General features: G+C 40.2%; 18 protein-coding genes, 23 non-coding genes and 1 pseudogene across 43 annotated transcripts; 26 read left to right on the forward strand and 16 right to left on the reverse strand.

The window, feature by feature from the left end:
* Window positions 1-360: 360 nt before the first annotated feature.
* On the forward strand, window positions 361-481 carry LOC139441809 (5S ribosomal RNA). Its single transcript, XR_011651667.1, has one exon. It is a non-coding gene; the product is annotated as a 5S ribosomal RNA (ribosomal RNA).
* Window positions 482-1816: 1335 nt separating this feature from the next.
* On the reverse strand, window positions 1817-11364 carry LOC139441785 (uncharacterized; annotated as a pseudogene).
* Window positions 3377-3495, forward strand: LOC139441800 (5S ribosomal RNA). Its single transcript, XR_011651659.1, has one exon. It is a non-coding gene; the product is annotated as a 5S ribosomal RNA (ribosomal RNA).
* LOC139441810 (5S ribosomal RNA) lies at window positions 6447-6565 on the forward strand. The gene has a single exon (XR_011651668.1). It is a non-coding gene; the product is annotated as a 5S ribosomal RNA (ribosomal RNA).
* On the forward strand, window positions 9459-9577 carry LOC139441811 (5S ribosomal RNA). The gene has a single exon (XR_011651669.1). It is a non-coding gene; the product is annotated as a 5S ribosomal RNA (ribosomal RNA).
* Window positions 11365-12471: 1107 nt separating the features above from the next.
* LOC139441806 (5S ribosomal RNA) lies at window positions 12472-12590 on the forward strand. The gene has a single exon (XR_011651664.1). It is a non-coding gene; the product is annotated as a 5S ribosomal RNA (ribosomal RNA).
* A 1274-nt stretch (window positions 12591-13864) lies between these two features.
* LOC139441782 (histone 24-like) lies at window positions 13865-14377 on the reverse strand (the record flags this gene model as incomplete). The annotated part of the gene is made up of 1 exon (XM_071222563.1): window positions 13865-14377. A coding segment is annotated over exon 1 (513 nt), but the record flags the coding sequence as incomplete, so codon positions are not given.
* A 1106-nt stretch (window positions 14378-15483) lies between these two features.
* LOC139441812 (5S ribosomal RNA) lies at window positions 15484-15602 on the forward strand. Its single transcript, XR_011651670.1, has one exon. It is a non-coding gene; the product is annotated as a 5S ribosomal RNA (ribosomal RNA).
* A 1274-nt stretch (window positions 15603-16876) lies between these two features.
* On the reverse strand, window positions 16877-17389 carry LOC139441781 (histone 24-like; the record flags this gene model as incomplete). Its single annotated transcript, XM_071222562.1, has 1 exon — window positions 16877-17389. A coding segment is annotated over exon 1 (513 nt), but the record flags the coding sequence as incomplete, so codon positions are not given.
* A 1106-nt stretch (window positions 17390-18495) lies between these two features.
* LOC139441789 (5S ribosomal RNA) lies at window positions 18496-18614 on the forward strand. The gene has a single exon (XR_011651649.1). It is a non-coding gene; the product is annotated as a 5S ribosomal RNA (ribosomal RNA).
* Window positions 18615-19888: 1274 nt separating this feature from the next.
* LOC139441780 (histone 24-like) lies at window positions 19889-20401 on the reverse strand (the record flags this gene model as incomplete). Its single annotated transcript, XM_071222561.1, has 1 exon — window positions 19889-20401. A coding segment is annotated over exon 1 (513 nt), but the record flags the coding sequence as incomplete, so codon positions are not given.
* Window positions 20402-21507: 1106 nt separating this feature from the next.
* On the forward strand, window positions 21508-21626 carry LOC139441790 (5S ribosomal RNA). Its single transcript, XR_011651650.1, has one exon. It is a non-coding gene; the product is annotated as a 5S ribosomal RNA (ribosomal RNA).
* A 1275-nt stretch (window positions 21627-22901) lies between these two features.
* Window positions 22902-23414, reverse strand: LOC139441778 (histone 24-like; the record flags this gene model as incomplete). The annotated part of the gene is made up of 1 exon (XM_071222560.1): window positions 22902-23414. A coding segment is annotated over exon 1 (513 nt), but the record flags the coding sequence as incomplete, so codon positions are not given.
* A 1106-nt stretch (window positions 23415-24520) lies between these two features.
* Window positions 24521-24639, forward strand: LOC139441791 (5S ribosomal RNA). The gene has a single exon (XR_011651651.1). It is a non-coding gene; the product is annotated as a 5S ribosomal RNA (ribosomal RNA).
* A 2893-nt stretch (window positions 24640-27532) lies between these two features.
* Window positions 27533-27651, forward strand: LOC139441792 (5S ribosomal RNA). Its single transcript, XR_011651652.1, has one exon. It is a non-coding gene; the product is annotated as a 5S ribosomal RNA (ribosomal RNA).
* Window positions 27652-28925: 1274 nt separating this feature from the next.
* LOC139441777 (histone 24-like) lies at window positions 28926-29438 on the reverse strand (the record flags this gene model as incomplete). Its single annotated transcript, XM_071222559.1, has 1 exon — window positions 28926-29438. A coding segment is annotated over exon 1 (513 nt), but the record flags the coding sequence as incomplete, so codon positions are not given.
* Window positions 29439-30544: 1106 nt separating this feature from the next.
* LOC139441794 (5S ribosomal RNA) lies at window positions 30545-30663 on the forward strand. The gene has a single exon (XR_011651653.1). It is a non-coding gene; the product is annotated as a 5S ribosomal RNA (ribosomal RNA).
* A 1275-nt stretch (window positions 30664-31938) lies between these two features.
* Window positions 31939-32451, reverse strand: LOC139441776 (histone 24-like; the record flags this gene model as incomplete). Its single annotated transcript, XM_071222558.1, has 1 exon — window positions 31939-32451. A coding segment is annotated over exon 1 (513 nt), but the record flags the coding sequence as incomplete, so codon positions are not given.
* A 1106-nt stretch (window positions 32452-33557) lies between these two features.
* LOC139441795 (5S ribosomal RNA) lies at window positions 33558-33676 on the forward strand. Its single transcript, XR_011651654.1, has one exon. It is a non-coding gene; the product is annotated as a 5S ribosomal RNA (ribosomal RNA).
* A 1274-nt stretch (window positions 33677-34950) lies between these two features.
* Window positions 34951-35463, reverse strand: LOC139441775 (histone 24-like; the record flags this gene model as incomplete). The annotated part of the gene is made up of 1 exon (XM_071222557.1): window positions 34951-35463. A coding segment is annotated over exon 1 (513 nt), but the record flags the coding sequence as incomplete, so codon positions are not given.
* A 1106-nt stretch (window positions 35464-36569) lies between these two features.
* Window positions 36570-36688, forward strand: LOC139441797 (5S ribosomal RNA). Its single transcript, XR_011651656.1, has one exon. It is a non-coding gene; the product is annotated as a 5S ribosomal RNA (ribosomal RNA).
* A 1274-nt stretch (window positions 36689-37962) lies between these two features.
* Window positions 37963-38475, reverse strand: LOC139441773 (histone 24-like; the record flags this gene model as incomplete). The annotated part of the gene is made up of 1 exon (XM_071222555.1): window positions 37963-38475. A coding segment is annotated over exon 1 (513 nt), but the record flags the coding sequence as incomplete, so codon positions are not given.
* A 1106-nt stretch (window positions 38476-39581) lies between these two features.
* Window positions 39582-39700, forward strand: LOC139441807 (5S ribosomal RNA). The gene has a single exon (XR_011651665.1). It is a non-coding gene; the product is annotated as a 5S ribosomal RNA (ribosomal RNA).
* A 1274-nt stretch (window positions 39701-40974) lies between these two features.
* On the reverse strand, window positions 40975-41487 carry LOC139441774 (histone 24-like; the record flags this gene model as incomplete). The annotated part of the gene is made up of 1 exon (XM_071222556.1): window positions 40975-41487. A coding segment is annotated over exon 1 (513 nt), but the record flags the coding sequence as incomplete, so codon positions are not given.
* Window positions 41488-42593: 1106 nt separating this feature from the next.
* LOC139441798 (5S ribosomal RNA) lies at window positions 42594-42712 on the forward strand. Its single transcript, XR_011651657.1, has one exon. It is a non-coding gene; the product is annotated as a 5S ribosomal RNA (ribosomal RNA).
* Window positions 42713-43986: 1274 nt separating this feature from the next.
* On the reverse strand, window positions 43987-44499 carry LOC139441770 (histone 24-like; the record flags this gene model as incomplete). Its single annotated transcript, XM_071222553.1, has 1 exon — window positions 43987-44499. A coding segment is annotated over exon 1 (513 nt), but the record flags the coding sequence as incomplete, so codon positions are not given.
* A 1106-nt stretch (window positions 44500-45605) lies between these two features.
* Window positions 45606-45724, forward strand: LOC139441799 (5S ribosomal RNA). Its single transcript, XR_011651658.1, has one exon. It is a non-coding gene; the product is annotated as a 5S ribosomal RNA (ribosomal RNA).
* Window positions 45725-46998: 1274 nt separating this feature from the next.
* Window positions 46999-47511, reverse strand: LOC139441772 (histone 24-like; the record flags this gene model as incomplete). The annotated part of the gene is made up of 1 exon (XM_071222554.1): window positions 46999-47511. A coding segment is annotated over exon 1 (513 nt), but the record flags the coding sequence as incomplete, so codon positions are not given.
* Window positions 47512-48617: 1106 nt separating this feature from the next.
* On the forward strand, window positions 48618-48736 carry LOC139441796 (5S ribosomal RNA). Its single transcript, XR_011651655.1, has one exon. It is a non-coding gene; the product is annotated as a 5S ribosomal RNA (ribosomal RNA).
* A 1274-nt stretch (window positions 48737-50010) lies between these two features.
* Window positions 50011-50523, reverse strand: LOC139441769 (histone 24-like; the record flags this gene model as incomplete). The annotated part of the gene is made up of 1 exon (XM_071222552.1): window positions 50011-50523. A coding segment is annotated over exon 1 (513 nt), but the record flags the coding sequence as incomplete, so codon positions are not given.
* Window positions 50524-51629: 1106 nt separating this feature from the next.
* Window positions 51630-51748, forward strand: LOC139441788 (5S ribosomal RNA). The gene has a single exon (XR_011651648.1). It is a non-coding gene; the product is annotated as a 5S ribosomal RNA (ribosomal RNA).
* A 1274-nt stretch (window positions 51749-53022) lies between these two features.
* LOC139441768 (histone 24-like) lies at window positions 53023-53535 on the reverse strand (the record flags this gene model as incomplete). The annotated part of the gene is made up of 1 exon (XM_071222551.1): window positions 53023-53535. A coding segment is annotated over exon 1 (513 nt), but the record flags the coding sequence as incomplete, so codon positions are not given.
* A 1106-nt stretch (window positions 53536-54641) lies between these two features.
* On the forward strand, window positions 54642-54760 carry LOC139441801 (5S ribosomal RNA). Its single transcript, XR_011651660.1, has one exon. It is a non-coding gene; the product is annotated as a 5S ribosomal RNA (ribosomal RNA).
* Window positions 54761-57553: 2793 nt separating this feature from the next.
* LOC139441755 (histone 24-like) lies at window positions 57554-65586 on the reverse strand. Its single transcript, XM_071222533.1, has 5 exons — window positions 65191-65586; window positions 62121-62192; window positions 62031-62078; window positions 59057-59074; window positions 57554-57565 (listed from the first exon to the last, which is right to left on the reverse strand). Exons 1-5 carry the CDS (start codon window positions 65584-65586, stop codon window positions 57554-57556), a joined length of 546 nt encoding a protein of 181 aa, XP_071078634.1.
* LOC139441802 (5S ribosomal RNA) lies at window positions 57654-57772 on the forward strand. The gene has a single exon (XR_011651661.1). It is a non-coding gene; the product is annotated as a 5S ribosomal RNA (ribosomal RNA).
* Window positions 60667-60785, forward strand: LOC139441803 (5S ribosomal RNA). Its single transcript, XR_011651662.1, has one exon. It is a non-coding gene; the product is annotated as a 5S ribosomal RNA (ribosomal RNA).
* On the forward strand, window positions 63680-63798 carry LOC139441808 (5S ribosomal RNA). Its single transcript, XR_011651666.1, has one exon. It is a non-coding gene; the product is annotated as a 5S ribosomal RNA (ribosomal RNA).
* Window positions 65587-66692: 1106 nt separating the features above from the next.
* On the forward strand, window positions 66693-66811 carry LOC139441805 (5S ribosomal RNA). The gene has a single exon (XR_011651663.1). It is a non-coding gene; the product is annotated as a 5S ribosomal RNA (ribosomal RNA).
* Window positions 66812-68384: 1573 nt separating this feature from the next.
* Window positions 68385-70424, forward strand: LOC139441756 (uncharacterized). Its single transcript, XM_071222534.1, has 2 exons — window positions 68385-68588; window positions 69489-70424. The coding sequence occupies exon 2, from the start codon at window positions 69498-69500 to the stop codon at window positions 70422-70424; it is 927 nt and encodes a 308-aa protein (XP_071078635.1). The 5' UTR covers window positions 68385-68588; window positions 69489-69497.
* A 6970-nt stretch (window positions 70425-77394) lies between these two features.
* Window positions 77395-86426, forward strand: LOC139441766 (ciliary microtubule associated protein 1A-like). The gene is made up of 5 exons (XM_071222549.1): window positions 77395-77489; window positions 79825-80253; window positions 80723-80847; window positions 81891-82031; window positions 84406-86426. The coding sequence occupies exons 2-5, from the start codon at window positions 79833-79835 to the stop codon at window positions 84496-84498; spliced, it is 780 nt and encodes a 259-aa protein (XP_071078650.1). The 5' UTR covers window positions 77395-77489; window positions 79825-79832; the 3' UTR covers window positions 84499-86426.
* A 9685-nt stretch (window positions 86427-96111) lies between these two features.
* Window positions 96112-102509, forward strand: LOC139441767 (ciliary microtubule associated protein 1A-like). Its single transcript, XM_071222550.1, has 5 exons — window positions 96112-96321; window positions 96586-96775; window positions 100696-100820; window positions 101294-101434; window positions 102417-102509. Exons 1-5 carry the CDS (start codon window positions 96112-96114, stop codon window positions 102507-102509), a joined length of 759 nt encoding a protein of 252 aa, XP_071078651.1.
* Window positions 102510-114249: 11740 nt separating this feature from the next.
* LOC139441760 (protein kinase C-binding protein NELL2-like) lies at window positions 114250-390591 on the reverse strand. Of its 3 annotated transcripts, none has more exons than XM_071222539.1 (20): window positions 390428-390591; window positions 323687-323818; window positions 292323-292473; window positions 289492-289762; window positions 285347-285419; window positions 283437-283519; window positions 282889-283020; window positions 282046-282139; window positions 278091-278170; window positions 276967-277078; window positions 274447-274566; window positions 263019-263156; window positions 158327-158452; window positions 142294-142389; window positions 126512-126652; window positions 121485-121601; window positions 121057-121139; window positions 119113-119283; window positions 117301-117537; window positions 114250-115904 (listed from the first exon to the last, which is right to left on the reverse strand). In XM_071222539.1, the coding sequence occupies exons 1-20, from the start codon at window positions 390492-390494 to the stop codon at window positions 115812-115814; spliced, it is 2517 nt and encodes an 838-aa protein (XP_071078640.1). In that variant the 5' UTR covers window positions 390495-390591; the 3' UTR covers window positions 114250-115811. The 3 variants fall into 3 exon arrangements, with proteins under 3 accessions (XP_071078640.1, XP_071078641.1, XP_071078642.1); XM_071222540.1 differs by lacking the exon at window positions 390428-390591 and adding an exon at window positions 330095-330360; XM_071222541.1 differs by lacking the exons at window positions 323687-323818; window positions 390428-390591 and adding an exon at window positions 305806-305868.
* Window positions 390592-404525: the final 13934 nt, after the last annotated feature.

Here is a 404525-nt window from a genome sequence, read left to right on the forward strand (position 1 = left end):
TCGTCACAGATTAAGTCTTTTTGCCTGTCTTAATAGCACGATATTAGTAGGGGTCTTCGTCGTTTGGATGTTAATATTACCAGAACAATATAGGCTACCATGCATCAACGAAAAGTGAATGTTTCAGACGAGAGGCCGGATCGAGTGAGCGAGTGTGCCGGGCCTCGTGTTAAACAGTGATCACATGTTTTTACAACGGCTAGATTTTGTAGATTTTAATCCCTGTAAATATACATCATAAATCAACAAACACAACATGTCTACTGAACCCGCTGAAAACGCGAGCATGCTGTTTTCATGGCAATGTCTTTTTACCAATGTGCGGTGTGTATATGTAGCTAAAGTTTGCCGATAAGCATTGTCTACGGCCATACCACGTTGAAAACAACCGGTTCTCGTCCGATCACCGAAGTTAAGCAACGTCGGGCCCGGAGAGTACTTGGATGGGTGACCGCCTGGGGAACACCGGGTGCAGTAGACATTTTTGCTATGCGATTCCCACTTTTTTCTTTTTCGACCATAAGGTGCACTTGCCTCATTCACATCTGATGTAATCATACACTTTTATTTCCTTGTAAATGGACCCACTCATGCATGTCTGCTCAAAGACATAGCTGCCAGCCATGTATTCTTACATACCTTTACAGAAAGGACTTTTCCACTATACATGTGATCATATTCAGTTGTCAGTTCACCCAACTCGTCAACTATTCTGAAGGCATGTACGTCCTTTTCGCACTTAAAGGTGTTTGCGTGCACCGATAATTGACTATTTTACTTACTTTCTTACTTTCAAAGCATGAATATATAATATATACATGTAAAATCATAATGTTGTTCGTGTTAAGTCTCGGCTCACATCTCTTTGCCTACACAGATAAGAAAAGGAGAAAGAGTTAGATCGTACAGAGCGCCTGTCAATAGGAGTTCACTGGCTTGCTGCTGGAAAATGTATTTTGAAAGCTGTGAGCAAGCTGATCACTGTTGACACGCTTTAATAATATGGAAAAAAACGATGCGACTGTGTGATAAACCAGCTATTTTATGTTCCCCGTTCTAGCTGATCGCTTGCAAACGTACTTTAGACTTATTAGAAAGGATTTCCATACATTTCTCTCGCCATACAACAGGTAGATGTGACATGTTGCAGGTAGGGGGCTAGGCGAAACGCACACGACCAAGGGCGCACAACTCTTGGCGCTCTATATGAAAAGTCGTGCATAGGCGAGGCGTGTGTCGGTAAAACACCCCGCGGATGTCTGGCCCTTATCGCCGTTTTACACCTTTGAACACAACGTGCATGTGGCAGCTACACACATAGGAAGTCTGCACTCAAGGATATTATATCTATCAACGACACTAATCGCCTCACTTTCCAACAGACACCCATTTTGGGGGTTAATAAACAAGCATAACAACAGTCATTAGTGTGAAGACACACTACCCCCCACCCCCACCCCAACACACACACACAATAAAATCCCTGACGTACCTTTATCATCATCACATATGCGTGTTATGTGCGTTGCTGCTACGTTATCTCTGTTACCACAAGAACCTGCACTTTATTTCTGCTATACTGCTAATATAAATATTTATTGTTTTGTTATCAGTGTTTTCAAGTTTTCTTTTTGGGGTATTTGGATGGCCCTGAAAAGGGCCTTTGGACCACAGAAATGTGGAGCGAAGGCGTGACAATGAGAGCTTAAGCCTTCTTTGGCTTGACTGCCTTCTTCTTGGGGGTCTTGACCTTCTTGGGTTTGGCTGCTGCCTTCTTGGGTGTCTTCGCCTTCTTGGGCTTGGCTGCAGCCTTCACCTTCTTTGGTGACTTAGCGGCCTTCTTAGTGGCTGTTTTGGGTTTCTTGGCAGCAGCTGGCTTCTTGACTTTCTTGGGGGATTTGGCAGCCTTCTTTGGTTTGGCAGCTGCCTTAGCCTTCTTGGGTTTTTCGGCTTTCTTTGCCTCGCCAAGACGGAATGAACCAGCGGCTCCAGTTCCCTTTGATTGCTTCAGTGCGCCGTTCTTGACTCCATTTTTCAAAGCAGTCTTGATGCGAGCATTGATGGCCACCTGGTTGTCACCAACCTTGTAGTTGGCCAAGATGTATTTCAGAACAGCCTGTCGGGAAGAACCACCCCTCTCCTTCAGGGATGAAATAGCTTTCTTGATCATCTCCAAATAGGTAGGATGTGCGGCAGCCTTCTTAGGCTTGGCAGCAGCCTTCTTCTTGGGAGTCTTGACAGCAGCGGGGGCAGCAGCAGCATCAGCCATAGTGGTAAGTTTGAGTGGTAAAAATTCACGTCAGCTACGAGAGAAGCACAGAGAGCGAATGACACTTCCCCACAGACGGCCCGGCTGATACTCCGGAGGCGCGGACGTCGGAGGAGACACCTTGCTTGTTGTGGCTGATAGCTGCACGCTTACAAGCGCGTGTGCTTTTTCGTGTATTTGTATCCGAATAATCACTTCTTAATCAAGGAAAGTTTCAATTTCAACAACACAGTTAGGTAGTAAAAACATTTGGCTACATTTCGGTTACAATAGCAACACTCACGGGTGAAGTTCAAAGCCACACGTGATGTTTCCAATGAAGCGACCCAGTCTAAATTGTAGACATCGCTACTTTCAAAAGCACATTTTTAGCCTTGAGACTCAAGTTTTTGCATTTTAAACCTTGCCTGTCAATTCTCAATATATCTAACTATGAAAGTAAAACACAACACTCATCAGTATTGTCTATGATAAGCTAGAACAAGCGTTCAAACAACGACAATGAAGCACGTTTTTCTGACGACTTCGCCATTTTGCAACAGAAAACATTTGACAGTATATTTCTGGAAACATAATTTTGGTCACTTCAATAAAGTTGAAACTAACTTTGTCATAACAAGTAAGTAACGGGGATTTTACTTTCAGGAAAACAGTCTACTAAGACGAGGATCTCGGGACACAAGCACTTAGGGCGCGAAGCCCCGAACAGTAACATATATACATAGGTGTTTAGATCACTCGATCGGTCGTCACAGATTAAGTCTTTTTGCCTGTCTTAATAGCACGATATTAGTAGGGGTCTTCGTCGTTTGGATGTTAATATTACCAGAACAATATAGGCTACCATGCATCAACGAAAAGTGAATGTTTCAGACGAGAGGCCGGATCGAGTGAGCGAGTGTGCCGGGCCTCGTGTTAAACAGTGATCACATGTTTTTACAACGGCTAGATTTTGTAGATTTTAATCCCTGTAAATATACATCATAAATCAACAAACACAACATGTCTACTGAACCCGCTGAAAACGCGAGCATGCTGTTTTCCATGGCAATGTCTTTTTACCAATGTGCGGTGTGTATATGTAGCTAAAGTTTGCCGATAAGCATTGTCTACGGCCATACCACGTTGAAAACACCGGTTCTCGTCCGATCACCGAAGTTAAGCAACGTCGGGCCCGGAGAGTACTTGGATGGGTGACCGCCTGGGAACACCGGGTGCAGTAGACATTTTTGCTATGCGATTCCCACTTTTTTCTTTTTTCGACCATAAGGTGCACTTGCCTCATTCACATCTGATGTAATCATACACTTTTATTTCCTTGTAAATGGACCCACTCATGCATGTCTGCTCAAAGACATAGCTGCCAGCCATGTATTCTTACATACCTTTACAGAAAGGACTTTTCCACTATACATGTGATCATATTCAGTTGTCAGTTCACCCAACTCGTCAACTATTCTGAAGGCATGTACGTCCTTTTCGCCACTTAAAGGTGTTTGCGTGCACCGATAATTGACTATTTTACTTACTTTCTTACTTTCAAAGCATGAATATATAATATATACATGTAAAATCATAATGTTGTTCGTGTTAAGTCTCGGCTCACATCTCTTTGCCTACACAGATAAGAAAAGGAGAAAGAGTTAGATCGTACAGAGCGCCTGTCAATAGGAGTTCACTGGCTTGCTGCTGGAAAATGTATTTTGAAAGCTGTGAGCAAGCTGATCACTGTTGACACGCTTTAAAAATATGGAAAAAAAACGATGCGACTGTGTGATAAACCAGCTATTTTATGTTCCCCGTTCTAGCTGATCGCTTGCAAACGTACTTTAGACTTATTAGAAAGGATTTCCATACATTTCTCTCGCCATACAACAGGTAGATGTGACATGTTGCAGGTAGGGGGCTAGGCGAAACGCACACGACCAAGGGCGCACAACTCTTGGCGCTCTATATGAAAAGTCGTGCATAGGCGAGGCGTGTGTCGGTAAAACACCCCGCGGATGTTCTGGCCCTTATCGCCGTTTTACACCTTTTGAACACAACGTGCATGTGCAGCTACACACATAGGAAGTCTGCACTCAAGGATATTATATCTATCAACGACACTAATCGCCTCACTTTCCAACAGACACCCATTTTGGGGGTTAATAAACAAGCATAACAACAGTCATTAGTGTGAAGACACACTACCCCCCCACCCCCACCCCAACACACACACACAATAAAATCCCTGACGTACCTTTATCATCATCACATATGCGTGTTTATGTGCGTTGCTGCTACGTTATCTCTGTTACCACAAGAACCTGCACTTTATTTCTGCTATACTGCTAATATAAATATTTATTGTTTTGTTATCAGTGTTTTCAAGTTTTCTTTTGGGGTATTTGGATGGCCCTGAAAAGGGCCTTTGGACCACAGAAATGTGGAGCGAAGGCGTGACAATGAGAGCTTAAGCCTTCTTTGGCTTGACTGCCTTCTTCTTGGGGGGTCTTGACCTTCTTGGGTTTGGCTGCTGCCTTCTTGGGTGTCTTCGCCTTCTTGGGCTTGGCTGCAGCCTTCACCTTCTTTGGTGACTTAGCGGCCTTCTTAGTGGCTGTTTTGGGTTTCTTGGCAGCAGCTGGCTTCTTGACTTTCTTGGGGGATTTGGCAGCCTTCTTTGGTTTGGCAGCTGCCTTAGCCTTCTTGGGTTTTTCGGCTTTCTTTGCCTCGCCAAGACGGAATGATCCAGCGGCTCCAGTTCCCTTTGATTGCTTCAGTGCGCCGTTCTTGACTCCATTTTTCAAAGCAGTCTTGATGCGAGCATTGATGGCCACCTGGTTGTCACCAACCTTGTAGTTGGCCAAGATGTATTTCAGAACAGCCTGTCGGGAAGAACCACCCCTCTCCTTCAGGGATGAAATAGCTTTCTTGATCATCTCCAAATAGGTAGGATGTGCGGCAGCCTTCTTAGGGCTTGGCAGCAGCCTTCTTCTTGGGAGTCTTGACAGCAGCGGGGGCAGCAGCAGCATCAGCCATAGTGGTAAGTTTGAGTGGTAAAAATTCACGTCAGCTACGAGAGAAGCACAGAGAGCGAATGACACTTCCCCACAGACGGCCCGGCTGATACTCCGGAGGCGCGGACGTCGGAGGAGACACCTTGCTTGTTGTGGGCTGATAGCTGCACGCTTACAAGCGCGTGTGCTTTTTCGTGTATTTGTATCCGAATAATCACTTCTTAATCAAGGAAAGTTTCAATTTCAACAACACAGTTAGGTAGTAAAAACATTTGGCTACATTTCGGTTACAATAGCAACACTCACGGGTGAAGTTCAAAGCCACACGTGATGTTTCCAATGAAGCGACCCAGTCTAAATTGTAGACATGCCACACGTGATGTTTCCAATGAAGCGACCCAGTCTAAATTGTAGACATCGCTACTTTCAAAAGCACATTTTTAGCCTTGAGACTCAAGTTTTTGCATTTTAAACCTTGCCTGTCAATTCTCAATATATCTAACTATGAAAGTAAAACACAACACTCATCAGTATTGTCTATGATAAGCTAGAACAAGCGTTCAAACAACGACAATGAAGCACGTTTTTCTGACGACTTCGCCATTTTGCAACAGAAAACATTTGACAGTATATTTCTGGAAACATAATTTTGGTCACTTCAATAAAGTTGAAACTAACTTTGTCATAACAAGTAAGTAACGGGGATTTTACTTTCAGGAAAACAGTCTACTAAGACGAGGATCTCGGGACACAAGCACTTAGGGCGCGAAGCCCCGAACAGTAACATATATACATAGGTGTTTAGATCACTCGATCGGTCGTCACAGATTAAGTCTTTTTGCCTGTCTTAATAGCACGATATTAGTAGGGGTCTTCGTCGTTTGGATGTTAATATTACCAGAACAATATAGGCTACCATGCATCAACGAAAAGTGAATGTTTCAGACGAGAGGCCGGATCGAGTGAGCGAGTGTGCCGGGCCTCGTGTTAAACAGTGATCACATGTTTTTACAACGGCTAGATTTTGTAGATTTTAATCCCTGTAAATATACATCATAAATCAACAAACACAACATGTCTACTGAACCCGCTGAAAACGCGAGCATGCTGTTTTCATGGCAATGTCTTTTTACCAATGTGCGGTGTGTATATGTAGCTAAAGTTTGCCGATAAGCATTGTCTACGGCCATACCACGTTGAAAACACCGGTTCTCGTCCGATCACCGAAGTTAAGCAACGTCGGGCCCGGAGAGTACTTGGATGGGTGACCGCCTGGGAACACCGGGTGCAGTAGACATTTTTGCTATGCGATTCCCACTTTTTTCTTTTTCGACCATAAGGTGCACTTGCCTCATTCACATCTGATGTAATCATACACTTTTATTTCCTTGTAAATGGACCCACTCATGCATGTCTGCTCAAAGACATAGCTGCCAGCCATGTATTCTTACATACCTTTACAGAAAGGACTTTTCCACTATACATGTGATCATATTCAGTTGTCAGTTCACCCAACTCGTCAACTATTCTGAAGGCATGTACGTCCTTTTCGCCACTTAAAGGTGTTTGCGTGCACCGATAATTGACTATTTTACTTACTTTCTTACTTTCAAAGCATGAATATATAATATATACATGTAAAATCATAATGTTGTTCGTGTTAAGTCTCGGCTCACATCTCTTTGCCTACACAGATAAGAAAAGGAGAAAGAGTTAGATCGTACAGAGCGCCTGTCAATAGGAGTTCACTGGCTTGCTGCTGGAAAATGTATTTTGAAAGCTGTGAGCAAGCTGATCACTGTTGACACGCTTTAAAAATATGGAAAAAAACGATGCGACTGTGTGATAAACCAGCTATTTTATGTTCCCCGTTCTAGCTGATCGCTTGCAAACGTACTTTAGACTTATTAGAAAGGATTTCCATACATTTCTCTCGCCATACAACAGGTAGATGTGACATGTTGCAGGTAGGGGGCTAGGCGAAACGCACACGACCAAGGGCGCACAACTCTTGGCGCTCTATATGAAAAGTCGTGCATAGGCGAGGCGTGTGTCGGTAAAACACCCCGCGGATGTCTGGCCCTTATCGCCGTTTTACACCTTTGAACACAACGTGCATGTGCAGCTACACACATAGGAAGTCTGCACTCAAGGATATTATATCTATCAACGACACTAATCGCCTCACTTTCCAACAGACACCCATTTTGGGGGTTAATAAACAAGCATAACAACAGTCATTAGTGTGAAGACACACTACCCCCCACCCCCACCCCAACACACACACACAATAAAATCCCTGACGTACCTTTATCATCATCACATATGCGTGTTATGTGCGTTGCTGCTACGTTATCTCTGTTACCACAAGAACCTGCACTTTATTTCTGCTATACTGCTAATATAAATATTTATTGTTTTGTTATCAGTGTTTTCAAGTTTTCTTTTGGGGTATTTGGATGGCCCTGAAAAGGGCCTTTGGACCACAGAAATGTGGAGCGAAGGCGTGACAATGAGAGCTTAAGCCTTCTTTGGCTTGACTGCCTTCTTCTTGGGGGTCTTGACCTTCTTGGGTTTGGCTGCTGCCTTCTTGGGTGTCTTCGCCTTCTTGGGCTTGGCTGCAGCCTTCACCTTCTTTGGTGACTTAGCGGCCTTCTTAGTGGCTGTTTTGGGTTTCTTGGCAGCAGCTGGCTTCTTGACTTTCTTGGGGGATTTGGCAGCCTTCTTTGGTTTGGCAGCTGCCTTAGCCTTCTTGGGTTTTTCGGCTTTCTTTGCCTCGCCAAGACGGAATGATCCAGCGGCTCCAGTTCCCTTTGATTGCTTCAGTGCGCCGTTCTTGACTCCATTTTTCAAAGCAGTCTTGATGCGAGCATTGATGGCCACCTGGTTGTCACCAACCTTGTAGTTGGCCAAGATGTATTTCAGAACAGCCTGTCGGGAAGAACCACCCCTCTCCTTCAGGGATGAAATAGCTTTCTTGATCATCTCCAAATAGGTAGGATGTGCGGCAGCCTTCTTAGGCTTGGCAGCAGCCTTCTTCTTGGGAGTCTTGACAGCAGCGGGGGCAGCAGCAGCATCAGCCATAGTGGTAAGTTTGAGTGGTAAAAATTCACGTCAGCTACGAGAGAAGCACAGAGAGCGAATGACACTTCCCCACAGACGGCCCGGCTGATACTCCGGAGGCGCGGACGTCGGAGGAGACACCTTGCTTGTTGTGGCTGATAGCTGCACGCTTACAAGCGCGTGTGCTTTTTCGTGTATTTGTATCCGAATAATCACTTCTTAATCAAGGAAAGTTTCAATTTCAACAACACAGTTAGGTAGTAAAAACATTTGGCTACATTTCGGTTACAATAGCAACACTCACGGGTGAAGTTCAAAGCCACACGTGATGTTTCCAATGAAGCGACCCAGTCTAAATTGTAGACATCGCTACTTTCAAAAGCACATTTTTAGCCTTGAGACTCAAGTTTTTGCATTTTAAACCTTGCCTGTCAATTCTCAATATATCTAACTATGAAAGTAAAACACAACACTCATCAGTATTGTCTATGATAAGCTAGAACAAGCGTTCAAACAACGACAATGAAGCACGTTTTTCTGACGACTTCGCCATTTTGCAACAGAAAACATTTGACAGTATATTTCTGGAAACATAATTTTGGTCACTTCAATAAAGTTGAAACTAACTTTGTCATAACAAGTAAGTAACGGGGATTTTACTTTCAGGAAAACAGTCTACTAAGACGAGGATCTCGGGACACAAGCACTTAGGGCGCGAAGCCCCGAACAGTAACATATATACATAGGTGTTTAGATCACTCGATCGGTCGTCACAGATTAAGTCTTTTTGCCTGTCTTAATAGCACGATATTAGTAGGGGTCTTCGTCGTTTGGATGTTAATATTACCAGAACAATATAGGCTACCATGCATCAACGAAAAGTGAATGTTTCAGACGAGAGGCCGGATCGAGTGAGCGAGTGTGCCGGGCCTCGTGTTAAACAGTGATCACATGTTTTTACAACGGCTAGATTTTGTAGATTTTAATCCCTGTAAATATACATCATAAATCAACAAACACAACATGTCTACTGAACCCGCTGAAAACGCGAGCATGCTGTTTTCATGGCAATGTCTTTTTACCAATGTGCGGTGTGTATATGTAGCTAAAGTTTGCCGATAAGCATTGTCTACGGCCATACCACGTTGAAAACACCGGTTCTCGTCCGATCACCGAAGTTAAGCAACGTCGGGCCCGGAGAGTACTTGGATGGGTGACCGCCTGGGAACACCGGGTGCAGTAGACATTTTTGCTATGCGATTCCCACTTTTTTCTTTTTCGACCATAAGGTGCACTTGCCTCATTCACATCTGATGTAATCATACACTTTTATTTCCTTGTAAATGGACCCACTCATGCATGTCTGCTCAAAGACATAGCTGCCAGCCATGTATTCTTACATACCTTTACAGAAAGGACTTTTCCACTATACATGTGATCATATTCAGTTGTCAGTTCACCCAACTCGTCAACTATTCTGAAGGCATGTACGTCCTTTTCGCCACTTAAAGGTGTTTGCGTGCACCGATAATTGACTATTTTACTTACTTTCTTACTTTCAAAGCATGAATATATAATATATACATGTAAAATCATAATGTTGTTCGTGTTAAGTCTCGGCTCACATCTCTTTGCCTACACAGATAAGAAAAGGAGAAAGAGTTAGATCGTACAGAGCGCCTGTCAATAGGAGTTCACTGGCTTGCTGCTGGAAAATGTATTTTGAAAGCTGTGAGCAAGCTGATCACTGTTGACACGCTTTAAAAATATGGAAAAAAACGATGCGACTGTGTGATAAACCAGCTATTTTATGTTCCCCGTTCTAGCTGATCGCTTGCAAACGTACTTTAGACTTATTAGAAAGGATTTCCATACATTTCTCTCGCCATACAACAGGTAGATGTGACATGTTGCAGGTAGGGGGCTAGGCGAAACGCACACGACCAAGGGCGCACAACTCTTGGCGCTCTATATGAAAAGTCGTGCATAGGCGAGGCGTGTGTCGGTAAAACACCCCGCGGATGTCTGGCCCTTATCGCCGTTTTACACCTTTGAACACAACGTGCATGTGCAGCTACACACATAGGAAGTCTGCACTCAAGGATATTATATCTATCAACGACACTAATCGCCTCACTTTCCAACAGACACCCATTTTGGGGGTTAATAAACAAGCATAACAACAGTCATTAGTGTGAAGACACACTACCCCCCACCCCCACCCCAACACACACACACAATAAAATCCCTGACGTACCTTTATCATCATCACATATGCGTGTTATGTGCGTTGCTGCTACGTTATCTCTGTTACCACAAGAACCTGCACTTTATTTCTGCTATACTGCTAATATAAATATTTATTGTTTTGTTATCAGTGTTTTCAAGTTTTCTTTTGGGGTATTTGGATGGCCCTGAAAAGGGCCTTTGGACCACAGAAATGTGGAGCGAAGGCGTGACAATGAGAGCTTAAGCCTTCTTTGGCTTGACTGCCTTCTTCTTGGGGGTCTTGACCTTCTTGGGTTTGGCTGCTGCCTTCTTGGGTGTCTTCGCCTTCTTGGGCTTGGCTGCAGCCTTCACCTTCTTTGGTGACTTAGCGGCCTTCTTAGTGGCTGTTTTGGGTTTCTTGGCAGCAGCTGGCTTCTTGACTTTCTTGGGGGATTTGGCAGCCTTCTTTGGTTTGGCAGCTGCCTTAGCCTTCTTGGGTTTTTCGGCTTTCTTTGCCTCGCCAAGACGGAATGATCCAGCGGCTCCAGTTCCCTTTGATTGCTTCAGTGCGCCGTTCTTGACTCCATTTTTCAAAGCAGTCTTGATGCGAGCATTGATGGCCACCTGGTTGTCACCAACCTTGTAGTTGGCCAAGATGTATTTCAGAACAGCCTGTCGGGAAGAACCACCCCTCTCCTTCAGGGATGAAATAGCTTTCTTGATCATCTCCAAATAGGTAGGATGTGCGGCAGCCTTCTTAGGCTTGGCAGCAGCCTTCTTCTTGGGAGTCTTGACAGCAGCGGGGGCAGCAGCAGCATCAGCCATAGTGGTAAGTTTGAGTGGTAAAAATTCACGTCAGCTACGAGAGAAGCACAGAGAGCGAATGACACTTCCCCACAGACGGCCCGGCTGATACTCCGGAGGCGCGGACGTCGGAGGAGACACCTTGCTTGTTGTGGCTGATAGCTGCACGCTTACAAGCGCGTGTGCTTTTTCGTGTATTTGTATCCGAATAATCACTTCTTAATCAAGGAAAGTTTCAATTTCAACAACACAGTTAGGTAGTAAAAACATTTGGCTACATTTCGGTTACAATAGCAACACTCACGGGTGAAGTTCAAAGCCACACGTGATGTTTCCAATGAAGCGACCCAGTCTAAATTGTAGACATCGCTACTTTCAAAAGCACATTTTTAGCCTTGAGACTCAAGTTTTTGCATTTTAAACCTTGCCTGTCAATTCTCAATATATCTAACTATGAAAGTAAAACACAACACTCATCAGTATTGTCTATGATAAGCTAGAACAAGCGTTCAAACAACGACAATGAAGCACGTTTTTCTGACGACTTCGCCATTTTGCAACAGAAAACATTTGACAGTATATTTCTGGAAACATAATTTTGGTCACTTCAATAAAGTTGAAACTAACTTTGTCATAACAAGTAAGTAACGGGGATTTTACTTTCAGGAAAACAGTCTACTAAGACGAGGATCTCGGGACACAAGCACTTAGGGCGCGAAGCCCCGAACAGTAACATATATACATAGGTGTTTAGATCACTCGATCGGTCGTCACAGATTAAGTCTTTTTGCCTGTCTTAATAGCACGATATTAGTAGGGGTCTTCGTCGTTTGGATGTTAATATTACCAGAACAATATAGGCTACCATGCATCAACGAAAAGTGAATGTTTGAGACGAGAGGCCGGATCGAGTGAGCGAGTGTGCCGGGCCTCGTGTTAAACAGTGATCACATGTTTTTACAACGGCTAGATTTTGTAGATTTTAATCCCTGTAAATATACATCATAAATTAAACAAACACAACATGTCTACTGAACCCGCTGAAAACGCGAGCATGCTGTTTTCATGGCAATGTCTTTTTACCAATGTGCGGTGTGTATATGTAGCTAAAGTTTGCCGATAAGCATTGTCTACGGCCATACCACGTTGAAAACACCGGTTCTCGTCCGATCACCGAAGTTATGCAACGTCGGGCCCGGAGAGTACTTGGATGGGTGACCGCCTGGGAACACCGGGTGCAGTAGACATTTTTGCTATGCGATTCCCACTTTTTTCTTTTTCGACCATAAGGTGCACTTGCCTCATTCACATCTGATGTAATCATACACTTTTATTTCCTTGTAAATGGACCCACTCATGCATGTCTGCTCAAAGACATAGCTGCCAGCCATGTATTCTTACATACCTTTACAGAAAGGACTTTTCCACTATACATGTGATCATATTCAGTTGTCAGTTCACCCAACTCGTCAACTATTCTGAAGGCATGTACGTCCTTTTCGCCACTTAAGGGTGTTTGCGTGCACCGATAATTGACTATTTTACTTACTTTCTTACTTTCAAAGCATGAATATATAATATATACATGTAAAATCATAATGTTGTTCGTGTTAAGTCTCGGCTCACATCTCTTTGCCTACACAGATAAGAAAAGGAGAAAGAGTTAGATCGTACAGAGCGCCTGTCAATAGGAGTTCACTGGCTTGCTGCTGGAAAATGTATTTTGAAAGCTGTGAGCAAGCTGATCACTGTTGACACGCTTTAAAAATATGGAAAAAAACGATGCGACTGTGTGATAAACCAGCTATTTTATGTTCCCCGTTCTAGCTGATCGCTTGCAAACGTACTTTAGACTTATTAGAAAGGATTTCCATACATTTCTCTCGCCATACAACAGGTAGATGTGACATGTTGCAGGTAGGGGGCTAGGCGAAACGCACACGACCAAGGGCGCACAACTCTTGGCGCTCTATATGAAAAGTCGTGCATAGGCGAGGCGTGTGTCGGTAAAACACCCCGCGGATGTCTGGCCCTTATCGCCGTTTTACACCTTTGAACACAACGTGCATGTGCAGCTACACACATAGGAAGTCTGCACTCAAGGATATTATATCTATCAACGACACTAATCGCCTCACTTTCCAACAGACACCCATTTTGGGGGTTAATAAACAAGCATAACAACAGTCATTAGTGTGAAGACACACTACCCCCCACCCCCACCCCAACACACACACACAATAAAATCCCTGACGTACCTTTATCATCATCACATATGCGTGTTATGTGCGTTGCTGCTACGTTATCTCTGTTACCACAAGAACCTGCACTTTATTTCTGCTATACTGCTAATATAAATATTTATTGTTTTGTTATCAGTGTTTTCAAGTTTTCTTTTGGGGTATTTGGATGGCCCTGAAAAGGGCCTTTGGACCACAGAAATGTGGAGCGAAGGCGTGACAATGAGAGCTTAAGCCTTCTTTGGCTTGACTGCCTTCTTCTTGGGGGTCTTGACCTTCTTGGGTTTGGCTGCTGCCTTCTTGGGTGTCTTCGCCTTCTTGGGCTTGGCTGCAGCCTTCACCTTCTTTGGTGACTTAGCGGCCTTCTTAGTGGCTGTTTTGGGTTTCTTGGCAGCAGCTGGCTTCTTGACTTTCTTGGGGGATTTGGCAGCCTTCTTTGGTTTGGCAGCTGCCTTAGCCTTCTTGGGTTTTTCGGCTTTCTTTGCCTCGCCAAGACGGAATGATCCAGCGGCTCCAGTTCCCTTTGATTGCTTCAGTGCGCCGTTCTTGACTCCATTTTTCAAAGCAGTCTTGATGCGAGCATTGATGGCCACCTGGTTGTCACCAACCTTGTAGTTGGCCAAGATGTATTTCAGAACAGCCTGTCGGGAAGAACCACCCCTCTCCTTCAGGGATGAAATAGCTTTCTTGATCATCTCCAAATAGGTAGGATGTGCGGCAGCCTTCTTAGGCTTGGCAGCAGCCTTCTTCTTGGGAGTCTTGACAGCAGCGGGGGCAGCAGCAGCATCAGCCATAGTGGTAAGTTTGAGTGGTAAAAATTCACGTCAGCTACGAGAGAAGCACAGAGAGCGAATGACACTTCCCCACAGACGGCCCGGCTGATACTCCGGAGGCGCGGACGTCGGAGGAGACACCTTGCTTGTTGTGGCTGATAGCTGCACGCTTACAAGCGCGTGTGCTTTTTCGTGTATTTGTATCCGAATAATCACTTCTTAATCAAGGAAAGTTTCAATTTCAACAACACAGTTAGGTAGTAAAAACATTTGGCTACATTTCGGTTACAATAGCAACACTCACGGGTGAAGTTCAAAGCCACACGTGATGTTTCCAATGAAGCGACCCAGTCTAAATTGTAGACATCGCTACTTTCAAAAGCACATTTTTAGCCTTGAGACTCAAGTTTTTGCATTTTAAACCTTGCCTGTCAATTCTCAATATATCTAACTATGAAAGTAAAACACAACACTCATCAGTATTGTCTATGATAAGCTAGAACAAGCGTTCAAACAACGACAATGAAGCACGTTTTTCTGACGACTTCGCCATTTTGCAACAGAAAACATTTGACAGTATATTTCTGGAAACATAATTTTGGTCACTTCAATAAAGTTGAAACTAACTTTGTCATAACAAGTAAGTAACGGGGATTTTACTTTCAGGAAAACAGTCTACTAAGACGAGGATCTCGGGACACAAGCACTTAGGGCGCGAAGCCCCGAACAGTAACATATATACATAGGTGTTTAGATCACTCGATCGGTCGTCACAGATTAAGTCTTTTTGCCTGTCTTAATAGCACGATATTAGTAGGGGTCTTCGTCGTTTGGATGTTAATATTACCAGAACAATATAGGCTACCATGCATCAACGAAAAGTGAATGTTTCAGACGAGAGGCCGGATCGAGTGAGCGAGTGTGCCGGGCCTCGTGTTAAACAGTGATCACATGTTTTTACAACGGCTAGATTTTGTAGATTTTAATCCCTGTAAATATACATCATAAATCAACAAACACAACATGTCTACTGAACCCGCTGAAAACGCGAGCATGCTGTTTTCATGGCAATGTCTTTTTACCAATGTGCGGTGTGTATATGTAGCTAAAGTTTGCCGATAAGCATTGTCTACGGCCATACCACGTTGAAAACACCGGTTCTCGTCCGATCACCGAAGTTAAGCAACGTCGGGCCCGGAGAGTACTTGGATGGGTGACCGCCTGGGAACACCGGGTGCAGTAGACATTTTTGCTATGCGATTCCCACTTTTTTCTTTTTCGACCATAAGGTGCACTTGCCTCATTCACATCTGATGTAATCATACACTTTTATTTCCTTGTAAATGGACCCACTCATGCATGTCTGCTCAAAGACATAGCTGCCAGCCATGTATTCTTACATACCTTTACAGAAAGGACTTTTCCACTATACATGTGATCATATTCAGTTGTCAGTTCACCCAACTCGTCAACTATTCTGAAGGCATGTACGTCCTTTTCGCCACTTAAAGGTGTTTGCGTGCACCGATAATTGACTATTTTACTTACTTTCTTACTTTCAAAGCATGAATATATAATATATACATGTAAAATCATAATGTTGTTCGTGTTAAGTCTCGGCTCACATCTCTTTGCCTACACAGATAAGAAAAGGAGAAAGAGTTAGATCGTACAGAGCGCCTGTCAATAGGAGTTCACTGGCTTGCTGCTGGAAAATGTATTTTGAAAGCTGTGAGCAAGCTGATCACTGTTGACACGCTTTAAAAATATGGAAAAAAACGATGCGACTGTGTGATAAACCAGCTATTTTATGTTCCCCGTTCTAGCTGATCGCTTGCAAACGTACTTTAGACTTATTAGAAAGGATTTCCATACATTTCTCTCGCCATACAACAGGTAGATGTGACATGTTGCAGGTAGGGGGCTAGGCGAAACGCACACGACCAAGGGCGCACAACTCTTGGCGCTCTATATGAAAAGTCGTGCATAGGCGAGGCGTGTGTCGGTAAAACACCCCGCGGATGTCTGGCCCTTATCGCCGTTTTACACCTTTGAACACAACGTGCATGTGCAGCTACACACATAGGAAGTCTGCACTCAAGGATATTATATCTATCAACGACACTAATCGCCTCACTTTCCAACAGACACCCATTTTGGGGGTTAATAAACAAGCATAACAACAGTCATTAGTGTGAAGACACACTACCCCCCACCCCCACCCCAACACACACACACAATAAAATCCCTGACGTACCTTTATCATCATCACATATGCGTGTTATGTGCGTTGCTGCTACGTTATCTCTGTTACCACAAGAACCTGCACTTTATTTCTGCTATACTGCTAATATAAATATTTATTGTTTTGTTATCAGTGTTTTCAAGTTTTCTTTTGGGGTATTTGGATGGCCCTGAAAAGGGCCTTTGGACCACAGAAATGTGGAGCGAAGGCGTGACAATGAGAGCTTAAGCCTTCTTTGGCTTGACTGCCTTCTTCTTGGGGGTCTTGACCTTCTTGGGTTTGGCTGCTGCCTTCTTGGGTGTCTTCGCCTTCTTGGGCTTGGCTGCAGCCTTCACCTTCTTTGGTGACTTAGCGGCCTTCTTAGTGGCTGTTTTGGGTTTCTTGGCAGCAGCTGGCTTCTTGACTTTCTTGGGGGATTTGGCAGCCTTCTTTGGTTTGGCAGCTGCCTTAGCCTTCTTGGGTTTTTCGGCTTTCTTTGCCTCGCCAAGACGGAATGATCCAGCGGCTCCAGTTCCCTTTGATTGCTTCAGTGCGCCGTTCTTGACTCCATTTTTCAAAGCAGTCTTGATGCGAGCATTGATGGCCACCTGGTTGTCACCAACCTTGTAGTTGGCCAAGATGTATTTCAGAACAGCCTGTCGGGAAGAACCACCCCTCTCCTTCAGGGATGAAATAGCTTTCTTGATCATCTCCAAATAGGTAGGATGTGCGGCAGCCTTCTTAGGCTTGGCAGCAGCCTTCTTCTTGGGAGTCTTGACAGCAGCGGGGGCAGCAGCAGCATCAGCCATAGTGGTAAGTTTGAGTGGTAAAAATTCACGTCAGCTACGAGAGAAGCACAGAGAGCGAATGACACTTCCCCACAGACGGCCCGGCTGATACTCCGGAGGCGCGGACGTCGGAGGAGACACCTTGCTTGTTGTGGCTGATAGCTGCACGCTTACAAGCGCGTGTGCTTTTTCGTGTATTTGTATCCGAATAATCACTTCTTAATCAAGGAAAGTTTCAATTTCAACAACACAGTTAGGTAGTAAAAACATTTGGCTACATTTCGGTTACAATAGCAACACTCACGGGTGAAGTTCAAAGCCACACGTGATGTTTCCAATGAAGCGACCCAGTCTAAATTGTAGACATCGCTACTTTCAAAAGCACATTTTTAGCCTTGAGACTCAAGTTTTTGCATTTTAAACCTTGCCTGTCAATTCTCAATATATCTAACTATGAAAGTAAAACACAACACTCATCAGTATTGTCTATGATAAGCTAGAACAAGCGTTCAAACAACGACAATGAAGCACGTTTTTCTGACGACTTCGCCATTTTGCAACAGAAAACATTTGACAGTATATTTCTGGAAACATAATTTTGGTCACTTCAATAAAGTTGAAACTAACTTTGTCATAACAAGTAAGTAACGGGGATTTTACTTTCAGGAAAACAGTCTACTAAGACGAGGATCTCGGGACACAAGCACTTAGGGCGCGAAGCCCCGAACAGTAACATATATACATAGGTGTTTAGATCACTCGATCGGTCGTCACAGATTAAGTCTTTTTGCCTGTCTTAATAGCACGATATTAGTAGGGGTCTTCGTCGTTTGGATGTTAATATTACCAGAACAATATAGGCTACCATGCATCAACGAAAAGTGAATGTTTCAGACGAGAGGCCGGATCGAGTGAGCGAGTGTGCCGGGCCTCGTGTTAAACAGTGATCACATGTTTTTACAACGGCTAGATTTTGTAGATTTTAATCCCTGTAAATATACATCATAAATCAACAAACACAACATGTCTACTGAACCCGCTGAAAACGCGAGCATGCTGTTTTCATGGCAATGTCTTTTTACCAATGTGCGGTGTGTATATGTAGCTAAAGTTTGCCGATAAGCATTGTCTACGGCCATACCACGTTGAAAACACCGGTTCTCGTCCGATCACCGAAGTTAAGCAACGTCGGGCCCGGAGAGTACTTGGATGGGTGACCGCCTGGGAACACCGGGTGCAGTAGACATTTTTGCTATGCGATTCCCACTTTTTTCTTTTTCGACCATAAGGTGCACTTGCCTCATTCACATCTGATGTAATCATACACTTTTATTTCCTTGTAAATGGACCCACTCATGCATGTCTGCTCAAAGACATAGCTGCCAGCCATGTATTCTTACATACCTTTACAGAAAGGACTTTTCCACTATACATGTGATCATATTCAGTTGTCAGTTCACCCAACTCGTCAACTATTCTGAAGGCATGTACGTCCTTTTCGCCACTTAAAGGTGTTTGCGTGCACCGATAATTGACTATTTTACTTACTTTCTTACTTTCAAAGCATGAATATATAATATATACATGTAAAATCATAATGTTGTTCGTGTTAAGTCTCGGCTCACATCTCTTTGCCTACACAGATAAGAAAAGGAGAAAGAGTTAGATCGTACAGAGCGCCTGTCAATAGGAGTTCACTGGCTTGCTGCTGGAAAATGTATTTTGAAAGCTGTGAGCAAGCTGATCACTGTTGACACGCTTTAAAAATATGGAAAAAAACGATGCGACTGTGTGATAAACCAGCTATTTTATGTTCCCCGTTCTAGCTGATCGCTTGCAAACGTACTTTAGACTTATTAGAAAGGATTTCCATACATTTCTCTCGCCATACAACAGGTAGATGTGACATGTTGCAGGTAGGGGGCTAGGCGAAACGCACACGACCAAGGGCGCACAACTCTTGGCGCTCTATATGAAAAGTCGTGCATAGGCGAGGCGTGTGTCGGTAAAACACCCCGCGGATGTCTGGCCCTTATCGCCGTTTTACACCTTTGAACACAACGTGCATGTGCAGCTACACACATAGGAAGTCTGCACTCAAGGATATTATATCTATCAACGACACTAATCGCCTCACTTTCCAACAGACACCCATTTTGGGGGTTAATAAACAAGCATAACAACAGTCATTAGTGTGAAGACACACTACCCCCCACCCCCACCCCAACACACACACACAATAAAATCCCTGACGTACCTTTATCATCATCACATATGCGTGTTATGTGCGTTGCTGCTACGTTATCTCTGTTACCACAAGAACCTGCACTTTATTTCTGCTATACTGCTAATATAAATATTTATTGTTTTGTTATCAGTGTTTTCAAGTTTTCTTTTGGGGTATTTGGATGGCCCTGAAAAGGGCCTTTGGACCACAGAAATGTGGAGCGAAGGCGTGACAATGAGAGCTTAAGCCTTCTTTGGCTTGACTGCCTTCTTCTTGGGGGTCTTGACCTTCTTGGGTTTGGCTGCTGCCTTCTTGGGTGTCTTCGCCTTCTTGGGCTTGGCTGCAGCCTTCACCTTCTTTGGTGACTTAGCGGCCTTCTTAGTGGCTGTTTTGGGTTTCTTGGCAGCAGCTGGCTTCTTGACTTTCTTGGGGGATTTGGCAGCCTTCTTTGGTTTGGCAGCTGCCTTAGCCTTCTTGGGTTTTTCGGCTTTCTTTGCCTCGCCAAGACGGAATGATCCAGCGGCTCCAGTTCCCTTTGATTGCTTCAGTGCGCCGTTCTTGACTCCATTTTTCAAAGCAGTCTTGATGCGAGCATTGATGGCCACCTGGTTGTCACCAACCTTGTAGTTGGCCAAGATGTATTTCAGAACAGCCTGTCGGGAAGAACCACCCCTCTCCTTCAGGGATGAAATAGCTTTCTTGATCATCTCCAAATAGGTAGGATGTGCGGCAGCCTTCTTAGGCTTGGCAGCAGCCTTCTTCTTGGGAGTCTTGACAGCAGCGGGGGCAGCAGCAGCATCAGCCATAGTGGTAAGTTTGAGTGGTAAAAATTCACGTCAGCTACGAGAGAAGCACAGAGAGCGAATGACACTTCCCCACAGACGGCCCGGCTGATACTCCGGAGGCGCGGACGTCGGAGGAGACACCTTGCTTGTTGTGGCTGATAGCTGCACGCTTACAAGCGCGTGTGCTTTTTCGTGTATTTGTATCCGAATAATCACTTCTTAATCAAGGAAAGTTTCAATTTCAACAACACAGTTAGGTAGTAAAAACATTTGGCTACATTTCGGTTACAATAGCAACACTCACGGGTGAAGTTCAAAGCCACACGTGATGTTTCCAATGAAGCGACCCAGTCTAAATTGTAGACATCGCTACTTTCAAAAGCACATTTTTAGCCTTGAGACTCAAGTTTTTGCATTTTAAACCTTGCCTGTCAATTCTCAATATATCTAACTATGAAAGTAAAACACAACACTCATCAGTATTGTCTATGATAAGCTAGAACAAGCGTTCAAACAACGACAATGAAGCACGTTTTTCTGACGACTTCGCCATTTTGCAACAGAAAACATTTGACAGTATATTTCTGGAAACATAATTTTGGTCACTTCAATAAAGTTGAAACTAACTTTGTCATAACAAGTAAGTAACGGGGATTTTACTTTCAGGAAAACAGTCTACTAAGACGAGGATCTCGGGACACAAGCACTTAGGGCGCGAAGCCCCGAACAGTAACATATATACATAGGTGTTTAGATCACTCGATCGGTCGTCACAGATTAAGTCTTTTTGCCTGTCTTAATAGCACGATATTAGTAGGGGTCTTCGTCGTTTGGATGTTAATATTACCAGAACAATATAGGCTACCATGCATCAACGAAAAGTGAATGTTTCAGACGAGAGGCCGGATCGAGTGAGCGAGTGTGCCGGGCCTCGTGTTAAACAGTGATCACATGTTTTTACAACGGCTAGATTTTGTAGATTTTAATCCCTGTAAATATACATCATAAATCAACAAACACAACATGTCTACTGAACCCGCTGAAAACGCGAGCATGCTGTTTTCATGGCAATGTCTTTTTACCAATGTGCGGTGTGTATATGTAGCTAAAGTTTGCCGATAAGCATTGTCTACGGCCATACCACGTTGAAAACACCGGTTCTCGTCCGATCACCGAAGTTAAGCAACGTCGGGCCCGGAGAGTACTTGGATGGGTGACCGCCTGGGAACACCGGGTGCAGTAGACATTTTTGCTATGCGATTCCCACTTTTTTCTTTTTCGACCATAAGGTGCACTTGCCTCATTCACATCTGATGTAATCATACACTTTTATTTCCTTGTAAATGGACCCACTCATGCATGTCTGCTCAAAGACATAGCTGCCAGCCATGTATTCTTACATACCTTTACAGAAAGGACTTTTCCACTATACATGTGATCATATTCAGTTGTCAGTTCACCCAACTCGTCAACTATTCTGAAGGCATGTACGTCCTTTTCGCCACTTAAAGGTGTTTGCGTGCACCGATAATTGACTATTTTACTTACTTTCTTACTTTCAAAGCATGAATATATAATATATACATGTAAAATCATAATGTTGTTCGTGTTAAGTCTCGGCTCACATCTCTTTGCCTACACAGATAAGAAAAGGAGAAAGAGTTAGATCGTACAGAGCGCCTGTCAATAGGAGTTCACTGGCTTGCTGCTGGAAAATGTATTTTGAAAGCTGTGAGCAAGCTGATCACTGTTGACACGCTTTAAAAATATGGAAAAAAACGATGCGACTGTGTGATAAACCAGCTATTTTATGTTCCCCGTTCTAGCTGATCGCTTGCAAACGTACTTTAGACTTATTAGAAAGGATTTCCATACATTTCTCTCGCCATACAACAGGTAGATGTGACATGTTGCAGGTAGGGGGCTAGGCGAAACGCACACGACCAAGGGCGCACAACTCTTGGCGCTCTATATGAAAAGTCGTGCATAGGCGAGGCGTGTGTCGGTAAAACACCCCGCGGATGTCTGGCCCTTATCGCCGTTTTACACCTTTGAACACAACGTGCATGTGCAGCTACACACATAGGAAGTCTGCACTCAAGGATATTATATCTATCAACGACACTAATCGCCTCACTTTCCAACAGACACCCATTTTGGGGGTTAATAAACAAGCATAACAACAGTCATTAGTGTGAAGACACACTACCCCCCCACCCCCACCCCAACACACACACACAATAAAATCCCTGACGTACCTTTATCATCATCACATATGCGTGTTATGTGCGTTGCTGCTACGTTATCTCTGTTACCACAAGAACCTGCACTTTATTTCTGCTATACTGCTAATATAAATATTTATTGTTTTGTTATCAGTGTTTTCAAGTTTTCTTTTGGGGTATTTGGATGGCCCTGAAAAGGGCCTTTGGACCACAGAAATGTGGAGCGAAGGCGTGACAATGAGAGCTTAAGCCTTCTTTGGCTTGACTGCCTTCTTCTTGGGGGTCTTGACCTTCTTGGGTTTGGCTGCTGCCTTCTTGGGTGTCTTCGCCTTCTTGGGCTTGGCTGCAGCCTTCACCTTCTTTGGTGACTTAGCGGCCTTCTTAGTGGCTGTTTTGGGTTTCTTGGCAGCAGCTGGCTTCTTGACTTTCTTGGGGGATTTGGCAGCCTTCTTTGGTTTGGCAGCTGCCTTAGCCTTCTTGGGTTTTTCGGCTTTCTTTGCCTCGCCAAGACGGAATGATCCAGCGGCTCCAGTTCCCTTTGATTGCTTCAGTGCGCCGTTCTTGACTCCATTTTTCAAAGCAGTCTTGATGCGAGCATTGATGGCCACCTGGTTGTCACCAACCTTGTAGTTGGCCAAGATGTATTTCAGAACAGCCTGTCGGGAAGAACCACCCCTCTCCTTCAGGGATGAAATAGCTTTCTTGATCATCTCCAAATAGGTAGGATGTGCGGCAGCCTTCTTAGGCTTGGCAGCAGCCTTCTTCTTGGGAGTCTTGACAGCAGCGGGGGCAGCAGCAGCATCAGCCATAGTGGTAAGTTTGAGTGGTAAAAATTCACGTCAGCTACGAGAGAAGCACAGAGAGCGAATGACACTTCCCCACAGACGGCCCGGCTGATACTCCGGAGGCGCGGACGTCGGAGGAGACACCTTGCTTGTTGTGGCTGATAGCTGCACGCTTACAAGCGCGTGTGCTTTTTCGTGTATTTGTATCCGAATAATCACTTCTTAATCAAGGAAAGTTTCAATTTCAACAACACAGTTAGGTAGTAAAAACATTTGGCTACATTTCGGTTACAATAGCAACACTCACGGGTGAAGTTCAAAGCCACACGTGATGTTTCCAATGAAGCGACCCAGTCTAAATTGTAGACATCGCTACTTTCAAAAGCACATTTTTAGCCTTGAGACTCAAGTTTTTGCATTTTAAACCTTGCCTGTCAATTCTCAATATATCTAACTATGAAAGTAAAACACAACACTCATCAGTATTGTCTATGATAAGCTAGAACAAGCGTTCAAACAACGACAATGAAGCACGTTTTTCTGACGACTTCGCCATTTTGCAACAGAAAACATTTGACAGTATATTTCTGGAAACATAATTTTGGTCACTTCAATAAAGTTGAAACTAACTTTGTCATAACAAGTAAGTAACGGGGATTTTACTTTCAGGAAAACAGTCTACTAAGACGAGGATCTCGGGACACAAGCACTTAGGGCGCGAAGCCCCGAACAGTAACATATATACATAGGTGTTTAGATCACTCGATCGGTCGTCACAGATTAAGTCTTTTTGCCTGTCTTAATAGCACGATATTAGTAGGGGTCTTCGTCGTTTGGATGTTAATATTACCAGAACAATATAGGCTACCATGCATCAACGAAAAGTGAATGTTTGAGACGAGAGGCCGGATCGAGTGAGCGAGTGTGCCGGGCCTCGTGTTAAACAGTGATCACATGTTTTTACAACGGCTAGATTTTGTAGATTTTAATCCCTGTAAATATACATCATAAATCAACAAACACAACATGTCTACTGAACCCGCTGAAAACGCGAGCATGCTGTTTTCATGGCAATGTCTTTTTACCAATGTGCGGTGTGTATATGTAGCTAAAGTTTGCCGATAAGCATTGTCTACGGCCATACCACGTTGAAAACACCGGTTCTCGTCCGATCACCGAAGTTAAGCAACGTCGGGCCCGGAGAGTACTTGGATGGGTGACCGCCTGGGAACACCGGGTGCAGTAGACATTTTTGCTATGCGATTCCCACTTTTTTCTTTTTCGACCATAAGGTGCACTTGCCTCATTCACATCTGATGTAATCATACACTTTTATTTCCTTGTAAATGGACCCACTCATGCATGTCTGCTCAAAGACATAGCTGCCAGCCATGTATTCTTACATACCTTTACAGAAAGGACTTTTCCACTATACATGTGATCATATTCAGTTGTCAGTTCACCCAACTCGTCAACTATTCTGAAGGCATGTACGTCCTTTTCGCCACTTAAAGGTGTTTGCGTGCACCGATAATTGACTATTTTACTTACTTTCTTACTTTCAAAGCATGAATATATAATATATACATGTAAAATCATAATGTTGTTCGTGTTAAGTCTCGGCTCACATCTCTTTGCCTACACAGATAAGAAAAGGAGAAAGAGTTAGATCGTACAGAGCGCCTGTCAATAGGAGTTCACTGGCTTGCTGCTGGAAAATGTATTTTGAAAGCTGTGAGCAAGCTGATCACTGTTGACACGCTTTAAAAATATGGAAAAAAACGATGCGACTGTGTGATAAACCAGCTATTTTATGTTCCCCGTTCTAGCTGATCGCTTGCAAACGTACTTTAGACTTATTAGAAAGGATTTCCATACATTTCTCTCGCCATACAACAGGTAGATGTGACATGTTGCAGGTAGGGGGCTAGGCGAAACGCACACGACCAAGGGCGCACAACTCTTGGCGCTCTATATGAAAAGTCGTGCATAGGCGAGGCGTGTGTCGGTAAAACACCCCGCGGATGTCTGGCCCTTATCGCCGTTTTACACCTTTGAACACAACGTGCATGTGCAGCTACACACATAGGAAGTCTGCACTCAAGGATATTATATCTATCAACGACACTAATCGCCTCACTTTCCAACAGACACCCATTTTGGGGGTTAATAAACAAGCATAACAACAGTCATTAGTGTGAAGACACACTACCCCCCACCCCCCACCCCAACACACACACACAATAAAATCCCTGACGTACCTTTATCATCATCACATATGCGTGTTATGTGCGTTGCTGCTACGTTATCTCTGTTACCACAAGAACCTGCACTTTATTTCTGCTATACTGCTAATATAAATATTTATTGTTTTGTTATCAGTGTTTTCAAGTTTTCTTTTGGGGTATTTGGATGGCCCTGAAAAGGGCCTTTGGACCACAGAAATGTGGAGCGAAGGCGTGACAATGAGAGCTTAAGCCTTCTTTGGCTTGACTGCCTTCTTCTTGGGGGTCTTGACCTTCTTGGGTTTGGCTGCTGCCTTCTTGGGTGTCTTCGCCTTCTTGGGCTTGGCTGCAGCCTTCACCTTCTTTGGTGACTTAGCGGCCTTCTTAGTGGCTGTTTTGGGTTCTTGGCAGCAGCTGGCTTCTTGACTTTCTTGGGGGATTTGGCAGCCTTCTTTGGTTTGGCAGCTGCCTTAGCCTTCTTGGGTTTTTCGGCTTTCTTTGCCTCGCCAAGACGGAATGATCCAGCGGCTCCAGTTCCCTTTGATTGCTTCAGTGCGCCGTTCTTGACTCCATTTTTCAAAGCAGTCTTGATGCGAGCATTGATGGCCACCTGGTTGTCACCAACCTTGTAGTTGGCCAAGATGTATTTCAGAACAGCCTGTCGGGAAGAACCACCCCTCTCCTTCAGGGATGAAATAGCTTTCTTGATCATCTCCAAATAGGTAGGATGTGCGGCAGCCTTCTTAGGCTTGGCAGCAGCCTTCTTCTTGGGAGTCTTGACAGCAGCGGGGGCAGCAGCAGCATCAGCCATAGTGGTAAGTTTGAGTGGTAAAAATTCACGTCAGCTACGAGAGAAGCACAGAGAGCGAATGACACTTCCCCACAGACGGCCCGGCTGATACTCCGGAGGCGCGGACGTCGGAGGAGACACCTTGCTTGTTGTGGCTGATAGCTGCACGCTTACAAGCGCGTGTGCTTTTTCGTGTATTTGTATCCGAATAATCACTTCTTAATCAAGGAAAGTTTCAATTTCAACAACACAGTTAGGTAGTAAAAACATTTGGCTACATTTCGGTTACAATAGCAACACTCACGGGTGAAGTTCAAAGCCACACGTGATGTTTCCAATGAAGCGACCCAGTCTAAATTGTAGACATCGCTACTTTCAAAAGCACATTTTTAGCCTTGAGACTCAAGTTTTTGCATTTTAAACCTTGCCTGTCAATTCTCAATATATCTAACTATGAAAGTAAAACACAACACTCATCAGTATTGTCTATGATAAGCTAGAACAAGCGTTCAAACAACGACAATGAAGCACGTTTTTCTGACGACTTCGCCATTTTGCAACAGAAAACATTTGACAGTATATTTCTGGAAACATAATTTTGGTCACTTCAATAAAGTTGAAACTAACTTTGTCATAACAAGTAAGTAACGGGGATTTTACTTTCAGGAAAACAGTCTACTAAGACGAGGATCTCGGGACACAAGCACTTAGGGCGCGAAGCCCCGAACAGTAACATATATACATAGGTGTTTAGATCACTCGATCGGTCGTCACAGATTAAGTCTTTTTGCCTGTCTTAATAGCACGATATTAGTAGGGGTCTTCGTCGTTTGGATGTTAATATTACCAGAACAATATAGGCTACCATGCATCAACGAAAAGTGAATGTTTGAGACGAGAGGCCGGATCGAGTGAGCGAGTGTGCCGGGCCTCGTGTTAAACAGTGATCACATGTTTTTACAACGGCTAGATTTTGTAGATTTTAATCCCTGTAAATATACATCATAAATCAACAAACACAACATGTCTACTGAACCCGCTGAAAACGCGAGCATGCTGTTTTCATGGCAATGTCTTTTTACCAATGTGCGGTGTGTATATGTAGCTAAAGTTTGCCGATAAGCATTGTCTACGGCCATACCACGTTGAAAACACCGGTTCTCGTCCGATCACCGAAGTTAAGCAACGTCGGGCCCGGAGAGTACTTGGATGGGTGACCGCCTGGGAACACCGGGTGCAGTAGACATTTTTGCTATGCGATTCCCACTTTTTTCTTTTTCGACCATAAGGTGCACTTGCCTCATTCACATCTGATGTAATCATACACTTTTATTTCCTTGTAAATGGACCCACTCATGCATGTCTGCTCAAAGACATAGCTGCCAGCCATGTATTCTTACATACCTTTACAGAAAGGACTTTTCCACTATACATGTGATCATATTCAGTTGTCAGTTCACCCAACTCGTCAACTATTCTGAAGGCATGTACGTCCTTTTCGCCACTTAAAGGTGTTTGCGTGCACCGATAATTGACTATTTTACTTACTTTCTTACTTTCAAAGCATGAATATATAATATATACATGTAAAATCATAATGTTGTTCGTGTTAAGTCTCGGCTCACATCTCTTTGCCTACACAGATAAGAAAAGGAGAAAGAGTTAGATCGTACAGAGCGCCTGTCAATAGGAGTTCACTGGCTTGCTGCTGGAAAATGTATTTTGAAAGCTGTGAGCAAGCTGATCACTGTTGACACGCTTTAAAAATATGGAAAAAAACGATGCGACTGTGTGATAAACCAGCTATTTTATGTTCCCCGTTCTAGCTGATCGCTTGCAAACGTACTTTAGACTTATTAGAAAGGATTTCCATACATTTCTCTCGCCATACAACAGGTAGATGTGACATGTTGCAGGTAGGGGGCTAGGCGAAACGCACACGACCAAGGGCGCACAACTCTTGGCGCTCTATATGAAAAGTCGTGCATAGGCGAGGCGTGTGTCGGTAAAACACCCCGCGGATGTCTGGCCCTTATCGCCGTTTTACACCTTTGAACACAACGTGCATGTGCAGCTACACACATAGGAAGTCTGCACTCAAGGATATTATATCTATCAACGACACTAATCGCCTCACTTTCCAACAGACACCCATTTTGGGGGTTAATAAACAAGCATAACAACAGTCATTAGTGTGAAGACACACTACCCCCCACCCCCACCCCAACACACACACACAATAAAATCCCTGACGTACCTTTATCATCATCACATATGCGTGTTATGTGCGTTGCTGCTACGTTATCTCTGTTACCACAAGAACCTGCACTTTATTTCTGCTATACTGCTAATATAAATATTTATTGTTTTGTTATCAGTGTTTTCAAGTTTTCTTTTGGGGTATTTGGATGGCCCTGAAAAGGGCCTTTGGACCACAGAAATGTGGAGCGAAGGCGTGACAATGAGAGCTTAAGCCTTCTTTGGCTTGACTGCCTTCTTCTTGGGGGTCTTGACCTTCTTGGGTTTGGCTGCTGCCTTCTTGGGTGTCTTCGCCTTCTTGGGCTTGGCTGCAGCCTTCACCTTCTTTGGTGACTTAGCGGCCTTCTTAGTGGCTGTTTTGGGTTTCTTGGCAGCAGCTGGCTTCTTGACTTTCTTGGGGGATTTGGCAGCCTTCTTTGGTTTGGCAGCTGCCTTAGCCTTCTTGGGTTTTTCGGCTTTCTTTGCCTCGCCAAGACGGAATGATCCAGCGGCTCCAGTTCCCTTTGATTGCTTCAGTGCGCCGTTCTTGACTCCATTTTTCAAAGCAGTCTTGATGCGAGCATTGATGGCCACCTGGTTGTCACCAACCTTGTAGTTGGCCAAGATGTATTTCAGAACAGCCTGTCGGGAAGAACCACCCCTCTCCTTCAGGGATGAAATAGCTTTCTTGATCATCTCCAAATAGGTAGGATGTGCGGCAGCCTTCTTAGGCTTGGCAGCAGCCTTCTTCTTGGGAGTCTTGACAGCAGCGGGGGCAGCAGCAGCATCAGCCATAGTGGTAAGTTTGAGTGGTAAAAATTCACGTCAGCTACGAGAGAAGCACAGAGAGCGAATGACACTTCCCCACAGACGGCCCGGCTGATACTCCGGAGGCGCGGACGTCGGAGGAGACACCTTGCTTGTTGTGGCTGATAGCTGCACGCTTACAAGCGCGTGTGCTTTTTCGTGTATTTGTATCCGAATAATCACTTCTTAATCAAGGAAAGTTTCAATTTCAACAACACAGTTAGGTAGTAAAAACATTTGGCTACATTTCGGTTACAATAGCAACACTCACGGGTGAAGTTCAAAGCCACACGTGATGTTTCCAATGAAGCGACCCAGTCTAAATTGTAGACATCGCTACTTTCAAAAGCACATTTTTAGCCTTGAGACTCAAGTTTTTGCATTTTAAACGTTGCCTGTCAATTCTCAATATATCTAACTATGAAAGTAAAACACAACACTCATCAGTATTGTCTATGATAAGCTAGAACAAGCGTTCAAACAACGACAATGAAGCACGTTTTTCTGACGACTTCGCCATTTTGCAACAGAAAACATTTGACAGTATATTTCTGGAAACATAATTTTGGTCACTTCAATAAAGTTGAAACTAACTTTGTCATAACAAGTAAGTAACGGGGATTTTACTTTCAGGAAAACAGTCTACTAAGACGAGGATCTCGGGACACAAGCACTTAGGGCGCGAAGCCCCGAACAGTAACATATATACATAGGTGTTTAGATCACTCGATCGGTCGTCACAGATTAAGTCTTTTTGCCTGTCTTAATAGCACGATATTAGTAGGGGTCTTCGTCGTTTGGATGTTAATATTACCAGAACAATATAGGCTACCATGCATCAACGAAAAGTGAATGTTTCAGACGAGAGGCCGGATCGAGTGAGCGAGTGTGCCGGGCCTCGTGTTAAACAGTGATCACATGTTTTTACAACGGCTAGATTTTGTAGATTTTAATCCCTGTAAATATACATCATAAATCAACAAACACAACATGTCTACTGAACCCGCTGAAAACGCGAGCATGCTGTTTTCATGGCAATGTCTTTTTACCAATGTGCGGTGTGTATATGTAGCTAAAGTTTGCCGATAAGCATTGTCTACGGCCATACCACGTTGAAAACACCGGTTCTCGTCCGATCACCGAAGTTAAGCAACGTCGGGCCCGGAGAGTACTTGGATGGGTGACCGCCTGGGAACACCGGGTGCAGTAGACATTTTTGCTATGCGATTCCCACTTTTTTCTTTTTCGACCATAAGGTGCACTTGCCTCATTCACATCTGATGTAATCATACACTTTTATTTCCTTGTAAATGGACCCACTCATGCATGTCTGCTCAAAGACATAGCTGCCAGCCATGTATTCTTACATACCTTTACAGAAAGGACTTTTCCACTATACATGTGATCATATTCAGTTGTCAGTTCACCCAACTCGTCAACTATTCTGAAGGCATGTACGTCCTTTTCGCCACTTAAAGGTGTTTGCGTGCACCGATAATTGACTATTTTACTTACTTTCTTACTTTCAAAGCATGAATATATAATATATACATGTAAAATCATAATGTTGTTCGTGTTAAGTCTCGGCTCACATCTCTTTGCCTACACAGATAAGAAAAGGAGAAAGAGTTAGATCGTACAGAGCGCCTGTCAATAGGAGTTCACTGGCTTGCTGCTGGAAAATGTATTTTGAAAGCTGTGAGCAAGCTGATCACTGTTGACACGCTTTAAAAATATGGAAAAAAAACGATGCGACTGTGTGATAAACCAGCTATTTTATGTTCCCCGTTCTAGCTGATCGCTTGCAAACGTACTTTAGACTTATTAGAAAGGATTTCCATACATTTCTCTCGCCATACAACAGGTAGATGTGACATGTTGCAGGTAGGGGGCTAGGCGAAACGCACACGACCAAGGGCGCACAACTCTTGGCGCTCTATATGAAAAGTCGTGCATAGGCGAGGCGTGTGTCGGTAAAACACCCCGCGGATGTCTGGCCCTTATCGCCGTTTTACACCTTTGAACACAACGTGCATGTGCAGCTACACACATAGGAAGTCTGCACTCAAGGATATTATATCTATCAACGACACTAATCGCCTCACTTTCCAACAGACACCCATTTTGGGGGTTAATAAACAAGCATAACAACAGTCATTAGTGTGAAGACACACTACCCCCCACCCCCACCCCAACACACACACACAATAAAATCCCTGACGTACCTTTATCATCATCACATATGCGTGTTATGTGCGTTGCTGCTACGTTATCTCTGTTACCACAAGAACCTGCACTTTATTTCTGCTATACTGCTAATATAAATATTTATTGTTTTGTTATCAGTGTTTTCAAGTTTTCTTTTGGGGTATTTGGATGGCCCTGAAAAGGGCCTTTGGACCACAGAAATGTGGAGCGAAGGCGTGACAATGAGAGCTTAAGCCTTCTTTGGCTTGACTGCCTTCTTCTTGGGGGTCTTGACCTTCTTGGGTTTGGCTGCTGCCTTCTTGGGTGTCTTCGCCTTCTTGGGCTTGGCTGCAGCCTTCACCTTCTTTGGTGACTTAGCGGCCTTCTTAGTGGCTGTTTTGGGTTTCTTGGCAGCAGCTGGCTTCTTGACTTTCTTGGGGGATTTGGCAGCCTTCTTTGGTTTGGCAGCTGCCTTAGCCTTCTTGGGTTTTTCGGCTTTCTTTGCCTCGCCAAGACGGAATGATCCAGCGGCTCCAGTTCCCTTTGATTGCTTCAGTGCGCCGTTCTTGACTCCATTTTTCAAAGCAGTCTTGATGCGAGCATTGATGGCCACCTGGTTGTCACCAACCTTGTAGTTGGCCAAGATGTATTTCAGAACAGCCTGTCGGGAAGAACCACCCCTCTCCTTCAGGGATGAAATAGCTTTCTTGATCATCTCCAAATAGGTAGGATGTGCGGCAGCCTTCTTAGGCTTGGCAGCAGCCTTCTTCTTGGGAGTCTTGACAGCAGCGGGGGCAGCAGCAGCATCAGCCATAGTGGTAAGTTTGAGTGGTAAAAATTCACGTCAGCTACGAGAGAAGCACAGAGAGCGAATGACACTTCCCCACAGACGGCCCGGCTGATACTCCGGAGGCGCGGACGTCGGAGGAGACACCTTGCTTGTTGTGGCTGATAGCTGCACGCTTACAAGCGCGTGTGCTTTTTCGTGTATTTGTATCCGAATAATCACTTCTTAATCAAGGAAAGTTTCAATTTCAACAACACAGTTAGGTAGTAAAAACATTTGGCTACATTTCGGTTACAATAGCAACACTCACGGGTGAAGTTCAAAGCCACACGTGATGTTTCCAATGAAGCGACCCAGTCTAAATTGTAGACATCGCTACTTTCAAAAGCACATTTTTAGCCTTGAGACTCAAGTTTTTGCATTTTAAACCTTGCCTGTCAATTCTCAATATATCTAACTATGAAAGTAAAACACAACACTCATCAGTATTGTCTATGATAAGCTAGAACAAGCGTTCAAACAACGACAATGAAGCACGTTTTTCTGACGACTTCGCCATTTTGCAACAGAAAACATTTGACAGTATATTTCTGGAAACATAATTTTGGTCACTTCAATAAAGTTGAAACTAACTTTGTCATAACAAGTAAGTAACGGGGATTTTACTTTCAGGAAAACAGTCTACTAAGACGAGGATCTCGGGACACAAGCACTTAGGGCGCGAAGCCCCGAACAGTAACATATATACATAGGTGTTTAGATCACTCGATCGGTCGTCACAGATTAAGTCTTTTTGCCTGTCTTAATAGCACGATATTAGTAGGGGTCTTCGTCGTTTGGATGTTAATATTACCAGAACAATATAGGCTACCATGCATCAACGAAAAGTGAATGTTTCAGACGAGAGGCCGGATCGAGTGAGCGAGTGTGCCGGGCCTCGTGTTAAACAGTGATCACATGTTTTTACAACGGCTAGATTTTGTAGATTTTAATCCCTGTAAATATACATCATAAATCAACAAACACAACATGTCTACTGAACCCGCTGAAAACGCGAGCATGCTGTTTTCATGGCAATGTCTTTTTACCAATGTGCGGTGTGTATATGTAGCTAAAGTTTGCCGATAAGCATTGTCTACGGCCATACCACGTTGAAAACACCGGTTCTCGTCCGATCACCGAAGTTAAGCAACGTCGGGCCCGGAGAGTACTTGGATGGGTGACCGCCTGGGAACACCGGGTGCAGTAGACATTTTTGCTATGCGATTCCCACTTTTTTCTTTTTCGACCATAAGGTGCACTTGCCTCATTCACATCTGATGTAATCATACACTTTTATTTCCTTGTAAATGGACCCACTCATGCATGTCTGCTCAAAGACATAGCTGCCAGCCATGTATTCTTACATACCTTTACAGAAAGGACTTTTCCACTATACATGTGATCATATTCAGTTGTCAGTTCACCCAACTCGTCAACTATTCTGAAGGCATGTACGTCCTTTTCGCCACTTAAAGGTGTTTGCGTGCACCGATAATTGACTATTTTACTTACTTTCTTACTTTCAAAGCATGAATATATAATATATACATGTAAAATCATAATGTTGTTCGTGTTAAGTCTCGGCTCACATCTCTTTGCCTACACAGATAAGAAAAGGAGAAAGAGTTAGATCGTACAGAGCGCCTGTCAATAGGAGTTCACTGGCTTGCTGCTGGAAAATGTATTTTGAAAGCTGTGAGCAAGCTGATCACTGTTGACACGCTTTAAAAATATGGAAAAAAACGATGCGACTGTGTGATAAACCAGCTATTTTATGTTCCCCGTTCTAGCTGATCGCTTGCAAACGTACTTTAGACTTATTAGAAAGGATTTCCATACATTTCTCTCGCCATACAACAGGTAGATGTGACATGTTGCAGGTAGGGGGCTAGGCGAAACGCACACGACCAAGGGCGCACAACTCTTGGCGCTCTATATGAAAAGTCGTGCATAGGCGAGGCGTGTGTCGGTAAAACACCCCGCGGATGTCTGGCCCTTATCGCCGTTTTACACCTTTGAACACAACGTGCATGTGCAGCTACACACATAGGAAGTCTGCACTCAAGGATATTATATCTATCAACGACACTAATCGCCTCACTTTCCAACAGACACCCATTTTGGGGGTTAATAAACAAGCATAACAACAGTCATTAGTGTGAAGACACACTACCCCCCACCCCCACCCCAACACACACACACAATAAAATCCCTGACGTACCTTTATCATCATCACATATGCGTGTTATGTGCGTTGCTGCTACGTTATCTCTGTTACCACAAGAACCTGCACTTTATTTCTGCTATACTGCTAATATAAATATTTATTGTTTTGTTATCAGTGTTTTCAAGTTTTCTTTTGGGGTATTTGGATGGCCCTGAAAAGGGCCTTTGGACCACAGAAATGTGGAGCGAAGGCGTGACAATGAGAGCTTAAGCCTTCTTTGGCTTGACTGCCTTCTTCTTGGGGGTCTTGACCTTCTTGGGTTTGGCTGCTGCCTTCTTGGGTGTCTTCGCCTTCTTGGGCTTGGCTGCAGCCTTCACCTTCTTTGGTGACTTAGCGGCCTTCTTAGTGGCTGTTTTGGGTTTCTTGGCAGCAGCTGGCTTCTTGACTTTCTTGGGGGATTTGGCAGCCTTCTTTGGTTTGGCAGCTGCCTTAGCCTTCTTGGGTTTTTCGGCTTTCTTTGCCTCGCCAAGACGGAATGATCCAGCGGCTCCAGTTCCCTTTGATTGCTTCAGTGCGCCGTTCTTGACTCCATTTTTCAAAGCAGTCTTGATGCGAGCATTGATGGCCACCTGGTTGTCACCAACCTTGTAGTTGGCCAAGATGTATTTCAGAACAGCCTGTCGGGAAGAACCACCCCTCTCCTTCAGGGATGAAATAGCTTTCTTGATCATCTCCAAATAGGTAGGATGTGCGGCAGCCTTCTTAGGCTTGGCAGCAGCCTTCTTCTTGGGAGTCTTGACAGCAGCGGGGGCAGCAGCAGCATCAGCCATAGTGGTAAGTTTGAGTGGTAAAAATTCACGTCAGCTACGAGAGAAGCACAGAGAGCGAATGACACTTCCCCACAGACGGCCCGGCTGATACTCCGGAGGCGCGGACGTCGGAGGAGACACCTTGCTTGTTGTGGCTGATAGCTGCACGCTTACAAGCGCGTGTGCTTTTTCGTGTATTTGTATCCGAATAATCACTTCTTAATCAAGGAAAGTTTCAATTTCAACAACACAGTTAGGTAGTAAAAACATTTGGCTACATTTCGGTTACAATAGCAACACTCACGGGTGAAGTTCAAAGCCACACGTGATGTTTCCAATGAAGCGACCCAGTCTAAATTGTAGACATCGCTACTTTCAAAAGCACATTTTTAGCCTTGAGACTCAAGTTTTTGCATTTTAAACCTTGCCTGTCAATTCTCAATATATCTAACTATGAAAGTAAAACACAACACTCATCAGTATTGTCTATGATAAGCTAGAACAAGCGTTCAAACAACGACAATGAAGCACGTTTTTCTGACGACTTCGCCATTTTGCAACAGAAAACATTTGACAGTATATTTCTGGAAACATAATTTTGGTCACTTCAATAAAGTTGAAACTAACTTTGTCATAACAAGTAAGTAACGGGGATTTTACTTTCAGGAAAACAGTCTACTAAGACGAGGATCTCGGGACACAAGCACTTAGGGCGCGAAGCCCCGAACAGTAACATATTTACATAGGTGTTTAGATCACTCGATCGGTCGTCACAGATTAAGTCTTTTTGCCTGTCTTAATAGCACGATATTAGTAGGGGTCTTCGTCGTTTGGATGTTAATATTACCAGAACAATATAGGCTACCATGCATCAACGAAAAGTGAATGTTTGAGACGAGAGGCCGGATCGAGTGAGCGAGTGTGCCGGGCCTCGTGTTAAACAGTGATCACATGTTTTTACAACGGCTAGATTTTGTAGATTTTAATCCCTGTAAATATACATCATAAATCAACAAACACAACATGTCTACTGAACCCGCTGAAAACGCGAGCATGCTGTTTTCATGGCAATGTCTTTTTACCAATGTGCGGTGTCTATATGTAGCTAAAGATTGCCGATATGCATTGTCTACGGCCATACCACGTTGAAAACACCGGTTCTCGTCCGATCACCGAAGTTAAGCAACGTCGGGACCGGAGAGTACTTGGATGGGTGACCGCCTGGGAACACCGGGTGCAGTAGACTTTTTTGCTATGCTATTCCCACTTTTTTCTTTTTCGACCATAAGGTGCACTTGCCTCATTCACATCTGATGTAATCATACACTTTTATTTCCTTGTAAATGGACCCACTCATGCATGTCTGCTCAAAGACATAGCTGCCAGCCATGTATTCTTACATACCTTTACAGAAAGGACTTTTCCACTATACATGTGATCATATTCAGTTGTCAGTTCACCCAACTCGTCAACTATTCTGAAGGCATGTACGTCCTTTTCGCCACTTAAAGGTGTTTGCGTGCACCGATAATTGACTATTTTACTTACTTTCTTACTTTCAAAGCATGAATATATAATATATACATGTAAAATCATAATGTTGTTCGTGTTAAGTCTCGGCTCACATCTCTTTGCCTACACAGATAAGAAAAGGAGAAAGAGTTAGATCGTACAGAGCGCCTGTCAATAGGAGTTCACTGGCTTGCTGCTGGAAAATGTATTTTGAAAGCTGTGAGCAAGCTGATCACTGTTGACACGCTTTAAAAATATGGAAAAAAACGATGCGACTGTGTGATAAACCAGCTATTTTATGTTCCCCGTTCTAGCTGATCGCTTGCAAACGTACTTTAGACTTATTAGAAAGGATTTCCATACATTTCTCTCGCCATACAACAGGTAGATGTGACATGTTGCAGGTAGGGGGCTAGGCGAAACGCACACGACCAAGGGCGCACAACTCTTGGCGCTCTATATGAAAAGTCGTGCATAGGCGAGGCGTGTGTCGGTAAAACACCCCGCGGATGTCTGGCCCTTATCGCCGTTTTACACCTTTGAACACAACGTGCATGTGCAGCTACACACATAGGAAGTCTGCACTCAAGGATATTATATCTATCAACGACACTAATCGCCTCACTTTCCAACAGACACCCATTTTGGGGGTTAATAAACAAGCATAACAACAGTCATTAGTGTGAAGACACACTACCCCCCACCCCCACCCCAACACACACACACAATAAAATCCCTGACGTACCTTTATCATCATCACATATGCGTGTTATGTGCGTTGCTGCTACGTTATCTCTGTTACCACAAGAACCTGCACTTTATTTCTGCTATACTGCTAATATAAATATTTATTGTTTTGTTATCAGTGTTTTCAAGTTTTCTTTTGGGGTATTTGGATGGCCCTGAAAAGGGCCTTTGGACCACAGAAATGTGGAGCGAAGGCGTGACAATGAGAGCTTAAGCCTTCTTTGGCTTGACTGCCTTCTTCTTGGGGGTCTTGACCTTCTTGGGTTTGGCTGCTGCCTTCTTGGGTGTCTTCGCCTTCTTGGGCTTGGCTGCAGCCTTCACCTTCTTTGGTGACTTAGCGGCCTTCTTAGTGGCTGTTTTGGGTTTCTTGGCAGCAGCTGGCTTCTTGACTTTCTTGGGGGATTTGGCAGCCTTCTTTGGTTTGGCAGCTGCCTTAGCCTTCTTGGGTTTTTCGGCTTTCTTTGCCTCGCCAAGACGGAATGATCCAGCGGCTCCAGTTCCCTTTGATTGCTTCAGTGCGCCGTTCTTGACTCCATTTTTCAAAGCAGTCTTGATGCGAGCATTGATGGCCACCTGGTTGTCACCAACCTTGTAGTTGGCCAAGATGTATTTCAGAACAGCCTGTCGGGAAGAACCACCCCTCTCCTTCAGGGATGAAATAGCTTTCTTGATCATCTCCAAATAGGTAGGATGTGCGGCAGCCTTCTTAGGCTTGGCAGCAGCCTTCTTCTTGGGAGTCTTGACAGCAGCGGGGGCAGCAGCAGCATCAGCCATAGTGGTAAGTTTGAGTGGTAAAAATTCACGTCAGCTACGAGAGAAGCACAGAGAGCGAATGACACTTCCCCACAGACGGCCCGGCTGATACTCCGGAGGCGCGGACGTCGGAGGAGACACCTTGCTTGTTGTGGCTGATAGCTGCACGCTTACAAGCGCGTGTGCTTTTTCGTGTATTTGTATCCGAATAATCACTTCTTAATCAAGGAAAGTTTCAATTTCAACAACACAGTTAGGTAGTAAAAACATTTGGCTACATTTCGGTTACAATAGCAACACTCACGGGTGAAGTTCAAAGCCACACGTGATGTTTCCAATGAAGCGACCCAGTCTAAATTGTAGACATCGCTACTTTCAAAAGCACATTTTTAGCCTTGAGACTCAAGTTTTTGCATTTTAAACCTTGCCTGTCAATTCTCAATATATCTAACTATGAAAGTAAAACACAACACTCATCAGTATTGTCTATGATAAGCTAGAACAAGCGTTCAAACAACGACAATGAAGCACGTTTTTCTGACGACTTCGCCATTTTGCAACAGAAAACATTTGACAGTATATTTCTGGAAACATAATTTTGGTCACTTCAATAAAGTTGAAACTAACTTTGTCATAACAAGTAAGTAACGGGGATTTTACTTTCAGGAAAACAGTCTACTAAGACGAGGATCTCGGGACACAAGCACTTAGGGCGCGAAGCCCCGAACAGTAACATATTTACATAGGTGTTTAGATCACTCGATCGGTCGTCACAGATTAAGTCTTTTTGCCTGTCTTAATAGCACGATATTAGTAGGGGTCTTCGTCGTTTGGATGTTAATATTACCAGAACAATATAGGCTACCATGCATCAACGAAAAGTGAATGTTTGAGACGAGAGGCCGGATCGAGTGAGCGAGTGTGCCGGGCCTCGTGTTAAACAGTGATCACATGTTTTTACAACGGCTAGATTTTGTAGATTTTAATCCCTGTAAATATACATCATAAATCAACAAACACAACATGTCTACTGAACCCGCTGAAAACGCGAGCATGCTGTTTTCATGGCAATGTCTTTTTACCAATGTGCGGTGTGTATATGTAGCTAAAGTTTGCCGATAAGCATTGTCTACGGCCATACCACGTTGAAAACACCGGTTCTCGTCCGATCACCGAAGTTAAGCAACGTCGGGACCGGAGAGTACTTGGATGGGTGACCGCCTGGGAACACCGGGTGCAGTAGACATTTTTGCTATGCGATTCCCACTTTTTTCTTTTTCGACCATAAGGTGCACTTGCCTCATTCACATCTGATGTAATCATACACTTTTATTTCCTTGTAAATGGACCCACTCATGCATGTCTGCTCAAAGACATAGCTGCCAGCCATGTATTCTTACATACCTTTACAGAAAGGACTTTTCCACTATACATGTGATCATATTCAGTTGTCAGTTCACCCAACTCGTCAACTATTCTGAAGGCATGTACGTCCTTTTCGCCACTTAAAGGTGTTTGCGTGCACCGATAATTGACTATTTTACTTACTTTCTTACTTTCAAAGCATGAATATATAATATATACATGTAAAATCATAATGTTGTTCGTGTTAAGTCTCGGCTCACATCTCTTTGCCTACACAGATAAGAAAAGGAGAAAGAGTTAGATCGTACAGAGCGCCTGTCAATAGGAGTTCACTGGCTTGCTGCTGGAAAATGTATTTTGAAAGCTGTGAGCAAGCTGATCACTGTTGACACGCTTTAAAAATATGGAAAAAAACGATGCGACTGTGTGATAAACCAGCTATTTTATGTTCCCCGTTCTAGCTGATCGCTTGCAAACGTACTTTAGACTTATTAGAAAGGATTTCCATACATTTCTCTCGCCATACAACAGGTAGATGTGACATGTTGCAGGTAGGGGGCTAGGCGAAACGCACACGACCCAGGGCGCACAACTCTTGGCGCTCTATATGAAAAGTCGTGCATAGGCGAGGCGTGTGTCGGTAAAACACCCCGCGGATGTCTGGCCCTTATCGCCGTTTTACACCTTTGAACACAACGTGCATGTGCAGCTACACACATAGGAAGTCTGCACTCAAGGATATTATATCTATCAACGACACTAATCGCCTCACTTTCCAACAGACACCCATTTTGGGGGTTAATAAACAAGCATAACAACAGTCATTAGTGTGAAGACACACTACCCCCCACCCCCACCCCAACACACACACACAATAAAATCCCTGACGTACCTTTATCATCATCACATATGCGTGTTATGTGCGTTGCTGCTACGTTATCTCTGTTACCACAAGAACCTGCACTTTATTTCTGCTATACTGCTAATATAAATATTTATTGTTTTGTTATCAGTGTTTTCAAGTTTTCTTTTGGGGTATTTGGATGGCCCTGAAAAGGGCCTTTGGACCACAGAAATGTGGAGCGAAGGCGTGACAATGAGAGCTTAAGCCTTCTTTGGCTTGACTGCCTTCTTCTTGGGGGTCTTGACCTTCTTGGGTTTGGCTGCTGCCTTCTTGGGTGTCTTCGCCTTCTTGGGCTTGGCTGCAGCCTTCACCTTCTTTGGTGACTTAGCGGCCTTCTTAGTGGCTGTTTTGGGTTTCTTGGCAGCAGCTGGCTTCTTGACTTTCTTGGGGGATTTGGCAGCCTTCTTTGGTTTGGCAGCTGCCTTAGCCTTCTTGGGTTTTTCGGCTTTCTTTGCCTCGCCAAGACGGAATGATCCAGCGGCTCCAGTTCCCTTTGATTGCTTCAGTGCGCCGTTCTTGACTCCATTTTTCAAAGCAGTCTTGATGCGAGCATTGATGGCCACCTGGTTGTCACCAACCTTGTAGTTGGCCAAGATGTATTTCAGAACAGCCTGTCGGGAAGAACCACCCCTCTCCTTCAGGGATGAAATAGCTTTCTTGATCATCTCCAAATAGGTAGGATGTGCGGCAGCCTTCTTAGGCTTGGCAGCAGCCTTCTTCTTGGGAGTCTTGACAGCAGCGGGGGCAGCAGCAGCATCAGCCATAGTGGTAAGTTTGAGTGGTAAAAATTCACGTCAGCTACGAGAGAAGCACAGAGAGCGAATGACACTTCCCCACAGACGGCCCGGCTGATACTCCGGAGGCGCGGACGTCGGAGGAGACACCTTGCTTGTTGTGGCTGATAGCTGCACGCTTACAAGCGCGTGTGCTTTTTCGTGTATTTGTATCCGAATAATCACTTCTTAATCAAGGAAAGTTTCAATTTCAACAACACAGTTAGGTAGTAAAAACATTTGGCTACATTTCGGTTACAATAGCAACACTCACGGGTGAAGTTCAAAGCCACACGTGATGTTTCCAATGAAGCGACCCAGTCTAAATTGTAGACATCGCTACTTTCAAAAGCACATTTTTAGCCTTGAGACTCAAGTTTTTGCATTTTAAACCTTGCCTGTCAATTCTCAATATATCTAACTATGAAAGTAAAACACAACACTCATCAGTATTGTCTATGATAAGCTAGAACAAGCGTTCAAACAACGACAATGAAGCACGTTTTTCTGACGACTTCGCCATTTTGCAACAGAAAACATTTGACAGTATATTTCTGGAAACATAATTTTGGTCACTTCAATAAAGTTGAAACTAACTTTGTCATAACAAGTAAGTAACGGGGATTTTACTTTCAGGAAAACAGTCTACTAAGACGAGGATCTCGGGACACAAGCACTTAGGGCGCGAAGCCCCGAACAGTAACATATTTACATAGGTGTTTAGATCACTCGATCGGTCGTCACAGATTAAGTCTTTTTGCCTGTCTTAATAGCACGATATTAGTAGGGGTCTTCGTCGTTTGGATGTTAATATTACCAGAACAATATAGGCTACCATGCATCAACGAAAAGTGAATGTTTGAGACGAGAGGCCGGATCGAGTGAGCGAGTGTGCCGGGCCTCGTGTTAAACAGTGATCACATGTTTTTACAACGGCTAGATTTTGTAGATTTTAATCCCTGTAAATATACATCATAAATCAACAAACACAACATGTCTACTGAACCCGCTGAAAACGCGAGCATGCTGTTTTCATGGCAATGTCTTTTTACCAATGTGCGGTGTCTATATGTAGCTAAAGATTGCCGATATGCATTGTCTACGGCCATACCACGTTGAAAACACCGGTTCTCGTCCGATCACCGAAGTTAAGCAACGTCGGGACCGGAGAGTACTTGGATGGGTGACCGCCTGGGAACACCGGGTGCAGTAGACTTTTTTGCTATGCTATTCCCACTTTTTTCTTTTTCGACCATAAGGTGCACTTGCCTCATTCACATCTGATGTAATCATACACTTTTATTTCCTTGTAAATGGACCCACTCATGCATGTCTGCTCAAAGACATAGCTGCCAGCCATGTATTCTTACATACCTTTACAGAAAGGACTTTTCCACTATACATGTGATCATATTCAGTTGTCAGTTCACCCAACTCGTCAACTATTCTGAAGGCATGTACGTCCTTTTCGCCACTTAAAGGTGTTTGCGTGCACCGATAATTGACTATTTTACTTACTTTCTTACTTTCAAAGCATGAATATATAATATATACATGTAAAATCATAATGTTGTTCGTGTTAAGTCTCGGCTCACATCTCTTTGCCTACACAGATAAGAAAAGGAGAAAGAGTTAGATCGTACAGAGCGCCTGTCAATAGGAGTTCACTGGCTTGCTGCTGGAAAATGTATTTTGAAAGCTGTGAGCAAGCTGATCACTGTTGACACGCTTTAAAAATATGGAAAAAAACGATGCGACTGTGTGATAAACCAGCTATTTTATGTTCCCCGTTCTAGCTGATCGCTTGCAAACGTACTTTAGACTTATTAGAAAGGATTTCCATACATTTCTCTCGCCATACAACAGGTAGATGTGACATGTTGCAGGTAGGGGGCTAGGCGAAACGCACACGACCAAGGGCGCACAACTCTTGGCGCTCTATATGAAAAGTCGTGCATAGGCGAGGCGTGTGTCGGTAAAACACCCCGCGGATGTCTGGCCCTTATCGCCGTTTTACACCTTTGAACACAACGTGCATGTGCAGCTACACACATAGGAAGTCTGCACTCAAGGATATTATATCTATCAACGACACTAATCGCCTCACTTTCCAACAGACACCCATTTTGGGGGTTAATAAACAAGCATAACAACAGTCATTAGTGTGAAGACACACTACCCCCCACCCCAACCCCAACACACACACACAATAAAATCCCTGACGTACCTTTATCATCATCACATATGCGTGTTATGTGCGTTGCTGCTACGTTATCTCTGTTACCACAAGAACCTGCACTTTATTTCTGCTATACTGCTAATATAAATATTTATTGTTTTGTTATCAGTGTTTTCAAGTTTTCTTTTGGGGTATTTGGATGGCCCTGAAAAGGGCCTTTGGACCACAGAAATGTGGAGCGAAGGCGTGACAATGAGAGCTTAAGCCTTCTTTGGCTTGACTGCCTTCTTCTTGGGGGTCTTGACCTTCTTGGGTTTGGCTGCTGCCTTCTTGGGTGTCTTCGCCTTCTTGGGCTTGGCTGCAGCCTTCACCTTCTTTGGTGACTTAGCGGCCTTCTTAGTGGCTGTTTTGGGTTTCTTGGCAGCAGCTGGCTTCTTGACTTTCTTGGGGGATTTGGCAGCCTTCTTTGGTTTGGCAGCTGCCTTAGCCTTCTTGGGTTTTTCGGCTTTCTTTGCCTCGCCAAGACGGAATGATCCAGCGGCTCCAGTTCCCTTTGATTGCTTCAGTGCGCCGTTCTTGACTCCATTTTTCAAAGCAGTCTTGATGCGAGCATTGATGGCCACCTGGTTGTCACCAACCTTGTAGTTGGCCAAGATGTATTTCAGAACAGCCTGTCGGGAAGAACCACCCCTCTCCTTCAGGGATGAAATAGCTTTCTTGATCATCTCCAAATAGGTAGGATGTGCGGCAGCCTTCTTAGGCTTGGCAGCAGCCTTCTTCTTGGGAGTCTTGACAGCAGCGGGGGCAGCAGCAGCATCAGCCATAGTGGTAAGTTTGAGTGGTAAAAATTCACGTCAGCTACGAGAGAAGCACAGAGAGCGAATGACACTTCCCCACAGACGGCCCGGCTGATACTCCGGAGGCGCGGACGTCGGAGGAGACACCTTGCTTGTTGTGGCTGATAGCTGCACGCTTACAAGCGCGTGTGCTTTTTCGTGTATTTGTATCCGAATAATCACTTCTTAATCAAGGAAAGTTTCAATTTCAACAACACAGTTAGGTAGTAAAAACATTTGGCTACATTTCGGTTACAATAGCAACACTCACGGGTGAAGTTCAAAGCCACACGTGATGTTTCCAATGAAGCGACCCAGTCTAAATTGTAGACATCGCTACTTTCAAAAGCACATTTTTAGCCTTGAGACTCAAGTTTTTGCATTTTAAACCTTGCCTGTCAATTCTCAATATATCTAACTATGAAAGTAAAACACAACACTCATCAGTATTGTCTATGATAAGCTAGAACAAGCGTTCAAACAACGACAATGAAGCACGTTTTTCTGACGACTTCGCCATTTTGCAACAGAAAACATTTGACAGTATATTTCTGGAAACATAATTTTGGTCACTTCAATAAAGTTGAAACTAACTTTGTCATAACAAGTAAGTAACGGGGATTTTACTTTCAGGAAAACAGTCTACTAAGACGAGGATCTCGGGACACAAGCACTTAGGGCGCGAAGCCCCGAACAGTAACATATTTACATAGGTGTTTAGATCACTCGATCGGTCGTCACAGATTAAGTCTTTTTGCCTGTCTTAATAGCACGATATTAGTAGGGGTCTTCGTCGTTTGGATGTTAATATTACCAGAACAATATAGGCTACCATGCATCAACGAAAAGTGAATGTTTCAGACGAGAGGCCGGATCGAGTGAGCGAGTGTGCCGGGCCTCGTGTTAAACAGTGATCACATGTTTTTACAACGGCTAGATTTTGTAGATTTTAATCCCTGTAAATATACATCATAAATCAACAAACACAACATGTCTACTGAACCCGCTGAAAACGCGAGCATGCTGTTTTCATGGCAATGTCTTTTTACCAATGTGCGGTGTCTATATGTAGCTAAAGTTTGCCGATAAGCATTGTCTACGGCCATACCACGTTGAAAACACCGGTTCTCGTCCGATCACCGAAGTTAAGCAACGTCGGGACCGGAGAGTACTTGGATGGGTGACCGCCTGGGAACACCGGGTGCAGTAGACTTTTTTGCTATGCTATTCCCACTTTTTTCTTTTTCGACCATAAGGTGCACTTGCCTCATTCACATCTGATGTAATCATACACTTTTATTTCCTTGTAAATGGACCCACTCATGCATGTCTGCTCAAAGACATAGCTGCCAGCCATGTATTCTTACATACCTTTACAGAAAGGACTTTTCCACTATACATGTGATCATATTCAGTTGTCAGTTCACCCAACTCGTCAACTATTCTGAAGGCATGTACGTCCTTTTCGCCACTTAAAGGTGTTTGCGTGCACCGATAATTGACTATTTTACTTACTTTCTTACTTTCAAAGCATGAATATATAATATATACATGTAAAATCATAATGTTGTTCGTGTTAAGTCTCGGCTCACATCTCTTTGCCTACACAGATAAGAAAAGGAGAAAGAGTTAGATCGTACAGAGCGCCTGTCAATAGGAGTTCACTGGCTTGCTGCTGGAAAATGTATTTTGAAAGCTGTGAGCAAGCTGATCACTGTTGACACGCTTTAAAAATATGGAAAAAAACGATGCGACTGTGTGATAAACCAGCTATTTTATGTTCCCCGTTCTAGCTGATCGCTTGCAAACGTACTTTAGACTTATTAGAAAGGATTTCCATACATTTCTCTCGCCATACAACAGGTAGATGTGACATGTTGCAGGTAGGGGGCTAGGCGAAACGCACACGACCAAGGGCGCACAACTCTTGGCGCTCTATATGAAAAGTCGTGCATAGGCGAGGCGTGTGTCGGTAAAACACCCCGCGGATGTCTGGCCCTTATCGCCGTTTTACACCTTTGAACACAACGTGCATGTGCAGCTACACACATAGGAAGTCTGCACTCAAGGATATTATATCTATCAACGACACTAATCGCCTCACTTTCCAACAGACACCCATTTTGGGGGTTAATAAACAAGCATAACAACAGTCATTAGTGTGAAGACACACTACCCCCCACCCCCACCCCAACACACACACACAATAAAATCCCTGACGTACCTTTATCATCATCACATATGCGTGTTATGTGCGTTGCTGCTACGTTATCTCTGTTACCACAAGAACCTGCACTTTATTTCTGCTATACTGCTAATATAAATATTTATTGTTTTGTTATCAGTGTTTTCAAGTTTTCTTTTGGGGTATTTGGATGGCCCTGAAAAGGGCCTTTGGACCACAGAAATGTGGAGCGAAGGCGTGACAATGAGAGCTTAAGCCTTCTTTGGCTTGACTGCCTTCTTCTTGGGGGTCTTGACCTTCTTGGGTTTGGCTGCTGCCTTCTTGGGTGTCTTCGCCTTCTTGGGCTTGGCTGCAGCCTTCACCTTCTTTGGTGACTTAGCGGCCTTCTTAGTGGCTGTTTTGGGTTTCTTGGCAGCAGCTGGCTTCTTGACTTTCTTGGGGGATTTGGCAGCCTTCTTTGGTTTGGCAGCTGCCTTAGCCTTCTTGGGTTTTTCGGCTTTCTTTGCCTCGCCAAGACGGAATGATCCAGCGGCTCCAGTTCCCTTTGATTGCTTCAGTGCGCCGTTCTTGACTCCATTTTTCAAAGCAGTCTTGATGCGAGCATTGATGGCCACCTGGTTGTCACCAACCTTGTAGTTGGCCAAGATGTATTTCAGAACAGCCTGTCGGGAAGAACCACCCCTCTCCTTCAGGGATGAAATAGCTTTCTTGATCATCTCCAAATAGGTAGGATGTGCGGCAGCCTTCTTAGGCTTGGCAGCAGCCTTCTTCTTGGGAGTCTTGACAGCAGCGGGGGCAGCAGCAGCATCAGCCATAGTGGTAAGTTTGAGTGGTAAAAATTCACGTCAGCTACGAGAGAAGCACAGAGAGCGAATGACACTTCCCCACAGACGGCCCGGCTGATACTCCGGAGGCGCGGACGTCGGAGGAGACACCTTGCTTGTTGTGGCTGATAGCTGCACGCTTACAAGCGCGTGTGCTTTTTCGTGTATTTGTATCCGAATAATCACTTCTTAATCAAGGAAAGTTTCAATTTCAACAACACAGTTAGGTAGTAAAAACATTTGGCTACATTTCGGTTACAATAGCAACACTCACGGGTGAAGTTCAAAGCCACACGTGATGTTTCCAATGAAGCGACCCAGTCTAAATTGTAGACATCGCTACTTTCAAAAGCACATTTTTAGCCTTGAGACTCAAGTTTTTGCATTTTAAACCTTGCCTGTCAATTCTCAATATATCTAACTATGAAAGTAAAACACAACACTCATCAGTATTGTCTATGATAAGCTAGAACAAGCGTTCAAACAACGACAATGAAGCACGTTTTTCTGACGACTTCGCCATTTTGCAACAGAAAACATTTGACAGTATATTTCTGGAAACATAATTTTGGTCACTTCAATAAAGTTGAAACTAACTTTGTCATAACAAGTAAGTAACGGGGATTTTACTTTCAGGAAAACAGTCTACTAAGACGAGGATCTCGGGACACAAGCACTTAGGGCGCGAAGCCCCGAACAGTAACATATATACGTAGGTGTTTAGATCACTCGATCGGTCGTCACAGATTAAGTCTTTTTGCCTGTCTTAATAGCACGATATTAGTAGGGGTCTTCGTCGTTTGGATGTTAATATTACCAGAACAATATAGGCTACCATGCATCAACGAAAAGTGAATGTTTCAGACGAGAGGCCGGATCGAGTGAGCGAGTGTGCCGGGCCTCGTGTTAAACAGTGATCACATGTTTTTACAACGGCTAGATTTTGTAGATTTTAATCCCTGTAAATATACATCATAAATCAACAAACACAACATGTCTACTGAACCCGCTGAAAACGCGAGCATGCTGTTTTCATGGCAATGTCTTTTTACCAATGTGCGGTGTGTATATGTAGCTAAAGTTTGCCGATAAGCATTGTCTACGGCCATACCACGTTGAAAACACCGGTTCTCGTCCGATCACCGAAGTTAAGCAACGTCGGGCCCGGAGAGTACTTGGATGGGTGACCGCCTGGGAACACCGGGTGCAGTAGACATTTTTGCTATGCGATTCCCACTTTTTTCTTTTTCGACCATAAGGTGCACTTGCCTCATTCACATCTGATGTAATCATACACTTTTATTTCCTTGTAAATGGACCCACTCATGCATGTCTGCTCAAAGACATAGCTGCCAGCCATGTATTCTTACATACCTTTACAGAAAGGACTTTTCCACTATACATGTGATCATATTCAGTTGTCAGTTCACCCAACTCGTCAACTATTCTGAAGGCATGTACGTCCTTTTCGCCACTTAAAGGTGTTTGCGTGCACCGATAATTGACTATTTTACTTACTTTCTTACTTTCAAAGCATGAATATATAATATATACATGTAAAATCATAATGTTGTTCGTGTTAAGTCTCGGCTCACATCTCTTTGCCTACACAGATAAGAAAAGGAGAAAGAGTTAGATCGTACAGAGCGCCTGTCAATAGGAGTTCACTGGCTTGCTGCTGGAAAATGTATTTTGAAAGCTGTGAGCAAGCTGATCACTGTTGACACGCTTTAAAAATATGGAAAAAAACGATGCGACTGTGTGATAAACCAGCTATTTTATGTTCCCCGTTCTAGCTGATCGCTTGCAAACGTACTTTAGACTTATTAGAAAGGATTTCCATACATTTCTCTCGCCATACAACAGGTAGATGTGACATGTTGCAGGTAGGGGGCTAGGCGAAACGCACACGACCAAGGGCGCACAACTCTTGGCGCTCTATATGAAAAGTCGTGCATAGGCGAGGCGTGTGTCGGTAAAACACCCCGCGGATGTCTGGCCCTTATCGCCGTTTTACACCTTTGAACACAACGTGCATGTGCAGCTACACACATAGGAAGTCTGCACTCAAGGATATTATATCTATCAACGACACTAATCGCCTCACTTTCCAACAGACACCCATTTTGGGGGTTAATAAACAAGCATAACAACAGTCATTAGTGTGAAGACACACTACCCCCCACCCCCACCCCAACACACACACACAATAAAATCCCTGACGTACCTTTATCATCATCACATATGCGTGTTATGTGCGTTGCTGCTACGTTATCTCTGTTACCACAAGAACCTGCACTTTATTTCTGCTATACTGCTAATATAAATATTTATTGTTTTGTTATCAGTGTTTTCAAGTTTTCTTTTGGGGTATTTGGATGGCCCTGAAAAGGGCCTTTGGACCACAGAAATGTAGAGCGAAGGCGTGACAATGAGAGCTTAAGCCTTCTTTGGCTTGACTGCCTTCTTCTTGGGGGTCTTGACCTTCTTGGGTTTGGCTGCTGCCTTCTTGGGTGTCTTCGCCTTCTTGGGCTTGGCTGCAGCCTTCACCTTCTTTGGTGACTTAGCGGCCTTCTTAGTGGCTGTTTTGGGTTTCTTGGCAGCAGCTGGCTTCTTGACTTTCTTGGGGGATTTGGCAGCCTTCTTTGGTTTGGCAGCTGCCTTAGCCTTCTTGGGTTTTTCGGCTTTCTTTGCCTCGCCAAGACGGAATGATCCAGCGGCTCCAGTTCCCTTTGATTGCTTCAGTGCGCCGTTCTTGACTCCATTTTTCAAAGCAGTCTTGATGCGAGCATTGATGGCCACCTGGTTGTCACCAACCTTGTAGTTGGCCAAGATGTATTTCAGAACAGCCTGTCGGGAAGAACCACCCCTCTCCTTCAGGGATGAAATAGCTTTCTTGATCATCTCCAAATAGGTAGGATGTGCGGCAGCCTTCTTAGGCTTGGCAGCAGCCTTCTTCTTGGGAGTCTTGACAGCAGCGGGGGCAGCAGCAGCATCAGCCATAGTGGTAAGTTTGAGTGGTAAAAATTCACGTCAGCTACGAGAGAAGCACAGAGAGCGAATGACACTTCCCCACAGACGGCCCGGCTGATACTCCGGAGGCGCGGACGTCGGAGGAGACACCTTGCTTGTTGTGGCTGATAGCTGCACGCTTACAAGCGCGTGTGCTTTTTCGTGTATTTGTATCCGAATAATCACTTCTTAATCAAGGAAAGTTTCAATTTCAACAACACAGTTAGGTAGTAAAAACATTTGGCTACATTTCGGTTACAATAGCAACACTCACGGGTGAAGTTCAAAGCCACACGTGATGTTTCCAATGAAGCGACCCAGTCTAAATTGTAGACATCGCTACTTTCAAAAGCACATTTTTAGCCTTGAGACTCAAGTTTTTGCATTTTAAACCTTGCCTGTCAATTCTCAATATATCTAACTATGAAAGTAAAACACAACACTCATCAGTATTGTCTATGATAAGCTAGAACAAGCGTTCAAACAACGACAATGAAGCACGTTTTTCTGACGACTTCGCCATTTTGCAACAGAAAACATTTGACAGTATATTTCTGGAAACATAATTTTGGTCACTTCAATAAAGTTGAAACTAACTTTGTCATAACAAGTAAGTAACGGGGATTTTACTTTCAGGAAAACAGTCTACTAAGACGAGGATCTCGGGACACAAGCACTTAGGGCGCGAAGCCCCGAACAGTAACATATTTACATAGGTGTTTAGATCACTCGATCGGTCGTCACAGATTAAGTCTTTTTGCCTGTCTTAATAGCACGATATTAGTAGGGGTCTTCGTCGTTTGGATGTTAATATTACCAGAACAATATAGGCTACCATGCATCAACGAAAAGTGAATGTTTCAGACGAGAGGCCGGATCGAGTGAGCGAGTGTGCCGGGCCTCGTGTTAAACAGTGATCACATGTTTTTACAACGGCTAGATTTTGTAGATTTTAATCCCTGTAAATATACATCATAAATCAACAAACACAACATGTCTACTGAACCCGCTGAAAACGCGAGCATGCTGTTTTCATGGCAATGTCTTTTTACCAATGTGCGGTGTCTATATGTAGCTAAAGATTGCCGATATGCATTGTCTACGGCCATACCACGTTGAAAACACCGGTTCTCGTCCGATCACCGAAGTTAAGCAACGTCGGGCCCGGAGAGTACTTGGATGGGTGACCGCCTGGGAACACCGGGTGCAGTAGACTTTTTTGCTATGCTATTCCCACTATTTTCTTTTTCGACCATAAGGTGCACTTGCCTCATTCACATCTGATGTAATCATACACTTTTATTTCCTTGTAAATGGACCCACTCATGCATGTCTGCTCAAAGACATAGCTGCCAGCCATGTATTCTTACATACCTTTACAGAAAGGACTTTTCCACTATACATGTGATCATATTCAGTTGTCAGTTCACCCAACTCGTCAACTATTCTGAAGGCATGTACGTCCTTTTCGCCACTTAAAGGTGTTTGCGTGCACCGATAATTGACTATTTTACTTACTTTCTTACTTTCAAAGCATGAATATATAATATATACATGTAAAATCATAATGTTGTTCGTGTTAAGTCTCGGCTCACATCTCTTTGCCTACACAGATAAGAAAAGGAGAAAGAGTTAGATCGTACAGAGCGCCTGTCAATAGGAGTTCACTGGCTTGCTGCTGGAAAATGTATTTTGAAAGCTGTGAGCAAGCTGATCACTGTTGACACGCTTTAAAAATATGGAAAAAAACGATGCGACTGTGTGATAAACCAGCTATTTTATGTTCCCCGTTCTAGCTGATCGCTTGCAAACGTACTTTAGACTTATTAGAAAGGATTTCCATACATTTCTCTCGCCATACAACAGGTAGATGTGACATGTTGCAGGTAGGGGGCTAGGCGAAACGCACACGACCAAGGGCGCACAACTCTTGGCGCTCTATATGAAAAGTCGTGCATAGGCGAGGCGTGTGTCGGTAAAACACCCCGCGGATGTCTGGCCCTTATCGCCGTTTTACACCTTTGAACACAACGTGCATGTGCAGCTACACACATAGGAAGTCTGCACTCAAGGATATTATATCTATCAACGACACTAATCGCCTCACTTTCCAACAGACACCCATTTTGGGGGTTAATAAACAAGCATAACAACAGTCATTAGTGTGAAGACACACTACCCCCCACCCCCACCCCAACACACACACACAATAAAATCCCTGACGTACCTTTATCATCATCACATATGCGTGTTATGTGCGTTGCTGCTACGTTATCTCTGTTACCACAAGAACCTGCACTTTATTTCTGCTATACTGCTAATATAAATATTTATTGTTTTGTTATCAGTGTTTTCAAGTTTTCTTTTGGGGTATTTGGATGGCCCTGAAAAGGGCCTTTGGACCACAGAAATGTAGAGCGAAGGCGTGACAATGAGAGCTTAAGCCTTCTTTGGCTTGACTGCCTTCTTCTTGGGGGTCTTGACCTTCTTGGGTTTGGCTGCTGCCTTCTTGGGTGTCTTCGCCTTCTTGGGCTTGGCTGCAGCCTTCACCTTCTTTGGTGACTTAGCGGCCTTCTTAGTGGCTGTTTTGGGTTTCTTGGCAGCAGCTGGCTTCTTGACTTTCTTGGGGGATTTGGCAGCCTTCTTTGGTTTGGCAGCTGCCTTAGCCTTCTTGGGTTTTTCGGCTTTCTTTGCCTCGCCAAGACGGAATGATCCAGCGGCTCCAGTTCCCTTTGATTGCTTCAGTGCGCCGTTCTTGACTCCATTTTTCAAAGCAGTCTTGATGCGAGCATTGATGGCCACCTGGTTGTCACCAACCTTGTAGTTGGCCAAGATGTATTTCAGAACAGCCTGTCGGGAAGAACCACCCCTCTCCTTCAGGGATGAAATAGCTTTCTTGATCATCTCCAAATAGGTAGGATGTGCGGCAGCCTTCTTAGGCTTGGCAGCAGCCTTCTTCTTGGGAGTCTTGACAGCAGCGGGGGCAGCAGCAGCATCAGCCATAGTGGTAAGTTTGAGTGGTAAAAATTCACGTCAGCTACGAGAGAAGCACAGAGAGCGAATGACACTTCCCCACAGACGGCCCGGCTGATACTCCGGAGGCGCGGACGTCGGAGGAGACACCTTGCTTGTTGTGGCTGATAGCTGCACGCTTACAAGCGCGTGTGCTTTTTCGTGTATTTGTATCCGAATAATCACTTCTTAATCAAGGAAAGTTTCAATTTCAACAACACAGTTAGGTAGTAAAAACATTTGGCTACATTTCGGTTACAATAGCAACACTCACGGGTGAAGTTCAAAGCCACACGTGATGTTTCCAATGAAGCGACCCAGTCTAAATTGTAGACATCGCTACTTTCAAAAGCACATTTTTAGCCTTGAGACTCAAGTTTTTGCATTTTAAACCTTGCCTGTCAATTCTCAATATATCTAACTATGAAAGTAAAACACAACACTCATCAGTATTGTCTATGATAAGCTAGAACAAGCGTTCAAACAACGACAATGAAGCACGTTTTTCTGACGACTTCGCCATTTTGCAACAGAAAACATTTGACAGTATATTTCTGGAAACATAATTTTGGTCACTTCAATAAAGTTGAAACTAACTTTGTCATAACAAGTAAGTAACGGGGATTTTACTTTCAGGAAAACAGTCTACTAAGACGAGGATCTCGGGACACAAGCACTTAGGGCGCGAAGCCCCGAACAGTAACATATTTACATAGGTGTTTAGATCACTCGATCGGTCGTCACAGATTAAGTCTTTTTGCCTGTCTTAATAGCACGATATTAGTAGGGGTCTTCGTCGTTTGGATGTTAATATTACCAGAACAATATAGGCTACCATGCATCAACGAAAAGTGAATGTTTGAGACGAGAGGCCGGATCGAGTGAGCGAGTGTGCCGGGCCTCGTGTTAAACAGTGATCACATGTTTTTACAACGGCTAGATTTTGTAGATTTTAATCCCTGTAAATATACATCATAAATCAACAAACACAACATGTCTACTGAACCCGCTGAAAACGCGAGCATGCTGTTTTCATGGCAATGTCTTTTTACCAATGTGCGGTGTCTATATGTAGCTAAAGATTGCCGATATGCATTGTCTACGGCCATACCACGTTGAAAACACCGGTTCTCGTCCGATCACCGAAGTTAAGCAACGTCGGGACCGGAGAGTACTTGGATGGGTGACCGCCTGGGAACACCGGGTGCAGTAGACTTTTTTGCTATGCTATTCCCACTATTTTCTTTTTCGACCATAAGGTGCACTTGCCTCATTCACATCTGATGTAATCATACACTTTTATTTCCTTGTAAATGGACCCACTCATGCATGTCTGCTCAAAGACATAGCTGCCAGCCATGTATTCTTACATACCTTTACAGAAAGGACTTTTCCACTATACATGTGATCATATTCAGTTGTCAGTTCACCCAACTCGTCAACTATTCTGAAGGCATGTACGTCCTTTTCGCCACTTAAAGGTGTTTGCGTGCACCGATAATTGACTATTTTACTTACTTTCTTACTTTCAAAGCATGAATATATAATATATACATGTAAAATCATAATGTTGTTCGTGTTAAGTCTCGGCTCACATCTCTTTGCCTACACAGATAAGAAAAGGAGAAAGAGTTAGATCGTACAGAGCGCCTGTCAATAGGAGTTCACTGGCTTGCTGCTGGAAAATGTATTTTGAAAGCTGTGAGCAAGCTGATCACTGTTGACACGCTTTAAAAATATGGAAAAAAACGATGCGACTGTGTGATAAACCAGCTATTTTATGTTCCCCGTTCTAGCTGATCGCTTGCAAACGTACTTTAGACTTATTAGAAAGGATTTCCATACATTTCTCTCGCCATACAACAGGTAGATGTGACATGTTGCAGGTAGGGGGCTAGGCGAAACGCACACGACCAAGGGCGCACAACTCTTGGCGCTCTATATGAAAAGTCGTGCATAGGCGAGGCGTGTGTCGGTAAAACACCCCGCGGATGTCTGGCCCTTATCGCCGTTTTACACCTTTGAACACAACGTGCATGTGCAGCTACACACATAGGAAGTCTGCACTCAAGGATATTATATCTATCAACGACACTAATCGCCTCACTTTCCAACAGACACCCATTTTGGGGGTTAATAAACAAGCATAACAACAGTCATTAGTGTGAAGACACACTACCCCCCACCCCCACCCCAACACACACACACAATAAAATCCCTGACGTACCTTTATCATCATCACATATGCGTGTTATGTGCGTTGCTGCTACGTTATCTCTGTTACCACAAGAACCTGCACTTTATTTCTGCTATACTGCTAATATAAATATTTATTGTTTTGTTATCAGTGTTTTCAAGTTTTCTTTTGGGGTATTTGGATGGCCCTGAAAAGGGCCTTTGGACCACAGAAATGTGGAGCGAAGGCGTGACAATGAGAGCTTAAGCCTTCTTTGGCTTGACTGCCTTCTTCTTGGGGGTCTTGACCTTCTTGGGTTTGGCTGCTGCCTTCTTGGGTGTCTTCGCCTTCTTGGGCTTGGCTGCAGCCTTCACCTTCTTTGGTGACTTAGCGGCCTTCTTAGTGGCTGTTTTGGGTTTCTTGGCAGCAGCTGGCTTCTTGACTTTCTTGGGGGATTTGGCAGCCTTCTTTGGTTTGGCAGCTGCCTTAGCCTTCTTGGGTTTTTCGGCTTTCTTTGCCTCGCCAAGACGGAATGATCCAGCGGCTCCAGTTCCCTTTGATTGCTTCAGTGCGCCGTTCTTGACTCCATTTTTCAAAGCAGTCTTGATGCGAGCATTGATGGCCACCTGGTTGTCACCAACCTTGTAGTTGGCCAAGATGTATTTCAGAACAGCCTGTCGGGAAGAACCACCCCTCTCCTTCAGGGATGAAATAGCTTTCTTGATCATCTCCAAATAGGTAGGATGTGCGGCAGCCTTCTTAGGCTTGGCAGCAGCCTTCTTCTTGGGAGTCTTGACAGCAGCGGGGGCAGCAGCAGCATCAGCCATAGTGGTAAGTTTGAGTGGTAAAAATTCACGTCAGCTACGAGAGAAGCACAGAGAGCGAATGACACTTCCCCACAGACGGCCCGGCTGATACTCCGGAGGCGCGGACGTCGGAGGAGACACCTTGCTTGTTGTGGCTGATAGCTGCACGCTTACAAGCGCGTGTGCTTTTTCGTGTATTTGTATCCGAATAATCACTTCTTAATCAAGGAAAGTTTCAATTTCAACAACACAGTTAGGTAGTAAAAACATTTGGCTACATTTCGGTTACAATAGCAACACTCACGGGTGAAGTTCAAAGCCACACGTGATGTTTCCAATGAAGCGACCCAGTCTAAATTGTAGACATCGCTACTTTCAAAAGCACATTTTTAGCCTTGAGACTCAAGTTTTTGCATTTTAAACCTTGCCTGTCAATTCTCAATATATCTAACTATGAAAGTAAAACACAACACTCATCAGTATTGTCTATGATAAGCTAGAACAAGCGTTCAAACAACGACAATGAAGCACGTTTTTCTGACGACTTCGCCATTTTGCAACAGAAAACATTTGACAGTATATTTCTGGAAACATAATTTTGGTCACTTCAATAAAGTTGAAACTAACTTTGTCATAACAAGTAAGTAACGGGGATTTTACTTTCAGGAAAACAGTCTACTAAGACGAGGATCTCGGGACACAAGCACTTAGGGCGCGAAGCCCCGAACAGTAACATATTTACATAGGTGTTTAGATCACTCGATCGGTCGTCACAGATTAAGTCTTTTTGCCTGTCTTAATAGCACGATATTAGTAGGGGTCTTCGTCGTTTGGATGTTAATATTACCAGAACAATATAGGCTACCATGCATCAACGAAAAGTGAATGTTTCAGACGAGAGGCCGGATCGAGTGAGCGAGTGTGCCGGGCCTCGTGTTAAACAGTGATCACATGTTTTTACAACGGCTAGATTTTGTAGATTTTAATCCCTGTAAATATACATCATAAATCAACAAACACAACATGTCTACTGAACCCGCTGAAAACGCGAGCATGCTGTTTTCATGGCAATGTCTTTTTACCAATGTGCGGTGTCTATATGTAGCTAAAGATTGCCGATATGCATTGTCTACGGCCATACCACGTTGAAAACACCGGTTCTCGTCCGATCACCGAAGTTAAGCAACGTCGGGACCGGAGAGTACTTGGATGGGTGACCGCCTGGGAACACCGGGTGCAGTAGACTTTTTTGCTATGCTATTCCCACTTTTTTCTTTTTCGACCATAAGGTGCACTTGCCTCATTCACATCTGATGTAATCATACACTTTTATTTCCTTGTAAATGGACCCACTCATGCATGTCTGCTCAAAGACATAGCTGCCAGCCATGTATTCTTACATACCTTTACAGAAAGGACTTTTCCACTATACATGTGATCATATTCAGTTGTCAGTTCACCCAACTCGTCAACTATTCTGAAGGCATGTACGTCCTTTTCGCCACTTAAAGGTGTTTGCGTGCACCGATAATTGACTATTTTACTTACTTTCTTACTTTCAAAGCATGAATATATAATATATACATGTAAAATCATAATGTTGTTCGTGTTAAGTCTCGGCTCACATCTCTTTGCCTACACAGATAAGAAAAGGAGAAAGAGTTAGATCGTACAGAGCGCCTGTCAATAGGAGTTCACTGGCTTGCTGCTGGAAAATGTATTTTGAAAGCTGTGAGCAAGCTGATCACTGTTGACACGCTTTAAAAATATGGAAAAAAACGATGCGACTGTGTGATAAACCAGCTATTTTATGTTCCCCGTTCTAGCTGATCGCTTGCAAACGTACTTTAGACTTATTAGAAAGGATTTCCATACATTTCTCTCGCCATACAACAGGTAGATTTGACATGTTGCAGGTAGGGGGCTAGGCGAAACGCACACGACCCAGGGCGCACAACTCTTGGCGCTCTATATGAAAAGTCGTGCATAGGCGAGGCGTGTGTCGGTAAAACACCCCGTGGATGTCTGGCCCTTATCGCCGTTTTTACACCTTTGAACACAACGTGCATGTGCAGCTACATACATAGGAAGTCTGCACTCAAGGATATTATATCTATCAACGACACTAATCGCCTCACTTTCCAACAGACACCCATTTTGGGGGTTAATAAACAAGCATAACAACAGTCATTAGTGTGAAGACACACTACCCCCCACCCCAACCCCAACACACACACACAATAAAATCCCTGACGTACCTTTATCATCATCACATATGCGTGTTATGTGCGTTGCTGCTACGTTATCTCTGTTACCACAAGAACCTGCACTTTATTTCTGCTATACTGCTAATATAAATATTTATTGTTTTGTTATCAGTGTTTTCAAGTTTTCTTTTGGGGTATTTGGATGGCCCTGAAAAGGGCCTTTGGACCACAGAAATGTGGAGCGAAGGCGTGACAATGAGAGCTTAAGCCTTCTTTGGCTTGGCTGCCTTCTTCTTGGGGGTCTTGACCTTCTTGGGTTTGGCTGCTGCCTTCTTGGGTGTCTTCGCCTTCTTGGGCTTGGCTGCAGCCTTCACCTTCTTTGGTGACTTAGCGGCCTTCTTAGTGGCTGTTTTGGGTTTCTTGGCAGCAGCTGGCTTCTTGACTTTCTTGGGGGATTTGGCAGCCTTCTTTGGTTTGGCAGCTGCCTTAGCCTTCTTGGGTTTTTCGGCTTTCTTTGCCTCGCCAAGACGGAATGATCCAGCGGCTCCAGTTCCCTTTGATTGCTTCAGTGCGCCGTTCTTGACTCCATTTTTCAAAGCAGTCTTGATGCGAGCATTGATGGCCACCTGGTTGTCACCAACCTTGTAGTTGGCCAAGATGTATTTCAGAACAGCCTGTCGGGAAGAACCACCCCTCTCCTTCAGGGATGAAATAGCTTTCTTGATCATCTCCAAATAGGTAGGATGTGCGGCAGCCTTCTTAGGCTTGGCAGCAGCCTTCTTCTTGGGAGTCTTGACAGCAGCGGGGGCAGCAGCAGCATCAGCCATAGTGGTAAGTTTGAGTGGTAAAAATTCACGTCAGCTACGAGAGAAGCACAGAGAGCGAATGACACTTCCCCACAGACGGCCCGGCTGATACTCCGGAGGCGCGGACGTCGGAGGAGACACCTTGCTTGTTGTGGCTGATAGCTGCACGCTTACAAGCGCGTGTGCTTTTTCGTGTATTTGTATCCGAATAATCACTTCTTAATCAAGGAAAGTTTCAATTTCAACAACACAGTTAGGTAGTAAAAACATTTGGCTACATTTCGGTTACAATAGCAACACTCACGGGTGAAGTTCAAAGCCACACGTGATGTTTCCAATGAAGCGACCCAGTCTAAATTGTAGACATCGCTACTTTCAAAAGCACATTTTTAGCCTTGAGACTCAAGTTTTTGCATTTTAAACCTTGCCTGTCAATTCTCAATATATCTAACTATGAAAGTAAAACACAACACTCATCAGTATTGTCTATGATAAGCTAGAACAAGCGTTCAAACAACGACAATGAAGCACGTTTTTCTGACGACTTCGCCATTTTGCAACAGAAAACATTTGACAGTATATTTCTGGAAACATAATTTTGGTCACTTCAATAAAGTTGAAACTAACTTTGTCATAACAAGTAAGTAACGGGGATTTTACTTTCAGGAAAACAGTCTACTAAGACGAGGATCTCGGGACACAAGCACTTAGGGCGCGAAGCCCCGAACAGTAACATATTTACATAGGTGTTTAGATCACTCGATCGGTCGTCACAGATTAAGTCTTTTTGCCTGTCTTAATAGCACGATATTAGTAGGGGTCTTCGTCGTTTGGATGTTAATATTACCAGAACAATATAGGCTACCATGCATCAACGAAAAGTGAATGTTTCAGACGAGAGGCCGGATCGAGTGAGCGAGTGTGCCGGGCCTCGTGTTAAACAGTGATCACATGTTTTTACAACGGCTAGATTTTGTAGATTTTAATCCCTGTAAATATACATCATAAATCAACAAACACAACATGTCTACTGAACCCGCTGAAAACGCGAGCATGCTGTTTTCATGGCAATGTCTTTTTACCAATGTGCGGTGTCTATATGTAGCTAAAGATTGCCGATATGCATTGTCTACGGCCATACCACGTTGAAAACACCGGTTCTCGTCCGATCACCGAAGTTAAGCAACGTCGGGACCGGAGAGTACTTGGATGGGTGACCGCCTGGGAACACCGGGTGCAGTAGACTTTTTTGCTATGCTATTCCCACTTTTTTCTTTTTCGACCATAAGGTGCACTTGCCTCATTCACATCTGATGTAATCATACACTTTTATTTCCTTGTAAATGGACCCACTCATGCATGTCTGCTCAAAGACATAGCTGCCAGCCATGTATTCTTACATACCTTTACAGAAAGGACTTTTCCACTATACATGTGATCATATTCAGTTGTCAGTTCACCCAACTCGTCAACTATTCTGAAGGCATGTACGTCCTTTTCGCCACTTAAAGGTGTTTGCGTGCACCGATAATTGACTATTTTACTTACTTTCTTACTTTCAAAGCATGAATATATAATATATACATGTAAAATCATAATGTTGTTCGTGTTAAGTCTCGGCTCACATCTCTTTGCCTACACAGATAAGAAAAGGAGAAAGAGTTAGATCGTACAGAGCGCCTGTCAATAGGAGTTCACTGGCTTGCTGCTGGAAAATGTATTTTGAAAGCTGTGAGCAAGCTGATCACTGTTGACACGCTTTAAAAATATGGAAAAAAACGATGCGACTGTGTGATAAACCAGCTATTTTATGTTCCCCGTTCTAGCTGATCGCTTGCAAACGTACTTTAGACTTATTAGAAAGGATTTCCATACATTTCTCTCGCCATACAACAGGTAGATTTGACATGTTGCAGGTAGGGGGCTAGGCGAAACGCACACGACCCAGGGCGCACAACTCTTGGCGCTCTATATGAAAAGTCGTGCATAGGCGAGGCGTGTGTCGGTAAAACACCCCGTGGATGTCTGGCCCTTATCGCCGTTTTTACACCTTTGAACACAACGTGCATGTGCAGCTACATACATAGGAAGTCTGCACTCAAGGATATTATATCTATCAACGACACTAATCGCCTCACTTTCCAACAGACACCCATTTTGGGGGTTAATAAACAAGCATAACAACAGTCATTAGTGTGAAGACACACTACCCCCCACCCCAACCCCAACACACACACACAATAAAATCCCTGACGTACCTTTATCATCATCACATATGCGTGTTATGTGCGTTGCTGCTACGTTATCTCTGTTACCACAAGAACCTGCACTTTATTTCTGCTATACTGCTAATATAAATATTTATTGTTTTGTTATCAGTGTTTTCAAGTTTTCTTTTGGGGTATTTGGATGGCCCTGAAAAGGGCCTTTGGACCACAGAAATGTGGAGCGAAGGCGTGACAATGAGAGCTTAAGCCTTCTTTGGCTTGACTGCCTTCTTCTTGGGGGTCTTGACCTTCTTGGGTTTGGCTGCTGCCTTCTTGGGTGTCTTCGCCTTCTTGGGCTTGGCTGCAGCCTTCACCTTCTTTGGTGACTTAGCGGCCTTCTTAGTGGCTGTTTTGGGTTTCTTGGCAGCAGCTGGCTTCTTGACTTTCTTGGGGGATTTGGCAGCCTTCTTTGGTTTGGCAGCTGCCTTAGCCTTCTTGGGTTTTTCGGCTTTCTTTGCCTCGCCAAGACGGAATGATCCAGCGGCTCCAGTTCCCTTTGATTGCTTCAGTGCGCCGTTCTTGACTCCATTTTTCAAAGCAGTCTTGATGCGAGCATTGATGGCCACCTGGTTGTCACCAACCTTGTAGTTGGCCAAGATGTATTTCAGAACAGCCTGTCGGGAAGAACCACCCCTCTCCTTCAGGGATGAAATAGCTTTCTTGATCATCTCCAAATAGGTAGGATGTGCGGCAGCCTTCTTAGGCTTGGCAGCAGCCTTCTTCTTGGGAGTCTTGACAGCAGCGGGGGCAGCAGCAGCATCAGCCATAGTGGTAAGTTTGAGTGGTAAAAATTCACGTCAGCTACGAGAGAAGCACAGAGAGCGAATGACACTTCCCCACAGACGGCCCGGCTGATACTCCGGAGGCGCGGACGTCGGAGGAGACACCTTGCTTGTTGTGGCTGATAGCTGCACGCTTACAAGCGCGTGTGCTTTTTCGTGTATTTGTATCCGAATAATCACTTCTTAATCAAGGAAAGTTTCAATTTCAACAACACAGTTAGGTAGTAAAAACATTTGGCTACATTTCGGTTACAATAGCAACACTCACGGGTGAAGTTCAAAGCCACACGTGATGTTTCCAATGAAGCGACCCAGTCTAAATTGTAGACATCGCTACTTTCAAAAGCACATTTTTAGCCTTGAGACTCAAGTTTTTGCATTTTAAACCTTGCCTGTCAATTCTCAATATATCTAACTATGAAAGTAAAACACAACACTCATCAGTATTGTCTATGATAAGCTAGAACAAGCGTTCAAACAACGACAATGAAGCACGTTTTTCTGACGACTTCGCCATTTTGCAACAGAAAACATTTGACAGTATATTTCTGGAAACATAATTTTGGTCACTTCAATAAAGTTGAAACTAACTTTGTCATAACAAGTAAGTAACGGGGATTTTACTTTCAGGAAAACAGTCTACTAAGACGAGGATCTCGGGACACAAGCACTTAGGGCGCGAAGCCCCGAACAGTAACATATTTACATAGGTGTTTAGATCACTCGATCGGTCGTCACAGATTAAGTCTTTTTGCCTGTCTTAATAGCACGATATTAGTAGGGGTCTTCGTCGTTTGGATGTTAATATTACCAGAACAATATAGGCTACCATGCATCAACGAAAAGTGAATGTTTGAGACGAGAGGCCGGATCGAGTGAGCGAGTGTGCCGGGCCTCGTGTTAAACAGTGATCACATGTTTTTACAACGGCTAGATTTTGTAGATTTTAATCCCTGTAAATATACATCATAAATCAACAAACACAACATGTCTACTGAACCCGCTGAAAACGCGAGCATGCTGTTTTCATGGCAATGTCTTTTTACCAATGTGCGGTGTCTATATGTAGCTAAAGATTGCCGATATGCATTGTCTACGGCCATACCACGTTGAAAACACCGGTTCTCGTCCGATCACCGAAGTAAAGCAACGTCGGGACCGGAGAGTACTTGGATGGGTGACCGCCTGGGAACACCGGGTGCAGTAGACTTTTTTGCTATGCTATTCCCACTTTTTTCTTTTTCGACCATAAGGTGCACTTGCCTCATTCACATCTGATGTAATCATACACTTTTATTTCCTTGTAAATGGACCCACTCATGCATGTCTGCTCAAAGACATAGCTGCCAGCCATGTATTCTTACATACCTTTACAGAAAGGACTTTTCCACTATACATGTGATCATATTCAGTTGTCAGTTCACCCAACTCGTCAACTATTCTGAAGGCATGTACGTCCTTTTCGCCACTTAAAGGTGTTTGCGTGCACCGATAATTGACTATTTTACTTACTTTCTTACTTTCAAAGCATGAATATATAATATATACATGTAAAATCATAATGTTGTTCGTGTTAAGTCTCGGCTCACATCTCTTTGCCTACACAGATAAGAAAAGGAGAAAGAGTTAGATCGTACAGAGCGCCTGTCAATAGGAGTTCACTGGCTTGCTGCTGGAAAATGTATTTTGAAAGCTGTGAGCAAGCTGATCACTGTTGACACGCTTTAAAAATATGGAAAAAAACGATGCGACTGTGTGATAAACCAGCTATTTTATGTTCCCCGTTCTAGCTGATCGCTTGCAAACGTACTTTAGACTTATTAGAAAGGATTTCCATACATTTCTCTCGCCATACAACAGGTAGATTTGACATGTTGCAGGTAGGGGGCTAGGCGAAACGCACACGACCAAGGGCGCACAACTCTTGGCGCTCTATATGAAAAGTCGTGCATAGGCGAGGCGTGTGTCGGTAAAACACCCCGTGGATGTCTGGCCCTTATCGCCGTTTTTACACCTTTGAACACAACGTGCATGTGCAGCTACATACATAGGAAGTCTGCACTCAAGGATATTATATCTATCAACGACACTAATCGCCTCACTTTCCAACAGACACCCATTTTGGGGGTTAATAAACAAGCATAACAACAGTCATTAGTGTGAAGACACACTACCCCCCACCCCAACCCCAACACACACACACAATAAAATCCCTGACGTACCTTTATCATCATCACATATGCGTGTTATGTGCGTTGCTGCTACGTTATCTCTGTTACCACAAGAACCTGCACTTTATTTCTGCTATACTGCTAATATAAATATTTATTGTTTTGTTATCAGTGTTTTCAAGTTTTCTTTTGGGGTATTTGGATGGCCCTGAAAAGGGCCTTTGGACCACAGAAATGTGGAGCGAAGGCGTGACAATGAGAGCTTAAGCCTTCTTTGGCTTGACTGCCTTCTTCTTGGGGGTCTTGACCTTCTTGGGTTTGGCTGCTGCCTTCTTGGGTGTCTTCGCCTTCTTGGGCTTGGCTGCAGCCTTCACCTTCTTTGGTGACTTAGCGGCCTTCTTAGTGGCTGTTTTGGGTTTCTTGGCAGCAGCTGGCTTCTTGACTTTCTTGGGGGATTTGGCAGCCTTCTTTGGTTTGGCAGCTGCCTTAGCCTTCTTGGGTTTTTCGGCTTTCTTTGCCTCGCCAAGACGGAATGATCCAGCGGCTCCAGTTCCCTTTGATTGCTTCAGTGCGCCGTTCTTGACTCCATTTTTCAAAGCAGTCTTGATGCGAGCATTGATGGCCACCTGGTTGTCACCAACCTTGTAGTTGGCCAAGATGTATTTCAGAACAGCCTGTCGGGAAGAACCACCCCTCTCCTTCAGGGATGAAATAGCTTTCTTGATCATCTCCAAATAGGTAGGATGTGCGGCAGCCTTCTTAGGCTTGGCAGCAGCCTTCTTCTTGGGAGTCTTGACAGCAGCGGGGGCAGCAGCAGCATCAGCCATAGTGGTAAGTTTGAGTGGTAAAAATTCACGTCAGCTACGAGAGAAGCACAGAGAGCGAATGACACTTCCCCACAGACGGCCCGGCTGATACTCCGGAGGCGCGGACGTCGGAGGAGACACCTTGCTTGTTGTGGCTGATAGCTGCACGCTTACAAGCGCGTGTGCTTTTTCGTGTATTTGTATCCGAATAATCACTTCTTAATCAAGGAAAGTTTCAATTTCAACAACACAGTTAGGTAGTAAAAACATTTGGCTACATTTCGGTTACAATAGCAACACTCACGGGTGAAGTTCAAAGCCACACGTGATGTTTCCAATGAAGCGACCCAGTCTAAATTGTAGACATCGCTACTTTCAAAAGCACATTTTTAGCCTTGAGACTCAAGTTTTTGCATTTTAAACCTTGCCTGTCAATTCTCAATATATCTAACTATGAAAGTAAAACACAACACTCATCAGTATTGTCTATGATAAGCTAGAACAAGCGTTCAAACAACGACAATGAAGCACGTTTTTCTGACGACTTCGCCATTTTGCAACAGAAAACATTTGACAGTATATTTCTGGAAACATAATTTTGGTCACTTCAATAAAGTTGAAACTAACTTTGTCATAACAAGTAAGTAACGGGGATTTTACTTTCAGGAAAACAGTCTACTAAGACGAGGATCTCGGGACACAAGCACTTAGGGCGCGAAGCCCCGAACAGTAACATATTTACATAGGTGTTTAGATCACTCGATCGGTCGTCACAGATTAAGTCTTTTTGCCTGTCTTAATAGCACGATATTAGTAGGGGTCTTCGTCGTTTGGATGTTAATATTACCAGAACAATATAGGCTACCATGCATCAACGAAAAGTGAATGTTTGAGACGAGAGGCCGGATCGAGTGAGCGAGTGTGCCGGGCCTCGTGTTAAACAGTGATCACATGTTTTTACAACGGCTAGATTTTGTAGATTTTAATCCCTGTAAATATACATCATAAATCAACAAACACAACATGTCTACTGAACCCGCTGAAAACGCGAGCATGCTGTTTTCATGGCAATGTCTTTTTACCAATGTGCGGTGTCTATATGTAGCTAAAGATTGCCGATATGCATTGTCTACGGCCATACCACGTTGAAAACACCGGTTCTCGTCCGATCACCGAAGTTAAGCAACGTCGGGACCGGAGAGTACTTGGATGGGTGACCGCCTGGGAACACCGGGTGCAGTAGACTTTTTTGCTATGCTATTCCCACTTTTTTCTTTTTCGACCATAAGGTGCACTTGCCTCATTCACATCTGATGTAATCATACACTTTTATTTCCTTGTAAATGGACCCACTCATGCATGTCTGCTCAAAGACATAGCTGCCAGCCATGTATTCTTACATACCTTTACAGAAAGGACTTTTCCACTATACATGTGATCATATTCAGTTGTCAGTTCACCCAACTCGTCAACTATTCTGAAGGCATGTACGTCCTTTTCGCCACTTAAAGGTGTTTGCGTGCACCGATAATTGACTATTTTACTTACTTTCTTACTTTCAAAGCATGAATATATAATATATACATGTAAAATCATAATGTTGTTCGTGTTAAGTCTCGGCTCACATCTCTTTGCCTACACAGATAAGAAAAGGAGAAAGAGTTAGATCGTACAGAGCGCCTGTCAATAGGAGTTCACTGGCTTGCTGCTGGAAAATGTATTTTGAAAGCTGTGAGCAAGCTGATCACTGTTGACACGCTTTAAAAATATGGAAAAAAACGATGCGACTGTGTGATAAACCAGCTATTTTATGTTCCCCGTTCTAGCTGATCGCTTGCAAACGTACTTTAGACTTATTAGAAAGGATTTCCATACATTTCTCTCGCCATACAACAGGTAGATTTGACATGTTGCAGGTAGGGGGCTAGGCGAAACGCACACGACCCAGGGCGCACAACTCTTGGCGCTCTATATGAAAAGTCGTGCATAGGCGAGGCGTGTGTCGGTAAAACACCCCGTTGATGTCTGGCCCTTATCGCCGTTTTTACACCTTTGAACACAACGTGCATGTGCAGCTACATACATAGGAAGTCTGCACTCAAGGATATTATATCTATCAACGACACTAATCGCCTCACTTTCCAACAGACACCCATTTTGGGGGTTAATAAACAAGCATAACAACAGTCATTAGTGTGAAGACACACTACCCCCCACCCCCACCCCAACACACACACACACGTCGGAGGAGACACCTTGCTTGTTGTGATCAGCTGCACGCTTACAAGCGCGTGTGCTTTTTCGTGTATTTGTATCCGAATAATCACTTTTAATAAAGGAAGTTTCAATTTCAACAACACTGTTAGGTAGTAAAACATTTGGCCATAGCAACACTCACGGGAGAATGTTTTTACTTCATGTTTTACAAGTGCTCGTCTTTATCCCTGTAAATATACACCAAATACAGCATTGTCTGTTTTAAGACATCGAAGATGTCGAGGGCCGATATGGGGCTAAAGATTGTGATTTTTAACTGTCTCCGGCGATATCACACTATACATTTATTTTGCTTGGCGAAATCTGCTCCTTGTGTATGTTTGTGCGTGCATGCGTTAGCGTGTGTGTGTTCGTGGTTGTACTTGTGTGCATCAGAAGGGAATCGATTTTGAATCGTGCTTGAGTATATATTATCATAATCCCCTTGCTACTGATTTTGTTTACCCGTTATCAAGGGCAACAACTTGCTTACTGACTCGAAACGATCTTACGGGTTGTCTGGAACCCCGTTCAGTGTTTAATTACCAGCAACTCAACCACATACCTCCTGACGACGCATTGTATGCTTCTCAAACCATTGCCACGACCCAAGTCAACTATCGAGTTTACTGCAAGAGGCAGCCATATGTGAGACAAATATATACTGACTCGTCACGTGGGCACCCTGTTCTCTGCAATCCTTATCGCAGATGTCCTCCCAGTAGTGACGTTAGCCTTCGCCCCGGGATATTTATTCAGCTAGGCAGGTACGTGATTCCTTACAATGCTATAGACCTAGCGGGTTTGTAATGTTCTAACAACGGCTATGCTATATTTGACTGGAGGTCATGTACGGCACGACGCCTATAGTGGTGCAGGTATTGTCAACAATGCTGCTATCGGCTTTTACACTCCATTGTGTTTTATTCGGTATACGCCTGTCATTTGACACCGGTTTATCCACAGTTATTGGACTTGTGAACGGTTAGACTGGACGCACGCACGCACGCACGCACGCACGCACACACACACACACACACACACACACAAATCACAATGGCACCATCACTCACACCATCACAATCGCACCATCGCTCACATACATACACACATATGTGAAAGGCTCACACATTTTATCCATGTGACGAATCGGACACGGGTCTTCCATGCACAGCCATGCGCTTCCCCATGGAGGCCATGAGCATTAATAACAATTATTCTCGGAAAGGAAACTATTTGCTTTTGGTTTTGGTAAGTTATATATTTTGAAAAATTATGGGGAAAAGAAAAAATGCCTGTTGTTTTCAGTGTGTATATGAACATTGAAAAAAAGTTTGACCTAATCAAATTTAAGAACAGGCGGTCCATTTTACAGTCACTCATTCCTACTACTGTTCTAAAGAGTAATCTGTGGCTATAATTTGGTGTTAAAATAAATTTGTTCATTTGTAATATATTTTAAAAAGTTTTAATTGGTTATAATATCGCTCAAGATATTTTCAACTAAATATCAAACATATTAAATCAACCGAGTGGTATAGTTATTTTGCCCCTCACTTTATAAAATAGAACTGACCCCCCAGAGAATTTCTTCATTTATATTTGAAATCTAGGACTTTCAAAACTAGCCTAGACTTGCTTAGAATTGTCTTCATATTGTTTTTCAGGGACTGCATATGAGTTTGCCCCTGACCAAGCTCTTCGTGATGTACTCCGGTTCAACCTCCAGCATCTCCACATCAGGCTCAAGCAGACCAGGGTCAAGGCCTTTGTTTGGGAGAAAGCACAGTGAAGCCCATACTCCTGAAAGTCCCCCAACAACAGCGGACGAGCCAGTGTTCTACCCCGAGCCACGATCCTCACATTCAGAATCAGGACCCCAGAAGAGTCGTGGACGACGGACTAACTACATGATACCCAGCCCTCTAGACTACTCTGTCTCGACACGACTGACCACCCCCCGCGCACCCACCACCCTCTTGGGCCTGACAGACCCCAGGAGTAGCAGTCATATCCGTATACAGCCGACGCCGGGGCCTATCTACCAAGTGCCTGACCCTCAACACATTCCAAGTGTGGTTATGATTCCAAGTGAACGGCAGAGACACAAGCGCTACTTACATGAAAGCATAACATGTTTAGAAAATCTTTCGAAAGAGTTAGGTGTCAAGGATGGATATATCAAAGAATACACATCGCTCTCGGGAAACACTATGATCGAGAAAACTGTTGGACTTTTGCTGAAATACATCAGAACCCATTATTCAAACGTACAAGTTTCCTCGTCAGATTTACAGAAATTCGTTTTTACTTCCAACAATTCTAACTTTAATGAATCGATTGCGTGTAACAGATGCCCTGATGATGCAGTGGATCTTATCCTGTATGCCCATGGGTTGCTGAAACTGTTCGAAGATAAGCTTGATGTTCAGCCCCCTCATTACAAAATAGAGACCCCCACCAGACGTTATGGGAGCCGAGTCGTGAACAGTCGGCCGACGCCGGCGAAATTCCCTGTCTTCGCGGATGCCGAAGATGAGAACGAGACAAAGACGGAAGAAACTGAGTCTGTTTTTGTCACAAAATTATCCACTATGAAATAAATATATATTGCCTACTTACTTATTCTAATTGAGACCCGTGAGGATCAGGGTAGAATGGGTCTTCAGCAACCAATGCTTGTCATAAGAGCCGACTATGCTTGTCGTAAGAGCCGACCAACGGGATTGGGTGGTTAGGCTCGCTGACTTGGTGGATGTATGTCATCGTATTCCATTTGCGTAGATTGATGCTCATGATATCAATCACTAAATTGTCTGGTCCAGACTCGAATATTATATACATGTAGTAGCGGGCAAGGCTCCGGTTAGGGCAGTGAACACAGAACAGGCTACTGGGGTGTGAGTTGACAGCTGATTTTCTTCGCACACACGCTAGTTGTTTCTGAACTCTGCAAATATGTATAAAAATACAATGAAAATATCTAATAGATGAAATAAAACATATCACATAGTATCAACACACCAATGTATAAACGCCTCATCCAGTTTAATATGCTATGCATACTATAAACATTATTTATACTTGATATTTTACATTAATGTATCAAACATGCTGAGCAGTAGTTACACTTACCCTTGTGGTTTTAAGCCAAATTACATATAAAAATACTTAAGACGGTTACATAAATACCGCCTCTACAGATTGCCATGATATAAATATAAGATAAACAGAATATACACAAAATATACACATAACTTACCACTGTGTGGCAATGAGCTGGCAACTATGTCAGCGTTGGCAGATCACAGGCATCGTAATAACATCGATTGCCATATTCTAGAAAAATTGAAACAATAAGGCCGCATAAGAAAAAGGAAATGGCCAATAAAATTAAGAATATGTAAAATGACCTTTTCATATGTATCCATTCAATCATAATCTACATACATACATACTGCATTCACACATGTAGTTAGATGGTATTTAAGTAGTGATTAATAGTTAAATTTGATTATAGATTTAGTTTAGATTTAACTGAAGTGTTTAACAAATTAAGAGGGAAGATATCGAGATAACATGTATAATTATTATGAGTTACTAGTTTATGTTTTAAACTATTTTCAGTTTGACATATATAGATATATATAAAATATATATAATTACCAATCAATGCATTACCTTAATGCATCTAATTCATTAAACTAAATACACAGACATATCTACAAGATACATAAATATGAATCAAACACAAACTAACCTTATAGAGATCCTGAACACAACAAATATATCGTCCACTGATTTGAAATCCAGTCCACAGAACCACTGATATCCTTCAAGTGTAAGTGACCAACTAATTTAGCAAAGTCAGCAAAACGCAGAAGAAACCTTTTACTTACATAATACAGAAGCTGGGAAGGAAAACAAAGCAAGACGCTTGTGCTGTTGGTGACTGTATAGGTGAAAGTGGCTATTGTTATGTTAGTAGTTATGTAAGTGCTGGAGCTAGTCTAATTGTTGTTGTTTTTATACTGCTCAAGTAATCTAGCTTGAGACAGAAACAGGCTAAAACAGAAACGAGACAATTAAAAGACTTTACTAAAATATTTACAAAATAGCAATTAAATCAACTCGGCCACATACATACCGCTGATTGCGGCGTTAAACAACAAACTAACTTATTTGTGACATCTATGATATATTTAGATGTTTGTATTTCCCAGGCATTTTTTTACATATTCCCAACAAGACACAAATTCAGTCCCGCAGGCTTCCCATGAAACTGCATCAAGCATCCCGTCAAGCATCCCGTCAAGCAATTGTCACAACATGTATATCATGCAATGTTTTTAAGACAATCGCTATTATAATGCCACATCTCCGAGATCACTGAAGATGAGGGTTTTGTACCCTGAGTCTATGGCATATATTACATGATGAATAAACACATTTGAAATCATATATGTTACGGGGTATATAATCTAAACATGCATGTGGAAAGGCATATACTGGTATATATTAGGACTAAACAAAACAAACAATGCAATTTGGTCTGTTTAAATCCAGGCAAGAAATGTCCATCAATATTGTATTTTGTTTCCTTGGTGAGTTGATTGATTAACTTTACGCCTTCTACTTGTGAGGCGGCAATCGATGAAACCAGACAGGAAGTCAAACACCTGTCAGTTCCTTGATCTACCTGTGTCTACCGCCTGACCCATGTAGGTGAAACCCGCTTCATCGATCTCCCAACAGTTAGGCGGAACACCATTGTGGTAAAGAAGGAATGGATTACCTCATTGTTTATGGGGATGTTTTGTTATGCAGCGACGTGTTGTAGCAATTGATCTGGTCCTCCGTTTGTTATAAGTTACAAATATAAAACTTACATATGGTACATGTATTGATTCCAGGATTAGGTAAATTATTTATCATGTATGATTTCCATTTTCTTAATAATAATCAGTAGATAATCTTTGGTATTATGTAAGAAGATATTCTGGTAACAGCGAGGCTGCCACTCTGAATAATATAACAAGTGGAATTTTAACAATTTTGTTATCACAAAATAATTTTGCCAATTCCTTACTTGATTGAGCGAATATTGTTTAACGCCGCAGTATGCAATAATTTCGGTTGACACAATTCCTATATTAACGTGACATTAAAATATTCGAGAATTTGGGGTGCCTTCATGATTTGGAAGTACCACTTAATTGTCACCAAGCCAAACGTGTCTAATAATATATACAATAATACGCTGATAAAATGCGGGTCCGATCAAAAGAATTGCATTGCATTCAAACCTCAAAACACGACAAGTACATCACAAAATGAACGCCGTAGATGATCCATATCGCAATTTTGACTTAACAAACTTTCGAATTGTAAGAACTGCTCTTTTCATCTCCATCCATCTAAACCAATCAAGATGCCAGGAAACAAAATCGTACATTTAAAATATCATATGTTAATGGCTTTGTACAACCCATTGTTATTCCGGCATTAACCAATGAAACATTAATAATTTAATGTGCCTTAAGTGATGACGGTATGACACAAACGGGTCCAGTTCATAGTGCTTGAATCATGCGAGACGACTAATATGAGCACCGGGTGGTCGCAATGTGACACCAGGCGGATGACGTGTCATCTTGGTGTACTCATACCATCAACCACTCGTTTGCCCGAACCAGTCTCCATTATTTTCAGGTGTCGATATATATTATGTTAAACGTGATATTTGTGCTGCGTCATATAGCTGGAATCTTATGTCTGCGACGCCAGACAATAATCAATCACTCGCTGACTAATTCTATTCTCAAACAACCAAGACGAGCGATCTCACCGTATGTAGACCTATTTGCTAACAGATGCAGTGCACCAGTTCCCAATCCATATGGTATCATATAGCTGATCGATACATTAGCTGATCGATAGCTCTCTCCTACATTATTTCCAACACAGTGCACGAACTGTCAGACTGTTACCCTAACAACGCCCACGTCCCTTGATCGATACACTTCACCACGGGACAAACAGAATATATAATGTCCACAACACAAACAAACCCGACCGCCCATAACGTTTACTGCAATATTAGGTTCTTAAGAAACAAGCACAAGCAATATCAATAACGGGTATGTCACGTGAACGAAAGTCTGCTCTAATAAACTCCCGTGTAGGCTGGCAAACAATCGAGACTTACATTAGACTAAAGCGGCAGTATTTCAACAACTGTTAAGTCATTCCACCACATTTATATCACAAAGACCCACTTAACTTGACGACCACCAATCGTCTACACTGTCAAACAAGGACTTTAAAGCACGGCAGTCAGTATATCATCGCTTGACGCGGGTCTAGCAATAAAACATGTGAATATGCCATGGGCTAGTCAACTATGTTATCTGTTGCCCCACATACCAAATTAGATATTACCATATCGACATATGATTAATAACACATATGTTTTGATAATTATACGCGATAGAACTCCTTTCTCAATATATGCCGTGCGGCAAACTAAATAGATTGTTTGCAATATACTAATTATTGATTGAAACTCTGGCGTTTAATAAATAAGCCCAGACCTTTCTGGAATGATGTGTTGAAATCTAAAAGGCTTTGTCCTGAGGGCCACACGACAGCAAAGGAGTACTGTTCTATCAATCCCGGGGTGTTATTTTCATGCCGTGATCATATAAACAAACACTCGTACATGTGCTCTGGTTGTGGTTTTTTGTCGATGTTATTCATGCCATTACACATGTGAAAGCATTGTTCAGCTGTATTCAAAAGAGCTCCCAGTAAACAGGCCTGACAAAATGTCGTATAAGCAGGTATGCGTATTTCTTTAACAATGTGTACGTTCAGTCAAATCTATTGTGTAGTCCCAGGTGACCATATGTATAGTGATTAATGTAGTCGGAAAGTGTTTCTGTACATGGCTATTTTATACTATTCCTTTGAAATGACAAATAGTTGTAGTCCTCACAAGCAAATGTTCAAATGAACACGTCCCTGACAATAAGCACAGGGCTTACCAACAGCTGGTAACAGGGTGCAGAGCCTCCAACAATGCACAAGCAGCTTAGGTGGTGTATTCCCCAGGGATCTTAAAGTGCAATGACAATAACACAGTTCCATTTACAAGTGGCGTAACTAATGTCATGCGCTTGCAGCTTGACCCTACATTCTGGACTTTTGAACTATTGTTTTAGTGAGTGAGTTTTGTTTTACGCCACTTTCCAGCAATATCACGGCGGGAGACACCTGAAATGGGCTTCACACATTGAACCCATGATGGGAATCGAACCCGGATCTTCGGCTTGACGAGCGAACACTTTAACCACTTGGCTACCCGACCGCCCCTCAGTGAGGATATGTCTTTTGTACAGGAATTATGTTTTGTTTGAGTGAATGTTTTAGGGCTGTTATTTAATAACATGTACTTTGTTAGAATAGGTCCTAAAATGAAAATGTCTTTGCACCATAATCTCTCAAAAACATTTATAGTCCGATGACATAAACCATGGAAACTATATTTGTTATACAGTTAATAGAAACTAAATTTACTTAACGAAAAACAAGTTTTATTCCACATTTGTGAAAATTAGGGCCGGCGATTTCGTAAACCAAACAAATTAAACAAATCTTATAATTTTCGAATCACTCCGTTTAATTCATTAAATATTTCCAAACAATAGTTATTTCAGCAATAAACGACTCATGGTCGTTAATGGTACAAGGAAATACGGCAGGGAGAATAAACCACGAGGGGCGCATTTATTTCTTATATGAAATATCAATATTAAGCTACTAAAATGTACAAGCTTTATAAATATTTACACGTATTTAAATAATGATGACTACCGGCAAAGTCGGACAAGTCCATTTTATGAACAGGGGGGTAATACATGTTTTTTCCTGAATATTCTCACAATTTTCACGTCGATTATCTGCATCTTTTTCCCCAATACCGATTGTCATATCTTTCCCTCTTTGGGATGCGATCGTTCGGTCATTGCATTTTTTTGCCCAGCTACATCTATGGGGAACAACTCACTTGGCACTTCCCTCTCAAAAATAGCGTCGTCCAATTTACGTCATCAAGTTGCGCGCGCATGTACGAATCTCAACCATGATATATTCTCTTTCCAGTGTTTTATTTTTGTACGATATACAATGACCAAGAGTCGTTTGTTTCTTAAATAAACTCGGCTTCATTCGCAATAGTTCGTTGTGATTTATCGCTTAGCTATCTTATATACAGGAATAACGTCGTCTTTATCCCGTGACGTTGCGCTGTTAGCCATGCATCAAACAACATCACGCACTCATTAAAACAATCTCGTTAGCAACGACGACTATACGCAAAAACAACACATGCTTACCGATGGATCGATCTGTTGTGCTGAACAGTCGCCAACCTTTCACTTTCTCGCAACTATCCCAACTCGGGTTTTATCAGCATGAGTGAAATAAAAAAATCTAGGAAATTCAGAGAGGTGATGAACCGAACATTTCATTAATAATGTATCTAAAGAAGCTACTTTCACACGAATGCATTTACGGGGTGTATATGTGATTAATCCAATTGACGTGGAGTTTTGATTCAACTGAAAGTCGTATTCACACACACACACACACACACACACACACACACACACGCACGCACGCACGCACGCACGCACGCACGCACGCGCACGTGCACACCCTATGATGGTAAACGACAATTCAACTTTAATTAATTGCTATCAACAACGGTATTTTGCAAATGTAAGTCTCAGGAAGATCCATGGCTAAACCCGCTTACCCTGACTATCCATCTGTTTGGGTTCTTTTTTGTATTGTTACAGTTTGTTGTTGATGGTTATTGTTTACGCGCTGCAGATATTGATGACAACGCGACCCAACAGCAAATCGATTTTACTTGAATTTCGTGACACTGACACATAGTTCATAGGACACACCAACTTGATGGAACAAGTTGGTTGATTGACTAAGGTGTTTGGGAAACTAAAAATAAATCACCTTGCTGGATGAAATTAACTGGGATAAAGGATTTCATACTAGTTTTAGATGTGACCATGTTTGTATTTATTCAGTCAATAGTCTTAATGGGAGGAAACACTACAAACTGTGAATATTGTATACCTTCAATTTGAAAACAGAGTATTGAACAAGGTAATTATGGTCTTAATCTTTTTTTTAAATGGATAATGATTTCAAATTAATTGCATTACCTTTGGTCTAATCCTAGAAGCTGCAGTTATGTATCTCAACATCACACACATCACCATTAGCTACAGTGGTTTTGTTTTCTAATGATATATTTGTTCAAAATCCTGCCAAAAGGTTCCGTATTAAAAGCAGCAGGCAACCAGCTACATTGTCCAAGAACCCGTTTTAATGCCATTGAAGCGTATCACTTTATAGCGGTTAACGGGCACCTGCTGTTGTTGCGAAATTAGAGTTATTCGCCTTGTTTCTAAGGCCCAGTCGACAACTAATTCAACCAATGAAGATACCAGAAATCGGTCACATGTGTTAGTCTCTGGGTATCCATGTTTATGGAGCAACTGTAGGCCCGCAAGCTGACAGTGGTTTAGGGGCGATATCTCGGGGTTATCACGCTAAAAGGGTACACTGCTTGATTGACACAGGTGAGTCCAGGTGTTGTCTTTAGAACACTCAGCTATTGTCCAAAAGCAGGTAAGTTCATATCTGGTTTCAAAAATCGCGATATTGAAACAGTTAAGGAAATATTTTATTTCAAAATGTCATAGCTGCGTGGCTGTGAATAATAAACTCCACAATCACGGCTTGGTCGACTCGCAAGATTACACAGAATGACATATCTCTGTTAGTGCGCTAATAACGTTTTGTTTAATGCTACTATACAAGTAACACGACCTTTTTCCATACCTTTCATATTCAGCTTGTGAAATTGATAGGATTTATATATCAATATTAACCATACAAAAAACAAAGTTCCCAAACCTTATCTCCAAGGCTACATCATATTGAAGCAATTTTTCAACTTTTATAAATTTTAGATAACTTCAAAGCCGAGCTTAGACAAAATATGGTCACACAAAAATTTCAAATCATTTACTATTTTTCCTCTATAGATGAAACAGGGACTACGCAAAAATGACAAAAATATATCAATTGAAATTATTTTTTTGAAAATATAATAACTAAAATCTTCTGTGCTCTTCAGTTAAACAGAATGTGATAGCAGACTTGTATGGGCAAAAGGCATGTTCTACATATATGTAGATATTACTGATTAAGAATGGATAAAGAGACGTCAACACACACAGCAGAGTGCCAGGACAGGTTGCCCAGGTGCTAGTCAGTAAACACTACAGCAGTGGGCCGCAGTCATGCTGACGGATGTTATCTTTATACCTGCTTGATACTTTGCCTACAGTGGTATTTCAAGGGTGAAATCTTGCAATAAATTACAAGCTATGATATTCGTAATGCATTTGTGTACTTTGACATCAGTCATTTCTCCAGGAAAGGTTTTCACTTCCACTCCTAGACATGTTATGTGACCTGGGAACATGATATGCTAGGCCAGTGTGTACAGGAAAGGTTCACTAGGAATTTGTATTATGCTTATTGTTAACTTATTTAAGTAATCTTATATTTTGTCTGAGTGTTTCTGTTTTATTTAGGGTTTTGTTTGTTTTGTTTCACCATATTATTTCATGATTCAGACTTGTTCAAATTCTTGGACATTGACAGATCATGATTCAAATGTTTGATTCCTTTCAATATTTGTAATGATATTGAAGAAAGTTCAATCCAAAACAAATTGTAAATCATTAAAATATCCTTTTGTAAATTATCTCCAGCTATATCACTATATTTTGGGAAATTGGTTGTGATGAACATATCTATAATTATTTTCTCTTTTCTTGTGAATGTTTTTATATAATTATGATTGAATTTTGTTGTAACATGAGTTGTTGTTTTAAAGATTAAGAACAAATTGATGATAGTCAGGAAACAAAGTCAATGGTGATATTATGACAAATGTCAGTTTCTTACAAAATGGTTAAATGTGACACCTTTATCAAGGGTCAGATTGTTTTAATAATGGAATAATAGTTTCTTCTAAGTTCTTCTAACTTTGAGCTTCACAGAAGCTCCTAAAATACTTTGGATAAGTATTGTCCTCAACAAAGTCAATTAGTCCAACCCATATATCAACTACATTACATTCCTGGCAAGAATTATGTCATTTGTACCTAATTACATGCTTAACCTGTAGGTCACATAGATATATGAAAATCAGGTTCAGGGAAGACAGCATCTTCCCCGAGGCAAGAGAGTTAACTGACTTTGAAAGTCCAGTTTCCACCCTTGCCGAACTAGACTGGAATTCCTGGGCTTGATCGTAGCGCCAACGGTGGCTATTACGAGTTATGTCCTTTCTATGCCTCACCTATTGACCAATCAGATTCAACCTCTCGTATCACTTGCATTTGTTTCAAACAAAATGGTGGCGCCCAGTCAAGACGATCTGAATCGATAATCAAGATCTATATCATGATAAAACGAGTCTTACATCGCGAAGCGCATCAAATCACGTGAGCACCTTGATTAAAAACATGAAAAGATTTAGAAAATATCTCTTGACAACGAGTTGGCGGTGCACATGCTTTGCAAATCCTGCAGTCGACCGAAATCTGCATGACACTCTACAAACCGGATTTCGATTTCGGTGTGCGATTTTGATTGGACTATGCATAGACTCAGTAGTCCAGCCAAAATCTAACTCCATAATACCAGCCTAGTTCAGCAAGGCTGGAAACTGGACTTTTTATAGTCAGTTAACGCACTTGCCTCGGGAAGATGGGAAGACAGTTCCGAGTGTGAGACACTTTTGAGGAATGTCATCGAAGAAATATGCCGTTATTTTACACACTCATCCTTGCAGATATTTTATCAAATGGAATTAATGAACTGTTTCTTATGTTCCAGTGACCAAGATGCCGTGTGTTTCACAGAGTACATGGAAGGAGACCCGCCCGCGGGGGCCAATTGCTCCCATGTTCGGAAGTCCCGGACCCCAGTACGCGCTGCCAGGATTGATTGGCGTCAGTGACCACGATCCAAGGAGTCCCCATAAGAAGAACCCTGCCTACTCTTTCGGTGTGAGGCATGGCAAGTTCCGGGATGACTGTGGCCCTGGCCCGGCTTATCTGCCTGGAGCTAAACTGTACCGAGACGGCAGAGATGGGGCTCCCCACTATTCACTATACAGTCGCCCCCGGGATCTCAGTACCCACAAAACTCCTGGCCCAGGGGCTTACAGGCCTGAAAATGCAGGTCTTACCTCGGCATGTGTTGGGGCACCCAAATATTCATTTGGAAACAGACATTTAAACAGGAAGTCAGATCATACCCCAGGTATGCTATAGTATTGACAGGGCAACTGTAGACGGTTATTAGTCTGTAAGCTCATGTGGAGCGTTAACCTGCTTTTTCAGCATAATATCTCTTGACAATACCTGAAGCATTCACGTCGTTGCGATTGCAGAAATACATATAGTTACTGATATTTTGTACTGTAAAAAAAATATAAAACACCTCAATCTAAAGCTTCAAATTACCATGTTAAATGTATATAAATCCAGTTTTGTTACAAATGACATTAATTGAAAGGTTTTGATTTAAAAGAATAAATGTACAATGCCAAATCAATGTCAGTATTACCTACCCCAGTGTCATGGGCACAGAAAGGTCCGTGGAGCCTACTGGATTGAAGAATCTAACAACTGACTAGATATCATTAATCCAACCTTTTGACATTTGAATGTAGATGCTGTGTGGCTCATATTCATGACATGTTTGTTGCATTGCTCCATGTTCACTTCAGCCCCAAATGCCTACCGACTGCCAGACCAGCTGGGCAAAACAATCGAGGGGGGTAAGAAGCAAGCACCGGTATATTCCCTCAGGGGACGCCAAAAGATCGGAAGCTTCCACGAAGACCTGCAAAAGGTAGACCATTATGCCTATACATACAACATACGCATGGTAGCCGAGCGTTTTTAAAGTGTTCACCTGTCGCACCATTTACCTGGGTTTGATTAATCATAAGACTCTCGAGTGAAGCTCATTCTTTGTGTAAACAACTCATATACCCTTGTCACAAATTGGGTTTTGAAAAACACCCTTATTTCAGAGGGAGGGATTGGGGGAATTACGAAATAATATTGCAGTGATATAGATGGTGATACTGTATTCTTGTGTGGAATCTAACACTTGACCATTATGCTACATATATTTCAAAGTTTATGCTCTTAGTGTTCACACGGGTGGTTGGGTAGCCTAGTGGTTAAAGCGTTCGCCGAAGACCCGGGTTCGATTCCCGACATGGGTACAATGTGTGAAGCCCATTTCTGGTGTCCCCCGCCGTGATATTGCTGGAATATTGCTAAAAGCGGCGTAAAACCATACTCACTCACTCACTCACTAGTGTTCACAAGTTGAGCATGACAGTCAAGGGGTCCTTGTTTAAACATAAATGTTAAAAGTTAAGGTTTAGTGGTTTCCCAGATTCAAATACTGAAGGAGCAAGCAGGACTCCAGGACCTCTGACACTAACTTTATAAAGTCTACAAACTCAAGCCTGTCTTTTGTATCATTTTCATTAGATGCTAGTTTGAATTATTGGCTTTTAGATTAGCTGAACTTTAAAGACTGAAATTTTAGCTAGATTCTGATTGACCTAAAAGTTTCCATTTTAGAGGTATCTGGTACACATGAATATAATCTAATACAGTTTTATGAATCTGTAAGCTCGCTTTACAATACTGAGTTAAAGCTGTGGTTAAAGCATTCACTCGTCACACCAAAGACCAAGGTTCGATTCCCGACATGGGTACAATGTGTGAAGCCCATTTCTGGTGTCCCCCACCCTGGTATTGCTGGAATATTGATAATTGGCGTATAACCAAACTCACTCACTCACTTTACTGCATCAATGTATTGTAACTGAAAACTGCAAAAAACTGATGACATTCTGTTTTCTTTTTCTCTAGACCCCTGGCCCCGGTAATTACAACGTGACCGACCCTAACAGATACAAGAGAGCTGCCCCAGGTTACAGCATGACTTCTCGGTCTCAGTTGCCAGGCGACACCACCGTGAAACCCGGACCTGGCTCCCACAGCCCTGAACACGTAAGTACTTTAGTCTGAGATACCAGAGGAATCCCCTATCTCCCATTTCCAAATGCTCTCAAAGCTGGTAACAAATACGGTTTGTAAATGTGAAAGTAAGTCCAATTGATTTCAAAATATTTAAATAAACTTAGACACGTTCAGATAACTTACACTTAATACTGAGTCTTCAACAGCCAGTGTCCAAATATTTGTATTTGATATTATTCAACAAAATTAAGTCATTTATCGGTGGAAAATAGTTTAGAAAAGAATTATCCAGCTGTATTGTGCATTGACATTAAGGGTATTTATTTCACAGTAGTAGTGGACCTTTTCCTAGGTATAAGGTACATTTTAGCTGGTCTTATAAAATAGCCATAGCCTTATAACAATGTAATTTAGGTATGGGTGAATTTTCTGTAATATTCTAGATTTTACAAAATTTCTAAAATGACAAATTGATGAAGGTCAGAAATGAATGAAATTCTATCAATAGCTCATGCAAGAACGGCCTTTCTTCTTGCAGGTTTACATAAACAAACGCTCAGCGCCATGTGTTAGTTTTGGAATGCGTCATTCCCAATACACAGCTCCACTGATAGTGGATGTCCGAGACTAAACAACTCTGGATGTATGTCATCTATTTCAACACGTAAAGTCTACTACACATGATAATCCTGCACAGTCACACACAGTCTTTCATCACTAGCCTCGTGGTTACTGTATGCGTTCTTCACGTTGATGACCATGGCTGTGATCCACACAGCGATCCTAGTGCTACGACTGTTTAAGTAGAAGAGTTAAGATCGTCTTAGCACTACAATTGTTTTGTGGAACTGGGCCAGGGTATGAGAACCCATATTGCTACCATCCCTATTCTTGGTGCCCTCCACTCACTCACAGAGCAGTTTTAGAAGCCGTTGGTGTCACTGTTGTAATGTGCCTGTCTGTACCAAACAGTTTTCATTCTTCCAAGATGAGCAAGAACCTTTGTTTTACATATACCAGAACTAAGATCTATACATACACCAAACCTGGCTTATTTATTTATTTATTTATTCATTCATTCATTCATTCATTCATTCATTCATTCATTCATTCATTCATTCATTCATTCATTCATTCATTCATTCATTCATTCATTCATTCATTCATTCATTTATTTATTTATTTATTTATTTATCTCCAAAATCAGCTTGTCTGTCCACCTTAAGTCATTTAATGGTCTGGATGAAAAGACAAAATTAAAACTTGCTACCTATCTACCATTCCCTTTATGCCTGGTCACATTGTCCCATAAAGAGTTGTTGTAATGATGCCTTATTGATACTAGAACACAATCACCACCAGAACATAAGCTCCATTGATGGTAGTCACAGGGGCGGCGTGGTAGCCAGCCATGTGGTAGAACTATACTCCCTCACTCATAATGGTCACATGGTGTAATTGCACTTACCTATGAGACGTGAGGACTGAGAACTGTTGTTGCATGATTTGACTGCACCAAAGACATAAAGATTCTAAGTCTACTTAAGGATGAAAATGAACCTGATTTTATTTTCACACTGATTTTAATAGAGGACTTTTTGTCTTGAAATTCATATAAATTAGAGCATGGAGCACCCTTATGTCTTGAACACCTAATCTGATTTAGTCTTGGCCTGGTTAATGCTGTGCACACAGTGCACCTGACTGGAGTGTACATTCTGCACCTGGTATGTTCACCACACCTGATGTTGTAAGATGTATGTGATCATAGGAGCACATGAACTCTTGTCAAGCACATGAACTCTTGTCAAGCTCATGAACTCTTGTCAAGCACATGAACTCTTGTCAAGCACATGAACTCTAGTCAAGCACATGAACTCTTGTCAAGCACATGAACTTTAGTCAAGCACACATGAACATTGCGAACATTAATTAAAAGTATTTTGTCATTGTTTAACAGTAATAGCGCTACTACAAACCATTCATAATGGAGGAATAATGCTGATTTTAATCTGACACACATATCTGTAGGTTATGACAGTTGAACTATAATCTTAGATGTTCTTTAACATCTTTTGAGTAATACATGATATGCCAATATCATACTTAGGTGGGTAGCTTAGTGGTTAAAGCGTTCGCTCATCATGCCAAAGTCCCAGGTTATATTGGTGAAATATGTGAAGCCCATTTCTGGTGTCCTCCTCTGTGATAGTGATGGAATATTGCTAAAAGCAGCGTAAAACAAAAACTTCACTAACTCACTCATTATACCAAGACATGGGTCAGCCCTGATTATCTTACATTGAATTCATGTTGACAGGACATGCAGCTACAAACATGATTTGTTGTGTAGTCCGTGGATGGTCTCTCACATCTTTCAAATATCATTGTTTTCATTTCTCAGGTTTACTCAAATAAGAAAGAAGCTCCATGCTATTCATTTGGAATCCGACACAGCCAGTACACGGCACCCTTGATTGTGGAGGTCCAGGATTAGTGCTGCCGCCGACGTCCAGCTGTGTGTGCAGCCAGCCTGCCGGCCGGCCAAACAGTCCGATATTAACCAATAGTATTATCACAAAAGAACTGCTGAATATATTTGTCTGTCAGACAATACGAGAAAATTATGCATTATGCTGAAGTACGTTGACTGTCATCAAAGAAACTCAATCATTCATTTGACAAAGCTTTAAGAATGAGATGCAATCCTACTTATTAACAGACAGATTGATATTTATAATTGTTATGACTAATTTGAATGGTATATCAGTATGAATCTTTTTGTTGAAAAAGAAAAGCAGTAAAATCTTTCTACCAAATGAGAAATATGGCTGAAGGTCAAACTGCTGAAGCTAGACATGTTAAGTAAAATAGGAGATCTAAATAAAATATACCTACATAGGAATACCCAGTAAGGATACTGCATTTTGTTCAGTGACATTCATTAGTGAAAATTTGTTTAAAACTTCATCGCTTGTTAAAACAATTGCTACGCAAATACTTATTGTTTCAGGTAATATTTTAGACTGTTTATCTTTTGTCAAAGTACTTTCTTGAATCTGTGTAAACCATGTTTAAGATTTTGATAAAATATATACGCAATGTATCATAATTTGATTATTATATATAGATAGATATGAAAGGTTAACATTGGATTCATATTCATTCTGTTTTCGCGTCGTTTCGTCTTGAATGATTTTCTGTTTTGTTTGACTACATCATAGCTGACGTGTTACAATGGGATAAATGATCCTATAGAGACATTGTTTGCTTTATTTCAGATATTGTTTGTACAAATATTAAAAAAAGCAATTTTGCAAGGTATTTCAATTTCTTTGTATATTTTGATACAGAAAAATATGCCACTTAATTAATTTGGAAAACTACCCACAATCAAAAACTGTTCCACAAATTTGAACGGATTTGTATAAAATTACCTCATGAATAGAGTAGATGATGGTGTTGTGGCTAGTTGTCCCTCGGTGATCGTGCCTTGCAACTGGATAGGAAGCTAGTCTAGCAGGACATATCTGTAGAGAATGAGCAGTGAAGTCTATATGTTGTGAGCTCTCAATTCTGCAACCAAATAACAACTGCTCATCAGATGTGGTATTTATTTATGCGTGTTACCACTCCAGCATTTTACCCGACACAAGCAGTATTCACTTTCACTTCAGTATTCAATTTTTGACATTTATTGTTAATTGTATTCAATGTTTTACACAATATGGAAATCTTTGTGGAGAAACTATGTATGTTATTAAACACCCTAATATCAGCTATAACCAAATATACTACTGAAATGTAGGAATTTCATATTGATCCTTCGTATTGTGAAAGTCAGATTTCCTTGGAGGAAGTGTCCTGTGAAAATTTAGGTTAATAATTAGGTGTTATTGTATATCAAGTTTTTTAAATATATAATATTTTGCATTGACGCTCTACAATGTTATATAACTGGTTTCATTGAGATCTTTTACACCCTTTTGTCACCATATCGGGATATTGTTGCATTGAAATAAATAAAATTCATTAAAAGATGAAAGTGATTAAATTGGAAGATGTGAATCTGAATGCAGGTTTAACATGAAAATGGATGTTGAAAGTATGTGATTATAAACACATATGTTCATATCCAGATTGTTATATCCTGTAGTGAGAATATGTGTTGTTTTTTTCTGTTTGTGGTGTTTGATCTATCTGTTGGCAAATTTTTGCATGTTAGCTAAATCTGTGATAACCAGTGTGCACAAGTTAACCACATTGCTGTACGTTCTATGGATGGTTTTGTAGCTTCGTCGTATTGCTGCTGTAAATGTTTGCTCATTTTATGCTTTATGCTCTTGTACAAATTTTACTTATATATAATAACTACAATCATGCTCAATTCTTAACCTAACAAATAAAATGTTCTGTCTTAAGAAATTGTTTTTTGTTTTGTATCAAATTATGAATGTCTTCTCAACTCATCAGCATCATCAACATCATCAGCTTCATTCAAAACATCAACATCATCAAGAACATCTGTAATGTTTGGGATTATATGTTTTGGGTAAAGTACAAATTCTAGTAATTTTTTGGGTGCTGTCCCATCTGGGATTCTAACTCACTATCTCACCCTTAGGCACCTAATCTCCAGCATCGAGGCTTCCACAAAAATGGAAGTATGAAAACTCGTAGTAGTTTAGATCACATACTTTGAGTACCTGTACTACTCTGATAAGTGTAAATTGGCATGGCTCCCATAGTCAAAACATCCTCCCCCAAAAGTACTAGAATTAGTGTTTTACAAAAGAAAGAGTAACCCCAAATATAACATTGCATTTGACCACTTTCTAAAAGGCATTGTCTATTATAAATGTGTGTGGTCTTAACTTAAATACATGTATCCTCATGAACACCATTGACTTAGTTATCATCATCATCATGTTAATAATCATGATACTGGTAATTGCTGATTTGCTGCATAAGTTAGATAGGTCTCAGAGGTGATGTATATAAAGCTGAAAATGTAATTTTTTATGAACTACAGATACTAGTACATGGTGCAGGGGGGCACGTGTGGCCCAGTCGTCTAAGGCGCTGCAATTCGCTGTGCAGAGTTGTGTCCCTTGGGCATGCCAGAAACCTATGATTGTGGGTTTGAATCCTGGTTCGACCCGATTATGTTTCTAGGTTTGTCGGCACCATCCTCGTGGGTTTCACCGAAGTTGTAAATGTCTGAGACCTGCATCACTTGGGGCTTTCCTCCCACATTAAGCTGACATGCCGTGATATGACTGGAAAACTGTTAAAAGCGGTGTTAAACCCAACTCACTCACTTAATGGTGCAGCATACATTTCTGCTGCTCTGTCTTATAACCTATCTCGTATAAGAAGGTTCCACTGTACAGAATAGAGGTGGCTCTGCACAACATTGTAATACATTCACAACCAGTGAGTCGCAACCTGTCATGACAAGTTCTTAAAGCAAAGACCTTATGAATTTTTATAATTATTTATCTATGCAAATGTAAGATGCATTTGGTGTTCTAAACAAACATATTAATACTATATAATACATAATATATAGCTATCTAGACTAACACTTAGTCAATGAAAACATGTCTCTAAAAAAATAAAAATATTTTTTCGAAAGAACTTTTCCTCTTCTGCTGTTTTCATAGACTGTGGAATCAAGCAAACTAGAATTGGTTAGTTCGATCTAGACTTGCCTAGGTTTTTATTAAAAAACACCTAAAAAAATCTAAATTCCACAGTCATGGTGCAGGACTTTTAGCTATCATGTGTCGGTTCTCTCAGATGTGATAATGGAGGTTTGTATTGAAGGGCAGTGGTCTCAAGGTGATTATATGAACGCTTCACACTGCACTGTCAAGATATTTGTGTTTTCTCAACCGATAAGAGAAATGAAATGTATCACTACAAAAATGAACTGGAAAAATAAAGTGAAAATATGTTTGTTTTACGTGAGTTACTCCCACTTTAACTCCGTGGCACTGATTAAGACGTTTAGGATTAATCGTTTGTAAGTTTATTTCTATATATTTTTATTTGATCTTTCATTAGTTAATTCACTTAAACTGCTTTTGAATAAATAAGGAGATGTGTGCCGGGGCTTACATATACCTGATGAAAAACAACAATTTGCCAGTCTAGTTGGTCTTTTTTCCTAGTGTAATTATATATTTTTTTTTATTTTAACCACAAATGGATAAAAAAAATGTTCATATATAAGTTACATGTCTTAATTCATATACTTTGTCGTGCCAATTTAATCGCAATAATTATTTCATCCAGTTGCTGGTTGAGTATTTTTGACTATAGTGAACTTTAAGACAGAAGATGAGGAGAGTTGGTCGCCCACACAATTATAATAAGATTTGCTCGCGCGAGAGGGTATCGTCAAGTTTTTAACATTCAATATGGATCGAACTGTTCTAGCATTGTGACGTCATAGCTTTGTCATCGGTCACTGTATTAGTCGTATCAATTAAAAATGACGTATTTCACCATAGCTCATTCTTTGGTGAATATGACTATAATAGATAAAAATGCTGCATTATTTTCGTTTTTAGTTTAGTCAAGAGAAAGAAGCGCACATAGAATCCCTGAACACCTGTTGATAATGTTATCTGATGGAGTGACCCGGCAAAGGTTTGACGAGTGAAAATGTAATTTTTCAGGTCACGAGATGATATACATGTGTTATTGGACAAGAAAAGACAAATCTTTTTTTTATGATATTTTTTATTTCCTATCTTTCTGTATTATTATGTCGTTGAAGCAGACTGTAAAGATGTTCCTGTATATAAGATAGCTACGCGATAAATCGCAAAGAACAATGAGGAGATTTGAAGAAAGGGTAAAGTAATCGACGTGAGGATTGTGAGAATATGCGGAAAAGACCCCCCTCTGCATAACATGGACTCATTCGACATTACCGAGGTCGGATTCTGTTGAAGTAATATAAATGCGGGTAAATATTTTTTTTTAATCTTGTACTTTTTATCATCATCCTTAAAGAGCTCATATAAGAAATAAACAACTCGTGGTCGTTGTTTATCGTACAATAAAACACTGCAGGGAGAATAAACCACTCGGGACAGCGACCCTTATGGTTTATTCCCCCTGCAATGTGACAGCGTTCTAATGTACAAAGTTGGTGCCTTACCAGGATTTGATTGTAGACTCCATTCGGAGATGAATCCCGTTTATGGATTCCACTAAAGTGGTTTTCGCCTTCACGATATGCGTCCATTCATTAATGGATATTAACGTGTTCAAAGGGGAAGTGTCGAGCTTTGGTTAATAAATATAGCTGGCTATATTTCCTTTTGGAAAAAAATCATATCTACCTCCATAAGAAACACGACAATGTCTCGACTGCCTCCGCGGTAGAGCGCCTGCACGGAGAGCGGAAGGTCTTGGGTCCGATCCCCGGTCGAGTCATACAAAAAGACGTTAAAAGATGGTATGTGTTGTTACCTTGCCTGGCGCTCGCCATTAAGGGGCTAAAACAAGGACTGGTCGGCTCGGAGTCAGTATTCATATTAAACTACGGCATGGTATCTCAGTGGGCCAGCGCTATTAAATCGGCATTAACGTAGTGCGACCTAGTACGAACTAGTACAAGCAGCCACACACACGTGCATGCTCAGCGGTCGTTATTTACTACATACTATGTGTTAAGTGATCTGGAAGCGTAGCGAGAGTTAGGTCATTATTTGGTATGCATTAGGTCAATTCTTTTATATGTAATGTATGATATGTCGAATGCTATTACCAATAACTTCATGAAATAAACACTTCACACTTCGACTTTTGTGAATACAAACAAAGGGAACGGTTTAACCCGAGATACGATACAAGGAAACCTGCCAGGATTTCCCGAGCTGATTTCCTTGTATCGAATCTAAAAAAAAACATTGCTTGACTATCTCAGATTAAAACGAAGTTACGTGAACTTTAACTTTGAGTATGGGTACTAAATCGGCCCATACTTTTCCTTGAAAGGTTCCCCTCCCATAGTTAAACAAAAGCGGTCACCCTCGCATGGTATAGTATAGTATAGTGAATATCACTTGAAGATTAGTTTGAGGCATTAACTTGATCGAACTTTGTTTTAAGTATGAGAAAGTCCCCAATCTCGTTATTATTTTCGCACGTGACGCTTGTTCGAGGCCGAAAGGCCGAGAACAAGTTTCACTTGCGAAAATAATCGCGAGATTTCGGACATTCTCCTATACTTACATCGATTGGTGGTCATTAGTGACGTGATGGCATTTACGTTTTATTCTCATCAAAAACATAAATTGACCACTGTGACACTGAAAAAAACACCTCAGGGAGTTTTGGGAAATACTAAATATTGCTTGTACATATGATTAACTGTTGCAATATTCTAATCTCGAAGTGACAAATGCACTGACTGAGTCTTTGTCCACATGTCTAATGATTGATATCCCTTATATGGTGTGCATTTTGCAGATGTTATTCACTTGATTTTCTCAAACATAATGAATTTCTAGATTTCTTGTGTGACTGCTGGGTTGAACAATACTGTCCCCGACCCGTACATTTAGGAACTTGAATCTTGGACTGCATTTGTCTTGAACTGGTGATCAAATTATCAGGTTTTTCACCAATTAATTTGAACAGGTTTGTTCTTCACCCAAACTGTTGATGTCAACAGTGCAGACTACGATTCTCTGGGATAGCTCACTATCCAGTGATGGTGACAATGGTTTAAATTCTAGACACTGCTGGGGATCATCAGCATACAGACGAAAACTGGGACCCTGAGATCTTGCAATTCTTCCAACTGGTAAGGTGTATATTTTAAAACGTTATGGACCAAGAACAGATCCCCGTGGCGCCCCAGTTGCCACTGTTTCAGTAATCATGTTAGACAAGGGTCGATACTGCAAGATTTTGTGTAAATTTTATTAGAGACATATTATTAAAGCAATGCATACAGATACTTTTCTTTACATTATTTAAATCTAATACTATTGAGGAAAGACTTTGAGCATAACATCTGTGATATTTTTGTGTATATAAGTCAACAAGTAAATATTTTACCTAAATTGGAGGCGGAGTTTTAGCATCGTCGGTTTATATAGAGGCGTTGGAAATTCAAAATTCACAAGTTCGATTCTCATTAACCTTTGCAGTCGCTCGTGGTTTCCGTCATAAAAGAAATATAGGTTCTTTTATCCCACGTATGATGTGGTTATGTGAATATATTAACCTCCACTAACAATCGAGATAATCACCCCGTATGCTGTATGTATAACTAACTTGTTAGTATGTCGAACATATGTCTTACTAAATAAAACAAACATTGTCAACACATAGTCCCAGTACAATAAGGAAGTGATGCTTTGTTTGCTATCTAAACTTAAAATATATGCATTACAACAAATACCTTTTAAGCATTTAAGTTTTGTTTTATAGGGATACCGTTACTTACATAATGATTGGTCTGTTGCATTTAATGTAATATTAATACACTAATGACATATGGAATGGTGTGAGGTTTCCGGAAGTAAGAAGGAATTTAAGGTGCATAGGTTTTCATACTAGCACTGTATATTCAGAATTATGAAGACCTTTTCCTTCAAGTAGGGAATAGTTTATGTCTTTCGGATAAACGGGGTCAAGGGTATTACTAATTGAGTTTTCACTGTATGCCGTTTGAACCTATTCTTTGTTACATCGTTAACGTATGTGTGTCATAGGGTCTATACACGTCTATAATAGTTTTCAGGAAAATAAAGAGTATCAGGGCTCCTTTATATTATAGTTTATTGTGATAATTTAATAACTGCTTTTTCTGTTTAAAAAATCATATCAGAGAATAGATGTTCGTCTACGCTGACGTTGTCAATGTTTCCCACCGCATGTCATCTGCGAGGAACTCGCGGATTTGTCATGAATATCATCTATACTAGCCTCGGATACACGGATATAAAGCACCTATAAAAATGTGTTATACTTTTTGTATTGTCGTTTTCTTAATCAAAATTTTGTCTGTTGGATTTAAACTCTATTTGATTAGCTGTTCTCTATTGGGTACACGTCAGGACTAATAAAGGAGTGATGGAGTTTGGGCGAGATATCTGTTCAGGTAGCTTTCGTTGCAGTGCTATGTATAAAGTTTGACAATCAACAGACAGGCATTCGAAAGAGTGAGTGAATGAGTTGGGTTTAACGCCGGTTTTAACAGTATTCCAGTTATAATTATATCACGGCATGTCAGCTTATTGTGAGAGGACAACCCGAAGTGATGATGTGAAACCCATGCACAAGCATGGGTATGGTGCTGAAAGAGGTTGTATTGCATTCAGGTATAGTTAACATTGCATACATACACATAAGACCAACAGTTCAAAATTGACCACCTCGGAGAATGAGTAATTGTGTGCTCCTGAAATTATTAAACAAAAATAGTCACAGATTACACGTTGTTGCACTTGTAATAACAACGAGCATATATCGTTGCTCACTTAAACGTCCACATCAAAATACACTTAAATAAATAAAAATGCATCCGCGTTGTTGACTTGTTCTCTTACCTGAAAAATCCATTGTGAAAAATCTATATGTATATTCAAGTTCTCCCAAATATCAACCCCGTCCAACCGCTGTCACCATTTCTCCACTGTTTTCCGTCCCATCACAAGCGTGCTCTGCCAGTGTTTTACCGTTGTCTATACAAGCAAACCAGATTAGGCTCATGGTCCATAGTTTTAATCCAATATCTGCTCGTCAACCGACTCGGAGCAATAGACTGACAAATAATCACTATACTATGTGGATTATACCCGCTGGAACCACTGCCTCTTACGTTACCAAAATCCCGTCTTCTAATCGCCCGATCTCACGAATCTTTCTTATTGGGGGCAAAGGACGACCTGAGGCTTTGATGCAAGTTGATATTAATTACAAAGGGCTGAATGCACTATTTGGGTTTAGGCACGATAAGCCTTTATGTCTGATGATAAATTGTAGTAAAAAATATATTTTGTTTCATGTATATGAAATGGTCACATGTTTCTATCGTGTCCATAGTTACAAGAATATCGATTCATATCATTGTAAATCCCCTTTCTCATATGTACAGCAAACAAGTCGTGTCAAATCGGGGGATAATCCCCTCACCGGGGTATGTGAAGCCAGCGTTCGGAGTAAATGCTTTAAGAAGTCTATTGTTATATCGTCACTGCTCTGATAGTGATCCCTTAAATCACGACAATAGACAGTCGTAGACACCTGCAACATTAATAATGGACTATCGGAATAAATAATGTCAATATACATTAACGACGATCATATATTCCACCAAATATATAAATACAGCGTTTATAAGGAAATTTGAGGAATCTAAGGAATTTAATTTTGTCTATTAATCTTCTGATGAAACGTTATGTTAATTGAAGTCGAGCGCATGTATATGAGCAACACACAGTTACCATAGAAACCAGAATGGTTGAATTAATTAATTTGATTGCTATAGAGTTTCATAGCACAATTGGTGCTGTTTCGCTGTGTGTAATGCATGCACTTCGAAAGTCAATTTGAGATGCGATATACACATTCCATAGCCATGTGCCCCGACATGAAACAATCGATGTGCCCAAGGGCACAATTCTATAACTGACGTGGACGCTACTTACTACGACATCACCTACAGAGCAAAAGTATCCTCATTCCATATTTTTTAAAAACTTTTTTCAGCTACTTACTACGACATCACCTACAGAGCAAAAGTATCCACATTCCATATTTTTTAAAAACTTTTTTCAGTAAATTGTTTATTTGCAATTTTACTGCTTGTGATAAAATACGGAAAACTTTCTGTATAAAATATATATCATTCAATACCTGTGTATGTCTGTGCCAAATTTTAAACGAAGATATAAGGTAATATAGTAATAACAAACGAACGATATCGCTCTTTAAAGACGCAATTGTATCGGGCGGTGATTAAACACTATACTTCGCACGTTATCTGGAAGCCTTAAATGGAGTTTGAAATGGTGTCGGCGGGGGTCTGTAGCGAAGTCAATCAGCTATAGAAATATCGGTGTAGATCAATATCTAGTTCAATAGGTACATATTAATTACACACATGCTGTATTCAAAACCCAACCTATCATTTGTTTCAATTGTTCGCTGTGTTACTTCATATTTGAAATCATAAAGGATGTGATTCGCTACAGTTGCCATTGGCAGGACATGTGCTTTGTTGCCCTGCAAACCCTGCTCCTATCTGATTGCACGTTACAAAAGAAACCCATCGATAAATGTTGTAATTTGATAACATTAGATGTCTTTAACCTTTCCGTGTCTTTATTTTGTGAATAGACATGTCACACGGGTTTCGAGCGTACCCTTTGGCCAGGTCGGGTGTTCCTATAGCAATATCGACGGGTATATGTGGGTAAATGTCCCGTAATGACATTCGATAATGAAATAAACTGCTTTAAATCATTCATAAATGTTACCTTACACCGTTGTCTGGGTTTAATTGGATCAAGGATAAAACTTTTATTTATTAATGTGTCATTGAACCCTTTAGGGTATGCTTTTAGTTTGTTTTCCTTCACAATAAATAAGATAACGAATAGCAAACATTCTTTGCCTATGTGCGTTAAAATACGTCTTTAAAACAAACAAACAGAAAATGAAGTTCAGGAACGTACTTTTATTACAAAATAAACAAAGCCAAAGAAGTTATAGATCTAGTTACAAATTATTATCCGAAATCCTATTTCATCATAATTAACATTTCACAAATTAGTACTTATCCCTAATATATTACTTTACACGCTTCTATAATATTTAAAAAAAATTCAACTTCGTCAATATTTCAAATGAATCTGAATCTCACGCGCTGTGTTAAACAGCAATCTAATAAGCTTCGTTACAGTATACGTGATATAAACTGCTACGTAATGACCTCATAGATGGGTTTAATTATTCGTTTCGACGTGTGCCTCGTTTCGGCTTATCGATGCGTTGATAAGGACACGGCATTACGTTGCTAGGGACGTCGGTGTAAGCTTCTGTCTGAGGACCGGTAGTTTGAAGGCGATTTGAGAATAAGGGGGTGCCTTTATACTCCAGGGCCTTGCAGGTTGTTCAGAACAAGGAAAGTTCTCGGGCCTCATTTACTTCAAAAGTATAGCGACGACCATCAGTCAAACAACCTCAGCAACTGTGGAATACACCAAATTTGGTAAGTTCTCCATTTTGCAACAGTAAACGTTTGAACTGATCAAAGCAGGGTTGGTTAGTAGTTAGTGATGAACTGTTCACCATTTATCATTGAACTGTCAACGTATTTCGGCTTCTGTTGGTATAACTAATATTAAGAAGTTTATTCTTGTTACTGTGTGAGACAGTTTGCTTGAATGGAAATAATTCATTCTTAAAATTGAAGAGATTTAGGCCTAGGCTGGTGTCTAGCGTAGAAAATCGGACTCCAAATAGGTATGGCTCATTTGTTCAATGAATAACTCTAAATGCGCAGTGAAAACTATCACATTTCTTTGCTAGGATTTATAGTGTTTCTTACATAAAGTCTCCTTGTACACGTATTGTATAAATCTATCTGTAGTAATTTGCTGGCTTGGCAGTTATGACTTTCGTTCTGAATGATTAGGTTCTAGCAACCCCTCTTATCCCCCCCACCCCACACTACCCCCCACCCACCCTTTTTTTAATATCTCATGACATTTTGTATGCAGATTTGCTGATTTGGTTGTAAAATTAAAATTAATAATGGTTTACATAGTGTGTTTGTGTTCTTTTTTTGGTGAAACCCCAACTCTCACACACACTGAAGTGGCCCAAATTTAACAGCCCCTTCTTTAAAAATTCTGGATCTGCTCCTGAAATAGGCCAAACCTATATGACTACTTCCAGCAAAACATATAACCTGTTTTTTGTTTTCTCAGAAATATTTTGTTTGCTTGTTTTGTAGAGCTAGATCAATTTGCAATGACTTGTTTTTTAAGTGAAGATTTATTATGAAGATAAAACTGTCAATGTTTTTGTAAATAAACTTTTATATATATATATATATACTTAGGTAGGCACAATGGTGTACAACTACACGAAACCACGTGGCCCGATTGCTGCCATGTACAGCAGTCCTGGCCCATGCTATGGTCTACCAAATCTGATTGGCCAGTCGACCCATGATCCTCGCAGTTCTCACTCCAAGTACCCAGCATACTCTTTTGGCATCCGTCATGGCAAATACAGGGATGACTGCAGCCCTGGCCCATGCTACTACCCTGACACCAAGGTAAGGATCTCATCTCCACCACACCACCATCCCACCTCGTAAGTCCCTACAGATGAAATGTATATACATTCTAGTACCCTGACATGATTAACAGTAACTGCAAACACCCCCCACCAAAAATAATAAAATACCAAAAAAAAAACTATTCACCGAATTATTAATGACATTTTAAAGACAACAAAGCAACGTACGAAAGCAGATGATTACAGGTCACTCAAAGGATGTCTTGAATAACATGTGTAACTTGAGACATCTCTCCTGCAGGTGTACCGAGATGGACAGGATGGTACCCCCCACTACTCCCTCTATAGTCGCCAGAAGGATAGCACATCATTCAAGACCCCTGGGCCAGGTGCTTATAGTCCCGAGCACACCGGCCCCACCGCCAAGTTCCGTCATCCGGCCTACAGTTTTGGTATGAGACAGCGAAACAGGAGAACAGACAACACTCCAGGTGAGCATCATTGATGATGCTGATGTTGATAATGATGTTTGGGTCATAAAATTAAAGTAGGATTAGGATTAAAGTGATGACAAATTATGAAGATGATTGCCTATGTTATATATTTTTCATTTCATCATAATATAAAGATAATACATTTTTAGAATGTAATGTGTAACAGCTGCTGCTGCTGTGACTTACTCATTACTTTAGGCAAGATTATATTGTATCAAAGTAATATACTTGTAATATTCTCCATACAAGCTCTATCCTGTGTAGTGTGAAATTTATTACTTAAATAATTATTGATATACCATGACTTTAAGAGTGAGTGAGTAAGGTTTTACACTGATTTTAGCAATATTCCAGCAATATCACGGTGGGAATACCAGAAATAGGCTTCACACTTTGTACACATGCGGGGGATGTTAAAGAGGCATTAAAGACATTTAATAGCCTATCAATTTCAACAACATATAATTTGTCAATATTTTCTGTCACATTGTCTCGTCCAGAAAGAAATATGATATCTTAACAGTCATAATAGCACATAGATCCTGACATAGCCACATATCCCCCTCTCAATGCCGTGTAGCATGACATCCTCAGTGGGAGACATGTTCAACGCTCCACTTGAAGTTAATAACGCCATGCTTGATACTCCAAGCTACATGATACTTGCTACAAATTGATCTATCGTTATAATAAGCAGTTTCTTTCTTCATGTGTTTGACAACAAAATCCTCTGGATGATAAAATGTATGGACAGCGGTGATATTCTGTTTCCTATTCATTGATTTTTATATTTGTTGAACTAAAAAAACAGGCGCAGGATTAGTTTAACTAAATTATAGTTAAGTTACACGATACACATGATAAGGCGCAAAGCCATCATGTCCACAATCATTCATTGATTTGATATCGGAACACTGCATCACCTGAAGGATTTAATGGTTAAATGTCTTTTTGAGGATTTCTGTCAAGGCATGTTCAATTGTTTTTCAACTTAAGCAAGTGTATTTGATACAGGATTTATAAAAGAATAAAAGAGAAATTATTTAAATGTTTAGTTTTTCCTTAAAATTATTCATTTATTTTAGAATATCAACTTTTACCATAGCCTTAGCTGATATTAATGATAATAAACAAAATATGTATTAAATACAGTCATGGAGGAAAATACTGTCTAATAGTAATAAAGCACATTATAATGTTAAAAGTGTTTTCAATTTCATATTTTGTCATGAAGTTGAGTTTCATAGAAATAATTAGAGACATTACTGCTGCATCATGATTGCCTGCAGGGTGTTCAGGCCTGGAGCAGGCAAACCTACAGGAATGCAAAAGATTCAGATAAAACCAAAATAATGGTCTTTAGAAGAGAGGAACCTTTAACAGACTAGGAGAAATGGACATATAAAGACATGCATTTAGAAGTTGTTAACTTCTACTAGGGCTGGGAAGAGTCTAAATTTACTACCCGGGTACCCATCCCCCTATTACCCGACCCTACCCGGGTACCCGCTGTAGGTCTCAAGTGAAAGGTACAAAATGTCTGATTGGTAAACGTTTGACCCTACGCCTGTCACAATGTATTTTGATACAGGTATAATATGATCTGGTCATAGATACACTTAAGTTGACTGAAGTTTTATCTTTATGCAAACATATAAGTCAGAAGGAATGTGTGCATAGTCGGAAAGAAATGTGAATATTTGTCACTTATAGTGTCACCATAGAGTTCTAGATTTTGCCATTAAACAATATAATCACCTGACTAACCACGGGTCCGGGTAGTCCTGTGGGTACCCGTCCCAGCCCTAACTTCTACAGGTATTTAGATATTACAGGGATTGTTTTCACCTCCAAATTACCATGGAATAAACGAAGGTAACTTTAAAATGTTTGACAGTATGATAGTTCCACTATTGTGTTATGGTGCTGAAACCTGGGGAACTTCATATAACAAGTTAACAGAAAGTAAACAGACTTTACTCTGCAAAGATTTCACAGACTTTTAAGAAAACTTCCAACACTTGGAGAGAGTGTCAGATTCCCTCTGCAACATTTCTACATGAGAAGAGCCATAGAACTCTGTACTTGTGTATCCTGAATTTCACCTCAGCAATAACAGACTACCATATCAGGCTTACATCAGGCTTAAATCTCCTGATGATGCTGGAAGATACACATTGACTACTTCGATAAAGAATATCTTATATAGCTTAGGATGTGGTACAGTCTGGATTCAGCAGAATATGGGAGATGCTGATTTTTTTAATATGAATTTAAACAAAGACCTCAGACAATTTATATCAAGATTGACATTCATACTTGGAAAGTTGATCAATGTGCAACTACTATTAACAATATACATCACTGTTCAATATTGAATCATATCTAACAACAAACATATATCTAACAACAAACATACATCAATATATTAAGTGGCATTTATCAAAAGATGTAAAAATTTTAGATTATATGTTGAGGTAGAAAGACAATAATATTCCATGTGATGAGAGATACTGTGAATTTTGTCTGAAGAAAAAAAAATAAGTGGAAGGTAAATACCATGTGATGATGAAATATGAACACTACACTCATCTTAGAAAGCAATAGATACATCCATATTACACAGACTATCCAACAACTGAAGCAATTATCCACATCATGAAATCAACTGATATACTTTATATATAACACTGAAGTATATTTAGCTAAAGCTTATGCAACAGAAAACTTTATTTAAGATAACTTCCTTTGCATACAGGATATTACCTTATAATTTTTTAATCTGAAGTTTACACGATATACAGCTTTTCAAATGGACGAGAGGTCTGTCACCTGACTGCAAAATTGACGTTCATACGTTTTTCATGAGACCATGTTCTTGAAATGACATAAACACAGACGGACTACTTCCACGATCCTGGGGAAACCCCTGGGAATTCCCTAGCATGAACACATACAGAAGCGTTCTTTCTGATCATTTAGACCCTTTAATCTTGAACTTAGCGTTTTAGTATATACATTGAGAAACATCAGAGTTTGACTGCATGATCGTTCACCAATATCCTCACTACGACCCATCCTAGTGAAAAAAATGAAGAAATGCACATCCAAACCATGGTAGTATCGCCTCAATCCGTTTCTAGGCTGGCAGTGACTGTCTACAGCAATCTATGAATTTACCTTTGTGTCTATTTGACACATCTTTGATCACTATTCAATGATCGGCCAATTGATCAATGATGACTAAAACATGTAACCACCATGGGTTCATTTGCAACCCCTGAAATTTCTCCCGTCACGTTTATCGTGTCGGCCATTCTGACGTCTTGTACTTGATGTAAATGTATTACCACGCGCTGTCACTGTGACTGACTTACTGAGGTAGTCCTTAACAGACCTTTCTCATCTAATGGTGATATTATTTGAATACATATGTTGCATAAGATGTTTCTGAAGAGCAAGTTGTGCATCCATACGCTCATGTCACCTCTCTATTTGAGGAACTATTTTATTCCACCTACGACATTTATACAGTTTGGCCCTCACTCTATGAAGGTTTATACTCCAATGAACTCACATAAAGTGAAAGTCAATTCTTAATTAGATATCTTTGTATTGTGGGATGATGGCCTTTATTACTGATTTGTCCGTGTCTGTTAGAGACATTAGTGTGGTATCCTGTTGGACTTCATTGTGTTCAGGCCTGGAGGAGGCAAACCAGTGGTTGAAAGTGTGAGCATTTATCAGTGCTGTACTACTTTATGATGCCTCACTGTACCAGCCTGATGTACTTAGTGTCAATACACCCTACACAACAAGGAATTGCCACTAGGTAACAATTCATCCCTGAAGCTTACAGTATTAATCATTGTGGAATTTGGAAAAAAAACAGGCTTTAACTATTATTTATGTTCCAGCTGCAAACAGCTACACGTTGCCCAACATGATCGGCAAGACTGTTCAGAGTGGGAAGAGACAGGCAGCTTGTCACAGTCTCTCTGGGAGACAGGTTACTGGAGGCTTTGCTGAGGATCTGGCCGGGGTAAGCACACACTTCATTGAAAAGTGCACATATTGTCTTCGAAAACTGATTTTCTTTGGACAGTTAATTCAAACCCAGACATATTGACCTTCTTGTAGTTAGCAAAGGAACAAAAATTGCCCTGACAGGGGGTTCATATAACTTTGTTTGTGAGCGAGCACATAAGGATGCTATTACATAGCAATATTATTAAAATATATCATTGTCAGCTATAGGAATAAATTTCACGAATAAATTCCGTACAGGCATTGAAATATTAGAATTAAGGGAGAACCCCTCACTATGCCATCCAACTCCCCTCCCTGACAAGTGATAGGCTTATACATTTAAGAAAACTGTAAAACAGTAGTCGGTTGTTGAGGTCTGGAAATGTATTTTACATGGGCTTCACTCAATTCAGCAGAACACGTGTTGATTCCTGATCATAGGAAATGTTTTGGTGATTATATACTGATGGTGATGTTGCTATTCAGGCGCCAGGGCCAGGCACTTACAACACCACTGACCCCAGCATGTTCAAGATAAAGGCCCCTCTGTACAGCATGACCAGCAGAAACATCATGCCAGGCGACACCACCAAGAAGCCTGGCCCAGGAGCTCACTCACCGGAGAATGTAAGTCTGTAGCAGTGACTAAGTGTATCTAGCAGTGAAACATTGTTAGGAATATCAGATTTCTGGTCCTTGTATAGGAAACAATGATTTCAGTGTCAGATCCAGGATTTTGATAAAAGCACTACCTGACAGAGTGTGTCTCAGGTTGACATGAACGAGGAGTAAAAGCAGGGAGTGTGCGTCCCCTGCACCCCTCTCTGGATCCATCAATGATATGTCAGGAAAAACCAGGAATGGGCTTCATAAATGGGAATCAACCTCATGACTTGCATGACAAGCCAGCACACTAACAACTGACCCACTCAAACTTCCTTCTCAACTTGGATGAAGAATGGTAGGGCTGGGACAAATCCAAATTTACTTCCCAGATACACGACGCCCTATTACCTGACCATACCCGGGCACCCACTTTAGGGCTCAAAGAGTTCAGTACAAAATGTCTAAATGGGAATTGTTTTACCGCAGCCCAGGCAAAAACTTGATAGAAGTTTTATCCTTATTTGAACATATAAAAGTCAGAACGAATGCTTGCATAGTCAGAGAGAAATGTGAACATAAGCTATACTTGTAGTGTAACCGCAGAATTTAATGGTTAATGTCATCAAACAGGATATCACGTGACTAACCACAGGTCCGGGTAGTAGTGTGGGTTACCCGTCCCAGCCCTAGAGAATGGATGTACTGTTGAATCTCATTGTTTTTTTTATATTTGCCTCTTCTATGAGGGGCGGTTGGGTAGCCTAGTGGTTAAAACGTTCGCTCATCACGCCAAAGACCCGGGTTCAATTCCCGACATGGGTACAGTGTGTGAAGCCAATTTCTGGTGTACCTCAATGTGAGATTGCTGGAATATTGCTAAAAGCGGCGTAAAACCATACTCACTGACTCTTCTATGAAGTCTTTCAGTCAGCTGGAGATACATCATTCTGCCATTTGTCATGTGTATGTGGAGGGTGTATAACATGGAGTTTTATCTTCCCAGGTGTGGATTAACAAGAAGAAGGAACCCGACTTCTCCTTTGGAATCCGACACAGCCAGTACCTTGCTCCACTCATTGTTGATGTTAAAGAATAGGTCTCCATGTCAGCCGAGACAAATCAAAACACATTGTTCAATGCACAGAACAAAAAACATTTCATGATCAATACCTTTCTCAATCACCTTGTGTATGTTGTACAGTGCAGCCTTTTACCATTGTTATGTATTATAGAATTTAATGTGTCACATTATGTACAGGTTTGTTGACTTTTTGCCAAAGATGAGAGTATTGCTCAAATTTAAAGTCAGTTCCATGTGTCAGTATTAGCACTGATATTTCATATACATGAATTCATATAAGGACTAGTAGCTTCTACCAATTTGTTTCGAAATTTATTTCGCAGTAGGAGAAAAAACGAGGGAGAATTTTGTGTCATCTGGATTTCAGCCAACCATACATTAATCATATGGTTGTTAACAGTATTATTAGTTGAATGTTTTATGGGTTTTTTGTACATTTCTATATTTAATGCCCTTTAAGCATGTATATTTATATCTTTGAGTATCTTTGAACTATATATTTGTGAGACATCAATCATGTTTTTAATCTACTGACTGTTGAAAAGGTTTCATTTTCAATTCTTTAACAGGCACAAGAATCAAAAATATTTCTGCTAATTTGTCAGATTTTGTCAGTATTATTGTATTGATACTTTTATACATATTTTTGAAGGGCGTGTTTTGTGCTAACATTTTGTAATAAACATGTATGTATATATAAACATTGTGAGGTTAATAAACCTGTGTGATGTGAATGATTATCTTCTCGTTATTCTCTTATGTAAGATAGCTACGCTATAAATCGCAAAGAACAATGAAGAATGAAGCCTGGTTTATTTCACGATAAAACATTGTTCTATCATGTCACTTCTGGAGATTCAAATATACCTTCACAACATGATGACGTCATATATAGGACAACGTTATTTTTGAGAGGGAAGTGTCTAGTAAGTTGTACCTAGGCTACACTGATAAACGCAGTGACTGAACAATAGCATCCAAAAGTTGGAGAGATAGGACAATCAGTATTAGGAGAAAAGGTACAGATCATTCGACGTGAGGATTGTGAGAATATGCGAGAAATACCAAACTTAACCCACCTGTAAAATGGACATCTGACATTTCCCCATACTTTAACATAGACTTACGATGATCATAGACCTAAGATCGCTTTATGGAACGGGGCCCTGAGGTTGCTGAGCTGAAGATGAACATTGGCTTTCTGAGCAGTTTTACTTTTTTAAATTTCAAATTAAATTGTACCTGGCACTTTTTTAATTCTTTACACAAGTTCTGGTGAAAATCTGGTTGTCTTCATTCCTGAAACTTAACATATACAGCTGTTTGAAAGCAAAAGAAAAATGAAGGTGATTATCTTTCAGACCTAATACACATTAGAATGACATAGCCACACTGGTCTGCCTTGAGGAGTTGTATGCCTCAAAATTAATTAATCTGTACACCTAGATAGTCCATGTTAGAATTTCCAGCCAGGGCATCTCATCAAGTCTACAAGATTGTTGTTAGTTTTAAGCCACAGTCAGTAACATTTTACATTTATCACAGTAGCCTGTGAATAATCAAGTCCGAGCCAGAGAAACTGGTGATTCCGGGTGAGAATTGGTCCCCAGGAACCTACGCTGGATGTAAGTGGGAACTAAGGACTCTGTAACTTGGTTGATGGTGGGTCATATCCTGATGGCTTGGATCAGTGTTGACAATATCAAACACTGGATTGTCCGTCCAGACTCAATTATTTACAGGCTTCCATTGTAAAGATGCAATATTGCTGGGTGTGGCATTAAACAAACACTATGTTGGTATGATGACCCAGTCAAGACACCTGGCCAGACCACCCAACCCATGTTGGCGCCTCTTACAACAAGCTTAAAACAAGGGTTTGGTGTTGAAATGAAGATTATTTCAATCATATAGTGATGTACATGGAAATGTGGTGTGGCTGTACTTGTACTAGTTAGTATTTATGTCAGTTTAAAGCTCTGCATGCTAACGTCGAACCCATTCGACAGAGGTGCTAGCCAACTGAGATATTGCTGCAGTTTAACATGGATACCCCACTCCAACACAGTATACAGACTCAGAGCCGACCAGTCCATGTTCTATCACCCTAATGCAAAGAGCCAGGCAGGGTAACAACAAATACCACCCTTTAACATGTTTTGGTAGGATGCGGCCAGAGGATTGAACCACTGATATCCCACTGGGAAGGACAGATGCTCTACCCAATTGACCACGGAGAAATACTGTTAGGGGCAGGAGACAAATTAAATCTTTTGAACCTCATCAACTCCAAGCAGTCCAGTCCTTACATCCCTAATGCTGATGCCAGGCAGGGTAACAACAAGTACCATTTTTAACATGTTTTGTGATCAAACAACAGAGCTGGGGACCTATTCTACCATGTGTTCTGGTCTTCTACAATTGACACAACGAAACAACAGACACAACAAAACACAACATAGTTTGCACAATAGTTTAATCATAGACATAAAATTATAACAAAATGATGAATAAATGCATTGGTAATATGCCATGATATGAACTAGCTGACACAACTGGCACAACACAACTGCTGTGGGCAAGGCTGTCTACACAACTCACTGGCTGAGCTTGGGGGTCCACATCCATTATGGAGTCTGTAAGGTCTGCCATTTTATGTCATCTAAATACACTCAACAGTAGTAGCTCAATTATTTGGTCAACTGATGTGTCTACAATTATTGGTTATGCAGTTAATCCTCAATCCAAATAATTCTGGAACGTACATGATGTCTTCAAACATTTTTAATTAATTAACTGGTCATTGCTTTTTCTTTGAAAATATTTTTTGGGGACATAAATATTGTCTTTATATAATAGTATACGACCATATCACTTTATTACTCATATTGGATATAGGGCCGTTCAGTTTGGCGTTTTCCACTGAAACAGATGATCTCAGGGGATAGCCTTGAGTTCATGCAAATATTTACTGTAAATGTAATCAATATCATTTTGAATTTATAAGTAATTAATAATAATAATAATAATAATAATAATAATAATAATAATAATAAAATAATAATAATAATGGCAGCAACAGGACTGGCAATTGTACAATGAACACTGATTGTCCAGTACTTAACTTACATAAGTACTGGTTTATATTTATTCTCTGCCCGACTACACGGTAACTAAGCAATATCTGGCAGCCATTGAAAGGTCCAGTTGATTGGCAGGTTAACCAAAGGCCCAAGCATGACATCAACAATCGTCTGGCAACTTACGTCGGTGATCACCTGCTGTGTACACACGATAAAACTAGGTACTGACAAGGGCAATGGACATGCAATAATGGCTTATCATGAGGCCACAAGAACTTAATAACTTGTTGAATGATGATTAGATATACACTAAGAATTTCCTGTATAGATATGCAAATAAAGAAACAATATTGCCAAATTTTAAGATATGTTAAAACTTATGACGTCATTACACATGATCGTCAAAAATATTTGGTCATTTTCTTGTCTGAAGAAGAACTGACTGAGTGAGGAAAGTCGAACCTGGACAATCTGAACTGGTTAGAAATATCTGTGAAATAAACATGTATGCAACTACTGATGTTTTAGATCCAGTCAGACATATTCATTACACATGCAATAGGATTCAACAGTTTGCATCTGGAAAATGCCAACAGTTTGTTTTCAGTGAGAATACTTGCATAATCTTACTTCCTTACATTGTTTGTTTTTCAAGTACAAGAATATTCGCTTTTAAACCAAAATTTAAATCTTTACATTTTAAATGTCACAGAGGTAATTTTGAAGTCTGACAAGCAATTTATTGTGGCCTGATCTAACATGAGCATCTCTGGGCTAATGATGGTATAACATCCCTCTTGGTTCTGGGGAAGTCGTGCAGGAACCCTATGTGCCAATACCACCCGGGTACAAATCTGTGGCGGTACATTCCAGCTCATACCAATAGTGATTATTAATGACGTAAATAGTTGTTAGGTTAATATCATGTGATAACACACAGACACAGCATGGCACAGCTGATATATGTATAGAACAGTTGGTCAATTGCGTGTTGCACAGTTGATACGTACTGACGCACAACAACGTTTCACTACAGACCTCAAGCAGTATCAAAACAACATCATTCACCCATGTTATTCAATGTATACAACTCACAAGAAGTTAAACAACACCCAATTCTTTCATACTTGAATCTGTCATGGCATGACATGAACTAGAGTAATATGTAAGAATCGGTTGTTTAACTTCTTTTGAGTAGTATATATAAAGTAGGGATGTCACGATTCACTGATGTATCAATGCATCCTGAATTTACATGATACACGATTCATGTCTTAATTCTGTATAGATTTTCAAAAGTATTGTATCTAAAGTTTGCAATACCCAGGCCGTGTTTCTTCTGAGGCTAGCATTACAAAACCACCCCTCAAAACAAAATGCTACATCCGATTGCATAATACCAGGTATAGTTTCCCTGATCATACGATCAGAATTAACCTAAATTCACCAGCCAAGCAGGTTAAACAAAAATTAGCTAACAGCAACAACCTCTTGTTTGCCAGGCACATGTGCATGGAGAAGTTCACACAAAACACTGCAATTTAACTATTAAATATGCATAAATATACAACTGAAAAGAATTTAAAGAACACCCAATTTTTTCGTATGACTATAGTTAATCTGTCATGGCCATGACAGAATAATTATAGACATGAAAACAGTTAGGTGTTCTTTAACTTCTTTAGAGCAGTATATATCAGGACTCTAGCATCATGCTATGTATTGATACATGAGGTAGGCGTATCTTGACACCCCTGAAAGTAAGAACTAAACATTGATTGACACCTGTAACAGATACGAGTAATAAAAAACTGAAAACATATTACAAAGTATGGCGGAGTTAACATACTGGTATAAGTCACTCGTTTATTGACACAGCTATTACGGTTTTAAAGAATCATAACTTTACATTTTTCAGTCCGTATCGGGGTAGCTGACGAATTACTTACATTCTAAATTGATTCATTCATGATCACAAATTACTTTTCAGATATAAGTCCTTATGCATTTTTCTCTTTTTTAATGACATGTTAACTGTTTCTGACAAAACTTTACAAAAATATTTGAAAATAGGACCAATTGTAAAATGATATTAGTTGTGCCAATAAATTAAACACTCGTTAAAAAATAATTTGAAAATAATTAAATTCAGCAATAATTATTCATCACTTTCTCCAGCTGCAGAGGTAGAAAAATGAGGTAATTTTGAATGTGTTTAATAAGTCAAAACGTCATTTATGTCTTGCTGATTTATTTTAATGAAGATGATTTTTCCCTAGAGCAATGAATACTGTATTCAATGTTTTAGCACAAACAAGCAACACTCCCATCCTTTGTATGTGCTCTAAGTGCTTAATACATTGTATACAGTACAATTAGTAAACCACACGAGAAACTCAAATCTCCAACAACTGTAAGATGAAACATACAAGAAAACCATATTAAATGATAATAAGCTTATTCGAAGGTATTTTCTGTGCATTCATTATGGGAGAAAATCAGTAGTCCTCAGGTTGAAATGAATTTCCAACACTAATGAAAACAAATTTGATATATCCTATTCTTGAAGTAATCTTGAAAACAAGCATGGCATGACCGCCACCATATACTGCTAATTGGTTCCATATGTATAACATATTGTAACATACTGTAAAGATTGCTTGGACCAAGAGTGGCAGCCTGATTAGGGAATAAGTCAAAATCTAGTAGATTGTTTGTATTAGATTTATTACACTCATGACAAAAAATGTATAGAAACACATGGGCGAGTGAAGAGGGTTTAACACATCTATTTGTACTGTTCCCAACATATTGCAGTAGGGGCAACACAAAAACTTTGCATGTACCCATACGGGAAAACAAACCATGGTCTTTCACCACAAGGCTACCCCAGTGCCTCTCCAACTTCAAACAATAAAGTGTAACCTAATAATAAAATAATTCCAACTACCCTTAAAGAAAACAATGAGAATTCTGTAAAATATCATCCAATCTCATCCTGTAAATTTTACAATTTAAGAAGGTTTTTGACATGACGGCAAGGGACTAGTTGTTTGAAGCACTCTGAAAATAACAATCTGTTAATCTGAAGCCAACAGTGCATCACTGCTCATGTTTGATTTCAAACCCCTGGACAACCCTGGTGAAGGCGCATTGACCAATCAACCGAAGTTATGTTATAAATGATTGACGTCATACTTATGTTGACCAGAATTACCCATATCTTCTGAAGACCTGGGTAAATGACATCATTGTTTAAGCTATATATTTTATTGATTGATTCAATTATGACAAAAAGCATATAATTAACTAGGCATTTATAGTACAAATATAATGTGATATGAATCGGTGGAGAATAACTTTGTTGAGATAAATACTTTAGAATCAATAGTGAAACTTGTTGATTTTGCACCTCTGGTTGATATTCTGTGCATTATTTTGAACTTGTTTAAATACATTAAATTGAAAAATACAATGGCAGCTTTGTCAATAAAATACTTTTTAACCCATATCAGTTTTGTTTATTATCATATAAATTCATAATTCATAATTTGTTCTCCTCCTGACAGCCATTTGACATTATGTCCTTGGTCGCATTTAAGTGTTCTATTTCAGGTTCTGTCCTGAGTTAACACCAGTCAGATTGAATCAAATCATCCCTGATAGCCAGTATGTGGTAGCCCCATTTGACTCCGTTCACGCCAATCAAATGCCCATACTGCCATCCCAGGGCCCTAGGGGTGCATGTCCGTGCAAGGTTCTACAGCATGCAGTAGGTGCAACCACCAGGATAATCTATATTCTTAATCAACAAGTGCGACGTGAATTTATAACACCGCCTTTAACCAACTACTACTTCAGATTTTGACTTATTTCCTCATCCAAGGACAGCAGCCACCGTCAGGGGGAACCCCACACTGATACGGGGAGTTCGCACAGCACAGACTCTTCTAGGACAGCAGCCACCATCCAGGGGAACCCCACACAGCTACGGTGAGTTCGCGCAGCACAGACTCGACACATACAGGCACAGTGCATGCACAAGTTACAAATAAATTAGAGCATACACAAATAAATTCACACCAATAATATATCAAAATAACAACTAAGTACATAGTCCTCATATACAGGATAGTCTAATGGCACTTCAGTATATATACTACCCAAAAGAAGTTAAAGACATGCCATGACAGATTAACTGTAGTAATATGGAAGATTCGGTGTTCTTTAACTGCATGACAGTTTAACTGTAGCAATATGAAAGAATCAGTGTTCTTTAACTGCATGGCAGATTAACTGTAGTAATAAGAAAGAATCAGGTGTTATTAACTTCTTTTGAGTAGTATATTCATCTGTATGAAATGTCTTTGGAAGGATATGGACATATCAGTGACCAATTTGTTTCCATGATATTAAACGGTTTCAACTGATTGGTGGTACCGGTAGCGCCCTCTATTTTTTTAATAAACCGATTTACAAAATCAGCCGACATAAGAAAACTTAAATTGTATGGCTCTAGAACTGCTTAAGAATCTGCAATTCAAAACCCAATAAACACAGACCTCTGACAAGACACATAAAATCTTGGAAATCAGATCTTAAATGCAGAAAGTGTAACCAACCCAGCTATACGCGCACAAGTAGTACTCTCTCTCTCATGGCATTGACTGGTAAATTTAACAACTAGGACTAAAACAATATTTATCATATATATTCAAAAGAACAGTCTTAAATGTACATTGTGATTCATTACATGTAAAAAGTAAAGAGTATATTCCTCGATAATGGACTTGTTTATGGCTTTGTTACAGGGTTATAAAACAACAAGGAGATGAGGTCAGATTTTGTTTTTTAGAAACAGTATTTTCTTCCAGTTGACGCGAAGTATGGCACCATGGGTCCCCCGGGTGTGCCCCAAGGGGCTAGACAACAGTAACACAAGCATTGGCTCACTATGGCAACGATGAGATCTTGCAGTTAAGATATCAGAAATGTGCATTAACCAAGTTAAACAGGAATATTATTGCATAATATTCCTTTCACCACAATAACAGCTGTTGACAGCTTGATGGAAGTGAAACAGTCAGGCCAAACAGCATTGTCTCCCCTTCTCATTTATCATGAAGCCAATTGAATCATGAATTCATGAACAGCATGTAAAACAGTGAATCAAAAACATTTCTGTGACAAATTAACATGCTTTAAAACAAAATGTTAAAGTTTTAAATTAAATTTGAATTTTTGAAATCATCCAAATATCTGCATAAAAAAGTAAGAAACACGTTCTAGTACATATCTAGTCTATAGAATTAAAGATATACCACATTTCTGGTGTATTAACTAATGAGAGGTATTTTGTAGAAAAAAACACCATGATACAAATCATACAACAACACATAACATATATGTTAAAAAAGCACCATTAAATTAGGGAATATAGATACTAAATATGCAACTAAATCAGATTCCCCATTTAACCAATAATTCACAATGAGTACAAGATCCAACTTAAATGCAGTACATCATCAAGTTCACTTACTTACTTACTTACTTACTTACTTACTTACTTACAGCGCCTATGGTTTAAAATAAAACTTTAAAAAAAATCTTTTAATTTTATATACAAGGCTCTAGATCAGTGGAAAGCCTCAAATGTTTAACATAAATTTGGCAATTTGTTAAACGAATATGATCACCACTTGAGAAAATTAACACCAACATAGCCTTTATACAATGATAAGCAGGTAACAAAACATACTTAAAGAAGAGGGTTTGCATGCATGATAAAGATACAACTTCATGAAAAATTAATCCAACACACTGTAGAAAAACAAATATTAAAGACAAACTTTTTCTGTTAAATGGCAATCACTTGACATCACTATCTGGTGCTTAAAGCTTAGTTACTCGTGCAAAAATAATTTGTCAAATCACAACACCAATTCTCAAACTTCTTTAGAATTTCAGTCTTGGTTTGTGCACACATGAATTTCCTGAAATTGTTCACAACAATTAAACGCAATTTTTAATAATTAAATCTGTTCGTAAGACCAGAGGCTAGCACACTGACACAAACTTTGGAAGTAATCAGTCTTACACAGAAATGAAAACTGTTCCTTAAGCTGATATCATATGTCACAGTGAAAAAAAAAAATTACTTCTGGCTTAAAAAAATAAAAGAATTGGTTCTCCAGCAATGACTTTTGAAAATGTAGTGCGGGGGCAATGTTTTTTGTGTTTTTTTACTTGTTCAAACTAGTATGTGAAAAAAAACAGTTGTGTACCATCAACCTGGGAAAGGGTGTCCCTATATAGATAAGCATACAAATCCTATTGTCGCCATGACCATAACACAAGATGCGCAGCAAAGCAGTGTGCATGTAAAGGGAAGTAACTGATGGCTATATTGGATCACATTTTTTTTAAGTATTAGAATTATTTAATTTTTTTGAAAATGTAAATAAAAACAAAACGTGCGGCAGACTGTATGATGATGCGGGCGGTGCCTGAGAACCAAGACTATTTTTTTTAGCCTTATTCGCATATAATTTTGAATTCACAAGGCTAAAATTAATCAGCTAAAACTAATTGATCATATGAAAACATAATCTTGTCTATCCTATCCTTTCATCTGGAATAACGCTCAGTCTGAAAAATGATTTTGATTGAAACAAACTGTTTATAAATTGAAAGGGAGCCCCAGTGAACATGTGTAAAATCTAGACTTGATTCATTTAGGACTAAAGCATGACAGTGACAGCTGGGTGGAAGGGAAAGAAACATGGTTCAGAGACTGTGATGCAGACTAACCTTCATCAGGAATACCGTATTCGACGTATTAAGCGCCCCACTCAAATAAGCGGCGATATTTGCTAATATATTGGCTAGTGAACAATCCCAATTAGCAACCCTTCCGATTGATCAATGTACACAGGACTTATTAATTCGTGTATAATACACACTCGGGTTGTTATAATACGCACAGACTTTTCTTTTGTATCATTTCAGGCTGTCAGCATAAACCACAAAATTTACTATCTTTCAACTCTGGTTTTTTTTCACTAAAATTTTATTCTAATAAGAGCCCCCTATTTCTAATTTTGAGAGCACCCTGGGCACTTATTACATCGAATACGGTTAGTAAAATCAAGTTTTGTGAAATGTTCTAACATTGATCTCTGTAAGAATCTCCCTGTTTCATCTACACTCATACAAAGGAAATAGTTGTAGTTACAAGAAATTCAAAAGAAATAATCCCAATCTTTTTGTGAACAAAATTGGACTGATTTCATTATGTTGGTATTCATAATGTGACATCTGTAACCAGAGAGACAATAACAAAACAAAAAAAACAAAAACAAAACTATGGCCTTCAATACCACAAACAAATGCATTTCAAATGCTAAACATTTATAATACTTACACTATTATTTTATTTGAACTAAAACAGTTAGTATTGGCATACTTAATGGATGACATACAGAAACAAGAAAACTGGGTTTTTCAAGTATGTCAGCACATATCTACAACCTAAACCAACCATTCTCATCAAGCAGTAGAGCCTAGGGAAATACAAGCACACATTCTCCAGTTTAATATAAACTGCAGACTTAAGCTGTGATGATACACATCAGCTGATTTCTTTGGATTGAACTCTTCCAACCTGGTATGATACAGTGTATTCTGTCTGTATTCTATTAATATTACTGTATTCTACGTAATAAGCGCCCCGCTCAAATAAGCGCCCATGGCGATATTTGCTAATATATTGGCTAGTGAACAATCCCAATTAGCACCCCTTTCGATTGATCAATGTACACAAGACTTATTTATTCGCGTATAATACGCACTCGTGTGCTATATGAACCCTCAATTATGGGCAATTAAATTCTGGAAAAATATATCTGTCGTATATAAACATTTCAGGCTGTCAGCACAAGCCATGAAATTTATCTTTCAACTCTGTTTTTTTCCACCAAAATAATATTCTAATAAGAGCCCCCTATTTCTAATTTTGAGAGTGCCCTGGGCGCTTATTACGTCGAATACGGTAATATTAATATACAACATTTTTTATCATTACTATTAGACAAAGCTAAATATTTTAACATCCAATTAACCATAAAAATCTAATCTCTTTCTACCACTTATGAGTAAACTTCATTTAAATAACTCAATTATTAACCTATCGGTAAACAACAACTGATAGACATTGTGAGAACAATTTGACAGTTATTATGTCACATACATTATATCTTTATTTCTATTTTAAAAATATATGTCATCACTTTTCATAACACCAACTATCCACATTCCATACGAAATAAGACTAAGTCAGTTCAGTCTAAAGCTATCTCTTGAACACTAGGAAGTAAAAGGTACTTTGAAATGAAAAATATAACAGAAAGCTTGTTATTATACTTTTTGATGATAATTATGATTAATAGTAATCAATTAATGACAACCATACCATTGAAATTATGAACTACTAAATACAGTATCTGAGAATAATATGTAATTATGTAAATTATGCAATGACAATTCTATGATACATAATATCAAAATCAGAACAAAACTGATTCATAAATAATTCATATCAACACTATAAAAACATGAAATTTAAATATATTACAATAGAAAGCAAACAGCTAAACTGTAGGTATCTACCGTATACACCCAATGAGGTAAGGCTGATCATTATCACACACACTGTGACAAAAACAGTAATATCATACATGTGTCATAGCAAGACTACTTTCAGGATAATTACTAGCAACTCGTCTTCCTGGAGTCAGCAGGAAAATAGTACTTTTGTCATCATTTTTTCACTAAAATAGCTGTTCCAAGTCCAATTTTTTTAAATATTCTATATTTTGATAAAATAATTACTACAAATTTTGTATCAATAATTTATTTATCAATTTGGAGCAACTACAGAAGCAGAGATCACGTAAACACATTTGCTTGGGTCAAGTTGTCTCTAAATCCATGCAATGATACTTTTGTTAAATTCTCATGTACCAATATTTCATGCATAATGTGCTGTTTCACTGATGATCCCAAGAAACACATTTCCAAAACAAAATATCCTTTAAGAAGTTTGATGACAAAAAGTTATCTCTAACAAGAATAATCTGGATGTGTTTTCAAGAATCATCTGGATGTGTTTGAAGCACATCTTGTATCACATTATCACAAACATGGTAATAGCAACAAGCTGTCCCAGCTTCAGTACCAGCATCCAGTGTTCTCAGTATTAGCTCCATGTCCAATCTCACAACATATCAAGATGGCTAGGACAGTTGGAAACAACCCTGACTCCAATACCTCAAGAAGGATCTGAGATCATTTTGCTCAGGAACTGATGCATATGTTGGATTTTGTATAGATTGCCCTCTGGTCTACGTCATTAAAACAATCTCCACAGAACTCTATTCAGGAGATGATGCATCAAGTGGGTTCCGTGGACTCTGTCCTCTGTTCTACATGAAAAGGACAATCTCAGCATTCTGAGCAGATGTTGCATTAATTGAAATCAGGATGATATTCAATTCCACAGTCATTGTTTTTTGTTCCATAGGAGCAGAGTGATCTCAACAGCCTTCTGAGAAGACATGCTACACCAGTTGGACATGAATATGTACAATTTCCACAGACTCTGTTTCCTGTTATAAAGGAAGTCCTGGAGGAGCAGGACTATACCAAGAGCATTCTGAGCAGAGATGACACAACTGCTAAATTCAAGAAAGACAACGATGTCCAAATTGTCCAATATCCTAACATAAAATCAAGAAAACCATTTCCATAATCATAAAGACTCCATCTCCGTAGCCCTTTGTTCCTGATGAAGCTCTATTGGCTGTCACATCTTGTGAGTTTTCCAAACCACTGACAGCCTGCTTGCATGAGCAGCTAAGTCTCCTGTATGCAATCCCTACAGAGAAGAGCAGATCGAGCCGATGCAGAGTCTGAGGTAATTTTTAAACAACATTACAGCCATCAAGAATTCAAAGTGCAAAACTTATTTCAGTCAGTCAACATGAAACAAAATAAAACAGAATCTATATTCATACCAGATATTTATCTGATCATAGCAATGTGATTATCTGGTCCAAGGTGGATCACTCCAGATTAATCAAGTTTTATCTGGTCATAGCACAGTTGACCAGTCTGATCTGGTCCAAATGGGATGATCTGGTTTGATCTGGTCCAGGTCAGCTTCAGCTGGATGATACTATCCCAGGGAGATCTGGTCTTGGGGAGCGGCAGTAGGTAGGCCAACCTCAGCATAGCAGGTTTGGTTGAAGGAACAACAGATGTGACCAGCCTGTAACAGAACAACAGTGTGACCATCTTTTTACAGAATAGATGTAAAAATCTGTTATAACAGACATGAGCTAACAGTCCAGCTACAGAACAGATGTGACCATCTTTCAACAAAACTGAGCTAACCACCCTGTGATAGATTGACAGCTGTGACGTCTTTTTCAGAACACAACTCAAAATTTCAGAAAAGAAAACAAGGTATTTGCAGTATGCATTATGCAAAAAGAAAAGAATCCCCTTCCCCACCTTTTCCTGAATGCCACAAAACTTTGCCACAAGAAACATGTATCATGGATCATTTTTATTTCACCAAATCAGGTGACGGTTGACCTCACCAATATCTACACACATTCACCTTCGACCCCTGATGTTATCAACTGTCTTTAGCTCATAGTTTAGTTCTAGTTTAGTTGCATCACTTCTGATTAGGACAATACATTACAACCTATAATAAACTAAAAAACAAAGTTATTAACAATTTTAGTGTTATGACATCACTTCTGGTTTGGGAAAACACACATCTAATCTATGACAAGTCCTATGCCTCATGCTACCTTAATAAGAAAGTTATATGCAGTTGACATAATGTCAAAACTAATCCACTAGCACATGAGCAGAATTCTAAACAAATAGTGAAATGCATAATTGCCTTTAGTTCTGCTTGGAGTACTGGAGTACTGGAGTACTGGAGTACTCACATTTCAAAGAATATAGAAGGGCTACCTGTTGCTTATGTTTCAGATTACTAAACAGCATGTTTTTGAGTTGATTAGATGCATTCACCCCCAACACATAGCAGGGCAACAGATGTAACCTTCAGAAGATATAGAGAATCTCACCTGAGTGTCTTTTGATATGAAATATATATCAACACGAGTTGATAAAAGTGGAAAAATTCTGAGGCTTGCCGAGGCTTTTTGCCACTTTTATCAACTCTTGTTGATACATTTGATATCAAAAGACACAAGGGTGAGATTTTATTTATCATCCAACATCATTCTTCAGACTTTTTGAGATTGTAGACAGTGATTAGCAGTGTCTTCAGTGTAAAAAGTACCGCTAACAGCTTCAGTAGCAGAGCCATAAGTGATGTCATTTGATTGTGACATCATGGTAACCAGTGACGTCACGATGGTCTGCAAAGCATTGTGATGCAATTTCATTGCAGCGATATCTACAGTGTAGATATCGCTCGATCTCATCCAAGTGATATCTCCTGTGGGAGCCAGTTTTGGATGATAAAATAATTACAACACTTTTGATGTAACAGAAACATTCGGTATGTACAAGATGTTTTCCGCTGCAGTCATCAACATACTAACTATATGACAGTGGCCTGTAATTTATCAGGACTACTGACTACTCTATTGTTATGTCAGCCCTTTTCACATGTCTACCTTGCATTCGCAGGATGTACACTTGTCACTCTCCAGCACCCAGGAGTCCCCGTGGCCGAACTGATGATTCAGATACATGCACTTGGTGGTGGAGTGGTCCTGACCCCCCAGCCCCAGGTTGGGGTTGATGCAGGGGTTGTCGTCAATGCAGCGTGGGCAGCAGTCTCCCTTCTCCTGCACCATGTTGTGACACTGATCGTCGGGGCACTCCAGGGGCCAGCAGTCTATCTCACCTTGCTGAAACAGAGGACATGGTCACCATGTATTACCACTACAGGACTAGCTGACACTGGACACAACTCACCAGACACTTGTCTTCTGATACTGGACACAACACTCGCAGGTCTGACACTGGACACAACTCATCAGACACTCGCAGGTCTGACACAACTCACCAGACACTCACAAGTCTGACACTGGACACAACTCACTAGACACACGCAGATCTGACACTGGACACAACTCACCAGACACTCACAGGTCTGACACTGGACACAACTCACCAGACACTCACAGGTCTGACACAACTCATCAGACACTCGCAGGTCTGACACAACTCATCAGACACTCGCAGGTCTGACACAACTCATCAGACACTCGCAGGTCTGACACAACTCACCAGACACTCGCAGGTCTGACACTGGACACAACTCACCAGACACTCACAGGTCTGACACTGGACACAACTCACCAGACACTCACAGGTCTGACACAACTCATCAGACACTCGCAGGTCTGACACAACTCACCAGACACTCGCAGGTCTGACACTGGACACAACTCACCAGACACTCACAGGTCTGACACTGGACACAACTCACCAGACACTCACAGGTCTGACACAACTCATCAGACACTCGCAGGTCTGACACAACTCACCAGACAATCGCAGGTCTGACACTGGACACAACTCACCAGACACTCGCAGGTCTGACACTGGACACAACTCACCAGACACTCGCAGGTCTGACACTGGACACAACTCACCAGACACTCACAGGTCTGACACAACTCACCAGACACTCACAAGTCTGTCACTGGACACAACTCACCAGACACTCGCAGGTCTGACACAACTCACCAGACACTCGCAGGTCTGACACAACTCATCAGACACTCGCAGGTCTGACACAACTCACCAGACAATCGCAGGTCTGACACTGGACACAACTCACCAGACACTCACAGGTCTGACACAACTCATCAGACACTCGCAGGTCTGACACAACTCACCAGACACTCGCAGGTCTGACACTGGACACAACTCACCAGACACTCGCAGGTCTGACACTGGACACAACTCACCAGACACTCGCAGGTCTGACACTGGACACAACTCACCAGACACTCACAGGTCTGACACAACTCACCAGACACTCACAAGTCTGTCACTGGACACAACTCACCAGACACTCGCAGGTCTGACACAACTCACCAGACACTCGCAGGTCTGACACAACTCATCAGACACTCGCAGGTCTGACACAACTCATCAGACACTCGCAGGTCTGACACAACTCATCAGACACTCGCAGGTCTGACACAACTCATCAGACACTCGCAGGTCTGACACAACTCATCAGACACTTGCAGGTCTGACACAACTCATCAGACACTCGCAGGTCTGACACAACTCATCAGACACTCGCAGGTCTGACACAACTCATCAGACACTCGCAGGTCTGACACAACTCACCAGACACTCGCAGGTCTGACACAACTCACCAGACACTCGCAGGTCTGACACAACTCACCAGACACACACAGGTCTGACACAACTCACCAGACACACACAGGTCTGACACAACTCACCAGACACTCGCAGGTCTGACACTGGAAGGTCCACCTCTCCCCGTTCTGCATGAAGAGGGAGAACTCCTGGTGGGGGCACTGGGCAGTCAGGTTGCAGTAGGGACAGCAGTCGTTGTCCACCTCGGTATCGCCGCAGTCACACTTCTTCTTGTGGCAGGTGGTCACCCCAGACTGTAACATCAGTACGACAGTCATATAAACATGTAAGCCTTTGGTAGAAATGACATTATATTCTAAGATCTTCAGGATCAAGGTGTTCATACTTTAAGTCTTTGCTGTAGAAATGACAAGCTACTTATGAAAATATAATTTAAAAAAGTGCAAATAATGGCTTGTTATCACCTCATTACCCATGAATAGACACTATTGGTTTATAGCGTGTGACTTTTCTCCTAGCTTGGTATAGAATTTGCTTGCTCAGTGAGCCAATTCCACCGATAAATATGGTAATTAAATTGGGCCTTATCATAAAATCACCATCACCAAAAGTCCTTTGTTTCAGAAAAAAAGCTGTGATTCTGATGAGAAAAAATACCCCACTCACAACTGATCAAAGTCAGAAGCTGTTTGCAAAGCTAAAACAAAGTATCCAAACAACATACTGTACTGAAATGTGTACACTGTTCATGACCTTTGCAACAGCCGGAAGTTTGGTATCAATAGAACATTCTTCAGGCAACAATGATGTGAATATATCTATAGGAGCTTGCCTGGGCCAGAATTCAACAGCTTGGTGATTCTTGTAAGACTGAAAGAAGCCTCAGTAAAATCTGCTTCACATCTCCACACTCAACGAATGAAGTCTTTTTGGTTTCTCAGTTGCAACCAGGTTATAATGTACTTGAGAGAGTGGGTGAGTACCGTGGGGGACTCCAGAAATGGGCTTCACACATTGTACCCATGTCAGGAATCGAACCCGAATCTTCGGCGTGACGAACAAATACTTTAACCACAAGGCTACCTGACCGTACTTGAAGAAATTCTGTGATACTGTCATCATGAACCACAAGATATACCCTGGTACTGACCCCAAAAAGTTTTGGATCAAGAACATTTGGTAGGATATTTTTTTGTAGTGAACATATTTCCCCAAAACTATTGATGATCCCTAACATTTTTGTTTAGTATATATATAATCCACTGGTATTAAAAAAAATGTGTACTATCTAACCCAGAATCCCCACAGGGTCATATGATGTTTGATATCTGATATGCTTCAAGTACTGCATTAGAGATGGGGTTTAAATGTAAGACTGCACATAAATAGTTCCACAAAGAAATATTGTACAGTTAATGATTTATACTACGAACCCTACACTCATTTGAACCAAATTGTTTTCTTGGAAATACACACACACACACACACACAATTTTTTTTTTAATTTCCTCAGTAGCAAAAGACACCAGTTCAGTGCAAGTCTATTGTGTATACAAGTTTCATGAAGAAATATGGAATGGTTTATGGGTGATGCTCTGGCAACAGGACACACTGATGGGCCTGTGTCTGCATCCCCTGCACACCTTGGTTTGGGCAGGTGTGACAAGAAACTGTAGCTCACCTGCTGGAAGTAATTGTAAATAATCTCACAACTTCCGATGACCACCCGATCCCGTTAGTTGCCTCTTACGACAAGCTTAGTCACCATTTATGGCAAGCTTGGGTTGCTGAAGACCTATTCAAACCCAGAACTGCAAATTGTACACTCAAGACACTGTTTATTACTGTTTACAAACTGAAAGTTAAAAGAATGACTTTAATGATAAATAGAATCTCATATTTCTGTCTTTAGATATCAAATATATGAAATGAATCAATAAAAGTTTAAAACTCTGAGGGTTGCTTGGGGTGAAGATTCTCTATATAAAATTGTTCAGGGTATATGATAAAGTGTTGATGTTCAAAATTTTCAGGTGTATATGAGAATGCACAAACAAGCAGATTACCTGACAGGTGCAAGCAAGACACTTGTCCACTGTAGAGAGCCATGTGTCACCGTTCTTGTGTTCCTGGCCTTCAAACAAGCAGTCTGAAACATAAGACAGTCTACATCAAACAGTCAAAACACAAATGTATGTTTTTTAGTCAATTCATATTTTTACAACATGTGAAATATGTCCGTGTTTGTGTCACACATTATCCAACTGACCAATAGTTAGTGCTTCAGTAACAATTCTATTTGAATTTTTCCAATCCTTTGGATATGCCAGCAGAACACAGTAAAGTATTGATACAAAACTTTACTGAGTTAAGCTCATGAATGTTTGAACTTATGATTCAAATGTGTTTGACTGAAGAAGAAACGTATGCGAAAACAGGTACTTTTGTTTACATTCCTTTATTTCTGCACGACCCTCCTCCTCACACTACTTACTTTGCAGACATGTGCTGTTGTTTATGCATCCACACTGATATGACCCTTCCTCATTGATGCAATGCATTGTGGGATGACATGTGTGTCCGTTTCCTTCTCCAGCACATTCATTAATATCTGCAGCAAGATGACAAACTTACAATCACTCTGATCAATGCAGGCTGAAAATACTTATTTTCCCAAACATTATGTTTTAAGGTAATATAAAATAAGGTTTGTTTAGTTAAAAAACATCAACTTTTTTGCAAACCATACATATTCATCGAGTGCATGAATGACTAATAAAACATATACTTTTTATCACTTGACATTTGACCTTTAATCTGATAAACGTTAAAAAGACAAACTGAGATGTTTACATGAAAGGAAATATCATTTCTGAAAGCATGTTTGCTTATTTCCTTCTTTTTATCTTTAGGAACTGATAAATGGTTAAAATTGAATTCTTGAGAGCCAAATATAAGAAACATCCATGACACATCTGGACAAAATCAAAACTTGAATAGCACATTCTTCATCGTTTTGAACAAAATATGATAAGCCTACACATAAAGATCCTTTTTTAAAATATTTTTTTGAAGTCTTAAATATTTTTATCTGATACCACCTGTTTTATCAATAGCTTTCCGGTACACAAAAACTGTCAGTAATCAGGAGTTACCTCCCTTTTCCCATGAACCACACATGTGTCACTGAACATTCAAGCCAGACCAATATATGTGTTGCGAGTCAAAACTTTGATAAGATTTATCAATCTTGTCTTTCTTCATACATCTGTTAATGTTGAATGTACTCTCAGGTGAAAGAATTTTGTATGTGAGGTTCTGAGCTTCACATGATAGTAACTCAAAGAGAAAACAGAGAATGTCAATAATGATGCCTAAAAAATAAAACCCACAGACTGGGTGTATCCATAGAAACATGTTATTCTTGATTTATTTGATTTTATCATTAAGAAGCTGATTCAGCAAGATCAGATCATTCATTACATCACTGTCCAGACACTGGTCTAACAAAGTTTAGGGATCAGTTAGTTTTACCCAGACATATCCTTTCTAGGTACGGTAATAATATTATGGATGTTTCTTGTTGACAATAGCTTTCCCCGACAGTTTACCAAGAATGATCTATATCCATTGGCAAACTTCCACATGATAAACCATTTCTGAAGCTTTAAATATACAAGTGTATTCATGATCAACAAAATGAAGTCGCCTTGCTGGCCAGCAATTTACAGACAATGCGCCATACCAATTCACTTCCTTTTTACACATGAGTTAATAACTAATCATGCAAAAGTAGTTATTCTTAAATGCTGTTTGGTGAAAAAATGTTTTTTTCAAGATCTTTAAATCTGGCAACTTTTCTGGGGAATTAATCTCAAATCAAACTTGGAAAGATTTGTATCGTTTCTTTTGGCATATTGACAAAGTCTGCAAAAAACGAACATAATTTGGTTTGGTGCAATTAGAATAGAGTGTGTTAAAAGTTTACATTGCATGAGATATATCACATCAATAAAACAATGGGAACAAGTTTAATACAATTAAAAATAATAAGAAAGCAACAAGCATGACACATGGACATATTGGTCACATGAGGTGTTTCAGTCACAAGTGTGCTGGCAGAGATTGTGGGTTGAAAGGATCCTCTGAGGAGAACTTGGGTCAATGAACAATACAGATACAACAGGTGAACAAACTATTCAGTGAAACGAAGCATGAAGCAACTCATATCAACACACACAGAGAATGGGAAATAAAAGAAATACCACTGGATAACAACAAAAGCAACAGATACCACAAAAACAAACCCAATTGTATTACAACAACAGAACAATGAAAGATTGTACAATCTAATTTCTAGTTACATCACACTGCCGCAGCATGGTAGACAGACATTAAACACTTCTACTTCCTATTTCACATCACACTGCCGCAGCATGACAGACAGACATTAAACACTTCTACTTCATATTTCACATCACACCAATGCAGAATGGTAGACAGACATTAAACACTTCTACTTCATATTTCACATCACACTGCCGCAGCATGACAGACAGACATTAAACACTTCTACTTCCTATTTCAAGTCACACCAATGCAGGCAGAATAGTAGACAGACATTAAACACTTCTACTTCCTATTTCACATCACACCAATGCAGAATGGTAGACAGACATTAAACACTTCTACTTCCTATTTCACATCACACCAATGCAGAATGGTAGACAGACATTAAACATGTCTACTTCCTATTTCACATCACACCAATGCAGACAGAATGGTAGACAGACATTAAACACTTCTACTTCCTATTTCACATCACACCAATGCAGGCAGAATGGTAGACAGACATTAAACACTTCTACTTCCTATTTCACATCACACCAATGCAGGCAGAATGGTAGACAGACATTAAACACTTCTACTTCCTATTTCACATCACACCAATGCAGGCAGAATGGTAGACAGACATTAAACACTTCTACTTCCTATTTCACATCACACCAATGCAGGCAGAATGGTAGACAGACATTAAACACTTCTACTTCCTATTTCACATCACACTGCCGCAGCATGACAGACAGACATTAAACACTTCTACTTCCTATTTCACATCACACCAATGCAGGCAGAATGGTAGACAGACATTAAACACTTCTACTTCCTATTTCACATCACACCAATGCAGAATGGTAGACAGACATTAAACACTTCTACTTCCTATTTCACATCACACCAATGCAGAATGGTAGACAGACATTAAACATGTCTACTTCCTATTTCACATCACACCAATGCAGACAGAATGGTAGACAGACATTAAACACTTCTACTTCCTATTTCACATCACACCAATGCAGAATGGTAGACAGACATTAAACACTTCTACTTCCTATTTCACATCACACCAATGCAGGCAGAATGGTAGACAGACATTAAACACTTCTACTTCCTATTTCACATCACACCAATGCAGGCAGAATGGTAGACAGACATTAAACACTTCTACTTCCTATTTCACATCACACCAATGCAGACAGAATGGTAGACAGACATTAAACACTTCTACTTCCTATTTCACATCACACCAATGCAGGCAGAATGGTAGACATACATTAAACATGTCTACTTCCTATTTCACATCACACCAATGCAGAATGGTAGACAGACATTAAACACTTCTACTTCCTATTTCACATCACACCAATGCAGGCAGAATGGTAGACAGACATTAAACACTTCTACTTCCTATTTCACATCACACCAATGCAGGCAGAATGGTAGACAGACATTAAACACTTCTACTTCCTATTTCACATCACACCAATGCAGAATGGTAGACAGACATTAAACACTTCTACTTCCTATTTCACATCACACTGCCACAGCATGGTACATTCCAATACATTTGATGCAGGGCATGGAGTCATCCCACAGATGACATCCAAACGTTGTCAGCTTGCTTGGGTCATGTGGACAAGGCGTCCGGATCAGAAAGTCTGTGGTTCGAATCCCCTCACAGGACCACTACACATTATGGCCACTACACATTCATAAGATAACTCACACAAGCATCTACCAGGTCCTTGCATGCATGCACAAGCCAGCATGCACACAAGCATTGTTGATATTCACAGGTGTACTGGTACACAGAGATTCACAGGTATGCATTTATCATACTCACACAATGACTGACATCTTACCACATACATGCACATGCATGCACCTGCAAACATACATTTCACAAACCTCAGGTTACATACTTGCATGCACACAGGGATTAGTTTTTACAAATGCGTAGATTTGAATGCATACTTTTAGGCACACATGCATTCGTCTTCTTCAGATGACATGCACATGCATACATTGATTCGTATGTGCATCTTTATAATCACTGCATGCATTTACACACATTTCATTATCATGCACTGTATTCATGCAGATGACTGATATGCTTTTGTTTGTTTGTTTGTTGTTTAACGCCGCACTCAGCAATATTCCAGCTATATGACGGCGGTCTATAAATAATCGAACCTGAACCAGGCAATCCAGTTATTGACATCATGAGCATCGATCAAGGTGATTGGGATCGATGACATGCATCAACCAAGTCAGTGAGCCTAACCGCTTGATCCCGTTAGTTGCCCCTTAGAACAAGCAAAGTTGCCTTTTACAGCAAGCATGTGGCAATGATGTTAACTTTTGCATGCACTAATGTAAACCTATTTCACTAGCATGCATTAACACAGTATTCACACATTCATCGTCATGCATGCTTACGCTCAGTTTTAATAGCAACAGCCTTAACCCTTGCATGAAGTCCCATTAAGACAATTCATGATCATGCATTAACACAGTAATCATGCATGCATTCACATGTACATTCACTTTTTCTCACAGTGGCAACACACATGTAGGCACACATATATTCTCTCACACAGACATATCACACATTCGTATGCATTCTCTCACACATATAGTTTGCATGGCTTACATAAATACACATACGCATACTCTCATATCCACGCATGCATAAATATACTCAAAGACATATCACACATGCTTTAGTTTACATGCATGCATAAACATGTACACTTTCACACGTATCACACATGCTTTAGTTTACATGCATGCATAAACATGTACACTTTCACACGTATCACACATGCTTTAGTTTACATGCATGCATAAACATGTACACTTTCACACGTATCACACATGCTTTAGTTTACATGCATGCATAAACATGTACACTTTCACACGTATCACACATGCCTTAGTTTAAATGCATGCATAAACATGTACACTTTCACACGTGTATCACACATGCTTTAGTTTACATGCATGCATAAACATGAATACTCACACATATACATCTGCACTTTCCTATCTCTGATAACTAACACACACAATTCTTACACAGGGACAATGATCTACTTCTATGGAAGTATCCATTTAGAAACACATAATTAACACACACATGACTAATTACACTATGCATGCACACTCATTTGGTACCTAGACAGAGGCTGCCATAATGGTTGTCTGGCCAGTTGCTATGGAAACCTTCAAGACAGTCACACTGGTACCATCCAGGCTGGTTAATACAGACGGAGTGGCCACGACATGACGATATACCCAGTGCACACTCGTCTATGTCTGGGAGAGAAAACATTAAACTTGATTACATAGAATGCTTAACTGGACATGGTGGGAGAGAAATAAGATGGGCTTAAATATATTGGACAAAACAACAGTGTTATTCTGACAATAAACTGTTAACTCATCAAGGAGAAGCTACACATCATAATGATCTACATCAAAACAGATAACACCTGACATGATTGGTGTGATTGGGTTTCATCATGCAGAATAATCCCCGGTATATCAGCTACAGTATACATGCAATACAAAAATTGTCTGCACAATGTGCAGACAACCCATGGCTGAGAGTAATGATAAATGATTAAATGAAAATGACTGGAGTCTGTCAGTGAATGCTGTTTAAAGCTGCATTAATGCCATGATAGCCGGCTGATCATAAAATCTGGACCAGAAAAACCAATGATTGATAGTGAGGATGAAATGGTTACTTCAAAATTACAGGTGTGTCAATGAATGCTGTTTAACATGATAGCTGGTTGATTATAAAACCTGGACCAGGCAAACTGATTGATGGTAATGATGTAGTGTCAATGAATGCTGTTTAACATTGCAGTACATAATGCCATGAAAGCCAAATGATTATAAAACCTGGACCAGACAAACTGATTGATGGTATATGATAAAGTGTCATTGAATGCTGTTTAACATTGCAGTACATAATGCCATGAAAGCCAATTGAATATAAAACCTGGACCAGAAAAACGAAAGCTTATTCTGCGTTACTGCTCTTGTCATTACGGACTCACAAGTCACCTCGAAAAAGCCAAAACATGAATTAGAAAATTTGGAATTCCAATTTGGGAATTTTTACTGAATATTGCTTAGGGATGAATATTGGTCTCGGAGCAGATCTAGATAAACCACCAATACACCTACCCTTGTATCAAGAATTTCATAATTCTGTATTGATTTTCAAAGGTATTATTTACAAAGACTTGTTTCAATTGCCTGACCTATGTACTTGGGTTACCAAAGACTAACGTTTAGTCTCTGACACATATAATTTTGATAGAAGCAAATAACTCCATTTAAACTAAAAAAGGAGCCCAGTGAGATGGGAGAACCTAAGTTAATCTAGACTTCCTTCATTTATGGCTTTTGCATTACTGAAAGGGCTGGGTGGAAGGGAAAATAATATGGTTCAGGGTTTGTGAAACAAACTAGGTCTACCATGACCTTACCTCCCATTATGAAACCAAGGATGCACCTGATTGCATAATTGGTGAGGTGAAATGGGGTTTAACGTCGTGTCAAAGATTATTGCACTTATATAGCAGCGTGCATGCACATGTGTGTGTGGCTGCTTGTACTAGTCTAGACTGATGCCGATTTATAGTGCTAGCCCACTGAGATACCATGCTGCTGTTTAACATGAATACCCCACTCAGACACAGTATACTGACTCCGAGCCGACCAGTCCTTGTTTTAGCCCTTTAATGCCGAGCGCCAGACAGGGTAACAACAAGTACCATCTTTTAACATCTTTTGGTATGATGCGGCCGGGGATCGAACCCCGGACCTTCTGCTCTCCGGGCGGACGCTCTACCACCAGACCACGGAGACGGTGATTGCATAATTGTATATGGGTATACGTTTATGCATATATGTTAACAACAATCTTTGTTGATAGCAACAACTGTCTGTTAGCAAGGTAATACAAAATTAGCACAAATTATAGTATTCAGTATTGGTATACATATCATATCATGATATGTATCGATACAGTAGGCAGGTGATACAGAAATCAGACAAGCTTGTCTGAATGCTTCACTCACTCACAACCAGAATTGAAAGCCTTGATGCTGATTGGCTGATTACAATGTGAACCTGACATGACCTCCAAAGAAAAAAACTCCGATCTTCATGCAGAGAGGTATCATATTTGAGTAAGGACCTAATTTTAATGAGACTGTAGTGGTAAAAAATACAAGCTTACATGTTTACAAACATTCAACACGTCTTCAAAAGAATACTTTTTACAAATTTTATTATTTACTTGTTCTGAAGTAAATTTAAATGAGAACTTCCAGTCTACTTCAAAAAACATCTTCAAGATAACCTAGGTTTTTCTGCTCTTCATATTAAAACATGTCCTGCTTGACAAGGATCATGAAGGCAGTATCGTTCTGAATCATCAACACCTAGCACAGCATGGAAACATTTATTTCCTGAAGGTGGCAACTGTTGGAATGGGATATACCTAAACCGCACACAAAACGTCTAAAAGTCTCATAAAATTTCTCTACATCTTACAAAGATATGAAAAGCCTGTAAATCAACTGAGGTACATCCAAAAGACATTTATCCAAACTTCTTCATTCAAAATTTAAAAAAAAAGAAGTTTTCAGGCACAAACCATTTTTTCAAGGAAAGAGCATCAATTTCACCTCCACAGAAACTACTATGTTGCAATCGATTGAATTTCAAATCTCAATCCAATGCACCCTGGACCCCCTGAAAGAAGACATGGTGGAAGCATTGCTCAGATTGCCACACACCACCATTCTCCGATACATCTGCCTACAAGTTTGCTTCGTTAAAAAGCGAATGATTTACTGGTAACACATACAGTTTAAAAATTTCTTTTGCTAAACTTCATACAGTTTCAGATCCATGGCTTATAGGAGATCAACTAAACATACACTACCCCGGTACTCAAAAGTAAAAGTATGCCAATGTCTTCATTAGACTAAAATTCATCTGTCATGGCTGATGGGTATTGTAACACACAGCCATCTAATTGGGAGTGTTCAGTCAGTTGTTTTGAGTAGTACATGTTTTTTTCATGCATGCATTAAAAATGGGTCTAAGCTCTGGTCTTAAGGTCAAAATGGAGGCATTTGAATTGCACTGGATCCATGTTTGGTCCAGGATGAAATGTGCACTTAGGACCCAAAGTTATCATTGTCAGACTGAAATTATGCAGGACTGCCACAAGATTATATGTCAGGTCCAGTGTAGCAAGCAAACAAACTCTAATTAAGACCAACATCAATAAGGGGGATGGCTGAAACAAATGCAAGTTATTATCCATTAATAAAAACAATAAGACAACTTCCAAACAAGGGATGCTAAGGGAGAGAACTCCCAAAGTTGTTACCAATAACAATATCTGCAATCAGTGAGTTCTACATGCATGGGTAACCCGGCACCAGTTTATCTTGGTTTCAAAATCTAATCAAACTGCATCAATGAACTAACAATTTACAATTTCTTTTTAGACTTCAAAATTGCAAATTAAATCTTGGAATAACAATGTAAAAGCCAGAAAAGAGATTGTCCAAAATAAGAGTAACATCAGCAAAATGTTATTTTTCATTTTTATACACTCTTTTAAATCTCGAAATCAAAACCACACAGAAGAGCAAACTCACTGTTTAAGAATGTGAAAAAGTTTAACATCAGCAGTCTTAACCTGTGCCAAAAAATGCATTCACCACCTAAGCGGCAAGTCTGAATTATGACAGAAGAAGATCGGCGCACTTTTTATCTGTGATTCCACCGAGGAATCTACGTCTTCTTTCTTTCTTTTTGCGTAAGCTAATCAGTGAGCAAAGGTGTGGCGACTACAAACGCTGATATATTTTCACATCAAGACAAAAAATGACGGAAGTGCCTGCATGTTTATCTGAAGAGCTGTATTACTGCCTCCTACTGTAGTGAGATGCTCCCTCTGATTGCCACGGCAACAGGGCTCATCTCAATATCAATCTCATCAAATATTTGTATTCAAATTTGAGATAAATGTATATAAATGTTGATTTGAATGTTTATCTTTCATCCTACAGGTGGTCTTTGACATACCCTTGAGTAATCTAAATGTTTTTATTTGTTTATTTTATTTTAATAAATAATGTAAATATTCAACTGGAAAAACTCAAACCAGTTACAATTCACTTATATGCAATGTACACAGAATCCTATTTCACTGATTGTGCCTTGAATCATCATTTGTCCTATAAAACGTTAGTTTCAAATTGAACCAGTTACTTGTCCATTCTTTCAAACAGTTAGTTGTCAACTCAATGAGATAATTTTAGTTGTCAGCTCTTTGAAATACTCTTCAAATCTATGACCACATTAGTCATCAAATCTTTGAAACAGATAGTTGTCCACACTTTGCATCAGTTAGTTGTCCACTTTATGAAACAATTACCTGTCAATTCTTTGAAACAGTTACTTGACAACTCTTTGAAACATTTAGTTGTCAACACTTTGAAACACTTACTTGTCAACTCTTTGAAATATTTAGTTGTCAACTCTTTGAAACACTTACTCGTCAACTCTTTGAAATATTTAGTTGTCAACTCTTTGAAATGGTTACTTCTCAACGCTTTGAAATATTTAGTTGTCAATGCTTTGAAACACTTACTTGTCAACTCTTTGAAATATTTAGTTGTCAACGCTTTGAAACACTTAGTTGTCAACTCTTTGAAATATTTAGTTGTCAACTCTTTGAAATGGTTACTTCTCAACTCTTTGAAACAGTTAGTTGTCAACTCTTTAAAATAATTAGCTGTCACCACTATGAAATGGTTACTTGACAACTCTTTGAAATATTTAGTTGTCAACGCTTTGAAACACTTACTTGTCAACTCTTTGAAATATTTAGTTGTCAATTCTTTGAAACACTTACTTGTCAACTCTTTGAAACAGTTAGTTGTCAACTCTTTAAAATAATTAGGTGTCACCACTATGAAATGAAACAGTTAGTTGTCAGCTCTGAAATATTTAGTTGTCAACTCTTTGAAACAGTTAGTGCTCAAATTTACGAAACAGTTACTGTATATTGCTGTGTAGTCCTGCACCATGACCATGGAATATATTTATTTTATGAAAAAAAAATGCATACAAAAGCAAGTCTAGCCAGCTCAAGCTAGCTCTATTCGACAGCATCAGTATAGGTATTTTTTTATTTTCAAGAAGGATATTGTGTAATATAGAAGGATATTGTGTAATATAAGATTTCAGAGACTAAATGTTAGTCTAATCGCTGTGTATAAGGTGATATTGTCGTACCTAGAATTAGAGGGGTTTAAAGGGGGGGTCGTCTTATACACAGGGTTGAAGTGTCTTGATGGTATTTTTTACCCAACACAAAGACAGTACTGTGAACAATTAACACTGGAAATACCAAGTCTTCAAATCCATACTGAAGTACACAAATTAATTATGTAATTACACTGTCTTATCATAAAAAGGTGGACATTGTATAACTTATGTTTATAACCTATTTTATTAATTTCATTAAAACATTCATTCAATATTGCTTACATTAATTTTGGTGAACAGTTACTTGACAACTCTTTGAAACAGTTACTTGACAACTCTTTGAAACAGTTACTTGACAACTCTTTGAAACAGTAGCTTGACAACTCTTTGAAACAGTTACTTAACAACTCTTTGAAACAGTTGCTTGACAACTCTTTGAAACAGTTTCTTGACAACTCTTTGAAACAGTTACTTGTCAACTCTTTGAAACAGTAGCTTGACAACTCTTTGAAACAGTTACTTGACGACTCTTTGAAACAGTTACTTGTCAACTCTTTGAAACAGTAGCTTGACAACTCTTTGAAACAGTTACTTGACAACTCTTTGAAACAGTTACTTGACAACTCTTTGAAACAGTTACTTGACATCTCTTTGAAACATTTAAATGTCAACTTATTAAAACAGTTATTTATCAACTCTTTGAAACGGTTACTTGACAACTCTTTGAAACAGTTACTTGACAACTCTTTGAAACAGTTACTTGACAACTTTTGGCAACAGTTACTTGACAACTCTTTGAAACAGTTACTTGACAACTCTGAAACAGTAGCTTGACAGCTCTTTGAAACAGTTACTTAACAACTCTTTGAAACCGATACTTGACAACTCTTTATAACAGTGACTTGACAACTCTTTGAAACAGTTACTTGACAACTCTTTGAAACCGTTACTTGTCAACTCTTGGAAACATTTAAATGTCAACTTATTAAAACAGTTATTTATCAACTCTTTAAAACGGTTACTTGACAACTCTTTGAAACAGTTACTTGACAACTCTTTGAAACAGTTACTTGACAACTCTTTGAAACAGTTACTTGACAACTCTTTGAAACAGTTACTTGACAACTCTTGGAAACAGTTACTTGACAACTCTTTGAAACAATTACTCGTCAACTCTTTAAAACGGTTACTTTTGAACTCGTACTGACAGTAGGTCAGTACAAGTGCCCATTTCCAGTGGGGTGCCACCAGTGGGGTAGGATTTGCTCAGCTTTTGGCAAGCACCTTGTACCATCACTTTTTGATAGTGATTCATAAACACATGCTCATGATACAGTCAAAATAGTACAATCGACTTTACTTTAAGGAGAGATTTATTATGAATATGGAAACAGCTTTGTTGCTTTTATTTTATAGATTGATATACAAATTTGGTTTTCAGTGACTTGCTTGAAGTGTCCTCAGGACAGCCATTTGGCCTTGTCAAAACACGTACCAATGACCAGTGAGTACGCAATCTTATCCTGTGCATAAAGATGGCACAATAGAATAAAACAAAACCCTTTCTTGAATCATAGGAAATCTCTGCTAAAATGAGTGAGTTGAACAGAATATGCTGTTTAATAGTATCTCCTTGGGCTGTTCCTGGGGTTGGGAGGGTCCTGAGTAAGCCCCGGGTACCCACAGGTCAGTCATGTGCTATATTGTTTTCTGACAACAACTATAAAAATCCACGATTACACTACAAGTCACTAATTTTTGCATTTTGTTCTGACAATGCACACATTCCTTCTGACTTGAGCAAAGATAAAGCTTCAGTCAACTTCAGTGTATTCAAGATCAAATTGTTCACATACAGCATGAGATAAAAAGTTATTACAATGCTACAAAGGTAATGTCATTCACAAATTGTAACTACTCAAACTTTTTTAGTTTTTGGTCTTCCTTCCACACTTTGTTAAAAACTGAACAGTGATACACTGATACAGTACGTAGACTCTACAGGCAAGAATTTATTGTATGGGAAGATGTACATTTTTTTGAAAACCAAGATCAAATTGTTTCATACATGTATTGATAGTTTTTGCCAGGACTCCAGTACAACACACTTTTGGGGGTATTTTATGATGTTGGAACAATAAGTTAATGAAGAAACAAGACTAGTGGTCTTTTGAAAGAAATCTGAAGTATCTTCGCTATACAAATGAACCCTCCACATCAAAAGAACTGTTAATCCTATAGACATGATGGGGTTTTTTTCAAAGAAATAGTGGTTCTGCGTTTGAGATGGTCCCTAGAGTGCACCTGCTGTGAATCTGTTAAAACATGTTAAGGCAATTTGACACTCAGGTTGAATATGAGATCATCCTAAGACTAAGGTTGATTATAGTTAACACAAAACATCCTTTTTGTTTAGAGGCTGCCAGGTTACTGAGTGCAAGAAGTGAGAGTAACTCCAGTCAGATATCTGAGCCTCCATCAGTTCCACCCTACTGCAGGACCACACTTGCCACTTTACTATACAATGAAAATTTCAACAAATCTATGAAAATGCCAAATAAAAAAGACTGCATAAAAAAGATTTTCACATAAAAAATTTATCTTATGAAAAACTTGGGTGAGTGAGTAAGTAGGGTTCAATGCCTCTTTGAATGGTATTTCAGGGGTATCACAGAATTGAAGTTGAATGTAAGAGCACCGCACCAAGTGATGCAGGTCATACAATAGCCATTTTGGAGAAACACATAAAGTGCTCGCACTGATCATAATCTGGGGCTTGAATCCATGACCATCAGATCCTGGTCAAATAAGGGAAACAACTGTGAAAAGAGAACTGCAAAAAGCGTCAGGGTTCTACTACACCAAATCAGAATCAGTTGTTCAACCAGCAGTTTTAGGGGGAAAGAGGGTGTTTTTGCTTTTACTAGTCCGAACTCATGTTGGTTCTCTAGTCACGACTCAGCCTGGCTTTCCATATGTTCATGCCTGACAAAAGAAGCATTTGATTACATGTATCCCATTTAAAGCAAAACAAATTAACATAACAGATTCAAAATGTTACATGCCTCCCAGTATTTTTCATCAATTCTTATGTCAATAAATAAACTCATAAACTAAAAGTCAACAAAAAGATTTGCCCTGAACAGTTATCACATAAATGCATGTGTGAATAAAAGACTAACCGACGCTTGTGTAGTCGACCTCAACAGTTATCACGTTAATACATGTGTAAATAAAACATTCATCAGTAAAGACTAACCCACGCATGTGTAGTCAACCTCAACAGTTATCATGTTAATACATGTGTGAATAAAACATTCATCAGTAAAGACTAAACCACTCTTGTGTAGTCCACCTCAACAGTTATCACGTTAAAACATGTGTGAATAAAACATTCATCAGTTAAGACTAACCAATTCTTGTGTAGTCAAACCTCAACAGTTATCGCGTTAATACATGTGTAAATAAAACATTCATCAGTAAAGACTAACCCACGCATGTGTAGTCAACCTCAACAGTTATCATGTTAATACATGTGAGAATAAAACATTCATCAGTAAAGACTAAACCACTCTTGTGTAGTCCACCTCAACAGTTATCAAGTTAATACATGTGTGAATAAAACATTCATCAGTTAAGACTAACCAATTCTTGTGTAGTCAAACCTCAACAGTTATCATGTTAATACATGTGTAAATAAAACATTCATCAGTAAAGACTAACCCACGCATGTGTAGTCAACCTCAACAGTTATCATGTTAATACATGTGTGAATAAAACATTCATCAGTAAAGACTAAACCACTCTTGTGTAGTCCACCTCAACAGTTATCACGTTAATACATGTGAGTATGGCATGAAACACTCGTCAGTAAAGACTAAACCCACGCTTGTGTAGCTGACCTCAAGATTTATCACATAAAAGCATGTGTGGATGACATGAAACACTTGTCCTTCAAGACTAAACTCCTCTTCAGTAGTCGACCTCAGTGTCTTTACTTTTAAAACAGACATCCAATATACAGGTGAATAGAAAAGTAGGACTCCAACAACTTTGTTTAGTCTCAGGAAACTGCACAGTTCAGATTCTCTGCAAAGCACCCACCAACAAATACTGCTCCAAGGACCACAGAGCATGACTCTGTTTAAACCACCCTTTACTTCTGGCCAGGGATCAAACACAATTGTAGGACCTTGTGATTGTCTTCCATGGAAACAGCAGCATTATCCAGACCTGGTTTATTCTTCCAGGCAACAGGCACCAGCCCCACCTTGTCTATATTCCTTAACCTGCCCTAAAGCATGCAGTTATAAACACAACATAGTTATAAACCCCACAATTAAGGGAAAGGTTACTGGTCTTACTGTTTGGAGATGTTTCAACTATTTGATTAAAGAGAGACACTGTTTCTTTTAAAGGATAGTGTATATCGTAGGTTGTAAATAGACATAATTAGTAGAAGAATACATTGTGTAATTATCTGAGATAAAGATACTATTAGATATGACTCATAAGGATGGTTGTGCAGTCGTAAGAGCGAATATTATCCTACCCTTTTTTCATCCCGGGGATGAAATTCTCTAGTGTCAGGATGATTCTCCCAAGTGAATTTGAACCCCTACCAGTGTGTTTAATCCTATCCTATTCTATACTCTAGAGTAAAACTTCCCCCGGGATAATAGTTAGGTAGGATATAATCCTTGCTTATACAGTCAGGAAACACGGTTATGAACTTAATAGTATGAGTTAGCGAATATTGATTTACTCCACTTGTCAACAATACTCCAGTCATATCAAAGCCATCTTCACGAGACAAGGGAGTTAACTGACTTTAAAAGTCCAGTTTCCACCCTTGCCGAACTAGGTTGGAATTCCTGGGATGGATCGTAGCGCCACCAGTGGTTATTACGAGTAATGTCCCTTCTAAGCTTCTTATATGGACAAATCAGATTCCACCTCTCGTATCACTTGCATTTGATTTTCAAACCAAATGGCGGTGCCCAGTCAAAACGATCTGATAGATAATCAAGATCTATATTGTGATAAAACAGGTCTTACATAGCGAAGTGCAACAAATCACGTGGGCACCTTGATTAAAAACATGAAAAGACTTGGAAAATATCTGTTGACGAGTTGGCGGTGCACATGCTTTGCAAATCCTGCAATCGACCGAAATCTGCATGACATTTTACGAACCGGATTTCGATTTCGATGCGCGATTTTGATTGGACTATGCATAGACTCGTTAGTCCGGCCAAAATGTAACTCCATAATACCAGCCAAGTTCGGCAAGGGTGGAAACTGGACTTTTATAGTCAGTTAACTCCCTTGCCTCGGGAAGCTGCCTTTAAATAAGAGGTTCTGGACCAGACAGACCAGTGGCTGATAGCATGAGCAAGTAGTCATGCCATTGGGATATGACATCACTGTAACCACCTGATCCTCATTGAGTAGATGAGCTTCAACTGATTACAGAAGTATAACATACATTTTTTAGGACAAAAATCGTATTTTACATCCTAGAAGATTAACAGATCGATGATCAACACATCTGCATTACTTTAAGACAAACTTAATTTTGAAAACTGGACGTGATGGTTGTAATCAGTCCAGTGCAGCAAACAGTATCACTGTACAACCCTTATATGGGCGGCATTGGGGTCACATGAACCTCATCTTAGTCGTTTCTTGTGAGTGAGTGAGTTGGGTATAACCCGGTTTTAACAGTATTACAGTTATATCACGGCTTGTCAGTTTTACTGTGGGAGGAAAGCCTGAAGTGATGCAGGTCTCGGACGTTTACCACTTCGGTGAAACCCACGAGCATGGGTATGATGCTGACAAACCTAGAAACAAAATTTGGGCAAACCAGGATTTGAACCCACAATCATAGGCTTCTGGCATGCCCAAGGCACGCAACTCTGCACAGCGAATCGCAGCACCTTAGACGACTGGGCCACCCGTGCCACCCATTTCTTGTGAGAATATTGTGGTAGCCATTATGGCCATCGGATGTTTGCAAGTGACACTGTGGCAGTTGTTATGGCAACATTATCCTTATTTCAGTTGTTTCTTGCAAGAGACACTGGCAGCCATTTTGGCCATCTTGTCCTCAATTTTTGCTTTTTTGCAAGAGTCACTGCAGCAGCCATGACGGCCACATAGTTCTGATTTTAGTTCTTTCTTTCAAGAGACACTGTGGGCTACCATTTCATTTGTTCCCCACAAAACCGAAGTTTGCAGTCGGGAAAGTTAACCTGGACCAAGAGTGCAAGATAAAAAGACACAACTAGTAAGCCAGGTCAACCATCAGCACTATCTACACTCTGCCACCATGCCTGACACTCATCCATGGAGGGTCTATACTCAGTAGCAATCGTGGCCATGGAAGCCCTCTTCAAGATGTCAATTGCATCAAATTCCTCAAAAATGCCCTTTATCCACATTGGAGTGGCCAACCCCAAAAAACTTACAAAGACCAACAGCTGTAACATAACAGACACCATTCAGCAACATGTACCTTTCTCAGCATCATGTTTTACAAAGTTATCTAATAATAACTGGGGGAAATGGGGTAACCTAGTGGTTAAAGCATTCGCTCGTCATGCCAAAGGGCAGGTTTAATTCCCCACATAGGTACAATGGTATGAAACCCATTTCTGGTGTCCCCTGCCGTGATATTGCTGTAAAATTACTTAAAACTGTCTAAAACCTCCCTCACTAATAATAATTGCTTTCCACAAGGAGATATTTTCATCTTTGTACATTTTGAAAATGGAAAATGTATTTCTCAAACAATTTCAGTCTTTTTCTTTATGGTGTTGACACAATTTGATGACAGGTGATAGATCTGTTGCCCATCCATGCAACATTCAACCTTTGTGCAATAACACATGAATCAAATAGCAACTCTCTCTGCACCTTGTCTTTAGATACAGTTCTTACCACAATTTTTAAATGTTCATTTACCTTCCTCAATCCATGAAACAGTTTTTCATTGTCAGATTTTTCAAAAGTCATAATATAAGCTTTTGGCACCAAATCACAGAACAATTTTTCCTAAATTCCATTCAACATGATGAAAACTAATTTCATCCCAGAAAGTTTTGGCAAGGTAGCAAGGGAACATCCAGGCTCTTCTGAATATATGTATTTTATTTATTTCATGCAGATACCATATGCCCACAGCACTGACTGTCAACAGGACAATTTAAAATGGCAGAAAGATAAAACATGCCTGATGTTATCAGGACCACATTGACATATCTTGCCAAATACATCTACTTCACTGTGTTAACTCTGATGGTTTTTGTACACATGAGTTAGGGCCAATATAATGTCACTGGAAATGTATCACTGGATGGTGGTACTGAGGATGCTTGATGTCTGATAATACTTTCACCATTACTTGAGGCAGTCATGTAGGAGTTCGAGGCTGAGAAGGCCCCTACAGTTTTTGGAAACATGATGTCTGAAAGGATGCTGAGTACTTGGGTGGGTGACCGCATGTGTCCTGCATGGCTGGTCTAGTGTGTCAGCTAACCCTGATGGACTGGACTGACTCACTGATGTTTACTTGGGTGGGTGACCGCATGTGTCCTGCATGGCTGGTCTAGTGTGTCAGCTAACCCTGATGGACTGGACTGACTCACTGATGTTTACTTGGGTGGATGACCAACTTGTGTGTGTCCTGCATGGCTGGTCTAGGTTGTCAGCTAACCCTGATGGACTGGACTGACTCACTGATGTTTACTTGGGTGGATGACCACCTTGTGTGTGTCCTGCATGGCTGGTCTAGGTTGTCAGCTAACCCTGATGGACTGGACTGACTCACTGATGTTTACTTGGGTGGATGACCACCTTGTGTGTGTCCTGCATGGCTGGTCTAGGTTGTCAGCTAACCCTGATGGACTGGACTGACTCACTGATGTTTACTTAGGTGGATGACCACCTTGTGTGTGTCCTGCATGGCTGGTCTAGTGTGTCAGCTAACCCTGATGGACTGGACTGACTCACTGATGTTTGCTTGGGTGGATGACCACCTTCGTGTGTGTCCAATCTCATTAAAATCAGATCTTAGTGCTGGCTACCGCTTAACAAAGATCTGAGGACATCACATTACGGGTCACGTCAGACCGACCTTGCGCAAACTTTGACCGACCAATGGAATGACCAATCAGAAGGCAGCTTTCTCGTGCTTTACGTCACTCATTTCAAATCAAATAGACAAGAAAGAAATCCAGCTCCATCAGCAGTATAGAGAGTATAGAGGTCTCGACAACTTTCAGTTCCCTGCTGGCGATCTTGAGCTCTGAGGTTTCTAGGTACCCATCTTGCAGATACCTTGGACATACCAAGATGCTCATGAATAATGGTTCTAACAAATCCACCTGTAATATGGAATTCCCTCGAAAGTTCAGATACTTTCACTCTTTGGTCAGACAAAATTCTTCTGTCTATAGCAGCAATGGTTTCCGGTTGGGTGGCATCTGAAGGCCTGCCTGACCTTGGGTCATCGTCTGTGGACTCCCTACCCCTTTCAAACTGTAGAGACCATGGCAAAATGTGGAGTAGTCAGGAGCATTCATACCCATCACTTTACACATGCGATCATGGATTTCTTTTGCTTTGCATCCCTCCTTGGTAAGGAACTTTATTACAGCGCGTTGTTTGAGAGAATCCATGATTGTGACCACCCTTAGGTGAATGAAGCCATCACATGTAACTTATTGTTGTGTCTGGAACTTGTTATGACACGTGTCAACCTGATGTTATGACTAGTGTCACACCTGCCACAAGTTGACATTGTTCGTGTAAACACAAATGCCCAAGTTGTAAGATTTATTGAACGCCCCTCGTATCATATCCCAACATTTACATGATGCTCACACAGTCAAACAAGAATCTCATGGATCACAAAATATTTCTGAGACTTTGTTAAAAGCAATTGATTCACTTACATCAGAGTCTATATTCAGATACAGATGTATGTACCAGGTATATGGTCCCTGTACATGCATGAAACCATCTTGAAACCATCTTCCCTTGAACTCTCATCTGAAGTCACTGAAGGCAATAGTCTCTGATAGGTTGGTTCACTTCCAGCTGAAGGTAGCAGACTGCTACACACACAATCACTGGGGCACAAAATATTGTCTTGAGACTGTAGGCATTTGTCACTGTAGGCATTTATCACTGTTGGCATTTGTCACTATAGGCATTTGTCACTGTAGGCATTTGACACTGTAGGCATTTGACACTGTAGGCATTTGACACTGTTGGCATTTGACACTGTTGGCATTTGTCAGTGTAGGTATTTGTCACAGTAGGCATTTGTAACTGTACACATTTGTCACTATAGGCATTTGTCAGTGTAGGCATTTGTCACTACACATTTGTCACTATAGCCATTTGTAGGCATTAGTCACCATAGACATTTGATAATGTGGGTATATTTGTCACTATAAGCATTTTGTTACTGTAGGTGTTTGTCACTGTAGATATTAGTGGACACCAATGGTCTTTCAACTTTTTAGAAAATCCCCTTTGAACATATAATTAATTTAATATGTGATGATAAATAAACCTACAAACCTGATCAAAACTAGTCCAGTCAAGCCATTTTCTGCAGTAATTACATGGTACAATTGGTGCATGTTTATAACCCATGTGTAATCCCTGGATTCATCAATACATGCATAGCTATATCAAGTAATCACACGCTGTTCTCCAAGAACGAGATTCTGCCCAATATTGTAGGAGGAACATATCCAAATAACATACTTTATGTTTCTATTGCTTTCATGACAGCCATGATGCCATATTATCCTTAATGAACTTTCACATGACTGAACACACTGATTAGCCCTTCTACAGCACTCAATTACAGGCATCTGACCAGTTCCATGTCAGCCCAGCTACCACAGACAGATCTGCTGGACCCATACAGCTTGTTGATACAGGTCATCCTATACATGCCAACAGAACACACATCCATCTTGTAACGTGTTGGGAGTCAGTGAGTGAGTGGATTTTACACATCTTTTTAGCAATATTCAGCAATATCACTGCAGAGGACACCAGAAATGGGCTTCACACACTGTACACATGTGGGGAATCAAACCCAGGCATTTAGCAAGATGAGCAAATGCTTTAACCACAAGGCTATCCCACCGCCCCCAGCCATATCACAGCTTCATGTCCATGATCAACAATCTACATTGTCGGGGCACTATACAAACAGCCAGGTCACACATTACAACCAAATACCTGATTAGTCGGCTCTTTTGACAGTCATGGAGGGGTTTGGACCTATTTTGCCATGGAATCTCAAATACCTCCCCATGTATATTTCTAAGAATTGTTTGTTGATTAACGCTGCATGCAGCAATATTCCAGCTATTTGATGACGGCCTGTAAATAATCAACTCTCGACCAGACAATCCAGTGATGGATATTGTGAGCAAATCAGCAAAATCACTGAATCTGACCACTAGGTTCATTTGGTCACCTTTTACATACAGAAGAGGTTGCTGGGGACCATTTCTTACATGGAATCCCCACTAGGACACTACTAAGAGATAAGTAGTCCACATTCAAGCAGAACCATGAATCTATCAGAGAAGACAGAAATTTGAACTTACCAAGTTCACAGTTGGGGCCTATATATCCATGGCGACACTCACAGACATTTGGTGCCAAACACTTTCCTCCATTGAGACATCGGCCATGGCAAAATGCTGGAATACACAAATCATATGATTCATCAGTGCTAAACATGTTAAGAAAAGAAAATATTCATTATTAATTTAAAAACTCTGAATTGTTCAAGTCATGACATTATTGTCTGTTAAGACCATCACAAACTGTATGAAAGCTAATCTTGTAATGCACATTTATGTGTTATCAATGAAAATAGTTTTGGGTACATCAAGACCCTTTTAAATATTGGTAGCAAATTTAGTCAGATAGCCAGACACTCCCAGCAACATGGCACCATTCTGTATGATATACCAGCATCATACATCCTTACAACCTATAGTCACAGATAGACAGACACTCCCAGCAACATGGCGCCATTCCATGTGATACACCAGTATCATACATCCCTACAACCTATAGTCACAGATACACAGACACTCCCAGCAACATGGCATCATTCTATATGATACACCAGTATCATACATCCCTACAACCTATAGTCACAGATAGACAGACACTCCCAGCAACATGGCACCATTCTATGTGATACACCAGTATCATACATCCCTACAACCTATAATCACAGATAGACAGACACTCCCAGCAACATGGCACCATTCTATGTGATAAACCAGCATCATATATCCCTACAACCTATAGTCACAGATAGACAGACACTCCCAGCAACATGGCACCACTCTATATGATACACCAGTATCATACATCCCTACAACCTATAGTCACAGTTAGACAGACACTCCCAGCAACATGGCGCCATTCTATGTGATACACCAGTATCATACATCCCTACAACCTATAGTCACAGTTAGACAGACACTCCCAGCAACATGGCATCATTCTATATGATACACCAGTATCATACATCCCTACAACCTATAGTCACAGTTAGACAGACACTCCCAGCAACATGGCGCCATTCTATGTGATACACCAGTATCATACATCCCTACAACCTATAGTCACAGTTAGACAGACACTCCCAGCAACATGGCATCATTCTATATGATACACCAGTATCATACATCCCTACAACCTATAGTCACAGATAGACAGACACTCCCAGCAACATGGTGCCATTCTATGTGATACACCAGTATCATACATCCCTACAACCTATAGTCACAGATAGACAGACACTCCCAGCAACATGGCACCATTCTATGTGATACACCAGTATCATACATCCCTACAACCTATAGTCACAGATAGACAGACTCTCCCAGCAACATGGCACCATTCTATGTGATACACCAGTATCATACATCCCTACAACCTATAGTCACAGATAGACAGACACTCCCAGCATTATGGCACCACTCTATATGATACACCAGTATCATACATCCCTACAACCTATAGTCACAGATAGACAGACACTCCCAGCAACATGGCAACATTCTATGTGATACACCAGTATCATACATCCCTACAACCTATAATCACAGATAGCCAGACACTCCCAGCAACATGGCACCATTCTATGTGATACACCAGTATCATATATCCCTACAACCTATAGTCACTGATAGCCAGACACTCCCAGCAACATGGCACCATTCTATATGATACACCAGTATCATACATCCCTACAACCTATAGTCACAGATAGACAGACACTCCCAGCAACATGGCACCATTCTATGTGATACACCAGTATCATACATCCCTACAACCTATAATCACAGATAGACAGACACTCCCAGCAACATGGCACCATTCTATGTGATACACCAGTATCATACATCCCTACAACCTATAGTCACAGATAGACAGACACTCCCAGCAACATGGCACCATTCTATGAGATACACCAGTATCATACATCCCTACAACCTATAGTCACAGATAGACAGACACTCACAGCAACATGGCACCATTCTATGTGATACACCAGTATCATACATTCCTACAACCTATAGTCACAGATAGACAGACACTCCCAGCAACATGGCACCATTCTATGTGATACACCAGTATCATACATCCCTACAACCTATAATCACAGATAGACAGACACTCCCAGCAACATGGCACCATTCTATGTGATACACCAGTATCATATATCCCTACAACCTATAGTCACTGATAGCCAGACACTCCCAGCAACATGGCGCCATTCTATATGATACACCAGTATCATACATCCCTACAACCTATAGTCACAGATAGACAGACACTCCCAGCAACATGGCACCATTCTATGTGATACACCAGTATCATACAGCCCTACAACCTATAATCACAGATAGACAGACACTCCCAGCAACATGGCACCATTCTATGTGATACACCAGTATCATACATCCCTACAACCTATAGTCACAGATAGACAGACACTCCCAGCAACATGGCACCATTCTATGTGATACACCAGTATCATACATCCCTACAACCTATAGTCACAGATAGACAGACACTCCCAGCAACATGGCACCATTTTATGTGATACACCAGTATCATACATCCCTACAACCTATAGTCACAGATAGACAGACTCTCCCAGCAACATGGCGCCATTCTATGTGATACACCAGTATCATACATCCCTACAACCTATAGTCACAGATAGACAGACACTCCCAGCACCATGGCAACAGTCTATGTGATATGACCCTGCACCTCATCCCACATGAACAGTTATGAAACCATCTACTACACAACAAATTTCTGTTAAAAAAAATGATAAAATGAATGCTGATTTTATATTTCATAGCTTGCTAGACTTGTAGACATTCCCCTATCATGGAACATGACTAACCCCGACCTCTCACCACAATAGCTTTGGACAGTGAGATACTCCAAGGAAGGGTACATGGCATCATTTGGTATTATATACACCAGAGAAACACAATCTTGATGGCAGTGCACCCAGTGAATTCGTTGTGATTAACAATTATATTTAACAAATACATGTAATTGTTTCTGTGTAATATCCTTTGTATGTTATTATTCCTATTCCAAAATACCAGATAGCCCCTGTAACATGGCAGCATTCTGTATGATGTATTATACACCCCAGCATCGGGTCACCCATAGACTCGGACAGGGCAGCATTCTGTTTGATGTATTATACACCCAAGCACCAGGTCCCCCATAGACTCGGACAGGGCAGCATTCTGTATGATGTATCATACACCCCAGCACCAGGTCACCCATAGACTCGGACAGGGCAGCATTCTGTATGATGTATTATACACCCAAGCATCAGGTCACCCATAGACTCGGACAGGGCAGCATTCTGTATGATGTATTATACACCCCAGCACCAGGTCCCCATAGACTCGGACAGGGGGATAGTCCCCGTAACATGGCAGCATTCTGTATGATGTTTTATACACCCCAGCATCAGGTCCCCATCGACTCGGACAGGGCAGCATTCTGTATGATGTATTATACACCCAAGCATCAGGTCACCCATAGACTCGGACAGGGCAGCATTCTGTATGATGTATCATACACCCCAGCACCAGGTCACCCATAGACTCGGACAGGGCAGCATTCTGTATGATGTATTATACACCCAAGCATCAGGTCACCCATAGACTCGGACAGGGCAGCATTCTGTATGATGTATTATACACCCCAGCACCAGGTCCCCATAGACTCGGACAGGGGGATAGTCCCCGTAACATGGCAGCATTCTGTATGATGTTTTATACACCCCAGCATCAGGTCCCCATCGACTCGGACAGGGCAGCATTCTGTATGATGTATTATACACCCAAGCATCAGGTCACCCATAGACTCGGACAGGGCAGCATTCTGTATGATGTATTATACACCCCAGCACCAGGTCACCATAGACTCGGACAGGGCAGCATTCTGTATGATGTATTATACACCCCAGCACCAGGTCCCCATAGACTCGGACAGGGCAGCATTCTGTATGATGTATTATACACCCCAGCACCAGGTCCCCATAGACTCGGACAGGGGGATAGTCCCCGTAACATGGCAGCATTCTGTATGATGTATTATACACCCCAGCACCAGGTCCCCATAGACTCGGACAGGGGGATAGTCCCCGTAACATGGCAGCATTCTGTATGATGTATTATACACCCCAGCACCAGGTCCCCATAGACTCGAACAGGGGGATAGTCCCCGTAACATGGCAGCATTCTGTATGATGTATTATACACCCCAGCACCAGGTCCCCATAGACTCGGACAGGGGGATAGTCCCCGTAACATGGCAGCATTCTGTATGATGTATTATACACCCCAGCATCAGGTCCCCATCGACTCGGACAGGGCAGCATTCTGTATGATGTATTATACACCCCAGCATCAGGTCCCCATCGACTCGGACAGGGCAGCATTCTGTATGATGTATCATACACCCCAGCATCAGGTCCCCATCGACTCGGACAGGGCAGCATTCTGTATGATGTATTATACACCCAAGCATCAGGTCCCCATAGACTCGGACAGGGCAGCATTCTGAATGATGTATTACGCTCACATAAACCTGTTACAATGAGCAAGCTAAGCTGAGTGTGTGGCAAGTGAGCTCTCAGCTGCTCTGATGGCTGATTCAGGTGAGGGGCTTCACATCAAAGGGAAGGGGGATCAGATCGCGACAGGTCGTCAGCGATAAGGAGGGGGGAATGAGGGGGAATGAGGCTGTCTAGACACAAGAGGGGGATCATACCTATTGGTCAACCCAGCCCAGTAAAGCAGACAAGAGTACAATCTAGTACCATCTAGTATTATCTAATCTAGTACAATCTAGTTCAATCTGTCCTAATCTAGTCCAGGCCTCAAAGACACCAGAGAAGAATGCTGTATCTTGTCAGTGGAAATATAACATATGTTCATCTCTGTAGACTGTCTGTCAGTCTGTCTGTGTGTGGTACCCAAAGGTAAGATAGTATAGAACACAATGTCTGATTGTATTTTTCTCTTGAAATAAGCTGTTAATAGGAGGAATAAATATCTGGCATGTTAATTATAGCCACTTTCTGACATATGAAAATAATGATAGGTCATTAAATATATGAAAACAAAATGTGATGGAACATGTGCTGACTTGATGCTATGACTATACACATAAGCATTTGAAATAAATGGAGTTAGCTTGAGTAGTATTTGAATCTAGCAACCCACTAAATTGTTTACTTTTAACACAAGAGTTACGTCAAAGATCCCTTGAGTTTTTCATGCTGAATTTTGAATGCTGCACATTGTAACTATCTCAGATCTTACAACAACTGTTGGGCACTCGGGATTGTTCAGCTCTGGAATCCAACCACGGCTCTTAGATGGAAATGGCTTTTGACTCATGTTCACAACTTTCAGGGCAGTGACTCCTTCTTTATTTGCTCATTGAAAGGCTGACACTTACTCCAGAACTTGCCTTCTTAATTAGTGAGTGAGTTTGGCCAAATGCCAGCTGAACAGCATTCAAGTTCGATTAAAGTGCATCTGTTTTTAAAGCTTGGAGGAGAGCACCCTTGTGCAGCAGATCCTGTGTACTAAGGGAAGCAACCCTGCTGCAGTGCACAGCAAGTTGCAGCCCCTTTGATTACAGGGTGGCTTTATGATAATCAACCTTAATGATATCAAGTACCTGCCATCATCCTTTAATTAAATCTCTGTAACAAGCAAATGTTCTCCAGTACTGAAGACGTCCACACCAGCATGACCCAGAGTCTTCCCAAGTGACCAGACGGACTAGACATCCCTCTGTGTTTGTATAACATCATGAGGAAACAGCATTACAGTGTAAATAAACCCTGGTTATAATTCAATATCCTCCAGTATACAGTGACCTGGTGTCATTTCCCTTGACCAGACAGTATGACCCTATGTCTGGGGGTCTCGCTGCACAGCAGACGAGTTGCTGATAGTGCATAAACAATATTGACTCACTCACTCACTCACCCTGCCACTGGACATGATTCAGACTTGGTCTTAGAGACATATACTCAACCAATTCATGAAGTTTCAATGTTATACCACACTAATTAGAGTATTGCTTTTTATATATTGAAATAATGACAGATGTTTGCATTAATTCAATGAGGTGAGGTGAAATGGGGTTTAACGTTGCGTCCAAGATTATTGCACTTATAAAGCGACGTGCATGCAAGTGTGTGTGCGTGCGTACGTGCGTGCGTGCGTGTGTGGCTGCTTGTACTACCCTGGACTAATGCCGATTTATAGTGCTAGCTCACTGAGATACCATGCCGCAGTTTAACATGAATACCCCACTCAGACACAGTATACTGACTCCGAGCCGACCAGACCTTGTTTTAGCCCCTTAATGCCGAGCGCCAGACAGGGTAACAACAAGTACCATCTTTTAACATATTTTGGTATGACGTGGCCGGGGATCGAACTCCGGACCTTCCGCTCTCTGGGAGGACGCTCTCCAACTAGACCACGGAGGAGGTCATTAATTCAATGAATTTACGTCACTTAAACAGAGTCTTTATTATCCACCAAAATAGATTCAATTGGGTGTGAAAGGCAAAATAGAGGTCAATATTATATGAATGGATCACTGAAAATGAATGACACCAGGGACCACTTGCACAAAGTGATCTTAGTGCTACAACTATTGTAAGCCTATGTTAAAGCATGGGAGTATCAACGCGTGCCAGTCCGACATAGATTAATGAACAATTTGCACACTCGTATATGCAAGGGGCCGACGTATGGTTCCTGTAGGAAGTGACAACTTGGAGGGGCCGACCTATGGTTCTCAGTAGGAAGTGACAACTTGGAGACGATGGCTTGCGGTATATACAGTTCTACTTTATACATGTTGATATATACATACAAAAGACACTATGTGCCTGGTCAGCACATAGTGGTAGTGGTTGTTGTCTAGGTGCCCCGGAGCACCCAGCCTAACCCTAGCTAGGCTAAGGGTAAGACCTTTCTTCTTCCCCGTTCTCTCCTTTCTGGACCAAGGCTTATATAGCCAAGGTCACCTGACATTTAGTAAGTAATAAGTATAAATGTAAACAGTAAATTATCAGTGACATACTTGCACATCCTGTTCAGGATGGCAGACGGTCGATGTACACAAAAATGGGGATTAACAAATAGGATTAGCATCTAATAAATAACAGCAATTAAGTGTTTCAAGGCATATAGATGTCATGGCTCTAGGGTAATCAGCCTTTGCAATTAAATGTTCTTCAGACAATGGGTGTTGTAAATCAGTCGCTATGACAACTTCCCTCTGTTACGTGAAGCTTGGACCCCAAGCTTACATGAGTCCAAATTGATATGTGTGAACTTTTTCACCAACGAAAACAACCATGCAAATGGGAACAAAATCAGTTACATGAAATCCTTATGCAACAAATATATCTATGCAATGACGGTATGAAAGTGATCATCTAGCCAGTTCGATTTAGAGCCAGTTTGAAAACTAACCAAGTGATCTTTGTAATGTGCAGTTTCACTACAAGTTAATTACCGCTTTGCACAGATTCAATAAATATATCACAGAAGGTTCTTGGAATTCAGGAGTGACTCAGTACCGCATAATGATAATGAGTAATGTTATAAAAAGTACAAATTAAACATCTCAGCAAATATTCCGCATCAAGAAATTGGAAACCAGGAGTCTAGCTTTACCGCGTGACTCAAACGGTACGTGTGGGTACTATTGCCCTTTTAAGTACAATGGGTGCTCTTCCCGTGCCTTTGGGTGTGATGCCCAAGAAAAAAAATCCTTAATTCCGACATCAAAACTCTGAAATGCTGAATACTGCTGTGCTGTTAATTACTTAATACTGACATACAATAAACATTTGTGTGGGGGTGGCTCACCCAAGAATATCCCTAATCTGAATTCAAAGTCCTAGACAATACATTCAATTTTGTACCAAACTGTGCACATTAATTACTTGTAACAAATGACAAATTTTGTCGTTTAGATTTTTGAAATTACGAGTCGAGCGTTAAGGTGTGACTGGATAACCCTACAGCTCAGGTTTGTCTGGGCCCTAGCTGTATCTATATGTCTGGCGTGGCCTTGAGACATTTCAAAGATTCCCTACACAATAACTTCAAAGATCTAGCTTGACTAAAGATGTAATTTGGAGTATATTGCACATATATAAAACTGAATTTTTGAAAGACACATTTTGGCATTAATATACTGGCTTTGATTAAACATACCTGGTTGCAATATTCAACAGTCACACAATATATATCCTTGATTGAGTCCATGTAAGTAAACACAAATTAGTAAGTCCCAATGAGATATCTTGTACACAGTGTCCATCTTGTAGGTGCCCGTGAGGCAGTTTCTGTATTTATGCAGGGTCTGCATGAAGATGGCTGTGGTCGGGTCTCTGTGGGATAGGCGTGTATACTTCTTTTCTTAGGTCATGTGCAAGAACGACATCTTGAAGGGGAAGTCTTAGCAGTGTTGCTAAGATATTCGAGCAGGGAAGGTTTGGGAGAGGTTCTTGTTCTTTCTTCAATCTTGTTAAAGGCCATTTCTTCGTTCTTGGTGATTGGCCTCCAGGAAGGTAGTATATCCTTTTAATAAGAGATTGTCACTTCCTACAGTTTTGCGAACCATATGCCATGCTGCAAAGAGGTACAGGAAAGGACAGAATAAGAAGTCTGTCATACCCGGATTCTCCACCAAATTATCAACGCGTGCCAGTCCGACATTGATTAATGAACAATTTGCACACTCGTATATGCAAGGGGCCGACGTATGGTTCCTGTAGGAAGTGACAACTTGGAGGGGCCGACCTATGGTTCTCAGTAGGAAGTGACAACTTGGAGACGATGGCTTGCGGTATATACAGTTCTACTTTATACATGTTGATATATACATACAAAAGACACTATGTGCCTGGTCAGCACATAGTGGTAGTGGTTGTTGTCTAGGTGCCCCGGAGCACCCAGCCTAACCCTAGCTAGGCTAAGGGTAAGACCTTTCTTCTTCCCCGTTCTCTCCTTTCTGGACCAAGGCTTATATAGCCAAGGTCACCTGACATTTAGTAAGTAATAAGTATAAATGTAAACAGTAAATTATCAGTGACATACTTGCACATCCTGTTCAGGATGGCAGACGGTCGATGTACACAAAAATGGGGATTAACAAATAGGATTAGCATCTAATAAATAACAGCAATTAAGTGTTTCAAGGCATATAGATGTCATGGCTCCAGGGTAATCAGCCTTTGCAATTAAATGTTCTTCAGACAATGGGTGTTGTAAATCAGTCGCTATGACAACTGTTACAATCATCTTAGCGCTAAGGTCGCTTTGTGCAAGTGGGCCCAGGTGTTTGCAAAAAGGGTAAGCATGTCCTGCCCAACTGGTGGCAACATAACTAAACTCTTCATGCAAAATACAACAACAAAAGTATTTGTGGATAATGACATAATTTTGGAGAGATGAATATAGATCAACTTAGCCTTCACCTAAAGACAGACAAACTACTGGCCAAGCAATGATCAAAAAGGTTTAGTCATGCCAGTATTATCACATCTTCCCGAGGCAAGTGAGTTAACAGACTATGAAAGTCCAGTTTTCACCCTTGCCGAACTAGGCTGGTATTATTTAGTTACATTTTGGCTGGACTAACGAGTCTATGCATAGTCCAATCAAAATCGCGCACCGAAATCGAAATCCGGTTCGTAAAGTGTCATGCTGATTTCGGTCAACTGCAGGATTTGCAAAGCATGTGCACCGCTAACTCGTTGTCAACAGATATTTTCTAAATCTTTTCATGTTTTTATTCAAGGTGCTCGCGTGATTTGATGCACTTCGCGATGTAAGACTCGTTTTATCACAATATAGATCTTGATTATCGATCAGATCGTCTTGAGTTGACACCACCGTTATGTTTGAAGCAAATGCAAGTGATACGAGAGGTGGAATCTGATTGGTCCATAGGAGAGGAATAGAAGGGACTTAACTGGTAACAGCCACTGGTGGCGCTACGATCGAGCCCAGGAATTCCAGCCTAGTTCGGCAAGGGTGGAAACTGGACTTTTAAAGTCAGTTAACTCTCTTGCCTCGGGAAGATGGTATTATCAACGTATTATCATGGTATTATCACAGTATTATCCACACTTGACAGACATTGTGTCCCCCTGTTCCCATCAGTCCAACTTCCACCACAACATTTGGAACATAGGGATTCTCAATCCTGACCTGAATATCAATGAGGATATTTATCTCAGAATCAAAAGTAGGTGTTACTCAAACATAGTTTTAAACCTGGTTTTGAACTAACAAAGACAAAACAACTGCATATCTTATTAATTCCTCAACTAAATACTGTATATCACTTATATTATAAAAAGATTAAGTAAGACTAGCTGGCATGATATTCATTGTTTGTTTGTTTGTTGTTCACTCATACTCAGCAATATTCCAGCTATATGACAGCGGTTTGTAAATCCAGTGACTGACATCATGAGCATCGATCTACGTAATTGGGATATGATGACATGCATCCACAAAGTCAGCAAGCCTGACCAACCGATCCCGTTAGTCGCCTCTTCCGACAAGCATGGTTTGCTGAAGACCAATTCTAACCCGGATCCTTTTTCAGCAATAGGTACGTTCAAGATCTCCAGAAATCACTCAACAGAATATGGGCACCAAGAAACCCTCACTTTTCTTGACAATTAATAAGTTTGCAGATTTCTCTGGTTTGTTATACAGCAGGTATTTATACTACACCATTTTGTGGACGAACCAAGTCACATACCAGTGAGACAGCAATATTCCTGCTATATTGAATAAATGAATGTTGTTCATCAGTGCATTCAGCATTACTCCTGCTATATTGAGAAAATGAATGTTGTTTTATGGTGCACTCAGCATTATTCCTGCTATATTGAGTAAATGAATGTTGTTTTATGGTGCATTCAGCATTACTCCTGCTATATTGAGAAAATGAATGTTGTTTTATGGTGCATTCAGCATTACTCCTGCTATATTGAGTAAATGAATGTTGTTCATCAGTGCATTCAGCATTATTCCTGCTATATTGAGAAAATGAATGTTGTTTTATGGTGCATTCAGCATTATTCCTGCTATATTGAGTAAATGAATGTTGTTCATCAGTGCATTCAGCATTATTCCTGCTATATTGAGAAAATGAATGTTGTTTAATGGTGCATTCAGCATTACTCCTGCTATATTGAGTAAATGAATGTTGTTCATCAGTGCATTCAGCATTATTCCTGCTATATTGAGAAAATGAATGTTGTTTTATGGTGCATTCAGCATTACTCCTGCTATATTGAGTAAATGAATGTTGTTCATCAGTGCATTCAGCATTATTCCTGCTATATTGAGAAAATGAATGTTGTTTTATGGTGCACTCAGCATTATTCCTGCTATATTGAGAAAATGAATGTTGTTTAATGGTGCATTCAGCATTATTTCAGCTATACTGGAAAATGAATGTTGTTTAATGGTGCACTCAGCATTATTCCTGCTATATTGAGAAAATGAATGTTGTTTTATGGTGCACTCAGCATTATTCCTGCTATATTGAGAAAATGAATGTTGTTTAATGGTGCATTCAGCATTATTTCAGCTATACTGGAAAATGAATGTTGTTTAATGGTGCACTCAGCATTACTCCTGCTGTATTGAGTAAATGAATGTTGTTTTATGGTGCACTCAGCATTATTCCTGCTATATTGAATAAATGAATGTTGTTTTTGTTGCATTCAGCATTATTTCAGCTATATTGGAAAATGAATGTTGTTTAATGGTGCACTCAGTATTATTCCTGCTATACTGAGTAAATGAATGTTGTTTAATGGTGCACCCAGCATTATTCCTGCTATATTTAGTAAATGAATGTTGTTTAATGGTGCATTCAGCATTATTCCTGCTATACTGAGTAAATGAATGTTGTTTAATGGTGCACTCAGCATTATTCCTGCTATATTGAGTAAATAAATGTTGTTTTATGGTGCACTCAGCATTACTCCTGCTATATTGAGTAAATGAATGTTGTTTAATGGTGCACTCAGCATTATTCCTGCTATATTGAGTAAATGAATGTTGTTTAATGGTGCACTCAGCATTATTCCAGCTATATTGAATAAATGAATGTTGTTTAATGGTGCACTCAGTATTATTCCTGCTATACTGAGTAAATGAATGTTGTTTAATGGTGCACCCAGCATTATTCCTGCTATATTTAGTAAATGAATGTTGTTTAATGGTGCATTCAGCATTATTCCTGCTACATTGAATAAATTAACGTTGTTCATCAGTGGACTCAGCATAATTCCTGCTACATTGAATAAATGAATGTTGTTCATCAGTGCATTCAGCATTATTCCTGCTATATTGAATAAATGAATGTTGTTCATCAGTGCATTCAGCATTATTCCTGCTATACTGAATAAATGAATGTTGTTCATCAGTGCACTCAGCATTATTCCAGCTATATTGAGTAAATGAATGTTGTTGATCAGTGCATTCAGCATTATTCCTGCTATATTGAGTAAATGAAAGCAATATTTCAGCTCTTAGTACCTGTTCATCATTATCCAGATCACACTCTAAAGCATCTGAATTCTTCCATACATGTCACACCATGCTAAATCAAGCCACTAACGACTCTATTTCCTTAACTCATTAACCCCTTAAACTCTGTCATCTACGGCTAATTCTTGGATATTTCTCTATTGATTTTCCTGATAGAAATTAGCTGTTATCGTTTTGAAGGGCTCATGTCAAATTCCAATCTATGGAATCAATCAATATTAGATGGAAATTGCATGTTTGTAACTTAAAACAATATTTGCACAAACGCATGAAAATCCCACATTTGCCACAATGTGCACAATTTATTTTTAAGGCATGACTCCGAAGCAGTACAAATATTTGCCTGCAGATGATGCTCATTTTCCCATAAAAATCAACATCGTATTTCCAGACCCTGAAAAGTCCAATGGGATATTCTAGCAATACAAACATGGATATGGAACTCTTTTCATTCTGGATATGAAAATAATAACACAGGAAGTACTTTATCCAACATCCCATATATGCGATAACAAGTAATTCTTCATTACAGCCAAACAGATATTAACTGTTAAACAAAAAAACCAACAAATATTAAACTAACAAGTAAAGAAGAAAACTCAAATTTTTATCACTTACAAAAAAATGTCAAACACAGAACGGCCTTGTTCAGAAATAATATTGCATAATAAAAAGAAGCTGAGTTTTTTAATGATGGTTAAAAATAGATGTCAGAATGAAGGAGGCCTCTATAAACACAGAATCCTCTTTCAAAAATCTTTTCATCTTCAAAAAGCAAAGAGTACTTATTAAGCTGGCAGCAATGGTGGATCTATTTGCAGCAAAGGTAAATATGACCAGTGTATTCCTACACCGCTCTGCCAGTAATCAGTCACAGAAATGTACTTATGATGTTGTATTATGAGGAATTCCAACAAAATGTAGGGGAGACATTATGTTTATTTAGACAAACGTAACACAATAAATCTTGAATGTAGTTGTGGATAGTTTTCTCTGGAATAAGTACAAGTGCTTATTTTGCAAAACATTTTTCAAGCTCCCTACTCACAGATTTTAGTCAGGGGTGAAACAATATTTGTGTCTGTAGATAATAATAAGTGTGGAACAAGATGTGGGTTTTTTTAATGTCAAATGAGTACAATATGCAGTTGTAACATGAACAATCTTTGTTTTAATCAAATGATGCTTGTACAAATGTCAACATAATGTTGTCAAGTCAGATGCTAGCCCACTGCAGCTAAGTCTTATTGATACCAACACATGCTTTGTTTTCTTTTGTTTGTTTATTTGTTTGCTGTTTCACACTGCACTCAGCAATATTCCAGCTATATGACGGCCGTCTGTAAATAACCGAGTCTGGACCAGACAATCCAGTGATTGGCATCAGAAGCATCAATCCAAGCAACTGGGATAGATGACATGCATCAACCAAGTCAGCATCATCCTGTTAGTCAGTCGCTTCTTACGACAACCACTGTAGCCTTTTACGCCAAGCATGGGTTGCTGAAGACCTATTCTACCCTTGGTCTTCACAGGTTGCTTTGTTGTCAAGTCAGATGTCAACCCATTGCTGTTAAGTCTTAATTATACCAACACATACGTTGTTGTCAAGTCAGATGTCAACCCACTGCTGTTAAGTCTTAATTGTACCAACACATACGTTGTTGTCAAGTCAGATGTCAACCCACTGCTGTTAAGTCTAAATTATACCAACACATACTTTGTTGTCAAGTCAGATGTCAACCCACTGCTGTTAAGTCTTAATTATACCAACACATACTTTGTTGTCAAGTCAGATGTCAACCTACTGCTGTTAAGTCTTAATTATACCATCACATACGTTGTTGTCAAGTCAGATGTCAACCCACTGATGTTAAGTCTTAATTAAACCAACACATGTTTTGTTGTCAAGTCAGATGTCAACCCACTGATGTTAAGTCTTAATTATACCAACACATGTTTTGTTGTCAAGTCAGATGTCAACCCACTGCTGTTAAGTCTTAATTATACCAACACATGTTTTGTTGTCAAGTCAGATGTCAACCCACTGCTGTTAAGTCTTAATTATACCAACACATGTTTTGTTGTCAAGTCAGATGTCAACCCACTGCTGTTAAGTCTTAATTATACCAACACATGTTTTGTTGTCAAGTCAGATGTTAACCCACTGTCTGATTTCAACCTACTGATGCCAAGTACACTGTCAATCAGTTGTTGCTAAATCCTAAGAGGTAAAGTGAGGTGAAATGGAATTTAATTTTGTGTTCAACATTATTGCACTTCTGTAGGGACGTACATGCATCTGTGTGTGTGGCTGATTGTACTAGTCCGGACTAATGCCATCTGCCGTCTGCCACTGACTTAAAAATTGTTTTTGGGTATGACCAACATCCTTTCACTCTCAGGGCAAACAATCTATTCACAAATCCATGGAGGCGGACAGCTAGATCCTAAAAATCATTACATAACTGTAAATTAACTGATAAGAAATGCCTCCTATTAAATCAGGTGATGTGCTGACACTGGGGTACAGCAAGGAGGTGGACTACTGGCCTAATAGTCTGCATTAGTCACACTTTTTCACAGTCAAACCGTCAAAGATTTAACCAATTTTTGTTGCCTTATATTCAGACGAGTTGTCAAAGAGTATTTCAAACACCTGTAAAAGCTTTCAAAATAACGAGCAGAACTGTTTCAGGAACACAATTATGGAATGAAGATTCTTCAGGAAAAAACAACTCTTAGAAATTTCCTGAGTTTCAACCCATCTGGTCGGGTTTCAGATGTCCAATCTACCATCTTATTGGTTAAAGAGTTTGTTCGCCACGCAAAAGACACAGGTTCGATTGCCGACATGGGTACAATGTGTGAAGCCAATTTCTGGTGTCCCCCGCTGTGATATTGCTGGAATGTTTCTATAAGCGGCTTTAAACCATACTCACTCACTAATAAATGAACTATTTGTTGTTAGTAAAAATAATGAGTAAAATAGGACTGTCACATCCAATGTTTCCTTGAATTAAGGAATCACCATTAACTGCCTTTGAACAAAGTATGTCATTGTAATTACTCCAAAACAATTAGCTATTTCTTTAACAGACAACGTTAATAGACATTAACAGAGGCATTACAAGTTTTGAAGCACAGACATTTTGTAAGCGAGTGAACACAACTTTAATGAATATGAAGCAAATGTACCAGCGAGGTTTCATTCTGAACCACACACATAGATATTAGGTTGTCAAAACTAGCTAATGTTGCATTTCGAAGCATTGTGACACAATAAATATCGCATCTCAGACAGAGATGCACGAAATTCCCAACTCTTCAGTCCCTTAAATGTGAATTACACTACCAGCATGTCAATTTTCATGTCGTTTCCTGCTCCAAATACAGTGTACATATATTCTGAGATGATAAGATGGAAAGAAATCATGGTACTCACGTTCACATTTAGTGAATCCATCCCCAACATATCCGTCGAGGCAGTCACATCGGTAGGTACCCTTCATCTTCGTGCACCGAGCTTGTGGGTGACAGTGGTGGGTGCCCTCCAGACACTCATCAAACTCTGTAACATCAGAATGGGGCTCAGTTGGCAGCCATATTGGAAACAGAAGAGAAGATTGGAAACTAATGAGAATGATGAAGTGACATTCAAAGACATCCAAATGAGGCTAAGTTGGAAACATGATGTATCAGAATGTGTGCACAAGGATGACGTGATCTGCAGAATCTGAAAATCAAAATAACTGGTGGCCATGATCGATGGAAAGTGATCATGACCATTATGATGGGAGTCAAACACCAGCATCAAAACAGGTCAAACATGTACACAAACCAGTGAGTGTTCTGGAGTGAGTGAGTGTGTTTGAGTGAGTGAGTGTGTTGGGGAGAGTGAGTGTGTTGGAGAGAGTGAGGTATGTATATGTGTGTGTGTTGGGGGAGAGGGAGTTGGATGGTTGAATGAGGGGAATTTAATACTGCTTTGAACATTATTTCAGTTATCACTGTTTAACATGTACCACTCTGTGGAAACACATGATCATGGATATGAGAACAAGAGTCATCAGGAGATGACATATACCCCCGTTCTTGTGCAACTCGGAAATGGAGTTTGGCTACTTATACCCTCTATTGATTCATTGCCATTGAATACGTTCAGTTCAGTGAAGAAAAAACATGATGCTGTTCACTATGTTTCAACATCCCAAAGAGGCGGTCGGGTAGCCTAGTGGTTAAAACGTTCGCCCTCACGCCAAAGACCCGGGTCCGCTTCCAGACATAGGTACAATGTGTGAAGCCCATTTCTGGTGTCCCCCGCCGTGATATTGCTGGAATATTGCTAAAAGCGGCGTAAAACCATACTCACTCACTCACTCACTCAACATCCCAAATCATCAAAAGGCACCAGTTCACCACTAGACTAATCTGTATAGCTGGTGTCAACAAGAAATATTCAACGGTTTAGGAGTTCTGCTCCGGAAACAGAAAACAGATGACAGATGGCATGACAAAAAATATATAAAATAAATATCCAAAATCATCAGAAGGCACCAGTTTACCACTGGACAGATCTTTATCACAAGTTTTAACAAGAATTATTCAATGGTTTAGGAGTTCTGCTCCGGAAAAGGACGGCGGACAGACGGACACACTGATCACTATGTCCCTCCCGTTGTTCAAAACAGGTGGACAACAATAAAATCATAACTCTGCAAAACAAATATGGACAATGATCATGTAAGGAAGAGAATATATGGATGTCAACTTTGGAGTATATGCTTACTCCTTCATCAGGTGAATGATGTAGTGTCCAGAAAACGCTACTGAGAAATCATAAATGGTCGATTCATTTCAGATTATTCCCATGCAAAAAGGGTGCATGTACAGCACAATACACAACAATGTAGTGCCACAAACATATGCATGGCAACCATACCTAACATTACCAGTATATTATCACACTGTTAACCCTATACTCACTGAATCATTTGCTTGCTCAATATCAAGTTATTTTTTCTTCATAACCTTCTTGCAAAATATCATGCCTGTATGAACTTATTTCATTATGTAACATTCAAAAGTCGTCGACATTGAGGTTGTTTCAATATTCACAAAGAAATTCTCTTCTAACTTGTGTCTGATCACTTCTTTAACAAAGCTAAAGGAAATTTTTGAACTGTTCCACCTGATTGTCATTGGAGGATACTAGAGGGTATATACACGCAATGATTAGTTTCTTAGACGATAAGGTTTGGAAGGCAGTGATCTACATCCTCAATCCCATCATGCATATAGTTCCAGCACCTCTAACCAAAAGCTAATTTAACACCTTTAATTTCATTTTGTTAAAGCTATGTACAACAGAAGATAAGGAAAAAAATAACAAAAAATAACAGCCTTTGTCCACAGGTGGTTTTTTTTCTATCGCTGCTTGAAAGTTTTGCAGTAGATTTCACACTCAATAAATAACTACCAACTGTTGATTTTTTTATCTCAAGGGAGCATTTTTTGCCAACAACTTGTTTCGATAGGCGTAACAGCAGCGCTCAGTCTAAGAGGTGAGACGAGCCTACTGGAGACAACGTGTACTTCATCATCCACGACATAGTTGGAAAAGCGCCACCTAGGCAACTAGAGGGAGAACACTCACAGAAGTCTGCAGGTCTACACAGAAATAACAAGGCATTCCAGCACTCTTTAAACACCATTGAGACTCCAGCGATAGCGCTGTTATCATTCACAGTGAGATGTTACCTGTGTGATAACACCAACTATCCCCTCTGTTATCTAATCACTCTCAATGTTGTTCACAAAAAAAGACTGTGCTTCAAAGAAAATACTTAGGAAAACATTTACTTATGAAAACAGATCTATGTATACCGATGTAACACATTTTTTCTTCATTCTGTGGGTGAATGCTTCTTTGATGTATATTCTGAGGGTAAGTAGGTGTACAAGTAAGGATAATTCTACTAATGATACAGGAAAGAGAAGATAATTCATTAATCTTCATAATTACCAATAAGCTAAATACCTCCCACAATGCTAAGCCTCTTAATTAGGTATAAATCCATTACAAGGGGAGATAACTGACATACCGTAACAGCTAAAGGTTTTGCAAGCTTAATGTAGCTTAATGACTGAGATAGAGGTTAATTGGTAGGGTGGTGTTTTTCACTCTGTTGATGTGGGGGACATTATATTATGTGATTTTCTTAGCACTATGGATTAAGTTTCTCCTGATATATTCATGGGTACCTGGTAGGATTAGATTTTATAATAATTATCATAATTATTATATAGATACAATATATTTTCTGTGTGATATTTTAAGTGGGCACAGCATCCTGACGAAAAGCCTTAAGAGTATCCCAACATGTAATGTATTTACTTGTAAAACAAGGTTCAATTAGCAATTTTTTCCCAAACTTTGAAACCATTTTGTTTGCCTTCCTTGATAAGATAAGGCTGCAAAAAACCCTTCTTCACTAATTCAGAAATATTTTGGAACTATTTGTAAAAAGAATTGTCCAAAATTATCTTTCACATTTTTTTTCAATGAAGTAATAACTGCTGATAAATATTATTAAGAAGGTTCACAAGGGTTAATAAATGCCTGTTCCTTGCATTGTGTCAGTGTTATCAAATCTATGAACCATGAGTGTCACTAACAATGCTCAGGACAAAAGGCAGATGCTGCTAATTGAATGACATCACAGCAGTGATGATATCTGCAACCACCACAGTCCTCCTGTCAGATACCAGTTGAATGATGGTAACTAAAGTAACCAGATCCTGTGACTGGACCCAATCATCAACCTGTCACTGGACCCAATCATTAACCTGTCACTGGACCAAATCATTAACCCCCTAGACCTGTTCACAGTTCATGTCTGGTCATTACAAAATGATATTTCACTGGCTGCATTGAAATCATGACCATTGTAAAATAAAATGACACTCTTCGGTGAATGGAGATATGAAAATCTCCAGCTGTCATGTGTCATTAATATTGTCAATGAAGTGCCCTGGCCAAGAGACCATGTAGTGGTAAACTGGCTCTCCCATGTCCAAGTTTTTTGTTTGTTTGGTTGTTGTTTAATGCCACACTCAGCAATACTCCAGCTATATGACGACAGTCTGTAAAAAATCGATTCTTGACCAGTCAATCCAGTGACTGACATCATGAGCATTGATCCATGCAACTGGTGTTTGTTGTATCAGTGGGAGAGGGAACACTGTGTTAGAGGCTTGTGTTTGTTGTTTCAGTGGGATAGGGAAAACAATGATTGACATCATGAGCATCGATCCACGCAATTGGGATACCATGATATGCATCAACCAAGTCAGTGAGCCTTACAAACTGATCCTGTTAGTCGCATCTTACGATAAGCTTAATCGCCTTTTACTGCAAGGATGGGTTGCTGAAGGCCTATTCCAATAAATAAAAATTATTTCTCCCACGAGAAACATGACACATGAACAGTACTTTGGTCTTGTGATCAGGCACTAAGTAAGTCAGAGCTTGTGAGGCTGGCATTCATTCATTACACGACCACTTGGTTACGATTCATTCAGAAAATTGGATACTAAGTAACCTCTACTTGATAACTTGAGACCCATGAAGATCCACATTAGAACTGGTCTTCAGCAACCCAACCTTGCCGTAAGACATAACTATGCTTGTCGTAAGAGGCGACTAACGGGCTCAGATAGTCAAGCTCGCTGACTAGGTTGATGCATGTCATCGTATCCCAATGGTGTAGATTGATGCTCATGTTGTCAATCACTGGATTACCTGATCCAGACTCGATTATTTTACAAACCGTTGTCATGTAGCTGGAATATTGCTGAGTGCAGCGTTACACAAACATACCAAACCAAACCAACCTTTGAATTCCTGAAACAGAAACAATTTTGAGAGTTTCCAAAAAGAAATCAACTTGAAGAAATTTCCCCAAAATAACTGCATCAATGTTTAAAGGGATATTTGTTAAAGGTTAATTCAACATTCTCTAAGAGATGTATACAAGTACAGATGAAGGGTATGGCCTCCAGATTGAGTAATAGTTGGGGATAATAGTTCCACAGCACTTCTCAAAATCTGCACAATTTGGAGAGGCTGGTTCCTCGCACATGGCTACAAGATGTGCACCTCCCACAAACATCCCAAGTAAATGCTAAGAGATTAATACTTATGTCATGAATTCTATCTGTTTTATTATAAAACATTCTTTTTGAACACAGATGGTTTACTATCCCCTGTGTGAGGTATTGTTATGTCTACTGCAGTGCACGTACCCCCAAAACGCTGCTGATAAAAAGGGGGGTGATCCTCCCTTGCTTGAAAAAAATCTGATGTAAAAACGATGTGACACAATCAGTGCTGAAGTCGGATCCCTCCCCCGCGACTAGAAACAACACTTCCGGGCTGGTTGGAAATAGCTCTACCTTTCTTGCTTTAAACAAACACGTCTCTTCCTTTATCATTTGGCTTTGAATCTGGCGACTCCCTCCAATCTCATCCTTACCCCGCCCTCGTTGGATAAATACACGTTGCGATATCATCTAGCGTTCTCATTCTACAAGACTAAGACTGAAATTTTCTATACATACATCAGCAAAGACTAAATAAAGAAACCATGCTTATCTGCATGGAAGCTAGATTGATAAGAATTCTAAAATTATTGTTTTGTCTAATCTGGAAATCACTTTTTCTTATCTGGAAAAACACACAATACTAAATATGGCAAAGGATTCGTATTAACCAAGTTATGATGTATACACAGTTTTAAATAATTACATAATTCATAATTGCAAAGGCTGATTAACATGCATGAATTTAAAACTGTAAGCAAGGCCAGAAATATTTATAAACTTGTTTTATATCTCTGCTTGTCACTTTTTAAGCATTTCCTAAACAAAAATAATAAATTCCATAATCGGTAATAATCATGTCTAGTACCGGTAACCTTTTATAACAAAATTTACAGTAACATTGACAACTTGACAGTTTGTTCTCTACTGTTTGTTCTACAACAGACTTCAGCCGAAGCCAAAGGAAGGCATTTTCCACAACAATGTAATAGAATAATAAGCTCAATGCTGTTATTAATTTAATATTATCCCCTCCTTCCTTATTCACAGAAAGCAGTACTGAATGCAATAAAGAATAATTAATTTCATACACATACACATTCTCTCCAACTCAATCTTTCATGGCCATCTTTTTACCGTGTTTCCATGGCGATCTGACTGTCACAGTAAAATACAACACTGCAATAGAATCTCTTTAAAACCAGATCTTTTACCCGGTATGATACCTGACTGTGTCAAGATCTGTGGACACCATGAAAGGTCGCTTCTGGTGAATCCTGAGCTAAAAATGACTGTCCAATAAAAAAGGAAGGATGCTTGGGTTCTTGAGCCAATTAGATGTCAGCTTTCTAAAAAAAAAATTGGCTTTATTTCTTTTGCACAATTGCTTTGGAAGTTTTTGTCTCTGCCTAAGAAAATCACCACAGAACACAAAGAATTATTTCTTCACTTTCAGATGTCTTCCATTATGTTCATTTTCAAGACACAAAAATAAGATATGCTTGTCTGAATGTTTTGCTCATTTGTTCTCAAAATTTAGAAGCCTTTTAGATGCTGATTGACTGATTTGAAACTTTCACGGATGCAACCAACCTGATATCTTCACACAGCTAGGTATTATATCTGAGTAAAAGATTGGATTTGAATGAGATAGCAAAGCCACATATCAAGCAAACAGTTAACCAAAGCCCCACCCATGATGTTTACACTCAAATGCTACCCACCACCATGACCTGGCACACTCCTGCCATGGCACACTCCTGCCAGACACTTCTACATGCTGCCCGCTGTCTTGCTGTGTAGCCAACCATTCAGGTACATTATTCTCTGTCCACCTAGCTCTCAGCTATGTAGCCAACCATTCAGGTACATTATTCTCTGTCCACCTAGCTCTCAGCTGTGTAGCCAACCATTCAGGTACATTATTCTCTGTCCACCTAGCTCTCAGCTGTGTAGCCAACCATTCAGGTACATTATTCTCTGTCCACCTAGCTCTCAGCTGTGTAGCCAACCATTCAGGTACATTATTCTCTGTCCACCTAGCTCTCAGCTGTGTAGCCAACCATTCAGGTACATTATTCTCTGTCCACCTAGCTTTCAGCTGTGTAGCCAACCACTCAGGTACATTATTCTCTGTCCACCTAGCTCTCAGCTGTGTAGCCAACCACTCAGGTACATTATTCTCTGTCCACCTAGCTTTCAGCTGTGTAGCCAACCACTCAGGTACATTATTCTCTGTCCACCTAGCTCTCAGCTGTGTAGCCAACCATTCAGGTACATTATTCTCTGTCCACCTAGCTTTCAGCTGTGTAGCCAACCATTCAGGTACATTATTCTCTGTCCACCTAGCTCCCAGCTGTGTAGCCAACCATTCAGGTACATTATTCTCTGTCCACCTAGCTCTCAGCTATGTAGCCAACCATTCAGGCACACTATTCTCTGTCCACCTAGCTCTCAGCTGTATAGCCAACCATTCAGGTACATTACTCTCTGTCCACCTAGGTCTCAGCTGTGTAGCCAACCATTCAGGTACATTATTCTCTGTCACCTGATCATAAGTATATGTTTTCTGTTACTTTGAGAAAACACTTGAGTTGAGTTGCGTTGAGTTTATCGAGGCTGTCTGCTTGCATCTTGAACCCACATCTATTATTTCAGACACAAATCAATCTAATGTTGTAGTTACAATCCTGCACTGTTGCAGTTACAATCCTGCACTGTTTTAGTTATAATCCTGCACTATTGCGGTTACAATCCTGCACTATTGCAGTTACAATCCTGCACTGTTTTAGTTACAATCCTGCACTGTTGCAGTTACAATCCTGCACTGTTGCAGTTACAATCCTGCACTGTTGTAGTTACAATCCTGCACTGTTGTAGTTACAATCCTGCACTGTTGTAGTTACAATTCTGCACTGTTTGCATTTACAATCCATCACTGTTGTAGTCACAATCCTGCCCTGTTTTAGTTACAATCCTGCACTGTTGCAGTTACAATCCTGCACTGTTTTAGTTATAATCCTGCACTATTGCGGTTACAATCCTGCACTGTTGTAGTTACAATCCTGCACTGTTGTAGTTACAATCCTGCACTATTGCAGTTACAATCCTGCACTGTTGTAGTTACAATCCTGCACTATTGCAGTTACAATCCTGCACTATTGCAGTTACAATCCTGCACTGTTTTAGTTATAATCCTGCACTATTGCGGTTACAATCCTGCACTATTGCGGTTACAATCCTGCACTATTGCGGTTACAATCCTGCACTATTGCAGTTACAATCCTGCACTATTGCGGTTACAATCCTGCACTATTGCGGTTACAATCCTGCACTATTGCGGTTACAATCCTGCACTGTTGTAGTTACAATCCTGCACTGTTGTAGTTACAATCCTGCACTGTTGTAGTTACAATCCTGCACTGTTTTAGTTACAATCCTGCACTGTTGTTGTTACAATCCTGCACTGTTGTAGTTACAATCCTGCACTGTTTTAGTTATAATCCTGCACTATTGCGGTTACAATCCTGCACTATTGCGGTTACAATCCTGCACTGTTGCAGTTACAATCCTGCACTGTTGTAGTTACAATCCTGCACTGTTGCAGTTACAATTCTGCACTGTTTTAGTTACAATCCTGCACTATTGCAGTTACAATCCTGCACTGTTGTAGTTACAATCCTGCACTGTTGCAGTTACAATCCTGCACTGTTTTAGTTATAATCCTGCACTGTTGCAGTTACAATCCTGCACTGTTGTAGTTACAATCCTGCACTGTTGCAGTTACAATCCTGCACTGTTGCAGTTACAATCCTGCACTGTTGTAGTTACAATTCTGCACTGTTTTAGTTACAATCCTGCACTATTGCAGTTACAATCCTGCACTGTTGTAGTTACAATCCTGCACTGTTGCAGTTACAATCCTGCACTGTTTTAGTTATAATCCTGCACTGTTGCAGTTACAATCCTGCACTGTTGTAGTTACAATCCTGCACTGTTGCAGTTACAATCCTGCACTGTTGCAGTTACAATCCTGCACTGTTGTAGTTACAATCCTGCACTGTTTTAGTTATAATCCTGCACTATTGCGGTTACAATCCTGCACTATTGCAGTTACAATCCTGCACTGTTGCAGTTACAATCCTGCACTGTTTTAGTTATAATCCTGCACTGTTCTAGTTACAATCCTGCACTGTTGTAGTTACAATCCTGCACTGTTGTAGTTACAATCCTGCACTGTTTTAGTTATAATCCTGCACTATTGCGGTTACAATCCTGCACTATTGCAGTTACAATCCTGCACTGTTGCAGTTACAATCCTGCACTGTTGCAGTTACAATCCTGCACTATTGCAGTTACAATACTGCACTGTTGCAGTTATAATCTTGCACTTTTCTGGTTACAACACTGGACATGTTCATTTCCAAGTTTATTGTCTCATGTAATTCCTGGCAGTCCAGTTTGTTTATAAGTGTCATGTAATAAATGTTAATAACTTCAGTCCCCAAATATAATATTAACTGAATGAATAACCTATCACTTGAAATTGCAACCATATGTCACATTCCTGGTCCCACAGATGTATATAACCATTCACACAAACTAAATATATAATATTCAATATAAAATATAAAATATTTAAAATACACTCGCTGCTGTTACTTCCAATTTTTTTTTAAGCCTACTTTTGTTTCGTAACTTAAATAATGGATCAACATGATGGATATTTCATAAATAAAATCGTCTCTTTCTATTTCCAAACCATACAAAATTATCTGTGATATTGTACAGTAAGGTTTTAACCCTTTACTATAATTCACGATGATGCTAAACCTTGTACAAAGACCTCCCAATAGAAGCGCGAAGTCCTGGCAGATTGGTCAAACATGTATCATGGCTCCACTATGTGGGTGTCTGTGGGCTGGGCCTGAGAACACGTGTACAGGAAAGTAACTTGTTGCTGTAAGTAGAAATACCTATGTAATGACCTATCAATCCCAGCCATCTTCTCCTGTCTACAGGATATTGTCCAGAAACAACTCTACTCTTTCCCACCTTAAACTAAGTTACAGTATCATACTAGCTGCACTGTCTTTACAGAGCATGGAATACACACTCAGAGGTATTAGTCACAGTGACCAAGTTCTTGTTTATCCTACTGTTGTTGTTAGAAGCACTTAACAAAAAATTCTATTATTTTTCATTGAAGGTTAGAAGTGTTCTGGTGTTTAAATGGACCAAGATGTTAAATATATTTCATAAGAGCTTGAACAAATTTAAATTCTGCCTATCCATTTGTGTGTCCTTTACAAAAGTTAATCACAGTCAGAGATGTGAAGGAGCATTGAACAGAAATATAACTTGAGGTATGGCTTTGCTACCAAAGCATATCAAAATGGTCATATTCTGGGCTGTCTTGATAAATGGTTTGTTGTGTACACTGCTCAAAGAATGAATCAAAGCTATCCTGGTCTGTCTTGACAAATGGTGTATTGAGTACACTATCTAGGAACGATCAAACAGTAAATAATATTTCTCAAAAGAAATTTTATCAATAAATTAATCTGATCACAGTACATAGTTTTTCCTTTGAGTATATAAGAGGTTAATTTTCGGACAAACAGTTTGAAGATAATTGATTACTGTTTTGACATGGATAGTTTCTCTTCCACATTAGCTACAACATGACTCCATCCATTCATCTCTGTGTGACTAACAGTCTGGACACGCAAATACATTCAGTCAGACCCTACGTTCAGGACGATGGCACCAGGTATACAGTAACAGCTAGGTCATTGTGGCTCGTTTCTTCCCCCCCCTCCCTGGGAGTTACATGTCATAACACACTGCCCATCAGTCTCCAGGTAATGACCACACATATCACTACCAGACAAAACATCCACGGATCTCTCCAAGACTTCCAGGAATTCATGGAGACTGTTGGTGATTCTGTATAGCAGAGTGATAGTGTTGGATTCAGTAATGAGATGAAGGTGGTATGTCAAATCAAATAATCACTATATACATGGTGCAAAAGTGCTTAATGAATTAATTACACTTCAATCATCTTATAAGCTAATGGAAGGCAGGATGGTCCACATGTCTCACAATTTGTTTACGGAGTTGCGTCCCTTGGGTATGCCATGACACTACAATTATTTTAGATCAACCAGATTTGCCATGATTTGTAACAATGATTTGTCAGCACCATATCAATGCACATAGGTTTCACCAAAGTGGGTGTCATCAAAGACTAGCAGAAATCCATTTCTTGGTCTAGCTCCATTTCTTGGAATGAAAGTGTTTGCAAACTCGTAAGTGTTTCTGTATCAGTGACAGTGATTGGCTCATCAATTACCTGATTTTATGATACAGCCTACATGATTGGTTCATCTATCACCCACCTTAAAATATTCCTTTTTGTGATTGGTTCATTTGTCATTTAGCTGCACAGACATGATAAGCAGAGCTGCTGGTAATTGACTTCACTACTGCACCTTCAGTAATCTGTGTCTACACTGGGGCAGAGGGGATGATAACATAGAGATTCTAAACACTGACGTGAACTTAAAACAAAAACACTTGCTGGTTAATACACCTCAGCAACTGAATATCTGGAAAGGGTACCGTTAGATTCTGACTAGAATGGGTAGATTCTGGTAAGTGTACTGTTAGATTCTGACTAGAATGGGTAGATTCTGGTAAGTGTACTGTTAGATTCTGACTGGAATGGGTAGATTCTGGTAAGTGTACTATTAGATTCTGACTAGAATGGGTAGATTCTGGTAAGTGTACTATTAGATTCTGACTAGAATGGGTTGATTCTGACTAGAATGGGTAGATTCTGGTAAGTGTACTGTTAGATTCTGACTAGAATGGGTAGATTCTGGTAAGTGTACTGTTAGATTCTGACTAAAATGGGTTGATTCTGACTAGAATGGGTAGATTCTGACTAGAATGGGTAGATTCTGACTAGAATGGGTAGATTCTGGTAAGTGTATGGTTAGATTCTGACTAGAATGGGTAGATTCTGGTAAGTGTACTGTTAGATTCTTACTAGAATGGGTAGATTCTGACTAGAATGGGTAGATTCTGACTAGAATGGGTAGATTCTGACTAGAATGGGTAGATTCTGGAAAGGGTATAGCTAGATTCTGATTAGAATGGGTTGATTCTGGTAAGTGTATGGTAAGATTTCTTACTAGAATGGGTAGAGTCTGACAAGAATGGGTACATTCTTGTAAGGCTACTGTTAGATTCTGACTAGAATGGGTAGATGCCGACTAGAATGGATACTTGTGGTAAGGGTGGATAAATGGATAATTTTGGCAAGTTGGGAATCAATTCTGTGAACTTGGCAGCACCTACCAGGATATACTTTGAACATTTTGGCCATGGCTGGTAGATGCTGGCAGAATATACATCCCCTCCCCACTCTCCGGTGTGGGTCATCCTGTGTGGTCACATCAGTCAAGGACCAGATATCCACTGGTCAGTGTGAACACGGAGTGCTAATTGGGAAAGTTGTTAAGATAGAGACATGTGTGATAAGGATACACTCCATGTACATAAATCAGATATTGGAAAGACTCAACATGTGCCCCTGAAGATATAGTAATGAATCAACATGCTACTCCACCAATGTGACTATCTCAATGTGTTTCAGGGAGCTTTGTCATTTCTACTATTTTAACAAGGAAAAGGCTTCATAAGTGACTGAGTATGGTTTTATACTTTTTTTAACAATATTCAACCTATATCACAGCAAGGGAACCAGATTTTTTGAGTGAATGTTGTTTCTTTTTGTTGTTGTAGTCAGTAATATTTCAGCTATATCAAAACCTTGGACAACATTTCAGCTATAACAAAACCTGGAACAATATTTCAGCTATATCAAAACTTCAAACAACATTTCAGCTATATCAAAACCTGGAACAATATTTCAGCCATATCAAAACCTGGAACAATATTTCAGCTATATCAAAACTATGAACAATAATTCAGCTATATCAAAATTATGAACAATTATTCAGCTATACCACAACTTCGAACAACATTTCAGCTATATCAAATCTTTGAACAATATTTCAGCTTTATCACAAATTCAAACAACATTTCAGCTATATCAAAACATGAACAAAATTCTAGCTATATCACAACTTCGAACTATCTTCCAGCAATATCACAGCAGAGGACACCAGAAAACATGAGAGAATGGATTTTTTTAGCCACAGTCATCAATATTCCGGCAATATCATTATTTTAAACAACATTCTAGTGTTGCCATTGTCAGTAACACACAACATATGTCCTTTAAGTAAAACAAATGTGGACCTAGGAAGCCAATGGCTAAAAGCAGGAGCAATGCAGAGTGATGACATGCTGTTAGTCCCAGAGTCTGGCCAACTAATCCATATCTACTCTAAGTGAGTGAGTGAGTTGGGTTTAACACCACTTTTATCAGTATTCCAGTTACATCATAGCGTGTAAGCTTAATGTGGGAGGAAACCCAAAGTGAAGCAGGTCTTAGACGTTTCCACTTTGGTGAAACCCACAAGCATGGGTATGGTGCTGACAAATAATCCCCTCTAAAGACAATCATGAGGTTCAGGGGACCTATTATGACCCCAAACCACAGGGGCCATGGGGCAATGTGAATAAACCCAATCAACCCACCAAGGAATCTTCCCAAACCAAATTGACACCTTAAACAATATTCAAAACAAACTCCTAAATTCAATCAGGACTTGACATGGTGTCAGCACTGAACTCTGTCCACTGCCAGGGTCACATGGTCAAAGGGAGATAAGCATGTAGACACTCCACACAGATGCATCTTAAACAAACACACCTAATGAACTGTGCCTTTGGTTGGTTTATCCTGACCAATGAAAACAAACAAATTACTGATATAAACACGCTGCACACTTGTCCAGCATGTGACCAACTCTGACCACTACATTAACCCTTTCTCTGCAGCAATACAAGGAACATAATGCATGTATGAACATTAAATGTCTTAGTGTAACAATTTAAGTGACATATCAGTATATTATGAACGATCAAAAAAAAATTAAATCTAGAATTCAATTTTCAAACATCACATGCACATACTCACTGGATAATTTGAAAAAGAAATGAATAGTTCTCATAAAATCTTTTCATGGCATGTTACCTTGGCACTTTCCCCCATTGTTTGATTTAAACGTAGTAAAAGCACTCATTTAACTTAGGCAATACTACTAAACTAATTGGTTTACATGTCCGCTGACCATAAGAAAACAAAAAGTAGAACAAAATATCTTAAGAGGCTTTTTTGTTGCATTCTTTCAACTGCAAAACAATATGATAAACTATAAATCGACACTGGATTTATAAACACTGCACCATGGAAACATATTCTTGAAGAACAATAAATAAATCTGACATATTCATTTTATTGATTCATTTATCATGATGGGTACCATCTTGGTCTGTGTTCATTAAAACGCTACTTATTAGATATCATCTCTGGTAGGATTGTTGACTGGTCATATTTTTCATATGAAGCTGAGGTATTTTTGTTGTTGAACACTGCACTCAGCAATATTCCAGATATATGACAACAGCCTATAAACAATTGGTTTGAAGAGACAATCCAGAGACTGATATTATGAGTGACAATCCACAATGTTGGGATACAATGACTCTCTACCAATCAAGTCATCTGCCCGATCTTTTAAGTCACCTCAAGCACACTTTTCTGGGAACGTATTCTCCTGAACCAAAATCCCCACATGGGATCAGCTGAGGAAGTCTCTGTGGGCTACCAACAATAACGGTTCTATTCTAATTATATAAAGCAACAAAACCCTTTCCATAACCAAAAGAAATATCTTCATAAAGCAGAGACGATAGTACAATTCCAACTATACCATTAGCATGTGTTTATGAATCACTATCAAATAGTGATGATACCAGGTGTTTGCAAAAAGGTGAGTGTGTTCTGCCCCACCAGTGGCACCCGTCACACACACATGCAAAGGCAAGTCAATTGTTCACCTGAAAAAACACAGGAATATATGGTACAAGTCAATCTAAGGAATTGCATCAGAAATCATTTTTGTCACTGATGCGTCAAATTTGGAAATGTCCTCCACATGTCTACCATAAAACCTTTTGAAAGCTTTACTGACGCCTTGAATGTTAACAAATGATAAATGATATAACTCAAATCAAATCAATATTCAATCAATGAGCCATATTGTAAACTGCCGTACACTCATCAACAGAAACAAATTACAAATGATTTCTCATCACAACCTTTGCTACATCACAAAATGTGACTCCAGCTTCCCTATGACTTCAAAAGGGTTAATGCCCAGCTGACCATGGCCATGATGAGACCATTAGGTAGGTCCCAACTCTGCATGTAAAGGTCAGACTTTAACAAATGGTCAGCAAAACAAACAAATTACCAGTGACCCCAGGCAGGACCCGACACATGAGTTACCTGGACAGGGGTCAGGTGAGGACAGAGGCAAACAGAACCTGACAGGACTGACCCCCGAACTGGACATGGACATAATTGATGGCCATTTAGCTGTCCTAATCAAGCAGGTAGAACCTGTACACCTCTTTAGTGGGGTTAAAAATGTGATTAGGGGAAAGAGGGATGGAGGGGGTCGAGAGAAAGGGTGAAATCTTTGCAGCTTTTATCAATATTTCAGCTATTGGCTTCTTTCACTGTGTCCATGCTGTGCATCACTCTGCTTTAACCACTTGGCTACCCTACCCTACCTTGAGAGATAGAGGCTGACAGATAGGAAGGATGAAGACCATGCCATGTCTCCAGCTGGAACATGTCTCTCAACATCGTAGTCCCTACAGTTTTGTCTTAACAATATTTCATTATTAGCTGATCTTACAGCACCAAGGAATAGAAGAATTTGTCTGCACTTGGACAAGTGTATATATGTGTGTATTTAATGTTTTGATCTTTGTACATCATTCCAGGAGGTAAATTATACTTGTGAATATCAGATCCTCATTCAGGTATGCCCATGTTATTATAGATGACATCTGTCTAGGAACAGGGTCTTGTCCTTGTCCTGCACTTGAACAAGTATATTCATTGAATGTTCTGATCTTTGTACATCATTCCAGGAGGTAAATTATACCTGTGAATATCAGATCCCCCATCCAGGTATGCCCTTGTTATTATAGTTGACATCTCGCTAGGAACAGGGTCTTGTCCTTTATCTCCTGCTGGAACAGGATGCATTTGACAGAGGGATGGGGAAGCTGCTTTGCCAGTATTTTCAGTTATATCCCATCAGCTTGATGGGAGGAAGGCCTGAAGAGAAGCTAGTCCTGGATGTGTACCACTTTGATGAGACACACGAACATGGGTAGGGTGCTGTGACATGGAACATATATACAAAAGAAATATACTGTTCCATGTCACAGAATACCATGAAGACTGACTATTTAAACAATAAAGATTCAAACAATAAACAAGTTGTGAACCAATAAGGCTTCATGTCTCCATAGTCTTTGAACTTCACCCTATCATCAAAAACTTTAAAAATAAAGTTTCAGTTAGCATTCAGAAAATATTTTTAAACTGTTTCTGAAATTGTTGCCACCTCTTGCACAGTTGTTTTGTGTACATGTGTATAAGAGGCATGAATGACCCACAGTTAAACCACCTGTGTTGTATGACACAACTGAAGGGATTTACTAGAACTGCTCAGAAGACAAAATTCCGCCCCAAAGTCTGCAGCAAATATTTGTAAAAATGCCTAAAGTTGAATGACACATTCCCCAATTCAAGTTAACATAGTTACAGTAAACTATGTTTATAACGGACATGCTCATAATGACCTGACACATACACATATAAGAAACTTACTTTTTGATCCCTGACATTTGCTGTATATATGCTGTATATAAGCTTATAATGAACTACAGTTATAACAAACTAAAATTAGTGGTCCCTTTGAGTTCATTATAACTGCAGTCTACTGTATGGCTCTGTGGAGGTGACCTCTTTTTCACTGACAACAGGAATAATAACAGCAGGAGGCAATATTTATTTGTTAAAAATACCCCTATATTTAAGAATATAACAAGCATGAAATACTCATATCCCCCTCCAATATGACATGTCTGGTTGTGTGCAAGGCAAAAAATACTGTATGGGTTTTAAGATCTGCTCCTAGAAATAAGTCATTGCTATGGAAACTCGAAAAATAAATCCCATACTGTCAAAAGGCACCAGTTTGTCACGAGACCTATCTATGTGCCAAGTTTGGTTAAGATATCTCTCATGGTTTTTGAGTTCTGCTCCGAAAACGAAACATGACAGAAAGACAGATGGACAGCAGCCATTTCGGTATAACAACTATAAATATATGAAATATACCAATTTTCAGCAAAATTCTGATTTTCTCCCAAATTTGCCTGCCAAAGGCACTTAGTTTGGAATAACAGATAAACCCATGCATTACATCTTGTTAATAAATATATATACCTATGTTTTAGTGGGAATTATTTAAAAGTATTTCAGTGAGTGGGAATTATTAAATAGAATTTCAGTTATTTCACAGAGCGTTAGTTACATTTGGCATGAATGCTAACCAAAGACATTTGCTACTCATTGCGGTGAAAACAGAGAAGGTGCTGACAAACCAGAGATGATAATCAAGATGAATCTGGAATTTATACTGTATGCCCTTGCATCTACAGAAACAATTGGACTTGTGTAAGCAGCACATGTATTCTGTAACAGTCAATAAGATAAGGAACTAAGTCAAATTATGACACTCAAAACATACAGCCATGGATCCTCTTCAATCCTCCTTGCTTTGAAAGATGTCATGTCATTCACAAACCTGATTAAAACCCATCAAGATCAATCACTATCCCCTCGTCCTCCCTCATCACAAATATACCAGCAGATAAACTTTCAGCAACTTGCAACTCCGAGCACCTCCAATCCCGCGATCTCCTGATCTCATTACAACATCAAACGTCCATCACACATGGTATCTGTGCAAGCTATCGCTCACACACACGATACTACATCATTAAAGGTATTTTGTATATAGGAGGGTAAACAGTAAACTTGAACTGTGGCCACCTTTCAACTTACACCTTGCATAATGCTCTTTTTAAAGTCTCAGATGAATATCTGATTTTAAATAATCTAAAAATGTCCATAAACGATCAGGAAGGGATAGGCAGAAGCCCACTAGCTTGAGGTTCCCCATTTCACAAGTGATCTTAGCGCTATCGTAAGTCTGTGTTAAAGTTTGGGAGTTATGATCATCTCACCGCTAAGATCGCTTTGTGGAACAGGACCCTTGAGATACATGTAGTATTAAAACATCAGGGGATAGAAGAGTTTCAAACAGTATGGGATATTGTCACTAGCTAACAGTTACTATTACTAGTTATGCTTGTTTGTTTGATTGTTTGTATGTTGTTTACTGCCACAGCAGTCTGTAAATAATCTAGTCTGCACCAGACAATCCAGTGATTGGCATCATGAGCATTGATCTATGTAATTGACATGACATGACATGCATCAACCAAGTCAGTGAGCCTGACGACCCGATACCATTAGTCGTCTCTTATGACAAGCATAGTCACCTCTTACGACAAGCATGACAAGCTGAAAGAATTACTAGTTACGACTGGTCCACCTATTACTTTCTATTACGGGGGATTATTACTATTATCTGTTTATCTCCCCATTTTCTAATCCCAAAGAACAACATTTTTAAACTAAAAGTCTGACTAGGTACAAGTGGCATCCCTACTTATATTTCAGATATTAATAAAGTATCAGTCATGCTAAAATCGTAAAAACCAAGCCAGCATAACACGCCTCTTCTATGTGTCCTCTAATCACTTACCATATTCGACATAATAAGCGCCCCACACAAATATACGCCCACAGCGATATTTGCTAATGTATTGGCAAGTGAACAATCCCAATAAGCACCCCTTCCGATTGATCGATGTACACAAGACTTAAATTTATTCGGGTATAATATGCACTCATGTATTATATGCACCCTTAATTATGGGCAATTAAATTCTGGAAAAATATATCTGTCGTATATAAACATTTCAGGCTGTCAGCATAAACCACGAAATTAACGATCTTTCAACTTATTTTTTTCACCAAAATAATATTCTAATAAGAGCCCCCTATTTCTAAATTTGAGAGCGCCCTGGGCACTTATCATGTAGAATACGGTATGCTGCTGTTTGTGGCCTGAGCATAAAGCAAGATATTTTTATTTGATGTTAAATGATGAATGTGTTCTGCATGGATACTCCCATGTCACTTCAAAGAATGTGTGCTTTGGATCTGAACTCATGGTAAAGTAAATGATTATCAGTACTTTTTTAATGTTCTTATTTTTATTGTCATTATGTTAACTAGCAACATTTATACTTGTGATCGATATCTTGTCATCGGCCCATGGCATATTGCTAATGATTGATAGATCGTTTGTTGTAAGCAGTGTTCTAGCTACATTGTATATGATCGATGGTGGTCTTTAAATAATCCAGTGTGGACCAGACCATCCAGTGACTGACATTCGTAGCATCAATCTATGCAATTGGCATATGATGACATGCATCACTGAAGTAAGCGAGCCTGACCATCCATTCCAATTTGCCTCTTACAAAAAGCATGGGTTGCTGAAGACCAATTCTAACCTGGATCTTCACAGGAGCAATATTGCAATGTATTGATAGCATAATGTCATACTTTCTATACTGAAGATATTTTTTTTATTCTGCAAACTGAATCAATATAGGGTTAAATACAATGAATTACAAGTTCAAGCTAGTCTGTCTAACCATGAAGGATGCATGGTTTCAAATCTTATGGGGTATTATCACTAGCTAGTTCTGCAGCAGCTTTCTGTATTCCTAAGGATGACTTTCATTCAGTTTAATGTATTTTAGAGTTACACAATCAACTAAAAGCAATTCTTACCATATTTTGCCAACATTTTTGTCTTACAACTTGAATGGTGTACCAGAACAGCTTGGAAAGAATCATCAAGAACAAAATATTCAAACTACAAAATATTCAATAATTCGCTCTGCAACCAAGACATCAGGTGAAAAATACTCCAAAGGAAAAAATACATATCTGCTTCCCCCATCTATCCTCGAAAATAAAAACCATTCCTTAAAATAAAATCTGCAATTCACACAAGACATGATGTAGCAATTACAAACAGGAATGAAAGCCAACTCTTGTAGCCTAGTTTCACAGAGAGATAACTGTAAGTTGCACACATGGCATCAATGGCAGTCTTGACAGGATTTCAGACCCACCTTTGGTTCTTGTCCAACTCTCGGATTTCATGCTGACCTTGAGCCTTTCCACCAAACAAAGGTCAATGCTAGCTTCAGATCGAGTGCAATATGAACAATAAGTGTGAACTTGACATGTTTCATTTACTGAATGAGTGAGTGAAAGATTTATTATCACAATCTACATGTTGATATTTGTTCCCTTTCATATCTGTAAGGTTCACTGATCCATGGAATATTGTGAAAAATAGGTTTAAGACCATAATCACTCAAGAAGTAAAAATTTGAAAGTTTATTTTTTTCACAATTTAATGACTAGTTGAGGCAATTCATTGATATTATTAAACAAATGTAGTTTTCAGTCCATTTCTCATTGACAATCTTTTTTTGGATTGATAATATTTACAATAACGTACACATTCTACCTGCTGAAACATTCAAGCTGTCTGTTCATTAACACAAATAAATGAAGAAATACCTGTGACATATTATCTCGGTAAGTCTGTTTAGGGAAACCAAGAAAAATAATTCTTACAGTGTTTGTCTTGCAAGCTTTCATGAACCCGTGACCCAGACATAACACTGCATCAGTTATTACAACAAAATAACTCAATCACCAACACTTCAGCTGATACACAAGAAATATGTTTATAACAAACAATTAGGTAATTGAGTAGTTACCGAGGAGACAACTTGTTTTCCATCGACAAATTGAATGACTGAGCCCCGAAGGCCGAGGGCCATGACCCACAACTCTGTGTCTGAAGTCACATCCAAGATCAACACCAACTCCATGGATGCTTTCTATCTATGCCTGCTGAAATCTTGGCCCTGTTTGTTTTGGAACCATTACACTTGAAAAGAATGGAGATTTGGACTTGTGCTGCCACCTGTTTTCAGACAATAGACCATTCTTGATATTCCTGTAATTCTGGAGGAAAAGTTACAAAGTAATACTATGCGGCTGTCTGCACCCTGGCAAGAATAAACGCCATGCTGTCAGCATATATCATACAGAGGTGTGTGCTCCACTGCCTGTTAGGTCCTGCTATGTGCAACACAATGCAATACAAGAATAATCACCTGCCAGACATATAATATACAAGCCCATAAACCCTGTGTGTTCTTCACACCCTGGCCGGTGTGCAGTGAAAGGCTGAAGTCTCCATGTACAGTATGTGCTGGAGGCAATACATGATGTGTGACGCTGCATGCATCTTAATAAATCCATAACACAACACTTACTTTATCCTTTGTGGAAATGTATTACCATTGTGTGTCTTGGTAACTCACTTCAGGAAGTAGTATTACACGATATAGTATATACACCAACATCTAAAGGTATGAGAAATACTGATTAGTGAAAAATGTGTGAGTGTCGCTTTTGACAGTATTCCAGTTACATCACGGCGTGTCAGCTTAATGTGGGAGGAAAGCTCGAAGTGATGCAGGTCTAAGACGTTTACCACTTCGGTGAAACCCATGAGCACGGGTATGGTGCCGATAAACCTAGCAACATAATCGGGGCGAACCGGGATTCCAACCCACAATCATAGGTTTCTGTTGTGTCCAAGGGATGCAACTCTGCACAGTGAATTGCGGCACCCATGCCCCCTCAGTGAAAAATGAAATATGATTAGAACCATATCTCAGCCACTGTCATCTCAGAAAATATCATGTTCATTTTGCATAGCAACATCTAAGAGGCCACAAACAAAACATAGAATTAGGAGTGAGTATGGTTTTACGCCGCTTTTAGCAATATTCCAGCAACATCACGGCGGGGGACACCAGAAATGGGCTTCACACATTGTACCCATGTCGGGAATCGAACCCAGGTCTTCGGCGTGACGAGCGAACGCTTTAACCACCAGGCTACCCGACCACCCCATAGAATTAGGAAGATGCTCTGTCTTATATTTGTGTCTTTCTTTTACTTCTGTAAATGTGCTCAAAGTGTTACATGTATGTTTATGTTAACTGATTGTATGCATGTCTACAAACTTGCCTCTGTTCTTTTATGGAATGTTTTTTTGCAATACATACATCTTATCTTAATGATTGATTTCACGATTCAGTGAACAATTAAGCACACCTTCTTTAAAATGACCTCAAACCCCCCCTATAGTCCAGCCTAGGACTCCAATGGCCACCTATACTATAACAGTACCCAACACCCATAAACTAAACCTACATAAGGACATATAACCTGCACATTCCTTTAAATGATCTCTCCCCTCCGATGCAACCAATGACCCTGTAGCCATCCTACTAAGCCCCTGTGGTCCCCTGTTTTCTACCTGTAAATACTTGTTTATTTCTGCTACTATTTCCTGTTTAACTTACATGAACCCAATCTGCACACACCTGCAATGTGTCCCAGCAAATTGCATGTTCCACTTAACATCTCTGACAGGCAAAGTCAAACAAATTGAGGTCATTAAAAGTCACGGTTCAAGTCGTGCGAGATAAGAACATGCATGAACAGAGGCATATGGACATAAAGGTCACTTCAAGGTCAACTTTCAACTTCCTCTCCTGATTGAGAAGAAGTAAACAGATCGTACCTACATGGATCAAAGTTCCAAAATAGATGTCTGATTAGAATTGTAAATAAACCATGCCATCTGACAAGGCACCTGCTTTAGAAAATAAACAATAAGGAATGCTTCACATTTCTGACAATTACACACTCCAAGTAAAACTTGCTGGCCATTTATGGGGTATAGGGATCCCAATGTTGGCTGTGTTACATCCAATGCACTTCCTGCATGTGTTTTCAGATATATATAGTGATGCTCATCATGTGTGGCAGGTCATTAAATGGCAGAATCAATGGATGAGAATTGTCACTTTTAACGGCACTTATTTGAGTGAACATGCCAAACTTTGATAACTGTTGTCAAAACTGACAATCTTTCCATATGCATTTTACTAATTAATGTGTCTGTCTTGAAAGCAAATTATTGAACTTGAGACTATTTTTTCTTGTAATATTGATTTTTTAAGCAATGCGCCAATTCAAGATCGGATGGCAAAACAAATCAAAATTATTTCAGGATTGATATGAAATTATTTCCTCAAAACAACAAAATTACAAACACAAAGATGTTCAAAATATATCAAAATCAAGTCTCAATCCAATGATTGGTATCATGTGCAAAGTTGCAATCACGTCAAAGCCAGACCATCCAATCCATTAAATCGCTTCTTGTGACACACATAGGTTTCTGGTGTCTTATTCTAATTTGGAATCTGCACAAGATCCTTATGTTAACACTGTAACTAAATTAAGATCAGTCACAAGAAAAATTTCCACCTTTGACGTGTTTCAAATTTATTATTATACCATATTTAGGTTTGTCAAGTTAAAGGTCACATGAGGTCATATGTAACTCTCACAGAGGGAGGTAGAAAAGTTCTGAAGTAAGTTTCTAATTGAAAGATCTGTCAACAGCCGAGCATCCATCAGCAAGTCAATGGTGTTATCTCCAGTGAGTGATAACAGTTAACTTCTCCTCTGGTATCCCATACAGAACATGCAGCCTATTATCTCTTTACTCTGTCTGTGTGATAATACACACAGATAACACTAGCCTTGTTTGAAACCTGTGTCAAACACAAGTAATATCAGGTGTGGAGTTCAGGGAACGTATGGGCCACAGAGAGAAGTGCATGTTGAAGGGACCAACGTTTTGCCTGACCTGTGACCAGTATGACCACATGTCATGTAGTAGTCATTTGAAAAGAGACTGTTTAGGTCGATCTGCAGCCCATGGAAGTTTAATTCAAGTCACTGAAAACACATCTTGTTTATCTAGCTTATGTGTAATGGTGCATATGAATCTAGCAACAACTACACAGAGACAATGTCTCAGTTTCACAGTCTGACATTCATTAAAGACACCTGTGGCATCGTCATCTTTAAGTGTTGTAGTCTGTTTGTCTTGTAATATAGGATTGTAAAATACATTTCCCAAACACATCCATACTGCCTTTGACTGATAAAGTTTCCTCTGTACGGGATGTCCATTGTTGGCTATATTGATCATTTCCGTATACTAGAGTTGTTGGAAGGCTTCAGGTCTGTCTGACCAATTAAACAATTGAGTTTATATAAAACAAAAACACAGTTTACCTGTATTCTTAACAAAGCACACAAGCTGCTAATAGTTTTCCCTTTGCCATAGACACAACAAACACAAGCCTCTATCACAGTTTTTCCTATTCCATTGACACAACAAACACAAGCCTCTAACACAGTTTTTCCTATTCCATTGACACAACAAACACAAGCCTCTATCACAGTTTTTCCTATTACATTGACACAACAAACACAAGCCTCTAACACAGTTTTTCCTATTACATTGACACAACAAACACAAGCCTCTATCACAGTTTTTCCTATTACATTGACACAACAAACACAAGCCTCTAACACAGTTTTTCCTATTCCATTGACACAACAAACACAAGCCTCTAAAACAGTTTTTCCTATTACATTGACACAACAAACACAAGCCTCTAACACAGTTTTTCCTATTCCATTGAAACAACAAACGCAAGCCTCTAACACAGTTTTTCCTATTCCATTGACACAACAAACACAAGCCTCTGTCACAGTTTTTCCTATTCCATTGACACAAGACGTCTCTAACACAATTTTCCCTATCCCAATGACAGAGCTAAACATGCCTACAACACAGTTATCCCTCTATTCTTTCCAAACTCTCTGCTCCTGAGAATAATCTGCAGGTGCTTGCCATAGTGTAACAGCTTGCACTCCATCGACAGAGACATCAAAGAAATGACTGGGATGGGTCCACTTAAGGAAAAAGAAAACCTGATGTTTCAACACAAAAACATTACAATTCTGACCAAAAAAGCCTGCCACACTCTCTGCATGGTTTCAATAATGTGGAGTGAATCCACAGTAACAAGGAGAGACATCAGCAAGGGAGGTCAGACCCATTTCCCACCTTGTTTTCTTTTGAGTATTGACAACATGTTTGATTTTCTTGCAACCAAAACATTTGTGGAAGATAAGTCTGTGTGTTGGTGGTGAAAGATTAATGTTTTGGAGCACTGAAGAGCAACTTAACTGTTATTGTTGTGCGAGATTATCTATGTAGACTTCTGACATAGTTGTATACATTTCACATTTCTCATACTTTCACATTTCTATCCTCGGGGGGACTTTACAAAAATTGTAACAGATATATTTAATACCTGAAAAGCACATTTTTTATATTGCCATATAACAACTGTGCATACAGTATTGGGATTTCATACATCTGATTGACCAATCAGAATCAAGTAATTTACAAATTCATGTTAGAATGGGGATTAAGAGGCCAAAGTGGCTGTTTAAAACACAGACCTTGGCTTTGGTTACCACATCAGCAAACTTTACGCCACCCCCAGCTGATGTCTAGTTATAGCAAGATGGTCGGGATTAATGCTCACTCTATCAGCCACTGGTTTGTCAACTCATCGTTTGTTTGTCCTCCCTTCAGAGGCTGAAAACCACCGGACTGCACCCATGACCAGGGCCGTTGCACATATCTATCACTTGCTTCTCTGGTCCAGATTCAATGAGTAATAAGGCTGACATCGTAAAGCTGGAATATTGCAGTTTGTTGGTTGGTTGGTTTGTTGTTTAACGCCACACTCAGCAATATTCCAGCTGTATGATGGCGGTCTGTAAATAATACAGTCTTGACCAGACACTCCGGTGATTGACATCATGAGCATCGATCCACACAATTGGGATACGATGACATGCATCAACCTAGTCAACGAGCCTGACCACCCAATCCCGTTAGTCGCCTCTTACGACAAGCATAGTTGCCTTTTACGGCAAGTATGAGTTGCTGAAGACCTATCTACCCTGGATCTTTACAGGTCTGGAATATTACAGAGTGCAGCATCAAACAAAAAACAAACACAGATAATTTGTAGTTTCATTTAGCTCATTGCTTGTAAGTCTGCAACAGACCAAAACCCCCTTAAGCAATCACTATGTCATTGATAGTTACTTGGCACCTGCCTCCCACGTATGCAGCTCCCTCCCTGAATCGTCCCCATCTTGCACCACCAGTGAGTGCACCCAAATGTCATACAGGAACGACCATAAGTTCCTACCAGACATAGGGTTAAAAGCATTAATGTTATTTCTGACTGTTTACAATTGCAAGACAGGGAGTAATCTGTCTGTGGGCCACGAAACTACCTGTTAGAGAACTCTCAGACAGCAGATGGGCAAGTTTTGTCTGCCAGTAAACAGATTCTCAGTCCTGTGAAGTCCCTGTGAAGCAGTGCAATCTCATTCATAGATAGTTCCGCAACCTCTTGTGAATACAATTTCGAAAGCAGATTTAAAATGGAAAAGAATAATATCTCCTTTCTAGGTTATAAATAATGGTGGTGATTTAGCGACATAGACACACAAGTTCTGCTGTCTGGATACCAGGGTGAGGTGATTCTTCTGTTAACTAATATAACGTGTGACGTCATTAACCGTTCAGTATCTTGAACATTAACATGAGGAAACATAACATAAAACATTTGGTCAGATGGGTCGGTATACTGAATAAGCCGATGTTTCCTGCTAGGGATGCTTGTTGTAAACTGGGGGACTTAATGAATCTGGTGGTCAGGCCAGGTGACTTTGTTGATTGCATAGCTTTGTACCCTATCGCATGGACTATTGCTCATGGTATCAATCACTGGTTTGTCTGGTCTAGACGCGACAATTTCCAGACCTTCATCATATAGGTGGAATATTGCAGAGTCTGGTAAGATCTACATAGATAAAGAGCAGTAACTTATCAACTCTGACCAATGACAGAACTGCTCTCAGTTCTATCACTCAATCAAACCAACATCAGTGTTTCTTTAATACAACATGATTTTGAATCGGCCATCACATGACAAATAATTCCTAATGATTGCGGACCTCTTTTTCAAATCAAAATAACCAGAAGACATTTCATGTAAGGAATAAATGGTCCAAAATATGTTAAGCTCCAAAGGAGACACAATACATGACACCCATATTACGCCAGAGTCAATTAACAGAAATTATAATATTTTTTTCTTCATTTTTTAACATGCATCATGTTGAAAGACTTTTCTTCATACACAAATTTGGACAAGTCAGACATGGATGCAGCTAATTCTAATCCCATAAGAAGCAGTTCAGGTTGAAATGAAATCATCAGAAATCCACTGATACAGTCAACTGTCAAAATCAATAAACGATCAAGAAATGTCCTTCTCATCCAGTTTGGAGGAGCAGAATGAAGGCTGTTTTACAACACAATCTGTGATCTGATCTGATCTAGACAATACAGTGTTTGACAGCTCAAATAACAACCCACAATGTCCATGAAGTAAGAGTGAATATTATCCTACCCTATTTTTTATCCCTGGGATGAAATTCTCTTGTGTCAGGATGATTCTTCCTAGCGAATTTGAACCCATACCAGTGTGGCACTAAGGTAGGATATTATACTCAAGAGTAACACTTCTCCCGGGATAATATTAAGGTAGGATATAATCCTTGCTTACACGGTCAACTCTTACAATGAACATGGGGTAGGGCACCTATTTCAAAGAATACCGAAGGAATAAAATAATCAAAATGAAAGGAAATGGCAACACGTTCAGTGAACAGAAAAATCCAGAAAAAGTGTAAGTGTTGAATAGGTGAATATGCAGACCACGCAGGTTAATGAAGCATTCTCTGCACCACGCATCCAGTCATCAGACCTGGCTCATGCACCAGAGACCTCGCCAATAAAATGGCGCTGTTCAGTGCATGGGGCAAGAATAAGTCAGCTTTATCTACAACTCCCGAGTACAAAGAGCGTGTGTGGCTGCTTGTGTCTTCCCCACAAGCATCTGCAGAATCTATCATTGACAAAAGAGTACTTTATTACACCGTTTTTCACTCCCTATCTCCACGATCTATTTGATATCACAGCCATAGTTTGCTTATCAGTGTTTTGTTTTTTTATTTCTCACCTGTGAAGAGTGTGACTACCTGTACATTTGTACTTCTTCTAGACACAAGCCTATTCAGGGCTGGTGTTCTCCACAACCAGATTTTTCTCTAACCCTTCCTAAGTGGCCCACCCAGGAAAGATCAGCTTTTAAATGTGCATTATCTTTATTTCTGTTTTGCCTGCACCAATCTGAACTATCCCTACAGCATTGTCAGTAAACAAGAGTTTCTAAAATCAAATTAAATTCCTCCTTTTTGTAGACTTACAAAAAAATGCCTACACTATAGCAGTGATGTGCCAATTTTCACAAAGTATGTTAGTGTTAGACTCTCAATTAACTATACTTGGAAACACAAAACACTTAAGTATTACCAGGTCTGTTGAGTGGGCTTTGCATCGTGAAATCAAGTATTTTATGTACAGTGTTAGTAAGGTAATACCACAGTCTGCTGTACTTGACTCATACTAGCACCTGTAGTCTGTACTCTGAGGTAAAACTGTACTGCAATGACACACTAAAAACACGAAACTATGGAGTCTGTAGTCTGTACTCTGAGGTATACGATCATCTTAGCTAGTGCAACGATTGCTATGTGGAACGGGGCCCAGTACAGGTGAGCCAGAAATAAAAATCATGAATAAGGGGTTTTCACACACAACATCTTCAAGAAGTTGCAATCCAAATGAAATGGAATAGATTTCCAAGCTCTCAACCTTTCTAAAGTTTGAGCAAGTGAAGCCGACCCTTTCGAAAATCCATGTTTAGGTTATCTCCCTGAAACCTATCTGTCTCTTATTGGAATTGGCTCCAGCTGAGAGACACATATTATCTTACACTCCAACACAATGTTTTATCAAGAACCTTTCCTGGAGTCATTTAGATGGTCCCCATTCTACAGCAGCCCTTGGATCTATCTCTGTATTGCTTCAACCCTCTGTCACTGTCTAATGACAAATATGCTATTACTCTGCCAGTTCCAGACTGATGGAAACCATTGGCGCCATGACATATCTACTGTATTCTCAGATCTTTAAAAAATCCATTACATAATATCAATAGTTTTTCTCCATATTGCCTCCACTGCAATTTCTATTTGTTAGAATGGTTTTATGTGTAGTTGGAGACTAATTTGAAGGATTCTGGACAGTGTTTTACAGAGAGGGATGGAATTCTACACATTTGATTGATGACTCTGCTCCCAGTACAAGATTTTTGATGCAATATTGCCAGAATGACTCAGATTTATTTAAAGGTTTCAAAAAATCTTTCAAAAGCCTCCTTAAATTACCATAAAGTTTCTTTGATATTAAAACATTTTATTCAAGCTTATACTGATATACTGTCATTGCAAGATAGGTTGTGTGATCTGCAGATAAATTGTCTGATCGTGTGTGTGTCATATTGAGTTCATAAAACAATAGGTTTTTGTAGATACACAAAGTTGATTTAAATCAGTGTGATACACACATTACTGTAATATTCTTGTTTTGATCCATACTTAGTAAATAACTACAGAGAAGAAGCAGTATCTTCTATAGAGACTATCATGTGATGGTTATAGTGTGACTATCACTTTAACAATGATAGATTGTGACATCCTGTACCAGGTTACGTGACATCACTAAGGCACCGACCATTTGATATTCTGGGAGGGCTGTGGTTTTGTATCAAGATCTGTTGTTTTCAGCTACAGGTATTTTTGTATTTAAAATTATGAGCCTAGTTTATTTTACAAAAAATACCTATGGTATATAATTTTGTGGCAGTCAATTTCATTTTTTCCAACAGTCATGAGTACAGGTGAGCTATGTAGGGGTTTTAGTGACTCATATCTTGAATCCCCGATGAATAACAAGCTGATATAGTTCATGATATGCTGATCTACTGTAGGATATACTGATCATGTGAAACGATAAACATCATCTTGGTAGAAATTCTTTATCCTTTTATGTTGTCCCAAATGAAATATTGACATGCATGTTTACCAGATGCAAAAACAAACATTTAAATAAGAAAAGTATTTGCATGGGAAGAAATAGTTATTTGTCTGGCAATATTCCCAAGATAATACTTTCTTGAAATGATTCCCTGGTTAATCTCTTATGTGCATGATTACAAGGATGACAAGAAAATGGTAAACGTTACAATATATAATAAAAAGGAATATTTCAAATTACAGTGATCCTAGGAAGAAAATAATTACATCATTAACAAAACATAACATTTACAAATGTAGCATAATTACAACTGGATAACTTTACATAAGCTAATGAAACTCAAGATTTTTTTATTATTTCCACTAATAACGCACCTGCCTGGAAATCAGGTTATTATTTTTGTGTCAAATTGTATCTATGTGTAAAAAATATCAATACTGACATCTCCAAGATAATTGGATCATAAAAATACTCCCTTATCCATTACCTATTTTTTGAAACATAGATATATCCATTAGGGTAAGCATGAATACTACAGCCATTAAAACCATCCTTCATTACGTTCCACTGATGGAGCGAGCTTTATTACTTCAGACAGGTAAGAAAATTGAAAACATGCCTTGAAACACATTAACATAACATTTTCTACTTTATTAGTTTTGATGTAAAAATTTAGTGAAAAACTGTTCTCAAATTTTAACCATATGGTAACATTTTACGGATTTAAGATTTGTTGGCAGGGTTGAGGGTATTTCATTAGGACCAATCTGTGTGGTTTCAACACTCAGACGTTCTCCGTCTGAAAAAAAGTGGCAAATACACTCCATGTGTACAAACAGGTTCAAAGGGGGATGTAGAGATTAACCCTTCATAGTTTCAGCTAATTTTCAAACCAGAAAAACATTTTGAAATGTAAGAAAAATGTTTGGAAAACTCTTTCCAGAGCAAGCAAGCAAACCTTAAAAATGCTTACAATTTTTAACAGTTTAATAAAACATACTATTGTTTGTTGTCATTGCAAAAGTTTTCCCAGCAGCTTTTTTGAAAGCAAGAACAATATTGAGTCCTTTGCACAGCATCAGCTATTCTCAATGGAAGAACAACTTGAAGGCCATTACATTAGGATTTGGTGCCAAGTATTCCAGTACTTCAGTACTTTGGTACCAGAATGACCCTAGCCTTGCTTCAAGACTGTTCTGTATGATAAGTTCATGAGTGTATTAAGTATTTCTATCCTTATAATGGGCAAGTCTAGCTAAGCGGAGAGGACAGTGTCTCGGGGAAATCAGGATTTAACAAGTCTCTAAGGACAACATGTTCTTGTTATTTATACAATCTAAAAATCATGATTTAAACTAATAATGTTTGCCTTAGAGACTTGTGCAAGTCTAGAGTGACCCCTGAAGATCAGAAGACTTGTGACTGGCTCTTCATAGTCACAGACCTGAAACTGGGCACTGAGATGTGTTTGAGATTTGTTTGGTTTCTTTTCACTACCCAAGTCAGCAATACCCCATCTTTATCAAGCTGTAAATATGTTGCCAGTCTTGATAAAACAAATACTGTCAGAGTACGATGACATGATCTTGTTAGTTGCTTCTTATGACAGGTATAGGTTAGATAACTCAGGACCTATTCTAACCTGGAATCCCACAATTACACTTGCACAAGTCTCTAAAGCAATACTTAGCAGTTTACATGATAATTTCTAGATTATATAAATAATAAGAACAAGTTGTCCCCACAAAAGACTGGCTTCCCTGTAATGTCCGCTCATCTAGATTTGCCTATCATGAGGATAGAATTACGACACATTCATGTACTTTCTGTAGAGCCTCATTCAGTAGAGCCTTGGAGCAAGGCTATCCCAAAATGTGAAACCCATTCTCTGAGTGCTCCACCCAGATAGGGCTTGAATGATGCAAAAAGTGACATAATACCCAACACTCTGTCAGACATGCCTGATAGCAGCTACTAGTTCACCTGCTCCAGGTGTGACTTATATAAGGGCAGGCAACAGTCAGTTGGTTGGTTTGATGTTTAACGCCGGACTCAGCAATATTCCAGCTATATGATGGCGGTCTGTAAATAATCGAGTCAGGACCAGACAATTCAGTGATTAATATCATGAGCATCGATCCATTAGCAATTAGGATCGATGACATGCATCAACCAAGTCAGCGAGCCTGACCACCCGATCCTGTTAGTCACCTCTTACGACAAGCATAGTCACCTTTTATGGCAAGCATGGGATGCTGAAGACTTATTCTACCCCGGATCTTCATTGGTCGGCAACAGTTAGACATCTGAAACTGTGACTAGGATGTAGCATCTTTCTCCCTCACTGAACCCATTACCATGAAATGTGTTATCTCCAGTTAATCTCAAATAAAATAATCTTGATAATCTCAAATAAAATAATCTCCAGTTAATTTCATATAAAAGGAAGCAAAAAGTAACTATCATTAGGCAATATGCAAATCTTATGATTGATTAGTTTTTTTGATGATGTTTTGCAATTTCACTTCAACCAAAATAAAAGCACCATTGGCTTAAAAACATATTAATAACAAATTTGAATTTTTACTTTATAAAGGCTAATAACCTCTTCCAATAATTGCAGCAATTATGATATGACTACAAATACACTTTATCCCAACCAACAACCAACCTACAGTACATTATCAGCTTAAATCTCTTCCAAACAGCTGTTTCCCTCCATTTGTCATATACTATTGCCCAGTCTGCTGTAGTGCTACTGAATTTCAAACCTGTCAACTTTTTTAGTCAACTTATAGATGAATCCTACTTCAAAATGTGAAAAACCAAAGAAAGTGGCTCTGATACCTGACAATACCTGCACAAGACTGACTGCATGGATCTGAAAATCTATAATATTCCATAAATGTTTTAATTGTACATTGCCTTCAAAACTGTGCGTGGTTCTCGTTGGTGTTTCTAGACCCTCCTTGTGTATCAGCTGAACCCACCCCATATCTCTAATCCCCATACCCTTTCTGCCAAGACAAACCTATGGCCTGTCTAGAGCTTACTGTCAAACCATGCCACTCCACCCACCTACAGGCCCGAACCAGTACTGTTCACAACCTGTATGGCACCTAAACCTTCTTTTCCCCATCCTATCCTCTTGACCTGATCACCGATCTCTACCCTACCTACCCACACTATCTCAGAAGTGTCTATGACTTCCACGTCAAATTATTCCCCTCGACCTGATGGCAAACCTCTACCCCACCTACCACCACTATCTCACAAGTGTCTGTGTCTTCCATGTCAAATCATCCCCTCTGCCCTACAGTCATACCAAGTCTCCCTATACCTGTTACTGGTGATGCCTGGAGACCTTCCTCGTCATATCATAACCATACAGGAAACCATCTCCCTCATTCCTGGTTTATCAGGAAGATATCTGCCATGTCGGCTGTCAGATTCCTTCCACCTTCCTCCACATACTGCTCCACCCTCTGTTCCTTCTCCACCCCCTTCCATCTGCAGACAGCGGCCAGGTATGTCACCACATGCTGGGCTTCCCCTCCCTGCAATCCCTTCTATTCCTCTACCCTCCTACCACCACCCCCAAAGTGTGTTCATCACACGGTTAGCACCACCCCACCCTCTCCAGTATCTACACACACAGGGCTTCTTAAGGCTTCTGTTCAAAACTCACTTTCACTGATATTTTCATAGCTGAATGTTATTTTTTAGTGACATTAATAATAATGATAATTAACGGTGACCTAAAATATTTCCATAATCCGAAGGAATCTCTGCTAATACAGAGTTTATTGTAGGATTCTGACTGAATCTTTCCTTCTTTGACATTCTTTATAATGCTCATATAAAACATGACCCTGGGTCTTCCTTCCAGTGCTCATCTCTCCTCATTCTTTCCCATGTCCTATTAACTGATGTCCCATTAACTGACCTGTCTACATTTTTAGTTGTCTTCTTCTGTCATCAGTTAAGAATGTGAAACTACCCTTGACCTGAACACGACCTTCAGCTGTTCTCCGCTACCAACTGGTGTCAATGTGAAACTACCCTTGACCTGAACACAACCTTCAGCTGTCCTTCCCTAAACAACTGGTGTCAATGTGAAACTACCCTTGATCTGAACACAACCTTCAGCCGTCCTTCCCTACCAACAGGAGTCAATGTGAAACTACCCTGGACCTGAACACGACCTTCAGCTCTCTTCTGCTACCAACTGGAGTCAATGTGAAACGACCCTTGACCTGAATACGACCTTCTGTTGTCCTCTATCTATGACCTGAACTGAGCCTCACCCAACCTTCCTTACCCCTAAGCCTCACCCAAAGTCCCTTACCCTTCAGCCTCACCAAACCTCACCAATCTCCGTTACACTTAAGCTTCACCAAATCTCCCTTACCCTTCAGCCTCACCAAACCTCCCTTACCCCTAAGCCTCACCCAACCTCCCTTATCCCTAAGCCTTACCCATCTCCCTTACCTTTCAGCCTCACCAAACCTCCCTTACCCTTCAGCCTCACCAAACCTCCCTTACCCTTCAGCCTCACCAACCTCCCTTACCTCTCAGCCTCACCAAACCTCTCTTACCCCTCAGCCTCACCCAACCTACCTTACCCCTAAGCCTCACCAAACCTCCCTTACCCCTACGCTTCACCAAATCTCCCTTACCCTTCAGCCTAACCAAACCTCCCTTACCCCTAAGCTGCTCCAGACACCCCTTACCCCTAAGCCTCACCTAACCTGCCTTACCCAATCTTCCTTGCCCCTAAGCCTCACCAAACCTCCCTTACCTCTCAGCCTCACCCAATCTCCCTTACCCATCTCCCTTACCCTTCCGCCTCACCAAACCTCCTTTACCCCTAAGCCTCTCCAAACACCCCTTACCCCTAAGCCTCACCCAATCTCCCTTACCCATCTCCCTTACCCTTCCGCCTCACCAAACCTCCTTTACCCCTAAGCCTCTCCAAACACCCCTTACCCCTAAGCCTCACCCAACCTGCCTTACCCAATCTTCCTTGCCCCTAAGCCTCACCAAACCTCCCTTACCTCTCAGCCTCACCCAACCTGCCCCACCAAACCTCCCTTACCCCTAAGCCTCACCCAATCTCCCTTACCCATCTCCCTTACCCCTCAGCTTCCATCCAGCCTCCCTAACTCCCGTCAGCCTAATTCACCACCATTACCCCCACAGCTTTCATCCAACCTGCCCCTAGCAACATCTACCTACCCATCCCCGACATCCAGTCCCTTGTCTGCCTCATCCACCCACCCTCACCTCTCCTTCTCTCCTCCCCCTAGCAACCTGTACCTGTCTGTGTTTGGGTCAGGAATGTCTCGTCTACAAGGTGTGATAGGGGGGAAGGAAATACCAGCCATAAACAAGGCTACAATCGTAGCACATCTTCCACTAACGGAAGTACAAGCAGATTAAACATTGTACATCAGATCAGAAGGCTAGAATGCAGTCATTTGCAAATAAAAACATTGTTGTCAAAGGAAAGTATGTTTGTTGTGTGTATGTTTATCAAAGCAACTGCACTAGGGATATATCATGTTAGATGGAATCTCAGCATAAAGGTTAGGGCTCGTATCAATAAACACCCAACAGGTTGGTGGCCAGACAATGCATGGACTCTGCTGCATATAGCAGTGGGGTAACATATGACACCGCCAGTGTTAACTATCCACAAAGACAAATTGTTTCCATGTTCCAGACTCCATAAGATGCTTAGAAACACAACATTGAGTTAGTCAATGAACAAAATATTCAATGCTCTGATGAGTATATGGAGTCCTTAGATGTCAGATGGTAACATCAAGTATAGCCTCAATATATCTTTCATCTATGCATGGATATGAACCCAGACTTAGGGACAGGCAAACCCACTGGTCTAAAATGTAAGGGAACCTACAGACTGCTTATCTTACACCTGAAAACTGTATAAACTGAAAGTGATATCGTCACATATGTGAGTGCATATGCCATGGAGGTGTATGCTACTTAACTAAAGAACGTACAGTTATCGTTCCATATTGTATACTTGTATTGAAGCTGATGGCTTCAAATACAGTGAATTCCTGTAAATAAGGAAGGTACCGTTCCCAGTTTTGATTTACAAATAAATACATAAATTATATAAACAAACAAGCAATGTTAAATAAATCAGGGTGATGGTCACTTTAATTATACCACTCCAAAAAAGTTAAAAGAAAACCTGATTCTTTTATATCACTATAGTTAATGTGTCATGGCAAAAACTATAGTTAATCAGTCCTAGCAGGGCATAACATCAACAATTGTAATACGAAAGAACTGGGTGTTCTTTCATTTCTTTTGTGTAGAATATGTCAATGAACATTCCAGATGGAAACTGGAGGTTCTACTACACCAAATCAGAACCAGTTGGGACAGTGCCTTCAGTGCAGATCTAGAGATATCTGCAGGCTGTGATTGGAGGATATTGTGTAATATTTTTATGTCTTTTAAATGTACATCCATCCAGATTAAAACTGACCATGGTTTTCTATATTTAGTACTATCTTTTTCAACATGATGACTTAAGCTGTATGTGACCACAGCTATTTTCAAGTAGGTGACATTTGTTGCTAAACTGGGGGTGGTGTGTTTAGCTTCCTGTACTCGGAAAAGGAGCTGGCATATTTTTATTGCTGCTCTAAGGTCAAACTGTGCACACATGTACAGGTAATAGCAGTTGAATGCTTAGTTATTTTAAAAAAAATATATAACATTACTATAGAAGTCTATGGGAAAACATTTGATTGCGTGTAACCTGGACGGCAGGTTTCTGGATTAACAAGGTTTTACTGTATAACAAAAGGAACTGATCAAGGACCAAGATGGAATTTCAGCCATGTTGGTCTGTGAGGGTCGGTGTAGTGTGATAATGAAAGTAGTGCTTAGTGGAGACCACCTCACAGGAACTACATTACGGCTAACTCTTCAGCTTACAAGACATGCAGAGATAAAAATGTCAGCACTTTCAAGTTTTCAGACTCCTGCTAGGCTAAATTACTAGATAATGTTTGGCTCTATTGTTTATCATCATTTCACAGACATATCATGGCAAGCTGATATGAACAGGTTGCTGAACTCAGTGGTCAGATATTATAATGATTATAATCATAATCAAATACCACTTATAACGCTTCCATTTCCACAATCATTTTTAAATCTCATGATCACGTTGCTGACACAGCATCTATTTCATCAGTCACTGACAAGGAGGGAAAGTGTTACATGTCAATGAGATGGATGCATGAATGCAGTGATTAGTCCTGAGTGAGCGAGTGATTGGTTTTAGACTACTGTTAGTAATATCACAGCAATAACAGGGTAAGGGATGTCTGCAATAAGCTTCATACATTGTAGCCATGTGGGGAATTGAACATGGGTCTTCAGTGTGACAAGCGAATGTCCCACTCTCACTCCCACTCCCATACCCATACCCACTCCCATTCCCCACCCACATCCACTCCCGTACCCACACCCACACCCACTCCCACACGCACTCCTACATGCACTCCCACACCCTAACCACCCCCTCCCGTACCCACACCCACACCCACACCCACTCCCACACGCACTCCTACACACACTCCCACACCCTAACCACCCCCTCCCGTACCCACACCCACTCACACACCAGCACCCACACCCACTCACACACCCTAACCACCCCCTCCCGTACCCACACCTACTACCACACCCACACCTACTACCACACCCACACCCACTCCCACACCCACACCCACACCCACACTGATCTGTCACCCCTCCACACCCAGAAGTCAATATGCGGCCTTTCAGAAAAACCTCCATCCATTGTTGGTCCTGGCAGTTGGTCAACTAAATCTTGAAATCTGGTATCTCAGACAATGTCATAATTTAATGCTTCATGCATCAGGGTCTCAGCACACAGAGAAGATCAATCACTGGTTCCGCCACAAAGATATACAGTAGGTCATATATCACGTCTCTTGCATGCTATTGTGATAATAAAACACTTCTCCCTTGCGTCACTAATTCTTTGATGGCCTGTCTTATAACCTACGTGATGGCAGTGTCAGCTATTTATGAGACCTTCAGAAACAGCTACGACATGCGAGGTCCTCCCGGCTACCTTCTGTTGTTGTATTTGTTTGTTTGTTTGTTTGTTTGTTGATTAACACTGCACTCAGCAATATTCCAGCTATGCAAAGGTGGTCTGTAAACACTCAAATCTGGACCAGACAGTCCAATGATTGACATCATGAGCACTGATCTACACAATTGGGCAGCGATGTAATGCGTCAACCAATTCAGCAAGCCTGACCAACCAATCCGGCTAGTCGCCTCTTATGACAAGCATGGGTTGTAGGGACAGTGAGGTCAATGCTGTTTTACACCGCAGTCAGCAATATTTCAGCAATATAACAGCAGTCTGTAAATCATTGATTCTGGGCTCGACACATCAGTGGTTGACAACATGAGCAATGATCCAAATCGTTTGTGTATGATGACACACTATCAGTCAGGGCATTCCTGTGATCCCAGGATCTTCATTATTGCTGGTAATTATGACAAACAAGGAAGACTGGAAACTGGTGTGTACTGTTGTGCACTGGTGGCTGCTGGTGTAGCTAGTGTGTATATTAAAATCTAAAATCCAACACACATCTCAGCATACTCAAGACAATGATTTGAAGAGATGTTTAGAGTGAGTGAGTGAGTGAGTATTGTTTTACCCCCCTTTTAGCAATATTCCAGCAATATCACGGCAGGGGACACTAGAAAATGGGCTTCACACATTGTTCCCATGTCGGGAATCAAACCCAGGTCTTCAGCGTGACGAGCCAATGCTTTAACCACAAGGCTACCCGACCTCCCCACAAATGTTTATAAATCTTGTTTGTAAAGTATCACATATTTACACAACTCTGCATCATTGGATCATAGATCTGGAAATTCATTAATGTAGATGATTGCATTGGGAATACTGTCTGGATTAACAATGTTTCACTGAATATGTGAAAAACTAGTACCACTGCACTGTAGCTCACCTGGATATGTATGTAGTTGAAATTCTAAGAAAGGCAGGCATTTAACAGAAGTTGCTGTAAGTACTGACATTCAAATATTGTGTGCATATATACTGAGTGAGAGTGGGTGAGTTTGGTTTTACGCCGCTTTTAGCAATATTCCAGCAATATCACGGCGGGAGACACCAGAAATGGGCTTCACACATTGTACCCATGTCAGGATTCGAACCTGGGTCTTCGGTGTGACGAGCGAACGCTTTAACCACTAGGCTACCCGACCGCCCCCCATATATACTGAGGAAACAACAATAAAAAAATCTTTTGGGAACAATATATTTCATACATGCCATAGTTCAGCTCCCTCAGTCTGGCAATTTCTGTGGAGAAGAAGTTTACAGAGCCAAAGATGCCTTTTGAGAGAATTTAAGACCAATGTCAAAATATATGGTTAAAACTTAAATTATCACGAAAATGGAACATATATGTTGTGCTCCACTGCTAATTACTCACGTACCAAATTTCAAAAATGTCTGTGTAGTGATCATAAATAGTTTTTTCAATATGGCGGAAATCAAATTCAAACCTCTTGGACAAATTGGGGTTTCATCAGTGGTGGGAACAAGTTTGTGACATGTCTGCTTCACTGGTCAGGTAGTTTGTGACATGTCTGCTTCACTGGTCAGGTAGTTTGTGACATGTCTGCTTCACTGGTCAGGTAGTTTGTGTGGAGAAGATGTTTACGACTCATGTAAATATACCAAACAGGCCGTGACATAAGCGTGCTTGACTTTCAGTCAGGTGAGCTAAAAATATGATCAATGAAAGCTTACAGATGCATACTAGTAAGTGTCGGGTTTGCTTAGAAATTGAACTATTTGTATATCAAAAAGAGATTTATGTACACCACCATACGTGTTCACTTCTTACAAATATAAAAAAACTGCTGCATGTAAATAGCTAGACTCCAGTTCTAGTTCAGATTGCTTGGCCAGATACTCCATATCATACAGTAACGTCATATGTAATAACAGAAGTTTTATGAAATATGTTACAGATATGAATGATCATTGAGAAAACTATATATACATGCCATGGACAAAAGTTATAAGTGTACTTTTAATCAGTTCATTTAATAAGTCTTATCAATTTCTTATCAATTCTCTCAAATTGTTTTAATCTTAAACTTTAAATGATACAGCAAGCAATGTCTGTAAGCTCCCAAATTCACTTTTCAGAATAGCACACTGTACAGTAGGTAGTTGCTTCAAAATCTCTGCCTTGTAACAGGTGGGGAGAAAGTTATTATCACACACTCGTAACATATCTCTAACTTTCCACGCTGTCGCGAACAGTACATGCAGAATCCCTGCAATTATCTACCCAAGTCTCAAGCAAGCTGACAATTTTATCATTAGGACAAGTGTTTTCCACCATCAATTATGCCGCCATTTTGAATTTGTGCGTCTGCTCGCTGGTGGAGCTAAAGCCAGCGGTAAAACCTAATAGTGAGGTGAGTAATATGCTCTATCAGTGCAAAGTGTAGACAAATCAATCAAAACAAACATTCTTTTTGCAACCATGGTTTTGTGTGTCAAAAACCTAAGAGAAATGATACAAAGATCGTTATTCAACTCTGAAAGACCACCAACATTTCCCAACTGGGGTGAAAAGTGCTAATTTGATTTTATTTTATCATCTTTAGATATCACTCTAAGTCATATCCTAGATAGGTGAGTGTCTGTCCATGAAAACCTAGCTATGTTTTGTCTTAGTCTAACAGCCGTATCAGCAATGTTGAAACTGTTATATAAACAATAGGTGTGCAAAACTCTCTTAAGAATACCCTTGATGAAATACTTTTGATGATAAGGCAATAAATTAGGGGCTAGCTTGGAAGATGAACATCTGTCACTCAATAAAAAGACATCAGATTATTCAGAGAAATGTGTGCAATGTTATGCTGTGTGTTCATTCCACATAATTTGTTTTTACATCTTGTTTGTTTGATGACTCAGATCTTACTTCAAGCCTTCAAGATGACACTTAATCATTAATGTAATAAGTAATATCTAAGCTATAACAGATATAATGTAGTTATATCAAAGCAATGTCGACCACCTCTGTGGTCTAGTGGATAGGCCATCTGCTTGGAGAGTGGAAGGTGATACCAAATGACATTAAAGATGGTACTTGTTGTTACGATGCTAGGTTGTCAGCATAAGGGGCGAAAACAAGGACTGGTGTTCTCGGGAGTCAGTATATTGTGTCTGAGTTAGGTATGGGTTACTGTGGCATGGTATGTGAGAGTGAGAGAGTGAGTATGGGTTTATGCTGCTTTTAGCAATATTCCAGCAATATCACGGCGGAGGACACCAGAAATGGCTTCACACATTGTACCCATGTCGAGAATCGAATCCAGGTCTTCGGCTGAAGAGCGAACGCTTTAACCACTAGGCTACCACTAGGCTACCCGACCACCCCTGCATGGTATGGCAGGCTAGCATTAGAAGACTGGCATAAGGACTGTCTGGGTTTGATGCCATCTAATCCCATTTAAGCTGCCTCTCAAGTATGGTATTTTTTAAGGATCTGTTCTTGGAATGCCAATTCAGTTTATCAGAAACTCTACCCCTAGTAATTTCAATCTAACAAATTTAAGTTGAATCTGAACAATCACAAGATGGCTGCAACATGTCTACTCAAAGTAGTTCCTGGAGAAATATTGGTTCCATTCAAGACTGAAGTGGTTAAACTGATGATAAATAATCACCCTCAAATCATATCATGAAGAAGATACTTCCTCAAAAAAATGTCAGCCATTTCAAAATTATTTAGATTACGTTGACTGAATATCATTCCTGCCATACAAATCACACCCTGAAAAGTGAGCCTTCAAAAACCACCAGACAACCTCTCTAAACATCTAGACAGAAACTTTCAGGCTCTTCCAATATATAGAGCAAAATGCATACATTTATTTTCCTTGAAAAAATGTCAACGCTTTTTCAATTATAACTAATCAATCGACATTAAAGTGGGGTGGCCTAGTGGACAGAGGATTAGGTCACCTCATCACACAAAGACCTTGGTTTGAATCACACATTGTTACAATTCTATACTTCTGAGTCTAACACAACTGACATACTTTAAATTTTAAATGTATTCAAAGGTTTCATAAGACCAATAGTCATACTTTTTCCTCATGATACTGATTCATCCTTTTTCTTGCATTTCATAACCATTAGTTTGTACATACTGTGTTGTCTACAATGTACAAACAGAGTAAAAGAAATATGGCTAGTTGTCAGTCATGTGAATGATTTCATTAAATTAATACAATTTCATATAATATATGAATGTTTTCACCCACTTTAAAATATGTCAAGATCAGTGACACAACATTAAACCTCATATCCCTTTACCTCAACTCACCGAATTTCAGTGAGCAAAAAAAGGCAAACATGCATGCCTCTTAGTATATCTTACCTAATTTTTATTCAGGAAGTCATTCAACTCAGATTCTATTAATGCTCCTCCACAGCGTTCAGTCAATCCTAATTATGATGCCTTGTACAGAGTTAGATCAATAAATACTGCCTTCTTTTGTGAAACTTTTCATAATCTTCTGCTAAAATTCTACAGATTCTGCTTAAATGATACATATATTTCCCAAATAATATTTCATTCTAATCTCTCTCAATATTCTCTCATTTCCGGATGATTCATGTATGAACATGAAAGAGTATCATTTCCTTGAAACAAATACATCAACCAGTTCTAACTGTTTATCTGACAAGTCTGGCGAGGACTAAATGTCCAAGTGTGGTCAAGCAAGTGCTTTAGTACAACAAAGAAATTGGCAGTTTAGGAGTCAGTCCTCCAAGTTTGCTTGTTAGCCAATGACCAAATGCTAATAATCCAAGAAAATAATCACCAGGGAGTTTAAATATTTCGGTTTCTAAGATAAACAAGCAATGGACATCAAAGACTGACCAGAATGGCCGTGTTAGCATTTCCTTCATGAGGTGAATGCTGGACCCACCTAGTGGAAGATGTATAAACTAATTGAGCGAAAGCAGACGGCACAGAGCAGACGGCATTACTAACATTCTCTGGTCAGCAGATGGATCAACTGTCTTTGTACCTAACTAACTGTTTATGTTTTTACATGAGATCAACAGCCATTTTTTATATGTTGAAACGCCTTCTTATTGTGTGATTTACTGAGGGACCCCAGCGTAAATGCTTTAATTTAAAAGAATGTAGCATTAAAATAGCCTAAAATAACATGTATCAAATAAATTAATATTGAATGCAATAGTTTATAAGAAGTGACTAAATAGGTAGATAATATCAAAACTTCTAAAATACGATGTTTTCCATGCATACAGATGCTGAAAACTGGATTTAAAGTTGACAACTAGATTCACCTACTCATTTGCTAAAGTAAAAAATTTAAATATCACATAAGTTATCTTTATCATATGTCTGAAGTCTTTTGATGGCACAGAAAATTGGTGTCCCCTGTTCTATGTCTATCTGATGTCTTAAAGGGGCAGTACCTACTGCTGTTCAGGACTTAGAGCATACCTCCAATGCTCAAGGCATTGTTTTACAAGTCGATATGAGCAAGACAACCACACTTATGATCTGGACAAAAAACAGACAGTCAAGAAATCTCTTTAAATGTCTTGTTAATCAAGGTGACTGCAATTCATATAGAACAGGCACATGAATATAATATGAATGATTTCTTCAAACTTAAAGATTTCTTCCCAGTGAAAATATTTCATATAAACGTAATATACAATGTACAATGAAAATACAAAAATGTAACTGAATAATTTAATCTATAATTGAGAATTATAAATTACATAATATTTTTAAAATGAATAAATAAAATTACATCTTCCTCTTTCAATAAGCTCTTTTTAAGAAGCATCAAAATTATTCTTTTCTAATAACAAGTGCTTAAATTGGGTTGATATGGAAACCTTATTGCCTAATAATAAAGATAAGATATTTAGGTTTGGACTACAAGGAGCAGAGCTTAACTGATGGGGTTATCTAGATTGAATAATTGTCAGAACCCTCACACAAGATACAGCAATTATTGTGACCTTACAAGCAGCCTGGGGAAGTTGAGAACCTAATGGGACGTGGTCCATTAACAGAGTCTTTACAACATCCTACATGAGAGGATGTTACATGATCCTAATGCACTAAGCTTATGGCTGGGCTTTGATTAGACTGACAACTGTTTGCAATATACAATCAGGACTCGGGCTGAAGACACCGTTCTTGAAGGACGCTCTTCAATAGCGAACCAGACACCAATAGTCAAAGTTTACATTCAGATTCTTAATTGGGTATCAGATTTTTTTCAGATTCTGCAAGTTAAGTAGACTGCATTTGGAATCTGATGAGATGTCTGATGAGCAAATAAAGGGAAATAACTGTTGTAATTACACCTGCAGCCATTTTGTATTTGCCAATGTTTGGCTGTGGGGTTGAAAACCTTCCAATGAATGCAGTGTCTTGATCCATCCAGTAGGCAAACACAATTATCAGTCTCAGTGTCAACTATAAACAGAATCACAGTCCCTTGGAGGCATTGGTGCCTTTATTAATCTGACCAAAGCCATCAAGGGTCAAGATTTCTATTCATTTAGTTGCTATCTTTCATCAAAAGTAGTTGATAATCAGCTTTGCATTAATTCCCGTTTGTCATACACAAGTACTGAAATGTTCTTCCAAAGCATCCATGGTCGTTATCGAAGAACCTTGAAGAACGTCAAGTGATGAATATATATTGCACATTTATGAATGAGTCTGTTTCCAATCATGAATACAATCAGGTAAATGAACTGGCATAACCAGAACTTCCTATATTTCATATTTGGGGACGCTCACAGTCGACCCTTGAAGATGATCAGGCTTTGGACTTAAAACAACATCAATTTTGTGAGCTGTGCCTATTATGTGTCAGAAAGACACATTCTCAAGATTTTCACTTTAATTTTTTCTACATGAGCATGCTTTTTTTGGTCTATAGTTTAATTCAAGCTTAAGATTACAAGATCAAATTTGCCAGTTACGAAACAGTTAAAGCTTAAATTTAGTAACATTTTCCATCAACCTCATAATTTGTCAGTTGCATTGGGTAAAAATTATCATGTCTTGTCTTTTGCATGAAAGGGGACTAGAGGCCTACAACTACGTTTACACTGATTAATCTGCTCCTGCAGTGTGTTGTTTACAATGGGCTCTGTTTTTAGCAGAGATTCTTAAAAATATAGAAATGTTTTTTGATGCTATTAATTACAAATAAGGTCAAAAACAAGGTCAAATAAAGTGCATGTTTACTAAAATGTTATGTTTTGTTGGTTTGTTTAACAACACACTCAGAAATATTCCAGCTATAAGGCAGTGGTCTGTAAATAATCGAGTCTGGACCAGACAATCCAGTGATTGACATCATGAGTATCGATCCACACATTTGGGATACCATGACATGCATGAACCAAGTCAGCAAGCCTGACCACCCGATCCCGTTAGCTGCCTCTTCTGACAAGCATAGTCGCCTTTTGCGGCATGCATGGGTTGCTGAAGACCTATTCAATCTACACTAGTTTCACAATGTAGTTCCACAGATGGTGTAAAATGAAAGATGACAATTCTGTAAATAAAGGAAACAGAAAAGCATAAATAATCCTTGGTGGGTTGTTTACACAACTTTATAACAAGCCTTATACAAAGAACAAACACAGTGGAACATCACAGACGCTACCTATCACAATCACTGATTGTAAACTCTGTAAATAGCTGCAGAAAGTTTCTTTCATATGTGACTTTGATAGCCTGATAGTGTGCACCATGTGTACTGCTTCCATCATCTCTAATTATCTCCAGTCCAAACTTTATATAGCAACTGAAACTGGCCAATCAGGCGACACAATATTTACCAGGTGGCCAATGAATGGGTAGGATATTTTCTTTCTTAAGAAATGGAATTTGTTTTAAGCTGAGATGGGAATACCTGGAACACTAACTTTGAACTCTTTTTCACACAAAATTATGACAACTAATTTTCTTCTTCTATAAATATAAAGGAAAAACGCACATATTTACATCAGCAAGACCAATCATCCATCACTTGATAGACAAGAAGGTTAAAAAGTTTGGCTAGACTAACATGTAGTCTCTGAAATATAATTATGTACGAGGTTAAACAGAAACAAATCTACCCTTGAACATAAAGGAACCTTTAAATGCCTTCCTGGAGCTGAGAATGGGATAAGTATAGGCTGTTAGAGCAGAGAATGGGATAAGCATAGTTTGTTAGAGCTGAGAATGGGATAAGCATAGTTTGTTAGAGCTGAGAATGGGATAAGTATAGTCTGTTAGAGCAGAGAATGGGATAAGTATAGGCTGTTAGAGCTGATAATGGGATAAGTATAGGCTGTTAGAGCTGAGAAGGGGATAAGCATAGGCTGTTTGAGCTGAGAAGGGGATAAGCATAGTTTGTTAGTGCTGAGAAGGGGATAAGCATGGTTTGAGAGAGCTGATAAGGGGATACGTATAGGCTGTTAGAGCTGAGAAGGGGATAAGCATAGTTTGAGAGAGCTCAGAAGGGGATAAGCATAGTTTGTTAGAGCTGAGAAGGGGATAAGCATAGTTTGTTAGTGATGAGAAGGGGATAAGCATAGTTTGTTAGAGCTGAGAAGGGGATAAGCATGGTTTGAGAGAGCTGAGAAGGGGATAAGCATGGTTTGAGAGAGGTGAGAAGGGGATAAGCATAGTTTGTTAGAGCTGAGAAGGGGATAAGCATAGTTTGTTAGAGCTGAGAAGGGGATAAGCATAGTTTGTTAGTGATGAGAAGGGGATAAGCATAGTTTGTTAGAGCTGAGAAGGGGATAAGCATGGTTTGAGAGAGCTGAGAAGGGGATACGTATAGGCTGTTAGAGCTCAGAAGGGGATAAGCATAGTTTGTTAGAGCTGAGAAGGGGATAAGCATAGTTTGTTAGTGCTGAGAAGGGGATAAGCATAGGCTGTTAGAGCTGAGAAGGGGATAAGCATAGTTTGAGAGAGCTGAGAAGGGGATAAGCATAGTTTGAGAGAGCTGAGAAGGGGATAAGCATAGTTTGTTAGTGCTGAGAAGGGGATAAGCATAGTTTGTTAGTGCTGAGAAGGGGATACGTATAGGCTGTTAGAGCTGAGAAGGGGATAAGCATGGTTTGAGAGAGCTGAGAAGGGGATACGTATAGGCTGTTAGAGCTGAGAAGGGGATAAGCATAGTTTGAGAGAGCTGAGAAGGGGATAAGCATAGTTTGTTAGTGCTGAGAAGGGGATAAGCATAGTTTGTTAGAGCAGAGTAGGGGATAAGTATAGGCTGTTAGAGCAGAGAATGGGATAAGTATAGGCTGTTAGAGCAGAGAAGGGGATAAGCATAGTTTGTTAGAGCTGAGAAGCGGATAAGTATAGGCTGTTAGAGCTGAGAAGGGGATAGGCATGGTTTGAGAGAGCTGAGAAGGGGATAAGTATAGGCTGTTAGAGCAGAGAAGGGGATAAGTATAGGCTGTTAGAGCAGAGAAGGGGATAAGCATGGTTTGAGAGAGCTGAAAAGTGAATAAGTGTGGAAAAGGGGTGATTGGTTTATGGAATATGAGCTCTAGGGTCTGTAACAGATATATACATCATGTATAACATATGGCAGAAGAATTGATGAATGTCTAGCTTTGTCAAAGAGCAATTTTTTCTGCAAAGAACTTCAGTGATTTTAATATAAGTATTATAAATTAGCAGAACAGTCCTAAGGTGATTACTATACCCCTCATACAAGTAGGTACACATGTTCTTGGCAAAGTGATCCAGAAACAACACTAATGTAATCATTGTTAATAAAACTACCACAAATCCCTGCGGAATTTCCACATCACTATCACCATCTCACTAAGAGCAAGAGCAAAATGAAATTATGTTTTTGTATGACCTTGTACAATTCCAACCCACTCTGCCCAGGAGACAATGAATAATAGACATGACAGATCTATTCGATATTCCCTCAATAGTTTGCTTTAAATGTCATGTCATGACACAGGTCATGCTACATGGCATGGCTGCTGCGTCCTTCACAATCAATCAACAGAACAACAGACAAAATCTACTGAATTGAATTCTCACAAAGCACTTTCTAAATTACTAAATGGAACAGTATGGTTACCTAGTGGTTAAAGTGTTAGATCGTCAAGCCCAAGCCCGGGTTTGATTTCCAACATGGGTATAATGTGTTAAACCATACGAACTCACTCACTCCAAATTACTAAATGCTATGTACATTTTTACCTTTAGTTTCAAGAGATCAGAAAAAGGAAACAATTCCTGATTGAATCTTGTTTTTATTAATTGTGACACATCTCTATATAGTATTTAAGAAAGACTTTCGGTCTGCACTTACTTAGCAACTTACTTAAATGGAATTATTTATTCTTGTGCTTTTCAACTAAAATCTCAAGAATAAGGAGGCAATGTAAACCCCAAAAACTTAAAGATGTCACAAACTAAAACGTGAAAATTGCAAAGAATTTTATAAAAATACTGACTGTATAAAAATTAGCGACGTGGAGAAAAAATCTAATCATCCAAATATAATCAACCAATAGTTCACCCATGATATCAAACAAACACACAATGGTGAAGACAAACAAAAGAATCAAATATAACAACCTGCTCCTTACAATATTGTAGATAGGGAATCTGCTCATGGACGTAAAAATGGGGGCAATTTGTAGCAAATATTACCAAAATACTCTCCTAGGGTCAACACGTGCATCCAACAATATTAACAACACCTTAGCAGACATCGACAGGATACACATCACATCAAGGACTAGACCAAAGGAGAAACTAATGCCAGTGACGATGTACCAATCAGACAAGAAATTCCCAAGTCACAAATAAAGTCATTATCTGAACAACACTGCCATCAAGACAACACATTATACAAGACAAGAAGGAGAAGAAGTCCCTATGTAGCTGACATCACAAGGAAGAACGCCCCACCAAGGACTGGACTGAGGGGAAGAAGATGGCCGTCTGCTCCCTGCAGGTGCGGGATGTGCTACAAGATAGCAGTAATCACAGACCGATGGCCACTTGTGGACTGTAAGGATAGCTGGGGGAGTATCTACATTCATATCACACTATCACAGTGCCGGAGATAGGCAATCATAAAGCCATCTATTGCCTACAGTGGAGTCATAGACTATGTTACTGGCTGGATCAGCTCCAGGCAGATGGAAGGCTACAGTAGTGGAGAGTCTGTCAGTGGACTGTAGTCTTCGGGCATTGCCATATGTGATAATTAGTTTTATTTGCTGAATGGATCAGAAGAAGCATGCATAACAGGGCAACTCAACATCAAACACAATTTTTCATATACATTTAAAAACATGTGGTTGAATATGAAAAACATATACACTAGTCAAAGGGAGTGTTTGATGATACTGTATGGAAACAAAAATCAGTTTCTTTGTTGTAAATTTGTATGAAACTTTCATACAAACTTTCTAAAACATACCTTTCCAGAAAAATAAAGAGTGTCTCAATGTAAAGATGTCAGTAACACACAACTCTAATGTGTCTTACACTTCGTCTAATTACCTTCCAGACATTATTAATACAATGCTCCCATGTGCACATGTACAGTCACATGATCCAAATATATGTCTACTTCCTATTCATTGATATGATCCATACATGAATACAAAAACAAGGGTTGAAGAGGGTTCAGGTACACTATACTATAATACATCATTTTTTCTGGACAGAAAAGAAACAATCAAAACAGCTTAACGTACCAAGTGCAGATAAAGGTCCATTAAACCAGAAATAATTCAGAAGTTTGAAATGATTGTCTGGTTTGGTTTCACTCAGACTCTGACATTAAAGCAATCAATCACCTTATCAAAGCCAATATACCTACTCAAGTTATTTTCCTTTCATCTCACACAAACATTTGTTTAATTTAGCCTTCTTTCAGAAAAGTAACAACTGCATCCAAATCAAGTATCTTGCTGAAAGAGTCATGACATGCAAATCTGTGTAGCGGTCAGCATATATCGTCCAGTGGTCAAGATAAAGCATGGAAAACATTCTCGTATCAAACGCTGCTGATAGCCCAGGGTGATTTACATGTAGATCAAAGATAGGTGGGATAAATCAGCTGACTATTGAGAGTGGAATCTTTGGCTGGGCCATCAACACACAAGCCAATTGACATGTGAGGTTATTGGTTGTGAGAAGACAGTTGGAGGTGAAACTGGCCCTGTGAGGACAGTGGTGAAAGATATTTGCTTCATGTCCATGCAAGGGAAGTATTTGCACAGATGCACTTGATGTTTTAAGGTTGAAGGAGTGCAAATATAGTGGTAAATATTCTTGTTCATGACAGGTGGAGATACTCCAATTATCTTAAAAGACACAAATAAACATTTTATCTCCTAACTTTGAGTTGACGCATATAATAATATTTATTATCATTTGCTCATTCCTAAAAAACAAGACCAACCCTGGTGTATGAGGACAATATATGAGTTCTGTTCCATGTGCTGGAAATGATACCATCTTGAAATTGCAATATGAGCAAAAAGTCATAACGCTCATCATAGATCTTACATATTAATGTCTTTGACTACAAACAGCATTTCATGGGGATTCTGGTGCAGATTAGTATTTCATTGTATGATATTCCGAAGATCTCTTAATCCATCATATCTATTTGGAACTTAAATAAATTGGAAAAACCTTTATTAGTTCAACTATGAAGATTTCAACTGTCCTCAATACAGGTCTATGAGTGCATAAATCTTAATCCATATCCCACACCAACAGCGCCACGGGACATAATGAACACTTGAATCTCACCCTCACCCTGGTGGTCACTCCACTTGATGCAAGACCCCTGACCACTAGCCACTGAGCGTGAAATAGACACTTGATAAGCCAGGTGGGAGTCTATGATTGACCAATAGCCATCCACACTGATGACCAAAGGGAATACGAGGTGTTATCCACCACAGGTGCCCTGGTCAGAATCCCATTACAGGCAGTGATAGGTAATGAAACTAGTCTGGCAGGGTGTCAAGAGGTTTAGATAAAAGTAAAGTTTATTTGATCTCTGATATTGGTAAGCAAGCTGTCGGTGTGACCTGGGTCATGGTAACATTGGTCCTGATACCTATATACAGAGCCAGGGTCACGGAAGTAGCAGATAAATATACAGTCAGTGCTTGTCTGAGTGATGTGTAACTACTGTTACTGATGTAGTTTTGTGTGAGGATTTACTCTTGCCGTGGGGATTTCCCGGGAAGTATATAGGTCCCCACAGACTCCTGATTGTCCCAGTTGTGTGGATCGATGCTCATGATGTCAATCGTTGGATTGTCTATTACTTACAGCAACCATCATATAGTTGTTATAGTGCTGAGTGTGGTGTTAAAAAAAAATACCCATTCCTGCTTCCGTGACACTTGCTCCATGTCCATTGATGCTTCCGTGACACTTTCTCCATGTCCATTGATGCTTCTGTGGTACTTGCTCCATGTCCATTGATGCTTCTGTGGTACTTGCTCCATGTCCATAGATGGTTCTGTGGTACTTGCACCATGTCCATTGATGCTTCTGTGACACTTGCACCATGTCCATTGATGCTTCTGTGACACTTGCACCATGTGCATTGATGCTTCTGTGACACTTGCTCCATGTCCATTGATGCTTCTGTGGTACTTTCTCTATGTCCTTGATACTTCTGTGGTACTTGCTCCATGTTCATAGATGCTTCTGTGACACTTGCACCATGTCCATTGATGCTTCCGTGACACTTGCTCCATGTCCATTGATGCTTCTGTGACACTTGCTCCATGTGCATTGATGCTTCTGTGGTACTTTCTCCATGTCCATAGATGCTTCTGTGGTAGTTGCACCATGTCCATTGATGCTTGTTCCATGTCCATTGATGGTTCCGTGACACTTGCTCCATGTTCATTGATGCTTCTGTGACACTTGCTCCATGTCCATTGATGCTTCCGTGACACTTGCTCCATGTCCATTAATTCTTCTGTGACACTTGCTCCATGTCCATAGATGCTTCTGTGGTAGTTGCACCATGTCCATTGATGCTTGTTCCATGTCCATTGATGCTTTTGTGACACTTGCTCCATGTCCATTGATGCTTCCGTGACACTTGCTCCATGTCCATTGATGCTTTTGTGACACTTGCTCCATGTCCATTGATGCTTCCGTGACACTTGCTCCATGTCCATTAATTCTTCCGTGACACTTTCTCCATGTCCATTGATGCTTCTGTGGTACTTGCTCCATGTCTATTGATGCTTCCATGACACTTGCTCCATGTCCATTGATGCTTCTGTGGTACTTGCTCTATGTCCATTGATGCTTCTGTGGTACTTGCACCATAACCATTGATGCTTCTGTGACACTTGCACCATGTCCATTGATGCTTCTGTGACACTTGTTCCATGTCCATTGATGCTTCTGTGACACTTGCACCATGTGCATTGATGCTTCTGTGGCACTTGCTGCATGTCCATAAATGCTTCTGTGGTACTTGCTCCATGTCCATAGATGGTTCTGTGGTACTTGCACAATGTCCATTGATGCTTCTGTGACACTTGCACAATGTCCATTGATGCTTCTGTGACACTTGCACAATGTCCATTGATGCTACTGTGACACTTTCTTCATGTACATTTATTCTTCTGTGACACTTGCTCCATGTGGCACTTACTCCATGCCCATAAATTATTCTTTGGCACTTCCTTCATTCCCATTAACTCTTCCGTGACACTTGCTCCATGCCTGTAATTATTCTGTGGCACTTCCTCCATGCCGAACAACTACCGTCCATCTCTCTCCTGCTGTGGCATTTGCTCCATGCCCACCAACAACGTTCTATCTCCCTCTGTAAGTGTCTAAGAAGATCAAAGCTTCAGGATAAAAATGAGGTGATACACTGCTGAGATGCTGGCAACATGGCAAAAAAACACACAACAAAATCACTCTTTTTCTTATTCTATACCAGTATTTAACAAAGCCAGAAATAACTTAATTATCTAAAAATCTTCCCTGTTTTCTGCCTGGAAAGAAATATGCAGTTAAAAATGACAAAACACATCCTTACACAATTATTTCACGGGGATGGTGCTAGGTGCTTGTAAAGAAAGTTTATGAGCGAAATGACAAGTTCTACATCATTTTGAAGGAGATCCAAAAAAATAATTACACCCTTAATGTTCAAACAAGAATTTTGTAACATACACCCTGCAGTCATATAAAGCAATGGTTATGATCTGAGACATTCAGTGTACAAAACCAACAGTAAGTTGTTACCCTCAAAGCTAATTGGACAGGTTGTTAAGATTGAAGCCTCACTCCTCTCAAGTAGGTATCTTATCATTGTTCCTATCAGAACATAGACTTGACTATTCTCAGTTTGGAGCTGACAAAAAACACATACCCTAGGTTGTTTCTCAAACATGTTGCCAAGGGTAGCCATTTTGGAATTCTCTCCGTTGTCAGATGCTTGGGAGCAACTTCCTGGCATTTAGGGGTGCTTGAATGACGGCATCATTCTCAAATGCTCTGCTGCTTGGGGAAAGATATTCCTCTTGGACATTCCAACACATATTTGGGTGCAGAAAAAATCGCATGCTGTTTCACCCATGAATGTATGTTAAATAGTGTCGATCACTGTGAGCAGGTTTTTTTCAAAAATTAGTATATTTTATCTAACATTGCTATATTTTATTTTTTATGAAGACGACTAAGATTGAATGTTGTTCAAGTAAACATTCATACTTTAAGGCATTGCATGAAACTTATAATAATATGTTTTGGTATGGATTTATTTGTTTGAGAGTTCCGACACTTTGAAGTCAGGACAGTGTGTTCAGAATGTTCTGCACATTTATGGGAATCATATGTTAAAATTATTCAGAAAAATGACAATTGTTTGTCAAAGTTAGTTGTATAAGCCATTCCAGATACTTGTGATACAAACTAAGAATACAAAAAATTCATAAAAAGACAGAAGAGGTTGGTAAATACTTGTACTTTATAAAAACTTCACATTCAGATAGATATATATCACATATATTTAGAGGACAATCCTTTTATAAAATGAGCACTTAAAGAAATTCAGCTGTCTACTCTGAAAGGACAATAGTGCAGAATCAGCACATGTCTGATGGACTGTTAGTACAGTGTCATGTGCGACTCTTGCTAAGAGGTTGTTTGATCAAAGTTACAATATTCAAGGCCTATGTAAAGCTTTCAAAATGTTTTATGGTAGACATGTGGAGACATTCCCAAATTGGATGCATCAGTGACAAAAATTATGTCTGATGCAATTTCCTATTTTGACTTGTAACACATGTTCCCGTGTTTTTTTCAGGTGACTAATTGACTTGCCCTTGCACGTGTTTGTGATGGGTGCCAGCGGTGGGGCAGGATACACTCACCTTTTCGCGAACTGGTATCATTACTATTTGATAGTGATTCATATAGGCGGAATCGTACAATCGACTCTGCTTTATGAGATTTCTATTTGAAAGGGTTCTGTCACTTTATTTATTGAAACACAACACATCAATTACTTGGTTTCACAAAACTACAGAAAAAACAGACAATTGTTAACCGCGTTGTACTCTCATGTTTTCCGAAACATCTGGTATCAGCACTGTAGGACAGTGATTCATAAACACATGCTTTGAAATATGATATACAAATATGTAGTTGGAATGGACACTGCTTTGAAAGAGACTTCTAATGATTATGGAAAGGCTTTTGGTTTTTTGGGTTTTTTTTAAGTTAATCTGTAATAATCCGTTCATATGTGCCTGACAAAAGGTTTAGAAGCACTGTGGGTCACTAGAATCAGTTACTTTGTACCTCAAGGAAACGAGGCCAATCGTAAATTCCCCTCACAGCTAGACACAAATAGTGATCAATTCGCCATCAGGTCTACTGGTAGATTGAATCCTCACCAATTACTGCCGTTATTGGAAATAAATAGTTATGAAATGAACCAAGTGAAGATTAGTTGTGAACAATTTCACAAAGATGTATTCCTCACACGGCCATTCTCATCTGTAACGTGGCCTGATGATGACCAGTGGTCAGCTAGACTGATGATCGGCTTGTTGCCAGTCCAGTCCTAACTCGCTTACCTGAGCAAGACAAAGAATTCATGTTTATTCAATCTTTGTTTATATGTTGTTTTAATGGCACAGTCAGCAATATTCCAGCTATGTCATGATCACCAGTAAATAAGCCAGTCTGGACCAGACAATCCAGTGATTAGTATTATGAGGTGAGGTGAGGTGAGATTGGGCTTAACGTCGCATCCAAGATTATTGCGCTTATATAGCGATGTGCATGCACGTGTGTGGCTGCTTGTACTAGTCCGGACTGATGCTGATTTATAGTGCTAGCTCACTGAGATACCATGCCGCAGTTTAACATGAATACCCCACTCAGACACAGTATACTGACTCCGAGCCGACCAGTCCTTGTTTTAGCCCCTTAATGCTGAACGCCAGACAGGGTAACAACAAGTACCATCTTTTAACATCTTTTGGTATGACACGGCCGGTGATCGAATCGCTCTCTGGGCGGACACTCTACCACTAGACAACGGAGGATTAGTATTATGAGCAACATCAGTGTCTGAAAACACACAATCATCCACATCACCAGATATAAGTTACTGGTACCTATCTCTTCTAACCTGGATTTTGCCTAGGGGCAATACAACCTTAGAACTAAGGATACAGTATGCTAGTTAGGGGCCCTCTTTATCCTGCTACTCATGTAAAAGTGTGAAGTCTTTGAAAACATTGAAACATTGTTACAAACATACACCAGAAGATTAAAGGAGCACAAAGGGTAATTTTCTATAACTTAAAGAGAAAACTTAAACTTTAATTTAACAGAATAAGTCTGTTACCAAGATGAACTTTCAGCCACGTTTCTGCTGTTTCTACATACATTTCAGCTTAAATCCAAGATAACTTATGTTCAAAAAGTTGTGTTCCTTTCTTAAAATATGCAGATCTAATGTCCAAACCAATCCCCATCATACTTCATCCCTCACAGCAACATCTACAAGTCTGTGAGTACGTTAAATCTTTCTTATGTTTGATAACTGATAAATACCATTTTTTTTAGAAAACATGTCTCTTCCAATGTTCCAGTCCCTGCCTGACAAAAAGGAGCCCCCAAGACCTTGACAAATCATGGTCACTGCACAGCATTCACCAATCAGGATCCATCATCTCATGCTATTGTATTTTTTACACAACATCAGACTGAGTCACAAATCAACTAATGCAGACATTGCATGTGGCCGATTTGTTTTGGGCTTAACAGTAGCATGTGAAAAGATAGTTTGAGGGAACAATTTTAAGCTGCCGATTATTTTCACCACAAAGAAGTTGTTTGTAACTCACATCATTCTAAGCTTCCTTAAGCACAGGTAACATGTCCAACTTCACTTCATTAATAGCTTTCTTGGCTCATGGATCTGAAAAACCAGGTTATCTAGCTGGAGCCTTAAAACATTGCAACTTGCATGTCAACAAAACTCCCATTTTACATTCATCTTGAAGGTTATGCCAGACATGGTGGCTAGTCCCCGTGGCCTGAAAACTCTGGATCTAAATTTCTCTAAATTATTGTTGACAATAGATCAAAATATTTCCTCTTACTCAAACTAAATTTAATCTGTTGACTTTAATACCTAACAAGGTTACATTGTAATTCTGAAATGTCCATCAACTCAGAAAATCCTGTCATGTTTCTGTTCTTGAACGTTTACATTCCATTCACCAGTGTTGTGCCTGACCTTAACTTCAAATTTCCTGTCTTTGACCAATCACCAGAAGAATCTCTATACTATTCCAAAATTTTATACTTTCATATGAAATTGCAGTTTTCTGTTTTCCGAGTGATAAGAATGACATGTTTAATTCCAGCAAAGCTAATTCCAAAGCCAACCGTTATAATCTGATCCTTTGTTGCAGAAGAAATTCAATAAAGCCTATGTCCAGTCTACATCCTGACCAGTACCCTCCCAGCCAATGACCCCCGATACCTTCTCAACCCAGCGTCCAGTGACCAGACAACAGGCCAATCAATACCCACTCTATAGATCTTTCAGAGGGCCAGTGTCAAAATGTGTCAGCTAACTGATTTATTGTTATTTGATGGGCATCATCACTGGACTTTACAAGCATGGAGTAAAACAAATATTTATATGATAATCATAAACCTAGTGGGTTTTCATACAGAAATGCCCATAGGTTTGACATCGCAGCAGGAGTTATACAAACTGACGTGTCTAAAGGTAGTGCTGAAAGATAGTTTCAAGGCATTTATTGACATGTGTTGATAATTAATATCTTCCCATCAACAAAAGTGGGAGAAGTGATAAATTAGCACTAAAAGTACCTAGCAACTGAAGGGCGTTACTGGGAGGCATACTGGTAGTATACATAGTAACTTACCACATTTTTTAAAAAAGCAGAAATTTTCAACCCTCCGTCTTCCTCCAACAAAATTACTGACTAAACATTATAGGCAGTATTGGATTCCTGGTAAAATGAGTTTGGCGGTATCAACACTTCAGTAGGGTTTCCTATTCCAAGAATCTCCCTGTAACCAAATTAATGTCGGGTCCTTAGACGTATTCCTAGTGGAATCTCTTGTCACAAGAGCAGGATCAAATTCCATACAAGATGTAAGCAAATATGTCAAGAACCTATGCTCACACATAATAGAAAAATATAGTGATGATAGAGTACTGTCCAGTCTTACAAGTACCAAAGTGGTGATTGGGTGGGCACAATGGTATTTAGTGAGTAGCATCTGGATGAGTGACAATCATTTAAGACAGGGAACATGTCTTTCTCATCACTCATCATATAGGAAAACATTTGAATGCAGGATTTTTTTCGTCATAAAGAATACATCTGTGACACTAGTTCGATTGCTTTAAGTGACTTGTCGAGTGGCTCATTTGTTCAGTGACACCATTGAACTCTCAGCCTTGCACTGCCTGATCAATGTGTACTGCAGGTTGATGCTGCAACTGTATTGTGTCGTCCAGAGTCCAGCAGATGCTGCAGCCCCTGTGTTATGTATGAACACTGCGGACTATTGTCATGAGAACTGATACTTATTTTCGGGGGGCTCAGGTGTCTAAGTGATCTACGCCACAATTCACATTAGAGTTTGTGAGATGAGGTGTATAGCCTAGTGGTTAAAGCTTTCGCTACTCATGCCGAAGACCCAGGTACGATTCCCCACATGAGTACAATGTGTGAAGCCCATTTATGGTGTCCCCCGCAATGATATTGCTGGAATATTGCTGAAAGCGAAGTAAAACCATACTCACTCACTCACAGTAGAGTTGCTTCCCTTAATTGTGCCAGGATCCATAGGTCTTGATCTTGAATGCCAGATTCAACCTGATAATGATCCCTCATTTGTCTGCACCATAATCTCCTGGATTTCACCAAAGTGGTATAAAATTTTAGATATTTTCTTCTTTTATCGGACATGAAGCTGACAAGCTCGGCCAGAACTGAAATACTGTTCCAAGTGACGTAAAACCCACCCCACTTTCCACTATTCTAGTCAACAGGTTCTGTTACTCAGCCAACCAAGAATTTAAATGTGCTATTTCATCTCACATTATTTCCCAAAAAGAAATTCAAAACTTCAAAGATAAAAAATGATAACGAGTCTCTCAAACCATAATTACACATCTTCTTAAACACATGACAACACACATAAACTCAGACAGCTGATGGAGCTGGCACCTTTTGTTCACTGGATGAGGTAATCCACGTCATAACCAACCCAACACTGTGAGGACTACTCAGATGCAGCAAGCATTACTTGGAATAGGGGAAAACGAGGAAATATCTCCACTTATTGTCAAACAACTGCATCAAATTGTCTGTACATCAATATTCACCTTGCACCTCAGCCACTTGAATTCAAGCCTCATTTGATACAAAGTTTCTGAACAGCTCACCGAAATAACACACATCCCATCTTGCATGTCGTACAAAACCAAAACCATATTTTATCGAAATGAAGTCCAAATTGTACACGCATGACCAAATCAACAACACAGCTACATTCAAGACAAATCAAATAAATGACTTTAGAAATTGCAAAATATCCAAACAAGTCTTTTCATCTTCATATGGTATATATAACACATATAACGTCAGAGGGGACACTGGTGGCCCAGTCGTCTAAGGCGACGCGATTCGCTGTGCAGAGTTGCGCCCCTTAGGCATGCCAGAAACCTTTGATTGTGCGTTCGAATCCCGGTTCACCCCGATTATGTTTCCAGGTTTGTCCGTACCATACCCGTGCTCGTGAGTTTCACCAAAGTGGTAAACGTCTGAGACCTGCATCACTTTGGGCTTTCATCTCACATTAAGCTGACATGCCGTGATATAACTGGAATACTGTTAAAAGCGGCATTAAACCAAACTCACTCACTCATTCACTATAACATCAGAGAATAACCAGATTTGATTATCAAAAAAAAAAGATTCAATTGAGAGTAAAAGGAACAATAGCAGTGAAAAAAATATGAATGGATCACTGAAAATCTGTGATGATGCCAGGTGTTCACGAAAAGGGTAAGCATGTCCTCCCCTACCCGTAGCTAACAGACACAAGCAAAATAAAACTGGAAATGATGAAGTAAAGAGTTAAATTCAACACTATCCTTCAGGACTTGTTATAATCTTTTTTTATTTTTTACTTATATTGTTTAGCTTTACAATTATGAATAATTTTTACAAGAAAATATAGAAATTAACCCTGCATATTAATAAGGAAGCGAATATATGGATGTCAACTTCTTTATTATGAAGAACACAACGTTTTGGAGCATATGCTTACTCCTTCATCAGGGAGGCTAATTAAGGAAGAGAATATATGGATGTCAACTTCTTTATTATGAGGAACACAACGTTTTGGAGCATATGCTTACTCCTTCATCAGGGAGGCTAATTAAGGAAGAGAATATATGGATGTCAACTTCTTTATTATGAGGAACACAATGTTTCGGAGTATATGCTTACTGCTTCATCAGGGAGGCTACCACCTGATGAAGGAGTAAGCATATACTCCAAAACGTTGTGTTCCTCATAATAATGAAGTTGACCTCCATATATTCTCTACCTTATGTGCATCACTTCTAAATGCCTTTCAAAGACCTGCATGTTACTGTTATGACCACGTTACCAAAGTGAACTTGGCATGAAACATGGGTAGCCTAAGTATGACGTGCATACTACACACCAATACTAGACACACACAATGAACCGAGGGACATAGAAAATATCACAAGAATATGGTCTACATCTTGAATCATATTCAACACCGGTAGATATGAATCATCATTTGATTGGCTGGATAAAGGTCAGAACTTGCTGACCCAGGGCAGACTTCTTGACCAGTGTGCTTACTAAGTGTTAATATTGGCAAAATTCCGGTAAATCAAAGCGATGAGTCAGCGACTGGGATCGGTCACTCGAAGCATGAGGAACCGGCCAGAGGGGGAAGCAACCAAGTCATGTGTTTAACAGCACACCTAAAAACCAATAAGCAGTTCATGAAAATATCCCCATGGTTCCAGCGGGGTGTCGATACAAAGTAATCACAAACTGTGTTTTATGGAAGGTTTCTGGCGTGAGAAAAATGACAACAGTGCACTTGGTTGATTGTGTAATATAGAAAATAATATCGATATGTACTCGAAAATGTGGCATATTCGTTTGGGGAAAAGATTCTTGCCACAGTATCAGGATTTAATCAATATCAAATCTAGAGGGAAACATATGAAACATCTATGAAGGGTGCAATAAAACTGATAAATGTTAGGAACTGAATCAATTGCATGTCACAGCAACCACTGTTCAGCTGAGAAATGAAAAATAAGCGTCTGTGGTAGAGGGTTGTGTTTGTTTGTTGGTTAATGCCACACTCAGCAATATTCCAGCTGTATGATGGCTGTCTGTAAATAATCCAGTCTGAACTAGCCAATCCTGTGATTGATATCATTAGCATCACCCTCGATCTTCATGGATTGGTAGAGTGAGTGAGTGCGGTGGGATGAACGGCACTTTGGACAGAATTTCATCTATATCACACGATGACACTTTCATTGACACCTAAAGTCAAGGTCAAATCTGTTAACTTTGGAGAAACCCAGAGAACTCTTATGGCATAAAGGTGATATAGTCAGAAATACTACTGAGTGAATGTTTTATAACCTCCTGCTGACAAAAGCTGCCTTCATATAAGTTTAATATTGTTTAGAACATTCTTGACCCAACTAAGACACTATCCATCAAACATGATCATCCATATCTCCACTGAATCCCACAATAGCTACACTTCACAAGAATGTAGAACAAGGGCTCATTCTACACTGACATCATATCATACCATTGGTGCCATGATGGCCTGCAAGAAGACTTTGGTAAACACACTGTATTTGATAGAAAGTGGCTTAGTGTTTGATAAAACATCTGGAGTTTATACATATAGCATAAAAGTGTCATTTCACTGTAAGCCATTGATGATGTCATGCTACAAGTACATACCATTGTCAGTATTGACAAGAACTTCACAAAGAGTCGGAAGATATAGTTTCTTTGTGTTATCTGACCATACAACAAAGATATACCACGGCACAAGTTTGCTGACCATAACACACCATAGACACCATGGTGCTACAAGAGTGTAGATACTTCCTACGTCCCTGATGACTCAGATGAAGGTCAGTCAAGTAACATGACCATAGGTTACTGGACATTGGCGCCATGTTGTGACTAACTCGGTAAACACCTCCTCCTAGTGTTTCCCAAGACTATGTTAGTGGCTGAAATTTCACCAAATATCCTCTCTGCCATTTGTTGAGACTCTCAAGTCCCATCTATCAGACATATCTGTGTAATTGGTGGAATTGATTAAGTCTACTGTAAAGTGTACAGAGGGGAATATGTTGGATTACTATGTATGATGGTGTGTGTGGCTTATCACTAAAGTCACGGTACTAGGACTTGAGTTGGTTACAGCCACGTTTTGTGTATGTAGACTTTCATATGAGTCACAGGGATCAACTGGCTACATGAATTAAGAGGATACCAATCTCTTAGCGCTGAAATAATGGTCGGTAGATATTTGTACATAATCCTGGACCTATTGAATAACTGTTCATTGCAGTCAAATGAGTACGACTTCATGAATATGCATGAACATTAAACAGCAATTTATGTAAATGCCACAGAATTATTCAATTTCAAAAAAAGTTTGTTTTTAAAAAATATATAGATATTTTTACAACTGGCATCTTAAGGTAATTCTGCTAAAGGTCATATACATACATGTTTTTATTATCTTTTGAAGGAAACAAATTGTTGATTTTCTTTTCCCTGAGGATTCCCGGGCAGCAAGAAAGATCCCAGAAGAACATATTACAAACACGGTATTCAGATATGACATGACAAAGAAAAGGAAGATGTATTGCAGCCATGGCTGAGAGCCATTCCTTAGTCTTTTTGCATGAATAATTTCAAGTTTGCATCCATCAAAAAGAAACCTTTAAAGAGCAACTAAACCCCAAGTTATCAGAAAAACAAAAAAACTGTGCACCTCACATATGTCTCAAAACAAAACACAAATTGCGTTTGACTATGTACAGACAATCCTGGAAAGACCAACACAGCCTTGTACGCCACCTCCGACCACCAGCTACAGACAGTACTTCACACATTAACCAACACCAGTACACGGAGGCGAGTACTGGAGGCGTCGAGAGCCTGACCTAGTCCGCGTGTCCAGGACCAGATCCGGGATCAGATACAGCAGGCTACATTGTAATACTGTACAGGTCCGGCACTGTAATGGAGCTAATTACACTGCCCGCCACCTGGGACTGGGATTAGTGACCTAAGCCAGGGAAGTATTGTTTACCATGGACGAGCAATGTTATCACAAGTCTTATTTGATCTGAAAACATTTGAAAGATTAGTAGCTTACATCTATAGAAAACAGCAATTTGGTGAAGTAGATACTTACCTTTCATTTAGCAAGGCAAATCGTGCTGAATAAGCAAAACTGAGCAATGGCAGAAGGAACGTTTGCTGAGTTTACAAATTTTACGTATCCACTGATATAATTGCTGTGGAAGCTACAAGAGTGACATTTTGTTGACAATGACATTTCAACTGTGATACTAAATTCAGATTGACTGTGTTCACAAGAAGAGATAAACTGTCACACACCCACACACACACCTTGAATCAATAAATGAGCATAATTTGTTGTTCATGCCTGATAAATCCAACAGAATAAAAAATGTGTTTTAAGTTCACCTGAAACACAATAATAATCAAAATCCAGTGATACATTTAAAAAATGGTGTCATATGTTTGTCCTTGTCGATCATTTCCTTCACATTAAAAGAAACTGTATAAAATCACATACACAGAATAATTTCAAGCTCAAAGCAAATGCATGCAGCGCCCTTGGTAATGCATGCATGTGTAATCAGTTTAAGATTCGGGTGGAGGGTGTTGGTTGATATATATGTATATTAACATCAGTAGGAATAATCAAACAGTCTTAAAAAGAATGTCTTAAATGCAACACTGAAAACATTTGAAAATAGTATTACTGAAATTGATGACTCAATGTTAATAGCAGTATCAGCCGCAGTATAGGACACTGCATCACATTTCATACTTCATTGCACGTCAGGACTTGCTCAAAAGTACAATGTAGATATATATTGTGACTGTGAATAAATAGGTTGTTTGTTTGTAAGTCGCTTAACTGCACTCAGCAATATTCCAGCTATACATAAGGTATCAAGTCAAGCCCAGACAAACCAGTGATTGATATTATGACCAATGTTGATGAGGTATCATTACAAACAATCAACCAAGTCATCGACCCTGAACACCAGACTGATTTAGTCACCTTACACCATTCTAACCCACATGGCTGGCAAAAACATGATGGGATTGAGTTACTTTGAATGTATGGGTAAATATAATCAAATGCAAAAAAGGCAGTATGTTAGTACCCTTGGGACAAGACAAAGAGCATTGTTAATATATTAGGGCAGTGTGGAAGCAGAAACAATAGGATCAGAAACATTGATCTGCACATCAGGGTCAGAACATTGATTTGCACATCAGGATCAGAAACACTGATCTTCACAACAACATCAGAAACATTGATCCGCACATCAGCGTCAGAAACACTGATCTTCACAACAGCATCAGAAGCATTGATCTGCACATCAGGGTCAGACACATTGATCTGCACATCAGGATCAGAAACATTGATCCGCACATCAGCATCAGAAACACTGATCTTCACAACAGCATCAGAAGCATTGATCTGCACATCAGGATCAGAAACAATTATCTTCACAACAGGATCAGAAACACTGATCTTCACAACAGGATCAGAAACACTGATCTGCACATCTGGGTGGGACTCAGACATGCTGGAGACATGGAACATTGGAGGGGTGTGTGTGTACGTGTAGGGTGGGGGTGGGGGTGGGGGTGGGGGTGGGGATGGGGGAGTGTTAAGCTGTAGCACACAGGAACATTATTAAACACTGTAGGCTAACACAGGGTTAAATTATATTTGGTCAGATGATGGTCATATTCAACTCATGCATGCGGCTATTGATAAAAATTATGTTAATTGACATATGTGCACTGTCTACGCAGACATATTGCAGATATATATTGAAGACATATGATGCATTGCAGACATCAAAATGGAGATAAGTGTTGTAGGAATAGATATGTGAGACACCATGAGCATATATGGGCTACAAGCACAAGGTGGATAGATGGTTGTGACCACTTCAGTGCAATGTCGCTAGATATGACAGGACAGTTTGGAAATACAGTGGATAGATCAGACAAAAGTCATCTCCAGGAAACAGATGAGATATGTGAATAGATGACACACACTTAAGTACAATGTAGCGATTTGATACAGACTTCAGTAGAATATGGATAGAGACTATTCTGTATTCAATATGGTTAGATACACGAAACATGTGGATAGATAAAGCAGACCTATGTTAAGGAGGGACTAAGTACAACATGGACTGGATAAGAGACTTGAGTGTAATGAGGATAGATACACTGACTTAAGTGCAACATGGACTGGATAAGAGACTTGAGTGTGATGAGGATAGATACACTGACTTAAGTGCAACATGAACTGGATAAGAGACTTGAGTGTGATGAGGATAGATACACTGACTTAAGTGCAACATGAACTGGATAAGAGACTTGAGTGTGATGAGGATAGATACACTGACTTAAGTGCAACATGAACTGGATAAGAGACTTGAGTGTAATGAGGATAGATACACTGACTTAAGTGCAACATGGACTGGATAAGAGACTTGAGTGTGATGAGGATAGATACACTGACTTAAGTGCAACATTGATAGAGAGACTTGAGTACAATGTGAAAAAATAAACTGACTTAAGTGTAGCATGACTAGAAATGAGAGATTTGAGTACAAGATACTGACTTAAGTGCAACATGAACTGAGATTAGGGACTTGAGTGTGATGAGGATAGATACACTGACTTAAGTGCAACATGGATTAAGATTAGGGGCTTGAGTGTAAGGAGAATAGATGCACTGACTTAAGTGCAACATTGATAGAGACTTGAGTACAATGGGGAAAAATAAACTGACGTAAGCATAACATGACTAGAAATGAGAGACTTGAGTATAATGTGGACAGATACACTGACTTAAGTGCAGCATGACTAGATATGAGAGACTTGAGTACAAGATACTGACTTAAGTGTAACATGACTAGATATGAGAGACTTGAGTATAATGTGGACAGATACACTGACTTAAGTGCAGCATGACTAGAAATGAGAGACTTGAGTACAAGATACTGACTTAAGTGTAACATGACTAGATATGAGAGACTTGAGTACAATGTGGACAGATACACTGACTTAAGTGCAGCATGACTAGAAATGAGAGACTTGAGTACAATATGGACAGATACACTGACTTAAGTGCAGCATGACTAGATATGAGAGACTTGAGTACAATGTGGACAGATACACTGACTTAAGTGCAGCATGACTAGATATGAGAGACTTGAGTACAATGTGGACAGATACACTGACTTAAGTGCAACATGACTAGATATGAGAGACTTGAGTACAATGTGGACAGATACACTGACTTAAGTGCAGCATGACTAGATATGAGAGACTTGAGTACAATGTGAACAGATACACTGACTTAAGTGCAGCATGACTAGATATGAGAGACTTGAGTACAATGTGGACAGATACACTGACTTAAGTGTAACATGACTAGATATGAGAGACTTGAGTACAATGTGGACAGATACACTGACTTAAGTGCAGCATGACTAGATATGAGAGACTTGAGTACAAGATACTGACTTAAGTGTAACATGACTAGATATGAGAGACTTGAGTATAATGTGGACAGATACACTGACTTAAGTGCAGCATGACTAGATATGAGAGACTTGAGTACAATATGGACAGATACACTGACTTAAGTGCAGCATGACTAGATATGAGAGACTTGAGTACAATGTGGACAGATACACTGACTTAAGTGCAGCATGACTAGATATGAGAGACTTGAGTACAAAGTGGACAGATACACTGACTTAAGTGCAGCATGACTAGATATGAGAGACTTGAGTACAATGTGGACAGATACACTGACTTAAGTGCAGCATGACTAGATATGAGAGACTTGAGTACAATGTGGACAGATACACTGACTTAAGTGCAGCATGACTAGATATGAGAGACTTGAGTACAATATGGACAGATACACTGACTTAAGTGCAGCATGACTAGATATGAGAGACTTGAGTACAATGTGGACAGATACACTGACTTAAGTGCAGCATGACTAGATATGAGAGACTTGAGTACAATGTGGACAGATACACTGACTTAAGTGCAGCATGACTAGATATGAGAGACTTGAGTACAATGTGGACAGATACACTGACTTAAGTGCAGCATGACTAGATATGAGAGACTTGAGTACAATGTGGACAGATACACTGACTTAAGTGCAGCATGACTAGACATGAGAGACTTGAGTACAATATGGACAGATACACTGACTTAAGTGCAGCATGACTAGATATGAGAGACTTGAGTACAATGTGGACAGATACACTGACTTAAGTGCAGCATGACTAGATATGAGAGACTTGAGTACAATATGGACAGATACACTGACTTAAGTGCAGCATAACTAGATATGAGAGACTTGAGTACAATGTGGACAGATACACTGACTTAAGTGCAGCATGACTAGACATGAGAGACTTGAGTACAATATGGACAGATACACTGACTTAAGTGCAGCATGACTAGATATGAGAGACTTGAGTACAATGTGGACAGATACACTGACTTAAGTGCAGCATGACTAGATATGAGAGACTTGAGTACAATATTGACAGATACACTGACTTAAGTGCAGCATGGATAGATATGAGAGACTTGAGTACAATGCTGACAGATACACTGACTTAAGGATAACACGGATAGAAATGAGAGACTTGAGTACAATGTGACTAGACAGTCAATGTGTACAAAGTGTGAACTCACCACCTGTTGACGGGACTACTTCATCTGGGAAACAATGAGCAAGCAGGATTAGAAGGGTTAATAAGCATGTATTGGTACTTAATGGGTTAATCAGCGATTTGGCAGGGGTTTCCACAGTTATAGAACATTTACAATGAAACAAAAGCTAGGCTTCAACTGTTAGTAATGCCATGACAAGGAAACATCTACATTGCCATCGTATTCAAATGATCAAACTAGTCCAAAGTACATAAAAGGTCTTATATTTCTGAGTTGATAAAGAAAATTGTGATTATTATTAATTATGTTAAAGTCGTACATATGTCAGTAGAAAATAAGTGCACACAGGAGAGAACATCACACAGAACATAAGTGAAGACATTGAATGTACACAGTGGTACTGGTTGTCCAAGACAGCAAAGGGGAATTAAGAAATATCATTTTTGTTTTTGACCTATTATATTATATAAAATGAATTGTTTCGGGTACTTATAGATAAGTTACATGAATTAATTTTAAGTAACATTTCTCACAAGGAAGGACAGGAGAAAGTTAAAATAGAACACATAAAAACTAAATATTTTTCATTAAAGCAATTTGAATTGATAGGCTTTTATGGATGAATGTTTTAGATCGATTTCATTCTGCATTAATCTCTTTACTGTCACATACATTTCTTGTGTTTAATCATAATTGTGACCCATAAATAGTACAAACAATATGTAGTATTCACATCTACAAGTATTCATTTTCTATTCTAATTATATTCAGCACTATTTCTCCCTTTTACACCTAATGGAATCTGTTTTGGCAGTTTCTTTGAGACAGATTATTCTCTGGCTTTGCCGTTTTGAATTCGCATACGTCTTAATGCCTAATCTGCCACACTGAAGCACTTAATTCAATTTATGACCAAGTTATTACACATATTTAGTTTAATCAAAATCAGTATCAACTATTACTCACGCCAGTCTAGTTTAGGAGTTGTTACCATTCAAAGTTCTCAAGAATAAATAACCAATTCTAAGAGAGTGAGTCACAAATCTTATTCTCAGACGTCAATTCTCCAAGGCCACAGAACAGCTCAAGTCTTTCATAAAAATATTCCCCAGCCAATAAATATTTTGATTGGCATACAAACATGGAATACAGGCTTTAATAACTACTTCCCTTTAAGATCCTAATCAAACCAGTGATTAAGACACACTTGGTGATAAGCTGACTACACTGACAATATCCGTGTGACGTTAAGGAGGACGTGTGGAGAAAGATAACTAGGGTACTCCCTCCCCCTGCCAATGCATGTTTCCTTTTATCCCTACCCCTGACAATCAGCTTATTACCCCCCAGTTTGTTAATGACCCCTGGGTTACATGCATGAGCCAAGGCTTCATTTATAACGTCTCTGATCATTAACTCTGTAAATGGTTTCCTAACTAGCATGCATATCCGTTAATCTGTCACCGGGATCCAGGCATGTGGCGAGCAAGGAGAAGAGCGGCTCCCACTACACACTGTCATGGAATTAGTGGCCATTAGGCTAAACAGGAACAGCCAATCAGGTGTAACCAACACTTTACGTTAAATAGGAGAAAAACTCTGAACTTTCCTGTCAAACATGACAGTTCTCATGAAAAGCATATTTATGTTACTCATAAAAATAATAATCATTAATCTTCCACAATGATACTAAAAAAATGACATATCTGAAGATGTACAAAGCGAACAGAAAAAAAATATTTGAAAATTTGATTTTTTTCGGTTTAAGAGTGACATGAAGATGTAAATTAGCTTGAATTTAAAGCCATATGTATCTTTTTCAACACTGGCCTGTGATTAAATCAAAAATCTTAAATAAAATCGAAGAAATTTTACATAATTTTCTCAGTTGATAAATTCTTTAGAAAACCATCATTGAAGATCAGATCCAACTGAACTAGAATTCATTATTTCAGCATGGAACGGAGTTAGTATTCATTGTTCATTTAGTATTCATTGTTTCACAACAGCTCCATCAACAAGTTTGCAAAACTATTTCCTGAGCACAAGTTCTTGGAAAGTTGGAAACTAATGCCCACACTGCCAAAGCCATCTAATTCTTTCCAAGCCTCAGGGCTTTGACAAAATTCTAATGATCGTCCTTGCGGGTCTTCAAGAACGGAATAATAATTTACATATTCATCTTGTAAGAATTCTTGCAGACAAGAAGTAGCATTGTCCAAATTTTGTTAGCTTCAATAAAATGCTCAATCATAAAAACATGTTATAGAGCTGACTTACTTGACTGATTTGAAATCTCAGATGACATTCCGTGTAGGCTAATATGTACACACTAAGGAGGAATTAAGTACTTCTATGTACTTAAAGTATGGAGATTCTCATTTTCTTTGAAATGTCCTGAAAATGGTTAGCAGTGATAAGGAATTGATTTTCCCTGAGCAAGCAATCACAGATAAAAGATAAATTTCAGTTGTTCCTATATTATCCTTCTAAAGCTGAGAAAAAAATTACCTATTCACAGAGTTAACAATACAACTAAACCTCCTTTGTCATTTGGACCTTCAGTTTGAATGTAAACTGAAATAAAAAAAGTATGCTATGGTCTCAGTATTAAAGGGGGGTGTAAATGTCCAAGAAATGACCAGGGTCTGGGGGTTCGACCCCTATTTCCAACGACTGGTTATAACCATTAATCCTACGGACACCATATCCATTGAAAACTTTGGGTTGGACTAAAAAACAAGTCCAGTTTCTACACTGTGAAGACAAGTTGCTCAACTGGTAGACTGCATGCATGACCGTCCCTAGCACTGTTCCAGGATGGTGAAAGAGTAGAATTGACAAAATGGATGCAATTCATTGAATTGTTGAATTTACTCCAAACACTACAAATTACCATAGTCAATGTTTATGGAAATGTGGACTCCAACCAAAGGTGGCAGCCAAAGTCTAAACACACAGCCCGGGGCCTGGGTACAGGAAGCACACATTTTATATCAGCAATGTACTGCACGTGTTCAATTTTCAAAAGGTGTTGAGGTTTGGTTGCAACAAGGGACAGAATTTAGCCGATTCTGTGTGGATCTTTGTAATGATAGGAGGGTATCTCCGTCATAATGGACACCAGTTGGTGGGGGACCTGATGTGGAGGCAAACACCAGAGGGCATGACCTCAGTTGGTCACTATCCCCAGGACATCCCTGACCATCCCTATGCACTACTGACATTCAGGCCCCTTGTCCAGATGTGTGGTCAACGATTGATGTCATTGAGTGTGCATGACTAGATTGTCATGTCTTGATTTATGAAATTATATTAATGTTTCTAAATAAAAATGATCTTGTTTTCTCTGTTTTTGACATAAGTTATGTAGTCATAATTATTATATTGAGTAATGGGAAGCATAATCTTCTGGGGTTTTTAAAATAACATTACACTATGTCCTCGAGGCCAACAGAAACCAGACTGGATATTCATCAAAATAAAATTATTTATCATTACAAAAAAAGAATAGAAGATAAGAAAACTGTAAATCATTTCACAACAGAGCTCCAACACAAGATACAGTGAATCTGTTCCAGACTTCAATACAATCACTGCTAGACCTTGGCAATTACAGTTTCATATCCACTTAAAGGGGTGGTCAGCCTACTGTAGAGGTCATCCACTGCTGACCAAGCAGAGTAATTACTATCAAGTCCACTCTCATCCCCTGTGGTTGTAGAGCACTAACAGGATTATACCCTGGTTGCTTCAGTAGTGGAACAGTTACTGAAGAGCTTGGTAATAGTCTCCTGAATTCCAGCACACTGTTGTACTCATAGCATGTGCCTTGACAGGCTCTGTAGCCAGTGCTGGAGGCAGACATAATCACCCAGTTTAACAATTGGTTTAATCATGATATATCAGACCCTTAATATCAAATGGTCTGTAACGTAAAGTCTTGAGCAGGTATCTATGTAAGATACCATTTGCTGTTGTAATTTAACAATTATTTTAGCTCAGCTGTTTGTCACATTTAATGAAGTCTTCACATATATGTTGCCAGGACTGTATTTCTCCTGTTTTAGCTAAGGTGAGGTAAGGTGAAATGGGGTTTAACGTCGCGTCCAAGATTATTGCATTTATATAGCGATGTGCATGCACGTGTATGTGTGTGTGTGTGTGGCTGCTTGTACTAGACCGGACTGATGCCGATTTATAGTGCTAGTACACTGAGATACCATGCCGCAGTTTAACATGAATACCCCACTCAGACACAGTATACTGACTCCGAGCCGACCAGTCCTTGTTTTAGCCCCTTAATGATGCAGCTGGGGATTGAACCCCCAACCTTCCACTCTCCGGGCGGACGCTCTACCATTAAACCACGGAGGCAGTCGTTTTAGCTAAGACCAGCATAAGGGCCCAAGTTGGATAAGTCTATATCTGCCAATAAAATGTGTGCATAAAGCATGATCAGATACCGTTACCGCCCAAATATACTCTGATGAATGTTGCCAGTAACTTTAAAAACTTGTATAAATCATATATAAGGACAGGGTTCCATAACCTGTATTTCCATTTCCACCATGTTTTCAGGCATTTATGTCATGTATATATATCATGTTGTCATCTCTACACCATATAAATACTCTATTTTTGTACCAGGTCACAAGTGGTTGTTTTTTAACAATAAAATGCTTGTTTCTTGATTCACATATATTTGTGGGGAATGCATTCTGTTTCAGCCCTTTGTTGTCTGTACAACTTCAGAATTGAATCTGTGTGCTGAATCTCCATCTCAGGATTCAATTTGACTGTTACAGCCTGTAAAGTGGGGGTGTAGAAGCACCATTACAAAATATGGTTTCTAATTACACTGGCAGTGTATCTAAAATCATTAACAGCCATGAGCTATAGAACTTGTAAGGAGTTTAATCTCCTTCAATTCAATTATCTCCATTTTTCTCCATATAACATAAACTTTGAAAAAAAGAAGCATAATATATAGGTAAGATTTCTGATTATATAATCTGTAGAGGTCTAGCTTTTTCACTTGCATTTTGAATGTTTTAGGATAGAACAGCCCATGAACAAGCTTGTGTGTTTTCATTACAATTGTCGATAACTGGGAGCGTGTCAAAATCGAATTTTGGAACTAAAAGCAACTTGTGGATCAGTCTTCATCTTCAAATCATCACCGTTCTTGTAATTATAAATCTGAACAATTTAATTTCAAAGGACAATCATATATGAGATAACAAAAACTAAATCATCCGATGCAATCTCATTAAATCTTTACTCGGTGTTCAAGTTCCTAACGAACCAGCAGATCTGGCGGCTTTCACAAGCTGCAATCTAACCAAGTGTCTGTCAGCGACCCCTCTCCTGTCTCCAATACAATAATCCTATAACCTCACAGTCGCCCCATCAACCAATGAAAGTTGATACCATTTATCTATCACGATTGGTCAAATTGACACAGTACAGGACCAAGATGACCTTGATGTGAGGTCATCTTGTGGCACCTCGCCAACAGACATCAGAATGACCTCATCCATTATGACTTACACATTATCACAGGTTTTGCTTTTCTCAAGAGGTAAGCCAGTGTCTGGTGTGTGTCACAGCAAACCTCAATGTATTGATTCCATGTAGTTGTTTGTTTGTTTGTTGTTTAACACCACGTTTAGGCTACATGACAGAGGCCTGTAAATTATTGAGTCTGGACCAGGTTATCCAGTGATTCATAATGAGATCCATGCCATCAAGATACGATTAGTCTGCTTTTAATGTATGTGATACACAAATGTTTTTTTTTCCATCTTGGTTACACTAATTCTCTCAGTGTGAACTCAAGCAGTGACAAGATCAACTTGATCAGGGGTTAGAATCCGTAGTAACCACCATATCCATGCTTGTGGTGTTCGCCAGAACCATAAATGCCTCAAACCTCAATAATCTTATTCTTAGGGGGATAGGTGGCCCAGTCGTCTAAGGTGCTGCAATTCGCTGTACAGAGTTGCGTCCCCTGGTCACGCCAGAAACCTATGAATGTGGGTTTAAATCCCAGTTCAGCCCATTTATGATTTTAGGTTTATCAGCACCTCATTCTCATGGGTTTCACCAAAGTGGTAAACCTCAAAGACTTGCATCTCTTCAGGCTTTCCTCCCACTCTAACCTGACACGCCGTGATATCACTGGAATACTGCTAAAAGCGATGTTAAACCCATCTCAGCCACTCACCCACTCACTCACTTACTCACCTTAGCAGTAAACCACATTAAGCGGACATGCCAAGATACACGAACTCAACATTAAATCCAACTCACTCACTCACTCACACACTCATCAATGTCTGACATATATCAAATAGGTGAGTAAGTAAATATCGTTTTTTCACTTGGCAATATTCCAGCTATATCTGGACTGTTAATAATCAAGTCTGGAACAGGGAAACCAGTGATTGGTATTATCGCAACATCTCATACTATCATTGAACAAAGACACACAATCAACCATGTCCTGATCCTCAACACCTGGGCCAATCGTAAACCTGTCGCAGATCGCTCAGAGCTACGACACCTATCTGTAGCGGGAGAATAGCTCGAAAATCGTCAAGCATATTGAGGCGACAAGTTCTGTCTCGGAATATCCTTGGTCTTGTCATCTAATCATTGTCATCTTCATCATGAAAAATGTCCAAAATATGGCGCCATCTTGAATGAAGATGAAATAAACTTATGACAGGTATAGGGCTATCTTAAATTTACAACAAACTTAAGATATCTTAGATCTACGATAGTTTCGAAAATAGGCTACGATAGCCTACGATTTCCTTACGATAACTTTACAATAATTTTAGGGCTAAGATCGTTTCGAAAATCTAGGCCCTGACAAACCTCACCACCTGTAATTGCTTGACTGAAAGCGGAAGCAATGAGCCACACCAACTGGCTACCATGACACAGAATCAGCCCCACTGTAACCACCCAATCCTCATTTGAGACAGCTTTTATAATAAGTGGCCTATTCTTCCCTGACAAATATATATTCTATGTGTTGTATGTACTTTCATCACTCAAAGGACTGAAGGAAAAAAGAAGACGAGGCAAATGATGTCTTTGATCATAGTCTAAAAACAAACAGGTATATATATTTAAGGGGATGCTTCAACAAGAGGTATATGTCTCTATTACAGAGTTCATCAATTTGAATATATTTACATGAGGCTATGAATTTATGGTTATCAAATGTTCGGAAATTTGTTTTTCATTCATTTTTCATTCATTTTTGATCACATTATTTTTCAGACAATCTTTTCATCTGTAAGATAAGAAAACTATTTCGACTTTCCAATTTAAAAAAGAGGACATGATGATAGCACCGACATACACTGGAGAGTATGCAGCAATTTACATGCAATATACATGCGGAAACTTACAGTATTAAGATGTGTGAGACTAGATGAGATGTCTGCAGGGTGCAGAAAAAACATTTTTGTTTTGTTTGTTTCTTGTTTAACAGAGCACTCAGCAGTAGTCCAGCTATATGACAGCAGCCTAATCACGCCTGACAGTAAAAACAGTGATTGACATTATGAACATCAAGCTGGGTACAATGACAAACAATCAACATTGTCGGTAAGCCTGGCCATCTGCATCAATTTAGTCACCTGGGGGGTAGGTGGAAGCCACTGACTCTAACCCAGAATCCACACAGAGTGGTCAGCAAGACCGCAGCTATATCAATGGAGCCTATTAATGCCATCATGGACTGATGAATAACCATCAACAACGCCACAGCCGAGAGTCTAAGTATTATATCATACCATATTCAATCTTGTTACAAATCAGACCTTTTAAAACATTAAGACAGCCGTATCTCATTTTTTTGTATCTCAAAAATGAATGTCATCGAGAAAATCCGAAAAATAATGCCACATGCACACCGTTGTTGTGAATATATAAAAAAACCTGTATATTGAGAGCACCATGGCATCTACACCTAGGAGGGTTCCTATGGAGGAGGGGCGGTCGGGTAGCCTAGTGGTTAAAGCGTTCGCTCGTCACGCCGAAGACGCGGGTTCGATTCCCGACATGGGTACAATGTGTGAAGCCCATTTCTAGTGTCCCCCACCGTGATATTGCTGGAATATTGCTAAAAGCGGCGTAAAACCATACTCACTCACTCACTCCTATGGAGGATGGAGGGCATGTTTGTGTTCTGGTGATGTCTTCCATGTCATGGATCAAAATTTCCTGATTGATGCAGTAAAGAAGCTGAAATGTTTCAGAAAGCTGACATCTGATTTTCTTAAGCAACCACACATCCTTCATTTTGATTGGGCGGTCAAAGTTTACAAAGGGTTCACCTGAGGTCACTTTCTATGGAGGTGTCAGACATGTACCATATTGGAGTAGATGAGATGGATACCGTGTCATAAGACTCAATCTGAATCCTCTGCCCTCAAGGTGGTGATGGAAAAGTAAGATTAAAACATTCTGGTTTCCCATGACACTGTTAATCTGGGGACCCTTCACCTGGAAGCCCTACTAGGTTTCCATGTATGGCACCAGTACTTGTGGCCCTGTTCACAATGAACAACTTTACTCAACAGACATTGTGACCAAAGAATTCACATTTTAGTTGCCCATTCTTTACAAGAATCTCTATGATGTTTCCATGTATTGCACCAACACATGTGTCGATAATGAACTTTACCTAAAAGACATTTTGACCAATTGATCCACATTTCAGTTGCCTCCGATGCTAAACCTGGGGACTTATCCTTTACCAGAATCCCTATGATGTTTCAATTTATTGCACCAGCACATGTGTCGATAATGAACTTTACCTAAAAGACATTTTGACCAATTGATCCACATTTCAGTTGCCTCCAATGGTAAACCTGGGGACTTATCCTTTACCAGAATCCCAACGAGGTTTCCATTTATTGCACCAGCACATGTGTTGATCATGAACAACTCTCCCCCTTGTTATCCAGCCATAGGCCTGCAATCACCGACATTCATGCCTGTGTCACTCAGTATCTCTTGAAGCATGTGGGTCATCATCCAGCTCATAAATCATTGGTCAAGGAGCCCTCCAGGTGCTGGTCAAGTCTGGACACTTGGAAAAGGGCACCTGCTATTTCTGTTCAAGAGAGCATGTGATTGGCCACTTCACTGATGCCAGCTCCTAATTCTCACCAAGGAATCTGGTCAGGAGAGACTTTAACACTCTAACCCTAAACAATGAGCACCATCCAGTCTAATACAGAGGACCCTGAAGCATGGAGGTGATTAGCTGGACAATATGTCACTCAGTCTGCAACATGCAATCAATGAAAGTGGAAACATTGATTCAAGCTTGTCTAGTTTAACTCGAACTTTGTCACACAAAAGGCACTGGCTTTGGATTCCAGACCATACTATTTCTCTATGCCAACAACTGTTTGACTTCTTAGGGAACACACCTAAGATAGAATGTTTACATTAAAATTAGCTTGATTTCATGAACATGAAAAAAATCCTATATTTGCCCTCAAAGCAGGATGGGAATAAAATGATCATAATGGCTAAAGAGTCAGAATACTACTTTGGTCAGTGACCACCTGGAAGAACCATGACCAATTACCATAGTTCTACTAAATATTTATGAAGTCTGTTCCAAAGACAGACATCTCATTCAGTATTTAAGTCCAAATGGCCTACAGTACAATTGAAGTGAAAATATTTTGTTACATGAAAATAGTTGCAAGAAATATTTAAACTAGGTTTAGTATAAAAGGGAACACGTTTTAGAAACAAAGCTAAAGAATGTATATGGTCTACACTTTTCGAATATATATCATTGAATATTGTCTGTTGACATTTGTACATCTGAACAAGATAGAGTAAATGTTTTAATCGTAAATGTGAAAAACTACTACAAATAAACAGCAAAGTCTGTTTCGACAACAATCAACTGCCAATTCCTCCTTGTGTTCATTTCACTTTTATGCAATGAGGGGGGCACGGGTGGCCCAGTCATCTAAGGCGCCGCGATTCGCTGTGAAGAGTTGCGTCCCTTGGGCACACCAGAAACCTATGATTGTGGGTTCGAATCCCTGTTCGCCCCGATTATGTTTCCAGGTTTGTCAGCACCATACCCGTGCTCGTGGGTTTCACCGAAGTGGTAAACGTATGAGACCTGCACAAATTCTGGCTTTCCTCACACATTAAGCTGACACACTGTGATATAACTGGAATACTGTTAAAAGCAGCGTTATTCCCAAATCACTCACTCACTCACTCACTTTATGCAATGAGGTCTGTTTCTATGAGGGTTTAATTAAATCACTTCAGCTATTTTGTTTTCTTATACTTCTACATGTTGTAACCTGATTAGAATCTCAACAAAGCAAGATGTAAAACAACTCAACAGAACTCTCGACACCATTTATGGAACTTACAAACTCCAGACAATTTGACACTGACAAACTGGCAGTAATCCCCGATCAGACCGTGTGCCATGTTACTGCATAGCAAGTAGCCTCCTCCAGCAGCAAAACAAGCATGTGAGCTACAAAATGTCTGTCTCAAACACGGCCAAACATGTCACGGCAATATGCAGAATTCAAACAAGACCCTCAGGGCTAATACAGTCTGCATCACAGTAACAGGTTCCATGACAGGACATGATCATAATTGAGTTGCAGCCTTTTTAAATGTCACCGATGCAACCGCGGAGGACAGGTCCATTTAATCAAACGATTGGCGGTTGTGTAATCAGACGCACACTTCATGATAGGAATACTTGACAAAAACAGCTCATGTGGATGGTTCCTGGCCATATTGGCCGAGATGGGCTGTGCTATTAGCATACCCAGATCTGGTTCCTGGACATATTGGCTGGCATCTAGTGTGGCATTAGCATGCCTGGATCCCTTCTGTACATATACTTCCCAACTTCAAACTAAGTAACTGTCTTCTCCAAATTCGTTTCATCGCCTGACAAAGGTATCAAGGGGATGATGTAATTCAGTGATGGCGGCACTGTCGTTCAGTGCTTACACACTTTATTGGTTGTATCAAAGGAAGAAAGTCTTGGCTCAGTGGATGAAAGTCCTCATTCCATGGCATCTTCCCTTAGGTTCTACATATCTATATGCAGGTTCCTGCATAACTTGAAAGCCTGCCTAAGGGTAACCACCACTTGTAGGATCTATCCAGTCTAACCATCTCGTCTGGAGAGAAGTGTTTGGCTTCCAGATATTATGACATGTCTTTTCCCGAACACCTTGTTTTATCACTGATTTTCACTGGTCCATTCATGTAATTTCCACATCTATTGACCTTTATACCAAGTGGAATTTGTTGCGGCAGTTAATCTCTTGCATTGACAATTTATATTCCTATCACATGTTCTTGTCAAGTCATATTGATGAAGTCTTCATTACTAATGGGGTATTGATCAATTTATATATTGTAACTAATGTTATATTTGGGATAACACTTTCTTAGTAAAGTACAGATTCTAGTACTTTTTTGGGTTGAGTCCCGTCCAGGATTCGAACCCACACCTGCCAGGGTGAGGCACCTTATCGCCAGCACACAAAGTCAGCGATCTAACCCACTCAGCCACCGAGGCTTCCACAAAAATGGAAGTCCGACAACTGGTAGTCTAGATCACGTACTTTGAGTACCCACCCGACAAGTGCAAATTGGCACGGCTCCCATGGCCGAAAGCTATGAATACACAATGCCATTTAGAAAGTGGTCAAATGTAACTAATGTTATATTTGGGATAACACTTTCCAAGTGTTATAACACTTTCCAAGTGTTATCCCAAATATAACATTAGTTACATTTGACCACTTTCTAAATGGCATTGTGTATTCATTATTTACATATTGCTGTTTGTCACCTACCCAAATGGTATTCATGCCCTTTACCCTTGTGACCATCCAATCTACATTTTACTTGCTCCTTGTGGACAGAACTCCCAACAACGACGACTACATGGCTTTGTTCAATTTAGATCCATCAATTCCTATATTCTCTAGAAGAACATTTTTAAAAAAGGAAGAAAAGAAATTTCTTAATAACTTTTTTAGGTTAAGCTATAAAACTGAACTACAAAAACTCTATGATTCATAATCATAAATGAAAAGTGGCAACCTCATTTAACCTCTTTTCAGAAAACTCACATTCATTAATATAATTTGCTTATAATAACTTTTAATATGTTCATGAATTACTAATTCAGAATTAAAAACATAAAATAATTTCTTCATACAAAGTTTTTCCTACTCAACAGGTGTAATACTTTTCCCCTGACACAGTTAACGGAATACTTATATCTACATTTAAATACATGTAGTATGAATTATCAGTGCCCCTTTCAAAACATAATTACCCGATACACAAGAAAGTAAATAAGCACAAATAATTTACTACCACAATATTCCATATTTACAAAATGGTATTAGTATGAGGTCTGAGTTGTAAGGACAAGAACAAACTAATTACAATGGAACATCTGCTTTCTATACACCTCAACATGGGAACTTGCCTTCAAAGAAAACACATGGTAATATGACTGTGAAATATGGACTTTGATTGACAAGGGCTTTTTCTAATAAACAGATACACAAACACTGAAATAAGATAGCTAAAGAGGAAATGAAGTTGTGCCTCCATCACACACTCTCCATAAACCAGCAGAGTGGGTCATATAATATAGGTAGTCATTACCCTGTTCACCTGGGCTGACTCGCCTCGACAGGGGGGGCAATTACCATGTCCAGAGAGCTCTGCGTATCAGGTAAGGGACATTTACTGGGGGTATTTATAGGCGTGATGAAATGGAATAATTCCCCACCGGACATTGGGCAGGGACTTGTAATTTATTCCACTGCTCCCATGATTAAGTCTGTTAAGTGCCATGGGACGCCATGAAACATTATACTTACATCTGACCGACAAACTTTTCAGACCCATATGTGAAAGAACATTGGATTTGGTTTATGAAAAGTTATTGAAGCTAAGTCTTAAATGATAGACCATGACAGTGAAGCGTATCCCATCAGAACCCAGAACCACCCAAACCGATTACCCCCCACGACCAAACACACCCACTAACCCTTGTGGGTTATCATGTTGTTGTAAGTCTTTCAACACTTGGAGAGTGTTCTACACAATAACACTTAACACATTTCAACTGCATAGTCAGCTGACCTACATATGCGCTACCTGTTATTAGAATCAGAACAATACATCTAATAAATCAACTCACAGGAACTACACCTGAACCTCAGTGATGGTTACAGGCTGTCGGAGATCTATTTACTTGGTTCACCTATACATTTGGGTAAATGATATGGATGACCATCATGAAGAATATATGGTGAAAAACTAGAAAAAGATATAGTTAACATGAGACAGTATTGATCAGCATAATTGTAAAATCGATAAACAGGTTTAGGTGAAGTACATCCTCATGCTGATCCAGAAAAAGGGGCATTGACAACAGATGTTGTTCAATGAGGATGCCAGTGATATGTTGCCATTGACTGCATCATCATGATAGCATAGTGTCATTATTCAAACTGATCATACTCTGCTACATTTTCGGTACTGTTAGTCATCATCATCATCATCATCATCATCATCATCATCTTCTTCTTCATCTTCTTCTTCTTCTTCTTCTTCTTCTTCATCATCATCATCATCATCTTCATCATCACCATTGTCATAACCATTGTCGTCATCATCATCATCATCATCATCATCATCATCATCATCATCATCATCTTCTTCATCATCACCATTGTCATCATCATCGCCTTCATCATCACCATTGTCATAACCATCATCATCATCATCATCATCATCATCATCATCACCTTTATCATCACCATTGTCATAACCATTGTCATCATCATCATCATCACCTTCTTCTTCTTCATCATCATCATCTTCATCATCAGCATCATCATCCAGGCCTCACCACCATCATCCAGGATTTACCCATGTCTATGTATTTTTTAGTTTTGTTGACCCACAGTAATAATTTTCGGGAGTTCAAGGCATGAAAACTGGGGTGCCAGAGTTACTGAGGTAATAACAACAATTAAACTAAAAGGTATTTGTGAAGCATTACTCTAATAATAGTTGGAGATTTCATTGGTTTAAATTGCTTGAAATGAAACTCAGTGATGTAACTGGATGAAGAAAATCAGACAGTCAGTGTGAAGTATGTCAGTGTTAGTGTTCTCTTATTAGAATAGAATAGTAAATATCTATTAATGATTCAAACAGCCATACCTTGTTTGCATCCATGGGACTTGCAATACTAATTATTGGTGTATATTCTCAATATGTATACATAATATGCACCACAGTGAACTGTTCCTGATTTAACATGATATGTATGTTTCAGACATAAATATTTCATTTTCAGATGTATTATGTAAAAGCTTTTGGTATTTTGTACAATCCCAGTTACAAATATACATTAATAGGATGTGAAGAGTTCGAAATGGAGGAACTTCAGGCCTCCTGTACAGAGGTCTTCCACACATGTTTGAGGTGCTTCTACACCCAAAAACACAACTATTAATTTAAGGTATTTAAGCAAAAACAACTATTTAATAAGCTATTTTTTCAGACTACATGAACATGGCAGGTAGCCAACAATTCTACCATTAAATCTGCAGAGCTTTGATGTCCAATATGAACACTATGTCACATTTCATCATCTCAAGAAATACCTCTTCACCAATTTCCTGTTGTTAATGACTTGAAAGAGAGAAACTACTCGGGCAAATCCCACCAGAAATACCTGAAGAGCTCTTTATTGCCTTCCGATGTGTGGCCATTCATTAAGTGACACTGTATACTTTCCCCCCATCCACTGAATGGCTGCAGCCAATGGGACAGCACATAACACCATGCAAGGTGTTCACGCCTCAAATAACTACAATAGTTCATGAATGGAATGGAGATTTACAACTTGTCAGGAATCTGGCCTTTGACTTTCAGTGTGAAACTCTATGGGTCAATGAAAGGTATACGATGAGACCTATGGCTAAATATAACCATGATGAAAGGAGCTGCCTTGTAAAACACAGATCATCTACATGACTGGAGCAATTGGCTGACAAGAGGGGTGGGACGTTGTATATGCTTGTTACCTTGGGACGTTGTGTAGGATTTCTCACCTCACATACTTCCGAGGAAATCAGGATTGAAATATTGCTGGCAATGTGGAATTCAATTCACTCTTATGGTCATAAAATCAGTCATCAATATTCAGGTTGGAAATGGTATTTTGATAACATATTTAAAGGTTGGAAATGGTATTTTGATAACATATTTAAAGGATGGAAATGGCATTTTGATAACATATTTAAAGGTTGGAAATGGTATTTTGATCAAATGTTTTGAGGTAATAAATATGAACACATGATAACACATCTACCTATAAGGCTGCATCGATAGCTTTATCAGGGCACATCGCCATGAATGTATTACATGTTTGAATAATGAAATACAAATGATAGGATATTCTTGAATGGACAATGTCTTTCAGAAAGTGGTCCAATGTAACATGTTAGTGAATTCTTGAATACAGTTTAAAGCAATGTAATGGATTCAAATGACAAAAGAAGAAACAGTTTTTCCACTTTGATCGAGATCAAACATTCTATATGGGGACTTATTTGAGATCAACAACCTTTGCATTCAGCCATACATGTTTACTGAGAAACATATGGCTTCATGCAGAGTTAAAATTCTTATCAAGCAAGTGCTTCCTGTGGATCTGACTTCACACCATACGTTTAGTGTTTCAAGATATATTGTATTCCAAATATATACTACTCAAAAGAAGTTAAAGAACACCTGATTGTTTATATAACTATAGTTAATCTGTCATGACATGAAAGATTAATTATAGTCACATGTAAAAATCAGGCGTCCTTTACTTCTTTAGAGCAGTATATATTAAGGGAATGCAACCAGTATGTTTCATGACTAGTTCACCTGGAAGAGCAAGGAATGCAACAGAAGCTTTATTAGGCATCCATTATAATGAAAGGAATACTTTTTCAACATGGTGAGAGGCAGGGGTGAAACGATACAGCAAGGTCACGATACGATACATATAATGTCTCATAGGTCACGATACGATACATATAATGTCTAATAGGTCACGATACGATACATATAATGTCTCATAGGTCATGATACATATAATGTCTCATAGGTCACGATACGATACATATAATGTCTCATAGGTCACGATGCGATACATATAATGTCTTATAGGTCACGATACGATATGCATCACAACACACATTTACGTCAAATCGCATGGAAACTTCTTGACAATAAATATTTCAGAGCAAGTTCAAAAGGAAAAGCTAGCTGTAGACACACGTTCATAGCAGCTATTTTCAGCAGTGAAACACTAATTACCAAACATTTTGCAATATCTGACTGGCAATTTTTTAAGTGGTCATGTGAGGAGTCATTAAACGAGTAGTAAGTAGATTACTTAGCATGTGTATCGTCTTGTATCGATACAGATAAAAACGTATATCTTGTATCGTATTGTCACATGACAACATGTCCCATGATGCACCAGGGCACCGACATATCGTTTCACCCCTAGTGAAAGGCAGTAAAATGATATGAATCCCCAACATAGAACTATAAAAAAGCTTACACCTGACGCTATTGTGATTTTGAGATACTGAATGTGGATATGTTATTTCATTTCTAGAATAGGTCTTCAGCAACCCAGGCTTGCCGTAAAAGGTAACTATCCTTGTCTTAAAAGGCGACTAACGGGATCGGGTGGTCAGGCTCACTGACTTGGTTGATGCATTTCATCGATCCCAATTGCGTTGATCGATGCTCATGATATTAATCACTGGATTGTCTGGTCCAGACTCGATTATTTACAGACTGCCGTCATATAGGTGGAATATTGCTGAGTGCGGCGTAAAACAACAATTCAACCAACCAAGCATCATTTTCTGCATGAACTTCCTGATAACTAATGAATGGTTTAATACTTCTATCATTATGTGAGTGAGTGAGTGAGTGAGTGAGTGAGTGAGTGAGTGAGTGAGTGACTGGTTTAACAGCACATTGAATAGTATTTCAGTAACATCATGGCATCATGCAGGTCCTAGAGGTTTTAAACTTCGGTGAAACCCACGAGAACGGGTATGGTGCTGACAAACCTAGAAACATACTCAGGCGAATTAGGATTCAAACTCATGATGATTTGATTCTGACATGCTAAAGTAAAGAAACTATGCACAATGAACTGCAGCTCAGTAGATGAATGGGCCACCAGTGCTCCTGAATCCATGTATGCTTCATTCTACCACTCAACACTGTAGGCACTATCAAATGTCAGGTAGTGTTTGGAATCTCTCTACCCAACAGCACTGTATGACAGAGGCTATCACACCCTACCATCATTAAGCTGCAGTAAGATGGTTCAGTAGTAAGTGTGTCGGCCTGACCTGTCAAAGTTCTATGAAATCCATATCATCATACCAAATCCTATCGGTTGGGTAGCCTAGTGGTTAAAGCGTTCGGGTTCGGGTTCGATTCCCGACATGGGTACAATGTGTGAAGCCCATTTCTGGTGTCTCCCGCCATGATATTGCTGGAATAATGCTAAAAGCGGCGTAAAACCACTCACTCACTCACTCCTAGTGTCCCTATCTCAGCCATCGAAACTCACGCTAGTCCACTAACCCAAGCCTACTAAACTGTGGTGAGGACAAACAAAAATCAAATAATGGTAGTCCTCAATGACTTGTAGCATTTGAGGGCTTTAGTGCTGAACCAGTTCTCAATTCTTCAGTTTTGCTGCAAATTGGAACTGAATAAAACTGACAAAAAGTGGAAACATATTTAAGCATTTTTGTCTTGTTCAAGCAGGACTAGCTACAAACTCGGTGGACTCGTGGAATAAGTTTTACACTTGTCCTCTAAACTAGTCTTAAAAAGGATGAATGTCTAAGGCTGTATCTGTGTGGGATCTCCTTATTAGAGTGGATGTGAAACTCCTAATGAACAGAGAACTGTAGCATTAGAAATAAGGTTGCTGGTTGTCTTGGGACTGGCTCGTCTCTGACTTTCCTCTTGACTGGGCTTCCTGGTGGTCCGGCACCAACATGGCTCCAGAGGCAGGCTAATTTGACAGGCATCAATTGGCCATTTCCTTCAGAATCACTCACTGTCTCCGTGAAGGTGATACAGGAACATTAACCTCACAGTCCCAGCCCTACACAGAAGCCTGAGCTGCTTGTATCACTATTAGTGCTGATGTGTCCATATTGCCATAGCTGTGGGACAGGTGTGTAACAGTGGATGGCCTTGTAGCTGGAGGCACAGTGGTATACACACATAAACGTTACTACAATGTGTGTGAGATCTGGTAGCTACTATGATGAAAGGATGCATATTTTGCCAATGCTGTTTTGTTCCATCAGTTAGTACGATAACCTTTGAGTTCTGAGACTTCATGATCCTCCACCTCATGAAGAAGAGACCATATTTATCACAGAGTACATAGATCTCCCTGTCACAGAATACAGAGACCATACTCTTACAGAATACAGAGGTCTCACTCTCACAGAGTACTGAGATCTCCCTGTCACAGAATACAGAGACCATACTCTTACAGAATACAGAGGTCTCACTCTCACAGAGTACTGAGATCTCACTGTCACAGACTAAAGAGATCTCACTCTCACAGTCTAAAGAAATATCACCCTCGCTGACAATCTATCACACACCAAACATACAAAACTAGTACAGAAATATGTTGGTAAATTCTTCTACACAATCTTCAAACGTTTTGTTGAAGGAACAACTGTCTGATCACACAAAATGACAGATGACATACATCTCCTGTCTGGTTTGGTGGAAATGTGTTTCAGAAGCTACTTCCAATCATTTCTTTGTCAAATTCTTGAAACCATACATGGATTTCTGCACTGAAAATCATTCTTCAAATATGACAGAACATGAACAGTATTACATTAAATCCTGCAAGCTACAAGATGCGGGAAATAGCAGGATCTCGCTATTAAGGTATCAAAACTGCCTCTGTGATAACGCAGTGACAATCTGACCTCAACACTTTCATCACACAGCCTTCAAATTTCATCTATCCCTAGTCAATGCATTTTCTGTTCTAAAAATGGCTCTTCCACAAAAAAATACAGCTCAAAGAAGTTCATCCTTGGTATCTTGAAACATATTTTTAGCACACAGTTGGCATTCTTTGCCACCAGTATCTTGCTTGCTAACTGTTGTAATTTCCTGGTATGAAAAGCCTGAATTTGTAACATGTCAGACTGTTATCACATTGTTGTATTACCACGCTTTTAAGACGAGACCCTGTCCCAGAGAAAGTGTGTTTATACCACAGTTTACTTTACACTCACGCCTACTGTCTGAAGCAAAAACACAGATAGTTCATCAAGTAAAAGTTTACACATTTTTAAGAAAGTGTTTCTCAATGAAACACTGATTACGCTGACTCATCTTATTTCAATGACATGATTATAATATGATTCAGACATAGTTTTGAAGAGTTATCAGTTGAATTGGTTATCTTCTTTAAATCACTGACTCAGAAATATAAAGAATCTCAAAGAGATCCAGTGTTTTATCTCAGGGATTAGTCATTGAGGGAGGTATGTACCAACAGTCACTAATGATGGAAAATACAAAATATATAAAACGTAAACCCCAAGAATAATTGTCTTGATTATCCGACGAAACATATTCCATTGGGCATAAGTCAGTGATGACACCAGGTGTTCGCAAAAAGGGTACGCATGTCCTGCCCTTCCGGAAGCACCGCCACTCACACAATTTGCACAAAAACGAAGTGTTTCTTTTTAAGGAAAAGCATGAAGGCATCCAAACCATGTCAGACAACTAACACATTATCACTTTAACTACCCAATTTCCCTTAAAACAATGCAGTTTGTTTCTTCCATTAAAGCCACTCTCAGCAACATTTTTCTCTTTCTCGGCAGTCTGTTTACTGATTTTTTGATAAAAGAATAAATGTGACACAGAACAGTCTAGAAAGAAAGTCTTCATTAGGAATCAGGTAACCCACATGCGTAGACTTGTTTTTCCGAATGGTCAACTTGATTTAGCAGGATTAGTGCCAGCAAAGTTAACCTGCGTTCCAATCAGCCGTCCTACATCAAACAGCCTGCTGTGATTTCGTTCACAGTGAAAGGAGATAGATACAGGGCACATTGAAGCCTGCCAATATCCTGCCCTCTCTCACATTTACGTCTCACCAAGATCAGGAGAAACCATTAAACAAATCTGACGCTAAGAGTCCGCCACAAACATGGCTTAATTACGTTTATCTATTTTATCAGCAACTGACCATGCCACACTGATGAGCACTGCTCCCTTACTTACTCTCAGACCAAAGTGTCAAGCTGAAACCTGAAGGGATACTTTGTCCCTTTATTGGATGCCTGGGATAGACAGATATGGAGCTATTGTTTACCACTTGTGTTAATTTGATAGCACAAATACTTCCAGGACACAAGTATTCAACATGGAAGGCCTGTTTGGAGATCTACTAATTAAAACCATCAAGGCCTTTGGGGTATATACATCCATATCCTCGTCACAACAAAACATCCAAATTAGTGGACGTGATAAGTAACAGTGATGACATCTGTTGTTTATGAAATAAAAATGTCCTGTAACACTCCGTCATCAAAGTGTTGGCCATAGAAACTGTCTGTTATAACAAATAGGTAAAGTACAGTCATGATGCCCTAGTTGCCAGTGTTATGACAAAGGGACACAGTAAAGTACAGTCATAATTCCCCAGTTGCTGGTGATATGACAAAGGGACACAGTAAAGTAAAGTCATAATTCCCCAGTTGCTGGTGTTATGACAAAGGGACACAGTAAAGTAAAGTCATAATTCCCCAGTTGCTGGTGTTATGACAAAGGGTACAATCATAATGCTCCAGTTGCTGGTGTTATGACAAGGGACACAGTAAAGTACAGTCATAATTCCCCAGTTGCTGGTGATATGACAAAGGGACACAGTAAAGTAAAGTCATAATTCCCCAGTTGCTGGTGATATGACAAAGGGACACAGTAAAGTAAAGTCATAATTCCCCAGTTGCTGGTGTTATGACAAAGGGTACAATCATAATGCTCCAGTTGCTGGTGTTATGACAAGGGACACAGTAAAGTACAGTCATAATGCTCCAATTGCCAGTGTTATGACAAAGGGACACAGTAAAGTACAGTCATAATTCCCCAGTTGCCAGAGTTATGACAAAGGGACACAGTAAAGTACAGTCATAATGCTCTAGTTGCTGGTGTTATGACGAAGGGACACAGTAAAGTAAAGTCATAATGCTCCAGTTGCTGGTGTTATGACAAAGAGACACAGTAAAGTCATAATATTCCAGTTGCTGGTGTTATGACAAAGTGACACAGTAAATTACAATCATAATGCTCCAGTTGCTGGTGTTATGGCATAGGGACACAGTAAATTACAATCATAATGCTCCAATTGCCTGTGTAATGACAAAAGGAAACAGTAAAGTCATAATTCCCCAGTTGCCAGAGTTATGACAAAGGGACACAGTAAAGTACAGTCATAATGCTCTAGTTGCTGGTGTTATGACGAAGGGACACAGTAAAGTAAAGTCATAATGCTCCAGTTGCTGGTGTTATGACAAAGAGACACAGTAAAGTCATAATATTCCAGTTGCTGGTGTTATGACAAAGTGACACAGTAAATTACAATCATAATGCTCCAGTTGCTGGTGTTATGGCATAGGGACACAGTAAATTACAATCATAATGCTCCAATTGCCTGTGTAATGACAAAAGGAAACAGTAAAGTCATAATTCCCCAGTTGCCAGAGTTATGACAAAGGGACACAGTAAAGTACAGTCATAATGCTCTAGTTGCTGGTGTTATGACGAAGGGACACAGTAAAGTAAAGTCATAATGCTCCAGTTGCTGGTGTTATGACAAAGAGACACAGTAAAGTCATAATATTCCAGTTGCTGGTGTTATGACAAAGTGACACAGTAAATTACAATCATAATGCTCCAGTTGCTGGTGTTATGGCATAGGGACACAGTAAATTACAATCATAATGCTCCAATTGCCAGTGTAATGACAAAAGGAAACAGTAAAGTCATAATTCCCCAGTTGCCAGAGTTATGACAAAGGGACACAGTAAAGTACAGTCATAATGCTCTAGTTGCTGGTGTTATGACGAAGGGACACAGTAAAGTAAAGTCATAATGCTCCAGTTGCTGGTGTTATGACAAAGAGACACAGTAAAGTACAGTCATAATGATCCAGTTGCTGGTGTTATGACAAAGAGACACAGTAAAGTAAAGTCATAATGCTCCAGTTGCTGGTGTTATGACAAAGAGACACAGTAAAGTACAGTCCTAATGCTCTAGTTGCTGGTGTTATGACAGTGTGTCAATAAACTCCCAGCCTACACAACAACCCCTCACTATTGCTAAACAAATATTTACACAACCAGGTGCAGATGGCAGTGTCTTCTCAAATGCCTTGTGTTTTCTATGAATACTTTACATTGATTTTATTGGAAGGACTTTTTAATGTACACAATGTATGAATTGTGTGGTGGAATCTTGCAACACTTTATGTGCGACTTCATACTTGAATGAACTAAAAACAATAACATCTACACATTTTATTATGAGTAAGGAAGATACACATGTGAACAAAAGAAAGACGTCCCCATCACTTTTGTTGTTTTCATAACAGAAATACTCAGAAAAGCTTTTAAGAATAGTCGGTGAGGTGAGGAGACATGGGGTTGAACATTGTGTTCAAGATTATTTCACTTTCACAGTGATGTGCATGATGCATCTGACTAGTGGTACAAGTCCGGTTCTATAGTGCTAGCTAGCCCTCCGGTCCTTGTGAAATCACAAGATCCCACTTTCGACTGGTTATTGTTTTTGTTCCAAGACAGTGGGACTCCAACAGTGAGAAGAGAAAGCACTTTTCAGTGAAGTTCATACAGCTGTATATGACAGTGAATATCACCAATCCCTTCAGCTCAACAAGTCATGTTTGTGTCATTACACCCTTTGAAGGGCAAGCGTCCAAACAGTTTTACTGTCATTCATGTCTAGCATGGCCGATGCTCTCCATACCCAGCCATAATTACTGCCTCCTGACACAAGGTATTCGCCTTACAAGCCACATACCCCCTGTCCATGAAACAGTGTTACTCTGCCTAGTAACCATTCATCAAAGTAAGCAACTGATTACTGCCATCATCATGCCTCTCCACACTTCAGTACAACTCATGAATAGCGGCTTCCATTGTTCCTACAACACAGTCTACATTCCAGACAATACCGACCATAGCTTGGAATAATTAGGAAATGCAAGGAACGAGTAGCCTTCGAGTGGGCACATACCCCTGCCCCATGCTCAGCCTTCCATCACTACAGCAAAATTACCACAGATAATAAATGATGGACCAAAATATTCAGATATAAACTCCCGGTTCTCTTTTCTTGAGACCAGCTTGTTAGCTATGTACAGTAAACTACGGTTATAACGAACTCAAAGGGACCACTGATTTGAGTTTGATATAAACATAGTTCATTATAAGCATATTGCATGTATAAACAGGTTGGTTCGGTGGTCACGCTCGCTGACTTGGTTTGATGCATGTCATCGATCCCAATTGCGTGGATAGATGCTCATGAAATTAATCAAGGGATTGTCTGGTCCAGACTCGATTATTTTCAGACCGCCGTCATATAGCTGGAATATTGCTGAGTGCGGCGTTGAACAACAAACCAACCAACCAAGCAAGCGTATGGCCGGGACCAAAAAATATGTTCGTTGCATGCTGCTTTCCAGTCCAACAGGGAGCACCAAAATATTCCCTTAGGTGGAAATCAAACCTGATTGCGAGGAAACACTTAAACAACTCTGTTACCATGTTTCTAGAAGATTTAGAGCGGTGAAATCTGAATTCCTAGTCATCAATTCTTACAACAAGCATAGGTTGTTGGAGACTAATTCTACCTTTGAGACATCAGTCTCAGCAACCTTAGGATATGTATATGCATCACACTGTATACCTGACCTAAGACTTAAAACACTCTTAAGAAAGAGATTGTACAGGCCCTTATGACTGAAAGTAGCTGTTTTGAGCAAGTGCAGACAAAATATAAAATGTCAATCCAGAGAGTAACCAGTCTTGATTGTCCACCAAGACAGAAAATCAGTGATGACACCAGGTTCTCACAAGAAGGGTAAGCATGATCTTGCTCTAATGGTAGCACCCTCCATTCACACAATTTGAATAAAAATGGAAGTGTTTGTTTGTTGCCTGATGCAGCACAGCATTCTGTGACAGCATACTTTTAATGCACACAATACTTGAACCTTCTTCTACTCCTCTCATCTTCTCCATCATGGCCATCACATCCACCACCAACCATTGGCGCCCTTTGATGAGGTGAGGTTGAAATGGGGCTTAACACTGTGTTCACAGCGATGTGGATGGATTAGTGTGTGGCAGATTGTACTTGTACAAACTTTGATAGAGTTAGCTGCTGAGACACTGTGTCATAGTTTAACATGGATACCCATGGAGACACATTATTACACTCCCGGCCGGTCAGTTCTTGTTTTATTGCCTTAATGCCGAGTGCAGGCAGGCTAACAACAAGTACCATTTTTTAACATCTTTAGTATGATTCAGCCAAGAGATTGAACCACTGACCTTCCAGTTCTCCAGGCAGATGCTCTACCAACTAAACCATGAAAGCGGTGGCACTCTTGGGCCAAGAAGGATTGGCCCAATCCTCAATACCAATGAGTCAAAGTGGCCATATCATGCTGTTGTTTTAGGAGTAGAAACTGACTGGGCTGCTAGCGTCTCAGGAATGATCCTTCATACCACCCTGTCATTCAAAGCCTTTTCCCCTTGTAAGACAAACAGTCACATTCCAGGCCCTTCTGACCACTGAGAGACTCATTGATACAGCAATGCTGACAGAAGGCCAACGCATCTGGAACATCTTCAGACCGAGAGTTCCTGTATGGGTCATGTGTCTGTGGGGGTAGCCTGGCCTGGTGATGGTGAGGAAGGAATCATCGGACGAGGAGAAACCCTGTGCCGTTAACCAAAATTTGACTCGAATAGTTCTTTCAGTGTTTGGTTTGCCATTACTGTTTCTTTGGGAAGTTGCAGGTGGTGAAATGTATTGCTATTTTCTGCTAGTTATTTCTTTATCTTAGTTATTTCTCCGTTTTCTGATTTCCTTTTATTTTTTATATTTATATTTTAATGCTTTTGTTTTATTTAGTTGGGACTTTGGGGATATATATATATATCTGGGTTTGTGTCTAGTCATATTTAGGATTAACAGGAAGTATCGAGCAGGAAAGACAATGAATACTCAAGTTTTTTATTGTTCTCTACATAATGCTGTTTTTTCTGCACCAAGGCACCTAACCCATTGTTAGATGTTTCAATGAGGTGAATCTGTTTAAACACCTTACTCATCTGCAATCAACATACCACACCAAAAAGTGAAAGCATTCATTTTAACCACTTAACTTCAGTTTTTCTATTTCCTGCAAATCAGTTTTGAAAGACTTCAGAACAGATGCACCATCAAGGAAGATCAACTATTGTTGACAGTGGTCTTCATTCAGGCAACATTCAATCTGACACTTGTCTTTGTTTAGCACACTAACTGGTTCTGATGAAAGCACTTGTTTCTGGAGATCTCTGAAGGAGGCAATGTCTCAATGAATAAAACCTTGTTGAGTTACGTATCTAGGCAGGATATATTTTGTCCGTGTGTAAATTAAAGTAGTTTTTCAGATGTTCCCCTACTACAAAAGCAGGAACTCATCAAGGGTTATTGCTCTGCACAGGGTTATAGTTCTAGGACTAACGAGAGGTCAAGGTTTGGGATGGAATTTTTGGAAAAAATATGTACAATTAATAATGTTGAAGCAGTTTACAATAAGTTGCAAACGTATCCGAATTTAAAGCAAACGCTGATAATTTACTGTTCTTCTGTTGAATATGATGATGTTTTAAACAAAAGTGATTCAAAACACATGCTGGTGTGGGACTCAATGTTTGTTTGTTTGTTTGTTTGTTCTTTATCCCTATCCAGTGATTGACATCATGAGCCTCAATCCACGCAATTGGGATACGATGACATGCATCAATCAAGTCAGCGAGCCTGACCACCCAATCGTATTAGTCGCCTCTTAAGACAAGCATAGCTTATTATGGCAAGCATGAGTTGCTGAAGACCTATTCTACCCCAGATCTTTACAGTTGTGGATTCAATGAGTCTGTGTTGTCCTTGCATTCATATTAGAAGAATGTTGTTGTTTGACCCTCACTGTTTGAGTTAGGTTTTACAACTCGTATTGCAAGCAATATTCCAGCAACAAAATGGCAGGCAATATAAAAATCAGGCTTCATATATTGTACCAATTTTGGGAATTGAACTTTGTAAAAGGAAGAGGACACTTCACTACCTCACTGGTCATTGAACCTGCCGAGTATGGATCATGAGACATAATACATGTACACAATGCATGTACTACACTGAACACTGTTTGTCCCATTACTATAAGTGGATGCAAGTTCTCAGGAAGGTCTGTATAGGTTAGAGTGTGAGGACCTGGTCTAATCCTTGAAATGGTTACAGTTCTTAGGGTAATACTGACATGTGCATGTTACAAGAGCAGGTTTGTTCACCATGTTGTGTTGAAATGTTGCTGTTCTTAGGGTAATACAGACAGGTACATTCTACAAGAGCAGTTTTGTTCAGCATGTTGTGTTGAAATGTTGCTGTTCTTAGGGTAATACTGACAGGTACATTCTACAAGAGCAGTTTTATTCAGCATGTTGTGTTGAAATGTTGCTGTTCTTAGGGTAATACTGACAGGTAGATCCTACAAGAGCAGGTTTGTTCACCATGTTGTGTTGAAATGTTGCTGTTCTTAGGGTAATACAGACAGGTACATTCTACAAGAGCAGTTTTGTTCAGCATGTTGTGTTTGAAATGTTGCTGTTCTTAGGGTAATACTGACAGGTACATTCTACAAGAGCAGTTTTATTCAGCATGTTGTGTTGAAATGTTGCTGTTCTTAGGGTAATACTGACAGGTAGATCCTACAAGAGCAGATTTGTTCACCATGTTGTGTTGAAATGTTGCTGTTCTTAGGGTAATACTGACAGGTACATTCTACAAGAGCAGTTTTATTCAGCATGTTGTGTTGAAATGTTGCTGTTCTTAGGGTAATACTGACAGGTAGATCCTACAAGAGCAGATTTGTTCACCATGTTGTGTTGAAATGTTGCTGTTCTTAGGGTAATACTGACAGGTAATTCCTACAAGAGCAGATTTGTTCACCATGTTGTGTTGAAATGTTGCTGTTCTTAGGGTAATAGTGACAGGTACATTCTACAAGAGCAGATTTGTTCACCATGTTGAAATGTTACTGTTCTTAAGGTAATACTGACAGGTACATTCTACAAGAGCAGTGTTGTTCACCATGTTGTGTTGAAATGTTGCTGTTCTTAGGGTAATACTGACAGGTACATTCTACAAGAGCAGTTTTATTCAGCATGTTGTGTTGAAATGTTGCTGTTCTTAGGGTAATACTGACAGGTAGATCCTACAAGAGCAGATTTGTTCACCATGTTGTGTTGAAATGTTGCTGTTCTTAGGGTAATACTGACAGGTACATTCTACAAGAGCAGTTTTATTCAGCATGTTGTGTTGAAATGTTGCTGTTCTTAGGGTAATACTGACAGGTAGATCCTACAAGAGCAGATTTGTTCACCATGTTGTGTTGAAATGTTGCTGTTCTTAGGGTAATACTGACAGGTAATTCCTACAAGAGCAGATTTGTTCACCATGTTGTGTTGAAATGTTGCTGTTCTTAGGGTAATAGTGACAGGTACATTCTACAAGAGCAGATTTGTTCACCATGTTGAAATGTTACTGTTCTTAAGGTAATACTGACAGGTACATTCTACAAGAGCAGTGTTGTTCACCATGTTGTGTTGAAATGTTGCTGTTCTTAGGGTAATACTGACAGGTACATTCTACAAGAGCAGTTTTGTTCACCATGTTGTGTTGAAATGTTGCTGTTCTTAGCGTAATACTGACAGGTACATTCTACAAGAGCAGATTTGTTCACCATGTTGTGTTGAAATGTTGCTGTTCTTAGGGTAATACTGACAGGTAGATCCTACAAGAGCAGATTTGTTCACCATGTTTGTTGAAATGTTACTGTTCTTAAGGTAATACTGACAGGTACATTCTACAAGAGCAGATTTGTTCACCATGTTTGTTGAAATGTTGCTGTTCTTAGGGTAATACTGACAGGTACATTCTACAAGAGCAGATTTGTTCACCATGTTTGTTGAAATGTTACTGTTCTTAAGGTAATACTGACAGGTACATTCTACAAGAGCAGTGTTGTTCACCATGTTGTGTTGAAATGTTGCTATTGCTGAGGAAATACTGACAGGTACATTCTACAAGGGCAGTTTTGTTCATCATGTTGTGTTGAAATGTTGCTGTTCTTAGGGTAATACTGACAGGTACATTTTACAAGAGCAGATTTGTTCACCATGTTGTGCTGAAATGTTGCTGTTCTTAAGGTAATACTGACAGGTACATTCTACAAGGGCAGTTTTGTTCACCATGTTGTGTTGAAATGTTGCTGTTCTTAGGGTAATACAGACAGGTACAGGACTAAGGAAGCATACCACTGTGTTACTGTCAATGTTGGAACTAACCATGCATTGGACCAGACTGTTTACAACCTGCCACACAGCAGGGCAGGACAATGGAATGAGGAAGAGAAACACTGGTGCAGGGGAGAAGGAAGTCTGTGAATTCCACCATCACCATGATGCGTCTGACCAGATTGTTTTTCTTCCCTTCTAGAAACTGTTTGGTGTGCCTCAGATTAATGAGCCTTATAGAGTGTCTGCTATAGTGATGGACCATAGAGAGTTAATGGTGGATCTCAGACAGTGATGTGAGATGTAGTATGTCTACTCTCTGATGATGATTGCAATAGCCCATAGAGAGTTAATGGTGGATCTCAGACAGTGATGTGAGATGTACTATGTCTACTCTCTGATGATGACTGCAATAGCCCATAGAGATTTAATGGTGGACCTCAGACAGTGATATGAGATGTACTTTGTCTACTCTCTGATGATGACTGCAATAGCTCATAGAGATTTAATGGTGGACCTCAGACAGTGATGTGAGATGTACTATGTCTACTCTCTGATGATGATTGCAATAGCCCATAGAGAGTTAATGGTGGATCTCAAACAGTGATGTGAGATGTACTTTGTCTACTCTCTGATGATGACTGCAATAGCCCATAGAGATTTAATGGTGGACCTCAGACAGTGATGTGAGATGTACTATGTCTACTCTCTGATGATGATTGCAATAGCCCATAGAGAGTTAATGGTGGATCTCAAACAGTGATGTGAGATGTACTTTGTCTACTCTCTGATGATGACTGCAATAGCCCATAGAGATTTAATGGTGGACCTCAGAAAGTGATGTGAGATGTACTTTGTCTACTCTCTGATGATGACTGCAATAGCCCATAGAGATTTAATGGTGGACCTCAGACAGTGATGTGAGATGTACTTTGTCTACTCTCTGATGATGATTGCAATAGCCCATAAAGAGTTAATGGTGGATCTCAGACAGTGATGTGAGATGTACTATGTCTACTCTCTGATGATGATTGCAATAGCCCATAGAGATTTAATGGTGGACCTCAGACAGTGATGTGAGATGTACTATGTCTACTCTCTGATGATGACTGCAATAGCCCATAGAGATTTAATAGTGGATCTCAAACAGTGATGTGAGATGTACTATGTCTACTCTCTGATGATGACTGCAATAGCCCATAGAGATTTAATGGTGGACCTCAGACAGTGATGTGAGATGTACTATGTCTACTCTCTGATGATGACTGCAATAGCCCATAGAGATTTAATGGTGGACCTCAGACAGTGATGTGAGATGTACTATGTCTACTCTCTGATGATGACTGCAATAGCCCATAGAGAGTTAATGGTGGATCTCAGACAGTGATGTGAGATGTACTTTGTCTACTCTCTGATGATGACTGCAATAGCCCATAGAGATTTAATGGTGGATCTCAGACACTGGTGTAAGATGTTCTCTGATGATACTTATGATGTTACTGGAATGTTACTGGAATGATGTTGTTGGAATGATGTTACCAGAATGATGTTGCTAGAATGATGTTACTAGAATGATGTTGCTAGAATGATGTTACAAGAATGATATCACTAGAATGATGTTATCAGAATGATGTTATTGGAAGGACAATTGAGTTTCATTTTCAACTGCTTTTACATCATTCCAGTCTGCTTAACATCAATAATGACCTTCACACGCTGTTCCATTTGTGAGCCACAGACCTTGAGTCAATGGTTTAACAATCAAGCTCGCTATCACTTGATATGAGTAAAACATATAACTAAAAACCAAGTTTGGATGAAAACTACAATCACAAAAAAAAAGAATCCGGTTCTGTACAGATGGAACATAGGTTCTCTTTAGGTTCTACATTGATTCAGGCAAACTATGGTTCTGAAATATCAAATATCTTGTGTTGGCAAAATAATGGTTCTGGCTGAACCTAACAGTAGTGTAGTATGTGCCTGGGCTAAACAATGATTATGTATTAAAAAAATGGTCCTGTATTTACCAGACAATGGTTCTCATAGGCCAATCAATGGTTCTGTTCAGGGAAAATAATGGTTGTTTTTGGCCAAACCATGGTTCTGTATAAACCAAGCAATGGTCTATAATCCGTATAGGCCAAACAATGGTCCTGAAAAGCCAAACATTGGTTATGTCTACACCAAACAATGGTTCTGTATAAACCAAGCAATGGTCAATAATACTCTGTATAGGCCAAACATTGGTCCTGAAAGCCCAACATTGGTTATGTATAAACCAAACAATGAGTTGTGTATAAACCAAACAATGCTTCTGTATAAACCAAACAATGGTCCATAATACTCTGTATAGGCCAAACATTGGTCCTGTATACACCAAACAATGGTTTTTACAGGCTAATCAATGGTTCTGAAAAGCCCAACATTGGTTATGTATACACCAAACAATGGTTCTGAAAAGCCAATTCTTGGTCCTCATAGGCCAAAGAACGGTTATGTATAGGCCAAAGAAATGGTTCTATATAGTCCTGCAATATCTGTGCCAGTTTGTAGTGGTGAGCTACAGTGAGAGAGATGAGCTGCCACAAGGCAAGGTAGAGATCAGCCAAGGTGGGAAAGGTCAGGAGAAGAAGAGAAGCAGACATGATATAGAATCCCTTTGTAGCAGCATCACCTCCAACATATGTGAAGTGACCTGGCAGGTATCTTATCATTACCATGATACCTCCCTGCCTGCCTCCACCCCCTCCCTGCCTGCCCCTACCCCCTCCCTTCTCATCCCTACCCCCTCCCCCACAGCTCCAACATACGTCCGACATCAGGTTACTGTCTACATAGAACCATAGCCCATATTCACACAGATTAGGTAAATATAATCAATGTTACCACCAAGTAACAACACTTGCCTCCATCCATTGCTGCTTGCTTCATACACTCTCAATTCTTGTCATACACACCTCCCTCCTTGTCATACACCCCTTCCTCCTTGCCATACACCCCTTCCTCCTTGCCATACACACCTTCCTCCTTGCCATACACCTCTTCCTCCTTGCCATACATCCCTTCCTCCTTGCCATACACCCCTTCCTCCTTGCCATACACCTCTTCCTCCTTGCCATACACCCCTTCCTCCTTGTCATACACCCCTTCCTCCTTGCCATACACCCCTTCCTCCTTGCCATACACACCTTCCTCCTTGCCATACACCTCTTCCTCCTTGCCATACATCCCTTCCTCCTTGCCATACACCCCTTCCTCCTTGCCATACACACCTTCCTCCTTGCCATACACCCCTTCCTCCTTGCCATACACACCTTCCTCCTTGCCATACACACCTTCCTCCTTGCCATACACACCTTCCTCCTTGCCATACACACCTTCCTCCTTGTCATACACCCCTTCCTCCTTGCCATACACCCCTTTCTCCTTGCCATACACACCTTCCTCCTTGCCATACACCCCTTCCTCCTCGTCATACACACCTTCCTCCTTGCCATACACACCTTCCTCCTTGTCATACACCACTTCCTCCTTGCCATACACCCCTTCCTCCTTGCCATACACCCCTTCCTCCACCCCTTCCTCCTTGCCATACACCCCTTCCTCCTTGCCATACACCCCTTCCTCCTTGTCATACACCCCTTCCTCCTTGCCATACACCCCTTCCTCCACCCTTCCTCCTTGCCATACACCCCTTCCTCCTTGCCATACACCCCTTCCTCCTTGTCATACACACCTTCCTCCTTGCCATACACCCCTTCCTCCTTGTCATACACCCCTTCCTCCTTGCCATACACCCCTTCCTCCTTGTCATACACACCTTCCTCCTTGCCATACACCCCTTCCTCCTTGCCATACACACCTTCCTCCTTGTCATACACCCCTTCCTCCTTGCCATACACACCTTCCTCCTTGTCATACACCCCTTCCTCCTTGCCATACACCCCTTCCTCCTTGTCATACACCCCTTCCTCCTTGCCATACACACCTTCCTCCTTGCCATACACCTTCCTCCTTGCCATACACCCCTTCCTGAGCTTGCCATACACCTCTTCTTCTGTGTTATGCACTTCTTGTCATAGACCCTTCATATGGAAGGACTGTCCATATTTCAGTAGTTTCCACATGTCCTATGGATACCCAACCCCTGTGAATGTTAGTGAGGTCCCAGCACCACTTCCCTCCACACTCCACACCCCCATACCTAGCCCAGCAGACCACCACTACACATGGCCAACATCAGGCTACTCTCCACACACAACTGTAGACCAACATTTACACTGATTAGGTAAATGTAATCACAATTGCCACCAGTAGTTACAGTCCCTGTCCATCACTGACGAGGCTGCACCCAACACAGTGCTCACGACCTCTGTGCTGATTATCAGAACCAACTGAGAATCTGAAGTCAGGCTGATTCAGAATTGCAGTGTTTTCAGGGTGATAATCACTTAGTCCCTCCATAACAAACACTGTAACAAACAGGTCCAATCATAATCTATGTGTATTTAAATATTCCCTATCTCCAAGTGTAGAAGCTTCACTGTTCCATTACTGTGCTCTGTATTAGTGAGAGAAAAAAAGTACGATAATCTATACTTTGCTAAGAAAGTGTAATCCCAAATATAACATTTGTTACATTTGACCACTTTCTAAATGGCATAGTGAATTCATGTATTAGTGAGGTCATAGAATAACATGTAGCCTTGCTCCAAGGCTGTACTGAAAGAAAAGTCCATGGATGTGGAGTTAATATGTCTGTCCTCCTAAGTCTAGATATGTGGACAGTACCTAAAGACTTCAGTCTCTTTAGGGACAACTTGTTCTTATTATTTACATAATCTAGAACTTATGATTTAATCTAATTATTTTTGCCTGAGAGACTTATGCCAGTCTAGATAACATGCTACATCCGAGTTGATGCTTCTCAGCACTCTAGGTCACCAAACTGAAACTAACAAAGTTACAAAGAAATCTAGATTGAACATCACTAATCAGTGAAGAATAAGGCAAATACTGCTAAATTACTGCGCCAGTGTTTACTTGTCATCTGTGGTCTTGTTCACTTCCCTCTTTTTAAATGTTTTCTATCTCTAAAGTTTGTCTAAAACCCTCGACCTAAAATGTTGATGCTACATCATCGAGGAGTGCTGTATTTTAGTTTTCAGTTGTTTTTTAATATAGTGTAACACAATGACTACACATGTAGGCATACGCTTTGTATTTAATCAATTACTAGCATTCAAATTATCCCATTTTAAGCATATGTTGTTTGAAAACAGTTCAATCCTCTAAAGCAATGACACGATGCCAAAATTACATATATATTATGCACTGAAAGTATTTCTAGCTTGTATGTTAATTTTCATAATGCCCCACCTAATATCATTCATTATTCCTTATAATGCCATCCTGTAGGTCACTCCTTATAATGCCATCCTGTAGGTCACTCCTTATAATACCATCCTGTAGGTCACTCCTTATAATACCATCCTGTAAGTTACTCTTCATAATGCCTCCCTAATTGCCATCCTTTGTAATTCCTTCTATGTCACTCTTAATATCCACCCTGTCAATGACTGTAAATAATGCCTCCCTGAAAGTTGATATCAATATTGCCATCCTTAGAGTGACACTGTGCTATTTATGGATCCTTCACGTTAATGCAACAGGCATTTTTTTAAGGTATCATCAAAGGCTGGTTATTTTCTTTAAAATCTCATCAATTCAAGGAAAAACAACTTTGCACTATACCTGTCTTGGAGTAAATTGTTACATTATTTGTAAACAAATCTATATTTTAGTGTAATGTTTCCTTCAGGTAAACATGTGGACAAATCAAAATGGCATAAATACATTTTGATTCAAGCGAACAAATTATATTGTGATACAAGTTTCACAATGTGCAAGTGAACTTAAATCAAACTGAACATTGAAAATGGTTTGAACTTTTGAAACATGGAGAACTGAACGCACAGGTGCAAATTGAAAGCATAAGCATTTGGAGAAACAAACCAAATTTGCACGTTTTATATACAGGAGTTAAGCTTGGAGAAAACAGGGCCATGCAGATTAAACAAACAACTGGCTGAACAATAAAACCAATCATGTCATTTTATTCAACTTTTCAAGTAATTTCACATCTCTGGAATTTCAAGTGTGACATTACAGAGACAAATCCACATTTCCTTCCACAACTCTAGACCCCCTTGTCCAACTGAAGAGTGAAAAATAATAATAACTTTTAGCGGGAGACGAACAGTGGTTTAAAAAGAAAAAATATTTTCACCGAAAAAACAAAAGGATTCAATAGAATAAAAAAAATTCTGCCAAAATAATCACAATGACATATTAGCAAATTATAAATAGAGAAAAATATATAGAAAGGTAGATAAGAAAAGATATAATATTTTTAACCTCAAGGACAAGACAAGGTAAAATGTAGAGGTTTAAACACGGCAATGTTATTCTCCAAACTAACTCATGCAGGGAAATCCTAGATTTTGTTAGCCATAACCACTACATTTAACAAAAATTAGACTGTTCTTCTTCCTAGCATCAAACTGGGTTGTACTGAGGATTGCAATTAGGAGCTGGGAAGCTGGGAAGACGAAACACTAGTGAGGTATTTTTATGGGATCGGCCAAACAGTATGGACTAGCCCCCATCTGGGGTTGTACAAGCAGGGTAATGAGGGGTGAGGCAGCCCAATCTTGGGGGGAGGGATGCAGACGTTGCCAACACAGGATCAGAGGTCTATCAAAGATGTCTGGCAATGGCAGCTCAGCATGCTGACCAAACGTTTGGCATAAGCAAGAATTACACCCTATCTCTTTCTTCTTGAAGTCGTCACTGCGCTATGTATGTTCCATGATGTGAGAAATTCTCAAAATGTTTGCAACACATTTGCTCAATTTACACCACCATAAATGTTTTCAGACGATCACCTAATCATTAAGACCCAATATTTACAATCACTGTAATTGACCTTGGCTTAATTTATATCATCTAAGTACCAAGGTGTGTGAGGACTATTAAACGTCGACTACAATTTGTAAAGTGACCCTATGACAAAATATTAACTCTTAGAAGTTGAATGAACCTTGCAATGTTTTTTTGAGTGCTTGCCATTCACATTTCAGTACAAGACGCTATGATCTGGTGCCAGCTCGCTTTATATTTCTGATTATCAGCCAATAACATATATTCTGTTGGATGCAAATGATAAATGGGTTACTTATTTTTGTGTCGCTCATGTTTCAAGTTCAACTCAGTGTCTTGGCTAGGTCTCCTCAAAGTGAAATCATTTATTATGAAGGAGTGAGTGAGTGAATAAGGTTTTAAGCAGTTTTTGGCACTATTCCAGCAACATCACGTAACTTTGAAGAAATCATGAACACCTCCAGCAGAATCTAGTTTTAAGCCTGTGTGATTGCAACAAATGCCCAACACCAAAAGCCCCTGGAGAAAGAGATCATCACCAATCACAAGGACAACTTGTAGAGTGTTTGAGAGTTATGGTACACACATACATATTTAAGTAGAATCTTATCAAAGTTACCATTGTATCCATAGAGTATTCCAAGAATTCGTAAAAGTTTGTAAATCAGACTGTTCAAACCATGCTATATATCTGTCTGAATTTATTTTGCAAACTGTAAAATGTTATTCAACACATGCATTGAGACTGACTTAGGTTTCACGTCTACTGGAAAGTGTTGAGAAACAAAAGAAGAATAAACTCTGTTGTGTAAACTGGAAATGGGATTTATTCTCTGTAAATCTACCCCCACCCCAGACAGAAGGGTAGACAACTCCTACAGTACATCCAGGGGGCGCCACCTTCCTGTCTGGGTGGGGCCATACAGCCAAGACTTCCAGAGGTAGAATAGTCACAATAACTTACCAAAAATGTCTGTACACCTTTTGAATATTTTGTATTCTCCTAGAAAATAGATGGCGGCCATTTCCTTCCAACAACAACTTTGTCTTTTATCAACAATTTTGACACAGTTGTCGACTGATGACATGACATTGGCTATATGTACAGCATGAGATACAGCGTAAGGCACAACAATATCAACTTCACACAAGTTCCCAGTGAAAAACACCTGCTACCTTCGCACGTATAATCGTCCAATCGGTTGTGACCAGCAGCACACTGACACGTGTACGAGCCAATCGTATTAACACACACTGTGTTGCTAGTGCAATGGTGGCCATTTTTCCCACCCTCAGTAGCACACTCATCGATGTCTGAAAGAGAAGAAAAAAGACTTTTTAAATCACACAAATACAAAGTTATTTTCGAAAGGTTCAATCATTTCATGTTAACAAAACACACCCCTAGAAACTGATCACACCAAAAGGACACTGACGTGAGAGTCTGTTCTAATTACCATAGCTTGTCTTAATCAACATCCATGTTGACAGAGTATGGCTCACATAGACCAAACATATAATTGCTTTCCTTATAATTCAAGGCAAATATTTTATTCAATTCATGTAAGTCATGTTCCTGGCAAAGAAATGCACACATTCACATTGGCACATTCAAGCATATTGAACATCCAGTGAGCTGGGTTAAATGCTGATTTAAACCAAGCTCGCTCACCTGCCTCATACAATGACAATGAGGACAAATTGTAACGGGTACTGTCAGTCAATTATAAACAACATCGCATGTGTCTTTGATGATCTGTTACAATCCAATACAATTTTCCATGATGGACTACATAAACAAGGACAAAATATCTGGAACTGACATTTTGTTTGTTTGCTATTGTTTAACATAGCACTCAGTATAATTCCAGCTATGAGGGCAGTCTGTCAATACTTGGGTCTGGTCTTGACAATCCAGTGATTGACATCATGAGCATTGTTCTACGCATGGGGGATACAATGACATGCATCAACCAAGTCAGTGAGTCTGACCACCCAATCCTGTAAGTCGCCTCTTACAACAAGCACAGTCGCCTTTTACAAGTCCTAACACTTAGTACACCCTACATACAGAAACCATTTTTGTAAGGTTTTAATGTTTTCCTTTATAGCCCCCATGGAACAGCTACTCTCCAAAAGGGTAGGGGGATATTCTAAAATAACGAAAGATTACAGAAATACAAATAGGTATCGAGGGAGGGTTCTAGCCTGGATCTTCAAGAGGAGGACAAGCATGGGTTGCCAAAGACCAATTCTAACCTGGATCTTCAAGGGGAAGACAAGCATGGGTTGCCAAAGACCAATTCTAACCTGGATCTTCAAGGGGAAGACAAGCATGGGTTGCCAAAGACCAATTCTAACCTGGATCTTCAAGGGGGAGACAAGCATGGCAAAGACCAATTCTAACCTGGATCTCCAAGGGGAAGACAAGCATGGGTTGCCAAAGACCAATTCTAACCTGGATCTTCAAGGGGAAGACAAGCAAGGGTTGCTAAAGACCAATTCTAACCTGGATTTTCATAGGGGTGAAAGTAAACTATTCTTACCCTTAAGCATCAGGTACAAGTTTAAAATATTCAAAAACTTTCAACACTAACTGAATGTTAAACTTTGCATTAAAGGTCAATGCTGGAGCTCCAAAATCTTTTTAGAAGATGAGAATGCAGGAATTCTGTTGCCTTATATAGACATTCCTCCGACGACACCTATCTTGACAACTCTAGCAACCAATTATAGCTGTTCATTACTCTGCAGCTACAACCATATTTTGTGAGCATTTTTTTCTTACAGACAGTAACTCTACCTTTGGCTTGTCATAATCCATCACTTAGTTGTATTTGTATAAGACGGGCCAACCATCACAGCAACAACCACTTCTGGAGTTAACATCCCCGATTAACCAGTCAAAAACAAGAAGTGCCAAAATCAACCAATCACAACACCCCATTCATGATAAGTCTCTTCTAAAACATGGCTGGACAATGCGTTTAGAACCATTAAGGTAACAAACAAAGACAAGCGTTTTCCTTGCCTACAAAGATTAAGTTTTCCATGTAGTACAATACCGATAAAGATAAGTTCTAAGAAAAGAAGCCTCAATGTTGAAAAGAAAAACATGGAGTGAGGAAGGCAATGATACCTAGAACACGAGTTTCATGTTGCCAAACTGATACTTTGTGGACACGAACCCGACAGGTATCTCAGATCACCTGACCTCTTATGTTTAAGCTGATGAGTTAAACTGATGGTTTGTTTTCATCTTCACAAAGCAATGTTTTTCTCTGCTTCCCTATACTAAGGCTGTCTCTATCATCAAGGTGTTGCATAACAAGGATTCCATGTTGCCTCCGACAACTCCTAGTTTTGTCTCTGATGAATATATCATCATGACATTGACTTACGGTGCCATTCACCTCTGTGCAGTACATCACCACAATGCTAACTATTTCACTCAGAACAACCAACAATGGCTCACAAGCATTCACAAATAACTCACATAGGACTTGCAAATGTTATTACCTGCTTTCTTTGCTCATAAGTAGCGGAGAAAGTTCAAGAATATCTTTTCCATACTTAGACAAACCAACATTCTGGATGCAGTAGGCTTAAAGGGGCTCGTTTCAGCTATTAGGCCAACTCACTGTTTGCCTTGGTTATTCCTACAGAGCTACTCATCTGCCAACTTTTGTCCCATAACAGAGTTGATAATACAGGGTAACAAGTGTTATCACAAGTGGACGACAAGACTAAGCCTATTATTATATTCACACGTTCACACATCTGTTAACTTCCGTTTTGATCAAAGTGGTGTAACAAAAAACAAACTCAAAGTCAATGGCATGATTTTGTTCATCCGAGACAAAACTAGGAGTTGTCGGAGGCACATGGAATCCTTGTTATGCAACACCTTGATGATAGAGACAGCCTTAGTATATGGAAGCAGAGAAAAACATTGCTTTGTGAAGATGAAAACAAACCATCAGTTTAACTCATCAGCTTAAACATAAGAGGTCAGGTGATCTGAGATACCTGTCGGGTTCGGGTCCACAAAGTATCAGTTTGGCAACACGAAACTCGTGTTCTAGGTATCATTGCCTTCCTCACTCCATGTCCTTCTAAAAGGCATCGTGTGTTCATGCTTGTTCTTTCCACCAGGGGGCACGGGTGGCCCAGTCGTCTAAGGCGCCGCGATTCGTTGTGCAGAATTGCATCCCTTGGGCATGCCAGAAACCTATGATTGTGGGTTCAAATCCCGGTTCGCCCCGATTATGTTTCCAGGTTTGTCAGCACCATACCCGTGCTCGTGGGTTTCACCGAAGTGGCAAACGTCTGAGACCTGCATCACTTCGGGCTTTCCTCCCACATTAAGCTGACACGCGTTGATATAACTGGAATACTGTTGAAAGCAGCGTTAAACCCAACTCACTCACTCACTCTTTCCACCACCGTGTCAGGTATTTTGGGGGATTGTGGTGGGGGGAGAGAGGTATCACTCAAACAGTTCCGTGGCATTAAAATACATACTTTTTTATAGACCCTACATGTTCTGTATGTCATACATTACATGAAATGCTTGCCTTGCTTCAAGTTTGCAAAATCAATGAGTGAGTGAGTTAAGAATAACGATGCTATGAACAGTATTTCAGTTAATGCAGCACAGCCTATATGACTGAAGTGAGAGTAAAAGCCAAAGTGACTAAGGTCATTAAAACATTTTAATCTGCTACAACCAAAGACTAATATCGGTTCTACACAGGGAGCTGTGGTCACTTAAACCCAAGGCTACCTTTGCCATCCCTAAATACAAGAAACAAAAGACATGTGTTGTTTGGGGGGCCCTGTAAAAATCAAATCGAGAAACTGTCCCTACACCAGAAAGGTTAGGCACTATTAAACAATTCAAATTCAAACTGGACATTGTCAGTATTGGGTGCAGCCTAACATGGAGATTTCCATTTCCTCATCAAATAGACAGAATAAATATCAATATCTTCTTGCCAAGATTTGACGACTCTTTACCATAGTGAAAGGAAATAAACTGTGACTAACGATTCAATAAGACTTCTTGTTGAGGCAAATGATACCATTTTATGTATGTAATATCTGAGTACAGGGTCCTGCCGAGAGCATGAGGTAACATTGGATGTCTGTGACAGCAGAGAAAATTATAACAGTCTATCCTCCCCATAGTGCTTCCTATGGATGACAAACTCCACCAATCAAGCACAAATCACTGATCGCTGACTACAGATGGACAGAATGTGAGGGTCACAAAGGGTGGACAACAAGACACAATTCCTTATTTTGAGCCAATTTGTCAGAAATATTATGTCAACAGCTCTACACAATGCAGATCAGAATAACATTAATCAATCAGTTAATCTTAAGCCTGTGAAGTGAGAATAAGGAGACAACGTAAGCATGATTAAATATTTCATTCGCATTCTTTGCCCCTTCATCGTTAGCCTCATTGTAATTTACGGAATTTGTACAAGAGTAGAGCCAGTAAATCCATAGAGACCAATAACCCCCTGAACAAGGAAATAGCCTCCCTGCGATAGCGTTCTTCTAATAGCGCAATCTCTAGGGCGTGTTTGGATAGTGTGTTCAAAAGCTTTACCAATATCGTCTTCATCGACTATGAATCCTAAACAGACTGCATCATGGGAAATAATGCTGCTGTTCTTTAAAATCAGACTGATATGTATAAAAATAATTCAGGGAATTACAAACGATATGAAAGTCATTTTGTCCTCATTGAAATTAATAATGCATTTCTACACAACAACTTTTATTCAACAGCTGAGCTGATAATAAATAACATTTAAAATATTACTTTCAACAAATAATATTAACAGATGATATTTGCAATTGAATTTACAGAATAAATGTGCATTAAAGGATATTTTCTGAATTATGGATAAAAACCATCTCATCCTTTTAATTTTAAATGACTAAAAACACTAGATTAAAATTAGTTGATTATCAAACTTAAAACAGGAAATTCTTCCAGAAAATGATTTATGGCAATTGCTACATCTTTAACACCAGATTTATCATTACTTAGATTTTTTTTCCTTTCGTCTTAATAATCAACATATGTTTTCTCCAGTCTGTTGCCTACGGTTACTGCATCTCCCTACGATACAAATCTTTCCTAGATCAAAGGCGAAAGTATATCTTTCACACTAAATAATCTATATTTCCGCATTTTTTCCCCTATTTTCAATGATGAACATGTGTACCTTCCAGATCTTTGCTCGAGGTTGCTATCTCTGTGAACAGATACAAATCTCTTCCAAATCCAACCAACACCATAAAACTTTTGCTACTCATCCTCAAGCTAAATGGGACAAAGAAAATTAAGGCTGCACAGGAAGTGGGCATAAAGCTTACTCGACTCAAATCCTCTCTTATTTTTTGTCGAGACGAAGATAAAATGAACTTGTTCCCCCCTCCTTCAACCGAGCTAACAGGTGGTCCAACTGTAGAGCTACCGCTATTATCACATGGACTGCAAATGCCTTAGTTCCCCCTATCTTGTCTGAAACACTGCGAGGCGGGGGGACCTTGAGCCCCCTGGGCCCTTGTGAAAGATCACAACTATAAATATTGCGAACGCTGGTAGGTAGCAGACGTATTGCGTGATCAGAGGCCAAGCAGCTTCCTGGAATGAAACTTAGACACAAATACCATCGTATAATGTTAAGATAATTCCAAACTTCACCAGATCAGTCAATCTTCCTCACAGAAATATCACAACTTTTCCTGTTTACAGAGCAAATTTGTCATAATAAGCATATGGATGTTACTCGGTTTCGTTTATACATTCGGCAGACATTTCATTCCGTATCTAATTCACTGCAATTATAGCTTAACACCGATTCCACCCTCCGAGATGGACCGCTACCCTGAACAGTCAATGACCTTTGAAAGGTCTCTATCTAAGCAGTTCCAGACAGCATGGATCTTCTAGACAATGCCCTCAGTTAACCGCAATCCCAACCTATACAAACATGTCGGACACGATGCAGATACCTTCAGCTTGCAGAATGCCATCCACTCCCTGACACACACACCCTCCTCCCCCCACCTCCCCTAAACTGCAGAAATCTCCAACACAAATATGCAGCAACCTTCCCAGGTATTCCTCCTCCATTGGAAGGAACTGACACAAGATTGGAGAAGTCTGTTGATTTGTGGTGCGAATTTCAATCTAAACAGGATTCTTAGATCTGTTCTTAGTCAATTCAATACAATCTCACATTTGCAGTATCAGGTATCACAGTTGAAGCATGAAGGAAGTGCAGTGTTCATCTCCACACCAGCCAATAACCTCAAGGCCACTCAACTCACACTAATGTTTCTCATCAACAATCAACTTCCTAAAGAAGAACTCTGCTTGACAGTCGTTGGTTTGTTGTTTTACGCCTCACTCAGCAATATTCCAGCTATATGGCAGCGGCCTGTAAATAATCAAGTCTGGACCAGACAATCCAGTGATTGATATCATGAGCATCGATCCACACAATTGGGATCGATGACATGCTTCAACCAAGTCAGCGAGCCTGACCACCCGATCACGCTAGTTGCCTCTTACAACAAGCATAGTTGCCTTTTAAGGCAAGCATGGGTTGCTGAAGACCTATTCTACCCCGGATCTTCAAGGGTCCTGCTTGACAGTCAGCTGTTCAAGTCTATGAAGAGTTGCACTTATGTCATGTATGAACATTGTTTCAATGTAATATTGGTAATCAGTAAATTATTATATACTGATTAACATATTCAAGTTTTTGCAATATTTGTCACAAATATCCAAATGAATTGTTCTGTGTATTTAGACATGAGGTAATCAAACACAACAATGTCGTTAGTCGGGTTCGAATCTCATTCCATGCATGTGCTTCATTGTGTGTATACACGATAAAATCAGTATCAGCACACAAACAGTGGAATTTCTTCAAAGGCTTGCTCGATCTTGCTAACACAGCCAGTTGGCCAAAGCCAAGTTCCCATTTAAGAGCTGCTACAGTGTGTTTGATTTGGCCAAGTTCCCCTTTAAGAGCTGCTACAGTGTGTTTGATTTGGCCAAGTTCCCCTTTAAGAGCTGCTACAGTGTGTTTGATTTGGCCAAGTTCCTCTTTAAGAGCTGCTACAGTGTGTTTGATTTGGCCAAATTCCCCTTTAAGAGCTGCTACAGTGTGTTTGATTTGGCCAAGTTCCCCTGTAAGAGCTGCTTCAGTGTGTTTGATTTGGCCAAGTTCCCCTTTAAGAGCTGCTACAGTGTGTTTGATTTGGCCAAGTTCCCCTTTAAGAGCTGCTACAGTGTGTTTGATTTGGCCAAGTTCCTCTTTAAGAGCTGCTACAGTGTGTTTGATTTGGCCAAGTTCCCCTGTAAGAGCTGCTACAGTGTGTTTGATTTGGCCAAGTTCCCCTGTAAGAGCTGCTACAGTGTGTTTGATTTGGCCAAGTTCCCCTTTAAGAGCTGCTACAGTGTGTTTGATTTGGCCAAGTTCCCCTTTAAGAGCTGCTACAGTGTGTTTGATTTGGCCAAGTTCCTCTTAAGAGCTGCTACAGTGTGTTTGATTTGGCCAAGTTCCCCTTTAAGAGCTGCTACAGTGTGTTTGATTTGGCCAAGTTCCTCTTAAGAGCTGCTACAGTGTGTTTGATTTGGCCAAGTTCCTCTTTAAGAGCTGCTACAGTGTGTTTGATTTGGCCAAGTTCCTCTTAAGAGCTGCTACAGTGTGTTTGATTTGGCCAAGTTCCCCTTTAAGAGCTGCTACAGTGTGTTTGATTTGGCCAAGTTCCTCTTAAGAGCTGCTACAGTGTGTTTGATTTGGCCAAGTTCCCCTTTAAGAGCTGCTACAGTGTGTTTGATTTGGCCAAGTTCCCCTTTAAGAGCTGCTACAGTGTGTTTGATTTGGCCAAGTTCCCCTTTAAGAACTGCTACAGTGTGTTTGATTTGGCCAAGTTCCCCTTTGAGAGCTGCTACAGTGTGTTTGATTTGGCCAAGTTCCCCTGTAAGAGCTGCTACAGTGTGTTTGATTTGGCCAAGTTCCCCTTTGAGAGCTGCTACAGTGTGTTTGATTTGGCCAAGTTCCCCTTTGAGAGCTGCTACAGTGTGTTTGATTTGGCCAAGTTCCCCTTTGAGAGCTGCTACAGTGTGTTTGATTTGGCCAAGTTCCCCTTTGAGAGCTGCTACAGTGTGTTTGATTTGGCCAAGTTCCCCTTTGAGAGCTGCTACAGTGTGTTTGATTTGGCCAAGTTCCCCTTTGAGAGCTGCTACAGTGTGTTTGATTTGGCCAAGTTCCCCTTTAAGAGCTGCTACAGTGTGTTTGATTTGGCCAAGTTCCCCTTTGAGAGCTGCTACAGTGTGTTTGATTTGGCCAAGTTCCCCTTTAAGAGCTGCTACAGTGTGTTTGATTTGGCCAAGTTCCCCTTTAAGAGCTGCTACAGTGTGTTTGATTTGGCCAAGTTCCCCTTTAAGAGCTGCTACAGTGTGTTTGATTTGGCCAAGTTCCCCTTTAAGAGCTGCTACAGTGTGTTTGATTTGGCCAAGTTCCCCTTTGAGAGCTGCTACAGTGTGTTTGATTTGGCCAAGTTCCCCTTTAAGAGCTGCTACAGTGTGTTTGATTTGGCCAAGTTCCCCTTTGAGAGCTGCTACAGTGTGTTTGATTTGGCCAAGTTCCCCTTTAAGAGCTGCTACAGTGTGTTTGATTTGGCCAAGTTCCCCTTTAAGAGCTGCTACAGTGTGTTTGATTTGGCCAAGTTCCCCTTTGAGAGCTGCTACAGTGTGTTTGATTTGGCCAAGTTCCCCTTTGAGAGCTGCTACAGTGTGTTTGATTTGGCCAAGTTCCCCTTTAAGAGCTGCTACAGTGTGTTTGATTTGGCCAAGTTCCCCTTTAAGAGCTGCTACAGTGTGTTTGATTTGGCCAAGTTCCCCTTTGAGAGCTGCTACAGTGTGTTTGATTTGGCCAAGTTCCCCTTTAAGAGCTGCTACAGTGTGTTTGATTTGGCCAAGTTCCTCTTAAGAGCTGCTACAGTGTGTTTGATTTGGCCAAGTTCCTCTTTAAGAACTGCTACAGTGTGTTTGATTTGGCCAAGTTCCTCTTTAAGAGCTGCTACAGTGTGTTTGATTTGGCCAAGTTCCCCTTTAAGAGCTGCTACAGTGTGTTTGATTTGGCCAAGTTCCCTTGTAAGAGCTGCTACACTGTGTTTGATTTGGCCAAGTTCCCCTGTAAGAGCTGCTTCAGTGTGTTTGATTTGGCCAAGTTCCCCTTTAAGAGCTGCTTCAGTGTGTTTGATTTGGCCAAGTTCCCCTTTAAGAGCTGCTACAGTGTGTTTGATTTGGCCAAGTTCCCCTTTAAGAGCTGCTACAGTGTGTTTGATTTGGCCAAGTTCCCTTGTAAGAGCTGCTACAGTGTGTTTGATTTGGCCAAGTTCCCCTGTAAGAGCTGCTTCAGTGTGTTTGATTTGGCCAAGTTCCCCTTTAAGAGCTGCTACAGTGTGTTTGATTTGGCCAAGTTCCCCTTTAAGAGCTGCTACAGTGTGTTTGATTTGGCCAAGTTCCCTTGTAAGAGCTGCTACAGTGTGTTTGATTTGGCCAAGTTCCCCTGTAAGAGCTGCTACAGTGTGTTTGATTTGGCCAAGTTCCCCTGTAAGAGCTGCTACAGTGTGTTTGATTTGGCCAAGTTCCCCTTTAAGAGCTGCTACAGTGTGTTTGATGCATCATCTGCACAGCCTTTTCTGTTAACATCTCAAAATTTACTTCCAACAATAAACTACGACTATTAAAAAGCTATCAATAATAAATTTACCAAATAAGAAAGTCATGTTTAATTTAGAAATATTCACATTGAGTTTGCCTTTAAACCATTTTCAATTTGACAGAAAACTCATCTCTAGGAATGTAGGACATGCAGACGATAACGTCGTCATCATTGTTGCTGAGGCAATTTGTGCATAGTGACAAGATTCACCCACAATCTAGGTCAATTCCAGGTGAGCTGTGTCAGTATTGAGGGGGTGGGGGTTGGGGGTGGGGAATTTTTTGGGGGTGTGAGGGTGTGTTCCTTCTAAACCATACACAAGAGTACTTTGTAGACCCTATACACAGGAAAATATGGACAGTCATGTAAAGCTTTAGTCCTAGTTGTGGGTGCTTATAAAGATTACTTACAGTGTAGTCTTGAAGTTCATCAGGGGGCTCTTGCTTTTATTGGAACAGGGTGTTTAATTATGGCAAATACGGTATACCGGGTATTGTAGCCTCCTTTAGACAAGTCAGTGACTGACAGTTTAAAAGTGAGTGTATTGAAAACTGGCTTAGACAAGTTTCCACATGTCTGCATGTGTGCCCTTCATATCACTCCTTTGTACCCATGTAGAACATGTATGTCCATATCATCATTAGTGTACGCATAGAAACACATTTGTGCCACATATACACATGCACATCCCATATCATCACATTTGTTCTCATATCAGTGCATCTGCTCAAACACATAAACAGACCTACGTCTGTATACCTATCTGCTCACACACATAAACACACCTACGTCTGTATACCGTATCTGCTCACACACATTAACACACCTACGTCTGTATACCGTATCTGCTCACACACATTAACACACCTACGTCTGTATACTGTATCTGCTCACACACATAAACACACCTACGTCTGTACACTGCATCTGCACACACATAAACACACCTACGTCGGTAATCGTATCTGCTCACACACATAAACACACCTATGTCTGTATAGCATATCTGCTCACACACATAAACACACCTATGTCCGTATACCGTATCTGCTCACACACATAAACACATCTACGTCTGTATACCCTATCTGCTCACACACATAAACATACCTACGTCTGTATACCGTATCTGCTCACACACATAAACACATCTACGTCTGTATACTCTATCTGCTCACACATAAACACACCTACGTCTGTATACCCTATCTGCTCACACACATAAACACACCTACGTCTGTATACCCTATCTGCTCACATAAACACACATACGTCTGTATACCATATCTGCTCACACACATAAACACACCTACGTCTGTATACTCTATCTGCTCACACATAAACACACATACGTCTGTATACCCTATCTGCTCACACACATAAACACACCTACGTCTGTATACCCTATCTGCTCACACATAAACACATCTATGTCTGTATACCGTATCTGCTCACACACATAAGCACATCTACGTCTGTATACCATATCTGCTCACACATAAACACACCTACGTTTGTATAATGTATCTGCTCACACACATAAACACACCTATGTCTGTATACCATATCTGCTCACACACATAAACACACCTACGTCTGTATAATGTATCTGCTCACACACATTAACACACCAACGTTTGTATAACGTATCTGCTCACAGATAAACACACCTACGTCTGTATAATGTATCTGCTCACACACATAAACACACCTATGTCTGTATACCCATATCACACTCTATTTTCAGGCAGTCCCACCTCTGCCATGACCATCTGTCACAAACCCACTGCAACATCATCAACATGTGATGGCGGCACCGCTGGTTGTACACCTACCCTGACAGTAATGTCCGTCGCCTTGGAAACCAGGTAAACACTGGCATGCATAGCGGGTGGCAAGGTTGATGCAGCTAGCATTCTTGTGGCAATCATGGCCAACAGCGCAAAAATCTGTCCCTGAAATAGAATTTCATTTTATTAACTATCTTTCAAGTGAAGTATCTAAATGAGTTCACTGACTTATTTTTTCAGGAAAATAGAAAAAATATTAATACTCTTGGTTATATATGATAACCTATTGGTTTATGATCAGGATCTACCAAATATATGCCCAGCTGGGGAGATGGCAGTCTCCCGCCAAGTTTTCAGGCACGACCCCTAGTGTGGGATATAGCAGAACCCATGTACCCAGTACCTGTCAAATGAGTGATTGATGAGGACCTGATGGTTATGTTTCAAGAGACCCATGTCTATATTGTTATAAGAGCCATCCATGTCTTAAACTACCAAGCCATCAGTGTATCAAAGACTTAGACAACCAAGCCATCAGTGTCCCAAAGACTTAGACCACTAGGCCATCAGTGTCCCAAAGACTTAGACAACCAAGCCATCAGTGTCCCAAAGACTAAGACCACCAAGAGCCATCAGTGTCCCAAAGACTTAGACCACTAGGCCATCAGTGTCCCAAAGACTTAGACCACCAGGCCATCAGTGTCCCAAAGACTTAGACAACCAAGCCATCAGTGTCCCAAAGACTAAGACCACCAAGAGCCATCAGTGTCCCAAAGACTTAGACCACTAGGCCATCAGTGTCCCAAAGACTTAGACAACTAGGCCATCAGTGTCCCAAAGACTTAGACAACCAAGCCATCAGTGTCCCAAATACTTAGACCACCAGGCCATCAGTGTCCCAAAGACTTAGACCACCAGGCCATCAGTGTCCTAAAGACTTAGACCACCAGGCCATCAGTGTTCCAAAGACTTAGACCACCAGGCCATCAGTGTCCCAAAGATTTAGACAACCAAGCCATCTGTGTCCCAAAGACTTAGACCACCAAGCCATCAGTGTCCCAAAGACTTAGACCACCAAGCCATCAGTGTCCCAAAGACTTAGACCACCAGGCCATCAGTGTATCAAAGACTTAGACCACCAGGCCATCAGTATCCCATAGACTTAGACAACCAAGCCATCAGTGTCCCAAAGACTTAGACCACCAGGCCATCAGTGTCCCAAAGACTTAGACCATCGGGCCATCAGTGTCCCAAAGACATAGACAACCAAGCCATCAGTGTCCCAAAGATTTAGACAACCAAGCCATCAGTGTCCCAAAGACTTAGACCATCAGGCCATCAGTGTCCTTAAGACTTAGACCACCAGTGTTCCAAAGTCTTAGACCACCAAGCCATCAATGTCCCAAAGACTTAGACAACCAAGCCTTTAATGTCCCAAAGACATAGACCACCAAACCATCAGTGTTCCAAAGTCTTAGACCACTATCCCACCCATGACGCTGTCCCAAAATCTAAACCCACCCATCCATCCATGTCCCAAAATCTTAGACCATCTTCTAATCCATGTCCAAAATCAAAGACCACCTAGTCATCTATGTCCAAAATCAAAGACCACCTACCCATCCACATCCAAAATGTTTAGACCACCAAACCATGAATGTCCCAAATGTCCTTGGCAACCAACACAACCATGTCCCCAAGTCACAGACCACCAAGCCATCAAGACAGTCAGCAGAATGCCATACATCCTTATAGTATTAGGGTGAATGCAACTGGGTTAGTTTTTGTGGAACTGAACTAGGACCAAACCTGCATTTCCTGGATGTCAGCCACTGAATTCAGTTAACTATTCCAAACGGAAAACTTTCAACTGTTATGTTTGGAAACTTCAGGGTATTTCAAGAGTCATGTTATGGGGCGTGCCATGTTGCCTGTTTGCTCAAGCTAAGTAAAAGGTAAATAATATCTCTACAGTGGCAAATTGTTCAAAGATTAAAATTCCAGTGGTTATTTCCTTTCTATTTCCATTGAGGTCCCATCAAGGAAAACCGTATTGTTTGAACTATTAAACAGTGTTGGCTCATTTGTTTGGTAAGACTTCAACAAAAAGGTTGACAAACAGCTCCACATCATAACCTTTCACACTGTACAAACATGCTTACATAAAGAGAGAATATATATGTATAACTCAGAAAATAACAATTATATTAGAGACAAGTAAACCAATTATCTTGTGATACAGGGCCCCGTTCCACAAAGCGATCTTAGTGCTAAGGTGATCGTAACTCCCATTCTTTAACATAGGCTTATGATAGTCATAGTGCTAAGATCGCTTTGTGGAACGGAAGCCTGGATGTCTAGTATACCAACTGGGACTAGCATACCACTCTTGCTGATCTATACCGACACGTCACATCATAATGGAATAAAGAAGCTGTCATCCACAAAACATCTTGTCTTTACTGTAACTAAACTCCTAAAAATGCCAACCAAACACTGGATCCATAACTTGCCAAGTCATATCAAGGCCACAAAGTACCTCAATTCTTTTACTAGCATGCTTACCTTTACAGACCGGACAGCACTCGCCTGGTATCTGTAGATGCTCCGACTCCGGACAATTCAGCTGCGTACAGCTAATGGCTGGTTCTTTCCTCTCACACACCATTTTCCCTTTCTGGAAATACAAACACATCCTTTTTTAACATCCAAAACTGACTCCCACAGGAGATATCGCTTTTGTTAGATCAAGCAATATCTACATTGCAGATATCGCTCCAATGAAATTGCATCACAATGCTTTGCAGACCATTGTAACATCATTGATTACCATGATGTCACAAACAAATGTCCAAACAAACTATATTCCAAATTGGTCTGGTCTTCAAGGTGGACTATACACAACAATGTGGTATCCGATCTTTTCCAGCAATTAGTTCCATGTGTAAAAATCAAATATTGCCATGAAATGCTAAACTTATATATGTGTATCACAGTAATGAGACTAGCACACAAACAATGGTGTGACTGGTTTTGTCCTAGCTGCCTATTTGCCTAAGCAGAGATGCCAATCCTAAATTGAGGCAATTAGAAATGTGTGGGATAATTATGGAAAAACGATAAAATTCAATCAACCAACATTGAAGTCTGTGAACTTTCCTACGACATGCTAAAACAAGTGATTATTATTGGTTTTTCCAAGAAATTAATGCATGCAGAAAAGTCAATAATTGGTCAAACTTACTGACATATTTTACAAATAATGATAATATATGTATTTCATATTGACAGAATGTGTTTCAAAATGTTATAATAATTTCACCCTAATGATTGTCATCTCTGCTGTAGCCTCCTGCCCCTTTAAGGCTAAAAACAATAATAGTCTTGGTTCTCGATTTATTTCCATTTTTTAAAAAAAACAATAAAAATCCTTAAATATTCCAAATCCAAAGGTAGTCAAATGCGGTATTCCAGTATTTTACTCATCAAAGTATACATTTATGTAGGGAGGCCCTTTCCCAGGTTGATTGTACACAACTGTTTTTTGGGTTACACAACTGTTTATTTGGCTACATACTAGTTTGAACAACACACCCGCCTGCCCGCACTCTATGTTCAAAAGCCATTGCCTTAGAACCAATTATTTATTTTTTTAGCATAATACATGTATAGCCTTGTATTGTACTTACATCACAGGTACAAGTAACACACACTCTAGGACTGAACCCTTCACCATGGTCATAATACTTTCCACTGTAAAAACAGTTTGCTGAAAAATAAAAGTATTGGATTAGGGTAAGGCTATAACAATCAAATGGTAGCTCACAGCCAGGGTTGCTTAATCAAGTCAAGCAGCTGAGGAATTTGAATTCTCTGTGCAGACATAAAGGTGTGACAGAAAACAATGAGTGAGTGAGTTGGGTTTAACGCCACTTTTAACAGTATTCCAGTTATATCACGGCGTGTCAGCTTAATGTGGGAGGAAAGTGATGCAGGTCTCAAGACGTTTACCACTTCGGTGAAACCCACGAGCACGGGTATGGTGCTGACAAACCTAGAAACATAGTTGGGGTGAACTTGGATTCGAACCCACATTCATAGGTTTCTGGCGTGCCCAAGGGATGCAACTCTGCACAGCAAATCGCAGCGCCTTAGTCAACTAGGCTACCCGTGCCCCCAGAAAACAATGATCGTGGGTGTTAATCTTGGTTCACCCCGATCATGTTTCTAGGTTTGTCAGCACCGTACCTGTACTCCTAGGTTTTACCACAGTGGTAAACGTCTATGACCTGCATCACCTGCCTTCCTCTCACATCAAGCTGACACACAGTGTTATAACCAGAATACTGTTCAAAGCAGCCTCAAACTCAACTCACTAACACTCCTTATTCTGGTGGTACTGTGTTTGTTTATATTCAGCAATATTCCAGCTATATGATGTCAGTCTGTAAATAATCCGAGTCTGGATAGACAATCCAGTGACTGACATCATGATCGAGCTTTGATCTATGTAATCAGAATAGGATGATATGTATAAACCAAGTCAGCAAGCCTGACCACCCAATTCTCATATTCTCTTCTTACAACAAGCATGGATTTCTGATAACCGATTCTAACAAGGATCTTCATGGGGGAGGGAGGGATGAATGACCGTATGTGTTGTGCCCCTGTGAGTAGGAGGTTTCCCCCCTCCCCAAGCACTCATAATGTTTTGCTTGCCCTAAACTTGAATATTTACAGGTTGAATAAAAATTGCTGACAAAACTACGAATAAACAAAATTGTGAAAAAAAACAAAAATTTATACTAATTCAGAGTAATAATGTTTTTAAAATGGACTTCCAGAGTTTTCGGTTTGCACAATGAATTATTTCATTGTGGCAGGTATTACATGATTACATAGTATGGACATATTTAGCAGTATATCTTTGCAAGTGACCAAGGGGCTCAGGCTAATCTCACGTGACATCTAACACACCATACATTTATCAGAAACACTTCAATGTTACATAGGAGTCCATTCAATTTCTATCAATGTGACAAGTTGGCGCACAAAAACATCAGCAGTTTGTCCTGTAACAACAGTTTAACTCAAAGGGGAGATTAAGACCCATCTATCTTAATTCTTGTACACAATATTCTTCCGGAACAATTTCATTAGTGGCTAGCAAGTCCATTTATCTGTGATCCCCTGGGTAATCTCCCTTGATAGCAGACATTTTGATATGTCACCAGAGACAAGGTGAGAGTTGGCGTGTCAGACTGATCTCGCGCTGATCAATCAGCTGGTCAACCGGACTGAAGTGTCTGGCCTAGTAACTTACTTAGCCAACCACTGATTTAGCCTGGTGTGAAACATTACACCATATAGAGCCCGGAGATTAAACAGACAGTTAATTGGGCTGCTGCAACCTTGCGAACTATTCTATCATCTGGTTCTGTTAAGAATAATGTACATTTAGTTGGGATAATTTCCATTTCTGACGTGATTATATCTTGGGGAAAATACACAACTGATGCAGACTTTAATGACATAATGCCACGAAAATAGACATGTTTCTCATTAGAAGCTTACACTCAATTTACAGGTCACTAAGCCTTCCATCTTTTCTCAGTAGGCAGTGGAACATAGAACAAATTTTAAGAAAAAGAGTACCACTTAGTGAGAGAGGTTGTAAAAATCTTCAATGAACACCATCATCTAATAAAGTAGACCTTATTTGAGTCTGTTCATTCATCCACTGTTTGTGAATGGTGAGCGGATGATGTCTTTGTATTTGTTTTGTTAAAACAAATGTACCTTAATTTGAAGGTTTACATTGTTTGTCTTGTGTCTAACCCTGGCTGTAGTGACTTACATTTAACATGAATACAGGAATAAAAAATATCAATAACAAAAAAATAGTTTTTTAAGAAAATGCACGCAGCAAACCAAACGTCATAGATGAAACTTGTTAATAAACAGCATAATTTAATTTGTTCATATGTTAGAAACATCAGTAGCTTGGAACTCAAGCAGAAGATGAATATCAAACTATGACTCACGTCTTTAAAAAGTAGACTTTTGCCAAACCAGCCCTTATTTCATGGCACATACATCAATGTCAAATGCCATTTAAGAGATGAGCTTTTACTAATATGTCTATGAAAGTCGATGAGGAATAAAGCCAGCCCCATCTCCCTAGGTGTAGAATGCTGCGTAATCAATGTCCCACGCACAGGCACCAGACACAGGGAGTCTCATACACCCATCTGTCGATTGTAAAAGCAATTCCTACTTCCGTGATTCATCTATGTATCTGTCTGTGTTTATTCTAGATATATTGCCTGTTTTCTTGAGGGTTGTCTCTTCGTTAGACAAACCCTATCGCAATGGTAGACTTTTCGATCATGCTTGGCTAGCCAGCCTGCTTTTTCAGAAGCACTACAAAACCTCAAAAGAAACAGTTTTGTGTCATTTCTTTACACACTTCAGAGGCATTTTGACGGTGAGTCTCTATTGATAAGACTTTTTCAACATCTGTCAACAAAAAAATCAGTTTTGGTATCAGGTACTTTCTTTGATGTTTTTATGAGACATCATGTTTGTTTTTTTGTATGACATGCCTATCGTTTTATGTGGTTTCAATCATACAGTCTAACCTCTATGATATATTTTCAAAAAAAGGTGCAGTGAAGATAATTTTAAATAGCAAACAAGAGGACGAGTGACAGTATTTTATTGGGATATAAAGGTACAATTGCGAAAGTAAAGGTTGTGGCGAACACAAGCCCTATTGTTCTCAAAATTGTTCCTTTTTTAATCCTAATAAAGTACTGTCACGAGTCCTCTGTCTGTCTTAGAGCACAGCCAAATACTTAAGAGCTAGGGATTTGACTCAAGACCCAGGTGTCTGTGTGCACCTCCATGTACAGGCAACTTAACCAGCATAGGCGTGTAACGCTGGAGTACATGTTCAGGATATGATTGTACCACCAGTGACCCAAACAACGAACGCTCATTGGATCAGAACCTTAACTGTGCCCTACTTCGAGGATATATCATCATGAAGTGTTGAAGTAATTTTGAAAGGCATATAAAAGGTATGGCCATAAACATTTACTGTGAGCACGGTCAGCAGTACTCCAGCTCTAACGTGAAGGCCTAGCAATGGAAGTGAGGATCAGGTACACCAATGACAGTAAAAGCAACAATCCACTCTCTCTGACTTTTTTGTTTGTTTGTTGTTTAATGCCGCACTCAGCAATATTCCAGCTATATGACGGCAGTCAGTAAATAATCGAGTCTGGCCAAGACAATCCAGTGATTGATATCATGAGCATCGATCCACACATTTTGGACATGATGACATGCATCAACCTGTAACTCAGCAATATGCCAGCTATATGACAGCGGTCTGTAAATAATCGAGTCTAGACCAGACAATCCAGCATCGATCCTCGCAATTGGGATAGGATGACATGCATCAATCAAGTCAGCGAGCCTGACCACCCAATCCCGTTAGTCGCTTCTTACCACAAGCATAGTCGCCTGTTACTGAAGACCTATTCTACCCCGAATCTTCATGGGTCACAATCCACGGTCTAAGACGTGGGTCACACTTTGTAACCAGCCGATACCCATGTTAAGCAAACTCATACTCACTTAAACATACTGGACAGCATTTCTCTTCTCTATAGACAGGGTTCTTGCACTCCAATTGAGGGCATTGTAATTTTGTACACGTAATACTTCCATTCTGAAAAATTAAAGATAAAACAACTTTTATCATCAGATGCAATGTAAATTCTGATCACACACAACTAAATTACTCGCATCTCTCCATGAGTAATGTCCCTGACAGTAAACTTCACCTCTGATATGTTCTCTATGAAGTAGATATACTGATGGTAATAAATAAGGGAACATATTGCAGAATAGCAAGGAACTGTAGGGAGCAATAATACCAGGGTATCATTGCTCTAGTGTTAAGAAGGACTCAGTTGCGCATACACATGGCACAGGGATTGGGGTGGGTAGATGGGTAGAGGAGAAGAAAGAAGGACACTAACATCATGTATACCCACAGTACACATACACGCAGCACTGGGGTTTGGGGTGAGGTTGTTGTGTACAAGAAAATTTTTTCGTTTGTTTGTTGTTTAACGCCGCACTCAGCAATATTTCAGCTTTATGATGGCGGTCTGTAAATAATCGAGTCTGGACCAGACAATCCAGTGATCGATATCATGAGCATCGATCAATGCAATTGGGATAGGATGACATGTATCAACCAAGTCAGCAAGCATGACCACCTGATCCCGTTAATCGCCTCTTACGACAAGCATTGTCGCCTTTTACGGCAAGCATGGGTTGCTGAAGACCTATTCTACCCAGGATCTTCACGGGTCAGAGGGACACCTGGTGGGTACTCACTCATCCTACATATACAGATGTCACTGGGGTTTGGGTGGGGTGGTGGACAAGGAGAACCTGGAGTGTACTCACCCTGCACATACACGCGGCACACTTATCTCGCTCCCACTGCTCCCCCTCTTTCCGAATCGTTCCATTGTCGGAACAGCTCCGGGCACATTCACACTGCTCCAACCCAGTTAATCTCTCTTCTGCCTGCAGAAGCTGAAAGAAAACATCAACACCATCAGGATTTCATGAAAGCTTCGGATTTCTACACCTGTTAAATATCTAAATTCAAAATCTTACTCAAGGAAAGCATTTATATCCCTAAAGAAAAATGTTCTCCATTCTATATATTTTTGGAAATGCTACACAAACACTTTTTCCTTCATCAATGCTGATACAGTAAAGCCTCATACATTAATCGAGCCACTGTGAGTACTTTGGCAAATCTTGTCTCATGAATAAATCAACACCTGATCACCTTTTGGCTTTAGTTAAATCATAAACTGTTATCTGAAGCAAAACCTGGAGACGCTTGTTAATCCGACACTTTCTTTCAACACTCACATAAACATTGTTTACAGTCCATCATCACTATGAACACGCTAATTACTATTATTATCTTCTTGACTCACCTTCATTGATATATTTTCATATAAATTATACATTTCTTTAACTTTTTGTTCCAAAGCTTGATACTGAGCACAAGTTGGACAATCTGCAAAGTAAACGAGAATATTATCAGAATGTTGTCAAATAAACAGAGTTGCTGATCTACAGGAAGTCTACTGAACTTCCGCAGTGATGCTACTGTGATGAAATATATTTCTTACTTATCGACAATCCTTGGCCCAAATTTGCCACTTAATTCTACTTCCTTTTCAAACATACAGTGATTCAAGTACCCCATGCTTGTAGAAGGAACCAATCAATGATGACGTTACAATGCATGACATGGCTGATTGCGTGTCACCTTGTCCACACATGGACTGTTATCTGAATGTGAATACGACATGACACATTCTCTCACTTCATCTCAGGAGGGCATTGGTGGCCCAGGGCCCACTTGCACAAAGCGATCTTAACGCGACAACTATTGTAAGCCTGTGTTAAAAGTATGGGAGTTACCATCATCTTAGCGCTAAGATCACTTTGTGCAAGTGGGTCCTGGTGTCTGAAATGGTGCAGTTTGCTTTGCAGCGATGTGTCACTTAGACATGATCATATGTGCGTTTGAGTCCCAGATTGGCCCTGATTATGAATGTCAGTTTGTCAGCACTCTACCCGTGCTTGTGGGTTTCACAAAGAGGTAAAGGTCTAAGGCCTGCATGATTTTAGGCTTCCCTTCAACGTAACCCTGACACGTAGCGCCGAGATATAACTGTTCGACGCAGCGTAAAATACATCTCACTCACTTCAATTCAGCTCAGGTTTGCACTTTCAGCTTTGAGTTATTAAACATAGCAAGAAATAAGTCAATCACTTGCCCTCAACACAAAATGTACATATCTAAGAATTACAGTAGAATTTCTGCAACTTCTGTTAACCTAGCAAATGCATAAGTATACAAGACAGAGAAATAGTGGGTGATAGGGGTTTCATGCCGTAATGAACATTGGTATGTCTTCAGGAGCCTTTAAATTGTGAGTGCTACCATGTTGTCGCAATACTCCAGCAATATCATGGCAGTCTGTAGATAACTGAGCCTGAACCATGTAAAGTGGTTAGTGACTGTTTGAGTAACCATCAGGGTGCACCGACGCAACCATCGGGGTGCACCGACGCAACCATCGGGGTGCACCGACGCAACCTTCGGGGTGCACCGACGCAACCTTCGGGGTGCACCGACTCAACCTTCGGGGTGCACCGACACAACCATCGGGGTGCAAAGACACAACCATCAGGGTGCACTGACACAACCATCAGGGTGCACTGACACAATCAACAAGGTCACCAATTCAACCATCAAGGTCACACACACACCTGGGGATCCTCATTAGTTGATTTCTATGTACAAACTAGCTTAGTAGGGGCCTATTCCGACCCTGAATCCCCACCAGATTCACTGAATCACACCAGGCAATGATGTCATGAATTATGCAATAAATATGGAAATAAGCTTCAAGAAGAATATCGGATGAGTGAGTGAATATTGTTTATCTTAGCAGTTAGCTATATTCCAGCGATACCACAGCTATACCACAGCCATATCACAGCTGCCTTTTAATAACCATGTCTGAGCTAGGCAAACTGGTGATTGATAGCATGAACAATACACAAGCTACGGTAGTCTTTAAATAATCAAGCCTGAACCAGACAATCAAATGGTTGATATCATAAGCATTAATCTACACAATTGATTGAGATACAATGAAATATATCGACCAAGTCTGAGAGTCTGAACACCTGATCCTGTAAGTCGCCGCTTAGAACAAGCATGGGTTGCTGAAGTCTGATTCTAGCCCGGAACTTCACAGGCATGGATTAACAGTGTATAAAATGTATGCCATCTAACCTAATAAGGTTGTCACTAGAGCTTCCTCACCTGTATTTTGATCCGGACATTGTAATAAATACCCATGCGATTGAGTAACTATTTTTACATCTTGTAAAGCCCCCTGAAACAGACAAGAATAGACACAATACTAGCGGTGAAATGACACAATACAATACATTGCACAATACATAGGTCACAATACAATACATATCAAGATACATAGGTCATGATACGATACATTTCACGATACATAGGTCACGATACAATACGTATCACGATACAAAGGTCATGATACGATACATATGGCGACACATATATTTACGTCAAATCGCATGGAATCTTCTTGACATCAATTCACCTCAACACAATAGTATATACACAGCAGGGTGTAGAAACTTTCATTACTTAACCATCTTTTTCCACCAACTTCAAAGAAAACAGAAAACAAAAAATCTTTTGATTAAGGAACAATTACATACATATACTTCACTTCTGAACTTAATCATTACTACTTTCTATCAAATTAAAAAAAACATCTCTTAGTGCAAGTCAGAGGAGGTGTTGACAACACAGCTGTTGTTTCCTGTCTCTGGAAGGCAGCCACGGGAATATTACTGGATATAAACACACCTCATTCGACACAAAAACATTAATTAGAAGTATTTCAACAAAATACATGCATAAACATCTCAAAGATAACATTCTGTTCAAATTCCTCCTTTAAATTGATATCAATTTAATTAAAAAATAAATATATTTCCTGCAATTTCAGCATCAAACCCAATTTACTTCCTTTCACTTACTAACCCACTGCAATACACACTTTCCGATATAAACACACCTCCCCGAATTCTCCTCTCATTCCAGCTGAAAGCTATTACGAGTTATAAACAGACCACTTGGTTGGGAAATCTTCTGCTAAATTAGTCATTAAATCCTCAAATAGATCCCCACATCAAATTTCACAAAAATGCTTGAATTCAGCAAATACCTCAGGTGCATGTACTGTTTTCAATCCCCAGTCTCATATTACTTAATTTGAATCTGCATCACTTTTTCTTCACTTTTCTAACATGTCGGATAAAAAATAGAAATGATATAAACAATGAAGACTCTATTAAATAAGAAGTAGTAATCGCCCAGACTGGTGCCAACCATCTTGAAGCGTTTCCTGCGATTCCTACAATAGTTAATTAACCTATTCCTCACAATATCACCTCCGCACACATGACATTGTTTGGCTGCACGTATTAATATGTCTGCAATCCCAAGAATAACCAGCAGTCTCTTCTTTGCCTATCAGCTTCAGCTTGCATGGGTGGAGCGCTTCTAACTCACTATTTACCAAAAATAAAAACATGTTGGCACCGTAAATGTGATTTCAAACTTTAAAAGACTTTAAAATTCTTGGCAAAAGAATGGACAAAAAGAGCTTTTAAAAAAGAACTCTTTGCAGAGAAGATACTGTTCCATTAACCCATTCAAGAATAACTGTATGAATGAGTATAGCCTCTCATTCCCACATTTTCATCAGCGTCACCAACGAAGCAGGATCTCCTGTACCCGCATAAAGAGGACACAGTGCCATGGTTATTCCACAAGTTAGTATCACTAAGGTACGACTATCTACAAATGTCTCTTACTGGGTTAAATAGACGGTATAGCTTCTCTTGTAGGCTCAAAGCGTTTTTCATTGTATGATAAAATGTGTTTGGGCCACTGCCAAATAGGGCATTATTTGATTTCACGCACTGCAGCGTATGAAATCTGCTTGATATGATTCAGTGCACGAAAGTTGAGGTTGTGTCTCGGTAATGTATCAGTAATGAAAAGGTAACATCCATACCTCCGACAGTTCACGCTACAGGTCATGTGATGTGCAAAGTCCTACATCCACTCTCTAATCGGAAGGGACATTAATCTGCATCAACTTACAACACATCCCTTTCAATAAGTACATCCCATCAGTTACCAAGTTGCTTCACAACCGCCAGGGATGCTATGATGCTCGGAAAGAAAAGCGCAGAATACGCAGTTATATATGCTAAAATAGCCTGTGGCAAGTAAATTCTGTGATTTACAAACACTGGGAATAAACCTACAGGGGTATAACACCGCACTCAACATTATTCCAACTCTATAACGGCAGATTTTAAATAAATTGAGCCTGGACCAGATAATCTAGTGATTGACATCATGAGCATTGATCTGCACATGTGGGATACGATGACATGCATCAACCAAGTCAGTGAGCCTGACCCCTGGATCCTGTTAGTCACCTGTTATAGCAAGCATGGGTTGCTGAAGCCTAATTGTTCAGGATCCCCAGATCTTCACGGGTAAGATGTGGTAGTCAATCAAAATAGTACTCTGTTTATTTTAATGTGGGCGTACTACTGCTGTAAAATTTACCATCTTCATCTACTTTGATCATTACACATTTTTACTTCCCATGACAACTTCGGCACAGCTGGACCCAAACTATTCATGCAGATACAAGCCCAATATCTGGTGATATTACATGTCGTGCCAAATATTTGCTGAACAAACAAAATTTATATAACAGATTCTGCAAGCAATAAATATAATGAAAACTTAAAACTCAAAGACTTGAATGAAAATCCAAATGTCAGGATGTGCATTTCGTGGGCAATCAAAGCCAAACAATACTTTCCTTAATGTTTCATACATCACAACGATGACATGGCAAATATAAAATTTCATACATTTTCCGACAAATATCACGTAGCCCTGACCTTTAGGAAAAAAATAATTAAAGTGTAATGAAATATAAAATCAATTTTCATTCAATATCTTTGCTTTAAGCAGAAAACAGTTTGACATTTAGAAACATGATAAACTAAGGTATTAGGTATTAAAATGGGTGTGTTCATATCCAGTTTATGAAATAGCTTTAACATAAATCTAAAATATTCTGAAAAGAAGAGATCTGATTTCATTCATGTCCTGTTATTTTTTTCAAAAGTTTATCACCAATGTTAAAAGGATTCTAGATTGATCGTTTCTGAGCTTGTGGCGAAATATATGCCAATTCATTCTTTGTACAACAAAATGTACAATGTACTTTACACACAAACACTCACAGATAGAAGATCTTATTCCATAAATGGTTTTCTTATTTTTTTCTTGGAATGTTATCATGTCAAAGCATGTTGTTGTTTTTTTATGATGAATTATTATCAATTTTCTTCCTACGTGTACAACAGCATACAACACATTTTAGTCCAAAGAGGACATCAATGAATAAATAAAATATTATCCATATTCTCTCAATAAAATCTTATTTCAATATCATGTGCAGTAGAGTGACAAATACATGATAATATTCTGTTTCATTCCCTCTTAAAAGGCCAAGACTGTTTCCACTTGAACTCCTGTGAGAAGGAAGACACACTTGGGAGACATAAAACACATCTTGCCTTGACGCAAAATCATAATCTTTTCATGCCCTTTTCACAAGACACTCAGTGCAAAACACTAAACCATGCATGCCATCTGGTCTGGAATTCAATGTGCACATAAATTTTCACGGAGTGCATCGTAATTGTCTCAAATATGATGTCAAGCCTTTGAAAGTTTCAACAAAATCCAATAAAATAATCCATATGGAGCATGAGTGGCATCCATTTTGTATTAATGATGATGGTAGTTTTTGTCCGGATTGATTTGCGTTAATTTCTTGAATTAAAGAGACCAGTTATCCTTGAGTGGTTTCCTGTGGGTCGTTGTTCTTGAACAGGGGTTGGTGTCGTTGCCATGGCTCTCTCTTCACAGTGTTTTCAAATACACATTCAATAACCTTCTCAAGGTTCAGACTGGATGACATCCAATGACTATATTATTCATCTACACCTCAGTGTTAAGACAACCATCTTCTACAACTTAACCCATTACAGTCATACTAATGGATCTGCTGTCCTTCACTGTACGTCTTCTTCAGCATCATCAAATCAGAATCACATAATTCTGTTCTCCTCGCCATCAAGGATTCAAAACGCAAGTACACAACACCACCTCCATCAAAAGTCAAATTTCTTTCACGATCATCAGTATTGAATTTCCTTTCCTGAATCAGCACTGATAACCACCACTTAACCCAAACTTCCATGAATATAACTTCCTTGAAATGACAAACACAGCACAAATCTGAAATACAAATCACCAATACTTACCCTAAAAAGTGCATGTTGGCCATTTCTTTGACCAATAAAAAGAGCTAGTTTCCCTGCCGTGAACTCCCGATCCACTGTGTGGATCACTCGCTCATATATTTTGCTACAGTTCACCAGGAGCGTCACATGGGCTCCGCTAATGGATAGGGCTAAGTGATGCCACTGGTTGTCTGCAAGTCTGTATGGGAATGTTTCGACATGTATTTGTTGGTCATGTGTATAGTGGAAACGTATTTCATCTCGTCGTCCACTACTTTCCACTTCTAAAAATCTGAAATATGAAGAGCAAGATAAATTAACATCAAGTTCATGTGATAATGTCTGCATGATCAGGACACATGGAAGAGAGGGTTCCTTCCAGTGAGATTGGAACAAGTCCTGACAGACAAGAGGTCAAAACTGAGTTGATGTTGCAATTCTGACAATGATCAGAGGAACCTGGCCCAGCTAAGGGACACAACCCTCCACAGTGACTAGCCGTGTCTCAGACCACATGGCGACTGTGCCGCCAACCTTCCATGCCTCTCCAAGAATGAGCTCAACACATCAGAAATGCCATGCATCTGCAGTGTGTGGTCAAACCAATGCAACTAGATCTGACTCACATAACATCATGCCTTTGATTCGATTCATGCCTTTGGTACCAATAACTACCACTGGTTCACCTACTCCAAGAAACAATCTGCACTGTCGTATTAACTATTCTTCCAAGGCTTAAGACAGTAACTAAGTTCCCTTTGCGTATCTAGACCCTGATTTCAATATTTACAGGCTGCCATTATATCCCTGAAGTATTGCCAAGGCAGAAGTCCCAGGTTTGATTCCCCATACCGGTACAATGTGGGAAGGACATTTCTAGTCTCACATGCGCTATTCCTAAAATGAATTTGTGAAGTTAAACCAAATGATACTGGCTGAATTCAAATCCTGCTGGGCTAACACTGCAAAGCCACTTGTTCAGGTACCGGTATACAAAATCCAATGTACAGTAATTGGAGGAATGACTTTGTCTCAGTGACCTTCATTACCAAGGACACAGGTGCAACAATGTCCGCACGCTTTACCAACACTTTGCACACACTTTACCAACGCACACATGTTGTAAGATGAAGTCGCTTCCTACATCAAAGACAAATCCTTCAGATAAACACAACTCCTTGAGAAAAATGGCTGAAGTTCTAGTAGATATGTCAGCTTGTACAATTTAACATTTCCTTCATGCTGTTTTTGTATATTGACGTCCTACGTCACAGTCGTGGCAACCACTTTCCAAACTTTCTGCTTCAGTAATTACTAATTAGATTTACCTTGAGAAATCACTTTTATTTTGACGTCAGGAAAAAGCATCATTACCTACATCCTGTTACCATTTTTTTATTCCTAAAGAAAAAAATATCAGCAGAGCCTCATGACTGAATAGCAGGCAATACAGTTGAGATTTCTCCTTCACGGACATCTGATATTTACCTTGAGGAATCACTGACATATTTACTCCATTAAGAAATAATACATCCGATGACAATGTCTAGAATTAGATACATAAAAAAAACCTCAAACAGTATACTGGTACACTAGAATCTAAAAGTTTACTAAATGTTTTAAATTTAAAGTATTTCTAGGGTTAGTGGTAAACCATTTGGGGTTTTATAAATATGACCTAATAACAGATGGTCAAGATTAAAATATGTTAAAAAAACCAACATTATCAATATTTGATTTTCAATAGCACAGGAAGTTTGACATTTCCAAGAAATTTCAGATGGTTAACATATTAAAATGCGTGACTTTTTTCAATTTTGGAATGTGAAAAATAATGATAAGACAAAAGTTTAAGATTTGGTATTAGTAAGTAGCCAGGAAAATAGTTTCAAGTCAACAACTGACAAATCAAAACAAGCAAATCAATGGTCCTATTAGGTAAAATTCTTTTCAAGGTACTTATCAGTATTCACAAGGCAACAATTTATTGCCATGACCTAAGGTAAGAACTTAAACCCAATGTTTTGTCTCGACATTCAAATTACCTAGCAGAAATAGCACGTAACAGCTGGTAGGCGGTTCTTAATTGAGACAGGAGTCTTAAACCGATGGCTAATTAATTTCAGCACGGCACCATTCAGAATCTAACAATTACATGTCTTCTATTTCACGAGTGCTAATGAAGAAATGGGTTAATTGCCAGCCAACAGGTAGACCAGATAGTCCGCTCTCTTGCTTCATAGGGGGCGCTGGTGTAGATGTGATAGCGCCCCCTAGCAGGTAATCATGGTGCACTGTGGGAGATAGCTATCGATGACGGTGATAGATGTGTGACTACCACGATGGTGAGAGAATGGTGTTGCTGTTATCATAGCGGTGTTTGTAAACTTTGTATTTGTTTTCGGAAATATTTTTTAAGTATTGGTGATTTATTGGAGTAGTTTTAAAGATCTTAAGGAAGTAAAAACACAGAATATCAAAGAAGTCCCACTTAGATCAGATCTCAGTGAGTAATGTGAGTAAGATCTTTCACAATAGTGTTTGTTTGTTGATTTGTTGTTTAATGCTGCACTCAGCAATATTCCAGCTAAATGACAATGGTCTGTAAAAACGGTCTGGACAAGACAATCCAGTGATTGATATTATGAGCATCGATCTACGCAGTAGGGAGTCCTGGTATCATTCCACATAGAGATTTAAGCACCAACGATCGTAAGCCAATGTATGGGAGTTACAATCACCTTAGCGCTAAGATCGCTTTGCAAAACGGGGCCCTGAGATTTGGCCATTAGTCAATACACTGCTGAATATTTAAACCATGATATGATCGAATTGAATAAAAGCTTACTCACCTGTATATTTCTGAGGAAAATGAAAAAATGCTACCAGAATCTCCTAATTCTTGTCTTACATTGGCTAAAAATGTGATTTCATCATGAGTTTTCAATAAATGAAGTGCTTGTTGTAAAACTGGTTCTGGTACCGCTATGTGGCGAGTGGCATCTGAAACAGAACAGATTCAACATGAGGAGCAGGTCATCAATGACAGTAGGGAAAACCACACATTTATGTCATGCAATGTTTATGGAACATGTCACTGTATCAACAAGTGGCCAGTAGCGGTTTGCACAAGGTTTTCAAATTCACACGACACAGGATTATGTCTGATTTTCAAAAATATTCTCATGGCTCTAAAACAATGTGCAGTTAAGCATGATGGCAGTTCCTATAGGCTAGAGAGTGTTGCTACAGCTTATATCACATCTGGTACACACAACTCAGCAAAGGATAGTATCAGCAACAATTCATATTTGCCAGAACCACATTCTGATATATCAGTAAATCTGTGAACTATGTCAAACAAATAATTTTCTCAAAATTGCATCCTTTGTTTCTAATCTGTAAATACTCATTTCGAAATAGATTTACCCTGCAAAAACATGTTCCATATTGTTTTATCCCATTCTGCAACTAAGCCTTAAATCTAAAGCACCTATGCAATAAGTAATTATTCAGTCTACTGGTAAGCCAGGATAAGTTGAGTTGTGGCCAGACAATTAACTCTGTATGATGATTATGAGGTCCTCCCACTGGAGCGTACCATTATGAAGAAAGGGGTAACGAGAGGCCAGGGACAAGTACTACGATGGACAAGTGCATGTCCAGTCTCAGCTAACTAGCACATAATAGTACGTGCTGATGTGAGTTATCCAATTAGCTAAATAGCTCTAATAGTACGTGCTAATGTGAGTTACTCGATGACTGAAAACGGTGACAGCAAATTCGTATAGATAACAAATCTGAGAAGTACAGTGACAATGATGGGAATTCTTTCTCCATGTAATGTATGACATTATATAGGCCAATTCTCGAGCCTGAGAATGGATGATTTGGCCATGCATACATAACTTTGACGTGTGTATTTGTTTGTAATTAACTTCTACCAAACAATTTTAGAGAAATCTGGTATATCCTTGTCACACCGTCCTGTTAATAGTCTTATGAGCAACACATATGTCCACGGGAGCGTAGTCAATTAAATCGCCACGACCTGCATGTGCACAACATGTGTACACCCTCTCTACCTGTACCACATAACAAACCAAATGTTGGCCCAAAATCTGTGCACCGCCTACATGTCTCCAACACACTCTTTGAGTTGGTTAATTTTGTCCTGGATTACCAGTCGTAAGTTAACCTCACCCAACAACAGTCCATATATCAATTATCAACACTAAACATACTGAACATGATGCTAAAAGCCAAGTTCCCGTAAGTAGATTCAAAAGTGTTTGCCACAGACGGTTTTCCATGACAATACTGTGATAGTTATGTCAGTAATCAAAATGGAAATAAACGCAAATGCAAATAAAAATCATAAGCCCAGTGGTTAAATTACATAAAATAACCATTTACAAGTCCATGATTGCCAATCACCTTGTTCACTTAGTAACTTTACACTCCATGTCCTTGTAATCAATCACTCTAAGCCTACAAAGAAAGCCTGCAAGCCTCAGAAGTGCAGATAAGACAGTCATTGCCCCAAGAAACAAAATGGCAGGTTTTTGAATGAATGTAGTACTACTATCCTGACCACTACATTTAACAGGTAAGTGATAGGTCCATACTCTGGTTGGTGTTATCTGTTCTAACAGTTTCAGCTTCAATGAGAACATGAAGGGAAGCCTGTCATTCTTCTATCATTCTTCTGTCATTCTTCTGTCACTCATCTGCCCAGTGTTACTGCCACAACTTATTTCGGACCTGCCTCATGGCTCAGCCATCAAAGAGTAGTTGTGAAAACAACAGTGTGATCAAATTTGCTTTTGGCACTTAGCTCACATGTCTGCAGCTATAAGTACTCATGTTTTTTTTAGGTTGAAACACCAAATTTTATTGTTATTGATATAATCTCAAAAACAGAACCTTTAACATTAACCCTTATAGTGTGCGGTTTGTAACACATATTAAAATATTGAGATGAGTCACAAAAATTCAAGCATAATCCTTTTTTTTAAGGTCATGATAACAACACGAATGAAATACCATATCTGACATTTTTAGCTTGAAGAGCCATGTGTCACAGCTTACAGGGGTAACCAGTTTCAATAGTCAGAGGGTTACGACTATACAGTTTCTTTGTCAAAGCATAGACCCTGTGTTACATTTAGGACTGGCTTAAAGGATTGATAATTGTGATATTGTGATGAAATATACCGTATTCAACGTAATAAGCGCCCCGCTCTACTAAGCGCCCACGGCGATATTTTCCAATATATTGGCTAGTGAACAATCCTAATCAGCACCCTTCCGACTGATCAATGTACACAATTCGTGTACATTTATTCGTGTATAATACGCACTCGTGTGTTATATGCACCCTTAATTACGGGCAATTAAATTCTGGAAAAATATATCTGTCTTGTATAATACGCACAGACTTTTACTTTTGTATCATTTCAGGCATATCATTTACGATCTTTCGACTCTTTCACCAAAATTATATTCTAATAAGAGCCCCCATTTCTAATTTTGAGAGCGCCCTGGGCGCTTATTACGTCGAATACGGTAGGTTATATTTCTGACACAGACTTGTGAATAATGACAATTGTTGAAGATGGAAAGCAAGTGTCTTTGTGGCATCTCGGATGTCCCCAAAGTAATCTGTGCATAAATGTGTCACTGATCACCATTGTATTGAAATTTTTCGACTTCCTTCAAGACATACTTCTTGCATAGTTGCGTAAAGTTCCTTCTCCGATATTTATTGATAATTGATTGATATTATATTAGCGATTATCAATCTCTATTATCTATATCGATAGCCAGGCCTAGTTACAATAGTAGTCTCTGTTATACACTTGCTCTGACAAGACCCAAAGCAATACAGATCTAACCACATGGGAGAAGTCATTTTGACAAGACCTGTATCATATCCTATGCTTTTACCTATGATGAGGTTACTGTCAGATTAATATGCATACTCTTGCATCAACAAGGCCAAGAGTAGAACCAAAGCAGTTCCCAAACTGCCTGCAGGAACTATGTGATCAGTGTTTGCATTGAACTGTCAGTGATTGAAATAAAATGAATAAACACAAACTGAATAAATATCCAAACAGAATTCAACAATAGCCAATATACACACTGTCTGTTCAACAATACAAAAATCAATACCATCCAATGATAAAATTGTACCATGATGTATAAATAAATATCCCGCTAACCATCCCATGGCTGTTATTTCTGCTTTGTACACTGCAACAACTATATAACATTGTCCTATCAGATGGTCTATTATATAATGATGATTGCTTCTCTTTAATTTCTTCCCTACATGATTAACAGACAGTTTTAATTTGTTCCTCTACATAAATATTGCTTATAGTCTGTAATTAGTGCTGGCGGAAGTACCTACACACTCACATTGCGTGCAGTTGAAGCCGCAAGGATTCATTTATCTGCTAGCTTGCACCGGAGGGATTTGCCATATTACAGCTAACACCCCTAAAGCTGTGACCTGTTTTCATAATACACATTTGATGCGTTTTGAATAAAAATAATTTCTTGCTATAGACAAAGTTCTTAACCTCCACGGCTATTTCTAACCAAAGAATAGTTGAAAACTTAGAGAAATGAACCTCATTTTTGTATCTAAAACAAAAGATGTGTCACAGCTTTGAAAGTTGTGGTACTAATCACAAAAAAAGTTTTTTTCTACCTCAAAAGAGCATTTAAACAACCTCTTTGAGCATATGTTTCATGAAACCTGAAATACAAGATGAAACCAGTGCTATTGCAGAAGTCTTCTTCAGACATTTACACCACATGACCTTGTTTAGATCAGGGAATACTTCTTGCTGGCATACAAATAACGGAAGAGACAGTGCACAAGTTGGTGTCAGCTGTACCGGTGTCTGGTTAGCTCTATATCCTGGGTGTCTTGTCAGCTAATATATCTGTTAATCAATGAGTGAGTGAGTGAGTGAGTGAGTGAGTGAGTGAGTGAGTGAGTGAGTGAGTGAGTGAGTGAGTGAGTGAGTGAAAACTGTTTTTGTAGGCATGACACTGTATGTAGGCAGAACAGTTCATGAAGGCAGAACAGTACGTGTATGTGGTGGGTACAATAGTTTGTGCAAATAGAACATTTTATGTAGGTAGAACAGATTATGAGGGTAAAATAGTTTATGTGGGTGGAACTGATTATAGATACAGGACAGTTTATGTGGTTAGGACAGTGTATGTGGGTAGAACATTTAAGTGGGTAGAACAGTTTATGTGGGTAGAACAGCTTATGTGGGTAGAAAAGCTTACATGGGTATAACAGCTTATGAGGGTAGAACAGTTTATGTGGGTAGACCAGCTTATGTGGGTAGAACGTTTATGTGGGTAGAACAGTTTATGTTGGCAGAACAGTTTATGATGGTAGAACAGTTTATGTGGGTAGAACGTTTATGTGGCTAGAGCAGTTTATGAAGAGAGGGCAGTGTATGCAGGCATGACATGTATATAGGCAGACGTATGCAGGCAGACAGGTTCTGTATATACAAGCTATGTAATCACTGCATGTAGTACGGACACTAAGTGTAAGCAGAAGATGTTCCACTGAGCTGGTTCACCAGCTGGTCGGCCAAGACTGGAGACTAATGGCAGGCTGTTATCATGTAAGGTGCTCTATGAGACTCCTACATCTGTAGGCCTTGGATTACTTGTTTATCACAGGATAAGCTTGCTAAGTGTGACAAATAAATTACACTGTGAATGTTCTCCTAGATTATACACGGTTGTCCATCTTTCCACAAGTCTTTGAACATTGACTTCTAAACTGTGCAGTGTCAAACTCTACGATGATCCCTATCAGATTTGTGTAAAATGGGAAAATTTAAAGCAGCATTTGTAAAGAATACCTTATATTCAAGACCAATGCATCATAATCAAGAAATTCCTAGAAAACAGTGAATACTAAACACATGTTAACACTCACCATGCAGGAATATACATGTTATAATCACTGGTAGAAATTATGGACCATCCCAACGATCATGCAGGTAAATTCTCTACATTATTTACCAGTACATTTGTAATCTTAAACAAAACGCTACTGCCACCTGAGACCCCTTGACTTTCACTTACTACTCACAGTAAAGGTGAAAATAGGTACCATATTCGACGTAATAAGCGCCCAGGGCGCTCTCAAATTTAGAAATAGGGGGCTCTTATTATAATATTATTTTGGTGAAAAATACAAAGTTGAAAGACAATATTCGTGGTTTATGCGGACAGCCTGAAATGTTTATATACGACAGGTGAATTTTTCCAGAATTTAATTGCCCATAATTAAGGGTGCATATAACACACGAGTGTGTATTATACGCGAATAAATAAGTCTTGTGTACATTGATCAATCAGAATGGGTGCTAATTGGGATTATTCACTAGCCAATTTATGAGCAAATATCATCGTGGGCTCTTATTAGAGCGGGGGGGGCTTACATGTCTGATACGGTATTTCTGTTGCAGAGCATTTATATAGCTCACATGTTTATTTCAATCTTATAGGCTGAGCCTATTCCCAATTTTTTATATAAAAAATACACTTAAAGATGCATTTGAAACTATACTTATTTCAAGTCTTTGTAATTTTACACTTATCTTTCCAATTCTCCTAATAAATCCTTAGCATCAGATTTCCCTACAGCATCTTACATACTGTAAATGAAAATCTGAAAACAAGAATTGATTTGGCCATGTCTTAACACTAAATGACATCAAAATGATTGATGCCCATAACGGGATTCCTAACAAATCCCTCATGTCAACGAGATCTGTCATTCCTATGACCAACACCAAATCCTGAAACAAGCCTAATTCAGTTGAAAGTTAGTGTGAGGACTCAATCCATATTCAACACCTTGCATTAAAATCATTTCCAAACTACACGACATCAACAGTATCAGCTCTACATTTCAATTCATTTCAGTAACTGTCGCCATCTGAACCTCAAAGCAGCCAGAGAGCTCTTCCCTCTTCTAGCACCTGATAAAGTTTCTCCGTGTCCCCAGCTGAGATGAAGGTTAAAGGTGAGATGTATAAGGAGCGAGTTACAGTAATTAACACTAAATTAATGAGCTGCATTAGCTGATGGGACAGAGCATGCTGTAGACGCATCACAGATGGCTGCTGACTCTTCTCAGTCAATGGATCAAGTGTTCCTTTTCGGTGTGCACTTAGAAATCACGCTTCCAACTGTTTGTGAGAATTTGCTAATTTTAAGAGTTATTTCAGTGTCTCCGAAATCTGGTTAATTGAAAAGAAAGGTACGGTGATTTTTCAAAACCTCATTTCAAACCCCAGTGCCAGTTGCTGTCTTGCCTGTCCTGCTGTTGACTGCAAATGCTAATTACTTAGTGACTGGCATTGTTCTGATTTCGTATTGCAAGTTATTGCAATAATGATTCATGTATTGCCATAGATATAATATAGTGCATGCCTGATTGTATCTGTAATTATGGAGAAAAACACAATACCATAGGGGGGCCGTTTGATGATAAACAACATGATTTTCTTGGTGATTTCCATTGCTTTTGGGTAAAGTGTTCTTTATTTCTTTGATGAAGAATATAAAGACAAACCTTCGAACGGAATTTGGTTTTAGGCTCATTTCTCGTGTGTTTCTGTCGGCTGTACAACTTTGTGGAAGCTTGCACCAGATTGCATTTGCAGTAAATGACATCATATGCACCATTAAATTTGTATGTTTGCACACGGTGATGATTTTGAAAAATGCAATGTGCCAGGATTTTCCAAACAAATGTCAAATGTATTCATTAGTATTGCAAATCATGGTAAACCGGTATCCAAGTAATATGCCTCTATAATTAATTATTAACCAGGTAAATAAAAAATTATTTTGAAATGTCTCATTATTACTTATTTATGATATATTTCGGAATTATAAGAATGTGCATATACATTGTATCACATCCACACAAGAGACATGTTTATCCTGCTACATTATTACTTGTCAACAGATAAGTTGACAATCAAATTGCATTCTCAACTCCCTGGAGAGTATACAACCTAAGCTGCAAGCTATGTATGAGACGGTTGGCATTCACATAACTAATTCAATCTACCAGATACCCATCCCAGCTGGATGGACAAAAGTAATTCATGACAAGGACTACTAAAGATACAACTTTATAATACATACACAATATTTCAGGGCTACTTGACCCTTTGTCAGGTAAATGGTCAAGAGTGAGTGAGGTAAAATTTAACGTCGCATCAGCATTATTTCAGGCATATAGCGACAAAATGGTCATAAAGTGGCTCTTAAAGGTTGTGTATGTGTAATAAAGAAGTTGTTATCCATAGTAGTCACGGCGGGGGACACCAGAAATGGGCTTCACACATTGTACCCATGTCGGGAATCGAACCAGGGTCTTTGGCGTGAGGAGCGAACGCTTTAACCACTAGGCTACCCGACCACCCTGTGCCTGTAAAGACTCTCAAAGGTGATTCAATTGGAAACAAGGTAGAAACCCAGAAGCAATTCTTATCAATGACATCATTTGCTGAATTCCCATTTCACAAATATAGCGATCTTCTGCCATCCACATTTAGTAAGACAAGCAGTGCATTAAAATAAGGGGGACTATTTCAGCAATTCAACTGTACAAACAAACACATTCCCGCCACTCTCTCCATATGAAAATAACTTTCATCCAGCCATGTTTTTATATACTTTTGCACTCGTGAACTTCCAGGTCTGAAATAACCCATCATTAAGACAAATCACACCTTTTTCCAATGAACATCTTGAAAATGTTTTCCATACAACTAACGATACACTGATTATCCAATGCTAGGATGCAAGCAAAGACTCTGCAATGATTTGATGCAATACAGCATCTTGCACTTAGTATGATAATGTTAGGGCAATGATGGCTTCTTTGAGCCTAAACAACATCACTTCAAAGGCCCCAAATGGAAGACAGCAATTTTAGTATCAAGGGCAGATAACTAATGGCCACTTCCTGTGATATAATGGTATGAGGTATTCTGAAAATACCCACCATGATTTGTATTATGTCAGTGATTGCAACAGTTTCTACAACTATCCACTGATAAAAGATAAAGCATTCACACCATGGTCTGGCCATTTCAACACCTTTCTGAATAATTTACAAGGGGACTCCATGCTGATAGCGGTAGACAAGACTGCTGTGTTGCCAAATGTCAGCTGATGTAATAGAAGAATGGAACAGGTCACTGACCAGGAAATAGATATCATAGGTTAACACAAATACAGCATGAGATCTCATTGGTAACTAAAATAGGATGAGGTCTCATTGGTTAATACAAAACATCATGATATCTCATTGGTTAATACCAACATAGGATTAGAGCTCGTAGGTTAACATGATTATAGTATGAAAACTCATTGGTTAATACCAATATATAATGAGGTATCATTGGTTAAAATAAATATAGAATGAGATTTCATTGGTTAATACCAGTATAGGATTCTATATCATCGGTTAATACCAAGATAGGATGAAACCAATAAAGTATCAGAACCATACAAGAATACCAGTAATGTCTGTTCCATTCATGCTGGACGGAAGTGAATGGAGTCTGATGCCATAGTCAGCATTACTACAGCTAAATAAAGGCAGTCTGTATAGCGAGAGTGAGTTGGACAGAACACCACTTTTAATAGTAAAACAGTTATATCATGGTATGCCAGCTTAATGTGAGAGCAGAGCCTGAAGTAATGCAAGTCATAGATGTATACTATGGTGAAACCCACAAGGGGGTCTATGGAGCCTTAGGCGACTGGGCCACCATCCCATTGCCCCAAACCCCCTCCAACCAAAGGCTAGGACACAGAGCCTTGATGCAACAAACCAATGGTCAACGGAGTGAGCAACAATACATGCTAGTCCAATGACAACTGATCTGGTGGCCATGCATCTGAACATCATCGTTACAAAGTAGAATCAAGACAAGCAGTTTGGAAATCTTGAAATATCTACAGACAAGTAATGATGTTCTAAACATTTGAGCCTATCATTGTTATAACTCCACTGTGAATCTTGTGCTTTTTTTGGCATGGTAGCTCTGGACGTCTTGATGAACAGTTGACAAGGATCAGTTGTAAATATCTAACCTTTCATTCAAAATGAGCTTGACATTCTTATAGATGACTGCAATGAGAATTTAATGAGGAGACAGACCACCACCAGTCTGCACATATACATTCATTATCTGAGACAATGTCAGCGAAAATACAGAAGCGATGTAATTATACACATAATGAGAGTAATCTGTGAGGAACACAGCACTGCTGTGACAATGGCATAGTGAGAGAGTCACACTGACATACATGTAGTACTACCAAGTGTATACACGAGTTTCACGAGGCTCTTATACACCAGTACAAATCCATGGTATTTATCCGATATCATTAATATTAATTACCAGTATCATTAATGAAACTTCAAATATTCATTCCATAATATGGCTTTAATGAGGTAATTTCAACTACTTATCGGTATTAGAGTATCTACTATCTGTAGTCATCTGTTAGATGGAGTGTTTACTTTTGTAAACATAAAACTGTTTATCTGTACTAGAGTGAGTGGAGTTTTTGTTATGCTGCAAATTTTATGCATAACAAAGGGTGTTACATACTTATCTGGAGCTGTTCTGTCCTGGAGCATGAGCATGCAAATGCTTGGACTACAAACAGAGTTAGAAGTTGGGATGTTCTTGAGATCACTGACCAGTTTTTGTTCAGATTTGCGATGACCCCGAAATCATTTCATGCTCAAAGGAATCTCCTAGACTCAATTATAAAAATGTCATAATTTAAGCAGGATTAAACAAAAATTCTGCCTGAGCACCTCAACTAGAAAACAAAGATAGTGGCCACGGCGGACAGGGGCAGGCATGGGCGCCATCTTTGTTTTCAAGTTGAGAAAACATAGTCAGAAGTCCTGCTTAAACTATGACATGGGAGGACATGGATTTCCTTGTTGATTAAGGTGCCATGATCCACTAGTTCAAACCTGACTAGGCAGGGTACACACTACTGGTAGGCAGGGCACACACTACAGGTAGGCAGGGCACACACTACTGGTAGGCAGGGCACAAACTACAGGTAGGCAGGGCACACGCTACAGGTAGGCAGGGTACACACTACAGGTAGGCAGGGCACACACTACAGGTAGGCAGGGCACACACTACTGGTAGGCAGCTAGGGCACACACTACAGGTAGGCAGGGCACACACTACTGGTAGGCAGCTAGGGCACACACTACAGGTAGGCAGGGCACACACTACAGGTAGGCAGGGCACACACTACAGGTAGGCAGGGCAACCTTTTCTGACCTTCCTGATGGCTCAGACAAACGAGATGGTAGTGTCTGGCTCAGACAAACGAGATGGTGTGTCTGGCACTTGGTGAGAGAAGCCAGACAAAGGACGAGGTCTCCATTGTGATAACACACTTTGTAGCATCAATTATTGTATCACCGAGAACCCTTGAGGAACGCCACGGATCTGATTGATGTTAGCAACTTGCCCTTACCTAGCTCTTGTATGGTAACATGTGGATCAACTATTAGTCATGGTGGATAAAAATATATTTCAATGGGAAATGGGACAAAAACAGAGCTTAGTGAATGTTTTTTTGTTGCTATAGTCAGCAATATTTCAGCTTATGCACTGGCCTGTAAATAATAAATCTTGGTCACGCCAACCAGTCATTTTAGTTTGCTCTTTCTTCAAGTATATGTGGTATTGCGGTATTTGTGGTATCTGCCATATATAAATCTAAGTCAACAGCTCACAGTTGAAGGAAAATAATAAGGTTTTTTTATTAGAAAACAAGTACTCCTTTAAGATTGTCACCAGCCTCAAGACAGTAACCTAGAGGTTGAGTCAAACCCTGAATACTTTTGACAATTTGTAAAACCCATTCACTCTAGAAGTTCTTGGGCAGTGCTGATTGAAGGTCAAAGCATTGTCTAATCATTAAAAATACCCAGGTTCATTCCCTGGTTTGCTGCCCATGTGTGACTGGGATATTGCTTAAAAAGAACAAAACCCAACTGACACAATCACATCACATTTGGATGCTGAGCCAAATCCCCCCTTCTGCATGCAAACAAAAAGATGAAATATCTGCCTCGGACATTTGAGCAAGAGAGATTGTCCCCCTTGCCTCAACATGAAGGATCTTGAAGAACTCAGGAGGCACTTAGCACTTAGAGACAGCTTTTACAAAACGCTCAAATGACTCAAGGTGGAACTATCAAGTTGGCTGATAACTGCGCTGTGGAATTTCATTCATAAACTACAGACATTGCACTTGTAACCACAGTTTGACAAGGGCCCCGATAACACTAGTGTTCCTTGCTGCTCACACATTCTGCTCCACACAAAAAAACTCAACATGGCAAGGGGCAGAGCTGTTGGCTGCCATTTATTAGAGACTTATAACACTGGTTATACCTCAGACACACATGACCTGTGGAGCCATCGGAAGCTCTGTAGGATGGTAGCTAGGGATCATAAGAACAATCTATCATTCAGCACACATGCTGTTAAGATTTTGAAGAAACTTTAAAAAGATAATTTTACTGCTAATCTCTGGATGTGTTGAAAATATTTCAGCGCTGAGAGCAATAAAGTTGGAATAGTATCTGGTATCATGGCGTCTTAAATTTGGGAGCTTTCCGTATTAGCAAGATTGTTCACACATATGGCATGTATAGCAATGAACGTGAGCACTTTCACTTGCATGAATTTACAGACATATATATTAGCTGACAAAATGGTCTACTTCAAGCTGACATATGTTTGTTCAAAAAGGTTTTCTGTGAAGTTCACTCTCAGCTTCTTTCACAACAATGAATAAACACATCTGATGAGTATTTTGTGCATGTCTTTCAAAGCTCTTCATTATCACATTTCATATGCTGTATTTGCCATAATAAGCGACCTGGGCACTTACAAAATTGACAAAGGGAATCCAAAACCATATACAAGTTAAATTTGTTGTTGAAGATCAAGCTGTATAGAACACACTTAGTTCAAACGTTCATGAAAAGCGAACATTATTTATAATAATTACTTAGCAATTACACACCCAGTCTACTCTTCTGTGCTTTCTGTAAAATGCATCTGTAACATACACAAGACAGTTCTGACCGATGGGCTGGTCCAGAAGATGGTCAGCCGACACTTATTGAGGGGCAAATACAGTATATTTTCTCTCGAAACATTTGTTTACCTCCTGTATATTTAATCTTGAGAAAAACAACAATAAAACATTTATTCTCTTTTCACTAAAACCTCATCTTTAAAAGTGATTTTTCATTTTCATTCAAAGTTCAGAAATAATCCAATTGATAAATCTTTTTTTACACTATGAATCATAAATAACTTCTATTCAAATCTTTTTTGAAACTCTGAAACGTGCAACGTAGATCGTGTTAGGTAAGCAGAGCATGTACTGTTTTGTTGGTCATCTACCACCTACGACTCGATCTTCGTTAAACCGCTGATCATCTATAACGCTCATCAATTATTTGGACCCAGAAGGTAGCATTGTAGCGGGGGATTACTGTATCAAAGACTGATATTAGAACAGAAAAAACACACATTAGTTCTATAAAGCTACCACTGCACAGTGACATCCTATTTGTGAGCAAGCAGATTTGTTTTCAAGACGTTTATAGTTAATAATATGTGATGTGCAGTCAGGGTTCGAAACTAAGCGAAGTCCTTGAGGTTAGCTCCTATAGTATTTTGAATCTGGTGACGCCATCAATCAGTTATACCCAACAGCAGTGTTATGACAAGGTCTCCTTAACTTCCATGCTTAATCAAACATTGACATCGTCATATTTTACAGGTGTACTTATACAAAAGTGTAGGGTAGTCACGTATATAAACCAAAAAAACTACGAATTGATTATGGCTACCCTTATGGACATAAATGTGACAACGGAATTTCAATCCACAATCCATCACACCTACAAGACTGGGTGAAACAAGAGCTACCATACACCCAGACGACATTTCCTGCTCCGTTGACCTTCACCTTGGTCAAGCCGTCTGCTACGTTAATCAATACATGAAGACCCAACTCTAACACCAATCATCGAAATTGATTTGCTATCACGCAATAAACATATTGCGGTATTCTTCCTCAGATCTGTGAACCAGCATTAATCGTCATTTCAAAGCTGTGAAAAAGTGCAGAAATTGATTCGTAAGGCCATATTGAAGTCGACTTGTCGGTATGTCAGTAGAACTATACCTGCTGCGACCGCGATGCAATCAGGTGAACGCGTGTATTCACTCAGAGTCGATTGATCCATCATCAAAGTTGCATGGGTGTGTGGTGTGCTGCATCAGCGTTCCTGTGGAGGATGACTGCAAACACGCACCGATGCACACAAACTGTAAACATTGTGCTGAGATAAAGAAATTATATTCTGCATCAAAGGCAACGTTTATATACTTTCACATTATCGGTATTATTTTGCACTTTCTTGCTGTGTTGGGTAAAGACAATGAACCCAACTCTGTAATCTATCAATCAAAGCCACAGTGCTCTCAACATAGAATATAACACATTGGGATAATTCTTTCACATTCAGGAATTGGATAGTGGTTCTGGGTCATGTCTGCAATAGTCACATATACATAGAATAGTCGCAAAATGATATATTAACCAGTGGTATTTTTAAACATCAATAACATGCTTTGTTCTTAATCCTTTCTCGTCACTGAATATACAGCTCTAAATACCACGTATCCGACTTATTACTTCCTGGTGTCTGGATGGTGTATATAAGTCATTACAATATGTCCACGTGTATCAACACACTGACTTACTTCCTGGTGTCTGGATGGTGTATATAAGTCATTACTCCATGTACATGTGTATCAATCAACACACTGACTTACTTCCTGGTGTCTGGATGGTGTATATAAGTCATTACATATGTCCACGTGTATCAACACACTGACTTACTTCCTGGTGTCTGGATGGTGTATATAAGTCATTACTCCATGTACATGTGTATCAATCAACACACTGACTTACTTCCTGGTGTCTGGATGGTCTATATAAGTCATTACATTATGTCCACGTGTATCAACACACTGACTTACTTCCTGGTGTCTGGATGGTGCATATAAGTCATTACATATGTCCACATGTATCAACACACTGACTTACTTCCTGGTGTCTGGATGGTCTATATAAGTCATTACATATGTCCACATGTATCAACACACTTACTTACTTCCTGGTGTCTGGATGGTGCATATAAGTCATTACATATGTCCACATGTATCAACACACTGACTTACTTCCTGGTGTCTGGATGGTCTATATAAGTCATTACATTATGTCCACGTGTATCAACACACTGACTTACTTCCTGGTGTCTGGATGGTGTATATAAGTCATTACATATGTCCACATGTATCAACACACTGACTTACTTCCTGGTGTCTGGATGGTCTATATAAGTCATTACATTATGTCCACATGTATCAACACACTGACTTACTTCCTGGTGTCTGGATGGTGTATATAAGTCATTACATTATGTCCACGTGTATCAACACACTGACTTACTTCCTGGTGTCTGGATGGTGTATATAAGTCATTACATTATGTCCACGTGTATCAACACAATGACTTACTTCCTGGTGTCTGGATGGTGTATATAAGTCATTACATATGTCCACGTGTATCAACACACTGACTTACTTCCTGGTGTCTGGATGGTCTATATAAGTCATTACATATGTCCACGTGTATCAACACACTGACTTACTTCCTGGTGTCTGGATGGTGTATATAAGTCATTACATTATGTCCACGTGTATCAACACAATGACTTACTTCCTGGTGTCTGGATGGTGTATATAAGTCATTACATATGTCCACATGTATCAACACACTGACTTACTTCCTGGTGTCTGGATGGTGTATATAAGTCATTACATATGTCCACGTGTATCAACACACTGACTTACTTCCTGGTGTCTGGATGGTCTATATAAGTCATTACATATGTCCACATGTATCAACACACTGACTTACTTCCTGGTGTCTGGATGGTGTATATAAGTCATTACATATGTCCACATGTATCAACACACTGACTTACTTCCTGGTGTCTGGATGGTGTATATAAGTCATTACTCCATGTGCCCTACTGACATTGACAAACTATAACACCTAATACTAAAATGTGATGTGCAACAACACACTGAAACACCCAATACCAACATGTGCCCTAACATCAACACACTGAAACACCCAATACCAACATGTGCCCTGACATCAACACACTGAAACACCCAATACCAATAGGTGCCCTGACATCAACACACTGAAACACCCAATACCAACAGGTGCCCTGACATCAACACACTGAAACATCCAATACCAACAAGTACCCGACTGATATCAACAAACTGAAACACCCAATACCAACAAGTATCGGACTGACATCAACACACTGAAACACCCAATACCAACAAGTACCCGACTGACATCAACACACCCTAAAACCCATGTAAAGTCCTCCTTCCCAAGCCATACATGCTCCATGTCTTGGCTAGAACACAGAATGAGGCTAGAAGGGCAGTCAGTCAGTCAGTATGTTCTACCTGTACTGGTGTCAGTATATAAATACATCTGTATCCAGACAGGCTGGCTGTACTAGAGAGGGAGCTACCTGTAGGACTCGGCACCAGTCGGTTTCCCTGATCACACTCTCACTGCCTACAGTTTAGCGATTATGAGAAACGAACTGGGCACTCACAATCTAGGAATTGCTTTGAGCATTTGTCATTGATGATCAGTTCCACAAGGAATTAACTCCATCCGGAACAAATATTGCTAGTGTAAATGTATTGTGGACACATTTTCCAAGTTAAAACTGTTCCAAGGGAATAATTCCCCAAGAGAAAATTAGTACAAAGGCAGAGTTAGAATTTCACTACCGGAACTGACCCTCTTTGACACTTTCTGTATCGCTTTCAAATAGGTGTAAGTATTACATGTATTTCAAAATTTGCATGTGATCAAAATAAACACATGATCCAGTTTATTCATCCTCACAGACCCCTTAGATTAGTATCTGCACCCATCTTCAGTCCATGCTGAGCATACAGATTACAACCCTCCCAGCACAACAATTCATTAATGGTTGATCATGTTTTGGCCATTTCAGGTCAAATTTTTATCAATAAGGCACAAAAGGCCACAGTTATAAAGAAATTGTCCTTTCAATATTTGCATGACAATGAACATTCTAACATAATATATTTTCTAACATGTGTAAGATTGCTTGAGATATCAAAATATCACCATATTTGCAGTTGGGAGTGGTAACTAAGGACTGTTTTCTTTTTTACTGTATTTGACATAATAAGCGCCCAGGGAGGCTCTTATTAGAATGTTATTTTGGTGAAAAAGATGAAAGATGAATTTCGTGGCTTATGCTGACAGCTGACACTGTTTTTGTACGACAGGTACATTTTTCCAGAATGTAATTGCCCATAATTAAGGGTGCATATAGCACGAGTGCGTATTATACGCAAATAAATAAGTCTTATGTACAATGATCAATCAGAAGGGGTGCTAATTGGGATTGTTCACTAAGCATTATATTACCAAATGTCGCCGTGGGCACTTATTAGAGCGGGGCGCTTATTACGTCAAATACGGTATATCAAAGACAGTATTTCCTCTTTAATGATCGTTTTTCTGAAACTTATGACTATTCTGTGCCTAATTAAAAGCTGTAACAACATCACCTCCTCCACAAATCTTATATTTCAGAAGACTGCTGATCCACCTTGTGTCAGCCATACCAAGAAGTCAGAGATTCCATGCCTAACTTGCACTGTGCTTGTAGACAAGTTTATGACATTGACTATGTCACATATCAGGATTAGGATCCAGCGAAGCCAGACCACACCGTTCCAGGTTTCCGCAGATAAGGTTAGAGGAAGACATATCATTACCGTGTGTACATCTTTCTGTACATGCACTTGTATGCCAGCGAGACGTTAAATCGCTGCACATCTACTGAGCGTGCTCCACGGCGCTGTTATCTACCATCCAATCACAGTCACACCTACAGGCTAAACAAGTGATATACTCTCGTAATGGAGGTAACTAATTAACACTATGTTGCTGCCGTTGAAAAACGGTGTGCACTTGAGCGGTCGAGTTCATATCATTTGGCATATATATTCTCAAACACACAAGAAATAATTGAGAATTCTTAGAATTCGGGTAAAAAATGGTTTCTACATCTGTAACATTTTTGGCGGCGAGCTTTCTGGCACAAGCCTACCAACAAGCTGCAACAACCTGTTGCTGCTCCACTGTGTTGCTGCTCTCCGACTACAGAGTGGCAGACGGCATAAAAACTTTGCCTTTTCCCCTGTATAAATATATTCCTGTTATCAGCATTCCATGTCTGCAGTCACAATGCACACCCCAACCGAAGCTGCTCACTGCTCACGAGTCGCAGACAACAAAATGCCAAGAGGAACCTTAGCTGTGCATTTCCTGAAATTCTTGCCCTATATAATCCACATCTGCCCCCTGGTTGCAGGCATACAATGGGATGATAGGCTTTGTACTGCGGGCCTATTGTGGATTGAGTGGTACGGTTATGCCATCATTAGGACATTGACCTCCTGGTTCAGCGAGTAGAGCATTATTCAAGGAAATCTGTACCTTCTTGCATAGGCGTGTATCAGTGACACTTATTTTATCGCTTTCATCGCTGTTTCACCTTGTGAATACTGCTACACCTTAGATAACATTAGCAGTGTTTTTGCAGGGTGGCGAATGGTTTGGAACATTCTTTCCTTTCACGCTTTCACTGAGGCATCCTATTTGCCTGCTGACGTATCTCAGTATAATCAATGGCAGCATGTCCGCTTTCTGTGTTGTTGTTGGCCACAAGTCTGCAGCATTTTCATGTTCAAAAATCTTATCAAAATACAAAACTCCTAACAACACAGTATGGCAGAAGACATTTTTGCAGGGAATGAATAGTTTTCCAACATCATGGAAGTCTTTTCAATCCATTCACTGGTATCATCTGCACTAAACCTTCTCTCATAAACTTAGAACTCTATAATAAACAATGTAGACTGACTGAAAGGTGCTGTAAACAGAGAAGCCTATGAAATATGGAAATATGAAAAGAAAGACATCTAACTGATTATCTAAGCACAAATTAAATACCTTCTGAATAGTAAAACATTCCATGAAACCCCTTGAAAATAGTAAAACATTCCATGAAATATCTTGTGAAAAGTAAAATATTCCATGAAAGACATGCAAAGTAAAACAAATTGCATGATACACCTAAATAGTAAAACATTCCATGAAACACCTAAATAGTAAAACCTTCCATGAACCTCCATGATAGTAAAACCTTCCATGAAACACCTAAATAGTAAAATCTTCCATGAAACACATAATGAATAGTAGAACATTCAATGAAACATCTTGTGAATAGTAAAACATTCAATGAAACATCTTGGGAATAGTGAAACATTCCATGAAACATCTTGTAAATAGAAAAACATTCCATGAAACACCTGATGAATATTACAACATTTCATGGAAAGACCACCTGAACAGAATAGCATTCCATGAAACACCTTACTGGTACTTATAAGTAAAACATTCTAGTTCATCTAATATCACTCGTCAAATTACAAATGAATTGCAATACAAATTCTGTGAATCTCTCCGGCAATACAATTCAGACATTCACATTAACAAAACCCTGTCAACGTGAGTACTCTACCCTACAGGGGGCGCCCTACATCCAGCATTACAGCTATGTGTGAACTGTTGATGCAAGTGTAACAGAGGTCTGTGGCCTCGAGGTCCAGACATAAAGACAACACAAATACCTCTCAAAGATACGTTGGATCCCCATAAAGTATATAAGCTAAATGTTCGACCATAGTCATGATAGCGGGGCGGCCTTGCTGGGTCGCTGTTCCTCTTTAATGTCTTAGGCATTGCAGAATATATTCCTTCCTTTACAATATAAATACTCTGAAACCCTCATTTGAATAGATATTACAGAATATTTTCCAGTGGACTTTTGTAAACTGAATTAATCAAACAAATTACAATCCAATGTTCCTTTTCATCAGACAAACCAGTGATTTATATATCATTTGCATCATCCCATGTTGTCTTGGTACGACAAAGACTGTTGTTCCACACTACACGTTTTGTTTGTTTATTGTTGTCACACACAGCAATATTCCAGCAAAATAAGAGGAGCCAGTAAACAATCCGGTATGGACCAGACAAGCCAACAATTAATTTCCACTCCTCAACATGGCTGAGGACAACAACAGTCATCTAGTCAAGCATGGGGTCCGCCCATGAAGATCCAGGCTAGAATTGGTCTTCAGCAACCCATGCTTGTCATATGAGGCGACTATGCTTGCCATGAGAGGCGACGTACATGATCGAGTGATCACACTTGCTCACTTGGTTAATGCATGTCATCAAAGCCCAATTGCATAGATCGATGCTGATGATGTCAATCACTGGATTGATTATTTATAGTGAAAAATCCAGGATTCTCCTGCTACGACAACTTCAACATCATCAAACGTTACATCCACTGCTATATCAACCCCTACATCAACCTCTACATCAACCACTACATCTATGGCTACCGTACATCAATCACCGCTACATCAACCCCTACATCAACCGCTACATCAACCGCTCCATCAACCCCTACATCTACGGCTGCCATACATCAGTCACCGCTCCATCAACCACTCCATCAACCGCTACATCCACCGCTACATCCACCGCTACATCAACTGCTACATCAACCGCTACATCAACTGCTCCATCAACTGCTACATCCACCAGTACATCAACCCCTCAATCAACTGTTACATCCACCACTACATCAACCGCTACATCAACTGCTACATCCTGCCTGATGGGGATAGTGGCATTACTCCCCTACTCCATGTACACATGGTTTGCTGGCCACACCCTATGTCTCTGGCAGAGCCTATGGTCAGCACATCTGTCCACAGACAAAGACCTTACAAAATAGTTCTGGACATTTTATTAGGAGGCTGGGCACATTAAAGGTAAACATAGGTACACCATGTGTTTTAGGATAAACATGGCAAAAGTTGAGGAATTCTTGTCTTGACATAAGTGTCTGGTCCAGCAAGAATAGACCTCACATGGGCGTCTATAAACGCCTCCACCGTCTTGTCCTTCAGTCTGGTCAAGCAACAATGTACCTTATGTTTTTATCATTCAATATCAAAAAATAAAATTCATGAGACGACCAATGGAAATATAGAACAAAAGACCAAGCAATGTCTCATAAAATTGTGACTTTGTGAATCCAAATCCATAAAAAAAATTTGTAGAAAACTTGTGTCTGTTCGTTTTTCACTTTGCAAATCGCATTCATAAATTTAAACAGTTGTCTTCAGGAGATGACATTTTCACCTTGTCTGGCGCAATTAGGAACTGGAGTTTGGCTACTTATACCACACTTTTGTTTCATTGCCATTGGATACCTTCAGTGCAGTGAAGAAAAAAGTAATGATGCTCCGTATTTTTCAAAATCCCAAATCATCAAAAGGCACCACTTTACCACAAGTCTGATCTGTATAGCAAGTTTCATCCATAAATATTCAACATTTTTTTTAGTTCTGCTCCGGAAACGAGCACTACCCAAATTTTCAGCAAGTCCAACTTGTCGTCATGAAAACCACCAAATGAACAAAAGGCACCAGTTCCCACTGGACTGATCTATATAGAAAGTTCCACCAACAAGAAATATTTAACGGTTTTGGAGGTCTGCTACGGAAAATGGACAGGAAACGGAAAATGGACAACTGGCAGACATTGTGATCGCTATAAATATGAAACCAGTAAATCTTAAATCACAAAAAGAAAAAACAACAAATCAAGTACAACAGCTCCTTATATACTTAATCAGTTAAAATAACTTCTGCAAGTATTCACTCTAAATAACTTTAAAAAATGAAAGGGAGATTACTGCAAGACATTTTGGCAAAACATCCTGACTTGCATTTACGGAAGCTCTCAGACAGGTTCATAACTTTATGAAACGTAGTGCGGCATCTAATTATATATCAGAGTACATTTCCTGCTTCCAGTAAAGCGCTATGTTCTTCTCGGTTTGCGTTCAGAAATAGATCCCGCTGACGACCTTGCGCATCAAGGGAATCAGTAAGCAGGAGGAGAAGTGGCTGTATTAGAGCAAGGATTCACTAAATATCTATTTATAGAATGAACCATTCAAACGAGCGCCCATCTGTCGAGACGCTCTACACCTGGAGGAGGAAGTGAAGATAGATCTGCTGATTCAGCACTTTTTAAATTCCCATTTAATTAATAAAATCCAATATAAATAAGCTTTCACAATCTGTGAGACATACTCTGGTTAAATTATATATCTGGCGCCGTCACAAACAGTTCCTGTGTTATTTCGTCTTGCACCCTAGATTCACATGAATATACTGCATAAAATCATGGCAAAACTTGTATAAATATCCATTTTAGTTTTATCATAGGCAACACCAAATTTCACCATAACAAAAGTGCTGTAAGACCAAATTTTCATAAACAAAAAATGACTCATGATTAAATATATACCGTAATCGACGTAATATGCGCCTAGGGCGCTCTCAAAATTAGAAATAGGGGGCTCTTATTAGAATATTATTTTGGTGGGAAAAACCAGAGTTGAAAGATACATTTCGTGGTTTATGCTGACAGCCTGAAATGTTTATGTACGGCAGATATATTTTTCTAGAATTTAATTGCCCATAATGAAGGGTGCATATAAGACACGAGTGTGTATTGTACGCGAATTAATAAGTCTTGTGATCATTGATCAGTCGGAAGGGGTGCTAACTGGGATTGTTCACTAGCCAATATATTAGCAAATATCGCCGTGGGCGCTTATTAGAGCAGGGCGCTTATTACGTCGAATACGTTACTTCTAATTTGAAGTCCTATTTGGAACACAATACTGCTCGTAACCAGAGCAGTACCAGAGCTCGTACCCTAGTTAAATACTGAGCCTGTCAGTTTGAGACTAATTTTTAGCGGAAAGGTACCTTTTTTCATTTTTTTCATTTATTTTTTGGTATTGTAACGCTACACTGAGCAATATTGCAGCTTGATGGCAGCCCTTAAATACTCGAGTCTTAACGAGACAAACCAGTGATTGACATTATGACAATCTACACAATTGGGATGACATGCATCAACAAAGTCAGAGAGCCTGACCACCAGATCCCATTAGTCACTTCTTACAAGAAGTATGGGTTACTGAAGATCAATTCTAGCCGGGATTTTATTAATAACCTGAAGAAGTTGACTACTGACTTGCTACATTTTCAGATTTCTGTCACAAATGTGTTCTGAATAGTTGATAAGAAGTGAGCAATGCTTCAGAATGCTTGGTGGCCACGGTTAATGACCCGTATATAAATACAAGGCCATTAATTTATGAGTGAAAGGAACCCCAGGCTCTGTTTCCGAAACAAGGGTCATCATTGTAGGCTGTTTTACCTGATCCACAGATAATCAAATCACTACTTCTCCATCACAGATGGGAACTCTGGTATGTACAGGATTCAGGGGATCAAACTCAAGTTTTCAGTGTGACAAGTGAACACCTCAATCACTAAGCTACCCAACCATTTGGCTGAATTTGCTCACATTTGTCAGCGTTAGAAATTGGCGCTAGTCTTATAGTCCTTGCCAAACTGAACAATAGTTAAGGTATCACAACAACTAGTAGAAATTTGCCATTTTTAAGGGTTTTGTTATATGCTATCATTATAAGGACTAGTGGACTAAAACAGTTAGTTTCTATCCCTGTGAGTGAGTGAGTGAGTGAGTGAGTGAGTTTTAATGACATAGTCAACAATACTCCAGCCTGCATCTGTTTAAAAAACAGTCCCTGAAAACATGGGCAATGATCAGTTTCAATAAGGTAATCAATCTATCGGACTGTCATTCAGGCGATGTTTCTGACAGATCACGATCTGCAAAAATACTATCATGAAAGTGTATCCCGTGGATAAGCCGACCCCTTTTTACAGAATGTTTTATCTGGTCTTCAAAATTCAGCTTATCTGCAGACATATACGGTAATTATCACGACACGCAATCAGGAAAGTCAGAGTGGGATCCCCCAATTAAATCATGTTGCTTCTTACAACCAAAATGGAGTGCTGGGCGCCATGTCTAGTCTTGAGGTCCCGACCACAGTGCCATACACGCTGAGACTTCAACACTGCTCATCACCGCATTGGTTTTGTTGGCTTGTACTTTAACACCACACTCAGCCACATTCCAGATATATGATGGTGGTCTGTATACCATCAAGTCTGGACCATACAAACCAGTGCAACATCCCATGCCACCCAATGGTCTAAGGCTTCTCAAAGCAGCATTGAACTCAATTCACTCACCAACTAATGAGGAAAAGGATTAGGATAGTCTTTCACTCCACAAACCATAAAATCTTGTAATATTGTGACATACCACTTATTTGTCACTCCCTAAAATCTAAACAGCATATACACTGCACATCAAGTGGCATGAAGTACAGTTGAAAGCAAATACTTGATTCTTTGAATAAATACAAAAATCATCCAATCAATACTTTTATTCTTACACTGAAAGCAATTAGTATAATCAGCTCAAAAACTAACTGACAGCATATTGATTTGCTGAGTTTGTTTGTTTGTTTGTTGTTTAACACTGCACTCAGAAACATTCCAGCTATATGACGGCGGTCTGTAAATAATCGAATCTGGACCAGACAATCAAGTGATTGATATCTTGAGCATCAATCTTTGAATTGGGATACGATGACATGCATCAACCAAATCAGCAAGCATGACCACCCGATCACATTAGTCCCCTCTTACGACAAGCATCATCGCCTCTTATGACAAGTATGGGTTGCTGAAAACCTATTATTTGCTGAGAGACAAAATACTTGTTTAGTGTTTACATATCCTCCGCTCAGCAATTTTGAAAATAACTGGATATTAGCAGGTGACTGTGAAATACAGTTTCACTGTGCACGAATGTCAAGTTTGTGAAGAGATACCCTGATCTCTCCTTGACCTGGCCGCCTGTAATACCCAGAATCCTCAAGTTCACTCCATTCTTAAGGTGAATCAAAGCAATCTGAACATTTTAAAATAGAAGTAAGTAACACTTATCTCCTGATCCCAAATATCAAATTAGAATCCTTAAACATTTTACACATGAATTCTTAATGGACCCAAATTGAATTAACCACTAAATTTAAATTCAATGAATCCTCCTAACAGCCTGAAATATCTCATAATTAGGCTAATTAATGATGATAACGAGGTAGGATTCCCAATTAAAACCTAACCTTGACTCTCAGCACACCACCCATCACGCAATACAGCGACTACAGCGGCCGACGGGGCGAGCAAGCCTGCATGGAGCAAGGTGGCCACCTGTAGCGCAGGGCTCTGCCAGACAGTGCGATGTAGGAGTATTTTAGGCTCTGTCTGCTTAAATGACTCATGGGTAACGCGGCTGCCGTAACATACGCCATATCATAATTCCAGAAAATATGAACGGAGACTTGTTACACTGTGGAATATGTTTCTCAACTGAATTCCTGCACTGCCGGTTAATGGGGTTTTGTAATATGGTATTACTATAATGAATTACAGAGTTACCTCAGGAAATGTTTTAATTTTTGTAAAGGGGTTATCAAAATTTGAATTAACGTTTTACATTCAGGAGAACTTTATCTGTCATAGGTTTCAGTGTTACACTCAATTCATCAAATGTATCCATTTAAAAGTTTAATTGCACAATCTTCTCAAGAAATGATACTGATGTGTGCTATAGGCTTTCAGAGGAACACTCTTCACCAGATGGCACACAGTAAATATCTTTAAATGTATACATCAAGGCTGAGATATCCATAATTTAAGATTTATATTTCACATACTCTTTATCTGTTGACATCGAGGTCATCCCATATTTTTACAGAAAATTATGTTCTTGTTTCACAACACGCAAAGGAGTTTTTTTTGTAGTTTTTGTAACTGTAGGATTCAGACAAATATCAAATTCAATCAATCACCTTATCAGTAAATTAAAAAAATGCAGCCTATCTTTTTAAGGAACTCAGCGGTTCACTTATTATTCTCTCCATATGATGTATTTATTCTCCACAGGATATACGAACAGCCTCTTTCCGAGCTGATACTATCGGCCATTCTACTTTCCATGGTGCAAACAAGCCCCAGACATGCCCAAGGGCAGTGTAGGAATTACATGAACCAGTGTACCAGGAATCTTCAAGTTGTACTGGGTAGCCAGAAATACTGCTTTCTTTGGACAGGCATCAGAGAAGAACTTGAATTCCACCTGCCTGGCCTATGTCAAAGCTACATTGCCCTGCCAAATGGGTCCTCTTACTCTACAACTACCAAACCATTCACATAGACTCAGGGCAAGTTTAACACTGAATCTCGTGTACAAAAAGTTAATGATGTACCAATAAAGGCTTGAAATACTGAACACCACCTCTGTTGCAGACATCTTCCAAGGGCTCCGTGTGGATACTGAATACCTCCGTTACAGACATCTCACAAGAGCTCCTTGTATTACTGAACACCTCCTCTGTTACAGACATCTCACAAGAGCTCCTTGTATTACTGAACACCTCCTCTGTTACAGACATCTCACAAGAGCTCCTTGTCCTACTGAACACCTCTGTTACAGACATCTCACAAGAGCTCCTTGTCCTACTGAACACCTCCTCTGTTACAGACATCTCACAAGAGCTCCTTGTCCTACTGAACACCTCTGTTACAGACATCGCACAAGAGATCCTTGTGCCACTGAACACCTCTGTTACAGACATCGCACAAGAGATCCTTGTATTACTGAACACCTCTGTTACAGACATCTCACAAGAGCTCCTTGTATTACTGAACACCACCTCTGTAACAGACATCTCTGTTACAGATATCTCACAAGATCTCCTTGTATTACTGAACACCTCTGTTACAGACATCTCACAAGAGATCCTTGCGCCACTGAACACCTCAGTTACAGACACCTCAAGAGCTCCTTGTCCTACTGAACACCTCGGTTATAGACATCTCACAAGGGCTCCTTGTATTACTGAACACCTCTGTTACAGACGCCTCACAAGAGCTCCTTGTCCAACTGAACACTGCGGTTACAGACATCTCACAAGAGCTCCTTGTCTTACTAAACACCTGTGTTACAGACATCCCACAAGAGCTCATTCTGCTACTGAACACCTCTGTTACAGACACCTCAAGAGCTCCTTGTCCTACTGAACACCTCGGTTATAGACATCTCACAAGGGCTCCTTGTATTACTGAACACCTCAGTTACAGACGCCTCACAAGAGCTCCTTGTCCAACTGAACACTGCGGTTACAGACATCTCACAAGAGCTCCTTGTCTTACTAAACACCTGTGTTACAGACATCCCACAAGAGCTCATTCTGCTACTGAACACCTCTGTTACAGACACTTCAAGAGCTCCTTGTTCTACTGAACACCTCGGTTATAGACATCGCACAAGGGCTCCTTGTATTACTGAACACCTCAGTTACAGACGCCTCACAAGAGCTCCTTGTCCAACTGAACACTGCGGTTACAGACATCTCACAAGAGCTCCTTGTCTTACTAAACACCTTGTTACAAACATCCCACAAGAGCTCATTCTGCTACTGAACACCTCTGTTACAGACATCTCACAAGAGCTCCTTGTGCTACTGAACACCTCTGTTACAGACATCTCACAAGGGCTCCTTGTGCCACTGAACACCTCAGTTACAGACATCTCACAAGGGCTCCTTGTATTACTGAACACCTCTGTTTCAGACATCTCACAAGGGCTCCTTGTGCTACTGAACACCTCTCTTTCAGACATCCCACAAGGGCTCCTTGTCCTACTGAACACCTCGGTTACAGACATCTCACAAGGGCTCCTTGTATTACTGAACACCTCAGTTACAGACATCTCACAACGGCTCCTTGTGCTACTGAACACCTCTCTTTCAGACATCTCACAAGAGCTCCTTGCCCTACTGAACACCTCGGTTACAGACATCTCACAAGGGCTCCTTGTCCTACTGAACACCTCTGTTACAGACATCTCACAAGAACTTCTTGTGCTACTGAACACCTCTGTTACAGACATCTCACAGGAGCCTCACAAAGCATATAATTAATGTTTTACAATCTTTAAACAAATTCAAAATGATTAATCAAAATTGTCCAAGTACTTAAATCTTAACGAAACAGTTTATCTTATGTTACTTTCAAGAAATCATATGTAACAGAGTTTTCATCTCTTACAAACTATGTTTAAACAGAATTCATCACTGATGATAAAGTTAACCACAAGAATGAATCAGATTAAAGATTAGCAAATTCAAAAATAAACTCCTACCATGAGTCTAGATAGCCATGGAAGTTGTTTGAGCTGCAGGCCAAATGTTAAATCTTTATTTCATAAGAAGATTCCAACATAGAGCCCCAAGGCATGATGGGTAGTTTCATGTCCCATGTTCAAAGACCACTAATTACCTGGCTTGGGGCGCTCACAACATGCTGTTCCAGCAAATCTCCTTGTCTCGCCTAACCCAATCCTTCAAAAACATTTCTAATTCTAAACCTCAGTTTAAATCCAAAAAGATCCAGGTATTTATTTTAAAGATCATTCAGAACATTTTGATAACATATGTCGAGCATTTTATCTCTTTGAATGCCAAGTGATGTTGACTGATTTCTCCCAACTTTATGACCAGAACTGATAAGGACATTATTTATCAAATCCAAATATACTTCAACACTAACAATGTCAGGGGAAGGTGGGGGCTTCATTTAACTTCAATGTGCAGCTAGTATAAAGATTTAATAATAATGATAATAATAATAATAATAATAATAATAATAATAATAATAATAATAATAATAATGAGCAACTCACGGCATGTTAGGTGAGGTGAAATGGTGTTTAACATCCAACCATGATTATTGCACTTATATAGCGATGTGTATGCACGTGTGTGTGTGGGTGTGTGGTTGTGGGTGTGGCTGCTTGTACTTGTTTGGACTGATGCCTCCTGTTTATAGTGCCGAGCCTTAGACAGGGTAACAACAAGTACCATCTTTTAACGTCTTTCGGTATGAAACGGCCGGGGATCAAACCCCGGACCTTCCACTCTACGGGCGGACGCTTTACCTCTAGACCACGGAGGCGGTAATAATAATAATAATTACGTATATTGATAGTTGCATAGAATGCAGGATCAAAGGACACAACATTATTGCAGATACAACAGATTTCAGCTCCATTGCAAGTTTACACCCCAAGCTGCCTATATCTGGCATTGTTCTGCATCCACATTTCCATATCTTTCTACTCATTTACTGCTGGCTGGACAGAGGGACAGGCTTCTGTGTCATGATATATTCCCTCGGATGGGTTTGAAAACATGGGATCGACTATAGAAACTAACGCATTTAGTCCACGAGTTCTTCTGATGATAACATAGAGTAAAACCCTTAGTAATGGCAAATTTCTTCAAGTCCTTATGATACCTTTACTATTGGTCAGTTTGGCAAGGACTATAGGACTTGTGCCAATTTCTATCGCTGAAACATGATTAAACTACTGTCAAATCAGTGTTAAGTGCTTCTCATTATACTAACTAGAACCCTCTAAACATCCTTACAGAACAAGGAGGCTCAGGAATAACTGATCCTTGATTAACACTGCACTCTGCAATACTCTAGCTATATGAACGCAGCATGTATATACCGGTAATATAGTCGGACAATCTAGTGATTGATATAATGAGCACTGTCCCACACAGGGTACAATGACACTCAATCAACCAAGTCACTGAGCCTGACCACCAGGTCCATTAAGTCATAGGTTACGGGGGACAAATTGTAACCTTGAATCTCCACAGTGTCAATCTGGGTACAAAATCACACAATCAGTTACTGGGCACCTTTTCTGCCCCTGAATTACCATGGGGACATAATATGGGTTACAGGGAACTTTCTCTGCCCCGGAATACCAAGAACACTGCACAGCACAGGTTCTGCTTAACATTGTCAGAGTTTAAGCCGGTACCAAAGCAGCCACTAAGTTACAGATAATCATATTTCTATGTGACATAGTGTAAAAAATACATATATTTGTGTATCTTATTGCTATCTTTAGTTAATGATCAATGAAACATCAGTTTCAATCCTTGTCAGAAACATGCCTCAAACATGTGTAACAGTGTATTTCATTTGTCATTCACAAACATATAAACATGGGATAATACACAAACAATGACAGAAGCATGTTTGAGTTGATTGTCTTCCAGAACAACCTTCCGTGGTTGAAAGTTGGGGGGTTCTGGGTTAAAGCCAATTCATAACATGGACCTTGTTGACTGGTGTGTGGAAACCTGCCATCATTCTGGAAGTAGAACTGAGCCAGTGTTCAACCTTGAGGGAAGGCTAGGCACAGTTCCAGAAGAGGTACAAGTCCAGGCCCTGTCGTCATTACACTTAATAGCACAACACTGGATTAGAAGGGCTTGGTAGTCCAGACATTCCTGGATACATATTTTTCAGATTCAGGGCCACTGCATACATACACTCATCATATGATAAATCTACTTTATAGGTATATGTGTGTTTGTTGCTTAATGCTGTACTCAGCAATATATATTCAAGCTATGTAATGGTAGCATGTAAATAGTTTGTTTGTTTGTTGTTTAACGCTGCACTCAGCAATATTCCAGCTGTATGACAGCGATCTGTAAATAATCAATTCTTGACCAGACCATCCAATGATTGATATCATGAGCATCAATCCACGCAACTGGGATACGATGACATGCATCAATCAAGTCAGCAAGCCTTACCACCCAGACCCGTTAGTCGCCTCTTCCGACAAGCATAGTAGCCTTTTACTGCTAGCATGGGTTGCTGAAGAACTATTCTACCCTGGACCTGGTATAATCAAGTCTGAACCAGACAACCTAGTGATTGATATCATGATCAACAAGCCCCATCATCGAGGTACGCTGACTTTATACGTCAACACTGTAATGGGTCACCAGGTGAGTGGGTGTATGTGTCTGTTTAATGCCACTTTGAATAGTATTTCAGTATGTCATAGGAAGAAAGGTCTTAGACAAAACCTGTGTGAAATACCCAAGCAAAGATATGGTACTGTCAGAACAGAGTGAATTTGGGATTCAAACCCACAATCATAGGATTGTGGCACGCTTGTGGTGCCTTGGACAACGAGGACACATGTTCTTCCAATGTCAAAATACATAATTAGGCAGAGTAGTGAAAACATAGAAATATATTTCATGGACAGGATCTTCAAAAGTGACTATTTCAAGATCTTGCTCAGTTGGCCAAAACCAAAATTCCAGTTTCATACCAACCACACATCTTCCCGTGGCAAGATCGTCCACTTGCCACTTTCATCAAAGTCTTATTTCCTCCCTTGCCACATCAAGCCCACTTTCCTGTGCTAAATATGATTGGACAATCACACATACTGATAGTCCAAACAGAGAACGCTACACAAATCAACATCCACGACTGGTACACCTTCGTATGAAAGTGATTTACCGCTGCCTGTCTTTGTTGACATGAATATGTCTTTTTCATCTTTTAACCCCCCCAATGATTGCCTGTTTTTGTGTCAGGAATGAAATGGCGAAAACAAATTTATCTGATCAACTGGGACATCAGTTAAGGTAGTCGCCATCTTTGTGAAGCTATACAAGACAAGAACAGCGATCTGATTTGATATCACATTTTCATTACATGGGGGAACAAATCGTGATCTATGCAAGGTTTGCCAGGGTCAAGCCAAGAAAAGTGGCCTTGGTGTGGCAAGGGTAGAAACTAGGCTTTGATATAGGCTAGTGGACACGCTTGCCTCAGGAAGATGACCAACCACTATGGCCATCCCATATTACAGACAAATGTACACTACACAATGTAAGAATGTGTCTCACCTTCCAATAGAAGTGTTGGTGTGTGATTGGTAAATCCTGAGATGTATTGCAGCCCCGTGATTTCCGTCGCCGTTTCATTGAGAGACTGAATAAGATCAAGCACTTCACGGGGCTCAATCTCTATGCTAAATCCTGCAACAAAATAAAGTATGTTAGAATATGACAGAATAATAACATTCACTGACAGGTCAAAGTATAGGCTCTCAATCACAACAGATTAACACAATGGGGAGGATTTTTCATATCTGTGACTTAAGCCTTGTTACGTGAATCATGTGATTCTGGTCTTGCGATTGACGAGCTGGTCCCACCCAGAGCCTAGTCTGGGTTAGACTAGGTTCCCCGAGGGACCATCTCTACCCTGACTTGCAGCCTGAACAAAATGTTTTTTGCAGATTGATGGACTGTCCTCATGGTCTAGGGGTAGAGCACCCGCCCGGATAAAGGAAGGTCATGTATTTGATCCCAAATACCAAAAGACTTAAAAATGGTACTTGTTTTTACCCTGCTGGCACTAGGCATTAAGGGTCTAAAACAAGGTCTATTCGGCTTGGAGTTAGTATACTGTGTCTGAGAGGGGTATTCATATTAAGCTGCAGCATGGCATCTCAGTTGGGCTAGGACTATAAAATTAGCATCAGTCTGGACTAGTACAAGCAGCCACACACACACACGTGCATGTGTAAGAGTGAATATTATCCTACCCTATTTTTTATCCCGGGGATGAAATTCTCTAGTGTCAGGATGATTCTTCCAAGTGAATTTGAACCCATACCAGGGTGTTTAATCCTATCCTATACTATACTCTGGAGTAAAACATCCCCTGGGATAATATTTAGGTAGGATATAATCCTTGCTTACACATGCATGTTGCTATGTAAATGCAATAATCTTGAACGTGACGATGAACCCCATTTCACCTCACCTAAACTCTACACTTCTAATTCATCTGCTGTGTAGCTGTTGTGTCTCCAACACAGACCCTTGCAACATCCTATCAATGTATCGCAGTACTGATAGCGTACATAACAAGACCAGTGATGTTCTAATATTAATATCTCGGAGCACATCAAGGAGGAGCAATGTGGGTCATAAAACAGTATCATCTGGCAGAGAGACAAAACCTCAAAACCAGTGCATCTGAGTCTGTACACAAGGCAGGTGTAACGCCTACAGTAGTTGGAACATTGCCTGGATCTACTGCTTCATCAGGAACAAGAACACAGAAGAAGGAGTGGTGATTTGAATGAAGTTGCATAAAAGGTAAGCAGTATGATCCACACAATGCTGCTTGAGAATACAACCGCATGCTCACAATGCAATATCAGAACATGGAAAATAGTGTCCAATGTTAGAGTATAAAATATTTCATTAATGTACAACAGAAGAAAATACTTCACCAGTGTACAAAAGTGTAAAATACTTCACCATTGTACAACAATGTAAAATACTTCAACATTGTACAACAGTGTAAAATACTTCACCAGTGTACAACAATGTAAAATACTTCAACATTGTACAACAGTGTAAAATACTTCACCAGTGTACAACAATGTAAAATACTTCACCACTGTACAACAATGTAAAATACTTCACCACTGTACAACAATGTAAAATACTTCACTATTGTACAACAATGTAAAATACTTCACCATTGTACAACAGTGTAAAATACTACACCAGTGTACAACAATTTAAAATACTTCACCACTGTACAACAATGTAAAATACTTCACCACTGTACAACGTAAAATACTTCACCACTGTACAACAACATAAAATACTTCACCATTGTACAACAGTGTAAAATACTTCACCAGTGTACAACAATGTAAAATACTTCAACATTGTACAACAGTGTAAAATACTTCACCAGTGTACAACAATGTAAAATACTTCACCACTGTACAACAATGTAAAATACTTCACCACTGTACAACAATGTAAAATACTTCAACATTGTACAACAATGTAAAATACTACACCATTGTACAACAGTGTAAAATATTTCGCCATTGTACAACAATGTAAATTACTTCACCACTGTACAACAATGTAAAATACTTCACTATTGTACAACAATGTAAAATACTTCACCATTGTACAACAGTGTAAAATACTACACCAGTGTACAACAATTTAAAATACTTCACCACTGTACAACAATGTAAAATACTTCACCACTGTACAACAACGTAAAATACTTCACCACTGTACAACAACATAAAATACTTCACCATTGTACAACCGTGTAAAATACTTCACCACTGTACAACAACGTAAAATATTTCACCATTGTACAACAATGTAAAATACTTCACCACTGTACAACAAAGTAAAATACTTCACCATTGTACACCAGTGTAAAATACTTCACCACTGTACAACAATGTATAATACGTCAACAGTTTACAACTATGCACAGTGATACATCCGAGTACAACATAGTTTCATCCTCTTTAAACTAAATACCACATATGTTTTCTACAGGACACAGGTAAGCAGATAAACTGCAAACCCACCATGAAGATATGCCCTCCGGGACATCCCTGACAATGACTACCATAAATACCCCCCTTTATCATAACTGTCAAAACTGCATTACTTCCTAAACACGTCAACTCTGAAGTATTGTTAAAAAAAATTAAAAATCCTAAGATCCTTGACTAATGGCATACTCTCAGGGAAGAAAACACAGGTAGCCATTCACAGATGGTTGCATCAAGAGGAAATAATGACATAATTAATAAATCAGTTTCCATCATCAATCACATGTATATGAAACTACGTATTTCCCACAATTTGTCAGGACATTTATTACAAAGTATGTGGAGAATGCGAGTGGAAACTGTCACGGCGTGCTAATAGTCGGTAATGGATCACAGCAAATACAGGAACAATGCCTAATGTGCAAAGGTGCGTTAACAACAACACGCCTACACCTGTCGTTCCTGAAGGTAAAGGCGGAGAATGTCATTAAAATACTTATGTATATCTACCATGGCATTACCACTAAGCCCTTGATGAAAGAACGGCGGCTAGTCGTGATCTAACGCATCATTGTTTTTGGCATGCTTCCACGCATGTTGCATACGAAGTACACTTTAACGGCATGTCACCCATTGATTGCAAACCAAGCAGCAATATAAATGATGCATGATTTGACAAATTTGTCAACATAGATGAAGTTGAGTGTCAGATTTCTCACTAAAACCCATACAGCTAGGAGACACATGGTGTACATTAAGTTTAAATATAGCCCTGATGCAATATCTTGTTGCAAGGAGAACACCCAGTGGTTTATTTCATTCCTACTTGAGATCACTCTTAAACACATTTAACAAAAAGGAGCTGAACTAAACTGATAAATAATCCATTCCAATTGAGGATTTGGAACAATCAGAGCCAAATGTCATTCAAACACTTGTCGTTAATGGAGAACAATTGAAGATACATGGTAATAATCATCAAATGTTATAATGAGGTGCACTTGTACCAACTTGTCCCAAGTAAACTAATCCTTGTCATAACAACTAAAACGAGAACTTGGTGGTATCAATGTAGGACCAAGAATTGATAGAGACTCTTTATTACCTGACAGTGTGAATATACTCAAGCCATCAACCATCTTCCCGAGGCAACTGAGTTAACTGACTCTAAAAATCCAGTTTCAAACCTTGCCGAACTATGCTGGAATTTCTAGGCCTGATCGTAGCGCCACCAGTGGTTATTATGAGTTATGTCACTTCTATGTCCCTCCTATTGGAATAGACCAATCAGATTCCACATCTCATATCAGTTGCATTTGCTTCAAACACAAGACGATCTGATCGTTAATCAAAATCTATATTGTGATAAAACGGTTCCTCGCAAAGTGTATCAAATCACTTGAGCCCACCTTGATTAAAAACATGAAAAGATTTGGAAAATATCTGTTGACATCCAGTTGGTGGTACATATGCTTTGCAAATCCTGCAATCGAACGAAATCTGCACAGCAGTTTACGTACCGGATGTTGATTTCATTACACGATTTTGATTGGACTATGCATGGACTCGTCAGTTCAGCCAAACTATACCTCCATAATCCAAGCCTAGTTTGTCAAGGGTGGAAACTGCACTTTTATAGTCAGTTAACTTCCTTACCTCAGGAGGATGGCGATCAACCAGTGGTGTATCTGATCCTGAGTTAATCATTCACAGACTACAATGATATAGCTCTAAACCATTGTGATGATGTCATGCTATTGTTCCAAACAAGATATTGATAGTCACACATCCGAAACTACAAAAACAACCCTGAACTGTATATCATTACCATAGGTGATAGTTGTCACAAGATGATTCAACAACAAGAATGACTGGACTCAAGGAAACCCTTCATTCACTATTGGCAGATGTTCACAAAATACAGAGTCCATTATACACAGGGTCCATAATATAGAGAGTCCAATGAAAGACTGTCTGTTTGCAATGAAAGATCTGTCATGTGTTATAATATGCCAAGTTGCTAAACTTAGAAAACACATTTCACTCTTTTGCACGAAATTATTTAACACCTGAAAAAAATGGTTAAAAGAAATAGATTTGATCAAATCTTGTAAAAAATATCTGATAAAATCTCATCCCCAAGAATATTCCATCTGTTTGGATGGATGAACTGACTTAAACCAACAACAGTGAACCCCTGTTAATTTGCAACCCCTGTTCCTGGACACTTGGAACATCTAAATGTTATACAGGGATTAAGATCCATGATATGGCAATTTCACTAGGACTGGCACTGTTCAGATTAACAAGGTTGCACTATGTTTGTAACTGAAGAGTACCTTGTAAACCTGGACAGCACCGAATTTATTAAACTCTCTGAGAATAACTGTCAATGTGTTGATAAATATTGGGCATAACAAGTTTGTCTGAATCAATCACTCAATCAATTAGTGATGATTGATCACAGCTGGAAACTAAATATTTTTTCTCTTTCCCTGAAATGCCAAAGTAATAAATTTATCATTATATAAACTTAAAAACTTATATTTTTGTCAACATGCAAAGATGCAGGAGGCAAGCATGAATAGATAATTTGTAAAATTTCCTAAAAAATGATAAAAAACAAAATGGCTAAAATAAGTCTATATTCAGTTAACCATTGCAATATTTATTTTTCAAAACTCTAGGCAGGCTAAACTTGAAATGAAAAAACAATAACAACAAAATTGTCATTAATAACATGTCAATCACTATTTGTTACTATTGTGAGGATCTTGCAAATTATATTCAGAATGGGTGGTTTAAAGACTAACAAAGTTCTTGGTTGAAGGTTTGGATTGTCAAAGTTCTGGAATAACAAGGTTTTGTATTACAAGAGTTAAGAATAATAAGGTCCAAGAGAAAATAGAGTATTCCATACCTGAGATAAAATCTTACTCATTCTCCACTATTTAGTTCCAAATGCAGGACATGGATAACTTGTAGAATGTCATTAACAAGCTGTCTATAAATGATAGGAAAGTCTAACACAACAGCTTGAGTAGCTGCAGAAAACACGAATGAACCTGACTGACTTCTCTGTCAAGGCTGTCTCATCATTGTATCTCATACATAATTCCCTTGGTATTGTTGTGAACCATGTGAAATCATCACTTTAGTTCAAAGAAAAGATCAATATTTTCAAGAAATGAAAATCAAAACAATTAACTCTCAAGGTTACTACTCATATAACTTAATCTAATAATAAATCACTGTGAACTAAGAGGGTTAATAAGGAAATCAATTCATGCTGCATTAAACTTAATCAGGACTTGAAAGAGCTAAAGAAATCAATGCTGGTGATATTTCTGAAATCTGAACCTTGGTGAACAAATCTGCTTGTATTGTGGCAAAATTTGTATTTCTTGAAATGTCAAATGCACCATTCAATATTCCTATTGACGAAAAATACATTAGTTAAAATCTCCAGGAGAATACTGACCAGCTTTTTTCATCAACATAAACAACAAATCTTTAAAAAAAAATAAGAAAACAGAAACTTACTGTTCTGATGAAGGCAAAGAAAGAAATAAGTAAAATAACACAATGTATAAATACATAAACTAGAAAAATAGACTTAAAGAAAATAATGTACCTTAACACAGACCTAAAGATAATACACTAAACATAAAAAATAAATAAAATATTAATTTTCAAAGACAGCTAAAAACATGAATCAACTTATTCAGAAAACATCCTATTAGATTCAAACACATTTGCTAAGACACCTTCATATTTCCCATACTTGAATATCAACAGCTCCAGATCAACTGCAAGCTGCCATAATCAATGATATCAATAGAGAAAACATGGGAAACTTATTTCATCAAATATCGCAAATGAATAATTTAATCAAGTAAAATGTCAAAATATTCCTAACCTATACAAAGTGCTGTGATACAAAACAACAGTGTCCGTAGGAGTTCAATCAGCTGTTTCCTCATCAGTCAACTGTGAGCAAGAACGTTGCCGGTACACTCCAAATACACGTTAACTTCCTTCACACGTCCATAATCCTTGTACGTAGTCAGTAGTGCTCCTCCGTCCATGCTCCTCGGCGGTCCCGATCAGTCTGTCGTATGATTCACTCTACAACCTAAGGCTTTCTCTCAGCTGGCTGTGGTCGCTTGCTCTCTGCTGCAAGCTTCGTTGATGAGACACTCTCAATATAGCTCCCTACACTGTCTAGCGAAGCTCCATGCACTGTCTAGCAGAGGATGAACCTTGGCATAATGTAAACGATGCCTCTTGGATGGGAATTCCCCTCCACCTCCAGCCTCTCTCTCATCATTCTCTCCCAAAATAGATGTGATGCAAGTTATCGCAACATGAGGATTTGTCACTTCGGAGACTGTCATTTGTTAAGACAAGACAAGGGGGTAGGAATGGGGTTAGCGAACGCTGTCAACCTTCATATGATGAATAGCAGCCCAAGAAATCTTAAACTTCCTGGGTTACCCCAAGTTATTTTTATACCTTACGTAAATTGCGTACCAGATTTGTAAGTTCCCATATGAGGCCTTCATTTGTTTTTTCTTGGCTGTTTATTTTACAATATCAATCGGTCAAGGCTGGTGTGGATTACTGGAAACATTCCCCATATAGCTACTTAATATAACCCTGACGAAACATCAAGTTCTACAAATTCCGGTGGGAAATACATCACTGGGACGACACTAGCACTGTACTTGAGTTGGGCTGGATTCAGATGCTTAGCCCATAGTGAAGGCAGGGCGGGAATTCATATTCTGTGAATGAGCAGCATTGACTGTGTTTCCTCATTCCTCTGTCCATGTGTCGAGATGTGAATGAGCCTCAGCAAGCCCCACGCCATTGCTAACATCCTAATAAGAAACATATGTCCATCTCGAGATGCAGTTTATTTGTTTGCTTCCTTCCAAAAAAACATAATATGCCTTTGAATTCTTCTAATTTATCAATAATGGAAATAATCAACTTGAAAAGAGATATTTGATATTACATATCCTCACAAGAATAGAAAGAAAACGTGTAAAAACATATATGTAATCCTCAGAGGATGTTTATCCTCATGTACAATTCATACTTAAATGAAGAAATATTTCTTAACAAAATAAGCAATTAAATATATTTCAACAAAAAAGCTTTCATTTTTGTACATTTGATCTTGGTATGTCAAGATATTCCAAAAACTCTCACAAGCATTTTTTTATTAACAGATATAGGTACAAAGGACATATTTGTGGCAAATATTTTCATAGTTATTTGTCACATCAAAAATGACCTATCACAACTTGAACAAAACATATTATTAAACGTGTAAAACTTGTGTTCGACACTTTAACAAAGTTTTGGCTTGAAACTGCTATTTGCAGCAAACAATTAATCAAACCATCCCCAGAGGCACAATCCTGCCAACATCCTGTCAACATAAAGACTGCTAAATGAATAATAATTTGAAGCCCGATTTTTCTCCATCCATGTTAGTTGAACAGAGATACAAGGAACATGAGTGTACATATTACAATGCAGCATCAGTACCGAGCAATTCATGGAGAGGCTCTCATGAGAAATGTTCTCTTTAGAATATTAGTCCTGGGAAAACTAGCCACTGAAAGAGGATCTCAGGGGGCAGGGAATTCTTGAAAACATATTAAATTCCTTACTTGTTCTAAAAAGTGCCAAAGACAAGACATTATCAGATTTGAATACAAAAGTCCCATTCAAATCCCCAAATCATAGTGCTATTTATATATACATGTCATGTATTTTTTAAACCTTCAAAGAAGAAACATATACCGGTAAGTCAAAAGCTGAAATGTCAAATATGTCCCTTGACTGAAAACAAATGAATTCTTGACATGAGTCAAAAAACACAAGAATGTGTTTTCATTATTTATAAACACACCCAGTGGTAAGTACTGGTACTTGTCAATGACCAAGAACAAAAACAACAAAGTGACTGGCTAAATCACGCCCCAGTCACCATAGCATGACATCCATTCAGCAGATGAATATGAATGAACTCCATGAGGGTAGACACACCTTGACATTGACTGATTGACAAAAGTTATCACCAGGGGGCAGTGTTCTGGTCATGTGACAGGGGAAGAACCTCCCACGCAGGTTGTTTCCAACCAAGACAAGATTCCAAGGCATTCTGATCAAACAAAGGACAACATGTTAGTTGGGAGTATCAGGTTCTAAGGAGCCACCTCAATGGACACAGTAATGACTGATAAAGGTGGGACTCAGCATTATGGGAAACACGTTGATACCGATCAAGAAACACACGTGATTATCTTTATATCTCCTTGTCAAAAGTCAGTGCCATCTGGTTGCTGGATGTCAGTTGTCCTATTGTGCACAGTATGGCTCATTATTATAACACAATTGTAAAAATATCTGGAAGCCTACAATGGTTTCTGTTTAGTTATAATTAAATGTCAACATGAGGACCTAAGTGCCATCCATGGCTTAACTCTAAGACAGACAACATCAATGGCCTTCAATACAGATGAACAACACCATCAATGGCCTTCACTACAAACAACACCATCAATGGCCTTCACTACAGACAAACAACACCATCAATGGCCTTCACTAGACAAACACCATCAATGGCCTTCACTACAAACAACACCATCAATGGCCTTCACTACAGACAAACAACATCAATGGCCTTCACTACAGACAAACAACATCAATGTCCTTCACTACAAACAACACCATCAATGGCCTTCACTACAAACAACACTATCAATGGCCTTCACTACAGACAAACAACACCATCAATGTCCTTCACTACAAACAACGACATAAAGGCCTTCACTACAGATAAACAGATTAACACCATCAATGGCCTTCACTACAGATAAACACCATCAATGGCCTTAACTACAGATAAACACCACCATCAATGGCCTTCAATACAGACAAACAAACCATTGATGACCTTCCTACATACAGAAACAATCAAAAGCCTTCACTACAGACGTATATGATAAAACAAGTTACAAAATTGCCAGATAGAGGAAAATCATTAAATACTGTATTATTAAAAACTTACACAGTTTAAGCAAATCTTACACAAGCTTTAAAACACTATGAAAAATCCACATATAAAAACTTCAAGATATCCCTTAAAATTATTAAACAATATAAAACCATTGTAACAGTTCCAAGAATATTTCCATCATAGCCAAGAAATACCTGCATTTATTAAGACCTGAAGACCTGCCTCCACATCTAGAACAGAACACTGGTGAGTGTCAGCACCTTGTGGAGGTACCCTGTTTAACCAACAGACGATGAATAAACATGAGGAAGTAAGCAACACATAATGACCAACTCAAAAACAAATTCACCACATACCAACGGGGATTAAAAACCACAGGCTGTCTTCTACAGACACAACATCCATCAGTTTAAAAAACATGAAAATCTCCAGCTTTGTGCGTCCACACCATAACCTACCGTACAACAACTGTGAAACCAACAAGCACTGGTATAGAGCTGAGAGGCCAAGGATCATAATCAGGGCAAATCTGGGATTCAAACCCATGAATAGGGGATACTTGCATGTTTAAGGGATATAACTCTGTGTAACACATTGTGGCGCCTAAGCTCACTCAGCCAATCGTGCCCTTGTAAAATACTTGTGTATAGCGCAATGTTTTCCAGATTAGGCCGTAATAAATTAACTTCATCCCTGCCAACCTCACTATCAGACACCCACCTGATACCATTTTATTCCCCAAAAGTACCTACAAATGAAGTTAGCTGTATACATTCCCTTGTTTCTTTACTTGATGAAATACACCATATCTATAGTCCTCCCAAACATTTATACCTCATGAAAATCACATCCAGCTACAGTTAACACTGATGCCTTAAAATGTTTGTTAAAAACATTGCATAAAACTAAAGCGCATCCCACCTCACCTCTAATCATCATCATCATCAATTTATTGTGTATAGTAATGCAACTTTACTGTTATCATTCTCCTCCTTATCATTTTCTCCAACATTCAAAAGATTCCTGTCCAATCAGCTCCTAATCCTGATGGTTAGTCAGGTGTGGTAATGGCCACCTCACAAGCATCTAGCTCGTTAACAAGGTGTGGCTAATAACACATGTGTTAATTAAGCTTCATTAGGCACTGTGCCAATGTGCTAATTACTGTCATATACAGTTGATTATTACCAAGGTGCTTTATGGGAAAACATGGGTGGCTCCAAATGGTAAACATACATGCTAGTTTTTATGCATGGTTTTATATTGAAACAAACGATGGAAGGTTGAGCATGTTTAGTCATGGCGATTCAAGAAGGCTCAGAAATTATATACAGAGTTAAAAATGTGACGAGGCAATGCATATCACATGTCTAAATAAACACAATAATTATTTTTTTCATCAGCAATTGTGAAAGCTATGTCCTCAACCCACAGTCGGTGGTCCCAATGTTAAACTTAATGGAGTAAGCCATTAACATTTTTACTAATATGCTAGCCATATCATGGCAGTGAAAGAAAGAAATGGGCTCCACACATATGAGTGTTTGATGATGACTAATGCTTAGTCTCTGAAAAAATATAATTTTGATAGAAAGAAATAACTCCCTTTAAATGGAAAAGGAGCCCTTAACTTGAGGAAAATCTAGACTTGCTTCATTTCGGGCATTTGCGTTACAGAAAATAATATGGTTCAAGGACTGTGAGGCAGACTATCTACTACCTTATACGGCTGGCTACTACCCAGGTAACCCACCCTGTTACCCGATCCTACCAAGGTACCCGCCGTAGGGCTCAAGAGTTGGGTACACTGTTTGAAATATACAAATATTACGTCTGAGCTGCCATCACGACCCACATACTTTAGAAGCTGCAGGCCCTGACTAAATTCTTCAGGCCCACATTTGACAAAAAACACAGGTCATTGTGACAAATAAATCGACAGATAAATTTACTGCAAGTCAAATGGACCCATAAAAATTAGAAATTACAGGTATAACATGAGATCTACCTGCCACGGGCCTACAGCAGGCGCCTATTTCAAGTGAAACACTGGTTAGGTACAAAATCTCCGACTGGGAATTGTGTTACTGGAGCCCTGGTTATAACATGATTTGATCACAAACTGAAGTTGACTGAAGTTTTGTCTTTATTCAAACATACAAATGTCAGAAGGAATGTGTGTGTAGTGGCCATCAAATGTCTGAGTCCCTTGGTGGGATTCGAACCACTGACCTTCTGATCAGAGGCTGAACGCCTTGTCCACATGACCAAAGAGGTTAACCCCGTCACCAAGCTGACAAGGTAAGGATGTCATCTGTGGGATGGCTCCACGCCCTGCTACATGTGCATTAGTCAGAAAGAAATGAGAACATAAGTGACTTGCAGTGTAACCATGGAGTTATAGTAAATTTTAATAAACAATATATCACGTGACAAAACTGAAGGTCCGGGAAGTCCTTAAGGTACTGTGAGAGGCCACTAATGGGATCAGGTGGTCAGGCTCGCTGACTTGGATGATGCATGTCATTGATCCCAATTGCGTTGATCGATGCTCCTGATATTAATCACTGGATGGTCTGGTCCAAACTTGATTATTTACAGACCACCACCATATAGCTGGAATATGGCTGAGTGCGGCGTTAAACAACAAACCAACCAACCAACCTTTAGGTACAAGGGTCCTACTCACCCGACCGGATTACCCAGGTGATCCCTCCCATCACTACTAACCTGCAGCCCTTCAATAGTAAGGCCTGTGTGATTTGTGGGTGAGAACATAGGTCCGAGCATCTTATGATTATAGTAAGAGGGGACAGAATGGATTCAGTGGTTAGTGGAAACTTGGTTTATGTCATCGTGTCTCAGTTGTAAGGATTGATGTTCATGATGTCAGTTAGTTGTTTGTCTGGTCCTGACTTGATTATTTACAGACCACCATTATGTCGTAAATATTGTTGAGTGCAGAGTTAAACAACAAACAACTAATCCAATGTGAAGGAGCTAATCAAATCAATATCAAGGTGGCTTTCAGTATAAACAAATATAATGTAATTGAGTCAGATCAGTTTTATTTTATTGTGTAACAGGTTTTACCTGAAGAGAAATGAATAATGGAGAAAATATCTTTGTTTATTGATTGTAAATGTTAATTTTAGCTCAATATGTAATGATTAATCTTAATATTGACATGCTTAAGGTGGAGTTGTGCAGTGTTGAATGTTGAAGAAAATACAGTACCAAAGTACCTTAGAGCAAGAAAACAGTGAGTGAGTGAGAGAGTTGGGTTTAACATCACTTTGAACAATATTCCAAAACATGAAGCAAGGGCCACAACTCTGTAAAAAATAATTTACCAGTTTTCACACTCATTTGAGTACCATGACCAGTAACATTCATGTGTTAAATACCATTTCTCAATTTAAATTGTTTTTGAGAAAATTTGTCACCAGTGAGATGCAGACAGATGGACAGACAAACGTATAAACTCCATTCCTATATCCCCAACCCCACTTCATTGCTGGGGACAATAAAATGCACTGAACAAAAACATGCACCATAATACCCGACAGCATGAATTGGTGCTCATGCTATCACCCACTAGTATGGGGTCCGCACTATTTACAGGCTGCTTTGACATAGCGGCATAATGTCAGGCAGTGGCCTAAAACAACATTCACGCTATCTTTTGAGTTTAAATATATATGTTTTGCATTAAAGTGATTAATGATAAGGGTAAAACATATAAAATCAGATAGAAATTTCAAACTAAAGGTGCTAAATAACTCCAAAAATAATTGTGAACAGTATGATAAATGATAGATTCTTTTGTTTTTTAACATTCCAGACCCAGCACATAAACATTTAACCCAATCACAGGAAAAACTATCTACAGATGTCCCAGCCACTGACTCGTCGACGCTGTTGCGCAGTGGTGATGAGGAAGACGCAATAGATGTGCAAGTTTGGGACAGCGCTGTGAAGAGCAGCCAGGAACACAGCAAGATAATGGCCACATAATTGTAAGGAAATGTCTGCTGCAGTGCAGTGTGTTGCATCACCACCGCTGAGTCAACAGACAAACACAGGACCACGCTGGCGAGGATGTACGCACACAGACACGAGATGACTACTGGCTTAATATAAAACAACAGCTCAGCCTATTACGAAATGTGAAAATATTTCTGGACATTTGCTAAGCTCTTGCCCTGATTGAACTACGACTGGGATTACAGAGATACACTGTCGAGGTTAACACATCCGGTTCACTTCTGGACCTGTTCCAATGGCATCATGGAACAGTTTGCATTTTTTCAGATTTGACTCACTTAGACAAATTTGTTTTGGAAGTTAAATTCAAGGTAAATGGATTTAATGTGCCATTTGTCCTTGATGACCTGATCCTAGTCTTGGTCTGAAATCCTTCACTGTTAATCCCTGCTCATAACCTCTCCCTCAATACATCTTTACTGGCTGTTGGTTGCCAACAACAGCAGCCGAACCACAGCCTTTACCCTTAACCTCAGCTAACAAACTTGGGATACCCACAGCCTTCACCCTTAACCTCAGCTAACAAACTTGGGATACCCGCAGCCTTCACCCTTAACCTCAGCTAACAAACTTGGGATACCCGCAGCCTTCAACCTTAACCTCAGCTAACAAACTTGGGATACCCGCAGCCCTCACCCTTAACCTCAGCTAACAAACTTGGGATACCCGCAGCCTTCACCCTTAACCTTAGCTAACAAACTTGGGATACCCACAGCCTTCACCCTAAACCTCAGCTAACAAACTTGGGATACCCGCAGCCTTCACCCTTAACCTCAGCTAACAAACTTGGGATACCCACAGCCTTCATCCTATACCTCAGCTAACAAACTTGGGATACCCACAGCCTTCACCCTTAACCTCAGCTAACAAACTTGGGATACCCGCAGCCTTCACCTATAACCTCAGCTAACAAACTTGGGATACCCGCAGCCTTCACCCTCAACCTCAGCTAACAAACTTGGGATACCCGCAGCCTTCACCTATAACCTCAGCTAACAAACTTGGGATACCCACAGCCTTCACCCTAAACCTCAGCTAACAAACTTGGGATACCCGCAGCCTTCACCTATAACCTCAGCTAACAAACTTAGGATACCCGCAGCCTTCACCCTTAACCTCAGCTAACAAACTTGGGATACCCGCAGCCTTCACCCTCAACCTCAGCTAACAAACTTGGGATACCCGTAGCCTTCACCTATAACCTCAGTTAACAAACTTGGGATACCCGCAGCCTTCACCTATAACCTAAGCTAACAAACTTGGGATACCCGCAGCCTTCACCCTTAACCTCAGCTAACAAACTTGGGATACCCGCAGCCTTCACCCTTAACCTCAGCTAACAAACTTGGGATACCCGCAGCCTTCACCTATAACCTCAGTTAACAACTTTGGGATACCCGCAGCCATCACCTATAACCTCAGTTAACAACTTTGGGATACCCGCAGCCTTCATCCTTAACCTCAGCTAACAAACTTGGGATACCCGCAGCCTTCACCCTTAACCTCAGCTAACAAACTTGGGATACCCGTAGCCTTCACCCTTAATCTCAGCTAACAAACTTGGGATACCCGCAGCCTTAACCTCAGCTAATATCCTCAGCATAGCCACAGCCCAAACCCTTAACTACAGCACTCAACCTCAGCATAACCACAGCCCCAACCCTTAACCACAGCCAACAACCACAGCCCTAACCCTTAACCTCAGCACACAACCTCAGCATAACCACAGCCCCAACCCTTAACCACAGCCAACAATCACAGCCCTAACACTTAACTTCAGCCAACACACTTGGCACAACCACAGCCTTAATCTTTAATCTCAAGCAACAACCTTGCGATAACCACAGCCTTAACCCAAGGAGATCTATTGAAAAAATAGTTTTTAAAATATATCAAATAGTCATGCGGTGCCATGCCACTTTCTTCATAATTTCAGAAAAAAATACTACTCAAGAATATTATTCCTACAAAATAGATAAAATATTTTCATGCTTCGAATTCCGTCCTTCCCCTGTAACAACATACGTCATCCAATCAGAGTGCTACATACATACTTTTCATTTTACAAATGTTGTGTGCACACAGAATTCCCCAAACTCCACACTGTGCCATCTTGTATTTTGTTTCTTACCAACATCCCAAGTATCAGATGCAACCGGTCCCAGGTTCATCACATGTAGACAAGCAATCTAATGTCATTATTTAAATGAATTTGTTTTACTCATGCTGGGAGTGGCATTTTGTTTAACTCTTGGTATCTTGTACACAGCATTAATGTCCTGCATTTCAACATAAAACTGAAGACAGAAATAAAGTACAACTTTCATCTTGCACCATTAATATCAACCCACAAATCCAGATGATCCACTTCCTTAACCCCTACTCTCTGTAGCTACAACACAAACCTCAACCTTGACCTCAACATTAACCCTTTACCTTTACATAATCTTATCCCAAGCCCAATCAAAAACATCTACCTTATCCCATTTCTGTCTTCAACCTCTACCACAACTATACCCTAAACCAGAAGTCTACTCATATCCAATCCCTTATCCAACTTTCAATCCTTTGCCTTAAACCTTATTCTGAACAATAAGTGTATGTTCTAAGCTACAGATATGTTCTCAAAAACAATTTACTCTGTGTCTATTAAGAATCACGTCAAAGTGGTTTTTTTTACATATCCCTGCAACTAGTTTTTAAAAAACAACACATGTATCATAAAACATGCAAAAAATAAGCATTTTTCACTAATAAAAGGAATCTTGTTGATGGGAGGGAAACTATTTTTTATCTCCTGCTGCTGCTCTCCAATAACAGCCCCACAAAACATAAGATAAACATTAGGCCTGGCTTATTTTTTCACTTAACAAACATGATCCCATTTGGCTTAATGATACACCTCTCAAAACAGTCACTTCTCATTCCTCTCAATACATGAAATAAATGCTGACAAAACATTAAAAAACCAACAAATGTACCTTTTAATTGTCTTTCATCTTTTTCAATATTATGAAATCCAATACATATAAAAACATTTATCAAGCCGAGCCAATCAGAATCTTTGAGAAACCTGAAACTTCGTATCTATTCAACTGCGATAAATTCAACATGGAACTATATAGTGCAGAGCAAGAAATATGTCTTCAAAAGATACATCACGTGCCAAAAATACTGTTCCAAATTTGCTTTGGGCTGCTCCCAAGTCATTTGTATCTTTTTCCCCCCAAGTCATGTAGTGGGAAGATAGCTTTCCAATGTCCCATATAACAAATATACATGCAAGTTATCGCTGATTACAGCAATTATACCCTGAGTCTCCTGTGGCTTATATATACACGGCTGTTACCAGGAGAAATTTTACACAAACTGTAATAGAGTCGACAATCGTATCGGAAAAACTGCATTGAGCTGATTTTGTTGATGAATAACAATTTGTGTATTATGTCTGAATTTACTTCCGGACACACACAATATAACGTTACTTCAATAGATCTGTGAGTAGTCCAATGGTAGAGGTGCATGCTGGTCACATCTACAGTCTGATTTCTGTTCCCTTTTATGGGTACACAATCATTATTTTCAGTGTTACCACTGTACTTCTGGTAACATGCACTAAGGGGACTTGGCTTGGGTCAATATGCTGTTCTAACAAGTGTGAAGGAAGTATGTCAATACATGTAGTGGGACGATGCATCGGTGAATTGCAATTTTTTACTTCTCGATACAAGTGTCATAATTGCACACAAAGTAAAAAAATATTGATTCTGACCTTAAATGTTTCCTGTAATAACTGTCACACCAAACACTTATTCATAGTCCCAGTCCTAGGACTCAATAACTGCACTGTTTGGAAACCTCAATGTATCTCTGTACCAGTTAATGATAATCATAGTTCACAAAAACAATCTCACTAATTACAACGTCTAGATCTTGTGGGCTCCAAGACATAGAAAAAGCTCCCAACAGAGTCCCAAGGTCCCCAAAGAGTCCCGTTGTCCCAACAGAATCCAAAGGTACCAAAGGAGTCCTGTGGTCCCAACAGAGTCCAAAGGTACCAAAGGAGTCCCGTGGTCCCAACAGAATCCAAAGGTACCAAAGGAGTCCCGTGGTCCCAACAGAATCCAAAGGTCCCCAAGGAGACCCGTGGTGCCAACAGAGTCCCCTGGTCCCAACAGAGTCCCAAGGTCCCCAAGGAGTCCCGTGGTCCCAACAGTGTCCCAAGGTCCCCAAGGAGTCCCCTGGTCCCAACAGAGTCCCAAGGTCCCCAAGGAGTCCCCTGGTCCCAACAGTCCTAAGGTCCACAAGGAGTGCCCTGGTCCCAACAGTGTCCCAAGGTCCCCAAGGAGTCCTGTGGTCCCAACAGAGTCCCAAGGTCCCCAAGGAGACCCATGGTCCAACAGTGTCCCAAGGTCCCAACAGAGTCCCAAGGTCCCCAAGAAGTCCCCTGGTCCAAACAGAGTCCTAAGGTCCCAAAGGAGTCCCCTGGTCCCAACAGTGTCCCAAGGTCCCCAAGGAGACCCGTGGTGCCAACAGAGTCCCCTGGTCCCAACAGAGTCCCAAGGTCCCCAAGGAGTCCCGTGGTCCCAACAGAGTCCCAAGGTCCCCAAGAAGTCCCCTGGTCCAAACAGAGTCCTAAGGTCCCCAAGGAGTCCCCTGGTCCCAACAGTGTCCCAAGGTCCCCAAGAAGTCCCGTGGTCCCAACAGTGTCCCAAGGTCCCCAAGGTGTCCCATGGTCCCAAGGTCCCCAAGGAGTCCCGTGGTCCCAACAAATTCCCACTACAAGGGCCCCTACTCTTTCCAACCACAGAACAATAAAGTGTTGGTGTCCTATGAATTAACTCTGCATAAAGAACAAATCCATTAGTGAAATCTTCTTGAACATGAAAACCCACCTTGATTGAATTTGGGAAAGAGTATATTTAATTAATGGGACTATGCACTAATGATTTGTTAATTCTGACAAATTCACCGAGAACAGTACCATTAGTATAAGCAGGGTTCAACTGCATATTACCGAATGGGCAATACCAACAAAGCATGGGAAAGCCACATGGTGTCTGCCTTAACTCTCATTTCATTGAATAAAAACTGGTGCTGCTTGTTTATTTGTGGAGCATATATCATTACATATCATTGTATCTATCTACCACCAGGTAGGTCTGTTTACTTCAGGAGAGACAATCTTGATTTATGATGTGAACAGAACACATGTATCAGTACAGCAACCCTATCATAAAAGTCCACTAAAACCGGGGGAGCATTATTTGATGACCTCTGGTCATGTTTGATTGATGACCATTTGCCAAGTGCCATGCAGGAACAAGGACAAGGTCAACCTTTTTTTCTGTGTTTGTTATTTACCAGTAATGCCACAGTCAGCATTATTCCAGGTATACAATGATTCCGGGTAGCCTGTAAACATACAATCTGGACCAGAAAACCAATTGATATTATGAGCAATGTCCTATGCAGTCGGGGTACAATGATACGCAATCAACCATGTCACGGGCCTGACCACTCGATCTATTCTTTGTGTGTTTGTTGTTTAACGCTGCACTCAGCAATATTCCAGGTATATGACGGCGGTCTGTAAATAATCGAGTCTGGACCAGACAATCCAGTGATTAATATCATGAGCATCGATCCATGCAATTGGAATCGATGACATGAATCAACCAAGTCAGCCAGCCTGACCACCCGATCCCGTTAGTCGCCTTTTACGGCAAGCATGGGTTGCTGAAGACCTATTCTAGATTCTCCGATCTATTCAGCCACCAAAATGATAATAAAAATTTAAATAATAATAATAATAATAATATTAATAATGTTAATAACAGGCCATTTATATTGGATTTTTCTTTCTGACTTATATATGTTTGAACAAAGCTAAAACTATATTATTATATAGTGGATATTTCCACACCACTCAGGGGCATGCTCAGAGCACTATTTTTACCCCGGTCACTGGATCAGTACGCATTCAAGAATTATTCTCAGCTCCCTGGAGAGTATACAACCCAAGCTACCTAGAAGGCTAAAACCACATTGCCATCTCATCCTACCGGTTACCCAGTCACTGCTCGGTGAACAAAGGCACATTTCAAACCATGCCGGACCCAAGCCCTAGAAACTCTCAGAAATGCAGTCACCCATCTAAGGTCCAAACAGACTCTGTTCAGTATCCTGTGATACAAACATGACTGTACTAGAGCTCTTATTTCATTAATTGCACTGTAGCACAAGTTGGAAACTGTGGCAAACCAGGGGGCAAAGACCGGGCACAATAGTACACCGGGCAATGTTGTTTAGTGCTGCAATCAGACAAGTAACTCAGCTTCCCCCTCCTTGTTTGTTTGTTTGTGTGTTTAACGCCGCACGCAGCAATATTTCACCCATATAATGGCGGTCTGTAAATAATCGAGTCAGGACCAGACAAACCAGTGATTGACATCATGAGCATTGATCAAGGCAATTGGGATATGATGACAAGCATCAACCAAGTCATCGAGCCTGACCAGCCGATCTCATTAGTTGCCTTCACCTTTCTATCCAATACAGTTGCCTTGCTAGGTCTCATGACCTATTGTAACCTCTGGTCCCCTTGGTATGGGGTGGGGTGGGGGGTGGGGGGGGGTGGGGGGGGGGGGGGGGGGAGTTTATATCTGATGGAATAATATCAGTGTATACTTGCATTAAATATTTTCCAGGAATTACAAAAGACAACTATTCACTGCTGCTTTAACCTAACTACATGGTCCCTACACATGTTTGATCCTGCAATAAAAAAGATGGCTAATAAATTATAGGTGGAGCCATCCTTAAGTTGTACTCTTCATCAAAGAATGTGTCACTGTGATCGCCTCCCATCCCCTGGGCACTCAACACACTTTCACCTCACCTTCTTCCATTTCTTAGATTTCTTCATGTGTAACACAATCCCGTTCAGCTTAAGTTTAAGTAGGAAAATCAAATATTCATATTCGTCTACATTCCAAGACTTTTAAATCTATACAAGCAATGAGATTGTCCAAGTGATGAGGAGACTGGATGTCTGGAAACCCTGTTGGTTCATAAATGTTTAATTCTTCTGGTCTGTATATACAGGACAAAAACATTCAACTCTGGCTATTTCAAAAATATTCTCAAAGGAGTCAAATAATTGGTCAAATGAGGTTAGACCATTACTTTGCTTGATCCCCCATGAAGAGCCGTGTTCGGCTTGCTCTCAGCGACCCATGCTTGTCGTAAAGAGGCAACTCACCGAGGCCCAAGGTCAGTCTCGCGGACTTTGTTGACTCATGTCATTTTCCTCCCAATTGCATAGATCGATGCTCATGATGTCAATCACTGCATTATTTGGTCCAGACACAATTATTTACAAATCCCCATCATATCGCTAGAATACTGCCGAGCGCTATTGCAAGGTTGATTTGAGGGTATTTACAAACAAGTTTTGAAATAAATGTTTGACCAAAAGTACAAACACATAGATGTTCATAATAAGTATATTTTAAATCAGAATCAGCACCTTTTAATAATTGAAGTCAGATTCATTTTAGTAAGCAGGTCAATATACATGGCAGCTCGATACTCCATACGAAGAGGAAATGGTCTGCCAACTTCCTATTTGAACTATTCCATTTACTGAGAAACATTATATCAATACTATCATACTGGACAAATGTGTTGCTGGGATACTGTATTCTAGGTATATGTTTCTTTGTTTGATGGTTTGTTGTTCAGCAATATTCTGGTCACTAGACAGCATCCTGTCAAAAATTTACTTTGAGTGAGTGAGTGAGTGAGTATGGTTTTACGCCGCTTTTAGCAATATTCCAGCAATATCACAGCGGGGGACACCAGAAATGGGCTTCACACATTGTACCCATGTCGGGAATCGAACCCAGGTCTTCGGCGTGACGAGCGAACGCTTTAACCATCAGGTTACCAGACCGCCCCAAAATTGAGTTTGAACCTGACAAAGCAGTGTTTGGTTGTTTATCGTTTAACTCCACACTACAATATTCCAGCGACATCACACGGTCCAATAATTGACGTCATGAGCATCATTCCGCGATTGGGTTACAATGACATGCATCAACCAAATCAGTGAATCTGACCACCTTGTTAGTCCCCTCTTGCGACAGACAAACCAGTGATTGACATCATGAGTAACTCACCGCATGTTAGGTGAGGTGACGTGAAATGGTGTTTAACATCACGTCCACGATTATTGCACTTATATAGCAATGTGTATGCACGTGTGTTTGTGTGTTTGTGTGGCTGCTTGTACTAGTCCAACTGATTAGTGCTAGCTCACTGAGATACCATGCCACAGTTTAATATGGATACCCAACTCAGACACAGTATACTGACTCCGAGCCGACCAGTCCTTGTTTTAGCCTCTTAATGCCGAGCGCCACACAGGGTAACAAGTACCATCATTTAACGTCTTTTGGTATAAAGCGGCCCCACATGTTCGGGATATGATGACATGAATGATGGTTTGCCAACTCCAGACAATAGGATTATGTACAGGTCAGTGTTCCCGCTGGCTTTTGAAACTGCCAGTCCTTGTGGACTGGCAACTCTAAGAATTACCAACAAATGAATAAACATATGAAAATTATTTGGTTTTAATTCTTTTTAACTTCATGTCAGTGAAGATGTCATCTCTGAAGTAACATAGTTAGATCTATACGTCATTCACACAAACTTCAGTCACAATTTTTTCTTTATTTTTTAATATTTTAAGACAAAGTCGCTACAAATGGATATTTAACCTAGAAATATACAAGGGGAAACCCTGATGGTAACAGACAAGCTGACTTTGTTCGAAAATTGTACTCATATGAATATCACCGATGTTTTGTTCAACAACAAAGATTTATACTGTACTTTTTTTGCTTTATTTCCACAGGGACTGGCAGTCACATGAATTTTTGGTCCAAGCCTAATTTTACAGGTAAAAAACTGGTAACTACCCGTTAACAGGAACACTGCAGGTACCCAAGGCATAGCCATTCTAGCGGAAAACAACAAACAAAGGTATCCCCTGGAACATCAACAATATGTTAAATTTCAAAACTCAAAAATTTCAACTCTAGGAATATGTGCTGTGAACCGAGCCATATTTGCCACACACTGAATGCTTCAATTCTTCAACAGTATGGCAGTGGTAATCCACATCTTGAAGTATCAGGTGTACACCACTTGCACCTTCCACCATTCTTCCACCATTCAGAATGCCTGCCGATAAGGCCTAAAAATGTCATTACAGCCACATTCAACATAACTCCTTCCTCCCTTTCACGAACAGGAAACAGAGGTATTTCCTCCTTACCCACATCTTATTAAATTAGATGTATATATGAATGCATTTAGACTTGGATATCTACCAAGTCGATCAACACACACTTCCTGTTATCCGCAGGGCAGGAACAAAGTGATTGCCATATATTCTACTGTTAATCCTTTGCATGCATTCTGCAGGTGCTCTGAACATGGTGCTGTGTTTAATAGAATCTGCACATGTAGATATGTGCATCTGCGCCAGAGGTTCTTAGGTTCTTATTAAAAGGGTGTGAATACTCATCTATCATTTCTAATAAGTCTTAATGGGCTGAAATGCGAAGAATCATTGGTTTCCTTGGTAACCTGCCAGTTGTAATTCTTTGTCATTTTTAAGACCATGTTAAGTGGGTTGGGTGCCAAGAACCTGTTTTCATCCACTACTTTTCTTCATAATATGTGTACTTTCTGGGCAATACATATTTTAATTGATATTCAGATTCAGTTACTCTCTGTAATCTGACGTTCCTGACTGGAAGCATGTTGTCCACACAAGAATGAGATGAGGGATGATTACTTAGTTGTGAATCCATTAAAGTGGGAATTACCACTTTCTCTCAAATCTAATAGGGAAATTACACCTGATTTGTTTAATAAACCATTACGGGGGGATCTTGATGTTTCTGCTAATTGGCAGTTTTGTCAAAGAGCCTGTCTTCATTTGAACACAACCATCCAAGCCATCAATCATAAAATACTGTTATCAATATGAAAAGAAAATAGAAAAAGGTCTAGAGATGAAATTGTCAAGCGAGACTTCAAAAACAAAATTCCATATATCGCCGTCTTTTAGGCGAGTTTGGGTACCTAGAATGAGGGGGTTATCAAAGGTGGTTGTACCATGCACAACCATGCAGAAGGTCTCACATTTTTCACTGGCTGTTTCAGGTTCCACTAGATGCTTGTGGGTTTCACCGATGTGGTAAATATCTGAGATCTGCATCACTTTGGTCTTTCCTCCAACATTTAGTTGACATTAAAGCGATGTTAAAACCCAATTCACTCACTCACTCAACTAAGAGTTGTGTATTTGGTTCTGAATGTCTGCATGGATGGCTGGTGGAGATCATCCTTTCAGATGGAGACATTTCATGACAGAGTGGCAGCCTATTTTGCCCATTTTCATCAACAGAGAATGTCTAAGAAATGGGGGTACCTATGATTGTGGGTTTGAATCCCGGTTCATCCTGATTATGTTTCTAGGTTTGTCAGCACCATACCCATGCTTGTGGGTTTCACCGAAGTGGTCAACGTCTGAGACCTGCATCACTTCGGGCTTTCCTTAAACATTTAGTTGATATTAAAGCGATGTTAGAACCAAACTCACTCACTCACTCACTCAACTAAGAAATATGCTGCCTGGTTGTGTATTTGGTTCTGGATCTCCCTTCTCACTGGGGCTCCTTTTCAATTTCAGTGTAGTTGTTTCTATCCAAATATATTTTTGGATAATGTGAGATGTCCCCTGTCTCAAGAACATCTGATCTAACATGTGATACCTTACCATGGAACATGACATCGGTTCCTACTGTCTTTACAGCTATTAGCCAGTGTTGTAGAAATTATGTATTGGACATTTGGGATAAAAATTCTAATTGTTAAACAAAGCTTAGTTAATAAACATTTCACAAATAAACAAGATAAATGAAGTCAAACATTATATTATCATAAGATAACTACAAAATATCAAAAATTTGCATATCAAAAACGTCTTAACCTCATATTTCATAGTAAAATATTCATTATTTAACAATGACCTGAGCAGGTAATATTCTTATCATTGAACAAAAAACTGTAGTCCATTAATCTGAAATTAGAACAATCAAACAAATAAAAGAACTCTTTTAATAAATAAATTCCATGAACCCTCAGAATAACTTTAACATTGACAAACTGACTCAGGCTATCAGGCAAGCTGTGTACAGTGAATGTTTAACCCAGCATCAGCAACTTCACTATATCTGCAGTTCACCACAGTATGGCATTTTACTGTTTCAGTATATGCAAGGTATGTGATAACACTATCTCTCCACTAGATCCATCGACATCATAATCACTAATCAGATGACCCATGAAGATCTGCAGTAGAATAGGTCTTCAACAACCCATTCTTGCCATAAAAGGCGACCATGCTCGTCATAAAAGGCGACTAACTGGCTCGGGTGGTCAGACTCGCTGACTTGTCTGATGCATGTCATCGGTATCCCAATTGCGTAAACAATGTTCGTGATGTCAATCACTAGATTTACGGGTCCAGACTCGATTATTTACAGACTGCCATTATAAAGCTGGAATATTGCTGAGTGCGGCATTAAACAACAAACAAACAAACATTAATCAGACTGAAATTGTCAAAGTATTTCTTTGAATATTTCCAAGAAATACTTACAATAAGCTTCATCATAATAGTTACATGAGAATTCTTATCACACAAGTAGGTCCATTCTTCATGGCAGCTTATAATTGTCAATTATTCACAGAAAATAGACTTTCAATAGTAGATAGGAGTAACATAAAACATTATGTATTTTTTATGACTCCTTGACAGATCTCTTCATTCAAAGTTGTTGCACTGCACATGGTAGATCCTCTCCCAGTCTGTTTCGTATATAACATGTTGTCAATGCTGCTTCTGCACTTACGAGACTTCCCGCTAGGCAGAGCGCAGATGGGCTTTTTTTGTAACAGCGTTATTAATCAGCATGGAATGCTGGGTAATGAACAGCAGAAGGCGGAAGAACGTGAAGGTAGGTTTCCTTGTTGCAGTTAATGACAGCTTCACTGTGATAACCGTGCTACCTACACCACTCCCATAGTCCCAGGCCTCACTGTGATAACCGTGCTACCTACACCTGCCCTATAGTCCCAGGCTTCACTGTGATAACCGTGCTACCTACACCACTCCCATAGTCCCAGGCCTCACTGTGATAACCGTGCTACCTACACCAGCCCTATAGTCCCAGGCCACACTGTGATAACCATGCTACCTACACCACTCCCATAGTCCCAGGCCTCACTGTGATAACCGTGCTACCTACACCAGCCGTATAGTCCCAGGCCTCACTGTGATAACCGTGCTACCTACACCAGCCCTATAGTCCCAGGCCTCACTGTGATAACCGTGCTACCTACACCAGCCCTATAGTCCCAGGCCTCACTGTGATAACCATGCTACCTACACCAGCCCTATAGTCCCAGGCCTCACTATGATAACCATGCTACCTACACCAGCCCTATAGTCCCAGGCCTCACTGTGATAACCGTGCTACCTACACCAGCCCTATAGTCCCAGGCCTCACTGTGATAACCGTGCTACCTACACCAGCCCTATAGTCCCAGGCCTCACTGTGATAACCATGCTACCTACACCAGCCCTATAGTCCCAGGCCTCACTGTGATAACCGTGCTACCTACACCAGCCGTATAGTCCCAGGCCTCACTGTGATAACCATGCTACCTACACCAGCCCTATAGTCCCAGGCTTCACTGTGATAACCGTGCTACCTACACCAGCCGTATAGTCCCAGGCTTCACTGTGATAACCATGCTACCTACACCAGCCCTATAGTCCCAGGCCTCACTGTGATAACCGTGCTACCTACACCAGCCCTATAGTCCCAGGCCTCACTGTGATAACCGTGCTACCTACACCAGCCCTATAGTCCCAGGCCTCACTGTGATAACCGTGCTACCTACACCAGCCCTATAGTCCCAGGCCTCACTGTGATAACCGTGCTACCTACACCACTCCCATAGTCCCAGGCTTCACTGTGATAACCGTGCTACCTACACCTGCCCTATAGTCCCAGGCCTCACTATGATAACCATGCTACCTACACCAGCCCTATAGTCCCAGGCCTCACTGTGATAACCATGCTACCTACACCAGCCGTATAGTCCCAGGCCTCACTGTGATAACCATGCTACCTACACCAGCCGTATAGTCCCAGGCCTCACTGTGATAACCGTGCTACCTACACCTGCCCTATAGTCTCAGGCCTCACTGTGATAACCATGCTACCTACACCAGCCCTATAGTCCCAGGCCTCACTGTGATAACCGTGCTACCTACACCAGCAATATAGTCCCTGGCCTCACTATGATAACCATGCTACCTACACCAGCAATATAGTCCCAGGCCTCACTGTGATAACCGTGCTACCTACACCAGCAATATAGTCCCTGGCCTCACTATGATAACCATGCTACCTACACCAGCCCTATAGTCCCTGGCCTCACTGTAATAACCATGCTACCTACACCAGCAATATAGTCCCTGGCCTCACTATGATAACCGTGCTACCTACACCAGCCCCATAGTCCCAGGCCACACTGTGATAACCGTGATACCTACACCAGTCCTATAATCCCAGGCCTCAATGTGATAACACACTGGTATGGGTTCAAATTCACTTGGGAGAATCATCCTGACACTAGAGAATTTTATTCCCGGGATAAAAAATTGGGTAGGATAAAAATCACTCTTACACTTGCTCATGATATAAATATGATATAAATATGATATAAATGTGTTTTAATGTGTTGATAACAATCTAGGCCTTCATGATATGATGACAGCGAACCAGCTCACACATAATGACCTAATAACCATCCTTTAAGTCCACTGCCTCCTTGGTACTGTAACTGCCTCCGGAAGGTCCAGGGTATGATCCCCGGCCGCATCCTACCAAAAGACGGTAAGAAATGGTATTTGTTGTTTCTGTGCCTGGCACTTGGCATTAAGGGACTGAAATGAGTGGTCGGCTCAGGGTCAGTATACTGTGACCTAGGTATTATGACACACATATTGTGACCTAGGTCTTATGACACACATATTGTTACATAGGTATTATGACACACATGTTATTACATAGGTATTATGACACACACATTGTGACCTATCCGGGTAGGTATTATGACACACATCATATCTGACCAAGTTATTATAACACACATCATATTGTGACCAAGGTATTATGACCCACATATTGTGACCAAGGTATTATGACACACATCATATAGTGACCAAGGTATTATGACACACATCATATTGTGACCTAGTTATTATAACACACGTCATATTGTGATCAATGTATTATGACACACATATTGTGACCTAGGTATTATGACACACATTTTGTGAGCTAGGTATTATGACACACATCATACTGTTACCTAGTTATTATAACACACAATTGTACATGATGACTTACCAAGATACAGATATCACAACTCATGTATCATGGATGCTTATACTACATACATATAGGATGGAAGGTGGGGTAGTATAGTGGTTAAAGTGTTCGCTTGTCACATCAAATTCCCAATTTTGATTTCCAACATGGGTACAATGTGCAAAGCACATATCTGTTGTACAAAGTATCAAACCATACTCACCACAGAACATGAGATGCCATCATGAGGCCCATCTATTTTCATTTCAAATCCATCAATGCCATGCTGAAATCTATTCCACAGTTAAACCCATCGAGACGCTGTCATTATTTCTTTGGAATCCATAATAAATACCATTTCATATCCTTGATTATTCTTGAAGTTTAGTGGTAAATGTCTACTTGATGGAAGTCCAAATACTACTTCTAAAAATTATTGGCCTCATTTAGCATAGTTTCCCTCGACAATCTGCATACTATTTCCCAACAACTACTATTGACACAAGATGAAATGCTATTGTCCTGACAACACCTCTCAATGAACATCTGTGGAAGCAGACATCTGGTGTCTGGCTACGGCATCATCTGTCTCAGGTAAAGCTCCAACTGACCAATCACTGACCTATAACTGTCCACTTGTCAGCGGCCTGTCCAGCTCTCTACACAATGCATTAATATTAGCTTCGGACACATGTTAAAGGCATCTGCTGCCACCAGTTGGTTGAAGAGAACTAAACAAACAAGTTGTTTGCATGGATACACATCATCATGAAACACTACCTACCGACAGCAAAGTCTGTTATTTGTTGTTTAACGCTGCACTCAGCAATATTCCCGCTATATGACGGAGGTCTGCAAATATTAGGGTCTGGACCAGACAAACCAGTGATAAACATCATGAGCATTGATCTATGCAATTGGGACAAAATAACATGCATCAACCAAGTGACCTATATCCTTTAAACATTATTATTTTGTGTTGTTATACCTCTGTTAAGAATCTTGCAATTCCATTGGTGAATCCGTACCACGCAATGAAACAAAACATTTCCATGTAGTCCCATGGCGTCTTGTATTCTAACAGTATACGGTTCACAGCTAAGTTACTGTAATGAAACAGAGGATGGTTAAAAAGACTTCATAAACTTTTAAGTGAAATTCGGTACAACAAAACAAATGATTACTCTTGACGAAGTCAATATGTTCAATCAAGGACCCGAGGACCTGACCCCTTCAGCAGTCTGCAAGGACAGGTCAGACCACCTTAGGGGTCGGGTCCTCGGGTCCTTGTTTGAGCATATTGACCTCATCAAGAGTAAGAATTCGTATAATATTGTACCTTTTGCCGAAGCTGAGGCAGTCGACCAGACTTGATTATTAACATGCTTTCAGGTTACAGCTGGAACATTGCTGACTGCTTTATGTTGCGTAAGTCTCCATCCAAAGCAAAGATGCAATGATGAAATACAGCATCATGTTAGAACCTTGCGTAATCCTCTGTTAGTGAAGAAAAAACATGTAGGGATGCATTAACACAGGGTATTAGCATTTCATCTTTTACCACATGCATCCTAGACTTTGCACCTTTAAATCCCTACACATTCCTGACAAATGTCATTGCATGTAATACAAGCCCTCTCCCAGTCTGACTAATTCCCTCCAAATAGTTTAACCCTCCCCGCAATTCTTCCTTCCCTCAAGACCTCATCTTGGAGGTCATCAAGTGCATCGAGAGGCACATCCCGGCTCCTATCAGAGGCAGATTTTAGGTGTATAATTCTGAAGCGTATCATTTGCTTGCCACTAATATTTTCACAGGTAATAGAGCCTCTGGTTGGGGTTTAGCTGATGTAAGGCCTTTTTTGCCACTAGTTACAAGTTGGAGATGGAGCTGGTGGGCTACCCTGGTCATGACTCATGCCTCTCAACATGCACGTAATTGCCGTCGGAATACCTTGCAAAAATCGGCACCGACGTGCTCTAGATGAGCAGCTTTAGAGAGCAGATCTGTCATAAGTATTTTTATGTTCTTGCCAATTTGGTATAAATCACAAACGACCCAAAACAGTCCTTGACATCAGTGACATAGCCTAATATCGTTGTTTACCTAGCTACTCTTATCGTCTTGTTTAAAGAACAGGTGGCCCCACGATACACCAAGTTCAATGACACCATTATATACAACCTACAGGGAATTTTTGTGTCTGTATTTTGTACTCAGCTTTTTCAATGAAGCAATTACTGAACTGTTTTGTACAGAATTTATTACCTTGCTGCACATTCCTTACGATTGCACACTCAGTTCTTTACCGGAATACAGACCTTAGGAACTGTAGCACAAGACTACTAGCCAGAGATTATTTCTTTGCTGGAATCAAATCTACTTTGTGATATATACAATGTGACAATTTAGCATAAAACATACATTATAAAACATACAATAATTCATTTGTTTGTTTATTTGTTTAGTTGTTGTTTAACGCCGCACTCAGCAATATTCCAGCTATATGACGGTGGTCTGTAAATAATCGAGTCTGGACCAGACAATCCAGTGATTGACATAATCAGCATCAATCTACGCAATTGGGATACGATGACATGCATCAACCAAGTCAGCGAGCCTGACCACCCGATCCCGTTAGTCGCCTTTTACGACAAGCATAGTCGCCTTTTACGGCAAGTATGGGTTGCTGAAAACCTATTCTACCCCTGATCTTCACGGGTCTACAATGTTTCAAATTTAGCAGATAAAACATACTTTGTAATATATATGTTACAATTTAGCAGTAAAACATACTTCATAACCTATACAATGTTACAATTGAGCAGTTAAACATGCTTTATAACATATACAATGTCACAATTTAGCAAGTAAAACATACTTTGTAACATATGCAATGTTACAATTTAGCAGGTAAAACATAATTTATAACATGTACAATGTTACAATTTAGCAGTTGAATATACCATGAATATGCCTTTATATTTTTCATGGACATTTTGGAAGAAAGTAAATCCCACAGCTTCAGATTTGTGCACAAGTCTTTGAGATGAACAATTGAGCATTTATACTATCACATGGTGAGACTTTCTTAACACCTCTGGGGTATTTGTTATTTTGAAAATTTCCATTACAGGGAAAGCTTTCAACTGAAACAGAAAAAGTGAGCCGAAAACAGATCAGTAAAAGCTTACCAAGCAATATTGCCTCCTTAATCGAAAACATATAAACACATCCTCTCTTCGTGCTAAACAACAGATACAGAAAGCAAACAGCCTGGCAATTCTCTTAACCGTTTCTAAACATAAGTTAAATCACCAAAGCAAAAAACATGGAACTGGTTCAGTCTTAGTCTTGACATCATGCTCCCAATGACTTAACTGCTTCCACCAGACTTCCTCAAATAAACTTGTTTTGAGACCGACATTCAATGTATATGAATCAGATAATCAGCCAAGGATACCATCACCATGTACCATTTAAAGGCCATTTAATTATTATATAATATGAAGGTGTTAGCTGTTTGTACTGTGTAAATGTGTTAAAGCTCGAGGTTCTGCTTCAGGAATTAAATCAATAAAATAAAATCACAACTCAGCATGTGGATACATTTGAGTTTTCAATAGAGGCAGTAGGGCTGGGACGATACACCAACTGTGCGATCCGATACGTATCCCAATACCTTGATCATGACCCGATACATATCATGATACTTGCATGTTCTCTTATCTGTTGTCCGTAAGCCATCTTTTTCATAAATTGGACGGCCAAACGCCTGACACACTGACGATTTACAGTTGGCTGTGTCAAGTATGGCACAATGGATGGAAATATTTACATTTTCACTGCTAAAAAGTGTTTGTAGAACAGTTACTGAAGCAAAGATTTATGGTAAGACCGACATTTTTTACTTAGTGTGCAACTGTGATCAATACTTGCATCGAGAAGTAAAATTGCAATCCGAAGATGCATCGGTGTATCGTCCTACTACTAGGAGGCAAGACATTTCTTAAGATCCATAATTTCAAATAAATATAGTATTCATGTCAAACAAATTTAATATGTGGAGATCCAAAATAGGGAACCAACCCTCCATGGAAGTTCTTCCTTATCGTCGTGGTGACATTTTTTGTTGCCAATGACCCCGTAGCTTCCAGCAAACATGTACAAGCGTTTCGATATGGCATTCCACGTGAAAACAAAGGAGGCTCGCTGATACCATCAAACAAACATAACACATTCAAACGCATCTAGCCCGGACAGGTTAAGTCGTCTATTTTGCCAGAAACTTCTGCAGGTACAATTCATTCCTGTTCATCTGATCCACAGTTGGTATGCTAATAAAGACTTTACAAGCTTATGACATGACTAATGGCATGACAAACACGATAGGTGCACAGTGCCGTCTTGTGTTCACAACAAGAAAATACAAATGTACAAGTATTTCGTAATCACGAGTGAGCAGACACGGTTCTGGTATTCTGCGTCTGCTGTAAATGCAAGTTGACGTCTGCTGCAGTAGAACATGCAAGCATTACGTGTGTCTGCACTCTTGAACCACAGCAAGCATGTGCATTTTGCTTTTTATCATGTTCTAGGAAGAGCTTAAATGTTCATTTTTATAGCTTCTCTGTGGTTAGTGGGACAAAAAGTTTGACTGATGCGTCATTTATGGGTTTGACGTGTCAGGAAAGCCATACAGCCAGCTTAAAATAGCACTTAACATGTTTCCATTACAGTGAAAACCTGCAGAAGATTGGAGGAAACTGTGTCTATTCAGACTGCCGGATCATCATTATAGCTGCATTCTTCTCATAATGTAGTAAACTGCTACAATTGCAGGATTATAGTGTTATTGTGCTGTTTCATCCAGTGTTGAAAGAAGGCTTTCAGCAAACCTCCTGCAGCTGAAGTTTCAGCAGTACAAGTAGTTGTGTTGTTGCTTTCCTCCTGGTATACGAGGCAGTTTTAGATGCTACTGTGGAGGAGCCGAAGCCATTCATGGCTGAAGAATTCTCAAAATGTCTGACAAAATAACGCAATTGCAAAGTCAGCAGAAACCATTAGCTAACTATATTCTATTTTTGCCGGACACAATTCTACATTCTTGACTTAATACCGGTGATATAACTTCAGACAGTACTATTATTTTGTACTATTTCTTTGTCTCAGGAAACATGTGATATACTGCACGTACTGCATCACTATCCCCATGCCTACTACAACACTATACCTGTGCCTACTACAACACTATACCAGTGCCTACTACAACACTATCCCTATGCCTACTACAACACTATCCCTGTGCCTACTACAACACTACCCCTGTGCCTACTACAACACTATCCCTGTGCCAACAACAATTATGATACCTGTGCCTCCAACACTATACCTGTGCCTACTACAACACTATCCCTATGCCTACTACAACAGTATCCCTGTGCCTACTACAACACTACCCCTGTGCCTACTACAATACTATCCCCGTGCCTACTACAACACTATCCCTGTGCCAACAACAATTATGATACCTGTGCCTCCAACACTATACCTGTGCCTACTACAACACTATCCCTATGCCTACTACAACAGTATCCCTGGGCCTACAACAATTATGATACCTGTGCCTCCAACACTATACCTGTGCCTACTACAACACTATACCTGTGCCTAATACAACACTATACCTGTGCCTACTACAACACTATCCCTGTGCCTACTACAATACTATCCCTGTGCCTACTACAACACTATCCCTGTGCCAACAACAATTATGATACCTGTGCCTCCAACACTATACCTGTGCCTACTACAACACTATCCCTATGCCTACTACAACAGTATCCCTGGGCCTACAACAATTATGATACCTGTGCCTCCAACACTATACCTGTGCCTACTACAACACTATACCTGTGCCAAATACAACACTATACCTGTGCCAAATACAACACTATACCTGTGCCTACTACAACACTATACCTGTGCCTACTACAACACTACCCCTGTGCCTACTACAATACTACCCCTGTGCCTACTACAACACTATCCCTGTGCCTACTACAACACTATCCCTGTGCCTACTACAACACTACCCCTGTGCCTACTACAATACTATCCCTGTGCCTACTACAACACTACCCCTGTGCCTACTACAATACTATCCCTGTGCCTACTACAACACTACCCCTGTGCCTACTACAATACTATCCCTGTGCCTACTACAACACTACCCCTGTGCCTACTACAATACTATCCCTGTGCCTACTACAACACTATCCCTGTGTCTACTTCAACACTATCCCTGTGCCTACTACAACACTATCCCTGTGCCTACTATATACTATATTAACTGTACATATACTTCCTTCAATACACAAGATCTAATGTCATGTTAACTTCAAGTACTGTTGACTTGTAACAAGGTCTACTTCGCAGCAGAGAAACTGACATCATCGGTTTGCGTCAAGACGAGTCCCTCGTACCCATCAGATCAGCACCTGTCACGACACAGTACAGGACCACCCTACCATTACACCACAAGTAATTGCTGACGATGCATTACTTCTGTCTAACCAGCATCATAAAGCCATACTCCAAGCGAAGCATAATGTCCCTTGCCATCACGACCACACCAACCTCTCATTATGCCCAACTCCCTAGCTCCGCTCACGTTGAGCAACACGGCCACTGATCCATAACAAAAGCATATGTGTTACCATAAAGATCTTATAATGTTTCCCAATACACAAGTCTTTCACACGCCAGGACCAAAATAGTTCAATCAATTACTCCAGGCTGCTGCCGATATTGGACAGTAAGACTGTTAGTTAATTCTATTACAATCAACAACAAACAGGCTGCTCCAGCAAAAGCTGTCCAAACCTGATGCTGGCATCGGAATGACCGACCTGGGTCTGGATGAAAGGAAGCAAGTATAGGCATTCAGTCTTAATACATATAACAACTGAAATACCAAGTCAGTCGATAAATACATATACAGTCCTACACTGAGTCTCCAACACGAGATACGAGGTCTTACATTGAATAACATGTGTAACATCTATGTACAAACTACAATAGCACGTCATCAGATTTCAGGAATATTATAAAGATGCACCTGCCTACTATACCACTCTAAAAGATACACCCAATAATTCTTCCTATTTAGTTTTGGAATAAATTATCATTAAGGTACTGCTTTTCAGAAAAATGACATTTTAATTTGCCATTGCAGAAAATATATCAAAATCTTGCTAAACAAACCCATATATTCTTAGAGTGCTTACATTATTTGTCATGAAATAATGTTGTCTTTGGGATCCATAGTTATCGGGCTTTCAGAAAGAAGTTTGATACAGGTAGAAAATATATTAAATAGGAAATATTGAAATTTTCCAGTCCTTCTAGATTTATTTCTTATAGATTGTATATTTAAAGATAAGCAATAAGTAGGTGTTTATTCTTGTATCAAATGACTAAAGTATCATGTAGATATCATGGGCATTAAATATGAACATAAGTGTTGTAATAATGCTAAATGTTTAAAACTAAAATAACTATTAAACACTTGTAGTTATTCACTAAATATACATTAATACATAAACATAACATGGGCATTAAATATAAACATAAGTTTTGTAATAATGCTAAATGTTTAAAACTAAAATAACTGTTAGAAACTGGTAGTTATTCATCAACTTATCAATAAAAGTCATGTTCATATTTAATGCCTACGATATATAACCGTCAACAAAACTTTCTCTCCTGCCACAAGCCTCGGTTTGTTCAGGCCACCAAGAACGATGGATTACTATTATTACATCGGTAGACCAAGACTTCTTATAAGTACCGGTTCTACTGTATAACAACTTAACATAGATTCACTGTAGTTCAGAAATCACTGTGAATATGAGTCGCAGATGTAGATCCATTCTTAATCAAACTGGGAACCTATTCTCAGAAAAGAACAGGGTACTGGGGACCTACTCCACCCCGGAATCCATGCATAGGGCACTGGGGACCTACTCCACCCAGGAATCCATGCATAGGGTACTGGGGACCTACTCCACCCAGGAATCCATGCATAGGGTACTGGGGACCTACTCCACCAAAGGAAGCCATCCATGGGGCACTGGGGACCTACTCCACCCAGGAATCCATGCATAGGGCACTGGGGACCTACTCCACCCAGGAATCCATTCACAGGGCACTGGGGACCTACTCCACCCAGGAATCCATGCATAGGGTACTGGGGACCTACTCCACCCAGTAATCCATTCACAGGGCACTGGGGACATACTCCACCAAGGAATCCATGCATGGGGCACTGGGGACCTACTCCACCCAGGAATCCATTCACAGGGCACTGGGGACCTACTCCACCCAGGAATCCATGCATAGGGTACTGGGGACCTACTCCACCAAAGGAAGCCATGCATAGGGTACTGGGGACCTACTCCACCCAGGAATCCATGCATAGGGCACTGGGGACCTACTCCACCCAGGAATCCATGCATGGGGCACTGGGGACCTACTCCACCCAGGAATCCATTCACAGGGCACTGGGGACCTATTCCACCCAGGAATCCATTCACAGGGCACTGGGGACCTACTCCACCCAGGAATCCATTCACAGGGCACTGGGGACCTACTCCACCCAGGAATCCATGCATGGGGCACTGGGGACATACTCCACCCAGGAATCCTTTCACAGGGCACTGGGGACCTACTCAACCCAGGAATCCATGCATGGGGTACTGGGGACCTACTCCACCCAGGAATCCATGCATAGGGCACTGGGGACCTACTCCACCCAGGAATCCATGCATAGGATACTGGATACATCTTCTACAGCAGAATCCCACAGGAAGAGACATACTGGTAAAGGCTACATGGGAAAACTTTTCTTTTCTGGAATCCAAAATGCACACAGTCTCTCCAAAGGTGAGGACTAGACAATATTCTACATTTATTGCCAGATATGAACAGTACGATATTTATATTTGCGTTGGCTGAAGTTCCCCAGTCCCAGGGGATAATTGTTCTTCTCCCCTTCATCATCAAGATAAATGATTGACACATACAGATATTACAGAAAATCCTCATGGCATTTCACCGTATTACAGATCAAATGTAACAACCATCCAAATGAAACATGCTCATTCTCCATGTTCTCACAAGCTTGTTACAGCATTTACAATGAAATCTATTAGATGCAATCAAGTTACTCGTCTTTGATCACTGATGTCTGGACAAATGCAGACTGCGGGTTTAATCAATCACTCTGTCATTACCATGTGATATGTCATGTGATATGAGAGCGAAAAGCGTAAAGTCAATAGCGATCAGTCTCCGGAGACAGTGGACAGGAAAAGATAGATGTTGTCGTGCGAGGCTATGTAATATTTACGATGAAAATATCGAAGCAGGATCGCAAGTCAATGAATAAGTCATGATTAACCGATAGCCGGATACCCATGATGCCACAGCAGTGTTCGTACTTCATTATCCACCTTTAAAGTAGAGATTGTCTTTCTGGTGGAGAGCCCTGAAGAACATAAATCACCAGAGATTGGCTGTTTTATCACATAGGTCTTTCCGTTGTTAAAGTTGTAAGTTGGCTCTGGAACAGCATGTTGCTCAGTGAGCTAACAGTAAATGAATACTATATTGAAGGGAGATCAGGCACAGACAACTGACAGATTTTAATTCAGTTCTGTCTGATTCACATTATTTTACCTCCAAGTGAATGATTCATATAACTCAAAAGAAGTCAAAGCACAACCAATTTTTCCATATGACTGTAGTTAATCTGTCTTCGTCTAATCTGTAGTCAAACTACACACAACTAGCTAAACCTCACATAACTAGCCAACCACATCCTCGTGAAACTACATCCGACATCTAGACAATCTCACCCATATGACTGTAGTTAATCTGTCTTGACAGCTAGTCAAACTACACACAACTAGCTAAACTTCACATAACTAGTCAACCACACGCTCGTAAAACCACATCTGACAACTAGACAATCTCACCCATATGACTGTGGTTAATCTGTCTTGACAGCTAGTCAAACTACACACAACTAGCTAAACCTCACATAACTAGCCAACCACATCGTCGTGAAACTACATCCGACAACTAGACAATCTCACCCATATGACTGTGGTTAATCTGTCTTGACAGCTAGTCGAACTACACACAGCTAACTAAACCTCACATAACTAGTCAACCACACACTCGTAAAACCACATCCGACAACTAGACAATCTCACCCATATGACTGTGGTTAATCTGTCTTGACAGCTAGTCAAACTACACACAACTAGCTAAACTTCACATAACTAGTCAACCACATACTCGTGAAACCACATCCGACAACTAGACAATCACACCCATATGACTGTGGTTAATCTGTCTTGACAACTAGTCAAACTACACACAACTAGCTAAACTTCACATAACTAGTCAACCACACACTCGTGAAACCACATCTGACAAATAGACAATCACACACTCGTGAAACCACATCTGACAACTAGCCAACCCAAAACTCGTGAAACCACATCTGACAACTAGCCAATCACACCCAACAACCAGCACAACCTCCAGTCCATGGGACTCCCAATTCATTCACAATTAGGTTCCTGTGTAATATACAACGTGGCCTGTTCCTTATTATCTGCCACAGCTATTTCTGAGATAATAACACCATCTTGAACTCAGTCATTCATGAAAAGATCCAAAATTAATTCAAGCGCCACGATACAAGCACTCCAATCTTGATTGATAAGAAGCAAGCAATGCATGATGCCGTTCTAACCCATTCATAAGGAGGAGATGGATAACATGTCGGCAGTCTTTATCATCAAGACGTTTTTATGCCCGCTGCATGTTGCCTGGATTATAGGTGGCGTGTGCCTCCTCACTTCTTCCATGCTGTGCAAAAAAAGGGGTCTGATTCAGTTCTGCCCAATTCCATTCTGCAACAAAGAGATAATGGGGTTTTTTCTACCCTTGGTTCCTGAGGTGTAATAGGATCAAACAGACCTTAAAAAACATTGCTGTGGGATGCTCGGGGTATTACAGAAGAAGCATGGGGGTTTTATTTTACGAAAACAGAATGAACCTTGCATATCTTCTTTCACGGCAAGGATAACGTCAGGGGACAAAAAGGCTTTGGTTTATTTTTTCTGTACGTTCTGAGAAGTGACTTGTTAGTGTGATCAGTGCAGGCATCCCGGGGTTAAATGCAGTCATTATATCAATTTGTGAACAGAGGGTCAGGATTTCTTTACCTGTCTAAAAACCCACCTATTCTGACAACACCCCCTCTAGATCCACAACTTCCATCTATACTCACAACCCCACAACCCCCATCTATACTCACAACCCCACTTCTAGACCCACAACCCCCATCTATACTCACAACCCCACCTCCAGACCCACAACCTCCATCTATACTCACAAACTCACCTCTAGACCCACAACCCCCATCTATACTCACAACCTCACCTCCAGACCCACAACCCCCATCTATACTAACAACCCCACCTCCAGTCCCACAACCCCATCTATACTCACAACCCCACCTCCAGACCCACAACCCCCATCTATACTCGCAACCCTACTTCTAGACCCACAACCCCCATCTATACTCACAACCCCACCTCTAGACCCACAACCCCACGTCTAGATGTACAAACCAACCTACTCACCATAACCCTTCTTGATCCTCCAACAACCCCCAACGACTCACCACCCCACCTCTAGATCCACAACTCCATTCTATAGAGCCACAACCCCCATCTACCCTCCAAAGACCCCACATCTAGACCCTCACACAACTCCCACCTACACTCCAAGACCCAACACCTAGACCCCTACACACAACCCCTATCTACCCTTAAAAAAAACACCAAATGATCCTCACGTAACTCCCACCTCAACAACAAAGACCCTACTAACTGACCCTCACACACCCACATCTGCCCTTCAAAAGCACCAATAGGCCGTTACACAAGTCTCACCTCCACTCCAAAGACCCCACTTCAAGACCCTCACATAACCCCACCTACACTTCAGACCCCACTTTTAGGCCCTCACACAACTCCCACCTCCACTCCAAAGACCCCACTTCAAGACCCTCACATTACCCCCACCTACACTTCAGACCCCACTTCTAGGCCCTCACACAACTCCCATCTACACTCCAAAATCCCACTTCTAGACCCTCACATAACCCCCACCTACACTCCAAAGACCCCACATCTAGACCCTCACATAACCCCACCTACACTCCAAGACCCCACATCTAGACCTGTACACAACTCCCACCTACACTGCAAGAACCCACATCTAGACCCTCACATAACCCCCACCTACACTCCAAGACCCAACATCTAGACCCTCACACAACCCCAACCTATCACAACCTCATGGTTTTCTCATTCCAGTAAAAAAAAACAAGATGAAAGACAAAATGAACTCATTATCCTTGAGCAGCATTTCTTCACTAGCTTTTTTTGTTTTTGAAATTGGTGCCTTGGTGTAGAAGAAATAAAATGTGAGGTTAACCAGGCAATCACATGGATAAAGCCATCGTAACTCCTGCTGATCAGCTGTTGCATCCAGTCACCAGCCCCAGAAGAGAGCCATGGGAGTATACGATACAAGTAATTTGACATGATAATCACCACCACAAATAAGAGTCTATTTTCCCATTGTCTACATCCAACAGCAGAGGTCTTCATCAAATCAAGCACAGGAGCCTTTCACCATCTGACCTTTCACCATCAATAAATGGATTTCACCAGAAATAAATACCTTGCAGGACATCTCCATAAATACGAAGAAAAGAAGACATTAAAGGACCCCATCAACTGAACAAAGAAAAACCTTCCCTGAGGAAAGTTTCTTAAAGCAACACAACACACATTAACTGAAAGGAATGAACGGTACTTTACTGGCAATCTGAAAAATAAGGCAATTATATCGCTACAAGATGTTTTCAAATACAATCATGAATTTCATATACAAGCAGTCTGGCAGTTTTTGCTCTTTCGACCAGTTGACCTTTAACAGCAACATGTCTTTTTCTTGTGTTTTCAGTTGCTGTCAGCCCTATAAATCAGGATGAGTTCAATACCTTTCAACTGTAATTCAATGATCTCCTTATATGGATGCATTGTGCTGGCTACAGATGGGATAGGTCATATTAAACATGCATGAGTTTATCAATTTCAGATAGGACCTACTTTCACCATTACCTCTTCAGAAAATAATTGTTTGGATAACAAAGTCTTAGAATATGAAGCCATCTAAAATCCTGGGTTGTCATTGAATATTCAAACAAACTTCATACAAGTAATTTTAGCCAAAAAAATGTCAAAAGGTACTCCAGAACATTTTTGTCAGTTTACTCCATACTTCATCTCCCAAACCTGTGAAGATCCTGGGTAGAATAGGTCTTCAGCAACCCTTGCTAGCCATAAAATTACACTTGTCGCAAGAGGCGACTAACAGGATCGGTTGGTCAGGCTCGCTGACTTGGTTGATGCATGTCATCATATCCCAATTGCATGGATGGATGCTCATTATTTACAGACCGCCGTCATATAGCTGGAATAATGCTGAGTGCAGCGTTAAACAACAAACAAACAAACAAACAAAATCCTCTCCACCAATTAATCTTAGTTCCCTGAGTGTCAAGAGTCTTTGATATAGTGGTTCAATTACATGTAAATCAGTTTAACAGAAGCTTGATCCTCCGCGTTTCATGTCAGAGACTTTCCTTTCCTGCAGTCAGTTTCTACTGGACACTTATCACCAAGTGCCCCACCTGGCCCCACTTTGTCGGGAATCCCACACCTGCGGAACAGTCGGCCCAACACTTGCCGCTTCCTTCAGTCCTCCATACATCCCTGGTCAGCTGCCCTCTCGAGCCAAAATGTTACAACTCGGACGATGGATTCCCTGGCTCAAATACACATGTACGCAGGAGAAAACATTGCTTTTGAGTCAAGCCTGTTTTCTTTTCCCATGATGGCTGTAGAGAGCGGCCATCCATCCTCTGTTACGACTTAACCTGGTCTCGAGGGCAAGGTGCTTTGTTAACACTTGCAATAACATTTGTTTGTAGGCCGAGGTTGCGTTATGCATAAATATATCTTGCTGTCTGGTTGGCCAATCAGTGGTACAAGTGTGTGCACATGAAGACACTGTTGTTGGAGAAAGGTTATATGTTTCTCAGACTCTCTGGTAACGTTACATCAAGTTCTTCCATGTCCATCTGGCCTCAAGAACATAGCGCTGTTTCCACTTTATTACAGTCCTTGGAGACCAAGGTGGTCGGAACTTTCAACACTTGTAGGAAAGCATCACCAGAATAAACACACTCTTTTGTCCAATGAGAGGTTGCCATATAATCATATGTATATTAATTTCCTAATTAAGGACGTCACAGTTAGAAATATTATGAACTGGTTACTCATTTACTGAAACTGTTTTGTAACCGATTATCAGACCAGTGAAGATCTTGGTTAGAATAGGTCTTCAGCAACCCATGCTTGTCGTAAAAAGCGACTATGCTTGTCATATGAGGCGACTAACATGATTTGGTGGTCAGGCTCGTGGACTTGGTTGATGCATGTCATTGTATCCCAACTGCAAAGATGGATGCTCATTATGTCAATCACTGGATTGTCTGGCAGCAGATATTTAAACTTTCCAAACAACAGCTTGTCCACAATAATACTTCACTGACATTCACTGCATTATTTCCTATTTTGCTTCAACTTAATGCAAGTGTTACTCTATTTGAAATTGTTATTAATATTTGTGTTTCATAAATTAACAAATATTAATAACATTAAATAATTAATACTTGATTGCATTTTTTTAGCCACGTAGCTATTCTCATCACACTATTATCGGGTATCGGAGTAATCAGGGCAGATCAGGACCTAATCACAGTACTGCAGACTGTACTTCTCGTGGGAATGCCTTTGATTGTTTGATAAGTACAACTTTCAAACATTTAAGAGATCCACTCACTCCTTTTCATACCTTATCAACATAAGATTTTCATCAATTGAATTCGAATGAATATTTAAATATCTCATCATCAAATTTTATTAACAATCGACTGAAAACACATCAAAGGCAAAATGAAAAAATCCAATAACACCCATTGTAGGGAACGTATTGATCAACTGGCTCTGCAGTCATGGTGTTTAATGGCAAGGTCATGTGACCGTATCTGTAACAAATAATATCAGGAGATGCATCTCCAACAATTCTTTTCTTTTTACTTTCCACCTTGAGTTAAAAACTGTTTAATGGACAGCAGAACAATAACTTTAGCATGATTTGCACTTCTTGTCCCACACCGTTGAGCATTCACATTGATTAATCAAAAACACTTGTGACATCATTAAGTATATCAAGGCAGTATTGATTTGGATTCTCCTTCCTCTTTGATTAATAGTCTCAGTCCTGCCAGATCCTGAATAATTACTGACAGTGCAACAATTCATTCACATGTATGTAGAATTACTAGGTCACAGTGTTACAAAGGCTACCCTGTACTGATGGAGGTCACTGTGGCTCTCCTGTACTGATGGAGGTCACCGTGGCTCTCCTGTACTGATGGTGGTCACTGTGGCTCTCCTGTACTGATGGTGGTCACTGTGGCTTTCCTATACTGATGGTCACCGTGGCTCTCCTATAGTGATGGTGGTCACTGTGGCTTTCCTGTACTGATGGTGGTCACTGTGGCTCTCCTGTACTGATGGTGGTCACTGTGGCTCTCCTGTACTGATGGTGGTCACTGTGGCTCTCCTGTACTGATGGAGGTCACTGTGGCTCTCCTGTACTGATGGAGGTCACTGTGGCTCTCCTGTACTGATGGAGGTCACTGTGGCTCTCCTGTACTGATGGAGGTCACTGTGGCTCTCCTGTACTGATGGTGGTCACTGTGGCTCTCCTGTACTGATGGTGGTCACTGTGGCTCTCCTGTACTGATGGAGGTCACTGTGGCTCTCCTGTACTGATGGTGGTCATTGTGGCTTTCCTATACTGATGGTCACCGTGGCTCTCCTATAGTGATGGTGGTCACTGTGGCTTTCCTGTACTGATGGTGGTCACTGTGGCTCTCCTGTACTGATGGAGGTCACTGTGGCTCTCCCATGCTGATGGTGGTCACTGTGGCTCTCCTGTACTGATGGAGGTCACTGTGGCTCTCCTGTACTGATGGAGGTCACTGTGGCTCTCCTATGCTGATGGTGGTCACTGTGGCTCTCCTGTACTGATGGTGGTCACTGTGGCTCTCCTATGCTGATGGTGGTCACTGTGGCTCTCCTGTACTGATGGTGGTCACTGTGGCTCTCCTGTACTGATGGAGGTCACTGTGGCTCTCCTGTACTGATGGAGGTCACTGTGGCTCTCCTGTACTGATGGAGGTCACTGTGGCTCTCCTGTACTGATGGTGGTCACTGTGGCTCTCCTATGCTGATGGTGGTCACCGTGGCTCTCCTGTACTGATGGAGGTCACTGTGGCTCTCCTGTACTGATGGAGGTCACTGTGGCTCTCCTGTACTGATGGAGGTCACTGTGGCTCTCCTGTACTGATGGAGGTCACTGTGGCTCTCATGTAGTGATGGTGGTCACTGTGGCTCTCCTGTACTGATGGTGGTCACTGTGGCTCTCCTGTACTGATGGAGGTCACTATGGCTCTCCTGTACTGATGGTCACTGTGGCTCTCCTGTACTGATGGTGGTCACTGTGGCTCTCCTGTACTGATGGAGGTCACTGTGGCTCTCCTGTACTGATGGTGGTCACTGTGGCTTTCCTATACTGATGGAGGTGGTCACCGTGGCACCGTACTATGGGCACCTCACTGTCGCTGGATCTTCTATCCTTGTAACCTGATTCAGTGACACCATATGCTTAACCTGCTTCTAACTTACTGATTCCATCACACTATCAGCCACCACTTCATCAGTGTTAACAGAGCTACATCTCACCACTCTGTACAACAATAGAAACATGTTGATGGAACTCACGACAATTAGCTGTTAGTGTCTGTCTATTTTGTTTTCATCACCTGCACCATAATCCTCGGACATTTATGGAGCATAAACATATTCACAGGTAGCCTGGAGCAGTGTTCCTTGTTACCTTTGGCAAGGATTGGATGAATGACCTGGTTAGAAGGCAAGCATCCCAAACTACTGCCACAGTGCCCTTGGATATCGTAAATGGGATGAAGCATTGGAGGAACATTTTCTCCCCTCCACTGCCCCTTCAAACTTCAGTGCTAACCACTGGCCCTTCCACAACCTAGCCATCTCCAACCCCAGTACTGTCCCCTACCCTCTCCACCCTCAGTACTAGCTTCTACTCCCTCACCCTTCCCCAGCCCTATACTACGACCTAGACATCTCCAACCCCAGTACTGTCCCCTACCCTCTCCACCCTCACTACTAGCTTCTACTCCCTCACCCTTCCCCAGCCCTATACTACGACCTAGACATCTCCAACCCCAGTACTGTCCCCTACCCTCTCCACCCTCAGTACTAGCTTCTACTCCCTCACCCTTCCCCAGCCCTATACTACGACCTAGCCATCTCCAACCCCAGTACTGTCCCCTACCCTCTCCACCCTCAGTACTAGCTTCTACTCCCTCACCCTTCCCCAGCCCTATACTACGACCTAGCCATCTCCAACCTCAGTACTGTTCCCTACCCTCTCCACCCTCAGTACTAGTCTCTACCCCCACCCCTCCCTATACTAAGCCTTCTCCACTCTCAGTACTGCCCTTTACACCCCTTTACTTGCCGATCCCCATCCCGTCCTTAACACTGCCCCCTCTCCCCCCGACAACCCCCACTCAAATTTAGCCCCTAGCACCTCAATACTAACCCCTCTATACTATACCCAGATACTACACCCATACCCTCTCAACCATCAATATTACCCCTACTGTCGCTGTGGTACTACCCCTCCCATCCCCAGACCAATTCCAACCTGAATACTATCTCTGACACCAAATGCTGTACCTGCTCTCCTCCACACAAATTCTGTATACCCTACCTCTTCCACCCTGAATATTACACCCCTTTGTCACCTGTGCTACCACCTCCCTGTCTACCAAATATCCCCTCCATCTTCCCGCCCCATCTCTGGCTGTGCTGCCACAATATCACCTCTGTTCCCACACCTCTCCATCTACATCACAAGGACCCAAGATGAACCAGCAAGATAAACACAGAAACGTATGGATGGGAAAGCCATCTGACTGATCACCCCCAACAACTGGTCTCCCTTCCTTCCAGGCTCATCACTTGTCTGATGGTCATTTAAGTATCGGCTCACCAAATCTTTTATCTGTCAGTTCTTGTTGGAGCTCGAGGTGTGGCCTCGTTCAACATCGAATTTGCAGGTAGTAAAGACAAATGAGTCGTCTTCCCTTGACTCATATCCTGCACAGAATGCCCACACAAACAGTCCGCGAGAGCCATGCCAAATAAATTACACATCATAGAAAGGGAGTACCTGAACGGATGACTAAGTATCTCAAGGGCTCACTCAGCGTGATTGTCTTAACCAATATCAAAAACATGTGTCTACAGAATTTAATCTTTATGTATGACAAATGTGATCCCAAAGTGGTGAGCCAGCAAGGAAGTGAGTGAGTTTTACACCACAGTAGCAAGACTCCATCCAGATATGTCAAGGTTTCCTTCATTTTAACATGAGTCAGTACAGCTATTTTCACTTAGAATCCACACAAGGGCCTTACATGGACAAAACAAATACCTGTTCCAAAAGTTGTAAAAATCCAATATGAAGTTAAAAGAGTCAGTTGTTAATCTCTTACACATACCCTGAGCCACCATTGACCCTCAATCACCTCGGACCCAAAACAATGGAACACCAAAACCAACCTTACACCAACACAAACCTTTCAGACCAACCAACATTGCACCAAAATCGAAAAAAATAACCTCACACACAATACCCTCAAACTCAACCACAGTGACCACCATTTAACTCAAACATGCCACAACAAAGCCAACCTTTCAGCCAAACCAAACTCTATCCCCAAATCCACTCTGCTCCCAAACCAACCTAACCTTGCACTTGAAACCAAATTGAACCCCTAACTCGCACCTGAACCCACCCTGCACCCAAAACCAACCTCAACTTGCCCCTAAAACCACATTGAACCACTTACCTCACACACGAATCCACCTTGCACCCAAGACCAACCTCACCTTGCCCCTAAAACCACATTGAACCCCTTACCTCACACACGAACCCACCCTGCACCCAAGACCAACCTCACCTTGCCCCTAAAACCACATTGAACCCCTTACTTCGCACACGAACCCACCTTGCTTCCAAAACCAACCTCACCTTGCCCCTAAAACCACATTGAACCCCTTACCTAGCACACGAACCCACCCTGCACCCCAAACTCACCTCACCAAAAACTACCCCACACCAAAACCAATCTCGTTTGCACCGGAACCCACCCGTTACCCAAACCAACCTTGCACCTGAAGCACCTTACACCTGACCTCACACTCCTATCACAACCACTCCCTTACATCAGAGGCCTGTAGTAACACCCCTTATGCTTGAGGACAATAAATTCACAGCAGTTTTTGTTGCTGTGTGATCTAGTGCTGGGAATGACTGTTGGCAAGTAAACAAATTAGTTCATTCAGTTCACAGATAAATTGTTTCCTTTTTTTGAATCTTTTGGAATTTTGATATTTTGGACTTTGCTTTAATATACATTCGTCATTAATCATGTAGTTGCCCGATTTTCGATCACGAATGTTGATTACTTAATTTCGTTTGTCATACTCGTTAATCCAATTTAATCATATGCAACCAACCATGTCGGATTAATGAGATGTGGCTGTATTTTACTAAATTCCTAAACACATCTGTACAAATGACACATTCCACTGACCTATTCCCATTGTGGCAAAAGTTTACATTCTTGATATCACCTCATGACAATTTCATGGCAATACTCCCCAGTTTTTAGTAGCAGAAAATCCAATTGTTTACCTTGCTCATTAGTTTGTGTCTCAAGTTCAAACAATTCTAGGTCAGTACAAGTCATTTTCATTACAAATATTGATTTCCTCATAAATCACCTGTTACATGTCACCTTGCAAAGAAGGTAATTACTTTATCATGTTGTTCATCAATTCCGCCTGACAGAGGTGCCACACCAAGCAAACTAGCCACATCACAGGCAACCATGGATATAAAAAAAGGACATTTTCATTTTGGTAGCCATGACGAATTTGTTTCATTTTTTTTTAAATCGTGTCACAACATCTTTGCAATCAGGCAAACCATTTGGTCTTCCATGCTGATCACGAGGTTGCAACATGTATAGCATGCACATTTTATTAGCAGCAATAATGGCAAATCCATTACAACAGAAGGTGGTCCGGTGCCTCTGACTCCATGATCATGAAAATAACTTAAGTCCACATTTTGTCTTAACTCTTATGATTTATGACCAAATTTTGTCTTAAACCAGTGATCACATAGATCAATATATAAGATTATCTAAAGTCAAAGACAAAATTTGTACTTGGCAAAATTTGAGCAGAGATCACTTTCATGATCCTGGAAACTGGTTCCTGTGTTATTTATCTTCCGCAGCCATTAAGACCACCTAATAAAACTCATTTTGCATCAGTAATCGGGACATGGGTTATGAAGAATTTTAAAATGAAGCCATTTGTGGAACCCTGCTCCAGGTCAGTCAACTCCTATTGTTGCAATGAATCTGGTCGTCACAAATATTCCATCAACAAAACTGTGATGTCATCCTAGTCCAGAGGCACGGAGTGACCATCTCCCAGCTCGCCTAGTCCATCATTGCTGTCCTAAGGCAGTGAGTGACCAGTGGTCAAGATAACCTGCTCCACTGACAGACCATCCCACCTTCCCTGCAGCCTCCTACTCATTCTCTTGTTGTTTTATCCCGGAAACCATGTCAGTCAAGTAGACTTCCCACTTCCGACACACCCCACCCACCCACGTCCACTCTCTACAGCTGACCTTTGCTACCTGCTGCCCAGGTGTCGAAGGGATTCCTACATCACGACCCAAGAATAACTGCCACACCATGCAGTTGGGCTATATACTACTTTTTCTCACGTCTTAAAAATACATTTTCATTTTTTATACACATAAATTATATAAGTGTTACACATTGTAACAACTCTTCCGAACAGATCTCCCTTAAAAGTCCAAATGTCAAAAAATGGTTGTCAAGATTTACTTGTCAATAAAAATAATAATAATATGTCGGTAATAAATTTCTGGCCCCAATCCTACACACTCCACCATAACCTCAACCAACATCAGCATCTTGTACAGCGCCCCAAATCAAGGGGATCCCTGAAGTCTACTCTTATAGTACCGTATTCGACGTAATAAGCTCCCAGGGCTCTCTCAAAATTAGGGGGCTTTTACTAGAATATTATTTTGGTTAAAAAAAACTGAGTTGAAAGATAAACATCGTTATTTAGGCTGAAATATTTCTGTACGACAGATATATTTTTCCATAATTGAATTACCCATAATTAAGGGTGCATATAACACATGAGTGCTTATCAAACGCGAATAAATAAGTCTTGTGTACACTGATCAATCGGAAGGGGTGCTAATTGGGATTGTTCACTAGCCAATATCTTAGCAAATGTCACCGTTGGCGCTTATTAGAGCGGGGCGCTTATTACGTCGAATACGGTATTTGAATCTAGGAACCAATTATAATTTTAATTTTCATCCTTTGGGTAATGACAAGGTTCTTGACTTTCATGATAAATTTCATACTCTAATCACTGCAATATTTATCTATAACATAACCCTGGTTCTACCTTCAGGTATATTTAAACATCATATCCACACATCAACACAGCATAATTTGATGAAGAACAGAACCCAGTGATTCACATGTAGTTTTAATAAAACCACCCTGACATTTTATTTATCGCTTTTATTAAATATTTGATAACCCTGTTTCTGCAGCAGTGGTAATCATGTGGAACACCCATCCTTGACTGCCAGCTGGGCCAGAAGTACGCTTCAGTTATCAACTGTGACAAAACTTCAAACTTCATTAAAATTACAAAACAGATACCATCACGTAAGATGCTAGAAACCTCGTTTACCACATCCCAATGTTGGAGTGGCCGCTGCTGCCGGTGCTGCTGCTGCTGCTGCTGTTGCTACACGGAACAGAGCACAATAACCTGCTGACTTACTGGCAGCATTACAAGAATGTAAAAACAATCTGAAAAACCAAATTAGAATTATGTTAATATTGGACCAACTGCAAACAAACTGAAGATTGTGTTTTTCACATGTCAAGAGGTTATGTAATCTGTGCATCACAGTCTTGTAGAGTTGTTTGATGCTTAAAGTACACACACTGACAGCCACAGCAAGTCTGGCTCATAGTCCAACCTTTCTCACCAAAATCCTTTCACTGCCAAAAGATTTCTTGAATCCCTTACGTTCTTTTGGTTTTTTTGTTTAACGCCACACTCAGCAATATTCCACCTCTATGACGGCGGTCTGTAAATAATCGAGTCTGGACCAGACAATCCAGTGATTTGTATGAGAATCGATCCACACAATTGGGATACGATGACATGCATCAATCAAGTCAGCGAGCCTGACTACCCGATCCCATTTGTTGCCTTACAACAAGCACAATCACCTTTAAAAGAAAGCATGGGTTGCTGAAGACCTTTCTACCCCGGGTCTTCACAGGCCCCTTTCATTGTACCACTGATTACCTGACAGTCCATCCTTATTTAGTCACATCACAGCCTGTCGGCTTGACGTATGAGGAAAGCCTGTAATGATACAGGCTTGATAATGCCACATTGGTGAAACCCTTTTGTTTACCAAACCTTGCAATTTCCAAGCACTTCTTAATCTAATGCAAAATTCAAATACTTGCCACGAACTTGAACTATATATTTTTTCTAAGCAAAATATGTAATGACATTTATTAGTGTTGTATCTTGATGTAACATTTGACTCTTGAGAATAAAATGGAATTATTATTCAAATTACATGCATTTGATATAATCAAGCTACACTTCTAAACTCCTTTGCTTTAAATAAACGTGTTGTGTTGAAGACCCAACATAAGAATTGAATTACCACAAACAGATGATCGAATCAATCCAAAATATTCAAAATCAGAACCAATCAGTTTAAAATCAGCCATAACGATCCGATACTACAGGAACACAAATTTAAAATCAAATTCGACCTCAATATACGTGTATATCAAATGGCCAAATCAGAAAGGCATGATTAGTGTTTACTGGCATCTTAATTACAACAATCGCTGATGGAGCAAGAATCAATGCTCCAACTTGAAACAAGAATAGGGCAAACTGTCCCTCCCTCTGCGCTCTTCAAACAGGGAGGCTGATTAGTGGCAAGAGATGCGCAAGTCAAAACACAATACACCAGCCACTAGACACAGTGCATCTGCATAGCATCGCCCACACATGTTTTTTAGCTCGGAACAGAACTATGTAGATACAATCCATGACCACTGGTTGATCTACCCCCACGCCTGTTTGTCTGCGAATCTGCACCTCTGTTATGTCTGCCTCGCAAGGACATGTTGAATAACACAAGCTGGGCGGTGCAGCGCTGTAAACATTGTCTGCTGCACATGCATGCGCATACATGCACATACAGACAGCAGCAGATGCAGTAAGTGGTTCAACTGACACTGGAGATCATGCATGCAAGGACACCCTTGCAGAAGACACATAGGCGGTTACAGACTGTTCTGTGGAACGCCCTTTTGAAATTTCAGACATTGTGTATCATAATGTGATTGAATATGGTTACAGTTGCCAGAATGACTTGCCAGTAAGTGGATGAACTCCCTTTTAATGCAAGCTGTATAAATTCCTGTGAGAAGGGAAGTCTTTGTAGAAGTGAGATGCATCTTTAGATCTGCGTTGCACAGAAAGCCAGTTTTTCACTTGGATATAAACACTGGTAGCACTTCTGTGACATCACACTGGGGCAGGAGACTAGTTAACAGATGCATAATTAGATGCACTTCTTTTGCACAGGAGAGTCAGGCACTTTTAAACAAAGTGAGATACACTGGTTTTCTCTGTTGTAGAAATATGCAGTTTGGGGGACAGCTAGGTGATATTTTCGGGGAAAAGATTCTGGAAAGTTATTGTTTTACACTGTCGTCAGCCATATTCATGTTACCGGCATATCTCAGCAGTATGTAAATAATAGAATATGGATCAGCGATGATCCATTCTGACCAAATGACACACAATCAGTCACATCATACACTGTAACTACCAATCCATCTTCAGTCACCTCTTCTCCAGCAACCCATTCTAGCCGTAAAAGGCGACTATGCTTGTCGTAAAAGGCGACTAATGGGATCGGGTGGTCAGGCTCGCTGACTTGGTTGATACATGTCATCGATCCCAATTGCGTGGATCGATGCTCATGATGTCATTCACTGGATTGTCTGGTCAAGATTCGATTATTTCACAGACCGCCATCATATAGCTGGAATATTGCTGAGTGTGGCGTTAAACAACAAACAAACAAACAAAAATCAGTCACCTCTTACAAGACTGTTCCATGGTCGAGTTGAATGAATGTCTGTCTGGAATGCGGAAGGTAGAGGGTTCTACCCTGACCATGTCACATCAAAAGATATTAAGCGATGGTACTTGTTGTTACCCTGCCTGGCACTAGGCATTAAGGGGATAAAACAAGATATGGTCAGCTTGGAGTCAGTATACTGTGTCTGAGTGGGGTATTCATGTTAGACTGCGGCATGGCATCTCTGAGTGGGCTAGCACTATAAAACCATCATTTGTCCGGGCTAGTACAAGCAGCCACTTTCACACATATATACTGATTGATTGAGTATTGTTTTATGCAGCTTTTAGCAATATTCCAGCAGAAATGGGCTTCACACATTGTACCCATGTGAGGATTTGAACCTGGGCCTTCAGCGTGACGAGCGAACGCTTTAACCACCAGGCTACCCGACCGCCCCCTGAAGTCTCATGAGCGAGTGAGTGAGTGAGTGAGTATGGTTTTACCCTGCTTTTAGCAATATTCCAGCAATATAATGGCTGCGGACACCAGAAATGGGCTTCACACACTGTACCCATGTGGGGATTTGAACCCGGGGCTTCAGCGGGACGAGCGAACGCTTTAACCACCAGGCTACCCGACTGTCCCCACATGTATACACATCACTATGTAAGTGAAATATTTCTTGAACACCGCATTTCACCTAAGCTGTTATACAGAGTTGTAGATGAGATCTATCCAGGATATTGAAAAGGGAGGTGCATATAATACCCAAGTGACTACGTGACATGGACAATGGCACAGTAAACATCTAAGGCGTTGGGGGGGGAAAAGGGGGGATGAGCAGTACTGAGCACACCCTGCACACACCCCTCCCCCACACCTCTGGATCTGCAAGTCTGCAGCAATAAATGTTTTCACTGATAGATAAACAAGCAGTAATATATATTGCACCTGAAGTGGGACTTGACATACTCAAGGACATTTCAGACTAGTATTCAGGATGTTATCAGTCATATCTGTAATAGTTAAATCAATAAATACTGAAGCATTGGTCTCATACCAACCATAGCAGTGTACTCCAAATGCATTCTTATAGAATTCACAATGTGTGGCCTTGAATTGTCTTGTCAGTTGGAGTGAGTGAGTCACCTGCCAGACATGGCCTCAAATGGTCAGAAGGTACCTTCCAAGGTGGTCGACACACATCTGGGCGAGAGGTAAGGGGGTGATATCAAACAGACAAGTTGAATTTGGCCAACATAATCAGAGGACCATTCAAGTCTGATTATGTCAACAACTGTAGTTTACAGTGACACCTAAAACTTGCTTTTGATAAGCCTAGTGCTAAAATAACTGCGTACGGTAGGTGAAACAGTACATTTCTAAATCTGCCTGGAATGAGGGGATATTACTATATATACCACATATATCTTCCACACATTCAACAGTAATCAACACACTTGGCAGTGATTATGACAATCCTCAGTCTGATAGTGCTTTGTATTAGTGCAACTGGTGAATGTTAGACCCAAGGGCCATTAGAGTGAATAATTTGGATAACATGCTTTCATATGAGAAGGCAAAACAACATTTTTGTAAACAATCATGTCTGATTCCATATTTTGACTTGTGACAAAAATTGACTTGCCTTTGCATGTGTTTCTGATGGATGCCACAGGTCGGGCAGGATACACTCACCATTTCGGGAATACCTGGTATCATCACTATTTGATAGTCATTCAAAAACACATGCTTATGATATAGTCGGAATCATACAGTCGACTCTGCATTTAGCAGAGACTTCTTATGACTATAGAAATTGTTTTGCAACGTTTATTAATTTGTCCCCCTATCCGTTGCGAACTTCATCTTTCATGATCATCATGATCTTCAACTCTCAAGGGCATCTTCAGATAACAGTTTCTCACATGGCGGAAATACTCTTGCATAATCTGGCTCTGCAGGGAACTAATTGATATTGCAACATTACTTAGACATTCACTGGGATTGTTCATACAGGGAAGTACTGTGTAAACTTGTACGCTGCATCCAGAACTGCACTGGCCTTTCCAGCAGGGCATACAGTCTACCAAGAGAGTTGAGCATCCCACCTGTAGAAAAGTGTAACAGCCAGCTGCCCATCTCGTTCAAATATCGCTGCCAATTCTCGCCTACTTTATATCTATATAAAAACATACATTGTTTTATTATAGCGAAGGTTGCATTACATCGTCTCTGTTCAAATATACACGCACACTTACTGGACACAAGAGTCAACAAATCAACACGTCTCCACACCTCCATTACCACAGAGCTATGGCAGCCCTGCTGATGCTATGTTGATCATTCAGACTATGTTTGCCTGTTCAGCAGCTCCCTAACTTGTTTGGAAAAGTTCGTTAATAAGCAATTACAATGAGGAATGGACACTTGGAGGTACAGCATTAGCTTCTGTTTTCTTTATATCAAACAGTCTTGCTTCAAACCAAACATGATCTGACACCAATAACACACAAAGGCATCCTTATGTTAATGACAGAGTTTCCAAAACAAATGCTACCATTTAACTTGCTTGCTTTCACAATCACTTAAAAGAGGCATCTATAACGGAAGAAAACTCTCTCTAACAGCCTTGAGTGGCACTTGGAAGTGAGCAGCTCACAACAAGGTATTATGCATTCACTGCCCAATCAAGGGGATGAAGTCGTCTAGTGCCATATCATCTTGTTTCCCTATCACCACATAAAGTTGACATGATGTCAAGCTGTCATATTAGTGTTGCTCACATTCATTAACCAATGTGAGCCTGGAGCAGACAAACCAGTGGTAGAGAGCATGAGAACCTTCCACTTTGTTGGGGCACACAGTAAGGTCCCAGCAAGGGCCAGCTGATGGGGCACACAGTAAGGTCCCACCAAGACCCAGCTGATGGGGCACACAGTAAGGTCCCAGCAATAGCTGATGGGGCACACAGCAAGGTCCCAGCAAGAGCCAGTTGATGGGGCACACAGTGAGGTCCCAGCAATAGCTAATGGGGCACACAGTGAGGTCCCAGCAATAGCTGACGGGGCACACAGTGAGGTCCCAGCAATAGCTGATGGGGCACACAGTAAGGTCCCAGCAAGGGCCAGCTGATGGGGCACACAGTAAGGTCCCAGCAATAGCTGATGGGGCACACAGTAAGGTCCCACCAAGACCCAGCTGATGGGGCACACAGTAAGGTCCCAGCAATAGCTGATGGGGCACACAGTAAGGTCCCAGCAATAGCTGATGGGGCACACAGTAAGGTCCCAGCAAGGGCCAGCTGATGGGGCACACAGTGAGGTCCCAGCAATAGCTGACAGGGCAAACAGTAAGGTCCCAGCAAGAGCTGATGGGGCACACAGTAAGGTCCCACCAAGACCCAGCTGATGGGGCACACAGTAAGGTCCCACCAAGACCCAGCTGATGGGGCACACAGTAAGGTCCCAGCAATAGCTGACGGGGCACACAGTAAGGTCCCAGCAAGAGCCAGCTGATGGGGCACACAGTGAGGTCCCAGCAATAGCTAATGGGGCACACAGTAAGGTCCCAGCAAGAGCCAGCTGATGGGGCACACAGTAAGGTCCCAGCAAGAGCCAGCTGATGGGGCACACAGTAAGGTCCCAGCAAGAGCCAGCTGATGGGGCACACAGTGAGGTCCCAGCAAGAGCCAGCTGATGGGGCACACAGTGAGGTCCCACCAAGAGCCAGCTGATGGGGCACACAGTAAGGTCCCAGCAAGAGCCAGCTGATGGGGCACACAGTGAGGTCCCAGCAATAGGTGATGGGGCACACAGTAAGGTCCCAGCAAGAGCCAGCTGATGGGGCACACAGTAAGGTCCCAGCAAGAGCCAGCTGATGGGGCACACAGTGAGGTCCCAGCAAGAACCAGCTGATGGGGCACACAGTAAGGTCCCAGCAAGAACCAGCTGATGGGGAACACAGTAAGGTCCCAGCAAGAGTCAGCTGATGGGGCACACAGTGAGGTCCCACCAAGAGCCAGCTGATGGGGCACACAGCCAGGTCCCAGCAAGAGCTGATGGGGCACACAGTGAGGTCCCAGCAAGAGCCAGCTGATGGGGCACACAGTAAGGTCCCAGCAAGAGCTGATGGGGCACACAGCCAGGTCCCAGCAAGAGCCAGCTGATGGGGCACACAGTAAGGTCCCAGCAAGAGCCAGCTGATGGGGCACACAGTAAGGTCCCAGCAAGAGCCAGCTGATGGGGCACACAGTAAGGTCCCAGCAAGAGCCAGCTGATGGGGCACACAGCCAGGTCCCAGCAAGAGCTGATGGGGCACACAGTGAGGTCCCAGCAAGAACCAGCTGATGGGGCACACAGTAAGGTCCCAGCAAGAACCAGCTGATGGGGCACACAGCCAGGTCCCAGCAAGAGCTGATGGGGCACACAGTGAGGTCCCAGCAAGAGCCAGCTGATGGGGCACACAGTGAGGTCCCAGCAAGAACCAGCTGATGGGGCACACAGCCAGGTCCCAGCAAGAGCTGATGGGGCACACAGTGAGGTCCCAGCAAGAGCCAGCTGATGGGGCACACAGCCAGGTCCCAGCAAGAGCCAGCTGATGGGGCACACAGTAAGGTCCCAGCAAGAGCCAGCTGATGGGGCACACAGTAAGGTCCCAGCAAGAGCCAGCTGATGGGGCACACAGTAAGGTCCCAGCAAGAGCCAGCTGATGGGGCACACAGCCAGGTCCCAGCAAGAGCTGATGGGGCACACAGTAAGGTCCCAGCAAGAGCCAGCTGATGGGGCACACAGTGAGGTCCCAGCAAGAGCCAGCTGATGGGGCACACAGTGAGGTCCCAGCAATAGCTAATGGGGCACACAGCCAGGTCCCAGCAAGAGCCAGCTGATGGGGCACACAGTAAGGTCCCAGCAAGAGCCAGCTGATGGGGCACACAGTAAGGTCCCAGCAAGAGCCAGCTGATGGGGCACACAGTAAGGTCCCAGCAATAGCTGATGGGGCACACAGCCAGGTCCCAGCAAGAGCCAGCTGATGGGGCACACAGTAAGGTCCCAGCAAGAGCCAGCTGATGGGGCACACAGTGAGGTCCCAGCAATAGCTAATGGGGCACACAGCAAGGTCCCAGCAAGAGCCAGCTTGTTGGGTCCCTCGTGATGGCCTCATCCATATTCTATCCAATGAATGCCAACAGCCCTTTATTCTACTTCCTGCATCTTTGCCTGTAGATATTGTATTCCCAAAACAAACTAGATGTCTGATTGAATTAAAACTTGTGGCTTCTCGTTTGTTTGTTAGTTTTGTTGTTTACGCCACACTCAGCAATATTCCAGCTTTATGATGACACTCCAGAGAATATTGTGAGCAACGATCCACGCCATCAGGGTATCACACTATCAACCAAGTTACCGAGCATTATTTCACTTTTTATGACAGGAATAAGTTGCTGGGGATCTATTATGACCCACAATACCCATGGGACTGAGGCTTACAACTGCATATCTGGTGTAAGAGTGAAACAAGTGGAGTCATCAACTTTACCAGAACAGGACTTTTGACTAGTGATTAAAGTTGCCAAATGTGACACACACCAAACAGCCAATATGGCCATCAATCTCCATTCTAATCTTTTCACAAGTCAAACAAGGTATTGGTGACCTCTTCCATTCCAGAAACCCATTCAGAGCTACTGCCTTACATCCAAAGATGTAACACCATAAACTCATTCACTCCGTCACTGTGCAACATCCCGCCCACCTTGAACCTGCTCAAGTTCATATTCTGATCGCACTGTTATCACTTCCTGAATGAAATGAGTTCTCACCTCTTCGCACACACATTGAGATGTTTTTCATGTAATGGAAAAGTATACCAATATGATAAGACCGGAATTAAGATAACTGTGCACTGGAGATATAAAATGAAAATAGTTCAATTATCACCTCTGCCGTCAGCAAACAACAGTCAAAGTCAGTTCAATTGGGTGTAAGGCTTGGCTAAACATACACCTAGTTTTAACTGAGAGCGTCAGACCTATCCTGTCGACCAATAATCACAAATCATGATATATTTTATTACCTTGTCTGTCTGTTAGGTTGGTGAGAGTAGGAGGTGGAGCAAGGTCCATAGAATCTGATAGCATTAGCAGACGTGATGAAGAAAGCAGACGCAAGGAGCAGACGTCTGAATTGACAGTACAATACACTTACCATAGGTGTAAAATTCAAGTACAAAATGACTGAATATTCATTCACATAAAACATAGGTACAAAGGACCTCTAAATGTAAAGGAAATGAAAAAGTAATAAAGATAAGGTCTTCAGTCTTCAACTGAATGATTTAAGGGGAGATAACTCATCTCAGTTAGCTCAAGGCTGCACCTGTTGAGTTATTGCAGAAGACAGTAATTACGAGCTACTGTCTGTAACAACAAGGCAAGATAAAGTTTTTATGTGGAAGCAACATGAACATATCTGTATAGTTTAGTTTTGAAAGGACCCCTTTCTAGACACTGTAAACTAGTGACTATGAAGAAATGATAATCATCATTAAATCTTGTCAAGACAACAATTACAGGTTGTCAGACAGACTTTCTCTGCATAAAAACATATTTGTTAGAATTAAAATTGCAATGTTTAGTCATCTTATGTATGTAAATAAATTATCATCAACTAAAACTGATGCCACACCCTGTCTTACGGGTGTCACTCAATCACTCACTCAAGTTCCTGACTGATGTACGTCACCTTCAGGATGATGGCCTCATTTCTTATTCTCTTGATCTTAAAACTCATTTAGAACCATGCAGAACCAAAAAATTACAAAAAGTCATTCAAATAAATTGTACATTCAATGACACATTTAAATCTGTCCTGTGATCAGAATTAGACACAGTTTAATATTTCAAAGCTTTTTAAGAGTTTATTGAACATTTTACCAAAACTTAACCTACATATGACATATACTCATAAATATTCATATACTACACAAAAGATATTGAGGACCACCTGAATGTTTCATATTCCTAAAGTCTGCCATGACAGATCAACTATAGTAATATGTACTTTAGTAATATACAAACAAATAGATATCAAGCAGAGATTATTGTGGCCAATTGTTAGTTAGTGAATGTTAGACAATGTGGAAGGACTATTGGTGTTCTCCAAAAATCTAATCATTTTTCATAAACTTGAATAAGCTTGAACTAGTTGGATTGAACTCATACATTCACCGTTACAGACTTTGAAATTCACTTCGGTACGCTACCCCATGACTACTGAACAGTGCTGAGGACAAGTAAAAATCCAATGATGGTAGTCCTCATTCACTCGTAGCACTTGAGGGATATAATTCTGAACCAGTTCTCAATGCTTCAACTTTGCTACCAACTGTAAATGAATGAAACTGGGACAAGATGGACAGAACACAGTCAATGTTTTTGTCTTGTTCAAGCAGGACTAGCTACAAACTCGGTGGACTGGTGAAAAAAGGTTTACACTTGTCCTCTGGACTAGTCTTAGGAAAGACAAATTTCTAAGTCTGTGTCTGGAGTGAGTGAGTGAGTGGGTGAGTGAGTGAGTGAGTGAGTATGGTTTTACGCCGCTTTTAGCAATATTCCAGCAATATCACGGCTGGGGACACCAGAAATGGGCTTCACACATGTCGGGAATCGAACCCGGGTCTTCAGTGTGACGAGCGAACGCTTTAACCACTAGGCTACCTGACCGCCCCCAGTGTCTGGACATATGGGAGATAACTCATCGTTAATTTCACCCTATCTGAAATAGTCGCAACAATTCCTGGTTGCTACAGGACTGGTAAAGATGAAATAATGTGAAGAAGCTGGCAGTAAACTATTTTAATAGCAGACACACTTATAAAGAACTGACGGATATAGAGAGCTTATTTTATGGCTCCGGCCTTTTGCTGTATATATACTATATATATGCCGATAACGAACTACGGTTATAACAAACTAAAATTAGTGGTCCCTTCAGTTCGTTATAACCGTAGTTTACTGTATTTCCTTGAAATTACACCTGAAGTTTTCATTCATCTGCAGTTTTCAACAATACACAAAAATTGGTCAAGTCATTTAAATTTCAAGTGCTTAACTTGTTTCGACTTTCACTGATAAAAAAAAGTAAAAAAAGTCCTGATATTTATCAAAAATATATTTGATTCATGATATCTCCCAAAAAAGAATTCAAATGTGCCTGAAGCTGTAAGTTATAAAAGATTACTGGCTCATACTTCTATCATCTAACTCCAAGAAGTAGCAACCTACATGTCCAATGATCGGTCACAGCATGACAGATGTCAGGAAGCTCGGCCGAACTGTAATGATTATTTTATAGCAAAACATTTTAAAAAAACAAAAGTTCACCAAAATGAAATGATCACACTGACAGTGAATGAAGACAGGTAATCCTCTTATTTCAAAGTCAGGTATAAAGGGCTCAAAAGGCTTAACGAGAAAAATGGTTTCCAGCTGAAAATGACAAAGTCTTATTGTTCTTAGATCCACACAATCAGATGAGGGACAGATTTCTGTCACCACCTGTCAATCAATCAGTGTGACATAGGCCGCTTGCTGATATCAACACATACTCATCCTATATACATGAAACACAAAACTAGTTGTCAGAAGACGGTATAAACAATTTAGGACTCTTCTGTAACAGATCCACTAAATGACGCTTTTTTCAAACAACAAATAAATACACATCATGGAGACATGAAGTTACTAGTATAGCAGTTGGTTAAATGCCAAAGATGACATTATTCTTTGTATGCTCTTTACATTGAAATATATAATCCCAAAACATACCATCAGTCATCCCTGTCTTCGGGAAGATATCATAATCAGGGCTTTGAACAAATCCTACAACATGGCTGCATAACAAAAATTGATTCACCAGTAAACATTGTGACAAGACTTTGTCTCTGCACATTCTAAATGTGATGCAGAGCAAACACTGCCATGAACCAGTCTGTGAAAAGGCCTTCCATGCTACTCAAGACACATCATCATGCTCTGTATGAGGAGTTGTTGACAAGGGTGACTGCATGTAGTGGGGCTGGTCAGGCTCACTGACTTGGTTGATGCATGTCATTGTATCCCAATTGCATAGATCGATGCTTACGATGTCAATCACTGGATTGTCTGGCCCAGACTCAATTATTTACAGACCGCCGTCATATAGCTGGAATATTGCTGAGTGCTGAGATTCACACAAAAATATTTTCGCTTGCTTGGCTATTTGATTCTTATTTTTATTATTATTCTGAGCACCAAAACATACAGTTGAATTTGAAGGTGAATATTTCAAACAAGTGCTCCATCCTTCAAGACAATTCCCCGTTATTTCCAAGGCCAGATAACTATGAGACAACCAGCACACTCAAATTCTAAGTAAGGAGTATCTAAAGCTAGAACCAGTCCCTGAACATGAATATGGAGAGCATAACATATGGTCTGGCTTAGTACACACATAACATGGTTAGTATCTACATTACAGCCACAATCTCTGGACAAGGGTCACTAATATCTCTATCGATCTGGCATCAACACCCCCTAAGTACTGTGTCCACTCATCTACCAACACTTCAGACTTGATCAAATCAGTCGTCCACATTGGTTAATTACCCCTCGATGGCGGCTACTAGCTCAGAGTGCCTCACCAACAGGAGGACTTGGACCAGTCTTTGTCGGCAGTGTTTAATAATGTGGTCAGTAGTGTGTGATAATGTGGTTAGTGTCCAGTCAATACATGAAATGTCTGGACATCTGCAGTCATGATCCTTGAAAGGGCCTTCATCCTGGGACTGTAGGGAACAATCTGATTGGCTGTCGAATCTGACATCAAATGTAAAATATGGTAAATAGGGGTGAAAGAATTGAATTCGATCTTTCATCCACACATGATTCAATGATTCCATGCACTTAATTCACTGTCTGACACTTAGATTCAATGATGTTGGATGAAATATAGGAGTAATTCAATACTGTCCTATAACTACTTTTGCAACTAACATGGCCACTTGTTACTGAATATTTCCATTGGCAGCTACACATTCAATCCCATGCTTGCTTCCTTATAAAATAACTGCCTGCGTGGTCTAGCGGATAGATGTCTGCCCCGAGAAAGGAAGGTCATAGGTTCGACCCCCAACCGTGTCATATCAAAAGACGTTAAATGGTACTTGTTGTTACCCTGCATGGCACTTGGCAATAAGGGGCTAAAGCAAGGACTGGCCATGGTCGGCTTGGAGTCTGTGTGGGGTATTCATGTTAAAACTGCAGCAAGGTATCTCAGTGAGGTAGCACTATAAAATCAGCCTAGTCCAGACAAGTACAAGCAGACACCTACACACACACATCGCTATATAAGTGCAATAATCTTGAAGTGATGTTAAACCCCATTTCACCTCACCTTAAAAACTATTTTTTTTCCAAATTTGAAAAGTTTTGTAAAATTTTTATATGATGTTGCCACTAACTTTCCATTCATAAACATATGCTAGTGTTTCACCGACTTACACAAAGGTCATGTACAGTACTATATAATGTTTCAACATGGTGTTAGCCTATTGTCAATGGATCCAGAAAGATGTTTAGTTGTAAATTATAAGAAATAGCTGTGTATTCTCGTTTTCAGTACTTAATGGAGGAATGTAGTGTATACAAACTTATGAAGTATTGACAAGAGGTGCAGGTTCAAGACATTAACATTGGTTCCATCAAAAGTAATAGTTGTTATGAAATGGTGATTTGAAATGAGTACTAGTAAGCCTACACAAGTGAGCTTTAACCTCTAACACAACACTAAGTAAATTAAATTCCATGAAAACCATCAGAAGGGACTATTCTAAATCAATGGGTATTCAATACGGTGGAAGTAAATAAAACTCTCAAGTACATAGTTGAACGTTTAATATATCTATTACTGTATTCCAGTATCTGTATATTAATCATATTCAACAACAAACAGTTTGAGACACTGGCTATGTTTGCTGATCATGCTACCGCAAAGAGACTGTCCACAGTAAACATATTTAATGCATTTACAAATACGCTCATAAAACACTTTATCTCTGATGATAATCAGCAATCAAAAGAGAAAATAGCCATCACTGACCACTCATTAATATTTCAAATCGTAAACAGACTCGGAACAAATAGTACATTATCACCATTTATCTATGAACAGGTTCGACTGTTTATACAGCAACACATCAAAGAAGTGCCGCCATTTAGTCCATTGTCAGTCTGAGCAACACTGTAGAACAACGTTAAACGACCCCGTCCGCGCCGGACTGTCTACTTGTGTAAGTCTGGTCGATGGTAGAAATGACGTTTCGGTTCCACACCATCGATTGTACCTTAGAAAAAGTTTGATTTTTTCAACAGATTTCTCTTAATTATAAAAGATTCCAATTATTTACCTACTCGCCGGGAACTCCTGCATAAATAATGTAGATAAACAGCTTATCTGTACTGACAAAATCTCTCAACCGGAACGTACTGAGTATGTTGCTGCAAAAACATATTCACGTTAACAGTGTCCATTATGTAAAACACGGTCGAACAAATGAGCATGCATATTTTTACTGAATGACGAAACACACTCATAATCCTGAACAAAATACGGTGACGTTTTTCGAATGTTTTACGATCACGAGAATACAAGTTTCAGAGATTGGAATCGGCATCCGATGTCATTGGATTCGATGTCTGGAAATAGGATGGCTAATTTATGTCTTCAATAACCATAAAATGTGCAATGAACATTGAAGAAGCCCACGAGACGCACGTGCCACGAGTCGGCATCGATCAAACGTTATTCCTTGTTTTCACGAGCAGAACTGCATATCCCGGCAAATCAACAAAACGGCGTCCCATGGAGGTCAGCGAAGTACAAACACTACTGTCAATCGCAGACAACCTGGAATCATGTTTGGTGTCACATCACACGTGAGCGCGCGCGCCGCACGCGTGCTTTGAAATTGCAACACACACGCGACTAATGTTACTTGATGAAAATCAATAAATATACCGTCAACTGCACGTGCGGAGTATTTCAAATACCTCAGCTGTCTGAGTGTGTTTGAGCCCGAAGTCAGACTGTCTCCGGTAACATTAACATTTTAATTTTAACACGCGGAGCTTTGGGCGAGGTTTGTTTATTTAATCAGCATGTTAAGTAACCAAATCTCCCGAAGGATTCCCCAAAGCCAGAGAGTATTAATGAATGAAAATTGGTAACCCAAGAGTGATAATTGCCGATAGTTGTATCCCTTTTCATATGTAAATGTGACACCCATACAGAAATACACACATGCAACTGATTAGCCCTAAAACGAGGACTTATTTTAGTATTTGTGGAATCGTGGTCTTAGTTTCGTGCCCCGCCCACATTGCAGCATTATATCACCAAGCTTTTCCACCCTGATTCGAAATAACGCACGTGCACTTGACAATAGCCCATGTGGCTACTCGCACTAGTTCGCCTGAAAAATCAATGATTTGCATTTTTTTAATGCGTTCATCCGATAATTATTCAACCTCGTCGGCCTGCGCTAAAGAGACTCTTCTCACTATCAAGACAAACGCATGCATGCTGGCAGACTATTGCGTTGCGAATCAGTGGTGTACTTCTCTACACTAACCGAGTGTTATCAGGCTACTACTAGTAGTTGAAAAAACTCTCACGAGGCTGTGAATAATTTATTATGCTGTCTACTTCATGGTCTGGAGAGAGCAAACACGATATACAACAATACGCTACCATAATAGTGCCAAGAATATATTGCACAGGTACATTGCGTTAGAGCTGTGTGTGTGTGTAATGAACGCTTGAGACACGGGACGGGACGGACGTTTGTCTGCGGGATACACACCTTTAGATATAAATATAGCCCTTCTATATCGAAAATTCATATCACCGAGAGGGAATGACTATATTTGTTGAAGAAGTGATCATCCTTTCCGTCGTTTCGAAAGCCTGCTGGAAAGTGATAAGATGATATCGGACATTTGGTTCCCTATTTAGCAAGCACCTGCTATTAGCTAGGCTTAGGTATTTCTAGCTGACCTACTGCTTGACACGCCGGAGAATAAACATTAACAGAAAATCGATAGAAGTATATTTAATATATATATATATAGCTGGACACAAATATGTTTCCATGTCAATTCGTTCCAACCTTATTATACTTCAAACTGCAAAAACTAAGAGAAAAAACTAGACGTCTATGCTATCTATACCACATAATGAGGGACTGCTAGATCGTGTGCTTAAGATTACACCAATTAGATCACGTTTGTCTGGTCCTGAAATCTGCCAAGAAAGAAAAGATTGTAACACGCCGGACCTTGAATACTTCATCACAAAATAATCCAAATTATATATATCAGAGTATAAGGGCGTATTTTTAGGACTTGGCTTGCATGAAACTGTAAATAAAACCGCATGGTCTAATCTAGAGACTGCAGACTACCTATCACGAGTAGGCTACATCAGGAGCATTTGTTGGCTCTTCCACCACGGGCGCTTATTATTGTAAGGAAGTGGCAATATTTAAAATTGAAGCAATCATTCTTCAAATATATTCACCCTTTCATGTTGCGTTTTGCCATCAAAAGCTTTGTATTAAAACGCGACTTGTAGATAGATACACGGGCGTGCGCCGAACCCGATTCGAACCGTGTTAGCCTTGTCCCGATCAGCTGGTTGAGCCACGCTGTGTCATTTCCAGTGATTCGATGCGATATTTCGCTCATGTGAGCTAAATTTGACTATGACATCTATGTCTATGGGTAGGAAACATGTTAGCGAAGACAATGGAACACTATTTCAAATATGACAGATCTACCTGAAATGAAGAATCATAATTATAACGGTTGGGATTATGCCCACATGGCGAGCATCGTGTGCACATGTGAACTGTCAAAACAAAGATTGTGTCACTTACCTCGAAAAAAACATCCTATTAGAAAAACAACACTATGAGCGATGATTTCGTATCTAACTGGTCCCATTCCCGGTGAAACTGCGAAAGCTTAAGTGAATCCTTTACATAAAACATGCTTTCATCCACACGAACCGTAATCCGTATATCAATCCCTCTACGTTAGGTTGCGGCGATCGCAATGGGTTAATCCAGTCGGCAAGTGTGGATATAGTTCATGTTGAGGGGAGTCAGGATGTATGCGTCGATCCATTGATTTTTCTCCCGCTTGACGATCAACACTGTGTGCAACTATTGTAACCTTTTGAATTATCTGTTCGACACAAAACAAATGTTTTGCCCCGTTATGCAGTCTCTTACGCGTATTATTCATAAACATTGCACATTGATGTTCGTTCTCCCTATAAATAATGTACTCGCCCACCATAACGTAAGCGCCCCCTTTAGGTGGCTGGTAATTTCGCACTGTGCTATGCGTGGGTAGGTATTGCTCGCCAAAAGCAAGAGATATACGGAGTGAATCACTGTGGACCATTTCTTACATTTTGATTTCAAGAAGGATAAACAAAACTGAGTGCCTGCTCACTGGTGTGGTATCATTGGTAGCGGCCAGGAATGCGCACACACAAAAATCTTATAAAATCACAACGCTCCATCGAAAAGGAAATAAAAGTAGGGCCCACTTCGCTTAAGACCTTTAAATCTTGTCACCTATATTTTTTAACAGAAACATTTGAAAGATTGCGTTAAGCCTAATGAATGTTATCTTTAAACCATAACAGACAATTACTTGATTGGGCTAAACGATTAGTTAAAGGGGCCTTCTGGTAGAAATTGTCTCTTGCTACTTTTCACAATATACTAAATACAATGTATGTTCTTATTCTAGAATGGCCATATCATTTGGTGCTTTTATAATTAGTTATATTTTAGTTTGAATGGATACCGAATGTAGCTTTCATCATTTAAAGCCTTGTTTCCAATGGGATATTTTTCTTTATTATTTTGTCGACATTCCATTACAAAAATGTCCAAGAGATTAATTGCAATACCAATACACGTCTTACTGTTTTAAAGCGTTTAAATTATGTAATTATTGGCAAATAGACAACAAAAATAAAATGAAATGTAAAAAAAATTCTAGCCGCAAACAGTATTCAAAGCAGCTAATGATTGGGATGTCCTGGATGAGGCCACAGAAACAGGCACAGCTCCGTCTCCACACTGTTTAACTTTCAAAGCAAAAATATCTGAACAACGACAGCATCGGGTTCGCCAACATGAACTGCAGTAACTTTTACGTCATAAGCAGTAACCTTTGTTAATATTAATGCCTCTATTGTTAATATCTGTGTCCGGTTTGTAAACAATTGCAGGATGCCTCTCGTAGATTATAGACAACTTCCCGCCGGTATGTGTTTCAAGGGCAGGACGAAGCAGTCCCCCAATTTTAAGTCACTGTCACAAGGCACAAGCTGAGACAGGCTGTACCTCGACTCACGTATATATAGACGTGTATACGTTGTAGGAATAGTAGCACTGGTGTATAATGGTAGAATCAGTATTTGTAGTAATAGTAGCACCAGTGTATAATGGTTGAATCAGTCGTTGTAGTAATAGTAGCACCAGTGTATAATGGTTGAATCAGTTGTTATAGTAATAGTAGGGCCAGTGTATAATGGTTGAATCAGTCGTTGTAGTAATAGTAGCACTGGTGTATAATGGTTGAATCAGTACTTGTAGTAATTGTAGCACCAGTGTATAATGGGTGAATCAGTCTTTGTAGTAATAGTAGCAACAGTGTATAATGGTAGAATCAGTAGTTGTAGTAATAGTAGCAACAGTGTATAATGGTTGAATCAGTAGTTGTAGTAATAGTAACACCAGTGTATAATGGTTGAATCAGTACTTGTAGTAATTGTAGCACCAGTGTATAATGGGTGAATCAGTCTTTGTAGTAATAGTAGCAACAGTGTATAATGGTAGAATCAGTAGTTGTAGTAATAGTAGGGCCAGTGTATAATGGTTGAATGTGTCGTTGTAGTAATAGTAGCACCAGTGTATAATGGTTGAATCTGTCGTTGTAGTAATAGTAGCACCAGTGTATAATGGTTGAATGTGTCGTTGTAGTAATAGTAACAACAGTGTATAATGGTTGAATCAGTAGTTGTAGTAATAGTAGCACCAGTGTATAATGGTTGAATCAGTAGTTGTAGTAATAGTAGCACCAGTGTATAATGGTTGAATCAGTAGTTGTAGTAATAGTATCACCAGTGTATAATGGTAGAATCAGTAGTTGTAGTAATAGTAGCACCAGTGTATAATGGTTGAATCAGTCGTTGTAGTAATAGTAGCAACAGTGTATAATGGTTGAATCAGTCGTTGTAGTAATAGTAGCACTGGTGTATAATGGTTGAATCAGTACTTGTAGTAATTGTAGCACCAGTGTATAATGGGTGAATCAGTCTTTGTAGTAATAGTAGCAACAGTGTATAATGGTAGAATCAGTAGTTGTAGTAATAGTAGCAACAGTGTATAATGGTTGAAACAGTAGTTGTAGTAATAGTAACACCAGTGTATAATGGTTGAATCAGTAGTTGTAGTAATAGTAGCACCAGCGTATAATGGTAGAATCTGTCGTTGTAGTAATAGTAGCACCAGTGTATAATGGTTGAATCTGTCGTTGTAGTAATAGTAGCACCAGTGTATAATGGTTGAATCAGTTGTTATAGTAATAGTAGCACCAGTGTATAATGGTAGAATCTGTCGTTGTAGGAATAGTAGCACCAGTGTATAATGGTTGAATGTGTCGTTGTAGTAATAGTAGCACCAGTGTATAATGGCAGAATCAGTAGTTGTAGTAATAGTAGCACCAGTGTATAATGGTTGAATCAGTTGTTATAGTAATAGTAGGGCCAGTGTATAATGGTTGAATCAGTCGTTGTAGTAATAGTAGCACCAGTGTATAATGGTAGAATCTGTCGTTGTAGTAATAGTAGCACCAGTGTATAATGGCAGAATCAGTCGTTGTAGTAATAGTAGGGCCAGTGTATAATGGTTGAATGTGTCGTTGTAGTAATAGTAGCACCAGTGTATAATGGTTGAATCTGTCGTTGTAGTAATAGTAGCACCAGTGTATAATGGTTGAATCTGTCGTTGTAGTAATAGTAGCACCAGTGTATAATGGTTGAATCAGTAGTTGTAGTAATAGTATCACCAGTGTATAATGGTTGAATCAGTATTTGTAGTAATTGTAGAAGCAGTGTATAATGGTTGAATCAGTCATTGTAGTAATAGTAGCACCAGTGTATAATGGTAGAATCAGTCGTTGTAGTAATAGTAGCACCAGTGTATAATGGTTGAATCAGTATTTGTAGTAATTGTAGAAGCAGTGTATAATGGTTGAATCAGTCGTTGTAGTAATAGTAGCACCAGTGTATAATGGTTGAATCAGTATTTGTAGTAATTGTAGAAGCAGTGTATAATGGTTGAATCAGTCGTTGTAGTAATAGTAGCACCAGTGTATAATGTTTGAATGTGTCGTTGTAGTAATAGTAGCACCAGTGTATAATGGTTGAATCAGTAGTTGTAGTAATAGTAGCACCAGTGTATAATGGTTGAATGTGTCGTTGTAGTAATAGTAGCACCAGTGTATAATGGTTGAATGTGTCGTTGTAGTAATAGTAGCACCAGTGTATAATGGTTGAATGTGTCGTTGTAGTAATAGTAGCACCAGTGTATAATGGTTGAATCAGTAGTTGTAGTAATAGTAGCACCAGTGTATAATGGTTGAATCAGTCGTTGTAGTAATAGTAGCACCAGTGTATAATGGTAGAATCAGTAGTTGTAGGAATAGTAACACCAGTGTATAATGGTTGAATGTGTCGTTGTAGTAATAGTAGGGCCAGTGTATAATGGTTGAATGTGTCGTTGTAGTAATAGTAGCACCAGTGTATAATGGTTGAATCTGTCGTTGTAGTAATAGTAGCACCAGTGTATAATGGTTGAATGTGTCGTTGTAGTAATAGTAACAACAGTGTATAATGGTTGAATCAGTAGTTGTAGTAATAGTAGCACCAGTGTATAATGGTTGAATCAGTAGTTGTAGTAATAGTAGCACCAGTGTATAATGGTTGAATCAGTAGTTGTAGTAATAGTATCACCAGTGTATAATGGTAGAATCAGTAGTTGTAGTAATAGTAGCACCAGTGTATAATGGTTGAATCAGTCGTTGTAGTAATAGTAGCACCAGTGTATAATGGTTGAATCAGTCGTTGTAGTAATAGTAGCACCAGTGTATAATGGTTGAATCAGTATTTGTAGTAATTGTAGAAGCAGTGTATAATGGTTGAATGTGTTGTTGTAGTAATAGTAGCACCAGTGTATAATGGCAGAATCAGTCGTTGTAGTAATAGTAGGGCCAGTGTATAATGGTTGAATGTGTCGTTGTAGTAATAGTAGCACCAGTGTATAATGGTTGAATCTGTCGTTGTAGTAATAGTATCACCAGTGTATAATGGTTGAATCAGTATTTGTAGTAATTGTAGAAGCAGTGTATAATGGTTGAATCAGTAGTTGTAGTAATAGTAGCACCAGTGTATAATGGTAGAATCAGTCGTTGTAGTAATAGTAGCACCAGTGTATAATGGTTGAATCAGTATTTGTAGTAATTGTAGAAGCAGTGTATAATGGTTGAATCAGTCGTTGTAGTAATAGTAGCACCAGTGTATAATGGTTGAATCAGTATTTGTAGTAATTGTAGAAGCAGTGTATAATGGTTGAATCAGTCGTTGTAGTAATAGTAGCACCAGTGTATAATGTTTGAATGTGTCGTTGTAGTAATAGTAACACCAGTGTATAATGGTTGAATCAGTAGTTGTAGTAATAGTAGCACCAGTGTATAATGGTTGAATGTGTCGTTGTAGTAATAGTAGCACCAGTGTATAATGGTTGAATGTGTCGTTGTAGTAATAGTAGCACCAGTGTATAATGGTTGAATCTGTCGTTGTAGTAATAGTAGCACCAGTGTATAATGGTTGAATCAGTCGTTGTAGTAATAGTAGCACCAGTGTATAATGGTTGAATCAGTCGTTGTAGTAATAGTAGCACCAGTGTATAATGGTTGAATCAGTATTTGTAGTAATTGTAGAAGCAGTGTATAATGGTTGAATCTGTCGTTGTAGTAATAGTAGCACCAGTGTATAATGGTTGAATGTGTCGTTGTAGTAATAGTAGCACCAGTGTATAATGGTTGAATCAGTCGTTGTAGTAATAGTATCACCAGTGTATAATGGTTGAATCAGTATTTGTAGTAATTGTAGAAGCAGTGTATAATGGTTGAATGTGTCGTTGTAGTAATAGTAGCACCAGTGTATAATGGTAGAATCAGTCGTTGTAGTAATAGTAGCACCAGTGTATAATGGTTGAATCAGTATTTGTAGTAATTGTAGAAGCAGTGTATAATGGTTGAATCAGTCGTTGTAGTAATAGTAGCACCAGTGTATAATGGTTGAATCAGTATTTGTAGTAATTGTAGAAGCAGTGTATAATGGTTGAATCAGTCGTTGTAGTAATAGTAGCACCAGTGTATAATGTTTGAATGTGTCGTTGTAGTAATAGTAACACCAGTGTATAATGGTTGAATCAGTAGTTGTAGTAATAGTAGCACCAGTGTATAATGGTTGAATGTGTCGTTGTAGTAATAGTAGCACCAGTGTATAATGGTTGAATGTGTCGTTGTAGTAATAGTAGCACCAGTGTATAATGGTTGAATCTGTCGTTGTAGTAATAGTAGCACCAGTGTATAATGGTTGAATCAGTCGTTGTAGTAATAGTAGCACCAGTGTATAATGGTTGAATCAGTCGTTGTAGTAATAGTAGCACCAGTGTATAATGGTTGAATCAGTATTTGTAGTAATTGTAGAAGCAGTGTATAATGGTTGAATCTGTCGTTGTAGTAATAGTAGCACCAGTGTATAATGGTTGAATGTGTCGTTGTAGTAATAGTAGCACCAGTGTATAATGGTTGAATCAGTCGTTGTAGTAATAGTAGCACCAGTGTATAATGGTTGAATCAGTATTTGTAGTAATTGTAGAAGCAGTGTATAATGGTTGAATCAGTCGTTGTAGTAATAGTAGCAGCAGTGTATAATGGTTGAATGTGTCGTTGTAGTAATAGTAGCACCAGTGTATAATGGTTGAATCAGTATTTGTAGTAATTGTAGAAGCAGTGTATAATGGTTGAATCAGTCGTTGTAGTAATAGTAGCACCAGTGTATAATGTTTGAATGTGTCGTTGTAGTAATAGTAACACCAGTGTATAATGGTTGAATCAGTAGTTGTAGTAATAGTAGCACCAGTGTATAATGGTTGAATGTGTCGTTGTAGTAATAGTAGCACCAGTGTATAATGGTTGAATGTGTCGTTGTAGTAATAGTAGCACCAGTGTATAATGGTTGAATCTGTCGTTGTAGTAATAGTAGCACCAGTGTATAATGGTTGAATCAGTCGTTGTAGTAATAGTAGCACCAGTGTATAATGGTTGAATCAGTCGTTGTAGTAATAGTAGCACCAGTGTATAATGGTTGAATCAGTATTTGTAGTAATTGTAGAAGCAGTGTATAATGGTTGAATCTGTCGTTGTAGTAATAGTAGCACCAGTGTATAATGGTTGAATGTGTCGTTGTAGTAATAGTAGCACCAGTGTATAATGGTTGAATCAGTCGTTGTAGTAATAGTAGCACCAGTGTATAATGGTTGAATCAGTATTTGTAGTAATAGTAGCACCAGTGTATAATGGTTGAATCAGTCGTTGTAGTAATAGTAGCACCAGTGTATAATGGTTGAATGTGTCGTTGTAGTAATAGTAGCACCAGTGTATAATGGTTGAATCAGTAGTTGTAGTAATAGTAGCACCAGTGTATAATGGTTGAATGTGTCGTTGTAGTAATAGTAGCACCAGTGTATAATGGTTGAATGTGTCGTTGTAGTAATAGTAGCACCAGTGTATAATGGTTGAATCTGTCGTTGTAGTAATAGTAGCACCAGTGTATAATGGTTGAATGTGTCGTTGTAGTAATAGTAGCACCAGTGTATAATGGTAGAATCAGTAGTTGTAGGAATAGTAACACCAGTGTATAATGGTTGAATGTGTCGTTGTAGTAATAGTAACACCAGTGTATAATGGTTGAATGTGTCGTTGTAGTAATAGTAGCACCAGTGTATAATGGTTGAATCTGTCGTTGTAGTAATAGTAGCACCAGTGTATAATGGTTGAATGTGTCGTTGTAGTAATAGTAACAACAGTGTATAATGGTTGAATCAGTAGTTGTAGTAATAGTAGCACCAGTGTATAATGGTTGAATCAGTAGTTGTAGTAATAGTAGCACCAGTGTATAATGGTTGAATCAGTAGTTGTAGTAATAGTATCACCAGTGTATAATGGTAGAATCAGTAGTTGTAGTAATAGTAGCACCAGTGTATAATGGTTGAATCAGTCGTTGTAGTAATAGTAGGGCCATTGTATAATGGTTGAATCAGTCGTTGTAGTAATAGTAGCACCAGTGTATAATGGTAGAATCAGTAGTTGTAGGAATAGTAACAACAGTGTATAATGGTTGAATCAGTCGTTGTAGTAATAGTAGCAGCAGTGTATAATGGTTGAATCAGTAGTTGTAGGAATAGTAACACCAGTGTATAATGGTAGAATCAGTAGTTGTAGGAATAGTAGCAGCAGTGTATAATGGTTGACATATTATTCGTGATACAGACAAGATCTGGGGTGGCCAGTGATCCAGCCTCGATTATCCAGCGCATATCATGATAATGGAGACTTATAAATACACGAGGATGACTATTCGCCCGCCCATTCCGTAATGATCATATCATTAAGAACACATGCAAATACTGCAGAACATTTTATGAATCTTCACATAGTTCTCAGTGTAAGCGTGGATCTTGTTGAAACATTGCTGCAGAGCGCGTGCCTCCCACATTCAACGTGACAATGAAGCCGGAAGTTTCCCAGCCCCCCTGATATCCCGACCCTCTCCCCCCGGCACGCGCGGGGTCGAGCAACAAACAGCTGATCGCAGTAAACTATTCCACGCACTCTCGTGCCGGGCCCCCTCTCCCCACGTGTCGCGTGCCTCCCTCCCCCAAAATCTGCAGCAGGCTCGGTGGATAGCCCATCGGACAGCTGGCGGTAGCCCTGCTCTAAGGCTGTACTGAATGGTAAGTACATGGGTGAATAGTATTTCTATCCTTTCAATGGGCAAGTCTAGATAAGCGGACAGTTCTAAGGACGCCAGTCTCTGATAGGTACAACTTGTTCTTATTATTCATATAATCTAGAAATTGTGATTTAAACTAATAATTATTGCCTCAGAGACTTGTGCAAGTCTAAGCTGGGGTAACGGGACAGGAAGCAGCTCGTCAGTAATTGTATGGAGACGGAAGCGAAGTGCTGCAGTTTAGGCCCAACACACACACACACATACACACACACACACATACCTCACACCCCGCAACACATACACTTTTTATATATTTTTAGCCCCGTTAAGCAACGACTTATTTCGACTTTGCACCTTACTTCGACTTTATGAACACGCCTTGCCATTCACACAGTGGTCGCCATGGCCTCGGATGTAGGCCTATGGCCCCGAGCCGCATGGTGTGTGACCATATCAGTACATTAGTACATTAGAAAGTTTATAGACTTGTAACATATTAAAGTAATTAATATATACCACCACACCTCCCTACCCTAACAAGATCACTCTTTGTCCTGTTATAATCGAAAGAGAGAGCTACTTCCTAGTCTTTGATGGTCGTTGAATATTTTTGAAGTGACGTCGGCCCTCGAGGTTTGATAATATGTTGCGTCTATCTTGTATTGACTGTTTCTAGTCAGACGACGAGGAGTAATGTTTAGGTAATTAGGTATGTATTGTAAGTCCTGGAATGATGGCCACCAAGCATGAAAGATCGACCTGCTGTGTTAATGTTCATCTCTTGATTGGTGCACGTTGGTCCACTGGTTTGTGACCGTCAGCATTAGCACAATAACCTACTGACTATGTTAGGACTCTTAGACTACTATAATACACCAACTGGCATCCTACATGTCGTTGTGTGGGTGGAATCAAAAAAAATTATGGAGCAATAAATGAGCGTCCAGATTACCATCCCCTGACTCAGATATCCGTATCTCTTTAAGATATGGCGTTGATTTATTTGATCGATATCTGTAGTAAAAAAAGTGCTTCCTTTTGGGTCACCCTCCCCAAAGTGAATATTTTCAGAAATAATATTTTTGTATAAATGTGAACGCCCTGAGGCGGACGTTGTTCCCTTGAAATACACATCACGAAGGTTGTGTTTCAGTGAACCGAACTGATCATCGGGTTATGAACATTTAACAAATGTTCCGCCAAGATATGGCCCTCTGAAATGTCCACTTACATAGCGGAAGTGTTTAACAGCCGCCGACACGGAACGTGAAAGACTATCTGGTTGGGATATCGGTTTCACATGTTCCCCCCATGGGGCACGGGGATTAGACGCGCGTGTGGGGATAATTAAATAGGTGGGGTTGAACAATCTGATACGCGCAGAAATAAAATACTTATTATTGTTTCATGACTGTGAAATTGTATATTGTCTTTATCGCTCTCTTAACCGTGAAGTGACTGAGTGAGTGAGTGAGTGAGTTGGGTTTAACTGGGTTGGGTTGGGTTAATACTGCTTTCAAAAGTATTCCTGTTATGTCACGACGTGTCAGCTTAATGTGGGAGGAAAGCCCGAAGTGATGCAGGTCTCGGACGTCTACCACTTCGGTGAAACCTACGGTATGGTCTGGACAAACCTAGAAATATAATCGGAGTGAACCGGGATTCGAACCCACAATCATAGGTTTCTGGCGTGCCCAAGGGACGCAACCCTGCACAGCGAGTCGCGGCGCCTTAGACGACTGGGCCTCCGTGGAGTTTCTGGGGCAGAAAAGGTACCAAAGGACCCCAATGAGGATCGGGTACAGTTGCAATGTGAGAACTGACTTATGCCCTGATGTTGGGGATCGTTGTTCTTGCTGTCATCCACACTTTCCCTGGCCCAAGCTACTGATATAGGCGGCGTAAAGCAACACTTGCTCATTCAATCATCGCAGCTTATATGAAATCAGTAGCACATGGACCTCATCATAGATGGGTGGCAACGTTTTGAATAGGTAGTGGGGGTGTTCGGGTAGCCTAGTGGTTAAAGCGTTCGCTCGTCACGCCGAAGACCCGGGTTCGATTCCCATCATGGGTACAATGTGTGAAGCCCATTTCTTGTGTCCCCCGCCGTGATATTGCTGGAATATTGCTAAAGGCGGCGTAAAACCATACTCACTCGCTGAATAGGTGGTGAATACATTTGCTCTCCCGATATACCTCAAGACTGAACTTAATGTCATCTTACATATAGCTGTGCTTAAATGTAAGGACCCGTGAAGATCCGGATCAGCAAGCCATGCTTGCCGTAAATGGGGACTATGCTTGTCATACACAACGTATTCAAATACGTATCATTTGGTATTATGTACAGTCATATACCCGAAAAGATCCGGGTCAATTTTCATCCTCAGCATCCCATGCTTGTCATAAAATGCGACCAACGGGATCGGGTGGTCAGACTGCTGACTTGGTTGATGCATGTCATTTTATCCCAATTGCTGTGGATCGATGGATTGGCTGGTCCAGCCTCGATTATTCACAGACCCGCCGTCATATAGCTTGGATATTGCTGAGTGCGGCGTTAAACATCAAACAAACAGAGTCTTAAAGAGGGCGTTCATACTTTTGATTCTCTAGCGTCAGACCAGACAATGCAGACCACTCTAGCTTAGTCTGTCTTACAGACCCTGATACAAATATATATCAAATACAGCCCATGCAAGTCTATAATGTTTGGCAAGTCTAGATTACTGCAGTATCAGTATCTGAAAATGAAGAGAGTCACTTGGCTCCCTTTTATTATATTTTTATTAAGATAACTGAACAACTGGTTTTTTTTTCTGTACGATATGTTCATTTCAGAGACTAGATGTTAGTCTAACTCTAGCTGTACTAATGTTTAACACACCAGATTGATGAACGTTATCTGTTTTTAATTAGATGAGCACTTCAAGCCACGCCTCTAGCTCAATTATGCAGAACGACCACGCGTGAGTTTGAATCTGGTGCAGCAAAACCATCTGACTACAAAATGTGTGCAGCGACGACGGCACACGTGTACCCCATATCACCTGATTTTCAGCCTTCTGAGTGTTTATATATAGCCATGTGCGATTGCAAAACAACATTGATGTACAACATTACATGTATACTACTTTGGATATATAAGAAAACAGCACCTCTTTGGACGACTTCCTGCCAAGCGACGCTGTGGGAGCTTTCAACGATGTCAACAACCAACGTCAGGTAACATCGGTTCAGAGACTATCAATACAGATGTCTGGGATTTTCAGCTTGTACTTATATTTTCTCTTCCCAGGTGATATGTCAGAGAGACGTATGTATCTTATACAAATGTATAGTGCATCGTAGCAGCTGAAATATACTCTGACAAGATAGCGAGAGATGAAACAGATCGGACCCTGAGACAATATCATTTTGGTACAGTTGTATCAATTTGGTACACACATCTTTGTGTTGTCAGAACATTACGTTATGGAGAGCCTGAGATTTGTCTTAGGTACTGTCAAATCTTTTGCTGACACACATCCCCCATACAGTAAACTACGGTTATAACGAACTCAAAGGGACAATTAATTTACTATTATAACCATAGTTGTCATAAGCATATATACAGCATAACTACAGCAGATAATCGGGACCAAAAAAGTAAGTTTGTTATATCCGTCAGTTAGTTATAAGCGTGTTCGTTATAACCGTTGTTTACTGTATCATGAAACATTTTACATTCCCCCAAATACATGTCACTTTTTTTCATGCCCCCTCACACTCCCTATAATAAATAATGTCTCTAAATAATGCCTTCCATTCACCCCCCCCCAAACCCCCCTCCAAATAGTTGTATAGCTTCGGAGAACCCCCTCTTTCGCTGTGTCATTCTTTCATGAACACCCTTTCACAAGAGAGTTAACTGACTGTAAGTTTCCACCCTTGCCGAACTTTGCTGGAATTTCTGGGCTCGATCGTAGCGCCACCAGTGGCTATTGCGAGTTATGTCCCTTCTATGTCCCCCCTATTAAACCAGATTAGATTCCACCCCTCATTGATAATCGAAATGTATATTGTAAAAACATCAGTGCATCAAATTACGTGAGCACCTTCATTAAGAACATGAAATCATTTGGAAATCAACTCTGTACACACGCTTTGCAAATCCTGCAAGCGACCGAATTCTGTATGGCAATTTTCGAACCGAATGTCGACTTCGTTTCGCGATTTTGATTGGACTTTGCAAAGACTCGTTAGTCCAGCCCCCCAAATAACTCCATAATTCCAGCTATTTCGGCAACGTTGGAAACTGGACTTGGAAAAAGTCAGTTAACTCCCTTGCCTTGGTAGGATGTTTCGCATGAAACGCTTGTCGAAAATATCACTCGAGTGTCTTAACTTACGGCTGTGAAGAGAATGTCTTGGTTACCAATTTTAAGATGAACCTTTTGTCGATTCACGTGTAGTGGACTTCGACTTAAATCTGAATTCATGTAGAAATAATGACCAAAAACGTCCGGGTAAAAGAAGACATATTCTTGAATATTAGATTTGACCAAAACATTACAAACATTATCAAAACGTTGTTAGGCTAACAGTCGCCGAAACACCGCAACTTAAGGTCAAGAACACAATAATGATACCTGTATCAAATGCATCACAATCGAAAAATCTTTTCTTGTTTGTTTCATTTTAGCCACTGTCAAACATGGAATTACACTTTCCTTTGCCCGCCAACTTTGTCGGCTAAACCTTGACATGTTTCACGGGTTCATTAACAATCATAAGCTTCACTGACAAGCGTCACTATTGACAGGGGAACACCCTACATCCCAATTAACACCCATACTCCGGACAGCCCAGTTGCTTCCGTGGGGGTTCCTGGTGATTGCGTGACATCGTGACTGGACGGTGTGGATCAGTTCTTGTCTTTACGTGCGGCGGTCGGGTAGCCTTGTGGTTAAAGCGTTCGCTCGTCACGTCGAAGACCCGGGTTCGATTCCCGACATGGGTACAATGTGTGAAGCCCATTTCTGGTGTTCACCTCCGTGATATTGCTGGAGTATTGCTAAAAGTGGCGCAAAACCAGACTCACTCACTCACTCTTTGGTGTGCCTGGTCCAAAACTCGATTGTTCAGGCGCCGTGATATAGCAGACATATTGCTGATTTGGGCGTAAAACAACATGCGCTCACCTTTATACATGTTTCTTTAATTGTGTGAATGGCGGGTGCTTCCGGTAGGGCAGGAGATGTTTACCCTTTTCGCGAACAGCTGATGTCATCGATCATTTTCCGTGGTCCTTTTATATAATTTTCACAGCTATTTTGCCTTTTACGCTAACTTTGACATTTTTTTATTATTTCTACCCTTGGATTAAAGATGAACACGCTTGCCCATGCTCAAGGATTACATTGAATATCGAGGATTTAAACAAGGCAGTTCAGTTATAGGTTAGGACATTGTGTATATTCTTAGTGCGAAAGGCTACTGGGTCTATATTCGTACTGGTCCAGCACCTGTCCATCCATGTCACGTGTCCTCGGACAGGTTTGCTCCGTGGCATTCTGGACAGATATTTGGATTACAGCTGTCTAGACGCCCAGCAGCATATGTCACCGAGTGATACAACTTGATAAATAGCTGACGGTCGGTGCTATGTATGCACGACTTCGTGTTATTTGTATCTGACCAAACACAAATAACGGTGAAGCAACCCATTTTCATATGGCGTTGAAATCATCACGTCATCACTGGCAGGCAGTTGCGTTCTAATGGACTCTGAACTTTGTTTATAATAAACCATTCCCATGTGGCTATATATACACATAGCTGCGATATTTGTGAGTGAGGGTGTGGGTGAGGAAGTACTGGTC

This window comes from Haliotis cracherodii, unplaced genomic scaffold (genome assembly GCF_022045235.1).
Source record: "Haliotis cracherodii isolate W230 unplaced genomic scaffold, xgHalCrac1.p SCAF_44, whole genome shotgun sequence".
NCBI lineage: Eukaryota > Metazoa > Mollusca > Gastropoda > Lepetellida > Haliotidae > Haliotis > Haliotis cracherodii.

Excerpts from the sequence above, each read along its gene's own strand:
- LOC139441767 (XM_071222550.1), top strand. The coding sequence starts at position 96,112 with ATGGTGTACAACTACACGAAACCACGTGGCCCGATTGCTGCCATGTAC. Across the intron at positions 96,322-96,585 it reads GCTACTACCCTGACACCAAG|GTGTACCGAGATGGACAGGA; the intron begins GTAAGGATCTCA and ends TCTCTCCTGCAG. Across the intron at positions 96,776-100,695 it reads GAGAACAGACAACACTCCAG|CTGCAAACAGCTACACGTTG; the intron begins GTGAGCATCATT and ends TTTATGTTCCAG.
- LOC139441760 (XM_071222539.1), bottom strand. The coding sequence starts at position 390,494 with ATGGGACCAGTTAGATACGAAATCATCGCTCATAGTGTTGTTTTTCTA. Across the intron at positions 126,653-142,293 it reads AGGCCCCAACTGTGAACTTG|ACATAGACGAGTGTGCACTG; the intron begins GTAAGTTCAAAT and ends TTTCTCTCCCAG. Across the intron at positions 121,140-121,484 it reads CAACAGCACATGTCTGCAAA|ACTGCTTGTTTGAAGGCCAG; the intron begins GTAAGTAGTGTG and ends CTTATGTTTCAG.
- LOC139441766 (XM_071222549.1), top strand. The coding sequence starts at position 79,833 with ATGCCGTGTGTTTCACAGAGTACATGGAAGGAGACCCGCCCGCGGGGG. Across the intron at positions 80,254-80,722 it reads GAAGTCAGATCATACCCCAG|CCCCAAATGCCTACCGACTG; the intron begins GTATGCTATAGT and ends TGTTCACTTCAG. Across the intron at positions 80,848-81,890 it reads TCCACGAAGACCTGCAAAAG|ACCCCTGGCCCCGGTAATTA; the intron begins GTAGACCATTAT and ends CTTTTTCTCTAG.
- LOC139441756 (XM_071222534.1), top strand. The coding sequence starts at position 69,498 with ATGAGTTTGCCCCTGACCAAGCTCTTCGTGATGTACTCCGGTTCAACC.
- LOC139441755 (XM_071222533.1), bottom strand. The coding sequence starts at position 65,586 with ATGGCTGATGCTGCTGCTGCCCCCGCTGCTGTCAAGACTCCCAAGAAG. Across the intron at positions 62,193-65,190 it reads CCAAGAAAGTCAAGAAGCCA|AAAGTCAAGAAGCCAGCTGC; the intron begins GCTGCTGCCAAG and ends AAATCCCCCAAG. Across the intron at positions 62,079-62,120 it reads CCGCTAAGTCACCAAAGAAG|AAGGCAGCAGCCAAACCCAA; the intron begins GTGAAGGCTGCA and ends AAGACACCCAAG.